At 37.3% G+C, this 505,975-nt stretch overlaps 1 protein-coding gene and 2 long non-coding RNA genes across 7 annotated transcripts; all 3 read right to left on the bottom strand.

Moving 5' to 3' along the window:
- Positions 1-107,970: 107,970 nt before the first annotated feature.
- On the bottom strand, positions 107,971-125,224 carry LOC127522527 (uncharacterized). The gene is made up of 3 exons (XR_007932622.1): positions 124,914-125,224; positions 124,515-124,833; positions 107,971-110,564 (listed from the first exon to the last, which is right to left on the bottom strand). It is a non-coding gene; the product is annotated as an uncharacterized LOC127522527 (long non-coding RNA).
- A 56,062-nt stretch (positions 125,225-181,286) lies between these two features.
- LOC127522985 (uncharacterized) lies at positions 181,287-210,567 on the bottom strand. Of its 2 annotated transcripts, XR_007932792.1 has the most exons (7): positions 210,444-210,567; positions 200,040-200,151; positions 197,442-199,784; positions 197,317-197,362; positions 192,286-192,422; positions 183,638-183,809; positions 181,287-181,837 (listed from the first exon to the last, which is right to left on the bottom strand). It is a non-coding gene; the product is annotated as an uncharacterized LOC127522985 (long non-coding RNA). The 2 variants fall into 2 exon arrangements; XR_007932793.1 differs by lacking the exon at positions 183,638-183,809.
- Positions 210,568-220,606: 10,039 nt separating this feature from the next.
- Positions 220,607-504,522, bottom strand: diaph3 (diaphanous-related formin 3). 4 transcript variants are annotated; one of them, XM_051912519.1, is made up of 28 exons: positions 503,984-504,522; positions 479,317-479,349; positions 473,434-473,607; positions 468,494-468,598; positions 433,078-433,208; positions 406,426-406,500; positions 406,141-406,210; positions 401,784-401,920; positions 400,988-401,093; positions 394,921-395,031; positions 393,729-393,847; positions 393,153-393,269; positions 389,981-390,099; positions 389,833-389,897; positions 388,455-388,559; positions 384,985-385,299; positions 382,925-383,039; positions 340,788-340,883; positions 339,730-339,824; positions 337,284-337,385; positions 331,294-331,533; positions 327,684-327,813; positions 321,649-321,773; positions 313,539-313,703; positions 296,069-296,204; positions 276,480-276,575; positions 274,011-274,073; positions 220,607-222,159 (listed from the first exon to the last, which is right to left on the bottom strand). In XM_051912519.1, the coding sequence occupies exons 1-28, from the start codon at positions 504,122-504,124 to the stop codon at positions 221,900-221,902; spliced, it is 3,546 nt and encodes a 1,181-aa protein (XP_051768479.1). In that variant the 5' UTR covers positions 504,125-504,522; the 3' UTR covers positions 220,607-221,899. The 4 variants fall into 4 exon arrangements, with proteins under 4 accessions (XP_051768479.1, XP_051768481.1, XP_051768480.1 ...); XM_051912521.1 differs by lacking the exon at positions 274,011-274,073; XM_051912520.1 differs by lacking the exon at positions 479,317-479,349.
- Positions 504,523-505,975: the final 1,453 nt, after the last annotated feature.

Genomic DNA, 505,975 nt, shown 5'->3' with positions numbered 1-505,975 from the left:
CTCAACGCATAAAACCTGCCACTTTTGAAACAAAATTTACTTTTGTTGTGACTTTTGTGCTGTTCCACAACCCAGTAAGCTGCCTTTTTGCACACTGTCATAAGAATGAAACGAAAACAGATAATTCTTATTGACTACATATTATAAATGATTTATCCATGCACATCATATCCCCTCGTAATCTTTATTCAAAACGACTTTGCTTCTCTTCTCTGATGATATTAGTGTTGCCAATTGCTTTCAGCTGAAAGTAGCTAAAACTGGTCGCTTAATTTCGCTAGATGACGTCATACTGGCGAGTCCACTGATCTATATTAATATAAATCAGTGGGTGAGTTACGAAATCTAGATAAGGTTTGTCCAAGAAGTTGCTAGGCTTTTGAAAAAAGTCTCAAAATGGGTGGGAGAGTCGCTAAATTTAGCGACAAAATCGCTAAATTGGCAGCACTGGATGACATGCTTTTCGGCTCAAGGGTGGGACAACCTGTCACTCACATGGGATCAACCAATAGAAAACCACAATGATCCAACCATCCAATCAATTCTTGCCAAAATCAAGTACCGCACAACATTTTTTCTTGTTTGAGAAGCCGTTTCACCGTGATATACCTCACAATAGGGAAGAAAAGACTGGCAACTTTCGTTTCTTGCCGACTTTAATACAACGCAAGAGGGACAACAAAATATTTTGAAAGCATACGCATGTCCATTTTAATATTGAATCAATTATAGTTAGAATCAACATTTCTCTCATATCATCCACCATCTTGTTCATCCACTGAGCTTACTGCAATGTATTCTGCAAAGTTTTCTTATTTGCTGCTTTTGAGTATGGCCAAATGCGAAAGGAACTTAAAAGACAGCATAATTATACCTAGTTTTTGAAACACTTTGCTCACTAGGTCTTTTTTTTTTTTTTTTTTTTTTTGGAATGGAACTCTTTCCCGCATCAATTGGAGCTCAGTTGTAGCAGAATCGGTAGCTCAAGATATCCATCCAGTTTGCTTATAATGACCTTGTGCACTCTCATCATATCATAGAATATGAGAATATAAACAATGAATATATGAATATATATACAGTGTATATATGTCTATATTTTATTAGAACGGTACCCTGCCCACACAGTGTACTTTGAGATTTGAACTATTCCCAGGCACAGCAATTAAATGAAAAAGCACTCCTCTTAAACGAACTGCAGTTATATGTTGTTTCCAAAGTTTTGCCGCATTGTGACTAAAATGAGCTGCCACAATCACAAAAGAAGCAGAAAAAAACTCAAGGGGAAGAAAACCATTTTCACGATCGGCTATTTATGTCATCAGAAAGCATTGCCCGCGGTGTGCGTTAAACACAGGTCGCCCTGCACAGCTGCCACAGGGAGGGGAAAAAAACTTCTCTCATCTTCCGTAAATCGCGTCTGTTCCATTATTTATTTATATATTTGTTGGTTTATTTATTTATTTATTTATTCATTGTTCTAGCCATGCATGTATTCCTGCTTCAAAGGAGGCTCTCCTAGACATTCTCCTTTGTTTTTTTCTCGTTTCATTCTTTATTTTACACACAGTGGGTTTATCAGTACCCGGGAAAAAGATAGCAAGAAAACAGTTTGTTGCGAGAAAGTGAAAAAGAAGCACTGTGTTCATATATCTAAATGAGGTTTTTTTTTTTTTTTTCTAAACATAGTGATGAGTCTGACATGCCGACACACTTGACACAACCGCAACAAATAACAATACACAGCACGGCGGTTGCGTCTCAGATCTCGCTGTGGTGTGTGACACAAGCACTTTTTATTTTCGACTGAGCCGATTCTCCGTGATCAGCGCACTGCCATGCTTCAGTCTGTTTCATTTACACAAACAACACCTTCAAAAGACATCAAGGTTCTTAAGAACGCTTTAACCTGAAGCCACACAGATAGAAATAACTTCTCTGCTTGTCGCTCGTCTCAGTTTGTTGCCTTTTTATACCTTTGGTTAAAGTTAATTTTTTATTGGTCTTGAATGTGCGAGTCGAGCGCCGGTGGATGCCTCCGTGTCTATATGTGTGTATGAGAGAGCTATTTGTGCGTTAAATCTAATAGTTACCCAAAATTCAGTCTCTCTACTATGACTGCCTGTTAACACTGGTTATGTTTGCAATATCATACTATATAGGCCTACTGCAGGTGAGTAAACACAGATTTCTGCCTGATGCACATCCAAAAGTGCCACGGAGCTGGCTGCAGGGTCATCAACCAGGGACCACCTTTCACTGATGTTTCGCTCCTTTAAACCCAAAACAGCAGAAGGGCGTTTCCCAACCACTCGCTGCAGCCAGCTCTAGGATCCCTGCTTTCCCCATGCTCTATGCTTTCTTCAAAACCAAAAGCTTCCTTGTTCTGCCTCCTCGGCCAAGTCTTTGAGAGAATTCCTCAGGTTTGAGCCTGAGATTCGAAGTGACTTCAGAAAAGTAGTATGTATTACTTCAGCTGCAAATGTCATGTGAAAATCATGACAAACCTTCACCAGCAATACCCAGAGATGTTACATCAAAGGCTGCAGAGAAGGAAAATATGCCCTAGTTCATACTTAAAACCCCAATAAAAAATATCTACTATAATGAAGTATATCTAATAAAATATCTGTGATTATGGGTATGTTTACATGACAACGATGCACTAAAACGTTGTCAAAACGATTCCTGTTCACACAGATCCACGAAAATGATTAAAAACTCTGTATTCTACCTCCAGGCCAGTAGTTAGCGATGTCACTTTGCGCCTGTAGACTGAACACGTGAAGTGCATGAGGTCACCGTTTTCACAAATCCGCGTTTTTGTAGTTTACACAGAGACAATAATGTTATCGGTATATGTTTTCAGGCCCCCAAAACGCCATTGTCATGTAAATGAGCGACCAAAACGCGTAAAAAGTTTTCAGTTTTTAGTTGAAAACGGTGTCGTGTAAACGGACCCTCATTTTCTGCTACTTGGAAAATAAAAAATAAAAAAACATCAAAATACACAGCAAAAAATCTGAATACATCAGAGCACACTGCACACTATACTGTTTAACCCACAATGCAATGCACATTAGTTGACTGAACAAGCCAGAAGCAACTGAGATTGACATTGTTTAATTGGACTGCCAAATGTTATGACAGTTTTACACAAAATTGGATTAAAATGCAAAATAATTTTAATTTTTAAAAATAAATATTATTTTCAAGATAATTGGCTGTCAGTCACTGAAATAAACATGCAATGAGTCATGTGGCATACTATTTTTGAAACAATTAAAGTTAAATTATTTAAAAGTAACATTTCACGTACTTGTTTTGAATAGCAGCCAGTATTAAGTATATACTGTGCAGTATTTGGTAATTAGTAAGCTAGTATTCTATTCTTAACAGTCATATTGGTTTATTTGCTGGGGTCACATAAGGCCCCAATTCAGGACGGTTTCTAGCGCTGCCTGTACATGCAATGCTTCAGTCCTCAGCTGAAGTGGAAGGCATGGTTTATTATGCCAGCCTTGTGAGCTATTTGCTGTCTAATGGACTATAAGTTGCTGAGGTCAACACATAGTCTGAGATCCAGCATAAAGCAGTTTTCTCATTATTGTCTAATTACACTCAGTAGGCATGGAGAGAGATTGATTGCAGTATTAGTGAATAGGGGTATTTTTGGCTATCAAAGTCTAATGTGTAAATCCATAATTGAATGAGACATTATACATAGCCTACCCCATCGCTCACAACACGCACACAAAAAAACAAAGTATACGCTGTTTGGAAGAGTTGCTATTGTCTACGGCTGTATTCTATGTGATCTATGACGTTAAAAACAAAATTATTTTATTAATAGATGCGTCTCCGGGCTTCTTGTCATTGTTATGCCATGGTACACATTCAAAAGTTTAAAAAAACAGCTGCTCTGCCTAGGTTTTGCATTGACGAAGATGGCGTTTTTATTACAATCATCAAACATTGAGGCAAGGAAATATATTTATATAACATATCGCAAATCTGGAGTGAATTTCCATAGTATTGGTTATCGCATTTCATTCCCACCTCTTGTACTCCATTGCTTTGGGTTGAAGGAATTTTTTTTTTTTGCAGAACATGGATGATATCTTTAAAGTTTAGCTCCGGGCTAATGATTCTTAATTTATCTCATTAGTTCACATTCCCACCACTCAGAGAGATTAAAGCGCGAAGGTAGCCGACAGGCACGAGTCAGGCAGCGGTTTAAGTCGAGCGTGAGGATGCTCTGAATCACAGCGATGGCACTTCTGCACAGTTCAGCTGCTCCAGGCGCCCGGCCAGAGGAACCTACAGGCAGGTTTATACACGAGAGCAGCTTTACTAAAATGACAGACAAGGCTTATAACATAAACATCATCCCTCTTTGCATAATGCGGGGTGTGTGTTTTTTGGCCCATTAAAGATAGTAGTATTTGCTCACTTGTACAAAGTGTTCTGGTTCCAGGTGGTCTGGAGCATAATGCTCAGCAAAAAGAGCTTGATTGTTGGAATGTATTTTTTTATTTATTTATTTTTATTTTTTTATTTTTTTGTAAAGTGTGACAAACTAGAGCTAATTTGTGTAACTTTTATACACAATAAGAATTTCAGGCTTTGGATCAAAATAAATAACAATTTACATTAAATATAGTTCAAATATTTAGTGATATATACACTACTGTGCAAAAGTCTGGCATGTCAGTATTTTCACAGTTCTTCTGGATTTAGTTTGTCTCCGTTTCATCCGTTTCTTCATGTAATCACAGACGGATTCGATGATGGTGAGATCAGATCTCAGTGTGGAGCACCAGCTGTTGTCAGACTTATTGTGCATTCAATATTTTTAATAATATACTGTCCTAACTATAAGCTATTCAGGGTTTCCAAGCAATTTTCACAAAACTAGTCATAAGTGGTAAATAATAATCATCTGAATGCTGAATAAATAAGCTTTCCATTGATGTATAGTTTGTTAGGATAGGACAATATAGGACAATATTTGGCCGAGATACGACTATTTGAAAATCTGGAATCTGAGAGTGCAAAAAAATCTAAATATTGAGAAAATCACCTTTAAAGTTGTCCTTAGCAATGCATATTAACTTACAAAAATAAATTTTTGATATATTTACGGTAGGAAATTTACAAAATATCTTCATGGAATATGAACTTTACTTAATATCCTAATGATTTTTGGCATAAAAGAAAAATCGATAATTTTGACTCATACAATGTATTGTTGGCTATTGCTACAAATATACCTGTGTGACTTATGACCAGTTTTGTGGTCCAGGGTCACATATTAATATAGAATATTAACACATTAATTTGATATATTTTATGACAACATAATATATTAAAAATGATTGTACTTAAATATATTTATATATAAAGTTAAGCAATATTTAGCACATATTAACACATTAAAATAAGACTAAACTGAAGATGTGCTTAAATCGGTCATTTAAAAATGCTTTTGTGGATCATTCTGTCAGATTTCAGAGTTTTATAAAACTGTATTTATTCAGTACCCAGCAGACAATTTTACCCAGATTGGGAATATTTGCCTTGGGTAAAAAGATTTGCAGCTGAATAAATTTAATTGGACACTGATATCAGTAGCCCTGTGAAATTAAACACAAAAGTAACTAACTTTCCCGCTTCTAAGCCAATTAAGAATTTCATGAAAATGTTTAATGCGTGGTATAATATTTATTTTTTAAAATAATGTTGGATTAAAATTCATTTACATCTCTTATCTTGTATTTGCTTCAATTTACAGGCGCATTTCATGTGCATTCCTTCTTGTTTGTATATATCAGTAGCTTGGGGGCAGGTATTAATTAATGAGAGGATTCTGGGAGAAATAAAATTTGGCCTTTTGCACAGTGCTTTGCCATGCCAAGCTCATTTACCTCGGAGCTTTTTCTCAGGGTACCTGTCCGCCGTAAGCTAGACAGATCTCTAGCTAAGGCTTTAACACTTGGACAACTAACAAGCATCACTATCTGAACTGTGCAAGAACTGCTTAACTTTACAAGTCATTAACAACCTAGCAGATTTGGCAAATTTATTTAAATAAGATCGAGTCTTATTAGTAATCCACTGTGAAGTTCGCAACAGTGCAGGCTTGGCAAATGGGAATATAAAAGAAGCAAAAATGGTCTCGTGGACTTATACGAAAGTGCACCAATTAGGACAGAACCATATCTGCATCAGTTTGAACATAAAACTAATTTCATGCAACAGAAGCAACCACCACAGACAGGAAATGATGTTGTCATGTCAGCTTCATAAAAGGCAACCAGAATGACCTTGTTTTGCACACCAAGGTGACACACCACACCACGAAGATGCTAACACAGGAAGAAATTGTAGCCACTCGCTTGCTCGAGTGCTGAAATTCCCATGTCATCAAACAGCCGTAACAGAAGCAAGCAGAAAGCCGATACGCCTCAGTGTGAGAGAATGAGAATCTGCATTCATGGCCTTTTTGTGTATGATCGGGTGAGACCTTGATTAAACCAAATGAGGAAAATTCCCTCTGTGTGTCCTTTGAGAAGAGCCGTGCCTTGTTTTGCTGGAGAAATTTTTAATGATATCTCTACAGGCGTCAAAATGAAGCAGCGGCAGAACAGAGATGGACAACAGCAGCAAAAAAAAGTTCCAATTACCAATATCAGATCATCGCACAGCGGCCATGTTGTTTTTTATTGGATTAAGTGAAATGTCAGGCAGCTAATTAGAGAAGTCGAACGCGCTCTGCCCGGGTAGAGGAGGGGCGTCATATGCCCAACATTACATTCAAAAGGTTAATCTCCAAACCCTTCGAAAACATTGTAACCTGAGTGTAAAGTGCATTATCCGTCTGTCTGCCTGTCTTGCTGTCTATGTGCTTTATTTAGAAAATGTCTTCTATCAAAAACATACCTGATGTCTCTGAGCTCTCATTCTGCTATGCAAGAAAAGCAATAGCGGGGACTCTTTCTAGCAAAAGAGTCAGGGCTGTAACCACCACAGACATTGTGGGGGACGAATCCCCCCAGTGAGTAGAAATGGCCAAACTGTCCCCCCTAATATTTGATATTTTTGATGCTGCTCTGCTGCACACCATTACGCACCACTCTGTTTGTTTTTAGGATGACAGAAAGTTACATTTTTAGGCTGGTCTGCCTCAGCAGTCTAACAGCGCTCGTCGAAATGATTGAGATGGCCAATCAAATCAAAGAGGGCAGGCCTTACTGTTCACAGAAGACTAGTGTGAATTCCAACGCTACACTTTAGTTTTAATGGTGAAACAGTGCATGGTAAGAAGTAAGTAGCAAAACATTTAATATCTGACAACTATTTTATGATAAAAATTTTCAACAACTGACAGGCCTAATATCCTGTAATGCAAAATACTCAACTGTTTTATCAAATTTCACCATTTTGAATTGAAAATATGTTATCATTTCATGATTCATGTAATTAATAACTGAATGTGACGTTTGTGTTTATGAGATATTAGACATATGAATAAGATTGAATGTGGGCATATTTTAAAAGATTTTTTTTTAATTGATTAATTCATAAATACACCATACAATTGGAACTAGAACTTGTTTTTACCATTTTTATTAGTTTTTCTTTATTCCCTTAAAACCTTTTTTAACCTTATTTAATTTCTTTCAATAAAAAGACCAAAATCTTGTCAAACACTAAAATATAAAATACATGCAAACTTAAAAAATGAAAGACTCGAAGTTTAATCTGCATCTGAATCATCCAAGGAAAATTCACAGTTTCTTTATTCAGAGTTTCAAAGTCAAAAAATCTGTCAAATGATGTTTTTTGTTTGTAAGTTTTTTGGATCTCAATTACTAGACTGTAGCGGCACTGAAAAGAAGTCTGAAAAACCCATTTTACCCTCACAAGCGTTTGAGAACAAGACATAACAAAAAGGCAGAGGCTATTTACACTAAGTATAAATAGCAATACATACGACTTAGACAATACTGTTATATTTATACTTGTAGTTATAGTAGAGCCAGTGTTGCTGTTTTGAGCTGATCAGGATCCTCAAACAAATATAGCAATGATGGCAGCTCAGAGCCCATGTTACGCTTTAGGGGGAATTCTTAGTATCAAATTTGCTGCTTCAGTCTCATATTCTTTCAAATCCTAAAGAAAAAAAATCACAAACATTTCCTCTTCCATTGCACAAGGTTTCCAAAAATGTATTTACCATGATTTGTGCTTGTAATTCTACAATCACATACAATTTAGGATGGTTTAGCATGCGAATTTGGACACAAATGTTGCTTTCAGACAACTTTCCATCCATCTATGAATCCATTTATCAGCTAAATGATGCGCGCTTGCTTTGATGGGAAGGCAAAACCACTGAACCTGAGGGCTATTATGACTGCCATCTCCACCCAGTCGCTCAACACACACAGCAGCGATCCGTGACAAACAGGGTGTGCTCCCGTGCCACCCCAGGCTTCTATTTTTTATGCCTTTGTTTTACAGACTATAAACGACAGCCAGCACACACACACATCTGCTTGGTAAAAGATGCTCTCTCTCCTAACAAAGCAGCAGTCAGAACATAATGAGTCCTGACAAGTCCATAGATGTGAAGGATCGCATATGCCAGAGAAAATGAAAAGGTCAGTAAGCAGTGAGGAAACTTAATATGAAGTAGACATATGAATCCTATCCAAAGAATTATTGCCATTAGCAAAGACTAGCAACGCCCAACACCCAAATCAATTCATAAATATATGCAGAGATTACGCTCTCCCTAATTCAACTCGAAGGGCTTTGCTTAATGTGACCTGTACCTTTGAGTGCCACTCTTTTAGGACACAGTACACTGATAAAATTGGTTTTTGGGCAGCAAATGAGAGCCTGTGAGATTCTAGGAATCAGAAGAGCAGTTTGTTGCACTCTTCAGTGCTGTATTAAAGGGTTAGTTCACCAAAACTGAAAATTCTGTCATCATTTACTCACCCTTATGTCGTTCCAAACCCGTAAAGGTGATGATACACGGGGCAACTTTTTGAGCAATGTCGCCGAGCGATGATGCTTGGGCACGCTCCCATTGAGAATGAGCAACAAACTTCTATCTGGATACTTTAGATCGAAATTTGTTTCCCATTCTCAATTGGAAAGCGCCCAAGCATCATCACTCAGCGACATTGCCCAGGCAACATTGCTCAAAAAGTTGCCCCGTGTATCATCACCTTAAGACTTTCGTTCATCTTCAGAAACCCAAATGAAGATATTTTTAATCAAATTGATTTCTGTCCCTCCATTGACAGCTAAGCAACTACTACTTTGACACTTCAAAAAGTTCATAAAGAGTTTGGAAAACTAATCCATATAAATTGAACGGTTCAGTCCAAATTTTCTGAAGAGACACTATCGCTTTATATGATGAACAGATTGAATTCAGGCTTTTATTCACATTTAAGTATTTATCAACTCACACATCAGTTATGGTAAACGGAAGCTCAAACATGCTTGCTTGATGTGTGAGAACCAATAAGGTTAATTCTCGTGTGTTGTGCAGCACATTTGAGCTTCTGCAAGAACCAATGAGGTTTGTTCTTGTGCATCAAGCATGTACGGTTGAGCTTCTGTTTATGTTCGCTGATCAATGTTTATATGTGAATAAAAGCCTAAATTCAATCTGTTCATCATATAAAGCGATCGCGTCTCCTCAGAAAGTTTGGACTACACTGCCCAATTCTTATGGATTCGTTTTATGACATCTTTATGAACTTTTTGCGTAGCTGTCAATGGAGGTACAGAAATCACTCAGATTTTATTAAAAATACCTTCATTTATGTTCCAAAGATGAACAAAAGTCTAACGGGTTTGAAACGACATGAGGGTGAGTAAATGATGACGGAATTTTAATTTTTGGGTGAACTAAACCTTTAAGCGCACCTGCTTGAGAGGTATCACTTTTGATCAATTTAATGCATACTTGCTGAAGAAAATTTCATTTTCTTTAAAAAAAAAACCCCAAAAAGTAATAATTTACAGACCCCAAAATTTAGAAAATGTTCTCCTAACAAATGTACAGAAGCATTAATATAAGTGCTTTAACCATTTTACCACTTAAATTTTTTAGCTCTATACTACTACAATTTTTATTTCTCCTAAATCCAAGACATCCAGGATACAGTTGGGAATAAAACATAAATGAGGACTCTATTAAGTCTCAGGGGAAGCTACACCTTGCCCTACATACTCACATGGAGTGCCACTATAATGAGCAATGAGTTGCCAGGCAAAATATAGAACTTCTGCAAACATATGCTCATCAAATGGCTACTCATCAGATCAGCTGAGGACGGATTTTTAAAATGGCTAGGTTGATGATCTGTGGTAATGTAAGAAACACTTCAAAATATCATTAAAAACTACACTGTTTTTGGTGATGTTACTCTCATGCATTGGCACAGAAACTTACCTATTATTCACAGTTGTGAATGTGGAGGTAGAAAAGGTGGAGGTGTCATTTTTCATGCTGCGTCGTAGAGCTTTGTTCTGAGCACCAGCCAATATAAGGACATTCCTCACTGGAATTAATAGTCTGTGATCCTAAAGACCGAATGGAAAAATGAAAGAAAAAGAAGAAGGTGGTGAGATAAATGAGGATGACAACCTTAAAAGCAGAGTTCACCCAAAAACACCATAAATGCCTCATAGAAGTAGTCCATATGACTCATACACTTTAAGTCTTTTGAAGCTGTATGATATCTTTGTGTGAGGAACAAACCAAAATGCAAGTTATTTAGTGATAATATATTATGTCCATGTTCATATTTCAAAACTTTTCCACCAGCTTTGACATCACTGATGCTAAATGCTATTGCTTCTCATATAATGTAAACAAACCAGGCTTGAGATTTGAGAGATTTGTTGGATATAAACAGTGAGTTGAGTGAGGGGGCGTTCACACAGAGTGTGTTTTTCCATTCCACTGAGCTACTTTTCCATTGTTTTTCAATGTAAACACATGTTAGACAGACATGTTTGACCATTGCGCTAGTGTTTTTGCAGCATCTCCTGCATGACACGGCATTCTAAAAATGCAGCTATCAAGTTCAAGTTAAAGAAGTTCAACTTTTAAAAAATGTATCTCCAGACCTTGCTTTTTTTTCTTCTTTTTCTGTGTATAAATGGCCCCCGTTGAATGTATCGATCTACTTACTGTAGCTGACATTGGTAAAAATGTGGTCCAATAGCACAGTTGTTTTTTCCATCCAATGATACGAGTAGGGTAACCTGTCAATAATTCACACACCTTGAACACTCATACACACTCTAATTTCCCTTCAGGCACCAATATCTGGAATGCAAATTGAAGACGCATAATCACATTTAAATTAATACTTACTGCATTCTACCCCCCTTTTTTCCCATTTAAACTTTGTGTTGACACTTGCGCTGCTCTCCCGGAGACCACATCCTGAGACATCTAATTAAGTTTGCTTTGTTATGGAATGCTAAGGCAAACAACAACACAAGGTAATTAAAGCCCCCCATCACCACTCTTTTGTTTTGGCCCAAGTGACCCGCTATGAGGCCTTGACGGGATTTTAATTCTCTTTATCTCGGGACGCCGGCGTTCGCGTCTCGGCAAACGGGCTGACATGGTAGCTGTCACCCCTCGGAGGATATTCTAGCCTGGCACGACACTGCTGACAGCGCGATGTCTCTGGTAATTAGGAAGATAGGGCCACGCATTGCACACATCAGCAGCATCCAATACGTGTCAGACGTACGGGACGAGCAATGCCCGAAATGATCCACTCATGTTAAAGTACTTGACAGAGACAGCGTATGTTCTGCTAGGACTTTCTTTCTTTTAACTCAGAGACCGGTCCATAATTACACAAATGAGGAAAACGTGTTTTCAACGTGTCAGCGTGAGTTTGACAATAGTGTGGTCTGAAATGTAGGGATAGGGATTAGATAGGGATGGGTGAGGTCAATAAGTTTATATAGATTTATGATGTAAAATATCAAGTTTTTAATATAAAAATAGCATTATATATATATATATAGGCTATATATATGTTATGAAATGTGCCTCCTTTAGCAGCGGCTCGGAGAACTATAAAGCAAAGGTAAAAGGTAAAATGAAAACTGCAAAGTTAATTGGCTTTGTAAGACTAATGCATTGGCTAAAGTGCAAATTATTAGTTTGACATAGTCCTTTAGAGCTACTCTTGCAATGGAAAGCTAATCAATCCTTATGGTGGCATTAAAGTGTCTGAGTCACCGTCCTGGCATATGGGTTATATCTGTTATTTTCCCTCTCTCCTCATAACATATTACTAATAAACTTTCTGCCTATCTGAGGTCTGTGACCGAAACACAGAAATGCTAACAAAGCTGATTAAGCTCAGCACAATGTCTCTGGTCTGATTGGTGGGCCACCGCTCTTTGAAAGCTCCCGTGATGACAATGAAAGGCAAAACGAATTGATGAGACAGGCCAGCCTGAGCCCCGGTGGACCCACTATCAAAGCAAATCAGCAAGAGACAAACACAGAGACAAAGTGATGCTAAGCTAACGGTCCAGGGAGGCAGATAGAACTACCACTGAAAACAGCAGTTTGGAGTGGATGTTTCTGGTGTAAATGAATGCATAAGCGTGTATCCATTAGCTCCTAACAACCCTGTCCATGGTTGACTTTCCCTCTCCAGTAAAAACAGGAAGCTAATTGGCTCTGGAAAGCTACATACATTTCCACAACAAAATACCAAAGGAACAGTTCATCCGTAAATAACATTCTGTCATAATTTACTCACCCATGTCATTCCAAAACCATATGGCTGTAACACAGGCTGTCAAGCAGCAAAAGGCACTACAAAATCACTATTAAAGTAATCCTTGCACTATATCTCAAATCTTATGAGGCCATAGAATAGCTTTGCATCGCAGGTGCAATGCTGTACCAGGTGTGCTACCGAACAAGTTGTACATATGGAGCTAGTTATGTTATGCAAGGGTTTAAGTATATTAGTTTACAAATCATGTACTATGGACCTCGTTTTGTGCTCATAACATAGTATTTGTGCAAGGAACTGTGTGGAAATAAGTTTTTATGAATCGATAATCTGTCCCAGTAAACATTATTTGTCTGGGAAGGAATAAAAGTTGTTGGCGTTGTACTGCTTCTAGTGTTCATTTCAGCTGGAAAATGCAATGAATTGTATGTATACGGCACAAAATGTAGGTAGAGTCACGTTTATCCAATGAGCCTAGGTTGGTGCTAACAGACAAGTTCCAACAGTTTATAGGAAGATAAAAAGGGCTTTGAAGGTTGAGAACCTGGATCATGTTCCTGGTGGTGTGAAGCTATGTTTTGTGGTCAAAACTGATCTGGATTTGACTGACAGCTGAACAGAAGAACCTCAGTGATCGCCAGCAAAACACAATGTGTCTCACAAGCTAGTGCTGATCGGGTTACACATGGTACATCTTTCTCTCTTCCTCCCCCCTCTCCTGTTGATGCTCCGGAAAACTCAGGCCATTTAATCCACAAGCTCTATCGCCTCAGACAGACAGCACTGTTGTTTGGCGAATAAATCTGATATGAAACTCAATCATCAGGCATCTGATAACTCGGAGCGGCGGTCATGCGATCACCTCCATGCTGCTGGAACGATTTTAGTGCTCTTTCATTCATCACGGAGAAATGTATAATGCATCTTGCTAAAAGAATGGCATTCATAGGAGCAAATTAACTTGAGTGATCTTGGAGGAGTTGGATGTGGTGATTGTATGATCTGGAACCCCCTCATTAGTTCCAGAACTTCGACCCTCCAAGCATAAAAGAGCTCTCTTCTTCATTACCATCCATGTGGTTATCAAACGCCCTCCCCTGGTGTGCGGGAGACGGGCCCACATCTGATCATCAAGATCAGATTTTTAATAATGATTTCATCCATTTTGGAGTCCCGGGGTGTTGTTAATTCATAGTCGAAATATATAAACACCTCCCAACCCAGATGGTAGACCATGCTGCCTTTGAACCGTTCAATTTGCGGGGTTTTTGCCCGTGCCATGGGTAGGAGGGCTGCAGCTGGTGTGGGGCGAGGAAGAGAGGAAGTGCGTATGTGTAACAGACAGAGAGAGTGTCAAAAAGAAAGAGATGGAATGTCGATGTGTGTGTGTGATTTCTAGACCACATCAGAGCCTGATGGCCCTATGCAGAGATACTGGAGCAGAAAATTATCTCATGTGTTAGGCCGCATTGCTACCACAGAGGTCTGTTCTGTTCCTCTGAAAGAAAAAACAACAACAACGCCAAAGACCGTAATAATTAAAGATTTAACATTTGATGATAAAGGACTCCATCTGTCCATCTTGTTTTCATTATTTAAAACAGCTTCACAAAGAATTTGCAATGAAACAAAAAACACAATGGGAAAAAAAAGGAATTTATACTATCCAGTTTTAAAATATATTCTCTGTATTTTGAACAATTATTATTTAAAACTCATTTTAGATGATGTCCTGTCTGTATGAATGTGGAAGCTTGTTTTCGCAATTTTCGAGTTTTCGCTTGTTTTCAAGTTTTTTCTCGCAATTGTGAGTTATAAAGTCACAAATGCACAATATAAAGTTGCTATTGTGTGTTTTAAAGTAAGAATTGTGAGATATAAACTCATAATTCTGACTTTTTTTCTCAGAATGGCAAGTTTATATCTCGCAATTCTGACTTTATAACATGCGATTGCGAGACTTTTTTCCTTAGAATTGGACTTTATAACTCGCAATTGTGTTTATATCTCACAATTCTGAGAAAAAAAGTCAGAATTGCGAGAAAAAAGTCAGATTTGTGAGATATAAACTCGCAATTGCGAGAAAAAAGTCAGAATTGCAAGATATAAAATCATAATTGCGAGAAAAAAGTCAGAATTGCAAGATATAAACTCGCAATTGAAAGAAAAAAGTCAGAATTGTGAGATATAAACTCACAACTGCAAGAAAAAAAGTCAGGAATTCTGACTTTTTATCTCAATTTCTAGTTTATATCCCGCAATTCTGACATTATAACTCGAAATTGCGAGTTTATATCTTGCAATTGAGAGAAAAAAGGTCAGAATTGTAGATAAAAAGTCACATTTTAAATTGTTTTATTGCGTGGCGGAAACAAGCTTCCATATATGAAAGCCCTTTTTCTCCTCAGAGTGAATATATATATATATATATTTATTAGCATTAATATATAATTGTGAGATACATTTTAAAATAAAGTTGTTAGATTTAAAAGTCATATTGTGAGATATTAAGTTGCAATTGATATAAAGTCATAATTGCAAGCAATAATGTCAAATTACCTTTTCATTCATTCATTCATTCAGCTGACTTTTTGTCTACATGTGAGATAAAGTTTAAAATAAGAAGTCACAATTGTGAGATAAAATGCCATATTGTGGTATATGAAGCTGCAATATTGATAAAATCAATGTCAAATTGCCTATTTATTTATTCATTCATTCAGGTTGGGGTGTGGGCATAGTCTCTTGCACATACATATTTAATAAAGTAGGCCCATGAAATAAAGAATTTATTCAAAAATATTGTTGAATGTGCTTGGATTTGCACAATTAATAACAAGTCGATGTTCAACTAGTAATATATATCTGGCATGTAAACCACTCACCTTGTTTTAAAATAAAACAGCAATTGTTTCAATACATGTGAACTTGCTTGCAAGGAGGTCCACCAGTCCCTTTCTGCACCCTGGGTTTGATATTGAATTCAGGAGCTCGGCAGAACTCGGTGCTCTCTGCGTGCTGGTGGCAGAAGGGCTTGTGTTGGAATTTGTGATGAAGAGGGGAACGCTGGGATGTGCTTGGCCCACTGAGCTCCACATTATGGATGTGTCCACGGCTGTGAGGCTGCATGTCTCCGTGACAGCTCTCTCTCTCTTTCTCTCTCCACCGGTCTGCAGCACGCCGTGTTAGATTAGAAAGCCTGTCTGCTTTCTGCTCTGGGACGGCCAATGCATTATGAACACCACAGATCTAACAGAAGAGGAGAGAAGGGTGTTTGTCATATGTAGGGCTGGTTATTCCTTTGCAAGTATAAAGAAGAGCACTCTGCTGTGAGCTCCGAAACAAGGCGCTGTTGTAAATACTGCAGACAGAGGGTTTGTCATTCCGGAGTGCCGGAGTCACATTGCCTGAGACTTGGCAATATGCCTCTTGGCTCTACGGTGACAGCGCCATATATTGTGATGTATTGTTGTAAATGTTTAAATGCATTCGCGTCTAAGCTGGCAGAATTGCGATGTAATGTAATTCCTTACAAGCTATAGGGAGGAAATAGTTCTGGTGTGCGCGTGAGGTGACGTTTTCGGGAATGTGATCGATTGTATTCCGCTTACAGGTGATTGATGTGCGTGAGCGGGGCCCTGTGTATTACCGTGCATAATTTAGCATTTTGCTCTGTTGATAGAGTAAGCTTTCAACCGAGCGCGTCTCACAGGAGATGGACGTTATCTGGGCGCCCAGTTTCCGCGGCCGTTTGAAGTCGCTTGTTTACTGTACAAACAGGTGAGTCACAGTTAAAGAACCTGGGCTAAAGCTAACAAGCTTACCGCTACGTGTCACAAAGTGTGAATCTGAATAACTCCTCTAAGAGAGTTTCGAAACGATGATACGGGTGCCAAGACTCAGCGTTCGATGACACTTGTTTACGTGACAAGTTCAAATCCGCCTTAAGAGGAGCCACCATGCTTATTTGAATGAAAAATAACTTGTGCCCCCCTAAAATATTTCATTTGCATAAAAGCTTTCATTTAGCACAGATGAACACGGGAGGTGAGCGCAGAGCTTGCTGGAGATTAGAGCAGTTCATTTGTCACATTAAGAAGAATTACGTGTGTTTGTGTCACTGAGCAGAAGGAAAGAGAGAGTTTAGTGTGAAAGAAAGAGACGACAGAGAACGAACGGTGTTTGAATGCAATAGCTGTAGCAGCACGGGCAAACAAATAAAAGAATAAATGATAAACCAAAAACAAACAAATAAATACATTTGAGCCTGCAACAACTACAACATTAACAGTATTAGGAGGGATTTCAGGAACTAATAAATGAGGGTGTTTAATGGTGGTTATAAGAGAAAAACAAATCTAAATGGAGCTTGACTTATGTGAAGGGAAAGAGTGAATTAACTCAGTAAAAAGAAAAAACACTGACCGCATTCATTGTTTTGTGGTCTGATAGGGTTGGATAAAATGTAGCAAATAGTACATTTAAACATAGTGGGGAATTTCAACTGACTTCTATTGTTTTTATACCAAACTCTAACAGTATTATTATTACATTTATTTCAAATTAATATATTTTATTGACATTAATATTAATTAAAAGAATAGTATTTACATTGCCATTTATTAAAATCGTTAAGCTATTTTAAATTCTAACATTAAATGGCTAGTTCACCCAAAAATGGAAATTATCCCATAATTTACTCACCCTCAGGCCATCCTAGGTGTATATGACTTTCTTCTTTCAGCCAAACACAATCAGAGTTATATTAAAAAATATATATATCCTGGCACTTCCAAGCTTTATAATGGGAGTAAATGGTACCCTAGATTTTGAAGCCCCAAAAAATGCATCTATCCATCATAAAAGTAATCCATATGACTCTAGTGGGTTAATAAAGGCCTTCTGAAGCAAAGCGATGCGTTTTTGTAAGAAAAATATCCTTATTTTTAACTTGGCAACGGCCATTCGCAAGTCGAGTTCTAGTGGCTAACCCAACGCATGATGTATTGACGAACACGGAAGCTCAGAGGATAGAGCAAAACAAAACACCGGTCACGAATTAGAAGTCTAAATAAAACGAGAATTTTTTAGATAAATGTCAGAGGATTTCAATATAAGAGAAGAGGAGCTTGAGTTTTGTTGCCCAGCCATATTTGTTTGAACCGCTAGAGGCATCTACTCTCACCTAAGCTTACACTACTCCTACATCATACGTCGGGTCAGAGGTCACTCGACTTGCGTATGGCCATTACCGGAAGCCAGTGATTATAGTTTATAAAGTTATAAATATGGATATTTTTCTTACAAAAAACCCATCGCTTTGCTTCAGAAGATCTTTATTAACCCCCTGGAGCTGTATGGATGTGCTTTTTTGGGCTTCAAAATCCAGGGTCCCATTATAAAGCTTGGAAGAGCCAGAATATTTTTTAAACTCCAATTGTGCTTGGCTGAAAGAAGAAAGCCATACACACCTAGGATGGCTGGTGTGTAATTAAATTATGGGATAATTTTCATTTTTGGGCGAACTAACTCTTTAATAAAAAAGAATATTATAATGTATTAATACACTTTATTAGCATTAATATTAATTAAAATACTATTATTTACCATCCCTAACCCTACTGTCACAGTATTAATATTAACATTAATATATATATATATATATATATATATATATATATATATTGTAAGATATAGCTGAGCAAATCTACACACACACCACTTTATTAATCCTCCTAATAAATGCAATACAACTTCAACCAAAAACCGCTAAATAATTGTTCTGTCTGTCGCGTGGTCAGTGTGTGCGTATTTGTGTGTGTGTTCTGATTAAAAAGATTAATGAACAAACACACAACACTGGCGTCCTGTAGAACGGCAGACGTTTGAACAGATGATTGCTCTGACATTGACGGATGGAAGACAAACGTGTTTAATGTTCCAGGTTCAGACAAATCTAGAATGCCCTTATTACAGACTCCAAAGACAGCACTTGTCTTTTGCAGTGGGCTGTTTCTTGAATAGAAAGCACAAATGTAGAGAGAAACCTCCTTTTTGTCCTTTGTGTAGTTAAAAAAAAGCTTTGCACCAGATAGTTCAATCACCTCCCCCTTCAGCTCTCTGCCCCATAGTGGGTGGAAAAAAAGAAACTTTTTGTGCACCTGGTTGGCATTTTCCCTCTTTTCTCCAGCATGGATGAAGGTCAAATGAATAAGACTGCTGTGCAGGGGTAGCTTGACATGGCCTGGTGGAGTGTACTTCATTTCAGCAGGACTTGTTGGAAGAGGCTTTTGTTACTTTATGTCTGGAACTCTCGCCGCTAAACACAGGGGAGGGACAGGGCACGACAGGACCAGGGCTTTTGTGATTCTGAGGACAGAATGACCCACAATTTAACAAACAATGTCTTTCTTTAATAGGCCTAAAATCCACAACACTGTATCAGATGGTCGCTCAAGCAAGCTGTGGCCTCCTGCTAAGATAACACTCACAGCTAATGTATCTGTGCTTCATCAAAACTGTTTCAATAACATTTTGGACACATTGGTTATCTTTGGATGTCTGCATGTGTTTAAATGATGCTTAGAATGTCATCATGTGTTTGCATAATGCTAAACACGAAAGTTGATAAAACTGGAACTTGTGTGATTGTTGTGTGCTCTGCATTTTTGAACGGATTGCATTCATACCAAAGCTTACCATACTGGAATCCACTAGAACCTTACTGCAGGTCAAACTTTGACAAGAAAGGACATCAGATGACAGGACTGCACCAAAAACTTGTGTGACAGCATCCTGAAACAGTATGGTGAGTCATTCAATTTTGGGAACACAATCACACTGAAAACTTTTATTTGTTATGGTAAACAGTTTTAGTTTCCACATACATCATGCGTCCCTTCAACGTTCTGCACAGAAGCCTGAATCCAGACTCTTAAACATTACAAAATTTTACTCTCTAATTTAGCCGAGCAGATACAAAGGTGCTGAGACTCCAAATTGCTTTGCAGATGTGCATTTATAAGTGTGTGAATTGCTGTGGTTCTCCATTCTGATGTGTGACTGATGTGTAAAATAATGGGATTGTCTCACCTGTTTTAATGCCCAGAATTCTGAAAACACCTTCAGTACGTGTCAAGACTGCATTGATCCACCCACCCCTAAAAAAAGAAATTATCTATTTTGAAGCTTCTTTTTTTCACAACATCATCTTACACTGCATATTTTTACCTTTCTACCTGATTTGCCATGGTTCATGACAGACCAATTTCTTGACACCTTTTTAACCCCATGTCGTCATCTTGTCCAAGGGCGTCTCTGCATGTGGCGGAACTCTGCAAGAGTGAATGGCTTTTGCGTGTGTGCCAGCAGTGTTAGCTGGAACAGCTGGAGGTGTTTGAGAGAGAAGCGTTTTGGCTCGTCCTTGGTTGAGCAGCATATGGCAGCTGGCCCACACCTGTAAGCCTTGACCTCTGCATTCAGACCCGGTGGACAAACACTTACCACAATATACAGCACATTAGAGCACTGTCGATCCCAGGCTGGAAACCAAGAGGCTTTAGAGTTCAAAGCACAGAAGAAGTAATCCAAGAACTGGACAAATGCTGGGTTACCCTGTCACCATTTTGACCTTGAGCAAAAGGAGACCGGCACTGTAGTTATCGTAATATAAGACGCTACTGCTATATGCTCTCTGGAATACTTAATTGTGATTGGTCAGCTGAGAGCTTTAGTTTTATAATTATTTTAATATTGTTGCAGTGTTCATCTTATTGCTAGGCTGGCTGTTTTGTATGTCGCAAGAGACTATATTTTTCTTAGTGGAAGCTCTATGATAATATAATTAAATAATAATAATAATAATAAAAAAATAAACTCATATAAATTTCCACAAATGTATTTATTGAGTATACATACTGTAGTGCATGCAAAATTAGAAAAATTCTAGAGGGAAATCAGATGCACAAGATTAATTTGCATCTGTAAATCTCTTTTTAATACTTCCATAAGTCATATTTTAAGTTGATATGTTGGGATGTTCCACAGTGTTTTCTGTTCAGGAACTTGATTTGAATGATTTGTCTGATATATAGGCCTAAATTTAAGATTTATGTATTTGAATTGCATATAAAATTCTCATACATTTGGATTACACAGTTTTAACATAAACTAATAAACTTAATGTGAGCCATATTTGCCAGTCATGCATAAATAAAACTGGGAAGAAACAAGTAAGATTTCTGTAATATACTAATAAACTAAATATGTTTTAAATACATAACAACCATGTTTATTATCAAGAAATAATTTGCTTCAATCTCATACGTTTTAAATAAATGAATACTGCTTGTTCCACAGCTAGTCATAAATGTAATTGTTTTCACATTGAACAGATTTATACTGATTCTAAGCAATTTGAATAAATTTTGAAAATATGATTATTTAAATAAAATCAAATAGATTCACATAGAGAAAAAAAAATGAATTAAAAAAGGAAAAGCACAGACATTACAAGTCCAGTAGTGTTCAAACTTGTGCTCAGGTCACCAAAAACAACACTAGCAGGATAGAAAAAGGGCAAGCGTAGGTTTGACACAATGTATGAAGATGTGTGGTATGTGTTTTGGCAGGCGTTCCTTTATCAAGTTTGTATACATTCTATTTGTTTCAATTCTTGTGGTGTTGGCGCCAGCCTGCATGCCCCATCCGACCCCAATGCCATATTAGCGGGTTTCACAAAAGCAAAGCTGTGCTGTGAAGTTCGCAAGCGTCTCTGACCCATGTCAAAGCTGGTTTATGTTCTTGTAGACTCTTGTAATGGCACAACAAAGATAAAACATTCTTATTTTGCTGTTTTTTTTTTTTTTTTTCTTGTGCGCTAAAAACTTAAACAATAAAGACTTGGCTGTCTTTGCTTTCTAGAATGATTTATAAGTTCTGCGTCTCTAACGAACTCGGGCATCTGTGCTATCTCGCCTACTTCAGCAGGCATCTGCCACCAGTCCTCGACACGCTGTACACAAAGTCAACGGAGGCCGCAGCTGAGTATCAATTCATTAAAACACATACCCGGTAAAGCATAACACTATAGCAGGCGGCTGTGCAAGATCTATTTCTGGTTAATTAAACTGCTCAACTCAAAAGTTGTATGTTCTAATATCATCATTATGAGTCAATGTGCAATTAATGCAAAGGTTTTAATAAATGGGGGGGTGGGGGGGGGGGCATCCAGTGTAATGCCTGTTTCCTCTGAATATGTGTGAAGAAACTGTAACTGACTTTTAGTTTTCTTGTCAATAATGGTAATTACAGTATAGGTCTGCACACTGTAATTACCCTTTACTCATTTGGGGTTAAATCCTGTAACGCCCTTGATAAGACCTGATGCAGGAAGAGGAAATATACTGACCCTCTGTGAGTGCCCTCTAGCCTGGTCAAAGTGATTACCCACAATGCACCGGCTGGCGCAATCTCTGAGCCATCTGTGTGTGGCCAGGGAGTGGCTCCTGTCCAGATGTGACACAATGAAGGGATTGGGGGAGAGATTGAAGGGGATGAGAGGAGACTGGGTAGGGGTTGAAGGTGCAGGGCGTCAGGACGAACGGGCTGTGGGGATCCGAGAGAGCGGGTCCGACTGGAGCAGCTGGTTGTTACATGTGTATAAGTTCAGCTGTAATACATTAACCCAAGCAGCCACCCAATCCCTGATACAGACACACAAAGCCAGATACACCTTGGTACAAGGTAAATGGGACATTGTTGTGTACAACATATGGCTACATATACAAAAATACACAGTCATGATCAGTGTTGGGGAAAATTACTTTTAAAAGTAATGCATTACAATATTGCATTACTCCCTAAAAAGTTGTGTTACTTAGTTACTTTTTATGGAAAGTAATGCGTTACATTACTTTTACTCACCTGGGTTGGGCTTCCTTGTTTGTTTGTTTTTAATAACAAAAAAACAACTAAAATTGTATTTTTGGCAAATGTAATGGCCCTTTCACACCAAAAGTTAAATGAATAAGCCTCACACTGAAGGAAATGCAAAAAAAGGGTGCAGATCAAACAAAACTTTTAGCTGTGCTGACATTTTGGATTGCTGAAGAGTAGGACAGGAGAATAAAATTCAACACTCTTACTTCAGCAATAAAAAATAAATAAATAAATGAAACGTGATGTTTAATTAAAGCCATTTTTGCGTATTAGTGTGATTGAATTGGATCATCAAAGGTCAGCAGCAAAGACATTGGTTAATAAAGTGTGATTAAATACATAAAGTATATTTGTGTTATTTAACATTTAATTATTGCAGGTTTGCATGATATTCTCAGTTTGCATTTCACTGTTTTTATTCATTTGGAGGAATACTGAATCTGTATTTGTGCAAGTGAGATGAGTAAATGCATTCTCACATTTAGTCTAGAACTACAATAACCATCATGTTTACACAGCAAACACAACACCTCTGCACTTACTCGCGATTTCTATCAACATGGGGACAGAAGAGGTGTCAGTCAATAAATAGGAAAACAAAGTAACTTGTGTCACTAATTTGAAAAAGTAACTCAGATAGTTTGTTGTATATTTAAAAGTAATGTGTTACTTTGCTACTTGAAAAAAGTAATCTAGTTACATAACTCGCATTACCCTCAACACTGGTTACTCACGATGGCTTAAAAAAAAAAATTTTTTTTTTCAAAAAAAAAAAAATAAAAAATAAAAAACACTTTTTGAATTAATAAATGTTATTATTATTATCAGCATTATTATTACTATTAATAATAATACCTTTTCCATATTTATTCATATACACTGTAATATTTAGTATGTATGTATATATATATATATATATATATATATATGCTAAAGAACACTAAAATTTTATTTAACACCACCCCAACCACACGTCTCCAAACTAACAATTTTGTATTCATCGTTACATTTTTTGCGCACTTTTTCTCACGGACCGAGGTCATCTGTTTCTCGAGTTTTCTCTTTTCATCTCAGCCTGTTCCAGAGAACTGAGAGCCGCTCGGCAGTGACATGCCTGACTAGACTTATAGAAAAGGCATCTGTGTCGTTGTGTTAGAGTTTGACAGTGAGACTTCTCAGGTGCATCTAATGGCCATATCTAATAGCCAAGTGAACAAAAAGACGAACAGTTTATTACGCTAACAGCATTATCTGTATATCTGGGCAAAGCATGGCTGTAAATCAGCTCCAGTGGTTTTACTCTTTCACTGTGACACTTTAAATTCACTATGACAAACACCTCAAATATGTGCCTTAATATTCTCCGCCTCCCTCTGGAAGACTTCATGTCATCTCTCCCCTGTCTAAATATACTTAAGACAAATGCCTCCAATAAAAGCAAGTTTTACAACAGTTAGCACAGCTCCTCTTAAAGTTTGGAGGTTCTTAAAAAAATGATCAGCTAAACTTTAATATATGTCAAGTTTTTGAAGGCAAGAAGCCACGAAACATGGCTTTCAGCGACAACGCTTGCATATAAAGCTAAGAGACAGAAGGGATCAGAGCAGGCGGAGTAAAAGTGATGCTATTTGAGCCCATTTTTATGATTCTGTACTTTGTGATTTATAGCAGAGCTCTTCCTCATAAGTGTTGAGTGTGTAATGTCAGTGAGATATATTGTTGGCGGAGTGAGAAAGTTTTTCTCAGGTTGTTGGGATTTTATATCTTTCCCATTTTGATGGACGATTATAGAAAAAGGCAGCAGGTTGCGCAATAAATCAGGGCTCAGTCAATGAGCGGAGCAGGTCCGCCGTTTATGTTTACTAATTCTCCAGGTGATGTCGTAAAGAAGGAACGTTCAATGTCATCAGGGACCATAAAATGGCAATGGAGGAGGCCACTGTTTGTCTCTCTCTCTCTCTCCTCCACCCGCTCCTCCTCCTGGTGAGATTGGTGCTGCATATCTAATAGTGGCCATGAGTAGAAACTTCTTACAGGCCGCTTTTTATTAACCTGTAACTCCCATCCTAGCTTATTCATACTGGTGAATACACAAGTTTTATAAGCTTTCTGATTTTCTTTCTCGTTTCATATTCTACTATGAAACCTTTTAAGGAGGGTGCTGGATGTTTTACAAATATTGTTGTGCCATGCTACATCAATATAATATGAATATATTTTTTCTTCAATAAGAAAAACCAGCATAAGCAACAAGCATAGGACATTACCATTTTTTTTTTTGGACATTGTACCATGGTAATACCATGTTTTTTGCACTATGCAAAATTTAATGCACTATGGCATTATTAAAGTTACGTACTCTATATAATGATATAATTAATAAATATCAAAGAAATATCATTTCAAACAAGGTGATAGCATTAAATTTGAACAAATAAATAAGTACACTACAATACACTCTGATTTCTATAACTTCATTAAAAAGTGAAAATATTAGCAAGATTTGTACTAAATCTTTCACCTTAAATGCACAGGAAATCGAATTATGAATCATTGTTTGAATACATTTGAATCTTATTGAGTGAATGAATCGGACTTAACACTACATAATTATGTGAGAGACGATCACTGCCTCAGCTCATCAAAAGAGTTTTTTGTTGCTTTACAATGCTATATTTCGTAACAATTAGCATGACAATAGTTGAGCTACTGTCAGTAAATTATGATAGGAACATGATATAAACCTTAGCCCTACCTGCTGTGATTCTATAATGTGTAATGTATAATGTGGAACGCCACATGAATGAGGATTAATCGTCCGTATTTTACAGATTGCCCTCGTAGATCAGTATTTGATTAGCACTTCGGTGATCCTGTACAATAAGGTTGCATACATTTAGCATCAATTAGCATCTTCACATGGGCCCCGGCAGCATAAGTTAACCGCTCATCTTCTCATAATTAGCTCTCTCTTGTTATGAGGAGTCTCCATAGAGCCCATCATAAACACATGGCTCATACTAAACTCTCAATGCAGATTGTTCCTATGATTATAGACAGTACATAGATGAGATTAATGAATGCTGTCACATGTTGTTCAGCTATCATCTTGGAAGTAAAAATAGTTATCATCAGGGTATTCTGTGAATAGAGAAAATTCACATACAGTGCACAGTATACATACTATACACTATAGAAATAATAAGAGTAGCATGGTAGTTGGTAAGTTTTAACAGATGGAAAAAAAACTATGCATACGTCTAAAGCTTTGCAGGTGTACTACATTCTAGTGTCTTACTGTATGTTCACCTCTGGGCTTCTCAAATATGTTGTTGTTTTGCTATATCCGAGAGCAGCTCTTGCATCATGAAGACAACTGGCTGAAAAAATGTAATCACATTTTAAACAATCCCCCATTTTCCCCATCTTGTATCTCTACCCAACATGGAGTGTGTGTGTTTTCTTAATAATAATCAGCCTTAGAAAGCCTATGTTTTAGGCTTTTTTTCCCCCTGTTGACAAACAAAGAGCTGTTTTAAAGTCAACACACAGCCATATCACACTGCAGCCCCAGAATGGTTGCCCACTGAAGCTAAGCAGTGGTCAGTACCTGGATGGGAGACCTCCTGGGAAACCTATAGGTTCCACAAAGCATTGTTATTGAGGCCAGTAGGGGGTGCTCACCCTGTGGTCTGTGTGGGTCTTAATGCCCCAGTATAGTGATGGGGACACTGTACTTTAAAAAAGCACCATCCTTCGGATGAGATGTTAAACCGAGGTCCTGACACTCTGTGGGCATTAAAAATCCCATGGCAATTCTCGTTAAAAGTAGGGGTGTAACCCTGGTGTCTTGGCCAAATTCCCTCCACTGGCCCTTATTAATTATGGCCTCCTAATAATCCCAATCCACTGAATTGGCTCTATCATTCTCCCTCTTCTCCACCTACAGCTGGTGTGTGGTCATTGCACTGGCGCCATTGTACTGTGGCTGTCATCGCATCATGGAAGCTGCACACTGGTGGTGGTTGAGGAGAAACCCTCTGATATCATACATAGTAAAGCACTATATAAATGCTTCATTCATTGAATCAATGCATTTAATTACATGTCTTATTGAAATGGAGACAGTGTTAAGAAGTGTTTGAGCAAGTGTGTAGGAGTTTGTGTGAGCGTGTTTGTTTTCAGTCACTTTGAATTATAATGTTATCAAGGGAAAGCACTTGAAAACAAGGACATCAGCTCAGACTTTTAAACGAAAAGAGATTAGTTTATCACAATGCCATGTGATCGGCATCCAGTGTGTTTTTACGCTGTCAATATGCTTATTAGCTTAAGGAATAAGCGTCATTTATTTTAGGGTTGTCTTTATGCTTTCAATAAAAGGGTGTTTGTGTGACAGCTAATTCAGAAGAGGACATGAGTTTCTCTAGTGGACATTCATTATGGCCCTGCTGCAAGAGATGGATTCACTTTAAACAGCTCCCTGCCACTTAAGTCTCAACAGATCAGTCACAGTTTTCTTTCATGATGCCTAGCTAGACTCTCTTTTATGTATAAGGTGTGTTTAGAATATTTTCCATAATGCATACAGCGACTGAATCATTATACCGCAGTAATATATTATCATATCACAAAAATATAGCATTATACACTGATATAATCGCTTTGTAGAAAAGTATTTTGAAAGATGCTTGTACACAAAATATCAATATCGATATTTTAGCATCTTAGTGAATTGGGGAGATCAGAGAGTATTGTAACACCATCAAGAAAGAGGTGACAGCAGAGGAAAAATATAAAATATAAAAGATTTACAGTACAAAAAACAATTTTGAGGTATAAAGTAAAAATTCATATCTGTTTTTATAATTTGATTTATAATAAAATTGTATATAATTTTATGTTAATTTATACTTTTGACCAAGTAAATTTGTCGTCTACAATAAATGTACACTGATGAGCCAAAACATAATGTCTAGTAACAGGTAAAGCGAATATCCTTATTCATCTCCTAACAAGGTCACATATTAAGGTCTGGGTAGATTAGATAATAAGCAAACAATCAGTTCTTGTAATCACCGTGTTGGATGTATTAGAAATGGGCAGGAATAAAGATCTGAGTGACTTTGACAAGGGCCAAATTGTTATGGCAAGGTAACTGGGTCAGAGTATCATTGAAACGACAAGGATTGTGGGTTGATCCTGGTCAGCAGTGGTGAGAATTACCAACTGTGGTCCAAGGAGGGACAAACCACAAACCGGCGACAGGGTGTTGGGCACCCAAGGCTCTCACCCAATGATGCATGAGGGCAACAAAGGCTATCCCGTCTGGTCTGAGCCAACAGAAGGTCTACTGTGGCACACGTTCCACAAAATTTTAATGATGTGTATGGAAGGAATGTGTCACAACACACAGTGCATGGCACTCTGCTGTGTATGGGGCTGCGTAGCCACAGACAAATCAGAGTGCCTATGAAGACCCCTGTCCACCATCAAAAATGCCTACAATGGGCGTGTGAGTGTCAGAACTGGACCTTGGAGCAGTGGAAGAAGATCACTTGGTCCAATGAGTCCCATTTTCTTTTACATCATGTCAACAGCTGTGTACGTGTATACCGTTTTCCTGGAGAAGCGATGGCACCAGGATGCACCATGGGACGACGACAAGCTGGTGGAGGGAGTGTGATGCTCTAGGCAATGTTCTGCTGGAAACCCTGAGTCCGGTCATTCACGTGGATGTAAATTTGACACAGGCCACCCACCTAAACACTGTTGCAGACCCGGTCCATCCCTTCATGACAATGGTGTTCCCAGGTGAAAGTGGCCTCTTTCAGCAGAATAATGCACCCTGCCACACGGCACACATTGTTCAGGAATGGTCTGAGGAACATGATGAAGATTTCAAGGTGTCGCCCTGGCCTCCAAATTCCCCAGATCTCAGTCCAACTGAGCATCTGTGGAATGTGCTGGACCAACAAGTTTGATCTACGGTGGCTCCACCTTGCAATCTGCAGGACTTGGAGGACTTGTCTTGGTGAAAGATACCACAGGACACCTTCAGGGAAGGGGAGTTTCCTCCAAGGAGGCAAGGGAGGCAGTGCCTCCTCAAAAATAACAAAATGTATAAATCACTCATTTTTCTAAAGTAACACTGTCAAAAAGCAACACCAGCAGGTAAAATTACAGCAGGAGTCCACGTCTCTCTTGCCTCCTCTGAGTCCATTGAGTTTTAACAGCTTCCCTAAAGTGTGCGATGAGTTTGGTGGGGGATATTTGAGAAGGAATGGGGGAAAGTCAAGCAAGAGGAGGCAATGCCTTCATCGTGCAATAATTCAATATGATTGATTATGATTGGATATGACTGGTTCATGCGATAAATCCCGCCTTTTTGTGCATGTTCTGTGTTCACAAATCAGTCTGAATGAATAAAATGATGGTATTAATGGGACAACTAATTAATAAGTAAACAACTTACCCACTTAGATATCACCGCTTTATGTCACATCAAGTGTAAATGTAACTGGGACATGTATTTACATTTGATTTATTAAAAAATCTGGCTCAACAGTGTATAAACAAAGCATTGTGTATTTGTCTGTCTTGTGGTAGTAAACTTCCATGCTGCAGAACAAATTGCTCCTTAGTGGGACAATAAAAGGTTACTAAACCAAACTAAAATAAACTACTAAAATAAACCTTAACGTCTGCCCATCCAGTAAACTTATTGTGCTCTAAACTTTCCACTGTTTATGGATAAACTGTAGATTTTTAAACAACTTTAATTTGTAGCAGATACATCTGGGAGAATTATATGAAAATATGAGACAAAGTGTGCAAAAAAACACTGTGATCTCTGTTCTAAGGTCAGCACACCGTCTGATCAATGACTCAGTCTCGCTGCAGCGCCAGTGACCACAGCTCTCAGACCAGTCCTTTGTCATAAAGTAATAAATCAGTTGTGCTGAAATGTTTCCACGCATTCATTTCATTCTGTCACACAACCGAAAAGGCTGTGAAAGGGGTGCAGAGTTTCGCATTGATCTCCTGCCAGAGCTCTCGGCCACCATGACTAGGCGGCTTTTAGGAAAGATGTCGTGAAGAGCTCAGTCTCAAATCCAAAATGTCTGGGAGTGCTTGAGCACAGAAAACTCTGTCTGTAAGGCAGGTCTCATTATTTGTGAACTAGTGTTTAGATTTGCTCTGGGGATTTGTTCACTTACTGCAACTGAAAGACACTGTTTTCCAGATAAAGTGCCGGTGTGCGTCAGTCAACTTTTTAGAGGCCTTCTGAAGCTATCGAGCCTTGCTTTCTCTCTCATACGACTTTAAGAATGCACATACATGTCAAACGTGTTCAGTCTATGGGCGTGTAGTTTTTCTTTACAAAAATATACTTAGCCAACTACTGGCCTGGCATGAATAATACAGCGTTTTTAATCGTGTTCTGTATGTTTTCTGTATGTTGTCATGTAAACGTACCCTAAATTGCAGTTTTTGAATATAATTATGCAGTACAATGGTATGTGTCAAAGGTATTACCAATTAATGGTCAAAATCATAAAAACCATAGTATACACTTACCCTGGTTTACCCTGGTTTGATAGTAATATGGTAATCATACTCATGATATATTCATATTCATAGTTTCCACAAAAATATTAAGCAGCACAACAGTTTTTAAATAATAAGAAATGTTTCTTGAGCAGCAAATCAGCATATTAGAATGATTTCTGAAGGATCATGTGACACTGAAGGCTGGAGTAATGATGCTGAAAATTCTCCTTTGCCATCACAGGAATAAATTGCATTCAAAAATATATTAAAATAGAAAACAGCTATTTTAAATTGTAATAATATTTCATTATATCAGAGTTTTTACTGTATTTCACCCAAAACTTTTGAACTTTTGAAGTGTATATTATGGTATTTGTAATGGTTAATTATGATAATTATATAAAAGTAACCTATGCTATCTTCACTGTATCATACTGCAACCTAAATGCTTTTTTTGTAAGTCACAGAAGCAGATATCGGCAAACATGCAAGATAGCTTAACGTCTTCCATCTTCATTCTGTCAAATTATTGCTGCTTTTGTTATGCTACAATGTACACTTATGATTCACCTCTGCGGGTGGTTTCCAAGGTGATCTATCATGCATTCCACAAATTGTCTTGTTTGTGTGAACATTTTGCTGCTTTCTGTACTCATTATGTTCAGTGTTTTCAAAACAACCGTTTAAAGAAGATTTTTTCACAACTCACATAAATATGTTTTTATTGTGATATAGATTAAAAGTAGAAAGGTAATTATCAACATTGTTTAATGAAAATACGATGTTAACCTAGTACTGTTCTTCTAAAGTGTCATCGAGCCACTAGAAAAGCACAGGAACCAGTCAGAATAATGAGAGTTGCTTTATCACATGTCAGACAGTTTGTTATGTAAATATCTTCTTGTGACCTACATGTCTTTAAAGCTTATATTTCGAGCGTGGTTCGGGCTATGCTAGCAGTGGGTTTTTTTTTTTTCCTGCAATTGCAGAGGAAACTTCAAACAAACATCTCGACTGTTTCTCTCTCTCTCTTCCCATCAGCCGCAGCACTCATTTCCTCTGAGCAAAACACAGCTAAATATTTTGTCTCCAAAAAAGCGAATTTACATACTGTTTTGGAGGTAATGGAGCAAAAAGCTCGACGCGCTCACACGCAGACAGTGACTGAAATGAACTATTAGCCGTTTTCTGTCGACGTGGCCATAGCTCATTTACGTCGCATTGCATAATTGTGTTTCATGCCTTTTTTGCGGGGGGGCGGCCTTTATTTTACACTAACAGGAACACTTTGATGAAGAAACGCTCTTTTTCTCTTTGCAGAAAGGGAGTTTGAGAACTCAAAAGTGGGAGGATAGAGGCAAAGAGGGCTGAAAAGAGGAAAATAAACTCAGGCTTACGCTAGTGCATTTATGTGGGTTTGGCGAACTAATTGAATGTACTTTCGTTTTGTGATTGAGGGTTTTATGATCTAGAGGCAAAGCGGAGCCTGCCAGTGCAGTTCTGGCTCCAGAGACTCAGTCTAATCAAAATGGGTTTGGTGGCATAGCCCTTCAGCACCGTGATATCTCAACAGACACTCGTGGGTTTAAGCCATCTGCCCTCAATAATACACCCACCACACGCGAGCTAAAGCTCAGTGACTATACCGCATTACTGCTCACCAACACCCGCTTTAGAGTTTAAAGGCACAGAAAAGTCCAAACCCCAACAGACCGGCAGAGCTTTTGATATAAAAAGGAAGCCTTGAAATTGAAATGCGAGGGGATAGAGGATTATACTGCGAAAAAAGCTTTGTCAACATGAGCAAAGTTACACACCAATACTTTGATGAGCCTAGGTAAGTCTGGAAGAAACTAGGGAAAATATCCTAATCACGTTTAAGACAACAAGATCTTCTACTATTAAGGTTGTCTGAGAAGCTTTGGTCTCTGTGTTGCTGTTATTCATTGGAAGTATGAAAGTGTAGTTGACATTACTTTTGGAAAGCTGACGTCCTGCAGTCATGCTGACATGCTGCACTCCATCTAAAACTATTTTAAACAGCACTTTGATCATTCTTTTATGATGACTATACATGAAGCTTTAATTATCTCATATAAATTGTAAGATTACATGGAATATTTGCGCTTTAGTTAAACTCTCTTTTTTTTTCGAAGCCAAAAAAGTGATTAAAATGATGAAAAAAGAAATGGTGACCAGTTACAGGACTGTAATTTTTTGTCAAATAAAATTATATGAAAGATAACATATTATGCCCTATTATAAAGACTTGATTTTGTTTTTTTTGGGTCTACTAGAATATGTTTTCATGCTTGAACATTCAAAAAACACCTAATTTTTCACATATTTTACATTATTGCAGCACCTCTCTTCCCAGTCTGTCGGTAACACTTTTTTTAGTTCCAGTCTCCTTCCGAAAAGCGCAATGTGCTCTGACTGGTCAGCTGGATCAGTGTGTTGTGATTGGTCAGCTGCTTCAGGCGTGTTTTGGAAATGTCACGCTCCTTACCATAACCAAGAGTTTCAACACAGTATTAACACAACTCATCCAGGCCTCGCCCCTTTTTTTGTGTATGTATGCTTTGGGCGGGAATTATTTAAATGAGAAATATTGTGACGTGTACTTTCCCAAAAGAAACTTAAAGTCCCCCTGTAGTCAATAATTTGATCCCATAAAACTCATCTTTAATCACCATAATGTCATATTTAAACATTTTTTTCCTATGGAAAAAATTTCTTCATGCCTTAAAATAGCTTGAATGTAACTCTACACCCTTGCCTTATTTAGTATACGTGGATCAATGAATATGCAAATTAGCCCCTCCACTCACTCACGCCAGCTCAGAGATGAACTCCCTCAACTTACTGAGGTAAACGCTGCACAATAGTATCACTCTTTACAACATCGGACACATAACAATAATTAATATGATTAGCCTTTTGCTTGACTATGTTATCAAACGGCTAATATGTTGCTAATGTTACACAAACCATGTTCCTGTTCGCCATGTCAGAGTCAGACAGCTGCCTTCTAACAATCAGTATCCTTACAAACACTTTGAACAACTCAGTGGAGAAAGGCATATAGTTCATCATAACATTATAATATATCATACACCCGCCATATGGCTAAATCTACACGATTTTTCATATCAGCAGAAAAATATATTGGGATAACCTGGCTTCTCTCAAGACTCCCCTGCTAGTTTGCTGTTAATGATATGTTAAAGCCGCCGTCACGTTGATGTGATTGGTTACAAGGTAGTTTGTGACGTCACAGACACCAGGGATTTTAAACCACGGATTTGAGACTGTCTTTTTTCACCGCAGTTTTAAGGAGAAAATACTCAGCAATGGTGTTGACATGAAATATTAAATACACCACATAGATATATAAACAACATTAAAAACTTGATTTTCCACACAGGGGGCCTTTAAGATTACAATCGAGGCATTTCAAACAGAAACATTACTCTCTACAGAAAGCTGAAAATAAAAATAAATAAAACAAGAAAATTAAATAATAAAATACAATTCAAAAGTATAAGTTAAAAATGTCGAATTATAAACATTATGAACTATACATATTCTGACTTTGCTTGACTTGGTACGGATGAGTATCTGTGTGGATCTTATTTTTATTTTTATTTTATTTATTTATTTTTATGACTTTTATTTTGGTATCATGTCCCTGTATTCTGGGATGAAACTAGGGTGGGCAGAGCTTTTTGATCTGCGTGCCTCAAATGCACACAGAGATGTTTTTGTATGAGTATAGCACTATAACTACAGAAAATTACTGTGTACCCAAAGTATATCCACAAGTACACATATATTTACTTGCATTCATAGAGTGGAGTGGATGCCAAAGTACGAATGAACGTGATACAGGCCATTGTGTGTATATGATTTCAAAATTGCAGCACTACATCTCTGATTACCTCTTTATACAGCAGAGATCACAGCCTGTGTATCCTCAAGATCCTCAAGTCTGTTGTGAGTTTTACTCCTCCTTCTCTCTCTCAGCGGTGTAGTGAGTCTGTACTGTTGCCATTGTTCCTGAGCCATGCCCATCACCTTCTGTAGTTGCTCTCTCAAGTGCCAGATGTGCTGTCCTGGAGACCTGCCAACCCCATTGTGTTGGCACAGCTGGATCTGATGGGAAACTCTTTGCGTGTGTCACTTGCAAAGGTAAATTGGACAGTGCACATTTTCTTAATGTACATAAGTTTGTCCACCTTCAACAACAAAAAGAAAAGGGTGAATTACTTAACATTTGCTCAACCTTAACACACAGTATTTTAATGACCTGCATTTTAATCACACACATTAAATAATTAAGACATCAATGGTTAAGCAAAAATATAATGTGTTTACAATATAGGCTTATTAATATAGCCTATTTACAATTTCAGTGATATGCTCTTCTGTAAAGTTATTTTTCTAATATTTTTCTTCAAGACTGGTCATTACTGGTCATTACTCTTTTTTTGTCATTTACATTAAAAGGTAGATTGATCTAATTTTAATCAGAAAAGACATTAGCCCTTGGCTAACTGCTAATTAGTCAAACTACTAGTTCTTGTCATCTGCAAGCTGCTTTATTGACGTGTTTTCGTGAGTCAAACACTGGCTGGGCCATTACATGATGAGAAATTATATATTTCAAGTTATAGTGTATCTTTCAGCATACTGTACCTTTTGATGTTGATTCATGTTTATGTCGTGCTATAGTAGTAAAAAGGAAGACATACACTCCTGCTCCGTGCTGCCGTTTGAACTGAAGCAGTTACAGTGATGCGTCACACCAGACTGAATAGTGTCAAAACGACATTTATTGTTTGAATTTCGTAGTTTTACATAAATAACTAAATCCAATTTGAAAGCTTTCATCACAAATAACAAAACAAAATCGAACTTTTTTTTTTTTTTTTGATAATAATTGCGTTTCTCCACAAACGGCGGATTTGCGACTTCCAGTTCAAAATGATAGAGTGCGTCACAGTATTTCGCTGTTGCCTGATTTGCATAATTCCTTCGTGACTCGGTGCTGAAACGGCAAACAGCAAGTGCAAATAAACGGCGCTATCAGTGGGCGCAAATCGTTATTAGTAAATTCCTACATTTCACAGTCCGGGTGGCACACATTCATAGTCATGGACACAAGTTCAAAAACAAATCATCTCATGCACTAGAGGACACATGCAATTCCATTACATGCAGATATACTGGCAAAGGATGTGCACAAGTGAACACGCAGTCTCCATCCCTCCCTCTCTGTCACACTCGCACACACACTAATGCTTTGATGAGTTAAATCCTTTGCTGTTGCTGTCCCTGAGGAGGAAAGTGGAAGTGTGTGTCCTAAATGATTGGCCTATTTGTGCAGAAAAACAGATTCTTTCATTTGCCTAACTCTTTCACGGTGCTTTGTTGTTGTGTCAGCTTTAATTTGGATCTGTAAACAGGTTAACTCTGTTTCTGCCTCTTTCTCTCACCATTGACTAAGTACACCACACCACCTAATTAAGTCTTAAATGGTCAACCCTATACTTTCTCCATTTTATGAACGGTAATTAACCTTTAACTTTCAAGCGCTCTCTCGCTGTCTCTCTCTTTCATCTGCTCATGTTCATTGGGGAAACTACTGAATGTCTGTGATGTGTATTGCACTGAAACCACAGAAAACTTCTCAGCATTATGTATGCTAATGCATGTATGCCTATAGCATTTCTGTATTATTGTAATGTTCTTCTCCATACAACAACATTCAGAGTGGCCACATCTGTTAAGCTCCAAAAGAAAAAAAAGGAAAATTAAAATAGTAAAAATACATGTGAGTCATGCACTTATATTACAAATGAGCTTAAAGTCATATGATGAATTTGAGAGCAAAAAAAGACCAAAATTTCATTCTAGCTAAAAGAATTATTAAAGGTAGGGTAGGCAATTTTGTATAAAAAATTTTTGTTATACTAGTTGAAATCAATAATAGATGTGGTCTAAATATTTTTTTAAAAAATGTATCTTTTGTGGAAGTCTCAGGACCAAAAAATGTTCATCCAGTCATTGCATTCAGTCTGAGCTTATGCTGAATTCATGCCATGTCATAACCGTACTTATGAGATGGCAACCCGTGACGTTCTACTGGAGCTGTTCACATCCTCAGACTCTGATTTTTGCGTTTCTACGTCAACACTATCAACACCGAAATTAATCTGTAGCAGTCATGAATCTGTAAGAGCTCTGTAAGTTGTTTATGTTCATAATTATTGTTTGAGACATGAAGTAATTACGCTGTCTCTCGTGACGCTTTGCAGACTCTGCTCTGCTGTGCGCGTTCACGTGTTTTGGAGGAGGCGTGGCTTTCTGGAGAGCACTCTGAAGGGAGGGTGGGATCTTATTCTATCAAAGCTAGCTCGCTATTGCTAACCTCTCCTTGCCTACCCTACCTTTAATGGAATTGTTATGGAATTATTAGGAAACCTGGAATCTCTTCTGTATTAGCCTTCTAAAATAAATGTTCTGTGCCTATAAGTGGATTTTCTATCTTCGCCCACCACTTCTTCCAGTAAGGCCTCTGTCGTCAGTGTGCCCACCTTCACCAGCACACAAACCACACATTTCATTAGTGGCTACAGTGGAGAAAAAAACAACAGCACACTAACAAAACAACAACTTTTTACACACTAACACAACCAGATATAGGATGAGACGGCTTCAGTCATTGTTTATTTTGGTTCTTCTGTTCAGCTTCGAGAAGTCAGCAACAGCTTGATGGAGAACCTGGTTTTTTGATGCATGACCACACTTTCATTAATGACTTCTGTCAGAAAAGGTTTGGGTGAATGTCATCTACACCAGAACGGGATGGAGTGTGTCTTTTTCAGGTTGCCAGATTGATGGACAGACTTTTTGGCACTTGCTGCTAAAATTAGCATAGGTTGTGCATCTGTGTAGTACAAAAACAGTGGGCGTGTAAAACAGAGAAAGTGAAAGAGGATGACAGCTGCCATTACTTGTAAACTTTTAATGCAAGCTTGACATGAAATGGGATTCACAACACAAATAGGCCTATTTGTGCATACAATCTGAGTATGAACATTTAGATAGATAGATAGATAGATAGATAGATAAACTTAAAATCTTTAAGTTGAGTTTACTCTAATGATTGACTAAACCAACACTAAAATATAAGTGATTTTAACTTAATGTATATGAGTTTACAGTACTCATACTTATTGGTTTTAAAACCTAAATGGTTTAAGGCAATCGGTTTTCTCAAATGGTTTGAGTTACCGTAACTTAACGGGTTTTACAGTGTAGATATAGAAATTTTATGACATACAAATCATTGTTTTTATCAAATTATTCAATGCACTACAATTATAACACTATATTTACAACTATATGCCTATATATTATTAGTAATTGAATAATTAAGCAAAAGTATTCATTATTTAAAATAAAAAAAATAAATAAAAAAAAAAAAATGCAGCCTGAATGGGCATATTTGTGACATTATTAGTGAATGAGGTCAAAAGTTCATAACCAATTGTACTTCCATAATATTATATATGTCTAAGTTAAAAAGGATATTCAGTGAAGGAAAAAAAAAAAAAAAGTATGGTGGGACCAAGGAAGACTATATGACCTCAAGAAAATGATCCGTTAGCATTCCCAATGGCACTTAGCTGCTGGATGAGGACCCCTGAAAGTAAATAGTACATTCATGTTGACTTTAAAGTGACAATAATTCCCTGTTCACTTACTCAATTTGTTTTAAACTCTTTGTCCGATTTATAATTTCAGTCTCAGCATTTGCAAATTCAAGAGATAAAAATACAGGATAAAAAAAGAAAACAGGAGACAGCCATTACCCTACCCTGGAGACTTCCCTTGATACGGTAAAATAATTCACCCCCCACACTACAGAGTGTTTTAAAAGGATTTAATTTTTTTACTACTTTTAGTATGACAAGTCTATTTTTCATGCCTTTGTCTCGCCTCACAGTGGACTGTGTTTTCCTCTTTAGAAGGCTTGTTATTGTGTTTAAGGAATCACCTGGGGAAAAGAAAGTCTCTCCAGTCGGAGCTGGAGGTGATTGTTCTTTAACAAACCCCATTCCTTCACCCCATCTGTTACTTCTACCTGCATTGGTCCTCTTGTATCTGTTCGTTCTCCTCCTCCTCTCATTTCTTCTTATATCACACACACAAAAGTCTCAGAAGCAACTTTTGCTGACCATCCATCTTCCGGCGCAGTGAATAAGTTTGTGTTTATATGCTCAGCTCCCTGTGTTCACATTGCCTGGAAGTGCTTTCATTACGGTGTGTTGCTTTGGGCCTTGATGGTGCTCTATTGTCTCGGCCAATCATCATCTCTCCCTCTCCACCTCCATCTCCTGGGAATCCTCAGACCCGGGGTCATTGTTCTAATCCCATTCCATATTTCCGATTCAGTGAGATCGCAGACAGCGGGTCATCCGTAGCCTGTTCTACATTCTTGATTTAGTAAAACCACTGATCCACGGTCAGTCCTGACCTATCAAATGTGTCCACAGCCTCTCATCCTTTATATAACGTACATGTCGGTGCGAAGGAGCTTAATGGCTCCTCTCTAACATGCTTTTAATAACATGCTTAAGAAGTCAGAACAAAGAGGAATTACATGCTCAAAGAGCTCAATGCAGGCGTTAATGCATTTTCTTTGCCTTGTAATATGCTTAATGAATAGCTTGCCTTCCTCTCTTCAAGCACATTATGTTGAAGTGTTCTCTTTTTTGGAGACATTCGTTAAATGTGGCATTGAAGGTTATTTACGTATTTTACACTTACTGCTATGAAAGACGTTCATTTAATGATATTAGTGTTTTTGTTTTGTATTGCTTTTTTGATTTGTTGCATTGCCTTTCAATGACTTTTTGTAGTAATGTGATGCCGAGCATTTTTTTCCCCCATTTTTTTAGTAGCTCACCATCCAGCATGATGTCATTTTATTTGTTTTTCTCAGTGGATCTTAGAGTTCCCTATGGAAGCTTGTTTCTGCCACTGAATAAAAAATAAGAAGGTAATTGTGGCTTTTTATCTCACAATTCAATAGCAATAAAGTCACAATTGCGAGATTCTGATTTTTTTTCTCGCAATTCCGAGTTTACATCTCGCAATTCTGACTTTTTTTTTCTCAGAATTTGAAGTTTATATCTCACAATTCCGACTTTTTTTTTTACACACAATTGCGAGTTTATATCTCACAATTCTGAGAAAAGAAGTCAAAATTGCGAGATACAAACCAGCAATTTCGAGAAAAAAGTCAGAATCTCGCAATTGTGACTTTATTGCAATTGTGAGTTTATAACTCGCAATTCTGACTTTATTTCTCGCAATTGTGAGTTAAAGTCAGAATTGCGAGTTTATATCTCACAATTCTGAGAAAAGAAGTCAGAATTGCGAGATATAAACCAGCAATTGCAAGAAAAAAGTCAGAATCATGCAATTCTGACTTTATCGCAATTGTGTTTATAACTTGCAATACTGACTTTATTTCTAGGTATTGTGAGTTATAAAGTCAGAATCGTGAGATATAAACTCGCAATTCTGAGAAAAAAAAAGCCTCAGAACTGGACTTTGTAACTCGCAATTGTGAGTTTATATCTCACAAGTCTGTGAAAAGATGTCAGAATTGTGAAATATAAACTAGCAATTGCGAGAAAAAAAGTTAGAATCTCTCAATTGTGAGTTCATATCTCGCAATTCTGACATTATAACTCGCAACTGCGAGTTTATATCTTGCAATTCTGACAAAAGAAGTCAGAATTGCAAGATGTAAACTCACAATTGTGAGAAAAAAGTCTGAATTCTGAGATAAAAAGTCGCAATTACCTTTTTTTATTTTTTATTCAGTGGTGAAAACAAGCTTCCATAGCTTCCCTCTCCTCATTCTTAGGCTTGGCTTCCTGAAAAGTGGCCTTCTTATCCCTGCTGGCTATTGCTAGGATGACATTTCACCCTGGATTGATGGTGGTTGTCGTCCTGGGTCTCTCAGGACCTTACCAGCTAGAGAAGAGTGACTCTGGGGCAGCACCTGCAAATCCTGTAGGGTTAGCTAGGGGTCAAGAGGGCAAGAAAGCCTATTGTCAAAAGTCACAGGTCAAAAAAACAGTAACAGTATTGGAGAGAACAGCCTCACTTGGCACATTTAGTGATTGGAGAAGATTGGACCATACTGTCCTTTTCATTGCCTTAATAGTTGGGCTTGCACAGCCACAATTCATCTCGCTTTGAATATTTAATAAGGTGAAAAAAAAGTGAATTACAGAGTAAAAGAGATAATGTGCACAGCATCATATGTGGTTAGCAGCACTTGATTTAACTGTGTGCTATGCTTATATCTCAAAGAGTTGCTGCAAGAACTTCATTTTCCATCTCTAGAAGTGTATTAAAGTAAATATTACCAGCTCCCCCATGAATTTCATGTTTGGGTTTGCATATCAAACAGAAGCAAAGTGTCCACCTCTATATTACGCCTTTGCACAGAGTAGTAAGTGAATTGGCTAGCAGGAAATGGCAGGTGACATTTGGAGAACTGCCCAGAACGTTTAAATATATCACACTTTCAGCTCAGCCGCTGAACTATTAAGTGGACTTTGAAGGAAGAAAAAAGGTTTTCTTAAAGGAAGAGCTAATGTTCTATCGCTGTTCACCTTTGGTTAATAGGTCCGTGCCTGGGTTTAAGCACCATCACTAAAAGCAAAGGTCACTGTTCTCATGATTCAAGTGAAAGGAAAGATGGATTAAACTCTGCAGAGAACTGATTCCTTTTATAATACAGTTAACATCTGCTGTCTCTTTTAAAGCGATAGTTCACTCAAAATTTAAAATTCTGTCATCATTTTCTCACCCTCATTTAATTCAAGACCTGACTTTATTAGACACAGGGTAGTGGAATGAAAAACGAAGCGTCTAGAGACATGTTTTTTAAAAGTTGACCTTCTCTTAAAGGGTTAGTTCACCCAAAAATGCCCTCACCCTCATGCTATTCCACACCCGTAAGACCTTTGTTAATCTTTGGAACGCAAATTAAGATATTTTTGTTGAAATCCGATGGCTCAGTGAGGCCTGCATAGCCAGCAATGACATTTCCTCTCTCAAGATCCATTAATGTACTAAAAACATATTTAATATTTAAATCAGTTCATGAGAGTACAGTGGTTCAATATTAATATTATAAAGCGACGAGAATATTTTTGGTGCGCCAAAAAAACAAAATAACGACTTATATAGTGATGGCCGATTTCAAAACACTGCTTCATGAAGCTTCGTTATGAATTTTTTCTGTCGAATCAGCGGTTCGGAGCACCATAGTCACGTGATTTCAGCAGTTTGGCGGTTTGACACACGATCCGAATCATGATTCGACACAAAAGATTCATGACGCTCCGAAGCTTCATGAAGCAGTGTTTTGAAATCGGCCATCACTATATAAGTCGTTATTTTGTTTTTTGGCGCACCAAAAATATTCTCGTTGCTTTATAATATTAATATTGAACCACTGTACTCACATGAATTGATTTAAATATGTTTTTAGTACATTAATGGATCTTGAGAGAGGAAATGTCATTGCTGGCTATGCAGGCCTCACTGAGCCATCGGATTTCAACAAAAATATCTTAATTTGTGTTCCGAAGATGAACGAAGGTCTTACGGGTGTGGAACGACATGAGGGTGAGTAATAAATGACATTATTTTCATTTTTGGGTGAACTAACCCTTTAACTTGAACACTACATTTTCAGAATGGCGTGTCATGTGCTGCAAAAGATGCGAGACGTGAGCCAATGGTCAAACACATCCGTCTAGCACGTTTACATACAAAAACAAAGGAAAAGCAGTAGTGTGGTATGAAAAAAAAAAACTGTTCTGTATGAACGTCTCCTTAGACTACATCTGTAAAGCTGGTATTTTTAAATGCATCTGGACAGTGGAGAGCAAGATTTTGAGTGAATTTTGGTTCTCACACAAAGCTATTGTATGGCTTCAAATAACACTTTTATCACATTTTATGGTGCTTTTTGGCATTTTTGTCTTCATTCACTTTTTATATGATTGTTATACAGTGTTGGGCAGTAACTAGTTACAGTAATAATATTACTTTTATTACTAATACAATTTCAGTAATAATATTACAGTTACCATCCATAAAACAGCTGGTTACTTAGTTACTTTTGATGCCTCAATCCATGCCTGAAATCCAACAATCCAGTCATTTCTAGATATATTTCCATAATTTTCACGACTCGCACAGGCATATTAAGTCACCAGTGCAGCAGGCAAGCTTGGAATATGGAAACGCTTACATTCAGCGGATGGAAATTTTGCCATTACATTGATTTTGTCAGGAGAAAAGATGATCTGAACACTTTTGTGTAAGTTATGGTATTACTATATGTAAATTGTGGCATTACTTTACTCTGGCTTGCCCACCCACATCCCTCTGATCCCAATATAAATTATATTACTATAACTAAACATCTTTTTGGAAAACAAAACATTTTCTTACAAACTTAAGTGATTTATTTTGAAAAAATACATCATGAAATATAATCATAAATGGGTGACAGAGGAATTATAGCTCCAATTAGCTTTAAGCTACAAATGACAATTAATGAGATTAATACAACACTTTTACTTGAAAGTCACTATCAATCATCATTGAGTGTTTGTAATAACTTCTGACTGCGATCCTATGTGGATTTTGGTAAAATGATGAGGCAGAAATATGCTGTTAGTTGTTTTTTTTCTTTTCACTTCAAATAAACATTTAACCAGAATTGCAAATTAAATATATTGAATGCTAAGCAAATAAGAAGTATCTTTATGTATAGATCTGACACACAGCAATCACAAAACATTTGCTTCTCCCATATTAAATGTTCTAGAGCGGGATTGTGAGCTAGGCCTGATTGGCCGCCCCTTGCAATTGCCAGAAAGGGCCAGTAGAAGTGGGCTCCTTTGTAGTTGGGCTGTTATGATGCTTGTTCCAGAGCATCTGCGGTTTCTGGGCAAATATCTAAGAGGGCTACTGTGAGCTATTCTCCTTCATTTCCGTCCATTATTTATATGACAGGATTTCATTCGCTGCCACGGAGCACAGTCGCTGTACCTTGAAACTCCGTTGGGATTCCCGGTGTTAGGTAAGAGCAAGGACAGCTAGTCAGTCAGTTTCCCCCGAGGCTCCGAACCTCCAAACGAACTGCTTCCTCTTCCAGCTGGGAGGAAAACGGACGGTGATGGAAGGCCTTGAACAGTCCTTGTCTTTCCTGGCTGGCGTTGCCTGAACAGTTCAACGGGTTTTTGTTTCTCAAAACTCATTGTTCGAGAAATGACATGTTAAAAGGTACGGCTATAAATATATAAGAGTTAAAATCATTCCGGAAAGGTCACAAATTGATAATTGAGACTCATTCTGTGGAGCCTAAAGGCCTGATTTGCCCTATTTCTTCTGCTCATCTTCCAGACGCTACTGGTACCAGGACCTCCATTTCGTAGAAGGAGGTTATTGAACATGGCTGCCCCTCTCTTCAACCATGAGGGAATACGGAGAGGAGGGTATTTCCATTGCTATGTAGGTCTAGGTGATTAAAATGAAGCTGTATACCCACGATACATCTTAATTGAAGTGCCGCCAAGGACACGGTTATTTCCCTTTCCCCACTAAGATCTCCATTTTAAATCACTCCCTAGTTCCCGTTCTCTCCCTCACCTTTGACAGAAGAATTGAAGTTCTCACACCTGCATTTGCCATCATCATTTGCACAAATGGCATAGAGACAGAGTGAAAATGAATGGATACTATAGGGGCATATCCTTCTCTCACCCTCCCTCTCTCTCACCTTCTGCTCTGTTATCCTCCGCATGCGGAAAATGCCACAGAGCATCTCGTGGGCTTTCTGCATCTAACCCAAATCCTTCACTTTGGTTGAGAAATGGCTGGCTGAGCCTGGCCCAAGAGACCGGTCTGCCCCGCGCCAGCATCAGTTTACTTATTAAATATAAGATCTCCCGCTCTCTCCCTTTTTCTCTCTCTCTCTCTCTCCATCATTCTCTCCATCCCTCAGTATCTTCTCCGTCTCAGAGGTTGCACCAGAGCTCCCCAGGAGTTTAGGCCCAGCGTTTGTTTGAAGAGCAGTAGAGAGAAGCGGCATTCTGGGAGCTTTACAGCAAGAGGGGGGTGGTGGAAGCTGGTCGCCCAGGCTGGATGGATGTTCTGTCAGCTTGCTTCTGTGATGTGCCGCCCTATCTGAAAGGCCCTGATGGGGAGATAGGAAGACTATCAACCAGCTAGCTTCAAAGTCCGACGAGCCAGTCTGATCCTCAAGGGGGCAGACAGAGCGGGAGGGAGGGGTGTAGAGGAGATATGAGATGAACAAATGTGAAGGAAAGAATAGGACAGAAGGACGTAAATGATGTGACAAATGTAATGGCGAAGAGAAAGTGTTAAAGAGATAGTTCACACACACACACACACACAAAATTAATATTCTGTCATCATTTACTCACCCTCATGTCGTTTCAAACCAGCATTACTTTATTTCTTCTGTGGAACACAGAAGGGAAAATTATGATTTTTTTTTTATTTATTTTTTTATGTACAATGGACAGGGACTGTAAATTTCCAGTAACACAAAACCACCATAAATGTATCATATGATTTGGGCCCTATATTTCAAACTGTGTTAATATTTCAACTGATTAATTGAAAAGATCTGATTTAAAATACAAGGTTGTATGCCACTCAGAACTGAATTAAGAATTTAAATTCCAAATTGACTCCTGAATTTGAAATAAGATTGCATCCAAACAGGATGCAGAATTGCAATTCAAATTTAAATGAGAATTAAAATAAACTGAAATACAAAAATTATATATATATCGTATTTCAGTTTATTTTAATTCTCATATAAATTCAAATTTAAATTGCAATTCTGCATCCAAATCTGAAGGTATTTTTGCACAATATATATATATATATTATATATATATATTGTGCAAAAATACCTGAAGATAGATTATAGTTGTCTATATGCATATTAAGCTGGAATAAGAGTACTTTAATTACTCACAATAAAATATTTTTTTCGAGTTAATATGTATATGAAGCTAAACTGTGGATAGAAACAAAGGCAATTTTTAAAAAAAAATTATATATGTTGTGGCCAAATTCCCCCTGTAGTCAAGAATTTTATCCCTTAAAACTCATCTTTGATCACCAAAATGACATATTTAAACATTTTTTCCTGTGAAAAAAAATGTAACTCTACACCCTTGTTTCATTTAATATACACAAAACTATGAATATGCTAATTAGCCCCGCCTCCACTCACTCACACAAGCTCAGAGATCCAATCGGTCAACTTACTGAGGTAAACGCTGCACAATGGAATCACTCTTTACAATGTCGGACACATGACGGTAATTAATATGATTAGCCTTTTGCTACAACATTATCAAACAGCTGCTAATAATGTGTTGCTACTTGCTAATGTTACATAAACCATGTTCCTGTTTGCCATCTGAGTCTGCCTTCTAAAAATCAGTATCCTTAGAAATGCTTTGAACAGCTCAGGCATCATAACATCATAACATCATAATATACATCATACACCCGCTATATTGCTAAATCTACTTGATTTTTTTATATCAGCAGGAAAATATACCAGGATAACTTGGCTTCTTGAGACTCCAGCTTCAGAGCAGTGAACGGTCATGGTTAATGATATGCTAAAGCCCGCCAGCACGTTGACGTGATTGGTTACAAAGTAGTTTGTGATGTCACAAACAACAGCGATTTTGGAAACTGCATTTTTGAAACTGTCTTTAGACTGCAGTTTTAAACAGAAAATACTCAGCAATTGTGTTGACTTATGAATTTGCACATGGTTTGCCTTAAAGGATATTAAAAACACCACATAGACATATAAACAACATTAAAAAACATAATTTTCACCACAGGGGGACTTTAAAATTCAAACTCGTGATCATTTCTCAAATTCAGCCCTGTTAAAAGAATGATTCATTCACAAATTGGACAAAAACAACACCACACACCTGTGGAAGCCCATCATTCCTGCACATGGAAAGATTCCATCATATCAACAACAACAAGAAAAGAAAGGAAAAGGAAGCCAACCATTCTTCCACTCTTCCACAAAGGTCAAAGCTCACAGCCGTGTCAAGTGCACTGAGACATCAACTTCTCTGATCTCTTTCTCCATCGTGTCTCTTTTCCATTTTTTTCCTCCCTGGCACTCGGGTGCTTTTCCGTCCCCACAGAAAGACGTCAGGCACTCAGTCAATTAGGCACAGATGGTGAGATTACAGCGAGAGAGAGTAGGGTGAGAGGGGCCTGTGTTAAACGCTGAGGAACACACACACCAGACAGGAGAAACAGCACTGCGGGGACAATCCAACACGAGAGAGAGAGAGATAGGGAGAGAGAGAAAAAGAAAAAGAGAGGGAGAAGGATGGGGTCACAGAGGCTATGTGAGAAGAAAAAAGAAAAAGAGAGAAGTGCCTCATTGAATATTGAGAAGGGCTGCTATTCCCTGCTTTCCGGAGGCATGGCCTTGTTGTACTGCTACAGATGTAGATCCACTAAATGGATTGTTGTGTGATAAGAGACAGTGATCCAGGAATAGAAAACAGCCTGTAGAGCATTTCATCACACAGAAAATGTGTTTCTTCAGATCTCCTGCATGTATGGATCAGATATTATACAAGAATGTTCCTGATTCAAAGTAAACTGTATAGACGGCATATGTGGCATGATGTTGATTACCACAGACGTTAATCTAAACATCCAACAAAGCAAATATTGCATTTTACCATAAAGCACATACAATGTAAATGTATGAGAACGGTATTCTAGAGGGTTTGCATTGATGTTGAAGTGCTCATATAAATTTTTCCATACAAACATATTTAAGCTGTAAAGGTTAAATCATCCCCTTTAAGAATGACAAAATGTAATTTCTGTGGTACTACTGTCACCAAACTGAATTTGCTAAAAAATAATGACATATTTAAAAATCAAATAGTATTTTATTATAAAAATGTATTATGAATGTATTATGTATGCAACTACATGTTAACGTGTTCTAATAACCCGAACCCTAACACCTAACCAGTCTACTACAGTCTACTAATACTCATGTACTGTAGTTGCAAAGTTACTTATAGTCAGTAGAATGTCAAAAGTGTACCATCGAAATAAAGTGTAGCTAACCATATTTTATTTTTTATCTTGTCTTATGAATTAGTGTTAACTGTCTTTTAAAAATAAGAAACAAGAATACAGTACTCACCCCATCTACCTACCATTGGTCAGCCAAACAGATAGTCCTTTCCCAAACCGATTCCACTGGCTGAACTAATGTTGCTGTGTGAGGATGCAGAAACAAACAGATTAATAATTATATATATATATATATATATATATATATATATATATATATAAGATGTATTTGTATAATTTGCACTATTTTTGGATGTATCTTTCATCCAAAATATCCTGCAGTGATATTAGACCTTCACCACAGCTCTGGAATTCCAGTGACTGTAGGATGTGACAGCCAGAAGAGTGGATTAAAGGAAGAAGAGAGGAGAGAGAGAAAAAAACGGTGTCCTAGATTAGGACAGTCGAGCATTTGGTAAGTGTCTGATTCATCGAGCTTGAAGTGCAACGAAGGTTAAGTGAGATTTAGAAGGTGTGTGCTTTATGTGTGTGTGTGAGGCCCATCATTCTTAGAGGTGTGTACCGGGCCACCAGGACGCAATTAACCCAGCGAGAAATGTATTTATTCATGCCTCTGAGCCACACTGAGCTCCACACAGGGTGAGTCAGCAGCGGCGTCGGCGTCCGCGCGCGCGCGCGCGCACACACACACACACACACAAACGGTCGCGCATTTATACATACTGAAATGAGGTAAATAAGCAGAGAGAGAAACAAAATATCAGTTTAAATGTGGCATTAGAGTGCATTCTCGCCGCCTGTCACGGTTATTTAGAAAGCGCGCAATGTTCTTGAGGTAACCAATCGTTTAGCGCTGGACTTGGAACGCTTGCGCGCACACACATACGTGCTTACACGCAAGTGCCATACCAAACACCGGGTTGACAATACCACATCTATGTTCACACGGACACGGAGCGGGAGTCGGGGGAGGGAGCTCAGCAGCGGAGAAAAGCAGAACTGACAGAATGAAGAGGCCCTAGCAGGAAAACATCAGTAGAGAAGTCATCCCAATGCACGGCAACCGAGCAGTTCCCATGGTGCACCGCAGGCAGCCTATCTCTGGGGCTGGAGGCAGGTAATAGGAAGCTGTAATGATAAAGACGAGGAGAGAAGCCACAGGAGCATCTTCCATTCAGCCCTTTTCCCAGAGAGAGGGATGAGGGGAGGAGAAAAGACTTTCTATCAGAGGCAGACTTCCATTTGAAAGCTGTGAGTTAGGCAATCTGTGGTCTGGATAAAGTGAGAATGCTGAACACGAGATTCTAAAGAAAGAAGAGATAGAAGTGGATGTGATTGCAATACAAATGTTGACTTAGGACTAGCGATGAGAGTCACAAGGGTATTATTTAATGATTATCTGAAAACATTCTTTTTAAAATGTATTTTAAATTCCAGATTTCTGTATTTTAGTGAGTCTTATTTTGATTCAAACACTGTTTTGAACATGAATCTTTAACCAGCCTACACTTCATACGGATTTAAGTCGCAAGAGTACAAATAAACCAGTGCTTTTAAGACTTGTTTTGAGTCTTTTTGAATAATTTCATTGCTTACCACATGTCACAAAAGTGTAAATACAAATTTCTTAACCCTAATCCATAAAACCCATCTGCCATTGGTCATCCAAACATATAGGCTGCATCGAAAAATCGTGAGGAAACTGTCCCTTTAGCAGACATTATGAAAATGATTCAGTTTCAGTTTGTTTTTAGTTCATTGCAGTCCTTGATTGCAAACCCTACATGTGGGGAAAAAAATAACATCACATTAAGTGATTGGCATTATCAATGCTAATTGATGAATTTTGGGAATTTGTAACTATGGCTCGTAACTACACAATCTTGGATATGGCCCATCCGTATGCAAAGCATTCTGGAGGCTAAATTGAATCACATTACATACGAGACAGACAGTGCCTCGCAGGCTACCGCAGCAGATGAGATCGTAAAGCTTAATTTCCATGAGACTGCATGCGTTTAAGGAGATCTGGCATCCAAACTTCATATTTATTCATCGAAACATGGAGACTTGAGCACTTAACAAGCTTTTCTCTCCTCCTCTGTTAAACCCATCAGGGCCTCTTGACGGTACAGCAGGTGTTTATGTATTTTGGTTTTTTTCTCTAACAAGGGAGGAAGGAAAAAAACAGAAAAAAATACTTCCTTGTTGTTTTCTGAGTTCATCTTAATAGTTTCCCATCTGCCATGTAAGCCGGCCGCTCTCTAGAGCAAAACTGTTTGGCTGTGTGGCGATATCTCTAGGATTTTAATCCGGTTTGGCACTGCTGATAGGTGGCCCAATCCACTTTTCTTCGCATGGTGACCAGAATATCGATCTACAGTCAGCTATGCCCCCCTCCTCACCCCTCACACGCTTCATCTCACCACTGACCCCCACTGGCAGGATCAGTGGAAGAAGTCAAACCGACCAATCAAGCGTGAGTCTTGGAAAGGCTGAAGGGATATTGGCTGATCGTATATTTGACAGGCCGAGCAATGAACCGTTTAATTACGTCAGTTATTCATGCTTTCTCAGTGCCGAGGGTCAAAGGTAGTGTCTGGCTGGCTCCGCAGATGATCTTTTGGCTTATAACCGACATGTAATTGCGGGCATAATTACCTTTCTCTCTTAGAGATTTGAAAAAAACTTTAATGTTTCCTGGCTATAGCAACACAATTCATTATATATGTATATAGTATATATACACACATACATATCTATATCTATATATCTATCTATATATATATATATATATATATATATATATATATATATATATATATATACATATATATATATATATATATATATATATATATGTGTGTGTGTGTGTGTCTGTCTATGTATATAAACAGCAACTTTGTGCAAGGCACAACAGTGAAAATTTCTATTGAGAGAAAATTATGCTTCGACAAAATATGAAATTATGCTTTTTTTCCCTTTCATCTCCAAGTTTAGATTTTTCCATCAGAGGCACTTGTAAACATCTTCCTCTTATACCCACAAAATAGCTCACTCACTCATAATAAACTCATCTCCTCAGCCTCCCGGTCATATTCAGTATGTTATCATCGTTTAGAGAGCCAGCATGGCCTTAGAGCTGAGACGTGTAATATTGTCAACTCTAACAAATATAAGAATAGTGTCTGCCAGTATGATGGTTCTCTTGCACTCCACATCCATCCACAATTTTTTTTTTTTCTTAGCCTAAAAAGCTGCTGTTTTTCTTTTTTTTTGGGGGGGGGGGGTGATCTTACTTCACCCCAAAAATCAACAGAATTTGCCTGAAGGTGATGATACATGGGGCAACTTTTTGAACAATTTTGCTTGGGCACTATCCCATTGAGAATGGGCAACAAATTTTTATCTGGATACTTTAGATCGATATTTGTTGCCCATTCTCAATGGAAAAGAGCCCAAGCAAATAGCTCAGCAACACTGCTGTCATCACCTTAAGAGGACATCTGACTTCAAGCAAAGCAACCAATCACGACTTCAATCTATCAGATGACGACTTCAAAACTCCCAAAGTGTTTCCCATTTTGTGTGCCATTAACACCAGACTTTTAGCCAATGATCCATGGGTGAAGGCTGACACTAGGAATGAAGTAAACTCTTAACTTCCTTGCTCCCCAACAGATCCAGAGCGGACAATAATCCCATTTTTCTGAACACAAGCATGCATTTTTCCCACTTGCTTTGAGTCGAATCTAGTGCACTTATCAAACACAAAGAAATAAAGGGCTGACCTAATTAAGTAATGAACGTGGACATCATAATAATGCTATGCTCGCTCTTTCAATGTCTGTCTCTCTCGCTTCCCGGTGTCTCACACACAGACAAATGCACATACATTTAACAGTACACCTTAGTGGCCGTTTTTTGGTTTAGTAAGTCTGCGGCCCCTTATCAGGGTTGATACACATCACAATGTCCCATAAGATTAAAAAGCTAAGTGCCATACAATGTCTCATGGTAATGAATGTGTGCTTCTTTATTAAGCTTTATTCAGACCATTCTCTCTCAGAAAGACAGCCGCTCCATCGGCTAATATCACGTCTCCACAGTGCGGGTCACCCAGGTCAGTTTTGAATGAAATTGCTGCTCAGGTTTAATTCTAAAATCTTATATTATCTGAGTGAGAGAGATCGAGAGTAAATGGGGTGGGTTTTCATCTATTTTCTGCAATAACAAAGCAGCTCAGACAGAGATAAAAATTCTTAAGAGAAATTAAAGGAGTTTCATGAACGCTCCAATGCATTAATTTGTATCACTGTTACTGGAGGTAATTCATCTAGCGCTCTGTAAAGGGCCATTATTTGTCCATTCGTGGCTTTTCAGATTCAATTGCAATGATTTCACTGTGTTAAAGTGAACATCACATGCTCAACGTCACAAATTTACTTACAAGACATGCTATGATGACCTAAACCTGAAATAATTTCTCTTTACAATGTATCATAATACACACATTTACATATTTAAAAAATCAAAAACCTTCAAGATTGACACAAATGTCACAAACATTTGCAATAAAGTAAAATAAAATTTTTTTGTTGTTTTAAAACAAAACTGTTCTTAACGTTTATCTTATCTTTGTCACATAAACAAAGTCAATAACCAGTCAGTTTACTGATTTAAGTCACACAGGCCTTGAGTGAAACAAAAAAAGACAGAACTCAAACCACCGGAGCCATGTCTGAAATCATGGGAAATTGTCAGAAACATTGTCACAATTCAATCTGTCAGTGAGACAGGAAGACAGAATAGTCAGGACGTGAGCATCAGAGAGCCAAATATATACTGAGTCACAGACCCTGACATGGGCTCATGCACCCACCTAAACCCCCCTTCTTCTTCTCTCCGGGCTTTTGTTCTGATGAGCATCTGTGTTTGTAGGGCTTCACTGAGCGTATTTCTGAGTGGCAGCTAATGGAGGAGGCTGAGGGACCGAATATGTTAGCTTCACCTCAGACAAAAATAAACCTGAATGTTACAGGCTAAACACAAACGTGTCAATGTTTCACACTTGCTGGAGAAAAAATGTTTTCCTTTTGTTTAATCTCTCTCTCTCTTTTGGAACGGAACAGGAAAAAACGGAAATGAGAATCAGAGCTGAGCTCTAACAGCTGTGAGCTTTACTAATGGCTTAGAACATCTATTTGAGCTGATCTGCTTTCCTCTTTTGTTTGTCTTTTTATGTTACACATTGTTAAAAATGTTGATATCTAAGCCGTAGTCTTGTATTTGATTTGATCCAACGTTTGCTTAAAGTTCTCAATTTCTAAAGAGTTTCAATGCACTGTAAAAATTCTTTGTCAGGTATTATAAAAAATTGCTGAATAAATTTGTATTTACATTACATTAAAGTACATTAAAGTAAAAGTACAGAGTAGTTTTCAAGTGTCAGATCAGAAATAGAAGTGTCATTCTTTTAACTTAAAAAACATTGACTTATTCAAACACACACCCCGTCATTGGCCGAGCAAACTAATAGTCCCGCCCACAAAAAATGCCATAGAGTGCAACAGTGCCCGTCCACTTTTTCAGCTGCCTTTATTTCAGAATTATAAATCTAATTAGAAACAATAGAGAATATAAAACAATATTGATTTAAATATGTTGATTACTGTACGCATAGGACCTACAAATATTTCAGTAGTTTGAGAGTGTAGCAAGACTTCATGGGAGTGGCGCTAAAAGTGTTCTTTTGGCACAGTTTGCTTGTCCTGATTCTCTAATTGGTGATTTCTCTGCAGAATCATGGGTAATATAGTCTTTCACCAGGAGTTCCAGTGTTGAACATGATTATTTAAGAACTAAGTTGAAAAGTATTTACTTCTAGAAAAGTATATACCATTGATTAAGAACATTGTAGCTCACAGTAGGTCTGCCCTTAAAGGTTTGTAAGTTATTGTTAAAAATCAATACCCATATTGAGAATATGAATGGAATTTTTACTTCCAGAACCCAACCTTTGCACCCTACATTTCTGGGGGGGGAATCAACCTACAAATGGCTTACTTACAGTATATTTTCCCCTGAATTTAAAAATAAAAATAAATGTCATCACCTTTCAGGGAACATTTTACATTTACATTGTGGACTTTACATTAAGAAATCATTGTTCTAAACAATTAAGTTTCTATAATCTGTTAGACAACAAAGGTTGTATTTAATCTCAAATTTTCGACCACCGCCCCATATGCCTTCTTATTTTCCACTCACGTTTCTAACCATCTCACGCTCCTATCTCCTATCTGCCCATTTTTCCACGCTGTCCCTGAATAAAAATGAAGAGCGCATCCGTGGGTGCTCTGACGCTCCTGCCATCTGTCCAGGGGCTCAGATTTACTCCCCAATATCTTCATAACTCACGCACAAACACACGGAGCGCCACACAAGCCGAGAGAGCGGCCAATGACATCTGAAGGTCTTGGGCTTTAGCTCCAGGGCTCGATGATTTGAGTGACTGATGTGTGTTTTAAACTCCTGCGCAATGAACTCGCTGGTAATAGAAAGAGAGTGTGAATGAGAATGAGAAAGAAGGAGAGTACGACATGAAGAAAGGAGAGAGAATGCTAAGAAACGAGGATGGCAGCTTAATGTTGTGAATGGCTATGTTTGGAACAGCATACTACCAAAGACTATCCGCTTGTTAAGTCGTGATGTAAGGAACGCCGTTTCTGGGTCCAAGCCTCGGCTCATTTTACTTGAGAATGCCATCTCGATGGCTGTTAATGAGCACTATTTATTTATATTAAACATTTAACATTTTAAAAAGTTAAACATTTAAAATACTTACAGTCTACACAACAGTCTCCGTGCTCACCGCGTCACAGACATTAATATTTTAACGATTTATAAAAGATGAATCACTGTCTGGCCATCTGGGATTTTGGTATGGAGATAAAGGTTATAATTATAATTTTTTGGTAGTATCACACCACATCAGGTGTGTACATTAGCACCGTTTGTTGTTTTCTTGTGGAATGAGATAGAGCGTTTGGACCCGGAAGCACTGCCACGTGACGTCAGACTTAACAACTGAATAGAATAACACAAGACGCATCACACATATTGTTTTGAATGGGAGAAAGTGCAATGCGCAATATGGCGGAATAAGTCCCGCCTTCTAAATAAGAGCCAATCAGCAATTGGTAAAATCATTGCGTCACTACAGCGGCCGTTAGAAGCTCCGGTTCCTATAGAAACAGTCAGACGCGCACCTCCGAAACGAGGCACAAGAGACGCGGATTTAGGACTACGCATGCGCTTGATCCAGTCTGAATAATACAGTTTTTTTGTCATGATTTGAGCGTTTAGAAACAAAATTTATGAGATAGTTGTTGTTAGATTTCATTGGTAGTATTAAATATGAAATTTAATCGAAAGCTTGGCAAACAGCTTTGGAGAATTTGATGTTTTCCCATTCAAAGAGATAGGAGCTGCACTTGAATGCCCGAGAGGCGTTTCAAAGATGGCCACCAAGTGAAATGACTTGTCTTAAATTGACTTTGGTACTACATACTACACTTCCTCTATTTTATTATGAAATAATGGCTACTAGGGCTGAATATTGACACAAATTTCACAATTCGATTCGATTTCATGATTTAGATTCGCTACAGCGATCTGTAATGCCACATTAAACAGCAAAAAACAGTATTTGTTTTTTGAATTATGTAATAAAATGGACAGAATTTGAAATCCGAGACTTTGTTTCATATCAAAGGTAACAATGTACAACGCTTATTACGATTTCTTGGATGGGAGGCACGCTACAATGTTCCATTCATTCATCAACTAAAAATAGGATAGACTAATCGATTCTTGGGATTTAAGATTCAATATCGGTTCGTAAAAATGAGAATCGATTCAAATCGAGAAATCGATATTTTTTACCCAGCCCTAATGGCTACTGTTTGACTATTTACTATTTGACTATTGCTATTTAACAAAAATGGGAGGAAACAGAAATTATATTCTGCACTATATTTAGTAGAGCTGTATATATATCCCCCCATTGATCTTTTACTCTGTTTTTCCTATGTTTTTCAGTGACATTATTTATGCACACAACAACATACAGCATGACCAGTGTAGTCCGATTCACAAACAAATGACTCTTATGAACAAGTTCTTTTTTTAGTGAATCAACAACATATAACGAAATCAGTGAAGTTCGAATCACAAATGAATGACTCTTTTGAACCAGCTGTTTTTAGTGAATCAAACATGCAGCAGAACCAGTGTAGCTGATTCAAGAACAAATGAGCTGATCATTTTAATTAATCATTAAAAGACTTATAAACTCAGGAGTTACCATTTGAGTCAGTCTGATGATTCATTCACTGAATGAACTCACTGAATCAGCGCGGTTGGATAACATTTTGTTGCAGTGAAGGAACATTTTAATATTCAGTGTATAGAGAGATAGAGTTGATGAAGGCATAAAGAGTTACAGAGAAATAGAAAGAGGTCAAGAAGGTGCGAAGAGAGAGAAAAAAAAAAAGCTTTCCTCCATTCGAGATGGGCAACATTTGGTGGAGAGATAGAGATTTTTAAGATGGGCTGAGGATGTGACTTTCTATCTCTCGTCTGATTATAGAGCTATCGGAAATGTGCTGGGGAATTGTGTTCTGTCTGTGCTCAAGGCTTAAGCACTTGTCAATTTCATTCCTCTACGGCAAACGATTACTTACAGACCCCTCCGACAGCAAGCTAATGGGCTCCTCAGATCTTGGCAGAGATTAGATGGTAGGACATTGCGAAAGATGGAGCAGAGGCTGAGAGGACATTTTTAAGGGAAATTACGCAAATGACCTTGGTCTACTTATCATTGCGCTCTTTGCCAGGAATGTAGATGGTCTCCTTGAAAATTACAAACGATCTGAAACTCACTTGAACCTTGTATAACTGGTGTTTTCTCAAGGCAAAAGACAAAAAAACAGAGTAAAACAGGGGCTTAGAAGTGAAACATTTTTCTTTTCTTAACCTCTCCTCAGGTTATGACTGAATTTATAGCAGTATTTCGAGGTTAAATGCAAGTTAACCTTTCTAGACAGCGTCTGAGGCATGCTGTTGATTACCACAGAAAATAATTTAGACTTTGTGAAAACAAACCAACAAACCGTGTCAACAGAAACTTAGAAATCTTTGGCTGAATGTAGGCTTTCATTTTTAGTACATTACACAGTTTGCTACTAGGAGATGCCTGGTCGACTAATCAATTAGTTCTTCTAGTTAAGCTGTGTATAATAACCATTGACGTTTAAAATAATAATCACAATGATTAATCTTTAATATTTTTTATTACATGAACATTTAAATTTACATAAGGTAAACATTGACTCATCCAGTGCTATTTTAGTATCATTGAGACAATTTTTTAATAATTTAAATAATTAAAAGTTTAAATAAGTTTTCATTTTTATATTTTCTGTTTTCATTTTAAGTTTTAGTAATTTTTTTGTGTGTTTTTGTAATTATTCTTTTCTTTAATATGTCTATATCGTTTTTATTTCAGTTTTATTTATTTTAGTACATCAAGTTACTAAAAGGAAATGAGAAATGTTTTCTAGGAAGCTGGCTTTTTTAATATTTAAAATAAGTTTTACTTTTAAATATTTTATTTTATTTCAGTTAACGTTTTTGTTTCGGTTAACAAAACTGTTTTTTTATGGTTTTAGTTTTAGTTAAGTTTAACAGTCCTGGATCAATCTACTGTCTGGATAACTAGTATTGCAAAAGTAGTTGTGCAGAGGTTAACTTGTATTTTACCTGAAATATTCCTTAAAATAATTTAAACAGAATTCATACAACAATCTAACCTATTTTTTCTTGGAAAGATGGTGTAACAGAGAGACGAGCTTTGAAAACAAATAAAAATCCCCTTTAAAAAAAACAAACTGCTGTAATTTAAAATGACACTCACTGATTTTTCCCCCATCTTTGTGAGGTTCTCATTAAAAAGTTACTCTCTGCTTCTCTCTTCCTGTCATCCGATGCTCAGAAAAAGCACTTTAATCACCAGACTGATTCTTCTTGTGCAGTCTAGTGCTACGGTGAATTCCTATCCATTTTAAACCACAGTATGCAAGACCACAGTATGTGCGTTTGAATGGGAATGTAAGAAAAAAAAAAGCTTTTTACTTTTTCTGAAGACAATGTTCATCCTAATGTGGTTGTTGAGTGTTTGCTAGTATGTTGCCATGAGGCTATGGTGTTCGAGATGGCATTACTAGATGGTTGATTAGTAGTTGCTTACTTGCTTAAGCCAAAATACCCAAACATAAGTCACTATGATATTTTGTTCTCTGGATATTACTCTATTTCCCCCGTTCAGTGTTATTTTTTGTCCACCAAATTGAGGTAACATTCATGTCTGTAGCTCAAATCCAAGGCAAATTAACATTTAATACCTACAGTAGGTTAAGAGTGAAAAGCATATAAGTATGAGCAATAAAAATAGTGATACTTGCCTTAGCAAGCACTAAAACACCTTAGAGCTACGGCAGCAGTCTCAGTAGAGTAGCATTACTAGATTAGATTACCAGCAGACATTCCTAAATCATGTTATTTAGTTAAAATGAGTGTAGAGCATGAAAGGAATATTGCCACCAGTCCTCTCATGGCTGTTGGCCACCCAAAGATCAGCAACTGAATCAGCAGCCCTCTTTATTTATTGAATTCTGTGTTCTTTTCAGTGCTTCAGTTAGATTACCAGAAAAAGAATGAAGTCTTTCCCGTCTACCTTGGTCATAAATAGTCAACTACTATCTCTGAGCTATAAATGCTCAAGGTTACAGATGTTGGACGCAGAATGCAGGATGAACACGTAATACAGATGGGCAGAAAACTCAATGAAAGCAATTGCATCATAGATTAAATCATTTAAAGTGTTAAAGTGTTAAAGTTATTCCCATTTTTCAACACACATGGGCTAAGTCACTGTATTTCAGTGCAAAATTGCACAAAATCCAATGAAACCAGGCACTAAATGCACTGAAATAGGGAAGCACTGAGTATTTAAAGGGTTAGTTCACCCAAAAATGAAAATTCTGTCATTAATTACTCACCCTCATATCGTTCCACACCCGTAACACCTTCGTTCATCTTCGGAACACAAATTAAGATATTTTGCATAAAATCCGATGGCTCAGTGAGGCCTCCGTTGCCAGCAAGATAATTTACAGATGCCCAGAAAGCTGCTAAAGACATATTTCAAACAGTTCATGTGACTACAGTGGTTCAACTTTAATGTTATGAAGCAAAGAGAATACTTTTTGTGCGCTAAAAAAAACAAAATAATGACTTAATTCAACAATATCTAGTGATGGGCGATTTCAAAACACTGCTTCACGAAGCTTCAAAGCTTTACAAATCTTTTGTTTCGAATCAGTGGTTCGGAGTGTGTATCAAACAATCTCAAACTGCCAAAGTCACGTGATTTCAGTAAACAAGGCTTTGTTACGTCATAAGTGTTTCGAAATTTCAGTGGTTCACCACTGGGGGGCGTGACTTTGTCAGTTTCATACACGCTCCGAAACACTGATCCGAAACAAAAGATTCGAAAAGCTTCGAAGCTTCATGAAGCAGTGTTTTGAAATCGCCCATCCTTAGATATTGCTGAATAAAGTCATTATTTTGTTGGCGCACAAAAAGTATTCTCGTCGCTTCATAACATTAAGGTTGAACCACTGTAGTCACATGAACTGTTTTAAATATATCTTTAGTAGCTTTCTGGGCATTGAAAGTGTTAATTGTCTTGCTGTCAATGCAGGCCTCACTGAGCCATCGGATTTTATGAAAAACATCTTAATTTGTGTTCAGAAGATGAACGAAGGTGTTACGGGTGTGGAACGACATGAGGGTGAGTAATTAATGACAGAATTTTCATTTTTGGGTGAACTAACCCTTTAAATGAAGTCATTGTCATTATTTTCAGATCAAACATGCTTCCTGTTTATGTGAATTATATATTGCATTATTCACTGAATTCAGCACTATTTGTACTATATGTAGTCAAGATGACATCAAAATTGATTTCATTTATTTCTTAATGCGCTTCCCTAGACTTACTGTCTGATTCATTGTGCATGTTATGAAAAAAAAAAAAAGCTTGTCTCTGTAATCATCAATCAATTTCAAAAAATAACTCAAATATAACTCTATTGCCAATTCCTCTGAAATTACTTTTCTTTACACAGTTCACACAGTTCGCTTTGAATCTATTTTGGACACCATCTGATAAATTCCCAATGGATACAAAATTTTTTTTTTCTCTTTGAATATCAGAAATAATCATGAAATGGTGAATTACGTGCTAAAACAATGCAATGTGTGTAATTAGATGACTCTATCAGAAGGCACAGATCCCCCAAATATATAAATATATGCAGGATATAGATATCTTTTTAAGCAACAGCCATAAATATTAAAAAAAAAAAAAATTACATAACACATATGATTTGACCAATCAGTTGCAGTATTGGTGTAGCACAACAAATGTTTCAATTTGAAATATCTGATGTGGCATTTTTAGATCAGAGTAATCAGTCTTTCCATTGGAGTAAGCGGTTGGTTAAATGCTTAGACCTGAAATCTTTCATCCTAGTTCTCCAAAAATACGTCTTTAACCCATAATTGTACTTGTCACTCAAATCTGTCTCTTTTGCTGATAATTTGTCTTCTCTCAACCATCAACCACCAGTCTGCTCAAGGAGAGCTAGCTTTTAATGTCTTTCCTGTGGACAACCCACTTTCCAACTCATGCATGCACTCGTGTGGGATTCAAGATCGATGAATACTCACTAGCCTCGCCATCTGGCCCCAGTTTGTTTTCTTAGCAAATGAAGCTAATTAGCGGGTACGGTAACGACTTTCAGGTCTATGGGGCGGTTTGTGTTTCCAGCTCCACCCGTGCGATTCCAGACTGACGACATTGCATGGTCGCGCCACCCTTGTGCCCTCCCGTAGCGCTAATGAAATCACCTCCAGTGCTGCAGCTCCTCAGAGAGGACTGAGAAAGACAAAGGTTAAGATCTCAGCACTTTGCTATATTGCTGTATTCGGTTACAGGTCACCGATTTGCTCTTCGGACCAACTTCTTTTGATAGAGAAGGTTGTTTTAGATGGGTCCAACTTCTACAATTCAACAAAAGAACACAATTCACAAGGGTTTTTCACCTTCAAAGCAACAAATAACTTTGTTTTGTTGTCAAGCTCTTAGCAGACTGCCAAAAGTCTGCTTGAATGCAACTTTCAAGTAGTCCTGAGCTACAGCACTCTACTTTCTAAACTTTTCACTACACTATAATTTGAAGTCACCCTAGAGATTGCAGTTTTGGTCCCTATTTTGTCAGTACTTCTATGAAAAAAAAAAAAAAGAAAAACATATGTATGTGTTTGTCTGAATGCGTTTCAAGTCATCCCCAAGCTGTCACGTTGAAGAAGGTGGATGGAAGACTTGGCGAAAAGCTGTGAGACGTAGTAGTGTTTCAACCGCTAAAAAGAGATGGTTTAAAAAGTTGACAGACTGACAAGGAAACAGATGGAATCGGCAGCCATGTGTACTTAAACACGTTAATTGTTGGCGACGGAGCCAGACTACTACTTTAAACGCTGGAAGGCAGGTTGCCTCGGAGTCGCGAACGCCATGTTTATCCTGCATTGATTGTTTACCAGAAACAGTCTTCCATCCCACCCATGGAGGAGGGTAAGTACGCCGGAGCTTGATTTCTAGACAGCTGAAGTAATCAGGCCAATAACAGAGACAGCTTCCCATATGCTTGGCTCAAGAAAACCATTTCTGCACAGACTGAGCGAGTGTGTCGATTGTGTGTGGATGTGATTGTAATTCACTATCTAGTCTAATCAAATTCATGCCTAATCTCTCACAAAGGGGGGGGGAACATCCTTAGATTCTTCAGTCTTTGCTATAGTTTAATTCTGTAATACACATCAGTGATGCTGATTACCAACTTGTTGCCATGGAGTTTCCAGGGTATTATCATCTTTTCGCCTTGGGGTTCGGATCAAGGCAGGGACAACACCTGACAAATCCATTATACTGAATCACTCTTTAATTTACCAGCATTGACAAAAAAACGTGCTCATACGCCAAGCCCGCCTGTAATTTCCTCTATTTGAATCTCTTGCAGGAAAGGCTCATCACTGTGTTTTTAAATTAGACAGTATATCAAATCTGCTGGCCTACGTGGTTGAAATCGTAATCAGCTGATAGTGGTGTCGTATGATGCACAGTTTTTGTCTAGCTGCAAACGCACCTTCATTAAAGAGCGGACGTAATCTGTGCTTTGGCTACAGCACTTTTAATAAACGCACAGCAAACAGCAAACAAAAAAAAAAAACAGAGGTTTCATGCAATTCAACAGGCATATAATTGTTTACCCGGAGAAGTAGCGGAAGGAGATATGACAGAAATTCAGCTACATATGCCGCTGTTGTGACTACTTAAAACGCTGACGTGATGAACGATTAATTAATGTTGTTATTGCAATAGCGAAACGAACATTTCCTGCATCAAACAATCTCTGCCTGCCGTGATAATTCCCTCAGACATCAGGTACTAAACACATCCGTTTATCATTCGCCATTCAGCGCTAACCTGTGGTCTGTTGTCAGTTTTCAAAAAACAATCATGCTACAAATCCACTTTAGTTGCTATTACTGTGCTGTACTCTTGTGCTGTAAAAGGCTGCATTTTACCACATGATGCTACATAAATTAATTGAATGTGCAAAAGGTTTATATCAGGGTTGCCAACTTTCACGCATTTGGCATGAGACACATGTTTTCAGGCTCTGTCTCACGCTCTCACTCTGCCCAAGTTGGCAACTCTGCTTTTGATATGAAACAAAGTCTTAGCTTTCAAATTTTGTAACTTTTTTTGCAAAAAAAAAAAAAAAAAAAACTTTTTGGAGCACTTAATGTGGCATAAAGAATTAGTTCACCCAAAAATGAAAATTCTGTCATCAATTACTCACCCTCATGTCATTCCAAACCCGTAAGACCTTCGTTCATCTTCTAGGAACATAAATTAAGATATTTTTGATGAAATCCATGGTTTTTTATCCCCCATAGACAGCACTTTCAAGGTCCACAAAGGTACTAAAGAAAACATTAAAATAGTCCACGTGACGGCAGTGGGTCAACCTAAAGCCTTGTTTACACTACACACGTCTGCGCCGCGTCACGGCTCTGGCGAGGTTTTGTTCCGTCCTCTAGGCGGTGCCAACTCACACTAGGAGCATTTTATCGAAGTGACAGAATTCGCGAGACCACGTGATTTGCCTGTCCAACGTTGTTTTTCTCTAATTTTTTGTGTTCTAACATCGGTAAGTTAAATGTTTGTTTTGTCCAGTTTAATTCTGTTTATTGTTGTGTTTTTGCTATCCCACTTGAGTCTGCACAGGGTGTTTATTTTGAAATTGACAGGATTTTGGACTTTTATTTACTTACCTTATTTACTGCGCGGCTTTGACGCGGCGTCCGTCAAAAAATCTTTAGCGAAGCGATCAGCTTCTGAAACATGCCGCGGCACGGCTGGTGTAAACACAAGCATTGACTAGAGTGGCCGCGGTTCAGCTCCGGTAGCTGCATCGCAGCCGTAATGCGCCGCAGACGCGCGCAGTGTAAACAAGGCTTTAATGTTATGAAGTGACGCAAATAGTTTTTGTGCGCAAAAATAAAACAAAAATAACAACTTTATTCACCAATTTCTTCACTTCTGTGTCATTCTCCTGCGCTGTTTACATTCAGCGCTTCCAGGTTGTACGTCAGAACGCCGGCTCAGTATTGGCAGACGCTGTTCACGTGAGCAATACGCGTGATCCTGGAAGCGCTGAACATAAACAACGTAGGAGAATGACATAAAAGAGAAGATATTGTTGAATAAAGTTGTTATTTTTTCTGTCATATGTCCTATTTTTACGCACAAAAATTATTCTTGTCGCTTCATAACATTAAGGTTGAACCACTGTAGTCACGTTGACTATTTTAATGATGTCTTTACTACCTTTCTGGACCTTGAATGTGGTAATTATGTTGCTTTCTATGGGGGATACAAAAACCTCTTGGATTTTATCAAAAATATCTTAATTTCTGTTCTGAAGATGAATGAAGGTCTTACGGGTTTGGAACAACATGAGGGTGAGTAATGACAGAAATTTCATTTTTGGGTGAACTAACCCTTTAATTGCTCACATCCTAATATTTTTTAATGATACTAGTATAAGCACACACAAGTAAATATTAATGAATTCAAGCAAATACTGAATTTAACCCAAGAAAAGTTTAAAATAGTGCTAAAAAGCAAGGCAAACTGCATTCAAATGAATTGATTTTGAATCAAGATTGAAACCAATATTTGTGTCACTAACAAGCCCATAAAAAAATCTCACTCCAAGCTGAACTTAAAAGTTGGCAACCCTATTTATATGTGTTTACGAAGGGTGATGTATCTCCAAATGCATTCTGAACTCTCATAATTAGGTTTCGTGTTATCAGGAAAACAACATTGTGTGTTAAATTACATTCAAATTAATTTAACAGCAGTCACAGAGTGTTCAAAATTTCTGATTAATTGCTGAATCCAGAACACTTTTTTTTCATTCCATCAATCAATTACTGACTCTTTTTCATCATAAAAGGACATAAAATGTGTGTTTGTTTGGATAAAATAAACTCTCCAACATGAAATGTTCGGGAGATCTGAAAATAGACAGATCGAGCGAGCACAAAATAGGAAGAAAACAAAAAATACAGCCTCTGAATCAGTCTGATGTAATGATGCCATTACGTATAGTTTTCTCTCAACGCAATAATTTGGTGCATTTGTTTCAGCATGCATTCAGGTGATTATGTTTGCTCCCCACACACAACAGTCATTACTCTGTACTCCAGAAAAACAACCCTATTTAGCCTCCACCGCTTCTTAATATCTCCTTTCTGAAGCAGGCGCTGCTGTGCTGATTTAGCTAATATTACCTCTCGCCATTTTTCACCCATGTCAGAGATATCCATGACATCGATGTTAGCATAATGCTTTTATTGAAACCAGGTTATTTTGTCATATTTGTATAAACGTCAGCATCTGTAAACTTGTTTTTCGTGTATTTCGCACAGACTCGCAAAAGATGTCCATGTGTTTCCTCTGCGTTGTATTAAATTCAGGCACAAATAAAACTTGAGACTTGCGTAATTGTTGAAAAAGTAATGTAGTTTGTGTATAAAAAGGGTGTGAGATTTGGCAAATGAATCAAAAGTTTGAGGAAGTAAGAAAAAGTAGGCCTATGTTACAAAAGATTTCTATTTCAAATGCATGCTGTTTTTTTACCTGTCCACCAAAGAATACTGAAAAAAATATTTTTTTTAAGTTACTAGAACTTTTAGTAGAGTTACTAGAATTTTTCAATCATATTAAGTTAAGCTTACTACAATAATATTTTGACAAAACTTTTTTCTATTACGTACAATGAACTTTATTTTTTTGAGTGAAACAAACTAATGTGTACAAGACTTTCAAAAACATTAGAAACTCTTACCAACCCTAAACTTTTGAATGGTACCATATATGAATATATAACCATTTGTAAATATGAAAAATAGTATCTTTAAATATCTCCTTTTGTGTTCAACAAAAGAAAGTAGGCCTAATCTTTCAGGTTTTAAATGACTTGAGGGTGAAAAAATACAGTATTTTTATTTCTGACTCAATTCCATTTAAACTTTAAAATGAATTAATTTAATTTATTATTGTATAAAACTTTCCCATACCCCAGTTTGAAGCCATTTGTGGGTTGACTTCCTTTAAGAGTCTAACTAGTGCCTCAGTAGTGCTATCAAAACAAAGAACGACTTCTGGCTCAACCAATGGTGTGAGTTCCAGTTTTGTCTGAACAATACCAGACAGAGAGTGAGTCTCTTTCTTTGTCTTTTATCCAGACGGTGTGGCAGAATTCCCAATAGCTATATAGAGACTCGCTGCACATCATCACGGATCCAGTCTGTAATTCCCCCTCAGAGCAGTGAGGACGCACATCCTGTTCAATGGGAAACGGCTCCCTCAGTTTCCTGCGCTTGTTGTTTTGAGTCTGTCTGATTTATGAAGGGCTTGGGTAACACTCGCGGAGGGTTTCTGGGAGCGTCGGGTTGCAGATAACAACGTTGATTTGAATCATAATCTCATTTCTGCTTCACATCTAAGGGAATGTTGACCTGAAGATGAGTTTCAGTTTATCCTGGCTCTGTGTAAACTTCTGGTTCAGTGCTAAGAGAGAGGCAAACGCGTGCACACGCACACATTTAAAACCCATTAATTTCCATTAGGTCCCCTCAGGCTGAACAGTGCGTGGTTGTTTCTCTCAGTCTTCTGTATTTAGGCTGCCAAGTCAATCTTGCACAGTAAGCTTATCTACACAGCGCTTAAAGACAGGCTCAGGATTAGCTGGGCCTGACTCACTATGGCAACGCACCGACAAACCATTCAGACATAGACATATACAGTCTGCATATTTATTACACGGCTGTCTGGAATACTTGATTCTAATTGGTCAATAGTGGCATTTTGTGGTCAAATATTTTTGTATAATTGACCATTGTTCCTGGCAACCAATCCTAGTCTCATATGTATAACTGCACAGTCAATTTCTTCTCACATAATAAAATAATTTTAATTCAAATCAATATTAAATGTCCATTTAATAATTTATTTGGGAAGTAGCCATGTAACGGTTGGGATAATGTCCAGTTAGCTGTCATTATCTCAAAATAAACCACTTCAGGCCTAATCATAAATATAATATGCTATTTAATGGCAGGTTCCTATTGTGACAACTTGCCCCATCTGTGCCCTGCTATTTGGGAATGCTGTGACAAACACACAGTGTGTGTTCAGCAAGCTGTTTCCCTGGTAAAAAATAGTGGAAATATTAATTACATTGGCTATTAGGATATGTACGGAACCCCTAAAGGGACATAATGATGAATAAAAAAAAAATGAGATGGGAGGAAAAATTATATGTTTTGTAAGCGAACGCAAAGTTTCTCAGGGAAACACAAAAGTTTTGCAAGGTAACACAATAGTTTTGTGAACGACCTCAAAGTTTCTCGAGGACACGCAAACGTTTTGCAAGGGAACGCAATAGTTTTGTGAGCGAACGCAAAGTTTCTCGGGGAAATGCAAAAGTTTTGCAAGGGAACGCAAAAGTTTTGCAAGGGAACGCAATGGTTTTGTGAGCGAATGCAAAGTTTCTCAGGGGAACACAAAAGTTTGACAAGGGAATGCAATGGTTTTGTGAGTGAACGCAAACTTTCTCGGGGAAACGAAAAAGTTTTGAAAGGGAACGCAATAGTTTTGTGAGTGAATGCAAACTTTCTCAGGGGAACTCAAAACTTTTGTGAGAGAATGCAAAAGTATTAAAAAAAAATTTCTCCCATCCCATATTTTTTCAACCACCATGTCCCTTTAGGGGCTCCATAGATATGTGCCTATACAAAACTAACATGCTCAAAATGCAGTACACATTTAGTCAAAACTGAGTTATGATCGAAGAAAACTATGATCAACCATGCTCTGACTCAGGAGAAAAAAACTGTGAAATTTGACTTTAAATCAATCAAAACCTCAAAAGGCCATCTTCTTAGCTTTATTTTTGGCTTAGTTGCTGCATTTTGCAAGGCAGAGAAATTTACCTTCAAAAATAAACCCACCTTGAGAAATTTATTGGAGTAGAAAAAGTGTGACAACAAGCCCTGGTCTCCCCTATGTAGTTGTCAGGAATGGTTTGTGATCATTTTGCTGAGTCATCAAGTCACCATCTTCAGACTCAGAGAATCCCTTATATCTCTTTTTCTCATGTACACATACATACACAAACACACACACAAACACTCTACCGGCCTTAGGGAACCAAAAACAAACAATGTTAAATTGCAAACCATGCAGGTTGCTGGAAAGCCCTTGTCATCTGTTTGCGAGTCAAATGTTTATTATCAGTAGTCAGGTGTGTGGATGTAAAACAAAAGGAACTTCGGGAAAAAATAAATTCCCATGTCAAAACTCTATCAATAACCTTGCAGGAGTGACCTTCTGTCAGATTTCAGCTCTACTGATGTTTCTCAGCATGCCTCAGTTTAGTCAAATTATGAAGCTATACCCAAGCCTGTCTTAAATGCAAAACAAACTACATAACATGCATAGTTTATTAGTTTTCCATTAATCTTTCAAATTAATTTTAATTAAAAAAAGCTTGTAAAGTAAATATAGATAGGAACTGTTTAAAAATATATAATATGACAATGATTAGCATGCTATTTTCTCAGTCATCAATCACTGAAATCAATTGGTTAAATTAAAATGTGAGGAAGATGGGATGTTTTCTTTGAAATTATACATACCTGACAAATTCAACCTGCAAAGATATGTTAATATATGAGACAGGCTTAAATAATAATAGTAATAATAAACAATATAGATAATAATAATCAAAAGGGCTTTTCACACTGCGCTTAACCCCAGGATATTGTAGTTCTAAACACCGCTTTTAACCACGGGTAAAGGAACGTTTCACACTTGTAATTTAAAAGCGGGGTTAGCACTGCTTTTTACCCAGGGTTATGAAACCCTGTTCCGAAGCAGGGTTAGCACCACTTTTGCAGTGTTAACCCCGGATTGCAGTGCCAAACTTGTACAGTGTGAAACGATACGGTGTTAAGGCCCATTCACACCAAGATTGATACCTATAAAGATAACGATAAAGATTTAAAAATAAAAGAATATCACTGTCCACACCACAGCTATAATGATACCGATAGAGAAATTATTTTGTCGGGATCACTTTCAGAACGATTTTTTTCCAGCTGTTGAATGATAAAACAATGACATCAAAATCCATTATAATTTAATGGCTCGCTCATTTAAAATGGCAGACGACATTGCGGAGAAGTTAATCGCTGAGGTCCAGAAAAAAACACCACTATTTGACAAGTCAACCACCCTTTTCAAGGATACTTTAAAGAAAATGGATATATGGAAACAAACGGTCATACCCTCGGAATAAATGGTGAGAAGTATTAACTATGAGATCATTATGCTAGGCTAGCAAACAACGTAACAAAATTACCTGAGGTATCCAGCACTAGTTTCGACATGTTGCCTTGCTTCCTTTGAAGTTGCGGTGAAAAAGACTAGGCATTGTTTTTATTCCACTATATTAGTCAGCAAAATTCACTGTTAGATTAGATGGCTTACACTAGCTATTCACTCCAAACATAGCATGCTGAGGACATCTGCTGGTTAAGAACTGCAAAAACATGTTGTACACACTTTGAAACCGTGCGTGAACTTAAAATAAACAGACCATTATCGTCTGTTGGTGTGGATCGTTGTTATAGTTATCTTTATAGTCATCGTTCTTGGTGTGAACGGGCCTTTAGAATGTTATGCTAGACGCTTAGCAATAGACAACCAATCGCGTGCCTCATATTTTTCTGCTTTGGAAACACCGAGCGTTTGTATATAAACAGTAAGTTCGGCGTTTATGAGGAAAAATGTCGAATGCTGACAGAAACAGAATGTACAATGTGACAGAATGTATAATGTGAAACGTCAGTTTATGAATACCCAGGATTAATTGTTAACCCCAGGTAAATTATGAGCAGTGTGAAACGTGATGCAAGATAACCCAGAATTCCGTTTACCCGGGATTTAGAATGACCCAGGGTTAACATTTTCAAGTGTGAAAACCCCTAAAGTAAATTATTTTATTAAACAACAACAACAATTGTTATTACAATATCTCTAATAATAATAACACATTATTATTAATAAAATATTATACTTATATACATTAACAATAATATTACTAAGATTAATTATTATTATTATTATTATTATTACTATTATTAATAAAATAATAATTTACTTTTTGGTGCATGCTTATTTTGTTTCTGAGATTGAAAAACAACAAAAACATCCAAAGACCCTCACATTCAATAGGCCCAAAGTGTAGGCTATAAAATAGAACATTCCCGGGGGTCCTTTTGTTACAAGCTGCCCCCCAAACGTGAACGTGAAGTACATTCTAACAAGCTAGACCTTTCCTGAATTGTTTAGAAATAATAGAAATCCATCAGCATGCAGTATGGAAAAGTACAACTGTGGAATTTTCCATGAGGGAGCCTCCATTTCCCCGGACCAAAGCCGTTGGGGCAGCAGCCTGCTGCAGGGGCCCCTTTCAGTCTAATTGACTACAGGGTCTCACCTGTGGCGGCATAATTACGGGTTTCAGCACTGCAATAGTGGCAGTTGCTTTCACTGCCTCCCTCCTGAGGTTATCCGCTGGGGTTAATGAATTTCAACTGATAGTGTACGAGCCGTTGTAATCCCCTGGGTCCTCCAACACAGCGCACACACTAATGCCCTAAGGCAATGCTACACCCTTTCACCACCAAGAAAGACTTTCAAATGGAGCCTCATGCCTACAGATGGTCAACAATGGTTGCAGAGGCCACACAGTCCATCCTGTCTACAATTTTGCAAAGAAACAGATTTCCTTAATCAGCTTCCTCATTATCAAGCTGTTCATGGTCTCTTTTCTCCTGCTGTTGGCCTATTCAGAGATTCTCCAGTCTGTTGAAGTGCACCGTAGAGAGAGGGGCAGAGACAGGAACAGGATTTTGAAAGAAAACATGCATCCTATGCAAGCCAGTAGAATTTGAACGCTTGTGAACAAAGCTGCCATTGGTTCTGAGGTGTTATTTTATGAGGAACGAGTATGTGCAGAGCTGGCTCTGTAAACACAACATGTCAACAAATATAGCCTAGATGACTAGCTCTTTCATATCTCAATATTCCTCTAGTGGTAAGGGTGGGCTGTATGAACAAATTTTAATATATCATGTTGCACAAATATATCTACCATGGTTTAAAAAAATATCTACAGCTTGCAATTATACAGTGGTGGATGAAATACTCAAATCAAGTACTTGATTAAAAGTAGATACCCTAATAAAATATTACTCCAGTAAAAGTATTAAGTAAAAGTTTTCAATTTTACATGAGTAAAAGTTCAAAAGAACTTGATTTTTAATGTACTTAAGTAGTAAAGGTAATAAATACTGATAGATGGATGTTTATTTTGTAATTTTATGTATATAATATTTTTTATAAAACGGTCCTGTCCTTGATTCTGATTGGTCAATAGCTATGTTTTATTCACGATAAAACATGGCTATGACCGCTTCACCCAACGGTTCTGTGTATCACTACACAACACCCTTAGCAGCCACTCTTAGCAATGTAAACTATATGTTCTCAATTGATATTGTTCATTGAAGCTTACTGTATTATGTAGAAGAGTATTGTGAGAAAAATATTGAGTGAGTGAGTTTATTACCTGCATTCAGATTTAGCATTTTCCTTCAGGTCAGTCCCATGTTCATAATAAAAAATCTGTTTAAATGTCCGATGTATTATCCTGTCCTTTTAATAGTTAAGGGGTTTTCCCATGACTGACACCACTAGTCAAAGCATTTGTCAGTTGCGTCTTGTTCCGTGTTCACAACAATTCAGTCTTTTCAATGTAAAAGTCTTCGCTCCTGACGGACACACTCACAGTCTTTGCTGCCATCTAATGGCGTAATAATGTAACTTCTGTTGCTGTTCACGGTCAGGGACTATTTTTTCCGGCGAAAGGAATGCTTTAGTAAAGTTTACTTCATGAAAGTTGCACTGATACATATTTTTGGCTTTAGTATTTGTATTGTGTGGTAACCGTTTTATAAAAGCAATAAGGTACTCGAGGCTAGTGCTGCATCGTGAATACAGCACAGCCTCTCGTACCTTATTGCTTACATATAATCCGGCTGGGGTGTTGCTGGATCTGACATTATTATGAATTATTATGAATTGTCAAGTAGCCAGCACTAGTCAGTAAGAAAGATTAGTGAATGAAGATACAATATGTATTGATCTGCAGGAAAATGTTTTATTTAATTATCAAAACTTGTCATACACTATTAAAGCTTTAAATATATTAAAATACCAATTTAGGTTACTGATACTTCATGTGTACAAACAAGTAGGCCTAATAAACCAAATATAACATAGTATTAAAAAAAAAATGAGGAAAAACAAAATGTGTGTTGCATAATATTTTAAGAAGAATGCTATGCAAACATGCTAGTTTTATATCATTTGAAACTGCTGCAGCAACGTGGAAGATGAATGGGCATTCATTTGCTTTATTTTAATGAAAAAATGAAGCATAACCTAAAACCTACCCCATTGAGATGGTAATATACAAATGAGAAATCAAGCATTACACAGCTCGTACCTTACACCAGATTTAGTTCACAAACAACTGACAGTCATGACCTAAATATAATTTTCACTTACAATGATCAATGCTAGAATTCGCCATTAATAACTTACTTTTTGCACCATCAGTCGCATTCAAGCTCAAAGGATCTCCAGGTTAATGGCTCTATGTAAGTCAGACTAGTGAATTTGGTGAATTGTTAACTGGAGACTCACTCTGAACGGATAATTGAATCAATGAGTTGGTGACTCGGGAACAATAGCAATCACATCAGTCCAATTTGCGAATGAATCGTTCAGTGCGATAAGGTTCATTTAAAAAAAAAAAAAGATCAGTTCATTCACGAATCTGACATTGCTATTCCCTCTTGGAGCAGGTGACGATTTCTTCAATTCAAAATAATGAGGAATGACATGATTTTAGGAAATGTAGTGGAGTAAAAGTAAAAGCTTCTCTAAATAATGCTCAGATAAAGTACAGATATTTCAAAAATGTACTAGTTCACCACTGTACTGTCCACCACTGACTTATATATCTAGTGCTTTTACTGCTTTTCTTCTTTATTTTTTCCGTTTTTTCAAGTTTACTCTACATGTTGTGCTATTTCATACCAACGCTTATACACCACCCTTTATCTGTATTTCCTTTCTTAGCCTGAGCCCTTAAAAGTCTGGCAGCGAAAACTCAATTTGGTTCTTCTTCTAAATCCAATATTTGATTTGAAAATGTCACACTGGCTCTCATTAATGAGTTGGAAAAGCCACCTGCATTTTGGTGCTATTTATTTGAGCCAAAGCTGCATTCCGATTCGATCAAAACAGACCCACCCACTCATTCTGCCGTAAGTTAATTTGACTAGATGGATTGGTGCAGGAGACTAATAACTGGAGATGTGATGGCAAAAATACATCATGCCTCTTTCTCTCTCTCTGGCGTGAGATCCATGGTGGTTTAAAAACTTTGATCTTCTGTGAGGGGATGAAAAGCCCATCTCTTATCACCTGCCTCACTGTTGTCTACTTAACACTTAGCCTCAGACGGAAGGACTGACAGTTTCAAATCCAGTGCAAAAAGAGGCTTTTAAATCAACAAACTTTGGAAAATATTTTAACCACCTGCCGTTCTGAAAGTGACACTTGGCAATTCAAGCATGACGGCGCTTTACATGAGTTCAATTGTAGCAATGGGTTTCACTGTATACATCATATAATGTTCGCCTTAACCGATACATGCCTTAGCTTTAAAGGAATGGATCATCTAGAAATAAAAAATCTCTCTTTAGAGAGAGAAATTTCAACTCTTTTGAAGACCTACATTTAAAGAGATAGTTCACCCAAAAATGAAAATTGTGTCATCATTGAAGGATTAGATCACTTCTGAATGAAAATTTCCTGATAATTTACTCACCCCCATCATGTCGTCCAAGATGTTCATGTCTTTCTTTCTTCAGTTGAAAAGAAATTAAGGTTTTTGAGGAAAACATTCCCGGATTTTTCTCAATATAGTGAACGTCAGTGGGAGACACCAGCCGAGGAAAAGGGTTTTATCTAGCAAAACGATTGGTCGTTTTCTAAAAAATAAAAATAAATATACTTTTTAACCACAAATGCTCGTCTTGCACTAAAACCTTAATTTCTTTTCAACTGAAGAAATCATCTTGGATGACATGGGGGTGAGTAAATTATCAGGAAATTTTCATTCAGAAGTGAACTAATCCTTTAACTCACGCTTCTATAGTATGGGGGAAAAAATACTATGGAAGTCAATGGGGTCCATCAACTGTTTGGTTACCAGCATTCTTCAAAATATCTTCTTTTGTGTTCAGCAGAAGAAATAAATTCATACAGGTTTGGAACAACTTGAGGGTGAGTAAATGATGACAGAATTTTTTGGGTGAACTATCCTTTTAAGTTGATATTTAACGGAAAATCACTGTTTCCCCAATGTGATCATGAATGAGATTTCGGAGCTTCATATAAATTCAGAAGATTTGGAATATAGCTATGATTCATATGGACTAGTTTTTTGGTGTTATTTTGTCCTTTTTGGATCTTTATATGGAAAAGAACCACATAAAGATCAAAAATATCTACTTTATATTCTATGGAAAAAAAACAGAATCGGTATTTGGAAAAAAATAAGACTAAATTACATTTTCATTCATTTTTATTTTTTTAGCGTGAACTATTCCTTTCACAGATTTTGGTTTAATCTCAAAATAGTACTTTAATTTTCATGCATGTACCACGTAACAGTATTTTATAACATTATAAACAGAATCAACAGGCAGTCTGAAAGAAAAATCACAAAAATATTTTTTCCACAGCTCTTTTCTCCCCCTTTCCTCCAAGTGTGAAATAACACTTCGGCTGTCCGTGAACCTGCTGCTAGGGGTCAAATGTAAACAGCATACACACAGCTGTTTGATTTCAAACCTTCAAAAAATGCCATCGCCGTGGCGACTGACCTGTTATGATTCAACTGTGAAAGCCTGTGATTGGCCAACTGCCGGAGGCTCCGCTATGTGTTTTTGTTTGAATAAACCAGCTGGCACGCGTCGAGGTGAATGAATGCATGAGGCCCCTCAAACACACACACACTTTATGGGCAGGACTCATCTGTTGACATAACGATAGACTAAGGGCTCTGGCTATTCAAACGCTGGGGGCGTGTAGATGTAAGGAAATGCTGCCTGAATTATCTGTTGGTGCGTATTGTGTCTGAAAACAATGGCAGGCACGAGCGACCTATTGTCTGAGTGAAAGCGAGACATAAGGCACTCAACCACCGCCCCCTCTATTTAGCATCACACACCATAACGCCAAAGTATCCATTCAAATAGAAGTAAACGTATATTTTTTGGCTACCAGGACATTAATACTGCTATTAATATGGCAATTATAACGGTGTGAAGCTATTATAAATGCATAAAGGTCTTGATTTAAATGTCAACATAAACATACAAAATGCATTTTATAACCATAAACATTATGTACATAAAAAAAAACAAAAAAACATACGCACTGTAAAAGAATATATATATATATTAGTAAACTAAACTTAATTTACTGAGTTTATCCAATCCAATGTATTTGAATTGGCAAATTAAAAAAAAAAAAAAAGTTATTTCTACTTTTGGGAGTAAGTCAACTCAAAAAAGCCCATGGAAACAAAGAAACAAAATATAATGAGTTCATATTTTTTACAGTGTTAATGAATGAATGAATGAATGAATGAATGAAAACAGTGGAAAAGTGCAAGGTTTTGAAATTAATAAGGCACTTAAATATTTGCATTGCATGAAAATAAACACTGGATTTAATAATACTGTATAGATATCCACTTTGTATATTAGCATAACAAATATTTAATGTTACGTTGATGTTACGATGTTGATGGGTGCTAAAGAATTAAAAATAAAATCTCAAAAAATAAATAAATAACAACAACAACAAAAATCTCACTAACATAACCTAAACGGATTGTGTTTATGCAACAAAAGAATAATTTGAGGAGAAAAAAACATGATCATATGATGGTGGGGAAGAGAAAAGAGTAATTGTATGAGAGGGCATAAAGGAGAGAGAGTATTTTCATCACAATGTCACCCATATGTTAGACAGTAACATTTACTGCTTCAGATTGGAGCGACTGGGATGTGGGTGTGTGTGTAAGTGTGTTTGCGTGAATTATGAGCACAGTGGAGGCCACACAGGCTGAGCGCGGCAGCCATAAAAAATTGGTCATAACGGCATAGCGAGCTCTCCCCACGGCAGGGAGCAATCTATTTGGTGTGTATTTGTGTGTACAGTTGTGACAGTTGATGATTTTCCTGCCGATATTACCTGGGTGTAAAACAGATGTCAGTCTAGAGATGGGTGGTGGATGAACAAGATGAAATCCAAATATGTAAGAACATGCAATCATAGGAAACAGCTTAGAGGTTTCTGTAAAACAAGAAAGGTACTGTTAGAAAATGAGCCGGTTGTGGCGGAGTGTAATTTGCATGTGACAACAGGCTTTAGTATTACTTTAGTTTTAAATTATCTATATTATGTTTTTCTTACGACCAGATATAATATTTGTTTCACAATATGTAAAATATGACATTCTGCTACTGTCACAACATTTGTATTGATCTGTTTTAGAAAATGTACTCTTATAAAAACACTTTTCACACTCTCATAGTTTAATTTATCTATTAACAATGTCCAACAATGGATATATACAGAATATGCCTCATATGACACAGTCATTCTGTCATTTGTTTTCTTAATTCCATTTCCATAACATCTCATATTATGTATTATAGCATTTTGGGGTGAAAATTACATTTAAACCATTTTTGGAATAAAATGACTCCTTGCTAAGACAAATTTTATAGGTGGCTAGCATTTTGTCCATTCTACACCATTAAACAATATTACTAATATTATATATTTGCATAATTTTGATTCTATTATTATTTCGCTTTATATTTTTATGCTCTCTTTAGTAAACAAGGTATATATATATATATATATATATATATATATACAAATATATATATTTGACAAAAAATATTTATGAAATTATGATTCATATGTCACACTTCATTTTAATTTTTTATATTTTTATGATAGATTTTCATACTTTAGGATTGAAAGTGTGGAGGTCTGGGACAAGAGTAAAGTAATAAAATCATACACATAAAAATCATTTAAAAAGTAGAAAAAATAAATGATTAAGGCATGATAAATCATTTCCAAGACAGTTTTAATGTGGCCATCATGTTACAAAGAAAAAGTTGAAATCTGTTAGTTTTAATTAAAATCATCCCTTGGACATAAAAGTGCCTGTATAGGTTAAGAAACACCCATATAAAAAAATGACTGTTTTGCTCCATCTTGCTCCAAAAATATCCTGGCAATAATGATTCTGTAACATAAATCTTGTTTGGTGACACTTTGCACATCAGGCAATAAACGACCTCTGCGTAACAGAGCCAACAGTTGGGACCATCCAGAGGAAAAGCTCTGATGGAATAACAGCACTCATGCATAAAAGAGAGCAATCACTCACTCCATCTCTCCCTGACAGTCTTCAGTTATGGGCCCTGAGTAATCTCATTTCGTTTATCATCAAATATCAAATTTCTCTCTCTTATTGGCAAAGCCACACACTGACGGAATTACTGGCATATATAGGGCCCCAAAATATCACAGCCTCTTTATCCAAGGGTCTCTTGACACCAAATGTCACCCTCTAACTTTGTTACGACTTTAAATATTACAGTGGCCCAGTGCTCTGGGAGTTCTCCGCAGCCGCAGGTGTTTATTTATTTATTTTTTATGAATTTAAGCAAGAGAGCGAGATAAAGAGATTGAAGGGTTTGTATCAGGGTGTCACATTGTGACACTGAGCATCTGTGATTTTAACAACATGAAAGTTCTTTGAGCTGCAAAGTTCATAAAGAGAGACCACAGAAAGCAAGAGATGACACAGAATGAACAGAGAGATGAGACAAAGGGATGCTGAAAAATCAGAGATGAAGAGCCCAAGTTCACAGACTGATGTGATTTCGTTATTTTTATTTCAAAGCCTCAGCCTTCTGTGGTTGTTCATTTTTTATTTTATTGAATCTTCACAGGTACTTTTTTCTTCTGTTTTAATATCAAAATATTACCAAATTAAATATATCAAGAAACAGAGACCAGGTCTAGACCTGTTTTGACAGAACTAGTCTTCCCCGAGGAGCTAAGGTAAATTCACATTTCAGAAGCATATCTCTCTCTCTCTCTCTCTATATATATATAGAGAGAGAGAGAGAGAGATCGATCTATATATATATATATATATATATATATATACATATAAAACGTATATATAACGGTTAGTTTCTGTCCTTGATTCTGATTGGTCAATAGCTGTGTTTTATTCACGATAAAACATGGCTATGACCGCTTCACCCAATGGTTCTGTGTATCACTACACAACACCCTTAGCAACGTAAACTGTATGTTCTCAATTGATATTGTTCATTGAAGCTTACTGCAATATGTAGAAGAGTATTGTGAGAAAAAGATCGAGTGAGTTTATTACCTGCATTCAGATTTAGCATTTTCCTTCAGGTCAGTCCTATGTTCATAATAAAAAATCTGTTTAAATGTCCTTTGTATTTTCTTGTCCTTTTAACATTTAAGGGGTTTTCCCGTGACTAACACCACTAGTCAAACAGCGCTAGTCATTTGTCAGTCGTCTTGTTCCGTGTCCACAACAATTCAGTAATTTCAATATAAAAGTCTTCGCTACTGACTGACACACTCATAAAGACTTTGCTGCCATCTAATGGCGTGAAAATGTAACTTCTGTTGCTGTTCATGGTCAGGAACTATTTTTTTTCTGGCAGAAGGAAGGCTTTTAGAAAAAGTTTACTTCATGAAAGTTGCATTGATACATATTTCTGGCTTTAATATTTGTATTGTGTGGTAACTCCTCTTCGCGTCATGCCTAACAACGCCCTTCAGCCGTGACTTTTCATGATACAGCACAGCCTCTCGTACCTTATTGCTAACATATATATACATATATATATATACATATATATATATATATATATATATATATATATATATATAGGCCCCTCTGTGATAAAAATCGGTTAAAACTTTATTTTGATGGTCCACTTTAGAGACATTCTACTAACTATAAGTAACTTTGAATTGCAACTAACTCTCATTACAGTATTGTAGACTGTAAAGGTTAGTGTTCGAGTGAATAAGTTGACATGTTACTTATACAAAATAAAGTGTTAGTAGATATTAAGCAGACAGTCTACTAATACTCTAATGAGAGACATGTAGTTGCAAAATTATTTATAGTTAGTAGAATGTCTAAAGTGGATCGAAATAAAGTGTTACCTATAAATCATGCATTCAAACAGCAATTAATTTGCAATAAGGTTGTGACATATCTTTATTCAGGTTATGGCATGTATGCACTGCTGCTAAATTAAAACTAAACAATAACTTAAGGAAATTACACCCATTTTTAACTGCGGTTGTCACTCCAAAAGCTTCACTAAGTGGCAATAGTTCTCTGAAACAAGCGTCCTTTGTACCAAATACCCAAATGGCCATTACCTTCAAAAGAGTCAAACAGCAGCCCTACGGCAGTAGTCAAAAAAGATTTTCAACAGCACTTCTGGGCCAACTGCTCCATGTAATCCAGAGATGACTGATTCGGACAGGAATTAAATTACCACACAACCCTGCTGTTGATTCAAACACACTATAGGTAGTTTGGCCAGGAATTTTCTCCTGTGTGGTAGGAGAAAAACATCAACATTTCTGATTCAGACGGCAATAAAATCACCAACTGAGCCTGTAAATGATGCAGTTTAATCACATATAAAATTAATTTTCCAAATCTATCCAAATCCACCTTGGTTAACAATTGATTGTTCAAACACTGTTTGCTTTCCATTCAACATACACTAGTGTTTGGGGTTAGTATATGTTTATTGAAAGAAATTACTATTTTTATTCAGTAACCGACCCACACTTTTGAATGGTATACGTATGTAGATCAATATTTCCCAAATTTAGAATTATAGCACATACATACGTTTATTTCAGTGTGTTTTGTGATGTGTGCATCCTTGACCTTCCATAATGCCCACATCCAAACATCAAACACTCCGATCATCCTAAAAACTAGAGATCTTATTACCATCTGAATCAGTACATAAAACATCAGACATCCTGTTAATAACTGCAACTCAAACGTCGTTTGGAAAACTAACCCTGCTTATGATTTCGATACACACATCTCTCCTGACAATAAATGTCTTCATATATTAGCTCATTACATCCATGTTCAAGCTCCATTACACATAACACACTACACATAATTACATATGAACAATTTTTGCTCTTTAGCTCAGAGAAATATGTCTATTACAGCAGTTTCATTACTATGAGCGTCTGCTCATCAATTCAATCTGCTGGAATAATTAGAAATGATCTAGGTATTACTTCGATTTACAGCGAGAGAAAGAGGGAGAGAGGGAAAGGCAGAAAATGAGAGAAATCAGTATTGTGTGCTGTGTACACATGGATTTATGTAGCGTCTGCAGGAACAGGTGGAGAGAGTGTTTTGAGCCCTGTGGTGAACTGCGCTGCATTGTTTTATTGGGTAGGAAAATTAAAATCTGTGACTGGAAAACTTTGAGAGTGCTAGAAAGTTTGGATATATATGACCTAACCATTTCAGAAGGAGAATGAAAATGAAAGTTCTCAGAAAACAATGAAAATGCACATCGACCTTGGTAGAAAATAATAAACAGAACATGACACTGACTCATTTGCACTGATGGTTCAACAGAGTTCGAACTCCTTTTATCCAGGATTTGCAGTATGGGTGTTGGAACGGTGCCTACTGTATTGCTTTGGCAACACCTCATTAACACATCAGCAAACATACATTCACACACATCACTTACTGTACAACACCATCTCATAGAAACATGGAGGAAGGTGGTCCGCATTAACTAACCCTCAGCAAATTTTCAACTAGGAGTCAATGGTGATGGCATCTAAAAATAAATTGTCTTCAGAAATTTCCAAAACACAAGGGCAGCTCGTCTCATGTAGTTCATCTAGGCTGTTTTCAATCTATCAGCTGTCAATTATTGATTAAACTGCCTTCTTTCCTCTGCTGTGAGAGTACATTTTGGATAATGACTGCATCAGAAATTGTTGAAAATACAGATTGGAGTCAAACACAGACTGACCTGGTTTCATCAGTTTTATAAACCTCAATTTACTCAGATGCGAGTCCACTAAACACTTAAACATTATGTGCAGAGGTTACAGAGAAAGTGCCCCCGTCCCTTTCAAAGTTAGAAGTAAAATTTCAGCCATTTTGCCATTTTTTCTCTGTCCTTTGCCATGCAAAAACATGTCAGCTAACCAGAAAGTGCAAAATGATTCATGTTTCTGATTGCATAAAAATATGTGGCCTCGGACACTTTCGGGGTGCTTACACTTGCTTACTTAATGGATAAGTATTCAATGACAAAACCAAATACACACTACAGTCCAAAAGTTTGGGGTCGGAAAGATTTTTTAAAATGTTTTTGAAAGAAGTCTCTTATGCTCACCAAGGCAATTTTGATTTATTTGGTCAAAATAGTAAAAACAGTAATATTGTGAAATATTATTACCATTTAAAACAACAGTTTTCTATTTTAATATATCTAAAAATGTAATGTACTCCTGTATTTTTACATGATCCTTCAGAAATCATGTAAAACCTAACAGTGAAATTAATTAAATGAAATGAGTTTGTTTCACTCAAATAATGAAAGTTCATTGTACTTAATAGAAAAAAGTTGCGTGAACTCAAAATTTGATTGTATATGATTGAGTTGCAGCAGATCTCTAATTCCCAGCATGCTTTGCATCAGGCTGTATAAGGAAAATAAATGTTGCAATTAAGTGTTATTTTGTGTGTTTTTGCACACGATTAACATAGGGAGGCATAAGTTATTGTTTAATGTTGTGTTATATTGGGATTTACAGGGGGTTCTATTATGTTAGTTTTGTAGGGTTACCATTGTGGTGAAGGGTAGAGCCTGTGATTAGGTTGAGGATGGGCTGCAAAAATGTTAAGACCATTTATACTGTATGTTATTTGATTATATACATGCAAGTATATAATGATAGTCTCTTTAGTAGTTATAATAGCATGTGTTATTTGCTATCTATCATTTAACCATGAAGATCTGAATGTGATGTTTATGTAAATGAACTGTATGTAATTAACATTATGATGAGTGGGGTGAGGCTAAGAACGATGCTGGTTGTTAATGAGAGACACCTGTGCACCACACTGGTCTTGCTCCACTTCCACAGCTCTCAGCCCCGCCCCACTTGTTACAAAAATTTTAAATTCTACTAACTTAACAAAATGATTTAGTTTACTTAAATGTTTTGAGTATTCTGATCTTACTGAGTTTTACATTGCTCCTGTTCTGTCATCATTTTGTGCCAATGTTAGGTTTTGCTTAATCTTATGTAACTTTATTACTTTGAGTTTGATGAACTTAAGCCATTTACGCCAATCGGTTTTCTCAAACCATTTAAGTAATGATATAGTTGTTAAGACTTTTAGTTAGATTTGTTACCTGAATTCAAACTGAATTAATAAAATAAACTTAAAATCTTTAAGTTGAGTTTACTCTAATGACTAACTAAACCAACAGTAAAATATAAGTGAATTTAACTCGGTGTATATGAGTTTACAGTACTCATACTTATTGGTTTTAAAACTTACATGGTTTACAGCAATCGGTTTCCTCAAATGGTTTGAGTTAACGTAACTTATCAGGTTTTATATTCTGATTTGCTGCTCAAGAAACATTTCTTATTATCAATGTTGAAAACAGTTGTGCGTCTTAATATTTTTTGATACATTCTTTAGGATTCTTTGATGAATAGTAAATTCAAAAGAACCATTTATTTGAAATAGAAATCTTTTGTTACATTATATATGTTTGAACTACCATCAACTGAATGCATTCTAGCTTAATAAAAGTAGTAATTTCTTTTGGATGGTAGTGTAAACTTTACTTTTTCCAAACAGATGTCCATATACAGATATTGGAGAGCCCGCAATCAACACGTGAATAGTATAGCATGGGAATTTATATCCATTCTGTGTTGATATGCAGCCAAGTTGAAATGGAATGATAGCAATCAGATCTATCAATACACATAAAGTGACTAAGTATAAATATGCCTTTTTTTTGCTGTTCACAGGTCTTAGGACTGTCATAAAGACAGGTGCAATTTCTCAAGACACCTATATCAATGATATCTGATACGAAGGGACATTTTATGTGTGGTATTCCAAAGAAAATAAAAAATAAATAAAAATAACATAAAATAAAAACTGCCCTCCATCCACTAAATTTCTGAGGATGATTGCATCAGAAACTGTTCAAAATAAAAATTGGCGTTTATGAAGCACAATTCAAAACCGACCACAGCGATCTGGTCTCATCAGCTTCATACACTTCAATTTACTCAAGAAGCGGGTCCGCTAAAGACTTTATTATGCGCAGAGGTTACAGAGAAGGTGAAAAGAAATGTGTTTTTGTCTTTCCCTCCGTAGTTAATAGGAGTAATACGTGCTGAATCACTGATCAGACTCTCTAACCTCTTGCTCACAACATAGCAAAATCACAGTGACATTCTTATAAAACGCTTTCTATTTCTCCCTCCATTTTTAAAAGACTTCACCTGTTCTTTCTCATACGAATGTGCTTTATCTGTCCTTCTGAAATGCATGCCGTAGGTATTTCCCTCGACGAAATACAATTAGCCAAACTAGGTTTTGTGCAAGTCCCTAAAAAGCGGCGCTCGTCACGGATAATTTACACTATGGGTGTTTTCTTCATTAATCTTGGCCAATTTTATTAATGGGAATGAAAAGCTAAATAATGGAAATGTAATTGGCTAAATTGACAAAGAAGCATGGGGCACCTGCAGAGAGGGGAATGGAGAGCCACTGGTGCGTTTAAGCCAGACTTGACTTCCCCTGTTCGAAAAGTCATCGACTTTGCACACATACACATGCACACAGAGTTTTCCAATACTAATCAAACAGTCAAACACATTTTTGCCCCTCTTCTCTCTCTCTATATGACGAAAGGGCCGGCAACAGGCCTACAAGCTAGAACAAGATACGTGGTCTTTTAACCAGATCCCACGCAGTGAACTCTGATAGCTGAGGGTGGCTTCACACAATTTGGTGTAATTGTGATCTACGACCACGCGATTGAAAAACCGCAAGTCAATATCGCTGCTGGGCGGTACTGGGATGAAGCAAATTACAGAGTTTAGCTTTCCACAGATTCTGGAACCAAACAAATGTGGGGGAAATAGAGACCTGGACCTTGGCGCTGGGCTGTAAAAGTGGGAGAACAAGTGAGGAATGATCAGATTCCATCCAACATTGGCGATAAACACGCTCTTTGCTTCATTTTAAAAACAATGAGAGGACCGAATCGTTTCTCCTGTGTTACCCTGCAATTTGCAGCGAGCAGTTTTGGGGATTAACGTGTGATTTGACACCCGTGAGCTGGAATAAGTGGTCTGTCTCCATGGTGAGCAGAACCCTGAGGAGTTCAGAGAAAGCAACGCCTCCATGCTGAGCGCTGCTGTTAAATCTACTCACCCAATATAGAGTTCAGAATGGAATTAGTCTACAGTATGTACATAATAAGCAATTTAACTCTAAGACAAATGCCAGAAGCCCCCTTGGAGATCTCAGGGAAATTTATTTCAGGGTACAGATTCTCTACGAACAAAATTGCAGATAAGGGGACTTGAAGTGCTTTCATGTTGCCCCCAGGCCTTGATTAGGTGGTTAAGAAGTAATATGTTCTCTTATCATGCACTTAATAGTGTGTCTTTGGTGTGGGAGGCATGTGTGTTTCAGTAGGACGGCAGCATTTCATAACCACAAACTGACTGTCAAATTACCTGTGTGAGAGACAGCTTGATTTTTAGTTTTATTTATTCGCATCAAGGGCTGGGCGATTTTTCCGATTAATTCGAATTTAATGTTTTGCTTCGATTTTATTATTTTTTTAAATTGAGAAATCGCGATTTTGAATAAAAATGTTAGCAAGCGTTACAATTGGACATGTTGACAATACAGCAATGATAACCGTATTAGGAGAAGAAAATGATCCGACCTCATGATGGCGCCGGCGCACTTGATTAACCGCTCTCATGTGACGCTCTATGAACGTACAACACATCACTAGTCTTGAGTGGCTGTTCATTCAGAAATGTGTTATTGCGTTATAAAAATGAGACGCAGGCAGTGGAATGAGAAAAGTGTTTTTAGTGTTTTTAGAATGCCGTTTCATGGGGGAGACGCTGCAAAAGACGCGAGACACAAGAGCAACACCTAAACATGTCCGCCAAACATAAAACCAATAGGACAAATAGCGCAATGGAATGCAAAAACCTGTAAACCTGTTTGATATTTCATGTTTGCATGATGGTGACAGGCTGAAAGCTGCTGTTGTTTTCTGTTTTTACCAAGCATTTGCTGTTAATAATAGCCTATTACTGGTGTTATTGATTGCTATTACTTTTTGGCTAAGAAATATTTAGCATTTTCTTATTTTTATATTATTTCTGAGTATATATGATGTGTTTAAGGTAAGTTTGTACAACATTTGCCTTCATATTTCAGGCATATTTCTGCAAAGATATTTAACAAATTGTTTTGCATTTACACCATGTTGATCACTTCATGTGTGGTGCACTTGGAATTAAACTTTTTTAACCAGATTGTTAATACTAGTTGACTAGTTCAACAGTAAAAAAAAAAAAAAAAAAAAAATCGAAATCGAGAATTGGTCAAACGTTCAATCGTTCTGAAAAAAAAAAAAAATCGAGATTTTATTTTTTTGCCATATCGCCCAGCCCTACATCACATGATCAACACTTTCAAGGGTAACAAAATTACTCATTAAAAAATGTCATTATGTTAAATTGTAACTTTGTATAATAATGAATCAAGTTTCTTGTGCACCAAATCAGCATATTAGAATGATTTCTGAAGGATCATGTGACACTGTAGACTGGAGTAATGATGCTGAAAATTCAGCTTTATTGTGGCATGAATAAATTTCATTTTAAAATATATTAAAATAGAAAACAGTTAATAATATTTCACAATATTAATTGTCATTTCCTGACAATGTATGCTGCTGCTCTGAGGCAACACCCAAATTCTGTTGTTTTGTCAGCTACAAATAATGAGTACAACTGGATTTAGCTGAACTCTGATCATTATCAGCAGTATTTTTAAGCTTTTACAACATAAATCTCGAGGTGGGGTGGAAGAAAACTTTGTTGCACTCTGTATGTCACTGATAAGCATCACACACACTCAAAATAAGCACTGAACTACAATACTGCCAAACAATGGGAGTATTTCAATTGTGTGCATTAGTGTGTTTCAAAAACATCTACAAGAGCACGTGGGAAAGATACCACAGAAACGTGAAAGTGTATGTCCAATACATTTCCCCTTAGACAGCATTCTAGAGGTGTGTGTGTCTGTGTCAGGGCTTTTCTCATGGGGTGCGTCAGAGGGCAGTGGTGTTAATTACCTCGCCACACTGCGACGTCAGCAAAACACCCTCATTGCTTTTAATTGGCCCATAGCGTCCTCTCTAATCTGTTCATTAGGCTCTGATATCTGATGCTACGTTAACACCACACAGGTACACGCTGCAGAGGGCAAGAAATTACTGACCCACAGCGGAAAAATGTTAAGCATATATGTAAATTACATGTACACACTTAAAGGGATGAAAATTCTGTCATTAATCACTCGCCTTCATGTCGTTCGAAACCCGTAAGACTTTCGCTCATCTTCAGAACACAAATCTTTTTGATTAAATCTGAGCGATTCCTGTCCCTCCATTGACAGCTATGCAACTGACACTTTGAAGCTTCAAAAAGTTCATAAAGAGATTGTAAAACTAATCCATATGAATTGAGCTGTTTAGTCCAAATTTTCTGAAGAGACACTATCGCTTTATATGATAAACAGTTTGAATTTAGGCTTTTATTCACATATAAACATTCATCAGCACACATCAGATATGCTAATCAGAAGCTCAAGCATACTTGCTCGACGTGTGAGAACCAATTAAGTTCATTCTTGTGTGTTACGCAGCATGTTTGAGCTTCCGCAAGAGGTTTGTTCTCGCGCATCAAGCAAGTTCGTTTGAGATTATGTTCGCTGATCAATGTTTATAAGTGAATAAAAGCCTAAATTTAATCTGTTAATCATATAAAGTGATCGAGTCTCTTCAGAAAATTTGGACTAAACTGTTCAATTCATATGGATTAGTTTTACGATCTCTTTATGAACTTTTTGAAGCTTCAAATTTCAGTTGCGTAGCTGTCTATGGAGGGTCTGAAAGCTCTCAGATTTCATCAAAAATATCCTTATTTGTCTTCCGAAGATGAACAAAAGTCTTACAGGTTTGGAACGACATAAGGGTGAGTAAATAATCACAGAATTTTCATTTTTGGGTGAACTATCCCTTTAAGTAAAATATAAATAAATTAAAAAATAAATAAAAACACATCTGCTTGATCAGTAGCTATTTCCTTCTTGTTTACTCCCCTCTGAAAATATGAATAAGATACAAGAGATTTTTTAATGCTGGTTATCTTTAATTAAGGTAATTTTTCTTACTCCATCTGCAAATATATATATTTTTTTTTATTGTTTTAAGCATACATATAACAACATCAGTGAGAAGAGAAAAATAATTTCCCAATGGGTTAAGAACTTAATTTAAGATATAGTCTATATCTATAGACAAAAATACTGTAAATATAATTGTGGTCAAAATGATTTATTAAAAACACAGGTATACAACAGGGAAGCATGACAGTTTCAGATCTGTGATTGTAAGCAACGTTCTGCTGGTGTTGCAGTGTTGGTTTGTCACACGTAGAAGTGATCAAAAAGAGACTTTGCTTTCACATTGTGTTAGACAACACAATGAAAAGAAACCTAACAATAGACTGAGTCAAGTCTGATGCGTACAAAGAGCAATACTGCCAACTATGAGAGGAATTCAATTTAATATGACAAACATTTGAAAGCAGCAATCCATCATCTTAGTCATTTCAATTCTTCTTTTTCAAAAGTTGCACTCAAAGAAAGAGACGAAACGAGCCTCTAAGTTTCAGCAATTCAAGAGCGATATGTCCGGATCCTCTTGGAACAAAGAAGTTTGCCTTCGCCATAATAGGTAGTCGAGTTTGACAAAGTGGCGTGTCAGACTACCTCAGTGAGAAATCTATCTTAAACATGATATTTCATTGGGAATACAGTTTGGGAAGAGTCTTTACCTGTCCTATTACAAGAGTCTTGTGGGGATTTAATTAATTTCTTCATAACTTTTGAAGCTTCCGCCCGAGTGGTGCATGAATGTTAACTCTTGTGGCAATGAAAACAATAGATGATTTAAGTGAAAGTAGGTCATTTCCTTTTTCTATTTGCGGCTCATAAAACAAATGTGCCTTCGGATTATAGCAAATTGCTAAATAGGGTTAGATGTGAAATATACTCTTAAGCTCAAAGTTTTTCTGAAGAATGGAGAGTTCTGAAAAAGTAACTTTGAAATCCCAAGACTTCATTTTTCTCTTGGGGGATTTCAGTGCTTAAACATGACAAACATTAGCCGTTAGATGTTTGTAATTAATTCAGAACATGTAACAGGCCAATTATAGATTTGTTTTGCTTTTCTTTTGTCTTTGTCTCCAAGAAGGTGCACAACATGTCCCATTTAACAGGATTTCTACCCCCTCCCTTGAGTCGCGTTCATGTTATTATTCCCAAGCTAGAGCCAAGTCTTAAGGCATTTCATTTTTCTTTAGGAGGCAAGAGGCTAACCCAGGCCAGGGGGTGCTGGGGGATTTTGGCTCCACCCATTGGGCCTCATAATTTGAGCTTGAAACCTCAGAGGTCAGCCTGAATAATGGACTCATCCTCACTAAAATGGGCCATGTCTGGAGCCTAGAAATGACTGGGGAATTCAAAGGAATATGAATAGGTACTTGTATGGCAAGAAGGACGCTAATAACTGTGGAACCAATGTACAATTCAACATTCAATTCCGTTTAGTCATTCAATTTCAGGATAAAAATACTTAACTATTTATATCATTCAACCTACTAATTCAAAAGTGCTGATTCATTCAAGAATTTGCTATTGACCGTTGTTATGAATAAGTCATTGATTCATTTTCTGAAAAGGTTCATTCTAGACCAAAACAAGTAGTGAGTCATAGAATCAAACACTGAACTGATTAGTTCAAATATATATATATATATATATATATATATATATATATAGCAGAGGTCGCATTAGACTTTTGCATTGTCAGTCTTTTGATGGACAGGGTTGTAAAAATTCTGTCATATTCTATTATTACCCATCATTTTAATTTTTATATTTTAATGATAAGCTATTTAATAGGCACTGTTTTTGTTCACATTTTCATTTTTATTCATGAATTTACAGGACAAGCATTTAGGCTAGATTATGCATATTTCACTTTTCACTGTCACTTTTCAGGTTTCATCATGAAATTTTTCCAATACATCACAATAAGCTTTGTGCTTTGTTACTTTTGATATGAAACAAAGTCTCAGCTTTCAAATTCTGTCCATTTTATCACAAAATTCAAACAATAAATACCCTTTTGGAGCTCTTTATGTGGCGCAAGAGATCACTGTAGTGCCTCAGTTCAAGCGAGCAGAGCGAAAGTGAATGCGATCATCCCTTCCTCTTTAGCTACTACATTACAGAACGAAATGAACTTCAGAAAATATGTTAAAATATACAGTACAACTTACCGAAATCCATATCATGTCTCTTATGTAATCGCTCAGTGTTTCAACCGCTGAAAGACGTCAATAAAACATAACTGATTCATTGACCATTAACTTGATAGTCAGCAAGAGTGCACTCGCCACCAAGTGGACAGGAGTGGAAATTACAGTTGCAAGTTACAATAGACCCCCAGTATAATCTGTCAAAATGACGGATGGCTTTCAGATTTTTCCGTCACTGCTAAAAAAATTTCGTCAATTACGGAAAATTTTCGGTTAACGCGACCTCTGATATACAGCAACTTACACTTTGTTTAAAAGCAATATCACATACAGCATACAAACATGCTGTTTCTCTCAATTTCAGGATCGGAGGTGCCATTTTTGGGGCAAGGCAGATATGTGAATTGATATTGAATACAGGTTTAAAATGTATACATATATAAATTCATAAATAATCTCCAACACAACACCTGTCAATAAACTTTTTATCAAAATTTTGGCTACACCACAATCAGGCTTGATAATGCACTAATGTGATTCTGAAAGCTTATTGGTTTAGATGGTTACCTGCGTATTAAAGAAATGATTCATATTTTAAATTATTATAATATATATTAATCAATTATGAATTATTAAATAATATTATATGCATCTGATGTATACACTTTAGTGGGTAAATAAGTTAATTAAAGCAAAAGTATTTACAAAAGAATGAACCCTTCAATGCAATTTAGAAACATCAATCACACACGTATGAACTTTCCTTGCTGTCCTCCTGAGTGAATAAAATATTTCTCTTCATTATTTCTTTTAAATTAAAATGCATTGTGTGCAGTTTTTCAGATTTGACAAATGTGAAGAATTTTCATGATAAATTATTCACCTGAAGCATTCTGTTTAAAAAAAAAAAAATCCAGAAAATTTCACATCTAAAAACAGCTGATGGACACAGATTTTAGTTATGGTTCCGATGTTCCATCAAGCAATCTGTCAAACATAATTATATTTCCTCCATTGTTGCTGTAAACTCACCAAATACCTTTTAATTCGGAAGTGACTGACAGGGCATTTTTTGCACCTGACGCAAGTGATTCTGGTCTTCGTTTAGCCTCTGCAATTCATCTGACGCACATCCACATGTCATGCCGTCTCCTCTCAAACCAGCCGTTTGACAGACCCGGGTATGAAAACATATGACTGCAGTATTTGTCCAATTCTGGAAATGCACTCATTGCTCACCTTCAAGAGGTAAGCTTTCAGGTTTTGGAGGCCACTTTCCTACAACAAAAAACAAAGATTGTGCCAGTAATGTTTACATATGTGTCAAGCCTGTATTTTCACAGTAATGTCATGTGTATCAATGCACTACAACTGCGTTAAAGGGATAGTTCACCCAAAAATGAAAATTGTGTCATCATTTACTCACTCTCAAGTTGTTCCAAACCTGTATGAATTTCATTCTTCTGCTGAACACAAAAGAAGATATTTTGAAGAATATGGGTAACCAAACAGTTAATGGCCCCACTGACTTGCATAGTATGGGGAGAAAAATACTATGGAAGTCAATGGGGCCCATCAACTGTTTGGTTCCTGGCATTCCAGCATCTTCTTTTGTATTCAGCCAACCCGATCTCATGGCAGTTCGTAGGTATTTTATGAGGTGGCTAATTCGTATGAATTCGTACGGCTTGTATGTTTTTTGCTAAATCGTACGTATTTTATGAGTTGCCAAATACGTATGAATTTTTATACGAATGACCTACCCCAAACTCCTCCCCTAAACCTATCTGTCACTGGGGTTTAGACAAATCGTATTAATTCATACTAGTGAGGTCAGACAAATTAGCCACCTCATAAAATACGTACGAATTGGTCGTGACATAGCGTTGGTTCAGCAGAAAAAAAGAAATTCATACAGGTTTGGAACAACTTGAGGGTGAGTAAATGATGACAGAATTTTCATTTTTGGGTGAACTATCCCTTTTAAAGCAGGAATAAAGAACATTTTGCAGGTTTTTCCCAGTACACTGGTCATTTTCAAATATTATGCAAATTATTAACAAACAATCAAACAGCCTTTAGGTTTTATGTGGTAAATAAACATTATACTGTACTAGCGGTTGTAGTTTCATAAGAATATTTATGAAAAAAAAAAAGTTTTATTAGTTTAAAGATAATCTTTGCTTCCCTATTGTGACATATATCCAAAGTGAAATGGATACAAAAAAAAAAGTGGGCGGGACTTGATTTTGTCCATTGACATGGTTGGGGATTGCTATTGGTTGATTTCATGTGAGTGACAGGTTGTCCCGACCTCAAGCCAGTAAACACATCATCAGAGAAGAAGGAGAGGAAGTTATTTTGATTAAAGTTTATGAGGGTACATGAATTTAAAAAAAAGAAAAGAAAAGAACTGTCAATTTTGATTTCATCATGACTTTAATATCACTTAAAAAAAAAATAACACCCATCCATACTGGACATTTGTACAAATACAGCTTGTGTCACTGTGAAATACACGTAATGCCTTCCTACATTCAAAATAAATTCATTTCTTAGTTTTGTCTAATAAATCTGCAATCCTACATGATTAAAGCTCACCTGCTCTGTTAAAATGGTGTGAATCTCCACTGATTTTATTGATTTCTACAGCTTTCTCAAGATAAATCCTTTGAGTTTGCAATCAGCTGCAGGCCAGACAGCCAGGTGTGAATCCCTGCATTATCACAGAGCTAATCTCCTTCTACGTGTCCCCCTTCAACCCGGGCAGGGATCCCCCAGCATGTAGGATGAGTTTTGACCAGGACACACTCCGTACTGATGGAAGGAGAGAATTGAAAGAGAAGAAAGTGAGGGAAAAGAGGATTAGTGGAGCACTGAGCTCAGGACATCTGGGTAGGCCTTTATTAGTCTCGGCATCATCCCACAAAAGGAAGCCAGAAGGGTTGTTTCTCCGAGAGATGATTGGAGAGAGATTCCCAGCATCCTTCAGTGCTACAGGAAAGGATCTGCATAAGCTCTCTACGGAGCCTCAGCGGTATCAGAGGCCACGCTAGGACGTCATGGCTCACAGCACTAATATGGACCCTCTGAGACACTGTCGCCTCTTGTGAGAGAAGCACTCCAACTGTTTCTGTGTGCTTAAAAACCACTCACCATATAGACTTCTTTGGCAGATTGTCAGATTCTCAGTGGACAGAAATCCAAAGTAAATCTGACTCCAGATCTAAAGCCAATTTCAAATGGTCGATATTATATACAAACTTCAAGCTCTTTTGGTTAAAACAGGCTGTATTTAACAGCAACTGCAGAAAATGGACTACTTTTCTTAGCAGAACATTGAAGCGAATCTACAAGTGAGATAAGGAACAAATTTCAACTATTTTACGCCTTATGTTTCCATCCAAATTTGCGAATTTAACTTTGGAATATCGCATAAAACATTTGCGAATAAAGCACTGTTTCCATCCAGTGAGTCGCAGAGAACAAAATCGTCACCTCCTGATAAACTGGCGCTAAATATCACTAAGAAAAATGGAAGTTGCTGCATTAGAAGCCACATAATAATTTTCGCATATAATAATAAATTACTTACGCCTCAGAGCATGCAAATAAACACAATAAACACTGTCTTTTTTGATGCGCATCAAGAAATTTATTCGGTAAAACTGTTTCCATCGTAGTTTATGCACATGTTTTCGTATCGCATAAAAAAATTATCCGACTCAGTTGAGTTTTTATGCACATTTTTAGAAATGATGCGCATTTTCGTGTTTCCATCCAGCGTGATGGACATAATGGGAATGCGGGGGCACCGCAATGCGACTGCAAAGGGCACTTTCACTTTCGCGATCAAAGGGGCAGGGGCTCAAGCCCCCTCCGCAACCAATACTAACCAAATGTGTTCTGCTACTGATATACACTGACACTGAATTGTGAGTTATGAGAGTTTTGAACCACAACCTCTCACACTTTAAGCAAAAACCATACCTTTACCAACAAAATCTCATAACCCAATAAGAGACTGAACTCCCCTTAGACTGAAATCCTAGAACTGCCACTGGATAAAAGCCTCTCCGTTATCTTCTCCACACATCCATGTCTCGTCTGAGTACTGATAATCCAACAACCACTTTCTGTTCCGTCACACACCCGGTAGATATTTATGAAACCCTGAATTTGAAGAATGTGATGTATACTTCCTGAGTTTATTTCCCCTCAGTGTGTTAACAGATGGATAAAGGCCATCTTCCTGACAACTGCATTTCCAATATAGATGGATCAATCCCTGCTTATGCATTGCTTATCACAGTAGCCTCTATGAATATTTGATGGGTCAATATTGCCCTGTTTTGACGCCATAAGTCTGCTGTAATCTACTCTCGGCCATTCGGAGGAAAGTTGTTTTATTCAAGGGACGGTGGAGTTTCCACCAGTGAAGCTGTGGAAGTTTGTGCGTTCGACCTTGGTGTCTATTTTTGGCTGGCTGTTTTGTTTGATTAAATAAGCTCTGGTATGGCTGTAAGAGGCAATCATACAGAGATTTCTGAAGTGCCTTGAGAGGTCTAGTGAGCAGCGCAGACCCCCACAGACGCTTGAGAGCTGTTATATAGTGAGATTTTTATGTCTTGCCAGAATGTTCTCTGAGTTGAACTGCAGTGATAAAGTTCTGGAATGTTGAACGTTTGTGAATAGACATGTACAAACAGAGGCGAATATTTACAGGTCAGTTTAAACAGCTGAAAATGAGGAAAATCGATCAATCAATCAATCAATCTAGCTAGCTAGCTAGCTAGCATTTGTAGACCAAGGTGGACAAACACAGAAATGAAGCATAAGTAAACTTTTAAATTCATATACCAAATCTTTAAATGGAATTTTGCCCCAACCCTGATGAACTGACTCTTCACTAAGCCCTGCCTTAAAAACATTATTTTAACATTTTGTCCTCTAGAACATTCTGTAAAGCTTGTCAGAGTTAGCAACAGTAACCAAGGGGGGGTGGAGCATAGCAAAGGGGCAAATGAACAGATGAGTTTAAACAGCCGAGGATGAACAAGTATGGACAAGTTGAGCATAAACAGCTGAAAACAAACAAGTGAGTATGGGCAGGTTGAGTGTAAACTGCTGAAAATGAACAATTAAGTATGAACAGGTGGGACTGAACAAGCGAGAATAAACAGGTGCGTATGGACAGGCGAAAATGGACAATGAATATGGCAAGGGCTTGTACCTTTTTGGTTAGCCACCTTCATGCTCAATTACCTCATCCACCATGCTTGCTATACCTGACAAGCAGCAATTCAGGAGGGAAGACAGGTGGCCAAGGTATTTTTCAGACAGGACAGAAATGTATGCAGGCTTCTCTCGGCTTAGGATGGAATTCACAGTCCCCAACTGGATATCAGTCGGTATCTGTAAAGGTACAAATTCATGAGACCATTTCAGCATTAAAGCTTGCAAAGGGGTCCTACTATACCTATAGCAAGTTCATAATTTTGTTTATGGGGTCTACTAGAATACATTTACATCATTTAATGTTCAAAAAAACTCTAAATCCTACATTTTAGTTTCATTTTCTTTAAAACCCACCTTCCGAAAAAAAGCTCAGTATTCACTGATTGGTCATCTAGCCACACTCTGTTGTGATTGGCCTACCGCTTACTACATTACACACCAAAGCTGCGTCCGAAATCGCGTATTGTCTGAGTAGGTACTACATTTGAATTTAATTTTACTTCACGGCCGTTGAAAAAGTATGTTCTATATAGTACAAATGCGTGTAGTATGAATGAAATCCTGATGTACTACATCCGCCATGTTGTTACTGTCACATGACCTACCAGCGTCAGTTACGTCCCTTTACTCCATTAACAAATCCTCTCCAGTGGCCTCATGGGATAGCAAAGTGTCCATCGTATGCGCATTTCAGAATCTCGCCGGAAGTAGTAAGTCATCCGGGTACTTTTCGTCTACTGTTTTTCGAATACTATGAATTCGGACATACTACTCTGTTCGCATACTGTTTTTCACGTACTATATAGTAGAAAGTATTCGATTCAAAACGTTGTATTATGCTGCCAGGCCAGTAGTTGGCGATGTCACTTTGTAAAAAAACACCTATAAACTGCGCCTATAAACTGAACACGCAATACACATGCGCGTTTTTGTAGTTTACATGGAGACGATAACTGCATCGTTTCAAGAGTTTGCATTTTCAGCCCCCCAAAATGCCGTAGCGTAAATGAACGGCCAAAACGCATACAAAGTTTTTTGTTTTCAGATGAAAACAGTGTCATGTAAACGGCCACTAAAGAAAGATGAACATTTAAAAAAGCATAATAGGACCTCTTTAAAGATAAGATCTTTGTATTCAAAGTCACTGCTTTAGAAAAATTCTACATGTTGGTTGTCCTATATTACACACTATACTTGCAGTATGAACTTCAAGAGAATTTTTTTTTTAATATACATTGACATCTTGGTGATTTCATCCATCATTTTTTATTCACTATACCAAAATTCATATTAGAAACATGGATGGAAACACAGCTAGTGAGGATGTCAGAAATTGAAGTGACTGACGCCCAGTCAGTGCTGTCAATCATGACCAAAATCTTAAGATATATCATACAGGCTGGCATTAAAGAGCATTGATGTTGAAACATCTGCCTTGGCTTTTGCCCACGATCTCCCCAGGGTCACATTGTACAATCTGACAAGCAACAAACGTAAGGGACAGATAAAACTGTACACCGGGCTTAAAAGTTTTCTCTTTTTTTCAGTGCACATGAATCCTGCCATCGCTACAGGCTCATAAAATGCTCATGAAAACTTTTCGGTTGTGTGCAGGGAACATTCTGACAGGGTCAAAGCCATTTAAACGTCTTCACTCTTTGGCTTTGTTGTGGCGTTTTGTCAGTTGTCTTTTCTTTTCGCTTCTTCATCTCTCTTTTCTCGCTCTGTCCTCTCCACATTAGAAAGTGAATGCATAAATAGAAGCACGTTTCAAAGCTTCCCAGTTGTCTTTCTGTCTCTCTCTCTAGTCCTCCAGGGACAAGGCACAGAGACAAGCTCTACAGGGGCCATGGAACAAGGAGCCGGGAATGAGACGAGGAGGAATTTATAACCGCTGTGAGTTATGGAGCTCTCCAATGTGCTGATGATCAGTCTGCATGGCAGGGTGTTAATTGACCAAGCCAACAGTTCATTTGAAATCTCTTAACTGGTGAACTGTCACATCAGAGGAGTGATCTAACCGAGAGTCCAAAAATTAATTCTCATAAAAAGTAAAAATGAGGTGCAGTGAGTAAATATGTTACATAACACATGATACATGATTTTAATGTAAATGGTAAAATGATAATCTAATACTCACTGACAAAAATGAACAATACAATTTCTCCAAAGAAAAGGTACCATCATAAAGGTGTTTCTGCACTGTAAAAAAAGAATAGTTGGTTTAACTTAAAAAAGTAAGTTACCTGGTTGCCTTAAAATTTTAAGTTTGTTGAAATTAAAAGTTTGAGTTAATACAATGAAGGCGATTGGTTTAATCAACAGAAACTCAAAATATTATGTTATCTGAACCACATTAATTATTGAAGTTGATTTGATAAAAGAAAAAATGTTGTGATAAATCAGAAAAAAAAAATGTATAGTGTGGTAATACATTTTTAGAGATATTCACCTTGAATATGATGCCGACATGTTGAACTGCTGTTTGTCTTTAATATACAAGAAAAACAGCTAAATAACCCTGTTGTCGAAAGGTATAAAATTAAATATATATTTCTTATATTTTTACACTATACCATTCAAAAACTTAGGGTCTTGCAAGATTTTTAATGTTTTTTTTTTTTTTTGGAAAAGAAGTCTCTTATGTTCAGTAAGGCTGCATTTATTTGACCAAAATACAGTAAAAAGGGTCATTTATTTTTGTCCTAAGGCCTTAATAATAATAAAAAATTGATTTTATAACGTCATATATCAACATAGTGCAAAATTAGTATTCAAATTATGTGTAGAAGTCGTTGCTTTGTTATGAGAAAGAATGTCCAGAAAAATGAATTTCATTGATGTCATTTGGAGTAACCAATATAAAGGGAACATTTCGGATCAAGTCATGCGGTCAATATCATGTGACAGGATGTGACATCATTCAGACACCTGCAAACACATGGTCGTAAAGCAAAGCAACTAACTCTCTTAACTTTTTGAAAAATTCATGTTTTCACTTGTTCATACGCATGTCCCGAATCATCAGGTCATTCAACCGCTATAAAACATGGAAAATGTTTTAATATTTTAAAAACTTGTACTAAATATAAAATGTTTGATTGTCCCTTTGCTAGCTAGCTAGCAAACTAACTAGCTAGATAGATATCAGCCTGTTAGCATTGTTTGAAAATATCGTCATTTGGTATAACTAAAAGTGTCATTCGGTAAAGCTGAATTTTTGGTCAAACCGAATGACTTTTTTGGTGACAAATTTTGTCCATCTTGTAAAAAATGACAAAGACAGTGTTAATTGATTATAAAAACCACATAATCTCATAGTTAACACTTAATAAAACTTCAAAATGAATGATATCTCCATTATGTTTTTTTACCCTTTTAAAAAACCTTATTCGTCAATGACCCATTTACAAAAAAAGTTTATTTTGGACCCTTTAACCAAGTTTAGATGGAAACTATCCCATAATGATTTAATTTTAGAATGCTAGTGAAAAGTTAATAAAGCAAAATGTTTGAAAGATAACCTCTCCTTTTAGTACTATGGTTTGTAATGTTTAGTCTAAGAGGGTAGGATGGTTCTGCACAATCTGGGCTAAGGTAAATCAGAAATCTGACAGAAAAGATGCATTGTGACAGGTGAGGATGGAGAACCCGTGCTCTGGGTCTCATCATGAAGTATGCCACCACAGTTGTCAGTCAGAACTGATGTAACAAGCGTGAAACACATTCGTTTGCTTTCTCTCACTCTCTCTTTCCGACAGCAAACAGACAACCACAAGCACACGTACTTTCTATCCACATCAAGAGTGAAGCCAGTACTGTACATCATTCAGCAGAGAATGCTGTGCAGGTTCCAAAAGCACAAAAGCGCTAGTAATACTGACAAGAAAAAACAGAATATGCCATGGTATTACTAGGTTCTTTAAGCATAGTACAATGATATTACCAAGGCTTTTTAGACATGGCATCATGGTAATACCATGTTTTTGGACGTTACATTAAATACTATGGTGGTATCATGTTTCAGTAATGGTATTGGATGGTAACACTATGGTAAAATGGTACTTTGTCAATCATTTAGTACTATGGCATAAATGGTATTAGCATCTGATACTATCACTATACTATTGTACCACCAGAGAATGGGAAAATATGCCACACTGTCTGCACATTTTACAACTTTATCATCTCACAATTATGCTTGTTAAATGCTAGACGGTTCCCAGCATCCTTATCTATTTAACACTCATTATAGTAAAGAGTTCAGGTGATACTTAGGATATGTTTTAAAATAAAGCATTTAGCTGAACAAATGTTCTTGATATAACAGAGAGTAAAAAGAGATGGAGTAAAAAAGAAAAAGTTCATTTACAGTAACGGATGATTCGGGATAATGACTGTTCTGTTATTCACGGTTAGAGCTCATGGTCTATTCATAGTTTAAGAGAAAAAGATCGAGTTCTGCTATTGCACAATTCCCTGAAGTTATTCAAACATCCTATTTACTACCAAAGGTCATCCAAAACAAGACACACTCCATTAAAACAAAAACATTCCCAACACACACACACACACACACACACAAAATGATGGAATATATACTTTTTACAGTTTATGCTGTAGGCCTATATCATTATTAGTATCATAGGTTTAAAGGGGTCATATCATACAATTTTTTATTTTATCTTATTTTTCCCATGAGGTCACTTACAGTGTTTTTTTGTTTGTTTGTTTGTTTTTGCACCAAAAACAGCTATAATTTAGTTTTTCATGCCCAATTCCATGCACTCCCAGACCCTTAAAATTATAAATGGAATGTTTTTCCCTCTGGGTCTTTAAAAATCTTAAAAGCTATAAACATCCTCATGTGTGAAATGAGAAACAATGCTCACACACATCATTCCTTTTGAAAATAAAATAAAATCAACTGCATCTTTGCAAAACAATTGGCACTGAAATGTTGTAAAACTGTTAAGATCAGACTAAAATGATAATGAATATTGAAAAAATTAACTTCAGCCACTTAAGTTAGCAAATTATCTCTAAAGTTGTGATCCTTCAGAAGGATACATAGGGAGATATTCAGACAGCCAGAAACAAACAAAGAAAAAATTTTTTTGACTGAAATCTAAACATATCAGAACAAGTCCTAAAAGTTATTCTTTCTGCAGCTGACATCATTATGCAAAATAGGTGGCGACAAGTGACTGTCTTTACGAGTGAGTCATTGAATCATTTCTTTAATCGATTCGTTCAAAACACTGATTTATTTAGGAGCGAAACGGCTAACGAAATTGCATATTGTATAGTAGGTACTACATTTGTTTTGAAATTTACTTTGTGAATGTTTAAAAAGTATGTTCTATGTAGTATGAATGTGTTTAGTATGAGTTAAATTTGCCATGTTGTCACTGTACGTCATCAGTTTCACTGATCGCTTCACTGCCATTTACAAATCCTCTCCTGTGGCCTCATGGGATAAGAAAGTGTCCTGTGGATGTGAGGAAGTAGCAAGTAGTAAGACAGGGACTGTCTTTATGAATGAGTCATTGAATCATGCACTCAATCGATCCATTCTAAACATTGATTCATTCAAGAACAAAACGGGTGAGTCACTGAATCAATCAATTTGTTCAAAACACTGATTTCTTCACAAACGCCACTCCTGTGTGTTGCTTGGAGACTCAGAATGGTTCTGCCTCGGCTTTGTTTAGAAATATTTCAAAGTAACAGTCAATAGTTATTTAAGATTATCTTTTTGCTTATTGAACTGTTCAATAAAAAAAAATCAATATCACACTTGCAATCAGGCAAATATCAGCAAGGCAATGATTAACACAGGAAAAACAGTTCTCTTGCTTAATTATCTCTAAAGATCAAGAAAAAACTTGATTTTATCATGACCATACCCCTTTAAGCCTTCCTCGACTATTAACATTTCCTACGTACGTTTATATGAGAGCAAGGTAAGCGATTTCACAGGAAAGTTGAAAAAGAACACCACTCAAGAGGTGAGAGAAGTTATTTCCTGGAGCCAAAGCCACAAGCTGCAGTCCTTCATGGCAAAGCTGATTTACAGATTAACTGAAAAGTACTCTTCTTTTCCTCCTGAGGAAGTCCCACTTGAGAAGACATTAAGGATGTTTAAGAGGGATTAAGCCTCCTCTACCAACTGCTCTTTAAAACCTTTTCTTCGGGTTTTCGGTACAGATTACAGAGGGCGGATCAGTAAACGGTAGAGGACTGACGCTTTAAAAGACGTTGGTAAAATAACCTTGTCAGAGTAATTAGCTTCTCCCCATTTAAGAATGAAATTATACAGATACTCTGCTACTAGAATCTTTCATATTCTAATGTGGAACGAATGAACTATATCTTGAAATAATAGGACATGTTCCTGTGGTTCTACACACACACTCATTTCTACAGCTTCTGAAACTTTGATCGCGCCACGATTTCGTGAACGCAATTATGTGTTCCATATATAATTTATGAAAAGGGATGTCTAATGTGCTCATAAAGATTTTTAGGTTACAAAGTTCAATATCGGATTCCGTTTGATCATCGTCTGCTTTGTATTTCTCTCACCAATAGCATAGCAGTCAGCATTAAAAAACTGCCTGTGCTCGAACAGTGAGACCGCTGTGCGTATGAATGCAATTGACTGTACCATACAGGAGACAATTTTTTGGATGTGTCTCTAAAAGGGAATGACTTATTTTAAAGAAAAATAAAACACAGTAAGACCACTCACCCATGACACTGCGATTTGAAGCTTTCATTTATGTCTCCACTTATATTTTGCAAGAGATCAGACACTGTAAGGAAATGTTATTGCTCATTTTATTTTTCAATACAGTGTTTGCAAGGCAGACATATTCCTCAAATGTTCTATTTTTCATCTTCAATTTGTTAAATTAATTCAATCCATCCACTAAATGTGCAGATTCAAAGATTAAAATTTTGTTTGCGATTTCTTAAAATTAAGAAATGGAAAAAAAAAAAAAAAAATCAACATTCAAAATCACACAGTTTTATGATGCAATCATAACATTGACTCGCCTGTGAATTGTCTCTTACCTATGGAAGCTTGTTTCCACCATGAATTAAAAAAGGTAATTGCAAATTTTTTCTCAGAGTTGTGTGATATAAACTCACAATTGCGAGTTTGGGTTAGGTCAGAATTACGTGATATAAAGTCAGAATTGCGAGTTATAAAGTCAGAATTGCGTGATATAAAGTCAGAATTGCATGATATAAAGTCAGAATTGTGTGATATAAAGTCAAAATTGCGAGTTATAAAGTCAGAATTGCATGATATAAAGTCAGAATTGTGTGATATAAAGTCAGAATTGCGTGATATAAAGTCAGAATTGCGAGTTATAAAGTCAGAATTGCGTGATATGAAGTCAGAATTGCGTGATATAAAGTCAGAATTGCGAGTTATAAAGTCAGAATTGCGAGTTATAAAGTCAGAATTACGTGATATAAAGTCAGAATTGCGTGATATAAAGTCAGAATTACGTGATATAAAGTCAGAATTGTGAGTTATAAAGTCAGAATTACATGATATAAAGTCAGAATTGTGTGATATAAAGTCAGAATTGTGTGATATAAAGTCAGAATTACATGATATAAAGTCAGAATTGTGTGATATAAAGTCAGAATTGCGAGTTTTAAAGTCAGAATTGCGTGATATAAAGTCAGAATTGCGAGTTATAAAGTCAGAATTGCGTGATATAAAGTCAGGATTGCGTGATATAAAGTCAGGATTGCGAGTTTTAAAGTCAGAATTGCGTGATATAAAGTCAGAATTGCGAGTTACAAATTCAGAATTGCGTGATGTAAAGTCAGAATTGCAAGTTATAAAGTCAGAATTCTGAGTTATAAAGTCAGAATTGCGAGTTATAAATTCAGAATTGCGTGATATAAAGTCAGAATTGCGAGTTACAAATTCAGAATTGCGTGATATAAAGTCAGAATTGCGAGTTACAAATTCAGAATTGCGTGATGTAAAGTCAGAATTGTGAGTTATAAAGTCAGAAGTGAGTGATATAAAGTCAGGATTGCGTGATATAAAGTCAGGATTGCGAGTTTTAAAGTCAGAATTGCGTGATATAAAGTCAGGATTGCGTGATATAAAGTCAGGATTGCGAGTTTTAAAGTCAGAATTGCGTGATATAAAGTCAGAATTGCGAGTTACAAATTCAGAATTGCGTGATGTAAAGTCAGAATTGCAAGTTATAAAGTCAGAATTCTGAGTTATAAAGTCAGAATTGCGAGTTATAAATTCAGAATTGCGTGATATAAAGTCAGAATTGCGAGTTACAAATTCAGAATTGCGTGATATAAAGTCAGAATTGCGAGTTACAAATTCAGAATTGCGTGATGTAAAGTCAGAATTGTGAGTTATAAAGTCAGAAGTGAGTGATATAAAGTCAGGATTGCGTGATATAAAGTCAGGATTGCGAGTTTTAAAGTCAGAATTGCGTGATATAAAGTCAGAATTGCGAGTTTTAAAGTCAGAATTGCGTGATATAAAGTCAGAATTGCGAGTTACAAATTCAGAATTGCGTGATGTAAAGTCAGAATTGCGAGTTATAAAGTCAGAATTCTGAGTTATAAAGTCAGAATTGCGAGTTATAAATTCAGAATTGCGTGATATAAAGTTAGAATTGCGAGTTACAAATTCAGAATTGCGTGATGTAAAGTCAGAATTGCGAGTTATAAAGTCAGAATTGCGTGATATAAAGTCAGAATTGCGTGATATAAAGTCAGAATTGCAAGTTATAAATTCAGAATTGCGTGATATAAAGTCAGAATTGCGAGTTACAAATTCAGAATTGCGTGATGTAAAGTCAGAATTGCGAGTTACAAATTCAGAATTGCGTGATGTAAAGTCAGAATTGCGAGTTATAAAGTCAGAATTCTGAGTTATAAAGTCAGAATTGCGAGTTATAAATTCAGAATTGCATGATATAAAGTCAGAATTGCGAGTTACAAATTCAGAATTGCGTGATGTAAAGTCAGAATTGCGAGTTACAAATTCAGAATTGCGTGATGTAAAGTCAGAATTGCGAGTTATAAAGTCAGAATTGCATGATATAAAGTCAGGATTGCGTGATATAAAGTCAGGATTGCGAGTTTTAAAGTCAGAATTGCGTGATATAAAGTCAGAATTGCGAGTTACAAGTTCAGAATTGCGTGATGTAAAGTCAGAATTGCGAGTTATAAAGTCAGAATTCTGAGTTATAAAGTCAGAATTGCGAGTTTTAAAGTCAGAATTGCGTGATATAAAGTCAGAATTGCGAGTTACAAATTCAGAATTGCGTGATATAAAGTCAGGATTGCGTGATATAAAGTCAGAATTGCGAGTTATAAAGTCAGAATTCTGAGTTATAAAGTCAGAATTGCGAGTTATAAATTCAGAATTGCGTGATATAAAGTTAGAATTGCAAGTTACAAATTCAGAATTGCGTGATGTAAAGTCAGAATTGCGAGTTATAAAGTCAGAATTGCGTGATATAAAGTCAGAATTGCGTGATATAAAGTCAGAATTGCAAGTTACAAATTCAGAATTGCGTGATATAAAGTCAGAATTGCGAGTTACAAATTCAGAATTGCGTGATGTAAAGTCAGAATTGTGAGTTATAAAGTCAGAAGTGAGTGATATAAAGTCAGGATTGCGTGATATAAAGTCAGGATTGCGAGTTTTAAAGTCAGAATTGCGTGATATAAAGTCAGAATTGCGAGTTTTAAAGTCAGAATTGCGTGATATAAAGTCAGAATTGCGAGTTACAAATTCAGAATTGCGTGATGTAAAGTCAGAATTGCGAGTTATAAAGTCAGAATTGCGAGTTATAAATTCAGAATTGCGTGATATAAAGTTAGAATTGCGAGTTACAAATTCAGAATTGCGTGATATAAAGTCAGAATTGCGTGATATAAAGTCAGAATTGCAAGTTATAAATTCAGAATTGCGTGATATAAAGTCAGAATTGCGAGTTACAAATTCAGAATTGCGTGATGTAAAGTCAGAATTGCGAGTTACAAATTCAGAATTGCGTGATGTAAAGTCAGAATTGCGAGTTATAAAGTCAGAATTCTGAGTTATAAAGTCAGAATTGCGAGTTATAAATTCAGAATTGCATGATATAAAGTCAGAATTGCAAGTTACAAATTCAGAATTGCGTGATGTAAAGTCAGAATTGCGAGTTACAAATTCAGAATTGCGTGATGTAAAGTCAGAATTGCGAGTTATAAAGTCAGAATTGCGTGATATAAAGTCAGGATTGCGTGATATAAAGTCAGGATTGCGAGTTTTAAAGTCAGAATTGCGTGATATAAAGTCAGAATTGCGAGTTACAAGTTCAGAATTGCGTGATGTAAAGTCAGAATTGCGAGTTATAAAGTCAGAATTCTGAGTTATAAAGTCAGAATTGCGAGTTTTAAAGTCAGAATTGCGTGATATAAAGTCAGAATTGCGAGTTACAAATTCAGAATTGCGTGATGTAAAGTCAGAATTGCGAGTTATAAAGTCAGAATTCTGAGTTATAAAGTCAGAATTGCGAGTTATAAATTCAGAATTGCGTGATATAAAGTCAGAATTGCGAGTTACAAATTCAGAATTGCGTGATGTAAAGTCAGAATTGCGAGTTATAAAGTCAGAATTGCGTGATATAAAGTCAGAATTGCGTGATATAAAGTCAGAATTGCGTGATATAAAGTCAGAATTGCAAGTTATAAATTCAGAATTGCGTGATATAAAGTCAGAATTGCGAGTTACAAATTCAGAATTGCGTGATGTAAAGTCAGAATTGCGAGTTACAAATTCAGAATTGCGTGATGTAAAGTCAGAATTGCGAGTTATAAAGTCAGAATTGCGTGATATAAAGTCAGAATTGCGTGATATAAATTCAGAATTGCGTGATGTAAAGTCAGAATTGCGAGTTATAAAGTCAGAATTGCGAGTTATAAAGTCAGAATTGCGTGATATAAAGTCAGAATTGCGTGATATAAAGTCAGAATTGCGAGTTTTAAAGTCAGAATTGCGTGATATAAAGTCAGAACTGCATGATATATTCAGAATTGCGTGATATAAAGTCGCAATTTTCATTGTTTTATTTAGTGGCGGAAACAAGCTTCCATACTTACCTCTTGCATCTTTTTCTATCTTGCGAGGATTGATATTTTCCTCATTCGTCTCAGATGTTTCTCCTAAACAGATGTTTCTTCCTACAGTAAGAGTGTAGCACTATACAGTTATTGTCGATAGTATAGTCCACAAATTTGGTCTTGGTTTTTGAGGAGTTGTTGGTTACACTTCATTTCAATAGTCAACTTTAGACCTTACTATAAGGAACTTTGCAAATACATGCCGACTAACTCATTAATTTGCAACTACATGTTAACTAACTCTCATTAGAGCATTAGTAACTAAGTAGAATAAGTTGACATGTACTTGCAAAGTTACTTATGGTCAAGTGTTTAAGCAGATATTAAGCAGACAATCTACTAATACTCTAATGACTGGTAGTTGACTTGTAGTAGATCCATTTACCTGGAAGACACAGAGTTACTTAAAACAAAGTTACTTAATGTCTAACCTGGACCATCGAAATAATGTTACCAACATTATTTGATTCATATTGACATCTAGACTTCTGAGCAGCTTGCGGCTGTCACAATTATGTTCTGTTAGATTCATTTTCATGGACTTTTAGTTTGTTTTCCTCAGAATCATGTTTCCTTTGTTCAAGTTTCCCACCACTCACCAGTTTCCATGGACACTGATTAATTATCACAGCTGTTTGTCATTATGTTCATCACCATTGTGTATTTAAGTTCCTCACTTCCTCTCCCTCGTTGTCCGGTATTGTTTGTGCTTGCATGCTGTCTTTCATTATTGTGGATTACCTGAGTTTTGTTTTAATTCTATTTGAATCTTCTTCACCATCTTTGGACTAAAACATGACAGCAACTTTGTTGAGATCTTTTAGTAGGAGACTTAAAGGAACAGTTCACCCAAAATATGAATTTTCAATATTTAATCTCAAATCCATTGACCATCTTGGTTTGAGACCTGCAGCAGTGTAGAATATTATCAATGAATTATGACAAATTTCAACCTGTTTCTCACACAACGCTATATATGATTTCAGAAGACTTTATCTGCATTATTGATATGGACTACTTTCATTACCCTTTTTGAAACTTGACAGATGTTGTAGAAAAGAGTTGCTTCAAAATTCTCTGAAAAATAAAATAAATAAAATAACACCATATGGGTTTGAAACAAGATGATGGTGAGAAAATAATGACAAATAATGATTAAATTTTTAGGTGAACTGTCTCATTGCAATCTTTGAGATATAATAAGAGATCTCCTTTGTGTTTTTTTTTTTCTTTTCTTTTCTTTTCTAGGGGCAGAGTGTGTTAAAGGAGGATCTGAGTGAAAGTCCAGGCCAGTAGAGACGGATTTGCACAGAGTCTAATCCTCCATGTGAATGAGCGAGCATGTGGTGCGGGCCAGCTGTGCTGGAGGAGCGCGTGAGAGAAGAACGAGAGCATGCTGTGAGGATGATGATGAGGGATCTCTTGCGGCTTGTGGCAATGAAACTAGAGAAGCGGATCAGTCTGCTCGTGCTGATGACATCACTTCCACTCTGGACACGGCACCACGTCCCCAGCCAAATGCATTAAAGAATAACATGTATCTGCAATGCTTCAAATAGAACTTATTCTCATGTCTCCATCTCTCCATGGCATTCTCGTTCTATCTTTCTCTCTTGTATACACACTCGTGCCCCCTGTGTCTCTCGCTCTTTCCGCTCACCCTCCAATGTGGCGTAGACATCCATCTCTGGTTCATAATGAGATAATTAACACTGTTTGATTAATTGCAATATGGCGAGAGGGATCTGCAAGGTCTTCCCAAAGACTTAATTCAAAGCAGGGCCTAGCAGGAGAGCTAAACTATGTCACCTTCCTCTGGGCTGGGGAGAAAAGCTACGGGGTAATTAATGGACTTTTGGACATAGGGGGTTGGCGTCAGACTTATGATCAAATTTCACTGTGCGCAGTAGTATTTGGAAGGTCAAAGGATGGTTTAATTAGTTATTACGAGAACCATGGAGACCATTCTAATGCACAAGGTGAAGAAAATGGGTGGATCCAGTATTGATGCAAAAATGAAGTAACCGATTGCATGTATGACGTTTCATGGTCAATTGTTCATCTGAAAATTAAAACTTTGTTATTATATACCCTGAATTATCCATATCCTTGGTCCATTCACAGAGAAATTTAAATGTGTATATCAAGTTTATTTTTTTTCAACTTTTAAGCGTACACTTACCGATGGTCTCATGATTAATAAACATATACAACTAAGAGCCATAGATAGCAATTTATGCTTTTATAGGGTCTTGGAAAAACTTGCCCCCTGCCACCATATGAAACAATATCTTTTTGTTTAAAGCGCTCAAGTTCCATATCTGTCATGCTACATTCCTCCATCACCATCTTTTCACTAAAAGACCTTGAAATTGTACATACAAATACCATCAGTGACAATATGTAGGCTGATGGTCAACGTGAAGAGAACAGGTTCATCCAGACAGCTCTGCTTTAATGTTTCTGCAATATTGCAATCCCTTCAATGTCAACCCTTCATTAAATCTTAACACAGATGTGCAAAGACATGCAGAGACATGCCAAGGTTTTCTAGAACATAATGGATCTCATGAGACATAATTTTCACAGAATTTCATACACTGGAATTGTATTTTAAACTGAAAAAACAACAAAAAAAAAGAACTGATGTCATGGAATACTACTGAACATAAGGACCACACAGATCCTTTTAAATATCTTATATTACTGAAACTACAGAAGAAAAAAAAATGGTTACACTTTATTTTAAGGTGTCCTTGTTAAAGTGTAATTATACAATTAAAGGCACAATATGTAAGATTTTTGGATTAAAATATCCAAAAACCACTAGAACAGTGTTATATATTTTGTTGACTTGTGTACTTACATTATCCCAGATGTTTCCAAGAATGTTTAAAACCAGAGAAATAAGCAATTTTAACCAGGACAAGGACCGTGTCCGTGCATCGCCTATCAAGGACATCATTCCTGTGTTAGCTTCGATTTCCAGTTTTATTTAATAAAAACCATGGAAACACCAAAGACACTTAAATATATTATATGTTTTATTAGACAAGGGAACAACTGTTTGGATACATTTATAGACAGAAAACTAATCATTGTTATATAGCTCAACACGTTTAGTCTTATTGTTTGAATCTCGTTTTTTTTGTTTATAGCGATATGATATTCTAATATCGATCTAGCTTACTGCAATGTGCAATAAGCGTCTCATAGTAGCCGCTGAGCGAACGCACAGAGTAATGTTATAACATAATTTTAAACACACTCAAATGTATCTAAAGGCAGGAACACACTAAGCCGACACCGACGAACTAGTGGCGATGAAAGCAGACTGTGGGGTTAGCTCACGTCGGCAGCGTCTGGGTCCAAAGTTGCCCTGACACACCGAACCGACGCTTGACAGCCGACGACCAAGTAGCACGTCCGTTCTGTGCCTTTCCGTACCAGCAGGTGGCAGTAGCTGAACAGCCAATCAGAATGATCAGATGGCCCGACAGTCTGACGAGCTCCGACGCCGATTTGACATGTCGATGAGGACCAACTTCAGCCGACGGTGTGGAACACACTGAGAAAACTTAGTCGGCCGACGAACTTTGTTCCTGCCTTAATATGATAAAAAACAGCGCTGCGTTACCCCACATACGCTTGACCGGAAGAAGCTGAGGCGGCGACTGCGGCATACTAAAAGTTCCGCTGCTTTTGAGGCGTGTTGCGCTCGTCTCTCATTAGCAATCGCTTCAGCGGCCTCGTTTTTGCTCGCACAGCATTCAGCCCTACTTTGCTTCACACTACAGTAATCTCATCCATGAACATGATTCTTTTCCCCTGGCTGTGAGGTAAAGACATCTCCCATGATTCCCATGAATCTAGACATCATCAAGCTACGCCTTTGTTTTGAATAGGCGACCTCTAGCGGCGAAAAACTACATATTGTGCCTTTAAGTACTGAGTAATATTAATTAACATGTACTTACTATAGGGTAAGGGTTAGTTGCATGTAATTATGTATAATTTACTGTTACTACCATAGTAAGTACATGTAACACATGTAACAAGGACACTAAAATAGTGTTACTAATGTTGTTTTTTATTAATTTAATATAAAATTTAAGAAATGCTGTTTTTGAATGTTAGCATTTAATATTTCTGATATAGTTGCTTCATCCCAGAGTTTTACTGTAATCATATTCAATTCGAAAATGTTTAGCTTTCACATACAGGCAAATATTTTCTGTTTATAGCCTCTCTGATCCTTTGAAAGATCCTAAACTTTTTATTTTTATTACTGAAATTACTGAGAATAAATACCATAGCCTATGTTGTTTTTATATTAATATAAAATTCTAAAATTCAGTTTTTGAATGTTAGCCTATAATATTTCTGACATATTTTCTGGGCTTTACTGTAATTATACCCAATATAAAAAATGTTTAACCTTCACATACAGCCAAATATTGTGCGTTTATAGCCTCTCTGCTTTCCATTTCTGAATGATCAAGAGGTTTTGGCCTTGCTTACATTTTTCTCAAACAAATAATGCACAGTGAAACTCTTACAACAGCTCCTGAAGGTTGAATAAAACATGAGAAATACACATTCATGCGAAATACTTCCATCAATAAGGGATGCCATGAATACATTGTGCTGTTTATTGCTATTGTCCCAGGACTGAGAAGTTGGAATGCCACCATGCCAAGAGTCATAATGGGTCTTTAACTCTTCAATTTCATCTCTTCATCACCTTTTGTGTTCTATAGAAGAAAGTGGACTGCCTGAAAGAAAGAAAAAAAAAAAAATCTAAAAATTGCAAATCACACAATGTGACTATCTCTCAAAAATGCAGCTTTAAATCTCACTATTTGACTTTATTTCACATTTTACACTTTATATCACAATAACCTGTTTAACTCTGTGGAAGAAACAGGGTTTCACAATAAAGTCGTATAGGGATGGAACAACACAAGGGTGAGTAAATGACGACAGAAGTTTTATTTTTGTGTGAAAAGTTGCATCACTACTTCTGCTCCTCACACTGATGGTGTCTTACTGAAGATTTCTAAACTCAGACCTACTCTCATGTACAAATGCACACACACATACACAGGCCAGCATTGTTTGGAGCCATCACACTCCTTGCTTCAGCTCCATGAACTCTGCACTTCAGTAATGAAGGTATGACTTCACACTGAGCTTATACATCAGCAGAACAGAGGAGCACGTGAACCGCGCATTAGCCTCTGTTCCGTCTGCCATCAGAGTTCCTCTGCTGTGTGTGTCCATTATTGTTCTATATTTCCTTTGAGAGGCATGGCGGGAGAGCATAGAATTCTGGGATAGCAGCGGCGAGCAACATAGTCATCTCACAAAAGATGAGCTTTATTTATCTCCCTCATCTAATTATCATCTTGCTCTGTTTCACAGTGTGTGTACTGAGAGTCGAGTCCAAAACAGAGTTTGAGTAGCAAGCCATCTGTCATAGATTTTAGTTTTTTTTTTTTTTCTTCTTTTCATTGCATAGGTTTTTTTTTTTTTTTTTTTTTTTTTCAAGTCTTTGCCAAGGGTAATCTAGATATTCACAGGATTTCTACCTTTTCTCAGCCATCCTTTTCAGGCCCAGGAGTCACTGAAGCATCAGACAGATTTGTATTTTTCTAAACATACATGTAATCAATATGTTACACTTTGTTTAGCCAGTGGTAGTAGGAGAATTTAATGGTTATTCAGAGAAGAATCTTGCATACATAAAAGCACTGATGGTGACACTATTAGACTGTTCTTTTGAGTCTTTAGGAAAATGAATAGACATTAGCTCCTGAGAAATTTTCTTTGCAGGCTTTTCAAAAGGTTGAAAAATCACAACACAACCTATAAATTCAGTAAGCGTGAGGAAAAAAAACTTATTTCATTTTAACACAAATTTATTTGAAACAGAGCAGGTTTTAAAAAAAAAAAAAAATCTCTACATTTGTCTCTCTCTACATTTAACATTTTAAACCACAAATAAGACATTTATCAGCAGAAATGCAAGGTTCAATACACAAAGAGGTGAATTCAGATCTGAAAACTGTTGAGCCACTGTTGATCATACACAGGATTTTAGTGGAAAAACCTCTGCCTTATATACCAACCACGCACAATTCAGTTTAGGTTAAACTGGTACGGTCATTAATAAGGGGCTGTTGACACACAGAATGCGTTTTTGCCTTTATGTTGTTTTTCTACGTAATAAAGCTAGACGAAAGTGTTAGACTACTGCACTTACATGTCACAGCATCTCGTCCACAACACAAGTTGTGTCCCAATTCAGTATCCGTCAAAGGCTGCATTCAAAGGCCAAATGAGTCACAGTGGCGCAACAAAAGCTGTCCCAATTCGAAGGCCTAAAAAATGCGTCCTTCATTTCCCGGGCCACGAAGGACAGAACTGCCCTGTCCCAAATGGCACACTTTGGCTGAATCCCAAATGGCACACTTCTATGCACATTCAGTCTTGTGGACTTACAATGGCTGCCGTGTGCGCGCGTCCACGAGACCGTAGGGTGTCCCATTCATTGTTTTAGGTTTCAGTTGGGTGCTCGTGAGCACCCCCTTTGCGGCCGCTATGCGCCCTCGATGTGCACTTCAGCTGAGCCCGCAAGTTCGCGAGCTACGCAGAGGACTTTACCCAGCAGTCAAAGTGGCATTACGTCACGAATGTGCAGACTCAGAGGAAGACCGTGAGGGTTTAGGGTGCCATTTAGGATTCAGCCTTTATGTGCATTTGTGGACTTAAAATGGCCGCCACGTGTCGGATAAGTTCACAAGACTGTAGTAGAGTGTCCCATTTGTCATTTTAGGTTTCAGAAGGATGCACCCCCTTTGCCCCCTTTCCCTCTGTAGCATATATGCGCCCTTGATGCACACTTTTGCCGAGCCCGCACTGAAGTGAGCTTTGCAGCAGGAATTCTACCTGACAGTCAAAGCGGCATTACGTCATTAAGCGGCACTGGACTCGAAGGAAGACTGCAAAGGGACTAGGGTTCCATTTTGGAGTTGATCCTTCAGAGCCTAGCCTATCCCATGATTCATTGTGTGCCGATAAAGACTGGATTTTTTGAGAGAAAATCCCAGATTACATTTATTGGTTTCCAACTTGCTCAAATATCCCATGATAGAAACGTACAAAAAAACTTTAAACCAGTTCAAATGTTGACATATCTTACTAAAATGCAATTTTATAGGTCATTTATATTCTTTATTATGTACATAACTTTCAAAAATGTCCAGTACAAACTTTACTGGACTTTTGGACTCGTCAACGACAGCTGTCAGTTGCTAGGCGTTTAACAACGCTCGGTTCGACCTTAGTGGACTTCGAAGACGTGTCCTTTGAAGTCTGCGTATGGATGTAGCCTCTTAATTGGAAAACAGATACAGAGTTTTGTAAACCCAGCACTCAATTTAAAAGAACTTTTGTTAAAAAAAAAAAAAAAAAAAACGAGCTAGACCTTATATTTTTCATTCCAATGTCTTGCATCTCACATTTTTTTAAGGTGGAAAAAAAAAAAAAAAACTTTGTGTGAATGACCCCTATGACAAGTTCTCCTAAAAATGAAAATATCCTCACCCTCATCATTCCAAACCTGTAAAACTTTCTCTCTTATATGGACTATTAAAAATACGTTGAAACTATATAGAAGCTTCAGAGCCAAAATTCCAGCTTCCCAGTTACACACAGCAGAAACACTCCAGTAATTACTCCACATGAACGCTAACTGTCCCAGAAACACAGATCCCCCACCCCTCAGCACTTCTCAATGAAAACATGGAAGGATTTATGAGAGGATGGTGCGACTACATCCTTTCCTGCTGATGAAAACTTGATTTGCCAGCTATGAGGAGGGAAGCAGCCACACATTTCTATGGCGGACAGCCGCCGTCGACTAACAAATCCAATTTCCACAGGAACATGATGCCAAGTGGAGCCCTCTGGGACACCGGTCACTGCGGACAACAACCTCCCTCAACCCCTCTTCTCCATCTCTGGCATGCTCATCCGCCCGCATGAACAATTAGGCCCTGATTCCTTCCTTATTAATCACAGTGCCCAGACAAAGCACACAGTGCGATCGTAATTAAAATCTATTTGGGAGCATATGTGGCTGAGTCCCAGAAGACACCCGGGTGACAACAGGAAAAAATTAAGTGGAAAAAAAAAAGAAAAGTAATAACAGCAACAACGTCAAATGTGAAAACGTTCACAAACAAGGATCATTTCGGATGACAAAAAGAAATGGAGAAGAGTGGCATCAGATGAGTATAAGCGAGAGAGCTAGCGAGAGAGAGAGAGAGAGAGAGAGAGAGAGAGAGAGAGAGAGAGAGAGAGATGAGTATGCGAGAGGAATTTTCTGTCTTTAGGGGATAGAGATAAATTAAATGCTTATTTGCTTTCTTGTCTGCATTTATTTACCTGGAATGAGTCCAAAGAAAGAGCAAAATGGATCCAAACAACCCAAACAGAATGAATAACATCAATGATATCTTATTAGAACTTTGGCGCCGCTTCCAAGAAAGAGAAGACATTCTCACAGGGTATTAACAGAAAAGCTTGTTATGCTCCAATTTTACAAAGCGCTAAGGCTAGTGAGAAGATTACGCCAACGAATCGGGTCTGCTGATTTAGCCTGATTTCAAAAGAGGGTCACGGGAGATCGTCTCTGATGAGCCACCTCCATCCACCCTCACATGAGAAGCAAAGGTCTCCACCAACAGATTGAGATCAAATCAAGTGTCTGTTCGCAACTGCCCTGAAAACATCAATCCAAAAACAAAGTGATGAGAGGTCTGTGTTTACAGGAGAGCGACAGATTGCCAAAGATGCTGAGAAGATTAGGATGTTCATTTTTGATCGCTTGCTTAACATCTCTGCTTTTACAATATTGTTTGTGTGTGTGTGATTTTTTGGCTTACAGTGTTATCTGAAGGGTTTTGTGTGTGTGTTGCCATAGTTCTTCATCTGATAGCAAGTGATAATCCCTTGTATCTTGGGGCTTCATCTTGGTATGGGAGGGGTTTGAAACAAAACAATAGAAAAAGACATGAAATCAGATAAACCTCTTAACAAGATTTGAATATGCAATTACTGTTTGGGTTTATGATGACTGAAATAGATAGTGTAAGATGTCATGATGGTGTTCTGCTGATTCGGGAACAAAGGCAAGCCAAATTGGGCTAGAAAAGCATTTTTACATTTTGCTTTAGATTTGAAACCACATTAATACCCTACATAAGTACTTAAAGGGATAGTTCACTCAAAAATGTCAATTCTGTCATCGTTTATTCACCCTGATATAATTTTTCTTCCATGGAAAACAAAAGGAGATGTTTTGAAGATAGTTTCCCATGCAATTACAAAGAACAAACAATGAAATACCATAAAAGTATGATGAAAATGGTGACTTTTGCGCTACATTTCAAGTCTTTTGTGAGAAACAGACTGAAAATTAAGTCATTATTATATAATCAACTCTCCTTGGCATGTTCATGAAAGAAATACTGTTTGATTGCTGAATTAATCATTCTTTTGAGTTGGATCTTTTTAATGAATCAACTGAATCACAAGACCAACATGAATTGTTTGTTCACAAATCAGACCGATTCAATTCTCAAGTTCAATTAAAGGGTTAGATCACCCAAAAATTAAAATTATGTCATAAATTACTCACCCTCATATCGTTCCACACCCGTAAGACCTTCGTTCATCACTGGAACACAAATTAAGATATTTTTGATAAAATCCGATGGCTCAGTGAGGCCTCTATTGCCAGCAAGACAATTAACACTTTCAGATGCCCAGAAAGGTACTAAAAACATATTTAAAACAGTTCATGTGACAACAATGGTTCAACCTTAATACTATAAAGCGACAAGAATACTTTTTGTGTGCCAAAAAAACAAAATAACGACTTTTCAACAATATATAGTGATGGCTGATTTCAAATCTTTTGTTTCGAATCAGTGGTTCGGATTACGTATCAAACTGCCAAAATCACGTGAACTATTGAAATACCGAAACACTTATGACGTAATGAAGCCTCGTTTACTGAAATCATGTGACTTTGGTGCTCCAAACCACTGATTCTAAACAAAAGATTCGTAAAGCCTCATGAAGCAGTGTTTTGAAATCAGCCATCACTAGATATTTTTGAAAAGTCTTTTTTTTTTTTTTTTGGCGCACAAAAAGTATTCTCATCGCTTTATAATATTATATATATATAGGTTGAACCACTGTAGTCACATGAACTGTTTTAAATTGTTTTCTGAAAGTGTTAATTATCTTGCTGGCAATGGAGGCCTCACTGAGCCATCGGATTTAATCAACAATATCTTAATTTGGGTTCTAAATGATGAAGATGAACGAAGGTCTTATGGGTGTGGAACGACATGAGGGTGAGTATTTAATGACATATTTTCATTTTTGGGTGAACAAACCCTTTCACTGATTCAATCTTGGCAAGAGTAGACTATTATCAGCAAATTTTACAAAGGAGTTTCGGTCTGTTTGGTCTGGTTCGGTCTCTCACACAAAGCTACTGAATGGTCTCACAAGTCATATGGACTTTTAAATAATTTTTTATGAAACATTTTAAGCTTAAAAGCCTTAGTTTGGAAAATAAAGAACAGCAGAGTCTTCAGATTTCCTTTGGTTTTCCACCAAAAAAAGAAAGTCATACGGGTTTGGAATGACATGAGGGAGAGTAAATGACCGAATTTTCAGTTTTATGGTGAACTAATCCCTTAAGTGCTCTTGCTGTGGCTCAGTTCCAAGAAAGGATTTAAGAGTATTGTACTATGAAACCAGGAGCAGGTAAACATAAAATGTCTCACTTCTCAAAGATGCCAGTTCCCTTCCTGGGTTTAATTTTATGAATTAATTTCAACTTTGTTTCATAATAACATAATTACCATCCAAGTAATTTCTTTGGTTAAAACAACTAAACAAAACCATTGCAAAGCTATCATCGTGACAATACGGCAAACTAAACACTAAACAATGAACCAGCACTAAGAATAGGACTTAATTACTTATGAGTCATTGTACTTGTTAATAATGAATCAAAGGGTGTTGGGGGAGTATAGTGAACATGCACTGACTTGTAAACACATTATTACTCAAGGCTGCCAGCGCTGGACCAGTGTTTTCACCCACCGTCTACCAGAGGAGTTGAGAAGCGCAGTACATTAGCCAGGAGCCAACTAACAAGTCTGTTACAGGTGCATCAAACGCAAGCATGTATTGATCTGTCTGGGTGGTGAACGCACTAACCACACCACACTGACTGAAGAGTGTTTGTGTTAGATAATGCCCAGGTCCACACTGAATCTGCCCACAGAACCCTGCAGAATTGGAACGCCTGTCATTCTCAAAGAAAGTTATGCCCCTTCCGTGGCATTTTCTGAAATGCCTTGTCTAACAAGATAATGTATCAAGCTAGCAATAAGTGTGAGGTATATTATTCAGAATCCTGCAGAAAAAAAAAACGAAAAAAGACTGCTAATGCCATTTTAAAATCACCTCATACAAGGCCCTAAAGAAAGCTGCGCTTAGTCAATTTATGGCTTGCATCACTGAAGTACATTTAGCATTAAAAGGTTTATAATAGACTGTGAGGTCCATCTCAGCCAAGATTACTCAAGCATCATGCCAGTTTCCATCGACAAACTTCAGACTATTGTTGTCCTCTCGGATGCCAAATAAAGCAATGTTTTCAAAGGTCTTCCAAATATTGGTACTGTGCAAATGCAAAATATAACATATTTGTCACAGTTGAGACATTACTGGAATTGGGTCTCTTGAGACTATGCTTCGTTTTTTCTGCCCGCTGTTACATCTTGTGCATGACCGCGCATTGTAGCTTTTCTGAGTATACTCCATTGACCAAAAACTCACTTTATGGTTCTTCACCTGACCTGCAGATGACAGCACAACTGGAGACAAATGAAACTAAACTAAAATGCATTCAATAAATGAACTAAAATTAAAAAATGGGCACAAATAAATTTTAGTTATGGTTATAACTAACTTATCTATTATAAAACTTAGAACCTACATTAAACATAAAATAGCCTACCACCAGATAGCTATAACACTAGACTGTGCTGGCTGAGAAATTCAACAGTAAATTATACCAGTAAGCGTCACTTTATCAGCCCAAAATATTAAAACTGTATGAAATAAACAACCTGGTCTCATGGAAAGACGTAGGCTACCTGTGGGAACGCTGTCGCAAAAATACGTATCAATACGTACATATCGCTGCAGTTTCCGACAGAAATGAACACTAGAGACAGTAAAACAGCAAGCACTTTTAATCGTTTTCATACACAGTTACGATTACAGGGTCAGATTATGGATTAATAAAGACTTTTTACGTCTCCTTGCACAATATTATGTTATGATTTCAATGACTTTTATGTTATGACTTTTTACCAAAGTACACGATTTGTAGACGAATATATTTTGGACTTTGCATCGCTTAACCAGCTCCATATGTTTCGCTCTTCTGACAGGACAAGCTTGTTCGGTAGCTCAGCTGATACGGAGTCGGACTTAGGACGAAGAAGCCTTGGGTACGAATCCGGGGAAAAACGAGTCACGGTAAAAGAGATCAAAACAAGCTGTTGGGTAGGTTTAGGTGTAGTGTTGGTGGTACGTTATTTAAAAAAAAATAATGGAGCGCTACACTTTTAGCGCCACTCACCGGACAAAATTTCAAATCAGAACTGTGGTGTTCGTATAAAAACCGATGTCATAAAAATGTACCATATTCGCGTTTATCTGTTCCGGCAAAAAAATTAACATGCTTTTAGCGCCACTCAGCGAACATTTCACATTAAGCTGCAGTGATATATACGTATTGGTACGTATTTTGTGACTCGCGAAAACGTTCCCACGGGTACGTTTTTCTAATGAGACCAGGCTCAAAATAATTAGGTTAAAGCTAAACTCAATTTAATAAAATAATAGAAATATATATATATATATATATATAACAACTCAACAATGTTATCTTTTTTCCGATGGTCCACTTTAGACATTCTGCTAACTCTAAGTTGCTTTGCAACTACTCTACATATCAAACTAACTCTCATTAGAATATTAGTAGATTATCTGTTTAAAGGGTAGTTCACCCAAAAATGAAAATTCTGTCATTTATTACTCACCCTCATGTCGTTCCACACCCAAAAGACTAGGTAACTAGGTAAGTAATGACAGAATTTTCATTTTTGGGTGAACTAACTGGGTGAACTATCTGCTAACACTTTATTTTGATATTCTACTGACTACAAGTAACTTATTCTATTAACCCAAAAACCTAACCCTACCCTAACAGTCTAATTCAGTCTACTAATACTCTAATGAGAGTTAGTTGACATGTAGTTGCAAAATTACTTATAGTTAGTAGAATGTCTAAAGTGGACCATTGAAATAAAGTGTAACATTATATTCACTTTGTGACCTTGGATGCATGTCCATTGCTGTTGTTTTCACATTTGTCTTCTATTGTTTTAACTGGCCTTTTCCCTTTTTTTTTTCGACTACTTTGCAGCACATTGCAAACTGTGAGTGTTGCCACCTAGTGGATTCACCTAAAAGTGCAGTCAATACCAGACACATTCGCAATCGAGAGACATGCGTGTGGTATAACTGGGCTGAAGTGTATTGTCCCCACAGATCCTGTGTCTGGAAAATGTCTTGAAAAGAAAGTCAATTTGGTTATACTGTATAATGTGATTAGTATTATTGTTAAAAGCCAAACTTTGTTTGAACGTAACCATATTTAGCACCTCAATCTGCTGCTTTGTGAACGTAGCCTTAGATCTGTCCTGTGAAAGACAGTTTTTTCTAAATTACACTCTGATTCAGAGTGTGAAACTTGATATCAAATCAATCCAAATTCAATCGAAACTTTTTCCTGGTTTCAGTGTTTTGATATTTGGACAGCAATTGAAATCTTTGTTGCGCTAAGTGTCTCAATAGCATTAGCACTGTCAGCTAAATATCATACAGAAGTGCCAGTCCACACAGAACAAAAATAGACAATCATGAGGCTCCTATATCTACAACTAGGGCTTCATCTCATGTATTTCTCCCTCTCTCTCTTTTCTCTTGTTCTCAACAGTCTGTAACTGTGCTGTTTGTACTTGTTCAGTGGTTTAAAGAAAGGGCTCCTCTGGAGAGATGCTCTTGTTTGAAATAGCTCTTCTCTAAAACAGCAACGTTGTCAGTTAATGTGGGCTTGATGTGACAGGGGCGTCATGGGAGAGTGTTGACAGCGTTTCACTTCCTGCTTTCATTTTTTAGAGCAGGCTTCCATCAAGTCGCTCGCTCTGTGGCGCATTAATGCTGTTCTTATAAACTTTTTTCTTTAAACAAGCAGTTTCAACGCAAGGGCATCACAACAAATCCACTTCGCGTAAATGGACCACCACCTCTGTTGTTAGTGGGAGTCTGTTCAAAGTAATAGCGAATGCTCCAGAGATCCTAATGAAAGGCAGAAAATAGGAGAATGAGGAAAATAGGAACATAGCAGGTTTGAGAAAGGAAATGATGCTTGATAGACCTTCGTAGAACCACGGCTCATTGGAAAAATATGCCTCTACCTACATTTTTGCAAAAAATTTATCTATACATAAGAGGGCACGATAGCACAAGCATTTCAGTCACATTTGCAACTGAAAACTAGCTCTGTCATGACAACTCTTGGAGTGTTTGGCATGATAATAGGTATGACAGTGTTGATATATTTGGTCTTGGTGGATTAGATCTGCTACGCTGCTGCTGCTGTTGTTTATTGCTGCTGAAGAGCAAGTACAGGACTTGCTACTGCTAATACATAAATGTCACGCTGCATTGAACAAATAAGACATGCTGCCCCTGTACAATACAGCGTACATGAATTACCCGTTGCAGATACAGGTGGAGCTGGGGAAGGTGGAGGGTTTCTGAAAGCACGCTGCACGGCTAAGGCAAATGCTTACCAAGTATTTGAAGGTTGAGCACACAAACTCATTGGCTACTAATACAGCAGGAACCAATCAGCTGTGCCCTATAGAGAATGATGTGATTGCAAACAGGTTGAGTTAAGCACCTATTAGCCTGTGCCATCTGGAGTTTCATGTGCAAACTGCAAAATGTATTTAGGAGTACGTCTGCGAATAAAAAAGTCCCTCATTTTTATGAAGTCTTAATTAGCTTTTAAGAGGTCTTAAATTTAGGATGGAAAAATGTGAAACAGCTATTATTAAACTTCAAAAAGGTATGATTTCATTAAATAGATATGAGCGCTGCAAGCATTATACAGGCTCGCAGTTTCAGAGCAGTTTGCAGTCGTGAAAACCGTTTAAGCACACAAAAATATATATATATATATATATATAGCTAAATGGTTACGGTTAGGTGCATCATCTAATTACTATTCATGAGACTTCACCAACTGTCCTGAACCACTTTTAAAACATGCAGGCCATATTTGCTTTTCTGCCTGATTCACAAACACAAGAACTATGCTTTTATGAATATACGCACATATTATTCTTTGTTTATGCAAAGAAAATCAAAGATATATGCACAAACTTATAAAAAAAAACTACATTGTTGTATAACAGCTCCTACTATTTTTAAAGGATAAAGAAACAGTTGTTTCCTTGAATTAAATCAATTGGAAAATTGGCAATTATAGCAAAAGTGCCCAGGACAACCCCTCACGTTTATAGTAAACAAATACAACATCAATCTGCATGTGGTCCTTATATAATAAACCCCCTCATATGGCTGCACAATTAAGTCTCTACGCGTACCACAATTATCCTAATTCTGCATCCAGAAATCAATGTCTCTTTTCTTTATCAACCCGCAATTACTTCAAAAGGAGAAGGAGTTTACAAAGATCACACACTTTTCCAGAGTATCATGGAGAGCTCACACACCACCAGGTGCATTTAAGTGTGTGTGTGTGTGTGTATATTTGTGTTGCGGCTAATGCTTGTTCAAACTTATTCAAAAGTGCCTCATTGATTAAGCCGAACCTGAGTGCTGTGTCGCAGGTAAACCCCTCACTCGCTGTGAGAGTGTGTGTTTCTTAATGTGATCACATCACGATGGATAACAACTGATTTGTTAGCCATACTGCTTGCTCTCATATATATATAATTAATTATTAAAATGTCAGTTTATTAAAATCAAAATCACACACTTAATTAAAAACTGCTGATGAAAGCTATGGAAATGATACAAGGTAAAAGAGAAGATTTAAATAAAATAAAAAACACCTGTTGAGGGAAGAGGAAATGAGTATGAGAGAATAAAAAAGATCTGAAAAAACAAAGACGTATCCAAAGTGTCCAGAAAATCAGAAACAGAGAGAGTGATGGCTGGCAAAGAGACTGACGGGTTGTTCAGACAGCATCTGGCTCTCTCTACAGAGCATCTGACAGAAGTGTAAATCTCTCTGTTGAATGGATCAGCCTGAACATATACAAGGCCTTCTGACATACTTCTCAATAACAGACGGACACATGCACAGAGCTCCATGCTAGTGTGACACATTCAGATTTACCACTCAGCTATGCCTGTAGCACACATGAACACACACAAACACATCCCCATGCAAATCTGGGGCAAAGTATGTAAATATACTGTGTGACAAAACCATTCGAACACATTCAACAGTGCTATGCCAGTGGGACAAGGAGACCTAATGTCCGCCAAGTGGTTAGCATGCTCCAGACCTACTGAGCTACAATGTTCATGTTGGAGATGTGGGTTTAAATTTAGCCCACGGCATGTCTCAATCCCATTCTGGGCTGGTAACACGGAGGTAGTCAGCCTTAAGACCCCAGGTTGCTGTAGGGGGATTGTGTAACAAAAGTACTATAAAAAAATATGCTAAATGTCTATAGTACTAATGCATCATTTCATTTAAATCAGAAAGTCTGAATTTCCACTTTCTCTTAGACTTAATGCCAAGCTTCCAATTTGAAAGCTCAGCTACAGTATATAGTTAATAACAAACATTCATTTTTAAGCAAATGAAATGCACTGATGAATCATAGTTACTACATTATATTATACTACAACCCTTTTAGCAAATGTTTACATGGTAAATGATAGTTTCTATTGATATATACACCCAGCATTATGTAGAATTGTTTATCCTCTTTAATTTCATTATGGAAATAACACATTAAATTATAAAAAATATTCCCTGAATGTTCAAATCATTTTTTTTTTTTCCAAAAAATGTTTTACAAACATTTTTTCTTGGTTATGTGACCGTTAAGTGCATTAAAACATTCTGAACATTCTGAAACAAGTAGTAATATTTAAAAAGAATGTTACACACATGTCTAACTACAATATTTAAAAAATGTTCCATGAATAATAATAACAATGAATAATTTGTTACATTTATATAGCACTTAAAATGCTTTACATATGGAAAGGGGGAATCTCCTCAACCTCCACCAATGTGCAGCATCCACCTAGATGATGCAACGGCAGCAATATTGCGTCAGAACGCCCACCACACACCAGCTTATTGGTGGAGAGGAGACAGAGTGATGAAGCCAATCAGTACATATATGTGAGGATGATCAGAAGTAGGCCGCCGATGATGGAAAGAGGCCAATGGGCAAATTTGGTCAGGATGCCAAGGTTACACACCTACTCTTTTTGAAGGACATCCTGGGATTTTTAATGACCACAGAGAGTCAGGACTTTGAACATCGATGAACGTCTCATCCGAAAGGCCAGTGCTTTTTGACAGTATAGTGTCCCCATCACTATACTGGAGCATTAGGACCCACACAGACCACAGGGTGAGCACCCCCTACTGACCTCACTAACACCTCTTCCAGCAGCAACTTTGTTTTCCCAGGAGGTCTTCCATACAGGTACTAACCAGGCTCAACCCTGCTTAGCTTCAGTGGGCAACCAGCCTTGGGCTACAGGTTGATAGCCCAAGCCAAATGAGCTGAATGATGTATAAATAATGTTTTTGTGCTAACATTTTGAGAACACAAAAACAAACAAACAAAAAAAACAGATAACTTTGAACAAAAATAAATAAAAAAAAGGTTCTTTATTGGCATTGATGGTTCCATGAAGAACCTTTAGCATCCATGGAGCCTTTCCATTGGACAAAAGGTTCTTTATAGTGGAAAAAGGTTCTTTAGATTATAAAAATGTTCTTCACGCTGGTTCTTTAAAGAATTGTTAAATAAAAGGTTCTTTGAGGAACCAAATATGTTTCTTCTATGGCATCACTTCAAAAACCCTCTTTTGGAACCTTTATTTTTAACACTGGAAGAACATTTGTTCATAATTTTGAATGAACCTTGCCAGAACGTTAGCCAAAGTTTTGAAAATGTTCCTGGTTAGCTGGGGACTTCTTTGTTGACCACTGAACACCTGCAAATCTAATACTACAGCATTTCTATTTTATGTATTTTGTTATACATCATCCTTTGGATGGTGCTGTGTGCATTACTAACTGTAATGCTGTTTAAGCACTAAGACAGAATACTGCTTTTCATAGTTTTACTGCAATCTGTTTTTAAACCTCATCAGGTTTCCTTGCACATCAAGAGAAAGAATTCCAATGTTAGCTAAAGCTAGCGGAAGCACCTCTCACCTCCACAACTGGCTAGCAAAATAAATTGGAGAGAAATATAGATCAATACCTTGTTGTGATTCTGAGCAGTTCTCTGGGCCCAGCAGCATTAGATGAGTTCCGAGGAGTGGTGCTGGTTAACTACAGACTGCTTCCTCTCTCTGCTCACACCTGGCTATTTCTACACCTGCATCGTTCTAGAAAAATCCTTGTCGAAGATGTCCGAAGGGCTCGAGTCTCCACTGGTGGCACCTGGAAGAAACCGCTCCATCAGCTGAAGGAGGCCAAAGCATAGTTCAGCTAACCCAGCCAGACCTCTCTCCCACTGGTCACGTCCCCTCTGGCTGCCCCTTCTACTGTTTGGAGCTCTGGGATCTGACAACACAACCCTGCCAAAGTCCATTACATTTACTTCACCAGTTTTGCTAGAAGAGCAAGTAAGAAAGAGTGACTTGAAATGAAGTACTACCTGAAAGAAAAGGAGAAGACTGATGTTTGTATTCATGAGTTTTCACCTTAGAACCTCAGCTGGCGGTTACACTGATGGTGAGAAAGAGACATTTTATTGCAAATGCTGTGGTTAACGAATTGTAAAAAAAAATAAAAAAATAAAATCCATTTAGATATACTCCCGTTGCATCAGAAATGCACAGTATAATCAAGCTATTGTAAGCTTTTGCGTAGTCTAGCAACAATGGCTCCAAGTATACACAATAAAAAGTGTAATTGAAAAATTGTGGCACGTCACTTCTGTCTTACGAAACAAGCGTACAGTGTCGAGGCCAATTGTAGTCAGATTCATGTGTATTAATTCTGGACAAGGCTGAGCTACAATCACAATATTTAGGTCTGTTAATTCGACAAAAATTGGATTGGTACAATTTCAGCCAGACCAAATTGTTTACGTGCCATTTTACGTTTACATGTATGCATTTGGCAGATGCTTTTATCGAAAGTGACTTACATTACATTAAATGAATAAATGTCTTTATTAGTTCATGCATTCTCTGGGAATCAAACCCATGATCTTGTCATATTTTCCTGTTGAAATTCAAATCCAGAAAGAGCAATTACCATAGGAAGGTGCTTTTAAGGTGGAAAAACAATATCATCTGTCAGCTGATCCATGCCTCTTCCCATGGGACAGGTGTGAAATGGTGGGTGGACACATTGGACCGGAAAGTACCAAGGTGACCCATCAGAACTCATATAGCAGAAGTCTCTAAACAGAACCTGAATTAACCTGGGGTCCGAGAGCTCCAGGGGCTTCTGGAATAACTGCATATCTTTCACTCTGTCCTTGGCAACATAGTTTGTCTCAAATAGAATTTTATGATATATCTGCATACATATGCAAAGTTAGTGCATGTCGCATTTGAATAAACACAAATAGTTATGCAAGAAAAGAACATACATCACCTAAAGCGGGTAGGTACTGAGCATTTATGCAGGTTATGGAGAGCAATGCAGGAGAAGGACATGAGGTGGGAGTTTGTATGTAGATTTATGTGCTTGTGCATGTATAATTCACACACACTCTGAAATATATATCTTGGTGATCAAAAATGTTTCTGCATCTTTTGTTGGTTCTGGAACAAAATTCTGTCAATATTCTAGTCATAAACCAATTAACTAACGCTGAAACTGAAGGGGAAATTAGGTTTACAAATACAGGTTTAACTGGTTAACATTAGCTAATGCATTAGATATCACAAACTAATCAATAAACACTTTTTTTTTTTTTTTTTTTTTACAACATTTATATTAATCTAGATTAGTAATACATACAATCAAATATCTGCTTCTTATTCAATTTACTTGATTAAAATGAGCTAAAGCAACATTTTGTCTCAACTCAATTTTATTGGGTTTAATCTACTTAAATGTGCTAAATGACAGTTTATCTAATACATTTTTGTTATATGACAATTTTTTGTTGCATTTACTGAAACTGGGCAGTGGATATCTAGTTCCCGAGATGTTTTGCATGGGACTGGATCATGAGAGTAAAAGTTGAAGTGTCATTTTCTCTATCTTTGAAATATAAGATGAATTAATGTATTATAAAATGTCACTGAATGTTGTTCAACCTCCTTGACTTATCCTAAAATCTGATTGGTGAATAGGAATTTTGTGCCTCTATGGACCCAAGAAACACGTCCTAATTGGCAAAATCATAGTCGCCGCCTTGTGTTTTTTTTTTTTTCTTTTCAAATTGCACACCTCCAGCGACTCTAATAAGAGACTCAGAGAAGCATCTAAAGATTGTTGAATCCTTAAAAAAAAAACTGGAATAATTCCAGTATAGCTAACTGGCCTCTCAAGAGCTGTTATACACAACAGTGGTCCAGTCAGGTTAATATAGGGAAACATGCCAGAAACTGTGAAGCAGGTTAATAGAGAACATATCAGGAGATGTAAAAGTGCGTTTGTGTATCAGTGATTCCAGATAGAGTCCCATTCCACAAACACCGCTGTGACTGATCCAAATAAATAATGACAAACCTTCTCTCTTTCACACATTCTTCGCGGGACAGATGCTTGGTTAAGCGCGCCTTCATCCGATGTATCACCTAATCCACAGCAGATTTGTCTGAAATCGAAAGAAAGGGGAAAGGAAAAGAAAACAATTTGTGTGTGTGTTTCCCCCAAATGACACAAACAGCTTTTCTATTTCATCAGTTTGATTGTTATCACATTACAGAAAAGCCCCCCAGTCCCTCAAAGGGAAAAGTACAGGATAAAAACGGAGGAAGTCGACATGTTATATGGTATTTTTCCAGGGAAAAGCAATGTGTTTTATTTACACTGTTAACTGTATTGCTCGCCCGGCCATATCAAACATATGGAATGAACTACATATTGCAGTCTCAGTAATATCTCCGAACACAGGATCTGCATGGGTGAATTATTGACTTAACTTCAGAACAAACAATATCTCCCTCCGTATACATACAATTCAGAGTCATTTTTCACCTTCATGCTGCAACACAGCTGTTTTTCGATTTCAAACGGATAGCGTGTACATACTGAGATGAATTATCATGACATACACAGGAACATAACATAAGTTCAGAGTATTATCTGTTTGTTAAAATATTAAGCATGTTTAATGGAATCTATGTCAGCACAGCAAGAGCAAGAGCGTGTCTTTTCATTCAGGGTCTACTTTTACATACAAAAGCCACTGTTCGCTGTGAATCATTCATACTTCCCATGAGAGCCGGAGTGGAGTCTAATACACAAGCATCTATCAGCAGAACATGAGCACTTATCACTAATGGGGCCACGAAACTGTGTATTTGGACCCTGTAGATTTGCCTACATCACTTTATATTGCGACCTAAATTAAGATCTAATGTCAGTTTGAAGGAGTGCTTATACTGGCCTTTTGTTCTTTATTATGTTCGTTTTTACAGCACGGGTTGTTACTTCCCCTCATGATGCTCTTCCATAATTCAGAAGGTACAATCCCTGTAAGAATAGATGAAATATAAGTCTAATGTAATTTATTAATACTACACAGAGCACTGCTAAAGTCCCTTTTAGGGACAGACCTGACAGGCAGCCATTAATCGCGTCTCGAGTCATCAAGTTGCTCTGAGCCACAGATTAGCATACATGCTAACGTGGGCCAAGAAGGCGTTAATTAGTAAAACAAAGAAATTAATTAGTATGTTTTGGGTTAAAGTCCCCTACGGAAAGCAGATAGAGGAGAAGGGCTGTGTGGACACGCACACACACATCTTTCCAGAATGCTTTCGGACTCCACAGGTGTGCCGATATGCCCGTCTGGAAGATGTCCGAGGGTCCAGCTGTCAAAATCCCCACCCTCGTCATTATCACCAAGATGGAACACACCTGCACCTGTCGGCTCAGCGGGGGCTGACATATCCGACAACCCCCCAAAGTCCTCGGAGAGCCAGTCGCAGGTAGCATCATGTTGCACAGCGGGGAGGTGGTGCAACTAAGCCGTCAGAGCTGCGTGGAGCCCATCTGCAGGACACTTCCTGCTCGGAATGTGAGTAAAGTGAGATCCTGGAACTCCTTGCAAATTAATCTTGTGCTGTGGCATCTCAAGAAGCTCACACTCTGGATCAATTCCCTAAAAGAAAGACTCTTAACGAGAGAGAGGGTTAGCGCTAGCCTAATACAGGGGTTAAAAAGTAAGGACTGGTGGATAATTAAGCTGTCTTCATTCAAGAATTGCTATCACTTCATTAGTGTCCTGTCAATGGTGTCCTGTCAATGGATTCATCTTGTTAGTCGAACGACGGGGGATTTAATATTGCTGGCTTGGTGGGACAGGAAAAGTGTTGATTTTTACATAATTTATTGTCTTCTGATGAAAATGTGCTTCAAATTTAGTCAATATTTTCTGTCATGTCATATTTTAGTCCAATTAAGTCTGACTTAAATGGCAAAAAAAAACTTTTTGTGACAAAATGATGAAAAAAAAAAAAACTTTCCAAATTCACAACATTTTGAAAAATCTATAAACATTAATTAAACTGTTAACCTTCACGAGGATGCCGACGTACTGAAGCGTTCTTTGTTTGAATTAGCTCAAAGTTACTGTTAGATGTAATTAGATGACAAACTACACATCATTAAAAAGATCTAAGACTCAAGCTTTGATTTTTGACCTCTGTTTTACTCTCAAAATCTTATAGTGACTGTAATTTGTTAATATGTGTCAGGAGTTATGAATATGAAAAACGGAGTCGATACCTTTTGTTTGAAATATGAGCGTCAGCCACATTCGTTGAGAAAAAACTCCTGTATGATCGTCATGAAAACGCTTGACAAAACAACATCCCTCAGGGCTTTTAGTTCAAAAGCATGCACATTTGGAGAAATATTGATGGATTCTCATATGTTTATATCAAATTTCTATACAGAGGAGTAAAATTTTTTTTATTTTTACCCAAAATGCACCAATGTAATCATTATGAACACTGGATACTCTGATGTACTGTGTTTTCAATTCATACTGGCAGCTTGAGGGCAAAGGGTTCATGAACTGTATCTGTTTTAGTTTGGGTATGCCATTTCTTGGGTTTTTTTTTTTTTTTTTTCAAAATCGGGGGTTCAGGCTAACAGGTTAATGTAAAAAGGTATTAAACATACAACATGTGAAAACTAACATTTTCATGAAAACCTAAGCTCATCAAATAAAAGCATATATCGGGAATAATGAAGTACTAGCTGCATTTTTTTCTTCACACTTTGAATATATTGTGTGCGATTCAAATGGACCAGGGGTTTTCAAACTTTTTGATGCCAAAACTCCCCAAATATGATGATCCTTTGTGAAAAACCCCTTCCTACAATGTGAGAACAGTAAGCATGATATTATAAAGACAATATGTTAAAAAGGTGTAAAAAATTATGTTTATATGTTATGTTTAAAAAATTATAAAAATATGTCATTGTACTAAAGTAAAATATATTGGAATATTGTCTGGAAAATGTACTGAAGTTTTTTTTTAACAATTTTAGAATATAAGAGAAATATTTCAGTTGTAATTTTTCTAGTAAATTATGATATTTTAACAAACTTAAATAATATTAATATAATTAATATTATTAAAAATAAAATGAATAATCAAGCGTATTATTCTTTGGTCTATCGGACTTCCTATGAACCTAAGTTTCAAAACCCCTGGTCTAAACCACTTTTATGATGCCTTTATGGTGCGTTGGTGTCCTTTTTGAACCTTGAAAGGTTCTGTCCCCATCCATTGTAAATGTATGGAAAAGAGTCATCCGCAGAGTCTTCAAAACATCTCCTCTTGTGTTCTATGGCAGAAAAAAGTCAAACGGGACTTAAACAACATGAGGGTAAATAAATGATGACAGCTTTTTCATCTATAAGTGAACTATCTCTTTAAGAAAGTGGGGGCTATTGAATGAGAAGCAGTGTCATGCGTGTTCCAAAGCATGATAAATCCACTTGGTGTTAGTGGTCCATGGGGAGCTTTAATAATTGATGAAAATGGTACAAATTTATACAGTTAGCACAGCCAGGCCATCATTTAACTGCCCTCTGGAATCCTAAATAGCTCTCCCTCGATCTCTGACAGGGCAGGGGGGTCTCCTGTCAGCAGGAAGCTAAATGAACCCACCATGACTCTTCAGTTCAACTGCCTCTCGGAGTCTTGCCTCTCCAACCACTTTCCTCAACAGTGTTTTTCGCATGTCTGCACCTACTATAACAGTAACTGTGTCTGTGTGTTTGAAACAGACTCAGCCGGACAAGCTTTCTCAAGGCCAAACTGAAAAATCTAGGAAGAATGTCAGCCATTTCCTACTGGGGACTCTGCATCCTGAAAAACATGCAAATCATCCCTCACGCCTGCCTAAACTCTCGGAGACATCTGCTGAGCAGACTGAACTCTGACCCTGACTTCAGAAGCAGTTAGCCTCACTGCACTCCAGAGGTCAGAGGGCAAACAAAAGGGTGACAACAAATCTGAATGTGTTTAGGCTGGCACTGAACCAGTTGGCCACAGGGACGACAGTAGGCACATTGACCACTGCGGGCTCTCGTTCTGCCTGTTCTTTTGTCCTAAACTCTCATTCTGCCTTTCACTTAAAAAAAAAAAAAACAATCCTCTTTGGGGGGAAATGGCTTTGGTATTCATTGGCAAACAATTATAACCTTATCATGTACCTGTTGCTGAAGCAATTTCACACTTAATTTCTGTCAAGCTGTTAATTTCTCCTGAGCTGCTTTGTGCAATGTCTACTGTAATTGTCTATTGTAAGGAAAAAAAAGAGGGACGCAAATTAAATTACATAAAGAGGCGTAGGGGATTTGACTGAAACTCTGCCACTACCGTATGTCAGTTTTCATAATCACGAAAGAGGAATTAAATAATAAGACTATTTTTGCATATGAATTCAGTAATGGGTGTCTAGTTGTATTGGAACTACCAAAAGTAATTCTATGCATTTAAGCATGAAATGAAAATCTATCTATTTTTTAAACGCATGTTATTGACCTTATTGTGAACGATTCGTTCATGCATTCATTTACGCCAGAAAGGTTCTATATAGGAAGAAATGTCTTAAATGACTGCATTATACTTTCATGTTTAATGGGTTGTTTCATTTCTTTTCGATCAGGGCTGCCGCATGCCTGTAGTGTTTATGGGGTGTTTGTTTGCAAGGAATGCAGATGTTACAAATGTTTGTAAATACTTGTATTATATTTTTTTTTTTCATGTTTTTTGTATACAACAACATTTTGTCAACTAAATTCATTGTTTTAATTAAAACAAAATAAACTAAAACTAAATCCATAAAATGGTCCATAAATTGGGAAACCCCAAAAAGTTCTATATATGAAATGCCTGACAGAACCCTTTAAGGGTCTATATATACACTGATCAAGCATAACATTATGACCACTGACAGGTGAAGTAACACTGATTATCTCTTCATCACAACACCTGTTAGTGAGTGGGATATATTAGGCAGCAAGTGAACATTTTGTCCTCAAAGTTGATGTGTTAGAAGCAGGAAAAATGGGCAAGCATAAGGATTTAAACATGTTTGACAAGGGCCAAATTGTGATGGCTGGACGACCGGGTTAGATCATCTCCAAAGCTGCAGCTCTTGTGGGGTGTTCCCGGTCTGCAGTGGTCAGTATCTATCAAAAGTGGTCCAAGGAAGGAACAGTGGTGAACCGGCGACAGGGTCATGGGCGGCCAAGGCTCATTGATGCACATGGTCCGTGTGGTCTGATCCAACGAGCTACTGTAGCTCAAATTACTCAAGAAGTTAATGCTGGTTCTGATAGAAAGGTGTCATTAGCGCATTGCAGTTTGTTGCATATGGGGCTGCAGACTAGTCAGTATGCCCATGCTGACCCCTGTCCACCACCCAAAGCGCCAAAAGTGGGCATGTGAGCATCAGAACTGGACCACGGAGCAATGGAAGAAGGTGGCCTGGTCTGATGAATCACGTTTTCTTTTACATCACGATGATGGCCGGGTGTGTGTGCATAGCTTACCTGAGGAACACATGGTACCAGGATGCACTATGGGAAGAAGGCAAGCCGGCAGAGGCAGTGTGATGCTTTGGGCAATGTTCTGCTGGGAAACCTTGGGTCCTGCCATCCATTTGTATGTTACTTTGACACGTACCACCTACCTAAGCATTGTTGCACACCATTTCATGGAAACGGTATTCCCTGGTGGCTGTGGCCTCTTTCAGCAGGATAATGCACCCTGCCACAAAGCAAAAATGGTTCAGGAATGGTTTGAGGAGCACAACAACGAGTTTGAGGTGTTGACTTGGCCTCCAAATTCCCCAGATCTCAATCCAATAGAGCATCTGTGGGATGTGCTGAACAAACAAGTCCGATCCATGGAGGCCCCACCTCGCAACTTACAGGACTTAAAGGATCTGCTGCTAACATCTAGGTGCCAGATACCACAGCACACCTTCAGGGAGTCCATGCTTCGAAGGGTCAGGGCTGTTTCGGCAGCAAATGGGGGACCATCACAATATTAGGAAGGTGGTCATAATGTTATGCCTGATCGGTGTAGAACTTTTTTGTCATCTGTTTCACTCGGATATATGTCACAGTACAGAAGAAAACATCTACTTTCATTTCATTGTGACTTTAAGCAAAAGTTCACTGTAAACAGTGTTCCTAACTATTAATATGAAACTCTTCTGATCTTCTGAATGCTTTTATTCTAGAGTTGCCTGTCTGGCATTAGCATTATTAGTACATACCATCTGTATAAGAATCCTGTTTGATCAAGTGAGCATCTGTTAAGAGCAAAACATCAAACCAATGTGGAACTTAAAATGAAAAGTACGAACAGCTACTGAGGTTAAGAGTCTTAATGGAGCAACAAATCACAACATTACAGACCTCTCACTAACCAAAGCCACTTGATTACTAAACAGCACTTTCTTACAGACAAGGGCCTTATTGAAATTATATGATATGGAATGGGTATAAGAGGTTTTGAAGGAACCATCATGCATGCATATATAGTCTGAATGTGACGGGTGAGGTGGGCGTTGATATTAACATGGAGGTGGAGCTTGAGGTATGTTTGTGGTTAGGTTGGTGTGGCTATTTCTGTAAAGGCTCTGTTTTGTTGTTGCTGTTGTTTTTTTTAATTAGGAGCTGATTCACACCTTTTAGCAAGAAAATCTGCCAACAGTGAAATCTCATTAGCCTCATCAAAATCCCACTCCACATATCAGTATATTACAGCATTGTCTAATGTTGCACAACATTTTCATTTTTCAGTATGAACAAACATATTGCACACTGCTGAAAACTTGTCATCTCATACCTGGTTAGGGCAACGTATAAGACTTGCAAAAATAAAGACAACAGATGAGATGGCCAATATCAGTAAAAAGATTCCTACACTACCATTTAAAAAAATTTGGGGTTGATAATTTTTTTTATGTTTTTCAAAGAAGTTGCTTATGCTCACCAAGGCTGCATTTATTTGATTAAAATATAGTGAAAACAATACTATTGTAAAATATTATTGCAATTTAAAACAACTGTTTTCTATTTTTATATACTTTAAAATGCAATTTATTCCATTGATGGCAAAGCTGAATTTTCAGCAGCCATTACTCCAGTCTTCAGTATCACATGACCTTTCAGAAATAATTCTAATATGCTGATTTGGTGCTCAAGAAACATTTCTTATTATTATTAATGTTGAAAACAGTTGTGATGCTTAATATTTTTGTGATACATGTTTTTCAGGATCTTTTGATAAATAGACATTTTAAAAAAAACAGAATTTGAGATCGAAATCTTTTGTGACATTATAAATGTCTTTGCTACTTTTAAACAATTTAATGTATCCTTGCTGAAAAAATGTAAAAAATAATTTCTTTAAAAAAAAATATCTTACACCACGGTACTGTTTTTACTATTTAACATGAATTTGTATCAAGGAAAGATGTTTACATTCCTCTACACAGCAAGTGTTTAAAACGATTGCCAAAAGAACAATACATACAGAGTATCAGGAAGCTCAATATTCCTTCAGCACAGATGCAGCAGCTGCAAAGCTCCAGGAATCTAATTTGAATTTAATAAAAGCGAATCTGACATGGTTAATGTAATACAGCTGTAGCAGATGCAGTTCAGAGAAAGAGAGACAGACAGCAAACCTCCTAATCATCCTCAGCATCTCTGTGGTCCAATCAGAGCGCCCGTTACTCTTGGAGTGGGCGGGACATTTGGGAATGAAAAAGCAGCTTTCAAAAGTTCAGGGTCTGTAAGGGGTTAAAACAAATAGAGATTTTCACAAGCTGAAAAGAGAAATAAAATGTGCAATTAGATCAAATGTTTGACATTTATGCTACTTCATATGAGGAGGGGTTTTATATTAAAAGTGTACTATATAACGTAGTGTATTCAAATTGAATAAGTGCAAATATGCACGCTGAAATAAAATTACACTTACTATAAATCATGTTTGTCAAGTTATATATTGTATTGTATCTATAAAACAGAGATTAGATAATACTTGAGAGTCTAAATATCTAATATTACGCACTATAGGCCAGTATAAGAGAAGATAAATTTGCTTCACTCCCATCTGCTTTAAGACACACACACACAGACACACACACCCCACCAGACAATTATAGGTTACATTTCAGAGTAGAATATTCATGGGAGTTGATGTCAGCACATGTCCTTGGGCCAGACGACTGTTCTCACTGTGGCCCAGACGGCCAGACATTCTTTCTGGTTGTGACAGTTTAATATAAGAGCAGTGCGCCCACATCCACAGAACCAACGCTAATATGACAGCTATACTAGCCACTTTCCGTTTTTCATATTCACAACCTTACACACATCCTTTGTAACTTTCCCTTTTACTTTCTCACACACTCTCATGCATACATATTCAGCCAAATGATACTGCTGTTTAGTTTTTGACCCCATTCAACCAAAATGGACCTCTCAGCAAATTACTCTTTAAAGGTGCAGTATGGTAGGAAATGCTAACGTTAGCCTGCTAGCACTGAAAGCATACGAACCCCACCCTCCTGCATATCGCCGTCCAAAGCCACGCCTCCTCCAAAACACATGAACGCGCACACAGGCAACAGAGGGTGTTAAACTACCTCATGTCTCAAAGCACAACATTACAATAATAATGAACGTAAACAACATAGAGAGCTTGTACCTGACTGCTGCAGATTCATTTCAGCGTTGATACTATTGACATGGAAATTCCAAGTCTGAGGATGTGAACAGCTCCGGTTAGAACATCATGGGTTTCCATCTCTTAATTACGGTAGTTATGGCGTGAACACAGCATAAGCTTTTTGATTCAGCAGGTACTGTAAAAGATGGCTGCTTTTTGTTTCTGGTGCTCCGTGACTGAGGTCTTGTATAAACTCTGCATAGCATGAAACGTGTTGATGACGCATGATGTATTATTTCATTCGGACCGAATATAAAGATTGGATGAAAATCCTACGCCTTCCACAAATGATATATATATTTATAAAAATACATGAAGACCATTTAACATAGTGATTGCTATCAGGATATGAGGAGACTTTCAACCAGTATAACACACAAAAAATGTTTCTGTAGAGAATCACCTATTTCACCTTTAATATTCCATATATTTCCATAAATTTGTTGACATATAGGTACATATTGGACCAGGGTTGCCAAATTAGCGCACTATTAGTTTGAGTCATAAATCGCAATGATGTTGTTACATAAACTTACATTTAAATTATTTTGTATTATGTTAATTTTGATAAAAACGAAGTGTCAGCATTCTAGTTATGTCAGTTTTATGACAAATTTCAAATGACGTGCTTTATTGTGGTGTGATGGATAGGTGTAACTATTGCAGTTCAAGCGATTATTGCTTCCTCTTCACTACTAGTTAAAGCACGAAATAAACATGAACAGCAAAAGATATGTTAAAAGTGAAATGTATCATCTCTCATGTAATTGCCCAATCAGTGTTTCAACAGCAAAAAGATGTCAATAAAATAGCTTGGGAATCACGTCACCTGACTTCAGTCATTCAATGACAATAGCATGTTAAATTAAAAAAAGATTTCTAGAAAAGAACTATTGGTAAAAATGTAAATATATTTTAAATAAATTATAAATGCATTACTTAATTATTTATGTATAAATTATTTAATTTGAGTAAATCTCCTAGTTCTGTCAAAAAAAAAATATCTGAAATTATTTTGGAGTTAGGTAATTTTCTCAAAAACAAGTCATGACAGTCATTATTTAAATGATTATATCTCAACAGTGGTTTTTACTAGATGCATAATTATAGGTCTATAATTAGAAAACAAAGACTTTTTATTCACCCCCTTTCATTTCATGCATAAAACTCAAAATGATGGAGCAGGACACATATTTATGCAGATTTGTCTGTACTCAAAGCTTCATGACCTGAAGAGGTATGTTATAACGGACCCGGTTTAAAAAGACAAATAGCAGATAACAACTGACATTTATTCAGGATCAGCATAGAAGATTGAAGGTTATCGTAGGGCTGGAAGAGAGAGAGAGCATTTGATGCTCTTGCTGCTGTTGCCGAGGAATCGGCTTTGAATCAGAAAACGCAATTTCAACACAATGGACAGATTCGTAAGAGGAAAAGACGGCAGGCCTTTGTAGAGAAAGGTTCAGATCAATCGATTTCCATGCTGTTGCAGATGAGGTCTGGAACAGAAATGGACGCCATTGATTTAGACTCACTGCTCTGACATTAAGAGAGAGTTGCGGTTTTGAATTATTTCAAGCGTAGTGAGGCATACACACACACACACACACTCAAATACAACACGCTACTACACACTGCACAGCATGGGGCAGTACTTATAGATTAAATTGTCAATAACATCCAAAAATAAATGTAATTATATATATGAGGCAGAATGCTTTATGGAAGGTTAAATGACAGCACAGTATTGGGTGCTTCTGGGCTGTGCCCATATACAGCTTTCAAACCTCAAAACAATAATAAATCCTGGTCTGGGGTCAGTTTTCTTCAACACACCCAGGTCATCACCATTGAAACTGTCAATCTGATCTTGTATTATCTTCAAGAGGCTACTATAAGGCAGTACCTCATGGAAGGTGATGAAAACGTAATTGATCAAAGCCTTTTTCTGAAAGCAAATGCTCAGCTTGATATGAGGATTATTTTTTTTTTTCCAAATAATTGTTGAAATCTTGCATAGAGCAAATTAGGCGGAAAAAATAAATATCAAATATAATTAATTATTATATAAAATTAGATATTAAATTATTAAATTAACATTAAATTATTAAATTCTAAATTTGAACAATATTTAAATAATTTGCTTTGGTTTTAGTACAGTTTATTTTTGGCTGATAACATTTTTTTTTTTTTTTTTTGAGTTGAGGACAGTGGAATATAGTGACTTTTGGAAGTCTCTTGCTTTACATCAGTGAAACACAAAGCCAGTGTGAATTATTAACAGGTATCTGTGGTCCAGGCAGCCTCTCTGCCATACCTCCTACTGTCTACTTGTCCCTTTATTGGTCTATCACTCTTTTCCTCGACTTTCCCTGAGTCCACTTTTCTCCCTCACTTTCATACAGGTAACATGAGATGCAGAAAAATTACACATATATTAAACATAAATGTTGAGCAAAAAGCTTTAGCAATCATCTAAATCTGAGATTTGATAACTGGGCACAGATCAATCAGCTGAGGAAAATTGGGAATTCTGTGGAATGGATTTAAACCATGTTAAATCTGTTAAATGGAGCTGAGAGTACAACATTGTTATCTACAGTTGATCAAATTAACTTAAATATTTAATAATCGAACATGCAAGGGATTGGGGATTTGTAGAACTTTGTGAATCCTGTAGAATTTTCTACAGAGAAGATTCCACACTCTTAAAAATAAAGGTTCTTTACTGGCATTGATGGTTCCATGAAGAACCTTTAACATCCACTGAACCTTTTTATTACACAAAATGTTCTTTATAGTGGAAAAAGTTGCTTTAGATTATAAAATGTTCTTCACCCTATGAAATGGTTCTTTTAGGAACTCTTCACTGAAAGGTTCTTTGCGGAACCAAAAATGGTTCTATGGCATTGCTGCAAAAACTAACTTTTGGAACCTTTATTTTTAAGTGTGGGCCGTGTAATACCATATTATGTCCTATATAATTTAAGCCATTGATCTTCCCCTAAACGATACACATCTTATATAGCTGAGACATCTTGATCGCCGACACTGTTCCACATATTCTGGACGATATGCATGAATTAATCATTTACCTCAGACTTTGAACCGTAGATGTGTTTCTTTTTCTATCCCCTTAAACTGCAAGATCAGCTTGACTGGTTTGGAGCAGCCTGGGTTTCCAGTTCTCTCTAGTTATGCTTTTGAAGACACATGCATTCATTAACAACAGTGGGGAAAGGCCACTTGTGTGGTCTTTTTTTTTTTTTTTTGCTAGCTATCGAGCAGAAACGTTAAAAAAAAAAAAAAAAAAAAAAAAACTTTAAATGTAAGACTGCCTTAGATTCTCACACTTTCTCTCTTTTTTTGTCTCTTTCTTGCAAAGGCAAGAGACACAAAAAGATGGTGACAGCCACTTCCCTGTTACCACAGTTCCCTGAGCTCTCGTTAAAATGGCCCTCTGCAAAGCCACCAGTGGAATTACAGCAAAACCGCACAGTCTCTGACATGGACCTTTTTTTCTGAGCTTGGTCAAACAATGGAGAGAAAGAGAGAGAGAGAGGACTAGATAAATGAGATCATGGGTAAAAAAAAAAAAGAGGTAAAAGAACATAAGTAAAAAATAAAAGACAAAGAAGTGACTAAACAAAAGACAAGAGGTGAGTAAAGGTTAAAGGCCGTGACACACAAAGCCGACGTAAAAGAACTAGTGGTGACGAAAGCTGACTGTGTTGTTGCCTCGCATCGACTGCGTCTTGGCCAAAAAAAGCTGCTCTTGAACACGCCACAAAGACTACAGGCGACTGTCAACTAGCATGTGTGCCTACATGTAACTGTCTACATCAGCAGGTATCAATAGTCTATATTTGTCATTCATAAAGAGAAACCAAAACTAGGACTGCAGATATACAAACCATAAACAAAGCAGTGCTTGCTTACCATTTTGAATACCAATCATGCAGATCACTTATGGTACTTCATTCCAGGCGGCTCATGTTGTTATGAAAATATTTGTGCATTGGAATGCTCAGGTAAGATGGCATAAATTATAACAGCCTTCTGTCTGTGCAGTCTTGACTTCTTTCCTCGCTTTCATCACTTTTGCTTTTATTCTCATTCACTAAGCTGAACAGCCAATCAGAGTTCTCTCTCTCACCGATGGTGGCGATGCCGGCGGACGTGATGTAACATGCTCAATCGGCCAAAAATCTCCCGACGGGGTCCGACTAGTGCCGACGACACTGAACACTCCGTTAAAAACTGGGCTGGCTGACGCTCAATGAAGCCTGACATTGGCCGACCAATGCCGAACATCGGCTTGGTGTGTCAGGACCTTAAGGGAGTAGTTCACTCAAAATGAAACGTATGTCATTATTTACTCACCCTTATGTTGTTTCAAACATGTAAAAAAACAATGTTCACACTGCTGTTTTCTATATAATGAAAGTGAAAGAGCTTGACAAGGACTGCAAATGTTCAAAAATGACAAAAAAAAAAACACCATAAAAATAGTCCATACTTGATTCTTGCGCTATATTCCAAGTTTTCTGAATTTATACTAAACTGAAATTTACTGTAAGTTGTTACAGTCACATGTTCAGAAATGGCGCATCAAGGCGTGCCAAGTCAGGTTTGACATTAACAATGCGAAACATCATTGGTTCTTATGAGTTTCAAACACAACGCAACATGATGCTTCCATCTGTCTTATATATACAGCACAAGGATTGGACAAAATAATGTGAACACCCATTATTATAGAGGTTAATATCATTTGTGTAGGCTACAGTGAAAAAACAAACATTGTGATTATCTTTTATTTATTTTTTTGTTGTTTACGGTAGAGTTGTCAAAAGTACCGACTTCGGTACCTAGTCAGTACTGAAATTTTAAAAATGTGACGCTTTGAATGTGACCGATGTGACCGATAGGTACCGAATCGGTACTTTTGACAACTCTAGTTTACGGTATATTCTCTAGTTTGTATATCAGCATAAGTGGTTTTCAAGCCGTGTGTGAAATGGCGACTTGTCAGACATCCAAAAAGGAAAGAGCATCTGTAACCAAGCAGATCTCGCCCTCCATTGACTGCCATAGTATTTTTATTTCCTACTATGATAGTCAATGGGGGGCGAGATCTGCTTGGTTACAAACATTCTTCCAAATATCGTCCTTTGTGTTCAGAAGAACAAAAAAAAATTATACAGGTTTGGAACAACTTGAGGGGGAGTAAATGATGACAGAATTTGCATTTTGGGGGAACTATCCCTTTAAGAAATTCTGTCATATGTTTTTTAGATTTTTTTCTTTTCTTTTTTAACTTTTAGCTATTTTTTACGTTTTTTTTTTAAGGTTTTTCATGTAAAACTTTTATTTATTTTATTTCAGCTTTATTTCACTTAACGAAAAATAATTTTAGTTTTGTTTTAGTTTTAGTTTAACACTCTGGATTTGAGAGTTATGGTGCATCTGGTCACCACTCATTTACATTGTAGGGAAATAAGCATGAACATCCTGCCTAATGTCTTTTTTTGGTCTAGGAATTAAGAAAAAACAGGTTTGAAATGACATTACAGAATTTTCATTTTTGGGTGAACTGTCTCTTTAAGAGAGGGCAATTGGAGATTAAAGCAGCAGACGGTGACAAGGACACCAAAAACAGAAGAGTAAGAGCGTAGACTAGAGGGAGGACTATTTCATCACGTAATAAGATCAAATTCATTAGACCTTTTATTTTATCTAGAAACAATCCCAGAGAGCGGCTGGCAATTAACTGTCTTATTATACCCTATTAATTAAAAAAAGATATCTTATAGGAACATCTCATTGCGTTTTTTCAGTAAACCTTATTTGTAAGTCATGGTTCGTACAAACACTGAGATAAAGGACAAAAAGTGCGTAACGAGTGTTAAAGGTTCCACAAGAGAGCACAGATTTATCAAAGCAATGAGTGTAGTTACACCCACTGCGAGACTCGCATTAATTGATAACTTTTTTCTCTGAGAGATACATATCTTGTTTGACCTCAGATAACAGATGCTTAACAATTACATATCCCTTTTTTGTTTAAGCATGGGATTTTATTTAACTTTTCTGAGAAATGTTTATGTGATCTTGTCTTTCAGGTATGTGTTGAGTGGGTTTGCCTTTCACACATGATTGATGGTTGAATTTAAACCGCTGATGCCCACCTGAGGACACTGGCTGCTCTCATAATGCGATTCCCCTGAAGTGTAAAGCGTCGCTATTCAGGCACATTGCAATTCCGGCGCTGTCTGCCGACTCTTAGGGCAAGTCAGGCAAATATTAGTCTGTAATTATGTGCAAAAGACAATAAGAGACAGTGTTAGCATTGAAATTTCAAATACACACACGTACACACGTACAGTCTTTGTGTGCCTTTCAACTTTGAAACTTTAAATTGCACTAATAAGTATTATGTTTTCTTATTAGTGGCCACAGAAGCCATTACGGCAGAGAAAATTAGATAAAAACCAACCTGCATTCAAAGTAATGTAGCATATAATGTATGTATATTACAGACTGCCTCATAATAGCAATACACACAGATGAGCAAGTCAGCCTGCTAGCGTATTGTCATTCACTGTGAAAGCCTGCGCAAAAACACCAATCAAAAAAGTGTCAAGTTCAGCCAATGACAGTAAAGTGCGTGTTATGCAAAATGCATGAATAATTGAAAGTTGTATGCATGAAAGCCCACAACATCCATTTTTCTCTGAATGCTGAATGAAGCTATACATCAGAGGAGTGATATAAATTAGAAAATGTCGAGAGCCAAACAAAAACCAAAATAAAAATAAATTCTCCTGGTGCGACGGGGCTCTGTAGTAGACGGATGGTGTGATAGTCTGTATTTTAATTATTTCCTGGATATATTTTAGGTCTTGTTATTGACTAAATTACACTTCTAATGGTTAGTATTCTCAATTGGACAATTTTTCTAACAAAACAGTTTGATCATATTCAGAGTCAGGGAAAGGATGAATTACTTAAGGGGGCATTTGAAATTTCAGAAAGGCTCGCGTTTGTCACTTAACCTTGTTAAATGTAATGCTGCTAAATCAAGTGCTAGTGGGAAATTGTCATCGTTTGAAGGACACAGTATTTCATGAGTTTGTTAGACATGCATATGCTTAACCCTAAGAACATACCAAATGTTAACTCATAACCAATATATTTCTACCTTACTAAAAATGAAATATGAAACAAAATTCCACACCCGCAAGACCTTCGTTCATCTTCGGAACACAAATTAAGATATTTTTGATAAAATCTGATGGCTCAGTGAGGCCTCCATTGCCAGCAAGATAATTAACACTTTCAGATGCCCAGAAAGCTACTAAAGATAAACAGTTCATGTGACTACAGTGGTTCAACCTTAATGTTATAAAGTGACGAGAATACTTTTTGTGCACCAAAAAAACAAAATAACGACTTTATTCAACAATATCTAGTGATGGGCAATTTCAAAACAGTGCTTCATGAAGCTTCGAAGCTTAATGAATCTTTTGTTTCGAATCAGTGGTTCTGAGCGTATATCAAACTGCCAAAGTCATTAACCATTGAAATTTCGAAACGCTTATGACGTAACGAAGCCTCGTTTGCTGAAATCACATAACTTTTGCAGTTTGATACACACTCCAAACCACTGATTCGAAACAAAAGATTCGTAAAGCTTCGAAACTTCATGAAGCAGTGCTTTGAAATCGCCCATCACTAGATATTGTTGAATAAAGTCGATATTTTGTTTTTTTGGCACACAAAAAGTATTCTCGTCACTTCATAACATTAAGGTTGAACCACTGTAGTCACATGAACTGTTTTAAATATGTCTTTAGTAGCTTTCTGGGCATCTGAAAGTGTTAATTATCTTGCTGGCAATGGAGGCCTCACTGAGCCATCGGATTTTATCAAAAATATCTTAATTTGTGTTCTGAAGATGAACGAAGGTCTTACGGGTGTGGAACGACACAAGGGTGAGTAATTAATGACAGAATTTTCATTTTTGGGTGAACTAACCCCTTAAGAAAGTAATAAAAATGACTAAAGCACATAAGAAAATTACTAAAACTTAACCAAGAACAGACTTAAGAACTTAGAGTAACTTAAAAAAAGAACAGTTTATTGAAACTATGTTGACAACATATAAAAAACAAATCAATAGAAAGAAGTTGTGATTTTTGTTGAGTATCATATTTGATACTTTAGAAACCATAAAAGTTTGTGCATCAAATGTGATACAGTATGCTTTATTGGGTTAAACTAAAATTTAAAAAAAATCTAAAAATAAAAGGTCATTCAAAATGTATATAGTATATAAATAATATTAAAATACACTGGATGTAATCAGATATGCACTCAACATTTGTACACTATAAAAGCGAACAGAACACCGGGTAACAGGAAAAAAAAAAAAAACGATGTGTGCCAGTCGTTTTTGTTTAAACAGTTTATCTTTCCCTGATGATCCTTCAATGGCTAGTTCAGCAAGTTTTGTCACACCAACAAACAGTTCCAGACGATTTTGAATTGAGATAAACGTGTTTGGAAACTAGTGCCACAAAGCCAAAGATGCAATAAAGTCAGAGTTGGAAAGGTGGAGAGTTGATCTGCGACGTAAACTCTGATTTATATACGCTGTCATCTGAGCAGGTGGGTTCACACCAACATATTGTGTTCGAGCTCTGCTGTGACGAAATTACGTTTACACATTCGGAACTTAATGGTGATAAAGTTAGTGTCACCTTAGTCTCGCGTAGCCAGACCTTCAGACTGACGGCAGAAGGATCTGGACTCTATTGCAGCTTTCATTGGCCAAGGACCGCCCAAGAGGACGTTTGACTGACATGTAAGGCAAACAATCACAGTTCGTTTTGTTCCGTGTCATATTTAGGGGCATGAAAATGTAAAGTCGATGTCCCTACAATAACAGACCAGTGTGCATCTAATAAATTATTCATTTAAGAACATTGTGCAAGTATACTTCACATACTTTTGAAAATCCAGCATTTAGCTGTCCTGGTAAGCGCTCGTTGTCACAGTTGTAAACATGATGGCTTTCTTCTTACATGAGGGAATTGGCGTCACGGCATTTGTTTCAAGGCGGACCATTAAAGAACTTAGATCCTGTAGAATTCAACCAACCAGATGACAACTTCAAAAATCCTGAAGTGTTTCCAGTTAAGTGTGCCATATTCATCAGACGTTCATCCAATGGTCTGTAGGTGTGACGTAGGTTTTGTTTTAAAACGCCGTTTGATGAAAATGAAAACGATCCTCGTCTGGCGTTTCCACAGCATTTCAGAAACGATCTCTGTCTATACTACACGACTAAAAACGCATGTCACATGACTGTTCATGCACACTGGGCATGGCGTACAAGTGTAAACAGTTGCCTCTTGCACATGTAGGTAGCTAAATGCTGAGTTTAACTGCACAATGGCTGCTAAAAATGACAACAAATCCAGCAAAGACTGCAGTTCAGTCTCCATGTTATTGTTTACATGGTTGTCAAGGATACGCAGAGCGAAAGTGGGCAGCCACGGCATCATTTTCAAAAGTCTCCATTTTGGTCAAATTAAACTGAAACGAAACCCCAGCATTTTCAAACTAAAACGGGGTCTGCAGCATTTTCAAAAGTCTCCGTTTCCAAAGTTTCACAACACCGGTGTAGTATAAACGACAGGCGAAACCGTAGCAAAACTTTTAAAACGAAAACCCACTAGTGTAAACGGGGCCTGAGGCTAGTGTCACCTACTCAAGGAATTTCAATTCTAAACATGTATTTAACATATCTAACAGCATTATTTTAAATTAAGTTTTATCTCTGGTCTGCAGTTGTCAGTATCAGGCTACTGACTAGTACATTGAACTCCATTACTGGAGAAATCTGTATTGTAACTACAGAAGCCTGTTTCAGCATCAATGGAAACAAAAAAAAAAAAAAAAATATATATATATATATATATATATAAATAACTAAATAATAAAATATATATAAAATAAAATAAAAGAATATATAAAGGCTGTTTATTTCTTGTAATTATAATTTTGTATCTCACCATTGTGACCAAAATAGGCTTACATACAGTGAACAAATGTTTACATATTTCCATGCTAAACTTTATTTAAAACCATATTTAACTGCATTTTACTAAGTATCTTCAAGTATTATAGTACTATATTTATGATAACATTATTAAAAGCAACTATGATCGTGTCTTACCGTCTGTTTTTCTGCATCCATGTCTTAGCAGAAGTACACAGCCAGCAGAAAGAACAACTGCCTATGTCCAGAAAAACACAACAGAAATACAAATCATTGTTTTTTTTTGTTTTTTTTGTATGCATATGTACTGTATATGCATGTTCAAGAACATTGCTTTTTGTATTTTGTATTTCTTTGCATTGGAATTTCACATTTGCTTGACTTTTCCCCTCCATTACCACATGTTAGCATGCTTTGAAGCCGACAACAAGGTACCGTGTACTGAACGAGGATCTTATAGAGCCTGCCCTTAGCAGAGCTTGATAACTGACGCATAAACCGCTGTCACGGAGAATGCGACATTTGCTGTGCAACACTGTGATTAGACAAGTCCAGCTCTCACATCAGTTTGATGGATGAAGTCTCTGTATGGTCTTGTTCAATAGCCAGCCTTTACATAACCCAAATCCTCAGCGAGGAGCCTGTCAAATGTACATACTTGAGTTTTACTCTAACCATTATATTTCCAACTGCAGTTAAAGCTGATGTGTGTTGATCTCAAGACCTCAGCTGACAGTGTTTGGAGGCCCTTTTGCAACACATGTTGTCATGAGATGTGAAAACCCTGCACATGATGAATTCCACTGGGATTTAAAAAGCTTGGCGGTGCTGTTAAATCGTACCAAGACTGGAATCCATGTGGCATAATTGTATGCTGCTGATCTACCACAACGTAATGTTTGGAGATTATAGATGTGCACTAACGACCATCTAATGGGATACAGTAAACAGTGTATAATTCATTACTGTAAAACTATTGCCTCTGATCTCAATTTGACAAATGTTTCATTTAAGCGTTCGTCATGAAAAATGATATGCATTTTCCTGTTTCGTGTTAACAGCGTGGTTTCGCGAGGCGTGCTGAATGAACAGTATTGCGCACATCAGCAGGAGGAAGCCACATGTTTATAAACGCATGCTGTGATCTTTGCATGATGGGTATTCACGGATGCATCGTGTGTCTCATCTCTCTCTGTCTCGCTGCAGTGCGCTTTCAGAGAATTATAGTTCTATGAATCTCTCTCTCATGGTGTTCCTTTTTGTCCTACATACAGGGTATATGTTTGTTTCGATTTAATGATTTTTAAGAGGGATAGACAGCACACGTATGTCTTTCTTACTTTAGTTGTTGTGTACAAACATCTGATGAGCATCTTTAAAAAAGCAGTTTTACATACACACTTAAAAAATAAAGGGATAGTTCACCCCAAAATTAAAATTCTGTCATCATTTACTCAGCCTCAAGTTGTTCCAAACCTGTATGAATTTCTTTGTTCTGCAGAACACAAAGGAAGATATTTGTCAGTAACCAAACAGATCCACAAATAGCTTCGCCAACAAAACACTACACAATTCAGCAAATACCGACAATATTACCTATTTAAACAAACAGCTACACAACTATTGGTTAACCTGCTCATCCCTCACCACACAAGGAATGTGTATGGGTAAATTGCATAGGGTGAATTCTGATTTCATGCTCACTTTAATATCTGAATCTCAAACTTATTCTTTCTCTCTCATTCATGTATAACTTCTTTTTCCTCCAACATACATGCCCTCCTTATCTCTTTCACATATATGCACCCCTTTTCTCCCACATCTCTCTTAGTTACACAATATATGTGTCTAATAATAGTGCAAATGTTTTACAGACCCATACGTAATCATGCTGTCAGAGAAAATGGTGTTTCAAGAGGAAAACACAGAGAGGAAAGAAAAGCATCAGCAGTCACCGTGGTAACAGGTAACACAGGGATCATTCCCTCTAACTCCATCCATCTTCAACAGGCACACACGGCAGGGTTCATACTCTGTCTGAGTGTGTGAGTGTGTGGGTGTGTGTGTGTGTGTGTGTGTGTGTGTGAGAGAGCTCTCTAATGGTAATGGTGATGTGTGTGAGGGTGTGTATGATTCACACACTTTCAGATGCTGTTGAGATTGGAGACCAGGCTCTCAGGAGCCACCAGATTAAAGCACCCACTACCACACAACACACATTTAAGCACAGGATGCAGCATCCATTTCATACACACACTGCGTCATACTTCAAAGTTGCACAAGAAAACTGCAGCCTGATTTTTCTTTTTTTAAAGAAAACGCAATTGTCCTTGGTGAGAGGATTGTTTGATATAAATGGCAAAGAAAGAGTATGTGAAGACCTAAAATAAAGGTCTGTCTTACATGTATTCGTCCCGAACCATCACGGTACAGACGTCACGGTTCAATGCAAACAGAAGATGAATACAATAGTCACCAGCGATCCACACTCCAATCCAGAAGGGGGCGCACGCGGTAATGCAACACTGTTTGCTAAGCAGAAGAACAGACAACCTATGCATAGATATGTTTACGTGTAATCTCTCAACCAGTGTTTCAACCGTGTGCCAGTGTGACTCATCGCGTTACAAGAACTCTTCTGCTGTGACATTCTAACACGGACAGTTGTGTACTCGCCCTAGCGTGGAACGGAGTGGTCATTTTTGTCCAATTTTGCACTGACCCCCTCAACAGTCAACCAGTAGGTGGCGTCAAGTAACCGTCTTAATAAGTGAGTCATTCATTTAACGATTCATTCCGATGGCTGATTCATTCAAGAATGAGGCAGTTGTTTATGATTGGGTCATTTAATCTTTGACTCAACCGATTCATTCAAAACACTTAATCATTCAGTAATGAAAACAAGGCTGAGTGTTGCACTATGGTTCTGCTGTGATCTTTGTTTGTAACTATTTTTGCTGCTAAAATAGAACAAAAACAGTCAATGTTCCTTCTAAAATGTAAGTGACTTAATATTAACTATTTGTTAACTGAACAGTTGTATGAAATCAGTGTCACGTTTTTAATCGTGACGGTAGCCTATTTACGAAAACAGCATTCTTGGTCATATGATTTTGCTTACCTGTATCAAGTTATAAAAACTTCTTTTTGTGTGTGCTTCGCTCATGTTTCCATTTCTCCTCAAGATGGTGCGCGAGCCTCAACAGCGCAACCTTGTTATCGTCATTACATTATACAGCCTATTATTATCCACTATGGATCGCCACTTACACTAAATGTAATAAAATCAGTCATTCTCGCATTTTTTGTTTTTTTTTGTTTTTTTGGTATTGACGTTTTAATCAGGTCCTTAATCAGGTCTTTCACTTGCCCCTTCACAAATTCCACTTATCCTGGACTAATTGACAAGAGTTAGTGTCGAGCCCTGACATGTTAAACCAGCGCTAAAATCCTGATTTATAATTCGAGACGTTGTCTGACAAAATCACCATATACATAATATAAAGACAACTGCTGTGATTTTGGCAATATGTACACGTAAAATGATCACTAAGGTTAGAAGCAATAGTATCTATTTTATTTGTTCTCTGACATCTTCAACTGAATGCGCTGCTCCTCTCAGCCACTCACTGAACAGAGCAGACGCAGGTACGCCTGCGGCAGGAAAGCAAGACCTCAAGCTCGTGCGGCAGTACCGGGGAGTCTCGGAAGCTAGATCAGGTTAACAAGTCGCTATATTCGTCACAATGCGCTTTTTTGGAAAAAAAGTCGCAAAAGGGGCCTGAAAAGTCGCTAAGTTGGCAACACTGATTCAACCTTCCGTCTCCAGGTCCCAGCCCGCCGCTGTCCTAAACGGCGTTACGGCAATTTTGCACCGGCCGGAGGTAATTACCAAACTGGTTCCGTGCGTGTATCACACCAATGTACATATTTTGCAACAGCAAATCAAAGTTATTAATTATGAAGGCTATATTCGATATAAACTGGTATTATTTTCCTTCAAAACTATCTAAAAAAAATTAATGCCTGTTGGAATAAAATTTAATGCTTTTCAATGCCATTTAAGGCCTTAATTTTCGCAAAATCCATTTAATGACTTTTAATGTTTTTTTAATGCCCCGCGGATACCCTGATTTTAAAGTGTGACCATATAATAAGTAATTGAATAATCAGTGTTCAACGTTTAGTGGATCAAGGCCCTTGCTAGTGCACAAATTTTTGTTCATAATAGACCGATTGGCATCATAGTGCACTAGGAAGTGTAATGAAACCCAACCTCTGTCTTGAAGATTGGTTGTGATCAAATTCGGTTAGCTTTTATTGTGCCAACTGTCTAGTATTTCCTGTTGCTTTTCTCATAAATAAAAATCTTATTTAGCGAGAAAGAACATTTTGCCCCTCACAGAGACCCTTTTTCCTCTTTCTTTTTTCCGTCTACCCCTCTCTCACTGTGACAAGTGAGTGATACGGTTATCTGAACAAACCCCAACAGCGGTATGTCAGACAGACCCAACACGCAACAAACACAAAATAGTAGCTGATGAAAAAATAAAAACACAGAGAGACGAGCAGTTTACTGTTTTGACATGAAATCTTAAGAAGCGTATAGTCAAAAACTGAGGCAATTATTTTTTATCATATGTGATTGTGTGCCGGGGAAACAAGCCTGGAATTATGTAAATAAAATGCAGATTAAAAAATAGCAATCAGACATGATAAGTGCATGAATTATTGCCCTGTACGTAAATGGATTCTGTTTGCAAGCCCCTCTATGTACTCTGCTTGTATTTATCTACAGAGATGTGCATTTAATTGCTTTAGCCGCTAGCAAGAGTTAGCAGGCACATAAATAAACGCATGCAGAAACTAATGGAAACGTCATATTAGCTGAATAATTACTTCATAAACAAAACGGCCCCCATCTAGTCAAAGGATCATTGAACCACCACTGGCCTAAATTTCAGTAGACTGTTGTATTAACTCTGGTCTAATATAAACACTCTTTACGGGATTTAAACTGATAGATCTTTGCCTGAGCGCAATAACGGGACTCTCAAAGAGACAAGCCACAAAAAAAACCCTTTGAGCAAAAGAAAATTCAACCAGAGAAAGATCCTCGCATCAATAGGTCAAGGAACACTGCGGTATAAATACACCATTATGGCACATCAGATCTGATTCTGCCAGATTAATCTGACAGATAAGGACGCCGCTAATATTCACTCGCTGTAACTTAAGATTTTAAAAGCTCATATGCAGTCGACGCCACACAAGGCGCTCAGATGGGACTAATCTACATCAACGTGGTAAATGAGGACTTTAGCCTTGGTTGATATGATGAAGATGAGGAGGAGGGCCGAGCGTGGGTTACAGTGACTGAGTGAATCTTTCATCTAAATGATGGCTAGTTCAACCTCCACTCACATGCCTCAGGAAACGTGCAGATATTTTGCGCTCGGAGGTATGAGAAGAACATCAGAGTGGCCGTGGAGTGGACACTCTTCAGCCGAGAACTCTTATTGTTTTAATGACCTGACCCTTGCCCATTCCTAGGCATTTTCGGGTCCATTTTCTGCCCGACGCACAGGCCAAGCCACACGAGTAAAACGAGGCTGGCACTCAGGACTGGATTTGTGAGTGTGACTCATCGCGCTACAAGAACTCTTCTGCTGTGACATTCTAACACGGACAGTTGTGTACTCGCCGTAGCGCGGAACGGAGTGGTCATTTTTGTCCAATTTTGCACTGACCCCCTCAACAGTCAAACGAGAAAAAGATTGAGTGAGCAGTGGGGGGAAAAAAGGCAGATAAGTGGCTGTGTGCTCCAGGGCGAGCAGAGGGGTGGGAGGCGTCTGATAAACAGAGCATTTATGAACCTCAGTGTCCTCAAGATAGACCACCTCAACACAAAGTTATACAACGAAACGGTCAATGGCTCATTTAAGACTGGCGCTTTCACAGGAGATAATGTTGTTTTTGTCCCTGTCGCCTTTGTTGCTCAGGTAAAGATCCGCATCGACACTGTTGGAAAAACCGAGGGTGCTCTTTTATCCTCAGTCCAATAGCTGACCTACGCAAGCACATGTATTCGGTACATCTGACCATTACTGCTAAATGCAAAATGTTCTTGTAAAATAGCCTCGGCTAGAAGCCCTTTGAGAGCCTGTTAAAGAGCAGGCGAGGAACAACGTGCCGCTTCTCCGGTTTTGCCATGACTCACTCTCTCAAAAGAACGGAGGAAATGTAATTGAGACTGTCAGATCATCAGTCCCAGAGAAATACGATTCAGACAGAGAGAGTTATATTAAAGAGTTTTGTTTTTTCCTCACTTTAACTTTTCGTTGCCCTTTTGCCTTTTTTGCTATACACACAAGAAGGGAGGGACCGAAAAGGAAAGATGAGAATAACAAAATATAAAGGAGCAAAGAAAGAGCAGAGGATAGATATGGCACCGGGAAAGATGAAAGCAGACGCAGTAATGCTATAGAAATCGAATGTGGGAATGAAAGAGGCAGGAAACCCAGCAGAGATTCTGATAGTGATTTTTTTAATTAACAGCCTCATTCAGCTGAGAGACTGATCCAGTTTTGCTCTCTCCAGTCCCATATTCAGAACATAGGACACCTGCACAGTATGGGATGAGAAAGAGACAGAGGAAGAGACAAAAATTACAAACATGGAGTGAGTGAGGAAGAGAGCAAAGAAAGAATGATGGAGCAGATATCAACTAAAAGAGAAGCGAGCACTCAAACTCTTACCGCCGTTAGAGACGCTTGACAACATCTGCCATGGTTCCCGTCAAAACTGGCTAACTAATTTTATTAGTGATCTGACATAAAATAAATAAATAAATAACTTCATACTTTCCCCTTATTAAAGGTGCTCTATGTAAGAATGACAGCTAGTGGTTGAAATGGGTACTGCAGTCCAAATTCAAAATATTGTTTGCCCCACCCCCTCCTCCTCAGACTAGACGCTCTTGCGGGTTGCCAGTTTGAAGACACGCAACAGGAGCGAGCTCAATTGACATTGGAAGGCAAGGAGACTTACACACTGTAAGATAATTAGTTGATTTATTGATTATGATGAGCTGATATCGCGTTTTAATATGCTCCCGTTCATAGAGATTTTTAGATAGATGCTGAGGTCGGGTAGAATCTGCGATCTCTGACCCAGTTTATTCGCTGGCTTCCATGGCTGCAATTCGCTGCATTAGTTTTCCGCCAACTGGCAACCCGGGGTGGTGAAATACTATTGAGTAAATTGGCAAAGTGCGGTCTTGCACAGACCGAAACAAAAACAGAAATTCCGACACGGAACGCAAATTTCAAAGTAAAATAACTGGCTGTTACAATGGTTTTCAGAGAAACGAATATGTGAACTGAGCATGTTTAATAAATATCTGCAAACATATTATGGTATTTTATGCTTTAGTACAGTCAAAAACTTACATAGAGCACCTTTAATATGGTTTAACAAACTGGCAACTTGAGTTCACATTTTACCCCATCAACAAACAAATAAATAAATAAAATATTTAAATATTAAAATAACTAATAATACTTTCAATAAACATATATATATATATATATATATATATATATATATATATATATATATATATATATATATATATATATAAAAATTATTCAGGCAATTTTGATATTTTTGATATATTTTTACTATTGGGTGCAGGACACTATAGTTCATTTATGTAAGTGAGGATAACAAAATAAACTGTGACATATTATACAATATAATAATCTGACATAATTAAGATTATTTTATTCTGACAGTTTAACTCTGAGATCTTGTCATATTTTATTACCCATTTTTTAAACTATAGTGAATAAACTGTATTAAAGAATGAAATGTTCAAGGTGTCTGAATACATTTTGGTTTGATATATATATATATATATATATATATATATATATATATATAAAGAGCAAAATATTTGTTTTTCATTTGACCCTCTCATACGCGGAGGGTCTAGTACAACCCTACATGAAGCAATGCTTCAGCCACTTTATTCACATTTACAGTTACATTTGTGCATTTGCCAGATGCTTTTATTCAAAGCGACACCACATTCAATGCACACATTTTTATCATGCCTTCTCTGGGAATTGAACTTATGACCCTGGCGTTGCTAGCAACACGCACTACAGTTTGAGCTACTAGAATGTCAGCAAATCTAATTTAATGGTATGTCACATATGAGCAAAAATCATATTTTAAAAATTAATTATGAGGACACACCACTCAGGATCACAAGACTACAAACAGCAAAATTACACTGAAGCAAATGCCTCATCATATGTATAAATAGCTCTATACTATGTATATATAGCTATATATAGTATATTCTAATAGCCCTATGTAAACAATGTTAAAGCTGCAGTCCGTAAGTTTTACCTCTTTGTCGCCATCTCTGTTTGAAACCTGCAATTGCAGTTATTTGCGGAATTATCATCTTTACGTGGCACGGCTCCTCAGCGCGGATGAATCAGAGAATGTGCAGCTGTCAGTCACCGCACTGGTGTGGATACTGTACTTCGGAATCACAGATTGTAGTCTTGGTAGTATGACCAAAATAAGAATTTTCACTGGAAAATGTCATCTGAACAAGTAAGTAACAAATCTGCCACTTTTATTCTGACCAACTGAGGGGAAAAAAGCATTACAGTAAATCAATAAATCGCGCTGCCAATGGTGATTAAATCTAACGATCGCTTAGTTCAAATCACATCAAACCGTGCAAATTATTATTATTGTTATACTTTGTTCTCAGATTGTTAATGTTAACATCATCAGCATTGCGTAACTACGTGTATTTAGAATGTATTAGCGTTACCTGTAGGTTTCAATTTCTGTACAGTCTAATCTCTAACGTTAATTTGTCATACCATACAATCCGCCATCAAAATGTTAAATTATTCCAGCTGCTGTAAGAAAAGGCTATAAATGATCCGCTACCTGCAGCATCCTCACATGCATATAGCCTACTAGCTGGGACTTGTTCTTTATGTAAACAGACATGACGTAATGACGCAAAGACGAAAGGCGCCATGCTCGAATTTCCCGCGGAAACCCACCAGTACCACTCGGATTAGAACACATTATTACAAGCTTACCGTTGTAATTTGGGCTAAGGCTAGGAGATAGTTTTAGAACACAGGCTGGTTATTTACTTGCTCAATAATTGATTTAGCATCATTTCTAACCAAAAAAAGTTATGGACTGCAGCTTTAAAGATGCTCACTTTAATTTGAAACAATCCTATGAATCTTGTCTCCTTCCACAAGTGTCTTTCAAGTACACAGAAATGGCATTTAGAAATCACCCCATGGCTACCACAGTAAATGGAAAAATGTAGCTCTGTGTTCCATCACTCCACTCTCAGACTGCTAGCTGCTCTCTCTCCACCCGTGTCTTCCTATTAAGTCAAGCGCCACAAACATTACATTAATTACACTTTATTTAGATGCGTTGGTACATTCCATTAAGAAACAAATTTGTTTTCAGATCATGGGGGGCACTGAAATTTGTGCAATGCTCGAATTAAACATCCCAACGTATTAGTGAAAAACGCATTACAGATAATAACAAACTTCATTGCGGGCCGTTCGAGATAAAGAGAAGTCAAAAAGAAAGAATGAGCCTGCCATGCTGAAAAAGGCTGTTAAATCAAAATATGTCAGTCCATATAAAGTCTAATTTACTTCAATCTTGGCCTCTGTCCTCCTCTTTTCCCAGAATAATATTGCTTTGAGAAAATAGGTACATGTCATTTGACCTCTCATTACAAAGCCTGCCTTAAACCATTGCTCTATCTTTCAGTCTTTTGATCCTCTATCTTAAAGGAAACTTTCCTTGGTCCAAGAGCGACTTTGCAAACTGTCAAGCCCGATTGATGATCTGATTTATTATCTTTCTCAGATTGCATACATACATTGAGTATTTTCTGTTGGGCAACAGGGTGGACAGCCCTGATTTGTATGTCTGTTTCCATAAAGAGGCGCGCCGTCACTTTAGGCTGAGACTTATACCGTTAACGTGACAGTTTAGACATCAATGGCTCAGCTTCATAGGCCTATCTCTCTTAGAGTTTACAGGGAAGAAACAACAGCTCTGTGAAAATGCTTGATTAACCTTGTATGAGCATTGACCCCCTTTCACTCCGTCAGTATGACAGAGCACAGATTAGACGGATGGCGAAAGCAGTGCCAACTGAACTCATCTAATCTCATAGAGAGCACTAGAACAAAGGTAGGCAAAATAAATAAATTAATAAATCAACATGCAATCGGGAGAATTGACTGAGAGGGCCAGAGAGGAGGAGGGAGATGGAACTTAGGCAAGATGACAGCAAAGATCGTACTCCTGAACCACCTCTTTCACATGACCTAACGCAGCTTCATTTCCTGTTTATGATGGACATGTCAATCAATCAACTACTGGATGACAGTGAAAGGGTAAAGTTCTGCATGGAAATGCAAGCAGGTTCTCCATCTACAAATTGTTTGATTCCACAAAAAATTTCATAAATCACCTTTAAAATACAGTAAAAGACTCGCTCTCAGCACAAATGATGCCTGCTGTCCTTCAATGCTACATGGCCATATATTTAGAAAGGCCCATCTTATCACTTGTAATTGAGAGATCCATATGAGAAAACTGAATATTTTAAAGCTAAAACGTTTTTTGCACATCAACGTAAGTTGCTACATGAAAAGTAAATGATTTTATGCCAAATCAAACTTAAACTTACACTTCTAAAAGATATAAATCATATTGGTGAATTGCCAATATATAAAGCAATTATTTGGCTAATATAAATAATAATAATAATAATATTTAAAAATAATTTTCCCTACCAAAATGGAAGCTGTGGGGTAAACTGCGTCAGTAATCTTTGCCTTAAAATGCATGAAAAATTTATGAAAATATATATAATAATTATATAATGCTGAAATATTGTTTTGCTGCATTTAAATATTCTGAATTAGGGCTGTCAAAAGAACCAACTTCGTTACCAAGTCAGTGCTGAAATTTAAAAAATGTGACAATACCAAAATTTGCCCACTAGAATTTTGTGTGCTGTTGAGCGGATTCTTAAACATCTCTGATTGGCTATTTTGTTCACGCGCTCAACAGATATGTCTGTGATTGGCTACAATGATCAACGCTTCATTTTTAAAATTTCAGTACCGATTTGGTACTTTCAACAACCCTATTCTGAATATTAAACCTTCTCTTGACCAATTTATGAGTTCTAATTTATGTTCATATTCTTATTTCAAATATAAAACCATCATATCTTCCATATAATAGTTCAACTTACCCACTGACATGATCCCGAATTTCCCAACTTTTTTTGTCGTTTCAATGGCCCTATGATGTAGATCCTTTCATCTTGTTTCAGTAGACAGCCTGAAATATAATTATGAGTATTAGTTTTACTTCATTTCTCTTTGAGTAGAGAACCATAAAATGCTGCACATCTCTCCTACACACGCAACTGACTCGTTCCCCCCAAATCTCCCAAAATTCACTGCAACTACTTGAAAGTGCAAGGTTATAAACCTTTGCACCGAAAACATCCATCCTAATCGAACAAAGCATTCATTTCATTTCTTTTCCCCTATTTCTTCTCATCGCTCTTTGCTTGTCATACACTATTCATGTAAGAATGACTATTACCAGGAAACGCTATTTTGAATCTGTCACATTTGTATTCCTGTGATCTTATGCCCACTTTACAGGATTGAGAAGGAGAGTGTATGCATGTGCAATAGAATGAGAGACAGATAGAATTTGTATGTATGGAGAGCCATGATTATAGTCCCACTTCCCCTAAAACATCTCAAGATTGCCTCTACCCACAACCTCTTCTGCTGATTGGATTGTAGCCAGAGACCTGTATGTGAGTGTATATACGTCAGTGTGTGTGTGATATGGTAATGATGACCACAACCGCTCTCTGTCCAAGACCCATCAGCAGAGCCAGCCATCATCTGAAGAGGCGGAGCAGGTGTCGTGTGTCTCCAGTCTCCCTGTGCTCTTAAATCATAGACTGTGTTGCATTTTCAAACATTTTCATTCCTGTAGGAGAAAACCACATATCAGTAACGCTCTGTACATTTTCATTACTGTTGGTGTGTATGTGAGTCAAAAGCACAGCATATTATTTTACATATTATATCTAAAATCCTTCTATAGATTCCTCACAAACATGTATTATCATATTCATGTTCCATGGTATTTACATGATGCTTCAAAAAATACCATACTGGAAAAAAAAAAAAAAAAATTCATTAATCATTCATTCATTCCATTTTCAGTGCATTACCGTGGTACATGTCTAAAAGCATGGTATAACTATTAACATTAGTGTTACTGCAATGGTGGAGGTGAAGATCTGATACATCTCAGCTGGTTCATGAGATACACTTCAATGTACAATGCATATTAGTATAGACTGAATAACACTTTGCAATATTGTTACTGTTATGTATATTAGGGGTAATAAAATGAATGCGGTCATTTGAGAGAAACAAATTAAATTTAAATAGTGCAAATAACTGAAAACGCTAACAAAATTGATGTAGGAATTAGTTGAATCTGTAGAATATGATTAATTATGAAGCTATGAATGTATAATTAATCATCAGACAGCAGTTGTCTCCAAATGTTTTCTTAGGCTTTGGGGCTCACTGGATGCAATCCAAAACACTTTCCCCTTCTTTATTTTTTAAAGTTTTGATGAATACTTATTTTCCAGATGATATCTCTCACTATGCTCAGACCACCGTATAATGACACTTTTTATTCCCGTTTTATTTTTAAAATGCACCCCAGTGGATGGCTGTTTGTTTTTACAGCAATATTTGGTTAATAACCGCTAGAAGCTTTTATGTGTGTGAAAGATTGCTTAGATGTAACCACATAATTGCACGGTCAGGCTTGAACAAATTCTTTTTAATTATATAAATGTGTGACTCCAATTCAACCCCTGGAATGAAGGGAAGATAACCTCAAATATGTGACAGCAGGCTCAAGGATAAAGCATATAGGTAGCTTAGTACATTGGGGAAGATAATGCCTCAGCTCTTGTTTGCATACTTCAACAGTAGCTTCATACACTTGTGAAGAAAACCTCTTCTTCTCTCTCTTTCTCCCACACCATTACACCACATCAGCAGCCCGAACCATTGACATAAGGGAGGATGGATCCATGCTTTCATGTTGTTTACGCCAAATTCTGGTCCTACCATCTGAATGTCGCAGCAGAAATCACTCAGACCAGGTTTTCCCAATCTTCTGTTGTCCAATTTTGGTGAGCCTGTGCAAATTATAGCCTCAGTTTTCTGTTCTTAGCTGACAGGAGTGGCACCTGGTGGGTCTTCTGCTGCTGTAATCCATCTGCTTCAAGGTTGGACGTGTTGTGCGTTCAGAGATGCTCTTCTGCAGACCTCGGTTGTAATGAGGTCTGTTAATTTGAGTTACTGTTGCCTTTCTATCAGCTCGAACCAGTCTGGTCATTCTTCTCTGATCGGCATCAACAAGGCATTTTTGAACATAGAACTGCCGCTCACTGGATATTTTCTCTTTTTCAGACCATTCTCTGTAAACTGTGAAAATCCCAGTAGATCAGCATTTTCTGAAATACTCAGAGCAGCCAGTCTGGCACCAACAACCATGGCACATTCAAAGTCACCTTTCTTTCTCATTCTGATGCTCAGTTTGAACTTAAGCAGATCATCAACCATATATATGTAACGGAGGCCAGCTAGTAAGAACTGTGCAGGTAAACCTCACTTCCCTTGGCCTCAAGAGGTGCACTGGTTACTGATGCTAGAGACTGCAGAAACGCTGGTTCACATCTCGCTCGGAGCGGTACAGGAAGAACTGGAGGGGTTGCATATATAAAAATATCCTTATACACATTAGTGTGCAAACTGGGATTTAGTCAATGTTAACATAGTGCTTCCTGTTGAGAACGGAGTTAGTATTACATACTTGCGATAAAACAGAGGTGGTAACAGAGCTGTTTCAGTCTGTCACACAGCTTTGCTAATTCTAACATGAGCATATGTTAAACACAGCGACATATCAATAATGAAACAGACCTGCTGTAACCCACTCTAGGGAGTAACAAGCCCAACCGGATGCTGAAACTAAAAACTGGCACACATGCAAACTCTTGCTTAGCCCCTTAACCAGAGCAACAAGCAGCTAATTTAACCCAACTATTAATAAACTTGATGCACACAGCTACTGAAGTAATCACACTAACATTCCCATACACACAGAGATACATGAGCAAGTAGGCCTGTTGAATGAGAAGAATGTTTAATAAATGACAAATGTTGACTAAAGCAGTCCCGACCTTGCACTTAATAAACTTCCCTTCATTTCCCCTGTAAAAAAGATCTATGTGCTTGCATTATATTTATGATCACTTTCTTACTGTAATACCAATGGTCTAAAATACATTATACATCTTAATCAGCAAAAAATCCCTTTGGTATTTGCGCTTACAGCAGTCTGATCTGAAATTTGGTGCAACAACCAACCAATACACAATTATTCACTGATAAAATCCCCCTTTGGTCAACAAATTGTGGTGGTTACCAAATTGTGCTGGAAATTTTGGGTTGTGGCACTATGTGAATAACACAATATTGTATCACATTTGAATTTCTGACACATTTGAAGGGCAAAACAGTTAGTTTCCTAGATAATGTTTAATTGGATAGTTCATCCAAAAATAACAATTCTGTGACTATTTACTCACCCTCACGTAGTTCCAAACCTGTATGAGTAACCTTTATTCCATCAACACAAAAGAAGATTTTTTTGAAGACTGTTCTGGTCTTCATTTTCTATACAATTACAATTAACATAAAGTAAAGCTTTTAAGCTTAAAAAATGCACCTTAAAAGTATTATAGAGTCATCAAGATAAATCTTCTAGGGCAAAATGATAGCTTAGCGTGTCAGTGTTAATGTTTGCCATGGCTGTTAACCAGAACCGAATCAATCTTTCAGACCAGTTTGGTGAACCAGATGAACCGAATCATTGAAAAGAACCATTTCAAAAGTATGATTCATTCAAAAAAGGGGGAATAGCTACTGAACTCACTAAGGTGAGATAGAGCAGATTTAGTAATTTACAACTTAATTTGGTCTGTTTTTGCATACAAAGTTATCGTATGACTTCATAAGACTTAATATAATGCAGTCATTTGAAGCATTTTTATGATTCTTTTGTAATACATTTGAATCTTTTTTTGAAGCTTGAAAGATTCAGTTCCTCTTCATCAAGCATGAAAAATGCATGCATGAAAAAGAGCATTGAAAACATGAAGGAAAATCATACAATCATATGGATTTAGAGCTACATGGGGGTTGAGTAAATATTGACAGAATTTATTAAAGGATTAGTCCACTTTCAAATAAAAAATTCCTAATAATTTACTCACCCCCATGTCCATGTCCTTCTTTCTTCAGCTGAAAAGAAATTAAGGTTTTTAATGAAAACATTCCAGGATTATTCTCCTTATAGTGGACTTCAATGGTCTCCAAACGGTTGAAGGTCAAACAGTTTTAGTGCAGCTTCAAAGGGCTTTAAACGATACCAGACGAGGAATAAGGGTCTTATCTAGCGAAACGATCAGTCATTTTCTAAAAAAAAAAAATCAAAATGTATATGCTTAATAGGCACAAATGATCGCATCACAAGTGCTTCCACCAGAACGCGATTCCGTATTCTTCAAAAAGCTTACGCTGAATGTCCTACGCCTTCCTTACGAACGAACGCGGCGCCAGTTCCGTTTTTTCCCTAAGTTGAACACTCTGGGGTCGACGAATGCGTAGCCGCGTTCTGGAGCATTTGTTTCCTGATAACAGTGAAAAGAACTTAAAATACTCCATCATTATTGGTCCTACAGATAAGAGCAAGACATCATTCGAAACTGTAAAGGGACTATTTTTATATGTGTACAATAAACCCCACCCCTCAGACCCCAGAGGGTTAACTGTGTCATTTGGTTCAGGTCTAAAGTTGATATTTCCTGCAAAACTCAATCTTACCCTAATCTGCAGGACCCATGGTTCTTCTTTTTCTATTTACTGTGTCAATATAGAGTGCGGAGCTGTGTTAAATAAGCTGATTAGTTCCCTATTCACAGCTAGAAAGACCTGGAGGAAAAAGCAATCAAAGGGAATCAAATATCATTGCACATCATCTGAATTTTTAACCTATGCTCAATTTTTGTGACCTAATTAAAATCAAACAAGTGCTAAATGCAGTCTAAGATAGTAGTTCAGAACCGTTCCTGATTAAATGAAAGTGCAGAACCCCATCTAATGCTTCTCCAGTTTAGCCATTTTTCTCTCCTCAGCAGTGGGATTTGCTGATGTTGTTGCGTACTGTGAGGGGTCATTCAGTCTGACCCCTAGTAAACCTTGCTTTACATGATTACAGATGAGATGTGTGAAGTAAGCTCTCCTGGGGTTAAGGACAACAGTTGAACAGAGTCCCACAGGAGCCGTGTTTACTGTACGAAGGCCACCGAGAGGTTCCTGTTCCCATTTCAGGCACACACACACCGACCTTGGGGATGTTTTTCACACACATACATACACACAGGAGTTTGTGATCCCACTGAGAACCAGTGGAAGTTAATGTAACAGATGTGAGGATGATTGGTGAGCCTGTATATCATCAAGACATGTAAATAACAATGAAAAAGCGCTATTCAGACGGGATTCGTTAAATTTTACAGTATCTATATATAATTACTAAAGAGGGAAGGTGTTTTGTTGGGGATGCGTGTTGTACACTACCGTTCAAAAGTCAGGTCTCTCTCATTTTAAGTGTCTTATGCTTTTTATTTGATCAAAAATAGTGAAAAGAGTAATATTGTGAAACATCATTACAATTTAAAATAACTGTTTTCTAATTAGTTTAATATATTTTAAAATGTCATTTATTCCTGTGATGTCAAAGTTACATTTATAGCAGTCTTCAGTGTCACATGATCCTTCAGAAATTACTCTGATAGGCTGATTTGGTGATTTTTTGTTCTTATTATTAATGTTGAAAACAGTTGTGCTGTGTAATATTTTTTTGTGGAAATATTTTTCAGGATCCTGTGATGAATAGACAATTCAAAAAGAACAGGATTTATTTGAAATCTTTGTTAACGTTTTGACTGTCACTTTTGATTCAGCAACATATTACCTGGAATGTTCTGAATTCCCGGAAAGCAACAAGAAATTTAGTTTCAGTAATGGCATTCGATGAAGGTCAAAATAAACGAGGAGAAAAGTTGTGGAAAAATATGATACCAGGATTATATTTCTCAAAGGACCCCTGACTAGCCAAATAACAGTAGGTAATCAGCTCCTTCATTTTTACAGAGGTTGCGTGAGAAAAACACAGGCATGTTTGATTCAGAAGGGATTAAAGTACATCTAACAAACACAAATTTACCTGATCTCCTCATGGAAGACTAGTTCCGTCCAAACAAAGTGTGTGTGGGGGAGAATGTGCGTTGACTGTATAAGCAAAGTCAGATTATAAGTGATTAGGACACTCGGTCATAAAACGTCTCATCTAAACCAATTACTAAACTTGAAATTTACTTACACTGACTCACAAAGAGCTTTTACTGGTGGTGGATTTGTATCACTTTTCTATTAAAGTGGCCTTCAAACACATCATCTACCACAGTGTTTAACAAATGCTATCTCAAATTTCTCAAAACCTCCTCAAGTGTTTCAGAATTGAATAGCTTTACACTTCTAAATAAACCATTACTTGCATTATCTTTTGCCCATGACCTTTCAGTAAGTCATTATTTTCTGTTATGTAAAAGACAATTTTACAACAACATTCTGAAATAGTATAGCACAAGATGTTTTGCTTCGCCTCTCTACACATGCTTCTACTCAGTTACAAAAGAAGTCAACCATTTAGACATTCTAAGAGAATGTTATTGTATGTATGTGTGTATATATATGTGTGTGTGTGTGTGTGAGACAGTAAAGACTTTCACAATGTTACAAATGATTTCTATTTCAAATAAATGCTGTTCTTTTGAACATTTTATTTATCTAAGTATCTTTTAAAAAAAATGTATCACAGTTTCCATAAAAAAAAATGTAAGCAGCACAGCTGATTTCAACATTGACCAAAATAAGAAATGTTTCTTGAGCAACAAATCAGTGTAAAGGATTACGTGACAGTGAAGACTGCAGTAATGATGCTGAAAATTTTATTTCTAGGAACCAATTACATTTCAAAAATACATTAAAATAGAAAACAGCTAGACTATGTTTCAACATGTTTTAAATAAATGCACGCTATGACGCTAACAATATAGAGAAACGATATCGTTGAGATCACTTTCATAACGATTTTTTCCAGCTGTTAAACGATAAAACACTAACAGCCAATCAGAATCCATTCTGATTTAAGGGCTTGCGCATTTAAAATCGCAGACGACATTGCGGAGAAGTTAATCGTATCAACGATGAGATAATTATGTCAGGCTAGCAAACAGTGTAAAATAAAATTACCTCAGGTATCCAGCACTATAGTTTAGACAATATCATCTTGCTTCCTTTGAAGTTGCAGTGAAAAAGACTAGGCATTGTTTTTATTCCACTATATTGACTTCTTCAGGTAAATTCACTGTTATTAGATGGATTACACTAACTATTCACTCGAAACATAGCATGCGAGGACATCTGCTGGTTAAAGCCGTGTAAATGCAACAAAAACAGCAAAAAGCGCGTGAGCTTAGAATAAACAGACCGTTATCATTCATTGGTGTGGACTCAAACATAGCTATAGTTATTGTTCTTGGTGTGAACCAAGCGTGCCTCACGAGTCCTGAAAAGTGAAGCCAAAGCGTCTCGATTGCCCCCAGGTGGCTGGAAGCAGTATAGGTCATAAACCCCGCCCTCTCCATGTATTCCAGTGGGACATGAGACAAACTAAACAATTAAATTACACTTCAAATATTTTTTTTCCCAAGACATTTTTCTGTCATATTAGGCAGTTTTTATCACGCTGGTGCTCAAGTGTTTGTTCTTTAAATAAGTTTGGTTTTAGTTAGTTATTTGATGCTATAAAAACAGGGGTGTGACGCCATGATTGACAGCTGAGGTTGACAGCTTCTCTGAGTGAAGTAGTCACTGAGGCGCCAACAGACTTTTTTTCTGGATCTTCGCGAGGTGACTGGAGCTTTAACTTTAATTTCTACATTTCCATAACTGTTTATTTCACATCGAAATAATAAGTTGTTCTGAGTTTGGGCGGGACCTTGATATCGCGGCTCCACTTCGTGCTCACTACTGCGCAGACTCGGGTTTCAAGTTCACTATGCGCAGACTCAAGACGTCAGCGCCTCACTGGCGGGCTTCACTTACTACAATGGAAGAGAGTGAAGGTGCATCATCCATATTTTTTTAGTCTATGGTGTGAACAGGCCTTTAGAATGGTTGTATGGTTGCCTCATATACTTCTATTTTAAGTGCATACCTCAACACAATACAATTTCAGTCATATATAAAAATTTACATTCTGTGGAAGCTGTCAATAGAGATTTACCGGGCAGTTCCAGCAGATCGGCCTGGTGAACATCTCGAGCAAACTGCACCTCCCAAGAGTACCCATCTCACTGCTTGTCTCTCAACTCCCTCCCAAGAAGCCACAAGTCACGGTATTATTATCTAATCAAAACCCCCCTGTGTGTGTCTCTGTGTCATTAATTCATTAACAACGCCTGGTTATGCTCTGTGGAACACAAACCCTCCCACAAACACATACACACACACACCAAAGACTAATTCTTTTGCAGCAACAGCTGTGTCTTTAAACTGAGACATACAGACACACCTGTGCCCCGAACACACCTGCACACTGAACTCATATTTGATACCAAGTCACACACATTTCTCACTGGAAAGCTGCCTGGAGCAGTGTGTGGGATGACACTCTTTCACCTACAGTAGTTCCTGCGGTCTTGTCAGGTTAAAACACATGTGAAAACTGCCACTGAGTTATTAGCCTGTTACAGTTAGAGGAATAGATTCTTTGCTGAATCAGCAACAAAAATTAGGTAAAATATATTCTATTCCATTTGTCAAACATCTCATTTTTGGTACGTAGTATGCAGTTGAAGACCAAATGTTACTTGTTCTATGCTCAGAAACAGCATACTAAACTGCTCAAACAGTAGTTTCACAGAATGTAGTACAGTATATAGGCTTTTCCACATACATGGAATGAAATACTAACTACTTATTTTCTGAAATGTGCATACAATATTTAATGGAATACCTATAATGCAGTCTTCAGTTTGTCAAGCCATTATCTAGAACATTTATAACCATCTTTGTGATCATTTTACAGAAAACTGGGATAAAAAAGCAAAATTATACCATAGTACACTTTTCCAACATATAAAGAGATTTTGCGCTCTTAAGGAAGTGGGTATGAATCTGTCTTGGATCTCGTCCCAGTCCTGTTTCCCTTTTCTCTCCCTGTACTTCCCTTATCATGCTGTAAATGGTAGTATTCCTACTAAGCGTATGTTTACACAACGATGTGCTAAAAATGGAAACGTTTTTCCATGATTCCTGTTCACACGAATCCGCAAAACAACTAAAACTGCTGTATTTGCTGCCAGGCCAGTAGTTGGCGATGTCACTTTGTACAGAAACACTATGCGCCTATTGACTGAACACTTGATATGCATGCGAATAACGTCACCATTTTCACAAATTCATGTTTTTTGTAGTTTACACGGAGACGATAACAGTATCATTTTCAAAAACTTGAACTTTTAATTCAAATGTTTGTGTTTTCAGGTAAATGAATGGCCAAACCGCATAAAAAGTTGTCCGTTTTTAGTTGAAAACATGTCATGTAAACGGCCCCTAATTTTATTCCTTTAATTTCTGGTACAATATTGGCACAGGCCCGCAGGACGGCGCTCAGTGGAAGACGATGGAGAGCTAGAAGCTGGACTGGGGCATACATATGTATTCATTTCCCATGCAGCTCACTAAAGCACCTCAGGAAAACATTCCTTTTAAAAAACAAACAGAATCCAGCGGATCAATTGCTGTGTGTGAGTCCGTCTGTACGTTTTGGGAGAGGGAGAGCTTAGCTCAGTTAGACTCTGTTTGACGTCTGCCTTGAAAATGGATTAACATGAACATCTCTGTACCTCACTGCAGCTGTGTTCACAACACAGCACCCCGCTCTCTTTCCTTCTCTCTCTCTCAGTCTCTCTATCCACACTGCTGTCCAAGCTGCCTGCCAACAGAGCTCCGCACAGTGTGACACTGGCACTGGACTCATTTGCAGGATTATCTGTAGTGGACAGACACACACACACATTTGCTCGCTCTCTCCCTCTCCGGATACATGCACATACATACACTCCTGTTGATTAGATAAGTGTGTTAGTTTATTAATACATAGTGATGTGTAGAGGTGGAGAAAAGAGGGGGGCGACAGATGAAGGGGGTGGGTAAAAGAGGTTTCTAGGGCAACAATGTTTAGCATTTATCGCCTTTATCAGGAAATTGAGAATCTCTGAACGTTTGTGTTTGTTTGTGCGCATGTGTTCAGAATTTAAACAAGCACAGGAGACCATCGAGAAACAGACTGTGAGAGATACATTTAAACATTTAGAGAGACAGTCTCTGAAACAATGGATGTGGAAGAATCAAAACAGAAGAGGAATAAGGTGTTTTGTGCAATATGAAGATAATCGACCCTTTCCACTGGACACAAACCAATTATAATGAAGAGAGTAAAAAGAAAGGGAAAAAACTGATGGAGGAGATGAGAAACAAGGAAAATCTTTCCGCTATCTTGTTGCCTGGCGGTGTTGGAGCTGTCTGTTTTAAAACCTAGTGAGCTACCTTTTTAGGCACGGATGTCTGATTTGAAACGCTCTACATAGGCCGCAAATCTAGGCGGCATACAAATAATGCTCATCATTCAGACTTCACTCACAAGGATGAGGATGTGACACGCTTTTCACACTGCGCTTAACCCCGGGTTATCTTCGTTCTAAACACCACTTTTAACCGCGGGTAAAGAAACGTTTCACACTTTTAATTTAGAAGCGGGGTTAGCACCGCTTTTTACCAGGGGTTATGAAACCGTTTTTGCGGAGTTAACCCCGCATTGCGGTGCCAAACTTGTACAGTGTGAAACGATGAGGTGTTATAAACAGTAGGCTAAATTCAGCGTTTGAAAGGAAAAATGTCAAATGCTGACAGAAAACGCGACAATTTGAGTGAAGAAGATACCATTTCATTCTTACCTTTATAGTCCAAAATGTCCATTCAGTACAAACTCGATCTATAGTCGGCAATACGAAGATGCGCAATGCTAGAGGCTGAAACAGGTCGCGTGCTGCGTTTATCCAATCAATGACACTGACACCGCTAATATGCAAATAAGAACGTTAACCCAAGGTTTAGGAATGTATAATGTGAAACGTCATCTTATGAATACCCAGGATTAATTGTTAACCCCGGGTAAATTATGAGCAGTGTGAAATGTGAAGCAAGATAACCCAGGATTCCGTGTTAGAATGACCCAGGGTTAACTAGTTCAGGCGTGAAAAGCCCTGTTTGGGTACAACAGCCCATTTTTGATTATGCCACACTTTTTTATTGATACTTAGTGGGGTGTTAATTAAAACTAAAACTATTAAAATTTTTGTTAATTAAAATAAAGCTGAAATAAAATAAAACTTAAATTAAAATGAATGTAGAAATGTTGCATTGGCAGCTAAGTGAAATAAAATAAGTTTAAAGCTGAAATAAAATACTAAATGAAACTTGACAACCAAGTGAAAAAGTTTAAAATACTAAAATTACTAAAACTTTAACTGAATAATAAAAATGTCAAAAGCACATAAAATTACTGAAATTCAAATGATTATTAAAAATATAAAAATGAAAGCAAATTCAAAACAAACTATAATAGTATAGAAATAATACTAAAACACCTAAAAGTGTTTGTAAACCCCATTTCTCTCACTTCATCTGCCATATGTAACACTTTATCTCGATTGTCCACTTTAGACATTCTACTAACTATATGTCGCTTTGCAACTACATGTCAATTTATTGTACTAAACCTAACCTAACAGTCTACTAATACTCTGAGAGTTAGTTGACATGTAGTTGCAGTTTCTTCTAGTTCTTCTATGTCTAAAGTGTACTATCGAAATAAAGTGTAACCTATTTTTCCCACCAAATTCAGGATTTATTCAATGCTGCCTGTATTTTTGGCTAAAACAAGTTATAATTAATTTGCCTATACCTTTTGAAACAGCCTTTGTGTCGGGGTGTTGTATGATGTTCTTAAAATGATGCCTCTTGGAACAGCGCATGTGTAAAAAAGATTGCATTGTCGTCTTCAGCAGACACCTAATTAATGCACACCAGAACTCCTCTATCCCACTTCTCTTTATTCCTTTCCTCCGTCTCTGAAGCTCCATGTCATTTTCCGCATTTACTGTAAAGGATTGTCAAGTGCAGACTAGATAAGAAAGCAACACAATTATGAATATATTTGCATCCTATCTTTAATTAGGACTTCTGTGATTCTACTTGCTAACCTATTTCACAGTGACAAATTTGGAAGTTCAATCAATTTGAGCAAGCTTGAAAGTTGTGATGGAAGCAGGGGAATGAAGCAATCAGATACTTGAGACATCATTTCAGACGCAGTGCTGTGTAACATTGCTCGATGTTGAGTGTGTGCCCTAAAATGAAGCGAGGCAGTAGACTGAACAGCTTTTGCATGGTCCGATGAAGTCATGGAGCAAAGGCAGACGAGTGAAGGAGACACAAGCTGACCGGCCCATCTGTGATTCCAGAAAATATTTCAAAAGACACCGTGTGCCTTGAATCTTTAAAAGAGGTGCATGTGCAGTGCATGTTTAAAAGATACAGGTGTGTCTTGCATGTTAAAAAGACAGCTTTGTGTGTCCTGCATCTTAAAAAGACCTATGCGCTCTATCAAAAGTCTTCTTTCAGGCTGGCCGGCATTGATAACGATACCTAGCTTTCATCAAGAGGACCCGGCAGCACAATATTAAGTTTGAACTGGATTAAAGCACAAGAATGACTATAGCAGGTTATAAGCAGAGTTTTAAGCAGGTATAAAGTATTAAACATTTAGGCACACTTTGCCAAGGGTGTTTCCAAATTTTTGGAGGGCAGTGTACATTAAATAAAAAGCATTAAACTAAATGTATAACCTAAATGATAAAAATCTGTTTCTTGAGCACCAAATTAAATCAGAATATTCAAATGATTTCTGAAGGATCATGTGATACTGAAGACTGGAGTAATGATGCTGAAAATTCACAGGAATAAATTACATTTTTAAATATATTAAATAGAAAACGGTTATTTTAAATTGTAATAATATATCACAATATTAGTGTTTTACTGTATTTTTGATCAAATTAATGCAACATTTGCAAGCATATAAGTGACATTTTTCAAAAACACTAAAAAAAAATCTTACAGACCCCAAACCAGTAGAATACAAAATAAAATACCTATGCAACGTCTGTGCGCATCAACAGAAATGATTCCTATAGACTACCTGTCAACATAATATTGCTAGTTATATGAAAATGAAGAGCTTTATGAAATGAAATGTAGATCCCCTGCATCACGTTTAAGTCATGAATTGTACTATGAACAAAGCCATCTAAATAAAGCTGAATAACGTCATCAGATGAAAAGATCAAGGTAATCATAAGACATACTCTAAAGGATATCTGAAATTACCATTTCCTCAACGGAAGACCACACAAAGTCAAGGAGGACTGACAATAGAGCAGCAAGCAGACAACAGGAAGTGAATGCTGTCAACATCCTTCCTCATCAATAAGCTCCTATTGTAAGGTCCAAGCTGACTGCAAACAAGGTCATAAGTCACTCTGTAAAGAAGATTGAAGCATCCTTTGAGATCACTCTTAAGTTCAAGCTATTTATACGCCAGCTGTTAGGTGCTGCAACCTGAAGAAAGGAAAGCCCTGTTTTGGTGGAATCTTTGCGGAAGGAGTTGGGTTGTACTGTATGAGATGTACTTGCATAATTCATGATGCTATCGATCTGGGACAATTCACTTTGAAGAGTGCAGCTCACCGAATGCAACTTTCCCAGTTCATTTCAGATCAGAGTTGGCCTTAAAATAACCTATTGATTTTTGATGGGGGATAACGGTTACGGCCAAATGAACCCCTTTCAGCAACGTCTCTGGACATCCAGCCAAAGATATATGAAATGCAGAGGACATCCAAAAACACTCAGCATAGAGAGACAGACACCCTGGGGTAAACTGGCAAACTTATAATGTGCTCATATTGCATTGAACGTTCATCTGTCTCTCTGTTGGATGTTTCTGAGAAAGGGCTGACTGCATGGACACCTTGACCTACATAAGGGTGAAACAAGTAGACATGCAACCCAAGGTGATCAGGTTTACTTTTCTGATTTGTTATACTACAGGTCAGTATCCATGTCTTGACCTTGTCTTGGTCCGAAGGATCTGGATTTCGCTTTATGGCCTCAGACAAAACTGCAATCTACTTCTACCATACTAAAGGTGATAATTACCTTAACCACAGCTTGACCCAGTATCTTACATGCAGAGAATTCATAAGACTTCCTTGGATCTGAATGGAAAGCGAATGCAATATATACACCATTTTTTCTACATTGGAGTTTATTAAACCGGGCAGCCTGGATCTTGGATCGATAGGTCTTGGTGTGGGTCTGAGCCTTGAGGTTAGGTCTTGGTCTGAACCTGGGCTCGAGGGAACTAGTCTTGGTCTGGGTAATGTAGACATGTGTTACCTGAACTATGGAAGTAGATGTACACAGCCGTGGGCTAACTGAAAGCACACAGGCTCCAACAAGTTGAACTATGGGCTATGTGGGCGATTTGTAAATATGACTTGCGCCATTTGCTGATCCCGCCTCCTGCTTTCCTGCCATTATTTCATGCCTCCTTTCCACTGTAGCCATAAATAAAAAGCACTGTATAATGTATAAATTAATATAAATAAAATATGAACTATTTATAAAATAAATAAAATAATAAATAAAATTCAATAAAATATGAAATATTATTAAACAAAATAAATTAAATTACCCGAAGCAACATCTGGCTCATGTCATAGTCTCGTTCTTCCTGTCACCATTTCGTTCCTTTTTTCCTACTGTAGCAACGAATAAAAAATGCCAGCCATTCAATAAAAATAAAGTAATATAAATAAAATATTAACATTATATATATATATATATATAACTATATAACATGAAACCAAACTAATTGAATTACCCATGCAAAGCAATGTCTTTTCATATAATTTCATGTACTTTTTCCACTGCACATATGAATAAAAAGACCAGAAATAAAATAAAATCAAAATAACATAAAATAAAGACACCCACAGCAATAGTACTACACGCATTAAAGGGATAGTTCACCCAAACATGAAAATTATCCCATGATTTACTCACCCTCAAGCCATCCTTCTTTCAGATGAACACATTCAGAGATATATTTAAAAATATCCTTAGTCCTCCAAGGTTTATAATGGTTGTGAATGGAAGCCCAAATTTTGAAGACAAAAAAATGAAAATATGACTCCAAGGGGTTAATAACGGCCTTCTGAAGCAAATCGATGCATTCGTGTAAGACTAATATCCTCATTTAAACCTTTATAAAGTAAAATAACGAGCTTCCGGCGCAACAGCCATACGCATTTGATATACGTCCAAAAAGCGTTAACTTCCGCGACGTAGTACACAATGACATGACGTAATACGTGTTATAGCGTATAGCATATGGCTGTTAGTTAGTTATTTTACTTTATAAAGTTTTAAATAAGGATATTTGTCTTACACAAACGCATTGATTCACTTCAAAAGGCCTTTATTAAGCCCCTGGAGTCATATGGATACATAGATAGGTGCATTTTTTTGTCTTCAAAATTTGGCCATCCATTCACAACCATTATAAACCTTGGAGGAATAAGGATATTTTTAAAATATATCTCTGATTGTGTTCGTCTGAAAGAAGATAGTCATATACACCTAGGATGGCTTGAGGGTGAGTAAATCATGGGATAATTTTCATTTTTGGGTGAACTATCCCTTTAACACAAATTCACAGAGAATACCTCTCAACAAAACATGTTTAAATATCATGAATGGTAATGAATATAAGCGAGAATAAAGCTGTTATTCAGGACAACAAACTCATGCTGTGAAGCAGTGAATCTAAATGCTAATACAGCAGCAGCAATTCGATTAAGGTATTCTATTGTGCTGGAATAATAAATGTTTGAGAGTACAAACAAGTTCTAGTTAGCATGTACTTAACGGCCACTGCCCTTCATCAGAGCCGCTGTATATTTAAAGCACTATTAAGAAATGTAACTTACAACAGCACAACAAAACCTCTTTCACAGTAATCTCCCCTGAGTCTGCATATGCTTTCACACTTATCTGACCTTTCAAACACCACCGGGAGCAGTTCACATCAGATGCACGGAGGACAGTAATTCACATGCAGTGCCAGCATGAAAAATGCATTTCAAATCTATCTTACACCAAAAGCAACTTCTTCCCCATTAGTGTCTGCCTGGTAATTTTCTCCAGAACTTTCCACTTCCTTTCACATTCCCATTCCTTTTCTAGCACCACTTGAAAAGGTGTCCTGTCCTCCCCTCCATCCGCCACACCGAATCCATTGTCTCACATCGAAAACAATAAAGGGCTGAATTAGAGAAGAGCTTTCAGCTAGGCCTTTGCTCCACACTGATCGAGCCGAGAACAGGTCGGAGGTATTGATTACTATTTAGCCATGTAGGATGTGATTACCGTACCCACTGGTGATCCTATTTAATCCCTGATGGATTATTTGAACACTGCCTCTCTTTAGTACAGAGCAAGCAGCAGGTACGAAACGAATGTAGCTTTGGGCCAGGACGGTACGTCCGTTCTGGGGAGACTAATCCATACAGAAATATTTAACCAACCTTTCACTTCTTTTCTTGACCTTTAGAATATTGATTTTGAAAAACGACAAAGGAAATTCATCCAAAAAGTAAACAAACCGCAACTGATCACATTTCCCCAAGAAATATCTTTGGAGTAGATAAGGCGTTTTGAAACATCATGAGTGCGAATCAATAGACATTTAGTTCAGGAAGTGACTTGGTTTGTTACAGCAGGATCCTCCTGAGAGATAGCTGTACGCTAGAGCTGTCGCCAAGTGTTTCATTAAGTGTGGAATGAATCCCGGGAATTGTTTAGCCATGTATGTGCAGAGCTTGTTCTTCTCTGTCCACTTATTCACTAATGAATAGAAAAAGATTGTGTGCTTCAGCAAAGGAATTTAACAAAGAGAATATAACTTTCTCCCACGCACACACACTAAGGGTTGAACGACCTCAGATTTTTTTAAAGTCGACATTTGTGTGATTAAAGTCGAGCCGATGATGTCATTAATGAACAAATAAGCCTGAACCGTCCTCTAGCTGAGACACGAACGCGGGTTGCCTTGTGCACAGCTATGGTATATGAGACAGTGCTGCCCACAAGGCTATTGTTTCTACATAACAGCTTATTTTTATCAGTTCTTTTGTCTTTGGGTTTTTATATTTCTCACAGATTTCTGCTTGTTCTATATCAGATAAAGTCGCACAGTAAAGATTACATTTATATGAATGGCAGCGTCTCTCTACTAATAGTGAAGCTGTAGGTTTTAGTTACTAGGAAATATATGCTAGAACTTTTCAATCTCTTAGCTATTTTATTGATAAATCACAGAACAGTGCTGAAAAAACAGTACATTCTGCGCTACTGAATGTGCGTGCACGATCTGCACGTGATGTGCGAGCTACTAGCTATGTTTCCATCTAAAGTTGTGAATTTAACTTGTGCGCAAATTTGGAATATTGCATAAAACATTTGTGAATAAAGCAGCACTTCCATCCACTGAGTCAAGGAGAACAAAATCGTCACTTTCTGACAAACTGGTGTTAAAAATCACTAAGAAAAATGAAAGTTGCTGTAGTAGAAGCCACTGTATGTAATAATTTTTGTATATAATAAATTACTTGCGCCTCGGAGCGCGCAGATGAAACTCAATAAACGCTGTCATGTTATCTTGCATTCAGATGTCTGGTGTTTGTGAACGCAGCCGTGTGATGGAGGGAATTATACCGAACCACATTAATGGCAGACTTTGCTCAGGCATTACAGAATGACCAAAACAGCCAGGGTTGCCAGGTTTTCACAACAAAACCAGCCCAATTGCTACTCAAAACTAGCCCAATCACATATCATGGGGGGTCCCACAGTAAAATTCGTGGTCCAGAGGGTAAAATCTGCGTATTTGGTGGGGTTCCCCTGGTAAAATTCGCATTCCAGGTGCTAAATATCATGTTATTTGGGGTTGCTTCAACCCGCGGACATGAAAAACAACCCTCAGCAACAATGTAAAAGTAGCCCAATTCTGCGGGAAAACCACAGACTTGGCAACACTTAAAACAGATGCTGTGCAATGAGATCGGTCCGCTGGTTGGTCCAGTCATGCCCTCCCATTGCAAAGTCACATGACTTTTTTGATGTGCATCAAGGAAGTTTTTAATGCATATTTTTAGAATTTATGCGCATCTTAACGTTTCCATCCAGCTTTTTTTTAATGCGATATCGCAAAATGCGCATAAAAATAGGTGGATGGAAACATAGCTACAGTCTGTATGTGTGTGTGTGTGGGTGTTACAATCAGTTTAGAATTAGTTTAGTACAGCGATTAACTTACGTGTACAAAAAAAGTGCATTCACCTGATTAATACTGAATATCCAGATGGTATAATCAAACATATCTTGTGGCGTTCTCTCGGATTATGTATTTATTTGTCATTTTAACTGTTGGAAACAGAGCGTAAAATTGGACATCAAAGATTTCTTATCCTGTTGCGCCCTCTATAGGCCATGATCAGCGACTAGTCAAAGTCAAGTTTAAAGCGTCATGGCAGAACAATAAAAGTCAACTAGTCTGTGCAACCAATAACACACACACACACACACACACACACACACACACACACACACACACACACACACACACACACACGTGTCTTCACACTTGGCCAGATGTTACAGCTGACACTTTATTCAACAGCTATGGAAACTTCAATCTACACTTGTCTCACATACATCTGTCTTCCACACATGGCAATTCAGAAGAAGCAGCACAAAATACAACATAAAACTAGGCTGAGAGAGCAGAAAGGAATGAGGGGTTCACACAGAGAGAGAGAGAGAGAGAGAGAGAGAGAGAGAGAGAGAGAGAGAGAGAGAGAGAGAGAGAGAGAGAGAGAGAGAGATTCAGTCCTGTGGGTGAAATTTAAACAGTGTAGAATGGAGTGATGCAGGCTGCCAGGGTGACATGACAGGACATGAAGTGACATTAGTCCAAAGGATGGGAGTTTGTGTGGAACACAGGATACATTTAACTATAAAAAGAAAGAAAGAAAGACAGAAAGAAAGAAAGAAAAACCACAAAAGGGTGCTGTGGTTTTTAGAATGTTTCTCTATGGCAGGATTGTTAACAAAATTAAATAAAAACATTCATTAAAGGCACAATATGTAAATTTTCGCCGCTAGAGGACACTTATTCAAAACAAAGGCGTAGCTTGATGACGCCTTGATTTCGCAGAACTATGGGAGGTGCTGAAGAATCGGGATGGGAAATCATATTCATGGATGAGAGCAGAGCAAGGCGAGTGCTGTGCGAGCAGAAACGGGGCTGCTGGAGCGATTGCTAATGAGAAACGAACACAACACACGGCTCGAGAGCAGTGGAACTTTTATTATGTCACAGTCGCCGTTTCCGCATCTTCCGGTCAAGCGTATGTGGGGTAAAGCAGCGCCGTTTTATCATATTAGATACGTTTTTGTGTTGAAAGTTGTTATAGTGCTACTCTGCATTCGCTCGGCAGCTACTATGAGGCACTTGTTGCACACCGACTGCAGTAAGCTAGATCGATATTAGGCATGGTAAAACATGGTACTCGCTATAAATCAATCAATCAGATTTAAACAATAAGACTTACTGTGTTGAGCTATATAACATGATTAGTCTTCTGTCGATGAATTCATCCAAACAGTTGCTCACCTGTCCTATAAAACACATAGTATATTAAAGCGGCTTTGATGTTTCCATGGTTTCTACAAAATAAAACCAAAAACCGAGGGTAACGTGGGTATGATGTTATTAATAAGCGACGCACAGACACGGTCCGTGTCCTGGTTAAAACTGCTTATTTCTCTGGATTTAAACAATCTTGGAAACATTTGGAACAATGTAAGTACACAATCAACAAAATATATAACGCTGTTCTAGTGGTTTTTAGAAATTTTAATCCAAAAATCTTACATATTAATTAACTGATAAATTTAAATGTAAAATTTTATAATAGAATTAAAAATTAATAGTAATTACCCTGCTGTTTGTTTGCTAGTGTGTTCTGTGTGGTTTCTTACTGGCCCACCTTCCAGTCTCTATAATAATCTGGTCTCTAGATATGGTCCTTTCTTCAATGTCAGACCTATGGGATTTTTACAGTCTCATTGCAGTTGGTTACGCCATTGCGACAAGTTACGCTTCGAAGAAACACTTTGTCTTTTTTCATATCCCTAACCCAAGTATTAACAATAGTAATAGTGACACCACTAATGATGTGTGATGAGGTGTGTTTGTAAGGTATAAAGTAATAATTAATGCATACAAGATAAAATGTTTATATATAGAGAGAGAGAACTGTCATATGTAATTGTGAAAGTGAGGATAAGTACAAGCATCCAGAGCGTAGATGTCTGAATGTATGATGAAACTGTACTCTAAGGTTCCTATTTTAGGACCAATAAAGTCCTATAACTCAAGTATGCACACGGAATGAGTGAAGGAGCAAATGTCGCCTTCTTTCATTAACATCTGCTCTTTCTATTTATTTTTTCCCTATCAGAGTTGCGCAACGGCTTTCTTGTAACCTGCTGCTGTTGACACGCTTCCTCTTGTATGAAATATTGCTGCTCCTCAGGGCAGGTTAGCCCGCACCAGTCTGCCTGCATAATTTAAAAAGAGCTGCTTTGAAGAAAAGGAGGAGGAGAAAGGTCACTGCCGATGCCTCCACAATGGAAAAAAAAAAAAACTAAATAAGTATGAGCTCACAAATTAGCAGGACTGTATTTCCTCTCCCTGCTAATATTAGATTAAATGCATCATGTTATATCTTCTTAGGCATCAATATTGCAATGTCAATTGGTACTTTTACAGTTAAGGTTTCTCCTGCTGATCAGAGCTGATTGCTAATTGTGTCTGAGCAATCAAAGCAATGAAGTACATAATTTTTTTCATAGCCCCAGAGTAAATAGATTCACTATTTGCATGTATAACATAATGCAAAGCCATTAATGTAGCTCTTTTGAGCAGTATTCTCTCTGGAACTAATTTACAACCCAGACAACAGAAAACACAAAGTATTAAACTTTGGTGTGTAAATAACTGGGCTACGAACATAAATAATAGCTCAATTCATGCAGCTTATTGCAATTTTTAACCTGGTGGATGAAAGAATAAGTGAAAAAACTCATATACTTACATTGGAGGAGAGACTCAAGCCATTTCCAGTAATCATAACGTTATAGGGAATCATTTTCCTTTTTGGTCATTAAGCAATCACCTGCATAGCAACCATCCAGAACACCTTAGCAACCACATAATATGCTAAAAACCACTCAGAAGACCTTAACAACTGCTTAGCAATGCCCTGGCAACCACCCATTACATTTAATTTCATTCTCACTAGTCAAAGCTGATTGCTAGTTGTGTGTGAACAATCAAAACAATGACGTCCATAGTTCTATTTATAGTCCCAGACTATTTTAATCCGCTACATTTGCATGTATAATGCGACGTAAAGCCATTATTGTAAGTACTCTGGCCTGAGGGTATTATGGTAAAAAGCAGCATTCTTTCTGACACATGTTTTTGAATTTACAAAGACCCCCAGCCTCATATTTCATCAATCCCCCTGTTCTTGTTCCACCGTTGTTCCTGTTATGTTGTTCTTTTAGCTTCAGGGGTTTGGTGACTTTGAGTTACTGCACAGACAGTGCTGTGGTGAACTGTTCAAACAGGTCACTAGAGCATCTATTCTACCTGAGGCCATACAGAGAACAAGAGAAAGAGAGAGGACAAGAGAGCAGAGGGAGAAAATGTAAAGCAAAAGTAAAAAATATACACTGTTGTCTTGGTGCTGTTCTGCCTAAGGCCTGAAATGTCAAGGTATTGTACGGGTTTTTAGTGGACAGTTGTGTGTGCGCGTGCATGAGAAGAAAAGAGAAGAAAAGGTATTTGCACTCTGATGGACCAATGCCAGTAGGCTACATTATATTCATAATTAATGTGACCTGTGTTTGTCAGTATTGTAACCCAATCTCATGGCAAATCGTACGTATTTTATGAGGTGGCTAATTCGTACAACCTCACTCATATGGGGGTACAGGGGTTTTTAGTGGACAGTTGTGTGTGTGTGTGTGTGTGTGTGAGAGAGAGGTTGTACAAATCTGTACGATTTTTGCTAAATCGCACGTATTTTACGAGTTGCCAAATTCGTATGAATTCGTACGAATGACATAGCCGTAACCCTGCCCCTAAACCTACCAGTCACTGGGGTTTAGGCAAATCGTACAAATTCGTAAGAATTAGCCACCTCGTAAAATATATATAAATTGGTCGTAACATAGAGTTAAGTATTGCAACTAACACTACAACTATTAAAAATCATGGTAACGCTTTATTTCAATGGTCAACTTTAGATATTCACTAACTATAAGTAACTTTAAAACTACATCAACTAAACGCCGGGTTCAGACTACACAATATTTTTGTCGGTCACGATAGTCACTGTGACAGACTATATGATTTTGACTCCTAAAATATTGTCGTGGACAAGAAATATGTCAGACCACACGTTGCTACCCGACCATTCATCGCGTGCCGTCTTTAACCGCGTGTGTGCTGTCATCGAGAAGGCGGGACTATCGACTGACAGAAGGTGCCGTGAGCATAAACAAACAATGGCTAGCAGCATGTTTTGCTCTGTTTTGTCGTCACAAAAGCCCAAAAGTTGACACATATCTGGATTGCATGGATATTTGGATTTCCTCCAAAGAGATCTGAGGTAACATATGTTTTATTTACCTTTTTTCACTCTGTCGCGGTAACTTAGTCCCTTGAGGAAACATCATAAACGCAGGAGTATTGTTGCCATAGCTCCACAAACATTTCCTCCATTGTAAATTCCAGCTATCAGAAACGATGCCATTGTCTTCCTTTCATTCGGCATATTTGAAAGCATGTAGGAAGGTGCTTCTGTGCTTCTATTGGCCAGTGCCACACATGACAGAACTTGTCGTGGACGAACAAGAAAAAAATTAAACATGCTAGTCTTTCTGTTGTGATGTCCTGAAGCACTGCAGACGCGGCATGGTTTGTCGTCCACTATGACACACTACACAAACTGAAACGATTGAATCTTGCGTCCCGACGGCCATTGTCGTTAAAGGCAGGAACATACCAAGCCGATGCCGACGAACTAGTGGCGACAAAAGCAGACTACGAGGTTGGCTCACGTCGGCAGATTCTGGGTCCAAAGTTGCTCTGACACACCAAACCGACGCTCGACAGCCAACAGCCAAGTAGCACGTCCGTTCTGCGCCTGCATAAGATGAAATGCCTTTCCGTACCAGCAGGTGGCAGTAGCTGAACAGCCAATCAGAATGATCAGATGGCCCGACTGACCGACGAGCTCCGACGCCGATTCAAAAAAAGCCGACAAGGACCAACTTCAGCCGACAGTACGGAACACACTGAGAAAACTTAGTCGGTCGATGAACAAATACTGCCTGTCGGCTTGGTGCGTTCCTGCCTTTACGAATCCTACGACACCCTACGTCAAGCAAATCGGGCTAAAATTGTGTAGTCTGAACCATGCATACCTCTCATTAGAGTGTTAGTAGACTGTAGTAGATGGTTTCCCTTTCAATTTTAGTTGTTTTCTCCAGTATTACATAACTTTTGTCATGTCGAGTGACAGTTTAAAGCAAATCTTATTAGATAGTGAAATAAGATTAAAGTCTTGATGCAACAGAAGTCTTTTCTTTTATATTGTAACATACATCCAAGTGATTATGTTAAAAAGTAAAAAATATAGGCAGGGACTCGGTTTTATCCAACGGTTTTTGATTAGATGAAGGCAGATCTGAGTGTGAGCTTGAAGTCAAGTGTAAGAAAGGGGTGGGTTAAGTGGACTAAATGATTGGACAAGTACAGAATACTTCAGAGAAGTCAGTCATTTCACTAGAGGATAAAGTTATGACATTTTGACTAAAAATTACAAGCTCAACATTTTATTTTTTATTGAACATTCATGAATGAAACGTACACAATAAGATGCATTCAGAAAAAAGACTGGGTAAATTTCCATTCCATATCAATTTTAAGTTGAGAGCGCACTTGCAATGCATTGACCAACATTCACACCTGCATATGTGTATACTATGTTTCCGACTGTAAAGTTGATCTTTGTTGACATTGGCACCAATTTCACAAATAGGACATGCTATGAGGCTGAGCATCTATTATTATATCCATACTTGCTTCTTATTCTCCCTGCATGTCTCTCTTCTCTCTGTTTCTCCTCGAGATGACCCAAAACGTTTCTAATTATGAGCTGGTTCCTGCCGGTGTTCCGGCTGCCAGGGAGTCAGCTGGGTTCACTGATCCCTCAACGTGTACAGCTGTTATCTTTGACTTGTGTCCAAAACCCAGATTGGAAGTAAGTTCAGAACCAGACAAGTGTGAATCCCTCTGTTTAATTGCTATGGCGCTGTTCCTCTGGTCAGCCATTCTTCTGAGGACCCCACCGGTGTGTCGAGCATTTACCTGTGGATTAACAGAACATGAAACCAGGGGAAGACCTTTAAAAGCAAGATGAAATGTGAGCTTACTTGCCCTGGAGAGCGTGGCCATCTGCTGCATTGAGGAATAGAGGGAGACAACTAAATTGAAAACAATGCAGGGATGGACACTGAGAGAACAGCCTCCATACTGGGAGGTGTAAGCAGTAACTCAGTCTCTCTTTTCTCTCTTCGAGAGAGAGGGTGAAAGTGACTGAAGTGTCTACACAGGCCTTCGATACAAAACGTAAAAACACTTCAAAATACTCAGTCAGACGGAGTCAGACAGAACTTTATGGTAAAGGGTATAGAGCTGTGCAATTAATCGAAATTTAAGTCTCAATTTCAGCTTCTAATGATTATGAAAACACAATGATTGAGATGAAACGATTATTGTGCCACATTCCGTTCCTTTCTTTTACAGTGGTGCACTTAAGCTCCTCCTTAAAAGGCCAAACTTAATGTTCAGATCAGTCAAATGACTGTCATAAAATTCAGTCTATACTGGGGGATGTGCTTGATATTAATAGTTATTAAGAGCATATTAAGCAGTGAAAGAGTGACAGCAGCCAAATAATACTTCCTCTGTCACTACCATTAATGTTAATCAAACAAGAAAAAAAAAACCTCACTGCTCTTGACTAAATGACTTTTATAGCTTTAATAATAAAGCTTTAAAAAAACCCTAAACCTCACTCCCATGGCACCAATGAAACCCATCCGGTTCTACTCGCACCGCTCCAAGCGGGATTCAAACTGGCGTTTCCTGCTTGGGAGATGGGCACGCTAACAAGGACGCTAAAGTCTGCAGCCTCTAACGTCAGTCGCTAACACCCCCTTATGAAGCCAGTGGAGTGAGGTTTACTCACACAGCTCTTACTAGCTGGCCTTTATTACACTCACCCCCCCTAAACCTCACTCCCATCTGGGTCACGGCACCAGTGTAACCCCTCCAGTTCTACTTGCACTGCTCCGAGCGGCATTCGAACTGGCGTTTCCATGCATGGGAGGCAGACACGATAACAAGGACACTAAAGGCCGCGGCGACACTGTACTGAGGGTTACTCTAACAGCTCTTACTAGCTGGCCTCTCTTAAACTTACTTGCCTTCAATAACTGTTTGAGGACTAACATTAGTTAGCATAACACTAGTTTCTGTTGTGGTAACAAAATTGTGTAATTTAGATGGTGTCTACAATTTTTATATGCAACAAAATCTATTTGAAACATATTGCTATTGTGAAAAAGTCGTGTAAGATTTTGGTTAAACCTCCCAATTACAGTATTGACCAAAATAAACATGATAATGTTTTTTTCTATATTTTTTCACACCTCAATTCAATGTTTTCACACCAAACTTAAAAATTTAAAAACTGCAGTCTGTTCTCAAGTCATAAATAAAGCTTGCAGTTCTCACATACATTTATTGCTTGTGTGATCTCAACTCATCCTTTCACCCAAAAACATTTTACATTTTTTTTAGCAGTTAGAAGTTTACTGCTTGTTCAATTTAAAATAACCCAATACAACATAATTCTTGATTAAACTTATGAACAATAAACTTATTTGCAAGTTTCTGCATAAACGTGTAATACTGCATGCATCAAATCTCATTTGCATACATTCAATTAAACTGTGTAAAGATGCATCACACCAGGTCTGATGCCAATAACAATGACAGAATTTTCCTTTTGGGGTAAATTATTCTTTTAAGGTTTTTTTTTTTAAATGTTGCTGAGTGGTTATTAGAACTGTTTGCTCATCTAATTTTATCTGGTTTACCTACTAGAAGTTTTGCCCTGAGAACTGTTTATCTGACCACAATCTGCTGGAACACATCCTAACAGGCTGAACCACTGTTGTCCGACTGTTTCCTCACATCTGATGTCTGCAGGGGCGACCGCTTCTCTGGAGTGAGAGTATCCACACTTAAAGGTCGTTAGCATAACCTCTGGCACCTCACAAAAGAAAGACAGATGAGAAAAAGTGAGTCAATTATTCATAGAATGAATAAATCATCTAGTATATAACTTCGGCACCACCCTGGTCACGCGTCGACTCGAGAGACGGACGATGAGAGGTAAGAAAAAAATCCAGGCCTGCCCTTCTGACCGGCAGCCATCAGTTCTATTATTCATTTCCTTTATTATGGTGTCTTACTCTGACCTCTCACATGCCCTCAGTAAATCCACACACAAAGAAAGAAATAGAGATGCAAATATATCAGCCTGATTATCCCATGCATTCTGGATCTCGTAAAACAATCCATCTGAAATGTACTGTAGATCCTAAACAGGTATCAAGATCGGTGCAACATCACAAAAACTGCATCTATTTACATACTGTTCTAAGTAAAAGAATACAGATGTTATCTCCTTAATTTCAGCTTACATAACTTTCATAATTATTATTCACATGGTTAAGTACTGCAGTGTAGGCTGCAGGTGCATTTTAATATGCATGGAAGGTGACCGACAATGCGTGTACTACAATGTCAAACGTTTGTAATTCATATCCACAGACCATCACCACACTGCTTCATATTTACACATTATATTAAAATTCAGTCAAAAGACAAGAGAGCGCAGGAAGAGCATGTTATTCACTGCCTCTGGCTTCAATGCAGGGCAAATTAGATTTTAGCCTAAGAGGTACATGTGATCTTTCACATGCTTTTATGCCCATGAGTTACATTACTGTAAATTTGTAAAAGCAAAATATTATTTGCAACAATGATGCAACAAGGAATAAATGAGTTGTGTATACAGTGGATTTTTATTGAAATGACTGGATTTCAGCCACGAAAATCCGCTGAAGAAATGTCAGCAAAATCCTATGATTTCAATTGGAATCCAATTTTGTGTGAATACGAAAGACTTCCCCACACAGATTTCACATTGGGTTCTGTTAATCATGTGAATTTGCCAGATTGGCCGAAAACGTCTTGGTTTGAAATCTACTTTTATGTGAGCTGTGCTTCATTTGTTGCTATACTATTGACAACAGACAATGGACCATTTTTTGTCCGCAAAGTTTGCTAATGTGACCTCACTTTTAGAATTGTAACTGGCAATATGGTCCCACTTTATATTAGGTGGCCTTAACTATTATGTACTTACATCAAAAATTAAGTACAATGTACTTATTGTGTTCATATTGTATTGCAAAACACTTTTGCTGCTATTGAGGTGGGACACAGGTAAGATTAGGGACAGGTTTGGTGGTATGGGTAGGTTTAAGGGGTTAAGGGTGTAAGGGATGGGTCAACAGTGTAATTATAAATGTAACTGCAGAAAATAATTACAGATGTAATTACATGCAGGTATTTTTTAAAATATAAGTACAATGTAAAAACATGTATGTACACAATAAGCGCATTGTGTTATATAGTAGTTAAGGCCACCTAATATAAAGTGGAACCGGCAATATTTCCTGCATCCAAGTATGCCAACTTCCATACTATATAGTAGGTAAAAATAGTATGTGCATTCAATATTATGTCCAAATTCACAGTATTCATAAAACAGTAAGCAAAAAGTACCCAAGATGACATAAGTGTGCATCCGACTTTACTATCCCATGAGGCCACAGGAGATTTGTGAATGGCGTTGAGCGACGCAACTGACAAATATGCCAACTTCCATACTATATATTAAGTAAAAACAGTGTGCATCCAATAGTATGTCTAAATTCACAGTATTTATAAAACAGTAAGCGAAAAGTACCCGGATGACTTACTACTTACTAAGTGCGCATCCGACTTTACTATCCCATGAGGCCAAGGAGATTTGCGAATGGTAGTGAAGTGACGCAACTGACGCCATAGGTTACATGACAATGACAACATGGTGGATGTAGTACAAATTTTATTCATACTATATAGAACATACCTTTTCAACGGTTTCAAAACAAATGTCGTACCTACTATACAGTGCAGTATCGGGTTGCAGCGATTGAGTCTAAAATGTAAGTTACTCTACATTTTAGGCCAGACCGCCTTCCGTATTTAAATTACGGAACTGGTGTCACGTCAGTTAAGCTCTTTCCGTACGTTGAATAGGGAAGTCGTAGGATGTAGCGTAAGCATTTTGAACTGCGAGAGTTTCTACTTACTTTCTTCGTAAGTAGGAAGATAGATATTTTGTTAAATATTTTTTTACGCAAATGTATCACTTTGCTTCAGAAGGCCTTTATTAACCCCCCGGAGCCGTGTGGAATATGTTTATGATGGATGGATGTGGATTGAGACACTTCTTCAGCTCATACTCATTTTGTAACGCTTACTGCCATTATAAAGCTCGGACGCATCAGGATATTTATTAATATTTCTCCGATTGTGTTCATCAGAAAGAAGCAAGTCATTTATACCTAGGATGGCTTGAGGGTGAGTAAAGCTTGGGGTAATTTTCATTTGAAAGTCAACTAATCCTTTAATAATTTGTTCTGTGGACATGAAAACTTGTTCACATCTGGTTAGTACACAGTGTTAATTTCACTTTACAGCCTCATTAAATTCAGCTATAGTGTCCTAAAATATAACAGTTTACATAACACAACAGAAGCACATCCAGTGACACATTCATCAAGTGTCATGGATTAATGAATAAACTGTACTGTTGTTCCTGTATTAACAACCTGCTCTTCCAGGCTTTTTCCATAATACAAATCTAAACACCGAACAGATGTCTTTGTTTACACCACAATGCATCAGAAAGTCACAAAATCTGCCCCTGTGTTACACATCTGTGACAGTGTAATGAGAACCTGCGTAGCGACGCTGTTTGCCATAAAATGCAATTTCACCTCAGTAATTTTTTTTTTTTATCATTTACACCACCTGATCCACCCATTTTTTTCCACAGACACACAAATATTCCTGCTTTACCCTGAGCACTTTTTAACAATTTATGTAATGCTTGGCCCTTATCGCCACTTCAGAGTGACTTAACTGGTAAAGTGGTCAGGGTGGTTTAGTTTGGCACTACAAGCCTCTCTATGGATAAAAGGTGAAGCCTTAACCGTTAAAAGCCCCTTTCGGGTTTATCTCGGGTCAGAGTGCTCGTTATATGCGCTATTACCAGCCGTGCTATGCTAATGTGCGGTGCTATTCAGGCAAGAGGCTTGACAAAATGAGTGGGCCTCTCTTGACAGTTAGAGACAGAGAGAGAAAACTTAAATGATTTCTGAGCAAGAGTGCTACAGCAAGAGGTCAGCAGGAGAGAGAACCACAGGAAAGCTTTTAATCACTCAATCAAAACCTTAACAATCAGTGGCAAACATAGAGACAGATCATTATGACCCTCTAAACTTTGGTAAATGGCCCGCTGCTTGTAATGATGGTAATGAGTGGGATTTTATAGGGTGAGGTCAGCCCAGTTCATCTCTGACTAATATCATGCTTACACCAAAAGACTTTCTGTCAGAAATGAGCACAACATTTAAGCTGCAGGATGCAAAAATTAAAAGTTTAAGCAGTCATTTTATGGAATCATTGTAAATTAGTCAGAAGAGGTTTTAGACATGATGTGAGAAATCATAATAACAGGACTGATTACATCCATTTAAATTTGACGTTGTCTTTGCAAAGCCTTGCGTGAAAGTTTAAAATGAAATTTGTTGCTGTTATACTTCAGTCTTTTTTATTACTTTACAGTACCTCATTATGGTGATTCTGTTTTTTGTTAACATTAGTCTATCTAAAACAACATTTAATGGCTGCAAGTTCACAAAGTTCAGTCATTAGAAGCTTTTAAACGGAAGGAAGCTGAGAAAATTAAAGACAAAACAAGAGGAAGTCATCACACCCTGCAGCAGGTCACACTTTCCAGAACACTGATTCAGCACTGCACATGGAGCAAAACTGTCTAAACATCATCATCCCCAGAGCAAATAACTTCATTCAGACCCTCAGACAAATAGATGCTGTTTTTGTCTTAGTTTAACACACTCTTTGTTTCTTCACTTTATTTTCTAGTAAGCCTCGGCATATCTGAATGATTAATGCAACAAATATTTTACGATTCATGCATTAACACTTAGCTGAGAGAAATAGAGACATATTTCAAATCCACTGATTGAAGCTAGTCAATGCGGTGCGTCAGTCAGACCCATAATCGTGCAATTCATGTTCATAAATAATTAACAGCTGTTTAATCCTGGACCATTTTAACATTTGCCAAAGAATCTCATACTTGGATTTTCCCCCTATTAAATCACAGTTTCTTCCAAATGTTAATGAATATGAAATAATAAACAATGACTCAACCTTGTTGTGGACTAATGAAAGGTCATTTTCTGCGGTACGGCATTTACTGTTGACTAATCACTCACTGCTGAGTACCTACAACTAATCACAAAAAAGAAAAAGGTTGTGGAACAACAATCTCAAGACAAAAAAAATAGCACACACATACATAAAGGTAATGATAAAGCATTGACAATTAGACCCGCCCCCTTTAGTTACTGTTGCTACGTCCGACAAGCCATGCAGCTCTCACGCCACACATCATGTTCCCATGCAGTGAAAAATACACATGGAGCAAAGAGGACATGACAGAGCAGGTTACTTTTGATATGAAACAATGTCTCAAATTTAAAATTTTGTCATTTTTAAAGAAATTTAAACAATAAATACCATTTTGTGGTTACTGTTGTGTGTTTGCTCTAGCACCTCAGTTCAAGCGGCTTGTAAACCAATCATCTCTTTCTAATAATTAATTTATAACATCAAATAAACGTCATAAGGAATGTTGTTTCAACCACGGAAAGATGTCAGTACACACAATAATTAAAGTTCAAGTCCACCGACGTTAATCTACTAACTCCCCTGACTGCTTTGTTGGACAAAACGGCGGATTCGGCTTTATGATAGGATAGATCGCCTGTCAATTAAACTCCCAGCGAAGGGTCATATATATATATATGAGCGTCCGACTCCCACGCCAGAGACCCAGGTTCAAGGCCCGCGCAAAGTGGGCCGAGTAGGACCTGGGTGAGGGGTTACATATATATATATATATATATATATATATATATATATATATATATATATATATATATATTTATATTTATATTTATATTTATATAGGCCTATATATATTGTGGTGGAAAAAAAATGAGAATATGAGAGGGGAGGAAAAATAATGTCAATGCTTTTGCTTTCTCTCGCAAATGTTTGTGTTCCCCAAGAAACATTGCATTGCTCACAAACCTTTTGGGTTCTTTGCGAGGGAACAAAGTTTCTTGGGGAACGCAAAACTTTTGTGAGAGAATGCAAAAGCATTGATTCTTATTCTTCCTCCCATCTCATTTTTTCCACTCCCATATTGGCTCTGTAAAAAAAAAGTGCAAAAAGTTGCAAAGAATTCTTTTTCAGTGAGCTTTAAACTGCTGTTTATGTGTTTCATTTATGTTTTTTTTTTGTTGGTGTCATCACTCTACACAAGAGTGCTGACCCCAACAGAAAGCCATGATGACTTCATCATATCAAACCCGAACTCAACCAATCACTTTCACCTCTTCGCCCAACACTGCCTGGATATTACCTACAGTCCCCCAGGGTACAGATCTCTGTAATTGTTTTCACTCACAGTTCATCACTCCTCTGAAGAATCAGAGGTGGTATTTGGCATGGCTCAAGCTGGTTTAACGGTCAGCAGAACGTCTGTTGGGAAGGGGAGGACATGGAGAAGCTCTGCCATCCGCTATAGAGAAGGCAGAATTACAGTTCTCGGTCCTGTGGACCGAGCACCACTACTGTTACAGAAGCAACACCGTTGCCATTAATCACCATGGCAACCTAATAGAACATGCCAGGACGGAGCGCTGGTGAGGTGGAGATAGAGCGCGAGGCATGCAGCAGCTCCAGGTGTCACTGTAAAGCAATAACACTGGCACTCAGCGAAATCAACGGCTCATTGGCCAGTTATGGATGTTCAGAATAGAGTGCTTTAGAGTCGAAAGATCCTCTCCTAAAGGCGAGAGATTGCTTTCAAAGACTACATGACTATACTAAAACCTATATTACATTTACACATTAGGGAGTAGCTGTTATCGAAAGTGACTTATGTGTATTCAAGGTAAACTGTACATTTTCCTGCAAGCGTGAATCAATGTCCATGACCTTGGCTTTGCTAGCGCCACTAAAATGCTGTTTAAAGGTTTATACGCTGAGCTCTGTCCTTAACGCAGACAATAATTTTGTCCTTCGGTTTGTAAAATACAAAAATTTATAGTAATTTACTCTTTTACTTTATTAGTTCAAGTTAAAATGTTTATTGATAATGATTTACCATTTACTAGATTTCGAAAGAATGTGTATTTTAATGTTTAGCCTTGCTATCCTATAGACTTTTATTGTAAATGCACTACATGGTTTAAAATCATTAGAAAACACTAGAAACCATTGTTAGCCAAAGGATTTGCTGCCAATGGACAGTTCAAGGAGAGATGGGAAGAAAAGAGAGAAGGGAATAAACAATGAGATTGGGTTAAGAGAAAGAAACATAAGAAATAAGGAACCAACTATAAAAGATTAAACACCTAGCATGAATCTGCTCATTGGCATTTATGGTAATGCGGCACGCTATGGACTTCTGTTTAGTGAGAGAACTGTGTGTATGACTTCCACTGCATACACAATCATCTCTTGAGCACTGTTATGTTGGTTACAATTCAGAATATCAATATACACAAGTGTATATATGAGTATGCACAATGTAATTTCTATGGAGATTCTAGTGTCTGGTCTTCTGTGCTCTATACCCTATATGACTACAAATAAAGTCCTCTTTAGTTCTTCAGTATACCAAATGCATTTTCTGTGTGCCCCAAGTGTGTCCTTTCAGGTCTTCCTATATGATGGAGTGATCTCTCGTCCTCGTAGCTGAAGGCTATAAGAGAGAAACGGGTGAATGAGTGGAGCCGAGGGTCAGGGTGAGTGTGCGCACGGCCGAGAAATGAGGCTTTAATGCAGCTTTTTATTTGTGTAGGGGACATAGTGTCAGATCCCTCAGTAAATTGTGGCTGGTGGAAGAATCATCACCTACTGGAGCAAGGATTCAATTCCAGTCAAGGACAGGTCAGAGATCATTCAGAGGGGATGGAATGAGTGACACTGAGATAGAGAGAAGAACAAAGGGGAAAAGGTGGGATAGTCCCATTGTAGAGAAAAAAAAAAGAGCACATGCAGTGGGGCCTGGATTTTTTTTTTTTTTTTTTTTTTTTTGGTTGAGTAGGGTAGTTAGTGTTATACTACACTATAAAAAATGCTGGGTTAAAAAACAACCCAATGGACAAACCAATATGCTGGACAGTTTTATTTAACCCAACTATTGATTTAAAATTACTATATTGCTGCCTTAAAATGAACCCTAAATAGGTTGGAAATTAAAAATCACATAATTACTAGAGGCAACAATAATAATCAAAAGGTGAACATTTATTAATAAGAAACATTTATTAATAAGAAATAATAATACATGTTTAAATGTTTAATTATTATTCATCAAACATATTAATATATGTTAATTTATTAAAAATATGAATAAATGTTAATTTCCAACATATTTTGGGTTCATTTTAAGCAAGCAATACAGTCATTTTTTTAACAATAGTTAAAAATAGCAAACATTTAACCCAACTGCTGGGTTAAAACAATCCAATTGCAGGGTTTGTCCATTTTCGACCCAACTTGGGTTGATTTTTAACCCAGCATAAGAAAAATAAGACCATATTATTGTCTAATATAAACATACACTAGAGTTCATAAGTTTTGGGTCTATTAGTATTGGGTTTTTTTTTTTTTTGAAAGAAAATATTTTTATTCAGCAATGTGCATTAAAATTAACCACAAACAAACAGTTAAGACAATTATAATGTTAAAAAAGATTTCTATTTCAAATAAATGCTGTTGTTTTCTGTCTAGTCTATTACATTTTTTTCTATTCTTTAAAAAAAATCCTAAAAAAAAAAAAAAATCAGTTTCCACAAAAATAGTAAGCAGCACTTTTTATTTGTCAAAAATTGATAATAAGAAATGTTTCTTGAGCACCAAATCACATATTAGAATGATTTCTGAAGGATCATGTGACACTGAAAAATTCGGCTTTGCCATCACAGGAATAAGTTACAATATATTAATATAGAAAACAGTTTATTACAGTTACAGATTATTTTAAATTGTAATAACATTTCACAATATTACTGTAAATCAATTACTGTCCAAATCAATGCAGCCTTGCTGAGCATGACAGACTTTGTCATCTGAGATGACATTTGTCATTTTGTTTAGTCATTTTCTATAGATCTCAGGTACCAATATTAGGAATTTAAAAATGCTCAATGGATAATACAAAGAAAAGTAAAGATAAAGAAACATAAGATGTAGGGAACAAATAAGGAAACACAAGAGAAAGAACTGGATATAAAAAATACCTGGCATGACTCCACCCATCGCCATTCATAATAGTCCGACACTTCTTTCTCTCTCTTATTCCTCCTCCCTCATCACACTTCCACTCTCCATCCCTTGATCATGCCATTGAGGTCTCGCTCGGCCTAAAGTGGAAGCCCTGAAGAGAGCGGAAGCAATCTAAATCAGTCACTGCCACAGAAAGAACAGCCCAGCAAAAGACCTCAGTCTTCCAGCGAGACATGAATCAACTCAAATCACCCGCTCTCTCTCACACTCTCTCCCCCCTCCAAACCATGACTTTCTATTAACATCTTTCTTTCTTTCATTCTTTCTGAGGGCTTCAAAAGAAAGGAGGGAAGAAAAAAAGAAAAATCAGAAAGTTGATTCAACACTCTCTGCTGTAAACTTGCTGGGGCAGCAGCAGCTGTAGGAAGAGATGAGGTTGATATTGAGGTCTAGGCGGCATTTAAGCAAGTTTGAATAGAAAAACCAAGGGAGAGAGTACAAAAACTTTGACCTGGGGAACTTCCTGTGATCACAATTCTTTATGACCCATTAAAAATACCTGCAAAAGAAAAACACATTAATACAAAGTACGCAAATGTACAAAACATTAATAACAATTCACTACGTTATAAAATATATACCAAAAGGGAAGTACTTGAGCTATGCTTTGCAATGTTTTCAAGGCTGACTATAAACGGTAGAGGCTGTCTTTGGAAATACTACTTCACACTTTTAGTTCTTATGGCTTTAAAAAATTTAATCGAATTATCATCATCAAGGTGAAGATCTCCAGGCAGTGAAATTGCATTGATGACCTCTGCTTTTCTGAGAGCGTCTGCTGCTTACATGTGCTAACTAGCATTACCATAGAAATCTCAGAGTCTGAAAAACTGCAGCACAAGGTGTGAAATAACAGACTTCTCAGTCTTGCTAAATTGCTTAGTTACTGTAGTCAGTCGAATAAAACGGCAGACAAAAGAGGGGTTTTCCTCACAATGTAGAATTTCAACCATTGTGTGCACCTGTTGTGATGCTAAAAATAGAGCATGTTTTTATACCATTGTGTAGGATTTCACTATTGCTGTGATGTGTATTGCTACACCACCGTTCAAAAGATTGGGGTCAGTATTTTCATTAGTAAATTAATACTTTTATTGAGCAATGATGCATTAAAATGCAGCTTTGGTAAGCACAAGGCTTCTTTTCAAGAATATTAAAGGGGACCTATTATGCAAAATTAACTTTTATAAGGTATTTGAACACAGATGAGTCCACAGTGAGTGTAAACAACCAGCCTATAATGGTAAAAATCCACCCACTCCTTTTTTATAATCCCCATAAATCAAGTCTCTCCAAATGCATGGTTCTAGGTTTCCCCCTAAAAGCCCCGTCCATGATTGGTGATGATCTGCCTTGTTAGCATAGATATCGCCCTAAGAGAGCCGCAGAAGTCCGCCATTTCTGTTTACTTGCTGGAGATATACAATGTCTGTGCCCAAAAAAAAAAAAAAAAAAAAAAACCATACATTACAAATGTTCTGTTATTGGACGTACCAACGAACATAAGAGTCACAATAGACGCTCGGCATCTGAGCCACTGAGGACACCGTGGTTGAATTGGTTGAAGGAAATGTGCCGAAGAGAGTCGGTAAAGTGTTATATATTTGCGCAAATCATTTTACGTCGGACTGCTTCAGAAACGAGGGTCATGTCAACGCTGGATTTGCACAAAAGATTAACATGACGGTACATGCTAGTCGATAACTCCACAACAACTACATATATTTATCCACTAATCATTCAGAAACATCCAGTTGCATTCTAAAAGTTGTACCTTCTTCCGGAGTCTCTGCATCATTGTCCGACTCCGGTTTGAACAATGTAAGGCTAAACACCGTTACTGGCAATCTTCATTTTGGCTGCGTGAGATTCTCCAGTTTTGTTGTTGTTGAGCAACCGAAGCGTGAGCTGTTAAAGCTCCGCCCTCTTCTGGATAGGGGGCCGGAAGCAGCAGCTCATTTGCATTTAAAGGGACACACACAAAAATGGCATGTTTTTGCTCACACCCAAATAGGGGCAAATTTGACAAGCTATAATAAATGACCTGTGGGGTATTTTGAGCTGAAACTTCATAGACGCATTCCGGGGACACAAGAGACTTATATTACATCTTGTGAAAAGGGGCATAATAGGTCCCCTTACTGATCCCAAACTTTTGTACAGTAGTGCATGTTTCTGGCATGAGTAATCTTAAAATGTGCAGATTCTATTCATGCAAATATACGTGCTGAATATACAGTACACAGACAACACTCTGTTCTGGAAACAAAAGCAATTAAGTGCTGTAATCTCTCCCAAGAGACACTTTGAGCAGTCAGTGACCACAAATATTCATGATCATGCATTTTCAGTATTGGGTCTAAACAAATGTTGAAATAACAAATGCAGAGTGCTACGAATTTATCAAGGCCTGCAGCGATGAGTCCCAAGCTAATGAGGACTGCTGAAAATTATACATTATGATGTATGAGATATGGATAATGTATACGAGCTGAAGTGTTTGCAGGATGTCGGGAACAAATATATACTTTCTCGTTCTCCCATCAAGCACTTCTGGATGTTTACACTGATTTTCTCTCGAACACTTTGATTGATGAAAACCTCATCTCTTGTCAGTGATATTTAAGAGCTGTAAATAGCTGTCAGATGCAGATGCGCTGCACGCATGTCAATCTAAATACACATGGCTTTGATGTGACGAAGATTTTTAGATCATAAGATGCATCTAAAGGTCTTTGCATGGAAAATAATCAAAGCACTGACATTGCTACAAGAGAGATTGTAGGAAAAGGGAAACTTCGCAAACTTATCATAGTAATCTGACACTGCCGTTTAGCTCAGAAAAAAGCAAAGAATGCAACCACCAGAAGATCGAAGTCAAAGCTCTCTGCTCACAGACTTCCATCTCCAGACTCCTTTAAGGTGAAGGAAACAGAATCATTCTGTTCTCAACCAGAAGAACCACTGAGAAAAAGAAAGAGGACACTGAACTGTGTAATCCCTCCATTCACACATGCATGTGGCTGCCTCGTCTTTTACGTCTCTTTCTTTCTCTTTTGTCCCTTGAGCGCCTCCGCACTTCTATCAGCTTCCTTCGTTCTTCGTTTTGTGCAACCGATCTACCTTAATTGAAAATGGGAATGAACACACCATTGAAAAAAAAGAATAATTGACATGGTTACACTGCGCTGGTAAGCCTTTAATTCAATAATATGGCAGATTAAGGGGTTGGATTCTACCTTCTCTGGAAGCCCTCCCAATGGGGAATGGTTCCACTTGGCCGGAAAACGATTATAGAAGAATGAACGAACACACACACACACACACACACACACAAAACAGCTGAGTCAAATGAAGCAACTCACCAGCACACATGCACACAATGAATTGGGAAGTGTCATTACCTCCAAACAAATCTACTTATTCAACCCCAGAAAAGACAACACAGTGATGATATTCATGTATTTCCTGCCAAAAGTTAAATGCTTAATTACCAGTAAACAGATGGCCAGCACACATCCAAATCTCTGCAAAATCAGATGCCGCATGGAAAACACACCGATATACGTGTCTGTGTGCCGTACACAAAGAATGTAGCATGTTTGCCAAATTCTCAACCTGCTTTAGAGGCCTACGATGCATTTGTTATGACACCGTGCGTATCTGAGGGCTGTCAGTTGATTCAAATATTTAATCACAATTAGTCTCATAATTATGTTAACACATTCTGAGCCATCTTAAGGGAAAAAATTAAATTTACTTATTAACAGAAATATTATTTATTTTTATGGTTACACTTTAGATTAGGGCCCAATTCTCACTATTAACTAACAATTAACTATGACTTTTGCCTCAAACTCCTAATTTCTGCTTATTAATAGTTAGTAAGGTAGTTGTTAAGTTTAGGTATTGGGTAGTATTAAGGGATGTAGAATATGGTCATGCAGAATAAGGCGTTAAAGGGTTAGTTCACCCAAAAATGAAAATTCTGTCACTAATTACTCACCCGCATGTTGTTCCACACCCGTATGACCTTCATTCATCTTCACAATGCAAATTAAGATATTTTTGATGAAATCTGAGACATCTGACGCCTCCATAGATAGCAATTTAACCACCACTTTCAAGGTCCTGAAAGGTACTAAAGACATCGTTAAAATATTCCACGTGACTGCAGTGGTTCAACCTTCATTTTATGAAATGATAACACTTTTTTTGCACAAAAACGAAACAAAAATAATGCTTACAAGTTCTACGTAAGAACGCTGACTCATTATTGGCCGGCTCCTGCGTCAGCATCACACACGTGCGTCATGCAGCTCATGTGAACAGCGTCAGCCAATAGTGAGCCGGCGTTCTGATGTAGAACCTGGAAGCGCTGAATGTAAACAGCATAGGAGAATGACCCAGAAGAGAAGATATTGTTGAATACAGTCGTTATTTTTTTTTTGTTTTTGAAAAATGTATTCTCATCGCTTCATAAAATTAAGATTGAACCACTTCAGTCACGTGGACTATTTTAACAATGTGTTTACTACCTTTCTGGACCTTGAAAGCGGTGGTTAAATTTCTATCTATGGAGGAGTCAGATGTCTCAGATTTCATCAAAAATATCTTAATTTGTGTTCTGAAGGTGAACACAATGAGGGTGAGCAGTTAATGACAGAATTGTCAATTTTGTGTGAACTAACTATTTAATATGTGTTTTATAAGTACTAATAAACAGCCAATATGCATGCTAATAAGCAACTAGTTAATAGTGAGAAAATTGGACCCTAAACTAAAGCCTTACGATGTATAGTAACTCCAGTCACCTTCTGCACTACATCTCCCAGAATCCTTCCTGGCCCACCACCTGCACGCATTCCACAATCATTCCCCAGCTGTCTTCAATCAACTCATCACCCCTGCACCAGATATAAGAACACTCCACATCCCCCCCATCCCCCCCATTATAATTTTAATAAAAGGTAGTGAAGAATTACCTGTTTTCAATGGCAGCAGTAGAAGGTTAACGTGCAGTGTCACGTGCTGTAAATGTGAAGGACAAAGTGCTTTTGAGTGAAGAGCCTTTCACAACGTGATTCAGGCTATTGCGGGAGACACTTACCTCTGTGTTCAGCTCGGCCTCTACTAATCTTTATCTCTGTGGCCGGGAGGACTCTGCCACTCACTGATGCAGTGCTGGGGTTGGAGGAGGGTGTCCTTCTCCTCATCCCCGCCCGCCCCATTAGCTTCTCCTCTGGTCCGTCCAGTTGACATGCGAATGGGATTAGTATTCCTGAGCCATCTCTGCATTTCACAGCAGTCAGAAAAGACTGCGGCACTGTGTGTGTTGCTCCTGGGTTTGAGAAGCGAGAGGCCATAGGTCTGTACAAACACTGATAAACACACTGACGACATGTAACTCAGAGAGAGAGGGGAAGAGAGAGCAAGGGAAACACAATGGTTGACAGCTGAAAGCACATAAAATGTGGAGAACAAAGAAAGTAAATAAGAGAGGCAAGAAAAAAAACATAAAAATAACAACCCACAAACCGCTACCCCTCAAAAAGACTACTAAGCATATTGTTTTCTATATCCCTTTTGTCTCTATGAAGAAGGATGACAACATAAAAACATTCGACATCACCAATCAGGGTATAAAACTCCTAACTTAAAGAGGTGATTGATTATGATTTCACTTTTTTAACTTTAGTTAGTGTGTAATGTTGCTGTTTGAGCATAAACAACATCTGCAAAGTTACGTCGCTCAAAGTTCAAAGTAAAGATAGATATTTTCTTTTAAAGAATTCTCTGTTTAAGGACTACAAGATATGGCTGGTAAGGACTACAATGAGTTTCTTCCCGGGTTTGCGACATCAATAACCCTAAAATTTACATAAACCCTGCCCCTGAGAAAATGCAACAAAGGGGGTGAGGCCATGTTATTGCAATACAGTACATAACACAAATGCAATAGCATGTCATAAAAGCAAGATGACAAAATGACAAGTTATAATAGTCTATTACCTGTTCTATCTTCATGCAGCATATATTCTCTGGCTCTGTAGGCATCTTACAACAGTTCCCACATGACTGATTTATAGATTATCATGACAGAATATGCTAATCAATGACTTTAAGATAGGTAACTCCACATCAGCTACATAAATTCATCAGCTAACCATTCAGAAACGTCCTGTTGCATTCTACATGTTGTCACTTCTTCTTGAGTCTCTCCATCATTGTCCGACTCCGGTTTGAACATAAAAGTCTGAACAGTTTCTAACATTTTAATGAAGTCTGCATGAGGTAATGTGAGGCGCTGCTAACACAAGCTCTTGAAACTCCGCCCTCTTCTTGAGAGCAGCAGCTCATTTGCATTTCAAGGAACACACACAAAAACGGAGCGTTTTTGCTCACCCTCAAAAAAATGACAAATTTAACATGCTATAAAAAATGATCTGTAGGGTATTTTGAGCTTCACATACACACTCTAGGGACATCAGAGACTTATTTTTATATCTTGTAAAAGTGGCATTATCTTTAATATCTTTCAGAGTTTCAAGGCATGCGAACTACAGCAAATCTAGTAGCTATTTCTTCCTCAGAAGTGTTCATTATTGCAGCCTTAAAATTATGACTTTGTTTCTAGGTGAAATGGTTAAAATGTCCCAAATGGCACTTGAAGTCTTGTGACCTTTACTTGTGCATAGGGTGAAAAAAAAAAAAACAAGAAAAAAAAAAACACTAAATGCTAATACTCAAATTCAAGTAACAATATTATCATTATCAACAATATTAATAATTAATAATACTGAACATTTAATAATAATTATTAATATTGTTAATCAATTATTACCTATTAACTATTAAAACAGAGGAAGTGGTTTCTGTTACCTTTTATTGACATCAAAGGCCGTGCATCCAATCAAATCTATGGTAATTTCGCACAATTTCATCTGTCACTTCATTAAAGCTAGTTAATTTAGACGAATATCATTATGGACAGGTTGCGAGACATGCACTGCTCTTCAAAAGCTATGAATAAATCTACACAGGGTTAAAGAAAATTAAATACAGACTCTATTAAATATAATTTCACTTGCAAAGTGGATAAACTTGACCACAATGTGCTATATGTGGCTGCAGAGAACATAAAACCAATTTAAAAAAAATATATATATATATATTGTACAATATAAACAATTTATCTATACCGTTGCCTCTTGATGTCCAATGAAAAAAGTCCTAAATTAAAACCCAAAAGAGAACTGCTAAACAGTGAGCAGACAGATAGTAGGTATGCCGTCTGAATCTAGAGCTAATCAAGATCCAACCTCTTCTTGCGGTGCAGATCTGAGGTCTACTCAAATTCAGCTGCTGTTGACCTGCCGTGTATGTCCAGACAAACTGACGCATCTGTGCTATCTGTGCGTCTGCTATCTGCTCTTTCCTCTGCTTCTCTGGGCTGTGAGATAGAGACACAAATGCATACACATTGTACCCTAGAGCCGTCCACCCCACCATCAAAAACAACCTCAGCAAGAGGATGGATCCTGGCTACAGCATTGATTTCAGTTAAGATAGAGCATGCATGCGCGTACTCACACACACACACACACACACACACACACACACACACACACACACACACACACACACACACACACACATATATGGCAGGCTACATATTTCTGATACTTTTTCTGTTATTGCACCTTACGTTATCTGGTAGTGTCGGTTCAGGGGGGTTACAGTTCTCCAACAGGATCTGATTCTCTCCACTCTCTCCTATCTGTAGGTTTAGTGATTTGTCTGAGATAGAAGCCCTCCAACTGCAAGCAAAAATAAAATACAAAACACACTTTATTCCCACAAGACCCGAACATACCCAGCACCACTCCATTCGAGAGAGTGTCTGCTCTTTTTTTCTTTTGGTTTTGGACAAGTAACAGACAGAAAGTAATACCAAGTTCTGAGAGAAGTTGGGACAAGTTCAACTGATTCCTAAGGGTGTTTGGAGACAAACTTCTCTGGAACAACAGATACTCGCAGGACCCAGGCGCTCATGTTTGTCCTCTGAAGAGAACATCTGTTTTATCTAAATTTTTCCACATATATGTATTTAAAAGTCAATCCTGATGCTTTTTTTAAAAGATACTTTTGAATTATTTCTAATAATCATCTCAAAAACACTTAATTCTTTTTTTTTTTAAATGCCAAATAAGATTTTCTTTTACAAGACAGACAGGCTATATATATATATATATGTGTGTGTGTGTGTGTGTGTGTGTGTGTGTGTGTGTGTTTGCGGTGGTGTTTTAAAATGAGGAGGCAAAGTCCTCATTTATGTCCTTGTTACACAATTTTCCTGGTTAAATTAACATTACATAAAAAAGAGAGGCCAAATACAGTTCTATTTTGTATTTTACTATGCAATGTTCTATTTATTAAAACCAAGACATAATTTAATCAAGTTAGTGTTTTTATGCATTTTTACATTCCAAAATAACAACTAAAGACAGTAACAATTTAAACAATTATATATTATTTGTGAACTAATATTCAGTTTTTCTTTTTATTAGTCAACTTGTTTTCAGCAGTCATCAAGCTTGTACACACTGGTCAGCGGTCACAGACACGAAGCTGTACCTTTAATACCACGCTGATTGCTCACTAAAGTCATCATGTGATCAGGCCATTTCATATATAAAGCTGAATTTTCAGCATCATTACTCCAGTCTTCAGTGTCACATGATCCTTCAGAAATCATATGATATGCTGATTTGCTGCTCAAGAAACATTTCTTATTATTATCAATGTTGAAAATAGCTGTGTTGCTTAATATTTTTGTGGAAACAATTTTTTCAGGATACAAACATACCAATTATTTTATAATCATGTATGTAATACAGGCACTGATAATAGTGTAAATAAACATCTTTTAACATTTTTATGTCAGTGTTGTAGAAGACATGCTAAATAAAAAAGAAAAAAAATTGGGGAAAAATAATGATTCATGGATGGAAAATATCATTTTCGGCCAAACATCTTACATTTATCCTTCAGTGCTTCATCTTTCTATGCTTCAAATACTACTAATGAAAAAATAAAATGAAAAAAAAAAAAGCACTTCAAAAATATATTTTCTAAATGCACAGTGCAAAGTATACCGTGAAATCAGACTGCAGTTAAATGACAAAAAGAACAGAACAGATCTTAAGAGTGAATATTAGCAGTTTAATCATAATTTCACTGGATGGTACCACATATAGATTTAATGTAGTCATTTAAAATAGACATGAATAATGTAGATCTGTCATATGATGATATATTATTTTACATAAAGAACTGCTCATTTACCTAAGCAAAAGCATATTAAATAAAAAAAAAATCTATATGATTCATAAATAATGTCAAGGACATTAAGCTTACATGCATACCATATAAATATTAATGGCACCTTATAATAGTGATATGATAAATTCATAGTGAGATAATAATCAACGCTCTTATACTCCCTGCAGTTCATTGCCATAGTCTAACATTTACCAAATGACCCAGTTGCTCAAATCTCTGTTGTACATATGTTTGCACATCTCTCATTTCAGCGAATTAAGACAGACAGCCATAGTAAACAACCTCAACTTCCCTTTCAGACTTCAATCTGAATAGTAAGTATGTGTTTACACTCATCTGCTCGCTGAAGCTGAGGACGCCAGCGTTTGGTGTTCCTACAGCCTTTTGTGAGACGGAGTGCAGGACTGTTTGGCATCTCTGCACCTTTACTCAGGACAAATTTCAAGGCCAGCTGGGATGTGTCTGTTCCTGTCAGTGGAAATCATCCTATATGAGCTTTGCGTGTGTGTGTGTGTGTGTGTGTGTATGTGAATGTATGTTTGAGCATGTGTGAGCCTCCATCTTGACTTCCACAGTAAGATGACAGCTCTAGATATGCTTGTCTGCCTCCACACACACATAAACCATGCCTAGCTTCAGGACAGGCTGACCATATGTACAGTAATGTCGCTCGACAAGATCTGTTAGTGGGCAGATAAGGGGCGGTCAACCCTCGCTCATTTAGGTTGAGAGAGTCGTAAACAACTTCTCTTCTTTTCCTGTGAGAGCACACAAACATGCATGGGATCCCGTATAGACTCATGCAGTGAGGTCAAATAACATTAGAAGTAGAAAAACAGGAATATCATTAAGATGGACATTCGAATAACAACTATAAGGAAGACAGAAAGAGGCTACAGTTTGGGCAGCACACACTACTATTTTCTGCATGTATAGTGTGTGCAGTATGCCCATTTTCTGTATGCATAGAATATCTGGATGACCTACTATTCACATGCCAATGCATTGGCACAGGATAATGCATCTCACAATATGCTTATATTTCCATGTGAAAAATGACATGAGAGTGATAGTACTGCAAAATAATATATATAATAATAAAACATTGCCAAACCTGCCAATGGCCGGTGGCTTAAGAAAATTTACCACCCATGTTTTTGCAAGGCAGTTATAACACCAACATTTTAGATACTAGTGAAAATTCACAATTCTCCATTCTAATTTCTAACACACAGCTAAAAATACTAGCATGACTAATATAAATTTAAAACATTATTAAAGACAACAGTAGTAACAGCAGTTTTAGAGACATTGAATAATGTAATCAAATGTAAAATAACACTGGATAGTCTTCACTGTAAAACAAACAGATTAATCCTTATTAAAGCTACAAAAGTTACTCAGTCAAGTGCAGTGACTGAATTTTTCCTTTATCTTTTGCTGTTTGATTAAAATTAAAACAGACAGCAGCAGAAATATTAGGCTGCTGTCGCTTTAAGATCTAATGCACGGATCCAATACACTGATGCTGGTACACATCTTTCTCTACTGTTCAAATTCACTTCACGTTCACGTTTACTAGGATACTCACTGAGACTGGCATTTTTTTAAAATTTTTTGTGAATTTGTGCGTTCAAGCGCAAGGTGTGAAAGAGAGCTCAACGCATTTAGCGAATGTTAATTTTAGGCTATATATATATATATATATATATATATTTTACACATTTATGTAAGCAATAAGGTACCGCTTCACATTGTGCCTAACACCGCCCTTCAGCTGTGACTTATTCACAATACAGCACTAGCCTCGAGTACCTTATTGCTTTTGTAAAACGGTTACCACACAATACAAATATTAAAGCCAAAAAATATGTATCAATGCAACTTTCATGAAGTAAAATAACTAAAAGCCTTCCTTCCGCCAGAAAAAAAAAATAGCCCCTGACCGTGAACAGCAACAGAAGTTACATTATTACGCCATTAGATGGCAGCAAAAACTGTCTTTACGAGTAAGTCATTAAATAGCGGAGACTTTTATATTGAAAAGACTTAATTGTTGTGAACACAGAACAAGACGCAACTGACAAATGCTTTGACTAGCGCTGTCAATCACGGGAAAACCCCTTAACTGTTAAAAGGACAAGATAATAAATCGGACATTTAAACCGATTTTTTATTGTGAACATGGGACTGACCTGAAGGAAAATGCTAAATCTGAATGCAGGTAATAAACTCGCTCACTCAATCACTTTCTCACAATACTCTTCTACATAATACAGTAAGCTTCAATGAACAATATCAATTGAGAACAAACAGTTTATGTTGCTAAGAGTGGTTGCTAAGGGTGTTGTGTAGTGATACACAGAACCATTGGGTGAAGCGGTCATAGCCATGTTACATATTTAGTTTGATTAAATAATATTGATTAAATGATTATTGTAGAACTTCACAGAGTTATCAACATACATAGACTTTGATTTTTTTTTTTTTTTTTGGTTTTGGTCATGTGTCAAATCTCAACAAGGGCACCAAGCGATCCAGGACTGCCACTGATGCTCCCTATAAAAATACAGGTGCGTGATGCTCTGTTAAAACAGGGAGTCTATTGAAAATCAATTTTGCTCTATGTGGTCGCACGCTCACGCTCATTACACTTTGTGGTGTTGTAAAAGGATTGTAAAACCATTTTTATGGGGACAAAAAGAAACTTAGTGAGTGACAGAATGACAATTAGTCACTATTGCCGCACTGCTCAAAATAAAAGAACACTTGTAATACAAAACGACATAAAATTGTCAACGGCTCATGGAAGACACTTCCTTCCAAACTGGAGCAGCTTTGTTCTTTTTCCTAGCGCTGTTGAAATGAATCGTTCATTAGTCTGTGCTGAATTCCACCCCCCATTAGCGCCTACTATATTAAGTTTGTTTTGACTTCCTCTTCTATTCTCACCAATCACTTGCTCCACATTTCCTGACAGCATTCATCCTCTCCGTGTCACCATCATCATCGTCGCAGAAAATTAGTGGCTTTTTATTAACTTCTCTGAGACAAAAGATTCTCTCAAAATGGGAATCTCATGGAAATGAAAGTAACCAGCTCTTATCATTTCTTTTATTTCAAATGACGGGCTCTTTAGTGGTCTTAACAAAGGCAATGTGATTTTTCTTCTTTCTCGGGTGACTGATCTTCAGAGTTGTTCGTGTTTAAAAAACACCATGAAGAATCTTCTCGCAACACAAGCTGACCAACATTATATTATGATCAGGACAATCACATTGATTAAATCCACAATCATTTGAATCCAAATTCAAAAAAATTTAGCTAAGAAACTTCTGGTTGAAATGTTAAAGATGGTCCTTAAGAAATTAAGTGGTCTTGAATGAGACTCTGTATGAGTCTGGATCTTAAATCTGCCTGTCAAGTGGATTCATACAGAGTCTTTTATCATTATTAATGTAGATGGAGAAGCATTTAGGGAACGCTGGGTTTCCCAACTGTTTTTGTCAGCTGAACCCCTATGAGCTCAATAATTTACTTCAAGTATACAACATCTTGCGTGTGACAACATTATTATTTGTGAAATATTTATGCTGTTATTTTCTTGTCACAATTTTATAAAAAAAATATGAAAAACTACTTAACTATTTATTAAATTTAGAATGGGGAAGATTGTGGAAATGTGATTTAATGCATTCCAAATGCATGAAAAAGGCAAAGTACACCTATTTAGTCCTCAACGGTGAGTGTTTTATCCACAAGCATACAAATATGGAAATAAATCTACAGTTAACAAGATACAAAACTAACCTTTCAAGATTTCAAACACTTGTATTCTTTGTAATCTGCCTATGGGTGACAGTACACTGTTAGCAAAAACAAGTGCAGTGCAGTACAGCAGCACCCAGTGAAGGCAACATACAGTATTAGCACCTAAACTGTACTTACAGTATTAGTACCTATGGAAAGGACTGCTTCAGTGACTCTCCTAGATGTACAATTTTCTGAGAGCATATTAAACTTAAACATCCATTAAAAGTGAATTTAATATGACTAAAAAACTAATTGAAAAACCATTATTTAACCATATGAACATTTTGCTACAAAAAGAACAAGAAAAAAGATTCTACTGACTGATGACTCATATTAATCTGCAAATCTAGTTTTTGAGCCGGTTCATTGAAATTACTTGCTACAATACACCATCTGAACTAACCAATTTGTTGAAATGAATCAGACTCACGATACAGTAGCTGAGAGAAAGAGGGAGGGAGAGAGGGAGGAACATTGGACAAATACAGCCAATTTCATACAGTACAATACTGTTGTTTCAATAAACAGTTAAACTATACAAAAATATAGCTGATGATCCATAAATTAAGCGCTTGCAATTTTAAGTCCTCATTTTCCTACAGAAAGTGATTAAGGGCCCAGACGGCAACAGGTTTATTAGGCTGCTGTCACTTTAAGATCGAATGCTGGGATCTGATATTCTCCGAACTGTTTATGTTTAAGACATAACCGACTCGGTTTACGTGAATACTTTCCAAAACTGACATTTTGACATAACGTTGTGTGTATTTGTCCATTCAGGCGCCGAAAAGACATGAAAAAGAGCTTAATTCAGTACTCATACGCTGACGTCTGAGAGGTGCCCTTCAGTGATCAGTTCTGACAGGATCTTGTCCCAAATTGTCCCTCCCTAATATTTTTGTCTTGTTTTTATTCATTGAAGAAAATGTCAACAGATTTTCATCATAGTTTTTGTCATTCAAAACAGTTTATTTAGTTATCATCTCATTTTCGTCTGTGAAAAAATTATGAAAAATAATGATGAAAATTATTCGTCAACGAAATTAACACTGCGTTCAACGATATTTCTTCAAAAAGTCTGCTTGTAATTTGAATGTTAAAGGACAACACTGCTCAAGGTAAATTTATTTCTTTGTTGTTATTTTATTATGCTGCACTTAACTTGCAAAAATTGCCTTTTTTTGTGCGATATTGCCACGAATAGTGGTGCAAGCATGACATCAGAACCTGGAAGACTAATTCGCCACCGGTTCCTTCGAGATTTTCCTACGCGGTGTTATAATTGGGTTTTTCGATTTACGTGCAAAATAAAGCCCATGGTAAACATAACTTGACCATACTTTGACCTTTTGTTCTACAACGTAAAATTACACACACCCATAGTGAAAAAACACAAACTTTGAAGCAGTTATGTTCATTTTTGAAAACACACATTTTTTTAATAATTAACTAGATAAGACAGCTTGAGGTGTGAGTGTGTGCAGTGTACACTGTAGAAGGTTTTATTTTAGTCATAAATTAGAAAACTCCATTATAAAACCCCACAGGAAAATCTCGAAGGAACCTTCAGCGAATTAGACTTCGGGTTGTAATGTCATCCCTGCACCACTTTATTGCGTGTTGCAGATAGAAAGTGTCAACTGTGTATTTTTCTAATAATTCAACGTTCCATTGTCAATCATTCCTTACTTATACTATGGTTACCACACCTCAAGACATTGTTCAGATATTTTTGTCGTTTAAACGCTAATTTCTTAAGCAGCTCATTTGAAGCCTCCGTTGCTAATTAACAACTCGCTAAGCTAACTTTAACTGCTTCAAAAACAGCAATGTTACTACATCGCTACTGAGAAATGGCATGTTGCTTTGTGTGTGTGTGTGCGTGTATATATATATATATATATGTATATACACACACACTCAGATTATTCACAATGTTTTTAACTTCATAATGATTGAGTCATTAGCATGAAGCCATGTTAAACTGTAGGAGCAACAGGAAGTAACACAGGACACAGGTAGCACATCTAAGCTGTGCCCTTGTGCTTGTACAGAGACTGAATCACAGGCTAATTGCACATGAATAGTCTATGACTAACGAGAGAGGAGCAATTAGCCACCCATTAAAGCCTGAACAAAAAACCAATCTTTGATTCACTGTCAATGCAAGCGCTTTGCATTACTTGGAATATAATTAGCATACAAGTTTCTTTCTCTTGTTTTTCTACCTCACCTTAGCATTATGATCCAGGGGTAATTAGAAGCTCATTGTACCATTAATTCCTCACCAGCTATCCTCTACTGGAGCGTGAACGTGCATGTGTGTGTATCAGACGTATACAACCTGTTAAAACATAAACCCAAAATGAGAATTCCAGGCTGTAATGTATCTATTTAAAATGAGAAAGTGTGAATATTATAGCCTCAAACAGAGAGATTATGTGCTGTAGTAAATGCAACATGTTTTGCATGTTATAATGCTGAACGAAATCCTCGTAATAACCTTGTTGCAGCAAGTAATATTTCAAAAGCATCAAATATGCTGTACTGCTGATAGTGCATTTAACAGCGATAGCTGAATATATTCTCCTGTTACAAAGCATTGTTGACATCCCGGTAGTGCCGTAGACATGTATGGTTATACATATTAATGAGGCAGATTTGTTTATTCATCTCTTGTTTTACATAGCAGCTAAGAGAGAGAGAGAGAGAGAGAGAGAGAGAGAGAGAGAGAGGGGATTTGGAAATGACACTTGGGGTTTATAAATTAGATCAGACATCTCTTTGACTTGTTTTTCTAAAACTAGCCCGTGGCCTGCTCCTTCCTCTCCATCTTAATTCCCCCTCATTAAGCTCCTTCCATAGCAACTGTTTCTCTGCATGTTTTAAAACCACTCATCGACACGTCTGCAATGTGGGTTTTGATTTTATGCTGCTACTCCTTTTGAGTCGTGAAACACTCCACTCTCTGTGCGTTTTTCACTAATCCAGAGAGCTCTTGGCAAATTATGTCTGTTAAATAATAAAAGAGTATCTATCAACTTTAGGGGCAAGTGGAGTAGGTGGTGCGGTGATTTGATTTGCAGTTTGTCAAAGTGACTGTTATTCAGATGTTGGGGTTGCCACACCGGTGAATAACAGCAACTTTTTTTTTTTCCCATTCTCTGATCTGTTGCTCCATTTCTTCATGCCTGCTTGCAGCAAAGAAAACAGTGTGGCTTTCTTCTCCACGCTCAGCTAATGAGAAGTTTCTCCTCACTGTTTTTTATATGTCAGTTTGCTGAGTTTTCAGTCGTTTAATAAAAATAATAGTGCGGATACACAAGCACCAAGATATTTCAAAACTCTTCAGATTTGTGGGACGCTAACAGCAGTGACATGTTTTTTTTTTTTTGCAGGGTGTAAACAAAAACACCTCAATGCCCTGTGATAGAATGTCACTTGGAAATGAATCTGAGAGACTAAACCACTGCTGATTAAAGACACATGCACAATCTAAATTTAGACAAAAAATAAAGAAATTCTGTCAAATTCAACCTTGGAGTAGTTCTGTAAAGAATCTGCAGTTCTTTTCCATACAATGACAATTCATAGTGACCATGACTTGCAATCTAAAAAAAAAAAAAGAACAAAAAAAAAATAGCCAATAAATTGACCCAAAAGACAGCAATTTCACTCCTTAACTCACTCTACAAGCTTCCAGACAACTCAGAGACCATCTTAAAAATGCCAAGCCCCTCCTACTTGGACTAAACCATTTAGAAATGAAAGGTAATAAAGAAATTTAAGAAAGACAAATAAATGTGATTTAACAGTAACAAATTAAACTGTTATAATATTACAAAAATACATAAACATTTGGAACAAAACAAATTCAATCATTAATGTTTAACAATGCTCAATCAGATCACCAATCTCCCCCTAACACATGAGAACAATGTGCCTTCTATTGGCGGGACTGAGATCTTCAAAATTGTGGCATTTACTGTGACCGGGTTTTGTCTGTTTGGGATGGAAAAATGTTCCAGTACGTAAGTATGACTATGTATATTACGTAGGTGGTTAAATGAAAACAATAAGCATTTAACATGATTACCGGTTTTGTTTTACTCCTTAACACAACACAATACATAAATCAACATAGTAAAATTTATAAAACATTAAACGTTAAACTGATGACGAAATGGCATGATGAGGACAGGAACAACACAACACATCATCAGTGATACAAACATATGTGTGTTAACACGTGCGCAAAACAGATACTGTGTGTATGGTGTTACAAAGGGAAGTGTACGCATGCATGTATGTTCACAGTCCCGTGTCAAAGTAAGAGTCCTTTTCATAATACAAGTCTCTAGTCACAGAGCCTCACTGTTACAAAAATATTATACAAATATATATAAATGTGTGTAAAAAATGATCTGGAAAATATTTAGTGTCTAAGTTGACAGTAGTAAATAGAATAAATCAATAGAATAAAATAATAGTGATTATTTCCATGATTTCCAGTCTTTAGAAAGCAGAACAAAACTGTAACCAATGTCAAATTTAGTCAAATGAATGATGTTTTTAAAAATATATATTTATTTATATTATTATTTTTTCTTACAGTTTTTACATTCTCTCCCCCCCCCCCTTAAAATGTTTCCATGGACCCCCCCAATACTCCTTTGCAGCCCCTTTGGGTCCCCAGAACTCAGTTTGAAAACCACTGGTATAGACTATACTATTATAGAGGTTTATTTTGCTGTCTTTTGGTCAATATGAGCTGAGGAAAAAAGCTGTATAAAGATTCTTCAAAATGTCTCCTTTTCCAAAAATAGTATACAAGTTTGGAGTAAATAATGACTGAATTGTAATTTGTTTATATGTAATTATTTCTTTAAAACGAGAAGCAATACGTTGTGTTCATTATAAAATGACAAAACAGAATACGGCAGGATGAGCAAACCTTAGGAGGTGAGTGAGGAGTAACTTTGAGGCATCAGTCAGGACTCAGAGACTCAGGTGTTCTAGGAAGGCCTGGTTTAATATGATGAGTAGATTTACACCGCACCCCTTCTCAACCCCTTCTACAAAGTGCAGAAAGAGACAGAGAGTGAGGTAATACAACATTTTTTATAACCTCTCTTATTCTCCGTCTGAGGATTTAGAGCAAGGTCAAAGAGTCAACACCATTTCTACTTCACATTACATCACACCACTGTCTCAGAGGACATGAGGGGAGAGAGAACTGAAATAAATGAGGGAGGGGAGAGTGAGACAGTGTGACTGAGAATGGGACACATACCTATATTTGACTTCAAGTTCTGAGACATGTTCAGGCTTGCTTCAGAAGGAATATCCTGATCGGCTGAAGCCAGATGCAGACAGTGTGATTTTTTTTTTTTTTTTCAATCCTTTACATTCGTTGCTTGTCAGATTGTGTGATATGACTCCTGTGAGATCATGGGGAAAAGCCAAAACTGTGCAACATCAATGCTCTTATGTCAACCTGTATCCTGGTTGCGATTGACAGCACATTTTACATAATCAAACGTGTCATTCTAACATCCTCATTGACAAGCAAAAATAAAATGGAGTCAAACTAACCCAGGCAATAATCTGAATGCTAATTAAAAAATGTTTATTGCATATATACAGTATGGACGAGCTAGTATAAACATACCTGTCTCTAAACCAAATGTCTCTATTTCTCTTTGTTACACCAAGAAAGTGTTTTCCATTGATAAATGGAAAACACTTGCCTGCTTATGTTGGTTAATGGTCATGTCATGTGACCATTAACCAACATAAGGGAACTGTGAACATGCAAATGTGGTGTTAAATTAACGAACAGAATTATTTTATATTTTAATACTTACTTTAGGTCAGAAGGGTTTGGGAATCCCTGTACTAAGTGATCAAAGACTGTATTAATAATAGTATTAAAGGCATTTGCCAACATTGATTGATTAATCACTTTACAACTGATGTAAAGTATTTATCATTGCAGATGATCTGCCACTTTCATTTTTGGCTTGGAATGTGATCTCTGGACAGTTTAATTAAAATACAATATAATAATGTGGAACTGTCTCCTTACAGCACTAACTGAAGAATACAATGACAGTACGCTTAAGCTGAACAGTCAATTGTTGTCGTCTCTGGAGTTTATCAAGCATTATTTTGTTGTTGCTTCACAAGTGATTGTTTGCATATTACCTTCATAGTCAAACGTAATTGCCATGAAAAGTCTAAATGAAGGAAACAGTTTTAATGGATCTTAAACCATAATTAGAGAATGCTCACAGCTTGTCTGTTCAGACGTGTGCATAAACGGCTCTCTGTTGTGACTCTTCGTGAGGGCAGGGACCTCCCCCATCATTAAAAAGCTCACAAACAGGATAATGAATCCCGGAAGACCCTCCGTGTGGTTCCGCCCGCCCAGTCGCTGTCACTGCTGCCATGGAGATCAAAGACTGCCACTTTGTACTTGCACTCTGCTCCAAACACAATCTTTGAGTTATTTTCTCTCAGTCTGAGCTTTTTGAACCAACATCATAAAGAGTTTTTGTTTAGGTATATAATGTAACATTTATATAAAATATACAGCATTTGAAAACTAATGTACTAAATAATTGCACTTCTATAAAAATTTTTGAGAAGAATATGTGACCCATGCTGGCAAAATGAGCACATTTTCAAACATGTTATTTTCACATTCTCTATTAAAATGATGTATGAAAATGAATGAGCTACTCCTGTTGGACAGCAAAGTCAATTTTGAGAAAAATCGAGTTCAAGTATTGTGAAGGTTCCAACACAAAATCACAGAGCAACCATACCTTAAAATGCCTGATATTAACACCAAATTTGGCACACACCAAGTCAAAACCAAATATCTATAGGAAAATATATATATTCAACTTATTTCCATGATTTCACAATTGTTCGATTAACATTAAAGGGTTAGTTCACCCCAAAATGAAATTTCGGTATAAATAACTTTATTCAACAGTATCTAGTGATGGGCGATTTTACGAATCTTTTGTTTCGAATCAGTGGTTCGGAGCGCATATCAAACCATCTCAAACTGCCAAAGTTACGTGATCTCCGTAAACGAGGCTTCGTTGCGTCATAAGTGTTTCGAAATTTCAATGGTTCACGTGACTTTGGCAGTGCTCCAAACCACTGATTTGAAAGAAAAGATTCATAAAGCTTTGAAGCTTCATGAAGCAGTGTTTTGAAATCACCATTCACTAGATATTGTTGAATAAAGTCGTTATTTTGTATTCTCGTCACTTCATAACATTAAGGTTGAACCACTGTAGTCACATGAACTGTTTTAAAAATGTTTTTAGTACCTTTCTGGGAGTTTGAATGTCTAAATTAACTTGCTGTCAATGCAGGCCTCGCGAGCCATTGGATTTTATCAAAAATATCTTAATTTGCGTTCTGAAGATGAACAAAGGTCTTACGAGTGTGGAATGATATGAGGGTGAGTAATTAATGACAGAATTTTCATTTTTGGGTGAACTAACCCTTTAATGAAACAGACATCCTGTATATTAAGATCTACTGTACCGCACAGATCTAATATAATGTCAGATGTTTTTCCCCAACAGTTAACAAAACGTTCACTTTAGACATAACAGATAATGTGTGAATACTCGCCAAGACAGATATTTTGAAATACTGTAATTCTGTCTATGTGTATATCAGGATCCCGTGCTGTCTGAGGCGTCTTTGTGCGCGTGCTACGGATTTGTCAGTCAGCGCGAGTAAGATCATTTTGTTTACATCAGCATGAGTTTGAAAATCACATTTCACTGGTTCAGACTCATGCTATCGAGAATTCGCTATGAATATTCACGAAGTTGGAATGCTGCGCTTTCAACCAAACTTGTGCTGAGAGGAAGCGCCAGTCATCCAGAAGCGAGCAGAGAAAACAGCATTTTTTATGGACAAATGAAAGGTACTCTTCTCAGAAAATGTACTAATAAAGATACTTTTAGATGTTTAATTGCTATTTGGAGCATTGGGATCACTAGACGAGGGCTTAATGAACTCATTTTTGTGAAAACCTCAAATTTGACCAAAATTGACATTGTTTTGGCTGTAGCTTGTATTAGCCCGTGCGCATTCCGCCTTATTTTGCCAGAACGGGTCACGTATTTTACATACAAATATGACACAGAATATAAAATGATAATTACATTGCGGAATGTCAGCGATATAGTGCAGTGGGTAAGAGCAATTGGCCAATCAAGCCGATCCAGGTTTAAGTCTGGCCTGGATCATCTTGTATCTTTCTTTCAGTATTCCTGCTTCTCTGCATCCTATAAATAAAGGCAAAAAAGCACATAAATGATACAAAAAGACCAAGAGCATTAGCATGTAATGCTGTTAACTGTCAGTTTGTTTCAGGACCTCGTTGGTTGGTGGTGTTGTGCCCTGTCTGTCATGCTGGCAGCACGTGGTGGCACTCTGGCCTGGTTCCATCACATGCGCTCCGGGCATTGTCCTTCATGCACATCATCACAGACTCACTCATGTTGAGGTGACCTTGCAGAGTCAGGGCTTTCGGGCCAAAAACACCCTGAATTCCCTGCCAGCACCCCCAACTGGACAGAATCCCCTTCTCGCAGTCCGTATCCTGAGAGGAAAATGATTATCTTTCTGTCTGGAAAAGCACAGAAAAGGACAAACACCCTCCTCCCCCAACATCCACCCTCGAACTTAAGCTTTGCTGACAGCCACTGACTCACACAGCGGCCACAGTCAAGTCTATTTATATGCTGCGGTCTGTGAGGAGGTTTTAACAGTTCATAGATAATAGTGCAACACTTTCTAGAATTCACACTATTTGCACTCATTCTCATCTCCGAGGTTCCAAATTCGAAGAAGCCTATCCTTTGAGGACACTTTGTAAGGTCTAATTTACCCTTGTTTTCAGGCAAAGCAACAACTGGAGAGATTTTGCCAGCATCAAGGCTGGGGATTTTCACTCTGCATTTGCATGAACCAGTAATGGGCATTCAGGTTAAAAGGGAGTTTAGAGTTTGCTTGCTTGCCTGAGACTTCCTTAAACTTCGTTCATTGCTTAAAACCCAAAAAAAGCTTTTTCTTAAAGAACACCACGGCCTCTATCAGTGATTGAGGCCATCTTCTCTCAAAGGGCCTGTCCTTGAGATAGAAATAGACCAGGAACAGTTGAGAGAAGTGAAGGTGCTGGATTATCCTGAATCCAACGCAATCATGTTCGAGCAGGTGACTCAGCTGCTCCGCTTGGCTAAAGCCTCCAATGGATTCAGCTGCCCCTTACAGTAAGGCCGAATGGACAGAAGTGCCATTTCAAGGTGAAAAACCCTTTTGGAGTCAAGCAAGGAGATTGTGGAAAAAAGAAAAAGAGTGAGAAGGAACAGGAGAAGGTGCAAGCTCTTTCCATTTTTGGTGAAAAGGATCCGCAAGGCTTGATGTGAAAGAGACAAGTGAGACGAAAACCCCGGGAAGAGAGAAGGTCAAAGTGCTGATCAATTCTAGAGTGAAAAATGATTTGTGAGAAAGAATTTGGGACAACAGACGCAAATAGAGAAAAAGGAGACTCGCTGTGAGAGGAAGAAGATCAGTGCAGCACACTTTAGCTCAGGATGTCTGGCAGAGCGTGGAGATAGAGATATGGCAAAAAGTGCCAAGCCTTCTGTCTGCTTTTGGCTCCCACAAGAGCAAAACTCCCTGCAGACTTGTTACCATACCCGACAAAAGACCTCCTCCAAACCAAGAAGGACTCTGAGTATTATTAGTAACTGAGTTTTGTTTCCAGGGACATGTACTCGATGGGAGCTTCACATTTAGGATGAGAAGAGGACGTGTGTGTGTGTGTGTGTGTGTGTGAGAGAGAGAGAGAGAGAGAAGCAGAGGAGGGAGTCTCTCTTAATCTGGTGAATCGAGAGAGGTGAGCTACTTAGTTTTGTCAGGAGTAATTTCCACAGTTTTCCTGGACTGAAGTCCCTGTTAGAGTAACGGATGAAGAGGCGACCACACTAAACCCTGCTGTAATTAAAACACACACACGCACACACACACACAATTTGTCATCTGGTACGGAAAGAGAAGTACAGACAATATGAAACCTATTGGCAAAGGAAAAATAGCATAACTTTATACAACTTCATGCAAATTGAATATCTTTAAAGGGTTAGTTCACCCAAAAATGAAAATTCTGTCATTAATTACTAACCCTCATGTCGTTCCACACCCGTAAGACCTTTGTTCATCTTCGGAACACAAATTAAGATATTTTTGATGAAATCCGATGGCTCAGTGAGGCCTGCGTTGACAGCAAGATAATTAACACTTTCAAATGCTCAGAAAGCTACTAAAGACGTATTTCAAACAGTTCATGTGACTACAGTGGTTCAACCTTAATGTTATGAAGCGACGAGAATACTTTTTGTGCCGAAAACTGCCAAAGTCACGTGAACCATTGAAATTTCGAAACATTTCGAAACACTTATGACGTAACAAAGCCTTGTTTACTGAAATCACATGACTTTGGCAGTTTGATACACGCTCCGAACCACTGATTCAAAACAAAAGATTCGTAAAGCTTCGAAGCTTCATGAAGCAGTGTTTTAAAATCACTGAGCCATCAGATTTTATCAAAAATATCTTCATTTGTGTTCTGAAGATGAACGAAGGTCTTACGGGTGTGGAACGATATGAGGGTGAGTAATTAATGGCAAAATTTTCATTTTTGGGTGAACTAACCCTTTAAAAGATTTGATGTCACTAACCTTGGAAGCTTCAGGGGTTATTTTACCCTCAGAAGTGCTTGCTGTGTCAAAATTGCATCTTGTAAACACAACTTTGTTTCCAGATGGACTGATAAAAACATTTGTATGTCCTCATTCACATAAGGTGTGAAACCAGTCAATCTACTAGATTCATGGGAATGGAAAGACCTGTTTCGATTTATATAATTAATTCAATTGATATATTAATATATATATTGAGTAGTTTGAGTCTAGGTATATGAAATTCAAAAAATTATTTTTTGTCATTTTTCAATGACAAAGCTTTAATTAAAAGTTTTGAAAAAAAGTTTAAAATTGAGATTCATTGGCCTTATTAGACAGAACAACAACAGACAGACAGATAGACAGACAGACAGATAGATAGATAGATAGATAGATAGATAGATAGATAGATAGATAGATAGATGTCAACTTACCCAGAGTGAGCTAAATTCTGCATATATATTCTGCATTTAAACCTTTGCTACCATTTTTGATTTGGTTTTGATCAATATTTTCGACCAGCCTCTGTATGCTAGAAAAGAGTGTGGGGTGAAGATACATCCTAGTAATCAGAGTTTAACAGTCTTAACTCACATCTGCCTCACTCTCACCATCTCCAATTAAGCCAGAGCAGACTGCAATCTGCTACACAATATGCTTTGTTTCCCTTTAAATTATACACACAACTGCACAACTGTTCAATAAAGAAAATGCATCTTTCTTCCCCCCTCCCTTGATCTCGTTTTTGTTGTTGCCTGGAGGAAAGGCTTTGCGATGGCAGCTTGAGATGCATCAATGCATGTTCAAAAACCAACAGATGTCTGTTTCTCTTTCTCTAGTTGGACAGTCTGTGTTCGTCTTGGTTGCTACAGTTAGAGAACAGCCAGACCTTCACATTGTTATTGAGGACCGTCTGTCAAGTAGATTCACATCCAACAGTCGAGACAGTGGAGAGAATAAAAAACAGAAACAGTCATTGTAAAAAGCAAACATACATTTTGGGAAAAAGGACAAAAGTACAAAATGTAGTAAACAACAATAAAAAAATCTATTTTAAGTCATTTGAAGCATAAATAACTTAAGAAGTAGTTTACACAAACAAGCATGTCCGCTTGCAGGCAACTTTAACCTCTTCCACTTGACCTTTGTTCTCAGTTGACCTGACACCGGGACACAGCATGTCTTCAGGAGATCCACAGAAATAGAAGCAATGTCTCAGCCATGACCCTTTAACCCCTTCCGCTCTCCCTGTCGTCCTGACGAAGGCCGGCTGACAGCAGGAATTAAATAGAAAGGGTGAGATCTTGGTTGCCTCACGGAGGACACGGTCTCTGCCGCTACTCGGCAGAATTTCATATCCTCTGCCTTTCCAGCTTGTCCTATTAGGATGAGAAAAAGGCAATGGGAATGGGTGATTTCTTGTGTTCCTGTCTTTTTGGAGCAGGGCGAGAACAGACGAGCAAGAGAGAAAGAGGCAGTTCATAAAAAAATAAGGAGGCAGAGAGCAAAGAACATGGGACACAGAAGCACAGAACATCCTCTCTCGGGGTTACACTCGCGGCGGCAGTGGATCATTTAGAGGAGATGGTGAGAGTGAGCGCCTGTCTGATGCTACTACAGAGGGGAACAAGGAAGGCTGTTCTTCATTAGCATTGCTTTTGCAGGAGCAGTCCGTAGTGCTGAACGGAGCTGTGATCCCACTAAGGGCAGCACTACTCACACCACCCGCAGAGAGGCTGACGTTTCAGAAGACTAAACGCAAATAAAAAGCATGGAGGAGAGGAATCGATGGTTCCTTGGAAAGTGGACGTGTGACAGGTGCTGCTTTGGACATGGATGCAAACGGATATGATTTCATTTCTGTTTAAAGGGCTATTCGACTGCACTGTCATGGCCTGTTGTTGTGATGGGCTTTTATCCTCCGGTAACAGTGGGGTCCATTTAGGCCACAGGAAGTGCGCTGCATGCACACAGGGTATGTAAATGGAGATAAGGTGAGGGGATTATTGTCAATTATGTTGTTTTCTGGGTTATTGGTTTCAAAGAATACCTATATGGTCTCTTTTTAGACTCATTCAATTTGACCGCTGGGCGATGTTATCTTTTATGTGATCTACTTTGTGAAACCACCCTGTGGCTTAGTGCATTCACAAATACTTGAGCTCAGTTGCAAAACCTAAAGAGCTAACAACCTGGAAAGCATTTTAAGTCATCATAGGCATGCAAAATGTAGGTAAAAACGTTATGCAGACTGCTAAGGGAACTTTCTCTAAGTGGTAACTCAGATTCTAAGGCACAATACAGTAAAAACAGTAACATCTTGAAATAACTTTGCAATTTACAATAACTGCTTGCTATATTAATATATTTTAAAATGTTAATTTATCCCTGTGTTGTCAAAGCTGAATTTTCAGCATCATTACTCCACTCCAATCTTCAGTGTCACATGATCCTTCAGAAATCATTCTAATATGCTGATTTGGTCAAAAGAAACAATTTTTTAACTACTTATTATCAACGTTAAAAACAGTTGTGCTGATTAATATTTTTGTGGAAACAGTAATATGTTTTTTTCCAGGATTATTTGATGAATAGAAAGTTCAAAAGAACAACTTTTATTTGAAATAAATATGTTAATGGATTTGAAGTATACTTAGTATGAATTAAATGTATTTTAAATAGATTTTGGTATAGTTTTTTTTACTAGGGCTTTACTGCCTCTTTTAATGCATCCTTGCTGAATAAAAATATTAATTTCCCCTTAATGACCCCAAAATTTTGATTGGTAGAGTATGAATAATGGAAGTCTGTTTAAAGGGTTAGTTCACCCAAAAATGAAATTTCTGTCATTTATTATTCACCCTCATGTCATTCCACACCCGTAAGATCTTCGTTCATCTTCGGAACACAAATTAAGATATTTTTGATGAAATCTGCAACGTTTTTTTTATCCCCCATAGAAAACAACATAATTACCATCATTCAAGGTCCAGAAAAGTAGTAAAGACATCGTTAAAATAGTCAACGTGACTATAGTGGTTCAACCTTAATGTTATGAAGCAACGAGAATACTTTTTGTGCGCAAAAACAAAAAAAAAATAACTATTTTATTCAACAATCTTCTCTTGCCCGTCATTCTCCTATAGGCCAATACTGAGCCGGCGTTCGGACGTAAACACGGAAGCACTGCACTGCATCAACTGTGTAGGAGGCTGACAGGCAAGAGAAGTATTGTTGAATAAAGTAATTATTTTTGTTTTGTTTTTGCGCACAAAAAGTATTCTTGTTGCTTCATAACATTAAGGTTGAACCACTGTAGTCACATGTAGTATTTTAACGATGTCTTTAGTAGCTTTTTGCACCTTGAATGATGGTAATTATGTTGCTTTCTATGCGGGATAAAAAAAAATCTCTTGGATTTCATCAAAAATATCTTAATTTGTGTTCTGAAGATGAATGAAGGTCTTACGGGTTTGGAACGACACAAGGGCGAGTACTTAATGACAGAAATTTCATTTTTGGGTGAACTAAACCTTTAAGCTTTTGACATAAAAACAAATAATAAAAAAGGAGTATACCATGTCACACTGTGGGCAACTGCTGTCACTGCTTGACATGTCATGTCAATTACCCATGTATCTTCACCGAGATGGCAATTCGAAGATCTGTGGAAAACAACAACAACAACTACCACCACCACCACCACCACTACACACACACACACACACACACACACACACACACAAATCTCCCATTTGTCAAGGTCATCTACTTATTTATTCTTGGATATCTTAGCAACAATCAACAACTGGTCGAGTCTCCCATGTGCTTCACTTGTCAAGCACTATTTAAAAGGCATGTGCAGTTGCTGCCAATGACAGTCATTCACTTATGATGCTTTCCAAGTATGTGGTAGACAGCAAGTTATCCATTATCATTCCTTTATTTTAAGCTACCAAAAATCCCAAAATCTAAATAACACCAGTGCACAACTCCACGGCCAAAACCACCTTCCACATTTCCACTGGATTAATTAAATTGGAATGTACACCTTTGAATACAGCATTAATTATTATTTACAATACAATGAATGGTGTGGTGAACCTCTTGTGGGTAGAAGAGGCTTTCATCTCTCCAGGAGGTGCCACCCTCCCTCCCTGTCCTCACCCCGACTCTCAGGTAACCGCACATAAAATGAGATTTCTCAATGAACGAGAAGATGCGCAAGAACATATGCACCCTTTTAATGAGGGAAACAGAATGAGTTAGTGGAACGAGAAAAAAAAGAAGTGACATTCGTCTGTTTTAAAGGCAAACAAAAGAGTTCTTGGCATCGTTTTTCTTTTCCTTATTTTATTTGAAGCATTTCACCAAATGATGTCACCGCAATAATGTCTATCCAATAACAGGAATGTTGTTTCAAAGAATCAAAAAAGGTGATACGAGTGCACTAAGTCCAGGGAGAACAAGAGAGAGAGAAAGAGATGTGATTTCACAGGTAATCTCATTCTGATGTCACGCCTGATTGAGAGCAGTAAAGGGGAAAATCACATCAGGAATAGCAGAACAGAAAACATCATGAGGAGGAATGTGAAAACTTGCCAATTATACAATGAAAAAACACCAAACACGTGCACGCACACACAATGAGACAGACAAACACTAAAGGAAACAAAAGAAATCGAATGTCTAACAAAAAAAAAGGAAACGTTATTTGGAAAAGCAGCAGATCCAAGAACAAATCTGCAGAGAAGTAGTGTGCATTATATCAGTGAGGTTTGCTAAGTAGTACAAATACTCCTGACACTCAGGGATCTGCTGTCAGCGGCTCTTGTAATACAGAACCGCTGCTCTTGCATAGTACCGTCTCTCTTGAGGGGGACGAAACTGAACTAATATTCTTTTTTTATTATATATATATATATATATATATAAAGTGTACATCAGTAATCGTTCTAAGTATTTCCATGCATAATACATTTTGTGATTAATTTGGCATTAACATGAATACAAACAAGGGTCAATCACACTGAAAAAGATGATTTATATTTATAATAAACATTTTAAGATATATCTGCTTTATCAAAGATGCTAAAATATATATTTTTCATATGAATACAGAACGTACAGCAGGGCTAAAATGAGTCTGAAAGCAGAAAGGGTAAATGTGATTTGACAAATTTGAACTGTTATTGTTCAAAGCGTCTACGTATGTGAAAAGACGCATGTCGGAGTGCCTTAAAGAGCAGTGTGAAGCCTTTTAAAGAGTAATAATTGGTCTGTTTATGACATAAAAAAAAAGACAAGTGCTTGGCCAAAAGGTCACTCTAAACCGTCCAGTAATTAGCTGCTTAATAAAAAACAGCGACGAGTTTTCATCCTGGACCCAACCAGCACAATAACTCGCACTTCTGTGGACAAGAAGTCTGTTGTTGGAGGTAAAAGGGCAGAGGAGACGGATGGGAAAGGTTAATTGTTAAGACTTTTCCTATGCGCGTATGTGCGCAACCCGCCCGGCATTTATTAGCGAAAGGTGACTGCGAGCTTTGTGTTTCTTTTTTGTGTCTGTGTCACTGTAGTGACTACAGAGGTCAAACCCGAGAGGTCCGGGGAGGCGGTGATGTCATCATAGGGCACGCAGGCGGGCGAGCAAGGCCTCCACGTCCGTGTCACCATTGGATGAGCAAAGCGTCGGAGTTTGCTCTTTTTCCTTTTCTCGCTCTCTCGCTTTTTCTTTCTCCCTCTCGGGCCGGTGGGTCGGCCTGTGGGCTGCAGACGGATGGGGTTCGCTCTCGTAATGAGGCTCCTTGGCAGTGGGTGCTCGTGTCGAGTTGGAATTGATATTCTGCCGCGACCGTGACCTTTGCAGAGGTGCCTTCATGTTTTCTGCAGGAGGGATGGGAGAGAAAAAAAAAACAGTTTCTCATGAAAACGTTTATAGAAGTTAGCAGCTTTTTGAGAACGGGTTGTGAAGACGTTGAAGTCATCAAAGAAATGAGAGAGGAAGACAGAGAGCGATGCAGCCGACAGCATGACAACACAAAAATTAAAGAGGCGCAGACGCTCGCTCACCTCAGTACCATCACCTCTCACACTTTTTATTGCCGCTGTTGTTGTTCTAGCCTTTCCAGCATTAAATCTCTGATCTGTGATGTGGCGCAGGGGGCTGGTGGGAAGCCGTCTCACTGACTTAACGCTCTGCGCTGCTTCACTAACCCAGCACATCTACCTGAACAACTTAAAGCCATCAGACTGACGCAACCTCTGACTGTCCTTCTCTCACTCACTCTTACCACCATCCAGACTGTGAGAGATGTGTGCGCAAGTTACAAGTCTGGTCTTGAGTGTTTTGAACCCACTGCATATTTACATTATAAACCCAGGAAAAGAGGGTTTATGTATGCATCATTTTTTTTTATGTAGGAAAAAAAACAAACAAACAAAGCAAATGAATAAATAAGATGAAAAAAGGCAGAAAAAATTTCATATTAATCTGACCTTGCTTTGACCTGTGTGGATGCTGTATGGAAAGGTGCGCCTGACAAACTACTACAAGTTTTCCTGGTTGGTTCTAGACTGAGTGATTTTATCATCACATCAGCGGCGATTACTGTGCCGGGCTCGGCTCTCTGATGACAGCATATATTACAGCCACAGCAAGCAAAAAAAAAAAAAACACACGCTCCAGCATTACAAACAGAGCCTCACCAAGGTGCAAAGCACACTCGTTCACATCAGTGCAGGAGCGAGGGACAGTGATGTATGAGTGCTTTAAACAAGGACAATCTCTACAAACAAGAAAAGATTGAGAACGAGAGAGGGAGAAGAAAAGAGCCAGCGATAAACTTCCACAGCAAAGCAAAAATACTGCAATGAAGGAACATACAGACATGATGTTTTCTTCATCCTCCAACAAATTTCACATTGAAAATGCTCAACTGCAGCTGATTTGGTTTCTCCACATAACAGTTTATAAAGGTCCAAGCTGCATATTTGGGCACAGATGCAGACCTCTAACACAAAAAACCATCTTCATCAAGCTATAAGACCATGATAGCAAAAGAAACTACATTGTCTCAAGGGAAGTGCCTGCTTGTCTATGATGCTAGGGTGTTGTGAGTGGTTTCCAGAACGTTTCTTTAAGGTTGCAAAGGGTTATCTGGCCGAAGTCAAAAAAGTCTCTAGATATAGTGTGCTCTTCAGTGCAAGTCTAAGGGATACTTTGGCCTGATTATTTAAAAACAAAAACAAAAATGCTCTTCTAACCAAGATGCTCAATCAGAGGTATCATAAGCCAAAGTTTAAGAGGGTTTCGTAAACAAAAATGTACACTACCATTCAAAAGTTTGAGGTTGGTAAGATTCTTTTAATGTTTATGAAATAAATCAGGCTGCATTTATTTGATCAAAAATACAGTAAAAACAGTATTATTGTGAAATATTATTACAACTATCTTCTATTTTAATACATTTTAAAGTGTAATTTATTCCTGTGATGGGAAAGCTGAATTTTTAGCAGCCATTACTCCAGTCATCAGTGTCACATGACCCTTTGGAATTCATTCTAATACATCAATGTTTAGAATGGCTGCGCTGTTTAATATTTTGATAGAAACCATGATGTGTTTTTCAGCATTCTTTAATGAAAAGAAAGTTATAAAGAAACTTTATAAATAGTACTTTTTAAAAGGTAAACTTTTGTAAATTTAATTTTAATGTCATTTAATCAATTTAATGCAACCTTGCTGAATGAAAAACTAATTTCCTTAAAAAAAAAAAAAAAAAAAAACTTAATTCTTTAAACTAGTCTATGCACGATAACTATAGTATCATTAGCCTTAACAAGCACCATTCATTTATCTTATATTTAGACCCTATAGGTTATGCATGATTATGTATATGTCAAGAACTATAAGGATAAATAGTGTGTGAATGCTATCATGTGTTGAACTTTTTAAAATGTAGCATATAGTAAACAATCTCATGGCTTATCTAAGCAATGTGCTTAGAATTAAAAAATTGTGTGTCTATAATTTTGTGCATGCTCTCAGCGGCGAAACATACAGTAAATGGGACAGAATGCAGTCCATTGTGTCATACAAAGTAAATGAGAGGTTTGAGATGAATGGTGACTATAATGTACAGTATGGGAGTGTGTGGTGAGCCATGGTCGTGTGTGTGTGGTAGTGAGTTCTCTGCGCTCTCATTACTGCTTTGTGAGAATGTGCACTCGTTTGTCTCTGTGTGCCGCTCTCTGCCCTATGCTTCAGGCCACTTTCATTAGTCTCTTTGGCTCTTCCTCTTTCGCCTTCATTTCCTGCTCGTCCCATTTGCTGTTTCCCGTTCTTAAAATAATCTTTTTTCTCCACATGACTTTGTTTGGCTTCATACTGCTTAATTTCTTTATCCTCTACTACTTTTTCGCTTTCTCGAATGCCTCAAACTGACCCTGTTGATATGGAGAGGCTGCGTGTCTCTCATTAGCGTGAGGTTGAGGTCTGTGTGTCTTAATGAGCTGTAAAACACAAGCTACGATGGAGACACTGCACGACTACATGACTTCTGATTTGTGCTTTTCAGCATCCACCAAGAAGTAGCAGATGCTAAGTTTTTTTTTATAATTTTTACAAGTAGTGAGAGATTGTATGCTGTATCCCAAATCTTTTAAAACCATTCAATAGCTTGGTATGCACAACAGACTGAAATTAGTTATAAAGAGACAGTTTTGGGCACTATTCATCACTTTCATTCTAAGGAAAAAAGCAGCTTGATATACATACTGATATAAAAAGTGCCATTTTGTGTTTCATTGAAGAAGAACATGAGGGTGAGTAAATGATGAAAATTTTGGGTGAACTATTCCTTTAATATGGTAGAACTTGTACTCTATTGTAGGCCAGGCTTAAATTGCAACAGTCAATTAAATAAAAATCTTTAAAACCTCCAATCCAATGTTTTATCTCTCTGGCCAATAACTTTAAATTAATATTCTAAAACATTCAAATCTGTCCATCCTTTGAGATTCCCTCAAGCGTCTATGAAGCAAGCACACACTGCGGTAGAAATCTGAATGCCACGTTCCTTTCATCAGAACGTACCTCCTCAGTTAGGCTCATAAAAAGTTGTTCACGTCCAGACTGTGCCATCTGAGAGAGACACTCTCATTCCTCTCTTCAAATAGAACAGGGCTGAAATACCAGTTTCTGACTTTAGAGATCATTTGCTCAATTTGCATTTGCACTGGGGGCCACTGAGAAGCTCACTTTCTTTTCATCTCTGTGCTCTCCTCCTTTCTTTCCCCCACTCTTCGGCAGAAGTTTTGGCAGGAGACTCGACGGAACGTGACAGCAGATGAGGGCACTTGATCAAGCTAACGAGCTTGCACGCAGACAGGCGTCCGATTAGTTGCAATGGAGCCTGTCTCACACCATTCAGGACTTTAGGAGCTCCGCACAATGCAATCGGTGACACATAATTTCCCCCTCTGCACGTCGTACCGCTCGCCATATAATCTATAGAAGTATTAGGAATGATTATACCATCCGTCTGACTGCAATCTAGCGTTCTAAGCCTGGAAATGGCACCTGGTGAATGGCTGAAGTCACATTTGCATGGAAATTAACATGACTGTGCTCAGTGGGAGGAACAGGGTAGCAGCAATTCATGCTACTGATACTCCTATGACGGGACTTTGCATTGTCAGGGCGTTTCAGGGTCATACATACAAAACTTAGTTACACATGTCCAAAATGCATTTATGATATGTGAAACAATAAGGGTGCACAATATATCATTATAAAACGGATAGTTCCGGCCCTTGATTCTGATTGGCTGAGCCGCGTTCGAAGCCGTTGTAAAATTCCCGAAAACATACAGCTGACCGCATTACATAAGTATCGCTGCGCCACTGAGTGTGTATGTTCACAACAAGTTTCAATATAAAAGTCTTTGCCGCCATCTAACGGCGCAATACTGTAAATTCTGTTGCGGTTCACAGGCAGGGACTATTTTTTCCAGTGGAAGGAAGCCTTTTAATGATTTTACTTCATGAAAGTTGCATTGATACATATTTTTTGGCTTTAATATTTGTATTGTGTGGTAACCGTTTTATAAAAGCAATAAGCCCTGTGAAGCCGTGGTTTACAGTGAATTTATAACAGCTAAGGGGGTTTTAGGCACTCCGCTCCACATCGTGCCTAACAGCGCCCTTTAGCTGTTATAAATTCACTGCAAACCACGTCTTCTTGTGGCTTATTGCTTTAATATCAATTTTTTTTTTTAATAATTATTTATCAGCATCACTCTATATTGTATATACTGTATTTATAATACTGATACTAATACTGATTATCACCTGTAACGTTATATCTTATTGGTCAAATATTAGTGCATACATAAATAAAAAAATAAAATAAAATAAAATAAAATACTGGTACTATGTTGAGCTGCCACTTACAGTACAAGCCAAACTGTCTGAGTCCAAAAAGAAGAAGTTTTTTCAGAACAATGCATGGGAAATTAAGTTCGCCTGCTGTGAGTTATAGCAGCAACGTAAGCCAAAGCGAGCTGATGTAACACTACGGTTTGATGACTAAATTTAGCTTAATGATCATGCTGTCCTACTGGCCCTCTCTCGTTTGGACTCTGTGCGCACTCGTTTATCTACATTTAGGCAGAAAACGGGAGATGGCACATGCGGACAAGGTCAAGGGAAATCAAAGCTAATTCTGAGCGGGTGAATTAGACCAGAACTACTGGTAATAAATAATGCCTTAATTGATGCCTTACGGTGCACAGAGACGTGATTATGGGCTGCCACATGAATAACAGGGAACCCTGGGCGACAGAATATGGGTTAGGTTCTGCACAAATGGCAAACAATGTCAGACTGCAAGAGACTGTGTGCGCGTATTTGATGTGGCGGCTCTCATATGATGAGACCAGTGCGAGAGGGGAGCCCTGACTGATAAAGAGGGCTGTAATTCAGAGCCCATGATGCTCTAATGTCCCTCTTTGTCTGACTGAAGGACTCTGAGAGCGATGACCTGCACATTATCCCCTATGCCTACATGAGTTAAGCAGTAATTAAGCATATCAGTAGAGACATGCCTCATCCACCGGGCACCCAAGAGCCGCCCACTGGTGCCACAGGTAAAGCATGTTTTTATGGGTTTCTATGCTCTTCGACTGACATTTATGATAGAGGGAAGGCAATTAATATTAAAAAGATAAAAAGGAGGAGGAGAGGAGGTTCCAGAGAGGCTGTAACTCTCTAATTACCAAGCTGAAGAAGCAGCATAACCCCTGAACCCAAGCAAGAGTCATGCATATCAAAGCTGGTCCGTGTGTTGTTCTGGGATCAGCAAGTGTGAACACTGAAACACAGAAAGAGAATAAGTAATGATTCACGTTTAAACGGCATAATTCAGAGGTTTCCTTTTCTTCTCCAAAGACATTGTCTTATGTTGCATGTGCATCTCTTTGTGGTTTATGTGCCTCTGTGTGTGTGTGCATTTGCATGTATTTGTGTATCAGAGATCTTGTGGTATTAAGATCACACAAATGGGACTTGGGTCTGGGTTTAGGTTTTGGGTTACGGTCTCAGACAAGACCATGTTTTATTTCCAGCATGCCAAAGTAGCAATCACCTCAACCACTTTTCGAAAAATATACAAATAACCACTCAAAAATTACAAATGTGTTATTTATTCAAACTCATATTATTCCAAACTTGTATGACTTTTAAAGAAGATATTTTGAAGAATGTTTCAGCTGTTTTTGTCCATAAAATAAAAGTCAATGGGTGACACAAACCTCAAACATCAACTAACTTCAGTGTCAACTAAAACTTCAATGGACACCAAATGTCATGATATTTGAGGACGGGTTTTGTTGCAATATTTGATGTAGTCTGTGTATGAATACAATGAGCAATGTTTTGATTTGAGAGTCAACCTGTTTAAATTTAACTTGCGCATCATACAAATTGATTGTGTTGCTTCAGGATGACAGAATCATTTTTGGGTGAACTATCCCTTTAAGACAGTGTAGTCTCTTCAGTCTCCAGCAATCTGTCTGATGAATCTGTCTGAATATGCCTGATATGGTGTCCCTGGATAGCAAAATATAGAAAAACTGCAGTTTAATCAAAGTCTTTGATTGCATTGCTCATTAATTCTAAATTTTCCCAGCTTGATTCTTGGACCAACAGATCTGAGACTTGAAGGGGTCTAGTCTTGGTCTTGGTCCAATAAGTACTCCAACTCTGGTGTGTGTACCTGTATAAACTCTCTTCCTCTCTGTGTGGCAGTTGTATTGAATAATCAGAGTCTTTAACAAAGAGCAGCAGTGGGGAGTTGTAATCCCACAGCATTCAGTGCCTCACAAAAATTAATTACAAATGAAAACGGCTTAATGCTTACTTGATCCCGGGGAGAGAAGAGAATGTCACCAAATTATATTTGTTTAGGGGATAAGGGGGGAGAGAGAAAGAGTGAGAGTGAGAGAGGGAGATGCATGTTGTGCTGTTTCATGATTTTGAGATGAAACATCTGTATCTCAGCATCAGAGACTCTAGAGAGATCTTTGATGTTGACAAAATAATCAGTATGCCATTTTGAACAACATTAGCGGTTAAAAGAGGTAAACACTTCACATACATACAGTATGTACGCACATGAGGGAGTGATACAACTATTTTGGGTTACATGAAGGGCACAATGTGTGATTGACATACTTAAAGGATTAGTTCACTTTCCAATTAAAATTTCATGATAATTTACTCACCCCCATGTCATCCAAAATGTTTATGTCTTTCTTTCTTCAGTCGAAAAGAAATTAAGGTTTTTGATGAAAACATTCCAGGATTTTTCTCCATATAGTGGACTTCAATGGTCTCCAAACGGTTGAAGGTAAAAATTACAGGTTCAATGCAGCTTCAAAGGGCTTTAAACGATACCAGAAGAGGAAGGGTCTTATCTAGCGAAACGATCGGTCATTTTCTAAAAAATATTAAATGTATATGCTTTATATAAACAAATGATCGCCTTCCAAGTGGTTCCGCCAAAACTGCACTTCCGTATTCTTCAAAAAGCTTACGCTGCATGTCCTACGCCTTCCCTATTCAACTTACGGAATGAACGTGGCGCCAGTTCCATTTTTTCCGTAAGTAGAATAGGGAAGGCGTAGGACATACAGCGTAAGCTTTTTGAAGAATATGAAAGTGCGGTTTTGGCAGAACCACTTGGAAGGCAATCATTTGTTTATATGAAGCTGCACTGAACCTGTAATTTTTACCTTCAACCGTCTGGAGACCACTGAAGTCCACTATAAGGAGAATAATCCTGGAATGTTTTCATCAAAAATCTTAATTTCTTTTCGACTGAAGAAAGGAGGACATGGACATCTTAGATGACATGGGGGTGAGTAAATTTTCATGAAATTTTAATTTAAAAGTGGACTAATCCTTTAAGTGTTCACACATATGCTCTTAAGTAATTTAGTTTAACATGCATGCTCTAACTAGCAGCCCACACAAACCAGGACAAGACCAATAATACACAGACAAACTCAGCCTCGAAGATGAAGAACAAATGAACAAGTAATTAAATCTAAGAACATACCGTTCTGCAAAAAGAGGGGGGGATGTATTTGGAAAACTGAGTCTGACCCAGTCATGTGACCAGTTGAATGTTACTGTGTGTCTTACCGAAACAAAATGTTCTCATGATAACAGAAATAGGTTTGATAGCACATGGCTTGATGTATACTGTAGATCCTCCATGACACGGACAACAAACACAAGCGTTGGGGGGTAATCAGAAGGATCAGATCCAAGAGAAGTGTTGACCAATCAAGTGGTATGTAATGACCGCTACATGCTAGCTAATGACCTGAGGTTACCACCACCATTTTATTACTAAATATGGCTTCAACATTCCTCTTCTCACCTATGCTTTAGTTAGACTTTCATGCAGTAATTTGATTTGATTATGATTCATCAACTGCCTTAAAGGAATAGTTCACCCCAAATTGCAAATGATGTAATCATTTACTCACTCTCATGTCATTCCAAACCTGTATTACCTTCTTCTGTGGAACATAAAAAAGATATTTAGAAAATGTCTCTGGGTTCCCCCCCCCCCCCTTATATAATAAAAGTCAATGGTAACCAAAGCTGTTTGGTTACTAACATTCTTTAAAATATCTTTTGTGTCCTGCAGAAGAAAGAAAGAAAGCAATTCTGGTTTGGAACAATATAAATGACAAAATTTTATTTAAAAAAAAAAAAAAAAAAAAAAAAAAAAAGCCTTTAAGTTCCTGGATGAGTACACCAACATAGGGTTGTTGCATAGCGATTAAAGATCTGGGCTGGTGACTAAAAGGTTCAAACCCAACATAGAGCAATCCATTAGCTATCCCCATTGTACCTTTGGGAAATAAACAATCTCACGTTGCTCCAGAGCTATTGTCCCAGTAATAAGTGTACTGGGAATCATTTTGGGATAAAAGTGCCTGCTAAATGAGTGTTTACTACTAAAGTTTCCTGTCTGTCGACTTATATGTTGATGGAATTCATCTTCAAAAACAAAAGCTCAAAAGGAAGACCCAGCATTGTCTGGTCAACCCGGTCAAATGTTCTGTTGGCATCACAGATGCAAACTATCAGACCATAAGCTTTGGGACAGAGCTAGAAAGACAGTGTGAAACAGATTTTATGACAGATGAGACACAGCAGAGTGTCTCCTGACAGTTGCTAAGTGAGACAGACAGTTCGCTGAGATCAGGTCGTCTGGGCCCTCTTCACGAGCTGCTCTACTGCAATGCAAAGTTCATGAACATTTTTGTGCAGATACAGGCATGTGGGTGAAAACATACCTCTAATTGGAAGTAACGTATATCTGTCATTGTGAATCTACTCACTGCAACTAGGGTGAACGACTGGAGAGCTGCACAATTAGCCAAGATTCAAACGAAATCAGTCGTCACACTGGCAGTCTCTGTGAAGCTCCTCAGAACAGGAAGTTGGGCTGGGGTTTAAAGTAATTAGAGAGAAGGAATTTTCATCTGAATGCCAAACCTGATGAGTTTCCTGAATATTTTCTGCTACGGGACATCTGTCTGTTCGATGTTGCAGGGATGGGTAATTATTCAATCCAACCCACTCTCATTTATATCGCTGTCTGCGGCTGTCTCACTCCATCTTTCTTACAATTCCCAAAGTCCCTTTCAGTGATTTCGACAGTTTTTCTTTTTTTTTTTTGTCATAGTTTTTGTCTTCAAAAGAAAATATGCTTTAAATTTATTTTGTTAAGCCATATTCATTTTACTGTAGTTTACTCTCAATGAAAAGGCATATAATTTCAGTCAACCAGACCAAAGTGTACCAGACCAAATTAAAAACATTTTGTAAAATTTAAACATGTATAACTATTAAATATAAATGAAATATACAGCTGATAATTGCCTGTTGTATTTACTACTAGTATTTTGGAGTTTCAATAAATTACACATATGCACTACTGTTCAAAAGTTTGTCATCAGTAAACAAATTAATACTTTTCATTAGCATGGACGCATCACATTGATCAAAAGTGAGTAAAGACACTTATGTTCCAAAACTTTCTATTTCAAATAAATGCTTTACTTTTGAACTTCTATTCATCATAGAATTCTAAAAAAAAGATGTATCACAGCTTCTACAAAATATTATGCAGCACAGCTGTTTTCAACATTGATAATAATAAGAAATAAAAAGTTTCTTGAGCACCAAATCAGGACATTAGAATGATTTCAGAAGGATTATGTGACCATGAATACTGGAGTAATGACTGCTGAAATTACATTATACGACATTAAAATAGAAAAGAGTTATTTTTAAATTGAAATATTTCACAATATTACAGTTTTTACTGTATTTTTGATCAAATAAATGCAGCCTTGGTGAGCATGAGACTTATTTTAAAACATTTTAAAATGCTTACCAACCCCAAACCTTTGAACCCTAGTAATTATCACTAAATTTATATATATATGCAATTAAAATAAACCTGCTGTTTTTAGAAGAATTAATCAAAATAGTGAAATTACATTTAAAATAATGTAATATAAATATAGTAAATTAATCAGCTATATCTACAACAAAATTTAATATTGTTAAGTGAGTATAAAAAATCTTTTATTTTCATTCAAAAAATTCCTCCTCATTTCTCTTCCTCTATCACTTCCACACTGGCTTCCTCTTTTTCCGTCGTCATGAAGTGCTATTGATTTCAGGCCTAGTCCAGTCTGTGTGCTCTCTCTCCCTAGACGCTTCCTCTCTCCATCATTTTCTCTATCTCTCCCTTTTTCTCCCATCAAAGTCCTTTAGGTTAATGAGTAGACTGACTGATGAGCTGCAGATGGAGCGAGGAAGGAGGAAGAGGGGGATCGAGTGGAGGGGTGCAGACAGTGAACTGTCAGTTACCCGAGATGGGACTTATGGGAGAGGTGGCCGTAATTGATCGGATTCTGCAGTAATGTATTACCACCTCCGTACGCGGATAATGGCTATCGCTGTCTAATGACTGCTGGCAACGACCAACACTTCATTGATAGCTGATGTTTGCTATTAACTTCCCTTCTCATTACACACTATAGACTAGTTTTCCATAAGTCTCAGCCGGTTGCTTATTAACGTTGCAAAGATATTTCTGTCGAGGTTCATTCGTGTCTTAATTGTGTTTTAGAAATCAATAATCAGATTCATTGCAGCAAAATCACAGATTCTGATAAGGTGTGATGTTACATCATCAGATCAAACAGAACTATATTGTTTTGTTTTGTTTTTAAAGAATTTTTTATTTTATTTTTTTTGAACTCCACTTCCCCACAGACCTTGTGTCGGACTCAAGTTCTCACTCGGTTGCCTTCGACAGCTCTCAATATGCACATCCAGCCTTGTGAAACGTACTTATGAATTCAAAACAGCCTCAAGTCATGCTCCATATTTCATTGAAGTTGAATATTTAAAAAGATCAACCCACTCAAAACCCCATAAACCTTTCTTACGGAGGCTTCTCTGTCCTAAAAATAAAATCTCATATGCCATATCATATTACAGGCGGCTCCATCAGGCTCTCGAGCTTCCTTTAACAAACAGACAGGGCCATTCTGGTAAACAGGCTGTCCGCATCTACAAAACGTATGTTCCTTTCCCGGTCTCCTCCCTACCCAAACACACTTTCTCTGTCTTTGCCTGCTCTCAAAACAGATCAGGCCAATCCGAGCACCTCCGATAGATTCTGACCAATATCTGCAAAATCTATACAATAAATAAAATACACTTTTATCCAAAGGGACTTGCATTAAAATCAAGGCACTTTTTTAAATCAGTTCATGCATTGTGTGAGAATCAAACCAATGATAAAACATTGCTAGCATCACACTCTACTATTTGAGAAGTTATACACAAACACTATTTCAAGGTGTTTTGTTAACAGTGCACTTTTAGCAAATGCACGGCAGTTCCTCATTTTTTCCCATGATTTTGCTGTTTAGTATGACTGCAGTGTCAGTTGTAAGTGATTTTAAGTAATTATAATTATATAAAATAGCTGTGAGCAGCAATTATCGGGGTTCAAGCGCTTTTAGGCCTTTAAGCACATGTGTAAAAAGGTATTATGTTTTAATTAGCAAGCCTGCAACCATCTCGATCAAAGATGGAAAAGACCATTTTCAGCCAATGCACCATAGGAAATATATGATTTTTAAAGCTTTTTAACATTTATCGAGGTTGAGCCAAAAACCTAGGTCTAGTTCGCGAAAGTAGGTTTTTTAAATAATTTCCAATATTTAATGAGCAATTCGATGGCCCCGCCCACTTCGAACATTTTGGCGGCCCTTACAGAGCATGAATCGAAATTTCAACTTTTTTGATAACTACTGACAATCAGACTCCAGGGAATCTTGCTGCACTGGTTTGGTTCCGATTGGACCAAAAACCTAGGACTAGTTCGCAAAAGTAGATTTTTCAAAAAATCCGAAATACCTGAAAATTTTTATTTTGTCCGTCTTGAGCCAAGTATTCCAATGATATAAGACACTTGAGCCTACGCTGGTTTAGGAGTTATTACTTACTTTTCACCGCTGTAGCGCCCCCTTGGTGTGACTACTACCTGTACACAAAGTTTTAAGTCTCTGTGACTTATGGTTTATCACTTTTAGGGGAGAATGCTGATCCTTGGAAATTTTAACAATTACAAATAATTGTATTTCAAATTTGTATAATTTCCAACTAATTGACACCTCTTAATATGATGACTAACCTCAGTCTCTTACCTCACCGAGTCTAAAGCAGCAACTGTCCATTCAGTAATTATGAAGTTCTACAGTGAATGGTCATTAAAATACATCTGCCAATCACACAAGGTAAGACAAGGAACACTTCTGCTGTCTGCTTCTGGCTTTGTTTTTTTGTTTTTTATGAGATTGACATTTACAAAATGCAAAGATTCATTTTTCTCCTTTCTGACCGGTGTGTTAACCCTTGGGCGCTAAATGTTCTGCTATGAATTCAGGTCGACTGCGGCGCTGCCTTTTGTATCTCTAATACAACAATAATAACGGCACTAATGTCAACAGCTGTGGTACATTTAATCAAATCAGCCTGCCTAATCCTGCTCCGGTCAACAGAACCCAAGTAGAAACAAATGAAGCTCGATTCAGACAGTATAAAAGCAGGTTGAAGGTCACATGTTTTTAATTAAACTTAAACAAATGGCTACGGAGGCAAAAGAAGGCAAATTGTTTCAGCTCATAATCTCTAATGAGACTTTTGGCATAGGCGATAAGAGCAGATGCCTCGTGCATTCGTGAAAGGTCAACTCTCATTGCCATTCTGACATAGCCTCTCTCGCCTCTTCCCTCGCCCGGCACACGCCCGGTTCCCTCTCAAACAGGGGGAAAAAAATTAGCAAGAGGTTCTGCCCATGCGTGAAGCTGTAAACAGCACACAGAAAACATTCCTTCTTATTTAATTAGGTCGCAATGATGCTTCTGATAAAAAAAAAAAAAAAACGATTTTTAAGATGTTATGTTTGGTGAATTCTGAAGTGGACTGCCTGTAAAAAAAAAAGACTTTAATAAAATATGCAAAAGGCATTATTCGCACATTCTTCATAAACAAACAAAAAACTACCTACTGCTGTGTTTCTGTCCGCCTCATGCTGAGATTAATAATGAAGCAGCCTGACATTTGAAACAAAGGCACCGATTTATAGCAGTTTGAATCGCATTTTCACTGCAAAACACACACAAACAAAAAGAAAAAACCCTTTAATGCATTTGCCAACACTTACATAGCTCGTATCAAGGGAGGGTAATGAGTGAGCGGTAAAGTTTCATGTGTAGCAGTGGTATAGTGGTAAGCAACACATCATTATACTAGACAACAGTTCAGCGGTGGGAGTCTTCTGGGCAATACTAATGGTTAATTTAGCTCCTGGTCCACTGTGGCAGGCATCTCATCACAATTAGACTTAATGCAAGACCTTGCTGAAGGTCATAGATGATCCGTTACGAGGAAAAAAACAAAAAAAACAACGCAAATTAACTGAAGCATGACTGTCCGGTGAGACGTGCATGTTTTTTTTTTGTGTACACGTGCATTGAGTGGGTGTGAGAATATGTGTGCGTATTTTTACACTCCCCCCTGGCCAAAGACAGAGCAATTAAAAAGACATGCACCAATAAGCCCCTCCTGTGTTCTTCTGTAGAACGTCTCGACAACCTCCATTGAAGACAGAGAGAGATGGAGTATATTTCTATATCAGATCTGAGGAGAGGTCATAAGTACAAGTACACAAATACTCAAGAATACTGTATGTAGGTGGATAAAGTTAGACATACTTGTATAAATACTATATAGTATATATCATTTTATGTGAGTGTATTGTATATATGCAGACAGAGTTGAATATATATAAAATATAGTTGCATATACAGTAATACACTGATGAGCAAAAACATTATGACCAGTCATAGGTGAAGTGAATATCGTTGATCATCCTCTAACGAGGCCACATATTGAGGTGTGCGCTTGGACCTTAGAGTCTACTAACACTATAATGAGGGTTAGTAGAATGTCTGGACTATCGAAATAAAATTTAAACTTTTGATATATTGCTGGGCGATAATTTAGTTCACATTCTTTGACGATATAACAATCAAGTAGTTGAGATTTGCTATATAGCGTGATACCCTGTGTGATACATCTTTAAGAGGAATATTTAAATACAAGCAAGTCAAACATGAAAGCTGTGACAAAGGAAAAGATTTTCTCACATATCTTAAATGAGAACCAGAACAAATGTCCCTCTCTCTTCTAATGGATAAAGCATCATCAGAGAGATGCATGAACACAAATCAGTGACCTTAGACTAATGCGGTTGACCTCTGACTAGCTTTTCATCAATGAAACAAAGCCTGATCAAAACAGGTCGAAGAACAACAAGCACCAAAGCTTTCACAGCTCTCTAAAACCCCACCTGAACACACGATAGAAATATTCAAAAGTCCTCTGGAGGCTAATGATGTACGGGACACACAGAGAAGCTTGTATCTGACGAACCAATAATCCATAAAGACACAGTACAGTGGCATATGGTGGCAAGGACAGGCTGCAGATTAGATTGAAATTATTGATTTGAATCAATTGAGAGAGTGAACATTTCCCTTGACCTCATAGAACAGGGAAACAGGAGTAATTGAATTGCATCAGTGTATATTGGGTGTGTTCAGGTACAGTCATTTGGAGACTCGCCTGGCGGCCCTGAAGGACTATTGACTTAACAGGGAGCAGATCCAATGATCAGGGCTAAGAAGACAAAAGCTCTCAGCATGAGCATGTATGTGTGTGTGCATGTCTATGGGGATATGTCTACAGGATTTTAAAGTACCATAATCCATTTCCAAAGGAAGGTTAAAACTGGCTAGAGAGAGAATGAAAATGGTAGGTAGGTAGGTTGATACACATAAAAGTGTTGATTCACACATGTCCAGAGATCACTTTGTACACAATTTGCTGTAGAGCAACAGGGTTTTGGTGCCTCACAGCATCACAGCGAGCTGCACGGCCCCCTGCAGTGCTCTACCTGCAATTACCAGCCCACTAACACATTCTGAAAGACTTGCACAAACAAAAGATGACGATAGCAAGTCAACATATTTGCCCTTTCCCTGTGAAAATATATAGCTGCCTTTAAAGTTTTAGGATGGGGGGGTTGCACCATAATATTTGGGGGTCCATGGCATCTAAACAATTGAAAACCCCTGAGTTAGAGTACAATTATGTGATACACAGTGCTGGTGTTTCTATAAATGTGTGACTGTGTAAGTGTTTTAGTATGTTTTCTTATTAAGCATGAAAGATTTGCTCAGCACTTCTGAAGTGCTGAAGTGAGAACTGGGTTTAAAATTCACATAACACTGAGGTGTCAGGCTTCTATTCCAAACTCTGTGCCCATGTTGTTTACTCAGCAAACCCCTATATTCAACCCAAACACACCACGAACAACCTCTCTCATTCATTAAAATCCCAGTGATAGAATCTGAACAAGAGCAGAAAGTACAACACACACACACACATTCACAAACACACACTACTGTGAGTCCACTGCTACAGAAAGGCTTCTTTCTCCAAATACCTAAAATGGCTGAAAGGGCAAGAAGAGGAAGAGAGTGAAGTGAGAAAGAGAGAGGCAATTAATCTGAATGTTCACAGAGGTCAATTGGCCTCAGTGCCTTCATCAGGAGATGAGGAGATGCAGCCTGGAGCAGACCACCGCAACTCATGGGGGGATAGAGGTCTGAGTGGGCCTCATGATTATTAGCGTAATTAAGTTTGTATGGTCATTACAGAGGGTTTCGATGAATGCCAGCCATGTCAAATTAACATCCTATGTTCGGTGGAAAACTGATTGAACCCACAGCCACATTTAAATATCCTCTTTAACGAGAGAGAGGGAGTGAGAGATCAGAAAAAGACAGATGTGTTTCAAGCCCTTGAGTAGAAAGAAGATCCACTACAGCACAGGGCTGTTGTTTGTATGGACTAAACAGGCTTTGATGGAGGCTTTCACACACTCCAATGCAATAAAGACACAGATGAGTTCTAGAGCAACATGTATGAAGGAGGTACAACAAGAGTTGGGCATTCAGAATGGAAGACTTGGCCAAAGTTCCTTTCAAGGAAAGTCTGTTCACTCGGCGGCCATATGTGCAATGTCTCTGGGCAGCTATTTTAGGCATCCAAGACTATTTGAACGGGGGAATCCTGAAATCTCAAAAACGTCATGTTTTGTCAGATCACTATGTTACTCCTGTCCGAGTCTGTTGGAGCTTGTTTTCGCCGACTGAACATTCTGCAATCTGACTGTCGCCGTTGGTCTGCGTCTGTCTGTGAAGTGTGAATTGGCTTTTAAGTGCATGTCTCAGAACACTGACTGTTTCTATAGCAAGCAGGGCTTCTAACAGCAGCTGCAGACACTGACTTCCTCAGTCAGCGATTGGCTATTTTATTTAAGCCGGGGACATACTTAACGACCAGCTAAAACATTCTAAGACTGAGCTCAACACACAAAGACTGTTTCCTTCGACTGAAGCAGATTTAAATACTTACACACGGAATTTAAACAAACAGCGACTGAACGGTGTCAACTGGCTCTGACTCGGCGTGTTTGGGCATGATCAGTCATAAGTATGAAATAACATTCATAATCGGCCTTACAATCGTTAAGTGTGTCCCCGGCTTTATAAGATGGGACTTATTCCACTATTGCGTGTTACACATTCTCCCATTAATAAGTAATATGAGTGCACCGTCTTTCTACATATAAAGTCTTTGACTTGGCTCCCTTTCAGTTCATGAGTTAGAACTTGAATTTGGCCACACCCAGAGAAAGTTGAATTAAAATCTGAATTGAATTGACAGTAAGAGGATTTTACAGAATTAAAATTAAAAAGACTCCAACAGGTAATGCATTCTTTCTATTCATCCACCCATCTATCCATCCATCCATCCATCCGTCTGTCCATCCGTCCATCATTCTATCTATCTTTAGTCTATCTATCAATCTGTTCATCATTCTATCTATCCATCCATCTGTCTGTCCATCCATAGTTCTATCTGTCGTCTATCTATCAATCCGTCCGAATATCTATCTATCTATCTATCTATCTATCTATCTATCTATATATTTACCTTCAAAACATTTTAAAAATTACAATCATATGAATTTCTTTGATTTCAAATTCATTTTAATTCTACTTCATTACATTCAAATTGCAATTCTATATCCTGTTTCTTACCTCAAATCGAATTCAAACTCAGGAACCAAGCTGGAAAATCTTTCCTTTGGGGGAAAAGTGCTTCAACATCGGTATCCTGTCAGTGGTCAAGTGGCAGTAGAGATAGCAAACAAAGATATACTCAGAGGAAAATGAAAATGGTTGAGAAGGGAGATGGAAAAGAGCTGAGAAGGAAAATGAGTCATAGATGTAGTGGTCCTGGTGGTGGGCTGACATTGATAACTCAATGTTTGAATGGTCAGAGATTTGACAAAAGGGGTATTCCTAAGCCTACCGAGGTATGAACAGCACAGCGATTTCTGTTTTGGTGAGCCTGTGCACAGATTAAGGAAAGATTAAGGAAAAAGGAAAACCGTAGGTTTTTTTTTTTTTTTTAGCTTTACAAAATCTGTTTATCAGGAAATTATTGCAACAATATCAGTCATTTTTTATATTTTTGTTTCTGAAATGCTAGCATAAAGCAACAGGTTTCACAGAGTTAAAACATATAATGGAAGAAGAATTGGGGTTAAGAATTTCTACAAGCTTTCTTCTTTCCATCTCCCCTGACTGTGGTACGCTCGTAAACACCACGCGGCTTCAGTTTGGAGCATGAGCGCAATAACGAGCCATGACAACCCTCCCCATGAGGTTTAGCCTGAGATTTGGGTTTCTGTCTGTCACCACTGTGTGTGAACCCTCTGCTGTTAGGACTGCCTCTGTCTTCCACAGCACAGAGAGATGGAGGGAGTCAGAGAGAGAGGGAGAGAGACTGACAGACAAAGACAGAAAGAGTGAGGGCTTACAGTAATGTGATAGAATACGCTTATTCTTTGCTCTCTAATAGCTGTCGCTGGTCTGTCGGTGGGAGCCTGTGGAGAAGTCACAGTGGAGAACAAGCTGCCTGATGCATATTGCACAGAAAAATGGCAAGCGAGCATTGATATCACCAGTTCCAAAGGATTCTATGCAATTTCAGAAAGTTAAAATGCATATTTATATCAGTCTGACGGGAAACAATCTTGTATGACCAAAGGAACTAGGCTTTTACAAAATATTTAAAATATGTTAACCCAAAGATGGTAATTAAATATGCAACAATAGTTTGATATTATGTAATTTCAATTACTTATACAGATAAAGATAATCATTTAATAATTTGAATTACAACGACCGTATAAAATCATATTGTTTAATTCAGGAAATATAGATGTATTGTATAATATTTCAGAACATCAATTCTTAATTTGCGCCACTCAAACCAGACTAACTGAGACTAGAAGCATCTGTAGATTCAGTGAGCAGGTGAACTACGCTTAGACATCCTTCAGAGAGTCCAGAGGCTACAATGAGACGCCCAAAAGTCTGACAGTGACACCTCCCTCTCTCCCCTTTCTCCCTCATTTTCCTTCTCCTCTAAGAAGGGTATTTAGAACGACGCCCCAGAGGTCTTTTGACTGTCTGTAAAATGGTGCAGTCAAGAAGGGAGAGAGACTGTTAAGGCCACAATATACTTCAAGCGAAAATGAAGAACTATCTGGTGTGGTGTCATTTTGAACAAAATCTGGCCAAAATGAAGTTTGTTTTGTGTTTGTTCTCGGGAGTTTGAAACAGTTTGCCAAAGAGAACTTTCTGGAAAAGTTTGCTCTGGCTGGTAAACACCTTCAAACTACCATTGGTCAGTGGCGATTACGTAATAGGCAGGTGTGCTCTGAGGCTCCGCCTTCTTTGATGTGAAAATCTTCTCTGGTTCATTTCTTCTGTTTAGTCCCTCAAGGTTAGACATCCCCTAATAAATAAACGTGACATGACTTTACCAGAGTGCCAAATTGCAGAGCTTGTGCAAACATCTGCATTGCTATGATCAGATGCTTTCTTAATCGCTGTCATTTTTGTTGTGTGTTTATTTTGTTATTGAAAGGAAAGCTTGCAGCACATGTTTGCATATTCATTTAAGCGCCACTCTCAGCAGTGCAGGCGACGTCAGGATGTTTGCTAGCAGTATATCATTGCTCACGTATTTCAAACTTCTTTTTACCCCAAAGCAAAGAATGAAAAAGAACTTCACCATGAGTATATCGAGGTCTTTAGTTGTCAGGACTGACAAGGAAAAGGACACACACACACTACCAGTAACCAGAAAAGGGGACACACAGCATACCCATGCAAACGCTTAAAAGAGACAGAGAGAGCAAGGGAGAGATGAAGAGAGTTTGTTCACTGTCAAAGTTGAAAAGCCGATTTAGACCCGTCGTCTTGCTAATTTTCTTCAGTGAGTCAGCACATCTCTGACTTCCCATGAGTACTGAATACTTGGCCTCTGATTAAAATTGGCTGGATGAAGGAAAAAAAACAGTGTGCACTAAAAGCATCTCTTTTCTTCGGGCTTTTGCTACTTTTGATCGATATAACAGCACAGAGGGGACAGAAAATATACTGGGCCATAACGGATCATAATCAAAACTGCGTCTCCTGCTCGAACCACTAGATCACGGCATCTAAAGACACTGTGACTCACGTCAAGGCATCAAGGTTATTAAAGTTTTGCCTTTTTCAGTTAGTTTTTATTTTAATATTTTTAAATTTGCTATAAATTTCAGTTTCCTTTTTACTAGTTTCATTAATAATTTTGTCAGTTTTAGTTTAGTTTTTATTTTGTGAACACATTTCTATTAAGATTTATATATTTTAGTTTCAGTTTTAGTAATTAAAGTGCCTAATTAACAGAACGCTTACAGAGTGCAGACCAAAGCAAGACATTTTAATTTAGGCTTAGTGATGCAAACATAGTGACACAAACTTAAATCATGTTGAGATTGATTAGATATGTAATAGTAAAAAAATAGGCCAAAAAAGACACGCCAAAATGAAACAGTCAAGCATTTTTACTCCACAAATCTACACAAGCTGTGCTACAATTGAGGGTCCTTATGCAGTGTTCACTTCTCCCTGAGCATGGGATATCTGTTGAAGTTCACTTCACTGGACAAAATGCGTTTATTTGGAACACCCTTTAACGTCAAACACAGACAACACGTGAATTACACAAATATACCTGTTAAACACACGTATATTTATATAATATAAATTTATTATTAATTTAATATAAACAACAACAAAAAGACTGAATGATAAATCTGCTAGACTGAATGATAAATACATGTGATATTTAATATAAAAATAAATGCAATTTGGTTATATTAGATGTTATTATGTGTCTTATCTTATTAAACCATAATCATGATACCACACATAAGTCATAACTAGGACTAATGAAACTCAATAACGGTGGAGCCTCAACATCTTTTCACCGTGTTTATTTTAGTCAAACTTCATACAGTATGTGGTGATGTGCATGACAGGTGGGTAAATTTCCCTCTCAACTTTCAGTGAAGTATCGATCATACCTTATTCCTGATTATGATGTTTGTAGTGCACTTGACTGCTTTGTGCCTCTCCCTCAGCTAACTTCACATGTATGATGTGCCGTTTACAGGCATTTCCTTAAACCGCCACAGCTTTTAGACCATCGGAATGAGGACAAAGAGAGTAAACTTAGCACATTTAAGGTTATAATCGGGTTTAGGGTGTGATGGGTAATGTGTGTAGGGTAGTGATGGGTGAAGTTAGGGTAAGGAGCTAGATAGAGATTGCATTGTGTCAATGAATGTCCTCACAGATAGATGTACAAGAATGTGTGTGTTTTTTGAAGTCTTCATTAATTGTTTATAGATTTGTTCAAACAATAGTTTGTTCAATTGTTTTGTATTTTTCAAAACAAATAGAGTTTCTCTTCACCACAGTTATCCTTTATCTTGCTCACTGGGGGTTTTGTCAGGAAATATTTTCTGTAAAGCTGCTTTGGAACAATGTCTTTGTTGTGAAAGGTGCTATACAAATACATCGAAATTATTATTATTAAAAATGTTTTGCTTATACACTGTCTACTTAACAGAAAATAAACATCTCCGAGATAATTTCAATTTCTTTTGATTAAAATTCTTTTTGATTCATTTGGCTTTAGAATAATGGAAATATTACTGTCATTATTTCTATAGAATTTCAATTATTATTATTAAAAATGTTTTGCTTGTATGCTGTCTACTTAACATAAAATAAACATCTTCGAGTTAATATTTCAATTTCTTTTGATTAAAATTCTTTTTGATTAATTTGGCTTTAGTATAATGGAAGTATTACAGTCATTATTTCTACCGAATTTCTGCATGTTCGTCTGAAGTGATGGTGGACACTGTAGAAGCCCAGTAAAGAAGAGACGGGTGCAGAGGACAGGAGGAGGGACGTCTCACAATGACTATTTAGAACAGAAGCTGAAAATTAAACCCCTGCAGCTAATAGTAGTTTTTATTACTTTTGGCTAGTGTGCAAATATTAGAATCACAGTCGAGTGAAACAGAACACGTGATATCTTGCTGGTCACTCTGAGATAAAAGTCCACATGCAAGAGTTATAAACCCCCCCAAAGCTTAAGCATCTCATTGGCATTAAACAGATCATGATGGCCAGTTTGGTTAAAAAAAGAAGAAGAAGAAGAAGAAAAGATGAAAAACAGTGTTTATAAAGAAAAGATGTGAGAAGACACATTTCAGACCTCCTGGAGAGATCGAAGCATTTCGCTAGAGCAAATCTCTGGCAAAAAAAGCAATGGTCTTGTCAATAAGAATGTCTTTTCCATGTTAAAATGAGACATGAGGCATTTTGAAATCAGACATCAAAGAGCTCATCTCTGGAAGGAACAATCTCCCTCTTTTCAGCAAATGAGCAATCAGTCCAATAAAGACATGTAGAGCCTTTCAAACCATTACTGAAAGTTACACAGTGGGTTCTGAACACTCTCTTCATTAGAGGGAAGGAAAGCTAGCACACAAGCTTAACCAGAGAAACTTTAGCTCGAAAAGAGCAAGATGTACTGCAGAATAACAGAACTGCTGGTATGACCACAAATGCTCTTGTGTTCATCTGACTCTTCTCTTTTAAACTCCTACTCTTATACACACAGAAACACAGAGGCTCATCAAAAAGTACTTGCATGAGTTGGGAAACCACTGCTCTGGTAAAAGTTGCAAACTCCAGAGGCTCAAATACATGATACTGGAAAGGAAAGAACTAGTAAAGCTGACACACAAAGTGCACTTCTTTCCAAAAATCTCCACAATTTCCTCTAGTTCTGCTAACTTGAAGTCACTGAAACACTGACTGGCATTTCTGAACTGACTTGACTTCTGCACCCACATTATTTATTTATTTCAGGACACATATATAAAAAAAAAAAAAGTGTAGTTTTTTTTTGGGGGGGGGGGGGGTATTTTGTGTGTGTGTGTTCTCAAGTGTTTAACACCTTCAAAATGTATTATTTTGTGTTCCGCAGAACACAGTAACTGGTTTGGAATGACATGAGGGTAAGCAAATGAAAGAATTTTCTTGTTTGGGTGAGCTAAACAAAATAAACGAGAGTGTTTAACTTACTATACTAAAAACACTAACTTGACTTTTCATGCAGTGGGTTCAGATGTATAACTGTTTACAGTAACTGTTGAGTTTATCCTCTTAATAATTAAATCAAGTATATGAGACTGATGACTGTCTGATGAGGGGTCAAGTCTGAGGAGAAGCATCTGTTTCAGAACACTTGATCTTGTATTCAGTCACTCCAGAGCAGATGAACTCACAGCGCTTACTTTAAACTCAATCAAATAAAACACATGTACACAACGGCACCAGGCCAAACTGCCTTCAGTGCCAGACTGATAATATTTAGTCTAAGACAATGTGGAAAGAGGAGTAAAAGAGCAAGAGGCAGAAAAAAAAAAAAAAAAACAGAGCTGAGCAGTGCCACATTGCAGTTCATTGCAGGTCAGTAAGATGTTTTTTTTTTTTTTTTTTTAAGAAGTCTTTTATGCTCACCAAGGCTGCATTTATTTGATCATAAAAACAGTAAAAACAGTAATAATGTAAAATATTTTAGCCAATTTACCATATATTTTAAATGTAATTTATTTCTGTAATTCCAAAGCTGAATTTTCTAGAGCCATTATAATTTCAACAGAAATGATTGATTTTTAATTTAATATAATGATTTGGTGCTTAAAGTCCCTGTAAAGTCAATTCTGAGAATTGTTTCTAAACACATTATAAATGTTACAAATGTATTGCTGAAACACATTACAAAGACTGTGAACTAAGTAGTACTGAATTGTGAAGTTAGAGTGTTAAACAGTTTTTCACCAATTCTGTGTTCAGGATTTTTTGGGCGGAGCTAAAACGGGGGCTTGATGACGCACTGGAGCCCCCGAGCATGGCCCCGCCCCAAACACTATATAACTGTCGATGATGCACTAGAGCCACCAAGCATGGCGCCGCCCAATCTCGAGTGTCATTACATTTTGCTAGCTAGTAATGCCTTCGTCAAGCAAATGCATATTACCTCTGGTCTCTGCAATGATAATTTTACAAACTTTCATCAGAGACAACTGGGATTCACTCATAATACGCTGTTGTTGGTAAATGGTGCTGAACAGACTTTCGCCCGCCTCGGCCTTAATCCTCCCGTCCCACCGACAACCGATGAAATGAGGCCAGACAGAGTCTCTCCCGTCCCGGCCTTCATCCTCCCGTCTCGCGGCACCGACATCTGTCGACAACAGTCGGCAGTGCGTGCCCACCAATGAGTGTAAGTTGCCTTGTGTGCTTATGTTATAATTAGTAGGTAGTCTACAGTAATTCTACTAAATTTTGCAACTGTCTAACATGATTCTTTTGTTTATATGCATCAGCATGTTTGACTCATTAGACAAGTAAGTTGAGACGGCAGCTCTCGCGAGTGGGTGTGGTTTCAGCGCTGACAGTGGACACGCCCCCAGCATTTGAGAGCATAAAATACTGCTTATTTTTTCACAATTTTGATAACTTATTTCATTTACTTGCTGATTTTTTTTAATAAACATTTCTAATTATTATCAATATTGTAAACGGTTTAGAACAGTACATTAAATAGAACAGCACATTAAATAGAACAGCATTTATCTGAAATAGAAATATTTTGTAACAATATAAATGTGGCATTCACTGCAGTATTAATTTCTTTCACAAAAAAATAAATAAATTCATAAATTCGTAAAGTCGTAGAGCAAGTACACTGGGGTCCAAAAGTCCAAACCACTAGTGAAAATGCTTTGTTTTAATTTAATATACTTTTTTCATTAGGAATTATATTTATAGTAGGGCTGCCCACGACTAAAGATTTTTCTGGTTGACTAGTAGTCATTCATTTTAAGCGATTAGTCGACTAATCACATTTTTATTAATAAACCATATAAATCATAATAATGACCCTTTAATGCCTACATAGCCTAATCAGTGCACCGGCAGAAGTAATGATTATGAATTCTTCGGGGAAAAACAGCAAGATGACTGCTTTACCTTTTTAATAATTAATTGATAAACTATTGTTTTCTGTATTTTCGGCTGCAGTGAAGTTGACGATGCTGACTCGTCATCTCCGCATTAGTCGACGCGCCTATACGTTTCATACGGATTACATAACCTGAGAATATTTTGTTTCCATTTGAATTGGTTCATTTAAAAGTAGACATTTCGCTTTCTATAGATATATTTTTCATGTCTGTGAGGCAAGTTTACATGGAGTTTTCTTTTTTTTTTTGGCGCTCAAGTTCACAGAGAGAGACGGCAGAAAACACACCCCGTTTGCATTCATTATTTTACAAAAGCATGTTTTGTTGTTATTGTGAGTGCACACAAATAAAAGTAGACTCTTCACAGATTCAAAAGATATATTACTCTTATCTGTATGACCAAAAATGATGGAGTATTTTAAGTGCAAGTGATCACTCCGGCGCCTCCGTGTTAGCTGTCATGCAGTAAGTGTGCCACGATTCAGTTTTTACACTTCGCACAAACATTTGAATAGCCCACATTTTTCTAGGTTAACATTATAGCGAGCAGCCATGTAAAGTTGCTGCTACTTGCGTTTCAGATGATAAACCTCAAATAGATTTTATTTATTATAAAGTACACTGTAACTTTCTAAAAAAAAATACATATTTTATTATTCTATTTTCAATGTGGTCTCAGACTTTTGGACTCTACTGAACAGTATATGGGCTATATCAGATAACCGTAACTGGGGCTGTTTTAAAACCTAAGAGCTGCCTCATTGAGAAAGGCTGTGAGTGAAAAGAGAAAGCACGACACATTTCTGCTGTTTGTTTCCTGTGCTTTCTTATGCTGTCATAACGCTATTTGTGGCTGTTTAGTGGAGAAATGGTCTGGGCAGTGCTGATGAATGCAGTTTCCCAGTCCTGATTTAAAATCCCATTAGGCTGTAATTACACTGGGTGAAAGTCCAGATCATTTTGGAGAGTTTAGGAGTTGCTTTCAAATGGAGATTCATCTTTTATTCTGCTGAATGAGCCTCTTAACAAAGTTTAGATGTAAGCTGTACATGTATTATGCTAATTTTAACGCTGACTTAATCAGTCAAATATAAACACGAACCTGCAAACGTTTTACTAAATTATCCACATTTCATCTCTTTGCATAAGTCATTACAAGATACAGAATCTACCCTGGACTACACAGAGGGCAAATGAACGCAGGGGGTGTGATGTGACTGACAGGTCTAACATGAGAGGTGATGCTTTACCTGGCAGGGCGAGCAATGGGAATGTCTTCCCCGTCACTGCGAGAACACCAGCAAAAGACATGGCACAACACGAATGTCACCGGGAGAGAAGACACCTTGTCAGAACGACAGAGCAAACCCATTAAAAAACCCAGGAATATTATGACACCGAATATTCTGCCACATTCCTTCTTTTCGGATGCAGCAAGGACGCTTCGATCTGTCCATCATCACCAGCGTGAAGGTTTGTATCATACAGGGTTTTCTTATTATTTATCCACACCACAGCAATGGAATCTTTCTAAAAGTCCTATAGCAATAAAATGTGTTGTAAAGCATTTAAATTGTCCTTAATTTTTTACACAAAAGCTCAATGTACTATAAAAAGGTACGGTATCTTTCAGATCTCTCAACTTTAGGGAAAAAAAAATTATTTAGCTAAGCTGCAAAAAAAGCTTATAGGTAAAAGTGTTATTCATTATACATTCAAAAAGGGTGTTTATGCAGAAATCTTAATGACAATGGCAAAAACCGACCATTTTATTCTAAAAGTGAAACAAAAACATTAAAATAAAAGTGGTGAAAAAAAATAATTAAAAAACAAACTATTAACAACAATAAAATAGAATTAAATAAATTAATAATAAAATAAATAAAAGTTGAAAATAGATTATAGAAAAGATTATAAAATTAAAAATAAAACTAAATTAAATAAAACTAAACTAAAGCTAATAACAATAAAATAGAATTAATATTTAATAAATAAAAGTTGAAAAATAATGGAATAAAATAAGTTTTTTTATAAAATTGAAAAAATAAAACTAAATTAAATTAAATAAGTCTCAAACAAGATGACGATGAATCAGGGCAATGAAATGAATAAAATATAATACTAAACAACACGAAGTAAAATAAAATTCACATCAGTAAACAAAGAATTGGGGCGTGTCATTGCAACAGTAAAAATTGAAAATTACAGAATACTTTCATTTCCACTCTAAGGACTAAACTCAGCAAAACCAGGTCAGAATCTCTGGGTTTTCTGCACAAAACACACTGAAGCTCTTATGAATACGGTACACTGGGGGAGACAGAGAAACAGAGAAAAGGAAAAGCAAGAAAGAAACGAGGACGAGACCTCCCTCTCATCACAGTGTAGTAAAAAGAATAGCAGGTGGTCTCCTCTGAGGTATAGACCGAGGGCTATACAACAAATGCATGTGGGTGTAGATTCCCCAGGGTGGCTTGGCCGTGTTTTTCCCTGAACCGTGAGAGAGACAGACCTGTGCAGTTGCCATGAGCGATCTTGTCAGGGCAACCATTCAGCAGTGCAGGCATGCAAAGAACAGACAATGTGGTCACCATTACATTACAGTACCATAATGAAAGCAGCCAGCCATATTTCAACTCAGCCACAGGACCTGCAGCAAGGGATTGTGGGTACACTGTGAACACTCATAAAGAAGAACAGCAAATACATCAGTAACACTTTACAATAAGTTTTCATTAGTTAAAGGGATAGTTCATGTAAAAATGAAAATTCTGTCATAATTTAGTTGTTCTAAACCTGTATGAGTTTCTTTGTTCTGTTGAACACTAAAGAAGACATTTTGAATTTTATTTAAAAAAATTCTGTATTATTCAAAATGTCCATCAAAGAAAACTTGTTTGTTTGCTGTTTTTAAAACTGAAACTGTATTTATTTTAAAATATTTAGAAATAGCAAACAGCTATATGTGTTACTTTTTGGTTGTATTTTGATTAATTAAATACTGTATTAGCAATAGAATAATGACTTTCTTTTAAAAATCATTAAAACCAATCTGAAAAAGTATTTGTTCTGATCCTTGTGATCACAAAAGTATAATAAAGTGCAGTTGATGAAATACAAAATACAAGACAAAAGTGCTAGTAGCTAGGCTTGCCTGTTATTTAGCGGACACTTTTAACCCTAAAGTAACTTACATTAATTACATCACACTGAACTGTCTCCCTGTAGCACCTCCCTGAGGTTAACTTCCTTACTCAAGGCCTGATTCCCCCCCCCCCCCGGCTATTACAAATTGCCCCCTTAAATACACATCTTAAGCTCAGGTTCCACTGGGTGTCTATGACTGCTGAACATCTTCAACCTATAACACAGCCAAATTTGTACAAAGGGAATATTTCTTGACAAAGAAGTAAGTGATTGCACTGATCAAAAGCTCTTTGATATTCAAATCATCTGGGTTAAGCAAGCGTTCAGTTTCTCATTGCGAGTCCATGGAGCGTTTGGTGAGACAAAGCACAGTGCTTTAAAAGACTGAGGAACACGATGTACGCGCAGAATTCATTTGAATGCATTTACATGAAGCTAGAGTTGAACCCTGGCTGAGTTAATGATTTAAGATCACAGATGTGCACATGGAAGTCACGTGATAGAAAGCGGCCATGTGAAATGAACAAGCTGACGACCTAGCCTGAAACGTGTAAATCTGCACACTATAAACATTTTTTGAGTGTTTAACATCTTTGGGCCATATCTTGACCCTCTTTTATTCCTCTCTGCCCTCTCTCTCGCTCTCTGTGTGAGGGAGCAGTGTGTTTCTAATGAACATAGCTGTCGCTCGGCAGGTTTCTGATTACTGCATAACCGCTTTCAATTAGTGCGGAGCACATTAGCATTGCCAGCGTGAGTCACACTGGTTCCAATCCTCCTTCCATTGCGCTCTCTCTCCTCTTCCCCTTACAGTTTTAAACATTTTAATGGAAGGCCTTAATACCTTTGATAAAGGTACATTATGCTTATTCCAAGCCAAGTCTAATCTTCAAAATATCTGTGAAAGGTGAAGTGAACTTGAATCAAGGTACTTTGGATTTAAACATGGATGCTTAGTGATTACATTTACATTTATTCATTTAGCACATGCTACATCCAAATGAGGACTAAGTGATACATCATAAGGATGTGGTAACATGAGATGTACTTCAATACAAAGTTACAAGATTGTTCAGTATACATATAATTATGTAAGATCATGTATAAATTTTACCAAAAGAAATCAACACTTTTATTCAGCAAGGATGCATTAAATTGATCAAAAGTTGCATTCATAATGTTATAAAAGACCATTATTTCAAATAAATGTGGTTCTTTTTAATGTTTCTTGAGCACCAATTCAGCATAATAGAATGATTTCTGAAGGATTATGTAACACTGAATACTTGAGTAATGACTGCTGACAATTCGGCATGTAATATTTCACAATATTACTGTTTTTACTATATTTTTGATCAAATAAATGCAGCCTTAATGAGCAAAAACATTAAAAAAATCTTACCAACCCAAAACTTTTAAAAGGTAGAGTATATTCTGTGTATCCATATAATGAAATCACATTTACTGTACACAATCATGTGCCCTTTCAACAAGGACCTGTACTATGCTGTGCTGAGAGAGAGAGGGAGATAAAGAAGGGATAAGCTAATTCAGGCTGGCTTGATGACATCGAGCAGAAGTATACTGACTCTGGGCTTTATAATCACTCCCCAGGAGACTGCACAACACTTACTAGTGTGACAGAGAGAGAGAGTTATGAACACAACCAACCCACACACACACACACACACACACACACACACACACACACACACACACACACACACAACCAGCACATAGAGAGTGTAAGGCTTGCACAAAATAGAACCATGTACAGCAGTGGAAGGCAAACATACAAGTGTGTGCGCACACACACACACACAGCACCGTCATGTTGATGTACTTACAAGTAACACCAACATAGGAGAGAGGGAAAACATACTGCAAATGCAATCAAGTCTGCAGTAGTCAGTAGAACAGGGCATGTACACATACATACACACACACAGCTGGAGACATTTACACATCCTATAAACAGTGAGGAGGGTCTTGTCTCACATATCTGACTTCATGCAGTTCATTGTAACCAGATGCAGTATACACAACCAAAGACACAAACATGACACATGAATAATAAATAAAAAATAAAATCAGATAAACCCCATTTGAGCTCATTAAAATGAGAAGTCTCAAAATGTGGTCCATAGAGGTTTACTGTCAGTACACAACACGGAAACGGTTCTCGATTCATTTTGAGCCAGGAACAAATCAAAGCGATGATGATCTGCGGTTCATTAAAAAGACAATTCTGTCATAATTTACCCTCATGTTGGTCTAAACCTAACATAAATTAATCAATTTTTAATGAACCCAGAGAGGTTTCTGCCCCTCCTCTGAAAGTCCAGGTAACCAAAAAGGTCATAAAGGCGTTTTAAAACAAATCCATATGAACCGAGCAGTTTCATTCAAATCTTGTAAAGAGATGTGATTATATGATCATATAAGGCAATCATATCTCTTCCCAGGACTTGTCATATAGTGTCGTATATTAATTGACAAATTATTACTGAGAGTCTGTGAATCTATTTGACGGATTCAAAAGAACTGGTTCATAAGAGTAATTTGTCTATGAATTAGACTGAAGTGTTCACACTGTACTGAATGTTCTTGCATGCAGCCAAAGACAATGCAATTGTTTAATCTTGTCTCTGTTGACCCATTTAACTGAAATTATATAGTAAAATATGAAATATAGAAATAGATTCAGCAGCTGTATAGCCAGAAAACTTCATTTCTCCTGTGGTTAATTGGGAGCGAGGGACCGTTGGAGAGGGGTTACAGGTCTCATGCTGAATTCTAACACGAGCAAAGAGAAGACGGGACCGTTCATTATTATTATTAGTAATATTATATTTTGTCTCAGAGGAGTGAGATTGTGGGTGTGGATATTTGCTTTTTCATGGAGGCAAACCTCAGACTGAAAGGAGCATTTAGGACTTTACAGTACTCTATATCCCAATGCGATTATATGAAAAATGGAAAAAAAAGAGATGGAAGGATAAAAGGTATGAAGGTTTCAGATCATCACAAATGGATTTTTACAGGTGGATGGATGAATGTCTGAGTAGATGGGTGTATGAATAGATGGATCAATAAAGAAAGGGAAAGTACATTGCGCTGGACAATAATGATCTACACAGTATGGGTTTTGCTCTTTGCACAAAAAATAAATTAAAAAATAAAACCTGACTGGTTTCCATTAATACAATTTTGTATAATAATTTGGTTTCATGGAAGTATTTGTGTGCGTTGAGAGTACGGTTCCTGTGGGAGGTTTTCGGTAGAACTAAATTAGCCCCTACAATTAAGAAATGTGTGCTGAGAGCCAAGGGAGTGATTTCAGCTCCCCTGTTGCACACAGAGTCTTAAGCATGAGGGCCTGACCCCACTACATGCTCCATTCACTAAACACGGTAAGCCTCTCATTAAAATAACCACAGTGGGGCCTCTGTCACACAAACACACCGCAGAATATCAAACTGAAAACTATTAAGAAACACAATGCACGGCAGATCAAATGTGGTTTAAAATTGAATGGAAAAATGAAGGAGCAGGTGTGGTAGTCGTGGTCTGAAGCAATTGTTTACACTATGTTACGGGATGCAGTTCATTCTTCAATTTTACTGAGGGAAACACAAGGGAAACCAATTAATCTGCCTTTGATTACGTTATAATGAGAGTTCACTGCCATCTCCAGTCTGGGTCACTTGTTTTGCTTTAGTGGCCTGAACGCAAATTAGCGGCTACGGAACCTTTGTCTTCTTTCAGGCCTATGGAAAATACAAACTTTCAAAATTAGGAGATGTAAATGTTCACTTACAATATCACTCAAGAGTAACAGCAATAACAAATATACACATGAAGACGACACTGCAAGACTGGACATCTAATCTGTTGTGTAAGATGACATATGTTGTGAATAGAGAACATGACTGAGATTCTTAACTCTGTGAGAACCTTAACTGAGAATGTACACTTAAGGCCCATTCACAACAAGAACGATAACTATAAAGATAATGATAAAGATATACAGTAGTTAACATTTGAAGTGGATCAAAACCTTTCATCAAAGTTGTCCTAAAACCTTCTTCTTAGGACAACTTAGTTCTTAGATGAACTTTGATGAACTTTTTTGATCCACTTCAGATGTTGACTACTGTAGTTCTAAAAATCATTCTAAATATAAAAGAATAGCAGAGTCCACACCACAGCTAGAAAGATAATGGTGTCGAGAAATGAAATTGTTGGAATCATTGTTGCTCAAGAAACATTCATTATTATTAATGTTGAAAACAGTTATTTGTAATAGAAATCTTTTGAAACATAAATGTTCTTACTGTAACTTTTTATTAATTTTATGCATACTTTCTGCATTTTGCATTAATTTTCTTTTTCAGACCTCAAACTTTTGATCGGTAGTGTAAATTGAAACTCATACCAATAATTACTTTTTCTTGTTATGGCAGATTAGAGATTAATAGCTCATATAAAAATTCCATACTATTATGTCTAGGTAAATTAAAGATAAACACTAAAAAATAAAAACAACTGTTTTACATTCTACAAGTAAATTTAGACATTGCTTTAATGCTAGGTAAAAATGAATAGATGTTCATTTTGAAATTTACTAAAGATTACATTTAACTTATTAAATTAGTGTTTTTAAAATCTAACTGAGTGGCAATGTCAATCTAACTGTAAAAACAGGGGACATGAGCATGTGCAATTAAACATCCTATACTGATACAAATAAAGTCAAAATAAAAAATTTGTATCAGCCAATTTTTGTATTAATGGAAAGAGACTGGCAGAGTAACCTGTTCATGAGTCTGCATCCTGATAAATCCTGCTTCCCACTGTAAAAGCACTGGCAGTGACAGCTGACCTTTGACACGGTTAGGACAGTGATTTGCCCTTTGCCATGGCAACGAGGGACAGACATTCAACCCGTGGCTCCTCTGATCATGTCAGTGTCAATGAGGTCAATGTGGACACTGAACCCTCACCCTCAACCAGAGAACAGGTGTTTACAAAGCTTCAGAAGGAATGTGAAACATGCCGACAGTATAATAATATCTGAGCAGAGCAGGAATGACAGTGTAACCTGTGAGACGGTGTAACTGACAGGGCTGTTGATGTAGCTGGCAGGAACAAACCGGGTTTTTCCCCGAGGAGCTGTCACCGCGTTTAGCCAAATATATCAGAATGACATTACTGATCCACAAAACACCTGCTTGGCCGAGTCCCTACAGAGGGACGAAACACTTTCACTGTCTCTCTCGCGCTCTGTTTCTAATGTACATACAAATACTCACCTTGCGCCGCACACTTATCAAACAAAAAACAATTCCACCTAATTCCCAGACGGTCCGCCCACTCCCTCCCATTCTCTTAGCTACTGTCAACAGCCCATTGCCTCTGAGAATCCGTGTCACTTCCTGTTTGTCTCAGCATCTCCGTACCGACCACTGGGGCTCCTGGCGGGGAAGTGGGCAGGAGCCATCAGAGGCATAACATATCTCCACGGAAACACGAGGTGATTGATGGCTGAACCTGCTTACCTTTGGTAGCTGACTGACAGCGACAGAGCAGGAGAGGCTTTTACTGACATTTGTCATAAATCAACTACAATTTCATCAGAGAGAGAGAGAGAAAACGAGAGATAGAGGGGCCTGTCATCCGAGCCATCTGTTATCACTCTACACTTCACATTTCCCTCTCCATCCTCCTCCTCTTCCTCTACTCAAAAACACATATGAAGCAAATGCACTGATGTGTTCATTGGCAGATGTTGCGTGATGTTGGTGTGGGTCATGACGCTATGGTTTCCCCCTCCTTTAAAATCAACAAGTCAAAATTGACCCTATTCATTTTCTTAATACACATTCATGGTCTTTTTGTGCACAATTTATCAGTTTTTGCAATCTTCAATGTAACAATTTGCTCAGCCACTTTCATTTTAGCTGATGCGAATAAATACTAATATAGTTGGTTACCAACATTCTTCAATATACCTGCACAATACATTATTCTTGTCATTCCAAACCATTCATACAGATAGTACTAGTAAATGATGACAGATTTTGTTCTCTAATTGAATATCCTGTTTATCTTACATTACAAAAGTACGTTTCACTATGACTCTAAAACTAACTCAGACAACACAACAGAGCTCAAACTTGTGTCTTGTTCTCATTGTCCCACTAATACAGAAATCTCGGAGGCTGCTACGGCCTAACCATCTCTGACAGCCTGACAAATTACATTACGCTTTTTCAGGAGACCTGCAACTCATCTGGTAAGCTATTTTCTAAGGCACTTAGGTGAAGATCCCGTTCCTGTGTGTGACCTTTTAGGCACTCTGACTCTGCTGTCACAGTCTGAGTGGCTATGAAGAGAGCAGCCTGTAGTGTAAAGGCCAGATCTCTCTCTACAGATATGCAGAACTAATCAGCTGCTTCATGAAAGAGTGTCAAACAGCAGCAGCAGGCACAAAATGCAATGGAGTGGAAAGAGAGAGAGAGACGTACGGGTCAAAAAAATGATCTAAACACATACCGGCTCACTCTCAGTGTGTAGCCGGTGAAAGCACCAGGCCGAAAACCAAGCCGCATCCATCACTCCTGTCTGTCTGTCTGTTCCCCTCAGCCACACACACACACCTGGCTGAGCAACATCTGCATAAACACATCTGCTGCTCCACAGAATGCTTTCTTAAAGCACAAACACACTTTCCTGAGCCTGTATCAGAGCTTGCCTTGCACAGATGTTTAGTTATACTTGCACAAAATGCTGTGGAATATTGTAAATATAGTCAGGGCATTGCATTCAAGCTCTTAAATTCTGACTACATAAACAATATAGCACAAACTCAAGACTACTTTTATGAAAAATAAATAATAATAAAGATGGTTTTTACCTAGTGTTAATTTTGTCAGCTATTTTTTTTAATCTTAGCCCTGTGTCAAAAGTAACTTTTTAAGGTGTCATATTTAGTCAACCTTGTCCTGTTTTTGTTTGGTCAAGTTTTAGTCAACTAAATGTCTCAACATTTTAGTCTAGTTTTAGTCAATGGAAATGTACACATTTTCGTCATACTGTATAATGATTAAAATGACAAATTATTATTGTGTTCAATTTTAACTGCCATGATTGTTGTCATTTGGGAAATTTATTTTTACATTTCATCAGAAGTTGCTCTTTCATCAATAAGCACAAATCAACAGAATATCGATTCATTTATTTTACCTCATCTAGAGTACAGATTTATTAAAGGCTATCAATTATAAGCTAAATAAACACCAAAGACTTTAGATATACACTCGCCCTGTCTACATCATGAAAACTGGTCAAACAAAAACGTACTCTCAAATATTATAACAGAGAAATTCCCGATGGCTTTAATGTTTCTCTATTAAAAAGGCAAAAAAAAAAAACTTTGTAATTATTGCCACAGAGGTTGCGTTGCCCAAAGACCATTAAGCAACCACAATCGCAAACAATACAGTCGAGATCCACAACTGAACACAGACTGACTGAATGACACTTTCATTTAAGCAGAATACCTCAATTGGAGATCGCTGAACTCCAGCTTACTTTTACAGTACTGTATGGTGGTGTTTTCAGATCATGGCGCCTCCGCAGAGAGCGTGTGCAGGTGTTTGCCAGATTGCATAAAGCCGGGCACGTATCCGTTTAACAAAAAAGCTCTGATTAGGGGGATTTGAGCTCTTGATATCTGGCAACCGCAAACATGAACGCTCGCCTAATAGAGTCTTGTACAGCAGTCTGAAATATTTCGACTCCTCTTTCTTCAACAAATAAAACGAAATTAACACTATTTTCACCATTGTGTATTTTAGCATGGCTGGAACACTGTAGCGACCAATCAGCAGCCAGCGATGGAACTATCTGTTTTATAAAGTATGTTGGGGTTCAGATCAGATCTGATATAAACAGACAGGCAGTAGACAAAAACAACAGGAGGTGTGTTTGCGATTTGATATGTTGAAATTCACTTACCGAGATAAAAGACTACAGATCCACATGACCTAAAATAAGTATCTATAAACGTCTATGTTACCAAAAGAAACAGCGTTGTAATTGCGCTGCTTGTCTTGACATCTTTAAATCAGTTTGGCGTTGAACGCCCCACAGCTTGAGCTCCTTTCTGTTCAAAGCCAGTTTACAACAGCTGTTTTGTTGTTGTTGTTTACTAATCTCTCTTTGCATCTTTAAAAGAACTATTACACCCACAAAAACAGATGTCAATTGTTTTTCCTCCAGTGCGGTTTCTTTCACAGGAATTAAGAGGATTAGAGGTACTACATTTGCCGCTAATAAAAGTAAAGGAGAAAGGCGGCAGGAAATAGAGAGAGAAAGACAAGAGGGGTGAAACTCATTCAAACTGTCAACATGTAAAGTGGAATTTGCACTTGAAAACGGTGGTGTTGAATATGTGCGTTTGAAAATTTTGACGTGCAGGTCTGCGAAAGGAGTGATCAGAGATGTTGCCGTCTTCCTGATCTATTTTTTACGCTCCTCATCTTTCCTCTGACTGCTCGAAGATGGGTAATTATCTTTTAAAGATGAGACTCTGGGTTGGGATGCTTTTGTCCTGGTTTGCATCGCTGTGTGTGTGTGTGTAAGAAGATTTCAGTGTGAAGGCGCACATCAGGAATAAAAGTGCTTCTGAAACATGTCCAGCTCTTATGAGGAATAAAAGCTTGACTATATTAACAGCGAAGAACATGCGGAAAAAAAAAAAAAAAAAAATCTATGAAACTATCAGACTGTGAACAGACGATCAATCAATTCGATTTACTGAAAATGTAACTACCTAAGCAAAATCTTGCCAAATGTCAGCAAGATTTCAATACATATTCATCACAAAACAATGGCTCTCAATCACTATAAACGTGCGCACAAACACGCCTGAATGCATGCAAATGCTGGCACACTGTAGGAAGAGGCCTAATTGCACGCTGCCCTGATAAATCATGTTTTCATCTCTTGTCTGGACAATCTAGCACTCCTTTGATGGATAGGTTACACGTGTCCCTCTCTTCCTCTAATGCTATTCCTCCATCTCTCTCCCTCCTCTACTATTGTTCCTCCTTGTTACGGCGCCAGTGGCTGCGGGATTCAGAGGATTAGACGCGAGAACGCCTGTTCTACTTCCCCCCCCCCCCCCGGCTCGTTCTCTATCCTCTCATCTTCCCTGAACAAAAGCGGATTTAAGCCATTAAAGGTGTGATAATCCTGAGAAGAAGGGATGAGGTAGAAATGGATGAGAGAAGCACAGAGTGAGTGATTCCAGCTGTGTGGAGGTTCTGAAATTACACGTGAAGAGGCTGATTACCTCTTCAGAATTCAAATCACAGCAAAGGTCAACCAGTCACCAGGCCCACAAAGAAACTTGCCTCTAAATAATCTAAATATTTAATGCAAATTATATTTCATCAGCATCTCATTTTTTGGACACTTTGCTATTGTTATGTGCGCACCATAGAGAGTATGGGTCTTAAGTGTACGAAGGGTAATGATCTTTTATCTTGTAGTATGCACTTGCTTTAATGTGACCATTCATTGAGAGAGTGGGCAAAACGGTGATTTAAACATTAAACAAGAACAGCAACATAATCCTGAGGGTTTAAACCAGTAATTACCTAATAAATAAAAAAGGAAGGTATGGTAATCCAACAGCTTTACACATGCTGCGGGTTACAGTCGGACAGACATGCATCTGTGTGTATAGAATAAATAAATACTATGGCAAATGTGCACTCATGGGTGCATACTTCACAGAGAAGCGGTGTGGGAAACTGTCATTGGCAACAGTGCATTCATGAGTGTTTTTCTAAAAGAGCAGTGATACAGCTGGCATATGAGAAATACAACTCTAATATCATTGTTTAAGCAGAACGTGTGTGATTTCCTCAGGGCATCTCATGGCTGGGGGAGATTTTACGCAGCTTTCTCTGTCTCACTTCTGCAATTTCTCATTCATTAGCCCGGCCAAACAAACACTAAAATGCAAAAATGCAAATGACAAAGACACATGCACTAGCACACACAAACAAACCCCATTACCTCACAAAAGGCTAATTTAATTCGAAAATAGGAGTTAATGAACACCAACCTAATTGCCTTTTATCTTCATTAGATGAATGGAAAACTAACTGTGTGTTAAGGGTAAAAACTGCTGTTTTTCTGCATCTAGCACACGATTGTGTTTAGAGCTGGGATTTCAAAGCAAAGGGAAAAAAAACAGAGAGAAAATAGCTTTGTTCCAAAACCCAGTGAGCTGCTACCTAGACAGCATTTAAGGTATAATTAGGTGTACTTCTGAGGCAAAGGATGCAAGCTGGCCAATGCCTAAGGAAAAATTAAGTATACCTTGTATAGAGAGCCAGAATGCATTGTGTATGGTGGACAAGTGGACAGAAATGTTGATTATGATAAAGTATATTATACTGAATGTTTAACAAAAATATCTATGAAATTGTTTAGTCTAATACTGTGAGTACTGAGTGCTGTGTTGTTAGTTAGCATCATGCTAATGTCTACAGGACTCAATTGTGAGTTTTCCTGTATGCTTCACTTGGAGTTGCTGCCTGAGTGAAATAGACAGAATAAGAGAGAGAGAGGCCATGCAAATGCAATAAATCAAATGGATTTGTTAATATCAAGACCAACACAGTGGAATGTCAAGCTCTGTAATTATAACCTGATGTTTCCTGTGAAGGGCTGTGACGCTTGTCACTTTGTGAATGTGTGCGAGTGAATATGCAGCTCTTAATGTTACCGTCTTAACCAGGAAATTAAACAGAAATTATTCTGTACTAAATATAGAATGTTTCTCAACTTTCAAAATCAAACACTCTTTTTTAAAATATATGAGGAATAGGTAAAGTCAACCAATGATTAACAAGTGGACAATTGTTAATGCTGTTTCAATTTTATGTATAAATATAATAAATGATTCTGTGTGAATAATTTATTTTTAGTTGATTGTTGACTTCCTAATTGATTTATCAATTTCTCATATGATTATTAAGTGTCACACTTAGAATGTGATGGAAACCTGGCACAAAATTAGAAACTAATGTGGGTTATACACTGCACGATTTTAGCCTCGATTTTTACTCACCAACGTTTTTGTGGAAAACGCTGACAAATGCTCGACATCAGAGGCAAATCGGTGCTCATTCACGTGAGTGACACACAAGTACCTTCCTGGGCCTTGAAAGGTGTAATGACTTTGCTGCAAATGAGTGGTTCAGATACCTCTTGGATTTCATCAAAAATATCTTAATTTGTGTTCAGAAGATGAATGAAGGTCTTATGGGTGTGGAACGACATGAGGGTGAGTAATAAATGACAGAAATTTCTTTTTTGGGTGAACTAACCCTTTAACATCCTAAATATCTGGGCCTGTCTGGACAACCTACAGTCAATGAGAGAGCAAGATACAGGGCAAGGGAAAGTTCAGGGGGAGGAGTCATAGACATGCAACAAAACATCAGCAAGCAACCATCCTTTTCTTCATATTCTTTTTTTTTTTTTCTCGCTGCAAATCAGCGCACAGACAACTCAGATTGCAAGCTTCTTGCGGGCTACCATTTTTAACAGGAAGAAATCTCGTCTTGCACGAAAACTCTCCCCCACCGATCTGTCGTGCAATGTGCACACAGCAGCAACTAAATAGAAACATTGAGAATGGTCTGTGAAAACCACCTGTGACTCTACTGGTTGAGCACTATGGACACGCTACGGAGTTGCCTTAAAGGTTCCATACATGATGCGGGATGAAAAGATGTTAATAAAGTCTAGCACATGAGAGGTCCCGGTGGGGATCATTCTGCAGACGATCAGAGAGGCAGGGCTGCTTAATTTATACCTTAGAGGAAGGTGATCACAGAACAAGTTGCCCTAATGATCCCAACCCGCCTGGGGGGAGCAGGACTAGGACTATGCCCTGGGGCCACGACAAGGGGTTGGCGATGGGATTAGGGGTCCATTGAAGGGGAGGGTATCTGCCCCACGGCCAAGCGCCGAGGGGTAAACCACCCACTAGACACCCTGAGAATAATTTCATTGAAGCGGAACATCGCTAGACTCCGCCCGACTGCCGGATCAATAAGGAGGAAGAAGAATTCTACGTGCGAGCCACCAAGACACGGATCCTCTGAAAGCCTCCGATTCAGAATGTCATGGTCTGGATTTGGAGAAGAGCTTGAGGATGATATGCCAGTCAGGCTGAAGGAAGCTTTCATTATGTCATAAAAATGTCTTGAGGATTTTTACTACGCTTACCACCTAACAGCTTTATCGGAGCTTAAACTCAACAGCCGTACTCCAACGTTGGTCATACCGCAACAATCATCCATATCCACAAAGATCCACACCCTCTTTTCTCCCTCTCTCTGGCACAAACAGCCTCGTTCAGCATTCAACATGTGTCTCCTCGTGCAACCAATCCACTCAGTCAGCCACTCTGTTGCCATGGCAACCTCTGTGGCATTACGGCGGGACGTGCGCCAGACAGAGTGCCCGCTCTGCATAGCCTACCTCAGATCAATCTCTTCTGTTACTGAGGAAGAACGAGAAAAAGAGTGAGTGAGAGAGAGTGGATAATTAAACAAGGGCCATGATTAGTACCTTCTCAACCGCTTCAGCAAATCAAATCAGGGTTTGATTTGTCTAAACAAATCTAAATGCTTTTCTCTCCACCCTGAGCTTCAAAACCATTTTTACCTCTTTTAGCATCTGCTATCCGTAATTTTGCACATAATTCTTAATTGTTTAAAAATCATCTGTCCTTTGGATGATCTACATGTGCAATGCCAGGGATTTGGAGAATGCGGGCATGAGGAGGTCTGTTTAATACGTATGCACACGTGCCAGTCGTCCCTCCCTCACACCATTGCAGGAAGAGAGATATCTTGTGTTGAGCGGTTATGGGAGGGGTTGGTCTGCATGCTGCTCTAAGATAAGGGGACTGTAAAATTCAATTAACTGAAAAAAAAAAAAAAGGGGGGGGAGACGTTTATTTCCCCCCTTTATTTCTTCTCTCCCTTTTTGTCTATGTGTTTTGATTGCATACCAAACTCAGCCTTCTTGACCAATCCATTCAAATTAATGTGTAAAAGAGAGAGAGAGAGAGAGAGAGAGAGAGAGAAAGAGAGAGAGCGAGCTCTGAAAAGGTTGTTGCACCCAACATGTACTGTCCAATGGATTTTTTCACACATCTACATCCTCTGGTACATACCACAATGCACCTCTCCAACCCTGTCGTTGCTCTCTCCATTCCAGTGTTTTTTCAGTATTACTTATATACTATTACAGTATTTATTAAAGGCACAATATGTAAAGTTTCACAGAGAGGTTGCCTATTCAAAACAAAGGCGTAGCTTGATGATGCCAAGATTGAGCGCGGAATCTTGAGAGTTGTCGTCTTCACGTCACAGCCGGTGGAAAAGAATCGGGATGGGACTTGGGCAGAAATCATGTTCATGGATGAGATTATTAACATTACTGTAGTATGAAGCAGAGCAGGGCCGAGTGACGCTGGAGCTGAAAGAGGTCGCTGGAGCGATTGTTAATGAGAAACGAGCGCGACACGCCTCGAGAGCAGCGGAACTTTTATTATGCCACAGTCGCTGCTTCCACTTCTTCCGGTCAAGCGTATGTGGAGTAACGCAGCACTGCTTTATCATATTAGATACATTCGAGTGTTGAAAAATGATGTTATAACGTTACTCTGTGCATTCACTCAGTGGCTGCTATGAGACACTTGTTGCACACTGCAGTAAGCTAGATCGATATTAGAATATCATATTAACAAATGCTGGATGGCTTGTGTTGACAAATGGCATGCAATTAATTTTAAAACATATTATATGACGGAGAAAATGCTGTATTACTGTTACTAAAAATAAAACAGCATCTGATTATACTATGTTAGCCACTTGACAAAATAGTGTTTTTCTCTGAGGCATGGTGAAAACATGCAGTCACAGGAAATCAAGAAAACGAGATTCAAACAATAAGACTAAACGTGTTGAGCTATATAACAATAATTAGTTTTCTGTCTATAAATGTATCCAAACAGTTTTTCCCTTGTCTAATAAAGCATATAATATATTAAAACGTCTTTGGCATTTCCATGATTTCTACAAAATAAAACTGGAAATTGAGGCCAACGCAGGTATGAAGTCACTGTTAAGCGATGCACGGACACAGTCCGTTTCCTGGTTAAAATAGCTTTTATTTTTTATAATTTCAGTTTTCATTTAGGTTTTAGTAATTTTTTATATTTCTATTTTTCTTTATTTCAATATTTCAGTTTTAGTACTTCAAATTAACTGTAGGCAAGGCAACATTTCTAATTTTCATTTTTCATCTAATATCTGTATTTTACATTATTTTAGCTTTATTCAAATCAAAGTTTTTTTAATAGATTTAGTGTCAGTTAACAATAACAACACTACTCCATCCTCGTTTTTCTACTAGATCATACATGCATCATTCTTGAGTCTTTAATGTCTTTACTCCATTCCCAATCTGAGTTATTTTCCTCCACTGACCAATCTGAGCATCATCACCCACTAATCCAGTCACTGCCCCTTCCTCAAGAGGTATTCATCGTGTCCATCTCTCTTTCTTATCTGCGTCTGTACTCTCCTCTCTATCTCTCGCTCTCTCCTGGTTGGAGCATGAGGCTCCGGCAGAGGGTCTATCAGTGCATCCTGCATTACAGCGTAACACGCTGAGTCATTGTGAGGTTTGTATGGAGGAACGGAGAGTAATCAGAGATTAGCCAGCCACCCACAGCTCAGTCTGCCCTCTGTCAGTGGGCTGATTAGGGCTCTTTTCCTCCCTGCGTGTCTCTCTCTCTCTCTCTGCGCTCCAGCACCACCTGCTTCTATTACTTTCTACTGTTTGCTGTGAGAGTGAGGAAAGATGTCATAATGGTCAAATATGGCTTAAAATAATAGTTCGCCCAAAAATGATTATCATTTACTCAACCTCATGTCATTCCAAACCTATAGAAACACAAAAGGAGAGAGTTTACAGAATGTCCAAGCTGCACTTTTCCCACACAATTAAAACAGGACTGAGCAGATACAATCGTATATATATATATATAAAAAGTATGAAAAAGTAGATTTATGAAAAAGTAGATCTTAAAAAGCACCATGATAGTCAAAAAAAAAAAAAAAAAAAAGATAATCAAAACCAAATGCATATTACTTCATAAAATATCTCTAAGTAAGGAGCAGAGCATAATCTTACTCATCATTCACTGACAATCTTTGTATAGTATATATTCTTCAGAATATATCACACAAGTAGTATAGACTACTTTGATGGGCTTTGAGAAGTGCTTCTGATCCTTCACCCCACACTTTCATTGTATGGAAAAAAGCATGACTTGTGTGCCCAAGCAGAAAGCCAAGTTACATGGGTTTGGATTGAAATCATGGAGAGTAAATGATCATAACCAGCTAAAATGGGACAAGCTAACATGTCTGTCTACAAAGAGCGAAATCTGCTGATTGACATCTAGACACTCCCCAAAGAAATGATCACTGCAATCCTGTGACATTTCAATAAGAACATGTAAAAATGTGATTAGATATGGCACATGTGCTCCAGGGTTTCCCTTTATATCTATCTACAGTCAGCTTTCTACAAAGACTTGCTGCATGCTTGCAGCTTAATTGCTTTAATTTAACAAGCAGCCCAAATTTTCAACCGTTTTCGCCTAGTAATACTTTTTGCATTTTTAAAAATTTATTTTTACTACTGATAAAGCATGAAACTATGTGCATCTCAGGCAATGAGAGGACTATGAAAACATGCTTGACTTGTTTTAAAAATAGACTGTTACTAATCTCACTTATGCAAAGATGCAATCGAGCTGTTTTACACGTGCTTGAAAACAGGCATTATCTGACAAACATGAATTAGTCATAAATACTGATAATAGCATGGCTATTTGTGTGTCAAGTCAATATCATATGAACACAGCGACATTATACGTGCAATTACTGTGCTATTTGTGTTTTTTGATGAATTATCTGAAATCCTACTGGAAATATTCAAACAAATGCATAGCATTGTAACTATATTAGTCGTAATTTAATTTAAACACCATCATTCTTCAATCCACTCCTCCACAATGCTAGTTTTCATAGCCTCCTCTTTTGTTTGAGAAACTTCATCTTTGCTCGCAAACTCTCCCACACAAACACACACAAATCTTCAGCCGGCAAGGTGCGTACAAACTCACTTTACAGAGATGCGTTGTACGAGTCTGGTGAGGAGAGAAAGGCTTTGATTTACAGGAAGTGCTGAGAGATGCAGCTAGTGTTCAGAAAGCAGCACAACAGCCCTGGAGAGATGGATGAGGGTTGAGAAAGAGAGAGAGCTGACAGAGGACACGCTGTGTTTGTCCGGCCCTGAGGAGTTTAATGGGATGAGATTTGATCTCGCTCCGTATGACATTTTTGCTATTTGCGAGATGCCAAAACACTGTATATTTTACCATGCGAAAAGTAGCAGAAGATGAGCGGGTGTGTGTGTTCAGTCAGTGTTCCTGAACGGGCTCTTCTTGAATTAATCTTTCACTCTAATGAAACGCATAGGCCCCGTATGTGAGGTGCAGATGATGTATGGCTCTAAAACAAGGATAAATCAAGAGTTCTGACAGTCCAACTTTAAGAACAATGACACAAGGCATCAATTAGAGAGAAGAAAGAGAAGAACGGGACATGCTCTCAGACGTGCTGATTAAATATTGCTTTTCCTTCTCCTTTCTCTGGTTCTGTCACATCAGGAGGAGAGAGAAGGAAAAATGAGTGCGCTATGGTGCACTTCATTGCTTTGATGGGAGTTTGAAATAAAATCCTGCATTTGTACGCCCTGCGTGGACCTGATTCATCTTGATAAATCCATTTAAGAAACCAGGAAGTGTGAAAAAAGACCTTCGTATTTATGTACTTTTGCAACAATACTTGTGTTCGATAGCAAAGTAATGGAACTTTCTGAGATGCTAGATATTAAATAGGTGCAGTATGAGTCCTGGTAGCAAGCAGATGATTAAAAGAGCTCATAGGACATAAATTCCTTAATGTATGTTCTGTTTACAAACTGCCTTGAGTATATATATATCGCATAATCTATTTTGGAAGTGCTGCAACAGCTTGCAGGCTCTCTGAACAAGTAAGAGCGTATTGTATTGGGGGGGGTGATGAATGCCTCAAATCCAGAACAGACTGGGATAAGTTTGTATATTATCTCCATTTTCATCCGTACACTTTATTTCTCTCCTCCCCTGTAGGCTCTCAGGCCTGAGAGATGAGATGAGGCAGAAATGAGAATGAGAGAGAGAGAGAGAATATATCACTAAACCTCTAGCCTGAAGCAAATTTTCTCCACATCAGCAGTGTGGCTCTCCAGTACAGCCTGACTGAGAGCATAAGCCATTTGATGCTATAAAAAGGATTTCATAATAGACATATTACCTAAAATAAAATCATTCCAGACATTTATTTTGTGTGCGCATTAGGAAAGGTTCATAAGGGAGATGTAATTGGATTATAAGGGGTGTACTGTAATTTACAATCTTTTTACTGAAGCCTTTTATAAGTGTTTGATCGTCCAAATCATTAGACTACATTTTATTTAAACCATGGCACTGGCAAATTCTTAATTCAGATTAACATACTGTAAAATTATCCACAGTTCAATATCATTACACCATGTTATTTCTCCAAATTTTATAAAGTTGCAAATTTACAAAAATTCAAAGAACGTTAAAGGGACAGTTCACCCAAATTTGAAAATTCAGTTATCATTTATTCACCCTCAAGTTGTTCCAAACCTGTATGAATTTCTTTGTTCTGCTGAACACAAAAGAAGAAATTTTGAAGAATATGGTTAACCAAACAGTTGATGGACCCCACGGACTTCTATAGTGTGTGTGTGTGTGTTGGGGAATACTATGGAAGTCAATGAGGTCCATCAACTGATGTAGATGTTCAACTGATGTAGATGTTCTACCACAAAGTCTACCACGAAAGGAAAAAAAAAAAAAAAAAACTAAACTAAAAAAGAGACAATGCACAAAAAAATCAGATAAATGAATGAACAGTTGATAGGGACTCTTTCTGTAGGCTACATCATTCCAACAATAGATAGAAACAAGTGACTGATGTCATTCAAGACAATTAATTCATGGACGAAACAGGTGAAAGTCCTTATAAATGAGTCAATTCACTCAAATGATTCCTTCCAAAACAAAACAAAAGGGAACAAAATATCTGTGTGTTGCTCATAGACAAAGTTGTTATACATGATTGTTCTCTTTCTTTCTCTTTCACAGAGAGAGAGAAAGAGAGAGAGAGAGAGAAGCTTTAAACATTATATAGAAGAAATCACCACATTCAAAGTAGTATTTGCTGGAGTATGATAGTGTTTCAGTGGCAAAAACCTGAAGAATGCAAAAAAACATAACCTATATCTGTGGTATACTGCATGTGTTGTGTGTTATATCTACATTGCCACCACGAATGTGCATTATTTTTCAATAATCCAACAATTTGCTGTTAATGTTTCCTAATTAACAGATCGGGTCCAGGATTATGCATAAAATCAATCTTGTCTATCAAACATGCTCATAAAACCTTTAGCAGTGGTTCATACCCCACTGACTGCAAACCTTCCATTGGTTTCATTTACCAAGTGCGGAGTGACCTTTCCCAGCCAGCTATAAAATCAATTTCAGGCTCTAATTCAGAAATATGTTACATGATCATTGTTGGGTGGAATATTAATCAGTAGGTAGAGCTCAGACCTAGCTTACTGAAAAGCAGAGTTTTCTATCTGCATCTAAGTCAGAAGGGTGACAATTGTACTGGTGACTTTTCTGACATAAGGGAGAGTGGGGTAAGATGTGCCACCCCCTTCATCTAGTAATTTTGTCATGACAATGATAACTGTTGCATGTTGAAAAAAAAAAAAAAAAAGACTAAATATTATCTTAATTATCAACAAGTAAAGCAGTAAAGCAGTAAAATTATGTAGGTTTTCTGAATATTCAAAAGACAAAATTACTAAAACTTTAAAACACTAAAATGAAAACGGAAAACAAATTTAAAAAAAAAAAATAGTAGGGGAGAGTGGGAGATATAGACTCAGTTTACCCCTTAACATGGTTAAATTTAAATTTTTACAGCGTTATTATACCAATGTTAGATGGCAGACATCTGTGGCACAGCTTACCCCACTCTCCCCTCCTAACCAGTACATTACAGTTGTACCTGCGCTAAGCAGCAAAGACAAGAGTTACCTGTAAAAGCTACAACTGAGTTTCTTGAATCAATTTCGATGTGGATTTAAAGCACTCCATATGGTCAAATACAATCAATCCATCATTTCTGAAGCCCAAGCCCCCTTAAGAGCCAGACTGCTCCCTCAATCCATTCACTCGTCTTCTCTCTGTCGAAAGTCGTATCCTAACCCTGGACACTCAAGTCATAAAGCATCTTTATCTTCATCCTGGGGGGGGGGGGAAGAAGCAGCAAAAAGCAGGTAGAGGGTTGTGGGGTTCCGGTCACACTTAAAGGCTTTAAGTGTTGCCTCAGGCTCAAATGAAGAGAGAGAGAAAGAGAGACGAAAGGCTCCTAAAAATGAGAGAGGGATTGGTTGGAGAGCTTTTACTCAATCTTGACCACAACACACATTCTGGATGTGTGTAGTGCACAAAAAGACGTGATGTAAGAATCTGAGTTTCTGTTCTGACCTCAGAATTTATACCTCTGTCGACTGAGTTCAAGAAAGTAATAGATGGCCAAAGGCACAAGTCTAGGGAACTGAATCTCCATAGATTACTCGATTTGAGACACCGGGACTCTTAAAGCTGCTGTTGCCTGTGTAAAGGGAATCTCCCAAAAGCCTTGCAGGAAAATGCAATCTCAAGTCTTATTGCTCTGGCCTGCAGCTGACAATTCAGACTGGCTTATACACAGACACACACACACTCCACACATATCCACATGTTCCCCACTGCTCTAATGGATACACACACCAGAATGACCAGTTCATTTTTTGTGGTTAATTACAGTGTCTTCTGTTGCAGATGTGTCTGAATTTAATTCGCTTTGCTGCTCCGCTGGAGTGTGAAACACTAAAGCCCTGGAGATCAATTACTGAGGGGTATTTACACTACACAGTGGCAGAGGGGACAGGGACAGGGCTGACATACTTCAGCATGTGTTCACTCTCTCAGCCACTGGTCTTTTCCCACTGCACTCATTACACTGTCAATCAGCTAACAGTCAAAAACATATTGCAGAAAGACAGAATATCTAATTCCGATTTATATACACTTCAAACGGAAGGAAGGGAACCAACTAAATAATATACAAATTTTAAGGATGCTTAAGATTTTAGAACTCAAACTCATACTGTGCAAATAACATCTTAAAAACAACATGAAAACTTGTTTACTTCCTTATTAAACATTCTTGGTCTTATTGTGGAAAATGTATCAGTGTGTGAGTGTAAAACACTAACTAAAATCAATCATTTTAAAAACTGCAAGTGAATTTAGGCATCACAGCACTATAATGTACAGTATAAAAAAAATCCATATTCATTTTGAGATTTGCTAAAGATTTTGTATTTAACAGTGTTATTAAATTAGTAGTGTTTTTAAAGATAAACTAAGTGAATGTAAGGTAACGCAGAGATAATCTAAATAAAAAAATTAATATGAGCACAAATTAAATATATAAATCAATCAATCAATCAACCAACCAACCAATAATTAAATAGAAACACATTTAAATGCAGCATTAAACCAAAACTGACCTGTTTATTTTCTTAATTTGTGTTCCTGGTGTTAATGTGCACATTATAATAAATAAATAAATAAATAAATAAATATCATTTTTTAAAAAAATTAACAAAATAAAAAATAATATTGTCCGATAACATATGTATATATTATTCATCCAATCCACCATCCAATCAGTTTGCAATGAATAAAATCAAGCCCTATTTATATTAAAAAAAAAAAAAAAATTGAATATAGGGAAAAGCGAAAGTAAAATATTTTGCAAATGGCATTTCATGTTGACTAAGTTTTACTACATAGACAAATGAGAGGTCCTACCACACAAACACAATGTCTAATACCTGGCAAAACTCTCCAGAGACAGGCAAGTTCATCATCCACCTCAGTGCAAATAAAGCGCTACATTTAGTCTGGGAGGCACCAAGAGGACAAAGTGTGTGCAACACGAGACACTTTAGAGTTTTATTTAAAAAGCAGATGGCACAGCCGAAATGAAGATGAATGAGACTGAAGCCTGGTGTGAGATGAGAACTAATTAGCCTGGCCATCAGAGGGGCTTGCTGAACTGCAGAGGCCCGCATGAACATACACAAGCCCGGGGCTCCATTAGTCAGCCTAGTCTGGAATAAAACACAGGGACAAGGGCACCAGTGCCCTGCCCCATAGCCAGACTCCCACATCCCTTCCGATGCTTCAGAGGACCACGCGAGGGGAGGGCACCGCACTTGATATCCCAGAATGCCCTGTGTCCTTCATTACTTTTTGCTGAGAGACATATGAGGGGAGTTAATGTGAGCTGCGACAGTCTTTCTTATGATGGATCGCGTATACACACACATCTTTCTCTCTGTCTATTCACTCTCTCTTTTCTACGCACAATCTAATTTGAGATAAGTCTTAAGAGAACACTAGTGGGAGCGAGAGCAGACTTTATCAGTGCTCTGGGTGGGTATGGGAGGAGATCTAGGAGTAATTGTATTCCTGTATGCTTGCAGGGACTCCTATTAAAACCAATAACCGCTAATGGGGTTACAGCTTAATTTTTTAAGTACCTTGATAACGATTATGAAGCAACCTTTGAACAAGACAGCCAAGTCTGTTTATCTTATGTTGCTGATGCATATTAAAACCATCACTACTGTATATATAACAGGAAAACTGAAGATCTTGAGAAGTCTGAGAGGTAAAACAGGCAACATTTGGAACAGAAGTTCACGTGAAAACATGTACGGATGGAAGTTTGATTGAATCTTGCTCCAGATGGTTATCCTGATTCCCACTACACATCAAACGCTGATCTCATTCATTACAGAAAAAACTGGATTGTTACATTAATGCTTGTCATGTCAAAAGGGAAGGTTCAACAGAGCGCAACATTTTGCAATTTTATGTCTTTTCGAGAGAGCATGAAAAAAGAAAAACAAAACAGCTATGTCAACAGACAATAGTGGAAAGCTTTTTCAGCAAAAAATGTTCCCAATGTCTCTGGGCTTTCGGTTTTACTGGAAATGTGGCATTCTCAGCACACAGCGAGTTTCTGGATGACACATTAACACCTGGCGGTAACGACAGCTAAAGCGAGGACATGACATTGATTATAACCCTGCTGACTCCGACACTTACATCAACCGTCCAATCACAAAACAACATGAGTTGAAAGCAGCACGTTTCGATGAAATAAAACAACACAACATGAAAGCAGACAGAAAAGATTGATTCATGCAGTAAAAAAGAGACAAGTCCGATACAAAAACGTTAAAAATCATTTTATCTTACCCCTTTTCTACCAGTAAGATGGAGGTGATGGTGCTGCAGCCAGTGCCCCTATGTAGCCTGTGTATTTCCGCTTAAGAAAAAGAAAAATTGGCTCCACACTGACGCAGAATTGCTGGTGTCAAACCAATAACATTAGTGGGCAGGCTTAACCAAAAGACCGTAAAAATATCTTATAATATTTAAAGAAGTTATCTACACTGGAAGTAGCATGATGTAAAACATCACTGAGGTGATAGACACCATGTTCCTTTTTTTTGTCACACTGCACAGCCACATAATTTTACCTGTCTGAAATAAGATTTATTATTATAAATAAGCATTACAATTTGCATTACAAATTGATCCAAAGTGAGAGTAAAGACTCTATATGCGTGTGTGTGTGTGTGTGTGTGTTCATATATATATAGTATATATTTCAAAATGTTCATAAAGGACTTTCACTCTATGGGGGAAAAAAAAAAAGTTATATTATTACATTACAATTTTTTTAATGTTTAAATAATGTCTTTCTTTCATAGAGTCAGAGCGGAATCATTTTTCTTTTACAACACAGATGCTGAATTAAATTACTTTGAATATTAAAATATTTTCTCAAACCTAGGAGTAAGACTTGTAAATAAAGACTATGTTTGTTTGTGGGCAGCTTATAAAGTAATAGTCAGTTAAATCATTGTTCAGTGGAAACACAAAAACACACAGTATCAGCCAGCCGAGCAACACCACCAACACTGGGTAGAAAAAGAATATTTGTAGTTAGAAGCAGTCTGAAGCCTTTACCGAACCTATATCACACTATAACACCTGTCGTCTTTATGACCAGCAGCTTAAGAAGCTGGAAAAAACATGTTTGCTATCGTTTCCCTTTTGCTAGGCATTTATAGAGGCCTTGAGGGACTGTTATGAGCCATTCAAATAAGCAAGTGGCCTGATCTGGACCTACTATTGAACATTAGTAGCTATTGAACAATAGTAGCTATAAGAAAAAAAAAAAAAAAATCAATAAAAAGAGTGACACATGATTGAGAGAAGGCAACACAGACATTAACCCAAACAGAAAAGACATTCAGAACGCAAGGCTGGTAGATCAGGGTTAGTGAGCAAACTTAATGCAGTTAATAGCGAAGAGAGAAAATGAAAGCAGATAGTGGAGAGAAATGCCATTCCTCTCTTTTTTAACTCTGATTTTACCGTGGTTGCAGTCTTTCAGAACAGGTCTTTGTGGACTCGGGTTGAGCACTTGTGTTGGTTCACCTGTGGAAATTAGGACATGGGACAAGACATAGTGAGAGCCACTCTCACACATAAACCCACCTTTGTTCTCCATAAATTAGACTTATACTTCCTAGCAGGGCCTAAAATGAACACTCGCCAAGCGCGACGTTGGCGAGTGTATGAAACCAAGTCAATTGCCAGTTGGCTGGTAACATTTTTCTGAATTCTAACAATGAATGTTGTGAGAACAGGAATGTGAACAAACGTGAATGATGCCTGGGACAGTTGTCTGTTTTTAATGTTAATCAAAGGTGCACTATGTAACTTTTTTTTAAATGAACAAAATTAAAAAAAAATATTTACCATCAATCCTTCTTCCAAAACGTGTTTTTGTCTCACACTGATTCACTATGGTAAGACCATAGTCACCATTATACTTTAGACAGGGCGGGATGTTGCATACTTGTGTCACTCTTCCGTGTGTGTCTCAGCACATCCGTAAATAGAGAAAAGTTGCTCCAGCTACTTTGACGAATATGGGAGTGGCACAGGTTGTCACAACGAGTGAGCAAGGTTGACATGGAGCATGCTAAATATTGAACCTCGGGGATCACCCGCCCAAAAGAGGAGCTTCTGATTGCCAAAAGAGAACGAGACAGAACCCGTAATAAAACAAGAATCAAATATTTGCTTGGCTTTTTGGAAATGGTGAGAACAACTCAGGGATTTGAAATGTTGTAAGACGACGAGGAGATGGTGTTTTATTACTCAACAGGTGAGTGAGGAGTTTTACTGAACAGATAAATTGCCACATGTAGCTTACTAACAGAGTGTGAAGGGTCATTTTATTATGGTTGTAGCGCTGTGCTGAAGTTTATTCATCCATCTCTTTTATCTTTTTGGAAGAGCCATATTCATCCGCACAGTCACAACTAAAACAATGTTATTCCGAAAAATGCATGCAGTTTTGTTTTTAACCGCTAGAGGGCCAAAAGTTGCATAGTGTACCTTTAATCAAAGAAAGAAAAAAAAAAACAAATTCACTCACTGCTCTTGACTGAATAAGTTTTGTAACTTTAATAAGGATTAATCTATGTTTAATTTATACAGTGAAGAATATCCAGTGTTATTTTACATTTGAATACTTTATTCAATGTCTCTACCTGAAAACTACTGTTACTTGTCTTTAACAATGTTTTAAATGTTTATTAGTGTATATTAAATGTTTATTTCAGCTTCATGGCCAGTAAAAAAATAATAAATGAATAAATTATGACCGTAAATTTTAAAGTCACTGGTCTTTAAAATATAGGTGTCTTTTTGGCAGGTGTGGCAAAAAGTTAGTTTTAGGCCCTGTTTCCTAGTATAAGGAGAGTCATGATATGCTTTAAAAAAAAAAAAAAGTTCAAATTTCCTGCAGCATTTAACAGGTCTTTCTGATTTGCCCGGTCAGTTTGTTGGGCTCTCCTGACAGCACACTGATTTCTATTGAAGGTGGTCAGCTGCATTATACTCCACTGGTTCCTGTAATGCCAGAGGAAGTGTGCTGATAATGGGGGGCTGATTCTGTACTGATTTCTACAGAAAAAAAAAAAAAAGCTTTTAACACTTTGACTGGAACAGAGCTATAAATTGTGAATTGTGCACTTACAGTAGGACAAACTACATACTATAATGGTTTCATCCTAAAGAGTCTGAAACTTTTCTGCAAATTGAAGATATACAGTATATACATAAAACTGTTCAAAAGTTTGTGGTCAGTAATTTATTTATTTTTTTTAAAGAGATATATATATATAAAAATATATAACTTTTGAACAGTAAACTCTGAGAGACTATGGTCAGGCTGTACTGACATATGCCACCCATCAGCTGTCTGTAGTCAACAAACCTAAACCTCTCAGCTAGATAGGACACATACTGTACCATGAAGAGTGCAGAAGATACACTCTACCTCATCTCACCCCTCACTGCACTGGAAAAAGAAATTCTCAACCACTGGATGCTTTAGGCTGCTATACACAGTTACAAAACACACCAAAATACACAATTATCCCTCCTCTCTGTTTTGGGTACTGGTCAACATGAAGGGGTTTATTTAGTTATGATGACCAGCTGATGTATTATGCTACTTATTACAGAGAATAGACATGAAACTTGTACAGTTATAAAAGAAAAAAGCTGTCATTAATATGGTCAATTTTAGCAGTCTAAAAAATGTGCTTTAACAGTTTAGCTATTGGAACCAATCAAAGACGAGCATGCCAGACTCTGAAATAAAAAGCCAAATTAATGTGTGTACGGCTCACAATATAAAGGCTTAATTTTAATTCACTCGAAAGAAAGAAAGAAAGAAAGAAAGAAAGAAAGAAAGAAAGAAAGAAAGAAAGAAAGAAAGTACAACCGATGATGGCAGGATGAGTGGAGGAGTGTTAGGAGACTCACCTCGGGGTCTGGGTGCTCTTTTCCTGCGGTCTCTGAAAGCGGCTCCAGACTGCAGCGCCTCCAGCAGACAATCCATCACACCGGTCTCATCGTTCTCTACAGGAGAGAGGAAGAAAGAAGAGAAAACATTAGGATGCGGAGGGGCATTCCATAGCATCACTTAAACCGGCCTTAAGGGTCTCTGCAGGAATGCTAAAAAAATGAAAACAGCCTTTTTTGGACGGTATATCACAGCGTCGATTCGGACAATTTGAGAGGCAGACAGGCCCTTAAACTCCTTTATACGTCTCCTCTGCACCACAAATCCACTGGTGTTTTGTAGCATTTGGAGGGCCGATCATAAAAACAGCTGAGTGGTGCAAGCAGTTAACCTCAGGCCACCGGCTTTCACACAGAGCAACTCCAGAGAGACAAGGAGACCTGTGGGACACACGGCAGGCAGGAGGAACACCATACCGCTCACGGTCACAAACACATCACGTATGTGCTCGCACTGCTGCTTACACAAAAACTTTACACACGCGCACACATATCCAGTGACAGAGAATAAATCAGGCTGGCAGGAAAGTGTGCTTTTCAGCAGGTTTGGTGAGAAAAGCTTGCATGAGAGGTGTGTCTGTTGTGTGCTGAACCCCTAGATGGGTGAGCGTGGGTAAGCATTGCGGGCCTTGACACTGTAACCTCCAAATATTAATCTTCACACTGACACAGCAAGCACAAACACACGCACACAATACAAAACAAATCAAAAAGTACATGAGCGTGTGCTAACGCTGCAGAAGTGCCCACTTCTCCACCAATAAGTTACGGCTCGCGAGCTCGGGGCGCGGAAAATGAAGTAAGGCCTATACCCGCGCCTTATGACAACTTTTATTTTCTTTCATACACAGCACAGAGAAACAACTTTCTAATAAAGCGACCAAACTGCCTGTCAAGTGATAGACGAAACTGACAATGATTTTATCTTTTTTAAACTGAAATGAAAGGCAATGTGGATAAAAATTCACAGCCACGATGTACAGAACACTACACAAAGATATAGAAGAAAATGAATAAAAACATTTTGGATCAATAAACCTTAAAAATATATATAAATAACTGCAGAAAGGCCACACTGCAGATAGATTTCACATGTCAGCAAATAAAATTAAATCGGCTAAATTGCCTGTGCGAGCAAGCTTTAACTCTACAGCACAACATCGATACACCGAAAAACAATCAAAAATTAATTTACAGAATTGAATTAGAACAGAATATAGCGTTCTAATAAATAAAAATAATTTAAAAAATGAAATAGTCATAATCAAGCCACAAGTGCAAAATGCCTAAAGTGCAGGGGAACATATATTCAAAACACAAGCCACAAATAGTTAAATTAGATAACCCAGATTGATCAATAAATAAATTAAAATTAAAGAAATTATTAAAATAACGAAAGTATAGCCAGAATTGTCAACTTTGTCTTTTTAACTGCAGAGACAATAAACGGTAAACTGGAGTGGCAGTCTTTTTAGCTAAACATTCACAGCATCCAAAAATCAAATTAGAACCGGCTGAAATGTTTTGGAATCATTTTTACCTTACCTGATTGAGACAGAAAAAAAATCCAGTCTTTTACGCAATCTGCCCGTGTCCGTTTGAGTTTTTTCAAATAGTGCTCTAGTCAACTCGTTAACATTGGCCGGCAGAAGCGCGCCGCAGTGTTTGTCGTTTTGAGTGGTAACTTGCATCTTACGTTTTTTGGATCATCTTTTACCATTTCAAAGTGCATCCAATCCTACACTTTAGATTTTCTTATCCCAGACATTGTTAAAGATTTAATCCCTGCCGCCAAGATGCCCTCTGTCGGCCACGGATCATGGAAAGTGAAACTTAACTCTGTCACAGGGGTGGTTGGATTTATTCATGCACATTAAAAATATTTATTAAAAGCTTCTTTCTTTTCACATTTTTATTTACAGCATTATCATGGCTGTATATTATCCTATTGGGAGAGAACCGGTATGTAAAATCAGATATTGAGCACCCCCATATCTAGTTTCATAACACCTCTGCGAAGATTCGACTGAGATTGGTAGTCAAATCAGGCTCCTCCTATCGAAGCATCGAATCGTCGACTACTCAGGGTCACCCCTGAAGCTACTGTATTATGTAGAAGAGTATTGTGAGAAAGAGATCGAGTGAACGAGTTTATTACCTGCATTCAGATTTAGCATTTTCCTTCAGGTCAGTCCTATGTTCATAATAAAAAATCTGTTTAAAAGTCCGATGTATTATCTTGTCCTTTTAACAGTTAAAGGGATTTCCCATGACTGACAGTGTCGTAACAATTTTTATTGTGTGATACACACACACATATATATATATATATATATATACACACACACACACACATCTACATACACACACATAGTATATTACAAAATTATTATTACACGAATTGTCATGGCTTAGTCTCAGTGAAGTCATCAGTCACTCCCTTTACAGCAAATTCACACTGAATTTCGAAGAAACCTTCCTCTATTCTGTCTGTGATTCTGCATTTTCTTAAAATATAAAATGTAAAAGAAAACACAATTATAGGGGCTTTATAAAAGGGGCTGTCTGAAGCTTATTTGGGACTGCAGCATTGTCATGGGTATGTTGCTCTCTGTAAAAAGCCAGACAGACTCAGCCATATACACTGATAGTATAGTGAGGCCATTTTCAATCAGCAGCTATTGTCTGAGTAAGTGAGGGATGGAGAGAGGGAGTGTGAGAGAGAGAGGGAGTGTGTGAGAGAGAGAGAGAGAGAGAGAGAGAGAGAGAGAGAGAGAGAGAGAGAGAGAGAGAGAGAGAGAATTGTGGGTAACCGAGGAGAAGGTAGAACGTTCTTTTGGTTCTTTTGTACAGAGTCCTGTCAGCAGTTCAGAAGGGGCAGCTGACCACAATGAAAACTATCAACGAAGAGAAAGCACAGAACTGTTGACCTTTACTAGCCAAGCTTCAATTAGACACAAAGAGTGTGAGTATGTGATAAAGTGTGTGTATGATAGACCAACCACTTATCACCTCACTCTCCAACAGAAATACAGAGCCTTGCTAAATTTAATCCATTATATTTTCATAATGAATTAAAAAATTCTACTTTTGATATAATGAAAAAAAAAAAAAAAAAAAAGAACTTGCTGACTCAATTAGTTCACATTGGATGTTTGCTAGCAAATATGCTTAAAAGTAAATGCTTTTGCACAGAATACATAAATAATACAATAATAATAATAATTTGTAGAGCAGAAATGACAGCTCAGTCTTTTCCCTTGAGTGTGTACTGGCTTTGCTTCATTTCTGGCATCATTTTTTCCGTTCTTCCAGGCAGATTTGCTCCAGGTTGTTAAAGTTAGTCAGATGAAACCTGAACAACCTGAACCCTTCAAATAGTGCCACCAATTCTCAATTGCCAAGGCCTTTATACTGTAGGACATTTTATGCTTTTAAATCACTTTAACAGTTTCTTCGGGCCTTGCATCTAGAACCTTTTTTGTAAAAGACACAATTTTCAATGATTCACTTTTTGATAGACTGAATGTAATTTTACATTATTTTCACGTATTTTGCATCATCCACTCACTTTGTTTTTAACAACATATTTGTGGGTATGGTTTTGCCAATGCTAAATTTGTAGCAAACATGTCACTTAGAAGCTAAAAAAAGGCTCTATGTTGGTCTTATCTGACTACAAAATCTTTTCCACATTCCCACATTTCCCTCATGAGCAACTGTGCAGTGTGTCATGCCTTTTGGCAAACTCCAGAAATGCTGCGATATGGATCTTTTTGAACATTGTCCCCTTTTATATTGCACTCCTGTATCGGCCAGTGCTGTCCAGCGCTCTTGATATGTTGTCTGGTGCACCTTCAGTTCCAGAACTCTGTAGCCTCTTCAAAGTGTTTGCTGGTCTGTCTGTAGCTTCCATCACAAGTCTCCTGCTTGTTTGTGCAAAAAATGTTGTGAAACAACCCTGTCTAGACAGTGCTTGGGTGGTTTGATATATCTTTCACAATGCCTACTGGAACAACCAAACACCTGCATTATTTTCAATTGTTAAGTATTTTTTCCCCCTGCAGTTTATGCATTTGTTTTACATGTTCTTTAGTCATTATTTTCACCTGTGTAATTTAATTCACAGTCTGAATAATGCTCCAATAACTGTGGGAGTTTTTGATCAAGAATATGGGCAAGTGATTTTAATGTTTCACAGGTAGAGACCAATTATAAGGCAATCGTGTTCTCATTAGAGCAATTGTGTTTCATCTGTGTAAGCGAAAGAGCTTCTACAACCCAGGCAAAGAATATTTACATAAACAGCATATTTAAGTTTTTATCTGTAAAAATGCTGTCTATATACACTTACTTACATAGTGCCACATTAAAATTATTTAAAATAATTTGAGATTCAGTGCTTAGATTTGTTACACTGTTTGCTTGTGCAAAACTCACCAGGAATAAAATCTGTAATATCAGCCGATAACAGATTTGATACCAATATATCATCCATGACGAAAGTCTACGTATTATTTGCCCATTTTACCATCTGCCAAGCAAAAATCTAATCACTTGGAATATCCTAGCACACCTCTTCTCAACAGTGAAAAGTCAAAAATCACATGCATGAAAACAAACAAAATCTCTCCGCTGACAGTTGGCAGTATGTAAGTGAGTGGTGAGCAAAAGGGTTATGGTTTTTTTTTTTTTTTTTTTACCGCCGAGCGCCAGGCCAAGAGCGAGTGGCTGGCACTGAACCTGACCACGAGAAAATGAGGCGTGAATGTCAATCACTTATCTCAGTGTTCCAACACCATCCTCTTCACCCACAAGACCCTGGACTGCAGCAGCTGTCACGGCAACGCTTCAGAAACCAGCGCTCTCAGACAGACAGACAGACAGACAGGTGCTAATGGACAGGTGTGAAAAGACATAAAGGTGCACCACTAACAGGAAACTCGGTACTACAGAACACAGTATAAGTCGATAAGAGAGCTAGAAAAAAAAAAAAGGAATGCTTAAAGGGTTATTTCACCCAAAAATCAAAATTATCCCATGATTTACTCACCCTCAAGCCATCCTAGGTGTATATGACTATCTTCTTTCAGATGAACACAATCAGAGATATATTTAAAAATATCCTTGCTCCTCCAAGCTTTATAATGGTTGGGAATGGGGGGCCACATATTAAGAAAAAAAAAAAAAAAATGCATCCATCCATAATAAAAGTAATCCATACGGTTTCAGGGGGTTAATAAAGGCCTTCTGAAGCAAAGCGAAAGGTTTTTGTAAGAAAAATATCCAAAACTTTAACTTTATTACCTATAATAACTAGCTTTCGGTAGACGGCTGTAAGCATCGATTCGCAGCTTAAGAGTATCCTCTGACCCACCGGTCACGAATTAGAAGTCTAAAATGATCATTTTTAAAGAGAAATGTCAGAGGATTTCGATATAAGAGAAGAGGAGCTTGAGTTTGCTGCACAGCGCTATTTGTTTGAACCGCGAGAGGCATCTAAGCTTACGATACTCCTCCACCTGTGTCCTACATCTCATCAGGGGGTTACTCATTGCGCGTAAATCGACTTGTGCAGTATGAGTACGGTTGTCCGCCGGAAGCTAGTTATTTGAATCTATAAAGTTTTAACTATGGATATTTTTCTTACAAAAACACATTGCTTCGCTTCAGAAGGCCTTTATTAACCCCCTGGAGCCATATGGATTACTTTTATTATGAAGAGATGCATTTTTTTGGCTTCAAATTGTGTTTATCTGAAAGAAGATAGTCATATACACCTAGGATGGCTTGAGGGTGAGTAAATTATGGGATAATTTTAATTTTTGGGTGAACTAGCCCTTTAATAAGGCCAAGATGGGAGAAATAACAACTAGTATCATGCTATTGAGTGGGGGCTTGAGGAAAGAGATGTAATCATAGAAAAGCAGATGAATGTCCAACTGCATTTGTGCACGTGTGTGTGTATATGAGACTGTTCGCTACACCCACATGCACAACTACTGTTCAATCAGACCTGACTAATTACATGCAGCCTTGAACCAACACAATTTACAAGGAAGGGTCATGCTTAGAATATTTACTTCTTTCCAAGAAGAGAGAGCGAGCGAGCGAGCCAAGGGAAATGAGAGGAGATATGGACTGCGAAGAATGACATTAGCATGCATACAGTTTTCCAGGTGGCATGTTTCTTGTTTCTTTCGAAAGACAGACAGACTCAGATAGCCAGGTTGCAGAAGGGATGGATGGATGGACGGACAGCGAGCGGATGTGATTTAAAAGAAATGGAGAAAGAAAGAGAGCGAACCCGAAAGAGTGATAAGTGCTAGGAGGTAGCCTGCTGGGTCTCTGATGGAGGAGAGAGGGATGGAGGGTGGCTTTAATAAAGAGCTGAGTGAAGAAGAGAGAGGAGGTGTGAGAGGGAAGGATATGGTGTGATTTAGCCAGGAACGGAAAAGGCATTTGGCTTGATTGCTGTTGCCTCTCTTTTAGCTCTCCCTCTTTCATAAATACAAGAGAGAGTGAACGGAAGCACTCAAACTGAAGAGAAAGACAGAGAGAGAGAGGACAACTGCTCTTCAAATAAAACCCTATATATCTAAATGTTCCATAAATCAATTCAAAAATCTTTAAGCAATGAACTGTATAAATCAAAGCGTTCTATGATTTTTCCTTTAAAAAAAACAAACAACACATTTAAAAAAATGAATAAAAATTTAAATGGTCCATGGTTTAATACCCAATACTGCAATCTATCAACATGGAACAATGTCTGGAAACCATTTCACTTTTGCAATGTAGAATTTGTGAAGGATTTTTCATATTATCATTTCATTTTAAAGAAGGTACGACAAAAAATAGTCTTGAAAGGAAGGCCATGAGACTAAAGATAAACGTACAAGGTGACCTTTTTTTTTTTATCATTTTGTCACATATTTCAATTACTTTCAGCTTTCCTTCTACCTAGAAACGCATGAAACTGCCCTTCTGTACCCTTCTGCCGAAGCCCTGCTGCTAGTAAAGTGAAAGGCCTTAGATGTATTTGCTCTTAATCGCCATGCAAGCACAATTTATGAACACATGCTATTATTGGCATAGCAGGTCTTTTAAAGGAGAAGCCACACTTCAGTCCAGATGAGATTTATGAGATGTTTCATACGGATCACGGAAACACATGATTTCACTGATCTGAGATCAAACAACAGCGTGCAATGGGGCTGGACAGGTGTCTGCACAGGTTGAGCGATAATGACGGAACAACACAATCATTCCTGACGCATCTAGAGTCGCTCACAGTTCATGTCCGTTCTCTCTCACATTTGTCTGAAGAGGGTGAAAGAGAGATGACAAATAATGAAGACAGCAATTACCTCCCCTATAATCTTTCATCAACCCTCTTTTCTTGTTCTCATCTTTCACATCATATTTTCCTGAACAGATACAAAGAGCGCATTTGCTCAGCTGTCTGTCTGCTATGGCTTTGACAAAATGCCACCTGCTAATCTGATTTGTCAGGTGCATATTCTGATTATTAAACCTTTACTGGAGCGTAAAGGTCAGATATTTTCACTATTTTCAAAGAAAGGAGGAAACGTCAGTGAAAGATGAAGGGAAAATTGTTGGATCTCATGCATAAACTCAGCAGGAGTCAACCTGAGGGCTAGAAGGTTCAATGTAGTGTAGAAATCTTAAAGAAACATATTTAATTGATTTGTGAACCTAGTAGAGCATGATGTTAATGATGCCAATATCAAGGTTTTGATTCCCAGAAAACACACAAACTGATCGCTTTGGATAAAATCATCTGGCTAATTTGGTGGTTTATAATTCTGTGTAGATTTGTGTTATATCACTCATCACTGTAATATGTATGAAATGCTTAATTGGTTACACCCTAAATCAAGAAGACAATTTCATTGGTTTCTGTTTCTTTTTAAATGTGTTTATTTTGATTGTCCTTCATATCTGAAACAGTATCTGATTCCATATAGATAATCTTATTCACTAAGACATGAACAATTTCCTTTCTTTTTTGTCCCCAGAATTTTTAGTAAAAACGGACGAAGGTCTTTTCAGTATAAAGCCCCTTCTGATTGGAACAATCTCCCTCAGTCTTTGAGATCTGTTACTTCATTTTATTGCTTTAGGTCATTTTTATTTTCCCATCTTAAAATGGCTTGTGTATATTTTTAAGTTATCTTATGTTGATTAGATGATTGTGCATGTGTATCTACATGCTTATATATGATATGATTGTTGTAATTTTGTTGTGGGTGTGAGGGTCTAGTAGAGCATGTTTGTTTGTTTGTTTGTTTTTTGAATATCTGTATGTTTGATATGGTTGTTTTTTGTTTAGGACCCCCTCGAAAATGAGATGTCGCATCTCAAGGGGCTATCCTTCTAATAAATAAATAAATAATATTTTGGTGCAGCCTTTGCAAACAGGTTATTATTGAAGTACTGAACTAATATATAAATATTAGTAAAACCCCTTGCAAAATCTGTGAAAATGTGAATAATTTTAACAAAATAAGAGGGATCATACAATATGCATTTTTATTTAGTACTGTCCTGAGTAAGATATTTTGCATATAAAATGCTTACATATGGTCCACAAGAAAATAGCTGAATTTATAAAAACTACCTGCTCAAAAGTTTGTGAACCCTTGATTCTTAATACTGTGTGTGGTTACCTGGATGATCTATGACCGTTTTTTTGTTTTGTGATGGTTGTTCATGAGTCCCTTGTTTGTCCTGAGCAGTTAAACTACTAAATATTCTTCAGGAAAATCCTCCAGGTCCCAAAAATTCTTCAGATTTCCAGCATCTTTTGCATATTTGAACCCTTTCCAGCAGTGACTGTATGATTCTCAGATCCATCTTTTCACACTGAGGACAACTGAGGGACTCAAACACAACCATTAAAAAAGGTTCAAACATTCACTGATGCTCCAGAAGGAAACACGATGCATTAAGAGCCGGGGGGTGAGAACTTTTGAACAGGATAAAGATGTCCAATTTTTTCTTATTTTGTTTAAATCTTTTTTTTTTTTTTTCATTTAGTACTGCCCTTCGGAAGCAACAGAAGACACTTAAAAATGTTTGCCAGAGGACAAATTAAGTACAATATTCCTTGATCTTCAGATTCAAAAGGTTTTCACCCCCCGGCTCTTAATGCATTGTTTCCCCTTCTGGAGCATCAGTGAATGTTTGAACCTTTTTAATAGTTGTGTTTGAGTCCCTCAGTTGTCCTCAGTGTGAAAAGGTGGATCTCAAAATCATACAGTCACTGCTGGAAATGGTTCAAATACGCAAAAGATGCTGGGAAACTGAAGAATTTTTGGGACCTGGAGGATTTTTTTGAAGAATATTGGGAAGTTTAACTGCTCAGAACAAACAAGCGACCATGCAACAACCATCACAAAACAAAAAAACAGTCGTGGATCATCCAGGTAACCACACACAGTATTAAGAATCAAGGGTTCATAAACTTTTGAATTAGGTCATATTTATAAATTCAGCTATTTTTTTTTTTCTTCATAAAAACACAGATGCACAAAGAGCATATAATTTAAATCTGATGCATCCTTGTGGGTTTTTATTTCAGTGCACAACACTGAAAACAAGGTGCAACATAAATAATTAAGTAGTAACAGCTCTTTCTTCTAACTGGTCCAAAATCCTTCTCGTAATGCTGCATATAAAAATCTGACAGGCTGTGATAGAGAGGGTCAAGCAGTATTTTTTTCTTTCGATGTGAATAGACAAATTACTTGTCATGTTGCACTTGCTTTGCGAAATTCAATTGAGGCCTGTTAAATTCTGAACTCTTTGTAAGGCTTGATTCCTTTTTTAAACGTTTTATCAAGCTTATACTGCACCTGTCTGTTTCAGTATACTACATACTTACTTCCATACTCTTTAGGGTTCAGAGTCGGTTTCATCAGCTCGTTTCTGAGCTCCAGGGAGCTGGGAGACCCCCTGTGGCTTCCTCCTGGAGGAAAGCCGATATCTGGGACAGAGTAGCCAGAACGCTGGGCTTTTACAGCACTTGCTGGAATTAGGAAGAGCAGAGGCAACTGTGTTTGCTCTGTGTCTATGGATATGTGGCCTAATTCTGTTAGATGTCTGGTCTGTTGCTTTCAACAAGCACAGAGACCCTCCCCTCTCTCTGAAAACATGTTCATGTAGTTCTCTCTACTCCTTCGGTCTGGTCTTGAATCATTGCTCTCTGTGTGTGTGTGGCTCCAAAACATTTCAGAGGAAACTAGTGCACAGCTTCCTCTCCTGCTAACCGTGCCAAACCAATTTATTATATTTTTTCTTCTCTGTCTCACATCCTACCACCCACCAAAGAGCGGCCCTCTTACGCTAACCCTAACACGTACAGAGCGTCGCCTCTCACCGGGGCGGTTCGGATTACCACAGTGCTTTAATTGACAGTCTCCGTGGAGACGAACAGGAGAAGTGGCAACGGTAACCTGGAAACACAAAAGAGCCTATTTGTGCTGTCTGACTTTCAGACGAGAGACAGACATCATCAAAAACTGAGTGAGAGGGGAAAAAAAAAGAGACAGAGGGAGAATTGTTATTATTTTTGAATAAAAACCAGCTGTCTTTTCCAAAGCAGTATGCACACTGCACTTAGTGCATCCTTGTGTGTTAAAGAGCTGCACGCACACGTTCACTTCCAGCACACACGTGTCAGAGAGACATCAGAGCTCTGAGCTGGAGTACAGGAAAGAAAAGAGAGATAAAGAGGAACATGATTAGAAACTAATTGGTGTGAAAGAGATTTGTGATAGAAAGCAGACAGGGGGAAGAGGAAGCAGAGGACGGCCTCTCTTTGAAGGCGACATTCTCTGAAAAGCTCTTTGATGTCGCCCCACAATCTGCGTCTCCCGCTGTACCTGAGCCAGGACGAGTGCTAACATTTTTTTTTTCCCTTTCCATTTAGGGCTGCACTATTAATTAATATATAATTGCAGCAATTAACTAATTGGAAACAGTGCTCATTGAAACATTTCTTTTAGGACAACTCTTGTAAAGTCTGCAAAGCACCACGAGATGAGAGATGGCATTAAATTACCTCATGTCTCAAAGCACACAAGATTACAATATTAATGGATGTAAACAACTTACAGAGCTCTAGTTGTACCACCTGACTTCTGCAGATTCATTTCGGCACTGATAGTGTTGACATAGAAAGCAAAATTCCGAATCTGAGGACGTGAACGGCTCCAGGTAGAATGTCACGGCTTGCCATTATATAATAAAGTACATTGTGAAATAATTTCACATTTGTGATTTAAAAATCACATTTTAAATCACATGTTTAGTAGCATTCTGACTCATTTGAAATTGAGTTGCTACAGCTAATTTCATAGCCAGGATACTATTTATCCTACATACAAAAAAAAATTAATATTTTTTTTAAATTATGATAACAGCTTGATTGCAAATGATGTGCAATGATTTTTCTTTTTTTTCTTTTTTTTTTTTTTTTACCAAAAATGATATTTACCTTTTTTCCCCTCACACATTTCTCTTATTCCGTTTTGAGCATGCTCTACACTGTCAACAAAGTTGGTAATTGGTAAACAGGTAACCTAACCTTTAAAAAAATATTAGGCACATAGTATTTGAGTGTGGTGGAAATTAACAGAGACAGTAACATTTTATGTGGAAAAAAATGATTAAATATTTTCCACATAATATTGAAATGTTTTGTGAATGTTTCACTCTTTGTTAAGATCATCAACATTTTCATGATGGATTTTCATAATTTAAGATAGAAAGTCTCAGTCTGAGACCAGGATAAAACAATTAAACCTATACCTAAACCTAAAGTAATTTTACAAGTAGCAAAAATAAGATTCTTTTGTAAGAAATTAATTATTTTATTTAGCAAGGAAGCAATACATTTAACAATACCTTGTTAAATTTGATTGACATTGTTACAAAAGCTCTTATAAATGCGTTTTTTTTTTTAACCTTCAATTCATCAAAGACTGAAAAATAAAAAATAAATATTAGTTTCCCCCCCAAAAAATAAAGCAGCATAAAGCAGTAACATTGTTAGCAACTGTTTGTAACATTGATAATGATAAGAAATGTTTCTTGAGCACTAAATCAGAATATTAGAATTTTCATATTAGAGAAATGACTGGAGAAATGGTTGCTGAAAATTCAGCTTTGCCATCACAGGAATAAAATACCTTTTAAAATATATTTAAAAAGAAATCAGTTATTTTAAATTGCAATAATATTTCACAATATTACTATTTTTACTGTATTTTTAATCAAATAACTGTAGCTTTTGTGAGCATAAGAGACTTCTTTCAAATATTAAAAAACAGACCCCAAACTTTTGAACAGTAATGTAAAAGTGCATGAATTTGAAGAAACACCCATGTACTGTCTAGTGCAGTGGTTCCCAACCTTTTTCATGCCAAGGCCCCCCTCCTCTCCGAATCAATAATGCACGCCCATCCCCCCGCCCTTTTTTTAATTCACAAAAACATTTGTATTGTAGTGTTATTACTTTTCAACCAAATGTTATTATTTCTTTAAAGAAGAAACTCAAGATAGAAACCTTCAGTGTTCTTTTGTGCAAACATACTTTGCAGACATTCTTTACAACTTAAAAGTACTTACTCTAATCAGTAATACAGTAATTTATTCAAATAAGTACAAGTCAACCTGCCATACCAAACAAGACCACAAGGAGTTACCAAAGGACTGAATTTAAATACTATGCGCATCCATTCAAAATTATACACATAACACCACTGATCCTCTCACGCTTCTCCAAAACACGCTCGTTCAGCGAGCATCCGTTATAAAACACACACAGTATTGAACTGTGTTCACGCAGAAATACGATGATATAGCGATCAGTCTTGTATGTCACTGTAATCGTCTTTACCTCAATTACAATGGTCATCCATCAAAACCTTTTTAGCGACACTGGTTTTCTTTTTCCAACTGAGAGAGTTTGCGTTTTGAGCCACCGTTCAGTCTGTATTTCACAGCAGCACGATGAGAAACGGCCTGGGCTGATCCGAAACAATCACAGAATACCTACGAGGGAGGTGGTGCCTTGTTTTCAATGTATTTTTTAATTAATTTATCTTTTTTAATGTAATGTATTAATTATATGAATATATTTAAATTAATTTTAAGTTATCTTGCGGCCCCCCTGGAGGATCTCTGAGGACCCCTAGTGGGCCGCGGCCCACAGGTTGAAAACCACTGGTCTAGTGTAAAGAGCTTTATTTAGAATGGTAATTTACGTTGAACTGCAAGACACCGTCGAATGAATTAGTGTAAACCTGCAATCAGTAACAGTTTTAGTGATTACAATGTGTTCAGTGACACACTCCAGTATTGTCATGTTACTCGCGTTGTGTAATCTATTCTGCAACTTATTAGCAGCTTTGATTTTCATGCTGCTGAAAGAACCAACGTCAACTCGACCACTCAGTCACTCTTGCTTTAAACAATGACCTCATGTTATACACACATGCTAAACGCTAACTAGACTGAAGGGTGAATGAGATTGGAGTAACACATGCTATAACAAGTGAGATAGGAAAAGGAGGGAACCGCTAGGTGTGTGTGTTTTGTGTTTTCTGCACACGTCGCACTGACGAGAAAAGCCAGACTGGGAGTCTCAAAGTAAGTGATGCCGTTTATGGCAACGGGGCCGCAATAACAAAACAGTGCAGGAAAACGGCCCACTGATGCAATTACATGTGGCAGGTAGCAGTTAGCTGTCTGAGTGGCTGCCTGATCAAAAACACGGATGATCACAGCGAACAGAGCTTTCCTGCTTTGAGAAAAAGTCTGTAGTTCTTTGGCTCTGTCCTGTGATAATTCTTAAGATAACACCGATTAGCACACGCTGGGGAGCTGCAGGGCAAGAGCGGCAGCTCTGAGTCTCTGTGTCTGAGGACGAGAGAGAGCAATCGCACTGGTTGACTGGACAGGAAGCGGTATTAGCCAAAGAGACACCTGAGGCCTCCTGAGCCACATTTATACACACTCAGACCAGTTGGGAGATCGCCAGAGCCTGCTCAACACACATACACTAACTCGCTCATTTACACGCTCTCCACCTCATGCATCTCTCTTTTTCTATATGAATCAGCACACACTCCTCCACCTGTGGCTCAGCCACTCATCCCAGAGTGCAAGCTGAATGAGAGAGAGAGAGAGAGAGAGAGAGAGAGAGAGAGAGAGATTGGTCTTAAACTATAAGAGCCTGCATGTTCTAGGTTGGAGAAGTCAGTCCTTGTAGGAGTACACTGCTGGTGTTTGATTGATGATGAAAGGATGAGAAGAGAGAGAGAGATAGAGTGAGCAGACACAAATAAGGGAGGAAGTATCCACAAGACACTTTAGAAATGAGGCTTGGTGATATAGCTTTTAAAAAAACTCAACATCTTGATATTGTTTCAGCTTTTAGACAATAGCCAATGTATTGAAATGTATGTATTTTCTCTGAAATGGCTTCAAATTGTGATCTTTTTTTCCCATTATGGCAACAAAACAGCCACTGTCCCAGAACAGATTCAAAACTATACATAAAATTTGCTTAAAATAAGGTTAACTAAATAGTAGAATAATGTCACACAATGATTTGTATTAATATGCAACATATATGCAATATATACAGTGCTTCCCACATATAGACTTTACTTGGGCGGGCCGGTGTATTTCGGGATTGTTTATAATTAAAAGTCACACTCTAAGTTTTTTTTTCTTCTTCTGGGCATTATTGGTATTTTGGTTACACAATAAATTGTATTTATTTTGATATCCATTTAACTATTGTAGTCTCTGGCTGGGATGCTCCCCCACAGGAAGAAAAGCCTAAGAACATTATTTGACACATTATTCAATAATATTAGTATTTAATTAAATGTAATAGTAGCCTATGTAATTAAAATGAATTTCAATAAATAAAAATATTGTTAAAAATCACAAATGATTTGTTTGTCACATGTAGTAGACCATTTTTTTTGCTGTGGGTAATAGGAGGATTTTTCACCTGGCTACCACCGCAAGTATATTTCAAACCTGTGGGAAGCACTGATATATATATATATATATATATATATATATATATATTTTACACACACACACACACACACACACACACAAATACATACAAATCACAAAATATATCAGAAAATAATAAGTATATTGTACATATACTGTGCAGCCCCAGTTCAGATGTGTTCAGCCTTTGGACTTATAACATTAATATTAAATTGAACAAATGAATCCTATGCTTCTAATGCACTGGGTGGCTGAATGAAGTATACTTGGACCCGAACAGAGAAGTTAGTTTAGATAGAGTTACGCTCAGAGACGCATAACATTAGGATAGGGAAACTATTCAACAGAGAATATAAGACAGAGTAAGACTAAGACAAAAAAGAAAGTCTTTTTCTGAGGATATAATCAGATAGGCAAGTGAGTTAAGCAGAGAGCTAAAACTCAGTCTCTGACTTGAATTCATCCGAATGTATAAATAATTCAGACACTGACTGCCCGGACAGTGTGTAGTGCCCCCTGTTGAGCAAAGACAGCGGTGACATGTTGTCAGTAAATCCTTGTAGAACATTCTCATCAAGTTGAAACAAAACCACTTTGGTTTCGAATGACTATGTCATGAAACATTTAATGAAATCTGCATTAACCTAAAAAGGTTTATTAGGGACCTGCTCTAGAGACTTAAACACTGAGATTTGTTTTAAATGAAAGTAAGGACAGCAGTCCTTCAAAGGAGAGGAAAATAAGAAAGAAGAGAAACGGAATAACACAAAACCCAGCAGAATCAGAATCAGATGTGCTTCAGTGGCTGTCCTTTAAAAAACCTTGACTTACTCATCTCTACTGAGGATTAAGCTTCTAAAAAGATACAAGATAAATAAATAAATAAAATCAGATCCCTCCCACCATCACATAAACTGTCAAATCTCCTGAAAAGGTATACTTCATTTCTTAGCTTACATCTAAAAGCACTTTCACAACATTTCTCAATAGACCGAACTCTATGGCACTCGACCTACAGGATTAAAGTGATGTTTATAGCTCAAACAATTTCAACTTTGACCCATTGACCTTTTGAAACACAGGCAATAGGTGTGTTTGACTTCAACTGTGCCTTAGCTTACTGACTGGCAAGATTTGCTGGTAGCATTTGGGGGACTCATCAACTTAGATCATTTTTACTTCTCGTAGTGGAGCTCATGCAGTATTTGCTTGCTTTATTGCAGATGAAGTTAATTAGATGCAATATTTACCAGAGGTGCGTTTCCCAAAGCGATATATGGTCGCAAGTTCCGTCGTTACCAATAGAGTTCAGTGGGACTTACGACCATAGTTAGCTAATGATGCTTTCGGGAAATGCACCCCAGATAGATATTTTCGAATTTTAGATGTAGTACTACTTTTTTGCTGAATAGGTTATGTGCTGCTTAGGGGAAGAAAAAAAAAAAAAAAAAAAAAGTTCAAAATAAGCTTATATTATTTAGGATAAATACGAATAAAGTGCGGTTTGTGTTTTTGTCTGTTAAATTTGACAAACATAACATAATATGAAACAAACATAGCATAATAGAAGTTTTCAGAATAAAAATAAAATGTCATTGTTGTCATCTGTGAATCTGGCCAATAGTGAAAATCTTCATTAGACGCTGTGGAGAAACTGTCAGCTGAGCCAGACAGCTGCTTTCCAATCACTCTCACCGTACTCTAATGGCAAACGTCACAGTGATGTAGCCCAGGTCAACTCAAGTCAGTCAAAATTTCTACACTGTCAAAAAATATGTCCAAAACACCTTGTTACTGAACAGTGTAGTACTTTGTCTACCCATAAATGGTGTGTAGCTTAAAGGTACTTTAATGTACTAATATGCACCCTTTAGGCTTAAACAAGATATAAAAAGGTGCACTTTTGAGGGTACTGCCCCAGACAAGGTAATGAAAATAACAGACGATCGTAGATTTTGTGAGTCTCACTTTAAAATGCTCACTTTAAATGTCTCCAGTATAGGGGAAAACTTTCAATTTAAAAACAGGTGCAACTGCAGAAAACTATTTTCGTATCTTACAGTCATTTAACAAATGAGCAAATATAGGCCAACTTATCCATGCCTATGCATCTTGGGGAAAAAAAAAAAAATCTCCATTTCAGCAACGGATGGAGTTTGGGTTCCTCATCATTGTCGCCTCTGGCTTGCTTAGTTGGAGACACTTATATTCAGCAATATTATTGATTTATTATTGATTTGACTGTACTGACACTATTAGATGAGAACTGAACTGAGCTGGACGATGACATCAATGTTTTCTACAGAGCTGCTATATAGCTGAATTGAACTCCTTTCATATTTGATTATCTTTATTGAACAGAAGTGAATCAACACTGAACTGAACTTTCTAGATCTACTTTACAGTAGAACTGAACTCTGTTCGCATCATTGAATCATAAGCAGCTTTTCCACTGTCGGCACGGATATTGTTTCATTTTCCACTGTGGGCTGATAACGGACCTCTTTGGAGTGTAATACAAATGCATCAGCCATTGCCTTGGTAATGCAAGACTTTACAGATATAAGATAATAGGAACCAAGCTCAAGTGCAAATATAACTGGAACTGTTTAGCCCAACAGTGGAAAAACTGCATTTTCCTGTTTATTCCTAAATAAATAAAGGTGACTTGACTTAACCCTCATCTATCCCTCCCGTACTAGTAACAAAAGTGTCCCTCGTGGGCCAAAATGACCCGAAGCCCTAATATTATTCCCTAATAATATTCTGCCGACCTCTTGCCACTATATGGCCTTATTGCTCTACATGGAGCAAATGAACTGTTCTATTGGGTCCTAAAGACAGTTACATTGAGTTTTATTTCTTCAGTTTGCATTCAGGTATCTATTTTGACATTATAAAATCATTTTTAGTAAAGTTTTAGCATTTTAGTTGTAATTTTGACAATTTTTTTGGTTTTTCTATATATACTGAAGTGTCAGATATTGTAATAATACACGTTAGTAAGGTGAAAAAAAGGTGTTCTGCACTGTAAATGTTCAAATCTAACCACTTCATATCTGTGTGCAGTCTGCATTGTGACTGATTGAATTTTATTTGGGGGAAAGAAAAAAAAAAAAATAATAATATGAAGATAAACATTGCCCCCATTATATGACCCCGCAATCATTTTAATGGGAATTCCTAGGTGTGTGTGTGTGTGCGTGTGTTTGTGTGTGTGCGCATGTGAGTGTATTCTGCATTGGTGATGTTCTTTAGTCTCATGCCTACATTTGTTCAAATTGACCCACAAGGTACATTTTTGTTACTATACTCCTTCGAATCCAGTCATTTTATTTATTATTTAGTTAGTTAGTTAGTTAGTTAGTTAGTTAGTGTGTGTGTGTGTGTGTGTGTGTGTGTGTGTGTGTGTGTGTGTGTGTGTGTATTCAAAGTTCAAGTGTGCCAAAAGTCCTAAGGGTCTTGGACCACTCCAATGAATACTCAATTTTTATTTTTTAAAAATTAATTCGGGACGAAATGACCAGAGGGATGGATGAGGGATGACAATAGTTAGGCCAACCAGAAGTAATGTGGGTCTCATGATTATTTAGCTATAATTTATTGCCCTAAAATATGGGCCTATTTCACTTATCTGGCTCATAATACAACACTGAAGTCACATTCATTTGCTGATAGTAATATGACCACCAATACATTATGCATCCCTAACTCACTCACCCAAAAAGTCCCACTTTAACCCCTTCTCCTTGCACTGTACTTCCTGCCCCACTGCCAACACACCTCCTACCATAACCCAACACTAGATTCACAACTGATCACACCACACGTCATATATTCATTTGTAAGTGTGTGTTTGTGTGTATTAAGTGCATGAAGAATGCACACAGGCTGCTCTTCAGCTTTATTGACTCAGCGTGAGACCCGATACGGACACAAAACTCATCCCAGTCAACACTGAGAGCCTGCTGGGTGCATGTACACACCCTCACACACATTCCTCAAACAGCAGGAGGCAAGCACGAGTGGCAACATATATTACAAAAAACTCATTTCATGTGTGTCTCATGAGTGCACAGAACCTGTTGGTAATCCAATCACATCTCTAATATCATCATGCATTATGTTACATCATTATGAGATTGATGCTCGCTCAGATAGAAAAAGAGCCTGCGTAAATATCATAGAAAGTGAGTAAATGCAGATCGGCCTGATTCAGAACTAGCATTACAAAGTAATGTTCTGACATCATGAAAGACAAGGCGTTGAATTTCCATTGCGTTTGTGGCATTAAAACAACGATGGGCTGTTCACATGGAAACAGATTGACAACAGAACACACACGCTCTCACTTGTTTCTCTTTTCTGTTTAAGACAAGCTCCCAGGAACGTGTGCAGGGACTCATTTCATCAATCTTCAAAGGAGACTTTTCTAAAGCTCACTCTCGTGAAAACTTTCAGTGAGTGACTGATAAACATCTCACCTGTGTTGACCTCCAGCAGTCTCTTCTTCTTCATCTGCCGCTCCTGCTTCTCTCGTTCTGCCTTCTCTTTGGCTATCCTCGCTTTCCTCTGCTTCTCCTCTGCCTCTCTTCTCCTTATGTTCTCCTTTACTGCTTGCTAGAGAGATAAAGGCAGAGATAGAGCAGACTATTGAGGAAACAAGTAAAGATAAATTTGGCTTTTACAAACAAAAGTGTAAGTACAATTTCCTTAAAAGAAATTAATACTTTTATTCATCAAAGACTCATTAAATTGATCAAAAGTGACAATAAAGACATGTATAATGTTACAAAAGATTTCTATTTAAAATAATAATAATAAAAAATAAGTAAATAAATAAAAGATTGGAGTAATGGCTTCTGAAAATTCCGCTTTGCCATCATAGGTATAAATTACATTTTCAAATTATTTTACAATACAGTTATTTTAAATTGTAATAACATTTCACAATATATTACTGTTTTACTGTATTTTTATCAAATGCAGCCTTGGTGAGCATAAGACACTTCTTTCAAAAACATTAACAAATCCTCAAACTTTTGAATGGTAATGACTGTGACTTGACACAGCACTTACATACTGTTGCACTTATGTTGATCTGATTGCTTCTACTATTCTCATTTGTAAGTCGCTTTGGAGAAAAGCGTCTGCTAAATTGCTAAATGACTAAATGTAAATGTAAATGTAATGAATGCTGATTATATTGCAACAAATTATTACAACCTTGTCTGAGAAAATTAATTTATCTATATTAACTGCAAAACAAAATGCTGAGACAATATTTATGCCACAAATAGCTTTTTATTTTATTTATTTTTAGTTTATTTTTCTTGGTTTTATTTTAGTCTATAATGTAAATAGTTATTACAGTTGTTGGCCTATTATTTTTATGTTACTGTGTTTTTTTTTTATTAGTGATGCTTTGGCAATATTGTGTGCAAATCATGTCAATAAACTTTGAAAATTGAAAGAGCAAGTGAGTAAAAAGTGTTTTCAGAATTTTTCAGAAAATAATTTTTCATATTTCTGAATTTTAGCCCAGAAGTCATTGACCTATATGACATTCTGGTGATGTGAATGAAATTGAGTGGAACACACCAAACTAAGGCCTTAGTAAACAGTCTATAAATAGACATTTGAATGATTTTGAAAAGTTGAGTCTCAACAAACATCCATGTGCAAAACTATTCAACCCAAAAAGTCAGTGTTTGGCGGAATATCCTTTACCCTTTATAACCTCCAATAAATGCTTCTGGCAAGTGTTCAGAGGATCCTGACACCTCTCTATTGGACTCTTAGCCCACTGCTCATGTGAAAAGCTTCCAGCTCACTGACATTTTGTGCTTTCTCTGCTGCCACCGCTTGTTTCAAATCCCATCAAAGATTTTCAATGGGATTTAAATCCAGAGGCTGAGATGGCCACTCAAGGACATTCCAGGCCCCATCCCTGAACCAAGCACTGGTAGACTTGGATGTATGCTTGGGATCATTGTCTTGCTGGAAAGTCCAAGCTTCAATTTACACGCTGAAGGCATCATACTCTTCGCCAAAATGGCCTGATACTTCAAAGAATCCATGGTGCCAGTCACATGGTCAAGACTGCCATTTCCTGCAGCAACAAAACACCTGACTGACCCATCCCAAATGATTTGGTGCTTAAGCTAGCTGAAACCACATAAAACAGATATTACCACATACTACAGATATTACAGATACTTTTTGAGAGATTTGTTATTCTATTGAAATTAATTATTATTAATTAACTGAAATCTGCTGGTCTGTCTTTCTTTCTGCAAGTATTTACAAATGTTAACTTAAGTTCATGTTAATAATATGAATTAGTGTATATTAGTGTGTGTGTGTGTGTGTATATATATATATATATATATATATATATATATATATATATTAGTGTTGGTCCCCCTTTTGCTGCCAAAACACCCCTGACCCATCGAGGCATGGACTCCACCAGACCCCTGAAGGTGTGCTGTGGTATTTGGCACCAAGATGTTAGCAGCAGTTCCTTTCAGTCCTGTAAGTTGCGAGGTGGGGCCTGTTGTGCTCCTCAAACCATTCCTGAACCATTTTTGCTTTGTGGCAGGGAGCATTATCCTGCTGAAAGAGGCCACAGCCACCAGGGAATACCGTTTCCATGAAAGGGTGTACATGGTCTGCAACAATGCTTAGGTAGGTGGTACGTGTCAAAGTAACATAACAGGACCCAAGGTTTCCCAGCAGAACATTGCCCAAAGCATCACAATGCCTCTGCCGGCTTGCCTTCTTCCCATAGTGCATCCGGGTGCCATGTGTTCCCCAGGTAAGCGACGCACATGCACCCGGCCATCCACAAGATGTAAAAGAAAACGTGATTCATCAGACCAGGCCACAGTCTTCCATTGCTCCGTGGTCCAGTTCTGATGCTCTGATGCCCACTGTTGGCGCTTTGGGCAGTGGACAGGGGTCAGCATGGGGCACCCTGGCTGGTTTGCGGCTATGCAGCTCCATACGCAACAAACTGCGATGCACTGTGTATTCTGACACCTTCCTATCAGAACCAGCATTAACTTCTTGAGCAATTGAAGCCACAGTAGCTTGTCTGCTGGATCGGACCACACGGGCCAGCCTTTGCTCCCCACAGGCATCAATGAGCCTTGGCCACCCATGACCCTGTCGCCGGTTCACCACTGTTCCTTCCTTTGACAACTTTTGATAGATACTGACCATTGCAGACCCTACAAAAGCTCCAATTTTGGAGATGCTCTGACCCGGTCGTCCAGCCATCACAATTTGGTCCTTGTCAAACTTGCTCAAATCCTTATCCTTGCCCATTTTTCCTGCTTCTAACACATCAACTTTGAGTACAAAATGCTCACTTGCTGCCTAATATATCCCACCCACTAACAGGTGCTGTGATAATCAGTGTTATTCACTTCACCTGTCAGTGGTCATAATGTTATGCCTGATCGGTGTATATACAGTAATTTGTATTATCAATATGAATGTAACAACTGATAAGTTAACCTTTGTAAATACAATAGTGAAAGAAAGAAAGAAAGAAAGAAAGAAAGACAGACAGACAAACTGGAAGAAAATAATGTTAAGTGGAGTAAATTGTGGCAGAAAGAGAGAAAAAGACCTCTCATTAACTAAGCCATTTTATTCCCAGGTTTTGACAATGCTCTGAGCACTTCAAACATTTTCAAGAAAATCTGGGGGCAAGAACTGAGCAAAATTTCCCCTCCTTGCTCGCTTTCTTTTCTTTTTGGACCATTAGCGGTTGGAGAGGGTTGTTAGAAATCTATAACTCCTCTTTTGGTTTGATGAGGGCTACTTTTCTAGGTGTAAGAACACTCTGGCAATCAGAACAAGTTATCAAAAAGAAACATCATTAGAGCAGTCACCTTGTCCTAACACTTCATATGCCTCTTTCTTCGGCTCTCTTTCTCTCTTCAGCCTTAAAAGCCTTCTCCAGATAATGGATGTATTTATAAGTGTGCAGAACAGAGCCAGTGGCACACCTCACACAAAGGTAAGGTGTAAGAGGCAAAAGACGAACAGGTTTAATGAGGAAAAGGCAGAAAGAAAGAGTGGGAGAGAAAGAATGGGGAGAGGGGAGTTCAACGCAAATGGAGAAATAAAGACGGCTGAGGAATAACCTGAATACATAATTCAATAATTTACATAAGGGTATGAGTACTGCATTTCTAGATTCTAAAAGAAGTTTAATGTATTTACAGAAGTAATGCACATGTTCTGGGCCCATATCCAAACACATGCAAATGGAAAAATGTTAAGCCCACTTAAGCCCATATACATATACACACACTTTATTATAAATTACATTTTGTAATATGTAATAATAATAATGAAATAACTAATTCGTTATTATATTAATAATAATTTAAAACTATAAAATAATCCAATGAGGTAAAAGACAACTGAGTTTGCCAAAAATTAATAATAATAAAAAAAATTAAATTAAATAACAATGAGGGTCTCTCTCATTCATACATTGAGTATATTATAAAAATAATTAGGGGTGTAACAATACATCATTATATCGAGATATTGCGTAAACGATGTAAACGATATGATATACACACGCACACACAAACACACACATATACACATGCACACACATATATATAGGGTGAATTCAGGTTTACATGTATATACACACATTCTCTCTGACTCTCTCTCTCTCTCTCTGACTGGTCAATAAAACACTTCTCTGTTACTACACCAACCCATAATTTTAATGTCTTATTATTTCACCATCATATCTAATATTTGTCCTCTCTACAAAAAACTCTCCACACCTGCACTAAGAAGGGATTGACAAGAAAAAAAAATCTGCCTTAGCCTCGTAAACGGCTAAGGCAGATGTCGCTGTCTACTTTTTGCTCACAGATCTCCAACGGATCCATAGTTGCAGCAGTGGTCCCTTAAATGAGCAGGAAATATGGCTATTGACGGCAGGCCAAGACAGAGTATAAGTCACATGATAACGAGGCTTATTCCCCATTGCGTGCGGCGGATTACGGCCACAGTCTGCGATCACAGTAAATCCTGACGAGGGGAAGAGGATAGTGAGATGGAAGGTGGGCTAAATCAGCTTTCCTCTCAACGGCTCTGTGACTGCGCGCACACACAGACCGCTTTAAACACTTTCATTAGAATTAGAGGAGAATGAAAAGCAGTGGTGCATGACCTCACGCTCTGTAGCACGGACATCAATATCAACACTAATACAAGAGGGGGATTCATAATGATCCTGCCCTTCCTTCAACACTTCTAGACTTTTAATACACTGTTTGTGACTTGTCAGTTGTCACTGGTGTTGCCCAAATGCAAATTTCTATACATTTGAAAACATTTCTACACATTTTTGTGCTACTTGAGCTTCTAATTTGATATAGTGAACGTCTTCACTGATATAGCAAATGAGGCGATTAAATAATTCAAATTCAAATTTTCGAGTTGGACGTATGACGTGAGTATTTCTGTGCCAAATACACTCCTTCAAGGTTCGTATAAGTTTCGGAAAGTTTTTTTTGGAGTATGGCCTTGTATGACGTCAAAATTCCTCGCATGGGCACTTCTTAGTTTAGTTTTTTTTTTTTTTTGTGAAACACAAAACTGCAAAATATATTGCAGAAAAACAAACTATCGCAATGTCAGTTTTTTCCCCCCAATATCACTGCTGCGCTAAGCACTGTAGAAGCGTTTCACAGACAGAGGTCTTACCCAACATGCTCTGTTTGTGACCGGCAGCTTCATCTGAACCGCATGCGACAGGTACGTCAATCCAACCTCTCGCGCAGTGGCCACCATACTCAGGTAAATCATCCACAGCAGTTTAGATCGAGATTGTCAGCAGATGCAACGATTAAGTGGACAGCGCCTCGGTGTGTGACGACGGTGCCACCGTGAGTCAGCGTTTGGGAGCAGATGGGCCTACGCTGAACGCAGAGTGAACTAGTTATTAGATGTTCAATAACAGTTCAGAGAAAAATGTGCAGAAGGCTGAGGATGTTCCATTATGCCTATTCAGAGGCATAATAGAAAATAATAACATAAGAGCTGGTCTAATCCCTGGCTGAACACCATGATAGAAGACTTACAGACAAGAACAAGCTCTTAGAGAAACGCACAAAACGCATGTTTCCACATTGAATGGCATTATATGCTTTTATACACTTCATTATTATAGCTATGCAAAAGGTCAGTTTGTTAAACTAAAAAAGCATAAAAACATTGATTTCTAAAGAACTATGTGCTGAATCCATTCAATCACATATACAGTACATATAGGTTAAATCTTACACACAGATCACAAAACCTGGTTTTAATGTGTAGAAGTTATAGTTTCAATTGTCTGAGAGGACTTAAAAGACATCCATGCACTATATTGTGCTGATATTGATTATTTTGGATACAGTACAGTGTGCCGCTAAAGATACAAGTAAATCTCACAGTGCTGAATAAATACAGAAAAGGTGTAACTTCAGTCTGAATCAATAGCAATCACTGTAACGTACCCACACCCCTGATTTATTCAATCTAATGTGAATCAAAGCCACTGCCCGAGTCATTCCCAGTATTGTTGATCTCACACAGTGTATAAAGCTGCCGCAGGCTGTGAGAGTATCAGAGATACAGGGGCATGACCCAGCTTCTGTGCTGTAAGCGTGTCTGATGCCACAATGTGCCTCTACAGAGACGGATTTCCCTGCCACACTGCTGAAGGACTGTTCTGATTAATGGCACTTAAAGGGATAGTTCACCCAAAAATGACAATTCTGTCATCATTTACTCACCGTCATGCCATTCCAAACCTGTAGGACTTTCTTTCTTCAGTAGAATACAAAGAAAAAAAGCACCCAGAAGTATTATAAAAGTAGTCTATTCAGCTTGCGTGCAAGTTTTCTGAAGCCATTCAATAAATTTAACAGGACTGTTCAGCCAAAAATGAAAATTCTGTCATCATTTACTCACCATCATGTCCTTTTACACTCATAAGACTTTAGTTAAAGGGGGGGTATCAAACACAGTTTCTGCCAATCTCATATTAATCTTAAGTACCTATAGAGTAGTATAGCATCCTTCATATCGCCAAAAAGTCTTTAGTTTAATCATATTTATAAAAGTTACATACACTGTACCGAGTCTTTCCGAAAACAGCCGAGTGCCTGGAGGTGTGACGTTGTGAGCGGAGATAGAGTGACGAGCTGTTACAAGCACGCACAGCTTTTCTGTAGAGATCGGCTGCAAGCTATCAATGGTCAGCTAAACAAATATATTTAAACACACGCAATACACCATCGCGTTATCCATGGATAACTTTTGAATCACTATAATGAATATAGTGTACAGTGAATGATGAATAATGAATTTATGAATTCACTACGCTCGTCTTGTTTACATTATATGCACTTAGGCGCCTATTGCCAACAAAATAGACATTTGATGCAGTTTTACTCACCACCTGCGGTTCCGACTCATGACCGGGATCATTACCGCTGTGACCGCTCCATCTTTCAGTTTCAAATGATCTGTAAATCCAGCGTGGAACTGGGCCTTGTTTATGAAACCATAAGCGCTGATCCCGAGGGCTCGAACAGCCACGGAAAAACACGAGATATTCTCCATTCATTTTTAACCAATAAAAACGTGATTGCAACTATCAGTTTCTATGGTTATTTTAATGACAAATATCGAGAGTACATCAATGTAATGCGTGAGAACAAAACTCTCAGCTCCACTTAACGTTGGGTTCTTTGGGAAGCAAGGTTTTCTTTCCCTCACAACCAAAAACACACTTCTTTGGTGACATTGTGACCTGTGCAGCGCTGCCGACGACTTCTGTAAACCCGAACTCGCGTTGATGGGCGTGCTCTTGCTCTCTCTAGTCGACGTGTGCGCGCGCGCCCTTGCGGGAGAAGTGCCCGTACAAGGAATTCCACCCCCGTTTACGTCACCCAGGCCCATACTCGAGAGAAAAAAGAAAAAAAAAAGAAAAAAAACAGAAGTTCGTGAGGATTTGGAAGAGTATTTTTGGCATAGAAATACTCTGTCATACGTCATAGTCATGTTTTGAAACTCTGGCCATGTTTAGCATGATAATCCAACTCTTTAACAGTGTAAATAAGTCAGAATGCATGAAATAGCATTATACCCCCCCCCCTTTAATCTTCGAAACACAAATTAAGATATTTTTAATGAAACAAGAGGCTTCTGTCCCTCAATTGAAAGGCCAGGTAACCAAAGCTTATATGATCCATCACATGTAGAATTTTGAATGAATCATTCTCCTGAGTGAGATTTTTTTCCAATTAATCGGTTGATCCAATTCACAAAGTTGAATAATTGATCTGATTTGTTCATAAATCAGACACAGTTCTTATGTTCCATTCATTGATTTAATAACCTGCAGTGGTTGCCTGCTCATTGGAGGGAAAGTGAATAATGACTTAAATTTGGTTTGTTTCTCACACAAAGCTATTGTATGAACTGCTTTAATATCCTTAAGTTACCAGTACTTCAAATGTTTCCTTTTGTATTCAATGGAAGAAATTATAGTAGTCATATGGGTTTGTAACAGAATGAGGGTGAAGGTTGAACTATTAATGAATAGTTCAATAGAAAAGCAGGGCAGTGACCTATAAAATTCTTACGTATCCCCATACACAAAGTAAAGCTGATGAGAGTTTAGGAAAAGAGAAAACAGAGCGTGAGAGGATGGGGGTTACCACACAGAGTCTTTGCTGTTAGCCATAGTCAGCATCTGTGTATGTGTGTGTAAATGACTGATGAGGGGTTAAGGGGAGAATCCCACACACAGCTGAGGTGAGGAAACTCCTCAGAATATACTATCCATCTCTCTGCACCCCACACACCATTATAAAGTGTTACTGATGAACCTGAACTGCTGGGCTTCGCTCTCTCTGGACATGCTGCACAATACCAGCCATCAACCACTATGAGACATACCCCTTTGCCGTCACTGGATACTGTGCCTAATCTGGACCCATTTGATGTGTTTCCACTGTAGGCATGCTTGTTCTAGGTCAGAAGAAAACTTAAACATGCTGTTTAATCATAAAAACACTAACATCAGGACAGGGGATGGGATAACTTCCTCAAACAAACAAAAAACAGTCCTTCTAAAGTAAAGGTTTTTTTCCGTGTTTGTCATTCTAAAAATTCGTCACACACAGAAATCTTGCACACTGAGTCCGATGCGTATTAATCCGTTGTGAAAAAATTCGCAAAACAATACAAAATGGAGTCCTCAAGCAGTGAGGATGATTTTGTTGTCCTCTCTCTTCTTAAAAAGAGAAAAAGAAAGAGGAAATATTGGGTCCATCCAATCCTGAGATTGGGTAGAGGGGAAGGAGAGTTACACCTCCTTATCAAGGAGCTGCAGGATTATCCTGAGCAATTCAAAGTTTACTTCAGGATGTCAGTAACAAAATGGATCAACTTGTCAGACGCCATTCTGGATTTTGGCGTTTGCTTGTACGGTGGCTCTGAATTGTCAAAACCCCTCTCAAAATGCTTGCTACGGATGCAAAAAACACATAAAATTAAACCCAATCCAATTTTTTATGACAGACGAATGTTTTGGAGGCAGTACGTAAAATTCGATTGACACAACGTGAGGTTGTATTTATTTTTTAATGTGCGAAAATTTCGGACAATAATTTTGGACTAAGTGTGCAAAGACCTGAAAGGCCTTTTCGCACCAAGGGCAATAACGATACCTATAAAATTTTAATAATCATTGTAATTCTAGTGTTCTAGTGTAATTTGAGTAGTGAAGTCCACATCACAGCTTTAACATTAACTACACAGAGGAACTATATTGTTGGAATCACTTTCAAAACAATTTTTTTTCAGCTTATGAATGATAAAAACATTGACAGCCAATCAAAATCTACCCTACTTTAAAGACCCGGAGCATTTAAAGCAGCAGACATTTCTGCAATGCTGTTTATAATAAACTGAATGTTATCATGCATTGGTGAGGACGAAAACAAAAACAGGCAACTCCTATTATAACAAACATAGCGGTTTGCACTCGCGTTGATGTAAATTAAGTTGGCACCTTGTTTGTATTTTTGTTGTGCTGCAAAGCAACTGTAGTGACTTTATTTTCCATTCCTATCTTAAATAAAACATATAGAAATACTTTTTTTTTTTTTAAGAGATACTTATCATAGACTCTTAGAAAGTGTGTGTTTGTGTGCTGGTTTTGCAGTAATGGCATCACACCAGCTTTGGCCAGGCACCATTTTGGTGGAAAATGCTAGAACAAGGGAGCTAAATGTTTGCATTTTGTTTCTCAGTCTCTGCAAACTTCTGCACTTGTATCTCTTTGAGTATTTAAATCAGCATTCAAAATGAGAGACGACGCCATGTGAGCTGAACAAAGTGTGTCAGAAAAAGTCTAAAATGCTGTTACAAGTGATTGATGCCTGGCAAACTCTAAACTCAAAGCCGGGGCTCTCATAAGACATGCCTTAATATAGATCACAACAGCTGCCTGCCTACCTCATATAACCCTGCTAATCTGATGAAGCCACTCTCTCTACAAATCTGCTCGACTCCTGCCAAGCTCAATGTGTCTGATTAGACTCCGCCCACTCTCCCAGTCAATAGGGGATAAAATTCCTCGCTTCTCATCTGCATAAATGGCCTTTAACTGTGTTTAGGTGGAGAGCGAAGGGAAAGAGATAAACACGGGGTGCAGAAATTAGGACGGAACTCTGCGGTCTCCCTCGGCCCAAAATCGTCTGTTTTCTCATTACACAGCCACTCTCCATTTTCTAGTCATCGTTTGAACTCAATTACTGCAGTCGTGCCAGGACTGAGGGCCTCGCTATTTCCCCCTTCGCTTGCATCAAATTCAGTTTGACAGGAGACAATTCAGGGAGATACAGACCTGCTATGAAGTGTTACAGTGACCAAAGCTAATTTCGCTACAGTAATTGCTTTGGTATTAGACAAAATGGTGCCATTTTGTTTACGTTAAAGAGCAACTCTGAGGCAAACTGAGGGGGAAAAAAAACTTCAAAGTAAAACGCAAGACTCTTCAAAGTTAGTAATCAAGCTTTCTGGACAAATATCAGTCAGAAACGTCAACTGGTTTGAGTGATGCCTTTGTAACCTGACACAGTACATGACTAACTAAACAAACAACTCTGGACTCCGTTGACATCATACGGTAAGTAAAGCACATAGAGTTCAAACACAACTAAGTGCTATGCAATTTCTATAATTAGCATGAATCAATCCTATTTAGTTATTGGACTTTTAGGGAGTATGGACAAGTCTCAAAGGGAGGTGGCCTACAGCTGCCCACTGGGTCTATTAGCGCAGCTCAACATCGAGCAAAGACAAAACAGTCGATAAACACTGTCAATCCCAGCAGCACAGTGCCTCTCTGTCTTTTCTTAACTCAGATTGCCAGAGCAAAGGTGATTCCCTCAGTTTGAAGTTGAGTCTTGGACTGGCTGCTGGCCATTTGGTATTAACTGTTACTCACCAAAATCAAATGCTGCTATAGGGTTATCATTTTGCAAAACCCAGTGAACTGTCCAAATCAAGGTTCTTCAAATCTGGCCTCTGCTCTATAAGTTTAGCACCACCCCTGATCAAATGAAATGCCTGTAATTTTCTAGTCCCGCAAAAACAGTATTGGAGACAAGCAGTATGTTCAAATTCATAAAACATTAGGCAAAAGTTGTGAATGGCAGTGAAGTGATGCGACTACCCATTTTCCCACTATATAGATCAAACTTTTTGTTAACGATTGCAAAGTACATTTTAAACCAAACGCAGCTTAGTACTCCTCAGGACCTTGATTATGTTCAGGTGTGTTTGATTAGGGTTGGAGCTAAACTCTGCAGAATATGGACCTCTTGGGATAGATTTGAAGAACAATGCATAATGTTATAGATGAGCATGAAGACAATCAAACATAAATATTCAGTATACATATGACTATAATGCAATCAAAACAGGCAGCTTGTTAAATTTTGGAACAAAGCCATTATCATTGAGATGAACTATATTAAATCCTGTATTTACTGCAATGATAGCTCTTATAGCAGACTATATAAGCATTTTAATGACCTTATACATCATAAATAGCGATTATCAGTCTTGAATTGTCGCTTTATGGGTTGTGCCAAGTAGAGATGAGAGGATGCCCATTTTCCATCCTGTTCTCTCTTTCTCCGCCTGCAGGTCATCCCGTGTTCACCCACTCTCCCTTGTCTGTCTGCCATTAGCCACGGTCAATTGGATTCCTGTCAGCACTGCCGAACTGCTGCTGGTCTATTTCAAACGGGTGGGTGAGCAGAGAGGGGGAACGCTCATACACACACGCACGCTAAAAGACTCTGAAACACACAGTTCAATGTAAAATGACTAGCACCCAGTGCACTAGGGGCTCAGAGCGAGCGAGGGCACGTCCAACATTAGCATCTCTCAGAGTGTTAGTGATGAGGATCACACAGAATGAACCGTATGCGACAGAATGTGGTCCTGGTCAGTCTGTTATGAGGAGGGCTGCGACAACGCTTCAATGTTTTGATGTGTTTGTGTGCCTGTGTGTAACAGTGTGGCTATTTCCAGATAAGGCAGAGCTGCCAGTTAAAGGTCAAAAGTCAACCGTAGAAATGAAAGAGTGGTTGTTGCCACAGCAACTCCCATGGTACAGGATTATAAGGTGTGATTCAGAGGTTTGGCAAGGCTTGTATGACTCTCTTGAGCTTTAGCCTCATAATTAACTGCTGCTTAAAACAATTCACCCCTTTTTTGTCTTTTTTTTTTTTTGGTATTTTACATGTGAGGATAAATTCCCATAGCAACCTGCAGCTTAGAGAGAGGTGTGATCAAATTACTATTACTATGTCGCATCAGAGTCCTGTCTCAAATCTTTGTGATTTAAAAAAAAAACACAGACCACACGTTTTTCAAGATTGTAAAACGAACTCTGGTACAGCAGATCTGGCCATCCCTCAATACATCCACTAATATACAACAACAGAGGGATAAAAAGGATCTGGCAACCATGATAGAAATGTAATGATATATCTGCCAAAGAGAAGCATATGTGATGATACTTGACCACTGAGTAAAAGGATCCCTTTCATGTCTTCCCTTCTCCACTTTCTGCTCTGTTTCAAAACCTAGTACCCTTTAGGGTACATCATAGACAAACAAAGCTATACACTTAGGCACCGTATTTGGATATTATCGACCTTTCGGAATCACAGCTGCCTACATGTACAACGTTTGTAGACAACATAGAGGCAACAGCATAAACAAATCAAAGCTATGTACAGACTGCATTTTAAGCTTCATAAACATCCAAATCATAGCTGCCTACCTAGAAGTTTCTGCATCACAGACACATACACATCAGAGCTACCTACCTAGCCTGATCATTAGGGAGTTTGTATGATCATATCAAATCTACCTATGATCTAGAGAGCATTTTACAAACCATAGCTACCTACAGTTTTAACACTGTAAATTGGAGAAAAAAACAACAACAACAACTTTAAATTAAGTGATTTTTCCCCCCCTAAAAATCCTTAAAACAATATACATTTACATTAGAAGCATAAAATATTTAGTATGGTATAAACAAATTGTGATATAGACCAGTGGTTCCCAAACTTTTTAGAGTGGAGTACCCCCTGAGGCATTTACCATCCTTCTGCGTACCTCCTTCCTTTTCCATTAAGGGACAATATTTGCCCCCTAAATTGACTTTCCAGTGCATTTATTATCTTTATAAATACCTTTACAACATTAATAATGTTTTAAATAAATAAAAAAAAAAGTTCAATAGTAAAATGTGCAATGATAATAAAAACGTGAAAAGTGATTCTTTATATACCAAAACCGCCAGTAGGTGGCAGTAAGTCTTAATGCGTGAGTCACCGAGTCATTCTTTCATTCAGTCATGAAGCAAGTGGCTGTATTTATGAATGAATCATTGAATCAATGACTTTCACGAACGATTCATTCTAAGCCACAGATTCGTTCACGAAACACTGTTGTAGTTCTGCTGTGGCTTTCGTTGGAACTATTATTTTGTTGCAAAATAGAGTAAATACAGACAATACTGTGAAGAACATCACTTAATATTACCCGTTTGTTTGTTGAACTTTTCTATAAAATCATTGTCACATTTGTAAACGTGTGGATTGGATTTGCATTCTTGCTCATATAATATTATTAACATTAAAAACAAGAACTCACAAAAGCTATGTTTTGCATCAAGAGTTTAAATCTTAAATTGATCTCTATATGCACCGTCTGTGCCAGGCTATTTGTTTTTCATGCTAGTAATGCTAAATCTACAGGTACATTGTCGATAACGGCAGTAATCTGCTAAGACAGCAGACGCTGACGTAACCTGTAAGCATCCATATACACGCTGCTTATATGGAAATGGATTTAGTCAGTTTGACTGCAAAAGATGTGGTATTTTGATTGGATGTCATGTATTTTTGGCATTGTGCCATGAAATACATGCTCAGTTTGAATGTTATTTTAAGATGGGGAAGAATTAAATGAACGAAAAAACTCAGAATTTTGTTCACATACCCCCTCTGTCACATCACGTACCCCAGTTTACAATATAAATAATAAAAGATATAAATACAAAAGATACATAATTTGCACAATCATTGTACTAAAGCCAAAATAAATTATTAAAATGTTATCTGGAAATTTTAGGGTAAATAAAAAATACATGTCTATGCTGTATTACATGTTGCTTCAAGCAAAATTTTCAAGGATTTTTAGATATTTGAAACAGAAAATAAGAAAGTTAGACAGAATTGGATTTTTTTTTTATAGTGTGAGCAGCATTTTTGGGCTTCGTAAAGGTCTTTGAATGATAAAAATTAAAGCAGCCTACCTAAACAGCATTTCTGGACATTACAGGCTTATACACGCATTCAAATGTGCTCATGGTGCCCTAAAATGCTGCAAACTTAACTCACCGTGTTTTGAGACACAGTCAATGCTTCTATATGGAGGAGAAGTGAAAGAAGGTAAGGTAAGGAGTAATCTTCATCTCTCCCTATACAAATTCAATTATTCATAACAGTCTGATTGGCAGGAATGGTCAATTGCTGCTGCAGCATTATTACCTTCATATTTTTCCCCTCATTTTTCATTTAATTCTCTGTATGACTCCTACATTAGTCTGTCTCATAGTCTCTCTTTTTTGTCTTTCTTTTCTTTCTTCATTTCTGTCACTTTTCCACCCTAAGAAAGAGAATAGGAAAACGGGTCGAGAAAGTCTGAATGTGTGTGTCAAGTATGTGCCGGCATTTCTGGGAATCAGTGGGGCAGCGGCCAAAAACAATCTCCATCAAAACGCAGACATCCTGTCAATGTCATTCTGCAGAAAAAAGCTGTCAGAACCGAAGTGCGAGTGAGAGAGATGTTATTGAGAGGATGACTAAGCATGCGTGGCTGCAGGTCTGCATGTGTGTGAGTGTTTGGCGTGCAGGAATGTGTGAGTGCATACAGTGTTGTGGTAAGGTGAGTGTGTATGAAGGACTGTAGCCTCCTGCTCTACTGCTGGTCCCCTGCCACTCCTCAGCATTGATTTAAACAAGCTGCTTCTGAGGGCTGAAAACTCACTGACCTGGAAAAGGGCTGAAAGAGGGAGAGAGTGAGGGAGGGACATTCTGTATGAGGGTGAAGAACGGACAGGAAAGAAAGAGAAGCAGAGGGCAGGAAGAGTGGGATAGAGAAGACGACAGAAACATTTGCATCTGGCTACACCCCTTTAAAATCTTAAAGCCACAGAGATGTAAAGTCAACATGACACCAAAACTGACCTCCATTTATTTTAATTCATGTTCCTAAAGGGGTGTTGAAATTAATCATTTATATGATGCATCGTGATGCAGACATGGACGATTCTGCATCGATGCAGTAATAGACCATAATCGATTATAGCCTACTGACGTTTCTCTGACGTCATTCGTCGCATATGCACATCTCGCGCTAGCGTAAAATGGCGAGATGGAGGCGAAACAAAAGAGAGTAATAAAAAAAATGCACCCACTATTTTGACGTTTACAGCGTGCGAGCGTGTGTATGTGAGTGTGTGTGTGAGACATAGCGTGTGCATGCTAGAGTGTGTGTGTGCGCGAGTGTGTGTGAGCGTTATTGTAACTTAAGTACAATGTGATGTTTGTAACTTAAGTACAAAGAGATGTTTTAAGTACTTTCTTGGAGCAGATAAAAATAAAAAAGGAGTTCATATATCTGACTGCTTGTATTCATTGACAAAAATGTAGCCATGTGCAGTAACACTGAAAACTGATGATGCAACACATTGTGATGCATCGTGGAATTAAATCGTTGACATGATAATCATAATTGAATTGAATTGTGAGACCAGTGACAACCCTAGTTCCTAGGATTACTGTCAAATTTGAAAAGACCAAAAAAAAAAAATAATAATAATAATAATAATTAAGAAACTTGTTGAATTGTTTTACTCTAAAATATGCCATATTAAACTGGGTTGTAAATGCATTTGATGTTACTGCGACAAAAATTAATTAATTTACATCATGACTGTTATAAAGCCAGATTTTATTATTATTATTATTATTATTATTTTTAATATTATCTGGAAACATTAGGGTAAATATAATATTAATAATATTAAATAAATAAATAAAATTATTGATTAAATACATAAATAAAAATAAATAAATGTCATTTAACATAATTGTACTTGAGCCAAAATAAATCATTAAAATATTATCTAGTAATAGTATAATAATATTTATACTATTATTTATATAATGCGATATAATTTATATTATTTTTATTTTATTTATTCATTTTTTGATTTCTTTCTTTTTTTTTTTTTTTTCCTTCTCAGAGGACCCTAGTTTGAAAACCCCTACTTCAGACAACATATTGATGACAATGACGAATACTGACAGTGTATTTCCTAAATTTTTACACATATTGAATGATCTGTTCTTCACGGTGTCATTTTTGTTTGTGTCAAATATAGCATCCAGGCCCAGTCTAAAATCTATAAAGCAAACACACAACCAAGAATCTTCTTTTAAACATGACAGCCTGCACCCTTCATGCTACATTTTCAGACTGCTGATTTTGGTCAATCACAACCCCTATCGTGCTCTCTGTTGCCTTGTTTCACAGCAAATGTGAAAACTCAGTCTGACGGACAGTATAGGCTACTCGTCTGGATAGCAAGTTCCGCATCCCTCGCTGCACTGGGGACAGGTTTCAAAGGCGCGCCACAGGAGTGCATTATCATGCATCTGATGGTGGACCCACCGTCAGCTCATTCCCCAAATTTCAGCATTTCCATCATGAAATCATTTAAAATAATAAAGGCGACGAGATTCGTCTCATCACTGTAGCAGCCAAGTGGAAAATAACTTTGCATTTCAAATGACTTTTCATAAAGGAGACAGGCGGCTTCTCTTTTGTCAGATTAGTGTACTAGAACCTTCAGAATGGGAATGAAGGGTGTGTGAGAGCATGCACACAATCGCACACTCAGTGATAGTAAGTGGAAACAGAAAGCGCTCAGTCTCAACGTGTTCATAACCTACACCTATCGTTGCAGGGCAAGCAATATTTGGCTACTAAATACCCAGTATTCCCTCTACTTATGATAACATGCACAACACTTCCTCCTGTTCAGATAGGTCAGGGCTTGTGGGCCAAAAGGGTCAAGGCTGGAAGGAGAAAGAACCAGATTATTTCCTGTAAAGTCATTGAAAGCTGGTGTGGGGCTACTGCAAAGCTGCAGATACTGCAAACACAAGCCGGACTCAACCGGGCACTGACATGACTCCATTTCATAAGGTATAGAGACTGTGATTATGAGCTGAATCAGAGTGGGTGGCTTACCATGAACATGGCTCTGAAGTTGCTGAGGTCAGTGAAGAGTTCCTCCACAGAGGTCTTCTTGGGGTCGATGGCGAAATACTCCAGCATGTTGAGGTAAAGGGTCACCATATTACTGTGCATGATCACCAGCTTCTGGTACTGATCTCTTGCCTGCTTAGAGAAACTGTGAGGAATCATTGTCAAGGACTTCACCTAAGAGGAAATGGTATTGGAATGTAAATGTTTTTCATTAAAATACATTTTCTCCTCTATTGTGATGCTTTGGTTAAAGGAATTAAATAAAATGAAAAAAATAAATAAAATAAAATAATAACAATAATAATAATAATAATAAAAATCAATTTCAGTTGTTCCAGAGTAAAAATGCTGTTTCTGATTGCAGGTAACCCATTAATATCATTATTTATTATTATTTTCTATACACGTGCTACAGTTGTGCAACCCGCACATGCATAACACATCGCATAAAAGCACATAAATAGTACACATGTAAAAGTCCAGATCATTTTAATTATAGCTAAAACTGCTGCACAGACCCAGGCGCTGTATCCATGACTGCTCTTTAGCCAATTAAAACTGTGCTGGTGTGTACAGTAGGAGGCCAATGCAAAACATGTAATTTATTGGGAAAGTATGTATACACACAGGCATTTTATTCATCAACAAACATAATTATAGATGGTTAAAAGTACTTGCAGTGAATGTAGACAGTCATTTAAAGCAGTGTTTATGTTCCACACTCACTGCGTTTGTATCTAATGGAAGCTTGGGGGCTGCAAATCTCTGCAAAGCCCGTGTTTTTAAGGTGACCCTATAGCCACACTGAACAACCATAAATTCATTCAGATCTTAGCAAGACTAGAGAAAAAAAAAAGAAAGAAAAAGAAAAAAAAAATCACTTTTTAAAGATAATGTGAGTAGTGCTTGTCTTTGCAAAACTCACCACCACAATGACAGCATTTGGTAGACGCTTTTTCCCAATGCGACTTGCATTCAAGGTACACGTTTTATCAGTTTATGCCTTTTTCTTCAACTACACAAACACTGTAACCTTTGCTCAACAAGTCATGCAATTTAAGGTGTCTCTCATGTCTGTAACATAAATGGTGCAAACACCAAAATTATAATGAGCCCCTAACCAGCAATTCCAGCGTTATGGACATTTGCAGTCAAAACTTGAAATATATTATCATAGAATGTATTTATTACTAATATATTGAACCATTTGTTTCTATTTTCCTAAAGCCCTGACAATAGAGTCAAAGAAGACCATAAGCAACAATATCCACCAAATGTAGAAGGGTTGGCTCTATACAGAACATAAAATACCTATTTTATTTTGATTCTCGTTTTCGTATTTTGGAGCAAAAAACACTGTTACGGACATGACAGTTCTAAAAGCGGAATATATTTGGTATTTAAACTACCAAACCTTGACCTCTCAGTTAATCGAATTAAAACTGAAATGGTTATGGATTATTTATAGAATCCATTCACGCCACCTCTCATGCTGTGTAACCAGTGTGGGACACACTTTAAAATAAATCTATACAAGTCTACATCAGAGACAGTTGCAGCTGTAACCTAATATTGTATTTGAGGTTTTTAAATGATCTAAAGGACTGATGCCACTCCAATTTGTTGTTGACCATTAGTTGTTGATCAAGATCTAACGCTTTTGAAAAAACATGGTGATTTCCTTCAAATTTATATTAAAGCACATTAAAGCAGTAAAATACAGACCTAAATGCACAACTTAAATAGGGTTTTGTTCTTTTGGTAAAAACTTTAATTTTTCATGGTAAGGTTGACATTTGCATGGAATTGATCATAAGCAATATTAATAGTTGCAAAAGCCATTAATTAACACCCTACACATGTTCACTTGCATATGACATGAACACACTGCCATGTGTGCACGCTAAAAAAATAACATGCTGGGAACACAAGTCTGGTGTGAGAAAATGGGATGGGTGAAAATCTTTGATGAAGATCAAAGTTTTCCTTTTGGAATGGAGAGTGAAACCATCTACATACAGGCTGATAAAGAAAGAAAACAGAGGGCCAGAGGGAAAATATATACATATACGTGTGTGTGCGTGCATGTGTGTGTGTCCTTGGGGTTAGACAAAGATTTTTACAGTATATAAAGTGTACTGTATACAAGTGCTCACAAAACATACATATTCTTATTATTTAGTGCTGTATGATTGAAGTGTTTCACTAGGATGTACAGATATAAAAGCATGACCTATAACCCACACATATTCATTCTCAAGGACAAAGAGCTCTTTACATATCACACACAGCCTCAGCTTCACTGAGCCACATCAAATGTCTATAACAAATATTAGTATTATTTCTCACACATACACATGTACTGACACTGACTCTTACCCACATGCACAAACTCTGACATGAAAGAGAATCTAGGTCTAATCCTTGCTGTGAGGTCAGAAATGCCTATGCAAAGATGGCAAGCTTTACTCCAAATATCATAACTAATATTTTGACTTTGATGTAGTTTTTAATTAGTAATCCTGTTTGAAGCTGGTTCCTCACATCACACTATTCCCACCCCCCAAAAAATGTGTTAAGACTTTGGATCAACGTCTAAAGAGTTTGCTTTTATTACTGGCATTATCTTGAGGGTGTGTGTGTGTGTGTATGTGTGTGTGTGTTTATGAGGTGCGTGTACAAGTTGGCCTCGGGGTGAACCGTTTTTAGTAGGTTATGCTCTCAGATTGACTTGTGAACAGCACCACGGCAGCCCCTATGAAGTGCAGTCACACTACAAACAGATCTGTAGTTAAGTGCCACAACAGATGACAATCGCACCTGCTGTTATTCACCTGTCTTTCTTATGTTAAAGCTTACAGAATTCTTCAGGGTATTTTACTCAATAGATATAAATAACGCTGTATCTGATTTATCAAATACATCTTCATGTTCAACTCATGTACATTAGTATGGTAGATCTCAAATGAGTGTGCTTTAACGGTGTATTCACACAGGATGTCGGCATTAAAGGGTTAGTTCACCCAAAAATTAAAAAATTATGTCATTTATTACTCACCCTCATGTTCCACACCCGTAAGACCTTCGTTTATCTTCGGAACACAAATTGAAATATTTTTTGATAAAATCCGATGGCTTAGTGAGGCCTGCATTGCCTGCAATGACCAGAAAGGTACTAAAAACATATTTAAAACAGTTCACGTGAGTACAGTGGTTCAACCTTAATATTATAAAGTGACAAGAATACTTTTCTAGTGATGAGCGATTTCAAAACACTGCATCATGAAGCTTCGAAGCTTTACAAATCTTTTGTTTCGAATCAGTGGTTCGGAGCTCGTATCAAACTGCCCAAGTCTTGTGAACTATTGAAATTTTGAAGCTTCGTTTACTGAAATCATGTGATTTTGGGGCTCTGAACCACTGATTCGAAACAAAAGATTCATAAAGCTTCATGAAGCAGTGTTTTGAAATCGCCCATTACTAGATATTGTTGAATAAAGTCGTTATTTTTTTGGCGCACAAAAAGTATTCTCGTCGTTTGTTAATATTAAGGTTGAACCACTGTACTCATGAACTGTTTTAAATATGTTTTTAGAACCTTTCTGGGCATTGAAAAAGGAAATGATCTTACTGGCAATGCAGGCCTCACTGAGCCATCGGATTTTATCAAAAATTACGGGTGTGGAACGACATGAGGGTAAGTAATTAATGACATAATTTTCATTTTTGGGTGAACTAACCCTTTAACGCATCTCATTTACTTTGAATGGGTGACGTCATGTGTTGCTGAATTGAATTGTGGGTTCCGTCATGTCGCTTCAGAAGTTGAAGATTTCTAAATTTTTCAAGCGCCAATGCAGGCGTCAGCCAATCAGATCACAGACGCTAACCAATTGCATTCATGCAACACTGGAAAGTAATGTGATTGGCTGATATAAACTTATGATATAAAATTGATATGTTTATTTTTTAATTTACATTTGATTTAAAAGTGTATTGTTTAACTACCATTCAAAAGTTTGGGGTTGGTAAAATGTTTTTGATCGAAGTTTTTTATGCTCATCAAGGCTGCATTTATTTGATCAAAAATGCAGTAAAAAGAGTGAATATTGTGAATATCATTACAATTTAAATGAGCCATTTTCTTTTTTAAAATGTAATTGTAGCTAGAAGCATATATAGAGCATTTGATGCTTAAAAGTTCTTATTTTCTAAAAAGAAAACAATTTCTTCTAACAATTGTTTTATATGCATTAGTGTTTTTGTGGTTGTGCTGAATTGAGCAAAATCTCTGTTGTGTGGTAACTACAGTCCTAGATTGCAACAGTTTCTTTGTAAGCTCACTTGAACAGCTGACTTGCATAATCAGGTATCCTAGGCAAGGTAAAAGTGACTATTAGCCAGAATTCTGCTAAAAAGTAGTCATCTAGAGACTGGACGGAGCTACTCTAACCCACACATCTCTCTACAGGACTCAGTATAACAGGTCCTCCATGACTTATTCATGATGAAGACATTATAAGGGAGGGCAGACAGGCCGGACAGCAGTGCTTGTTCGGCATACACATGAAATCTTTTGGGAGTTCTTTCGGTTACATACGCACACAGATCTGCTTTGTGCGTCTCCTCTGCTGTCTTTTATACTGCGAGTTCATTCACGCCCTCCAAACACACCTGCTTCGGCTCTCTGATTAGGGAAAGAATGGAGAGCAGGGGACGTGCTCACCTAATGAAAGGACAGACGGTGTATGAGAGCGAGAGATAAGACTTCATTAACTTTAATACTGATCTGGTTGCTGGTGCTAAAAGCTCAGAACTCAGAGGACAGAAAAGGGCCTGCCGTGTGGAGCTGAATGGTGTTAGCAGTGACAGAGAAAAGAGAGAGGAAGGTGGACTCTGGGTTTTTCTTCTAAGTGACAGAGAGCTAAACTAAATAAAGAGAGAGAGGCTGATGGCTGACCCTTGAACACAAGCTCTGTGCAGAGGGATAGAAAAGCATCGATTTTTTTCCTGTACACCTGAGCTTGTTAGACACTCTCATACTGTACACCTACACAACACTTCTAAGACACACTATTAACAAACCCCATAATACAGTATCTGAGATACACAATCGCATGTGGACACCCCTTTCTAATTAACTATTTCAGATGCATACATACTAACAGGTGCATAAAATGAACCACACTGCCATGCAGTCTCCCTAGACATTTACAGCAGAATAGGACATCATGTAATATGCTATTATAGGGAGGATCAATCCTTTATGTTAATGGTTTAAAAAAAAAAAAAAAAAAAATGTTAAAAACAAGCACATATGGATGTAATATTCAGGTGTTCACATACTTTTGGCCATGTAGTGTCCATAAAATGCAGCCTCTGTTTAGATTGTATATGTTTAGGGATGCAAAACTGGCAAATACTGATAATCTGAAAAATTCTATACTATTTTGTCAAATAAATGAATATATAAACACTAAAATATACCATGCTAAATTTAGGCATTATGACAGTATACTGTACAATATGGAAAATGGATGTTCATTTTCACAAGATTTACATTTAAAGGCCCGTTCACACCAAGGATGATAACTGTAACGATAACGATAAAGACATAGCTCTAAAAATCGTTCTAAATGTAAAAGAATAAGAGTCCAAACCACAACTATAATAACAGCACAGAGAAACAATATCACTGAAATCACTTTCAGAATGTTTTTTTTCCCCAGCTGATGAGCGATAAAACCATTGACAGCCAATCAGAATCCATTCTGCTTTAAGAGTGCGTGTATTTAAAGTGGCAGACTAAAAACTGCAGAATAAACAGAACAATATCGTCCGCTGGTGTGAACGCTAATATAGTCATCATTATAGTTATTGTACTTGGTGTGAACGGGTCTTAATTGTTATTAATTATTATTGTTTTTAAAAATGAACTAAGTGAGCGTTAGATGGCAAATGGTAATCTAAATGACAAAAAAAAAAAAAAAAAAAAAAAAAAAAACTCCAAAAAACTCCAAAATCAGCAGATAGCTGCTATGGTACCAGTATATCATGCATCCCTAATAATTCAGCACATTACTACGCAAAATCAACGCCCAGTCTAAAAGACAACCCTCTGTTCATAACTGCTATCTGAAAACCTAACGAGCTGGCCACCAAGTGACAGGGCTGCACGATATATCGTTTTAGCGTAGATATTGCAATGTGCGCATCAGTGATAGTCTCATCACAGGGTGTGCAATGTCTAGTATAGGGATCATTAATCTGCAAAGTTTGACCATCGTACAATGAAAGTTTATCATTGTATGTGTTTTAGGTCCTGTCAGTTTAAACATTCAAGAAATTTTAAACCATTTGAGCACAAGAAGGCACGAAAGAGAGCTCAATTTAGAATGTTTTAGAATGTTTTCTTTGCGCACACACAGAGCAGCACAGACGTATGTGAACACTGAATTCCGTTTTCTTTCATATCTATTTGTGCCTGAATGGACACATACATGCAAAAGATTGTCAAAATGAACACCTCTGCGAGTATCCTCACGTAAACAGTCACTTATGGCTTAGGTGAACAAACAATTGAGAAAGAAAAACAGAAGGAAAACAGTAGGATGTGTTACAGTATTATGGATCCGCGCATTCGGTCTTAAGGTGACAGCAGCCTAATATTCCTGCTACTTTGTGTCATGAATGTTAATCAAACAACAAAACACTAAGAGAAAAATCACTTTTGTAGCTTTAACAGATTAATTACATTTAATTTATACAGTGAAGACTATGCAGTGTTGTTTTACATTTGATTATTCAATTCCTGTATCTGAACACTGTTAGACTTACCTGAAAATCAAAGCATTATTTATTTAATTTAATTTGTATCTTTTTTCTGTTATATTTATCTATGCTTGTAAATTGTCATTATTCACTCACCTACAAAATCTCCCCAATGACTCTAGAATTATTGATTCTTTCCAAGTAGAGCTATTCAATTCATCTGGTGATTTTTTTTTTTTTTTTTTTTTATATTGCAGAAAAACAAAATATCGCAATGTCAGCCCTACCAAATGAGAACATTTTTGGCATCATCAATGTGTTAAAATTTTAAAATAAATACTCCAAAATGCTGTCTAGCAGAGTAGCTCTCTAGAGTCAATGTATTCATAAAATAAATCGGTAGGGACAAGGCACTAAATGTCGCTATTAAATAAAATAAAAGAATAAAAAACACATGAAAAGAAAGACTTGAGCAGACAAAAACAAAAAGCAGAAAGGGCAAAAGAAGAAAAAAAATAAACAGAGAAAAACAATATGGATGAGAGCAGGGATGTAGGGTGGAAGACAGTCCACTATGTGGCTGGTGAGTAAGATAATAACCTCCCCTGGTAGAGTCTAGCTAGGACAGCGTGAAGGGTAGAGCAGTCGGGTCAGACCCAGAACACAGGCAACTACTGCCGGCATTCACTGGATCATGAGCACCACACTAAAGTAATAAAGTAAAATCTGTTTTTTGCCCATGAAACAGCAAGCACACCAGCAAAAAATAAAACATTCGGTAAGCCTGAGCCCAAGTAAGAAAAATAACGAAGGTAGACAAGACTACCTGCTCCAAAGGGCTGTACAAAATGCACTAAAAGAAAGGTTCATTGAGGATTATTTGGGTATACATTTTGCTCAGCGTTTAGTTTGTGCCATTGGTATCTCCCCTGGCAACACGTCTGGCTTTCAAACATTTGCCATTTGCAAAGGAGACAGCATCAAGACCGCAGGGAATGATTTCGAGTGCAATGACAGACAGCAGGGAAAAGAACTAACAAGCAAGTACAGGAATGTACAACTCCATTATCAAACCAGGTTTCAATATAAATAATTTATTCGCACAAGCCAACATGAACTCTGATTAGTGTTTGTGAATGTGTGTGTGTGCGTGTGTGTGTGTGAGGTTGACAAGGGTACCAGAAAATGTGTTGCCACCATGTGCAAGAGAACTAACGATGTTGATAGCAGCACAACAATGAATAAGCGTGTTTAGACAAAAAAAAGAAAAAGAAACAAAGAAATGTACAGTGTGTGTGTATGCAAACGTGTGAAAGGATATTGCCATCTTGCTGTGGAACAGGTCCTGCTGGTCGTCTGTGGAGCTGAAAGTGTCCAGATCCTTCTCCAACTGCAGCAGGTGTTTCTCCATCTGTTTCAGGCTCTTCTCAAGGTTTTCTGCTGATACTACACACACACACACACAGATACAGATTTAAAACAATGCACTGACACGCTTTACTTACAGCAGATCCAAAATGCATGTTTCCAGACGACAAACAATCCGCAGAAACTAAGTTCTGTTGGACAGGGACATTCACTGGGGGGGGAAATGGTAGAGATTTCAAAGCAATAATGGAAGAGAAGACTTTCAACAAATTTCAGTCTGTTCCTCACACAAAGCTGCCGTATGCCTTCAGAAGACTCTGCAGTCATATAAACCCCTTATACGATCTGTTTTGCACCTTTTTTTAGCTTGACAGCAAACAATAACAATTAACTAACTGAGCAATTTATTTGTTACAGTATTTTTTAATCTTTGTTAACATTACATAAAATGGAGCAGCATTTTATCACATTGTAAATGCTACATTTTGCACGTCTGAAGTGTGTCTTTAACTGGAGTGTAAATATGTGTAGTCAAACTATGAACACCTGTTGCAGTGAATGTGCGCGGAGGTTTCTATTCTCAACATTTGATCAATATCACATTAGTGATTCTCTCTCACACACATCACTGAACAGTTATTCAGTGCAGACTCGTTTAGGATGTATGAGGTTAGAATTTATGCTCTTTATTTATTTATTTATTTGTGTGTGTGCGCAAGTGTGTGTAGGTGTGTTTGTAGACCTAGGTGGTAAAGAAATTACACAGGTCAGCTTTATAGCATACCATTTCTAAAAAGTTCAATGTTATCTAGGGATGTTAACGATTAATCGACGATCGATTAATTGTCAATAATACATTTAATAGATAAAAATTATCAATCATCGATTAAGCAGGTTCATGAGCGTGCATGCTGCTCACCCGCAAAACAAAGCAGACACGAGGAAAAATGAAGTCATGTTCATGACCATTTTACAGCTAGAGTTACACCATCATGACTATAAATTTGTGTGTGCATTCGCAGCCTTTTGTTTTGTGCAAATGTAAGTTGTAATATTGTGTTTGTGTAGGCCTATCTCTATCTGATTTATCTCATACAGGATGCATTTGGTTAAGAATTAACGATGTAGTAAAGCGTGCCGGTGATCATCTTCAGCTTCAGCGCATGTAGCTCAAACAGCAATGCACAAATAATAATGACTATAATTGGGACTGTCATACTACATAACATGATAAAGAGAACAATATTGTAATAAAACATTGTGAATTATTTGGGTTTAGTTGCCGTTTATTTGTTTCATCGCGTTGCTCCAGGAAGAGCACGTCCACAACATGAGTCACCCATTCTGAATAGCATGTAACTTAGTTTAAGTTCACTTGTACATTTGCGTCATTTTGTGCAGATATAATTTGTAATATTATGTTTATTTTGTATATATCTGATTAATTTCATATAGGATGCATTTCTTTGAGTTAAATAACTTGCTAGCAAAGTGCTCTAGTTTACCAGTGTTCATTCAGCGCGCGGCTCGAACAACAATGCACGACTAATAATAACTATGATTGTGAGCGTCATATTACATAACATCAATGAGAACACTATTTTAATAAATTGTTGTGAATTCATTGGGTTTAATTGGCATTTTCAGTGTGTTGTTCCAGGAAGAGCGTGTCAACAGGAGTATTCTGACAAGCACGCATCTGAGGCAGCATTGGTGACACATTGTATTAGTCATATTTGATAATTAAATAAGTAATTTAATAAATGATCAATCACATCAACTCATTTTACAATCCTACTAGCCCTTTATGTAGATTAAAAAAACCTCCTCATTCATTTAATGAGGAACATGCCATTTTGAGCAGCATTTGCACACTGTCATATATGCCACAGCAGTAGACGCATATTGCAGTATTAAGGCTAATGAATTAATCGATTAATTGATCGTTAATTTGAACAAAGAAATTTCTGTTAATTGATATCCCTAATGTTATCCTATTAGCACAAACATAAAATACATTTTTGGTTCATTATTATTACAACAGTTCCAGTAAGACCAAACCAGGTCTGTATCTTTCACCCATTCCTTACACATGCTGGTAGTTTGATGAGGTAATTATGTGATTTTAATAAGAGGCTCAGGTTTGATTAAACAGACACTGTTTGGAGGGGACGATCCCGTTCCATGCACAGCATTAGCTTAATGTGATGGGACACATTGACTGAACCACATGGGTGGAGATTTGGCTTATATATGCTCAGCTTAGCAGGATATTATTTATTGCATTTTCATGAGGAATTGTGTAAATGTTAAACTACTTAACTGTAATCTGCTTAGTTAAGTCTGACTATTTTTTATTTTTATTTTATTTTGGTCCTTAATGATTTTTAACATGCACGAAGAACAATTTGAGGCTTTTAGCAACTGAATGTGCCTCATACGCTGCCCATATCTCGGCCTAAAGAGTCAAAGCACACATTTTACATTTAGAACAGCATAAAGCTGAATCAAAACCAAAATGCATGTACACATAACCAGAGAGGACAAGCTGAATGCAAAAACCTCACTTTAGCCACTAAACTCATCTCTAGCTCCCTCTCATGGAGTCAGTGTAGAAAGAGAGAGGTAAATGTCTTATCTTGTCTCATTGGACTGCTGGCACTGCCACTTTGAGTGCAACCCATGAGTCCAGTGCCTACACAAACACACCTATCTGTCAATTTGAATATCTGTATGATACATTTATTCAGGCACAAATTATTAAACTTCAGTCCGTAACTCATACAAGTTTGTAGTACGCACTTGAATGACAACTCAAATTATGCAGTATGTTGTGGAGACGTGTTCTGTTCATTTTCTAAGCAATTAGAGATCATTTTTGCCTTGTGAACAATAAAGTACCAAACCATTCAAAAGTTTGGGCTTGGTGAGATTTTATTTTCATGTTTTTGAAACAAAAATACAGTAAAAAAAAAAAATAATACTGAGAAAAGTTATTACAATTTAAAATAACTGTTCTATTTTAATATATTTTAAAACGTAATTTTTTTCCTATGATGAAAAAAGCTGAATTTTCAGTATCATTACTCCAGTCTTCAGTGTCACATGATCCTTCAGAAATCATTCTAATATGTTGATTTGGTGTTCAAGAAACATATCTTATTCTTTTCAATGTTGAAAACTGTTGTCCTGCTTAGTGTTTTTTTTTTTTTTTTATGGAAACAATCATTTTTTCAGGATTCATTGACTAATTAAAGGAAATTCAAAAGAACAGTATAATAAAAGTATTATTTATATTAAAAAAAAATAACTTTTTGAACAAACTTTCATCATGATTCATCGTGTTGTTTTTGTGCACGTCAAAGATAAATGATAGATAATTAAGATATATGGCAGGATTGTGTGCGTTTATGTGAGGAAACTAGTAGTATGATGATATAACTTCAAATCCACAAGAGAAACAGGCTGTGTTTCAAAACCTAGTGAGCTCCCTTTGAATGAATGTTCCAGACACCAAAAATCTCAAAAAAATGCTGAGTCCGAAAGCTTAGGCAGCTGACTGTTGACTATCAGGTAATGACTCTCTGCAGGAAGAGTCTGACCATGAAGGTTCCTCATGAAACTAATTTTGGTCAGGTTTTGTGAGGCAGCATAACAGTTTGATGAACTACAACAACACATAGCTAAGTGAATACTTAATTACTACAATCATTTCTTGCTACAAATTACATCAAATGTGGAAAAAGTATAAAAAAATAAACATGCATTTATACACAAAATGACCACCAACCGCATCTTTTAGACGCCATCTTTATTATTATTATTATTTTTTTTTTTTTTTTTTAGCTCAAATGTCACAGAATCAAACACACAGGATTGTGGGATATCATAGGCAGCGAAGGATACATCTATGCTGCCTGTGGAGGCAGTATTTTTCAGCTTTCGGACACATTCGCTGTCTAGATAGTTCACTAGATTTTGTAACACATCCACTATGTTCTGGTGCCCTTTCTTAAGAGTCACTTTGGTAGCAAAGTGTGTGGCAAAGGAAATAAATATAAAAGAAAGCCTCAATAACAGTCAGCAGGTGCTCTTGAAAAACTAAGAAACACATGTATGAACCCTCCATTAGCACCCACTGAAGGGAATCACCCTAGACCTAACCGCATCACAATGGGAGACAAAACCATAACAGTTGGAGAATGACAACAGCTAATTCTTAATGAAAGCATCTCCATCTCCAAGAGAATAATAATAAAAAAAAAAAAAACATGCACCTGCAAATGTGAACTCTAAAGGACAGAATAATGGAAGTAATATCTGTAAAACAATCAGAGGCTGTTTCCTGAGGGGCATGCAGGGACAGACATTCAGTGTGGTGGGGATATGTTACCCATAATGCCATTTCAGCTTTGATGAAGGGCACAAGAGCAGGCAGCACTAATGAAATGGGGAATGGGAGGGAAAGAGACAGACAGGGAGAAAAAAAGTGAAACTAATAAAAAGCTGCAGAGACAGAGCCAGTGTAGAAGAAAGTGGACATGACAGAAAACCCTACATTGCTCTAAATTTACTTCCTTGGAACACAAAAGTAAATATTTTGGAGAATGTCTGAGCTGCTCATCTCCATACAGTAAAACTAAAGTGTGCCCATAAGCCATCAAGCATAAAAAAAAGACAGCAAAGCACCATGAAAGCACACAATACAGGTTTGGAGCAATGTGAGGGTGAGTAAATGACAGAATTCACTTTTTAGGTCAAATTGAGCTAACAATTCATAATAAAGTCAACATGAATCAAAATTAACCCCATTTAGGTCTTAATAAATGTCCCTGGTCTTATGGTGCTTAATTCGTCAAAGCATATTATTCTAAAAATTATTTTCTTCATAATAGTTAAAACTGTATAAAAATGTAATAACGTTCCCAGCCTGTGAAACTTTCATGTTCAGCTGATGCAATCATCACTACACAGCCAGAGAACAACAATATTAACCAATAATGTTACAGCCTAACAAGTCTAACAATCCAATAAAATCCCAACTACTAACTCCTGCACCTCCATCATTTCCTGCAGACTTATTTGTTTCATTTAGAAAAACACAAAAATGTTTTATGTTCCCTGTAAATACTTTGTCTAAGGCTGACAGACATATAGGCAGGGCGCCTTATTAATCAGTCTCTCTAATAATCCTGTTTGATTATTTGTACTTGCACTGCCAAAAACTCTCTCTGCCCTGCTTTCTGGAAGCATTAGGTAACGCAGTGAGTTGCTCTGGTCTTGTTGTGACTCTGCCTCTAGGGCTGCCGAGGGCAATGTGACCTCACACAACCGCCCCTCGGCTTCTCTCTGTCTGTTAAAACACATACAGACAGACAGACATAGACTCCCTGAAAATATCAGCTTATATTAGTGGATTCTAATCGTGATGAGTTCAGATTAAGATTTACAATAAAAGGATCCTGAGATCTGACTCACAAGCCTTATAATTGTGAGTGAACAGATGCGCGCACACAGGCTCACATTATGTCTGCGTCAAATGTTGCTGATAGAGTGTGTGCAGAATAGAAGACATCAACACAATTACAGAAGTTGACAAACTCACACACAAACTGGTAGTTCATGTACTATACACAGTAAGAGTGATGTTAAAGACCATTTAAAGTACCGTCTTATGTTGACAGCTATGAACTGAAGACATTTTTTCTTTCCACTCTTCAGATGGTCAGCCAAAATGTTGTTAGGGCAGCTAAATCACCTTAATCCAACAAACCATATTCGGCTAAATATGGCATTGTATAATTAAGGCTAAAATAAAATAAAATAAAATAAAATAATAAAATAAAATAAATAAAATAAAAATGTTAGCATTGCTATTTTCTAATAAAATAAAAAATAAAATAAAAGTATCTCTCACAATATTGTAACTGTACTGCAAAAAAGAAATACGATTCTGTCTATTTTGAAACAGATACTGGTTCTGAGTACCTCGACTGGCCCGGTCCACATGCTGTAGATCCTCCACAAACTTCAGCACTTCAGGGTATTTCTCCTCACAGACCTCTGCCAGGAAATGCAGAAGAGTGGACTTCTGATCAGCCGATTTAGTGTCCTTCAGCTGGGAGCCAAAGAGAGATAGAGAGATAGAAGACAGAAAAGAAGGGGGGGAAAATCAATTGTTTAATGTAGTATCATTAAATCAAAATAGAAAAAAAAAAATCCATCAAAAAGAAAAAAGAATGCATATATATGGTTGTTCAGAACATTACAGAAACGGAGAGAGAATCTTGAAGGAAGCCATTGATGCCCGCTGCCTTCACGTCTGACAAGTTAATTTGATAGTACACTGAAACTGCCGCCGGACTAGAAAAGCAAGACATTTTCATTGTCAGTTATGATTATCATCGTGGCACAAGGATACAGGCCTTTGTAAAAGGCAGCGCAAAAAGCATTTGATTAACGCAGATAGCGCAAACATTATTAAGCTCTTCTGGGTGGTGTAGCCTGACGATTTAAGATGCTTGATTACCACAGGGGGAGAATGAGAGATAGAGATGAAGTGAAAACGGAGTTCCAAATAGGCCCTTATGAAACGAGAGATGAAATTGGAGAAATCGACTTTCCATCTAGTCCATTTTAGTACTCACCACTATCTCGTGCGCTGCCATTTCTTTTTAAATGTATGTGTTCTGACAGAAGCTTTGTGTTGGATATACACACTGGGTTCAACTGGATAATTGCAGTGTCAGAACATTTGGAAGCTGTGTGAAGCATTAGACAGATGGCGGGGAACGAAATTAGGTTTTGTTGCTCTGCCTGAAAGGGCTTCTCAAAAATCTTATGTGGTAAGACGGAACAAAAAGATTCTACAAATTGCTTGTGCATATTTCATCTAAGAAGTGCGAAAATAATAATGGAACAAAGAAACCCAAAATATCTAATCTTATCCTGTAGTCCAACTCATTGATGTCTGTGACAAATCTTTAATATCGGTTCTCAATTGGAAAAGTACTACAGAAAAAAATTCCACAACATTCATCGAGATTCTGACGTCCATGACATACTGAACCGTCCTCTGCTGATGAGATCAAACAGTGACGCGCGAGTCACTCGCACAAAGAGAAGCTCTTTCAAATCCTTTGACAACAAAATATGCTCGATAAACCCACTGTGAGCAAAAGAAGAAGATACTGACAGGTTAAACTCAGAATAAAACAAACAAACAAACTATCAGATCAACAGAGGCAAAGAGAACATCAGGATGGGCCCTCAGGCAAGGAACTTGAAAGGCAGAAAACGACACGCTTTCTCTGTTACTCCTGCCCATCAGGGACTGTATCACTATGTGCAGATGTAGAGATCTAGTCTCCCTCTCGGCAGTAAGGACAGATCACTCCATCTGATGTGCAAGGCCCTTAAGTGGATATTAGGAAAAATTTGGAGAAAAGCAATTAATACTTTTATTGAAAGTATCATTAAAAACATTTACAATGTTGTTCTTTGAACTTTCTATTCATCAAAAAAAAAAAGTGTATAATGAACTTGAAAAATGGTATGTACTGATGTCTTTCTGCAGTTGAAACAGCATTCTTTCTGATGTTCATTCACGTTTATTTGATGCTATAAATTAACTAGTAGGAATAGAAGATCGGTTCACGCGCCGCTTGAAGTGAGGCGCTACAGTGATCTGTCATGACACAAAGAGTGACAAAATGGCATTTGTTGTTTAAATTTCTTTAAAAATTACAAAATTTGAATTTGAATTTGTTTCATATCAAAAGTAACCTGCTCTGTCCGGTCTGTCGACGCACTGTCAGTGTTCTCTTTGCTCTGCGATGTAATTTTTCACTGCGTAAGAACATGAAGTATGGCGTGAGAACAGCATGCTTTGTTGGACGTACTGTAAGAACAGTAACTAAAGAGGGAGGATCTTTGCGAACGGTCAATTAAATGACTAATTTAAAATAAAATGTAGATTCTGTCATCATTTAGTCACCCATAATAGAATGACTTGCATGGGAACTATGATGAATTCATAGGGGGAAAAGCACAAAAATGGCTAAAAAAAAAAAAAATTCCAAAAGGGTGGAAAAACATAATAAAAGTAGTCTGAATGACTTGTGTTCTTTATATAAGTTATTTCAAGAGCTACAGTGGAAAAAATGTCAGTGTACATTCTTCAAATGTTCTCCTTTTGTGATTCCCTGAAAAGAGAAAGTAATTTTAGTTTGGAACAACATGGGGGTGAGTAAATAATGACTGACATTTCATTTTTGGGTTATTCCTTAATAAAAAGTCTGAATGTGAGCACGTCCACATATAGTCTTCAGTCTTTTATCAGGTCTTCTAGGCGACATGCTGAGCAGGAAGGCATTTCATTATGCTGGAGAGAGTCACAAATGCAGTGATGGCCATTCTCTGAGTTTTAGCACCACAGAAAAGGGAAGGAGTGAAAGTAGTAATGAATAAAATGGATGGCTTATTAGAAAGAGAGAGAGGCGGATCAAGCCTGATAAAATCCAATGCCAAGTCACCATGGAAACCTAAGTAAATCTCCATGGCTGCTGTGGTAATTAATTAAACTGCCCTTCTGCCCTTCCCCACTCACCTAAATCTGAAAATTTCACCCAAACATTATCATTAGAGGGCTTTATATAGGGGTGCACCAGTGCAAAACTAGCTAACATAATGCTAGGACTGTTGCTAAGATGTTCTGTGTGTAAAAATCCATTAGCATTACATTAACACACCTGACTAGATGGAAATTAAAGACTGTCCTCTTTCCGACAAACACATATATGTGTGCATTACGTCATTACTCCGAGACTTATCTCTGAAAACAGAAGAAGAAGCCATAAAGTGGTTTTTGGTCTCTGCACTTTGATAGATGCCAGAAGATACGGCTATTGTGGTCTTGAGTGCTTGATAGTGTTAAATCAAATGAGATCTTCTCGAATGCCAGGCGTCTCCAGCGAGAGGCACTTTAGATGGGCCGACCGATAGGGGTCAAGGTAACAGGAAATGTGCGGGAGGGAAGTGAAGGACGCGCAAGCAGCAGCCGGACGCTCGTGCCTGATGGTGACTCAGCTTTAGCTCCTCCACAAACATCAGACGCACATAAATTATCATCTTATCGGCTTCTTCCCAAAAACAGAGAGCAGGAGGAGAGAGTTTGATGGAAAATGCCCACGGTTCATGTGGGTGGGCGTGTTTTTAAAACGAAGAGACCTGATACACAGAGCCTAATAATTTACAAAAGAAGCAAATATGGATAGCAGAACACATATATGACTTCAGGGCTGGTTTTACTGGATGAAATAATATCGGCGGAGGCTCTCATGGAATAGGAAACCAGCCCAATACGGCCTCTAGACTTCATTTGATTCGGAAGTTTGAAAGCAGTTGTTTTAAGCGTAGGCCTTGAAATGCTTTCAATCACAAATAGCTCTATTTAACACATTTGACATAATTTAATCCATTTTGCAGACATTTGTAGACGTTTCCGTACAGAAAATATGGACAAAAAGTGTGCCAGGCCTAGATATGAAACTCAAGCTGTTGTGACACAAAGTCTCTCTCTTTCTCTCTTCGTACATACCTTGCAGAGTGAGCTGAGGTTGAAGCCGAAAGACTGGGCGTTCCGTGAGCCGGCGTTCATGAAGTTCCCCATGAGCAGAATGAGTTCCAGCAGCCTGCTGAAGGGTTTGCTCTTCCTCACCTCGTCGCATGCTGCATTCACCGCCATGATGTCTGGACGCAAGTTATTTACCTGCTCTTCAAACTGCAGCTTAAACAGGATGGAGTTGAGCCTGGGCCTCAGACGCTTCACACTACTCATCTGGAAGAAGAAAAAATAAGCAGAAAAAAGGGTTTATTAAATGTCTTTGAAATAAAACCTAAGGAAACAAAATGGCCATAGTTATCTTATAATTTTCTCCTGCTTTTAAGTTTAATACATTACCTCTAAATCAGAAACAAAAGCTTTATTCCTTAATGAAATAAGTACATTTACTGTCAACATTTCTTTCAAATCTGGCTCATATATTAGATGAATTATTGCATTGCATGCTGGTTTACATTCTAACTGAAATCCCATACAAACTAGTTAAGATGAATCATTACATTAATTTTAGAGTCATTTTTTATGATGGAAACTCTAATGCCATCAGATTAATGGTTCAAATGTAATATGCTTTCATTTATCTTTAATTGCCCCTCGATAATGAGTAAATCTACATGTATGAGCGTAGTTCAAAGCTTACACACATGCATATGCATGTGTGTGCATTTAAGAGTTGTGGGGGGAGGGGGGTTGTTGAGCAGGACACAATTTGCCCCTATAAAAGCCAATTAGCTATCACAAATTAAGGGTATAATTAAGATACTCAATACAGCGATATGATTAATATGTCTAGAGTTGTTTCCCATAATCAGATATCATCTCTTGTACGTGCACGCAGAGTGCAATCAGTCTGCATGCGTGTATAAACTAATCCAGGGAGCATTTCATCCTTGAAGACAAATGACAAAGGACCAAAAGCACAACAAATCCAAATTGAAAAAGAGATTGATGGAAAGGAAGGAAGGAAGGGGGAATGAGAAGAGAAGGTAAAGAAAATAGGGCAAAGCCAAATGCCTAATTTATGTGTGTAAACATTCAGCAAATTTGTAGAAGACATCTTCTGTGAGTCAGGCAGCACTAATCTGCAATGAAACAGACTCCGATTCAAAGCTCTCCCAGCCATAAATGTTTGAGAGGGATTTGTACCCAAGCTTCTAAAATACAGAAAAGTAAGAATTATCATGAAGTTTTAGTGATGTTGGGAATCACATAACAGATCAGGTATAAAAAAAATAAAAAAAATCACTTTGGGGAATCATGACACCGGACACATGTAGAATCATGTAGACTTGTAGAATCTGAACCGAAAGCTACAATGCATAAAAACAACATGAAATGGCATTAGCAAATGTGGGAAAAAAAAAAAAAAAATCGAGTCAGAGTCTGAAAAGTGTTATTTGCTGCAATTTGTCCACTAACAATGTTCAATAGAAAATTTTCTAAAATGCTAATTTGGTTATCATGTTAGCATCCAAGGCCACTTCCACCAGTCTGCTATGGATACGCTTACCAGAGTCAAATACCGGTGTGATTTAGTAGGAAATACTTCTTAGCAAACTTTTAGTCAGTGGTGTAGTCTTGTATTGTTCCCGCATGCAAAAATTCAAAGAGTAAATTATTAGCAGGAGTGAGTTAGTTTCGGTTTCCAGTGAACAATCCAGCATGTTATATAGGCAGTGGCTAAAGGTAGCAAAGAATCTCAAATACGAGAGAACAGCGAAACACAATCTGAAAAACCTCTGTGTTTGTAGTCAACATTTCAAACTGGAAGACTATGCTAAACGGAGGGGAAAAAACTGAAAGAACCTGCCGTTCTGTTAGTTCTGCCCGAAGCAAAACGCTGTTGTGTACAGGTAAGAAAACTGCTGGTATAGTGTTCAATTTTTAACATACTGCTATTTTTCAGAGATAAACCTACGCTTATAAATACAATAACGGTTTTGGTAATAACCCTCTGTCAAAAATCCAGAAGGATAATCTGTAGTTTTCACAAAAGCCCTGGAGCAGTCAAAAGTTTTGCGTCATCCAGCTGACTTTTGCTAACAAATTAATGTCAATTTCTGGGTCCAGGTAACAGAAAATGAGTAAACATTGTTGAAAACATGGTTGAAAAGTGAAGTTACACTTTAATATTATAAAACCGTGATACATTTTTTTCAGTGTTTATTTGAAATAGAAATGTTTTGTAACATTATAAACGTTTACTGTCAGTTTTGATCAATTTTGTGTGTCCTTGCGTAATAAGTATTAATTTCTTGCAAAAAAAAAATATATATATATAAATATTATACTGTATATGCATACCTGTTCAAAAGTTTGGGGTCTGTGTGTATATATATATATATATATATATATATATATATATATATATACACACACACACACACACACACACACACATAGACCCTAAACTTTTGAATAGGTATGTGTATGTACATACAGTATAAGAGCAAAAACCTGAGACAAATGTATATACCAATATACCGCATGGCTCTCTAGAAGACTTGATTGTGATCGATCTTAAGGTCTTGATCTAATGAGGGTTTAATTTGTGATATTAACTGCCTGATTGTACATTACTAATTACATACATGTGTTGCTCATAAAAATACATATGAAACCAATTCAAACCCACCCACAGCGAAAACGGCATGATACCAGCTAAACTTTACTGAACAGACTCCTCAAGGTAAGACATTTAAATCACCCTTTAAAGTTCAAATTCAAATGCACCTGCAAACGGGAGTGGAGGTAACACCGTCGTGCCTGCCACTCAGCGTGTGACGGTATTCAGAGGGGAACAACTTTTCAAGTGTTTCAAGTATTATTCTTTATCAGGAAGCTAAATCATCATTTCACACAACCACCCAGAGTGCCTGCCGAACAACAGAAGCGTTTCAATGTGTGTGTGTCCCAGCAGACCCTGAACACACTCACTCCGTCTCTAGTGTATAATGCCTGCTGGAAGACTCAATGGGGAACGGGACACACACACCTGTTTCATCTTTCTGCCTCTATTGTCTGGCTGAGTTAGTTTGCCTGATTTAAACTTTTTCTTTTTGTGCACCTTGAACTAAGACCTGTTAAAAAAAGGGGGAGGTGGGATACTGTTGCTACGGTAACAGGATATTTCTCTTCTCAGAGAGTTTTCCAGTAAGAGGTGTAATTCTTTACGCTCAGCTACACCTGACTAAAGCGAAACAGTTTATCAGAATCTAAAAATACCACATGCAGCCATTTAAAGCGTTTATTTGAAGTAACAAAGCAGATGGCTGAAATTGAAGTGTCACATGTGTGGGTAAAAGCACCACATGCACACATCACCAAATATGATCTTAAGGTCCCAGTAGTTACATGCTATATTTTATGGTCCACTTAGCAGGATGCAAACAAAGGGTTCAAAGTTCTGGCTCCAGAAAAGAACAAAGAGTGCAAAACTGCTTGCAATGGCACTATGGAAGATTAAGAATTCCCTTTGAACTGGATAGTTCTCTGAACTGCAAATGCATCATTTCCTGCTGCCCACGCATGCATAAACCACAGCTCCATAGCCCTCATTACATAAACACCCCAAACACAATGACGGGCCACACTGTTGCATGAACCAACTCCCTTGTCCCTTTCTTTCACTTCTGTTTCATTTCTCACTAATGCAAGTCCCCCTTCTCTTGTTCCAGCATCCCAGTGTGCCTTAAAAAGTCAAGTGTAATCAGCCTTAAGCTGGGTGTACACTGTACGATTTACAGTAGTCCTTTATGATTGTTGCTTGTCAGACAGTACAAACAAGATCCCAGCTGTAAGCCATGTCACAATGTAAGATTTCAGTTAATGTCAGATTGTAAGAAATTGAAGACGCGTTAAAAACGGACACACACAGGAAGACTCGTCCGGAGTCTTACATTATCAATCCATGTTTGGTGACCGTGAGCTGCATTATACATGGGACTGAAATGGTGGCTAGCAAAGAAAAACATCATGGCTTGTATTAAAAATAGAAAAATGGAAAACAAAAACCAAGATGATATGTGTAGAGCAAGAGGTGGTTTGTTGTCGCACTAATTGTGTCATCAGCTTCTGCGCTCCTATTGGTTTTTGATTTTTCGTAAGAGAAGCCACACTGCAGGACTGTGCCCCAAAATTTCTGACACTGCCAGAATTTCATCGGAGTTGATATTTGATCACAATGGTCATTAATCGACTGTTGGCGAACATGTCAAACTAGTAATCAAAGACTACAGATTTTAGCCTAAGATCAGAGGAATCTTTCAGGATTTGCAAACTTTGTCTCAAACAGCCAAATCGTGGCAAAATTCATACAGTGTGCATCCGGCTTAAGACAATGGGGGTGAACACACAAGTTAGAAGCTTGGTGTAAGCACGCTTGCAAACACTGATAATTAATTTTGGATCTCTAACAGGGTCAGTTGCTGAAGTGTGCCCTTTGGCAATTGAGCTGACTGATTGATCAATTATTAAGCAGCGAACAGCATGTACTTAAACCATGACAAATCCAAGTGGTAGCAAAAAACACAATGTCATTTAAATTGGAGTCCGACAACGTTTTAAACCTGAAGTTCACACATCTCAGCAGAAAGCTGAGAAAAGCTCTAAAATTTATTTCACAAATTCAGAGGTGGGTTGTCATGATAAACTATGAAAAAGCCTTCAACACCTGTATATATTATATCAGAAAAATGAGTATTAAATTCAACACTAGGCTATCCCTACAGTGATATCTAAAACACAACACAGAAGACTTTAAACTCCAGACTAACATTTAAGAGCAGTAGCACCAGTGCCACTAAGTTCTACACCAGCACCTGATCTGGTAGCGCTGGGGGGTAGGAGGATTTTTAATCAAAGGTATTGAAAATTACTATTATGTTGCATTGCGTAGTAACTTTATAAAAAAAAAAAAAAAATGTTTTTATTTCTTAAATTTCAAGGAAATGCACTGAGCTTGAGTTGAGATGCAGATAAAATGAACTTTTATTAACTACAGTAAGATGTAAAAACCTATTATAGGGAAAAGTTTAGGCATACATTAAAGTTTCTCAAAATTCTATAGTATTTAGTATGAAAATGAAAAAAAACAAAAACAAATGAATTTAGGCGCCAAATTATTATAATGTTCAGTATGAAAAATGGATATTGCAGATTACATTTAACAGCATTATTAAATGATTAGTATTATGAAAGATTAATTTTAAAAAGAGTGTTAGGTAATGACAAAGGTCATTTGTATGTAAGAAACATGGGAAATTTGCACAATTAAATATTCAAAATTCACCCATACATTTTCTATTGAAATCATATTAAGTTCAGACTGAAAAACAATTTTCAGATTAGATTCAGCAACTAAAGAGGGGTACCTTATGCCAGTTCAACTATAAATAATAGTTTTAATTTTCCTCCCAAACACTGGCACTTTTAAAACATTGCTCTGTTTGAGCAGCCTAACAACTTCTGGCTCAAACAAGAAACAGCTTGGTGCAACTAGTTTAAACTAACAAACTGTGTGGAACATCAATTTTTAATTTAAAACCTTATGCACTAAGGGCTTAGTGATAAATAAACAAGAGCTGTTTTAATAACTAAGAGAAAACAGTAAAGACAGCTGGGTTAAAACTGTTTTAATATGTTTCAGGTTGACCATATTTTTTTTTTTTTCAAATAATTTCGGAAAACAGTAATTCTTTCTCTGTTCAGAGAAACAAAATACTTCTGAGGTTGTACAATATGTAGTTGTTTTGTTTGTGACAATATCCGTTTCAATTTAAGAGATTAAATCTTGTGTAGAGGGGCGGACACAACATCGATCTGAGAAAAGTTTAAATAAAGAGTGATTGATGACTTCTAACTGGTTGTGCCACTACACTGAACGGTAAATTGATACGAAAGCTGTTTAGAATTGGGAATACAGTGGCAGCAACACAGATGGTATGTGTGTTTGTGCATGGAATTACCACTACTCCAAACTGCTCCGGCTCAGAGAGGTTGGCATATTCGCTCTTGTACTTGACCAGGGCGTTCAGCTGCTCCTGTTCAGGCAGGTGCTTTACAAGATTCTGGAGGGAAGAACAAGACAAAGAACTGTTACAAAGAGTGTGTGCTACATTCATTTAATTAGAAGTTCAACTTTAACCTGCAATCTAATTGTTGCTGGTTTAATTCCAGTTTCTAGCCATTTAGTGGAGCTTCTCATCTAAATCGATTCACTGGCAATTAATGACACACTAGACTAATTGAAGGGACGATATCTCTCCCTGGTGCATTCTGGGGTTAAGCATTTTGCTCAAGGGCAAAACGGCACTTGTGATCTCAGTAACCTTCCAGTTCATGGGTCGCCCCTGGTTGAAAATGAACCTGCAACCGGTACATTAGCAGATATAATACTAAAACTGTTTGTGTTGTTTGTTCCACTATAACGATACTGCAGTATTTATTTACTAATTATATTATATATTATATTATATTTTATTGGCCAATTTGTAGGGTTACAGATTCCACATTGGAAGTTGGACATCAACTGACGTTCTATTGCACTTTTCAAAGAAAGTTGGAAATGAGTTGAAAGGAATTCACACCATTAGGCTAACACAGCTTCATCATAATACATGGTTTTATGTCAAAGTATTGGTAGGCCTGTGATATTTCGTTATCCCATTCCACATCTCTTTCTCCCAATCAGTTGCCGTCAATCTCTACTAAATCCACCTTATAAAAGGAAAATGTTAAAAAATAAATAAATAAATAAAATAAAAACATGGCATAAGCAGCAATTTAATCATCTTTATGCATGCAATCATGTGAACATGTCTATCCACAGCGTGTTCTCTCAACCTCTCATGTACCTGTCACTCTCCATGAGATCATTAAATCCCAGATATATATATGGATATCCAGCAATTCTCATTTATTAACGTATTGCGATCGTGTTATTTTTCCCAAGAAGAATTCATAACTCATAGGTATTGGCATAAAGTACTACAATATAAATCCACCTTTAATTAACTGCTTATCTGTGGGGGTTCAAACATATTTTATTTGTAGAGTCTGGAAATAAAGAAACTGCTCTCAAGTCTCTGACTTCAGAAACAACCTTTAAAGCGTCATATACTCACAGATGAACTGGTCTAGTTCATCTCCAAATAGTCACTTCATTAGTGTACAGGAACATAAACCTAATAGATGGATGGCTACAATCATCTATATCACCACCAAAATGACATATAAAGCACACATGCAGAGAGCTATATTGTTGTTCCCATCCCAGTCATTAAGATAAATATGGGGCTGTTTTTAAGTGGTAAGTAGTATAAAATAAAGCTCTGTTATAGATCTGAAGTAGTGGATATTTTAAAACTATAATCGTGAATGAGAACCTGCTGTGCACTGAGCTGCTGAAGAATACATAAACTTGAGCCTGACATCAATGGTGAATGATAAAAAGCAGGGAAAAATCAAAGAGAAGAATGTTTAATGTATTTATAAAACCAAAATTAAATATATCCATTTAAACCATGCAACAGTAGAAATGTTTCAACCAGTAGAGATTCTGCTATGCCGCCATACAGTATATCTATGCAGTATTTCTACAGTATATTTAGTGTATAGTGATGCAGCCTTGTTTATAATGACAGCAAATTAGTTCTGATGTGTGTGCTGCATGTATTTGGTGAAAGCACTGTGCAACTAAGTTGTTTACAGTTGCCTAGCAACATCGCAGCATTATTGTAGAACCAAAGAGATGAGTGGTCACGCCATCACAGGTGTGCAAATGTCTGCTATATCACTTTGAATTTACTTAATGAATTTACACTACTTACTGTTTATCAAAAGTGCAATGTGGCTTAGTGAGCTTACCAATTCAAAAGGCAGCTATTTAAATAAGCATAGCCTATTGCGCTGCATGTTATAGAGTGAAGTGCTGCACATGATCTAGTGATTTCAGCGTCGTAAAACAGTCCGATTCACAATGAATGCAGCAAATTCAATCTCTGCAATGTGCATTTGCACCAATTAATTTTTTTTGTTTGCTTGTTTTTTTTTTTTTTTTACATTTCACTAGATATGTAATGAGACACGTTTGTAAACATGTTCATAACTGAACTAAACAAGTATTCAGAAGACCAAGTCTGAAACTTTGCATTTCTTATGTAACTGCCACCTAAAGATGAATTGCTTGTTGTATTTCTCATTTGTAAGTCTCTTAGGATAAAAGCATCTGCTAAATTAATACATGTAAATTCCATCATGTAAACAAATTATATAAGTACCCTATAACACAGCTCTGGACAAAAGCAAAATGGCTGTTGAAAAATGTACCCTGAATTCCTCATGTTTGTGGCTGTCCTCTCTGAACATGGGTATACTTTAAAGGTCATGAATGGTGATAAGAGGTGATGTTACCTGGATCATGGGCTCAGTCAGCTGATCCTCGTCCACCTCTAAAATCATTTTCCTGATCTCCTCGTAGGGCATACGGAACGACCCTAGGAAAATGGCTGAGGGAGAGGGAAAGAGAGTTTTCATCAAAAGCTCCCTGCAGTAATTCATCAACAGGCCACACACACTCTGTTTAAAATGTTTGTGTGTGTCTACTGCATGCTGATAATATCTGATAAAAAGAAAGAACGAGCTTGAAGTCCTCTGCATTTGAAATGCACTTCAACTAGACGAGATGAAGGCCAGACGAGAACTTCAGCAGTATCAAGATAACATTCATATATCAATGCAGTAGGGTTTTTACCTCTGCCTGCATCTGTCACAAATACTCACAAGTACTGAGCTAAAATCAGATTTCAGAAGAACGGCAATAAAGGAAAGGTGAGAAAATGAGTAAGTGAATGATAGAAGAGCTAAAATGGGTGAGGGACAGTGATCTGACTGCCAGGGTGCTCAGCTGGGACAGAAACATTTCATGTCTCTTTCAGACACTCGGACAAATGAATCAGTGTGAATACATGCAAATGAAAGACAGAAAGACAAAAGGAAGAAGGGGGAAGAGAAAAAAAAAAATGTCTAAAAAAATGAAAAACAGGTGCAAGGAGAAGTATGTGCAAAAGAGGAAGAGAGAGACACACAAGACGTTGTATACAACAGCACAAGACAGGTGTTATTGTGTACCCCAAGGTTCTGAGAGAAAAAGAGTAGGAAGGATACAAGGGAAAAAAAGGACACCTGAAAACATGTTTTGACTCCCACACCTTTCTTCATAGAAAGAGCAGGAGGGAAATAACTTTAATTATGTTTTTTTAGGGGGGGGGGGGGGGAGTAGCAGTTTGAAACATTACAATATTTTTTTATGGCTCATCTTCACTATTTTGTCATTGTTGGTTAATGTCAGATGGGTTGTGTGTGTGTCCTATTACTGCACTTTTGAGAAATAAGTTCAAGTTTGTTTACATTAGGTAATGTTTAATAAAAAAATAAAATAATGTGGAAAAAGATTACTGTAAAGTACTCACAGAGGTTCTGCGCTATCTTTGGATCCAGCACTTTTAGTTCTTTGACTCTCTTTTTGATGGATTTCTTCTCCTCCAGATCCTCCTCTTCTCGTCGAGCTGAAAATCATCATCATCACACTTTATTACCACACCCAACATGCATGCAGAAAACCACGTCAAAAACCCCAGTGTGAACAACACAGACTCACAGAACTGACACAGAGCTTGAAGCAGACTAATGGGCTACAGCAGTGGGAACACATTAGCCTGCACTTAATTTTTCATCATTACTGTCAATCACATGTGGGAAAGAAACTAGCATTTCATCTTAAACACAACTGAACAGAAAACACTGAATAATTAAAGAGCAAAGCCTCCAGAAAGATGCATTTAATGAGGACCTGTGGGGTTCTGTGATATGTTGACCTCTTGGGGTCAGATGATGAGCAGGATGGCACTGCGTAAACATGTTTGATTGTTGACAAGAGAAAAGGAGAGTGATGTCATTTGTGCCGAATGGAAAACGCAGCAGTTTCGAATGGCCATAATGCTCAACACATGCTGTGTAGGTAGGTAGCTTTGATTTAAACATGTACATGATGCCCAAAAACATTGTCTAGATATGTTTCTTCAATGTAAGAAGGTCTATAAGGGCTTTTGCACAGGAAAAAACATTTTCATAGTTCCTATAACTATTGGCAGAAGTGCGCTTTTTGGCGTGTTCGCACCACAGGAACCGGGAACGATTTTATTTATAAAAATCTCCCCTTTTGGGGAGACTAAATTAGCTCCTACTTCAGAGTAGGGTCTAATCCAGCACAACAGGAACTACCAGTGACATAAGTGTACGTTGATTTGCTGAACACATGCCATATGAAACACCAGTACCCACCATTTTTAAAAAGCTGTGTAAACACACAGTTTACATATACTTTCTCCACGAACTAACTCCACAAACACTGTAAACAGGGGTAGATGGACCGACGGCGAAGTCCAGGCACTTCACAGCCTTTTAGTCTACAGAGTTGTTGACGTCGTTGAATGCAGCGCTTAAATGACTTTGCTGTTGGCCGGCTTGTGGCATTTTAGAGTTCCTACTGGCGGCGCGAATGCAACTGGGAAATTGCTTCAATTGCTTCAATCTGAACATGTCTATGATGCCCCAAAACACTGTCTAGGTAGGTATCTTAGATTTCAACAAAAAGCTGTCTAGGCAGGTAGATTCAATTGAACATTACTACAATGTCCAAAATATTGTCTATGTAGTTCATTAGATTTTGAGGCACAGCCAATGAGTGTGTAATGGTCATGCTGAGTGAGTAAAGGAATTGGTCTTTGGCAAGACGGCTGTGAAGAATGAGATTAGAGCCACACAGCTGTGATGACTGTGGTAAATGAGGTCACACTCTCGCTGTCCTGTGCACACACACAGTTTCAACTGTACATATTTAGCTTACCATGCATGGAGATTTCAGAAAGGGAATAAAATAATTCTGATATAGTCTTTTACTTTCGTGTGGCTTTTAAAACCAATAAAACAAAAGAGGCGATGCAGAGGTCAGTGACTAACAGATTAAACAGCTACCTCTTCAGATATCAGAAGAGAGACGGAGGGGAAAAAAAGAGAGAAAAGAGACGAGGAGAGGAGCAGATGGAAAGCAGGGGGTTTCAATACAAGTTTAATTATTTAAGACACCAGATTAAGAGTAGTAAACGCAGGTCTCCGGAGAGAAGTGCATAATTGTCTTGTGCACTAATTAACACGGCTGTCTGGATACCGGCTCGAAAAACACAGGAGCAGGGTTAATCTACAGGAAAAGAGCCATATTCACACAAACAGCTAACCCAGATGCATATAGCTAAACCGGCATGAGTCTGCCTTATACACTCACCCACAGAGATGACTGTGATTTCAACAGAAAGTCAAAGTGACTACACAGCATACCACAGCACAGCACTTCTACAGGTTATACAGGCATTAACTATGGCCCAACCTAGTAAATTGCCTACATACAGTGCAATGCAAGGACAAAAGTGACACCTTTTGGTCAACTTAAGGCAACGTTACATGTTTTAGTAGAAAAGGCAATTCCAGAATGTTCAGAAAGTTTGGGGTCAGTAGGATTGTTTAATGTTTATGAAAGAATTCTCCTATATTCTCCTATTCATCCAATGGGTGGGGTCACCATGGGGGGGTGACTTGTGTTGTGAGGGAGGGGCCACATGCAGAAAAACCTCACTCCCCTACAGGCTCACACACACACACACTTACTGTACTTGGGTGGCTCTTCCGCAGGTTCACTCTCCTCAGACACTTTAGTGAGCAGAGAGTGAATGGAAAAGGTAGAAAACAGAACAAAAAAAATCAAATAGTAGAATCAGAGACAGCAGCCAACAGAAAAAGACAGTGAGAGCCAGAAAAACAACAGAAAATTAGACAGAAACAGAAAAATGAGCCTGAAGACCAAGAGGAAGTAGAGACATGATTTCTCATTATATTCCACAATTAATTGTTAATTATGCTAAAGCTCTGGAGCCGATAAATTTGATTTGGTGAAATGTGAAATGGCTAAAACTTGAGAATGTGAACACTAAAGAACTAATTGTAATCAGTTGGCAAGATGGAAGATCATTAAAGATTCATGTTCTTGATGTAATTGGAACAAATTGGTTGATTTATCCTGTATATCACATGAGGATCTCAAAGATCAACTCAAAACGCTGAAAGATGTAACACATGAAATGCATGACAACATGCTTTGTTTCGATCATTTGAGACCTGTGATGTGCAGATATAGGGCTCAGCGAAAATGAACTCAAAAACAGTCCGTGCACAGCTGGAATATCGATCCGAAAACTTGGCCCTCTCACCGCCCCTCCATCTAGCATCCCATCTATATCACCCCTCTTCTACAGAAAGAATAGAAAGCAAGTGTGTGTGGGATAAAGATATGCAGTATTGATCTGCTCATCATGACTAACAGCCGTGCCATCAAAACTACACCCATTCATTACACACACACACACACACACACACACACACAAGCACATGCACACTAAACACATATACAAGTCAGATGAAGCATGATTCATTGTGCCATCTCTCAGAGGCACACAAAACCAAAGTGTGTGTAACGGCCTTCACTGAGACTTTAACTGCTTGAGTATATGGCTAATAAATTTATGATACTGTGGCCTCTTTAAAGTGTCTGCGGATTGTGTTTGAATGGGAAAGGATGTTGTAAAGAATTTAAGGAGTGGTTCATCCAAAAATAATAGCTTTGTTGGAGGAAGTTAGCAAAAAGGCATCATTTACTGATAAATCTTGTCCTCCAAAACAGGTTTAAAATCTTATTAGAGCTAGCCCATACTGATGCCCATCAAAGTGCTATCTCATGTCTCTTAACTGAAATATAAAGCACCAAGTTTGAATATTGGGCAGTGCAAATGAGATTTCAGAGCTCAAAAGTCTTGCACTACAGTGTGTATGGACTACTTTTATGGTGCTCAGTGTATGCTTGTAGTCCACAGAATAAATAAAGTCAGGGGTTGGAACAAAATGAAGGTGAGTAAATGATGACAGAATATAGTGCGTCTGGGACAACGTATTTTTTGGTCAACCCAGAAGTTGGCATCACCTTGATTCTTTCTACAAAAAATAAAATAGGATTTTTCAATTGGCTTTTGAATTATTGCAGAAAATAAGCTGCGAGACCAACAAGTTATTGATTCTTATACGTTTTATTCATCACGTATGAACAAATTTCATAAATTCACAAATGAACAAATTTTATGAATTTTGAAGCCTAAACACAAATCACCATAAGTATAAAGCGAAAGGTAGGCTATAAACGGTCGCATGACTTCAATTTCATCACCATTAAGCTTACGACAACTCTATTTAATCTTTATTTAAAATCTACAAGTTGGAAAGTTTGAATTAGAATAGTTTGCAAGCGTGTTTAGTGCAATATTTGGTGCAATGGCGTTTAATGTCTCCAACGATCTCTTTAGTCCCATTTAGCCACTTTTTTTTGTTTGTTTGTTTTTTTGTTATTTTATGTCATAGAATAAAATGTGAAAATACTGTATATTGAGCTTGTGTTAACCAAAAAAAAACTTATTTCACGCACGTAACCAAAAACCCATTCAAAAAACTCATTGACTTTGGGACACAAAACCAGAAGTGCAAAAAAGCTAACACACTTCTGGGTTAAGACTCATTCCTGCAGCACTCTATTACAATTTTTGAACACCATCATGTGCCCATAAACCTATAGATTCAACTACACTAAACTAAACCATATATTGACTCACTTACAAGTGCAGCTGATTAATATTAATCAGACAAATTCATCTTGATGTAGACAAAGAACAGTGGTTTAAAGGTCTTTCAGACAGGTAATTTTTCACATGCTATGTACTACACTGTCACCATATTAAAAGGGCACATTAAAGGCCAAGCAAAAGTCACTAAAAGCTCTTTAAAAGAGCACTTGGTTTGCCTGGTGAGCAGAGTTGGAGCAAAAACGGCAATGTTGCAGAGCCCACAAGCCAATTCTGTGATTCCTGCCACACACTTGTAGTGAGAAGTCATTAACCCCATCAATTAACATTTAGATCGCTAATGAAAGGGCAACTGACATGAAATGGTCTAACATGGTGTCTCCAAATGTCACAATGACTATACATCTAATGAAGGATAGGCAGTGATGCAGATGAATAGGTCAATACCAAAGTATCTCACATACAACTATAGACTGTGAGCTAAACAGCATACTACACTATTTTTGGAGTATAGAGTCTGTATACTGTGCAAACTACAATGCTTCTGTACACACAGAATACCTGGATGAGCTACTAAACTTGACAAGATGTGCAGTGTACTACAAAAGTATACTGTGCTAGTCCATTATGCAATGTGTTAAACTTGACCTTCCATGTCAAGTGTGATGAAAGAAGTGGAATTCACAGTAGTTAACATTTTGACTAATATGATCATACTACTAAAACTTCTAAAGACTTAAAATAAATAAATAAATATACAAAATATAAAACATTTTTATATATATATATATATATATATATATATATAAAAATTTACTATTAAAAAAATAAATAAATAATGTAATTTAAAAATTATTTCTGAGATAAACCTGTGCTATCCCACGATGCAATGCAATACTTTACCTTTCATGTCCAACGTGATGACTTTGTGTATTTTCTTGTATTTTCTCTTATATATTTTTCTTCATTCATGCAGAGCATGGTGCTAGCAACAGCAAGGTCATGGGTTCTATTCCTAGGGAATGCATATACTGATAAAATGTATACCCATAATACAATGTAAGTCGCTTTGGACAAAAGTGCCTGCCAAATGCATGAATGTAAATGTAAAATGTAAAAATGTAATATACTAATATACAAATGATTTAATTCGATTAAATCATTTGTATATTAAATCATGATTTAGTTCCGACTGATGAAATATGCGCTATTTTGTACTTTTCCACAACACAGGCAGTTGTTCAGTATAAGCAGCTCTACGAGGGTTTGGTGCAGCTGGGTTGGGGAAATTGACCTCCTAGACAAACTTCCTTCCCTCTTTCCCCTCACCAAATCAGGAACAAAATAACCTTCTAAATAAATATAGCATAACAATCTGCTTTCTCACAAAAGAGAAGGAGAATGAGTATAATGATCTAGAAAAATGCAATTTTATCATCTTCCCCACCCCACAAATCTCCCTCCCTCCCTCTCTCGCTCTCTCTCTCTGTATGTCTCAGAGTTGTGTTAAAGAGAATGGGAGATAAAATAAACAGGGATTGAAAGAGAATGAAGGATGGGCTGTCAGGCCCATGAGACAGCCTGCAGTATTCTAGCTCATGTGATCAAGAGCTGCTTAACCATACCACAACATTACTGCAATGTTACCGCAGCGTCAATACTGTGATGCCGAGCTAAAGCGTTCATTTCACCAACATCAATCTTTGTCTTTTTCCACAGTCAGCATACGAACATAAGCATTAGTAATCAGACCAACAAACGTATACAGACACGCACAGAAAAAGAACAATAAAAGTTGGCATGGGTGCATGTGTGTTAAGCTAGTGTGCCAAGCTCTGATATGGCAGTTACTTTAGACGAAAGTATCTGCAAACAACAAAACAAGCATGCACTTTTAAATAACAAATGAGAAACTTTGGTAACAGTTGCTGGCTCCGTGAATCGCATGAATGCTCAGCACGGGTCTCTCTGGCATTTTCAAGAATCCTCACTAAAGCCCACATTAAAAAGAGATTAAACCATCTGTGGAAATGAAATGAGGAGACATGCAATGATTATCATGATAAAGTGCATATTTATGATTGGTGATTTGGTGCCGGAGCTGGCAGGCCCAATTGTGTGTGTTTCCAATAATGCTGCAGTATTTGTAGAGATTTGTACGGGTAATAAGACGGGGCCGCAGGGAGATAGTCATCAAAGGACCTGGCAACAGAAAAGGCCTGTAATGTTACAGAAAACCCAACACTAATTAAACACTCTCCTCCTCCTTTTATCCATCTCCATCTCGCTCAGTTTCTTTGTGCTGTATCTCATGGTCTATCCGCCCATCTCCAACTGTCATCCATGGGTTTCTGTTTCTCCTCACACTGTTCTGTCATCTCTCTTTTCATTTGCTTGCTCTGTCCACCCAGGCAGACTCTCTGTTCTTGTTTGGCAAGTTTAAAGTTTAGTTGAGAAACAGGCAGTTTGTCGTCTGAATGTGGAGAGACTTGAGATTCCAGACGGAAGGTAGACAGAAAGGACAAATAGTGAGAAAATCCATCAAATACTGAAAACTGTGAAAACTAAACGTCAATCTACAGAAAAACATTGAGTCAAACGAATTCAAAAATCATCACTTGCACATGCAATGCCAAATTCAGAAAGGTTTGTCTGTGTCAAATTTTCATGGTTTTTTAATCTTTTATCCCTCTTACTTATACAACAGCAAGTCCGAGGTATTACGGCAGAAGGTCATCCAATTATTGTTTGCTCTCAAACTATTTAATGCTATAATAAATACAATTAAATACGATATTAAGCAAAACTAAAGTAAAAAAAAAAAAAAAAAAAAATAAAAAATAAAATAAAATAAAAACATTTGTTTTTCTTTACCTTCTCAAGAATAAGTTGGAGATGGTTTTGGAGTAAAAGTTTCAGCTGTGGTAGGATCCATTAAAAGCATGTCTCACCTGCAAGAGCCCTGTGATCGCTCAAAGGACTAAAATTCTATCCCCAGCGTTAATGCACATTTTCTACATGCAAAAAACACACACAAAGAGAGCGAGGAAAAAAAACATTTCAACCTGTTTTTCCCCCTTTATTTCATTCTCTCCATCATGGTGCAAGATAAGTGGATGAGAGGGAAAACAGGTCTATTATCAATTCCTCATTGCAAAAAGGAAAAGGATGAAGCGTGGATGAAAAATCATCTTTGCAAAATAAAGTCGCGGCTGCAAATGTATTTTAAACGAGCCGCTACATTACGCTGCTGATGTAAGAGCCTCACACGGCAAATTGTAAATAAATTGTGCTGCTTTTATTACGAGACTGCAGCAAACAGAGAAAGAGAGAGAGGGGAACAGAAAAGGATATAAAGGAAAGAAAATAAGGAAAAGAGCAAAAAAAAAAAAAAAATTAGGAACGGTGATGCTGAGCTTCACATTCTAAGAGAGAGAAAGGCTGAGCACAGGAGAAAGAGCTTCATTATGGTGTATGTGATCAGAAGTAGATCATTCACTGCCTAATCTCACTGTTTGCCTCCACACACACAAAAGAACACACATGCTCATCATTTATCACTCAACATCAACATCAATCTAAGCTCCATTACCCATGATCCTCTCTGACTAATCAACAGCTGGGTAAGACTCCTGCTAACCTCTTTGACCTCTACTCTATCATTTGCTTTGTGCGCACAAACGCTCACACAAAGGGGAACATAAACACGTCACGCGTCTGACGAAACAGTCCCCACCTGTGCAATAAAAAGTCATGTAATTAATTATCAACAAATTAGATCATACACAAATTCACACTAAATTACAACAAACTTACAAAAAAATAAACCTAAAGATAAATTACAATATTTGTCAAATGATCTTGTGATCTCCCCTTTACCTGACCTCAAACGCTTTCAGCTGGAATGATCATTCATTGATCTCATCACTAGTTCATTTCTCTGATTACTAAAGCAAATAGTCTTCATTTAAACCTCACTCAGTCTCTGATGTGACTGTCAATTAAGAGGATTTGATGGAAACTCGTGATTAAAAGCCCAATAGAACCAACAAAAAAAAAAAAAATGAAGAAACAATAGAACCGCAGTGAATTATTGCTTGACTGAAAAGTACCATTATCCAGAAGTGAGGAATGAGCTTGAACATTTAATGTGACAAAAATGAGGTTAAAAGTTTAAAGAAATAAACAGGAAAAGAAAGACATATACACTACAATTGAAAAGTTTAGGGAAGCTATGATTTTTTTTTTTTTTTTTTTTAATGTTTGGGATCCTAAGCTGCTTTTATTTGAACAAAAATAAAGTAAAACTGTGAGATATTATTATCATCATAACATAAAATAACTGTATTCTAATTTAAAATATGATAAAATAGGCATAGCTGAAAGGGTGGCTCCTCTAGGATCGGTACTGTATGTGTGTGGGTTTATTCTGTCTATGAGTGGAGTGGACAGTGAGAATGGAGCATCCTGCTGCTATCACCCTGGGATCCGACACAAAAAAGCCAAAGTAGATTAAAGGCTTTAGAGGTAATTCTGCCTGCTAATTTCCACACACACAGTGAATGCATGTGAGAGTGTTGATAAAGCAAGTCCATTTTAAGTTTCATATATAACAACAAATAAAAGTGAGTGAGTATGGCTTAAGAAAATGGGCTGAATCACTGTGATATCGCTCTCTTACAAGCACGCACACTGCTGAGATCATACTAAAGGACATATTCTTTCTGCAATACCCTATTATAACGTGAAAAGCTCACACACTTGTAAACGTCACCCTGTTTAATGAGCTGTTTTGTCAGATTTAAGTCCTTTTCTTCTTGTGGCATCTCTCTGTACAAATAGCTGTTTCCTAATTGTTATTTCTGGCTACAAGGCAGCATTGTCTCAAAGAAACAAAGCTAATTATAGTGTCACATCTAATGTGAGAGTGAGGCGAAGTACACTTCTAAAAACGCCTGCCTTTCAAACTTACGTATTGTCTCTCTGTCTCTGTCTCTCTGGTCATATATTTAGGATTCTTTCCTGTCTCTTTCAACTGGATTCTGGCCTGTTATTATGCTACCTGAGAGCAGCTCTCCTAATTGGTCACTGCTGATTGCATAACAGCTGATGGACTAAGGCCAGAGGTAGTCATTTGCCTGCACTTTTCCTGGTGACCAAGGTGTATAGGATGCTTCTAAGAGACACAGAAACACTGAGAGGTCTTTAGCTGTGATCACTCTTGAAAGCTGCAGCGAGATGGTTCTCGAGGGCTGGAGAGTTGAAAAATATAGACTGAGAGAATGAGAGAGCAGACATACTCAGAAAAACTAACTTATTGGACAAACCAGTGCTGTCTGCAGTATTCTGGATTCAATTTTAACATTGCTTTAAAAGGACAAAAAAACGGTAACATTATCAGCTAATTTCAAGTCAAATGTAACAACTTGAATTAGTCATCACTGGTCTCATGTGAAATTATTATTTTAATATTATTATATTAAGCAATGATATACTTAACTGTAAAAATAAAATGTAAAGAATGATTATATACAGTACTGGTGAAAAATTTGGAAATATTACTATTTTTGATGTTTTTGAAAGAAGTCTCTTATGCTCATCAAGCCTGCATTTATTTGATCAAAAAACGTAATATTGTGAAATATTATTACAATTTAAAATAATGGGTTTTATATTTTTATATACTTTAAAAATGTCATTTATTTCTGTGATGCAAAGCTGAATTTTAATCAGCCATTACTCCAATCTTAAGTGTCTTAATATATATATATATATATTATATATATATGGGATGCACCTATACCATTTTTTTAAGGACCAAGTACGATAACCGATACTTTTTTTTTCTAGTTCTCACCGATACCGATGCATTTATTAATTTCTCTCTCTCTCGCTCTCTCTTTTTTTTCTTTTTTTTTTTTTTTGGGTGATGTTGCAGTTTTCCAAGCACAACACAGTGAGACTAATGAATGTAGGACAGCTTCTTTATTATTACTCTAATGAAAAAAGTAATAATTTTTATGTGCTTGTCACAAACTTAAAGAACAAATTTCACAGTGTCCAATAACCTTCAAAGGGCATAATTAACCAAAATATATAATTGCTGTTATATAAAAAGAAATTTACAAACAAATTACAAATACTATAGAGATAAAAATTAAATAAACTTGTTTTTCAGATACAGTAGGTTTATTTACCATGTATACATTTATTTAACATATTTTGTTGTTTTATTAACATTAATGACAAATATAGGCTACGGTCCCTTTAAGACTGAATCCATGGATACTGACACATATCCTGTTTTCATCCCAATGTTTACGTCCACTTAAGCCATAACAGACTGTATTTACGCGAGATTCTCCACACGATGGACATTTTGACAACTATGTGTGCATTTGACCATTCAGGCGTGAGGAGAACTGATCGTGCGCTGTCTGAGAGAACTGGGGTCACACGCAAGAAAGAGAGACTTTTTTTTTTATTCACTAAAATAAAATAAAATAAAATAAAATAAAAAGTAGATTCAACCTGTAGATTCATACCATATATTGGTTTGGGAAATGCTGAAATAAAAATAAATATTTAAAATTTAAGTTGTTTTTTGATTGCGGTTGATTAAAATGATCACCAAGCAAACGGCCAACATCAGGTCAAAGCCTCAGATGTCCAGCTGTGTCTGCATGAGTGACTTTGAAACAAACCATTCTTCAAAGGCAGAGATAAAATGCTTGAAGGGTTGTAGTCCAATCACTCAGGAGAGAGTTATGACAGCAGCGCTCACTCCAGGGGTTCTTAAGGACTTCATTACCCATTAGTCATCAGTGTGACGGCCCCTGAAGCAGCGGTGGTCTTGTGGAACGTTCTGGCACATGTTGACAGAGTGCTGAGAGAGTGTGTGGAAGTGTTTTAATCCCTGGCCACTCTGGGCCGTCACTGCATCGACCGGGGCGTTAGCGTCTGACAGGCTGATTAATAAGGAAGCAATGTGAGGGACCACACTGTCTTACAACTACTCTGAGTTTCACACCCTGCTGTGATAAAACACGAAATAACAAATACTTCAAACCGCATTATTAAGCTGAGGATTGGAGGGGCAGTGCTGCCTGGGCACACAACTTTTCAATCGTTCAAGGAACAGAAACACAAATTTGATCAGTCTTGTGGAAGTGAACACAACAGAGATGCAACAAAATCCACCAGAATGTTCAAAAGATACTGAGAAAAAGCCATTTCAATCTTTGGCCTGGTGTACACATTAACATTGACTGTAATTACATTATTATTTACACCTAGTAGTAACATACACCGCAAATGTTTCTCCAGTGACCGCATGTGAACGGATTTTGGGGGTAGTCTCTAATTTCACAACTTGACTATCACATTCTATGCCAGTTCATAAAGAGCAAAAAACAAAAAAAAACAAATTAAAAATCCTATATCAAAAAAGTACAGTACATTTCCAACACTCCTAGCCCCCACAGAAAAACCTGATTACGAGGACTGTTGAGGAGTACATTAGTGATAGAAGATCTAAGAAACCCTTTGGTTCATAGTTCACCTCTAGAATGTACCTACAGACTTTTAACTGTTAGGTTAAAAGCCTAAACCAATTTGCACCTACCCCTTATAAAACCATTCAATTTTACTTCTATCAACTCATAGCAAACATAGTTATGATACAAACAGACATTCTTCTGTAATTTGCTAGTCTTCTAATCCTTTTTAAAATCTTATATTGGTGGCATTTAACAATAGCACATACTGAATCTGAGCTTATATTTAGACATCTCAAATGCTTACGTTCGCTGTGTACTTGTAGCTCCTACAGTGATTTTTAATGAGACCGGACATGAAAAAACAGTAAAACAAAAGTGATGAGTCATCATGGTGTCAACCATTGTTTGTTCAGCGAAAAGGTGGAAAGATGAAATTATGGTTTGCAAACAAATGTTTGGTGACAGAAGGTAAAACTGGATGTGATAATAGTTTAAAAAGAACCTTAAGTACTGTATATATTTTTTTTTTAACTATAAGCCACATGTATTGTTTTAAAATACCTTAAAATTGGTAACAAAAATTATCAGATGGCATAAATTATACAACGCTAGAATATTTTAATAATATAATATAAAAATATATCCAGAACCAGTTTGCTGCTCATTAACTGCATGTTTTGGTGCGCTATTGCTTGATGTGCATTAACTTATGGGATTATTAGAAATATTATATTATGCTATATTATATTATATTATATATTTTACTTTATTTTATTATATATGATGAATGTGTTTGTTGTAATATATTCATACACTGCAAGAACAGCACATATACATAGTGATTGGCAGACCCTCGTACTTGATTTCATGGCGATCTGGAAAACAGTGAAAATGCATTTTGTTATACATGTGGGATATCATGGCGGTTAGCCGCCTGATTACTCTCGCTGAAATGAAAGCACTTGCTTGATTTCACGGGTATAGGCCAACACCAGTGGCTGAATTCTCTTGCACTAGCATAGAGGAAGAGAGACACAAAAAAACAAATCATGGAATGAGTGAAACTGCTCCAAGCATGGCTCATTTCATTATAACCTGTGGCTGCTGTATATAAACAGCAAGTCTATGAATACAATGTGGACTAAACATGATTTCAGTTGCTGAGAATCAAAATTATGCCTCCATTCCCTTTCTCTCTTTAAAGGACACCGGTGTCGACTGGATGAGAGATCACGTCCTAGTTGCCTGACCTGAATAACACATATATACACAATTAGCAGTGCTTGAAAAGAGCCAAGGCAGATGAGGCAGAGAGAAAGAGTGGCGTGAACGAGACTGAGTGGATGCCTCTAATAATGGGCTGTGCGTTTCTCCTCCATTAAGCTTGCGCTGGTCAATCGGAGGGCGTGGGGGACGGCAGCGCAGCCTCCACTGAAGTGCTCATCAGTCTTCGGTGATCTAATTAACATTATAAGATACGCCATCCCACGGCTGTACCGAAGGTAAACGCAACAACCAGGCAGAACGAAACCCTCTAATCATGCCGCTGCTCAAATTTTTGCTATCAGATCCCTGATAAACTCATCCAACAAGGTATGATGGGGCAATTACAGTCACAACACTTGGCTGAATTAACAAATAATAGAGAAGCAGACATTGATTAGATTAAAATTACCATCTGCTAACAATGAGACAGCACTGATCGGTGGTAAATTGGAACAAAGGCACGGCGCTCATGTCGGATATATAAATCCATCTATCTATAATCATAGCACATGTACAAACGCCGCACTCTGTGATGTGTGCAGGTGTGTATGGCAAACAAGGGAGGTGAGCCGCTCTCGACAATCAAGGGTGGTGATCACATCGATGAGCACAAGCAGCCACGCCGAACCCAAAGCACTCAGGGAGTGAGAACACAGGAGCTGGGTTGTGTGAAATTACACTTTTCAATCTATTCAGTCTTTCTTTCCTATCATACACAATCAAGCAGCACACCAAAAAAAAAAAAAAAAAAAAAAAGAGAGAGAGGGAGGGAGGGAGAGATACAAAAAGAGGTTGTCTTCAGTTCTTCTGCTGGCTTCTGCTGCTGTGGTTAGTTTGGGGGCGTAAATGGTTTGACTCAGGAGGTTTTAAAGCTCTGTAATGACAATCTACAGCAGAGAAAAGCATTTAGTGGGATTTAAATACGTTCTCCACGGGCTGAGCTGTGGCAGAGGTGAAGATTTTTACAGAAAAATTTTCATTTTAACTAAAAGGCGAAGCAAAAAAAAAAAAAAAAAAAAAAAATGTTCTCAGGCGTCCTTGATCAAAATATGAATGTAATGAGATGCACAGACAGCCAAGGGTGAATTTCAGAGGTGAAATACTTAAATAACCGTTCATTTCTATAGACTCCATGTTGAGCTTTATTCCAAAAATCAGTGAGCGAGAATGGCCTGCCAGTCTATTCTTCACCCCATACTCAAAATCAACAATCAATGCAGAGATCAAAGGTGAATCAATGTCTGGAAAATCTGGGTAACCTATGACAACCTTGTCTGTCTTGTCTTGAAGAAGCAGAGATAAGAAACAGCATTTTAGTATTCCCTTCATTCTTTAAAAAAAATGCAAAAACTTCCTATTCTTTTTTTCCTCAGAGATGCTTTGAGGTTGACCTTGAGTCGGTGAGTTGTATGCGCACGGAGTGCAAATGGTGCGGTCGTCGGGGGGCAGAGGTGCGAAAGAGGCAGGGAGTTCGGTGTGAGGCCTCTCTGATGCTGCATTAGGGATGCAGTTCCACATCCCGCAAAGCCAAAGGGAAATAAAAGGCAGGGAGGCTATTCAACAGCAACCAATTTAGAGGCCTCTAGGAGAGCAGGAGAAGGGGAACGTGTCTTAAAACCCCTGCCCTCTCAGAAATCCATCTTGGTGCGGCCATCTAATAAACAATTCCATTACCTGGCTTCCCCAGGTGAAATTAAATGTCATGGTTAAGTGTGACATGGAGAGGCGGGAAATCGGCACAACTCCTCAGATATTTCATAGCAGTCATTATCTGTGAGGGTCCATGCTGGAGCCCGGAGGCACAGGTGAGGGGGTTTCTCTTTTTCTGATTGATAACAAGGTCTCCACCAGCATTTCACAACTACAAGCGACCGTGAACTCTCACGGTTGAGTCCTGAATATTGTGATCATGCTGATCTACTGTTAAAGGGTTTTCAAGCTGATAGTGGTAAAAATTGCTGGAGGTCACTAAGTCTCTGCTGTGGGTTGCTAGTAGGCACTCCTCTTCAACGGCAGTATCCAACAGCATCAGGCCACGGATCACTAACAAAAACAATGCTTTGAAATAGAATAGCATTAGTGAAGATAGTTTGGTTTACATCCAATTCTCCCATCAATAATCATTTCTGGATTCACCTTCTTCACTGTGTGCACCCATTCAAATATAGTTATGCTTTGATTTGGCAACTTCAGAAATATTGTGTTCATGTCACCTCAGGGGCTGGATTCATAGAAAATAAGAAGAAAACTGTGATTATAAAGTTTTAAGTTATGAAGAAAGTGTATATATATATATATATATCTATATATATATATATATATATATATATATATATATATATATATATCTATATATATATATATATATATATATATATATATATAAAATATATATATTAATGCTAGTAAAAAAGTGCTAGTTCACCAAAAATGGAATTTCTGGCATCATTCACGCTGTTCCAAACCCATATGACTTTTGGATAATGGAAAAAAAAAAAATTGTGGACCCCACAAACTTTCATTGTAGGGTGAGTAAATGTACTTTAAAAATAGGTTAACTGACGAATCAATTAATTGTTTAGATTAAGATTACCAGTTACCAGTGTTGTATAAGTATTACATTTGTTGGCAACCATATTAGTAAGCTAAAATACAATCAGACCATGTCAACGGCAGTAAATTAGTTCTAAAAAACATTAATATGGTTACAAAAATATTTTTTTCCAAGAACTGTACTTGATACATTCTTAAAATGTATTGAAATAACTTTCTACATTTTTTTAATGACATTTTCATGAATCCAGCCCCACACCGGCAACTCTCATTGAAAATGAAAACTTCTGGTCACTTTGCCACTGTGAATATCTGTCAGCATGAATGTTCCTTTCAAACTGTGGAGTTTTAGCAGGCATGTTCCCGTCATTGTATATCTGTTGAACCGAGTTGCACAGAAACCATACGCTTTGGAATCAGTGAGCTGAATGAGTAGTAACTCACCAGATGAATTATGACTGACAGCCTCTTTCAAGAGCTGCAGAAATGTGTGCTGAATCAAAATCATCCAGACACTTACACATCCATATTTTCACAGCCTCAATATTTTCACCAAAATGCTTTCATGTACCTGCTTGAAATGTTAAGACATCAAACTGCCACAGACAGATGTTGTAAAAACCACACTGATGTATCACCTATAGTGGACTGAAAGCTTAAAGAGAGTAATCACCTTTACAAGCTTTGAGTTGATTTTCATAGGGCTCCCTTTTCAGGCGACCCACTCGATCAAGCTGAAAGCTTGTTGTTTGAGCCAGGTTCAGTTGAGTTACGTGACAGCTTGATACTGTAAGTCCAGGCTACGTTTGTGGAGCTCTGCAGTGCAGAAGTTGCAGTGACAGTTGATGGTCCTCTGAGGCTCAGCCCTCTGGCAAAAGCAGAAACTATCACCATGCAGTTCTCCCCTCTGCCATCTCCTCCTCTTATTCACACAAAAGGATGCCTTTGAGCATTCTGTTTTTATTTACTAAAAAAAAACTATATGTAACAGGCTCCCTAGAGACAGCAAGAGATCACAGCATTTTCCAAAAAATTCTGATGTGTGACTCTATAGTCTGCAGGCTTCATGAGTGTTCAATTTGTTTCTCCATTTACGCCACCCCGTCCTGTTTCAAAAGCATCAACACTTAACCTCAACAAGCTACACTTATCCTTTAAAATCAATCTCCCTTCTTTCTCAGATGGGACAAAATTGGTGTCACAGTGGAGAGGTGTGATTAAGCACTGAACTTTGTGATGCCTGCTCTCCCTTGAAATAAACTCAAAAACAAGCTTTGCATTCCTGAAAAATACCAGTGCTAGCAAAATAGCAAAAGAACAGTATTTAAGTATATTTCTGTCTGACGAGAAGCAACACAACATGACAGTATAAAATCTGAATTCCCTCACAAAAGCAAAAACAATATGGGCTTTCACTAAATAAGTATTGGTTGTTATAAGCCATCTTGCTATATATCTGTATTTGTCTGATTTTTAATCAAAAACACGGTGTGACACCTGCTCCACGAAGTAGAACAAACTGCACACTCATGTAAGTGAGTGATGTTTCTCTGTTAGTGGTCCTGCCCTTCTCTACAGCAGCACTCTGATCAGGCCGTCTGTGTTTGGTCCATGCCAGCTTTAACATTTGTCTGTCTTCATCCAACTGTGCCTGCAATTTGGCCTCGTGCTGGGCTCTCTAAAAATGGCTTTTAATAACCGTCTGAATGGCACAAATATAAACAGATGCTGTTGTCTTCTCATGGCCACCCTGCCACTCAGTTCCAGTCTGAAAGGGCGCGTGAAGCTAATTATCAAAAAACTAAAAGCAGCAATGCATTTCTTTGATTTAGGTTTAATAAAGGAGAACAAGACAACATCCTCTCATGCTCTCTGTATATTAACTCAATATATATTAGAAAAGTATTATAATACATAAACAGTATATTAAATAATAATATATAATATTAAATACAATGCCAAAATAAATATTTAAAAAATACTAAATGTTCTTAAAGCAAATTCTTTTCTTTTTTTTTCTTCTTTTTTTTCCTTTCCCCAATTACGACCATGGGAATAGCCATTATCTAATGTGTGGCGGAAACTATAATGATAACATTGTATATTGCCCATCCCTAAAACTTAAGCAGACAAGCAGACTTAATTGAATATATATAATGTGTAAGACACAAAACATGTGATGGAGTGTGTTGAGCAATCACTACAAAAGCAGAAAGATCCTTACTTCAAAGGCAGAATGCTATTGACCAACCTCAGTGTGAGCAGCCTTGTTTCAAGGTCTTCATGCCAGTTCATGTAATGTTAAAAACACAATCTTTCAGTGAAATAACTGGCCTTGTCTACCTTGATCCAGAGTAATACTGTGTTTTCAATCTGACCTTGTACAAGAGGCCTTCAGCGGTATTGAAGCGCACACAATACTGGAACCCTCAAAAATGGAAATTAATTTTGCAGTTCAAATACTCTGCATTAGCATGCTTGATCCGTTTTCTGTCCAAATCTCTATGGTGAAACCCTTTGATCTGCAAAAACAGCTCTTCTTAACACCGTTTAAAAATGTAAAAATATCCATCTATCAGACGTCTCAAAGTTTTGTATTGATTTTACAGAGTGGGAAAACTTATTCTGATTCATATTCTGATCACTTATTCTGATTTAGACCCAGTTTCTGCAAACCAGAACAATCCTTTAAACCAATAAACTGTTCTCAGATCAGCACTGAATAGCAAACCCTTATACTGCCTTTAATAAAGGCATTTGATACAATGACAAAAAATGTGAAGTGAGAAGTTTAATCAAAGAAATGAGGGATTAAAACGATGTGAATGAAAAGGTGCTAGTAAATATAAAGTAATAAAACCAAAGGAATCATAATTAGAGATATTTTCTGGTCGGAGAGGTGTGAATATGTGCAAGGGGAAACAGAACATTAATGGGGCAGTTTGCAGTACAAGACAATAAAGACAATAGACTGAATGGATGCTTAGAGGACGTGAATAAACATCGGTTAGTGTTTTAGAGTCTCCTCTAAATAAAACCATCGTATAAAAATATTTCATAAAATCTAGAATTTGAGATATGGTCCTTACATTTGAAAAAGAACATAATAAAAGACATGTGGCATTAACTGCACTGTATTTCTAATACATTTCTAAAACACTTTTACAATACATTTAAGCATTTATAACTATTTTTCTTTATGATAGTAATTCTGACTGGAGGACAACGTATTGCCAAGAGTCTTCTTTCAAATGAGACCACAGTTATGTTTGACTTCATGAACTGTTTTAGATTGGATATGCAATTTCTTTTGTTTTATTGTTTTTTTTTTTTTTCCTTTGTTTTTTCGAAAGGGTGGGTGCAGGTTAACAGGTTAAATCATGGCAGAATGATCGTATGTACAAGATGAGCTAAAATGAGTACTGACTTTTCAACTTGCTATAAAGTTTGGCAGAAAATGCAATTATTTTTACCAGTTTATGAGACAACAGGCTAGTCTGACAAAACTATAGTACATTACAGTTCAAACGTTTGGAATCAGTAAGTTATATATTAGTGAATAGTAATTTTTAAAAAAAAAGTGACAGTAAAGATATGTATAATGTTACAAATCAATGTAGTCCTTTTGAACTTTCATTTCACTAAAAAATCCTGGGGAAGAAAAAAAAAACCACTGCGTTCAGCAATATATTAAGGAATATTACCATTTTTTAACATTGACAATAATAAGAAATGTTTCTTGAGCACCAAATCAGCATATTAGAATGATTTCTGACACTGAAGACTGGAGTAATGATTGCTGATTCAGCCTTGCCATCCATCACAGGGATAAAATATATTTTAAAATATATTAAAATAGAATAGAAGTTGATCAAATAAATGCCTTGGTGAGCATAAAAGACTTCTTTTAAAAAACACTAAAAAAAAAAACTTGTCAACTATTAACTTTTAAACAGTAGTGTACATATCCCAACATCAACATTCAATAAGATTGATATTGATTTAATAAAGAATGATACATGACATATATAAAGTACCAATAGCATTACTAATGAACAAATTTTGACTTCATTGTGTCCAACTTTCACTAAAATGCTGTGCAAATTGCCCATTTAATATCCAAAATCCTAAGTAGAAACTTAGCAGAAAGACAGGAAGGTGCCATATACACAGACTTTTGTAAACCCAGTGCTGACAGAAAGGACACAGCAATTGTGTCACGATGGGGCCAGTTTGACATTTAAATGACTTGTGTGCCCACAGCTGGAGAGAGCTGGCACAACACCAGAGTGGCCGCCAGTTCGCTCCGGTCATAAACACTCATCACAGTACTGAAAAATGAGCGGGAAAACAGGCACCCGCAGGTACGAGGAGAAGACGAGGACAGATGCAGCTGCGTTCGGTCTGTAGAACGAATGACTGGTGGGAACGCATCTGCCGTGAAAGGCGAGATGAATCTATAGTCAAATTTAAGTAGGACTCTGAAAGTGTGAAATATCTGTCCACTCTAATCTCTCTCACGCTCACACAAATGAGCAAGGACATCCGTGCGCACGCGCATCAATCACGAGCTCCGCTGACCTCGGAAAAAGGTTGTGAGTGTAAACAATGACAATGATGTGAGCTCTTAAATTGATGTGCTTGGGGGGAAAAAAGCCTCTGACATTTAAAGACAAGCAAATGAAGTTAGTCAGAGGCCCCCTCCGTAATGGCTAGTACACGGCTGGCCTGTGGGTAAGACGTGAGAAATGAGTGCACTTCAAATGGCAAATGAGGAGATGTCGATGAATGACTCATCGGACCTGTGTCGTGTGTTAAAAGACAGAGCAAAAAAAACACAGCACCACAACAATGAAAAGAAAGAGAGCAAGCAAAAAGCAAACTGACCTTTGGCTTCTGTTCCAGCAAGCAGACAGCAGGGCATGCAGTAAAAGAGAGAGAGAAAGCGAGAGAGAGGGATTGTTGGTTAGAAGCAGGTAGCCATATGGATTGTTATGCTTTATACTGAAATAAAAACTCTGAGCTAGGAGCTAAGTGAGTTAGCCAGTTGTCCATCTGCAGCACGTAATTCAGTTAAAAGGCTATTAAAAAGCGCTAATTTACCCCTGTAGACAGTGCGGGGCAGATATAAATATAACTGCTCAGACTTGAGCCCTGGTGCCATTTTTGAACTATAAGGTTATGGAAGAGCACAAATGACTTGGCATGTGTGTTTCTATGTACAAATGTTGCAAGAAATTCTCAGAAACAACTTGACCTAAGTGTTGCGTCCTGAGGACGTAAAATACACATGTATGTTTTTGGGTGTGTATTTTACCCTGCTTGGCTATGTTTTTGCCATGTGTTTTCTGTCTCTCTCCCTCACTCTGCTTGCCTTGCAGTTAATTAACCTCAGCTGATGCTCGTAAGGAATATGCTGCACAGAGCAACCACTACAAGAGAGCAGAAAGAACACAGCTTCAGGGAGGTTCACTTATCCCCTGCAACAGACTTGTGTGTTGCAAAAGCTACTGTGGAAACTTGTGTGTTGTCCTTCGGCTGTGTCCAAAATCGCCCCCAATACCCTCATTCACTTTTCCCAACATTAGTCCACTAATATAGTTCTCTTGAGCGAGTGAATAAAAACAAGTGAATTCGAACACTGAGTGCGCCAGAAGGGCTGCCGCTTTTGCAAAATTTGTGCTTGCTGTTCAAAGGATTAGTTGACTTTCAAATGAAAATTACCCCAAGATTTACTCACCCTCAAGCCATCCTAGGTGTATACGACTTTCTTCTTTCTGATGAACACAATCGGAGAAATATTAATAAATATCTTGACGCATCCAAGCTTTTTAATGGCAGTGAACAGTGGTCACGAGTATGAAGCTAAAGAAAGTGCCTCCATCCACATCCATCATAAGCTTATTCCACACGGCTCCAGGGGGTTAATAAAGGCCTTCTGAAGTGAAGTGATGCATGTGTGTAAAAAAAAAAAAAAAAATCCATATTTAACAAGTTATGAAGTAAAATATCTAACTTCCACCAGAACGCCTTCCATATTCAAATTACGAAAAAAACGGAACTGGTGTCACGTCAGTTAAGCTTTTTCCGTAAGTTGAATAGGGAAGGCGTAGGAAGTAGCGTAAGCATTTTGAACTGCGAGAGTGTTACACTTTCTTTGTAAGTAGAGTACGGAAAGTGGTCTGGAGGAAGCTAAATATTATAATATTTCTCAGATTGTGTTAATCAAAAAGAAGAAAGACATATACACCTAGGATGGCTTGAGGGTGAGTAAAGCTTGGGGTAATTTTCATTTGAAAGTGAACTAATCCTTTAAGAATTATTTAAGACTTAGCAAACTGCAGCTCCAGTAGTAATAGAAATATTTATTTCGAACTCTGTCAGGGAAACCATGTATAAACCTTATTAAACAATTTAATAATCAATACAAAAGGAATTTATACCTGTATGATATTACTCTGTAGCTGTGGGCGCCATGTCTAGTGAGACGCAGGAATTCATTTGGCGCGCGACTCTCACAGTACATTAAGGGAATTCTGTAGCTGCTGAGCATACATTGGTTGTACACTTGTTATTGCGGTGCATTGTGGGATTGAATAAGTGCACTTGATAATGTGCACTATGGTTTTAGACACCACTACTAATGGCTGTCCTCTCAAATATTGCCCTATTTAAGTATATACGGGGCAATTTCGGACACAGCCACTGAATTGCAATTAGTATGCACACTTTGTGGTTGTGTGTGCTCTTGTTATTTTGGAATGTTGTGGCTTTTTCAGAGTAACTTTTCTTTTGACTGGTATTGCAACTCATTTGTTAATTGTTTTTCTTTTATTGGAAGCTATAGGGAGAGGGTGCCATTTTCTTTTGAAATACAAAATGTTTATCTCTGTTTTTGGTTAGTTAGGGAGTCTCATCGGGCATCTTCAGCACGGCCTCTCAAACAAGCACACTTCATCTGTTCAAATGTTCGGAAAACGTCTGTGCTGAGAAAATCACAATTAGATTTCAGCATCTCTGGGGATGGTATTAAAAAAGCTGGGATCAGGAACTCACCAGCACTGCGTCATTAGCCTTTCTTTAATTCACGATTAGAGTGATAACCTGCAGGCCAAGCCGGACTGATTAACTTGTGCCAACCTGCACTTACTCAAACTGCCACCCGGGAGCCCAAGCAATCAGAAGAAAGACAAGAGTAAGTGTCTTCTGCTTACCATAATATTTTCTGCTTTTCGACATGCTTAACTACTGCACTTGCAAAAGCTTTTGATTAAAAGAGAAACTTCATCTATGACTGAAAATTCTGTCATTTACTCAACCTAATGTCGTTCCATACCTGTATGATTTTCTTTTTTCTGTGAAACACAAAAGATGATATTCTACAATGTTTCAACTGTTTTTGCCCATAAAATTAATGTCAACGGGGATTACTATACACTGTCATTGAATGGACCAAAAAAAAAAAAAAATATATATATATATGGGATTTTTTTAGCCTGTTTTCTCACTGCCTGGTAAAAATAGCATAGAAAAGTAATAGTATGCAGAAAAACATTATTTGAGGTATCATTGTATTGTATAATGTTGAAGTTGAAGTACTAAAACTAAAAAAAGAAATTAATTTTTATTAAAATTAAAATGAAACTGAAAATAAAAAGAAAAGCTAATTAAAAAATATTAATAATTATTAATAAAAACTAATACAAATATAATAAATATATTAATAATATAATGCTAAAATAACACCAATTTTGACATTTTCTAATAAAAAAAATGAGTGGTACTGCCCGTGTAAAACTTGCTGCCATGATGATAGTGTGCTTCTGTGCAGTTTTCTGGGCAATAGCCTACTTCAAAAAAGCATATTCTGGTCTTTAGATATTGCTTGAGTACCTCAAGCAGTAATTTTTTTTTTTTTTTTTTTTTTTTTTTTTGTATAAAACACTTTTTTTTTGCTGGTTTTATCATTCGTCAGGTGAATTTTTTCTAGCTTAGAAAAGTAACTGTACAATTCTCTAGAATAATCCAAGTGATTTGAAGTATCATTTTATTTCTGTACAGGACATGAATACATAAGGGTTTCGTTTAAATCTATAACCCAAAGTATGAGTAATAGCAACAGTGCTGCTTGCCTTCACACTTATATTCAGTTACCTTTAAAGAGGTAGGTGTCTTCGAGCCTAAAGAATGAACTTGGCAGGTATACAAATAATGATGAACATTTCAGAGACTGAATTCTTTGTTCAGTGTCTACAAGATGAATGACTTCCACAGATCCCCTGAGGTGTGCTTTACATTTTTGAAGGGTGGAAGAGTCTCCATGTCTGCCTATGTATCTCCTCAGTGAGATTAACAGTGCTGCACAGAAGGCCATCTCTCCCACATATCAGCCTGCTATGAAGACAAAAACTCCCCCTGCAACCAAAATAAATGTGTATTTTCCACCCTAAATGATTGTGATAAATAAAAGTCCCACACGAAGCGAAGAAGCCGAGCCAAAAATGCAGGAAAAACAAGACTGAAAAAACCAATGTAAAACTTCTGAATGTCTTTATCTGATCAAAGGCCATTTAAAATGGGCGGTCTCATTGTCCCACAGTGAGTATATCACAGCAGACAACATTGAGGATTTCCATCAGCAAAAGACACCTCAGGGAGCAGAAAATGAGACCAGTGCTTTGGAGAAACTTGCTACAATGAGCAGTATCTTAGACCTGTGTGGGGCTCGACAGAGCGAGCGTTTCACTCGCATTTGCAACTAAATATAGATGCGTGCAACCTGTAAAATGTATTTAGGAGCATGAGTGCGAATACAATGTCTTATATATCTTAAATGGTATAACAAACGCCTTCATTATCATTTGAACGGCAAGTTCACACATACTCCATTTGCAGTGCATTTGCAGTATGTACTGTCAAAGTATGCGGTGCAGAAGCAGCACGGGCTCACTGTGCTCTCATATGACATGTTTGCAGCGCGCAACTGATCCGCAGCTGTATACTACAAACACATTTATTCATTATTTTTATTTCAAATCCAGACGTTGTTACTGAAAATGGTTTTTCAGCATTGTGATTCTCTTTGTACACAGTACAGTTATACAAACTTTCATAGACATATTCAAGTTTAAACGCACTAAATTTAACAATGTATCATTCAATTCATATATAGGTTTATATGTTAAGTTAATCAAGTGGTAAAAATAACGCACCGCATACACACGGAGTATGTGTGAATTTGTCATATACATAAACAGAGAGAAGTAGCTCCGGCTAAAATGTTCTGCAAGGCGCATGCAGTTTTGTTTACTATCGCTAGAGCTCCAAAAGTTACATAGTGTACATTTAAACATTTTTACATTTTAATCTGGCCTAGATATTGACTGAAAATGTTCTGATTCTTTACTACTGTTCGGTAACATTGACTGTTCATGAGATGGACAGTTGAAGGCCGAGCTGAAGTCCACAAACAGGATCCTCACATAAGTCCCTAGTTTGTCCAGATGTTGTACAATATAATGCAGTCCCATGTTGACTGCATCAGACCTGTTTGCTCGATAAGCAAACTGCAAGGGGTCCAGCAAAGGTCCAGTAATGTCTTTCAGGTGGGCCACCACCAGTGTTTCAAATGACTTCATGACCACAGATGTTAAGGCAACAGGTCTGAAGTCATTCATTCCTGTGATTTTGGGTTACTTTGGGATGGGGATGATGATGGAGCATTTAAAGCAGGAAGGAACTTTGCACCGCTTCAGTGATGTGTTGAAGATTTGTGTTAAGAGAGGGGCCTGCTGGACAGCACAAGATTACAGACAGGCTGGTCAAACACCGTTCGGGCCTGGTGCTTTCCTTGTCTTCCATTTCCAGAAGACCTGACGCATGTTCTTTACAGATCTGAAGTGCAGGAGGACGAAAGAGTGGGATTGTTGAAGGTGTTGATGGGTGTATGGAGAGAAGATCAGAATGGGTGCGAGACAGGGTTTTTAAAACCTATAATAAAACTCATTCAAATAAACGGCCAAATGTTGATTCAACAGTGCTGGGGGGTTGTATCTAGTAGTTAGTAATGTCTTTCAGACTTTTCCACACTAATGCAGGGTCGTTGGCTGAAAACTGGTTTCTCAGCTTTTCAGAATAGTTCCTCTTAGCCACTCTGATCTCCTTTGTCAGTGTCTATTTGGCCTGTTTAAACAAGACTGTCCTCCATTCCTGTAGGCATCTTCTTTAGCCTGACAAAGTTGTCTGAGTTTTGCAGTGAACCACGGATTGTCACTGTTGTAAGTTAAATGAGTCCTGGTAGGGACGCACATAGTTGATGCACTAATGGTTATAAAGTCAGACTTGTAACCCGAAGGTTGCAGGTTCGAGTCTCAGTACTGCCAGGAAATATAGGTTGGGGGAGTGAATGAACAGCGCTCTCTTCCACTCTCATTACACACCACACTGAGGTGCCCTTGAGCAACACACCTAATCGACAATCGTTCACTGTCCACAGCTCCGGGTGTGTGTTCATGGTGTGTTTGTTCAATACTCACTGCTATGCGCACTAGGATGGGTGAAATGCAGAGGGACACCATACTTTGCTACACGTCACGTCACATGTCTCACAGAAACTGATATATGATATTAGAGAATCCGAGAGCTCGTCCAGGTCTGTGGCAGCCTCAAAAACACTCCAATCAGTGCATTCGACACATTATTTGATAAAAATTTGCATTGCGCCTCTAACCGTTTTTTGATGCATTCCTAAATTTTTCAACTCACAGGCACATGTGCTCCTTGGGAAAAAAAGTAAGTGTCAAGCCCTGCTTGGCGTTTTCCTGAAGAGAAATTAAGAAGTTTTACCTCTCCAGAGAGGGATGTTTTTCCTCTTCTGTTTGGAATTGATTGTTTCCAATTCACAAACACAACTGCCTTCATCAATTATTGAGTTCAGAGCAGAGGAAATCACCCTCATTTACACCAGGTCAGGGTCTATCGGCTGAATAAATTTAATACTACAAAGAAAAAACCTCCCAAATGAGCACAAAAAGAGATTTAAGAGCTCTTCAGGAACATGAATGGCTTTACTCGAAATCCAAACCTTGAAGGTGGAAACCGTTTATAATTTAGATCACTTCCAAAAAGGCTTCACGTCTGGTTCCCAAGACAACACGCGCTGTTCATAATACAACACGCGCTGTTCATAATATCAGTGGTTTTATTTTATTCCACGTTTATCAGATATTCGTTGTGTATGAGTGTGCATCATTGTCTTTGTGCATGTGTGTTTAGGGACCTGACTAGTGCCCTTGTCAAGGTGATGTACTGCTTTGATTGGATCAGAAACACCCCTCTCTATTCATACCAATGCATTCAGCACCTCTAAACTGCTATGAGCTATGGGATATGAGTTTAATTCTATTCCTTTGAGAGAGAAGGCCAAGCGGTGACAACGCATCCATAATGCCCAGACCATCCTCTCTGCTGGAGACTTTCCCGGTCATGTATTATCTGTGTTTCATGGGAAAATTGCTTTATGAGAGATATGAGATTTAATCAAAGGCAAAAATAAGCTAATGTGGCTTTTCTGTTATATGTTGGAGCCAGCGATAATGTCACAGGACCGCAGTACGGAGAAATAGAAAACGCGTGCAGGGTTTCAATAAGAAATATGCCAAGACAAGAATAACACCCTCCTCCTTTATCTCCTGTTCTTTTTTCCATCCTTACGTGCTCAGAAAGTCATGTTTCTGATAATTAGGTGGCTGATGGGATAGACCAGACCACTGGGTTGGAGCAGCTGCTATCGTAAGTATCTAAAATCAACTTGAAACAACACTTGCATGTCCTTTTATGTTGCATACTTTAATTAAACAGATTTGCAAGAAAAATAATGCAGGCCAGGAATAGATTTATCCAGTGGGAATTGATCAGAAAAGTGATGCCGAGATGATGAAAATTTTGTCCCAGTAAACAAGCCATATTTATTTGAACCTCTACCTTAAGACTGAAAGTCAAGTAAATGCATCCTGATCTATCTCAATGGTAATGCTTCACTGAATCAATATTTTGTTATTGTAAGGATTGTAGAAAGTAGAATGACATATGACAGTACCCTAAAACAATGACTAAATAGCCTGTTTGTGTGGCCTAAGCAAGTATACATATATGCAAACCCAATTCTTCTAAGGCAATGAACAGTTTCAATTTTGATTCCAAGTTGACCATGGTAAGTCACACTTATACATACAAATAAAAAACTTAGTGAGAAAGATAAATGACAGGCGGAAAGAAAATCGAATCTCAAGATGCAAGATGCATTTCTGAGAGCCACTCGAAAAGATAAATGAGATTCTGTAAGTGTACTTCTGTTTTAGTCTTTGGTAGAGTTGGGAGAGACGAGCCACCACAAATCCTCCCTTCTGATCTCTCCCTAGCACATGAGCTGAGCCTCCAGCCAGAAACGATTGATAGTACACATATTTTTATTGACCAATGGACACCGAGAAAGACAGAGGGAGAAGAAATGTGCAGAGAGGTATGTTGAGAGAGCATTGGGAGCTCAGACACTCTTCTCTAAACTGCCTCATAAGATGCACAAAAAGACTTTTAGATTACAGACAGATATTAAAAAGGCTTAAAATGAGTTTTCAAAGTGTTTTCATCCAGTTAAATATGAAAAAGCGCTTTTGACTCTTGAATAAAGAGTGAGTGCCTTCTACTCGCTTAGAATGTACAGCTCCCATGTCTATCAGAAGAGACGAGCATGAAATTACAGCAAATGAAAGACAGAAAAATTACCTAAAAAGAGAAAAGACAAGAAAAGCAGAAATTATATATTCATATTTTCCTTTTATATACAAGATGACACATGCTGAGGCGAATTCTAATGTTATCTGAGGTCGAGACGAGCGTGTGCGAGTGTGCGTACGTGTTTGCAACAGTAACTTGGCAGAGCGTCATAATTAACAGAGTGGAAAGGGCGCATTTCATTTTAATGAGCATGGAAATTGGAAATCAACAGCCTTTCCTGAGGCTACATACAGTCCTGGGTGTGAGGAGTTGTATTGATTTACTGTACAGGCTACAATTATCCCTCCCATTTATTAGAGTCTATGCCCTCTGTCACTCCCATCTCCTGCAGTCACTGCATCTTACACTGCTAACATCCTATCTTACAGTGCTAACATGTTATACTACTGTAGATACACACACACCTCTCAGAGAACTTGCATTTTTACATGTATTCTCATTAAAGTACAGCAACAGCCATATGCACTCAGACAGACATCTTTGACGGTTGTTATCAGAGCATCCCACCACAAGCGTTGTGTTTTTATGCATGTCATGTAACAATAGTCCAAATTTGAAAATGCATCTCAAGACCCCTGCATGCTGTTCCATTCCATTGTGCTTCATTGAGTTCTTTCGAGTCCTAGAAAACATTGTCTGCCACCACCTACAACACACATGATGGCGAGTTTTGCACCACTCACATTTTCTTCAAAAAATGTAAAAATCTTGTTCATCATTATAACTTTATGACTACCATCTCATCCGCTTTTGTTTTGGCAGTAGAAAAGTAAATTTCTCAGTCCAACAATGCATAAATTAAATCTCAGAGCTACAGCATCAGAAACTGAGACAAAAGCATGTGGGATGACCAAAAATGACAAACTAAACTAAAGTGATAGAAATTGAGGGAGCTTGTATGTCTACAGTTTGTTTAATCATCACAATACACGTTTGAAATATACATGCCATGTACTCAGCCTGGTCTCTGGATAGATGGATGATTGTATTGACAAAAAATAAAATGAGAGACAAATAAAGCAAGGTTAAGGATGTGTAGAAATCTCTCATATTCCTCCTCTGCAGAGAACTATGAAATATTAAAGCTGCAGCATTTGAAAAACAGCAGTGTCATGACCCAAGATTAACTTTTAAATAATGTTTTAACATGCTTAATATTTCATAATCTCAGCTATTAAGAGAACAGTTCTTTCAAAGCACCCAAAAATAAGATTATGAATTGTTTGTTTTTTTTGTTTTTTAATCATTTACATGAAAACTCCGGATCTGAAACATACTTCAAAACTATGCAAAAGAAAACAAAATATACAAGTAAACACACTCCTAACATTTATTTACTTCAGGATTCACTTGAGTAGGTTTTTTTTTCCCTGTTATCTTCTGTGTCTCACTTTTCACTCTTATCATTATTCATTTTGGTGTCAGGAAACAATACTATCCTATTTCATTCTGGTTATGAGTGAATATGGAATACAATGTGCTCAAATCATCAGTCTTACAAAAATATTTTAAGCTGAGGAAGATTATTTTAAACAGAGGAATACCTTTTCTAAACTTCTAAAAGTCACAATATGTGTTAGTATATCAACATATCTTATTCCATGACAGGAAACACAGAATGGTTTTCTGATCAGTACACACAGACACGCAAACTCTCAGTAATGAGTGCAGATCACAAGAAAGTGCAATAAATTGGCATAAGTATAGTGCACTGCCTATGCATTTTCAAAACATACTTTTAACTATAAAAAGGGGGGGGGTTACACAATACTATCAGTTATAGATTCCATCTCTAAACCATCATATTTATGGATCATTTATGGATCATTTATGGATTTCAACAAAAGACTAAATATGAATACATGCAAATGAATGGAAGCTTACCACTTGCACAAAAAAACTTTAACTACACAATTATTTGGGTCAAAAAGACAGACTATCTACTACACTGTGCAAAAAAAGAACTGTGTAATAGAAGATTAGAGGTTAGACAGTTCAGTAGTAGCAGCAATTGCACATTTTTACTCCTCAAACACACAGCTAACAGTGCTATGAAGGTGTGTAAGTAAGTAGTAAGAGTCAAACCTTATATAGGCTGAGGTCAGTCAGCCATATCAGTGTTAAAGCCTCATAACTTTTTTTTTTTTCTTTCTTTCTCTGTCTCTCTAATAGAACAAAAACTACTCAAAGAGAACTAATGTCGCCCTTTATCCATCCACATTCGCCTGCCCACACACTGCACTTATGTCCATCATTACAGACCCTCATCAAACTCTCCTCTCTCAAACGCAGTACTATTCATGAACACGGCAGTAACCTCTGTATGAAACAAAAGCAGGTACCTCACCAATTCAGCCAGATGAGACTATCATGCATGTGCATATAGTCATAGGACAATATGAGAGTTGATATGGCAAGAGCAGTGGAGCAGTAGAAGAGTAATAACTACAATGTTTGACTCTCATGCTAAATGCCCGTTTTTTTTGTTTTGTTTTGTTTTGTTTTTTTGGTTTATTTGGCAAAGAAATGTATATTGTTACTGTGGTCATCCCCTCAGGTACCTTATTTCAAAATGTGGATGTCTCAAATATCTGCGTCACTTCCACTCGAGAAACTCATTTACGTTACACATCAAAAGTCTAAGGACGTTTGGCGGATAAGGACACCTCTTTGGCACTATGTTAATAACCTTTCCTGATTCATTATTCTACTGTGTATATTTACTTTCCTGCCTGACATGATTGTATTTTTTATTTTATTTTTTTTCCCATGCATTTTTTGTATTGTTTTTTGTAAATGTATTGTTTCTGGACATTGGAGTAACCAACGAATTGGAGGGGGGGAAAAAAGAAAAGAAAAGAAAAAAAGAATTGTAATAACTAAGTTTAAGTGCAAAATACAATAAACAGAGCAGAGGATTTGCTTCCTTTACCAGAAGTTTAAGCTGCCATAAGAGTTGGTGATTTAATTCTACTTAGCAGACAGTTATAGAGGTATACAGGACAGCTACCAAACTGGACAAAAGGCTACATGGACAGTCAGGACTGCTAAGAGGATTACTGATGCACTCTTCTCTTGCCCTCCCATCCAGGAATTATACCCCTGTAGAAGGAGAAAACGGGCAGGAAAAATCATCTTGGACCCTGGACACAACCTTTTTGAACTTCTTCCCTCTGGCAGGGGCTACAGATCATTGTCCACTGGAAAAACAGACCTAAAAGCAGCTTTTTTCAAAGATCATATCTCTCATCAACAGCTAACACTTCAAAGAGCAATTTCCATTCCTTGTCTTTGTGCAACTACAGTATAATTGAATGTGGAATATGTAAATTCACATTTATTTACGCCACCTGTTTTCTCATATTGTGTGTGTGAAACGGTTGTCTCTCTACAAGTACTGAAATCTTCTGTTATCAAAATAAAATAATAATGCACTGTCTGCTTCTGGTCTTGAGAAAGCAAGAGCAAGGTCAATTTTAGTCAACAGCTCCATGAGCGAGAGATTCAAACTTAAAGACATATTACAGTTCTACAAACATTTGTGACATTAATGAATGAATTAATGAGGATATCAAACACTTTAGTCATGCTATTTTACTCTCTTTCACAGTCTGCACAATAGTCACGATTCTCTCTCATGAGTTTTAGATGGTGCTGGTTAATCTATGATGGAGGGGTTTTGGGGCAGGTGTTTGATGGTCTGGGAGGTTGGAGCAGGTGTATGAGTGATCTGTGATCTGCAATTGACTCTTCGAGTGCAGTCATCACTTACTATTAAGTGATGGGACAGCTCACACACAGAGCCAAAGCAATTATGTTGTATTTTATTACATGCACATTGTGCGCACACACACACACACACTCACAGGGTTATTTAATGTCTATGCAAGTATCACTACATGCTCTCTAAAACATAAGTGCATATATAAGCAACAAAATAAACACTAAATTACAGGACTAATGACAGGTGCCCATATGCATGTTAACAAGGAGTTTTCACACAAATGTGTAATATACAGCAACAATTCAATGAATATAAATGAATGTGTGATATTTAGCTTTCTTTCATCTTAAAGATGCTTCTGAGTTTCTAAGTGTCTTCTACCAGTTTTGTGGACCAAAAGCCTGTAATTACAGTCTTACAGAAACGCAGGTGTGTGAGTGTGTCCATATAAAGGCAATGTTCAATCATATGCCTCTTCAGACTGCATTAGCACTGAACCCTCAGCCAGCAGGTCTCAGAAAGAAAGGAGGAAGGAAGAGGAGAGAGAGAGAGAGATGTGGAGATTAATGCAAATGATCAACAACATGGGTGATGAGTGAAAAGGTGTGCAGAGAGACATTCATTACTGAGAGTAAGAAGAGGAGGAGGAAGGGAGGAGAGAAAAGTGTGAGCTCTGCTTTCAATCTTTATTATATACACGATTGCAAAGGCAAATATGAGAAACAACTAATGTTTTGCAATGAATCAAGGAAGAAAGAGGCAAATTAATGACTAGCAAAACAGTAGCTATGTTTTTTTTTTCCATCACCCTGTTTTTATGAGCATTTTGAAGTATCGCATCAGAAACGAGTGATGGAAACGCCCAATTTCGGGAAAAAAAAATCCCTTCAATCGCAAAAATGTTTTTACACTCGCTTGAGGTGGTTTTTGGGAGATGGAATAAATAAATACTGACGTAGCAAACATTAAACCCACGTGACTAACCGTCTGTTTCCGCTGATGGTGTTGTAACAGGCATGTTATACATTTATGTTTGATTCTGTTATGACGCATTAATTCTGGATGTACTGGAACTTGTTGTTTATGTGCGTGTGCAAAGCATTTTCCCTTTGGTGCTTGCCATAGAGAAAGACAAGAGTCATGTTCACTTTTGTACCAGAATGTCGCGGGTTTTTTGGGGTTGTCCTCTCACGTGTGTGAGAGGCTTAATAAAGTCGAGAAGAGTTCAGACGACTCTTGTTTATTGTTTTCATATTCATAAGTGTTTAGGCGAAGCTTTCACAAACGCTCGGTCACAGTGTTTTATTTACCGTTGGTTACTAGGTTATCATACCACCGTCATCCGCTCAAACAACTTGATGGAAATGCACCTAATTCGGATTCTTTTTTTGCGAAATTTGAAAAGATTCGCTTCATGTTTGGATGGAAACCCAGCTAGTGATAGCAAGCAAGCTTTTTCACTCTGTTGAGCCTACTGTACATATTCACAACGGTTCAAAAATTGTATAAACATAATTATAGATAATTATATAAAAAAAAAGATTAACATCATTATGGTCAGTCTGTAGCTTTCACAGAACTATTGGCCCCTCAAACAGTAGTTTGTCAAGGGAGGGAAGGAGGGAGGGAAGGAAGGAAGGAAGGAAGGAAGGAAGGAAGGAAGGAAGGAAGGAAGGAAGGAAATACTGTAGCTCAATACAGATGGAAAAAAAAAGATGTTGAAACACGCTAAGAATAGAAGGATGATGAAAGAGATAGACATGCTGATCTCTCTGATCTAGGAAACCAAGATCTGTGCTGAACAACAGCAACCACACACGCACAGTTTAAGGGTGTTTTCACACTTGGTCCTTTTCAGGGGTCTGAGCGCAGTTTGTGTGAATTTTGGACTATATGTGAACACTCCAAACGATCTCAGACCCCTCAAAAACGAACCGAACCGAGACCATCTCGGGAGATGGTCGGAGTACGGTTCAATTTCATCTTATGGTACGGTTCGCTAAAAACATGCACACAAACCTGAACACAAACCTGCCCGGGCTCACTTAATTTTTCTGTTCGCGAATTCCAGTGTAGTTTGGTCATCAGATGCCTCCGTAAAAATCAGCTGTTCATCATGGCTGCTGCTTCTCTCAGATCTCTACAAAGTATTCGTTCGCAACGTACACTTGTTTATTGTGATTTTAACTGCTTCCAGACTGTGTAAGAGAGACGCGCCTGTGCGCCTTGACAGTTTAATTTTTTTTTTATATACGGTTTTACGAGCGCACACACCTAGTGCATACACAGAAAACCAGCTGTCACAGCACGTGTACTAAACTGAATAATCTGTAGTGTCTTATTGTGTTTAAAGTGTCAAAACACTCTAGGCTCACATAAACAGGCTTTGTCTTAAGTGAACGTATCTGGGAAAGAAATTGTGTATGTTCAGTATATTCGATCCATGCATTAGGCTATTCTAGTTCTTAGTAACAGCCTAATAAAACAATCAGTATATGTTTCATTCATACAGTGAAGAATATGCAGTTTTGTTTTTTTCCCCCATTTGATTATTCAGTTTTTTACTTGAATGCTGCTATACCTATTTTACCTGAAAATTTAAAGCAGTTTCATTTGCATCTTTCATTTATTGTATTTGTCCGTGTGTTTTTTTTTCTATGCTGATGTAATCATTGCCTTCTGCAATTCTAAAAAAAAAAAAAAATTAAATAAATAAATAAATAAAAACCACGATTCAAGGAAAACAATTCAAAATAAAAGTTTTTTACAAAGATGGATGTGTGATATAGCGCAAGAATACATTGTAATTAATGTTGTAATACTGCAACAAAATGTATGTTTTTATTCAAAAGATAAATAAAGGGTTAGTTCACCCAAAAATTAAATTTCTGTCATTAATTACTCATGTGGTTCCAAACCCATAAGACCTTCGTTCATCTTCAGAACACAAATATATTTTTGATGAAATACCCCGCACATTACACGCAGGGGAAAAAAAAAAGTAAATCGAGGGAACAGTAAAGTGTGCGCACGATTTAGCCTACAATTTTTTTTCCTGCATGTCATGTGCTGGGCTCCGTAATAATAATAATCTTTACAAACAAATTTCTTGTTTAGTGAGGCACATACATGTAAGTGAATGGGATCAAATTTTGAAGGCCACAGGTCAAGCCATCAAACACTAAACTGGACTAGATCCAAAAAGCACCACTATGAACACAAAGAGGTCTGAGACTACATTCCTACTTAAGTGGACCAAAAAAGGATCTGAGTCCTCTTTACTTAAAGGGGTCTGAGTTTGGTTCTTTTAAAGAGGACCCAAGTGTGAAAACACCTTAAGACCTTAATTTTCTTTCTGGAATCATTTAGTCAGTGTTACATGAGCACTATATGATGTGCATTCTTGATCCTTGAAATACACTTTCTCTTCTATTCATGCAAACAGGTATAAAACCAGCAACTCCTTGCACACACATAATGTAATGTCTCAGCAGTGGTTTTCGACCATCTGCTATTGTGAACAGTGTGTGTGTGTACTTTCTGATCTAAAATTGGGTGGAAAAGCTAACGTCACACAACCAAATAGAAAAATATTCCTTTTCTATGAACATGCGCCTACAAAAATCTTTTCAATGTAGATGTGCTTGACTTAGCATGCAAATCTGCAGGTTCTCTCCTCCTTATCCTCAATTCTTCCTCCACATCCCATAATCTCCATCAGGACGGTCGTGAGAGGGCCATCTCCGGGGGAACCTGAGCTCAGTAAAAGCCATGCAAACTCAGCGCAAGCTTTGAGCTTTTTGTTCCCCCTCACCGCCCAGTTATGATCATTTATTTCGGTCTGGTTTTAAGGACTGCTGAGAATCCAGGGTGTGAGCAGTGCAAGCAAGAGTGTATGTTTGTGTGCTAACTCCATGTTTATCTCACTCTCACACAATAATGCTTTCTGCAGATGGGGGAAGAAGTGTGAAGTGTGAAGCGTTTGGCATAAACGGCAGCTTTGACATGCCAAGCTTTATATCTGAACAGGAAATTACATGGTGGGGATGGATTCTAAGAAACATCAGGGAGATGAGGATAACAGAGAAAAAAAAAAAGAAAAAAAAAATGTTTAAGGATAAATGTCTAGTTGAAGAAATAAATGACTGCAGATAAGCTTCATCTGTATCTGGACCAGGAAGATAAAATCAAGTTGTTGTTTTTTTTTCTGTTACTGTTCTGTTTACAGCGTGTAACCATCTACCTACCTACGACCACATACACACTGCAGCTAAATACGGCTGTGGCTTCTCTTCTGACTACTTAATTCCATTCTGTAAACACAGAGTTTGGTTATTCAAGCAGTGACAAAAGTGTTAAATCTGTGTAGGGTAAAAAGAATAAAACTGCTGGTTGTTAATGCAGTGACACCACTCTTCTTCTTCAGGAGAGTTGCTAGCAAATTACAGAGATGGAGGTTTGTGCCATGACTCATTTGTGAATGTTCTCTCTCTATCATAGTCGATAACACCAGTCTTGTGGTTTATGGTTAATCTTTACATTACAGTCTAAAGGCGGCATACAGCTCTCTTGCCTACTTTCCTGTCTATGCTTGACTGTCATAGATAGATACATTTAAATGCAGTCATCACTCCCAGCACACCTCTGAACATGGCCAGATGGAATCTTTTCAGCTTTAATGTCTTTTGAAGGAAAATCTGTGGAATTGATTTAAATGTGGCAAAAATTGAGTACAAAAGTTATTGACAGCTATAAGAACAAGCAAATTAGCCAAAATAATTATTAAACAAAAATGCAAGGGGAAGGAAGGGGTAAAATTTTATGAATGAGGGACTCCAGTAATACAGACCTTTCTGTAGGCACAGATTTTGTGTGGGCCAATTGTGAGTCTTCTTTACACGCTTTAGTCTGCCTTACAGAAAAACCAGAGCCAATATTTAGTTAATAAGTGACAACCTGTATAAATAACAAAATAAGGCCTTGATGACACAGATACACAATTACAGACACCTACACAACTTCTCAGAGAGGGAAAGACAAAAATATGTGCTGAATAAAACGCATCATTCCTACAAGAAATCACATTTAAGACCATGTCATGAAGTTCTCTGGAATATATAGTCTCACTAAACTCAATTATGTGTATACTATATGACCTGGAGAAGTTTCTGGACCGATAATACAAACTCACAAGCTAGATCTACCTCACACTATTTCATCCATTAGCAATTTGCAACTTGTGAACCAGCCAAGGGTCATATTACACTGAACGTCACTTCTGGTGGGGTTTTGTTTCAGGTTACAGTCTGGCAGTTTACGTAGGTTATTATTAAGACCACAGTACCACCGGAGAAGAACTCTCCTGGGACATCCCACCAGCCGTTCGCCTGGCAACACCGCCTCGGCACCTGCTCCCATGGGACGGGCCACATCTGGAGGGGTGGGCGGAGAAGAGATTTGGCCTCTGCAGATGTTATCAACTCACAGAGACTACAACACCTGTGCTCACACTCTCTCACAAACACAAAGCAGGCGTGACAGATGACATGCATACAAAGTCACACATAGCGAACACACTCACACCTGCTCCCTTGCTCATTCAAGTCAATGGGGCAATGGCAGAGTCATCTGACAAGAGGGACACGCTCGCCTCCGAACTCGCAATATCGTGAACAAAGTAGCCAGCCATTAAAGAAGCAAAGACCACATTGTTAAAGACGCTTGTACTCTCTTGTTATTATTTCAGGAAAGAGAGAGAACTGAAACTTTAAATAAACAGAAGGAATAAATAAATTGAGAAAAGCATCAGATTTATAATGAAAAAGTTCCTGACAATGCTTGTTTGTCAGCTTGTATAACAGTATTTTCAACGTGGTAAATAATAGTGCTGGAGCCTGCATTTATTTATTTATTTTCACATCAAATTTTTGTTTCCTTTTTGTGTGTGGGATCAATGTTCTTTTCTATTATATGACACAGCGGTATGGTCTAATGCAATACTAAAATATAATATTTTACAATCCCGAAAAGCTGCACTGTGCACTGTGCATTTAATACGAATGAAGCAATGGGAGGTTCAGCCAATAAAAGACCAGTAATTAGAGGATTGCATAATAGATTTTTCTTTTTTCCTTGGTTTTGCAGACTCTCAAATTGTATTCTTATCATTAGTTCTTTTGTGGTGTTCAGGAATAATAGTATCTATTCTACTTTCTAAGTCACTGTGGCTGTGAAATTTTTGAACACTGAAAAGCTGAATTTATATATTGTTATTGTATAAGCGTGAACAGTATATACCTACATGGGTTCAAAAGAAAAAAAAAAAAAAAAAAAACTGTACTAAAGGTTACAATATGTATCTATAGTAAATGCTTTTATTTAAAAAAAAAACTATGCTGTTTATGTTGTAAACAGTGCAGCACTTCTGTGCTCTACGTCAGAACGCCGGCTCAGTATTGAGAGTGACAAGGAAGAGACTGACAGGGAAGAGAAAAATTCATGATATTACAGATTTGAAGAAAGAAAGGTGTCCAAAGGGTAATGACAATCACAAGTGTGCAATAAGTAACTATTAAAACGGAGTAGTAAGTGACCAAATATAACAGCATCCAAAATCTTTTCCTCATACAGACCCTTCCTGCACTCCTCTACTAAGGTTCCTTGGACACCCTGTACTCAAACTGCCAATGAAGAAGACAAGGAGCTTTCTGACTGACGGATAATTTTAGCAAGTCGTGTGAAACTGCAGACGGTAGTATCAGGGTGGCAGATTACAGGGCATGTTTTTTTGTGTGTGGGCACTATTCCAGCAATCACTCAATGGTCCAACAAAGGCCTGAATCATTGTGATAGAGGGTTTATGAAAGTCAGAGGCAGGACAAGCTTGCTCTAATAAGCTTGCTGGTGATTGTTTCCTGCATGTGCCGCTTTGACGGGAACAGGATGTGGTGAAATAACATGACTTTACCAGATTTCAGACTGTAAAATCAAACGTCTGTTCAATCTGACTGCGCTCATTTCAGGGACGAACAATGGCGAGCACAATAACAGTGGAGAACAGCGAACAGCAGTGGTGAAAATGAATATTTTAGCGAGTAGAAGTCTTGATTCTTCTGGTTAATGTTTAATTGGGCTCCAGATGTTGGTGCACTTAAGGGAAATTAAGAGAACTTGAGAGACTGGATGAAGAGCAGTGAGTGGGGGAGCGGTTCGCCACCATTATGGATGCCGTCCTGACGTGAGGATTCAAAACGTTAGCTTCTGCTCCTTAAAGAAATGCAATGAATAAATAAAACTGATACAAAAGCACTTGCTGCAGCTCCCAAATACACTTGATGAGGAGTGAAAGGAGACAGAGAAGAGGAGTCCATCTGCGAGTGAGATGTGAAAGAACTCTGATGGGCCCCTGGGTGACCGGAGATGCTGAGCGCTTGGTTGTTTGAGAGGAAGTCTGAAGATTTCGGCTGTCATGAGTTCTGTAATCACGTCTGGGAACACGGCGTTCTTGGGCCTGAAGTAAAGTGAAGTGGAATCTGACAGGTTGACTTCATTTCTCAAAGAATGGAGAGCGTATGACTGACAGCACCAAATCCTGCTTCAGGTTAACAGACCGAGCCGGTCTATAATGCCCATCTAAATACTCTAACCTAGACAGAGCAGTTAGCAAAAGCAAAGTGGGTCAATCTTGTGCAAAACAGACACTGGACATATGTATTGCAAGTAACACACATGAAGCTCATCAGTGGGCTATTAACCAATTGGTACTAATGACATTTACATTCATCAGTTCTTACAAAAGCAGGAGTTATCAAACATTTTGATGTCAAAAACCCTGAAATATCCACCTAAAAAGGAGCACCTTCCTAAAATAAAAGTAGATGTACATTTGGTATGTATAAAGACTTGCTTAAACTTATATTGTTACTGCACTGAAGTCTTTTTATCTTAACTTTTTATACCCATTATTAGAGTAATTTCAGACATAGAAAAATAAATCTAAATGTTTTTATCCATATAGTTGTCTGAATGCCACTGGTTAGCTGTTGCCTGAATGTGCAATAACCAGTAATCATACTGAAAAGTCACAGTGAATTTATAGTTTTTACTATGTATGTGTAGATTCTCTTTGACACATTGTTCTGGTCGTCTCAGTTGAAGTGATCTGGAATGACGTTACCCGGAATAAAATGAAACACACTTAGTTCAAAGCTTTCTCTTACAACAAAACACACTCCAAAGCATCCAGTAGTGAGTTTGAAGCAAACTCATTAAAAAGTTTTTCACTTATGTTCACAAGAAAGTAAAATGGACGGATAAAATAGCTTCAAAGAAATGAGAAAGAAATCACAATGAGGAAGATGAACTTTGTTTACCTGACGAAGTTGAGGTTGATGCATGTTCGCATAATTAAAGTCTGATTCGCCCGCGTGTAAAATATCTGCGTCAAACACCTTATAATTTAAATGATCTGACAACCTTGTAAAACACGCTTTCATCATTTGCCCTACTGAAACTAGACGTCTTAAACTGTGTGCATAATTCAAGGTTTGGTCCCTGTGGGTACTGAGAAGGATGGAAGAGAGAGAGAAAGAGATATCTGAATATAGAGCTGGGTAGTGACAGGTAGACAATGCTGATATGAATAATTGAAGAAAAAAAAAAAAAATCAAGTAAAGCAACATGCCGGAGCAATTCAAAACAAGCTTAATGTGAATAAATCATCAGAAGGGGGGAAAGAGAAAGAGAGAGAGATCTTAATTATCTTGTGGCTGTAGAAGTGTTTAAATGACTAAATCCAAAACCTTGTTCTAGGTACAAAACTAATTTCTGGTGTGTCTAACTCCCTTCAGTTTATTTAGTGTCTGTGTGTGGGTAGCGGTAAAGAAACCCAATGGTAACAGCAGCAGGCAACTTCCTGACGAAGTGTTGCAGGGAATATCAATAATAAAATTGTTTCTGACATCAGCTTGGGAGTCTGTGTCTAAAGCCCACATAGCTCAGTCAAGGAAGGTTACAAGTCTGACTGATGAAGGTAGAACATTTATAAAGCTGATTCTTGGGCAAAAAACTTTTCCAAATGTTCATTGTAAGTCTGAATACTTTTTTGGGCTATTCACTGCCTCAATAGCGCAAAAAAGGACAAAACAGAATGGAGAAAATCAAAACACAAACAACACAAAATGACACTTATATTTGCTAAAATACATTTGAATACCTCAAGAAAATATAAATGCCAACATAAAAAAGCTAAAAACTTGTGTTTTTTAAGATATGATTGGCTAACCACTGAGCAACAGTGCTTTGTTGTATTTATAGAGAATCTGTGAGTTTGCAGTAGGTTCTAATATAGTTTAGTGCTGACTCATTCTTCAGTATCAGCCTCTTTGCAGGCCTGTACTTTATTAAGAAACTTTAATAAAACAATATGGGCTGAAATGTGCCACAAAGCCTGGAGACTGGACTGAATTGATCAGGAACCTTGTTTAAACTTCAGCCATTTGTTTCTAACAATGCAATTATTTAGAAAGATACGCAGAGCAACAGGTGCTACACACAGTCAGGAATAAACTCAAGGTTAGCTTTTCTGGTGTTTAGAAGTAATAATATCTACATCCTCGTTATTTCACTAGCTATGTTTTAATTTTTAAGTAAATTTTTTGGGATACTGTATAAAAAAAAATAAAATAAATAAAAAGTGTTGGATGAAAATGCCAAGGTGAGCATAAATTCTAAAAATGTGCATAAAAACTGATTGAGGTAGATCTTTTTTTTTATCCGATAAGACGACATGCACATAAACTACAATGGAAACACAAAGAAAAGAAAAAAAACGTGATTTTGCCTCATGTGATTTTTCTCAATATTCCAATATGGTGCATAAGTTAAATTTGCAACCTTTAACAGAAACATGGCAACTGTGGCTAGGCAAAGTTTGTATTTATATATAAAAAAAAAAAAAAAAAAAAAAAAAGTGTACTCATGGAGTGCATCAGGTTTATTTGCAGAGCTACAAAGAACAGTTAACATTGACTGACCGGCTCGCTGTGTGCCAAAGGTAACGGCCAGCCTGGTAAGCAGGTCCTCATTCTCGTAACGATCCTCTTTGGCAATGACCCAAAAACAGCTCTCAGACATCTCCTGGGGTGAGATCTACACAGAAACAAAAAGCAAAGAAAAAATTCATGGCCTGACATCATCATGACACATCACAGGAGGTCAAGATGCTGGAGTTGCTAGGAAACGTGATGCACCAGTGAGGTGGGTTTATGAAAAAGTAAACAGGAAACCTGTTAAAATATTCATATTGTGTTCTATCGCATGTCTTTATTTTGTTATCCTACATGTCAAGTGTGTGTGACAGCTGAATGCAGCCCTGGAGACGCTCATTCTCAGTCATCTCAGTACATGAAAATACAGGACCGCGATCTCCAGTTAGACATCACCACACACGTGCCACACAAACACATGCCTAAAATATGCATGAAGCACTGCGATAAGGGAACGCAAACTGATGATCATCATTTAGGGGTAAAAAGTAACAACAACAAAAGAAGGAAACAAAAGCAAAGTAGTTCCTGAAAAAAAGAAAAAGGAAAGGAAACAGAAGGAAGAGGAAACAAGGAAATTAAAATTTGAAAAAAAAAAATGTGAAAAAGAAAATGAATGGCAAAAATAAATAAAAGGAAAGGAGGAAACAAAAGAAGGATGAAACAAATGAAAAAAAATGTTGAAGGGATGAAGAAAAGCAGAAAACAAAAGAAAGGTAAAGAAAAAAATGTAAACAAGGAAAAGATAGGCAAAACTGAACAACACCTTTTATTACTATAAATCACACTTCATTGATACACTTTTGCCAGAAGTTATCCAATTATCACATAAGTACCAAGGAAATTATCAAAATAAAAAATAAATTACAACACGTGTAAAAAATAGCTCTTCATCAACAACATAGCACAACACTTACATAAAAATGAAAATCAATTATCGCTCGTGCTTTTACCATATTTAGGAACATTAACAACACATCTTCATCTGACAAGCTTTCAACCTTATTTTTCCTGCTCACATATATGGCTAGTTTTGCCTGTCCTAAAATAAAATTCAAAGAAAGAAAGAAAGAAAAAATGTACTTCTGGCTTCTGGCGATGTTGTAAAGACAAAGTTAAGACTACAAACAGTGTCTTCAGTGTTCAACAATCTAATCTGGAGGTGTGAAAGGAAGCCATAGTAACATTGGAGAGAAAAGAGCATTGTGGGACAATCAGGTTAAAGGAGTCTTCTTGTTAAGATAAAGACTGAAAGGATAATCAATGAGGCTGACTGCGCTAATGAACAGACCTCACACTCCTGCCAAATACCTGAGCCAATAACAGCTCTTCAAATCTGCTCCATGAGGACGAGTTCAAAGAAATCAAACAATCAGGAGCGGACTGAACATGAGCCTGAGGAGTAGCCTCTCAGTGGAAGTGATTAGCCCATGTTTCCAACTGCGAGAGTGATTAAGCGAACATGCGCTGCTACATTCAGCCCCTCTGACGGGCACGGGGTGGCATGTTTCCCATGATGCACCAGCTGCCTCGTCTTTGGCTTCCTAAGCTGCAAAGCTCTTGTTAATGAGTGATAAAAGTCTTGGGTCAGGAGCCATGAATATTGTATGGCGTCGGTTTCCCAAGCAGCTGTTTAAAAAAGCCTCTTTGTATCCGCCTAATGGCTAATTACAAACAGGTTTTGGATGAGATGAAGCATATGGAGGGTTCTTTAAAAACATCTGTATGACGGTAGCTAAAAGGACAGAGATAAAATATTAATCGTAATGTTATAAACTAACAACTCGAAAGACATCGTACTGCAACATCTGCCGAAAACGAGAGCAGAAAGTCATACAGTAAAGTGTGATCCTTCAAAGCGGAGAAACATTTCCTTTAATGGCGCTTGGCAGCAAACAGAAGAAGTTTTCTTCAGTTACTTAGCAAACATCTGTCCTTTTAGTCTGTTGTTGCTGTTTGAGCAACTGTTTGAGCACCAAAGGAGGATTCTGTCCAACAAGGGTTTGAATGAAGTTAAAAAAGTTGTTTATGGTACAGAAAATTTTTACCTTGGACCAATTGAGGCGCTTCATGGAAGTCTCGGGTTTGAATTCCTTCTTGGGTTTCAGGCCGAAAGGCAGAGTGTGTTGGACTGAGGAGGGTGTCAGCATGCCCAGTCCCAGAGGAGGAGGAGGGGGTGGAGGCATCCCTGGTATGAAGGCACAGCCTGGTGGAGGAGGTGGAGGAGGAGGAGGGGGTGGCAGAACTGCAGCCCCAGGAACAAGTGGAGGAAGAGGTGGGGCAGGGGGGAATGAGGAAGAGGCAGTTGAAGACAAGGCTGGAAGAGATTGCACTGAAGGCAAGACCACTGGAATGGCTCCGAACTGTGAAAACAGAAGACAAAAAAAAAGGAGAAAAGAGGAGAAACATGCCTCATATTAATTCAGTTCCTGTTTCTTTAAAACTTTAAAACTTACACTACTGTTAAAAACTTTGGGGTCTGTAAGATTTGCTTTTGAAAGAAGTCTTATGCTCACAGAGGCTACATTTATTTGAAGAAAAATTCAGTTAAACAGTAATATTGTGAAATATTACAATTTAAAACAACTGTTTTCTATTTTAATATATTTTAAAATGTAATTTATTGATGGCAACGCTGAATTTTCTGCAGCCTTTTCTCCAGTCTTCACATGATCCTTCAGAAATCATTCTAATGTTGGTTTGGTGCTCAAGAAACATTTCTTATTATTATCAATGTTAAAAATGATTGTGCTGCTTAATATTTTTGTGATATATCGTTTTTACAGGATTCTTTGATTAATAGAAAGTTAAAAAACAGGATTTATTTGAAATAGAAATCTTTTGTAACATTATAAATCTCTTTACTGTCACTTTTGATCAACTTGATTCCTCTTTAATAAGTATTAATTTCTACCAAAAAAAAAATAAAAATCTTAATGACCCCAAGCTTGACAACACTTTACAATAAGGTTCAATTCAGTTCAAGAAGCTAATACAGTAAGTATTATGAACCAGTAAAATGAACAATCTTTTAACAACATTTATTAATATAAATGTAAATTTCTACATATGCTAATACACATTTCAAGTTGTATAAATTAACAAATAACCCCATTTTTTAACCATGCAAAATAACATTTATAGTTATAAAGTTATAAATTAACATTAAAATAGTTCATTGTTAATTCATGATACCTATAATTGGGGTTTATAATGTAACTTTAACCATGAAGAACTACCCATTAAGAATAAATGAAATTAAAAGTAAACAGAACACAAGGAGATAAAGTATGGAAAATAAAAAAGTGAAAAAGCAGTAATGAAAAAAGTCAAGATGACAACGAAAGAAAAAAAAGGGACTTGGAAGTGAATTAATGCTAATATTCTAGCCCTGTGCATTTAGGTTTCTCAAAGCAGGTTTGAATCCTGCTGGCTACAGTAGTAATGTACTTCTAGGTGGTGGAGTGATGTAGTGATTAAGATTCGGGGTAAGTAAAAAGAAAGTTTTCAAGTCTGATCGCTGCAAGAATCCATCACCAATTGCATTACTGAGCAAGGTCCTTAAACCCTGTGTAATTCCAGAGGGATCATCGCTGCAATAAGTTCACGGCATTATCATGCCGATATCAGATACAAATTGAGGAAGCAAATAAAAATAAAAGACCCTTTGAGCTTTAATGTTAAATTTCTGTACAACACAGGCTTACAGTACCTGTCCTTCCAGATTTACTCAGATAAGTAAATATAAAAGATTAATACGACCATAACTCTTTCCTCACTCAAAACACCTCCACCTCAAACCTCTATCAAACATTTAGAGAAAACAAGTACGATACATTACTCTAGTGTATTCACTCCATTCATTCTGAATGGCAAACAGCTGCAAGGATGTGGGGAGGGGATTTATTGAACAAGTAGGTGTGCTCTAATTCAAACTGCGAGCATGCCGGCCTCCAGATAATTCACAGGCTAAGAGTCAGCATGACTGACGCTCCTGCATACGTGGAGAATTGACTGGGTGATTACATTTTGCGTTGCTGCAAACGATCGCACCCCAAAGAGATGGATCAGCTTAACTGCCTGCACTCCAAACTTTCACTTCGCTCATTGGCCACCATCATTTAAGAATTGATCCGCTCTATCGACGATAGCCCGTTGAGCCAAAAAGCAATTGATCAAGCAAACTGTTCAGTTGATGCCCTATTTGTCATGTCAGTGGGAGGGGTTTGCACATCCCTAAAAAAACGAAGAGTCGAGTGGAGGAGAGGAGTACAGACACAAAGCAAGGAGAGCTAGAAAGTGAGAAAAACCGAGAGAGACACTATACTACAATACACTACAATAGTGTCAAAGCACAAAGAAAACAATTTATTTCTTTACTAATATGGTGCCAATATATTGTGCATCCCTACTTTGCAAAAATATGGCAGAGGTTTAAAATTATTTAAATGATTATACTGCATACATGGTTAGCTCCCTCAATATAATAGTAATAGACCAATAGATAGATACATAGATAGACCGACCAAACTTCAAAAATCCAAAAAAAAAAAAAAAAAAAAAAAAAAAAAATCGAATCTTTAATAAAGATTAAATATGAAGTAGCTAAGATCAGGGCTTTAGAGCAGCTGTTCAGGGTGAAGTAGAGACAACATTAGTGCCAATCTCTATCAGAAAGAAGCGTTAATGCTGTAAACAAGTTTAATGTCAGCTCCAAAAGAATCAAAATATTTGTGCATGTAGGGCTGAGCAAGAATAAGGGGCATGATGAGCGTACTTGGCACACAAGTAAACCCATTAAAAATGGCATAAATGTGCGGATGAGGGGTAATTCTCTGCTTTATCATCATGGTATAGTGGGAGATGTGTGTATTAGGGACTGGGGGAACAAAATCCCTTATTATTTGCATTTACAGCTAAAGGACAGACTGGCCAGGGAGAACAGATGTGCCCATATTGCTTGTGTGGATCTAAACAAACCACTGGCCAAGGGCACAAGATTTCGAATTTACCCCTACACACAATTTATCGTAGCTTTGCCATCTACCAAAGGAACCTGTAGCAAATCAGCCTTCCAGTTGGCCTGAACAACTACTGAATTAGAGTCAGTTTCACATTATCCCATTCAAATTCTGAATATTTCTTTGAAAATGTGCTAGTTTATAGTGCCAAAACATCTTTATCTGATGTAAGAAATTCTGCACATTGTTTGTTTATTTCAGGAAAGATGACAGAAATCCAATTAAAGCAAATACATCACTGGCGTAATCACTGTAGTGTCATGATTTTTCCATTCACAACATTTAATGTCAACTAACCAAACTAAGACATACATAAAAACAGAAAAACAATGTCAGAAAGGGGATTAAAACAAACAAAAACCAGAAAGTTAGACAGATGTACACTGAAATAAAAGAACAAAAGAGTTAGAACAGAGAAAGAGTGGAATCCCAGCAGCAATGCCATCAAAAACAGTGACAGAAGTGGCCAAAACAAAGAGAAGGAAAAGCATAGATACCTGGTTTCTATAGGCTTGAAGTTCAGCTTCCAGCTCATTGATCTTCTCCTCTCTCTTCAACAGCTGGGCTTGAACTTCCTGTCTGCCCAGGAACTCCTCATCAAACTGAAGAGCAAAACCATATCAGATGATGACAAAACACACATACTAAAGCAACAAAAATCCATCATAACAGTTCTTAATGATGTTTGAGTACTGCTCAAATGTGTTCCTCTGTTGGAATTATGTACTAAGGCTGAACACTAATTACTGAAATGAAAGATAATTACACTACAATGAAACAAATACAAAACATAGTGAATTTAATCAGGGTTTATGAAAAAGTTGCATCAGAAGATTTGCATTGAGAAAGACAGATCAATCTTTAAACTGCTTTACCAGCCAGAGAGCTAAATTTCCTTTGGGGGGGGGGGGGGGGGGGGGTCTAGAGGGTCTTCAGGAAGTGCTATATAAAATCAGGCTGGTTTAGGCTTATACATTTCTTAGTAGTAGATGCTAAACCTTTCAATAGAATATCTGACAAATAAATAACTAAACTACCATTCAAAAGTTTGGGGTCAGTAAAATTTCTGTTAATAAGAAATGTTTCTTGAGCACCAAACCACAAATGATGCTGAAAATTCAGCTTTGCCATCACAGGAATAAATTGCTTTTTAAAATATATTAAAATAGAAAATGGTTATTTTAAATTGTAGTGACATTTCACAAAAATACTGTTTCTACTGTATTTTTCATCAAATAAATGCAGCCTTGGTGAGCGTAAGATACTTCTTTCAAAAACTTTAAAATTTCTTACCGACCCCAAACTTTTGAATGGTAGTGTACATATATATATACATAAACTACAAATAACCACAACATTTCATTGCACAAAAAAAAAAATAGTGACAAAGGTGTTTTTTTTTTTTTGTGCTTTGATGGCTGATTTAAAGGGGATGAATACAGAGATGCAACTTTTCAGAGAGGGAAGTTCAGATAAGTTTGAGTTTCAATCATTTACTGGATGTAAAACCATAAAAAAAATGTTGCTGCTCATTTTAAAAGTTAACTAGCCATCAGGAAAGGATGTAGTTAAATAGCTGTGGTTTGGCATCTATAGATCCATTGCCCTCGACTACATACATTTCGGCCTACAATTATAAAGGAACGCTCCCAACAATCAATACAGGGGCCTTTTTAATCTCAGAATACTGTTAATTACAAATGGCTGTTTGAACGATTTCAAGTAATCTCGCCTTAATTAAAGAAAGCTAAATGGTGCAGTCATGAATGGTCTTCAAAGGCCGTATACTTCATTAGGGGAGCCAAAGTGAGAAGAAAGAAATAGAAAACAAGGGAGGAGTGGAAGATAAAGAAGAGGGAAAGAAAGGGCACTTGCCTTTTGAGCTAACTCTGAGGCCCTCTGTTCAAACTCCTCGGCCCTTGCTTTATCCACACACACCTCTGCAGCGAATTCAAGGAGAGATTAACCATTTCAGTTTGTAGAAAACAAATTAACCAGCTCATATATGATTGCATAAACACACCTAACAGGTGGCTGAAGTCCACATCCAGACGTTTGCGGTATGTGAAATCAGGATCTGTGCCGCTACGATGGAGGACGATTTGAGACACACACTCCTCTATGATCTTAAAATACTGAGGCCTAGAGGACAGAGAATAAGAGAGAGCGAGGAGGGAAGAAAAATCAATGCATTGTATTATCATTTTGGGAATATGGTACCATTGACTCGGGCACAAAATGAGAAAAATTGTTAAATTAACTCTGAATCCTCTGACAGTAGCGATACTGTCTTATACAAGCTATTAACTGATGGAATGAAAATGACTGAGTCCTTTAAATCTTTGACGCTGCTCAGCACTCATATAAAACAGAAAGAGAGATATAAAATGGAGAGGGACATGGAGAAAGACATAAAAGTGAGAAGGAATGATATATTCAGTACTGTTGAGTGAACTAATTTTTGCAGTCAGGCAAAGGATGTGCCCAACTTCATACCTAGAGTCACTGGTAAAATCAAACTAACCTGCTTTGCTTCCATATTCCCAACACAATAACATAAGTTCATCATATGCATATTTATATACTTTAAAAAACAGAAGTGATATTTGCCTGTATATTATCAACTGAGTTGACGTTTAATAAATACAGCCGTTGTGATTGAATACAGACTTAGACTCACAATTAGAGTCATTTAATTAAAAAGAGTCAAATTAGTAGAGCTTTCAAGTGGAAATAATTAGGATCAATCAGGCTGTTTGATCTGAAGTGATCATTCTGACCTTTTACAGGCATCATTTCTACGAAGTACCGAGAAGTCGACGCTATATAATAATGTCTAAAATTCAATTATAATCAATTATAATTAACACCAGTCTAAGTATTCTAGTGCCATTAATCATGTTCACTAATTGATATGTTTGAAAACGACACAAATAAAGTACCTTAGTCAACCTCATATTTGATATGTTAAAAATGCTAATATGGTTTACATAAATTAGGATTATAACATTCGGATGAGTGTATTCTCAGTTTTAGAGCGAGTCAGGTATTCCCTACGGGAATGTGGATTTATGTGCCCTTAAAGTGATAATTTACCCCAAAATTAAAACTATCCCATGATTTACTCACCCTCAAGCCATCCTAGGTGTATATGACTATCTTCTTTCAGACGAACACAATCAGAGATATATTTAAAAATATCCTGTCCCTTCCAAGCTTTATAATACTAGTGAACGGTGGGCCTTATTTGAAGCCCAAAAAATGCATCCATCCATCATAAATATAATCCATCAGCTCAAGGTGGTTAATAAAGGTCTTTTGAAGCAAAACAACGGGTTTTTGTAAGAAAAACATACATATTTAAAACTTTATAATCTAAGATAACTAACTTCTGCCAGACGACCCTAGGCATACTGCGCAAGTCAACTTGCGCCAAATGAGTAACCCCTGAAGTGAGGTAGGACACAACAAACTGAAGCTCCTCTCCTCTTATATCGAAATCCTCCAACATTTCTCTTTAAAATTTCTCATTTTAGACTTCTAATTCGTGACCGGTGATTTGTTTTGCTCTTTCCTCTGAGCTTCCGCGTTCGTCATTGCCTCATGCGTCGGGTCAGAGGTTACTCATCCGCCGCAAATCGATGCGTCCGGCCGTCTGCTGGAAGCTAGTTATTATAGTTAATATTTTGTGGATTTATAGTGGATATTTTTCTTACAAAAACCCATCACTTCATTTCAGAAGGCCTTTATTAACCCCCTGGAGCCATATGGATTATATTTATAATGGATGGATGCATTTTTGGGGGGCTTCAAAACTCCTTAACTTGAAAAGCACACCAACTGGCATGTGAAAGTGTGTATATTAATGAAAGAGGTATACATTGCCTATCTGCAGTGGTTTTTAAAAACCAAGTAATATATCTTGTATTCTACATATTAGGAGCCTGTTGTTTGATCAAAACCAGGTTTAACACACCCCCAGCTGTGAGCTCGAAGACATGAAAACTCTCTTTGAGCAGACGCCACAGATGAAGAGAGAGAGAGAGAGAGAAGGAAAGGGAGAGGGTATATAGGAAAGGGGAAGAGTAATGTGGGCATGTGAGATGAGAGGAAGATGAAAGCAGGTTCATTCTCTTTGTTGGACACTGTCATTGGTTGATTTGGGGGGAAGACACCAGCAGGGTGTGTGGACTGCCTGTGTAGAATAAATAGCGTTCATGGACAGAATTTAGAGAGAAATGTTCATGAGGTAAAAAGAGCTTACTGGGAAGACTGGGACCATTTAATAATAATCGACCAATTTACCAGCAGGACTCGAGAAGACAACACAGCAAAGTTGTTTATTTGGTCAGAATGTGTTTTTAAACAAGTAAAGAACGCTCCAGGGTGCTTATATTTTCGAGATTAACAGCAAGACAGGTACAAAAAATTTCTCAGCAGGTCCACCCTCCAAGTTTCTATATAATAAAATATATGATGGATGGATGGATGGACAGAGACAAAACGATAGATAGATATTTGTGTTAGCTGCAGAATGAATGCTTCTTTTCTCCAATACTGCCGCTCAGCAGATGGTCTATCTTTACACCTCTATTTCCCTTTGCACTTCTCTCTTCTGTCAAAGCTGTTATTCTAAAAACAATACAGCTCACTGGCTAAAGAGCTTGAAAAGATGTTCTCCAACAGACAACACACTGAGTCATTAGTGAGACCTTAACGCCGGGAGATGTATGCTGTTGCATCACTGGCACTAATTAGAGCGAAATTAATAAAACTCTCAGACTAGGTTTGAAAGGGAGGAGAGGCAGCATTTTCATGAAAATTCATGAATATAAGATGAATATAACATGATTGTAAGTGCCTGAGTTGGTTTTGAAAGACATTTTCTTTTTTCAAAGGTTTATGAAAGGTCCTTGTGTGTCCAATACCATTTAAAAGTTCAAACACACCTACTCATTCTTTAATATTATTCTAAACTGCATCAATTAGTAATAATAAATGCAAAAGGAACAAAATCAAAGAAAAAGATGTATGGGAATGAAGTAGTAACTGAATAAAATGTCAAAACTTATATGTCAAAGCTTTTTTGTTTATGTAGCCTTCCTTTGCCTACATTACACAGCCATTTGTTGGGTGTTTTTCATTCACTATACAGTCAGCTCATATAAATAAATAAATAACCAAGCAATCCTCACCGTGTGAAATAGTCATTCCTGACAAGTAGCAGGTGCTGCAGTATGGAAAGAAAATGGCTCTCAGTGCTTGTGTCCTTCACAGAGCAATATAACACATTAAAGACATCTCCGATATCAGTACACACTGTGTTAAGGAGCACTCAAGGAATGCCACTGGTAAAATAAAGGGAACAAATGGGAAAATACAGAAAAAGAGAGAGTACATACTCTCTTATACAGTACATACAGTGTAGACACAAAGACAGAGCAAAGGCCTATTGACTAGTCTTGTCAAAACATGAGACTTGAAAAAAAACTAATGAAAGCAAATTAATCAGGATGCTTTATGGTTATGATTAAATCTAAGAAAACATCATGGTTTATATCACACATGATTTTATATCTTTGAATGGTTTGCAAAGATATAAAAGTCCGCATATGACTACCATATTATTGTTGGAGGTCCTCTAAGGATCAAAGAATGAGTGGGAGAAAGTAAGAGAAGGCGACACAGGCAGGGGAGAGTTTTCTGAGGAGCGTTTAAGTGTGGACAGAATATCAAATGAAATTGTATGCATCTCAGCATCAGAAGGATATTCCAGTTCACTCCTGATGTCCTCTAGGCGATGGGAGAACTCAATCATGTCCTCCTCCTTGTGCTCCTCAAAGACCTTCAGCTGAATATCCAGAGCATCGTTTTTTACACTGTTCAGGCTCTAGACCGAGGGAAGGGCAAGGGGAAACAAAGAAGAAAAGAACAAATTAAATAGGCTATACCATAGAAAACATGATATTCCTTGGTCTTTTGAAATAAAGAGATGACGTACTATGTAGACATACAACTCCAAAATCCCTGCCAGTCCACCAAAACTATTGCTGGAAACTAAAGCCAAGTGCATACAAGATTAAAGTCTTAGTCTGAGATTAGTTGCATACATTGTGCACCAACACAACAGAAATCAATAAAACGTGAAAGTTTTACTTCTTCCTTCCTGTGCGGTTGGCCTAAGCTGTGAAAAAAAGCTTTTTTAAAAAACAATCACAGTACTGATCTCAGAACCACAACTGCATATACGTATGACATATATTTACACAAACACCAAGTGAAAATCGTGGAGGTGTTGTTGCTCATTTCATATTCGAAGATGTTAGCCAATCAGAACAGAATATAGAAGTCCTACAGATATGGTAGAAAAACAGCAGGTGTAATTCTAAGTTAAAAGAAAGAATGAGGAAAAAAATTATAGGAAACATGACATACAACTGCTTTTGTTGCAAGAAAACGTGACTAACATTTAAAGAGGACTTTCAGGGGAAAATGTGGAATATGACCACTTTAAGAGAGAGAAAAGAGAAACCATAACAAAACACTATTTTCCAAAAATGTGTATTTAGAAAGAGAAAATAATAATTTTGCTTTCATTCCATCTCTTTTTATTCTCTAGTCCCATTTCTGAGGCAGCTTCTGTTTTGAATAATAAATAAGACATGCGTGAGGCATTAATCTATCTCACTCGCACATTCTCTGGCTTTCATTTCACACACTTCTCTCCTGTTTTGTTCAGGCAGTTTTCAGTCGTTTGTTGATAGAACATAACCACATTCTGAATGCCAAGAGGAGACAGACAGAGAGAAAGAGACCAATCCAATCCTGGCTGTAGGTATTGATTCAGCAGAGCGACCTCTCCTTCAGGCCTCATAAATTATTCGCAGACCCATTTTACAATATTTCACTCAAGTGGACAACTCATTTAAATATTAATACACAGACAGTGGTGGAGCCGCTTACCGGGAGGATCTCTCGCAGGCCGCAGCGCATAAATTCATTTCGGATGTGCAGCCTGAAGTCCAACTCATCAGGAGACGTTACGAGGGCATTGATGAGCTGCATGCAAGCCACCTAAAGGGAAGATAACATTCAGTATATGCAGGTCTATATATTTTGAATTACAAAGGGAGCGTATATGTAACTATGTTGAAATACTAAATTAAGTGTTTGTGCTTGGGCTGATTAAACTGAATATTTGCTGCAGAACTATTTAAGTGAACAAAAAAAAAGCAAAACGTGAATTTAAAAATGATAAATAATGTAAAGGTAACAGTAACCAGTTATAGCATTTAAAATATACAATATCTCTTATACATATATACACTACCATTCAAAAGTTAAAGGTCAGTGAGATTTTTTTTTTTAATAAATACTTTATTTAGCAAAGCATTTAATCAAAAGTGACAGTGAAAGACTTTCACATTGTTATAAAATTTTCTATTTCACATAAATAGTGTTCTTGCTATTCATCAAAGAATCCTGAAAAAAATAAACCACAGCTACCTCAAAAATATTAGACAGCAAAAGTGTTTTCAACATTTGATAATAAGACATGTTTCTTGACCCCCAAAGCAGCATATTAGAAAGATTACTAAAGGATTATGTGACTCTGAAGATTGGAGTAATGGCTGTTGAAAATTCGCTTTGCCATCACAGAAATTACTTTTTAAAATATATTTTAAAAGAAAACTAAATTGTGATAATATTTAACAAAAATATCTTTTGAATGGTAGTTAGAATAGACATATTTCTAAAAACCAAAAAAATTTAGAGATTAAAAAGTCATTTTACAATGTATATTTATATAAAAAAAAATATATATATATAAAATACATTTGAAAACAGCACAGCTAACAGTTGTGATGTTCAGCCTTGCTGATGTGTGATTATCACTAATTCACATGGCTTAATTTAAACGCAAAGCATCATGGTTTTAAATGTCTCACTGAAGCAGAAGACAGCTTGTTTTAGGGGAATGCATATAAGACTGCAGTTCGGACCTGTTGAAGTGCATCACAGTGGTTTATGACTCTCACAGAGCTCTCAGCCAAAATAAAGGATTCCATCATCTCAGTCAAAAACTACTATTCATCTCCTCAAGCAACACAGATCATCAATTATTGATAAGCCTTCTCCGCAACACCCTAAATCACACGTGTGTGTGTGTGTGTGTGTGTGTGTGTGTGTGTGTGTGTGTGTGTGTGTGTGTGTGGGGAAGAGTTTAGTTAAAAAGCACTGGTGCATTCAGGGGACTGAGGAATATTGAACAGACAGTGAATTGTCTGTATGGCCTTGTGTGTCTGTACTTCCTGTTCACAATGTCTGATGATGCAATAATTGATTATTACACTAACCACACTGATCCCAGATTATTTATAGTCGTGAGCCTCACCAGAACAGGTTGCGATGGCACAGGGCTGGTACGAGTTTATTCAGTATAGGATTCATCAGACTGATTTAACGCTAACTGAGTTCATGAGTCTTCTGAATGAGTCATTAAAAGGATAGGCTCATAAGAGTCACCAGTTCAATAGAGCAGTGACAAATTGAAGAATAAATATTTTTACTCAGCCTTAAAAATAAGTTGGAACATTTATAATCTTAATATAAAGGGTCAAAAAACAACTGAATACATATTATGACATTTCATAATTCATGTAGTTCATCAATGATTCAAACTGTAACTCCTAAGTCTTTTGAGTGATGCACTAAATAAGCATGCTCCTAAGAGTCAGTTTTTGTGAATCAGACTATGCTGGTTGTGCTGTATGATTTTGATTTACTACAAAGAACTGATTCATAAAAGTCCCCAGCTGATTAATCAAAGAATCAATATTTTTACTCATATGCCCAAAGAACTGTAGGCAATATTTTTAATTCTAAACTCGAAAGGTCCAAAACAAGAATAAAAATTAGTCAGGTAAGGTATAATGATGATATTTTTCACATAGCAAAAAACAAAAAGAAATAGCTTTTATTGCTTAAGATCTGCTTGGGCAGAATAAGTCTTTCATAAGCAGAACCTTTAACTTTAAGAGACGACATTGTATTCATATTTGTGTGGCTCAGTGGTTGAACTGCAGGAGCAATCTCAGCAAAGCTGAGTCTAAAAGAGACACTTGCTGACAGCTTTCATGAGGGGAATGAAAAACATATCTGCCATTAATAACTTTACTCTCTTCTTAATCTGCTTACTTCACATGCCTGGTGAGAGATGGGAGTGGTGAGAGGACAGGATGGGAAGAGAAAGAGAAAATCTATTCCTGTGAGAATCACTCACTCTCCATTAGCTCAGGGTAATACAGTGCTAAAAGAAATATCTACTAGACGTAGACATGAAAACACAAATTATGTAGTGATAAAACAACACGCTGAATCATTTACTAAGGCCCATGGATGAGCACACAGACACATGGAAAAGGAAAATACTTGGTATCCTTGAGCTCTCCCGAAATGCTTCAAAAATAAAACTGTTGTGCAGTCTATGGTCGACCCTGAGCGCTCCCTGTCTCTCACTCCTACATAAACAAACTGAACTTTATGCACTTTATCTGGGTGTGTGTCTCTAAGAGCATCTATTTGAAGAAACAGCCCCTAAATATATCTCAAGCAAAAACAGGAGAGTGGAGAGAAAGAGAAACCCTAAAGAAAACTCCCAAACTGTTCTCAGCTATAACAGTCTTTGATAAATGATTTATGCGGTTAAAAGAGATCACAGCTGGCTATTAGCAAAATGGAACAATAACCAGACAATCAATAGAACATTCCTAGAGGCCTTGAAACACACCAGTTGGCCTTCATGGATATTAACCAGTGTGTCTTGGATATTTTGGGGCTGTATTTCTCCTCTCATTTAAACAATTTTTATCAAACGCAGAGATACCAGCCAATAAGGGGCCATTTTATGTGTGACCTGCTATTGTACTGCACACAATTGCTTTGTATTAACTACTCAACACTATAAAAAGCTTTTGGGCTGGAAGAGGAGATATTAGTGCGTCGATTAATGCTAAACATAATATTTTGTACTAAGTGCTCAGAGTCACAGCACTACTATATATGTTGCTCTATGCAGGTCACATTAAAGCACTCAATTCTGCCATTAAGAATATATCTTTTAGCTGTAGCATTAACTGCTGACGTACTGGCTTATCCTAAATGCTGGATATGAGAAATTATGTGAACATGTGCTCGCTCTATACATATTTGAAGGGAAAGCTCATGCCTCTCTTTCACCTCCCTCTGCTACCAATTAAACTAAAACACAGATACTTTGATCAGCCTCAACAATGAAGCCATGCAGTTAACACAGCCAAACCAGTGCATGTTGTTCTGTAGGACCAGCACACTGCAAAGGAACAGGGCACTTATAATGTGCGCAACAAGAGAGCCCAGAGACAGTCAAAACTAAACACAATCAGATAAAGTATGGGACACAAAAATGTGTCAGAGATCTGCATGGTCCTTGAAAATTAAAATTTTTTAAAGAGAGATAGAAAGAATGACGGAGAGACAGACGGACAATACAGACGACAGACAAACAGAATAACAGACATACAGATTACAGTCTTTTTACACCTATTTATTCTGATTTAGTCATGATTTATTCCGTTATTAGAATTAATCATGGCTTGTGAATGTAGAATATTAAATAAAGTTGATGTCAATTGTCTACTGTTGGAGTACTTTACAAGTACTGTCCATTACAAGATTTGTGGTTTACAGAACCTGACTCATGGTGCACTTCTGTCTTACTTGCAGGCACAGGACTAAATATCCCTAATCAAATTATTAATTATTTATGGAATGATTATGTTAAATCTCATCAGGGCTGTTTGACTAATGCCAGTTTGTGCTTTACAATGCAAATGAAGTGCTGGCAGCACTAATCTTACAAATGTCCTGAGCCCCCTAAGCATACTGGCTAAACAAAAGGTCATGTTGATTTTTCAGAAAGGGGCAGGATATAAAGTTAGTTTTATAACATTTAATTAATTTAAAAAACTAAAAAAAAAACTAAACTAAAAAAAAAAACAATCTCATGTCTGCATCAGCACCATACAGCTTAAAGGAGCACTGAGTATCTTTACTTATATAAGCTTTTGAAATGCGTTCTTGTATAAAAGACTGATCATTAACAAGCAGACTTGCTCATTTGTTTTCTGATCCTTTTCAGTGTAGGCCTCTATACACAGACGGCAGGGGATTTTAAAGTGTAAATTGCGTTTTAGAGGTGATTCAGGGCCTGTGACTTCATCGTTATATTGAAGTCACTATCAGGCAAATTGCTGGTGCTTCATCTCAGCATGACCATTTAGCAGCCCTCAAATCTCTGAGGGAAACTTTCAAAATGGAATAGTATATAAAGGAAATGTATTTCCCCACCTGAGCAATGCACACAACACCAGTCTGTCACAATAGTATGAACATCACTGTGAAAATGGGTTGTTCTATACTGAAGCGTTAATTAATAGACAACTAGTAATTTTAAGTGATATTTGTGCAATCACTGAGAGAAAAAAAAAGGAAAAAAAATCCTTTTCTTATTCATTAATCTTTTGTCTTTTGTCTTAAAACAAGATAGATATAACTGAGAAAATGCATATTAAAGAGTCTTATTAAAGGTGATTTTTTTTTTTTTAAATTAAACATATAAACTAAAATTCTATTTATTTATTCATATTAAATTATATGTATATAATTGTGCTTGACACTAATGCTCATCTGCTTTTCAGGGACAAGAGAATTTTTTGAAGGGGCAAGTGAGAGAGAATTTTACTTGCCTGACTAGATAATTAGCCTGATTGAAATGCCAATAACAAAAAAATAACTAGGAAATCACGCAAACTTCGGCCACCAAACATTTTTGGCTGAGAATGAAGCCATTTGAACGAATCGGTTGAATGAATGGCTCAATGATTTACTCATCAAGACCCCCCTATTGGTGTCTTAAGGTGTACTCACACTAGGCACGGTTGCCTTGAACCGAGCCCGAGCGCGATTGTCCCCTCTCCCCACTCCCCCGCTGGCCTGCACTCACACTTGCACTTAACGCTCCAGGCCGAAGCATGCTTACGTCATATACGATGCAACTTTTTGAATGGAAGAAAACAGGAAGAAATGCACTTTCGCTAAGATACTGCCTAATATATAGGCTATTTATAATTTATGCCGCGCAGCGATTTTCAATAGCATGTATCAGAGGATTATTACGAAGGCAGCTGACTTTAATGGAGGAATTTGCAGCTTTACTCACAAACTACAATTCCTGTTCATCAATAAGGTGAGAATCAGACCCATTATAAACCCAAATACACTCGAATTAATTACATTAATTGATAAGTGTACTATCAAAGTAGTAATAAAGATGTTTGCCGTCATAATGATGACAGTAGCGCACACAAAAGTTGTAACTGTTCCGTGCTCAGGCACGGTTAGCACTCACACTGCATGCAAACCGCACTCGAGCCCAACCGAACCGCGCTCTGGCCCACCTCTTCCAAGCGGGCCAGGGCCGGCTAAACGAACCGCGCCCAGGCACGGAACGGAGAGATCACACTTGTCAAACGAACCGGGCTTTGGGGGTCAAACGTGCTCAGGCACGGTTCAGAGCGCCTAGTGTGAGTACACCCTTAGTTTCATATTTAAAAGCATTATTGCATTTCTCCAACATTTCATATTTGTGTGTGTATAAGGGAAAAATGGAAAATATATAATAGAAAATAGGATCACTGAGATCTGTGTATGTGCTATATTATATATATATATATATATATATATATATATATATATATATATATATATTGCACATACACAGATCTCAGTGACCCTATTTTCATTTTCTTTAGAAAGTAGCACCAGTTCAGCCTGAGAGCAGTTTCACTTTCTTTTGCATTTATCATAGGTATATGTATATATATTTGGCTGAATGTGTATTTTACCATTAAAGGTCCTGAGGGCATTGACAGGAATGTATCAGCAGAGGATGAGTGAACAAGAAGGCATATGAGGAGCAGTGAACGTTTACCTGTAACTGGACGGAGCGAACACTAAGGCCTTGGACGATAGGGTTAAAGCGGGCCACCCCTCTTCCTTCCGTTGCTGTGGTGATGGCTTCAAGGACCTTCTCCAAACTTCATGCAGGAAAAAAGTAAAAGTAAGGATCACGGCTTTGATTTGGCTACACATTTTTTGCAGAGAGTTATGCTGGGATTACACTTCTCAATGGTACAGAGGACACTTTAAATGCACTTACTGCTCCTAATACTTTTCATAAAAGACAATTGCACCTTTTCATTGTTTACATGGAGCTGATATTTATATATTTATAAAAATAAAAAATAAAAATTGATGTTTTGATGAAGTAGTCCTGATGAATCCTTCATGCTTCAGCTAAATGTGTGTATATAATCTCAATGCAAAAAGGCCAAACAAAAAAATACAAAAGATGAAAAAGCATCAGTAAGAATATGTACAAAGCTATACTAATGTATAATTGGTTTGCAGAAAGGGTGCTAAAGCATACAGTAACTAACAGCAGCTAAAGAAAAAAATTGCCAGACTTATGATGCCATGATATGAAGTTCAACAAACAGTGGCCCAAAAAAGCATTTAAACACTAAAAAAAAATATATGAAATAAATATTTGATACCCTATTTGAGAATGCTGAGGTTAAATATCACAATGGGGACATAAAACTCCAATAGAAACTAAATAATTGAATTATTAAATAATGAAATGAGGCTGAAATAAGAAAGAACAATAATTGCATCATAACCAGATTGATTTCAGCTGAAAGGCTGAAAAAAGTCGGGAGGCTTACGTATTTTCTTCTCCTACAATGCAGATTGCAGAAAGCAGTTTGACCACATCTGTCATCATGGCCGGCTGACAAGGGTCAATGGCTTGGGCCAAGAGTGCCAGACTCGTCTCCTCTCCAAGGATCCGCTCCAGGCCATACTGCAGACAGCCAGAAATAAGAAACTTATGTAATTCATAACCCAGCGTAACTCAGTGATTCCTGCGATACTATTCCGTGGTGACACTGCTAAATCTACAGCGTCTGAGTAAAAAAATCAATTCAGATTCGGAGAGCTAAAAAGGAGCAAAAATAAATAAATAAATAAATAAATAAATAAATAATTAAACTTAAAATTAAATAAAAATATATATATATAAAATAAACAATTAAATAATATACAAAACTAATTACTGCTAATTATTATTAAATAATAAAATATAACAAAAATGATTATTACTTATAATTATTTAACCATATTCAACAAAAAATAAATTAAACAAAATAAATTAAACATTAAGGGTTCATTATTGTAAACATATTAAGCTATATAAAATATTGAGGGACACATTAAATTCACAGTAGTAATTTTGGAGAAGAGTTTTAGTTTTAAATTAGAGGTGACTCTTTAAAAGTGGAGGAACCAAAGAAGGACATGACGTAGCTGCCTGTTGCTCTGTCCTTGAAGTAATGACAAAACTGCGATCAGGGATATGTTAATAGTAGCGTGAAAGAGAGAGAGAGGGTGAAAAAAGAAAGAAATGGCAAGCATAAAGGTGAATGAAGAACACAGACACAGGACAGAAAAGCCTTGGGGGTCTGGAACGACAAGAGCGGATCGAGACCCACAGAGAGAAGCGAGGAGTCAAAGAGGGGAGAATATCCACATCTGAACACAGGGAGTTCGGTTAATGACGACCGCAGTACCAAATCCACAGGACGAATTTCTCATTAATTCAAAACACTTTGCTGTAGCTTAAAAGATGATATCTCTCTACTCTGTCAATCTTTAGGTATAAGAGATTCACTTGGCAAAAAAAAAAAAAAAAAAAAAAGGTTTTTTTTTTTTTTTTGGTCTCGTTGAAAATTAAAAGACTAATTCTGTAATTGCATGATCTGCTTATTTAGAAATTAATAAATATAAATATGGGTCATCATGTGTCATGCTACATTTGGAAGACCCAAATCAGCTGAAAAGAAAACAACAAAACAACTTGTGACTCAAGTTTAGCAATTTTCAAGACATGAATCATGCTGAGTGAATTAATTTCTGACTAAAAAGCTTTAGGACAGCAAATTCACCAAGTTGTGTTAATTGCTCCATAACTCATGCCAATTAATGGCTCAGACTGCCATATCTCAGACTTGTTGTCATTCAGAACAGATGTTTCTGCAGTTTTTTATGCAAACTTGGGTATGAAAACATCCTTCCCGCCTCAGAGGCACAGGGGAGATAACGCGTTATCACAGTGTTTACGCACAGTAATGGATGTAAACATATTTGAGTCATTTTCTGTCTTCATTTGGTGGGAGTTGGTGACAGCTGGACAGGAGCACCTGGCTGGCAGGCAACATGGGTGGAATACATCCCATGATGCTGCGGGGCTAAAGTGAGAGGTCTGGAGCGGTGACAAGCCTCTGGGTAAATAAGGCTCTCAGCACCTGTCGGGTGCTTGGGATTAAACCAGACCTTTAGGGCTGAGAGGTATGTGTAGTGGATTTTGAAACTTGCAGAAAACACAACTGGGATCTCCAACAAATTAATTCCCAAAATGACTACACAGAAATAGATGCAGTGACTGTTTTTCTTTGATCTTACAGAAACAGGCCTCAGGAAAACAACAATGGCCTCAACCCATTTATATTTCCTCAGTGGGTGACCATGACAGATTTACAACTGAAAGATTCACTGATGCACTTAATTGCTTTGTTTCCATTTTAAACAAATGGTGTGTCGATTACAGTCAATGACGAGACAACTGAATACAATCACACGCACAAAAGAAAAAGAAAAAAAACTTGTGAAGCTCCTGGGGTGGGGGGGAATCAATACATACTGTAGATAATGGTAAGATTTTTACCTTTTTTTTTTTGTTGAATAATGTATCTCACAACGATGTTCCTAGGGCATTGTGGGTGGTTGCCAATGCTTTGCTATGAGGCTGCAAATATGTTCTGAGTGTTTTTAGTGCCCTGTTTTAATTTTTATTTATTGAAAGTAATTAATACTATTATTTAGTATAATATTTATTAATCATTTTATTTAGCAAGGATGCATTAAAATGGTCAAAAGTGACAGTAAAATCTTTTATATTGTAAAAAGGTTTTTTTTTTTTTTTTTTTTTTTTTAAATAAATAAATAAATGCTGTTCTTTTAACTTTGTTAATCAAAATTTCACAGTTTCCACAAAAATATTAAGTAGCACAACTGTTGTCATCATGGATAATATGAAATGTTCGAGCACAAAATTAGCATCAGGATCACGTGACACTGAAGACTGAGTAATGATGTTGAAAATTCTGATTTGTATCACAGGAATGAATTACATTTTAAAATATATTCAAATAGAGAAGTTATTTTATATTATACTAATATTTCACAATATTGTTATTATTACTGTTGTATTTTTGACCTAAATTACATGCCAAAGTTTAATATGTGGGTACTTTTTGGTGGGATTCACAATACTAGCATTTTGGCCAATACTGATAAGTCAATTTTATTAACACAATTAATTGATAAATAATAGCTCAGCTGATATTCTATGCTATGTTACCTAAATAAAACACTAAAAACAATTGTTTACTTTAACTGAGCATTAGATTACAGCAAAGATAAAAACAAAATCTAATATAAACATAAAAATAGTGGAAATTAGCATGCATAAATATATAAATTCAATTTTCAATATTTAATTTTAGATAATATCTAATAGTCAATGTGCATATATTTTTTCTTTGAAATTTCTAATAGTGATGCTTACTTTAAGAAAATATCATTGATGAACACCATAACCAAACACAGAGTCTGACCAGTTAGCGAGGCTGATAGATGACTGCTAACAGCTTCTCAGATAAGATCAGTTCATCTTCACTCAAACACCATGGGATATGTTGACACCTGACAACATGTCTGTCTAACATCTGCCACATACCCAGTGAATGAATACGGATCAAAACACCACAGATCTCTATCTGTACGCGTGTATGTATGTATGTGTGCACGAGGCGGGGTGACTCCTCAGACCCCGGGCTATCTCAACAACATCAGAGACACCACTGGAGATCCACTTCTAACGCCTCTCTCTAACAGGACTGTGCAAATCATCAAAAGCCCCCTCAGACCTCTCCACCTCGGCCGTGCAGAATAACCCCCTCCCGAGTTCAGAGTGGTGGCTGTCTGCAACCCCCTTCATCTGAAGCTCTGCTCTTATCGCTCCTGACCATTTGAAAGCTGCCGCAGGTACGTGCGTCCAACGGGGAGAAGCGGGTGCACGGTGAGTAAGCGGAGATGTAACGCGCCAGTTGATGAAGGGGTCGGCTGACACACAACAGCGATTGGAATGAGTCTTGTTTGAAGCTGGTGCTTTAGGGTAATGATGAGATTTCTACTTCAAAAAAAGTACATCTGAAACTTATGAAATACATCCACAGCAGATAAATATGATACATTTTTTTTTTCTTCATTACACATATTCTATGTCATTAGTGATTCTAGACTTGTCACTACTGAGTGAAATTACAATAAATTGTTCAGGTTTGACACACAGAAAGACAGCACACATTACATATTCCTCTACTATGAAAAAATAATGTAAGTAGTAAAACAGTTTAAATGACTTGAGATTATTTGACCACATGCAACCTGCAAAGCTTTGGCTTATTCTAGTGCTACACTGCAACTTACATCTATTGTTGTGCCTTGCAAACTTAAAAGTTTGGTTTTCTGTAATGTATTCTGCATTTTACAAACTACAAATTAAAATTCATTGTTACAAATTCTGCTGATTGGCCAATAAAATAATGTTCTCGATCTGGCTGTCATAAATGAGATTTTGTCAAAATAGCAAAAATGACTTGTGAAAGTGTTGAAAATATCAGTAAAATGGGTGAAAAGAAAAGAAAAGAAAAGAAAAGAAAAGAAAAGAAAAGAAAAGAAAAGAAAAGAAAAGAAAAGAAAAGAAAAGAAAAGAAAAGAAAAGAAAAGAAAAGAAAAGAAAAGAAAAGGAGTAGATCTCACATTGAGAAAAAGAGTCACAATAATATTTAGCTTCAGGTTGTATGTGGTCTTTGAAAACTGATAACTGTCCAATATGACATGAGAGCTATCTCAAGTGGGAGGTAGTTATAAAGTGAACCCGCAGCTCGGTGACGTTATTACCTTGTTGTTCATAAAGGCCTTGAGGCACTGAATGACTTTGTGTTGACTCTTCTTATCCACCTTTTCTTGGCTGAAAAAAGAAAAAAGACAAAAAAAACGAGAGAAAGAAAGAGTGAGTGAATGCGGGAGGAGCTCAGTGGGTTACCAGAACACAAAAACAGTCAAAGAGTTTAGTTAACAAACTGTACAGAGCTCAGGACTCATGCTGAGGGTAAAGAACACAACTAGTTTGAAACCTAGTAGGAAGCCTTTGCTTACGAAATATGATAATGAAATGCGTCTTACTGTTTTTTGAGAAGGAGCTTCTCCAGCGTATCCAACAGGAGGCCCAGACCCTCATGGCCAAAACTCTGCACCCAGCTGGAAAGGGGAAAAAAAAAAAATGTTAGTGTAATTCTGATAGTGTGCTAAAAAAAACATTCTAGGTAGATATTAGACATGTTATATAAACGTATATCAAATCTACTTTTCACTATATATATATATATATATATATATATATATAGTGAAAATATAATATATACATACACAATTACATAATATACATGATAAAAATGATACAATTATATTAATAATTATTATATAATTCCCTGTCCAGCAGTTTATGCCACTGGCTCTAGAACTGAAGTCTGTACTTTATATCACCTAAATAATCCAGACTGTATTTTGTACTCGGACTGAACCAATAAGGGTCAATAAGCTTTATCAGAGCGGAGTTTGTCAGAGCCCATTTAATGTCACTAGATTCCACCTTCTTCAACAAATTAAGCTCTCCCCCTGGAGCAAAAAGTGAAAGGCATTGCTAATAGAGCAAAGATGTTTATTTTAATTCCATTCAGACACAATCTCACGCTCTACATCTCCATTGATTCGGCCACTATTGTCTGTGGGAATTGCCACGGCGGAAATTTAACTCTCCAATAACGAGAGGGGAAGCGTGTCGAGTGAGGCATTGATTAATAATGAGAGAATTCAATAAGCATAAACAAACCGATTAACCCATTGTGTGTAGCAAGCAGGTTACAGAGTTCATTCAATTATAACTGCAGCCTGTAACAGATGATTCTGCAAACATAAGCTTTTATTTGGATGTAACAGTAATAACATGGCCCAACAAAGTAGAGATTCAAATAAAATATTTTGCAAATTATATTATCTGAGTATCATACCCAAATAATATAATATACTAAATGACATAAAACTGTAAGTATAAGTGAAAAACCTTGTTCGGGCTTGATACATCTTTTACAGTAGAACATAAATTCTATCAGATACTAATAAGCTGATAATTATTTTCATGTTATGGCCAGTAATTGATAAACAAACAATATTATATTTTATATATAAAATAATATATATATATAAATCCTAATTTTGTCTAAATAAATGTAACATTAAAACTAGGGCTTAAAATTAAAATGAACAAAAAAAATGCTATTTCAAAGTAAACTTCCACTCTGGCAATAAAGAATTTCAAGCCTTACTCTTTTCCGCAAACACCTAAAAATCAAACTTACACTGCAATTTTACACAATTTTCAAGTTGTGATTGATTGTGTACTTAAGTCCACAGTGGCCAAAGAGAATCACTGACAAATTGGCGGTTAAGCCCACTAAACTCAGTCAGGTAAGAACAAGAGAAAAGCTCATCTGCCACACTATGAACTGTTGATCATGTCAGTCATAGTAGGCTGGGTTGAGTACGGTCTCACAGAACTGTGTGAAATTGCCTCAGTGTAAGCGTAGAAGAGCGGTGAGCATCAACAGCCAATTTTCAGAAAGCCAGTGTCAAGAGGAGTGGGTGTGCTTCCAAGGCTAAATTACAGCCGAAATTGACCACAACCCGGAAACTGGAAACTAAGGTGGACTGGAGAATAGAAGAGAGCAGAGGAGAGAGAGAGAGAAAGATAATGCTGTTTAAAGTAAAACGGAGAGCAATACAGAGAGCAATACAGAGATGGTCCGATGAGACAGAGGAAGCGCTTTCCTAGCTGAGCAGTGGCAGGATTGATATCACCTAAGTTTCACAGAGAGAAAGTTTGCACCATAATGACTCCGTCACAAAATGGCAAAAGTTAAAAAGGTAAAATACTTCACAATCATATATATATACACATACATAATCTTTTCACACTGAGGACAATTGAGGGACTCGTATGCAAGTATTACAAAAGGTTCAAACATTCACTGATGGTCCAGAAGGAAAACATGTAAGTATCTTCTGTTGCTTCCGAAGGGCAGTACTAAATGAAACAATCTTCATTCTGTTCAAAAGTTGTCAAACAAAGAATTTGCAGGACCTGGAGGATTTTTCTGAAGAACTTTGGGCAGTTTAACTGCTCAGGACAAACAAGGGACTCATGAACAACCATCACAAAACAAAAAAAACAGCCGTGGATCATCCAGGTAATGACACCGTATTAAGAATCAAGGGTATGTATACTTTTGAGTGGGGTCATTTTTATAAATTCAGCAATTTTTTTGACTTGTGGACTATATGGAAACATCTTTTATGTAAAATATCTTATTCAGGACAGTACTAAATAAAAAAATAACATGCATTTCGTATGATCCCTCTTATTTTGTTAAACTGCAAGATGGGCATTTCGACATAATTTTGTATATACTTGGCCATTTAAGTGCAATAAGCCACGAAAAAGAAGTTAATTTGTTACTTACAAGCTGTTTGAGATGCGGCTTTATGCGGCACTTATTTAGATCAGTGGTGAACACGCTTTTGATGTGAACACGAAACCTGCAGGAATTACTAAAATTATGCTCAATACAAGCACTATTCAACCAGAGCGAATGAGAGGAGTGAGTGAGGATGAAGGTGTCAATTCGCCATCAGACAGAAGAGAGAGCGAGAATGCGCAGCTGGCATTGGTGAATCGATACTGCAGAAAAGGAGTATTGGAACTGTTTCAGTTATTTCAGCATCAATACTTATCGAAAGATCGATATTTTTGACAACACTAATATAAATAAAGAAAATAAATCACAAAATACATCTCAGAAAATAAGAGATGTGGTACACACATATTGCAATATATTACACTTTACAGGTGCACACAAATTGTTTGAACACAACATAAAATGCTTTGTTGGCACTAAATCCAAAAAACATGATATTGTGTGCATGTGTACCTACCACCATATATTGTGAATACATGCCACCATTTCCCCTGAGTTACAAGCACAGTCCTTCCTATGCAAATATAGGGGGATCAAATCTCTGGCTTCTCCAACATGGAAGGATGCTGTCGTACTATAGCTGGAACCCAGGGACCTGAGAAGCTATGATGAAAGGACCTGATACAAGCCACCATGTACTAAATATGGATCTACATGCTTCTCTTTTTCTTTCTCACTCCCCCACGCCTTCCTTTATATCTTTCTGTTCAGTAACTTTCCCTTGCTTCAGCCACACCAAAGGGATCGTAATGATTTCCAGTACATGGGGTCTCTTGGGTGTACGTAGACAGAATAAGGCTCTCTGAACATATTTAACTTGTAGTCGTAGAGAGGTGTGAAAGGAAGATGAAATCTTGGCCAGTCTTTTAGGTATTGCGGCTGATTGCGATGGGAGTTGAGGGCTCAGGCCCCCTAAGATCTGGTTAATCACATCTCACCACAGAGGTAAATGTTCCACAGTAACACAATAATCAGCAGAGCGCTGAGTAATATGTAGCTGCATACAAAAAAGCCATTGGTTTCTTTCATTCACCAGCTTTTCCCCTGATCTTATTGATTAGAGAACCTGCCAATGGCCAGGAATGGGGCTTCCCACTGGGAGGAGAGGGGAAGGAAACAAATGATCATGAGGGAAGGAGATGAGGAGGAGAAAGAAGGATGGAGCTGATGAGGGAGCGACAGAGTACGGTGAAAGACGGCAAAAAAGTAGAGTTATGCAGAGAATCAAAGCAGGTTCGCAGAGAAGGTACGAGGGCAATACAGAGGAAGAGTAAGTGTTTATGTGGCGAGAGAGAGAGCAAGAGTCAGTGTAATGTCTGTTCCCATCAAAATGCAGTCCTCGTCCAATTCTAATCAACAAGCCGCATGCCTCCAAGCATCCACTAATCAAATCCTAGCATGTATGCCTGTGTGAATTTTCAAGGTGAAGCAAAAGGGGGGCTCACCCTGAATTGAATTTGTCAAATCGGACTGGAGCAGAGAAAACAGAGAAGGGGAGTGTAGTAGTCCATCAACAAAATTCATTTGCTGATGGGATTCCAGCTCATGTCTAAATCAAAATGACGACAATGATGCTGGTTATTATGGATGAAATGAACTGTTAGTTTAGCCGAATAAAGAGGCACGGATGTGTCACAACACTCAAATGAGCGGTAATTTAAAGACAATGTCGGTTTCCGCGAGAAAAATGCATTTAGACGCTACGTCGCCCTCATGCAGAATTCATCTCATTTATAGGGTTATTCCGTTTTTTTTTATGGATGGAATAAGATTGGGAAAGTGTCAGTAATTGAAAAATCAGGATGGGAGGATTGTCAACCGGAGCAAATTTCTGGCAAAATGGCATAATCAAGTAGTTTCTCAGGAATGGAGAAATAGTGAAGTGTAATGGAATGCAAACAGGATCAACACAAGGAGTAAGATAGCCAATGAGAGTGAAACAGAGGAGAGAGAGACACTTTTATTCTGCACTTTCACTTTAATAATTAATAACTTCATACTACTGATATTTTATTCAATACTCGTTTTTTTATTTGTTAGTTTACTTTGCAAAGTGTCTCAAACAACCATGCTGCTGATATAAATGTACTCTTACAGAAAAATAGACTTTTAGACTAGAAGTAAAACTAACTTGAGGGGATAGAAAAAAAGATAAAGACATAAGAGATACAGAGATAAACTATTGTTCAAAGGGGACATCGGATGCAAAATTCACTTTTACATGGTGTTTGGACATAAATGTGTGTTGGCAGTGTGTCTACACAGCCACCCTATAATGATAAAAATCCACCCAGTGGATTCTTTTTTAATCCTCACAAATCATAAGGACTTTGTCAGATCAAGCCATTCACAGATTCTTGGCAAAGTGACGTAAATTTGCACAGGTCCCTCCCACAACTGTTGACGGACACTGCCGTTTTAGCATAGACCCGCCCTGAGTGAGCTGTAAACAGTCCACCATGTTTCGACGCTGTGCAGGTGTAGACAAGGATGTCGCCAAAGCAACTGAGGCGTTTTGTTATTGGATATAAGAATGAACACAGCAGTCATCCTTTACTCTCGACATCTGAGCCGCTGAAGACGCAGTGGATTAAATTTGTTTTTGAAGGGAATGCACCCCCGGATCTACCTATATGCATTTATGTCTGCGCAGTTCCTGAAGGATGGATCAGTACCTCCAGAAGACATGAGTAACGTTATAGTTTTTTTTTTTTTTTTTTTTTTTTTTTTTTTTTTAATGAACCTTTCCAAATAATGTGCTAGTTAGCAAGTTCCATGATGAATGTGGCTAAAGTTAAAGGCCAGTTCACACCGCACAGATAAACGCCAACAAACACGTCTGTTGGAGTTTGTTGGATCAGGACGCAGCCTCTGAAATGAGACGCAGCTAGTGTGATACCCCTGTCGGCGTCTGTTGCCGTTGGTCGGAGTTTGTTTTTTGAACATGTTTAATTGGTGTTTGTTGGGTCGGGGAATGTCTGAGCAATGTGGTATGATTTTCCAGCAAACGACAACAAACTCTGACGTAATCTGACCTGGCCACGAACCATTGGCATGACGATGAGGCAAGTCCCTTGCAAAGACTGCTGTTTGATTGTGCACACACAACAAAGCACTGCAAACGTGACATCGCAGCTTGTTCATTATCAAAATAATACAGTCGAACAAACATATGTCGTCACTTCTATTTAGAACCTTCTCACTGTAATTCATAACTGCACGTTTATAATGAACAATGCATTAAGGTGATTGTCTTATTACAAACTGTGTAAATTTTATGTAACGATAACATGGTAACACTACAATGAGGTTTATAAAGGTGTTAGTTAATGACTAACAAGTAATTTTCAAATGTATTTTAATCTTTTTTGAGCATTTATAACTGCATAAATAAGAATGGTGAGTTCAATGCAATACCTGCCAAATAGTGTTTACAGCCTGCCCACGGAAGATAGGGGTGGGGTGAACAGTAGCTCATTATCATTTAAAGGGACATGCACCGAAACAGCTCGCTGTGAACAGAGCTGTTTTTGACAAGGTAACAAGGGGTTGTTTTTTTACACAACCATTAAGAAATTTTATTCAAAGTATGTTATAGACTTTTCATGAAGACCCTAAAGAATCATACTAACTTGTGGAAAATTGGCATCCGATGTCCCCTTTAAAAGTTTTGCGTCATTAAGATTTTTTAGTGTTTTTTTTTTTTTTTTGTTATGTGCACCATGGAAGCATTTATTTGACTAAAATTACAATAAAAACTGTGAAATGTTAAGTTCTGTGAAGGCATAGCTGAGTTTTCTGCACCAACTAATCCAAGAATTTTTCAGGATGCTTTGATGAATATAAAGTTCAAAAGAACAGAATTTATTTTAAATAATCTTCTTGCAATATTTTACCTTTCTTTACTGTCACTTTTGGTCAGTTAAATCTGTCTTTTCTGAATAAAAATTAATTTATTAAAAAAAAAATGTCTTACCCACCCAAACCTTTAGAATGTTTGTGTACATAAGCATTAATTACCACATATGACTTTATACATCATATTATGGATGTAGAGTGGATTGTGAAAGGCATTTCCGGTTGAAATATACATTAAAATAATCTCAAAATTTTAATTTCTGTTATCAATTACTCACCCTTCTAACGTGTTTATTCACATATAAACACTGATCAGCGAGCCTGTTTGATGCACAAAAACAAACCTCACTGTTTTCTTCAGAAGAATGAACCTTATTGGTTCTTGAACATCAATGCTTGCATGCTTGAGCTTCTGCTTACCACAAATGATGTGTGCACTGATGATTGTTTATATGTGAATAAAAGCCTAAATTCAATGTTCAAAATTCAACAAATTTAGACTAACCCGCCCAATTCATATGAATTAGTTTTAAGATCTTTATGAACTTTTTGAAGTGTCCAGACAGTAGTTGTATAGACTGTCAATATAGGGACAGAAATCTCAGATTTCATTAAAAAATATATTCATTTGTGTTACGAAGATGAACGAAAGTCTTACGGGTTTGGGATGGCATGAGGGTGAATAAATGAAAGAATTTTCATTTTTGGGTGAACTAACAAATTATAAGCTAATTATTTAAGGCAACATCATAGTCTAAAAAATGGTGGAGGATGACAAGAAATTAACAGCTTCCAGCATGAACAACAAAGTGAAGGAAAAAAAAAAATAAAAAAAATGACAACCAATTAGGCTACAACGCAATCAATTAATCTTCTCATCAGCACCAAAGCTGTAATTTAAACACCCCGGGCTTACATTAAAAAATAAATTAATCATTGCACCCCTGTTATTTAGTAACATCATATATGCTGACATTAATGGGAGGGCCTGACACTGACAAGTGTTAGAGGTGGTGGGTTGCCAGATGTTGACAGGTTAAGAATAAGGTTGCAACGTGAGAGAGCACAATTCAATTTACACACTTGCTTACAGGAAGCAGGCAGTGGATGATACCGAGCAGGCCGGACCTAGGGTCCTGACAAGAGCTTCATTGAAATGCATAACTTACACATGAAGAATCATATTCTCTCATCATTAGCAGGTGACACCCGGAGCAGAAGACAGGAATAATCAGTCAAAGAATGGCAGCTGAAAAAGCAAGGGTGACTCCCTTCAAACCAACAGGGTGCCAGTTCCTGTCAACATGACGTGGCGGAGATAGGCCGGCGTGTGAGAGAATGAGGCGGGCAGAAAAGTGAAGAGGTTAGATGCGGCACCCTCCTACACGCCCTGTTGAAATCTCACATATTCTCACAGACGGCAAATCAAGCAAAACACTTTCTCCCAAACAACTGTTATCTACCACCATGTGAAGTTATCAGAAGTGAAATCTCTTTTGAGAATTCCTTGTATGAAATGAGCATCCAAGTCTGGCCTTCTGACTACAGAATCATTTTTATTTCTTTCCCTCTCTCTTCTCAGAAGTAAGGGATGCAGCTGGTATGATCAGCCCAAGTGAAGGCAATCATTACCAGGCCTTTTTGTATCAGTAAGCCTGACATCAAACAGCAGCTCGCTTTTTCTTTTCTCTTACGTTCTCCCTCTTTCCTGCCCCCTCCTTCGAAGGCGCGTTCGATTACAAAAGCAGAACATCTGGAGATGGACGCTTGTGACTGAATAACAATATTAATCAATCCCACAAGTGCCGGTAGAACGGCAGTCTTAAACAAAAGGCAGAACACTTTACCGCCACGGGAGGCTCCAATCAAGAGAGGCAGCATTGAGAGCTGTGTCCCACTGCTCATAATCACATAAAGTGGCACATTCGTTCCGGGGAAAACATGCCGAAAATAAGCATGAGATGGTTTGCTCTTCTTTAACTCCCTTTTGTGTTTTCTCTTTTCTCTCATCTGCCTTTATACTTCTGTCCTTCACCTACCCTATGCCTGTGGCTTTTTATCTGAAGTTTCAATTAGCTATTCAAGGAGGTTAGGTCCTTAACCCTTAAAAGATGAGGACAAACGAACAGATAATTTCACTTTATGTGCTTTAAATGAAACAAACCATACCAGATTTTTGAAATATCCACATTTCTAACTAACTCCACATCTCAATTTCGTTTCTATGACTTATATTATACTGAAGTGCAGTTTTCTAACTGGGAACCAGTGACCACAAGTGGATGCTATAAGGAAAAGGGAAAGTGAAAAGAAATCCAAAAAAAAATTACAAAATGTACTTTAAGGTTCTATGGAAGTATATAAAATAGTAAATAAAAATAAAAAAAAAATGTAAAGATTAAAGGTAAAAGAATAAAACAATAAAAGTTTTTTTTTTTTTTTTTTTAAATCACAATGTGAGATTTGAAGTCACAATGTAAAATTTAAATCATCTTTTTCATTTTTAACTCTGCAGTGTCCATAGATAATATCATGTTTCCATAGATATTAAATGGTTTAAGATAATTGAACAATATTTTAACAATTTTCTTTAGTAAAGTGACAATATAAAAGCCAATTATTTAATTATATAAACAATTATTTCATTTTCTCACACAGTATAAATTAATTTTGAGTATAAATTAATTTTTTTACACATGAAAATGTATAGCTGCCATGAAATTTAGGCAAAGTATCACATTTGAGGGTCCTTGGAACCATAAAGTTTGAAAAACCCTGCCTTACAGTTCATGTTGTATTTTTATTAATAAATACGGGCAGGATCAATGAACAGAAAGCAGTCGGCCTCTTGAGGGAGAGCAAGCGCAGAGGACTGGTGCAAATCTTTACATTTGGTGAAACCTAGAAAAGGGAAGAGAAAAAATGTGATTGATGTGAAAATGTGAGAGCTTGGTCTGTTTGACCCCCGGAAGCAACCCTTCACTTTCATTAGCATCCTCCCACGCCCTGAACAACCAGTCTCTTCAAACACATTCTCTCTCTCTTATAACTCCATTTCATTTCTTATCTCCCTTTATCCCTCCTTATCCCTTTCTGTTTTACGACTAAATAGTGAATGAGACACAAACTCAATATCTATTCCTTACAGAGGCGAATGACTGTCATGCAAGTCACTTCTTTTAAAATATCTGATGCAAACCCATTGCAAGGTTAATGACCTTCAAGAGCATAGCAATATGCAGAATACCTGACCACAGATGTTGCAGAAATATAACAGTGCTGATCGTATGAAAATCAGAAGTTAGCCAGTGTTAAACATTAACGAGTATTAGAGTAATGTATGCTTGTGAAGGGAATACAGTTCAGTCACGCTGAAAAGCAACGCTGCTGAAGTAACACATGTACGATCATCCACTTGTTTGAGCCATAAGCAGCATAAAAGGGGAGTGGGCAGGCTGTCTCTCTCTCTTTCGTAGTTGAGCATTAAAAACACTGGAAAACAAATTCATCATCCCATTCCCAGGAAACAAAAACAGTCATAAATCACAGAGAAAAATGAGGCGCCTTATCTGGCTAACTTCACGGCAAAGGTAGCTTGACTTCCCTTCTCCCTCTGGAGTCTCTACCCCAAGGCTGCGTTACCCACGTTAGCGTTGCGCTGGGTCGGAGCCGCACTGAGCCGAAAATAAAACATTAACTCCAAAGTCCTGCAGCGCCCCCAGGTCTTACACATCCGTCTCGCCCTATTTTCCCCTCACCCTCCACAAGGGAGAGAGTCTCCTCTGCAAAGAGGAGACTCCAGAACCTAGATAGTAAAGTAGGTGGAAGCGATAAGTAGGAATATATTTATACACGCATATATGAATGAAGCGTGCCGCACACGTCCTGAAAAGAAAATCCAAAACATTTCGATTGCCCCCTGGTGGCTGGCTGCAGTATTGGTCATAAACCCCACCCTCTCCATGTAATCGAATGGGATGCGAACCAAACAAAACAAAACAAAACAAAAAAAAAAAACAAAAAAAAAAAATATATATATATATATATATATATATATATATATATATATATATATATATACACACACACACACATACATATATACACATATATATATATATATATATATATATATATATATATATATATATATATATATATACACATACATATACATATACACATACATATATACACATATATATATATATATATATATATATATATATATATATACACACACACACATACATATACACATACATATATACACATATATATATATATATATATATATATATATATATATATATATATATATATATATATATATATATATACACACATACACACACACACACACACACACACACATATACACATATAAACATACATACACACATCTGTATTTGTGGAACTAATGGCTCTGATTTGTTAAACACAATCCAAAATGTACTAAACACACTACTTCATTATAGAGAAAAATAACAATGAATAAAAATATATAATCATAAGCTGACCAATAAATAAATAAAATCTAGGTACAATAATTCAGCAGCAAAAAGTATGCAAGCCTAATTCTTTTTTTTTTTTTATAAAATCCAAATGTCTCAAATTTTAAAATTACTATTTGTATTCTTATATGAAAAAAACTTTACATTCATTTATAAATATTAAATCAAATATAAAGAATTATGTATTTATAATAACCTTTTATAATAAAGATTAAAAGACATTTATTTTAAATGTATTGTGCAGCTTTTTAATGGGGCAACAAGATATGATAGATACAACAGAACAAAACAGGCTATTAATAATCTTTCAGTACGTAAAACGATAATATGAAACGCTTCAAAAAGATAAAGTCTTTTCATGCAAATCCACAGCCCTTTATCTACACATCAAGTATTATAATGGGAATATATCATATTGGAGAGTTTTACCGTGCTGACTGTTGTTACCGAACGCGACGCACTGTTTGAGTGCTGACCAGAAAATGATTGACAGCTGCAGCGGAGGGAAGACGAGTTTCCTTGAACTTAAAAATCCCTCACATGAAGCAATGCAATGGCTTCAGATGACTTTGAATATAGTACATGAAAACTTAACTGGTGCTAGTCTTTTTCTTTTGCTCCATTTTTGCCGTATAAAAGAGTGCAATTATCAATCGGTTATTTAAATATCGCGACAGGCCTAATTTCCGTTTAATTTTGAGACTGTGGCAGGACAAATTAGAATGTGGCGGACCGCCACAGTCTAGTTAATGTATGGGAAACACTGCAGTACCAAACATAGTTAATGTCATGCATTGCTGTTTGAGCTGCATACGCTAAAGCTAAAGATGATTTACTGTGAGATAAACTAAAGCGCTTTACTACCGTGCTAAAACTGAAGCGCTCTTCTTACCGTAATAAAACACGGGCGCACAAAGAATTCACAAAACTTTTACAGTAGTGTTCTCATTATAATTTTGTGTAGCTTATATGACAGACTTGCTCTTCACACATTGCACTTAACTGTAGTTAACCAATCATATTTCATGAAATTCAAAACCATCATGGTGAACAGTGCGCATCTGAAGTGTCTCAGCTGAAGGAAATCCATTTGGCTTTAATACATCGGTTTCTTATCGGGCCGATGACAATAATATTAAAAATTAACATGGTGGCCGATATATCGTGCATCCCTAAATTAAATGGTATAATGGTGTTTTATTGAAACACTGAAGAGGGAGATGCAAACAGACCATTATATCTTTATCTGATCATTTTATTTTCCCTACATACTTGGGTCTCTCTTGTTCTCATTCTCTGTGGCCTTGTTTTGACTGTACATGAATAGATTAATCTAAATGACCTAAATTTGTTCCATTGTGTATGGGGGAGCTGCTTCCAGTTCAGAATTTTCTTCTTGCATGTACATGACATCATCTACCGTACACTTTGCTCAACAGTACTGTAACAACAGACTGAAATGACTTACAAGAATAGAGCTAGAGTGAGTGTGTATACCGGAGACTCCAGAATGGCACCAGCAGATTATTTTGGTACTTGTGTGTGAGATAAGGTGTGTGTGAGATAAGGTGTGTGTGTGTGTGAGATCACTGGTTTGTGAAGCCCGGAGGGAGATTAAAGGAATGGGGAAAAAAAGTCAAATTAATGCTAATGCAAAATCAGCACTAATGCAAAATTAGCGCTAATAACCTGAAACCATTGAAAAAAAATTTAACAAATTACTCAAGATGGCACTGAATCAAAGTCTTATCAAGCTAATGATCTCAAGCTAAAGCATACTCATATTTGCTTCAAAGAGTGCTTCTGTACTTCTGTTGAGGATATGCGAGTGTGTGCACGTCTCTGTGTTTCCTGCTGCATTAGGAATCTGACAGAAGTATTAAAGAAAAAACAAAGTCATAACTCATGGTACACAGGCCCACTGAACATCACTACCAAACCCATATTACAAACTCCCAGCTCAATTTCCTGTTTGTCTCCAAAGCAATGCACACTTTTAGATGAAATTACTGTCTGTCTGCCATCTTAAACATGGACCATTATTCACAGGTGCCAGCTGCTTGTGGCAGACAGACAATCGTTTCTTCATTTCTTACCCAGCACAAAAATCAACATTTGATGTGGGCTGCAGTGTTGTGTGGGTTTCTGCAAATATCTTCTTAATTCACATTAGATAATCTATAGATTAAACCTGTGCGAAGAGCCTTCAAACAAGACTAAAAAAAAAGGGGGAGTGAGAGAACACAAGAGATACAGAGTAAGTGAGTGACATGACAGTTCTCTGCAGTTGTGGACGTGTATATGACGGCTGCACAGGGAGAGCAGGGTGCATAAATGAAGGAAAATCAATACACATCCATGCACATTCCTTACTGTACACATGGCACAAAGACAAGCATCAAAACTAACTTGGAGTTTCAAGTAAACCACTGGTGTGAATTCTACTCTGTGCCTTAGCCAGTTACTTTGCTTTGCCATAACTGGATATAAACTCAGCAAAAAAAGAAACATACCTTTTTCAGGATACTTTACAGATTTTTATTGGAAAGGGTTTAAACTATGCTTTTTCAATGAACCATAAACAATTATTGCACATGCACCAGGAACAGGTGATTAACTTCTTTCTCTTTCTTTCTGTCTGTCTCTCTTTCTTTCGTACTTTCTTTATCTTTCTCTCGTTCTTTCTTTCTCTTTCTTTCTTTCTTTCTAGCAAAGCAAAAATGTTCACCGTTCAAAAGTTTGGGGTCAACAACAAAAAATATGTTGTTGTTGTTATTATTTAGTTATTAATATAAATGCATTTATTGGATCAAATATATAGTAAAAAAAAAATGTAAAACTATGTGGAAACCGTGATTTTTTTTTTTCAGGGTTCTTTAATTTTTAGAAAGTACAAAAGAACAGTATTTATTTGATGCAAAAAAAAAAGAAAAAAATTTTATGTACACCATTTTGTATACAATATATTATAAATATCATAATATTATAAATGTATTTACTATCACTTTTGATTAATTTAATCCATCCTTGCTGAATAAATGTCAATTTATTCAGTGCATACGCACCCAAAATATGTGTGACCTAAAAATATATTTGGGAGCATTCGTACGAGTACAAATAATGCTTCTGATGTGAACTATTTTCTAGAGATGCACCGGTTGACCGGCCATAAATTTTTGCTCCAATCAGTTTTTAGTTTTATTTTGGCCGATCTTGCACATAAACTGCATTGCAATGTCCTTTGTGTGAAAATATTACGAAGTCTACAAACAGGACGTTAAAACAGGACAGAGACGGAGCGCGCTGAAGACGGGTGCAAAGAGGAGAACGCAGATGCGCCAGCAGAGCAAAAAGAGAAGGAAAATACAATGAACTGTCTTCAGAAAAGTTTTGATGGCATTTTCTTTTCCTCTTATAGCCGTATAAAGTAGTGTTTATAAGCGCAGCGCTGCTTTGTGTACTGCAATAACCAAGAAAACGCTATATCGCTGCTGTTCCATAAGCGCCACCTACTATCTGAGAGTGAATTTGCATTTTCATTCAGTCTCATTCATCAAATCGTCTTGCGCATTCTGCGTAAAGTCGACCGCCGGAAGCAAGTTATTTGAATTTATAAAGTTCAAGTATGGATATTTTTCTTACAAAAACGCATCGCTTTGCTTCAGAAGGCCTTTATTAACCCACTGGAGTTGTATGGGTTACTTTTTTTTTTTTTTATGGATGGATGCATTATTCCATTCACAACCATTATAAACCTTGGAGGACTAAGGATATTTTTAAATATATTTCTGTGCTCATCTGAAAGAATATGGTCATATACACCTAGGATGGCTTGAGGGTGAGTAAATCATTGGATAATTTTCATTTTTGGATGAACTATCCCTTTAACAAGATTTTAATAATGTATTAGTAAATGTTGAAATTATCATTAACAAAGATTAATAAATGCTATATAAGTGCAGTTCATTATTAGTATGTAGTTTAATATATATATATATATATATTATATATATTATATGTGTGTGTGTGTGTGTGTGTGTATGTGTATATGTGTATGTGTGTATATATATATATATATATATATATATATATATATATATATATATATATATATATGTTCCTTTTTTCACCTCACATGGAAGGAAAACACATCAAAATCGGTGCAATCAGACCAAAGAACGATGACTGATTTCAGCCATACACGCGCTCACGCGAATGACAGAGCTCTCTCCATCAAAGCAGCAAGCAAACTTCTCTCTCAGACTTTACAATGGAGTGTGAGTGCTGCTAAATGCTTTAGCTCTGAGTTATGGAAGGATACAGGGGGCCGGTGGGCTAGAGGAGAAAGAGAGAGAAAGTGAGTTGCGGCCAGAAACTCAATAAGCTGACATTTGAATTGCAGGCAAATGAGGCCCTAAACAAGGCTGAAATGGCTGGATTAGAAATTCAGATTGATAGGCCTGTCTAGAGCCGTTCGGAGGGCCTCCCCTGGTGCACCCTGGGAAGTCTGTACTTTCCGTAGGAAGGCGATTTTTTTGAGAAGAGCCAATTTAGCAAAGTCCATACGTGAGCGAGCGGAGAAGAGATTTGCATCAGAGTGAGCACGCTGAGTGAGAAAGAATAACCATCGCAAATGAGAAGCAAAAATGTAAGCCTGGACTCACCTAAAGTCACATGTGGTTATGAGCATTCACATTCAGTAGTCTATTCCCAGACTGCCTCCCTATTCGAATGCACACAAACCAAAATGAATGTGGGATAGAGTACACTGGACTGAATTTTTATAGACCCTCACCATATATAAAATCAATCACAGAAACTACTTCCACTTGGAAAGAAAACTTGAAAGGCAGAGGGGAAAAAAATAAAATAATCACAGGTGACAAAGAAAATCGGACTATGTAGAGAGGGTTTCTGCATTGTTCGATCAGCTGCACTATACAGCATGAAAGAAACCTGTGGACCTTGAGAAAGTATCAAGTTTTAAAAGACGAGTATGAACTTAAAAGCCATTTTCAAGCAAAACTAGCTGTGAAAAATTAATTGGTGAAAAATGAAAACTATAATTAGTCCTTGAATTTATTCAGCATGGCACTAAGCAGCATGAATGGTCATTCCATCAAAGAGAGAGCAGGAGGAAAGAAAAAATCCCTGGTGAGTTGAGGTTAGAAGACACAAACATGAAGCCGCCTTAATCAGTTAAACTTGGGGCGGTAATTTAAGTTTGGCTCAATCAATAAGGCTGTCTCTGAACAGCAACCTCTCGTCAATAAAACACGAGCGGTGTTGAGAGGAACCAAATTGCAGGAATCTAAATAACGCATAAGGCATTCTAAAATATTTTCTGACCTTGGTGTGACAGCCGATCAAAATGTCATTTTAATGCATTATGTCGATTAAAAATTCCACCACGTTTAATGAGAACGATCAAGTGCAAGCACACCCACAACATATCAGATGAGCAATAAAGTTCACACAAATGATAAAATGACTATCTACAGTTAGTTAAAAGGAGTTACGAGACAATGAGACGCTAATTATTTACGGCTCTTGTGAAATTTACAGCATGTTTTAGACCTAGGTGGATGTGGTTTATGACCTGTATGTAATAGAAATGGATTGTATCGTATTCTGTTCCATTTCCTCTCTGCATTATACTCTGAAAGAGGTAGACTAGGGGTTAATATATGTACCCTCATACACAAACAAACACTCATCCCAGCATAACTGCCCCAAGGCTAAGAAGCTGTGCCTGTGGTTTGGAGTAGTAGGGTTTAAAGTTGTAAAAAAAAAGCCTGCGGGAAGACCTGGAGAACCATACAGTGATTAACACCCTTGCATGCATGCACATACATGGGACACACAAGCACCATACATTTATTCACACTCAAAAACACAAAAGTCAAAGCTGTGGCTCAGAGGGTAATGTGTTGCTCCTGACGTATAAAACAGCTTGTGCTGATCAGAGTTTAAATCAGGCTTGGGTCATGTTCCTTCTCTCCTGGTACTTTCCTGTCTGCTCTCAACTATCGTATCTAATAAAAACACTGAGTGATGCAACAGCATGCTAAGAAATGCAGGTGCTTCCTCTTGTCAATCGCTCTGTTTGGCTACTTCTACCTTCCTACCCCTCTTGAACCAAACTTTGAAGACTTTAAATAGTTCAAGTGACAACTCACTCTTCTCCATGTCATTTCCAATTATTCATGATAACTGGATAAGGACTTTTAAAACTATTTCATAAAAGTTTCACTCAAAAAAGCCATTTTATTCATTTTCATGAAACAAATTCCCCCATTTTGCCAGGTTTTTCAGGACCTTGGGATTCTTGGGAGTCTGCAAGAGACTCAATTCAGGGTATCAATTCAGACCTGAATGATTCGATTCAGATTCACCAGCTCTATATTGCAATTATAATTTCCATTTTGCTGACAAATGGAAGAAATTACCTCCTTGCGAAAGGTGTGGTCACATTAGCAAAACTTATGAAATTTTGCAGGCAAAGATCCATTGTATATTATCAATAGTGTAGTGATGCATGAAGCACTGCTTACTCAGAATTCACTTCCAAACTAAGCAGCCTTATACTAGTAAATGTGGTGAATTTGCATGTTCAAAGTTTAACACTTAAATATGACATGAAATCCAATGTGACCCCACACTAATAATGTAAATTATACAGTCCAGTGTTTTAGACTGATTCAAACTTGTAACTTGTCTGTAACAGTTCAATTAATGAACCAGTTCATAAGAGTCATGAAGCCATCCAAACAAAGTTCTGGATGACATTCTCTCCTCTTATCTTTCTCATTTCTTTCATCTCTGTGCATCCCTATCTCTGTCAATCAGTTGTTTAATTAAAATCATTAATCATTTCAGCTCAAACATCTTACTGCTTCTGTTCAAACCAACAAATACATCAAACTTAATTAAAAGGGTGGGGGAAACAATTAAAAGGTAGGCAAGTCATTTACGCTAGTTGATGCAGACCTCAAATTACAAGACAAAAGATTTGATTCAAGCAACACGGATGCAGGAAACGTGCCAGGAGCGTTTCCAAAAGAGATGGAATGAAGCCCTTGTCAGTGATGATGAATAGGAAGAAGAATCTGCAAAGAGAAGAATTATCAGAGTGCAGAGATATGGCAGTGGTGAGGCCAGATCTCACTCGGTGAGCCATTTTATTGGCTGCGCTCTCCGAAAGATGTCACAAAGCCAAGGCTCAAAACCTCTCCACTTGGCTCACAGAGTCACTCGCTATTGTGTGTCTGACAAAATAACAAATCTAAAGCCTTAAACCTGAAGGTCAGTTTTAATACAGTATCTAAAACCAATTTCCACCTGTTTGTCAGTGCCATTTATCACCTTCATTTAATACAATTATGTCCCCTACACAAACGCCTTGGCTCAGCAAGAGAAAGTAAGAGGGCAAGGGTGTTTGTGTGACTACGTGGCGCACTGGTTTGGTTTCATGAGGGGGGCAGGTGAGGGTTGAGGGTGCGAGTCCTCATTCGAGAGAAGTGGGAATTACTTTCGGCAACTCGCGCAACAAGAGAAAGTGTGAGGGTGAGACGGAGAGAGAAAAGGAAAAACCTGATAATAGATGCAAAAAAACCTGCACACAAGTCAAAACAAAAGCTGCTAGCCCAAATCAGGAGTGAGAGATTGGCTGACCCCTAAGAGGAGGAGGTGTGGGATCTGCATTCACAAGCAGAAATGGGTCGCAAGGGGCGAGAAAATGGAGAGAATGGAAAGAAACAACTGATAAGCTGAAGAAAAATGAACAGCACAGACAAACATATAACTTTCCTGAAACAAAGAAAAGGCTGCCTTGATAATTGCTTGTCAGTCAGAGAATTAAATTAGGAAGTTATCTCATCTAATGCAATGAAACGTATTGATGACAGAATTTTCCTTCATTTATTCATCCTAAAAACCTGTATGACTATTAGTTTCTTTCATCCGCTGAACGCAAAGGGATTAAAATGTTGCTGCTGAAAAAACATCACAAATAGTCCATGTGATTTTTTTTGTGCTATATTACAAGTCAAAGACGATAAAAAAGGCATATAGGTTTGGAACAGCAGGAGCGTGAGTAACTGATGACAATTTCCATGTTGATTATCTATTCTTATTAATATTTGGTATACTTATTAATATTAGTATTAATATAATGGAAACAGACAAGTTTTACGGTGGAAGGTGTTTGTGTCAGGAGTTGCTGTTTCAAGGTTGTAGTTTTTTCCACATAAAACGGTCTTGTCTTAATTCTTAGACATCAATGGATAAGTAGATCAGATAACATTTAAAATGACAATCAGCACACAAACAGTATCAACTGGTTTATTTTTTTAAATTTAGAGGCAGTAAGATGTTTTAATGCCTTTGAAGTCTCTTATGCTCATTACAGTGAAAACAGTAATATTGTATAAAAAAAAATTAATAATAATAATAATGTATTATTTGTATAATAACATGTAATTTATTCCTGTGTTGGCAAAGCTAAATTTTCAGCAGTCATTACTCCAGTTTTCAGTGTCACATGATTCTTCAAAAATGCATCATTGCTGAATAAGAGAACTTCTATGATCTAGTGGCTTCAGTGATGATACAGAGGTAAAAGTTTTACCTACACAGTGTTGCTCTGTCTCCCATATGGAGGACAGTTTGATGGGGCATGACCGACTGAACCATGGGCCAGTGCTAGAGGGAAGAGCATGAGCAGTGTGTCTCTGGGAGGAAACCACAGGCCTGGCGATCTCTGTGTAGAGTGACACTCACTGAGCCAACTCACTGCCTTCAACTGCAACAGCACAGCTAAACACGCTCACTGAGACAGAAGCAATGTTTCCAGCAAGTGCTCTGACCAGTACATTCTACATCCAGATGGAACACACTGTACGCATGCAGGGAGTAGAGGCACTGGAATGAAAATAAAGGAGGGCAATCTGCACACAACCAAGTGACAAGTGATAACGGGCTATTAGACAAATTGTTACTGACAGCAGCACATATGCAGAAAAGCCTATGTGATGAGGCCATGGTGTATTATGCTGTAACTCAGTTTTACTCTCCACGGTTTTGTAATCAAACCAGTTTTAACAAGACAGAAGTGCAAAAGTGCAGAAATCTGATGGCAACTCAAAACAAGTATTCTGATCGTCTGGTGCATGTCAGAAATAATCGCTCCCCTTTCTAATACGTTAAATATGTTCTATGTGAGCTGTCGATGATAAACAAACATGTTTAGAAATAAAACAGATCTGATTGACTCCAGTTCAGCTATTCCCCACAGCAAAACGTTCTACACAGTCACGATCATCACTCAATTCAGGGCTGACCAATGAATTATGATTTTTTTTTTTTTTTTTTTTTTTTTTTTTTAGGGCTGCACGATATTAAAGAAAAATGCAATATGCGATAACTTGTTAAATCATATGAAATTCGATATGCGATTCGATAATGCTTCAAGTGTATAAAATCAATTTAAATTATATATAAATTATATTGCCAAGACAGGAATAAATGACATTCTAAAATATATTAAAACACTGCAGCACTGGTAAGCATAAGAGACCCATTTCAAAAACATTAAAAAAAAAAAAAAAAAAAAAACAGACAACAAGCTTTTGAACAGTAGTGTATCTAGAAAATTTTATATTGACTACAGAAGTTTCTGTGACTTTTCCATGACCTTTTAAGAATTTATATGACTTTTCCAGTCCTGGAAATCACACTTTTGAAATCCCCTGGTTTTCGAGGGCTGTGGGAAGCCTGTAAATTCTGTTGAAATTAACCCTCAGGGACTGGTCCTACTTCAATCAATATTTAAACTGTGACCCCTTAAGAAGTAAAACATGTAGCCTTCGAAAGTATCAGTTAAACTATGTGTCTATAAGTAACAACAACTTTTACTTTCATTTCCCCCCCAAACAAAAAAAACAACAGACTGAGGATGGCAGAGAAAGAAGACAGCAAGAGACAATCTAGCACACTGTTAACCAAATATTGTGGATGTACATTAAGGATCAGAAGGGTTCCTGACATTATAATGAGCTTAAAATGGTTTGAAGGGACATTAGTCACCCAGCAAAACCAATGTTTTGAAAAAACTAAGTCAGCTAAATCAGCTGGTTTTGCTCATCAGCAGACATGCAAGGATATCTGCAACTGTAGATTCCACAGAATTCAAATGCTCATTTAAAAAGTTCTACTGTACATATTCTGACTTGCATAATTAATTAGTTTTAATTTATTAATCTGAAAGTTTCCAGCTACTAAAGATGGGAGGGAAATGTAAATGCATTAAAAGAAAGATTCTTTCTTTAATAATTCTGAATCAATCCACAAAAAATATATATATATATAAATATTATAAGTATTTAAATAAACATTTTTGGGGAAAAGGTTGGCACTGGTCTCATGACATTTGAAAATGTTAAATGTTTATTTAAATTTTTTTTAATTGCATTTTTACCTCACACAAAGAGCACTTGTCGATATTCAAAATATACATGTAGACAACTTCCTTTGTTTTTTGTCTGTCACTATTCTAAAGTCTGTTTCTCTCCCCTATCATTCCTTTACATCAAAGTGTCTTGCACATTTTCACCCATCATAAAGATGAAAAACTAACGGGTCTTTCAGAAAGCATAGCAGAGGGAAATAAGGAACAGAGGAAGGAGTGACAGAGGAAGAGCTCTCTCTCACTCTCACTTTCTCTGAAATAACTTGCACAGAAACTTTTTTCTCATCCCGGTTCCTGGAGAGAACTGGCAGCCCATTTTATTGGACCCAAGGGAAATTACATGCTTTATATTCCATCTCCCCACACATGTCGGGACAAGAGCACATCTGTCCAGAGTTGACACTGGGATAAATAGAAGGGGAGAAAAAGAGTAAGAGGGGTGAGAGACAGAGAGGGGGGGGGGGGGGGGGGGGGGGGGGGGGGGGTATCAATAGCCGTTTCAAAACCTAGTGAGCCTACATAGACAGCATTTAAGTAACACATTCCCAACACATTAAGATGCGTTTTACTCAATCCGATCACTAGTGGACGATGCTAAATACAGGTTTAAATGGAATTTAAAACGTTTTGAGCTGGTCCACTTTCGACCAGTTTCAGAGGAAATCAAAAACGCATTTGACCGGATTGTTTTCATAGTGTAGACACTCATGTTGTCGAATGAGTTCAAACAACCATAAAAGACCGCCTACTCTCCACCTACTGACCTAATGCGTAAACATTATGGGAAACATCACAATGTTCTCTCACCATTCCTGATTTCTAAAACACACTGCAAAATCCTGATCGGAGCATCCCTAGCATGTACTGCACGGCAAGATGATAAGTGGGTAAAGGGAGTAAACATAAGAATGGAAAATATTACCATCCATCCATTCCCTGTTCTTGTTTGGGTCATCCCATTCAATATTTAACCAGTCACAGTCGGTGGAGCGCAATGAGGCCTGCTAAATCAGAACAGGTGTCTTTTCAAAATCATTTAGCATTCTGCTGTGATGGGAGGATGAACTCCTGAACTGACAAGAAAAAGGAGTAAAGGAGGAGTGAAAATCAATGTCACTCACAATGGCACATGCAGGTAATGGAAACATCACTCACTCGCCCAATCAGACGCCTCGCCTGAGCAGAAGAGGAAGTATGGGTATAAATTACGCCCCCTACATATCCTTGGTGTTCATGCCCCATACACACGCTCGCTCATCTCTCATCCCTCTCTTCCGTGGTAAGGAGGAGAGAGAGAATGACAGTACAAATCAAACACCAGCCAAGCAAAGGATGGCCAGCCTCACCCACACAATCACAAAACTCATCAAGCTCATCATTACCAACCGCACACATACAGAAAACAGACACACACACACACACTGCTGCTGCAAAACGGTGTTCATTTCATCCTAGTGACAACAGAATGTCTATCTGAAATTAAAACTAAACTTAGAACTGTCTAACTGGAAAGGACCATCTCAACTCTACAAGTAAAACAGCAAACAGGATGATGCATAAAACAAAGAGCATTTATCAAAATGTCATCAGCATTCAGCTTAAATCACTATGATTGATGTGTTTAATCCATCGCTAAAAAGAATCCTAGATATCATGCTGCACTCTGAAGAAAACAATGGTAGAATTTATTTATTAAAAATACCATGTGTGATGTTTTTTATCCTTCATCAAATCTGAGCGGATTCCCAAGAGTACATCATCTCATTCTTTTGACGTGAAGGACCTTGTACACCAGCTAACAGATTCAAACATTGACAGGTACAATCGTTACTTTTTGGGGCGCAGGTTAAAGGGTCATGAAACCCCAGAACACATTTTTTGAGCTGTGAACAGATATGTATAGGCTGCACATCATTGAAAACACTAAAAGGTACTCATTAATTTTATTTAATAGTTGAAATTAGTTATTTTTGCATTTTTCAGAGCGATTTCTGTCTTCCAGTTTGAAAAACAAAATCTGACGTCATCGTGTACTACCGGCAAGATCCGGAGTGATTGGCTCCAGCTGGTTGAACATGCTGACGTCAACAGTTTCGAGCGGTTCTCTGCATTTATTCATGACATAAAGCTCATTCAATCCAATCACTGTGCTGTAGTATGCATAAGATTATAATTGCGGTATTATGCATGAGGAAGTATCACTTCTCTTGCCTCTGTCTCTGTTGTCATTCAGAGACATGGGTCGTAGGTGCTTGTTTCCTCAATGCTACAACACAAAAATGCGTTTTCCTGCGACGCGACCAGAGCAGAAGTTTGGGTGCATGTGGATTGTTTTGCTGTAATCTACCAGCACAAATGGAAAATATGTTTGCATGAGAACGCATTACAGCGGAGAATTCAAATGTCACAAAAGTGCTTTAAATGCTCAATTTGACTTGAACTTTCCCTCGATTTTTTTTTTTTTTTTTTTTTGTCTTTAGTTGGTTACACCTCAGGCCTCTAGAGGGGTGGCACTCTATTTAGCACACAAAACATCTCTAGGGAGTCATCTCTAGAGAAACACCAATATAGATGATATATATTCTCTTTAAAACTTTACAATAAATGTTAAATTTGTTAATTACGTAAAAGGAACTATAGGTGTGGTCAAATTTACAGTTGCTCAGTGAAATTTTGCAGGTGCAAGAGTTCCCCCATGCAGATTTCACTTGTGTTCAAGTTGGTCAGGTTACATAGCCATATTGACAGCTGCTTGGTTTCACTACTGGCAATGAACAGTGGACCTTTTTAAGCCCAAGAAATTTTCCCGAAGAGCTGCTAATGTGACCGCAACTTAACAAATGAACAAAACTTTTACAGCATCTATTAATCTAGGTTAACTTAATTTCTACATGCACTTCTTTATTTTTCACATTTTTAGACGTATAAAAAAAACATGATTGTATTATGAGCAAACATGAATTAGCAATAAACAGTATATTTCTAAATTAACATTAGCCTAAATGTATCTATTGTGTAAAAAAATAGTTGATACCTAATGCATTAGCTAACTGAATTTTATTGTAATTTTATTGTAAAGTATTTTAAACTGTGATCCAACCAATGCTCCAATCTAGTGATATTTCTGGTATAAAAAAAATATTTAAAACTTTTTGGGGAAAAGCTTGATATCTTCAGGCATACCAATGCCAACATTATTATTGGCCAATGCCAATATGGTCGCCAATCTACTGTGCATACCACTGGCCAAAATTAACAGTAAGAAGCTTCAATTTATCTTAGAATGGGGGTGTTTTCTCAGCCTCTAAGGAAAAGAAAAGAAGAAGGTGACAAACATGGCAAAATAACCTCCAATGTGGGCCAATATCAGCCTTGACTGCATGTGAATATCAACATCCAGACGTTCCAACAGGGAATCGCTGAGAGGGACCTGTGGGGATCCTAGTTATAATAAAATACCATATGTCCGTTTTCATTAGGGAATTGTCATGGCCTTCTCTCTCTTGCTTCTCACTGAAAAGCAGGGAAGATAGAAGATCACAGTAATGAGGCTACATGGATCAGTCATGTCTTTTAGAAGAATTACTCTCTACATTTCCTCCCTACTGTGAAATACTCATCAAGGTCCTCCCAACCTAAATCTAGTCTTAATGAACAAAAAACCACAGTGTCTAAATGTTGTGCATTTCCACACTGTTGAGCATTTGCACTCAATGAACCTTTTTAGCAATGAATCAACATTTACTAAAGTCTTTCCTTCCTAACACTTATCTTGGTTTTATTCATCCCACAACTGTGACCTATAAGAATAAAACACTGCAGGCTTTCATCAACATAGCTGAATAAAACAGCTTTGTGTCATACTCTAGCCAGACAATGCCAAAAATACAAATTAAAAAAAGATTGAATTGTTTGGAGAAGTTTTAACCTTGTGCAAGAACAAATGATAAGGTGCCAGATGTGAGTAATGTTCGGGCTAGACTCTCTACGCAAGGTCGGCCATTGCTCTCCGATTGTGGATCATTCCACCCGCGACGTTCATGGCCATAACAAACAGCTGCATGTGCCAGAACGACGTTCGGGGTGCTAATAGAAATCATGACATTTCATGAATTATGCCAATAAACAATGCAGCACTGATGAAAACAGTTTAACACTGACTCTCCTGCTCGAACGTGCTCTCGTCTTTCCCTCTCTCTTCACCTTCATCATCACAGATGAGGTTTATTTTTCCATCCATAGTCTTTGAAATTGGACACACTGCTTAGTGCGGTCTGTCAAATTAACTTTAACTGCCTGTAATAACTTTATCTGCACGCACACACCGGGCTCTCTATCCCACTTATCTATTGGATTTTTTGTGATTGGAATTAGGAAAATGTTTCAGATGAAAAGGACACTGGACAAAAATGAGTGTCCTAAAGCAACGCACTCATGGTGCTTCTAGGGTCATGTTCTTAGATGAATTAGACAATGTCTTGTTATGAGTCTGTGCTCAGAATACAAAGAAAATGATTTTGGTCCCCCTAGCATTCCAAAGCTTTATAAAAAACAAAACAAAAAAAACGTTTTTGCCTAGTCACTTATTTGCTTTAATGTATTCTTACTTTTTTTAAAAGATCTATAAAAAAAAGCTCAGTCTTTGAAAACTATAAAAGCCACAATAAAACAAAATAAAAAGGATATCCAAGGACAAAAGAATGACATCAACAGTCACAACACCATGAAAATAAAATATGCATTTCCTCTCCTGTCAAACTTTTTCTCCTGTACACTTCCAACTATAGCCTGCAGCATTGTGTCTCTCAGTGTGAACTGCATTTAAAACTATGCTGTTATGCTGTAGAGCGGTTTTAATGGTTACAAAAAAGTAAAATGTATTCAAAAAACTATTCACAAATTGTTTATCATCTTCACCCTCCTGGAGAGGCCCCTCTGTCAAGTTTGCAGTACAAATGCAGGCAAACAGCAGGAGAGCTCGTCGCAAAAGACATCAAACAATTAAGAGGTAGGAGGGAAAACCTGGGGCGACGTGGCAATCGGTAATACATATTAATAAATGTGAAATCACAGAGCACTCTGCTGAGTTACACACCGTAGGGCAAATGTCGGAGGTCAGATGTGGTAGATGGCCAGGTTGGATAGTTCAGTGTGTGTGTTTGAGTATTCAGCAGGCTGCAATATCAAGCTGGCTTGTCAAGTTTGAGATGTAAGAAAGCGTTTGCGGATGCATTCCCCTTGGAAAAGTGTTTGTGCAACCTGAGCAGGTTTCTACAGAAGAAACAGCAGCTAAAATATCCTGCTAAATTACATGTCAGAGACAAAGAAGAAATCTTTGATGCAAGAAAACTTGACTATCATTATATATGAATTTAAATGCTACAAAACTCCCTTAGGTGAGTACCTGACTGGGTTGCTGGTGAGTGACACTCTGAGGGAGTCCAGACAAGCAAACAGTCTCTCGTCGGTGGCGCCACCTTTCAGCTCATTCAGAAACTCCTGAGGAGAGATTTGACTGCTGCTCCTCAAACTACCCTGTCAGAGAACAAAGGAGAGAAAATACTATTAGATGGTCACAAACATTGCCAAACTGTTTTGTAGATTTCAGTTTTTCCCAATTTAAGTAGACTGGAGCTCTACTTGCATGATTGGAAATTGCTGCCCGAGGCAAGACCAAGACGGCTGCAGAGTAAACTTGCCTTAAAAGAAGATTACATTATGGTTTTTACAAATTTAAAGGCTCAACTTGTGCTGTTTAAGAATATGTCCTATATAAAAATTACAATGAATGAGCAACAAATGCCTTCTTAATTCTTAAGCTTTGAAAAGAAAATATATTTGTGACATACAAATAATAATAAACCTCATTTTCAGACTATTGAATTCATTACTATTGATCATCTTCTTTAAACTTTTTATTAGTCTGAAAGGCTTTTATTTTTCGAGAAGCCAGCCAATAAACATGCCAAAAAGTGGCTGTTGCTTGCCAAATTTGAGATTAAGAGCTCCTAGAATTGACAAACAAAAAATCCACAAAGACTTCTGCTTGTTCAATTACTGACTTAACAAAACTGCAATTACTAGAAATTAGTTGGCAAAACTAAAACAATAAAAAAGACACCAAAAAAATCAAATGCAAATAAATATTACACATCACAAAATGAACAATAGTGAACATTCTTATTCTAACGTTTTGTGTATTGAACAATGTGGGGGGAAAAGGAAAACAAGGAGGAGGAGGAAGAGGAGGAGGAGACAGAAGGAGGAGAAGTAAAAGGAGGAGGAGAAAAAGAAGGAGAAGAAGAACAACAACAACATTAAAACAAACAACAGGAAGAAAAACAAGAAAAAAAAAAATCTGTAAACCTCCATACCTCTCAATGTTTAACATCATGTGACACATAGATCTAACAGATACACTGATATTTTTTTATTCTATTTTTGTCGTCGTTTGAGGTTCTTGAAGACACTGCGTGTTAATGAGGAAAATGATTATGTGTGATTTATCCTTCAGATTTCTTCTCCCTAAAGATGCATGATTTTGCTTGCTTCCACATATTTAGACATTTTTCAAGTAATCTTGCACACAATGGCTGGGTGATACACTGGTAGCGAATAGTCAATATATCCGCATATGTGTCACCAGTAGTGGTGCACGGTTAGATTCATTTAAGGCCAATACGATACTGATATTTCAAACTCAAGGTCAATCACAAAGAAGCCCTTTGGGACATTTCACATGCATTAAGGCTTATAGGAACATTAAAGAACACAAACCAGTAAAAATCATGCAGCATCACACACACATCAGATATGCATTCAAAAACAAGAGATATACAAATACTAGCTTCAAAATAGATTATTATTATAGATTGCTCTCAAAGGTTTGTTTAGGTTAGTAATGCAAATCACTAATAGTTAAGTAGTAGGAGGGGGAAAAAAAACAATACTGCAATTGCAGGATAAACAGTCATTAATTTTACATCAAGTACAGTAAAGATTTACATTTGCATCTTTCTTTTAGGGTTTTCTTTTTTGTTTGATTGTTCCCCTCTCCCCTTGCACCCGCTGGATTATGTTCACATTTTATTATTTGGGTCCAAAATGCACACTTGCATCTTTCTTCGTGAATGTACTTCAAATGTTTTAAAGGGGTCATGAATTGAGAAATCAACTTTTCCTTGAGCTTCTGATATATAAGGGTTCATCGTACTACAAGAATATCCTGTAAGTTTCAGAACTGAAAACTTCCTTGTTAGTCCAATAAAAGTTTTATTGACACCTGCAAACGACTCGTCCCAAAAAGTGGGTATCTATGAGGTGAAACGCCGCCTTCGCAGAATAAAAAATTCATCATTGCAATGTTAGCCCCGCCCACTGATGTGTTAGTGTTTTGATGAGGAGAGAAGAGCAATACAAAACTAAACAACATTACCTTTCAAAGAATCCTAATGCTAGGAATATGGTTATTTATTTTCAACAATGTGAATGTCTCAGTTGAGCATTATTTGTATTCGGTACATTTCACTGTGGATTCTTTGGTAAATCAATCGCATTTCGGCACAGTCTTTGCAGACTTTTACGATATGGACTCGACAGTAATGCGACATGTAAGTAACTGTGGTAATTCTAATGCCTGATCTGATATGTAATGATTGATGTACAGTCAGATGTTCTTTGTCTATGTGTCAGTATAACAAACCAGTGAATAAAAGGTCAACTTCACATTGTTTCTCTTAGGATGAAAATAATCTGTTATTTAAACTGTGATTAAATTATATATAGAAAGCGATCAAAGAACACTCCCTTTACAATCACTGGAGCTGTCAATCAAACAGTGCGAGTTTATCTAACTGACTTCTAAAATCACATTTATTCAATGAATCTCTTAGGTTACATTGTGTTTGCAGTGTTAGTTATGATGAAAGCATTCGTTAGTGTGCAGAAATTGAGTTACAATGATGATATCACTGCTTTCATGCGCTCAACAACATGTCTGTGATTGGCTACAATGTTCATCACCGCAACCTTTCATGCCACAATCTAAATATAATGCCATAGATCTAAATGTAATGCTATAATCATCACTTTTCAAGATTAGTTAACCTTAAGAGCTGTAATAGTAAAAACTAGGGATGGGACGGTTCACTGTTAAAAAAAATAATCGAACCGTTCTGGGTGTTGATGGCACGTGACGTGAGCGCAGGTGAGACCTGAACATCTCTCGTTGCTATCTGTGTTTAAACTGTAAACTAAACTCATTTAAACCTTACCCATTTAAACATTCATCCGAAAGACGCGAAAGAGAACTCGCGCACGCTGTGAGATTTGTCTGTACTCATCCGAAGCGCGTTCACGGAGAGCCGCGTCACAACGCACAAATACTCTCGCGCAAATTCTCTTTCAAGTCTTGCACCTAAACGGACAAATTCACACAAAAATTGTGTCAACATGCCCATCTTAGCGAGTATCCTAACAAACATAGTAGGTTATGTCTTAAAAGAAAAACGAGACAGACAATGCATGTGTATCTGTATCAGCTGGATCTTTGAATTATGTCTTAAAGGGGCAGCAGTCTAATATTCCTGCTCTGTGATTTTAATGTTAATCAAACGACAAAAGACGAAGAAATCACTCTTGACTGAATAGCTTTCGTAACTTCAATAATGTTTCATCTTTATTTAACTATGCAAAGAAGTTTATATGAAGTGTTATTTTATATTTGATTACTTTATTTCTGTACCTGAAAGCTGTTAGATACTTGAAAAACCTGTAAAGCATTGTTTATTTTATTTGTATCTTAGCTCTCATGTATTTATTTGTACTGTTTCTTGTAGTTAGATTATTTGGTTTTTTTTTTTTCCTTTATCTTTATTTGACAATTGTCCTATTTTTTACTGAACATAGCACATACCGAACTGTACCGAAACCGTGACCCAAAAACCGTGATACAACCCGAACCGTGAGAAATCTGAACCGTCCCACCCCTAGTAAAAATGTGCTAAAAGTTTGAGAGAGTAATACTTAGCTATTTCATATGCAAAGATGTTAGCCAATCACAGCAGACACGCACCTTAAAACAGAGCTTTCAAATAAGAGGGCTAAAATCAGGGTAGGGAAAATGCCTTTTATTTCTACATTATTGGCACCTAAACTCTGGAACAATCTTCCTAGCATTGTTCGGGAAGCAGACACACTCTGTCAGTTTAAATCTAGACTAAAACCGCATCTCTTTAACCTGGCATACACATAACACATTACCAATTTATATTTCCAAATCCGTTAAAGGATTATTAGGCTGCATAAATTAGGTCAGCCGGAACCGGGAACACTTCCTATAACACCTGATGTACTCGTTACATCAGAAGAAGAATGGCATCTACGCTAATATTAGTCTTTCTGTTTATCCCGAGGTTCACCGTAGTCAACCGGATCCGGGCCGTATCCAGGTGAGACCAAGGACCTGCACCTTGACACGACCACAACGCAGCCCTGAAGTATCAGCAGAGATTGAGTCAACTAGATCATCCCCTGTGAAGGCCTCATCGACACGACAGCCACGACACAGTTCCTCAACAACCATCCATACCGGCGTGATGAATACGATCCTCAATTGGATGGAACTGAAATAAATACTTTTAATGTTGCGATCCTATTGGACTTATGATAGCAACCTGAATTGTAACAAAGCACTGTTGGCCAGAGGAGAACTGGCACCCCGACTAAGCCTGGTTTCTCCCAAGGTTTTTTTCTCCATTTTAACACCAATTTGCCACTTGTCTGCCACCTGATGTCACCTGATGGAGTGACATCTGCCTGCATTGACACTATTCTTTAAGAGCTGCTGTGCAGCCAAACAATGTACCAGTTATCAATGTAAAGCTGCTTTGACACAATCTACATTGTAAAAAGCGCTATATAAATAAAGGTGACTTGACTTATGACAATATTTTGACGTTAAAAGCATACTAACAGTATTAGTAACCAGGAAACATTATAAAACAATAAAACAACGCAGTTCATGACCCTTTTAAAGAATGCGGGAGTCCATTTGTGCTGAAGGCTGAGATATTATTTTCTCTGCTTGCAGTGCGTCAGTCAAGCTTGTCAGGAAAGTGAGTGAGAGAACACAAACAGATTTAGCGAATCATGCATCATCAATAACTGTTCACTTTTGCAATATAGTACGACTGCATTCATATCAGCGAGCGAACTGCACCCGTACCCCAGACCACCCTTTTCTCGGGTACGAGTTCGGAAAACAGCGTTCACATAATCCATACGAACCAAACTCTGACATCAATCGAACCTGGGTGTGAAAGCAACCTTAGGCATTGTGCTTTTTTGTACTGCCATTTAGTCATACAAGATAATTATCGTAATTACCTATACATTCATACTACTCACAATTGTTTAGATCATACTACTCAGAGTTTTTCTCCACACAACTCACACTGACCAGACAACCAAGAGATCTGTGCATTCAGCTACCATTATAGATGTCCGTCAGAAGTCTCTCTCTCTGTAAATAATTCAGTTTTTTGTGCTTAATCTCTTGTACACTCTGTCCTCTACATATATATTTTCATTTTCTAACCAGGAATTGTTGATTCTTGTAGCCAAGACACAAACATTGCCAGTGGGAGACAGACATGGTCCACAGCAGCAGGTCATTACACCACAGAAACAGCCCTCCTTACCCTATCCATGTTGCATTGGGCCTGTGGGCTGCTGCCCTGACTGTCCCCTCTGCAGGAGACTGAGGTCTTAATCATCACATACAAGAGATACAGCCGCTTCCAGTGAAAGACTCTCCGCCCATCCCTTGTTCTCTCTCTTTACTATTCTGTCCTTCCTTTATAGTTCTCTCTTTATCACCATGGTGACTGCTTTTTGTGACTTGAGGGAAGCAAAAATTGGCTTGTTGCTTCCCTTCCACTCAATAGCTGAATCTTCAGCAAATCCGAGGCAAAATATCAACCCCACACAACATATTTGTGATTTTAGAAGAGATTCGTTATTTTTAAAGTTTTCATTTACCACTACAGAACAATCTTGTCTGGGCTACTTCATACATAATGAGTGTTTCCTTGAGTGTTGAGTGTTAACTCCCCTTAATAAAAAATAAATAACACTAAAAATCTCAGACAACAAAAGATAAAAGTGTTGGATAAGGGCGATGCTCACTCAGGATCAAGCCTGCTCTCTGAAACCTGCATTATCCAAACAAATCTTTACACATGAATATGGCTTGCAGCGGCAACATCAAACAAAGAAAGTTTCACATTAAGCAGCCAAGTCATGATCTCACAGCAGAAGCTCCAATTACCTGGTGGCGTCTTCTGTCAGGAATCACAGGAGCGAAGGTAAACATCCTAGAGCATGCCCTGGGTCACGGATCGACCTGTCTGCTTAGTACTGAACCCTCCGAGCCCCGAGCCTGACAACAGGCCAATTAGATCAACTCTGCACAGGTTATGACATTAATAAACCATGAAGCCAAGTTTCCTTAGGTAATTGTAGCTATCACTCCCCTTAAGGTACTGCGAACCTGATTCTCATTAGTTATTGGTGTCATTTAGCAGACAGTTTCATACAAAGTGATTTACAGTACACTAATTGAGGGGACAGTCACAGTGAAACAACCATGGTTAAGTGTCATGCTCAAGGGCAAAATAGTGATCGACGTAACATCAACAATTCCTAGGTCCCTAGTGGGTCAGCAAACCAGCAACCTGTGTGCTAACAAGCTCAGATCTGAAACTTTTAAGCTTGCGCTTCCCTACTCTCAATCACATTTCATAGTGGTCTAGACCAGGGATATTCAACCTTTACAGAACCACAATTTGTAGTGTTCTGCCAGATCTATACTGGCAGCATTATCACAGCAAGCGTCAATGGTGGTGGAGCGAACCCACTATAATTTTACAAATACTACTGTTATTGTGCCACGGAATGTAGTTTTTAGGCAAAAATGTAGTTGTTCAGACCTCAAAAATGTGATTTATATATAAACAGAGCCTATTTATTAAAAAAAAATAAAAAACCTTTTCGGAGATGTGAGCTCCAGACCGTCAGCAGCCGTTCAGTGATTATGTACCTGCCGAGAACAGCTGTATCTCGGCCAGTCCTTTTGGAATTTGCCGCTGGTTCTTATGTAGATAGTGGTTAAACATGAGATATAATTAATTTTGGGTATATTAAATGGGCAATCTTCAGTCTTACTGATCCATTACTTGTTCCAGAGCAATTCGATTTGGCTAAGGGCAAAGTTTAGTTTCACAACTTTATATTTTTATTTAATTTAAATCCTGTACTAACTAGAGCACTGCTTTTTTACTTTTGACTGAACTGTTTGCAGCCATTTATTTTTTAGAGTACAAACTTCTTTTACTTTAATATTTAAATAAACAATATCCATTATAATTGTTCAATAAATTATATTTTATTTTATATAAATAATATGCTGTATTTGATATTGAGAAAGGCTCTGCTAGCTGATTTTGGTTTAAAAAGTTACACCGAAAGTTACAATATTACGCCATTAGATGGCAGCAAAGACTGAGTCAGTAGCAAAGACTTTTATATTGAAAGGGACTCAAACAAGGTTGTAAATAAGGATATTATTTTTACTTTAAACAACACCTTATAAAATGCAACCAGCAAACGCATTGACTAGCGCTGTCCCCTTAACTCTTAAAAGGATACCAATACAAAGATAGCAGTTTCCTCCGTGAACATTCAAACTTAATTTTATTGCAAATATAAGATTGACCTGAAAAAGAAATGCTATATCAGATGCAGGTAATACACTTCCTTAGTTGATCTCTCTCTCTCTCTCTCTCTCTCTCATAACGCTCTATAGTGTTGTCAAAAGTACCGGTACTTCGGTACCAAGTCGGTACTGAAATTTTGAAAATGTGACGATACCAGCATTTCTGTAGTAGCGGTAGTACCGAGTATCCGGGTATATTCGGTACCCACTGATAGGGCTGCGCCAGTATTTACATGAATATGACACGAGTGAAGCACAAAGCTTTGTTTGCAGAAGAAATAATAGGTTAGCAATTAAATGTTACATCGCAGCCCTGGAAACATTTTGGTTCATGCCGAATGAGAGAGGTACGTGAGTACCCATACATTTAAGCTTTGTCTGCTAACTCGGCTTTGTATTCTGTTTTGCGAATCACAATCTGATCACCCGATTAGCAGAGAATTTAACAATATTTCTTTAGTTATTCCACTGAACATGGAATCTCTGTTTCTTTTCCCAAATCTTCACTCACGCAGGGGATTATAAACGTTTCTTCCTTTGGTTCGCTTTTAATTAGGCCTATTATATTCACATTCTTTACTGTGGTAAAGTAGAAAAAACACCGTAGGACATAAACATTTTTGCTTGCACATCAATTTCTATTTAACACAGTTTGTGCTTGTTATTAGACTTTAGGCGCATCAAGTTTATTTGTATAGCGCGTTTCACACACGCCGGCGATCTTTAGTTTCGGTTTGTCTGGCAGCGCAAAATCAAACAAGATAAAACTCGCTCTTCAGACCTTTAACAACAAGTGTCAGTTGCTTGTAACATCAGGAGATAACATGAAGATATTATTAAAGAGAAATGGTCTCTTCCTGCTCGTGTCCCTCATCCCTCTCAAAGCGCAGAGCAGTAGGCTATATGACGCATCTTTGTGTGGAAATAAAAAACGAATGTTTTTTAAAATAATATTTAACTTTCTTATTATTTAGGTTACCATTATTTAATGATATTTATTTCATAGTTTTACAGGCTGTAGTCGTTTCACTGACGGAATAGCTAAAATAAAACATGCATGTCTCTTACAAAATTTGAAAAATAGATGTTTGAGCATTTGTTTATTTATTCTTTTACATTTCAAAATGTATTTCATTGAGGTATATATACTTACACTCAAACATACACACAGACACTCCAAATAGTTCCAACAGATTTTCCTGTGTTACCGAAATTGGTACCGAGAACCATACATTTTTTATGGTATCGGTACCGACTACTGGAATTTTGGTACCGTGACAAAACTAATACTCTACATAATACAGTTAAGCTTAAATGAAGCACCTCAGCATTACATCATCGCTAGTTCTAAAGTGACGATCTAGAATTAGTAACGGAGGCTTGAGTTAAACTGTCAACTTGAGATATATAAAAGTAAAATATTTGTAAAAGATTTAATAAATACACACACATATATATAAAAATAAATTTAGCCATAAATCCTGTCTAGTCTGTTCTGGTATGCTTTGGCTTGCATGAGATATTATTCAGAACAGTTAAATAGAAGATATTAATGTTCAGCCTTTTCAGAATCAAGAGGCTGAACTTGAAAACTTTGTTAGATGATTTGTTTGTTCTAATAAAATGATTTTGGCAAGCTCAGGCCATCCCCTGCTTTTCCTGTCTGCTCTGTCCTCTGCAATATTGTCTATAATTACATGCAAGCAGAAAACAGCAGCGCATAAGCAAATGTCAGACATGCTTAGGGAATTGATCATCCATTTAAAGGACAGGTCACAAATGCCTCTAAAATGCCAGAGCCTCTCCCATCCAATCAGGGTGGAGAGCAACTGAGGGCATAAAAAAAGCATCATCAAAATGTCCCATCAACCTGTTCAGCTTCCTGTGGTTGTGATAATTAATACTGTGTTATGGCCGAATGTCACAACGTGTTGGAGTTTCTGAGCCAAAAAGTCTCTGAATTTATGGTGCCTTATCTGCCACAGATCCACAGATATGATGGCGATGATGATGTTGATGATGATGGAGATGGTGATAACAAAGGATATATCTTTAGAAAAAAAAGAAGAAAAAAAAAGTTCTAAACTCTAGTGCCAACTTCTAAGAAATGTAATTGTTGCAGTTATGTCGATTTCATACGTTAAAAATTAATTAATAAAATACTATAAAATTAAAATAAATAAAAATGAATATTTTGCATATACATGAATACACTTGAGTGTACACATCTTAATCATTACTTGCAAACAAGTTTTCAAAAATATTTTGTACACTCGTGCGCACAGTTTATATTTGTTAATGTAACTAAAAAAAAAAATTAAAAAGCACTTGGATTTGTTGGACAAAAATAATAAATATTAATAATATTCTAAGACAAAACTGCTGAACTACATTTTCTCCAAGAATAAATAATTAAAAAGTTATGATTATCACAAAAGATTCTAACAGCTTTTGTTTTCATCTTTTACCAAGAATCACATCAGTGACCCCTGTATGTCTAATAGCAATCCCAACATGTGAGAACTGTGAGTTTTTCCACAACAAGAAAACGTACAGTTCCCCAGAATGTGGTGAAAAGGGCCAGTCCTCAAGGACGTCAGTGTGTGCATGAGTTCTTGCTGTGAGCTGCACATCTGATTCCACTGCTTGAGTCCTATGGGAGCTCATTTAATGTATCAGGTGTTGAGCTTTTTGTAGAGCAAATATCTGGGACATGCCCCCACCTTCCCTACTGCCATATTCTTTAACTGAACATCCTAAAAAACAAATAAATAAGATAAACTCTGTCTCTGGAAGTGACCAGATCACCAATAAATTACAAAAATTTAAATAGCTCAGTATCTCTCTGTAACCCTAAGAGCAGAAAATAAAAATAAAAATCTAGAGTGTGCGTGCGGCAGGCACATGCCAAGGCGGTCAGTCCCCGGGAAACATGGCCGTCTGCCCAGGTCTTCTCCTGCATGTCGTTTCTGGGCAAGCTTTTCCCCTGGTTCAAGTTATGATTCATAATGAGCCAAATCATCATTACCCATCGAACCCTAAGATGCATAAAGCACACACACACACACACACACACACACACACACACACACACACACTGAAAGCGGTCCAGCAAAACCCTTTAATGATTGTACTAATCTTACACCGGAGGAGCGCAGACTTTAGCCTCAACACAGTTTTAAGGCATGTTCACACCAAGAACGATGACTATAAAGATAACTATATTTGCGTCCACATCAACAAACGATAACGGCCTGTTTATTCTAAGCTCATGCGCTGTGGTTTTAAATTGTTCACAACATGTTGCCATTGTTGTTGTATTTACACGGCTTTAACCAGCAGATGTCCTCAGCATGCTATGTTTTGAGTAATAGTTAGTGTAATCCATCTAATCTAACAGTGAATTTAGCTGACTAATATAGTGGAATAAAAACAACACCTAGTCTTTTTCACTGCAACTTCAAAGGAAGCGTCGAAACTAGCGCTGGATACCTGAGGTAATTTTTATGTTACACTGTTTGCTAGCCTAGCATAATGACCTCATCGTTAATACTTCTCACCATTTATTCCGAGGATATGACCGATTGTTTTCCATTTATCCATTTTCTTTAAAGTTTCCTTGAAAAGGGGGTTTGACTTGTCAAACAGTGGCTTTTTCTGGACCTCATCGCCATTTTAAATGCGCAAGCCCATAAAATTAGAATGGATTCTGACTGGCTGTCAGTGTTTTATCGTTCAAAAGCTGGAAAAAAATCGTTCTAAAATTGATCCCAATTATATTGTTTCTCTATATTGTTATCGTTATAGTTGTGTTGTAGACAGTGCTACTCTTTTATATTTAGAACAATTTTTAGACCTATATCTTTATCGTTATCTTTATAGTTATCTTTCTTGGTGTGAACGGGCCTTAACTCTGGAAGCATTATCCACGACTTTGCTCTATAAAAACAAAATATTTTGAAGAACTTTTTTGTCTGTACAATGGATAGGGCTGCACGATAATGGTTAAACTGATAATCACGATTATTTTGCTCAAAATTATAATCACGATTATGCTATCAAAAAAGGTAATGTAGTTATGGCCATTTTGCACATTCTTTACCAACCTACACTTCACCCAAAAGGCCTGTAGGTGGCACACTGACTTCATTTAACCAACTATGATAACTTCGTTAGATGGTAAATCAATACAAAACACATGGTTTTGGTGAGCGCTTTGTAATCTGTATTCACATTAGATTTTAAAGCAACACAATTAGTTTGCAAATGAGACAAACCACAGATTCAGATTGCCCTGCAAATTCGTAAAGCAAAGAATGATGCTTTTTGATATATATATATATATATATATATAAAAATGGGACATTCTAAAATGCTTAATGTGGCTTAAGGTACTGAGTATTTACTTAAGTATTTTTCTCTATAGTATGCTTTATTAGTATAGTGTTTACTAAGTTTGGTCTTTTAATGTCACTGTCTTAGTACATTAAGCGTTTTCTTTATGGGAGGAAAATGCTTAATTAAACATGTTGCGTTCATATTCTGGGCTCATCTGCTTTTCTGTACATTGTATGCTTTATTAGTATGGTGTTCAATAAGTGTGGTTTATTAATAACACTGTCTTAGTAAATTAAGCCACGTTAAGCTTTTTCACGTTAAACGTTTTAGAACGTCCCAGTGGCGATATATATGATCAACTGATTAACATTATGAAAACTAGTAAAATCATAGGAATTTCAAAAGATAAAACGGGAAAACTCCTAATATTATTTCCAATAATTCCAAATTATGTTCATTTTCCCGATTGAATTGACACATAGGTTGCAAAAGTGCATTCTGCAAACAGTAAGGTGGAGATACGTGTTGCATTTGTTGAAATTCATCGCTGAAGGTTTGATCATGACAGATTTAGTCACACAAATAGTACAAGTAGCTTGTGAAGAAACAAAGACTGGCTGTATGACACTTTCATTGAAGCAGAATTTCGCTGTATAGATCGCTAAACCACAGCGCACATGTTTGTTTTCAGATCATCAGCGCTTCTTCCGCATTTAGAGGGAGCGCGTGCACAGAGTTGCCAGATTGCACAGATTAAGTAAAACACTGGGAAGAAAGTAGATCCTTTAAAGGGAAAAGCTCTATTTGGGGGATTTAAGCTCTTTGAATCTGGCAACCACAGGCATATCCCAAAGAAAAAACACGTTTTCAGGAAAAATAACGAGCGGGCCAATATCGTGATGATTATTTGTAATCAATCGAGAGAAGCAGATATCGTTATCGCGAATTAAAATACGATTAATCGTGCAGCCCTAACAATGGAAGAAAATGGTGTGCAAAGCAATATTGGACCTCACTGATTTTCATTGTATGGACCAAAAAAAAAATTAACATTTTTTTTTCCTCGTGTTCCAAGAAAGAAAGAATTGCAACAAGAAGAAAAAATTGCAACAAGTCAATACAACATGTAGTTGAGTAAATGATGATAGAATTTTCATTTGTGGGTAACTATCCCTTTAGGAAAGAAGTCTAGGCTACATTTTATCTAAAGGCATAGATGCTTTATTTCCTTCTACTGCCATGCGATTACAAATCATTACAATGAAAAATGTCAAAGTAGTTTACTGACTCAATGGGATTGCACATCTTTGAGACCTTTAAGGGTTTTAAAGCTGCAATCTGGATTTTGATGACATTTATTTTGGACTAATTTCAAACTGACTTCACGATTCCACTTTGAACAAACTGGTTGCGAAGCCCCCGTCTCTGGCAGTACACAAGTTTCTATGATTTTAAAATAAAGTGCTTAGCCCCAGGCTTTCCTAGAAGGTACTAGCATATAATGTGGTTTTCTCTCTTTAAACCGCACCTCAGCACAAACTCAGAAAAATATATATCCAACCCTTTCATCTGTGAAGTTTAATATGTGTTTCTTTCAAAATAAACTTCAACTTCCTTGGGTTACTCTGCACGGTATTAGTCTCCCAGATGAATTGCTAAGGAATATGTTTGCCTTGGGCATCAGATGACCAGCTAGTGGACTAGCCACCGGGGAGCACTTCAACACTGACTCCCAATTACAGACTCCACAGAGGGAATGGATGTCCACATCCTGATACCAAACGCAGAGGGCCACTTTGGTTGGAGAGAAAACAAGATCTAAGAGCTCGGAAGAGAATGTGCGCATAGGGCCTTTAATGACTAAGGATTTCAGTGTGTTGTTGTACCGAGACACAATGTACTCGAGACCCATTGTCCGTTCCCCGTTTCCATTCATCCTCTCTCCTTCCCTCCATCCTAATGATTCATCATATTTTCCAGTGCGAGTGGGAGGTCCGCACCGTCTAAACAGTATCTGACATTATTGAGATACAAACCACGCAGGAACTTCTCCATTTAGTGCCTTCAGAGATGGCATTAAGAAAGAGAGAAGCACCGATACAGCCCTCTTCATCAACACAAAGGCTAACCTTAATGCATAATGCAAATGAGCACGGCAGCATTGGCTCGGCTCTCCTTTCAGCGCTCTGATATAATTAAGAGCTCTGGGGCCTGACTATTTGGGCCCGAGAGAGGACTTTTTTTTCCTCCCTTCTCGTTCTGTTTCCTTCTCTCTCTTTATCCCACTTTCTAACATCCTGAACATGTGTATTAAATCACCATCTTGAAGTACTACTTATGGTTGCCCCAACAGAGTTAGAGTAGCTTTTATCATGTCAAATCAGAAAATTATTCTGTGATCTATATTCAATTAGACATGCTGACTCTTTGTGAATGGAACAACAGTCCCATTAGTCTCCAAATTTCCATTTCCAAAATAGAAGAATCAGACACCGCTGACCTTCACTTGTATGGACAGATGAAGAAAGAAAAAAGACACAAAAACAAGAACACAGATGAGTATCTGTAACAACACCCGAGAGTCCTTTGCTTTTCATAAGATAAACTGATGGCAAATCTAATAGCATGGCAAAAAAAAAAAAAAAACACAGATCAAGGCAATGACAAACAAACAAAATACACTACATGAATTTTATAAAAGAAAAAGGAAAAAAAAAAAAAAAAAAACACTTTAACATCAACCTTTTAAGATTCAAAAAGAACATTAAATATAATTGTGATTCAGCTTCTTTGACTTAAAAACAATACGGCGCTGTCATCCAGCTGAGGTGATGGACCAGAGGGAGCATGTTTTATTATGAGAAAGAGTCTGAGCCCAGTGGAGACTTCAGTCAAAGTCTGCAATTGCATGGTGCCAAAAACAGACGTTTTGACAAGATACAGCCCATAAAGCTTGTCTCCCATTATGTCCTCAAGCAACTCTATCAAAAGACAATTTTTCATAACACAAAGACTACAGTAGTGTACTTCACTTGCCTAGCAATATATCAAAGGTCCAGGCCACACAAATGGCCTCATGTGACAGTTAATGCACGCAGAATTTGCACTCATTTCAATGCCCTTCATTCGTTAGTCCATTTGTTCATTCATTCACTGTCCCTTGTTTATTTAATAAATAGCTTGGTTAATTTAATCATGCTGTCAGTTATTATGAAACAAGAAATTCCGTCAATTCAATAAATAAATTATATACACATTTTTTTTTTCTTTAAATAAGTGTAGAAAATGAGTCTGCAAATTCGAAAAAAGGGGAAAAAACGCATACGCAGACCAGAACTCTGACATCTACCAGATTCTCATCCACAACACGAGTTTCCTCTGCTCACAGACAGCTGACACAGCATGCAGAATGTGAGGAGAAATGCATGGAGAAGCATGACATGGCCTGGGTTCTGTTGGTGGGTGTGAGGGGCCTTGTATCAGCCCTGACTCAAAGCATATGGGAAAGAAGCTTGACTCCATCCAAAGTTGGTAAAACAGAGTTAAACACAGTGACAGCAGCAGAAAGCCTATAATGTGCAAGGTGGAGACTGTGCATCCGTATTCTGACTGAATAAACTGCGCAGACGCGCACACACACACACACACACACACACTCACACACTCTCAGGCAGGGCTTGTTTTGCAGCTCTCCAGTGCCATCTAGGGGTTACAAAAAAGGTAGGAGGGAGAGACTGCTGATGAGAAGGATATTAAAACTAAAAAAGGAGATGGTTAGCAGACTGTAGCAAAAAGTTGAAAACGTCAGACACATTCACTTAAATAGCATTCATATACCACAGTGGTTTTGGGAGTACTTAAATTTGTCAAAAAATTCTGAAGGAAAATATATTAAAAAATATGCTATTTAGAAACAGGCATCCTGGAATATGAGTATATTCATCTTCAGCTTTAATGGGTTTAATGCATAGCAAGGCAATGAGATATATACATCTGGCTGATGCAACAACATAATCATCATCATGGAAACAAGTTGCTAAGATGGTCTCATCACAAGAGGAAGTCTATTACACAAAGTTCATACTGATCTTTCTCCAAATTAACTACAAGTAATATCACAAAAACAGAACCTAAACACATAACAACATTCCATGGGTCTAATCACAAAGATTCTATGAAAAAGTAAAGAATACTGATTTTCATATTTTTCTTATACAAAGGTACTATATAATTTCAGAAGACTTGGAGAGTTATATGGACTACATTTTTAATACACCTGTGCCTTTTTTTTTTTTTTTATTAATTGCCTCAGTTCACATTTATTGTAATTCCATGGAAAAGAGTGACCAGTACAAATCTTCAAAATATCTCTTTTTGTAGTAATTATGCAAAAAACACTTTTACATGGTGTTTGGACATAAATGTGTGTTGGCAGTGTGTGAACAACCACACTACAATGATTAACCCTTTAAAACCGGATGTGTCATCGGCGACATCCAACCAAGCTGTATTCATGTTAAAGTAACTCTTGAACTGTTTGCGCTATCATAATAATTCAAATTGCTACAGACAGTAGATAACATGGGCTTTATTCGGCAATATATGGGTTATTACGGTAATTTCGTGCCTTCCATCAGCAAATGGCAGCCACTTTTGGGGAGAGCGGGTGGAATGAGGATTTGAACGTAGAGATATGGAGCGCGCCAGTTTAGGGAGTTTTGGATCGCATAAATAATAGAAGAAACAAACAAAAACATGGCGAAGGAGTACACAGTCGATTGGGATGATTTTTGGTAAGACTTGGGAGGAGGCTACGTGAGACTCGCATTTCGTATTTGGTGTGTGCATCTGTATAATGTGTCCGTGCGGTAAATGTATGCATGCATGTATGCGTGCATATGTAGTACATGTATGCGTGTATGAAAAAATTCTCCTGAATGAAAACTGCAACCAAGTGTCACAAAATGACTTGTATATATGTAATATAGTTGAATTTTCAAGTTTGAAGTGTTAGATTCTTTCGATCATCATTTTTCTCTTTTTTTTTTTTTTAAATAAAAATCAGAAAATTTATTCTTTTTTTTTTTTCTTTTTTTTTCCATCTATTTAAATTCTATTTACAAACTCACCATATATATTAATGGTCAATAACTAATTTATTGAAAGCCAGTTGTTTTCTGAAAAAAATGACACCTTGCACTTGAAGCACATTGCTTGAGAATTTTATAATAAAAAAAATAAAATAATAAAAACAATGTGTGAAAACAGGCTATTTTAGCTTTAGGTTCTAAAGGGTTAAACCAAAGCAGTCTCATTACACATGCCGTTTTGAATCAGGCCCCACCCACAGCCGCTGACTGAATGGTGAATGGTATATTTATATACCGCATTTCCTATGTACAACCGTACACCCAAAGCACTTTACAATCATAGCAAGGGGTCTCTCCTTAACCACCACCAGTGTGCAGCATCCACTTGGATGATGCGACAGCAGCCAAAGTACAATGGCGCCAGTGCACTCACCACACACCAGCTATAGGTGGAGAGGAGAGAGAGTGATAGAGCCAATTCAGTGGATGGGGATTATTAGGAGGCCATGATTGGTAAGGGCCAATGGAGGAATTAGACCAGGACACCAGGGTTACACCCCTACTCTTTATGAGAAGTGCCATGGGATTTTTAATGACCACAGAGAGTCAGGACCTCGGTTTAACGTCTTATCCGAAGAATGGTGCTTGCTACAGTATAGTGTCCCCGTCACTATACTGGGGTGTTAGGACCCACAAGACCAAAGGGTGAGCACACCCTGCTGGCCTCACTAACTCCACTTCCAGCAGCTACCTAGTTTTCCCAGGTGGTCTCCCATCCAGGTACTAACCAGGCTCAACCCTGCTTAGTCTTGGGCTACAGGGTGATATGAAAAAAATATATACAACCTACCTCGACTTTACTGCAAAAAATATCATTCTTTTAACATAGCCAAGAGGTCATGACGTGATCTGACACGTCACATTTAAGAGCGTCAAAACGCCATTTATTGTTTGAATTTCATTATAAAATGGACAGAATTTGAAAACTGAAACTTTTATTCCTATCAGAAATAACAAAGCACAAAGCTTTTTGCAATTATTGGACGGGAGGCGCTACAAATAATATTTGATGTAGCAAAAAATAAAAATGAAAACGCAGACCTGGCAACCCTGGCTTGAAATACGGGTGATTAATAGGGTTAAAAAGAGCCTGCTTTAGCGTCACTATTTTTAAACTGTTAATGCGTTAAAATTCAACACAAAAGCTGGTTTGCCAACCACCAAGAAGAAGAAATTCAACACAAGAGTGATTTTCTTCACACACACAGTATGTATGAGTTCCAGTCTGAACACGTTTCTCTGCACCCTTTTGATTGACAGGATATAATCGGCCCTGATCATCGGCTGTTTTTAAACAATCGGCCGATGGCCGATAGTGATAATAGCTTTTATTGGCCGATACCTTGGTGCATCTCTAAGTTTTATTTTAGGGTGCACTATTCCTTTAATACAGGTAACAGTTTCACTTCATCTATTTACAGATGTGATGCTGAGACCAGCATGATGTTTTATAGCCTTTATTGTAAACAGATAACAGTCTACAGTTGAGAGCAATTAGGAAGCGTTTAGCATTCTTTGTTTGCTCTGTACAATTGTTGACGGGCAGGCATTTGTTTTACTCTGCTAACAATTGATCTGTTTAACAATCAATCAATCATTTTAATTGTGGTTTCAGCAGCGCCTGAAACCTGGAAACTGTTGAGGTGTCATTAGAAAACAGGTTTGATCGATGGAGGGCTGCAGGCATGGCACCCCGCCCCCGAACAGATGACCTAAAAGTGAGGGCAAAATATAGCAAACACCAATCTTTTTGAAAATAGCTGTTTTAATGCCTGTTACTAAAAATGGATGTGAATTTTGTCTTATCCAGCTGCTGATAATTACACATCTTTCAAAAATGTTGTACATGTGCTTGAACATCCAAACACGCACACCAGACGAATGCACCACTTTCCAATCTACGCCTACATCCTTCAAAATCCAATTTATAAAGTGAGCGTAGGAAAGTCAGGCTTGATGCTTCTCAGAGTCCGCAGTACATCCATACAGGGGCATCAAAACTGACAAACAAAAAAACACCCCCCTACCCCTCAAAAAAGCCTGACAGTTTGCCAGTACATACACAGATGTACGCCTCTCAAAAGCCTGACAGACTGAGATCTTCTCAGACATATATTCGGAAAGCCCTAGCTCATCTTCCACCACTGTGCTGACAAGAGCCCTCTGCCTCAGTAAATCTGTAGGCCACCTCACTGGGATCGAGAGAGGAAAAGAGTGGGCATTGTATCGCGCCCCAGCACCAGAACCACATGTACCTTTCATCGACAAGGCCCTACAGTGTGCCGTTTTTCAACCTATTACCGCTCATTATAGCGCACAAGCGGGAGTGGGGAGCATCTCTGAAACATACAGAGATAATTCGGCTTCTTTATGCTCACTCTAGTAAGAAGCACAAGGGAGAAACAACAAAACGAGAACGTGACGTCCATGTCAACCAAACCTGATCCTCTTTGTAATGTGAGAGGCCTCTACTGGTTTTGAGGTGTGAAGTAGAGACATGCTGTATAACCTATGGAAATCCTAAAGAATTTAACAATTCTGGTTCACTAATGGTTCCAGTAACAACTGATTTTGAACATTTAAGAAATAACTGGAGGCTGGGGGGGGGTGGGTCGGGGGGTTAACATTTCATTCATATTTTCATTTCATATCAATTTTATACAGTACCACTGACAAAATACATACTGTGTATATTTAACCTGACATTGTCATATGAACTACCAGATGGCAACTACACTGATTAAAGTCTCACAGTTTGTTGTAAGTATATGTATTCATCAGAGAAAGAATGCATGAACTGTTAACGGAACCAAATGACAATTAACATGAGAATTGATATGATACCTTAAATATAATGTCCCTTATGGTGGTGATATTTGATTATCGTTGTAGCTGATGCTATTACATTCGTATAGTGAATGCAGGAAAATAACTATAATCAAAAATGAAAATGGTGATGGTATACCAAGAGAATATTCTCATTGCTTGCAGCACACAATAGAAATAATTAATAAAAAAAGATGATCAGGTCACAGAGCTACACACGCTTATTCTAAAGAAGTGTGTGGTCAGTTAAAATGGGCCTCACGATTGTGTCTTTAATTGCTTGTGCCCTCTCTCTCTATTTGACGGCCATACCTCCATTGTCACCATCACAGCTCATTGTCATGCAAAAGCCTGATTCATTAAAATACACTCCATTACCAAACCTACAGTGTAATTATGAGATAAAGAATTTATCACACGCACCGAAATGCAAATCAAAAAGGTGTTCTTTCTCTCTCCATTAAAGTAATTGGTTTGCAAACACAGCCATTCAGCAATGGCAAAAACTCAATTGAGAGTAGATTGTGGAAAGGCTATCATGGCCTTGTGAAACCTTGGAGGGAATAACAGGACTGCGCTTATGGGAGTTACAGCGTCAGGGGACGAAGAGGAAGAAAGCCTGGAAAAATAGACGAAAGATACGACTGTAAATTGAACAAGTAGGGAAAAAAAAAAAAAAATTGGCATCCTCTTTTTCCTCTTTGCTTGGAGTTAAAGAGCAACAAACTACAGTACATTTCGGAAGAGTTAGGGTGAAGACGGGGAGAAAAGGGTCTGATCTGGTTTAATATCATGCCTGACTTATTTCATTGTGCACCTGCAATTTTCAAAAAAAGCTTTTGTCGACAACAGAATTCACATTTATCCAGCAATTATCTCCTGGACGCCACAGGGGGTACATCACGGTGAAACATCCATTTTCTATAAAGGAACATTTGAGCTATTATAATACCTTTCTTTAGAAATTATTCCTCAAAAAGGCAGACAACCACAAGATGAGCAATTAGTCAGTAAGAACGGAAATGATTTTTCAGCAGCGTGATGCGGTAAACAGGTGCACAACCAAAAACTGTTTTAGCAGTCTTTCAGAACCAAAAAAGCTTGAAGTGTTCAAAGGTGAAGTCGGCACCTTTTGTAGCACCATCACCACTGAAATGAATTGACTTGGTTTAATGGCTTGCATTATTTACTAAAGAAACTGAAAAACACTCTTTTGTTAATCAATCAGGTGCAGCCTTTCAAGATTAAAAACTAGAGAAACATAATTATTCATGTATTGCTTTTATTCCCTGTTGTTCACAGACAGTTCAACAGTACTTATTGAACTATTAAAATAACTATGAAGAGACCTTGAAGAGTGGATAAGGGAAAAGGAAAAAGGGTTCTCATTAACACATTAATAGCAACATTAAAACAGGTGTGCCAATGTTTTTGAGTTTTTAAACAAAAAAAAAAAAACTCCCTCAGTGATACCCAATTATGAGTGTCAAATGTTTATATTATAAAAAATTTTTAAAAAACTGATTATATCAATAAAATATCAATAATAAAATAAAAATGCTTTTTCCTGATGCATTATAAACCACAACAAATGAAATGTTCTGCATAATCTGCCTTTCAATCAGTGCTAGGCTCATGCACCTTTCATAACCTTTAAACATCACATCTAATCTATCAAAGTTTTCCATAGCAAGTATATCACATCACTGTATTAAATGAAATTGTGTATAACTGTAAAAACATTAGATGTTCTTTTTAACTTGTTAAACTTTTACCATTAGCAATATCCACATTATCTGTTTCAGGTTGGGTAATTGAGGCTCTCTAAGTACTTTTTATAACACTAAGGGGAAAATTAACAGGGCATGAATCTTTTACAAATGCTCTTATGCCTGAGGTTTAATCCAAAATATAGAATCATATCTGTTTAACTCAATACACCCTCTCAGGTTTCTCCCCTTACTAAGAAAAGCTCTGTGCAAGCTCTGTGAACTTCAAGAAATTTAGATTAAGCCATAACTTAAGAGGCAAGGTGTGAGCTACACTTAAAAGGTGTGTAAATGTCAAGTGCTTTAATACAGCCATAAATAAAAGAGATAAAATAAAGAATATGAATCTTGTGTCACATACAGCCGTGGCACAGACGTATCTATCTGCGGGAATTAAGAGATTATAGTGAAATCTCACCATCACTTTTACAGCGGGCTCACAGCAGATAGCGCCTAACTCCTGTCTGGAATCCGTTGGGGTCAACCGTCGACAAATGGAGAAGTGGAATTTGCAGGTTATTGGCAAAGGATCTGTAATAGGGCTGACATTTACCATCAGCCTCTCCCTGATAATAATGACCATTTCTCTGCGAAATACAAAAGAAAAGCTGTCCCGAATACGATAAACCAGAAGTTCATAAGTGAGGATCAGTCAAGGACAGGAATTAACTTAAGGTAGGAAGAATTTCCGAGTGGATAGCTCCCCTTCAACCTCTCCTAGGGCTCCTATGAGTGCTGCACAAGTCCCACTTGCAGCCCTTTCAAAGGTGGGTCAATGACAAGAGATAATTAGCAGTAACGTATGATTAGCTGCATAAAGACATTATAAAATGGACTATCCTGAGGGCAAGGAAAGGTGTTTCAGCACACACATTCACTTGAAAGATGCAAGAAGGTGAAGAAGGTGCTCTCTAAGCCTGAAAGAAGACACAGGCCGCTGTAATAGGGATTTGACCCAGCTTTTAGAACTTTACAGCAACATAGATGTTTGCCACTACATGAAAATAGCATTGTGCAAAGTTTGGATGTACAAACACGACAAAATTACTATATCAGTAAAATTGAGTTCATAAGGGTTATAAAAAACAATCCTATAATGACACATAGATGTATACCGATGAACCAAAACATTATGACCACCTGCCTAATATGCTGTTGGTCCTCCACACACTGCCAAAACACTGGCTTGTTGTCGTCCCGGTGCATCCTTATGCCATCACTTCCCCAGGAAAATGCTGCACATGTACATAGCACACATCCGACACTTACATGCGTATTGTACGCACTTTTGACGATGGTCATCATAGGCACTCTGATTTGTCTGTGGCTACACAGCAGAGTGCCATGCACTGTGTGTTGTGACACATTCCTCCACAACCACCATTAACATTTTGTGTGACTTGTGCCACAGTAGACCTTCAGTTGGATCGGAGCAGACAGGATAGCCTTTGTTGCCCTCATGCATCGATGAACCTTAGCTGCCCAGCACCCTGTCACCGGTTTGTGGTTTGATCCTCCTTGGACCACTGTTGGTAATTCTCACCACTGCTGACTAGGAGCAACCCACAAGCCTTGCTGTTTCAGAGATACTCTGACCCAGTCGTCTTGCCATAAAAATTTGGCCCTTGTTAAAGTCGCTCAGATCTTTATTCCTCCCCATTTCTCCTGAATCCAACACGTTGATAACAAGAACTGATTGTTTGATGACCATCTAATCTTCCCGGACCTTATTATGTGGCCTTGTTAGGAGATGATCAACAATATTCACTTCACCTGTGACTGGTCATAATGTTTTCGCTCATCAGTTTACAAGCTGCAACATGTAAATAACAAGGATGTGTGGGAGGGTACAAAAAAAAAAGGCATTGTGGCATCCATTACTTTCATTCTTCTGTGCAGTTTTTTCTTCATTGTCAGGAGGTGCATAACAGAAAAACAAATTGTAGAAGGCAAGTGAAGTAGAAAAACAAAAAGAAAATAATGCAATGCAGCTTCCCACAAATAATGAATGTTTACCTCTATAGCAGTTGCCAGGGGGACAGCAGACATTTTACAAAAAAGGGGTAGGCTTTTTGGTGTTTTAAAATACATGGCATAAAAAAAAAAAACACTTCTCACCAGGATGCGATTGCTACTGTACAAAAGCACATGTAAATACATAAATCCACTGTTGATATAAAAAAAAAAAAAAAAACTAAGCACCTCTAGGATACGGAGCAAAAAAATTAAAGGTAATTCAGATCAAGTATTTCAAATCAGTTCAGGTGTAGGCCTTTCCATATCTTTTAACTTAAAAAAATAATAACACAGTTGATTCTAAACTACTTTAACCTAAGAGAACCTGGTGAAGAAAGACCTCAGAAAAAGAGCCAAAAAGTGTGTTATGAGTAACTCAAACCACTCAATGTACAGTGTATAGCATGATAAATGGATATACATTCTGAGATGAATATCTAAATGTAAAAAAGGGAAAATGATCATGCACAATGAAACGTCCAATATTAACAAATAATAATAAAATAATAATATGAAGAATTATTGATACAAAAAAAAAAAAAAAAAAAAAAACAACACGCATGCAAGTAAAGATGCCAGCAAAAGAACAAAAATTTCCACATCCAGTAGGCAGTCTACTGAGGAACTGAGTTACAGACAAGGCGGCAGAGACGGATCAGCTCACAAAGTCTCAATAACACAGCCGAAAAGCCCTGCTGAACTCTAGAATGTTCTTCACTGGTCACTTCACATCGCCAGTCGACTGAGCTTACCCTTTGCCTCCCAAAGCAAATTAGTTTTAGGGACACCCTCTGGTGTTGATGTGTTTCAGGGTTTAGACAAGTAAATGCGGTTTTGATTGCTTGCCGATGTCCAGCAGTGACCTCTCAGCATCCTGCTGGTCAAGAGAATTAAGAGGCGAACAGAATGACACTGCTTCCCCCACCAAGCTCACAGTAAAAGACCCAAGACTGTACTAATAAAGCTTGCCAATCTGGCAACCACTGAGCTTTTCATTTCTCTAGCCTCAGCGATGAGAAACACTTGCTGTGACCACTGCTTAAGACCCCAAGACTCCACTGACATTTACTCCAGAAGAGAGGATGGTGTTGTGTCTACAATGACGAAGCAGTCGCATGATAATAAGAATGTGTGTGTGCATTAAAGGCTGTTTGTGTGAACGCATTCATGGCTGACTTGTAACGACTACTTTAGGAGCTGCTTTTCATAAGACTTTAAAGTCATATCTGATATCCTATTAAAGTTAAAGTACTTGCCTAAAAACCTCAACAGAGATGTGTGAATAGAAAACCTATGCAGCTGACAATCTGACACAATAAGTGTGTTTCAGAGTGTTTAAGATTCATAGAGGGAGCTGATGGTCTGGAAAAGATTGGGTCTGGATATTTCAGAAAAGATTAAATGACCCCTCAACAGTACACAGGATGAGGTACAAAATGTTTAAAGAAAAAAAAAAGAAAAAAAAACTATATAGTTATTAGATGCACACTGAGACCAAAGCCAAGCAAGCACTGCTATAGCCTCAGGTTTGTACAATCTCACTTCCAAGAGAAATGTTAGGTAAGTTTCGAGCAAAGATAGTAACTGAGTCACTATAAAATGAAGAGGGGGTCAGCTGAGTTGATGAGCAGGCAATGTGCTTTTTTAGCTATAGCACATTAAAATCACTGCCAATTAATTCCTGTCACTGTTAGAGAACTGAACGCCTATGTAGCATTTTACAGTAAGGAAGCTAATTGGGTGTTTTCAAGAGTAAGAAATGGGTTAGAGGCAAGAGATATATAGTTAAACACAGACAAAAGATCAGATTAAATTAATCATTGAATCAAGCAGTGATATGAATTATGAAATTATTCTAAATAAATACTTTAGTGGAAAATCTTATGTTTGTAAGGTTGTGAAGAAATATAAAACGTAGGGTTTTGCCATTCACTGGCCACAATAATACTTTAAGACTGCAGAAGAAAGAGAATGTCAAAGGTTTTCCTCAACAACACAAAAAGTACAAATTAATACCTTGAAGTCTAACCTAGCTTTAGAATACAAATGTGAAATTGGGTTGTAAAAGGGCTAGGCAACACATTAAAATAAAAAAAATTATGTCTTTTGACAACATTCAGTGCATCTCAAAATTTAACATACATTTTAACAATATGAACAACTTGTGTTCAAGCCCTCATACTTAAACTTAATGTAAATATTAAAAAAAAAAAAAAAAAAAAACTGTTTTTATGAAAAAACTATTATAAATAAATAAATAAATAAATAAATAAAAATCCTATTAAAAAGACTATGAATCACCAGCAAATCTCATATTGTGAATATTCAACACATCGTCCATGCAGTCCAAGATCATACCATTCTAATGTGAATTGTTTTTGTTTGTTTATTATCAACACACCTACAGTACAGTGTTTTCCAACAACTATATGATATCTAAACTGCAACTCAACTGCAGTTTACAAGAAAAAAAGAAAAAAAACATGAGGACGCAAGGTCCTGTCACCCTGCATCAGACAGACTGGCTTCTCTGGAAGTGGTGGTTTTCTACAGAAAACCAAGCTATGCTACATCTGTGTAGACAATCACTCACACCTGTTTTCCTACAGCTTACTGTATCCATCTTCATCACCACTGGCAGCTCCTACTGAAGCACTGGATCACTAGGTTGGGATGAGATGTGGGATGTTGTGCATTTGTGGTCAGGGATTACAACAGCAAGAGCAAAACAAAGGCTAAGAGAAACAATATTCACAGAGGAACATATGCTTTGGTTTGTTTTGATAAGTCCAACTCTATGGGAATAATCGTAGGTGGTCTTTTTCTATAGGCCTTGGGGAAACTCATAATTGCTGAAGGTACCAGATGACAGGCATTCAACCATCTCAGCTGCATAACTAAATAGAGTTATACAGTAGAAAGACATTCTGCAAATAAGCCTGTCTTTAGACCAGATATGCATGCACACATACAAATTCTGCATGGAAAATATCATACTGATTGGAATTTTGTAATTTAAAGTAACAGTTTATCCAAAAAGAAAATGTGTCATCAATTATGCACACATTCTAAACCCATATGACTATATTCAGCTATGTTATTCGCTGAAAAGCTTTCAACTATGTTGCATTAAGTCAAGTCATGCCAAGTTTGATGACAACACAGAGACACAAGAAACAATGATGTTGAATGTCACTAACATCAAACTTGGTCCAGCATGTTGGATGCACCATATGTGAAAGTTAAAAATTTCACTTTTAGGTGAGCTCTTCCTTTTGATTACTTAAGACTGGCCCAGAGCAGACAACATCTTTATTTGTTACCTCGGCTAAAATTTGCAAATGAAAACTGCAGCATTAAGTATAGCTGCACAATTCTGGATTAACTGACAATCATGATTTTTTGGTTTCAACCAGAGATCACAATTCTCCCACGATTCTGAACGGACATTTAAACAAAATAACATGTAATTTACTATAGGTTCTGAGTATGACAAATGTTCTTTGCTGCAGTCTATTTAAAATGTACAATCAATCTGAATTAATCATTTAAAAAAAAAAAAAATTGGTTTGAATTTCAGTAATTCATTCAGATTTCATTGAACATTTCAATCTGCGTGTTTTTTTTTTGTTTTCGTTTTTTTTTTTTTACAAATCTTATAAATGAATGTTTCAATAACTGTCACTTGTCGTCACCTGGTGGTGCAACGATGTAATTGATACAATTGTTATTTGAAGCATCATGTTAATAACAAAAGGTGATTTACTCTATTTTAATCACTTCCATAGACATCAGTGTTTGTATCTGAACTATAAACTTATCCCAGTTCTTCTGTGATATGAATATTTGTAAAACAGAAATAACAATACTGGTTCAAAAGACTGTTTGTGAAGCGGTTTTATACTTATACATGACAACTGCTCTCTCTCTCTGGCTCAATGGTAGCGTCGACGCAAATTTAAATGTTCTGGTGTGATTTTGATTTTAGTATAAGAGGACTTTGAGCATGTCCGTTTTCCACACCCTGATGAAGGCTTATTAGCCGCAACGCGTCGGTGTGTGGTTGTGATTCTTATTTAAAAATTATAAAGCAATGAGTAAATAAAGGCTTTTTACTGTACATTTTCTTAATCCTCAAGTGCTTTGGCCTTGTATGTTTCTTAACGGTACACCATGTCTCTTTGCATGTTTCTTTAAGAGATCTTCCAGGGATACCCCCATGCTGCATAGCTGTCACACGATTAAAAGCAAAAGGGGAAAAAAAGAACTAATTAACCAGTTAATAAATGAGTGGGCATTTCTGACAGTGCTGAGAGCATACTGTTGGCTATTTACATAACCTTTAGAGGAGTCTGTGAATTTCCATTTTCTCTCTATGCTGAATAAAACATTCCTAATTTGACTGATGAATGTTGTGACTGCCTAATGGTAGCGCTGTCCTTGGAACAGAGATCAGCTCAGCGTGCCTGTCCCTGTATTTTAATGAATCTGGGGAAACGTGCAGACTATAACACACATACACAATCTGTGTGTATCTTAAAACTAATCCTATTCATTACCTCAAGCCTTAATTGTTTTTCTTTTTTAATTTTCTTTTATTTCACTCTACTCTTTTATCTATGCTGAACATCACCTAAAGCACCACATTAACATCTAAAAAAAGGCCACAGTCAACCTGTAATAAAGGCTGTATTATTGAGTTCATGATTCCTTTTTGTATTTTAAGTCAAAGAGCACCATTTTGATGCACATTTCATGGCAGTCTCGAGGTGTCGACAAGTCAGGCCTATAAATAAACAAAGCTTTTGATTGACTGTCTCCCTTATACTCTCCTCACAGCATATAGAAAACAATATTGTACAGCTGCTACAAAAGCGACAGGGTGAAAAATTGCATTCTTTTTGGAAATATTCAACTAACAACCCGTGTTTGACAAAACATTTCTGTATTTTTTTTTTTTTTTGCCAAAGTTCTCTGTAAAAGGCTGCCCACAGTTATGCACTGGATGGTGTGATAAGGTCAAAACACAATGGTCTTTTTCAATAGCCACAATCTTTTTAGAGGCACATTTTTTCTAAATCAAATAATGACCAATGTCACACGTTCACCTTCAGATCTTCAAATGGATGGAAAATAAACATTGAAAATCTGACCTTCAGCTATGGTTGTCTTTGAAATACTCCGTTTCCAAATCATCCTGGAACAACCACATAAAGTCTCAGTAGTACTGCGACAACACCAACAATGATTTGTTTTAAGCCTCTAATTCTTGGAATCTTTAGCTGAAAGGAAACAAATTACTTTAAGAACACTTTTATTTAACTCAAGAGCTATGCCTTTGATACATGGTTTGCATGTTTGGCACTATTGACAGGAGCTCATTCTGAGAGTTTATTTGGTGTCCACCAGGTCAGACGGTGGTAGAGTGCAGGTAAGGATGCATGGCTTGTAGCAACAGTATTAGACATGCTAACAAGGACAGAAACAGTACACAAGACACTAGGCTGCTTAAAACCTTATTATTCAGTAACTATGTCTCCCAATTACTTTGACTTACACAATGGTACAGATACATACACTGTGTGGTTTATTAGCATTGTCAATCATTAAAGCTTATTTGCAAGCACACACATATAGACACAAAGGCTTTTTGGAGCCAGGAGACTGTTTACACTGATCTGTGTTTTAATGTCATGCCATTTTCCATGGATATATATCAAACAGGCAAAATTATAATAAAAGATACAAAAAAAAAATCTCTATAGAACAATCTATCTTTGACAAAAAAAAAAAAAAATCTGACTGTTAAAAATATTTTTAAAAGCATCAGCTTTTCAAAAGCATAATTTCCTCAAGAAATTAAAACTACCACTGTCCAAGCAAAACAGCCCCAGACCATCATGCTTTGTGCTTAATGTTCAACAGTATCACAGAATCAAGATCCAACCCATGTGACAAACCAAAGATTTTGATTCATTGGACTATAAGACTGATGGAAATTATGTTCCCTGATACCATACCTAAATATCAGGCTCACCCAGAGCTAGAGTTTGGATGGTGGCCTGTTTCCTGCATGTAACATTTGCCAACTCTATTGTTCCTTGCTACAATGAAGTGGTTGAATTCCAAAGCACATATCTGGAGCAGAACAAAAGGCCAACCATGTGAATGTGGGATATATTTATCAGTACTATCATCACCCAAGTAATAAAACCTAATAATTATTTCATGACCAACACTTTTGCGATATTTTGAGAAGGACACAAAAGCGGAATGGAGAGGTTAATCTTTGTAATTACCAACCAAGGTATTATCCCACAAGGCAGATGGGGATGTAAGAATAGCTTTGATTCTGTTGATTCGTTACTTTCGGTAGCATTTCTCTAAAATGAACCACGGATCATAAATAATGGAGGAATGGATTATGATGGTGGTGATTAAAACATGTTTAGAGTTCAACCTCCTGCTGTGTCTTATCACTTTCCTGTTCACAGCTCAAATGCAGTTGGTCTGTGTCACTATGGTTGTATTCTGTGACTAATTAAGGGATGAGTGTTGGTCTGAGGGTGTCTCAAGTATGTATGCAGTCTGTCTTTACTCATTAGCCAGATTCAGAACACAATGAGTCAACATCTCATTTAGCTCACACTGGGCTGATCGTGTCCTGACCATCCACCATTTTATTAACCAGTGCCATTTTAATAATCACTGTTATGTTTATCTTTACTGGTCAAAGAAGTAGGCACCATCACCAGGGTTGTGCAAAATTCAGAAGTGAAGAATTAGTGACCTTTCAGTTCAATACTTGAACTGGCCACATCCCACAGGAAGTTGAATTGAAATTTAATTTGTAAGGACAGATTTAATTAATTGTAATTATAAAAAAAAAGAATCACAGCGAAAGTGTGAGAAGTGTGCATACATTATTTTACATTTTTAAGATATTTTATAAATATAAAATATAATAAATATAATTTCTATTAGGGGTGTGCACAAATAGTCGCATATTCAACCTGTAATTAATATTCAAAAAATTAAAAAAACCTATTCGAATTTTACTATGTTGCTTTGCTGGCCGTAAATGCAGTGAATCTATGATAAATCCTAAGCACTAAAACTCAGTTATAACTATATGCACCGGGTGGCGCTGTGTTTAACAAGTTTATTTTATTTTATATGATCATCACATAATGTTGTCTGCCTCGCGAAGTTTGGAATTACTTGGATGAAAATGATCTTGCAAAATGTAATTACTTTTGATCAAATGATTTAATGAAACCGAGTTATCATAATATCACCACCATAATGAGAAAGCACATGAAATCAAAACACCAGTCGAATGAGGAAAGACAGCTGTCCATCACTGCATTCATAACAGGTAAGCGCAGCAAAAAAGATAACTTATCTGATAGTAAAACGATTTTGAGACATATGCTTCCTTTAAGTTTCGTTGAGGGAGACATATTTACGAAGAGAAAACACAAAGTGCTGCTGTTAGAAACTTAGCATACCGTTATGTATTATCGTTTTCTTTGTTTCGTCAGCGCAGCTCGTTTTCTCACCCGAGCATGTGGATATTATTGTTTTTCTCAACATGAACATGTGAAACAATATGAACACGATACGAGTGTATCATGTATGTTTTGTACGATAACTGGCACTGTCTGCTTTATTAGCGTTTTTCCCGTTCACGCTGCTTGAGTTTAAATGCTTTGTTCTTTATATATTTTGTGTTTGCATATATTGTTTAAAGCTTTAAACTAAAAGAAACGTATGCTTATGTATATAACGTAAGCTTGTTGTGTATATTGCTTAATCATAAGCTTGTTCAGAAATGGTTACAAAATCTTGATTAATTAAAAAAAAACGTCCTTCTCGTTTAACGTCATTTAAATAAACAAATATTCAAATATTCGTTTTTTACGAGCCCAAATATTTGAATACAATATTTTATAAAAATGCCCATCCCTAATTTCTATAATATGACGAAGAAAATTATGAAATGCATAAACTAAACAAATTTAAATCTATCAGTCTATCCATCTATTAGTCTATCAATCTGCCCACCTGTCTATTCGTTCACTGATGAGTGCAGTTATTCTTTGCTATTGCTTTAAAAGGAGTTCCTTTGTTCAGTAAAGTTATTTTGATTGCAGTCTTTTTTCTGCTGCCATTGTTTTCCTTAGATTTGCATGTCAGTTCCATATAATTTTAAGCTTTTCTTGATTCATTCCATATTTTATAGGCAACCTCAGTCGTGTTAATTCAGATTAGCACAGTTGGATTTAAAATATTCTTGTTTATTCTAGTTCAGGACTCCATAGTCCAAATGTTAGTAATCTGTACTTAATCTTAAAGCCATTTTTTAAGCCATGATTAACTATTCTAGATTAAGGCCTAGAATAGTTTAAACCCTGTTCAACCATTCCTATTTCAACCATAGTTTAAATAGATTTAAACAGATTTAAACCCTGTCCAGGAAACTGCCCCATAGTCTAATACACCTTAAATGAATGTAAACAGTCGAGAAAGACTGTACAGTAGCCTATCAGTAAATTGGATCCGTGCATTAGTCTTAAAATGACAGCTGCCTAATATTCTGCTGCTGTCTGTGTGGTCAAACAACAAAAGAAAGAAATCACTCACTGCTCTTGACTGAATAATTTTTGTAACTTTAATAAGGATTGATCTTTATTTAATTTATACAGTGAAGATTATATGCAGTGTTATTTTACATTTGATTACTTTATACAATTTCTGTATCTGAAAAACCTGAAAAGCACTTCTTATTTCATTTGTATCTTTGCTCTATTGTATTTGTGCTATTGCTTGTAGTTTGATCATTTGTTCTTATTTATCTTAATTTTTTAGTCTTAATTTGACAGTAGGCCTTCTTTTTCCTGAACATAGCACGTACTGAACCGTACTAAAACCGTGACCCTAAAACCGTGACACAAACCAAACCCGGTTCTATCCATCTATTTATCCATCTATCCACCTATTCATCCATCCATCCATCCATCCATCAATCCATCCAACCACCCATCCCCTTAAACTACCAAACCATTCTATCTATCCACCTATCTATCAATAAATTCATGAATTCATTTTAACTGACTGAACTGTCTTTTAATGACTGTCATTTAATATGACTGCACTGGCACTATTGTATGAAAACAATTGAGCTGGATGATGACATCATTTTCATTTTAAATGCTACTCAATTCTGTCCATCACGACAACATGCTACTTGCATTTGAACATCAGGGATTTGTTGTTTCCAGCTCTTTTAATATTACTTAATGAGCACTAAACAACACCTAATGACAATGCATCAATTGCCAAAAGAGCAAAAGCTTTGACTATGACCATTCATTCCAGGTACAGCGAATGGTCATTATACCAACACTATATGCTGGCAATGGCAAGGTGAATGTTTTAAAAGGTGAATGTTGTTAACAGAGAGGGAGAGGAGCCTATGCCAGAATCTATAGTTTCAATTACCAAGCGAGACGAAGGAGCAGAGCCAACAGGAAAGGCTTCACTGAAAGGCAATTATTCGTCAAGAACACGGACAGGGGGTAAACAACCAGGCCTGAATGTCAAAAGACAAGAGATGGAGAGAGTGAGAGATGAAGGAGGGCAGGAGCAGGCGAGTGCATGATAGAGAGAGAGAGAAACTCCAGGACGTTTTCCACATTTAAAGTAATGTCCATCCATCAAACTAGTCAAGGTAGTGTGAAAAGAAGCTTATTTGAGTATGAAAAGGGAAATTTCGAAAACACCAATACATCACAGTCTGTTCTGTCCAACAGATTCAATTTTTATAAAGGGTTTGCAATACGCTTTATGTATAACAAGAACCTAACAAGAAAGGATGTGCAAAACTATATATTTTCAAAAACTGAGGCAGTCTAAACTGGAAGCCCAGGATAATAATGCTGGTTTCAGGTTCACCTGACCCCAAGGGAATGCAGGGTAAGAAGCATTCCTATAAATGTTAAATAGTATTCCTTTTCAAACGCTTTTATTTCTGTCCAACACCTTTATTGCCTTCAAAAGGTTTTAGTCCACCAGCATACACTCTTAAAAATAAAGGTTCCAAAAGGGGGTTTTCACAGCGATGCCATAGAAGAAAGTTGGTTCCTCAAAGAAACTTTCAGTGAACAGCTCTTGAAATAACTATTAATTTCATAGCGTGAAGAACATGAAATAAAGCATAATCTAAAGAACCTTTTGTAAATGGATGTTAAAGGTTCTTTATTGAACCATCAACGCCAATAAAGAACTTTTATTTTTATTTAAATCAACATGGAGGAACACTTTATTTTCATTTTATTTTACTTGGAATAACAATAATTTTGGGTCATCTATTTGGAGGTCATTTTATCTGAGAAAATTCAATAGATTCCAATACATTGGGAGTTTTATCATGATTTTCCAAGGTCTATGAGTTTCAGCACTCCAAATGCAGAAAGTGACTAAAGCTGATTGGAGAAAAACCACAAGTCTCGACCAGCCACTCCAGATAGCAAATACAATCCAAATTGAATCATCCCGAAATCTCCAAGCACTCCAAAATAATTAAATTCTCAGCGGAAAGAGGGGAGCAGCATTATAATTAAACTCCCTTGTTCTTGTTTCTCTTCGTAGGCCCTGTAAACGAACGCAAAGCTAACCGACAGGAGGATTAGATTGGGGAATTAATTTCGGCAGAAAAAATGCATTTTTTATCCACCTTGCCTGAATCCTGCATATAGATTTTCCACTTGTGTGTAGCTATGTCGTGCAGTGGAAGAACTGGAGGATCTGTTGAACAGACTCAATTCTAAGACATGTATGCTTGTCAGTCTGTCTCACCAACACGTCGGGACTTAAAAACAGACAAACAATCCTCTAAGCGGCATGGCTTAAAGCTCAGAAATCAATCTAATGCAGAGAGCTCCAATCAGCATGTATGAGAAAGAATGCTTGGGGCAAATTTTCCCACCTGTAGTTTTTGATGAGCACCTGATGTTTCTTTTTTTTTTCTTTTTTTTTTCTCCAATGCAAACTCTAGCAAACTCTAATTAATTAATTAATTAATTAATTAATCAGCAAGTAGATTAACATACAAGCTGAATTAGGTATAAAATGTTAATAAATGTTAAAGAATGACTATTAAAAAATAAATAAATAAAAAAATAAAAAAATAAATAAAAAACCACTTTCTCAATCCTTTTAAACCCATTACAGATAAATTGTAAGAATAAAGAAGCCAAACTTTCAAATTAAAAGGAGGATTTTAAGAATAGCTTTTATATTAATGTCTGTTTTTATTTCTCAATAGCATTTCTTCTTCCTTCTGTATTCTAGCGTACAAAGCTCCAGACTATTTGTAGAAAAGTGAAATGGTGAATTACACATTGGGAGATGATGTAAAATCACATCTTGCCATCCTTTACCACAGCAATATGAGTTCATAAGTATATATGAGGAGACTCAACACCTCCCTCTCACCTCAGGACAAGAGAACAAAAGAGACAAACTAAAATGAGGGCAATCATCTCCGATAAATACAGTCTTTAGCCTGTCAATGTCATCATAAGTGGCCTGCAGTTACAGATATTTTTATCAGGGCAAACCCACCAGTACAATAAACTCACACACAGTCGGCACAGGGACACAACAACAAATTAACACAGACACGAATGCACATGGTGACTCTGTGGTGATTCCGCACCTTAGCTTATTATTTTTCTGTCTTACAAAGACACTGACACATTTGACATGGGATCGGTCTGTGACATGACCTCCTATGGCCTTCAGGTTGAAAAAGTTTTATTCAGTATCAGGGTTATTAATGGAAATCCAATATGAAGCAAATGGAAGCTCAAAGGAATTTTACTGTTCATGCTTTTAGATTTATATGTTAGTCAGTGTGGCTGCAATTATTCTTTGACTTACAGTTTTTGCAGCTGTGATGATGTACTGAAGGACCATCTCCCTTTTTGTGCCCAAGTCCTTCTCTCTGAGTGGTGCTTTCTTCTCTTCATTAAGATTCATATCCTCCTGAAAACACAAACCACATACAAGGAGGAAAAAAATCATGTTACAAGAAGAAAAATCTTAAGTCCTTCAGTATTGTGACCTGCTTTATGAGAATCTCCATCATTATAAGCGACGAAACCTTTGATCCAAACAAAAGAGACTAACGAATCATATAGTGATTTCTACAGATTTCTGCTCAAAAGAAAAATAGTACTGGAGATGCTGGTTGTTAACAGAGAGAGCAAAGAGCTCTCACATCTTTCAATGCTCACATGAATCAAACCATGCCTAACACCTGTTCTTTTTCGAACTGCAAATAAATGAAACCGCAGGATGTCAACCTCTACTCGTGAATTCATCAGGCAGATATGACTTCCCAGCATCTTATGACATTAAGAAAAAGGAAAGGAGATGAAAATGACAAAAACACAAAGAAAGACTGATAATACTTCAATGTCTTAAATATATCAGAGGAAAAAGAAATATAAAAGAATTCAAACCATTTTGTTTAGACAAAATCTCCATGTACGTATAATTTGGATAAATTTAGCAAAATTGCCAAGCTGGGTGTTTATTGTTGCAAAATTTCACCACTATTTTTGAAGTTGATGCACAAATAATGTATTTGAAAAATAAATGCATTTCAACCAGTCATTAGAAGTTAAAAAAAATTCACTATTTGACCATTTAAATAATGTATTAAATATTCCTATCAAAGCATATTTTAATTATAATATTTAATTTTAAAACCACTTTTTTTTATATAAAAAAAAATTCTTATATAAATAACTGGGCAATAATGACAAAACAGTTTAGAAGAAAAAAAAAAAAAAAAAGAACTGAAACCAAAAATTAATATGTTTTTTTACAATATAGATTTAATTGAATGCACCATTTCTTGAGAACAAGAGAAAAAAAGTCTGACTCCAAACGGATAGCATTGGATTTTCACTACACTTAGTCTCAAATGTATGTTCAAATTTTCAGGACACGTAAGCCTGTTCCCATCACTAGACGCATAGAAATAAATAATATAGATGTTAAATGCATACTTTCTTGTAAATAGGTTCATTTGTTCCAAAAATGTTAAGAACTATGTCAGCTGGCTATAGCTATTTTGTGTGGCTGCATTTTTTTTCCCCTACCAAAATGGTTGTGATAAATTTAAGAGCATCAGCTAGGTACGTGTAGTTCTTACATATATTTAGTGAAATTAGGTATTACTTTGGTTTAAACAAATACTGCAATTTTGCTACGCTTGGTCTCGGAGTTAAATCTGAATCTAAAAATCTGCCCTGGGTTTCCAAGGGAGTCATCAAGTGTTTTTGATGAAACACTTTAAAAATTTAAATAACTTATGAATAAAGACGATGTCAGCTCAATTGTTGTTATAAACATCTGTTGTGTATGTGGACACACTCTCTGTGTGCAACTTTGTGAGATCTTTTACAAATTAGTACCTAGCACAATCCTGACTGATGAAGTCATGAATTATGTATTAGAAAATCTAATGGGCCAATTTCTGAAAAGATTAGAAATTAACAGTGAAACAGAAATGAGCATGTTCATAAATCTGAACCTGTTGTACTGCTAAGACAGACATTGGCAGATATACTTGGCAATTTTACTTCCCAGATTACTGAAGCAACACGTCCTGTGCCAAAGCAAACTAGCGCACTGCACTTCTCAAACTCACTACCTCTGACAGAGAAGGAGAAAGAGAAAAGAACTAGCGTGTATCCGTGGACAGATTACAACTACCATCAACAGATAGAAAGGGCATGAAAATCTCAAGGCAAAAGACAGAACAATAAAATCGATAAGAGAGAGAAGGAAAGAAAGAGATTGAGAGGGAGATGGGAGAGAAAGACAATAACAGCTGCATACGATGTTGAGTGCAACGTTCCCAGTGTCCTCCAGTCCTATTTCCCTTTCCCCACAGCGTCTCTCCCTTTCTTCCCTTTCCCAAGAGGGTAGATCAGCAGAGCCGTTTAAGATTTCACTCATGGGTTCGCAGACGTGATGCAGTCCTCGTGTGTCAGAGCGAGAGAAAGAGAGGAGGAGGATGCTGGGATAGGTGCGGATAGGGCGCAGAGCGGAAAGGCATCCATTACCACCGTTGGCCCTGTCACCTCTGCTGGCATGCTCATGTATCCAAACCCGTACTTGCCGTGACTAATGACTGCGTCTCTGCCCACGTTATCCACACTCTTCCTTCTCTACCCAGCAGCGGCTGCTCCTGTCACTCAATCCTGTGCTTGGAGACGCTGCTCAACCGCTAACACCACCTCCACTCTTAGAAAGGGCACAGAGAGGGACCTCCATACGATAGCGCTAAGGCAACGGGGGACTGTGCAATGTTTTAAAATGATACTTGAGAGAAATTGGATGAAATAGATGTGCTTGAGCTAAACGTATGACAAAAGTGCAGTCAGTTAACTTTCAACAGCTGCATAATTGTGTGCATATCTAAAAGTCTAAACAAAAGTTTTTAAAGTGAAGGTATTTTACTTCATATCAGAAACCTGAGAGATGAAAGGTCAAAAAAGTTAGTGAAAAAGAAATAGTGTATAGGCCTAAAGCTTTTTTACATTTAAACTGACAAAAATATCAGTACAATATTTTAAAATTTCAAATGCAGCTCTAGTGAACAAGCTGTGCTTATTTGATCTGATAATGTGAAATTTTTGTAATGACAAAGTCCAAATTCCAAATCAAAACTACATTGTAGGTTAAGCATCAGTTTATTAAAGTGAATTCAAAACATCTCTATACTTTATTTTATTTTTGCGTATTTTCTTTTATTTACCACAATAAACTAAGGTGCTTGCAAACATTTGGCTGTGACTGTATGATGTGAGTTTGAGTATGTGCGTTTGTAAGAATGAGGGCCTTGTCCTTCTATGAATACAAGCTGATTAAGGTCAGTGACCCATAACAATCCATTTCATTATGAAAAGGTTGCGTTTCTTAAAACATAATTGCAAATAAACCTCTAGTGATTATTGTGGTTGAAAGGTTAATAAAGGTCATTGTGTAGGAGTGATTATTAGCTAGTTTTATACATGTCCACAGTAAGCAGACATGTGTACAAAAGCATGAATGCATATCAACAAATCCTTTACTGTGATAATTTACTGGGTCTCATTTACTGACCGTGCATACTTTGTTCTAAATTTTATTCTAAATTTATGAAAAAAAATTTAGGAACTAAAAACCAAGTATGCAAAAATCACATATTCTGAGTGGCCCTATAAACTTATCAAGATGAAATTTTATACACATTTCTTCTTAAAGATTTGTGTTATGTACAGCTAGCTAATCAGAGGTCTGTAATCTGGGTTTGTATTAAAGGTATTTTTTTGTTTGAACTTGTTTTGAGGATGGCACACTTGGCATTGCTCTAGGATCTTGCTGCGCTTACTCTCAGAGAGTGTGTTCAGAGAGAGTCATGTTTACTGAGAGCGACGAAAGGAAAGGGTGTGCGGAAAGTAGGGCTGGGTGGTATATCAAGTTTGTATGATATATCGATATTTTTTTTTTTATATAAGATATGGAATGAGGCAATACCATTTATATCGATATACAGCACTTTGATACGAGCGCATGTGAAAAATAGCAGAGGATGCTGAGTGAGCTGCTGAGGGGAAAATGTATAATACAATTTGTCCCAAACATGAGACATGCTTAATATTAAAGGGATAGTTCACCCAAAAATGAAAATTTGATGTTTATCTGCTTACCCCCAGGGCATCCAAGATGTTGGTGAGGTCTGAACGTGCTCTGACAACGGAAGTGATGTCTTGCACTCATTAAAGTATAAGCGCGAGACATCACTTCCGTCATCAGAGCGCGTTTTCAGACCTCACAAACCGGATGCGCAAAGCAGTTGGACATAGTGGTGTTTTAGAGGTAAAAAATGATATAAATACTGTTCGGTTTCTCGCACAAACCGATCGTTTTGTGTCTTAGGACATCAATGTGTCGTCACGAGCCGCAGGGTTTAATTTGGATTTGTCTGTGCATGTTTTTTTGACTCTTATAGATGGAGTTACCATTGACAAGCATTATACGACTGACAGACCGCAACGGTTGGAGTTAAAAATCATCAATTGTGTTCTGCTGAAGAAACAAAGTCACCAACATCTTGGATGCCCTGGGGGTAAGCAGATAAACATCAAATTTTCATTTTTGGGTGAACTATCCCTTTAAGGGCTTTAAATAACTCATACGATATAGTTAACACGTAGTTTAAAGCAGCTTGCCCCGTCAGATGCCCTGACAGACATGTGCTGACAGATACTTGCGCAGTTTAATGCGTTTGTGATGGGGTGTTTTCCTCAGTGCATAACTTACATTTCACAGGTATATTCTCCATCTGTAAATGTTAGAAAGTCATACAAATATTTCCATTTTCCTGTCAGGAGTGGACAGGCCTTATATGCAAGTGAGTTTCTGCTAAACTACACACTTCAGTGGGAAAAAAAAACAAAAAAAAAAAAAAAAACAGAGATATGATTTTTTTTCGCCATGTCGCCCAGCCCTAGCGGAAAGCCCTTATATGGACATGGTTTGGGCGTGTTTTAATGCAAATTACTAATCTCGTGCAAGTGCTCGCTCATTTAAAACACTCCAAGTTCATTAATGTTCAAACAAGGTTAAGAAATCCATGTGCACATGCACGTTTTGTGAATTAGGTGGAAATTTTTCATGAGAATTTCTCCTGTGCATATAAATACAAACAATCCACACAATTATTAGTGAATGAAACCCAATGTTTGTTTCTGTTTACATATTTATGCATTTCAAAAAATAAAATTACAGAATACATTTGTCTATAACAAAATATATTTTACCATCATTTTCTCAAAGAGGGCAAGGATTTCCTTCTCCGACGTGATCTTTGAAGAAAGCTCCTCAAATTCAGAGGAAGTGGACCAGTCACCAGAAGAGGAATGCTTGGACATGTGGGAGAGGTGTGGCCGTTCCTTTTTACTGCCAGGGATCCGGATACTGGAAAATCTGTCCAACTAAGAGAAAAATTAGACATTTGTGAAAGTATGATTGAGACTGATTAAATTATAATAATTAATGTTGACTATGTTACGTAGATTTTTTTTTTTCTCCATTTAGTTAAAAGTGCAAAATATACACTACCATTCAAAACGTTGGGGTCAGTAACTTACATTGTTACAAAAGATTACAATTTCAAATAAATGTTTTTTTTTTTTTGTTTTTGTTTTTTTTAAACTTTCTATTCATTAAAGAATCCTGAAAAAAAAAAATAATTATCACGGTTTTCACAAAAATATTAAGCAGCGCAACCATTTTTTACAGTAATAATAAGAAATGTTATTTGAACACTAAATCAGCATACTATTTTGTTTTCAAAACAGTGTAAAAAAGGTTTAAAATATAAATATTACATTGTAAATTACTAAATTATAAACAAATTATAAAGAAAACAAAAGCACAAATTATGTGCAAACTTTGTTAACTGCTAAAAAAAAAAATTACTTTCTGCAAAAAAAAAACTCATTCTAATAACATGTTATCCTTATTTTTCATAATAAATAACTTATTAATAATAATAATAATAATAATATTATTATTATTTCCAAATTTTGTATTGCTACAAAAAAAGTTTTGCAAATAAAATATATTTTCAACTTGAAAGCAAATATGCACATATTTAATAAATTTGGAATTTTTATTTTATTTTTATTTTTTTATTTTTTTATATTCAATCAAACTCTAACATCCCCTCCAATTTCACATGCATCAAAAGTTGTCATATGATCAATCTGCTTTTTGGCAGATAACAGCCCAACAGATGTCTGTTTTAAGTTAACAAGTAATTTTTTCACTCCTTTATTTGCTTATTAAAAACCTACTTTAAAATATTGTGTTTATAGTGCATTTTCAATGCATACTCCGCTCAGCCCTTACAGGTAATCCACGTGCAATGTATCTGGTTGCCATAACAACTTCACGTGCTTGCTGCTCTCTGTAATCATAGTAAAATCACTTCAATATTATTATATGGAATTGCATGGAGTGTGAATGTGAATATTCTCTATAGTAATAAACATGTTTTTTTTACTATAGAAAAGCTAAAATGTGATTAAAATGAGACCAAAAAATGTGACTGGCTCAGTCTGCCCCCCTCAGATGTCATGCTACGATCATGATCTCCATTATTATAGCTCTGCAATTGTGAAGATTAGAATAAAAGGCAACATTGAACCAACTAATCAAACATGCAGAACTTAATCTGTGTTGACAGTTCTACAGGCTGTGAGGTTAAATCTTTGTAACAAGGCAACAAATCTATAAGGCACAGGTGTCTTGTACATACCTACTAATGGCCTCAAAAGATCAGCCTGAACTGAAGTTCAAAAGCTTTCAGATCTTTATCAAACACCCACTTTACCCTGTGAACTTTGTTTATGATCAGTTATAGCTTTCTTTATTGTAAGCAGACTTTCATTAGAAGTCTGTCAGCTTCACATTCAGCATGCCTAACGAACAGAGCGTCCACAGAGACAATGTAACTTGCCGTCGATTTATATCGAGGTGGTGGGCCTCCGCATCACACAGATAATGATTTCCTAATTGGATTAGATATGTCAGAGAGCTGTTTTCTCTCCCTGGGCCTGTGGGCGCAACAGGGAGATGATGGGCGATTGAGATGTCTGCGTTGGCTGAAAAGGTAGGTGGTTTATTTTCAGGGGACTTGCCCCCTTTCTTTCGAGGGGTGGGTGAATTAGCAGCAGTTATCTTCGAGAATATTTTTTGTCGACGCCACCCATCGCGCATTATCTTGAGAAGGAGAGTAACACGCTGAGATAATCAGCAATGACACTGATGTAAAATTAATTAAACACAAGCAGTAGATCAGAGTGTAGCTAGCGATTACAGTGCACAGAGCCGATGCAGGGAGCAAATGTGTGGTGTCTGATACCAAACGACACCATCATCTGTCTAATTTGGTTTGCTGCTGCCCTAAAGCGTCTCTTCGCTACATTGAGTGATGGCACTGATCAGTTTAATCACAGAGATTCATCCCCAACGGAGGGAAGAAGCGCTTTGCTATTCCACACTCGTTACCGGTGAATAGATAAATAAATATGTGCAGCCGCTACCTTGATAACAACAACAGGCATCATACCGCAGCCAACGCGAGCTGATCTAGATGATGAAGTGCTTTTCAGGGCTGTTTAGGTGTTTATGAGTGAGTCTGCGGCTTACTTTCATGCAATCTCTCTCCCTTTTTCGCCAACAGACACTTTGATGTTACTAATGGCTTCATTCCCCTTCATTCCTCTTCTGATCACTCCACCAGACCCCTCTTCGGTAATTCAGCCTCTCAGCCCCAAAACACATTTCTACCATGACCAAACATCAGCCCTCACTTGGGGGGGGGGGACTCCATTATCTAAGGACATGATTCCCTCATCGAAAACATGTCCTACATTATTCTGCCACCCTAAAAATTCTGTACATTTTCTCAAAAGAATTAGTGTTTCACAGATAATGATTTTTTTTTTTTTTATGCCTAATAACAATATCTGAGAGAGCAGGTTGACCGATATGTCAGACTATATCATTTAAAGATAGTAAAAACAAATGCATAACAATTGAAGAAATGTATATTTATATTAAGAAATAAATAAATCATTTGAAAAAATGAATAAATATGAAAACAATTACTTGAACTTAATTCATCTGTAAAATAAACAGATTTATACTTTAGATGGCAACTTCTTTTTTATCCAGTTTTATTACTAATAATAGAAAGCGAATGCTATAATACTCCTTCACATACAGTTGACTTCAACAGTCTTGTCTAATAATTTATCAGAAAAATGTATCGGCTGATGTCGGTAATTAAAAAAAAAAAAAAAAATCAACTGATATCGGCCTTGGCAATATATCAGTTAACCACTACCAAGATAGCATCTGCTCATTTACCTTATTCTCCATTTGTAATTAATTTTAGGGGTGAAACGGTTTCTCGGAAAAAAAACGAACCATACCGTTCTGCACACTCGGTTCGGCACGCACTTGCACCGCGGATCATCTCATATCTGACGACGCATACACATCTATAATATGGTTTGTAGAAAATAAATAAAACAGACAGACAGAGTTAGGCTAGTGTATGTTTCTGTCAATGGATACGCATTCTGGTTTCCTCTAAAATTTGTTCAATGTAAGTGTCGTATGCTCTATACGGTCATTTACGCCGTCATCACCCGGGTGTTGATAGCTCTCAAGCACAGGTGAGACCTGAACAGCACAAGTTGCTATCTGCCTTTAAACTAAACTCATTTAAGCCTTGCCAATTTAAACTTTTGAGTGCAAGGTGCGAAAGAGAACTTACGTGCGCGCTGTGAGAAGATTTGTGCACTCATCCGAAGCGTGCATGCGGAAGCGAGTGTACAGCTCGCAAATACAGTCTTTCAAGTCCTGTGCCTGAACGGTCAAATTCACACAAAATTATGTCAGCATGCCCGTCTTGGCAAACATAGTCGGTTATGTCTTAAGTGAACTTATACACTCAAGAAAGAACGCATGTGTTAAGTATCAGTGTACTGATCCGTGTATTATGTCTTAAAGAGACAGCAGCCCTTGCATTCCTGCTGTCTGAATGTGTTTAATCAAACAACAAAAGAAGGAAATCACTCATCGCACATGACTGAATAGTAACTTAATAATTAATAATGATTGATCTTTATTTAATTTATACAGTGAAGATTACATGCAATGTTGTTTTACATTTTATTAGCAACTTTATTAAATTTCTGTACCTGAAAACTGGATACATGAAAAACCTGAAAAGCTTTATTTATTTGTATCTTTGCTTTACTGTATTTATTTGTGCTGTTTGATTATTTGTTCTTATTTTCTTTATTTTTTTTTTGATAGTAGTAATTTTTTACCTGAACAAAGCACATACCGAACCGTACCGAAACCGTGAGCCTAAAACCGTGATACAAACCGAACCGTGAGTAATCTGAACCGTTGCACCTCTAATTAATTTAGTCTCTTTTCTTATTCACTTCATTCATGCGTTCTTTTCAGACTGCACCTGACTTTAGGGTGCATGTGCAATTGTGCATTATAGAGAGAGAGCAAAGGAGTGTCCCAGCGGTGTCTACCTCATCATAATCCTGATTACCCTGTTCCTGCGTCTACCTTCCCTATGGCGACTAGAGACTGTGAATCGATACCAAACCAACACAAACAAAAACACATTTTGATGACAATCGATAATGCAAAAGAATCTAAACATTTTAAGACCACAAGAGTGATCTTACCATAAAGAAGGATGGTGAGAGAGAGAGAGAGAGAGAGAGAGAGAGAGAGAGAGAGAGAGAGAGAGAGAGAGAGAGAGAGAGAGAGAGAGAGATGGAAACGATTAAATGACCCAAGAGGCGAAGAATTAAAGAAGAGAAGATTGAAATGTACTGAGGAAAGAGGAAACTTGGTGAAGAGATGAACAGTGAGTAAGCATGGCAGAAGTGAGGAAAGCGAGAAGGATGATATGAGATCGAAGGAAGGATGGAGGTGATTGCAGTGCTAAATGCCAAAGTTGGGGCTATTCACCATGAGGGTAAAAAAACGGCCACTGAGTTCCATCGATAAGATGGTCTAGGTGCTGTTTAAATTAACTGACTGCTCCACTCCATGACCTAAAGTCCTCCAACCAAAATATTTCATTACTTTCTGCTGCTGCTAGAGGAAACAGGTCCAGCTGCACAGACTTGATACAACCAATGTTTAATGAAATTCAGACCAGTACATGAAATTCTAACATGCTTCAGGATTCAGCACCATCTTTGTTTCATCATACTTACAAAAGAAATAAAATCATACACAAACAATTCCAGCAATCTTTGCTAATAAGAATTAAAAAATTAAATTGTTAATTAGCCTGATTTTGCATTCACTAAAGGGTTTTCTGACAGGTTTCTGACATTTTCCACTATTCAAGGTTTACTTTCTATCCTCAGGACTATCTTGATACAAAAGCAAAATTTCAAAATGTTAACACCAGACCACATTTTGTACTGTGTACATTTTATGTTGTACAATGCATTTCCAGTTTCTCTGGATATTTATTATAATAAATTCTTACATCCTGATTGTCAAGTTTCCTGATTTAATTCTGGATTTTGTTTATGTTAGGTCTAACAAAATGACCATGAATTTATAGAAAAGAGAAATTACTATAATGTAGACAGACAGATGACAGACAGACAGATAGAAAGTCACAAAGACAGACAGATAGACAGACAGATATTCCACATACTTACCATGAGCTGAATAGCTTCACAAGTTGTATTTGTTTTACAGATACATGCAGCCTCATTGGTGATGTAAATATAAAACATGACACATGCTTGATAAAAGGCAGTCCTCAAGTGTTAGACAAGCAAGAAAGATATCAACAGATATACAAATCACAGTACATTTGTAGTAATGACAGATTAGTTGTTTGTTTGTTTTTTTGGTTTTTTTTTTTTCAAAAAAGCCTGAGCTGAATAAAATGCTGTGGTTATGAGACTGAAATACTGTGTTAGGCATTATCTGTGATAAGGAGTTAATAATATCAGATATCAGAGAAGGAATCAAATAAAAAATGTAAGCTTGTTAATGAAGAACAAGACAGAATGAAAAATAGTGAATATTTGACAGAGTGAAGGAGAAAAACCTGAATAAAGGACTCTTACCACATCATCTGTAAGTGTTCTGATGTTTAAGTGCTATAAACAGTGTGTTTGAGAGAGAGAGAGAGAGAGAGCGCGAGAGAGAGAGAGAGAGAGAGAGAGAGAGAGAGAGAGAGAGAGAGAGAGAGAGAGAGAGAGAGAGAGAGACATGATTAGAATTATTTCTCAGTGGCACTGAAGATGACATTGCAGTCCACATGACAGGTGACATAGCTGGAAGAAAGCTTTTGATTTCAAGTCAAAGATGATAAAAATCTGTAAGACTTTAAAATACATTGATAAAGCTTCTGACAAAATGTTAATTGCTGCAGTCTATTTAAAAATGTTTAATTAATTTGAATGAATTACGTAAAAAAATGGGTTTGAATGAATGATTCAATGATTCATTCACTTATAAATGTTTCATTACTGGATGAAACAGCGTTTTTGAAAGAATCTCTTGAATAATTCAATGACAACATTTTTTAACAGTTACTCGTCACCACCTAGTGGCGTAACAATGTAACTGATACAATAATTTTTCAAAAGGCTGATCTGCTCTATATCAGGGATGGGCAACTGGCCCCCCGCGAGCCACATACGGCCCGCCGTGTCTTTAAATACGGCCCGCTGGACATTTGAAAAGCAAGTAATGTAAAGATTGCGTTCAGATTATAATGTTAATACTAAATCAATCCAGGAGAGGTCACCATTTCCAGCCGATCCCCGTATTAATAACAGCGTACTACTAAAACATTTTTTGCTAAATGAATGACAGAAATGTATGCACTTATGTTCTTATACATTTAAAAAAAAAAAAAAAGTATTTTTCATGGTAATATGTTGATGTAGATTATGGTAATGCCATATGGAACAACTATTTTTTTTAAATAAGCACTTTTTAACGAGACTGAGTTGAAAATGTTCTCTAGGCTTGTAATCAAAAATAGGTCTTCTGTACATTTGTTTGTTGCAAATTTACAGACAATGCAATTGAGATGTTTACATTTGCTTGTTGGAGTAATATTGCTTGTTAACTGAAAACAAAGTTTCCCATTTGTATTAGCAAAATTTCACAAGTTTAACAGTTCATAAAATCTATTACATAAATACATTACAAAAAATACATTAATTGTACATTGATTTCCCTTATTAAAAAGTAAATTGAGTAAGGCGGTGTAAAAGGTGCGAGTGTGGATTAGTAATCTGGCCCCCTGGTATTAAGGAGAAAAAATGTTGGCCCTCGTCACTATCAAAGTTGCCCATCCCTGCTCTATACCGATCACTTTTGTTGGCATCAGTGTTTATATCCGAACTTTTACTCCAGTACTTCTGTGATAATTTTAATTATTGTAAGACAGTAATGATACTGTGCCAAGGCATATTTGAATGATCCCGAATCACTGTCATTTAGGAATAAGATCGGGATTTATTATTATTATTATTTATATTCTCCTAATACCTGGAACGTGGTGCAAACAAGTAATCCTGTAAAAGGTTATTCATTGATCTCGTCAAAGACTAATGAGAGAAAAGCGAATGTGCACGTATGCAAAAAATCATGCAGGTGAAACAGCCACCAGATCAATTCAAAACAGTTGTAAGGCTCACAAAAAAAGAAATGTGATGCGGGATGTTAATTTGTGGACAGACAAAATGAACACAACAAAACAAAAATAAAAAAAAACAAAGAATTAAACTGGTCTACAGTGTCACCACACAGATGCCAAGATATTAGTTATAATTAAATGAGATTAATTGGCTAGCATCTCTTGTAAGACTTCCAAAGTTTAAAGCCGTCTTGCCAAAAATGTGCCGTTTATGGAGTCTCTTAAGCCTAAGCATGGCAACACAGACACATACGCCAAACTTTCCAGCTAATTTAATGAAGCTGATGTGTAAGTGGTGAAAATATTGACAAAGAAAGCTTAGGATCCAAACTCTCACTACACAAAAACCACCAACATCAATCAATACTCTAATCTTTCATTAACATGAAATCCACAAGACGATGCATAAAATGCAACAACCTGTCAATTAAGCCTGCTAATGAGTTTCCTAATGAGTTTCAAGGGTTTACATTTTCATACCATAAACTCTATGAGAACAGACATGTGAATGTGTGTGCGCGTGTGTGTGAGAGAGACAGAGAAAGGTTTTTTTTTGCTTCTGAATTTCTCAACTGTAAAATCTTTCTCAGATCAAATCTGTTGATTAGTCCAAGTGAAGAAGAAATGCCTGCAATATACATGTATGAAGAAATAATTGGAAATGCAATTATCAAGACGAGAGGGAAGAAGCCTTCTAATTTAATTCTACACCGCCATCCCTTGACAATTACTAAGGGACCTGAGCACAGTGCTCCATGCACATTAAAGACCAATTCAGAGTAAGAGTGACAAAAAGATAAGACGTAAAATTCAAGACGGAGAATTGAATTGCATGCAGTGCAATTTTGTAACTGCTCTCCATGGTTACAAGCTCACCATTGCATGCTGCCATCTGTGTAAAAGACAAAAGTTTCATAGGTGATTGTAAATGAGAAAATGTTCCTTGGTGACATATGAATGTGCTAATATGCAATTGGAATGTCTGCATATTGGATTAAGGACCAAATTAGACCCATCTGTTGCTTTGGATCGCTCTCGTGCGCTGAGGAAAAACGGCTTTCGCGGTGCTCAGGAAAAGCATGTTTGCTAATGCTGTTGCGGTATTTTATTTTGGAAATTCTTTAGAGGAATGGTTTGCCAAATCTCATAAGGAGGAACAAAGCAAACAAACAACAGCACATTTTGCCTGTATTCTTAGTCTAGGTTCTTTCCAGTCCTCCATTAGAGAGAGAATTGGATTATTTAGCAGTAACCCAGCATGGCTCATGCAAACAGTTCGACTCCATCCCAGATGGCAGGCATTATAATCAGTCAAACTCCAAATCTACATTTTCACAACCTTCCTTTAAACATTTACATGCACTATTAATTCACCTAGTGGTACACACTATAGTCAAACACACACACACAGAGAGTGCAGTTATTGGTGGCTCGGCCAAGCATCACAGCCATCAGTCTTACTTCATTAATGGAGTCAAAACAAATTCACATGCTTCGGTGTAAACATGCTGTGCTGGTGATCAATCAGAAAGTCTGTGCATGGGAAATGACCTTCATTAAAGAAACCCAGACCTCCAAAAACACAAAACCTCTCAATCACAGAAACCTCTCAATTACTGAACTTAGCATGAAATACCAGGAACAAGACAAGTGACCTTCTGAAAGACTTTTGAGAGAACCTTTATGCCACAAAAAAAAAAAAAAAAAAAAAAAAAAAAAAAAACACTCAAATAATGAATAAACCATGTCAATTTGGATCCAATGGCAATAAGCAAGTTTCCTATTGCTTTTCTACATTCATAAAAAAAAAAATTAAAAAAAATTACAGCCCAACTATTGCACTCTCTCTTTACAGAGAAGAAAAAAAAGATATTGAACCTAAAGATATAAAGACTTTAAAATACAAACATTACAAAAAATGAGGGGGAAAAAAGGAAAAAAAGTTATAAAAAAAAAAAAAAAAAACATTCACAAGCCTAATTGTAGAAACTTCCATCTATTTGTCAGTCACTCTGACTGTTTGTTTTCTCAATCTGGATGAGGGAAAAAACTAATTATTTAAAACATACCACAAACATGCAATTAAAAAAGTCGTTGTCATACTCAACGGAGACAGCAAATACATCTTGTGCTACTTGGCTGTAATTATATTTGCTTTATAATTATCTAAATATCAGGTGGTCCTCCCTCCCCTGTACGCTGTATGGCAACTAAGAATTTTAAAAGCTCTTGAAGTGATTCACACTGGATTAAATCAAATTTCACAACTAATTCATTTGCAAGATCAAGATTTTGTAACCCATGTAAAAATGTAGCTAAATTCCAGGGCCTGAATATGGTGCCTTTATGCCCATCTAACTTTTTGTTGTCATTTTAGAGAAGTTACACCTTGGAAGCAGGGAGCTAATTGCAGTTCATATACCTAACCTCAACCTTCCGATCTCTGCTGAGGACCAGCATATGGCAGCTCAGCCAACAGGATTAGCTTCAATTCAACTGATCTCAGGAACAGTTATCAGGGAAAGCACCTCTGCCTTCCTTAGAGCTAAAGCTAAACTAGGGCTGTCAAAATGGCTGAAAAACTAAATTCGAAATTTAAAAGGCATAATTTCAGGTAAGGGGAAAAAAATATTTTTCTTGTCTCCTGAGGCCACAAGAGGGCACCATGAGCAAAATATTAAAGCACCGCATTAAATTGTTTATAAAGCAATGAAATAACATGACTCCATAAGCGCACACGTTTAAACTAACGTTTATAAATCAAACAAATTCGTAACGATTATTCATTAAAAAATTTTTTTAAAAAGCCAAGTCTCGAAACATGTTTTTTAAAAGTTGAACTTCTTTTAACTTTACATGGTTTTCTAAATATGCGGCTCTCATGTGAGAAACAAGTGCAATGGTCAAACACTTTTGTCTAGCATATGTTTAAATAGAAAAAGCAGCACAGAAAATGAGTTCTGTGTGAACAGCTTGGTTACATAACCAAGATCTTTTCCGCATTAAAAAGTTTTTCATTTCAAATTTTAATTTGACAGCCCTAAGCTAAACCAGGCTTTGGGTGTGTCAAGAGCATGAGTGACCTGGACACAACAATTAGCATGCTAAATACAGCCACAAACGTGTAGATTTTCACCTTTTCACCAAAAGACATCAGAAGTCTCTGCTTTCATATCACGTCAGCTTTAATTATGAATTTCAAACGACATGCTTTTTGATGATTAGTAGTGTGGCGTAACAGATCATCGTAGGGCATAGCGCTTAAATAATACGTAGTATATATTGTGAAATATATGCATTATATTATTGATCCATTAAATTACGGAGAAATACGGTTTCCCAAAAATATTAAGCAGCACAACGGTTTTCAACATTGATTATAACATGAAATGTTTTTTGAGCACCAAATCTGCATATTATCCTTTAGATGACACTGAAGATTGGAGTAATGACTGAAAAAAAATTAGCTTTATCACCACAGAAAGAAAAAAACAAAAAAAAAAACACACATTTTAAAACATCTTAAAATAAACAGTTATTTTAAGTTGAAGTAATAATAATAATTAGCCCCTTTTACACGTACATTTATGGTAAATTACCGGTAAATTACTGTCAAGAGAACGTGTGAACAGGACCTTTCCAAAAATACAAGTAAATCGGTTCTGGTGATTCATAATTTACCAGTATGAAAAGGTAACATTACCAGTATGATGCTGTGTGCGTACAAAGAATGAAGATTACTGGTACGAGTATGTACTAAGTCAGAACCCACTGATGTAAGAAGTCTGCTTTGGGCCAATCATAAAGTTCTTATGGAGATGACTTGCTTACTCTGTGCTGTTTACATTAAGCTTTTTAATAGTTTTTCTATGTGAATATGCGCTAGATGGACGTCCGAAGAGTCACGTCTCATAGCTTTTTCAGTGTCACGCTTGAGAAACTGCCTTCTTTTCCATTCATCAGCGCTGCAGCTCTGCAGTTGAATACTAGGGATGCACCGATACCATTTAAGGACCGAGTACAAGCACAGATACTTTTTTTCCCCTGGTACTCACCGATACCGATACCAATGCCTATACATTTATTAATTTCTCTCTTTTTTAATTTTTTTTTTTTTTTCGGGGTGATGTTGCAGTTTTCCAAGCACAACACATTGAGACTAATGAATGTAGGACAGCTTCTTTATTATTACTCTAATGAAAAAAGTATATATTATATTTTATATTTATATATATATATATATATATATATATATATATATATATATATATATATATATAATATATATAAATAACTTGTATAAAAACAAATTTACAAACAAATTACAAAACAATATGACAAATACTATAGAGATACAGTAGGTTTATTTACCATGTATACATTTATTTAACATCTTTTGTTGTTTTATTAACATTAATGACAAATATTTAATTAGGCTACGGTCCCTTTAAGACCGAATCCATGGATACTGACACAAATGTTTATGTCCACTTAAGCCATAACCGACTGTATTTACGTGAGATACTCCACACCATAGACATTTTGACAACCATGTGTGCAGTTGACCATTCAGGTGCAAGGAGAACTGATCGCTCGCTGTCTGAGAGAACTGGGGTCACGCACAAGAAAGAGAGAGCGCTTTTGGTCTGTGTCATTCAGCGTGATTCCGCCTATCCCGCCTTCACTAATCGATAACGAATTGTGATTGAAAGCATGCAGTTCACAATGTGTGGGTTGTCATCATTAATTTTGAAGTATCTCCACACCCCTGAGGCTGACATTGTTTCTGCTGCTGCCGCCGGTGTTTCTGTGCATGAAAAATTCTGTCAGTTACGTCACGTGAGGTATCGGTCTTTGGTATTGGGGGTATTTTTATGAGTATGAGTACATGAGCTTGGTGTCGGCCCGATACCGATAATGGTATCCCTACAGAATACTATTATTTTAGTTTTTAAGAGCAAAAACGCATTCGGTTTGTTCATCTTCTTACGCCTATCACTCGGACGTCAAAAAATGTTGCCAAATTGAACAGATAGTGAAACTAAAGTGCTTCTCCTCATTCAGTATGAATGAAGACAACAGTGCAGCGTTTAAAGATAATTTCCGATGACTGACATCACAGAATTTACCAGCATTTGCTGCTGACATGTGAATGGTCTCTTAATCAGTAAAAAGGTCACCAGTAAAGTAATTCTGGTATTTTTATGGTAATTTACTGGGATTACTGTGTGAAAGGGGCTAATAATTCACAATATTATGTGTTTTACTATATTTTTGATCAAGTAAATGCAGCCTAGGTGAGTATAGGAGAATTCTTTCAAAAACAAAATAAAACAATAAAATAAAATACAGACCCCAAACTTCTGAATCTTCTAATTCTCCTAATTCTGTCAAATAAAATGTTTGAAAATTATTTGGAATCTTTATAGGCCAAATTAAGAGTCACCATTTAAATGATTAAATTTTGACAATGGTTTGGAACAAACACAATTATATCATATTAGAAAGCAAAGACTTTCAAAATGCCTTTCTGGGTCCAAATAACTCAAAATTATGATGCATATCACATATGATGTTGCCACAGTGAAAATACTCCTGGATCAACCTGGGTGCCATGGCAGAGCAATTATGGAACCTGCCCTGAGCATGAACCACATCTCCATCAACTCCTTCCTATAAGTTACTATAATCGCAAAACATCAGTTCTCAAAGGAAAGTACAGTAAAGCGCTTCTTCTGGGTGAAAACAGAAAACAAAATCGTCCTCCACTAATGGCTGAAAGGAAACGGCAGATTCAAGGGTCCCTCTGTGAAGCACTTGAGAACATAAGAGTCATGTTTCAGAAATTAAATAACTTAACACAATGGAAGAAGACTCTCACAGCCACCGGGGCGTGTCTAGACTACTGCTGTTTTGTTATTCAACTCCCTACCATCTTTCTCACAGCCTTCAGCCAAACCACCATCTGCATACTCATTCAAATGAAACTTTGCCCCGATACAGACTCATTTGAACGAATAAGCGGTGAGATAATTATCATGTTCTCCAAGCACATACACTCAATTCATTCTGTGCAGACAAATGTAAAATCACACCGAGTTTTAACAGTCTGCCTTCGAGTTGAGTTATCTCAGCAAATAGTGGAGCAAACTTCCTGCTAATCATTCACAAGAAGCATTACATTCTGATCAGCAGAAACCCTTTGCTGTAAGAAAAATGTATAATCACATAAAGCAGACATTGAAATTTTATACTGTACATTGGTTGGAAATACAGCTCTATGAAAGGGCAAACCATTCTGACTGGAGACCAGGCAAACCCAAACAAAAACAGTCTGTGTGTCAAGAAGGGCAAGCAGTGGGAGATCCTCATTAGAGTGGAGGCAAACTGCAGGGATTGAGTTCAGGTGTACTAATGAGATCAACACACCCATCCACCACCTGGCCAGCCAGAGGTCTGCTCCACCTCAGCCAACAGATGGTGGGCTAACCGCCTACAGTCAAGATGAAGACCAGAGGAAAGATGATTATGAGTTATGGAGGTCAATCTGTATATGCTCGTGAAGTATATAAATGCAGTTACAGCAAATGCTGTATGGAAGACAATATGAAAAGGATAAAACATCTATAGACAAGGTCCAAAATCACCATGCACTAAATGCATACAAAAATTGTCTTCGGTGAATAAATAAAAATTTTGAATACAAATTTACAAAATAGACAAAATATGAAGAACAAAATCAGAAGGTGTCTTGACGCTTTGGTGACAAGTGCAGTTGTGTGTCTGGAAGTTCTAGTGCATTTTGAACTCCATTCGAGAAAGATGATGCCTTGCAGTACACAACACTTTGGGTACAATAGCAGAGCGTTTCTTTAAACTCACAGTCTTAAACTCACACAAATGGCAGGGCTCATTAAAACAATCACAGTAATAGCATCTAATGTAGCATCAGCGCTTCAATGCAATGTCCACTGAATAAATTAAAACCTATTAAAAGGTTAGTTCACCCAAAAATGAAAACTCTGTCATTAATTACTCACCCTCATGTCGTTCCACACCCATAAGATCTTCATTCATCTTCGGAACACAAATTAAGATTTTTTTTATAAAATCTGATGGCTCAGTGAGGTCTCTATTGACAGCAAGTTAATTTAGACTTTAAAACACCCAGAAAGGAACTAAAGATATATTTAAAATGGTTAATGTGACTACAGTGGTTTAACCTTAATGTTATGAAGCGACGAGAATACTTTTTGTGCACCAAATAAACAAAATAACGACTTTATTCAATAATATCTAGTGAAGGGCGATTTCAAAACACTGCTTCATGAAGCTTTCACGAATTTTGTTCGGAGCGTGTATCAAACTGCCAAAGTCATGTGATTTCAGTAAACGAGGCTTCGTTATGTCATAAGTGTTTCGAAATTTCAATGGTTCACGTGACTTTGCCAGTGCTCCAAACCACTGATTCAAAACAAAAGATTCGAAAAGCTTCGAAGCTTCATGAAGCAGTGTTTTGAAATCACCCTTTACTAGATATTGTTGAATAAAGTCGTTATTTTGGGGGGGTTTTTGGCACACAAAAAGTATTCTCATCGCCTCATAACATTAAGGTTGAACCACTGTAGCCACATGAATAGAGGTCGACCGATATGGGTTTTTCTCTGGCTGATGCCGTTATTTAGTTATCAGGGCAGCCGATGGTCGATATATGATGCCGATTTTTTTGGCTGACATGTTTGGCCGATTTTCTTTTTTTCCCCCCTTCATCTCATAAAGTCTAACAGTTAAGTAACAAGAAGTTATACAGAAAATTGCTTAAATTAAACATTTATTAAACAACACAAGCCTCTCCAATCAGTGCACTAAAAATAATTTATACGTTAAATATTAAATACACAAAACAGGTAATCAAAAATCTAGACTGTCAAATTAGCTTAGTAGTAGCCTAATTCATAGTAATAATAATACATGGCTCAACTTTTTAAGCACCTTCTCAAAACTATTCTGAAGCATGCTTCTATACTGTAAGTCAAATAGCCATAATCTAAGTGATAACAAAAATAAGAGTTCACCCATTTTACACAGCCTGCTGCTCATAACTGCATCGAGTGCACTGGCCACGAGCAATGACGTCGTGGAGACTACGTGTCGGACCCACAGACACATTTAATGAGGAAAGTTAATATGCACGTTTTAGCCAGAAGTTTAGTCTGAATTGCACGTTTCTACTTTCACATACAAATGACTTGTTGCACTTATGATAAACATGGTCAGCATCAATTCTAGTAGGCTACAACGTAATTACTCTTTCAAAACGGTCTGTTTTCGCCTGCCATCGTTAGTTGAAGCTGTGTGTCAACAAGGCACGGCTGCAGAGTGTGAGTTGCTCCGTATCACACGCAGCCTCAGAGGGAGAGAAATTCTCCAGTAACGTACAGAAACAGAATTGATAACGTCAGAATTTATCTAAACTACAGCTGGTTAAAGGCTCGCACACCCCGTCCGCGTGCAGGACGATCCGCATTTACAACAGGACATGTGTGAGTGACTTGAGAGCTTCAAAACAGCAGTCCACTAAATCGGTTTTTCTGTGCTCACGGACAAAGGAGTATACTTTGAAAGGCTTGTGTGCTCAACTGTGCGCAAGATGCAGCAGAACGCAGAAAATGAAGTATAACTAGTCCTTTATGCCGGTGGAATGGCAATCGCGCCTGCCTATTAAATCGACCTAATTTGCAGCACAATAGGCCGATGCCGATTAATTAAAAAATGCCAAAAATCGGCCCGATATATTCCGGCTGGCCTATCAATCGGTCGACTTCTACACATGAACTTGTTTTAAATATGTTTTTAGTACCTTTCTGGGCGTCTGAAAGTCTAAATTAACTTGCTGTCAATGCAGGCCTCACGAGCCATCGGATTTTATCAAAAATATCTTAATGGAAAGACATGAGGGTGAGTAATTAAAGACAGAATTTTCATTTTTGGGTGAACTAACCCTAGCACTTTCATTTGACAGACATTTCATTAGAAAGGAAACCATTTAAAAATTTGGAATGTAATTCCAAAAAGAAAGATTAATTCTTGACAGTAATCATTAACCATTGACATTAAAGACATTTATAATGTTACAAAATTTTTCCATTTCAAATAAATCATTCTTTTAAACTTTATATTCATCAAAGAATCCTGAAAGAAAATGCAGCACACCTGTTTTTAACATTTATGAGAAATGTTTCATGAGCACCAAATCATCAAATCATAATGATTTCAAAAGGATCAAGCAAAAATGTTTATCACATTAAATGTAAACTTATTATTTAGTGTAACCAACGCAATATGATCATTTCTATTATTTGCTGCTTCTTGTAGTAAGTACAAACAATGTGAGAGAAAAACCCACAAATTCATAGATTCTATTTGAAATGCAGATAATCTATTCATCCTAGTCCTACCGATAAATAAAACACCAAGATGTGTTGGCCACAGACATTGCACACTACATGAAGCCAACCAGCATGAGCAATGTCACCAATTCAAGAACTGGCAGGGGACTGGGTTTTCGAGCCAAGTGCAAGCACAAACACACACATCCCCCTAACAAAATTCTCAGTCAAACAGATAGAAACTTTACAAAAACTTGGCTACAATGGCAACTAGGTTAATTGGAAGTTTATTCATACAAAGCAGTAAGTGCATACATGCCCTACGTGTGTGTTCTCATATTATGGGGAGGGGAAGACATAAAAGCTAATAGCTATCACAGAGTAGAGAAAATTATTATAAAAGAAAAAAAGTGATATAACTCTTGTGCAACCAATGTATGACATGACTAATATTCTTTACGCATTAGTTATCATGCTCCCCTTGGAATGAATGGCATAATTTGCATGAGCATCAAAGTTATTGAAATGTCCTCTGTTACTATTGCATACAAGGCTAAAGCAACAATTGGCAGAGAAAGCAAGAGAGCCTTGAGAAGACTGGATTGTCATTCGAGGCAGACTCTGAATCACCTTCAGTGCAAAGTCCCATTCATACAAATCAGGTTGCACAAAACAGAACCGCCAGGCCTTTCAACTGAAAACAAGCTGCACGCAGAAACGCCCTTATTCAAGTCATAAATTGAGAAATCATTTTGAAAATGCAAAAAAAAAAATATATATAAATAAAAAATAAAAAAAATGCAAAAAAAATAATAATAATAATAAATGTGCTGTGCTATACCCCCCTCTACTCAATTTTCTGGTCTTTTCTACTCCCTCACTGCACCTGTCTAATTAAAAGGACTTATTGCCATAATTAACAACATTAGCCATTTCACCTGCTTATATTATAAATAACAGTGTTTATTAGGTCACTGCAATCGGCCATCCATCATATCAGCCTTCAATGAAAGGTCATCTGTCAATATCAATGATAGCTGTGTTTTTATCTTGCGACATGCCCTCCTCTTCACAACATCCAAAGAAATTTACAATTGTGAGCAAACTCTACGCATTTATGTAAAATAAGATACACAATAATCAGCAGAACAATTGCTTTGAAAAAAACTGGCACTGATTTTCTTCAAATCAACATTTTTGTTACTGGATAGCACAGTAATGAAATAAGAAGGTCACTATGAAAAAGAACAAAAAGTTAACCCAAAAAACTGATCAAGGTTATGGGTTTCACCCAGTAACAGTTGCTAGGAAACCCCCATCTCCTTTCAGCTAGACTTAATGAGACGAGGAGAATAAAATACATAGCAGACTGGAGTGGATAAAACCGACATAGGTGAGATGTGAACAAGACAGACGTGCTCCTATGTTGAAAAATGTAGGAGTGCATTAAACTTTAAATTATAAACAAGCTCGAGAGAAAAATAAATAAATAAATAAATAAATAAAAAACACACATTTACACACATGCTCCTAAACACATTTTTAGTCACAAATGCGAGTAACACTGTTGAGCCCTGATGCAAGCATGATTTTTATAAACTTACTCGCTCATTTATACTCTAGCCAAATCAATTAAACCTATAAAGGATATTTTAAACATAACATTCTTATTCATTTTGTGCTCAAACTCTCTTTTCACCATCTTTCTAATCAATCACCATCACTATCTTGTACTCTACCTTCAGCAAGCAGAGGAGAACTGTAGTACAAGGGCCAACTCACATAAAGCAGGTAAATTTCTGGACGTCAAAGAAAAGAGGGAAGGAGTAATAAGTGAATGTGTGGCAGAGGGTCTATCAGCACGAAGGTCAAGCTGAAGCTTTAACAGAACATGCATGAATGCCAAACAGATTTCTCCATCGACACTTTGCCAGAAGAGGCTATTAAAATCAATCCAGTAGCACCTCAGCAGAGGTGAGAGACGCTAATCATGTCAATTGCAGTCCATTAGGCTCAATCACACCCACCTGCCGGTGATTGTCTTAACCTTGGATGTCAAGACCAGAGAGGCAGTGTGGCAATCGAGCTCAGTGCGCAGATGCCATCGACATCTGTCAGATCACTACCCTGGTCTCCATACATCGCAGGAGTGGAGTGACAGGAATACATGACGCATGTGCACATGATAGACTGAAGCGGATATTTAAGATGAGTGCTGATATGCTATAATATAAGTAGGAAAGGGATGTGATTTGCTGAGAGACACTGACAAGAGCTATGTTGTCGATCAGGAAAAATATTAAAAAATATCACATTATTTCAACACAAGTATTTCAAAGTTTCATTTTTCATGGACATTTCAAACAGTCAGAATTTCCACTATTTGAAGAATCACCCAACGTGTGGAATCCATTGTGTGTCCATGTGGTGTTATTCAGCTTCTGAAACACTTCAAAGCCAATTGCATCACTCTGTCCAAATATGTTTTTTCCTTGCAGAAATAAACAAAAATTATGCTAGATAATGAGAGTTTTCAATAATAAAAAAAAAAAAAACATTTCAGCTAAGTTGTAATTCCACCTCTTCTAAGTTAAAGTAAAAGTTTTTGTCATGATCAATTACTAGAAGTTCTGGTGGTTACAAACTTTAAAATGGCTAAATGAATCAAATATCAGTGTTTGAGGCAGGGTTGGATATCGGCAACTGCCTCGCACTATGATACGCATACATAATGTCACAATTCAATATACTGCGATACATCAAACTGTCTCATCGTTTGAGAGAGGTCGTTTCATTCACTCTTGCATGGTTTGAGAATTTATGTTGGAATTTTGGTGGGCGAAGCATCTTACTAAACTTCATGGGATGTTCCAATTGTTATATTGAACTTTACTCTGCAAGGCACAATAGAAATATCAAAATCAGGCAAAAATAAGGTTACTGAGCCAAAGCGAGTTTACGTCTGTTCTGTTTGGGTAACATATCACCTCCGCCAGGACACATCCATCTGCATGTGCATGTCTGCTTATCCGTCTGTCTTCATTTGTATCCATCTCTGCCTCAATCTGTGTGCAGATCTCTGGCCTTCCTCCAATCTCCAGGTTTGCGTCCGAAGGGCGATGCGGTTTGTCAGGAAGAAGAGGGGAATTGACTGGGCTGACAGCTGGTCTCCACGGATACAGCTGGGGTCAGGATAAAGAGCCAAAGGCAAGTTCAGAGCTGCATAGCAATCAGCGCATCAGGGGAGTGACAGACAGGGCCAAGAGGTTAGGAACGAGGGAGAAAGACACCATCCCCAAACCATATCACACTTCCTTCAGGCCTCGTCCTCAAACAGCATCAGAGACATCAGGATGGTAATCTCAGTCGCATCAACATTCATTTTGGGATGCAGTACATGCATAACAGGAGCACTGTCGACTAGCTCAAATTGAAGGCCTCACCAAAGAACATCACGAGCGCCAGTGTCCTACTACCATCACCACAAATATCTCAGCAGGTTCAGGTTCAACTGCACCACCCTGGTTCTGCTATGGTGCACTGTTGCCATGGATACAAGAAACAATCTCTCACACTGTGTGTGTGTGTGTGTGTGTGTGTGTGTGTGTGTGTGTGTGTGTGTGTGTGTGTCAGAGAAAGTTGTTTTCATCATGCCAGTCATGAACGCTCATGCGGTAGCTGCTAGAGTCTATGCTCTCTCTCTGTTCAATACAGACACTCCTACTGCAGTGGCTTAGAGTGTTCTCAGACACTGAGCACTGTCACCCCTACAGAATATCACTGTCTAAATCTACAGGGGCCATTTTTGCCTTCCAATATTAATGAACTTTGTCCTACAGTGTAGCCTAAGAAAGTATTTAAACTATACTTGCACTATTCTCCTTCTTGCTTATTGTGATCAATTGTATTCTGCTTTCAAATAAGGGTCATTATTTTTCACAATGTTGTACATTCAATAATCTTCACAATTTTCCTAATATTCATTTCAAAACATTGCATTTTTTATTCTACACAGCAAAACAAGCATGGTGCTAAGTGTGCAAAGTCCACATCACCAACACTCATTACTGAAATGGCTTTAAATAGCCCGCTGAAATAAATATTTTGGGCTTTGTAGAAAGAATGAGCAAATTCCTCAATGCAAATATAGAAAGGATCCAATTTTACAATAATAACACAAGAACTGGTTTACATTTCACCAAATGAAACATCTGGATACAGATAGAGGTTGAAAACATTCTATACTGTAAAAAGAAATGTTTGTAGTTATTACAGAAAAAAAGAAATACTACAGTAAAAAAAACTAAACCTTACCATATATGGTAAAGAAAAACAAAACAAAAAACGTATTTTTTTTTTTTAAGTAAGTAAAAACAAATTATTGTATAAGTTACAGTGAAAGAGTAAAGACATTCCCAAAAGTCCCTGTGTTACATCACATAGGGCTGCACAACAATGATAATCATGATAACAGCCTCCATCTGTTTTCATCATGATTATCAGTTATGTAGTTTTCAACTGATTTACATCATGAAAACTGGTAAAACCTTAAGAAGCTTCTCTCAAAAGCCAAAACAGTGAAATTCAGATTTCAGTGCTTCCCTTTTATTAACTAGACTGTGGCGGCCCGAAAATAAATGTAAACTTCTCATAATAACATAAAAGGTCTTTAATATCATATTTTGCACCATTACAGTCAAACAAACTAAAATAGAAAGCGCAATAAGGCTTTGTGTCCTTATCAAATCGCAAAAGACTGTCTGTTTGCGCTGCACAAAGAGAAGTGCGCACCTCGCTCATGTGATCACCTCCGCGTCTCAGTTTACAGTGAATAAATGCAATGAACTCCATCTCTGCATGTGCTGAGTTAAGCGTGCATTTGGGAACGTAGAGGGCACCAGTTATGCATTATTTTCACATTTGCATAGTTGACGATTACAGCATTTTACTAGATTTGTAATGAGATGCTTTTGTGAACTTGACTGCAGTTTCTGTTTCAACTATAGAAATTAGGACAAAACTAAGTATGAAAGTTTAATTTATTTTTCAGTGCATTTGTTTTACAATATATGGCTATTACTGTCAGAAGAATAATCATTGCTTCCCATACATAGACTTTACTTGGGCGGGCCGCCCAGGTATATTAACGGCTGCCCAAGTATATTTGGAGACACATTTATGCTTTTATTATTTTTATCCTCATATACTTTTGTATCCGCCAAAGATAATAAAACCATCCACGATCGATTAACTAGAGGAAGATCTCCCCTCGTCCTACGCGTTTCGTACCTGCTCGTTACGTGTGCGTCAGAACTGTTTACTCCCGCTAATATTCCCATGTGCACTGCAGAGATGCGGTGGATATTTCACAAAGAGCGCTGCATGTTGCAAAGTCACAAGGTGGCGCTGTTGCGTGTTCTACGGGCTCACGCAACAGCACTTCAGACTGCTTCAAAGTGATTCTCAATCAACGCAGATTTATGGCAAGCGATTGCTAATGAACTCAAGTTGATGAATTATGACATGTCTACTTTATGGCCTTTATATGTTTTAGACGGTTGTAAGAATCTGAAGGATCAGCCAGCAATTGTGTAGACATTTCAAAATAAGAGTCCTGGTGAATTTCAGGCTTGTTTATAATTAAAAGTCACAAGCTAAGTTTTTTTTTTTTTTTTCCTCTTCTGGGCATTATTGGTATTTTGGTTACACAATAAATTGTATTTAATTTGATTTCCATTTAATTCATAGTAAATTACTGTAGTCTCCCCCACAGGAAGAAAAGACTAAGAACATTATTTGACACGTATATTATTCATTATATAAATTTTACTAGTAAAATCTGTGTTCCATTCACTGAGAGACACTATATGACATAGCAAGGAGAACACAGGAAAAGGAGAACCATTTAAAGGGTTAGTTTACCCAAAAATGAAAATTCTGTCATTTATTGCTCCCGCTCATGCCGTTCCAGACCTGCAAGACCTTCATTAATCTTCGGAACGCAAACTGAGATATTTTTGTTTAAATCTGATGGCTCCGTGAGGCCTACATAGGAAGCAATGACATTTCCTCTCTCAAGATCCATAAAGGTACTAAAAACATTTAAATCAGTTCATGTGATTACAGTGGTTCAATATTAATATTATAAAGCGACGAGAATATTTTTGGTGCGCCAAAAAAACAAAGTAACAAATTATTTAGTGATGTCCGATTTCAAAACCCTGCGTCAGGAAGCTTCGGAGCATAATGAATCAGCGCATCGAATCCGCAGTTCGGAGCGCCAAAGTCACGTGATTTCAGCAGTTTGGCGGTTTGACACGCGAGCCGAAACGCTGATTCATTACGCTCCAAATCTTCCTGAAGCAGTGTTTTGAAATTGGCCATCACTAAATAAGTCGTTATTTTGTTTTTTTTGGCGCACCAAAAATATTCTCGTCGCTTTATAATATTAATATTGAACCACTGTACTCACATGAACTGATCTAAATATGTTTTTAGTACCTTTATGGATCTTGAGAGAGGAAATGTCATTTCTCCCTATGTAGGCCTCACGGAGCCATTGGATTTAAACAAAAATATCTCAATTTGTGTTCCGAAGATCGACGAAGGTCTTACGGGTGTAAAACGGCACGAGGGTGAGTAATTAATGACAGAATTTTCATTTTTGGGTGAACTAACCCTTTAAATGCTGTAATTTTGCATAATTTACAATGCATAATAATACATAATATTAGTATGTAATTAAATGTAATAGCATGCTATGTAATTAAAATTAATTTTAATAAATAAAAATACTGTTTTAAAAAAAAATAATAATAATAATTATTTGTTTGTCACATGTAGTAGACCATTTTTGTGCCGTGGGTAATAGGAGGATTTTTCACCCGGCTACCACCTCAAGTATATTTCAAACCTGTGGGAAGCACTGATAATATTACAACTATTATTATTGTTGTTGTTGTTGTTGCTGTTATTATTATTATAATAATAATAATAATAATAATAATAATATGTATAATGTGTAATGTAGAATGAGACACTATATCACAACTAAAAAAAGGGTTAAGCCCTTTAAAGTTCAGGTACAAGTCAATGCACAGACTTTTTTCTTTGTTCACAATAAATATGGGTTGGAGCTCTTAATTTTGAACTCTCAAAGTGCACCAGATTGATTATTTTAACTTTAAAATGTACAGAATTGCCTACAGACCCCCCCCCTAGAGGGACCCAGGTCCACCCACCACAGTTTAACAAAATCCTGTGGGAAACATTATAAGGTGTAAAATGTATACCAATATGCCATCCTGTAACGGAAACATTGTCACAGTATTATTTACAGTGAATTTATAGCAACCAACTTTTTTGTTAACACAATCTCTGGGTGCAGATGTGTGAAATAAGGAATGACCTTAAAATGTCAAAAGAAAAATATATCCTATAACAGTAGAAGCCATCTAAATCAATGACAGATTGAAACAAAGCCAAAAACTTGTTCTTGCATCTCTCAGCAAACATTGAAACTCCTTCTATTTTACTATCAATCTGTCTCCTTGTGAAAATCTCAAAATGCCTCTAAAAACATGGTCAAAGATATTATTTGACTCATGCTGTACCTTTTGAAGTCACAGTGTACATTAGAACAAACTGCTAAAAAACTTAATCTTTGGTAGAATGCAAGAAAAATACATCCTACATTTCAGGCTACAGTTGGAAGAGACAACATCCTGCTGGCCTTGACGACAGCTTAGTTTCCAGTGAGCTTTTCAGCACACCAGGTAATAAGTGCAGCCACCAAGGGAAACAAGCTATTGCGACTTACTTAGAAATCTCCAGGTGTAGTATGTTTGAGACCTGATTGACAGAAGCGGAATAAGAAAATTACCTTTCATTACAAACTAACCCCCACCAAAAAAAAAAAAAAAAAAAAAAAAAAAAAAAATCAAAGACAACAGAGGAAAAAGGACGAGGAAAATTGGATATAATTGCTCTGGCCTTGATACTTTCCCTGGCATTGTTGTTTCCTGCGTTTGTAAAGTCAGATCTTTTTTCATTTAGGTCAGTCAAAAGTTAACTACACCATTAAGGCAGCAGAACATGTTGTGATAAAAGAAGAGCATCACTGGCAGCTTCTGTAATTGCTTCTTCCACATCGTTCTATTCAGTAAGCCCATTTGGCCTTTCGATGAAGCAAGAGCAGCCTCCATTTTCGACCCCTCACCATACAACCTCATATTCTCTGACTTTTGTCCTTGTTCCTTTTCCTACATTACTAATTTTAGAGACACTCACTGTATGTGTGGATGTCTTGCCAACAGTAGAAGTCATCCTGTGACATTCAGACAGGATTCCAACTAAATTTTCCAAATCTCAATCAACAAGTCCTGCAGTACCACAGTGGTACTGTCTACCCATCACTGTGGGAACATTTCACGTTAAGCTGCTCAAACTTCTCCAGTCCAAATGAAGGGAGGAAGAGAGAAGTCATGGTGCTGTCAGAACAGCATGAGAATGAAAGCTCCCTGTAAAACCCATCTAGTTGTTTTGGCTCTGTATATAACAGCAACTATAAAAGCTGAATTTATTTGGGGTTGTTTGGGCATATATTCCATCTTTCCACCTCAAATCTCCTTGAATTTCCATTCTCCCAAGTGCATTCTTGCAAGTCCGCAACAGAGAAATCAATCTGGTATCATAACTGCTGGTAATGAGAGTCATTTGGTTGACCCTAACCATGATATGTTCCCTTGATGATGCAGCATTATGGCTGTGCCGAAATCCTTTTCTCTCCAACTCGCATGGTCTCTTGGTCTGTCTCCCTCCCTTACTGGAGACAGATGGGGGAGCTGAACGTTTAGCCCAGGACAATGCTTTCTGAAGGGTAGCCCAGAATGTCACCCGACAAATTAGAACACCTGCTCTGGCAACTACACCTACTCTGCTAAATTGAGCAGTCTATGACTCAACTAGACCTACTTGCATAAGCTGCATTAAAAAAAATATATATATATATATATATATATATATATTTTTTTTTTTTTTTTTTCAGTAACATTTGAGATTTTGAGCTTGCCGTGCACTACACATATCACACTTAACATGCAAAAACTCATTTATCACTCTCTAGGACAGCTGAGCATTCGATGAGACAATTTATTCTGGTTTAAGGAACATTACAGAGCAACTCTGAAGATTGACACACACACTTTATGATGTAGTTCAAGTTTATAAAACAAAAAAGACAAATAAGAACATAAAAGGTTGAAATACAATATTTAGCCCTTACTGGATTTGCAGGTCTTTTATGAATCCAACTATTCTAATATCAAGCCACTTAGCCAGCAAAATTAACTAGGCTCTTCACCTTTATATTAAATGGGTTAGTTCAACCAAAGATGAAAATTATCCCATGATTTACTCGCCCTTAAGCCATCCTAGGTGTATATGACTATCTTCTTTCAGATGAGCACAATCAGAGATATATTTAAAAATATTCTTAATCCTCCAAGGGTTATAATGGTAGTAAATGGGGGTTGGGATTTTGAAACCCAAAAAAAATGCATCCATCCATTGTAAAAGTAATCTATACGGCTCCAAGGGGTTAATAAAGGCCTTTTGAAGCAAAGCAATGGGTTTTTGTAGGAATAATATCCATATTTAAAACTTGACGAACGCAGAAGTGCAGAGGATAGAGCAAAACAAAACACCAGTCACGAATTAAAAGTCTAAAACGAGAATTTGTAAAGACAAATGTCAGAGGATTTCGATATAAGAGAAGAGGAGCTTGAGTTTGTTGCCCAGCCCTATTTGCTTAAACCGCGAGAGGCGTCTAAGCTTACGCTACTCTTACATCCTGCATCATACATCGCGTCACGGGTTACTCTTGTGGCGCAAGTCGACATGCGCAGCATGCGTACGGTCGTTTGCGGGAAGCTAGTTATTTTAGTTTTAAATATGGATATTTTTCTTACAAAAACCAATCGCTTTGCTTCAGAAGGCCTTTATTAACCCCCTGGAGTCGTATGGGTTATTTTTATGATAGATGGATGCATTTTTTTTTAAATAAAATGGGGGGGGGGGTCAGAATCCCGACCCCCATTCACTGCCATTATAAAGCTTGGATATATAGCTCCAATTGTGTTTGTCTGAAAGAAGATAGTCATATGCACCTAGGATGGCTTGAGGGTGAGTAAATCATGGGATAATTTTCATTTTTGGGTGAACTATCCCTTTCATAATATCTAGAGGTCTGCAAAGGCAAACTGAGGTTTAACACCTCCATATCATCTTCCTTCATCTACATTCTGCCATAATGGCATGGGAAAGGTTAACCATTTGTCAGTCTTGAAAAAAGAAGAGATTCGAAGCAGTCAACTTAAATAGAAAAAATAATTAAGTTACAATAACACTGAGGAAAACAAAACACTGAAACAAGCATTGTTTACTTTCCATCTGTTAATGAAGTGCCCAAAGCAATGCAATTGTTTGTTTTTAATTATGGGGAAACTGGGAAGTATACACACAAAAAAAAAAAAAAAAAAAAAAAAAAAAAAACGCAAGAAAGGTCAAATCATCGCTCAATTTGAAAGTATAACCTCCTCTAACTTTCTTCCTCTCACCTCAGTTTTCTTTATCAGACATGCAGCTCATCTTAAATGCTGAATTAGTAATAGCACAAAAACGAACTGGTTATGAAAACATGTTGAAATGTTCTTGGAAATGATACCTGCCTCAATGCCTTCTTTTTGTGGTGTTATTGTGACACCTACTGGTTAATATAGATACTTGACTGTACACAGTATTTTTTTTCCAAAATAAAAATATAAAATGTAAAAAAAAATAATAATTACAGCTCTTTTCCAAACACATAATGGCTGCCAAGTAACTGTTGAGGAGATGAAGGAATAGTGATTTTGTGACAATGAAAAAGAACTTAAAACGCACCCTGTGGAAGCATTTCTTTTAAACAAGTAAAAAGACTGTAATTAAGCCTTAAATCTCAGATTCAGATTGATAAGTACTATTGATAAATATCCCTCTCCACTACAAAACAGTGTAAATAATGGATTCCAGAGACATATGTTGTTTCATCTAGTGCTACACAGGGTAAAAATGACAAACTCAACCAGTGCTGTTATATTAACTTTGGCCAAAACCATAATTTTGAATTAAAATGTCCATACTATTTGTGAAGCTTTTGAGCAATACACAAAAAATGCTCTCATGACAGTGAAGAAGTAATTATGAACTTCTTACAAAAAGTTAAAAATTGTTTGATTTTAATTGAAGTCCAAGCTATGCATGATAATATAAAGGTTTGTGAAGTATATGCTGTAGTAGTCAAATTTCCATTCTACACATGCAGCCAATGGTCACTAAAACTTTCAGCAGACTAAATCCTACTAATTACATAAAATGGTCAGAAACCACAGGAAAAGGACAATACAGTCTTTTCCGGGAACACAGGAGACACAGGGAGATGGCAGAAGCAGATCAAGCACAGCCAAAGACCAACTGAGTTTTATGACAATCTGCTACTGGAGTTAAAAGTCGACCTGTGGACCACAGTCTGAACTGTACAAGTTCAGCTGTAACGGGTGAAACTGCAGAATGGCCTCAAACAGTCACAGCATTCCACACATTCTGACAGTAGACTTCATTCTGATAAAAGAAGTGCACTAATGCTTTGCACTCTGTGACTCAGCAAGGGTGTGTTGATGAAAACATCTCAGAGCTGTTAGACAAATACCACACATGCATTTAGAAAAAAACAAAGCCCCTGTGTTCAAACAGATGAACAGTTTATGTGGAAAGCTGCTATAATACAGTCCTTGTGTTTGCACCTGCTTCAACTGACAAGACAACAGCCGAAAAAAGTGACTGCAAGAATGTGCAATCATTTACTGCATTTAGATACTTTAGCATAACTGACAGAAATAATCTACTGCAAAAGTGTTCTAAAGGGTCATTAGAAAAAAAAAAGAGACAAAAAATAATAATAATCTGCAAAATGTATTTAACAGTGAAAAATAATATCTACCCAAATTAATATTTCCAGATAATATTTTAATAACTTGTTTTGGCTTCAGAGCAATTAAAGCCAATTAGTTCATTTCAAAAACATGTTGTCTTTATATTATACTAAAAGTATACCAAAGTCTGGGGTAAGTTTTTTTTTTTTTAAAGAAATTAATACTTTTATTTTAACATGGACACACTAAATTGATCAAAATTGAGAGTAAAGAAATTTACTTCAAATAAATACTGTTCTTTTGATCTTTATGTTCATTAAAAACACTAAGCATCACAACCATTTTCAATATTGATAACAATAAGACATTAAATCAGCATATTAGAAAGATTTCTGAAGGATCATGTGACACTGATGACTGAAGTAATGATGCTGAAAATTCAGCTTTGATATCACTGGAATATATTATATTTTAAAATCTATTAAAATGGAAAACTGCAATTATAAATTGTAATAATATTTCACAATATTAGTGTTTTACTGTGTTTTTGATCAAATAAATGTAGCCTTGGTAAGCATTTTTCTTTTTTTTTTTAAAAAAATCTTAACCTCAAACTTTTGAGGGTATATAGCTGCCTTGATATTTTAGGAAGCTATTTGGGGGTTCGTGGCATTAAAAAGTTTGAAAACCCCTGACCTAAACCACATGGTGATATTTACAGAAGTCAAAGCACTTTATTTAACATTGGCACGGTGTCACTCATCATGTTGGGTCGGTGGGCTTCCAGAAAAAAAAAACTGTTCCTACACCAGCACTAAACCATGACTGGATTATTCGGTCTTATCCCTGAGCTAATTTTATCCTTTGATTTAGCACTGGCAGTCAACAACTAAGTTAATGACATTGAAAGAGAGGTTCAATGTGTGTGGGTGTGTTTTTATCCGTCTGTCTCTCTGCTGTCTGTTAAAAACACAACAAAAAAATGTTGCTGTTAAATCCATCTAAAAACAGCCATCATGCTGTCAATTTGAAGAAGTATCTTCAATTTGCATATAATAAAACATTTGCTGAAGAAACAAAGAAAACAGAGAGAACAACAGATACAAAGTAACTTGACTAAGTTTTTATAGTGAACATCATGTGTGGATATTCTGTTTTAATTATGTTCAGGTAAATAAGATATTCATTAAAAAAAAAAAAAAAAAAAAAAAAAATGATGTCTCTCTACATTTTGTACATTTATAAACCAGGTACTATTAACACTTCATCTTGAAGGGCTTCTTTCCATTTTTCACCAGATTTGAGGATGTTGTTTGGGATGTTAGATATTTTCCCTCATTTAATAAATGCGGGAAAATATCTAACAGGGTTTTTTTCTTTGCTGAAAGTCCATTCATTCCATGTTAAATTTGTGAATATTCATGAGTATTATTTGACATTTTTTATCTGACAGTGCTGGCCAATATAGAGTGACAGGCAACATACACATTGCAAGAAAATAAAAAAAACAGGACATTGCACCAAAATACAGATGAATACCTCTCAACGTAAACAGAATAATTCAAAGTAATTACTTGACACAAAAAACTTTTGTCAGTTTTGAGTACTAGAGACTAGTCAGCAGCAATGTATAAACAGGGTGGGAACTGGGAACATGTGGCCATTTACTAGAATAATAACTATATATTAGAATAGAGGCACTTTTAAATGATAAATAACTTACAAATTTAGGCTTCTTCTCTCCGTCATCCCCACTTGAACTGCCCTGGGATGACACTCCGACTCCAAATCCTTTCTTTCGATGTATTTTATTCTCCCTCCCTTGATTCGAACCTTCAAATCGTGGATGGCGGTAGTTATCCATATCTAGGTGAAGTTATAAAAACTATTTCTACAAGGTTTCCGGGTTTAATGCGAATCTAAGGGCTCATGATATCCCTGAGGTTGACCGTTGAAAGAGACAAGCGCGAGCTCGGATTAAGTTGACGTTCGCGAGCGAACATGCACGAGACGCGTTGACAGTAGTTGTTTTCTAATAAGGCGGCTAACGACGGTAATCCAATTGCCAGTTCTTTAGATCTCACTAACACCCCTTTTCAAACCCCTAGATTTGCATAAGTGTTTAAAATACACTCCAATTCGACAAAACAGACAATTTTCGAAATGTGTATAGGTTGTCAAGGTTAGTAAAAAACTAGATCGGATTTGAAATACATATAAGCAGTATCACGAATGTCCTGCAATCTGAAACTCCCGCCTCAGAATCAGCCAATGAAACGCGTTGGATTGAGCAACACGTGACATTCGAGTAAAGAATCTTCCATAGGAAAGAACATTCACGCTGGTGTGAGCTTCCGCATTTGGTCACATACATCCGGCCTATTTTCTTACTTTTTACCCTAACTTGAACTTTTTATTTGATGTATAATGTAATAATGTTGTTTCCAATATAAAATAATTAGGTTTTACTGAACTACAGGCAAAACAAATTATTAAAATATAATTTGAAAAATATTTACTTATTGTTAAATTTACTGACCAGTAGCCTATCTTTTTTTTACTTAATTTTAGTTGCTATATTCTATACTTTTTATATAATATTTAGCCTATATATTATAATAATTAGATATTAGAATATTAGGATTAAAAAAATATTTGTTTTCAAAAATAAACATCCGAAGCAGTTTTACAGAAAACTATTTTTGAACTTATTTACATTGCAAGGGAGGAGAGATTAATTCTTTTTTATTATTATTATTATTATTATTATTTTACAAAATTGTAGGAGGATTCAGACTTGATTTGAATTTCTTACTGTTAAAATACATTTGGTTAAAAAAAAAAAAAAAGCCTTAGACAGACTTAAAGGGAAAGTTCACCCAAAAATTCTGTCATCATTTACGCACACTCAAGGCCAACCCTGTATGAATTTTTTGTTCTGCTGAACACAAAGGAAGATATTTTGGAAGAATGTCAGTAACCAAACAGATCTCGCCCCCCATTTACTACCATAGTAGGAAAAATAAATACTATGGTAGTCAATGTTTGGTTATCCTTCAAAACGAGCTGAATGAAGGCTGCCTTCCAAGGATCCTTCAAACTAAGATGGCCTTTGGCAGAGCTTGATGATGTGGCAGCCGAGATATGCAACTTACTAAGAAGCAGCCTTCCATTTGTGAAGCATGAAGTTGCAGTAGGTGTCAGTGAAGAGTGGACTGTCTAGCTTTCAGCTAATATAAAACAGTCACTGCATTCTTGAAATGCAATTGGCAGGACCTGCTAAAGTAGGAAAAAAATGCTATTCATGAAGTTTTGTAACCAGCCCCACCTCTTAAAAAAATTCAAACTCTGCTGTGTATTAAAAAGGACACTTTCCATTTCAGCCCAGTTCCTATAAACACCAACAGTTCTCAACCTTTTTGACTCCAAAGTCCTCCACTGTCAAAGACAATATTCAAAGGCTTCCGAGATATTTCTGACCAGGGGCGTCGTAAGTGGGGGGGAAAGGGTGACATAGGGCCCTGGCGTATGAGGGGCCCTTGACGATCATGAAATTTTTATTATTATTATTATTATTATTTTATTATGAAAGCACTCAATTTAAGTAAAGCACAATTCATACAAAAATATCAGTGTTATACTGTATACATGATATACAGTAAAACCGTTTTTCTATCAGTGAGTGCTGTGTGTAAAGTTGTACACTGTTATTTAA

The sequence above is a fragment of the Ctenopharyngodon idella genome, chromosome 11 (assembly GCF_019924925.1).
Source record: "Ctenopharyngodon idella isolate HZGC_01 chromosome 11, HZGC01, whole genome shotgun sequence".
Taxonomy (NCBI): domain Eukaryota; kingdom Metazoa; phylum Chordata; class Actinopteri; order Cypriniformes; family Xenocyprididae; genus Ctenopharyngodon; species Ctenopharyngodon idella.
Note: the sequence above shows the minus strand (reverse complement) of the source record. Positions and strands in the feature narration are given on the sequence as shown.

Coding starts and splice junctions, on each gene's coding strand:
- diaph3 (XM_051912519.1), bottom strand. CDS start 504,124: ATGGATAACTACCGCCATCCACGATTTGAAGGTTCGAATCAAGGGAGG. Junction 479,350..503,983: donor GAGAGAAGAAGCCTAAATTT/GTAAGTTATTTA, acceptor CACTGTTTATAG/CACTTAAACATCAGAACACT. Junction 406,211..406,425: donor AAGCTCCTTCTCAAAAAACA/GTAAGACGCATT, acceptor TTCTTTTTTCAG/CCAAGAAAAGGTGGATAAGA.